At 44.3% G+C, this 550,959-nt stretch overlaps 1 protein-coding gene across 1 annotated transcript; it reads left to right on the forward strand.

Annotated features, from left to right (window-relative positions):
* The first annotated feature begins 77,617 nt into the window (after positions 1 to 77,617).
* LOC126272584 (putative phosphatidate phosphatase) lies at positions 77,618 to 415,193 on the forward strand. The gene is made up of 7 exons (XM_049975510.1): positions 77,618 to 77,771; positions 126,624 to 126,755; positions 239,460 to 239,611; positions 284,855 to 285,189; positions 305,474 to 305,531; positions 339,945 to 340,121; positions 409,863 to 415,193. The coding sequence occupies exons 2-7, from the start codon at positions 126,641 to 126,643 to the stop codon at positions 409,980 to 409,982; spliced, it is 957 nt and encodes a 318-aa protein (XP_049831467.1). The 5' UTR covers positions 77,618 to 77,771; positions 126,624 to 126,640; the 3' UTR covers positions 409,983 to 415,193.
* Positions 415,194 to 550,959: the final 135,766 nt, after the last annotated feature.

Here is a 550,959-nt window from a genome sequence, read left to right on the forward strand (position 1 = left end):
CGTGGAGTTGTACAACTAAGACACTCCTAAAGTCGAGTCAGCTTCAGGAAATCCCTGACACCTGCCAGCGCTTCTGACAAATTTCCACTGCGAAGCAAAATGGTTGTTAGCGAAAACAATCGCTATTTGTACCTCAACGAAAAGGCGTTGCCATACAGACGTTGTACACACGCAAAGCAGCTGCGCCCAGTGTACAGAAACTGTCCGGGATATTAGACCACAAACACAGTTCCTTCTTGGTTTTTTTTATATAATGGAAATTTTGCAGAATGAATAACCAGCAATGCCACGTTTGTCAGCTGGTAGATTAAATTTTAATCAAAGATACATAAACCAAATAATACCCTGGTTTCCACATCAATATTTATGGCATAATACTTTTATGCAAGTATAATATAACATTCAGAATGTAAGAAAGTGCCGTTGAGGTTAAGTGGTGCGCACAAAAGTTAAAGGACGGAGAGATAGCGGAGAAGTTTGAAGGTGGACTAGATAGAAAAATCTGTGTACTGGGACGAAATGTATATTACTGACGAAGCAATAATTATACTTGGCAAGAAGAAACTGAAGCCAACGGAATCAGAGATGACACAGGTTGATATCAAAGCTTATACAAAAGAACAAAACAGATTGAGAATCATTCACCTTTGATAGATACAGAAATAAGAATCGAAATAATTATGTCCCGTGTAGAGAAAGATAAATAGGTGAGATAAATAATTATTTAACTACCGCGGAGACAGTATATGACATAGAAAAAACAAACACAGACAAGATAAACAATTACAATTTAAATGTACAACTACAATTTAAATGTAGAAGTTGTAACAACTTTGTTGAAGATGAATGTAGCATAGTATTTGAACCTGCAAAAACAGCAGGCAGGTAGAAATAACACATTAAGGAAGTATATGATAGAGAAGACGCAAGAGATTACTTAGATTACATAAACACAATGAAAGACGTGGAAAATTAATTGATAGGCAGCAAACCACGTCAGAATTCAAGACAGCCTTAAAAAACTCGAACAACAGAGCGACTGGAACAGATAACAAACCTGCTGAGTTACTAAGGAACACTGTAGATAATGTGGAAGAACAAGCATACAATTGTGTGTATCCGCTATGAGGATGGTACACCACCAGCACAGTTAATAAAAACACCTAACCCTACTAAAAGAAGGAAATGCCAATGATTGTCCAAATTAGAAGACAGTAGCATTAGTACGCAATGTTTCAAATATTCTAGTCAATTCGTGGAAAGACTAAAAGCTAAAATTGACTAACGTTTAGAAGGCCAGTCTGAGTAAATTTAGGAATGAAAAGGAACTGAAAGCGCAGTTACAGAGGTCCAGTGTGTGTTGTAATTATCGTGTGGCACCGAAACTTGGCAGGTGTGCTTATGCAATAATATGCAACCGATTTACAGTTGGTTCCAATTGTGGCCACCAGGAGCAAATCCGACGCTGGGCACTGCTTGTATGACATCCACGCTGTCATTTGACAAGCCATAACGTGAGTGAACAGTGTGGTTATCGAGAAGAGAGGCCGTACGCAGTTAATGAAATTGTTTTACGTGAACAACAGCAGTGACAGTGCTGCACTGAGAGACTATCGCCAAATGACAGACTGAGTAAAATGTATTTATATAGTGTAACGAAGATCGTAATGAAATTCGAAAACATGGCTGAGCTTGGGGTGGCACCTGGAAGAGGAAGGCGTTCTACCCCAGTGGAAGTTCCTGACGAGGACGCTGCTGCTGGATTGCCCATGAATTGCCCACGCAGCGCGTGACGCGGATGTTGCTAGTGCTAGTGAATTTCGGCTCTGAGGATATCTAAAAGAACACGTTTACAGAAACACGTTTGATCTCGATCTGATATGAAGGCCAGTATACACGGACACGTTGCTCAGATTCAACCGGAACGGCTGCGACCAACTGTTGATCACGTCGTTTTACGGATGCAGCAACCTCGTCGACACCTCTAGTGCTCGTGTTAAACAAATTGTGTAAGCGGCAGTTAATAATAAAATCAACATTGTGGCGTTCTCACTTGTTTGAACTCTTCGGCCCACGTCCCGCTCCTAATTCATTACATACCGAAACATTTATATACATCTTTCTGGGGTTCGCAGCCACAGATTTGCAACGTATAACCCAAATAGGAAGTAATTATTTACCAGCATAAATCGGTTCTGCATTACTACACTAGCATTTCCACTAAGTTCCACTGCCATACGATAATTAGAGTCCGCCCTGGTCCTCTGTGAGCAGCTGCACTTCAATTACAACCACCCGATATAATTGCACTAGAAACAATCTTAGAAAGAAGAATTGAAATGAATAGGAGAAGTATGGCGGAATCATTCATACAGAGAAGACTAAAAGATACTACCTGAAAAACTGGAGTGGAGAGGTAAAAGATAGGTCCTGAATCTGTACAAAAAACTAGAGTATGGAAATGGATACAAATGACACTAAAAAAAGACGCTGGGATAAGTACAGAGATCCAACTAGGCTCTCCTCTCCCCCCTTATTTATTTAGTTTATTTGTTGTAGTGCAATACAAACAATAAAAAATAGCATCAAAGGTATAAAAATTAATAGGAAACAAATAAAGTGTATTTGATTTGCTGCTAATATAGTAGTCTTAACAGATTCTGAAAAGTACATGTTAAAAATTTTGTCTGACGCCTGCAACGATCACAGTCTGAGAAGACAAATCGAACAGATAAGTTACAGCGAATATTAATACCTGTTTCAATACTAATATTAAAATTGTAAAACCGTTGTGTATGTATAACTGAAAAAGCTCATCTCCAAACCTACTAGACGAATTTTCAGGCGGTTTTCACAGTTAATTTGATTGTAGCGTGGTGCAACTTATAGGCTTCATTTCATCAAAAAATTCGTAATTAAAAGTTTTATCCATACTAATATTATAAATGCAAAAGTAATTCTGTCTGTTGCATTTTCACGACTGAAAAGGTGAATCGATTTCAATTAAATATGGCACAGCGATAGCCTGACCCCTGAGGAAGAACACAGGCTCCTTAAAAAAAAAAATCTGCCGACCACCACTTCCACAACCACCACCCTAAGTAGGTGAAATGGGGAACGCAACATCTGTTTTTACATCAGTGAACATGAACGAAGTTTAAAAATATTAAGTTTGTTTCATAATGTATGTACTGCATTATTTATAGCTGCTTCAACAGCATGATGCATAGGTGTGGCCTGCTGCCCATGCTCCTTTGTATGCACTGCTCGGCAGTGATGCCTTGCACCCTAAAACATTGTGTGTTCGTACTCATTTGGCGGGGTGTGTGTGCATCACGAGCTGTTCTTACTGGAACAGGCAGACACGTGAGGGCGACGGATGTTATTACATATGCAATAGCTTACTTACTCACTATCACTCACCATAACTAAAGCACTGTTACGTGAGCACAGCTGCAGGTAACAACTAGTACGAAATAAAATGCTAATGCAAGTAAATAAATTTTGTTACTTTGGAATTACAGTAACACAAGATAACACAAGTAGAATAGATATGAAAAATAGAACAGCAATGGCTTAATAATCATTCGGAAATAAGTGTAACTTATTGACAACCACAATACAGAACTAAAAAATACCTTATCAAGACACTCATTTGGAGGACTTTAAAATAGGGCTGTGAAAGGTGGGCAGCGAGCAAAGAAGAAAAAGAAGTTAGCAGAAGTAGACAGATGGATGTGGAAGAAATCCACAAGAACAATCTTCATTAAAGAAACTTGATGAACATGTGCTAGAAGAAACTAAACAAAAAAGGACATTGAGTAGCTTGACCCAGAAAGGGAAAACTAGATTAACTGGACAGCTACTTTGACATAAGAACTTCATGAAAAAACGTCTTGGAAGGAAAAATCCCAGGGAAAAAATGAAGAGACAGGCCCAGAACATCTGTATTCTAAAGTAAGTATTGTCAGTAGAACGGACTGCACCAGCCAAATGGTAAAGATGGCAAGGGGCAAGTAAGGATGGCTGCGTTAGCAGGCCGTTGCCTTTATTGTCTGATGACGACGGCGACAGCGACGACGACGATGACGACATTTGAAAAGTGTACAATGACTCAAACGTCGATTAGCGCTTCTTCACTGGGTGGCGGTGTTTCTCTAATTACGTAACTTGTAAGCCTTTGAGTCGTGTATTTCCCATAACAATATACACTCCTGGAAATGGAAAAACGAACACATTGACACCGGTGTGTCAGACCCACCATACTTGCTCCGGACACTGCGAGAGGGCTGTACAAGCAATGATCACACGCACGGCACAGCGGACACACCAGGAACCGCGGTGTTGGCCGTCGAATGGCGCTAGCTGCGCAGCATTTGTTCACCGCCGCCGTCAGTGTCAGCCAGTTTGCCGTGGCATACGGAGCTCCATCGCAGTCTTTAACACTGGTAGCATGCCGCGACAGCGTGGACGTGAACCGTATGTGCAGCTGACGGACTTTGAGCGAGGGCGTATAGTGGGCATGCGGGAGGCCGGGTGGACGTACCGCCGAATTGCTCAACACGTGGGGCGTGAGGTCTCCACAGTACATCGATGTTGTCGCCAGTGGTCGGCGGAAGGTGCACGTGCCCGTCGACCTGAGACCGGACCGCAGCGACGCACGGATGCACGCCAAGACCGTAGGATCCTACGCAGTGCCGTAGGGGACCGCACCGCCACTTCCCAGCAAATTAGGGACACTGTTGCTCCTGGGGTATCGGCGAGGACCATTCGCAACCGTCTCCATGAAGCTGGGCTACGGTCCCGCACACCGTTAGGCCGTCTTCCGCTCACGCCCCAACATCGTGCAGCCCGCCTCCAGTGGTGTCGCGACAGGCGTGAATGGAGCGACGAATGGAGACGTGTCGTCTTCAGCGATGAGAGTCGCTTCTGCCTTGGTGCCAATGATGGTCGTATGCGTGTTTGGCGCCGTGCAGGTGAGCGCCACAATCAGGACTGCATACGACCAAGGCACACAGGGCCAACACCCGGCATCATGGTGTGGGGAGCGATCTCCTACACTGGCCGTACACCTCTGGTGATCGTCGAGGGGACACTGAATAGTGCACGGTACATCCAAACCGTCATCGAACCCATCGTTCTACCATTCCTAGACCGGCAAGGGAACTTGCTGTTCCAACAGGACAATGCACGTCCGCATGTATCCCGTGCCACCCAGCGTGCTCTAGAAGGTGTCAGTCAACTACCCTGGCCAGCAAGATCTCCGGATCTGTCCCCCATTGAGCATGTTTGGGACTGGATGAAGCGTCGTCTCACGTTGTCTGCACGTCCAGCACGAACGCTGGTCCAACTGAGGCGCCAGGTGGAAATGGCACGGCAAGCCGTTCCACAGGACTACATCCAGCATCTCTACGATCGTCTCCATGGGAGAATAGCAGCCTGCATTGCTGCGAAAGGTGGATATACACTGTACTAGTGCCGACATTGTGCATGCTCTGTTACCTGTGTCTATGTGCCTGTGGTTCTGTCAGTGTGATCATGTGATGTATCTGACCCCAGGAATGTGTCAATAAAGTTTCCCCTTCCTGCGACAATGAATTCACGGTGTTCTTATTTCAATTTCCAGGAGTGTATTTTCACGAGTAGAGGGATTAAATTGGCTACAATGTTCATTAATTTTAAATCTCCCTTTCGCTTCAGGGTTTCCATAATTTTGCCAATTTGCACATCAGCGATCTTATTTTTGTGTCGGTTTGGGAACATGCAGGCTAAACTCGAAATTTTAGGGGAAACTGAGTTAATACGTGTTTTTCTTTTTTTCATCTTATTCAGATATTTTTCAGGACTTGCTGCTAAAATAACTCTCCATGTTTTGTAAGCTGTAAGAAATCACTGACTACTCATCTTATTTTGCCACTAAAATCTTCATTCAATGATCCTTCATCACGATATGAGGCCTAGCACATGAAGCTTTGCGAAAGTAATTACGTATTCGTACATAAAAGGCAACTTAGTCAATCCTAATTGTAATGGATTCCTAATGAAGCTGTGACATATAGAAGAAGGTTGTCTCCTTCGAACAAATGTGCTGAATATCAAACATTAAGCCCGAGCCGGCCGGCCTGAGTGACCGCGCGGTTCTAGGCGCTACAGTCTGGGGCCGAGCGACCGCTACCATCGCAGGTTCGAATCTTGCATCGGGCATGGATGTGTGTGATGTCCTTAGGTTAGTTAGGTTTAATTAGTTCTAAGTTCTACGCGACTGATGACCTAAGAAGTTACGTCGCATAGTCCTCAGAGCCATTAGAACAATTTTTTTGAAGCCCGAGCCAACTACTCTGTTTACAGTGCCGAAAGCTTCTGTAGTTATTTGTAGAAAAACTGGTAACTGAAAGCACCCTGCAACGTGTTGCCACATAAGTTCGAAGCACCAAAGTAAGAAGTATGGCGGGTAAATTAAGTCTTCTTTAAATACATAGACATCAGGCATCAGTTCTGGGGAGCATCCGTCGGCTAGTGGAGTTCGCAATACTGAACATCATCGCCGATGTTTCTGTTTCCGAGGGTCGGGGACTGTGCTCCAGCCTCGAGACAATGAGTCAGTCTTCCCTTAACTTGGCTAAATGGCTGGCGGTCTGGACTGACCCGGTTGTTGTGAGTGACTTCTGATTTCGACAGGATGGCGGACGTGCGCTAATATCCATTGGAAAAGAAACTGCTGATATTCCTGGAAGGGAGCAGCACCTTATAGAAAGTATGCTATGAGTGTTAGCAAGAAATGGCCAATCGAACTGACTGAAGCATGCCCATACATTAATCGACAACAAAAATAGACCAGCTGTCATATGGGAAACCCTGCGTGGTCTTGGTACAGACAAAGTAAAAGCTACAGCTGATCCCACTGTTCCAGTAAAAAAACTGAACCGGTACATCACTATACCTACGACCAAAACTGAACCTCAGACGAAACAAAGAATTATTGATTACTTCAGAAGGGTAAACTATTATAGCAACAAAAAATTCTATCTGAAGTATTGTACTGACAATTCCATCAAAAAACACATCATGCATACATCAGATCAGCATCTACTGGACACAGTAGCGTCAGGGTGGAAGTGATGAACCTTGCTATTCACCTTCTACTGCCCACTATAACGGATATCTTCAGCCACTACGTAGCCACAAGTTTTTTTTTTCACTGATAAACAGGGACTAGTTAAGCTGCTACCTAAAAAAGACCTTCCCACAGCACCATCTGATTACCGACTTGCTTTTATTCTTCCTGCACTGTCCCTGGGTTTAGAATATGTAGTCCAGGACAAGCTAAGGAACTTCCTAACGACAAACAACCTATCAGACGAATACCAATCACTTTTCCGTAAACATTGCAGCACGACATCTACCTTAATAAGTGTAACAGACGATCTGAAGCTCGCCATGGATGCAGAAGAGGAAATTATCATGTACTTCTCAGACATCAGCAAAGCCTTTCACACTGACCTTGTCATAGAGAAACTTAGCAGCCTAAAATTCTCGCCAAGTTCAGTGCAATGCTTTCGCTAATACCTGACGTCTCGCCAGCGTTAAGTCATGTCTGGTACCATAAACTCACAATGGAGGTGGGTAGTATCAAGAGTCCCCCAGACTTTGTTATTAGGTCCTGTACTCCTTTTATTGTATGTAAATGTTGTGTCATCAGTTTTGTCCTGATGCAAATATCACATGAACGCTGATGAACTCTATCTGGGTGCAAAATCGATACACCTGAAGATAGCCGTCAAGAATCTCAATTCCGACCTGTGTTCATTATCAAAATTGATTCAAGATATGGGATTGAAGCTCAAACCATCCAAAACCCAAGCGGTACTGGTTGGTCTGTCTAGGCTAATTAGCCCTAAATATCTGAACCTCTACCTTACTTACCCCTAAATGAAACGAATATCGGAGCCAGGAGTAAGAACAGATGAAAATCTAAATTCTATATGCAAGAAGCAATCAGCATCTCTCCATGCCCTGAAAATGTATAAAAAGCTCATCCCTCTTGATCTGAAAAGAAAACAGTTATACTTCCCATTATTGATCAAAGCAATGTTATTCCACAAGGCCTTCCTCAGGAAGTCTCACGGTGCCTGGAACTGGTATCGAATGCCTCTATTCGTTATATCTGTGATGTTCAACTATTTTGTCACATTTCGTCACCATACGAACTGCTGTCGTGGTTGCGTGCACATAAGAGCAGAGATTTCACTGTTCTCCGTCTTCTCTACTGTCTTATCAACGAACCTGTCCCTCATATTTATCCTCGATCCTAACACTCCTGTCTGTACAGTACGCCATAAACACCCACTATCACAGCAGAATCGTTTCCGTCCCACTCCATCGTTCAGCCACTTTTTCGAAGTCCTTCACTGTAGCAGGAATTGGACCTTGGAATAACCTCCGGCATTATATTAAAGAACTGAATAACATCTCCACCTTCACAGGGGACTTAATAAAATCTCTAATAAAGCAGCAATGAAGATTACCGTTTCCCCCGTACGCATTCGTTACCATTGTGCATTCCTCTTTCCAAGAAGATCTTACTTCCCAGTTTTCTCTAGGTGATGTACTCTCCTTCAATTTCATATTTCCCCAGAACACACTACATTAGAAGAAAATTTATCTTGTGCACCTTTAAATTATTTTTGTATCTGCCGGTATCATTATTGTTATTATTATTATTACTATTATTGATATAATCATTAGAAGTGGCAGCAGCAGTAGTAGTACAAGTGCTGTTGGTGTTAACTTTATTAGTTCATAATCAGTAATACTTATAGAAATTAGCACCTCAGACTCTCGAATCACTTTGATATTATCTGTCAAATTAAAGTTGGTATCTTTTAGGTAACTAGTTTGGTGATGCTGAGCGAATTAGATTAGGAAATGAGACACTTAAAGTAGTAAATGAGTTTTGCTATTTGGGGAGCAAAATAACTGATGATGGTCAAAGTAGAGATGATACAAAATGTAGTCTGGCAATGGCAAGGAAAGCGTTTCTGAGGAAGAGAAATTTGTTAACATCGAGTATAGATTTAACTGTCAGTAAGTCGTTTCTGAAAGTATTTGTATGGAGTGTAGCCATGTATGGAAGTGAAACATGGACGATAAATAGTTTAGACAGGAAGAGAATAGAAGCTTTCGAAATGTGGTGCTACAGAAGAATGCTGAAGATTAGATGGGTAGATCACATAACTAATGAGGAGGTATTGAATAGGATTGGGGAGAAGAGAAGTTTGTGGCACAACTTGACTAGAAGAAGGGATCGATTGGTAGGACATGTTCTGAGGCATCAAGGGATCACCAATTTAGTATTGGAGGGCAGCGTGGAGGGTAAAAATCGTAGAGGGAGATCAAGAGATGAATACACAAAGCAGATTCAGAAGGATGTATGTTGTAGTAGGTACTGGGAGATGAAGAATCTTGCACAGGATAGAGTAGCATGGAAAGCTGCATCAAACCAGACTCAGGACTGAAGACCACAACAACAAAAACTCTTAGGTAACTATCATGTAAAAAGGTACTGTAAGTGTTAAACTCAGGTTTATTTTAAGAGAGGGCCTGATGGTCCTAATAAAACCAGGTAAAATAAATCAAAATAAATGCTTTCTGTTCTGGAGGCTGACTTAGGTGAATGATGTGCATGTTAAAACAATTTAGTGGTGCGCCTCTGGTATCTCGCGGTATCGGGAGTCAGCCGGCGGCTCCGGCGGTGTTAGGTCAGGAATCGTGGTTCCTGTAGGGCGAATCTGAGATGTTTCGTGTGTGATTACGGCAGTGAATGATCCGCAGTGATCGATATAGATGCTTGATAAGCGAGCACTTGGCACTTGGACAGAGGTCTCTTACTGTAATGTGTAGGCATGAGGTAGCTGGAGGTAATGTTTGATAGCAATGCTATTGACTTAGCGACATCTTGTAGAAACAATAAACTCCACTTGCGCCAGTGCAAAGTTTTGGTGTTTTTGTGTTCTTCTCCATTTTGATTTGAGACTGTTAACCAGTTTTGTTCATGGAGGAGTTACCATAAAGCAGTTGGACTGAATTGAGGGTTAGTTCTCGGTGCTCGTTTTGCGGTCCATTGTTCGGATCTGAGAGTCTTCTGAAAGCAGTTGGACCGCTGCGTGGTACTGATTAGTGGTATATTTATTTTAACCTGCTCTGACTCAGGCCATCAGGTCCTCTGTTACATAGTACCAGAGTTTCACACACAACAGTACTTCTTTTTACATCACAGTTACCTAAGAAATGACAATTTTAGTATGATAACTAGTATCAAAATTATAATGATGTAGGCTGAAGCAGTGAATTAAAACTTGTAGCAGTGCCAGCATTCGAACCCAGGTCTCCCACTTACTAGGCAGTTGTGGTAGCCTATCTGTTGCGCTACACTGACAGTCCAGCTACGAAAACTGGAGAGAGTACTGTTGCACATCTCCCTCCCCAGTAAAGGAGAGACTTAAACTGTCTCAGGAACATCATCTACAGATGAGTATTTTATCACTTACACCTGAGGTACAGGCGGGATTAACCTATTTTGCTCATTGCTAAGCTGCTACTCCATTATCGGAGAGCTTCAGCATTACTGATGTGAGTTTAGATTGGGTACAGCGACGGGCTGAGCCATGGACTGGAATTTGTATCAGGGAGGGAGACGTACGAGAGTAGTCTGTGCAGCTGCGGTATCTGTGGTGCCAGAATGACGCTGCGGGGAGCACATCTGCCCAGTAACCAAGAGACCCGTGTTCAAATCCATGCACTGGTACAAATTTCAATTCATAGTTTCAGCCTACACCAGGAACATCAACTGTATATACACTCCTGGAAATTGAAATAAGAACACCGTGAATTCATTGTCCCAGGAAGGGGAAACTTTATTGACACATTCCTGGGGTCAGATACATCACATGATCACACTGACAGAACCACAGGCACATAGACACAGGCAACAGAGCATGCACAATGTCGACACTAGTACAGTGTATATCCACCTTTCGCAGCAATACAGGCTCCTATTCTCACATGGAGACGATCGTAGAGATGCTGGATGTAGTCCTGTGGAACGGCTTGCCATGCCATTTCCACCTGGCGCCTCAGTTGGACCAGCGTTCGTGCTGGACGTGCAGACCGCATGAGACGACGCTTCATCCAGTCCCAAACATGCTCAATGGGGGACAGATCCGGAGATCTTGCTGGCCAGGATAGTTGACTTACACCTTCTAGAGCACGTTGGGTGGCACGGGATACATGCGGACATGCATTGTCCTGTTGGAACAGCAAGTTGCCTTGCTGGTCTAGGAATGGTAGAACGATGGGTTCGATGACGGTTTGGATGTACCGTGCACTATTCAGTGTCCCCTCGACGATCACCAGAGGTGTACGGCCAGTGTAGGAGATCGCTCCCCACACCATGATGCCGGGTGTTGGCCCTTTGTGCCTCGGTCGTATGCAGTCCTGATTGTGGCGCTCACCTGCACGGCGACAAACACGCATACGACCATCATTGGCACCAAGGCAGAAGCGACTCTCATCGCTGAAGACGACACGTCTCCATTCGTCCCTCCATTCACGCCTGTCGCGACACAACTGGAGACGGGCTGCACAATGTTGGGGCGTGAGCGGAAGACGGCCTAACGGTGTGCGGGACCGTAGCCCAGCTTCATGGAGACGGTTGCGAATGGTCCTCGCCGATACCCCAGGAGCAACAGTGTCGCGGCCTGCTACCAGTGTTAAAGACTGCGATGGAGCTCCGTATGCCACGGCAAACTGGCTGACACTGACGGCGGCGGTGCACAAATGCTGCGCAGCTAGCGCCATTCGACAGCCAACACCGCGGTTCCTGGTGTGTCCGCTGTGCCGTGCGTGTGATCATTGCATGTACAGCCCTCTCGCAGTGTCCAGAGCAATTATGGTGGGTCTGACACACCGGTGTCAATGTGTTCTTTTTTCCATTTCCAGGAGTGTAATTAATAGTAATTAAATGATTTGAGTGTGTGAAGTGGCAGTGTGAGTACATTGCACTGTATAAGAACTAATAAAGTTAATACTGCCAATACTTGTACTCTTTGCAGCAGCAGCTAGGAGTAGTAGTGGTGGCGATGATACTAACAATAACAATAAAAATTATAATAATAGTGGTAGATGTAAGGAGAATGTATATGCGTAAAATGTATGTTTTCTAATATACCGAATTATAGGGAAAGGAAATTTAAGGAGACTTCATCACCTTAGAATAATGGGAAATGAGGAAGATTGGGTTGGAAAGTGGGATGTACGAGGGTAACTAGTGCGTACAGGGACAGTGGTAATTCCCATTGTTGCTTGAGTAATTATGTCATTAACTGTCTTCTGAAGATGGATATCTCTAGTTATTTAGTTCTCTAATATAATGTGGGAGGTTACTTCAGAGTAAGGATCCTGTTACTAGGGAGGACTTAGAGAAAGTGGCTAAACGATGGCTTGGGACAGAAATGACGTTGCTCTGACGAGAACGTGTGTTTCTGCCATGTTGGTCAGACAAGGCCGTTAAGGTCGAGGAGAGAGATGAAGGGCAGTGTATAATAAGACAATAGAGAAGACAGAGGATATAGTAACCTGTCTGTATGCAGCCAGGATGGCTGTGCATATGCTGATGAAATACGTTCAAAGAGTCGAACATCACAGATATAACGAACACAGGCGCTCATAACCATTTCCAGGCTCCGTGACCTCTCCTGAGAAAGGGCTTGTAGGATAACATTGCTGTAATCAGTAATTGGAAATATAAATATTTGCATAAGCTCCTTTTTCAGGACATGAAGGTAGAGCACTTTTTACTTCTGTAGGGAATAGAGAGATGCTGATCCCTTCATGCACATTGCAGTTATGTCCTCAGTCCAATTTAGATTTTCTATCGTAGACTCTTTGCAGTATGAGAGATGTTGACATTTAACCAAATTATGGTCAAAACGGTGGTGATTCCAGATATTTCTAATTAATGAGATTAAAATGACCAATCAGACCCCTTGGATTTTGGATGAGTTGAGCTTTACCGCTATATCCTGTGCCCATTTTAGTAGTGCACACAGGTCGGCACTGAGACTCTCGATAGCTGTCTTCATGTTTATAGGCTTCACACTCAGATACAATTGGTAATCGTTAGCGTACATATGGTATTTGCAATAGAACAAGACTGATGACACATCATTTATGTACAATGAAAAGAGTGTAGGGCCCCTAAACGTAGGGGGATCGCCTGATATTAACTGCCTCCATTGTGACTTTACGGTGCCGGACATCAGACATTGCTGGCTCGCTAAGTATGAGCAAAATCAATGCACTACAGCTGGCGAGAAATTTAGGCTGCTAAGTTTGGCGTGTAAAATGTCATAGTTGATGCTGTCAAAGGCTTTCCTCAAGTCCAAGAAGCACTTGATAGTTGCTTCTTGGGCATCCATGGCAAGCTTCAGCCTATATTAAGACAAAGGTTGTACTGTGATGTCTGCAGAAGCCTGGTACTCACCCAGTAGGTTCTTTATGGTTAGGTAGCTTGTTATCTGGTCATGGACAGTGCAGAAAGAATGCTAATAGGTCGGTTATCAGAGGGACTCTGGCAGCGTACTTTTTAGATAATGGTTTAATTACTTCCAGTTTCCAGGCCTCAGGGAAACTGGTTAATGATTGGTTGAAAGTATGTTTTAGTTGGCAGTAGCGCGTCGATAATAAGCTCCACCATCAGCTGAGACACAAGTAAGAAGATATACATCTTGACAACGAGACGCATCACGACAGAGCATCGACCATCAGAGAGGGGATGAGCCTCGGGTAAGACCAGGAAGGATTTCTTGAGACTGTGACAGCCATCTCCCAATCTCTATAACCTGAATGGAGCAACAGCACACACACACCGAAAAGCATGAGCTCTGCTTCAGTTATTCAGGGGCTAACTATCCGGACAAATGAGGATATCTAACTTGGTTCAGACACAAAAACTGTTTTTTAGTGTAGTGTGGTTTAGTAATAGGCCAGAATTATAAATTTGTGGTTAGATCATGAGCATGTGTCCTGTGGATTCTGGATGAACATACATATTTGGTTTTTCTTTTAGTCTGTTACCTAAAAGCGAGAATCAACCAAATTTTGCCCATGAATTGACATCAACGTAGCATGTAATATTTTAACATAAGTTCACTTGTGATAGTGTAAGGAGACGTTATGATGTTTAAGAGGAGAAAGAAAATCTACGTACAATATCTGGATAAAAACTAAAAACAAATTTCAAAAAATCTACTTTCTGTCCTTTGCATATCGGGCACACAAATACTCTGAAGCGCCAGAGAAACTGATACAGGCGTACGTATTCAAATACAGAGACATGTAAACAGTCAGAATACGGCACTGCGGTCGGCAACACCTACATAAGACAAGTGGCAGGCGCAGTTGTCAGATCGGTTACTGCTGCTACAATGGCATCAAGATTTAAGTCAGTTGGAACATGGTGTTATAGTCGGCGTACGAGCGACGGGATACAGCATCTCCGAGAGAGAGATGAAGAGGGCATCTCCGAGGGACCGATGAAGTGGGGGTTTTCCCGTACGACCATTACACGAGGGTACCGCGAATACAGGAGTCCGGTAAAACATCAAATCTCCGACATCGCTGCGGCTGGAAAAAGATCCTGCAAGAACGGGACCAAAGAAGAGAATCGTTCAAAGTGACAGAAGTGCAATCCTTCCGCAAGTTGCTGCAGATTTCAATGCTGGGTCATCAACCATTCAACAAAACACCATCGATATGGGCTTTCGGAACCGAAGGCCCATTCGTTTTCCCTTGATGACTGCACGGCACAAAGCTTTACCCATCGCCTGGGCCCTTCAACTACGACATCGGACTGTTGATGACAGGAAACATGTTGCCTGGTTGGACGAGTCTCGTTTCAAATTGAGCGGATGGACATGTATGGTCATGTAAACAACCTCATGAATCCATGGACCCTGGTTGTCAGCAGTGGATTGTTCAAGCTGAGTGAGGCTATGGTGTCCGGAGTGTGAACTTGGAGTGATTTGGGACCCCTGATACATATCTGGGATGTCTTGTAATGTGCTGTTCAGAAGAGATCTCCACCCCGTCGTACTCTTACGGATTTATGGACAGCTCTGCAACATTCATGGTTTCATTTCCCTCCAGTACTACTTCAGAGATTAGTCAAGTCCATGCCACAAACCGAGCGAGGTGGCGCAGTGGTTAGCACAGTGGACTCGGGAGGACGACGGTTCAATCCCGTCTCCGGCCATCCTGATTTAGGTTTTCCGTGATTTCCCTAAATCGTTTCAGGCAAATGCCGGGATGGTTCCTTTGAAAGGGCACGGCCGATTTCCTTCTCAATCCTTCCCTAACCCGAGCTTGCGCTCCGTCTCTAAGGACCTCGTTGTCGACGGGACGTTAAACACTAACCACCATCACCACCACCACCACCATGCCACAAAGTGTTGCGACACTTCTGCGTGCTCGTGGAGCCCTACACGATATTAGGCAGGTGTATCAGTTTCTATTTCTCTTCAGTGTATAACTGAAATATGTAGGGATAATAAGGTACAGATTAAAGAGGGTGAAAATTATCGTAATCTATTACTGTACAAAAGAACTAAGACAAGGTTGCAGTATTCCACCTATATCTTATTCAATTTATATGTAGAAGTGGCTCTCTGAAGGTGGAAGAACAGCTGTGGAGGTATGGTAATTATTTTTAACGGTGTACAGCTTTTTTATCGTTAAGTTTTACTGATGATCAACTTGTTCGAGAGCTACTTGAATTCATAAATGGCTCTGAGCGCTATGGGACTTAACATCTTAGGTCATCACTCCCCTAGAACTTAGAACCACTTAAACCTAACTAATCTAAGGACATCACACACATCCATGCCCGAGGCAGGATTCGAACCTGCGACCGTAGCAGTCGCGCGGTTCCGGATTGATGCGCCTCTAACCTCTCGGCCACCACGGCCGGCTACTTGAATTCGATCTTGAGTTCATGATTGTGGCGTCTACATCAGAAATATGATAAACGGGGACTGCAAATGAGTCTGAAACAAACCGAATATGTGGTGGTGAGTAGGGACAGTAAATGGAGCATTACAGGGTACGCGAGGAGGAGGCAAAGAAGAGAGACATAGTAGGAGATAACAGAAGTACAGCTACATGCTGTTATTAATTGATCTCTGCATTAATTAATGCTATAATAATAGTAATAATAATAATAATCATAATAATAATAATAATAATAATAATAATAATAATAATGCTCGCCTCTTTAGCTGGGTGCTGCGTTGTCCTCATCATCATTTTCATCCTCATTACGAGCGTGCAAGTCGCCCAGTGTGGCGTCGGCTGAAATAAGACTCGCACTTGGCGGCCGAATTTCCCCGGATGGGGCCTCCCGGCCAACAATGCCATACGCTCATTCATTTCCAGTAGTAATAATAATAATAACACAGTTGTGAATCTCAGTGTTCTGGACACGCTGTTCAGGAGTGTCGCAGAAGCATTACTACAGTTTTCTGCGTATTGTGGTGGCATAGAAAATGGGTAATTCGACTCGCGGAATCGATATTGCTCAATTGAGGGAGGATGCCTGCCAACGTTGCAGAAAATGGAGCGGAAGAGAGGAAGGTCGCCCACAGCCGTTGGTGTTTGTCAGGAATGTTCGCAGGAAGCCAGCCAGCCAGCCACCCACAGACGGAAGCTCAGCTGTACGCAACCTGGGCCGGATGCCCGGCCAAGTTCACGTTCACTGCTGACCTACTGCCTGCGTCGCCGAAACGACGTCCGAGCTGTCGCGCCTTACAAATCGGAAGTACGCTCGTGTCAGGTGGTCGCACTAAGTCCCTTAAAATCCATTAAAAACATTGGATGAACGTGAAAACTCTAAATTGTCTCTCTGAAATACGGCCACAGTGTCTTCCACGTCTGCCAGTATACGTAACATACTATCGACGCCTTCATATTGATCACAACACATCATTACTTCATTTCTGAAACTGATTTAGTACTCCAGCACTTTACACCAGTGGAATAATATGAATAGAACCAAAATGTAGTTTCACACTAAAACAGTCTATTGAATAGTTTCAAGCCTAGCTGTCGGGTGGGGGGGAGGGGGATATATGCGTGAAGGAGTGTCGAGGAAGCCCGTGAGGGCGAAGGGAAATTTTCCTCCTTGACAGCAGTCACTTACAGTGATCAAACTAAACCTTGCATAGTCCTTCATTGTGAATACTGAATATATAGGAAACAAAACTTATTTTGTTCTGTCACCTACAATAATAAGTAAAAAAAGGAAATAAGATAAACACATTTCCACCTGATAACAAAAAAATCCTTACAAAAGATTCAACTGCGAACACTATAATTTCTTCTCATTATCAACACATTCTTTATGAACCAGCTACCCCCTCGTAATTAGGGACACTTTCAAATGGCTTTAGGCTTACTACTTACCAGGTGGTCCAGATAGACTGAGGGATTTTCTCTCATTCCTTCACAGCGGCCTCTATGCTGTCCTGTAAGATCTCTTGTGGAACAGGACGACTGCAAACCGCTCGTTTTAGCATGACACATGCACTCTCAATGAGGATGGGGTCTGGAGACTATGGAGGCCGTTCTGTCCGATTGATTCTACACTCCATTAGGAAGGTGTTTACAAGGCGATGGGGCCAAGTCCTGTCGTCTATCAGCGTCAATTCCGCTACAATACGTTCACCAAATGGAGCCAAAATGCGTGCAAGGATGTCGTCCCGACACTTCACACAAGTTGGGCTCCCATCTATTGGGACAAGGGGTGCCCTGCAGCCAAACATGATCCCATCCCAAAACACGACTGAATCGCCTTGATAACGGTGGCGATCTACGATATAGTTTGAGAGGAAACGTTGTCCTCGTTGCCTCCACCCCCCGAATACGAGTATTGTCAGCTGGGATATTGATACTGGTATTATCAAAAAAGAGCATGATCTCCCATTGGTCCCTAGACAACAAAAAGTGGCTTCCAGCCCATACGACACACGCCCACGAGGTGTCACCGCAAGACACACACTTGCTAGGTGGTAGCCTTTAAATCGGCCGCGGTCCGTTAGTATACGTCGGACCGGCGTGTCGCCACTATCAGTGATTGCAGACCGAGCGCCGCTACACCAGAGAGACTCCCTAGCACTCGCCCAGTTGTACAGCCGACTTTGCTAGCGATGGTTCACTGACTACATACGCTCTCATTTTCAGAGACGATAGTTTGGCGTAGCCTTCAGCAAGGCGCCATTTCAGTTACTATATCTTCTGAACAGATAACATTGCGAATCATGCACCGTCAAGAGCGACGTTCCTCATTAATGGATTAAAGGTAAGTATCAACCTTATTAGGTCCGCTTTCTGAATTCTAATTCCTTGTCATGTCCCAGACCTCACGTCAGTATAGTTCTTCCCTTATCACGCCAGCCTGCGTGAGCTAAAAAGCATGCATTTCGGCCTCCTCTAGTAACACGGTGTTGGCACTTTTGCCAACACAATAGCCCATCTCAGAACCCGATCGAGAGGTCTTCTGCCAAGTAATCCCTGAACATCGAGCCTATTTCGTATTGTTTGTGTTGACACTTGCACTCGTCTAGTTGTTTGGAACTGCCTCAGCAGACGTGTAGCAATGTTTTCAGGGTTTGTGGCTGGTGTTATAAACAGATATTGGTCCTGCAGCCTGGTGTTTTCCTTCCGCGGCCACTTCTGTGACGACCTGCAACCAATCGTCTCACCAGACACTTTTCCCATGTCCTAGACACATCACTTTGACTCAAAGCAACATTCGCTGCGACGTCCACTTGTCTCTGGCCATCCTCCATTAGAGTGACAATACGGAACCTCCGACCCTATGGTACTGTTGTCCTAACCATCCTGAAGCAACACAACTGTCGTAATGACACACATCACGGGTACTGCAATGTTTACCGGTGACGCGGTTGCCATGGACTGCACATACTGCCCCCTCACGGTAGATACATTGACTGTTTCCGCGAGATTACGTTTCAGGCAAATCAATGTATTGATATTATATTGTATTTCAAGATAGAACGTTCTGTATTGAGTTTCGGCAACATCCAATATTTATTCTGGCCACTGTAGACTGTATGACCACTTAGGATGACCGAGTGATATGGAGCAACGTGGTTTGCACACATTCGCAAGGATGCTAGTTCAAGTCCCCGTCTGGTCACCCTGATTTAGGTTTTCATTGATTTCCCCAAATGGGTTTATGCAAGTGTCACGTTGACTCCTTTGACAGCACACGGCCGATTTCCTTCAACATCTTTCTTTAATCCGAGCTTGTGCGCCGTCTCTGTAGATATCGATGTCGGTGGCCATCATACACTGATTTTTCCTTCCCCTTTTTGACGCGATCTTATCGTGTATCGTTGGCTAATAGCGCCACACACTTCAATCAACTGAATTGCTCATTAAATAATGAAGACCAACTATGCATAAACTTTTCTAAAATGAACTTCGCTTGCTCTTGTAGCTTTTAGATGGCCGAATCATAATATGACACGAAAAACAATATCGTTCACCAATTTTAGAGTTAACACTCAATATTTAAAACTTGAATTTTTAGAGTGTTTAACGACACACTTTTCATATACAGTTTCGATGAATAATAATACCAAATTAACATTTCAGCAGCACTGGTTGCACTGGTTAGCATTTATCATAACTACTATGACAAGCTCTTCGGCTTTTCTTTTACCGAAAAACCTAGTGGATCTGTAAAGATTTCTACTATCACCTGTACTCTGTTAGTTGGCGAAATGTAACAGTTTCGAAAACCATATCCAAAGAAGAAAAATGTTTACGAGAAGGTCCCTCATCTGAGAAACGAAATTTGATGGTGTCTGACTATACACAGAACAATCGAGGCCGACCGGCCGCCATGTCCACCTTCGCCAATGTCTTCGTTTGGATGCTGTTAGTTTAAAAGCCCTGGTGCCGCTAACAATCGATCAAGTAACTCCTCAACTGGCATCAAGAGACTGGGTATACCCCGTTTGTAACTACCAGTGACAAATCCCTGGCGGTACCGATAATCGAAATCGGGTTCCTCGCATGGCATTCAGCCAGGAGGACCGCTCTACTACGGAAGCGGACTGTTTGTTGAACATGGCATTCTAATAATGTCATTACCAACTTATGTTAGGTAGAGGAAGTCTGGAAATCTGTTAAGGAGGGTGGTGCCATGTTCTAGAAAGCCTCATATTTATGTTTTCAGACAGAAAGCTTGAAAACGATTTTGATGAGCATCATAATCCACTCTATAAAAAGCCACCTCCATTTTTCCCTGAAAATTTGAAGTATTTCAGTGAGGAACGTGTCAAGCACTTCATCAAAATCGCACAGTGATGGAAGGTACAAGGGCCACTGGAACACTAGTATGATCGGGGAATGTTGTCGGTCATATCATCCGAGGGACGCAGGTTCGATTTTTGGTACTGCCATGGGTTTATCTTTGGTGGTTATGAACGGGTTGTACTCAGCCTCGTGATGCCAATTAAAGAGACACTTGACTGAATAGTAGGGGGTCCAGGTCTGCTAACCCACGAACAATTCACAAGAGACGCTTTGACGACACGAGAAAGGGAAACTCAAGTTGGTTCACTTTTCGACCTAAAAAGTCAAGTGTCCAGAACGGAAGGAAGGAGAGAAATGAAACCACTGGTTGAGAGGGTGAGTGTTGTTATTCCAACGATAATAGAATCAGTCAAAATTACAAAGGAAAAGGTAGCACGAGCTCAGTGATGAGTATGGCGTTGCACACCGTCTAGCCTCGCTGTACGAACTGATTCTGTTGGGAAGTGGGAAGTGTGTCATAAGGCGCTATGTCCTCTCCTGAGGCAAGCCGGCCCACAACTGTTCCTTAATATCCTTAATACTAAAGCTGAGGTGGACTTGGCATATTAGATGGTCATACATGCGTTTTATTGGGGGCAAACCTTGGGGGTCTTACTGGACACAGGAGAGCCTTAAAGTCACACAGACAGTGTAGACACATTTGTCAGGTGTGAACGATCGTTTTCGTGCTGAAAAATGGCACCAAGTTACTGGCACATGAGAGGTGATACATGAGGATGATGGATATCCATGACGTACAGTTGTGCTGTGAGAGATCTGTCAATCACTGTCTGTCGTTGCTTGTAGTCATACACGATGGTTGCCCACGTGGTGTTTCTAGGAGTAACACCTCTGTGCACCTCCAAAATGCGACCCCTCGCACATCGCCGCCATGTTAAATCAGGGTAGTGCAGAAGAGCGATTCATCGTTGAACTCAGTGCGACATCACTCGTTAACAGTCCATGCTTTCCATTCAGGGCACCGCCCCAATGGGGCCGTTTGTGTTGTAGTGCTAATGGCAGCCTACACATCAGACAGTAATTCAATAGTCCAGCTCTACAGTTCCTTAAACAATGATGCAGAATGACACAGAATGTTGCAGCGAGTCCATTTCTTGTTCTCAGAAGACAGGCATAGATGTGAAAGATGTGAAGGAGCTACGAAGAGCTTGGTGCACAATACCACGATGCTCCTTTGTGGTGGTCGACTGGGACCTTAACGACGAATATGCCTCCTCTGTCCTTTCCATGCAGTCCAACATTGGGCCAATTTGACAGCCGGAAGGAAAAATAAGCTGGATATTGAATGACTCGACCAGCCGGTTAAATGGGCAAGCCGTTTGCAATCTCTATCGGGTGCCGATAATGCTGACTCAAACGATTATGCAGCATCTCCGGGTCCCACACAGTGATCACTGTGACTGTTCAAGCCCCTTATATACTTTACAGGGTCAGGTGACAACAATGAACACGAACAATAGTAATGCTCTCTCGAGGGCGTTCTGCTTTTCACAGAGCAGTGCAACTGCAATCGTTACCTACTCGCCAGTAGCTTGTACATGTGCATATACCAAGATACATTGTCATCAGAACGTCTCTTCTGGGTGCTTCATTTTCTGTCTCATCTGTGTTTGTAAACTGATCTATAAGTAATTCTCATAACTGTGAGTGTAAGAGAATTATTGTCTCATAATTATTATGTCAGGAAAACTATAGAGACCTTTGGAGAGAAAGAACCCACCTGTGTGAATATCAAGAGCTCAGATGGACAACCAGTTCTAAGCAAAGAAGGGGAAGCAGAAACGTGGAAGGAGTACATAGAGGATCTACACAAGGGCAATATACACTACTGGCCATTAAAATTGCTACACCGAGAAGAAATGCAGATGATAAACGGGTATTCACTGGACAAATATATTATACTAGAACTGACATATGATTAGATATTCACGCAATTTCTGTGCATATATCCTGAGAAATCAGGACCTAGAACAACCACCTCTCACCGTAATAACGGTCTTGATACGTCTGGGCATTGAGTCAAACAGAACTTGGATGGCGTGTACTGGTACAGCTGCCCATGCATCTTCAACACAATACCACAGTTCATCAAGAGTAGTGACTGGTTGGTAAGGGGAGCAGTCGAACATTTTCGGTATCCAGTAAGGCCCGTACAGGACCTACAACACGCGATCGTTTATTATCCTGCTGGGATCGAATGAAGAGCAGAGCCACGGGTCGTCACACACCCGAAATGTAACGTCCACCGTACAAAGTGCCGTCAATGCGAACAATAGGTGACCGAAACGTGTAACCAATGGCACCCCATACCATCACGCCAGGGGATACGCCAGTATGGCGATGACAAATACACGCTTCCCATGTGCGTTCACCGTGATATTGCCAAACACGGATGCGACCATCATGATGGTGTAAACAGAACCTGGATTCATCCGAAAAAATGACGTTTTGCCATTCGTGCACCCAGGTTCGTCGTTGAGTACACCATCGCAGGCACTCCTGTCTGTGATGCAGCGTCAAGGGTAACCGCAGCCACGGTCTCCGAGCTGATAGTCCATGCTGCTGCACATGTCGTCTAACTCTTCGAGCAGATGGTTGTTGTCTTGCAAACGTTCCCATCTGTTGACTCAGGAATCGCGACGTAGTTGCACGATCCGTTACAGCCGTCCGGATAAAATGTCTAACATCTCGACTGCTAGTGATACGAGGCCGTTGGGATCCAGCACGGCGTTCCGTATTACCCCTCTGAACCCACCGATTCCATATTGTGCTAACAGTCATTGAATGTCGACCAATGGCCAGTAGTGTACTTGAGAGCAACGTTATGGAAACGGAAGACGACGTAGGTGAATATGAAATGAGAGATATGATACTGCGTGAAGAATTTGACACAGCCCTCAAAGACCGGAGACGCAAGAAGGCCCCAGGAGTAGACAACATTCCATTAGAACTACTGATAGCCTTGAGAGAGCCAGCCATGACAAAACTCTTACCATCTGGTGAGCAAGATGCATGCGACAAGCGAAATACCCTCAGACTTCAAGAAGAATATAATAATTCCAATCAAAAAGAAAGCAGGTGTTCACAGGTGTGAAATTTACCGAACTATCAGTTTAATAAGCCACGGGTGCAAAATACTAACACGAATTCTTTACAGACGAATGGAAAAACTAGTAGAAGCCGACCTCGGGGAAGATCAGTTTGGATTCCGTAGAAATATTGGAACACGCGAGGCAATACTGACCCTACGACTTATCTCAGAAGATAAAATAAGGAAAGACAGACACACGTTTCTAACCTTTATAGACTTAGAGAAAGCTTTTGCCAATACTCTCTTCAAATTCTGAAGGTGGTTGGGGTCAAATTCGGGGAGTGAAAGGCCATTTAAAATTTGCACAGAAAAGAGAAGGCGGTTATAAGAGTCGAGGGGCATGAAAAGGAAGCAATGGTTGGGAAGGGAGTGATACAGGGTTGTAGCCTATCCCCGACGCTATTCAGTCTGTACATTAAGCAAGCAGTAAAGGAAAAAAAAGAAAAATTTGGAGTAGGAATTAAAACCCATGGAGAAGATATTAAAACTCTCAGGTTTGCCGATGACATTGTAATTCTGTCACAGAAGGCAAAACACTTGCAAGAGCAGTTGAAAGGTGTGGACAGTTTCTTGAGAGGAGTATGTAAGATGAACATCAACAAAAGCAAGACGAGGATAATGGAATGTAGTCGAATTAAATTGGGTGATGCTGAGGGAATTAGATTAGGAAATGAGACACTTAAAGTAGTAAATGAGTTTTGCTATTTGGGAAGCAAAATAACTGATGATGGTCGAAGTAGAGGAAGGCGATGTGAAAGGAAAGCGATTCTGAAGAAGAGAACTTTGTTAACATCCAGTATAAATCTAAGGGTCAGGAAGCCTTTTCTGAAAATATTTGTTTGGAGTGTGGCCATGTACGGAAGTGAAACACGGACGATAAATAGTTTAGGCAAGAAGAGAATAGAAGCTTTCGAAATGTGATGCTACAGAATAATGCTGAAGGTTAGATGGGCAGATCACGTAACTAATGAGGAGGTACTGAACAGAATTTGGGAGAAGAGCAATTTGTGGTACAACTTGACTGGATTAAGGGATCGGTTGTTAGGGCATGTTCTGAGGCATCAAGCAATCACCAATTTAGTACTTCAGCTATCTGTGGAGCCCAAAAATCGTAGAGGGAGACCAAGAGATGAACACACTAAGCAGATTCAGAAGGATGTAGGCTGCAGTAGTTACTCGGAGATGAAGAGGCTTGCACAGGATAGAGCAGCATGGAGAAATGCATCAAACCAGTCTCTGGACTGAAGAGCACAACAACAACATTTATTTGTTAGTATGTTTACAGAAAATAATTAATAATCCGGTTGAGTGGCATCTATTTCTGATGAATGGCTGGTTTGAGCAGATATCGGCCATCCTCAGATCACAACGTATGAGTCGTGCGTCGGCAACAACACTGCGTTGTTGTATGGCACCGAGGTTCAGTGTCAACACAGCGTTGTTGTTTAGCAACGTGCTTTCCGCATGGTGCGACTCAACCACGACCAGTATTTCATGATATGAGAATGGTCCACACCAGACGAAAAAGACATTCCATTTGAAATATATGTAATTCTGTCTGTTTAAAAATTATTTTCATGACAATCAGCATTTTTGTCTCAAGCTCAACAGAAATGTCCTCCTCTCCATACTTTACAGAAAAAGAATGCAGTAGCAGATCCGGCTCTTAACGTTTTCCCTGACTTGTTACACAGCATAATGGGACTCGTAGAAAACGACGTTTGTGTGTGAATGAATGAACACCAATTCAAAACTTTGTCCAAGTCTTTCTGCATCCAGCGATGACACTTTCCTGTGCTCAACAGTATCGGCAACGGTAACCTGGTGGTCCTGCTGATAATATCCGATGATCCGCTGATGTACGAGGATCACCACAAAGGCAATCCACAATATTTTTCGAAAATACTAGGAGCGTTCAATAAATAACGCAACACATTTTTTCTGCAGGCAGATTGTTTTTATTCAGGATTCCATTACACCATACTCTTTTGGCTACAAAACCCTATTTTTCAACATACTCTCCGTTCAATGCGACGGCCTTACGCCACCTTACTGAGAGGTCCTGTATGCCCGCATAGCACCACTTTACTCATGGACGACATACGCAGCGTGTGCTGCTTATCGCTGAGTGCATTCTTCATTAGGGCAAACAGATGGAAGATCTTTATAGATTTCTGTTAACAGCGGAGAACCAAGCGGGCAAACATCTTCCAGTACCTGAACTGGTGGACCAGAGTGTGAGCACTACCAACAGGGACGTCCAGTTGAGCAGCGAGGATTTCGTATATCAGACTTAAAGTCCTGACGGAGGTATGCAGTCATAATCACAATTATGTAAATATGACAAATACACTACTGGCCATTAAAATTGCTACACCAAGAAGAAATGCAGATGATAAAGGGTATTCATTGGACAAATATATTATACTAGAACTGAAAAGTGATTACCTTCCCACACAATTTGGTTGCATAGAGCCTGAGAAATCAGTACCCAGAACAACCACCTCTGGGCGTAATGACGTCCATGATACGCCTGGGCATTGAGTCAAACAGAGCTTGGATGGCGTGTACAGGTACAGCTGCCCATGCAGCTTCAACACGATACCATATTTCATCAAGAGTAGTGACTGGCGTATTGTGACGAGCCAGTTGCTCGGCCACCATTGAGCAGACATTTTCAATTGATGAGAGATCGGAAGAATGTGCTGGCCAGGGCAGCAGTCGAACATTTTCTGTATCAAGAAAGGCCCATACAGGACCTGCAACTTGCTGTCGTGCATTATCCTACTGAAATGTAGGGTTTCGCAGGGATCGAATGAAGGGTAGAGCCACGGGTCGTAACACATCTGGAATGTAAAGTCCACTGTTCAAGGTGCCGTCAATGCGAACTAGAGGTGACCGAGACGTGTAACCAATGGCACCCCATACCATCACGCCGGGGGATAATCCAGTATGGCGATGACGAATACACGCTTCCCATGTGCGTTCACCGCGATGTCGCCAAACACGGATGCGACTATCATGATGCTGTAAACAGAACCTGGATTCATCCGAAAAAATGACGTTTTGCCATTCATGCACCCAGGTTCATCGTTGAGTACACCATATCAGACGCACCTGTCTGTGATGCAGCGTCAAGGGTGACCGCGGCCATGGTGTCCGAGCTGATAGTCCATGCTGCTGCATAGGTCGTCGAACTGTTCGCGCAGATGGTTGTTGTCTTGCAAATATCCCCGTCTGTTCACTCAGGGATCGAGACGTGGCTGCACGATCCGTTACAGCCATGCGGATAAGATGCCTGTCATCTCGACTGCTAGTGACACGAGGCCGTTGGGATCCAGCACGGCGTTCCGTATTTCTCTCCTGAACCCACCGATTCCATATTCTGCTAACAGTCATTGGATCTCGACCAACGCGAGCAGCAATGTCGCGATACGATAAACCGCAATCGCGATAGGCTACAATTCGACCTTTATCAAAACCGGAAGCGTGATGGTACGCTTTTCTCCTCCTTACACGAGGCATCACAACAACGTTTTCCATGCAACGGCGGCCTACTGCTGTTTGTGTATGAGCAATCGGTTGGAAACTTTCCTCATGTCAGCACGTTGTAGGTGTTGCCACTGGCGCCAACCTCGGGTTGCTCTGAAAAGCTAATCTTTTGCATATCACAGCAATTTTAATGGCCAGTACTGTATATTGATTGTCTGCTGAAATGAGAGAGATCAAGACGGTAGTAAATCCTATAGTGTGCTGGCGCATTTCGAGCCTAGTAAAAAATAAGAAAAGCAATACATTACAGTGACACAGCATTTCAACTTGTTTAAAACGAGTAGAACAACTAAACAAGAAGTTGTCTCATCAAATACTGTTCATATTTTAGTTTGCTCATTTATTTAATGAAGACTGGTACACAGCCATTGCTTTGATTATAATGTTAATGTTAAAATGCAGTTCCACCACATTCTCAAACTGTAGGTTCCCTCAAACACCTTCATTTTCCTGCATTTATTAATTTCTGTTTATCTTATTGATATTGCTTAAATTCATTATGTATTCTGTATTTACATTGACAACTGTCTCTTCTTTTTAATTGGTTGTGTATCACTCTCCATGTTTCATACCTCTTGATGAAGCCTTGTCTAGTATTAATTTTATCTTATTTTATTAGTTTTGTTTATTAATAGAAACTGTTATGTAGGCATGCTATTCCTATTTTGTGCTAAAAGTTTTCCTGTCAACTCCATTGTTATCTATGTACTGTTCAGTTTTTACTATTCCATTGCAAACTGTATGTTTATACTCCAGTCTAGATGTGTTACTTCTCTTCCAATGTTGTCTGCTATCATTTAACTTCTTTGGTGATAATACTCAGTAAATGTCTGAAGATAGCCTTGTAAGCCAAAAACTGGTTAGCAATAAAAATAATATTGTAAAACAAAAGCAAACTGCTGCTTTTCATGTATTAAACAAGAAGAAATATAAGTACATACCGCTTCTTACAAATATAACAGAATTTGAATTGGACGCATAATGACGATCATGCGACACTGGCAAACGGCATTTGTTGTCGAATACAGTAAGTGACGTAGATCAGTCAAAACCAAAATTTAAAGTGAGACTGGTTCACTATGGGGCCATAATGAAAGCACGGAATACATAAGATGAGCGCCCTCTACATCGTATGATGTGTCGTAAGTTTAAGAAATGAACTCAATAAAAACAATTTTTATATTTCGTAATTTTTTGTTAAAATTATGAAAATGTCAACATGTAAAAAGAGGCACCTGAAACCTTCCAGTATCTCTTGAAACAAATACGCCAGAGATGTCAAACTTACGCTGGTCCCATTGGAGGACCTCACGATTGACTATAGCCTTATATGCAGAAAGTTCAATACAGAACAGTACATAATAAAGCAGCTGAAGGTTAACATATGGCAAAAAAAATTGTTTCATTTTTATCTACTATTACATCGTCGAAGAAATCGAGAAACTATTTACAACAACTCGCTACCTGCTCATTTATCAAAAGATTCATATCCTCCCGATAGCTCACGTAAATTTCAATCTCCTCAAAAATATCAGGGTAGACAAGTCATCGTTAATGCTTCTTAAGCAATCCTTCAGTCCTCTTAGATGGTCCCCTAATGCACGACCGCTACTAGCACATTCACGCTCACCATACATGATCTCAAAATCCCTCCCAGTCTGTCCAGTGTAATGTTTCGCACACGAGGCACAGTTGATCTTGTAGACCCCTGCCCTGCCAAACTTCTTAATCGCTGTCTCCAACCTGTATTTCGTCCAATTTATTATTTTCCGGAAATCCAGTGCAACGTTTTCTTTGCGGGACGCATTAGCTGTTTCATCTGACAGACGACCATGGTCCGCATCTCGTGGTCGTGCGGTAGCGTTCTCGCTTCTCACGGCCGGGTTCCCGGGTTCGATTTCCGGCGGGGTCAGGGATTTTCTCTGCCTCGTGATGACTGGGTGTTGTGTGATGTCCTTAGGTTAGTTAGGTGTAAGTAGTTTTAAGTTCTAGGGGACTGATGGCCACAGAAGTTAAGTCCCATAGTGCTCAGAGCCATTTTTAGACGACCATGGTAAGCGAGTAAGATATATTCTTTCATCATCGGCTCCCCACTAACCTCAGATTCCTTTCCAACTTTCTTAAAAGCTGTTTGAACTGCTTTGTCACTGTATATCCTACTATTATTATTGCCTTTTGTATTTCTACTACACACTCTAATGGTGGGCTTTGCCCGAAACACATCAGCACACTAAAGGATTTGCTACCATCTTGATATACTTCATTTCAACAGGCTATCAGCATTTTAGAGTCATATTTATATTAATTGTGATTATGGCTTCATATGTCCATCAGGACGTTACGTCTGATCTAAAAGTTACAGTGCCAAGCTGGCATACAAGGATGCTGTAGTACATTAGCGTGCAAAAAGCTTTGTTATGCACTTCCAGCTGATAATTATGTTTAATAAAGTGTGCTTGGAAAATGAAGTAACACCGACGTACCCCAAAGTAAGAATACAGTGTAGTTCATACAGTGCTGTACGTATTACAGCTAACTGTGAAGTGGCATTAGTAAGAAGTGAAATTAAAGTAGGGCTTAAGGCAAAGGATTTGGCTGTCATTACGGCCAATTCTTCACATACTCGCCTTCCCACTTTAATAACTCGCAAGCAGTTTCATTTGTTGGCTAGTGTAATTCATGAGTATTGGTGTTAGAAACAGAGTTATACAACAGTGACACTGCCGGAAATTGCAACTGGTGATTACGATTAGTACAGGGCACTGTGCTTCTACCGCTAACCAAGTAAGTAGACGTTGTTTAGCTGCAAGAGTACTGAATGTGTTCGGCCTTCCCTTCTCCAGTGAAGAGCTAACACTGCTGAGTAGGGACCCCAGCTATATGTTCCTCTGAAATTCGACTATAAAATTTTTAAATATATTACTGCAGAGGTTAAAAGTAGTTGTGATATGTTGAAATTACCCTATGTTAAACTGACAGAAAACAACGTGTTGGTTACTAAAGCCGGAAAAAGTGCCTCATTGATTCTTACTAATGACGCTGATTATATTTCCAGAACTGAAAAGTTCTTCGAAGAGAATGAAATTGTACAGGTTGATAAAAATCTGCTTTCGGCATTTGCGAAAGACGTTAGAGAGGCTATTAACGATACCGTACGGAGAAGCAGTCAGATATTATGAGGCCCCCATACATATTTTGCATGTCAACTATGCCTTCGTGACTCCACTCATCCTTCAGTTCCTCCTTGAGGATGTCGACAAAATCTTTACAGGTCACAACATCTTTGCTATAGTTTCTGGGGCATATGCCCCGAGGCACTTAGCTTTCCGGACTTGTTGTGAACTATCAATTTCAACCAACACTGCTCCGTTAAGCTACAGCGTGACGGATTTCAGAGCACCTGCGATTCTCTCTGAATCGTTCTGAATATGAAAAGACGAAACCTTCTCAAAGTTGCGGTATTTTTGCTTCGCAATGAAAAGCACATTCTGACCAGCAGAATGCGTCCTGTTACAGTGTACTGAAAAACTCTGTACAACACCTGAGTTAGGAGGACGATCCCTTTTGTTAGACTGGGTATTACTACCTACCAGCGGCCCACACTTTCCACTGGGAGGAGGAAAAGATAATTCCGGAGAATCCATTTAGGCCAAACGAGCAGCTAGGGAAATAAGGGTGCACTCAGACAAGTCTTATACTACTGAGCCACGCATCTCACCAGCGCGCAGCGTACCTTGAGACTGAGGGTTTTATATAGAGGTTTTTTTTCTTTTCATTCTTTTTTTTAAAAATCTTTATTTCAATAACAAATATAATAGTTATACAAATTAATCCACTAACTTAGGGATTAGTGGATCCTAATGTTAATACAACATTATATGTTATCAGCAGATATTACAGTTATTACAATGTTACATTTAATTTATGAGCTACAGACAGTGTGACACAGTACATGTTAATAGGCAGATTACGATTGTTAGTCTATACGCTACTACCTAGTTGTTAACTATCCTACCTACTTGTTAATTCCTAACTGCCTGTAGCGTTACAGGAGCGTCTGCCGCGATATAAACCTGCTACTTCAGGCCCTGCTCTTCGAGCTAGTCCCGATGAGCGTGTCCCTGACACTGGGCAGGCCAAAATTGCCTGTCGCTGCAAGTTCCTAACTTTATAACTATACCTAATGCTACAGCTACTGTACTGACCTACGTCAAATCCGGTGCTGTCTTAGTCGAGAACAGGTGTACTCAGTCCCCTAGCTTTTCACGTGGCGGTTTCCAACTAAAAGTCGACTTGTCCACGCACAGGCTGTGCAGGATTGTGCGTGGACAGGTCGACTTGTTAGTTGGAAACCTCCACGTGAAGAGCTAGGGGACTGAGTACACCTGTTCTCGACTAAGACAGCACCGGATTTGACGTAAGTTAGTACAGTAGTGAGTAGCATTACAAGTAGGCACTAAATCAGGAACCTGCAGCGACATGCAACAGAGGATCGCGATCCGGGCGATCAAGCCAAGATCCCCATTCCCGTGGCACACAACGATCCACTGCCGCATCGCACGGTGGTCCCTGAAGCATTCCCGGTGCTTATGGTGGCAGGGGACTCGTGGCGCTCCTTAGTCCCCAGCTCAGGAACCCCGAGGCCGCCAGACCCGTACTCAGCAAACGAATGCTGAGCCCCTGAGGCCACATCACTGTATCTCTCGCCTTTTGAACATGTATGGGACTTGACGAAGTGAGAGCTTTTACGTTCTCTGGAGGCGGAACGGAAAGGACCATTGCCGAATTGTAACAAAAGGCACAAGAGGCTTGGGACACCTCTATGGTCGTTTGCATGTGAGAAAACACGCCTGAGTTGCTACCTGGAAGGGGCAGCGAGGCTGTACACTTTTTAGTGATGTGACTGTTTGGGCACACTTTACTGTGACGTATGTGTTCCATTTTGTAGTCTCTTGAATTAATGGTAAATTGCAATACATTTAGTATAATGTCCAGCCACCTATTGGCTTAAACTGTGTTTTAGTTCACACTAAACATAAAGTTCTTAGCTGATGAAATGCTGCTTTTTGAATAATTAATAAAATATTCCCCAACGCTTAATTAATGCTAAAAGACATTAAGAATTATTTTCTCTATGTAAATAAATCTGTAAATTAAGGAAAAAGGCCATAATTTAATATAAAAAAATGTATTTTTTATTTTTCATATAAAGAATGCTGCAGTAATTTGTATTGGGTGTATAAAAGCAGGATCTGCGCTCTCTTCTCTCTCTCTGGCTTGTTATTCATTGCTGTTCATAAAATATAACTGTCGCTCTCGTACCTGTAACTTTTGGTTAAATAATTGCGCTAATTTAATGGTGACAACTGTGTTTGAATGAAGAAACCTACTTCGGTCTTCCATTAACGCCACTTCTCATGTTGCATTTTAGAGCTTTTTCAAGCTGCAGCGAAGGAGAATTTCCGACAAATTGTTTCGTGGCCACAACCGAACGCTGCAAGTATTAAATCGGCATTTACTTTATCAAACTTTTATTTTAGACTTCCTGAGATCACTTTTTCCGACCGTTTCTATCAGTATGCGGGCAGTGTAATTGCGCAAGCTGCGTATTTTTGAGATCGGTCACTGGCCTCAGTACAAAGCCTTCGGTCAACGTTCTCGTCGGTCTGATGGGAACCTAATGCTGGATGGTGGAATGCAAATCAATTTATAAAGAAGTAAAAATTTTCTTTGCACCGTTCTACCTTTTCGGAAGTTTTGTCACCATCACACGTGATTAAAAAATTTATAATACTGCTTACTAACAGACAGTAAACGTCTTTTGGGGAGTTAAATTAATTTCAATCAGTAATATTTAAAGCAGATATCAGAAGTTAACTTCCAGGGCTAATATTAAACTCAACATTTCAAGTTAACTTCCCCGCCTCCAGAAAATCGTAATATAATATTTTAATGTTAGTAATAATATAATGTGATACAGAGTACATACTTCTAGCACAGACGCGTTTCTACTTTCCATTTAAAAATATTTTCAGTCAGTACTCATTGCCTTTGACGCTTTAATTAAAGGGTCGAAGACATTTCATTTTTGATTGTCCCTTGAAGGAATGGTTCTCTTGACTCTTGTTTAAACACAGTTTCTCAATTAAATCTTCAAATAATCATTTTCTCACATGTGTAAAATGAATGGTTTTCTTCCACAATTTGTTCTCATCGCCTTTGTTACCCGAAAACTGCTAGTTGAAGATGATTGTATTTCGTCATATATTTGCATCATCTGATTTATTTATTTTTTTCGACATTGCCAGGGAGAGCGATGGGGAGGACTATATAGACAGAGAGGCGGTGGAGGGGAGATGGACGGAGAGACAGGGAAGGAGGAAATGGAGAGAGAAAAGGGGCAGGAAGAGACACGTGGTACGTATATAATAGACCATGGTTATATATACTGTAGCGGTGACACCTCCGAGTCGCTACTCATCGTGACAAAATTCCTCGTGGTTGGCAGACAGCTGCGATGCGCAGCCAACTACGAACGCAGGACAGACGTCAACACAGCACCAGCAACAGTGAGGCGTTTCCATGGAAACGTTCACAAATTCGCCTCAGCCGATGACACGTGCAGGCGCGCGAGGCAGGGTCGCCCTGCCCCCTGCAGCTGTCCGCAGTTGTCTTACGCCGACGCGACTACAGGATTACGTCTAAGGTAACAACAGACGGATAACTTCCGCTTGTGCCTTCCAACATAACATTTCCGTACCATTTCAGCATTTGTTGCTTCCTCGCAGTGAGACGCAAACCGCAGTTAACGGTTATCCTCTATACAGGGTGATCCTTTGATAGTGACAGAGACAAATATCTCACGAAACAAGTGTCAAACGAAAAATCTACAGAGAACTAAAGTCGTCAAGCTTGAAGGGGGAAACCAGATGGCATTATGGTTGGCCCGCTAGATGGCGCTGCTATAGGTCTAACGGCTATCAATTGCGTTTTTTTTTCTTTAGTAGGGACCCCCATTTTTATTACATATTCCTATAGTACGTAAAGAAATATCAATGTTTTAGTTGGACCACTTTTTTCGCTTTGTGATAGATGGCGCTGTAATAGTCACAAACGTATAAGCACGAGGTATCACGTAACATTCCGCCAGTGCGGAAGGTTTTTGCTTCGTGATACATTACCCGTGTTAAAATGGACCGTTTACCAATTCCGGAAAAGGTCGATATCGTGTTGCTGTATGGCTATTGTCATCAAAATGCCAGCGGGCGTGTGCTGTGTATGCTGCTCGGTATCCTGGACGACATCATCCAAGTGTCCGGACCGTTCGCCGGATAGTTACGTTAGTTAAGGGAACAGGAAGTGTTCAGCCACATGTGAAACGTCAACCACGACCTGCAACAAATTATGATGCCCAAATATGTGTTTAGGCTGCTGTCGCGGCTAATTTGCACATCAGTAGCAGACAATTGCGCGAGAATCGGGAATTTCAAAAACGTCGGTGTTGAGAATGCTACATCAACATCGATTGCATCGGTACCATATTTCTATGCACCAGGAATTGCATGGTGACAACTCTGAACGTCGTGTACAGTTTTGCCACTAGGCACAAGGGAAATTATGGGACGATAACAGTTTTTTTGCACGTGTTCTATTTAGCGACGAGGCGTCACTCACCAACAGCGGTAACGTAAACCGGCATAATATGCACTATTGGGCAACGGAAAATCCACGATGGCTGCGCCAAGTGGAACATCAGCGACCTTGACGGGTTAATGTATGGTGCGGCATTGTGGGAGGAAGGATAATTGGCCCCCATTTTATCGATGGCAATCTAAATGGTGCAATGCATACTGATTTCCTACGTAATATTCTACCGATGTCACTACAAGATGTTTCACTGCATGACAGAATGGCGATGTACTTCGAACATGATGGATGTCCGGCACATAAGTCGCGTGCGGTTGAAGCGGTGTTGAATAGCATATTTCATGACAGGTTGATGGGTCGTCGAAGCACCATACCACGGCCCGCAATTTCACCGGATCTGATGTCCCCGGATTTCTTTCTGTGGGGAAAGTTGAAGGATATTTGCTATCGTGATCCACCGACAACGCCTGACGACATGCGTCAGCGCATTGTCAATGCATATGCGAACATTACGGAATGCAAACTACTCGCTGTTGAGAGGAATGTCGTTACACGTACTGCTAAATGCATGGAGGCTGACGGCCATTATTTTCAGCATTTATTTCATTAATGTGGTATTTACAGGTAATCACACTGTAACAACATGTGTTCTCAGAAATGATAAGTTCACAGAGGTACATGTATAACATTGCTGCAACCGAAATAAAATGTTCAGACGTACCTACGTTCCGTATTTTAATTTAAAAACGTACCTGTTACCAACTGTTCGTTTAAAATTGTGAGCCATATGTCTGTGACTATTACAGCGCCATCCATCACAAAGCGAAAGAAGTAGTCCAACTAAAACATTCATATTTATTTACGTTCTACACGACTATGTAATAAAAAATGAGGGTTCCTACTTTAAAAAAACGCAGTTGATATCCGTTTGACCTATGGCAGCGCCATCTAACGGGCCAACCATAGCGCCATCTGGTTTCCCCCTTCAAGCTAGACGAGTTTAGTTCTTTGTAGTTTTTTTCGTTTGACGCTTATTTCGTGAGATATTTGGCCCGGTCACGATCAATGGACCACCCTGTATAGAGGGAGTTGCAGGGTTCAGTGCAAAACTACATACACGCGTATACATATACGCGACAAGTATGTCTTTCAGTCTTACGTAAATTAACATCTGTAACGATGTGGTTGCAGTTTGAGAATTTCATTCTCGCAGAAGTTTTTGTAGGGTAAATTTTGATGGTAAGTGACTTCCTGATTGCACTTAGTGCGGCCTGTATGGCTGTGTACGACTTTCGGGAACCATGTGACATTCTTTCACTGTTCACTGTAAAAGTGGAAGCGACAAATGCTTTATGATGCAAGTAGTACCAGCACTTAAAAATAAAAACAATGGACAATGGTTGTTAATCGAGGACGTGGGAGTCAGATTCTGAAAATCTACGAGTTACGCTTTTCTGCATGGCACAAATGTTTCTCTGATATTTCTTTAGCAATGTCGAACTAATAAAGTACGAAGTATGTACTGTAAAACAACTTGTTAATCTTGCAGTGTAGAATTTTTACGTCGTAAACACAAGAATGTAGATTTATACCTTGTCAAAAGAAAATATTGTAATTTTAGTGGACTCCAGACTCTTCAAATCGCCGGCCGGCGTGGCCATGCGATTCTAGGCGCTACAGTCTGGAACCGCGCGGCCGCTACGGTCGCAGGTTCGAATCCTGTCTCGGGCATGGATGTGTGTGATGTCCTTAGATTAGTTAGGTTTCAGTAGTTCTAAGTTCTAGGGGACTGATGACATAAGATGTTGAGTCCTATAGTGCTCAGAGCCATTTGAACCATTTGACTCTTCAAATCGTTTCTCATTTACTAGTTACCCCAGTGTGAAGTTAATAGGTAAGTAATGCTATGTTGCAGTATATTTTCAAACTGAAATTCATTCGTGTTTCCGCGGACATAAAGACATAAACTGTTAGAACTGTTAAATTTGATTCCTATTGATTTGTTCCTTTTTTTTCATTTTTGGCAAGATGCGCCCATATAAAATAAGTGCGTCATGATTTTAATGATTCGAAAAACACAGGAATAAGTTTTCTGGAGAGCAACAGCACAACAAAAGTTGTTAGAGCAACAGTGACACACAGAAAGAAACTTAAGATTTTAAAGCATAGTGGTTACAAGACTCAGTGCTGACTGAAATCGCTTGAGTCCCTCTGTAATGAAGCTAACGAACCTTTTAATTTTTTTTTGACATTGTCCTTGTTTCCAAAACATAAAAAATGGAATGACGTGACTAATCGTTTACTAATTCTGTCATTCGTCTTGCGTATATGTTGTTGCACGACGCAGTTTGCCGGTCGCTGTGACCTAGCGATTCTAGGCGCTTTAGTCCAAAGCCACGCTGCTGCTACGGTCGCAGGTTCGAATCCTGCCTCGGGTATGAATATGGTGATGTCCTTAGGTTTGTTAAGTTTAAGTAATTCTAAGCCTATGGGACTGATGACCTCAGATGTTACGTCCCATAGTGCTTAGAGCCATTTGAACCATTTGAACGACGCAGTTTCATTCAATCCTGTAGTTACACAGGGTACTTCACAATCCTATTACAGGAGGCTAAGGGCTGTAGAGGGGATTCAGTGTATAAAGTTTTGGTGAGGAACCCTTCTTTGAAAATGTACCGTTTGGATGTAAAAAAAGTTTCAAGATCGGGTCATTTTCAAATCTTTCCCTTTGCTGTACATGGGCAGACGACATTGTCCTCTTCTCAGTTTGTGAGGGTACTCTGACGCGGGATATTTGTAACAGATTCACTCTTCCGATTTACCTTAAACCTCCAAACGGTACTTTTCTGGACAAGAATTTGTTTTCAAAACATTATCTACCAAGTCCAAGCTGCAACTTGTAGAAGCCTGCAAAACGAATTGTGAAACACCTTGCATATTTAGCCATGTATTAATGGCGCTTGCTTTAAACTGTTACGAAATAACAGAAGCGTTTCTTTGGTGTGACTTATGAAATCCAGAGTACGTAACCAGATTTCCGCTTTTGGCACTACGGAATGGTAAATCACAGGTGCGGTGAAGCAAGAAACGCGATGGAGACCGGCTGATTTTTCCCTTTCTCTACTACAAGAAGCAAAGCGGAGTGTCTCAGATACGACATATTAGAGTCGCTGTTGCCAAATTCCCGAGCAGGTTGGGAATGGGATGGATGGAATCGCAGTTGGGAATATTTGGTATGGGACTTCCCGTTAAGGTATTCGCCCGATAACCAGGGGAAACTTTCCGAAAACGTTTGTTGGTAGCAGCGAAATAGGAATATTTCATTTCAGGGACGGTATAATCGATTTTCCCAGAAAAAAATAAAATTACTTGCGAGGCACGTTCACATTTATTTCTAAAATCAGTTTGGTTTTATTCAGCATTCCAGTACACCTTCTTAGTCGCCAGTCTTTTTGTTATAAAAAGCTATTTTTCAACATAGTCTACGTTGAATGCGACGGTCTTACGCCACCTTACTAAGAGGTCCTGTGTGCCCGCGTGGTCGACCTTTGTGCATCAGTAGCCTCTTCATAATCCACGTAGTGCTTCCCGAGGAGTCCATCCTTCATTGGGCCTTATAACACTGCAACAGCATCTACGTAGCTTGTGCAATCAAATACCAAGTTTGGTTTATTACGCACTAAGCCTGAACAGAACAAATAGTCCTGTCATGGAAAGGTCACGTATAACACTTCCGTCTCCTACTACTATACCATAACCTCAAATCCTAAGGCAGTTCGTATAAAGAAATTATTCTTATTCTAGTAATAATAGTATGAAGAAGCAGAGCCGTATTACCCTCTGAGAGAAATTTCGTTATGTTGACCGCGTTGTACGTAACGGTGGTGGCTTATCGGAAGTGAAAGTCAGAATTACGTAAAACTATATTCTTAGAACTAATAGAAGAGATGAAAACGATGCCGACTGCCAGTTATTTGTAGCTGCATAAAACTTAATTGCAGAGGACAACGTATGAATTATCATACATTTAAGTAAACGAAATTCTGATGAACTGAAATAACGTTTATCTTTCTCTTGACAGAATTCAAATCTGGGAAGGGTTAAAATTATTTTAGCAGTATTTCAGAAGGATATGGTGATAAATCGACAATATTAACATATCGCTCTTGAAACCACCCTCGACTGCTTGTAAAGTCCCATTTCACTGTCTTCTCCTGACGCATACCGGCTTTTGCGATAATGAGGACCAACTGACGCAGTCGTTCTGCGGAGCGTATCCGTTAACATACGGTCGAAGATCATGGGAAAAACAGCACACTTTTACAACCAGTTGTAATTTGATCGAATATATCATATAACTGAAACGAAATGTCACTGGAGAATATTTATCATTGACATGACTCACTACTCAGAAATTTGTATGTTTACGTCAAGCGTTAAATTAGGAACAACAGTGTTGGATGAAAATCTGTGGTCCTGAGATATGGCAAAAATCAAGCCAACTTGAGTCGAGCAGTGAAACAAAATTTATTATAAGCTATTTAAAATCAGTTTATTTGTGCATTAGAACTGTTAATAGCCTTGGGAGAGCCAGCCATGAGAAAACTCTACCATCTGGTGAGCAAGATGAATGAAACGGGCAAAATGCCCTCAGACTTCAAGAAGAATGTAATAATTCCAATCCCAAAGAAAGCAGTTGTCGACGTGTATGAAAATTACCGAAGTACCTGTTTAATAAGTCACAGCTGAAAAATGGTAACACGAATTCCTTACAGACGAATGGAAAAACTGGTCGAAGTCGACCTCGGGGAAGATCAGTTTGGATTCCGTAGAAATGGTGGAACACGCGAGGCAATACTGACCCTACGACTTATCTTAGGAGATAAATTAAGGAACGGGCAAAACCGCGTTTCTAGCATCTGTAGACTTAGACAAAGCTTTTGACAATGTTGATTGGAATACTCTCTTTCAGATTATGAAGGTGGAAGGGGTAAAATATAAGGAGCGAAAGGTTATTTACAATTTGTACAATAACCAAATGGCAGTTATAAGAGTCAAGGGACATGAAAGGGAAGCAGTGGTTGAGAAGGGAGTGAGACAGGGTTGTAGCCTATCCCCGATCTTATTCAATCTGTATCTTGATCAAGCACTAAAGGAAACAAAAGAAACACTTAGAGTGGAGTTAAACTCCATGGAAAAGCAATAAACACTTTGAAGTTTGCCAATAACATTGGCAGAGACAGCAAAGGACCTGGAAAAGCAGTTGAACGGAATGGACAGTGTCTTTAAAGGTGGATATAAAATGAACATCAACAAAAGCAAAACGACGAAAGCGGAATAAAGTCTATTTGAACCAGGTACTGCTGAGGGAATCAGAGTATGTTCAAAATAGTTCAAATGGCTCTGAGCACTATGGGACTTAACATCTGAGGTCATCAGTCCCCTATAACTTAGAACTACTTAAACCTAACTAACCTAAGGACATCACACACATCCATGCCCGAGACAGGATTCGAACCTGGGACCGTAGAGGTCGCGCGGTTCCAGACTGAAGGGCCTAGATCCACTCGGCCACAGCAGCCGGCATCAGATTAGGAAATCAGACTCTTAAAGTGGTAGATGAGTTTTGTTATTTGGGGACCAAATAACTGATGATGGTCGAAGTAGAGAGAATATAAAATGTAGACTGTGGCAAGGAAAGCGTTACTGAAGAAGAAAAATTTATTAACATCGAGTATAAGTATCAGGAAGTCTTTTCTGGAAGTTGTTGTATGAAGCGTAGCCATGTATGGAAGTCAAACATAGAAGATAGCTAGTGTAAACATGAAGGAAATAGAATCTTTCGAAATGTGGTGCTACAGAATGATGCTGAAGATTAGATGGGTAGATCACCTAACTAATGAGGTACTGAATAGAATCGGAGAGAACAGGGATTTGTGGCGCAACCTGACTAAAAGAAGGGATCGGTTGGTAGGACACATTCTGAGGCTTCAAGGGATCACCAACTTAGTATTGGAGGACAGCGTGGAGGCTAAAAGTCATAGAGGCAGACCAAGAGATGAATACACTAAGCAGATTCAGAAGAACATAGGTTGCAGTAGGTACTGGGAGATGAAGAAGCTTGTAGAGGAGAGAGTAGCATGGAGAGCTGCATCAAACCAGTCTCTGGACTGGGGAACACAACAACAACATTTGGAAAGATGTCTGTATCCAGTTCTAGTTATCAGAATTCCTCACATGCAAGGTAAATAATGCAATAGATTTGTTTCTGAAAGCATTTTGGTTTTATTCAGGATACCAGTAGACCATATTATTGCCCACTCTTTTAGCTACAAAACCCTATTTTTCAACATAATCTGCCTTCAATGCGACGGCCTTGCGCCAACTTACTGGGAAGCCCTATTTGCCACCCCTGGTAGCGATGTCGGAGCCAACGTCTTGCTGCATCAATAAGATCCACATTATCCTGTATGGCTTCCTGCGGAGTGGGTCATTCACCGGGCTAGTCACATGGAAATCGGAAAGTGCGACGTCTGGGCTGTAGGGTGAATGAGTAAGAGCAGGCCAGTGACGTTTCGTGAGCTCCTCTTGGGTGTGCAGACTTATGTGAGGCCTTGTGTTGTCGCGGAGGAGAAGTTCGTCTGCATATTTGTGGCGACACCGCGCTGAGATAGTTTTTTTAATTCTTTGAGGGTAGCACAATGCTCTTAAAGAGTTAAACGTTGCATCACGCAGAACGACATCAAACAGAATAGTCCCTTCAGTGCACCAGAAAAGTCGCGGTGACACTGCGGCTTTGAACCGTTTCTTCGGAGGAGAGGATGTGCGGCGCCACTGTATGGATTGCTGTTTTGTTTCCGGTTCGAAGAGATGAACCCACGTTTCATAGTCTGCGTCGATGTTCGACAAAAAATTGTTACCATCAGCCTCTTAGTGCTCAAGCAACACCGCACAGACGATCCCTCGTCGATCTCTACAGTCTGCTATTAGGTGGAGAGGAACTCTGCGGGCACACACACTTTGAGTGCGCTAGTGAGTGACTAGTGTGGCAGCACCGCCAACAGAGGCGTACAGTTGTGCAGAGAGACATTTCATTGTGATGCGTCGATCACCTCTAATGAGTGTGTCCACCATCTCGTACTTATTGAACGCCACTCGTATTTTTACATGATCTCTTTAATAAATCTCATTTAGTGTTCAGAAACTATAGCTACTTACGAGAAAACCTGCATTAGGAGCGCCTGTGTCACTAATTACGAAGGAGAGAACGGATTGTGCTGTATCATACTGAGCGAGCCATTGCTGAAGCCCCGACCGAGGAGAGACATGGCTGACATACTTCTGATAGGTAATTTGTTTTGTATGGTAGCTCGTTAAAGCCATGCCACAGACAGAAATTAGACGAAGCTACAATGTTGATAGAGACATATGAACACTGGAATCACAAACCTCCACACACTGCCTAACCAATCGCAAAGATGAGACGCTGGATATATCTCTGAAAGGAGAGCAGTTGGAGTCCCCAGCACGCCGGCCAGATTTAGGTGTTCTGTGATTTCTCCAAACCGCTTGAAGCAAGTACCGCAGAAGTTCCCTGGAGCACTGCCAGTTGCATTCTCCATTCTTCCGTAGTTCGAAATTACTATTAAACACCCCACCCTCATATTCTGCAGAATCAGTCTCCGAAGTATAAAACAGCTTCAAACGTCATACTGCTTTATATATGAGATAATATTGTAAATAATTCATGTTAATCATGTAAATGAGAAAAAGTTTAGAGGAGCTACGAAATTGTGAATAAAATTTGTTGAAAGTTGCTAACAATGAGTCCATACGGCAAATAGATTTCTGTATTCTTTTACATTTATGGTACGTGAAGTTCAGAGCTGGAATTTCAGTTACGCAGAGCAGTCTGATACAAATCGCAAAACTCGACTTCAAAGTTGTCCGTGCGACTTTGATACTGTACAGTAAAAAAGGCTCTGAGAACTATAGGACTTAACATCTGAGAACATCAGTCCCCTAGAATTTAGAACTACTTAAACTTAACTAACCTAAGGACATCACACACATCCATGCCCAAGGCAGGATTCGAACCTGGGACCTTAGCGGTCGTGCGGTTCCAGACTGTAGGGGCAAGAACGGCTCGGCCACCCTTGCCGGCACTTTACAGTAATATGGCCCTGCTACAGTCGCAGGTTCGAATCCTTCCTCGGGCATGGATGTGTGTGATGTCCTTAGGTTAGTTACGTTTAAGTAGTTCTAAGTTCTAGGGGACTGATGACCATAGATGTTAAGTCCCATAGTGCTCAGAGCCATTTTTTGCGTTTTGATAAAAATGACAATCATGTATTAGCTGTTTCGGGTACCCGCACGGTTTAGGGCGCTTTGCCACGGTTCGCGCGGATTTCCCCGTCCTCCCTCGGACATGGGTGTGTGTGTTGTCCTTAGCATCAGTTAGTTTAAGTTAGATTAAGTAGTGTGTAAGCCTAGGGACCGATGACCCCAGCAGTTTGGCCCATAGCAACTTACCACCACCATTAATTATGTACCTGTTAATTGCCATTATTTGATGAATTTTAAATTTAAGTGACGGGAAAAACGACATAATGAAAGACCAAATTTAGATTCGAACCAGCGACTACCTATTTCGAGCGCTACCGTCTTTTCCAATCTTTATGTATTTTACGCTTCGCGGAAATTCTGGTAGACCATGCACCTCAGTTTAAAAATTAGCAGTGGCTGGGGATCGAACACATGACCACCTTAGGGCAGGCGATCATGCGACCAGACTGCTGTACTGTCTGTCGAGAAAATCAATTTCACTTTAGGGTATTAAAGACGGTCGGAAAGCTTAAAACTCGATTTTCTTGATGATTGTTGAGAGTTGCATAGAACTGCCTCGGAAGACTGAGGTCTGAACTCCGCGTACCATAAATATAAGAAATTACAGAAATCCGATTGCCGTGTGGTCCCCTTGCAAGAGCTCTCATTCTCAAATACTGCGTAAAAGTAGTGTGGGTAATTTGGACGCCGTGGTTTACATTGGCTCAAGACATCCAGTCTCAAACAGCAACACTTGTCTTACTGTGCTGCGCCTTTAACATAGGGGTCTGGTGTCACTGTACTTTGGTCCCTTCCTCTCCATCCAACCAATTAACCTTTAAGATAACATTATGGCTCTTAATCAGTAGATTTCAACAGTATTTTCAATTTGTAAATTCAGTAAATAATTATCTGAAATGTTCAAAACAAAAATTTTGTTGCCTGGGAAGCCGTTAGATATGAGTAGGCAAACTGAAAATGCACCGTGGACCATGAACTGTGATCCGGGTCAGCTGATAAGTAACATGGATACCGCAAGGAATTTGCCACCGACCGACCTTAATTTTGTTCTTTCCTTCCCTTACATCCCTGACATGCATGCATGGATTCACATTCGTTGTAGGAATATACTGGCAAGTTGTATGTACGTGTATTGACCAGAACATATGGGTATAAGTGCCAGTTTTCGGAAAATCCAAACTCTTCGCTAAGATAATTTGTCAGAGCTAGTGTTCTAGGTGGAGTGCGGAGATCTGGTGGGTACTTCTACACATGGACATTGACAGATGAGGCTACTTTGTCGGAGAAATGTGGATGTATAAAGTACTTTAAGGCATATGGAAAAGCGCACTTGCTGACAGCCGGCCGAGTGGGCAAGCGGTTCTAGGCGCTATAGTCTGGAACCGCATGACCGCTACGGTCGCAGCTTCGAATCTTGCCTCGGGCATGGATGTGTGATGTCCTTAGGTCAGTTAGGTTTAAGTAGTTCTAAGTTCTAGGGGACTGGTGAACTCAGAAGTTAAGTCTCATAGTGCTCAGAGCCATTGGAACCATTTTTGAACTTGCTGACATCAGATATAGTAAATTAATATGTGTGTTCGGAGACACTTCAGCCTCGACGTGTATTTATGTCGTGTTACAGCACGACAAGATCCACGCAGTCGTATTCCTCTACGACCACAGCAGACACTAGCAGTACATGGAGCGCATGAACTGGGAAGTGGACACGGACATCGATGTGGGCCACGGCTTCAGCGAGGAAGTGCGCTTTTACTGGCAACACAGGTTCCGCTCTGACGGTCCCTCTGGCCAGTGGTGGCCATTCTTCGCCACCAGGCGCCACAAACGCTGCCCGCCGTGACCCAAGGACTTGAGTTGGCGGCGACACAGACAACACTGTGGGGTGACCTTCTGCACGGCGGGGCTATGGTTGTTTTGGTTGTACGAAGTACCTCTGGGCTGTGCCCGTCTGACTTCAAAATGCGCGAAGGGGTTTAGTGAAGATGAGGGACTGGGTTTGTGTGCGTGTTTTCTGTGTGTAAATTTATGTTTGGTGTTTTATGTATGTGTTATTGGCCCCTAAAGAGACGTGTGAGGGTTCATTTTGGGCATTTGTGAGAAGCTTCTGGTAGTCCGTTTCTAAAATTTTGAACGAGTGTGTAAATGGTGGGTTGGTCTAAGAACACTTTTATGTCTGTGTTGGGGACATATCTGCCAGCGCCTGAGATCACACGTAAAACTTTGTTCTGGAGACGTTGCAGTTGGGTTAATGCCATGTCCGACGCCATAGGCCATACCTCCGAGCCATACACGATGACTGGAAGTATGAGCTGGCCAAGAGGAGAAGTTTGCACTGAATGGTTATTCCACTGCCTTTCATGAGGGGATATAACGTACAGGAGAGAGCGCAGCCTTTGCTGCAGTGGTGAGGTGCCTGTTCCATGTTAGGCATAGATCTATTACCAGGCCCAGGTACATAACTGAATTTCTCCAAGTTAACTCTCTGCCGCCAATGGCAAGTTGACGATCAGGGGGTTGTATTGTAGGGCTGAAATAGATCGCCGGTCACTTGGTAGGATTGATCTTTATTTTCCAGCAATTACACCGCCGCGTTATCTTCTGTGCTTCTGTATATGGCGGTGTCATCCACATATAATCTCTCCGCCAATCTCATTAGTGTATATGGTATGGACGACGGGACCTAAAACCGAACCTTGCGGGACTCCTGCTGAACTCTGACCTGTCTGGCTGGACTCCGTTTCTTACAACGAACTCACGTCCTGTAAGGAAGGAGTTAATGATCGAGAGTACGTGAACTGGCCACCCTATCTGATCTAGTTTGTAGATTACGCCACTGTGCCAGACTCGGGCAAATGTATTTTCTGTGTTTAGGAACATTGCTCCTGTTGCTTCTCTCCTTCCCTTGGCCAGACAAATGTGTTGTACCAAGCGAACGGAGTTATGGATAGTGGAATTCTCAGGGTGGAATCCAAACTGTTGAGGCATAAGGATATTGTTTTCACTCAGGTACTGACGGAGCGGTGAAAGGATTATTGATTCTAGGGTTTTACTCAGACCACATAGGAGAGAAACGGGCCTGTAGCTTTAGGGAAGGAGCAGGTTTTTATTACATTTAGGCTAGGTAGGGTCATGACCTTCGCAATTTTCCATGCTAAGGGGAAGTATGTGAATTTCAAGCAGTCATTGTAAACCCTTGCTGGGTAGTATATGGCGACGGGGCAAGGTGTTTTAGGAATGGGGTGCGGACTCGGTCGGGGCCAGGAGCTTTTTGGTCACTCTGCTACTTGATGTGTGGACATACTGTCAGCTCGTAAATGGGCACGAATTCAGTCACTGGGCGCGTATTTTTTATCTGAGCCACTGGTCCGGTAACTAGTCTCTCCAGCCTGTCACTCTCGTCATCGTGGACGACGTGAGTTCGGAACTGTGATTCCAATGATTTTGCCATTATTGCCGTCTTTTCTTGCTCGTCGTATGCATGACCGTTCTCGACGTGGAGTGACTTGTTTTCTCTCGTGAGAGTTTTCCGCTGCCAGTTTATTTTCCAGATTTTGCGTCTGGATACGTCTGCTTCCGCGGATCTACATCTACATCTACATCCATACTCCGCAAACCACCTGACGGTGTGTGGCGTCCCTTCTATTCCAGTCTCGTATTGTACTTGGAAAGAACGATTGTCGGTATGCTTCTGTGTGGGCTCTAATCTCTCTGATTTTATCCTCATGGTCTCTTCGCGAGATATACGTAGGAGGGAGCAATATACTGCTTGACTCTTCGGTGAAGGTATGTTCTCGAAGCTTTAACGAAAGCCCGTACCGAGCTACTGAGCGTCTCTCCTGCAGAGTCTTCCACTGGAGTTTATCTATCATCTCCGTAACGCTTTCGCGATTACTAAATGATCCTGTAACGAAGCGCGCTGCTCTCCGTTGGATCTTCTCTATCTCTTCTATCAACCCTATCTGGTACGGATCCCACACTGCTGAGCAGTATTCAAGCAGTGGGCGAACAAGTATACTGTAACCTACTTCCTTTGTTGTCAGATTGCATTTTCTTAGGATTCTTCCAATGAATCTCAGTCTGGCATCTGCTTTACCGACGGTCAACTTTATGTGATCATTCCATTTTAAATCACTCCTAATGCGTGCTCCCAGATAATTTATGGAATTAACTGCTTCCAGTTGCTGACCTGCTATTTTGTAGCTAAATGATAAGGGACCTATCTTTCTATGTATTCGCATCACATTACACTTGTCTACATTGAAATTCAATTGTCATTCCGTGCACCATGCGTCAATTCGCTGCAGATCCTCCTGCATTTCAGTACAATTTTCCATTGTTGCAACCTCTCGATACACCACAGCATCATCTGCAAAAAGCCTCAGTGAACTTCCGATGTCATCCACCAGTTTCCCCTTCCAGCAGCGGCTCCAGTGCGCTTGTAACCTTTGTCTCACCTGGTCCTCTAGACTCGGCAACATGCGGCGGTCGGCTGGTTCACGATAGCGCTGCCACAGCCCACGGCCCCTGCGTTTGGCGACTAAGAGGTCCCAGATGTCAGGGTGGAGGTCCCTGGCGTCAGGGTCAGTGGTCATTCTGACGCTAGTTACACGAGCACAGGCGTGACGGGTGCCAGTGAAATTCTCCATGGCTTCGTCCACGTCTCCTTCCGTCTGAAGTGGGGGAATTTCCTCCCTGTGCTCTCCAATCAGGTCGGTATATCTTTCCCAGTTTGTAATGACTTGTGTGTTTGCCATCCTCCCGCATCGTCTTCGACAATGGCGATATCCAGTACGATAGGACGGTGGTCGGAGTCCAGCTAGCAGTGCACTGTGACCGAGATCCAAGATGAGAATGTGTCTGTAGAATCAACGGAGGAGGAAACTAGTAAAAAGGAAATCAACTCTGGTGATGAGGAAGCACTAATTTTATTCAGTGTTATGTGACGTATGTTTAGATACTTTGATCCAGATAAACAAAGAAATAATAATAGAAAGTTGAAATGTAAGTTGGATTGTGGTAAGAGGAGTTAGAAAATAAAGTGTACTAATTACATTGCCCACTGCTTTACAGTGAGTTAAAAGACGAATTACAGTTCCAAACTAGTGAAGTAAGAAAGATATTCGAAGCTGAAAGAAGTCAAATAAGAAAGTTTGTAAAAGCAGAAATTAATTTTTTTGTAATGAATATGCAGGTTGCTCAACAAGAGATGTAAAGAAGCGTCAAGTTAACTCTACAGAGAAGGTCATTGTGAGTTAGACATTATAAGTTACCTACATACGATCCAGTGGACAAGATAAAACCAACAGCATTTTTAAGATCATGTCTTAGAGTTTTTCCCCAAAGGCTGGTCTGAAATTAAGATGATTAGAATTCTTGTTGGACCGTTAAGAGAATGTGACAGCGAATATTTATTACTAATGGAGATATTAACAACTGTGCTTGTTTTAAATATTATGGACATAAGAGTTTGAACATTAAGAAATATTTGCAAATGGGCATTATGCTACGAATATGTTGTTCCACAATTATTATGTAGATTACTGTCTATACTAGGAGGCAAGATTGATATTGGTGGACTGTGTTATATTACACTACTGGCCATTAAAATTGCTACACCAAGAAGAATTGCAGATGATAAACGGGTATTCATTGGACAAATATATTATACTAGAACTGACATGTGATTACATTTTCACGCAATTTGGGTGCATAGATCCTGAGAAATCAGTACCCAGAAGAACCACCTCTGGCCGAAATAACGGCCTTGATACGCCTGGGCATTGAGTCAAACAGAGTTTGGATGGCGTGTACAGGTACTGCCACCCATGCAGCTACAACACGATACCACAGTTCATCATGAGTAGTGACTGGCGTTTGTGACGAGCCAATTACTCAGCCACCATTGACCAGACGTTTTCAGTTGGTCAGAGATCTGGAGAACGTGCTGGCCGGGGCAGCAGTCGAACATTTTCTGTATCCAGAAAGGCCCGTACAGGACCTGCAACATGCGGTCGTGCATTACCCTGTTGAAATGTAGCATGATGAATACAAGCATCCAAAGTGCGTTCACCGCGATGTCGTCAAACACGGAAGCGACCATCATGATGCTGTAAACATAACCTGGATTCATCCGAAAAAAATGACCTTTTGCCATTCCTGCACCCAGGTTAGTCGTTGAGTACTCCATCGTAGGCTCTCCTGTCTGTGATGCAGCGTCAAGGGTAACCGCAGCAATGGTCTCCGAGCTGATAGTCCATGCTGCTGCAAACGTCGTCAAACTGTTCGTACAGATGGTTGTCGTCCTGCAAACGTTCCCATCTGTTGACTCACGCATCGAGACGTGGCTGCACGACCCGTTACAGCCATGCGGATAAGATGCCTGTCATCTCGACTGCTAGTGATGCGAGACCGTTGGGATCCAGCACGGCGTTCCGTATTACCCTCCTGAACCCACCGATTCCATACTCTGCTAACAGTCATTCGATCTCGACCAACGCGAGCAGCAATGTCGTGATACGATAAACCGCAATCGCGATAGGCTACAATCCGTCTTTTATCAAAGTCGGAAACGTGATGGTATGCATTTCTCCTTCTTACACGAGACATCACAACAACGTTTCACCAGGCAACGCCGGTCAACTGCTGTTTGCGTATGAGAAATAGGTTGTTTTCAACTGATGTGACAGAAAAGCTAGTGTTAAACAGTATCACTGGTGCAAATACAGAGTATAGACTTAACGTTACTTAAACTCCTCATGGGTGCTGAGGCGTTGTTGAGTGCTATGTCTCTTATTTACTTTACTTTACTTGAATATCAAACGAGTATTGTAAGTGTTGAAAGGAGATTTTAGTAATGTGTAAGGCACTTAATATTATGTGAACTAACAGTATTCCTAGTAGTATGAGCAGAAAGATATTATGCTAAAGGCTGTTAATCATGAATATGCTAGTGATGCAGAATTTGTTTAGTTACATGAACACATTAGTCATATTTTCTCGTTTATTTATTTACAATGAACCGAAATGAATGCAGTTAAGGAGTTCAAGCGTTTATGTAAGGCAGAAGATATTATTTATGTTCAGCTGTATTTGTCAGCTGTGGCTGAAGTTGAGTTGTGAAAAAATAATTCTTGGTCTGGTGTAACTGCACTTAAGCGTCGATTTAAACAGTATTGCCACAGTTGTTTTAGGGGTACTTACGGGATATGTCTGATTGTTGCTGTAATTGTGGGCATTATTAGAAATATCTGACAAACATTGTAAATAATACTGTCCCAGGCAATTTAAAGGCACTTAAATGATATGTCTGATTTTGTTCCAATGGGAGAAATATTAGAAATATTAAACAAACATTACGTTTGAGGAATGCTACGTTGGCATGTGTTTAATAAAGTCCTGTTTCCTTATGAATAAAGGCATGTTGTGTACGAGAGAATGCTCAGTAAAGTCATCTTAGCACATTTGACTACGCAGGTTTCATCGTTATCCCCCTGTTCTTGTTTGAAGAAATTTTATTACGAAAGAAATGGACAATACTGTATTTGAATAAAGTAATCTATTTAGCGAAGTTATCCTAGGTATGGAATATTTATTAGCGTGACCAAAGTATAATGCTCTGATGTAGAGTAATTTGCCTGTTCTTGTTTGAAGAAATTTTATTACGAAAGAAATGGACAATACTGTATTTGAATAAAGTAATCTATTTAGCGAAGTTATCCTAGGTATGGAATATTTATCAGCGTGACCAATGTATAATGCTCTGATGTAGAGTAATTTTATTTATTGAGGAGACCAGCTACATGCGTACTGCATAATGAGAAATATATGAATCAGTTCATATTTTTAAAATAAGAAGTGGAAATTATTTACATAAAGTTAGTTGTATCCTGCAAGGAGATTTGAATGGGAGGATATGTAACTACAGAACGGGCTAGTAAGACCACTGGTACTGTGTGGTGTTTTGCTGTAAGACCTTCGGTGCACACACCATCAGGTTATTTGACTTGTCGCTCTAACGAAGTAGGCGAGCGTTAGCAATATGTCTCGTGGTCTTATTGTAGCGTGTTTATCTTGTGCCGTTAGTTCAGACGATAGAAATGCCACTTGCACGCTTAGAGTAGGAAATTGACGGTGACCAACTTTAAACAAAACTTGATTAATTTTCACACACATTTATTAAAATAATAACAAGCATAAAAATTACTTAACTTGGTTCTGGATGTTATTTACAATTGACAATCTGAAGTTCCTTTCGCATTAGTGCTTTAATCTTATTCTCACATATATCTCTGATACTTGAGAGAAGTGTCTATAATTTATCTTCATGGCTATGTACAGGAATATGGTAATCTTATTAGTCACAGACTGAAACTTGACTATAGACTGGTACAGGCAAATGTAGACTGATACAGACAAATACAGACTAGTGCAGACAAACGCAGACTAACTAATTGGAGGTCTGTACACTCGTTATAATACCTCATGCATTCATGTATCACTGCGCAAGTGTGATCCGCGAGGAGAAACGGTTCTACATTAGCAGCAATCTCATTGGCTGCGTTACATACACTCCTGGAAATTGAAATAAGAACACCGTGAATTCATTGTCCCAGCAAGGAAGAAACTTTATTGACACATTCCTGGGGTCAGATACATCACATGATCACACTGACAGAACCACAGGCACATAGACACAGGCAACAGAGCATGCACAATGTCGGCACTAGTACAGTGTATATACACCTTTCGCAGCAATGCAGGCTGCTATTCTCCCATGGAGACGATCGTAGAGATGCTGGATGTAGTCCTGTGGAACGGCTTGCCATGCCATTTCCACCTGGCGGCTCAGTTGGACCAGCGTTCGTGCTGAACGTGCAGACCACGTGATACGACGCTTCATCCAGTCCCAAACATGCTCAATGGGGGACAGATCCGGAGATCTTGCTGGCCAGGGTAGTTGACTTACACCTTCTAGAGCACGTTGGGTGGCACGGGATACATGCGGACGTGCATTGTCCTGTTGGAACAGCAAGTTCCCTTGCCGGTCTAGGAATGGTAGAACGATGGGTTCGATGACGGTTTGGATGTACCGTGCACTATTCAGTGTCCCCTCGACGATCACCAGAGGTGTACAGCCAGTGTAGGAGATCGCTCCCCACACCATGATGCCGGGTGTTGGCCCTGTGTGCCTTGGTCGTATGCAGTCCTTATTGTGGCGCTCACCTGCACGGCGCCAAACACGCATACGACCATCATTGGCACCAAGGCAGAAGCGACTCTCATCGCTGAAGACGACACGTCTCCATTCGTACCTCCATTCACGCCTGTCGCGACACCACTGGAGGCGGGCTGCACAATGTTGGGGCGTGAGCGGAAGACGGCCTAATGGTGTGCGAGACCGTAGGCCAGCTTCATGGAGACGGTTGCGAATGGTCCTCGCCGATACCCCAGGAGCAACAGTGTCCCTAATAGGCTGGGAAGTGGCGGTGCGGTCCCCTATGGCACTGCGTAGGATCCTACGGTCTTGGCGTGCATCCGTGCGTCGCTGCGGTCCGGTCCCAGGTCGACGGGCACGTGCACCTTCCGCCGACCACTGGCGACAACATCGATGTACTGTGGAGACCTCACGCCCCACGTGTTGAGCAATTCGGCGGTACGTCCACCTGGCCTCCCGCATGCCCACTATACGCCCTCGCTTAAAGTCCGTCAACTGCACATACGGTTCACGTCCACGCTGTCGCGGCATGCTACCAGTGTTAAAGACTGCGATGGAGCTCCGTATGCCACGGCAAACTGGCTACACTGACGGCGGCGGTGCACAAATGCTGCGCAGCTAGCGCCATTCGACGGCCAACACCGCGGTTCCTGGTGTGTCCGCTGTGCCGTGCGTGTGATCATTGCTTGTACAGCCCTCTCGCAGAGTCCAGAGCAAGTATGGTGGGTCTGACACATCGGTGTCAATGTGTTCTTTTTTCCATTTCCAGGAGTGTATTAATACGAGGATCGGCGGAAGCAGATTTGGTCCGTCTCTAAGACAGCGCCATCTCGTAGTGCGGAGACAGACGGCTGCTGCGCTTGCGCTGTTGTGCTTAGCGGGGCGCGCTCTAGTGGGAAAGTTGTGTACGCGCTGACTACACTCAACTATGTACACAACATACTGAAGCTATATAATGAAGATAAAGTATTTATGTCAATTATACTTGAGGCGAAGAGTAATTAATGCTTTCATATATTATGCATTTGGACATAAGACGTGTTTGAAGTAAGAGTGAAGGCATGAATGTAGATTAATGTAAAACTGTATTATTGTCACCTGGTGGAACTGTCGATCAAATACTGCTGTTACTGTGTGTCGTGTTTAACATTTAACTTAGTCACAGTGCTAGAGCTGCTAGGAATAGGGTAATTATCAGGTGGTGCTCTTAAACAAATAGACACACTTAAGTAGAGATGTTAGGTAAAACTTGAAGTCACTAATGTGGAATATGATGAGGAAAGGTGATTTTATTTATTGCACAGAAGGCAGCATGAGGAAAGTAGTGTGGCGAAAAAAAAATAATTTGTATATTGAAAGAAGAATGTGAAGTTTTTCACTATATATTGTTACTACGATTGTATACTTATTGTACGATAAGAAGAGTATTGGAAAAGAAACAGGTACTCACTGGTTGAAGCATAGTGATGGTCATCAATAGACTTGAGAATTTATTACCCGCCAGGTTAGTCGAGAGCGCTAATGCGCTGCTTCCTGGACTTGGGTAGGCGCGCCGGCCCCGGATCGAATCCGCCAGATTAACTACGAGGGCCTGTGTGCGGCCAGCCTGGATGTGGTTTTCAGGCGGTTTTCCACATCCCTCTAGGTGAATACCGGGCTGGTTCTCACGTCCCGCCTCAGTTACACGACTCACAGACATCTGAAACACATCCGCACTTTTCCATGATTTACACCAGATGCAGACAGATAGGGTACTATGATTCCGTCCTTGGGGGTACGGGGTGGCGGTAGGAAGGGCATCCAGCCACCCCTTCACATTAACATGCCAAATCCGATTTAACCACGCCAACCCCGCGCACAATGCGGGACAAAGGCGCAGACGATAGATAGGTAGATAGACTTGAGAATTTATTGGAGAATATAAGAGGAATAATATTAAGTAGGAATGGTATATATATATATATATATATATATATATATATATATATATATATATATATATTATACACGTATGCAGTGTACCACAGAACTGTGCTCTACATTGTAAATACTAAAATACTATGCCTATTGTTAACGAAGGACTCATGCTTTCATAGTAGTCAGTTTGCAATTGAGTCAGCTTGTAGTTTGTTTGGATCGACTCAGCGAATTAAGCAGTAGTGCTTCGTCTTATTGAGGTCGTATGTGATAGTTCATCTACGATGACTGTCAATACATAATTTTAATCCTTGTGTATACCACAAAAATAGGAAGTTTTATCGGTCAATATTGCTTGACAGCCAACCAAATCTACAAGTGACGTAAATGTCATGTGCTAATGTTTGTGAAAAAGTCATTGAATAAAGTTATTTATTGTAACGAGTCACACAATATCCGGAGATGCTGGGGAAGATGAAATTACGTGGGACTCAGCTGTGCGGGTAATGACAGCTGGACAACAATATCGGCACCTAGGCAACAGCGGGGCGCCAGTGATGCTGAATAACAAAGTTAAAAATCTAATTACTTGCCGTCAGCCCTTGCTATGCGTTCTTGAACGACTGACGTATTATTTTGCGACATGACGGCCTTTTATGGAATTAACATTGCATTTCAATTATTTTAAAATACCTGAGAACACTTTCATTATCTGGTGTTCTCAGAATATTTGAATCAGTTAATGCAGAACAGGGAATCAGCGATCATAAAGCGGTTACTGCATCGATGTTTTCAGCCGTAAATAGAAATATTAAAAAAGGTAGGAAGATTTTTCTGTTTAGCAAAAGTGACAAAAAGCAGATTACAGAGTACCTGACGGCTCAACACAAAAGTTTTGTCTCAAGTGCAGATAGAGTTAAGGATCAGTCGACAAAGTTCAAAACCATGATACAATATGCGTTAGATGAGTATGTGCCAAGCAAGATCGTAACAGATGGGAAAGAGCCACCGTGGTACAACAACCGAGTTATAAAACTGCTGCGGAAGCAAAGGGAACTTCACAGCAAACATAAACATAGCCAAAGCCTTGCAGACGAACAAAAATTACGCGAAGTGAAATGTAGTGTGAGGAGGGCTATGCGAGAGGCTTTCAATGAATTCGAAAGTAAAGTTCTATGTACTGACTTGGCAGAAAATCCTAAGAAATTTTGGTCCTATGTCAGAGCGGTAGGTGGATCAAAACAAAATGTCCAGACACTCTGTGACCAAAATGGTACTGAAACAGAGGATGACAGACTAAAGGCCGAAATACTAAATGTCTTCTTCCAAAGCTGTTTCACAGAGGAAGACTGCACTGTGCTTCCTTCTCTAGATTGTCGCACAGTTGACAAAATGGTAGATATCGAAGTAGACGACAGAGGGATAGAGAAACAATTAAAATCGCTCAAAAGAGGAAAGGCCGCTGGTCCTGATGGGATACCACTTCGATTTTACATAGAGTGCTCGAAGGAACTTGCCCCCCTTCTTGCAGTGGTGTACCGTAGGCCTCTAGAAGAGCGAAGCGTTCCAAAGGATTGGAAAAGGGCACAGGTCATCCCCGTTTTCAAGAAGGGACGTCGAACAGATGTGCAGAACTATAGACCTATATCTCTAACGTCGATCAGTTGTAGAATTTTGGAACACGTATTATGTTCGAGTATAATGGCTTTTCTGGAGACTAGAAATCTACTCTGTAGGAATCAGCATGGGTTTCGAAAAAGACGATCGTGTGAAACCCAGCATGCGCTATTCGTCCACGAGACTCAGAGGGCCTTAGACACGGGTTCACAGGATGCCGTGTTTCTTGACTTCCGCAAGGCGTTTGACACAGTTCCCCACAGTCATTTAATGAACAAAGTAAGAGCATACGGACTATCAGATCAATTGTGTGATTGGATTGAGGAGTTCCTAGATAACAGAACGCAGCACGTCATTCTCAATGGAGAGAAGTCTTCCTAACTAAGAGTGATTTCAGGTGTGCCGCATGGAAGTGTCATAGGACCGTTGCTATTCACAATATACATAAATGACCTGGTGGATGACATCGGAAGTTCACTGAGGCTTTTTGCAGATGATGCTGTGGTGTATCGAGAGGTTGCAACAATGGAAAATTGTACTGAAACGCAGGAGGATCTGCAGCGAATTGACGCATGGTGCACGGAATGGCAATTGAATCTCAATGTAGCGAAGTGTAATGTGATGCGAATACATAGAAAGATAGGTCCCTTATCATTTAGCTACAAAATAGCAGGTCAGCAACTGGAAGCAGTTAATTCCATAAATTATCTGGGAGTACGCATTAGGAGTGATTTAAAATGGAATGATCACATAAAGTTGACCGTCGGTAAAGGAGATGCCAGACTGAGATTCATTGGAAGAATCCTAAGAAAATGCAATCTGACAACAAAGGAAGTAGGTTACAGTATACTTGTTTGCCCACTGCTTGAATACTGCTCAGAAGTGTGGGATCCGCACCAGGTAGGGTTGATAGAAGAGATAGAGAAGATCCAACGGAGAGCAGCGCGCTTCGTTACAGGATCATTTAGTAATTGCGAAAGCGTTACGGAGATGATAGATAAACTCCAGTGGAAGACTCTGCAGGAGAGACGCTCAGTAGCTCGGTACGGGCTTTTGTTAAAGTTTCGAGAACATACCTTCACCGAAGAGATTAGAGCCCACACAGAAGCATACCGACAATCCTTCTTTCCACGTACAATACGAGACTGGAATAGAAGGGAGAACCGATAGAGGTACTCAGGGTACCCTCCGCCACACACCGTCAGGTGGCTTGCGGAGTATGGATGTAGATGTAGATGTAGATGTATGCAAAAGTCAGGTACAGTATACACTGATGTGACAAAAATCATGCCGAGAATACTAAGTTTCAGGCATCACTTCTCACCAAAGACAACGCAGTCGCTGATGGTCTTCACTTATCAACCGAGAGCAGGGGCGTTTGTGTTAAGCTGTCAGTGCTAACAGCCACGCAACACTTCGTGAAATAATCGCATTAACCATTGTAGGATGTAAGACGAAAGAGCCTTTAGGATACTGTGGCGAAATTTGGCGTTAATGTGCTATGGCAGTATACGATCGACGCGAATGCCTTTGCTAAAAGCACGACATCGCCTGCAGCGCTTCTCCCGGACATATCGATTGGACCCTTGACGATTGGAAACAATGGCCTGGTCATTTGAGTGCCGTTTTCGGTTGGTAAGAGCTGGTGCTAGGGTCGAGTGTGGTGCAAACACCACGAAGCCATGGACCTAGGTTGACAACAAGCCTCTGTGCAAACTGGTGGTGTCTCCATAATGGAGTGGTCTGTGTTTACATGGGATGGACTGGGACCTCTGGTCCAAGTGAACCGATCATTGAATGTAAATGGTTAGGTTCGACTACCAGGAGGCCATACTCAGCCGTTCATGGACTTCAACTTCCCAAACGACAATGGAATTTGTATGGGTGACAACATACCCTGTCATAGGGCCAGAATTGTTCACGATTGGTCCGAAGAACGTTCTGGACAATTCGAGCGAATGATTTGGCTACCCATCGAACATTTATGAGACGTAATCGAATGCTTAGTTCTTGCACAAAATCCTGCACCGCCAACACTTTCACCATTGACCTCAGTGTAATTGGTAATTTTCTGCTATTGAAGTTAGGTAGTTTGCACTGATTGTCGATTTGAAATTTGAAGTTGACCAGTTTTGTTTAATTTAGTGTGGAGAAATAATTCCAAACAGTGTTAAAAGTCTATTCTTTGGACTTTATAGAAACTGTTAGAGAATTGGAGCTGTTACATCTTTGCAGAGATGAACGCAGTCAGATGCAGAACATTTTATTCCAGGCCATCATTTTAATTAACCATTGTGTATCCCTTTTGGGAGGGAACGTCGCCTGGATCTGAGTTAATACGGCTTGCGCGTCCAGGAGTGGGAACGTGAAAGCAGAGAGGCTGTTTACGAACATTCAGTATTGTGCTCCCGATAGGCGGAACGCCACAACGCTGATTGTAGAAGGCGGCACTCAATGCTCATAGTTTGGGCTCATTTACAATTCTAAAACACTGCCGTTACAATTCTATAATTCAGTTTAATATCCTTTCAGTCAAATATGTCTCTATTTGTTAAAGGTTAAAACGGTAGTTCCATCTGGATTTCAAGCTTTTATCAAATATCAAACTCTGTTTGTACTACATCCTGTTGTGCAACATGTTGTGGATAGGGTGCCAGGATGTGCCGTACTAAAACTCGGCGAGAACTTTCCAAATGATTTATTTCCTACCACTACAGTGATCCGTTCACCTCGGTCTGTGTCAGAGGGCGCTGCAATGCTGAGGAAGCACCCCAGAGGACTGTGGAACGCAGTGCTGTGTCGTGCCGGCCTTGGATGGCCCGCTGAGTTCCGATGTTGTCAGGATGGCTCCACCAGCAGCCGACTCAGCGCTGCTCTGTGTGAGCTGTGCTGCTCTCCCAGCAGCCGTAGGCCGGCCCCGCTGCTGCTTCTTCCTTGCTGGCAAAGCTGAGAATGCAGCGGCAATGACTGCTCGCAATCCAGCGTCTGAATCTGCGGCCCTCGCCTCGGGAAGCCTTCAGCATGTGTCGGGAGCTGAGACGACTGCCCATGGTAGCGAGCTGAAGAGTGGCCCGCCGCTGGCTGGCTGCAGACCCCACATCGGCCTCAGAGGGTCGAACCAATGACCCGCTGTGGACACTGTCACCCTATCTGTAGCTGCGTGTAGCCCGGTGGTGTGACACGCCCTGCCGTCTAGGAGAGCTGCCACACTTGAATGAATCTCGTTAGATAACGGCGCCTATTTATACTCGGCTGTGCACTTCTGTTTTGCCAAGTGCACTGCTTCGCGTCACGTATGCATAACACTTAGGTGGGACAGTGACCTTCTTTTGCCTGTGACTGCTGTGTGCGCCGTCTCGGGCAGTTCTATGCCCTTGTGGGCTTCTATTTGCCTTCACAACTGCTGGTATGTGTAACTTATTGCAATCCGGCCTGCACCTGGCTACAGCCAGCCTCATGCTCCGAATATCACACAAAACTAACTTTTCCTATCCTAAACGCCGGTACCGCTACAACCAATAAATTTTCGTTTTTGCAGAAAGATTAAACTATGGCTGCCATGAAGCCAGAAGTAGTAAGATTAATTTCTGTTGGCTAATATTACAATCCTCAAGAAGTTTATTGTAGATAGAAGGTGGTCATAAAATCTTAATTATCACCTCGAAAAACTAAAGTCACCTAATTAAGTGTTTGTTTGCAGGTACGTATTTGCAGTGTTGGTACACATGTAAATTTATTTCACACCGCAAGAGGTGACAAGACAATGTAGCGCTGGTCATTGATGAAGTGGAATATCGTGCGGTAGTTGTTTCTTGAGTTTGAAGGCGAACAACATAGCAACAACACATGCTGAGTTGGTGGAAGTGTACGCAAACAATTGACCATCACATGCCACAGTGGTTAGGTATCATAGGGGCTTTCAGTGTGGTGAAACAACACTGAATGACAAAGAACAAAGTGGCAGACTATCTCTCGGTGAGGAACCAGGAAAGGAAAGATAAGTGGAGGCTATGGTCCTCTGGTGTATCACAGTCGAGGCGTGAGTGGTAAAAGGGAAAATCCGTCATCGATAAGTTTCGTACATCTTGCACAATAGTCTTAACTTGAGGAAGGTTGTCGCCCAGAAGCTCCCACTACCGCTGAACCGCGGGCGGGTGCTGGATGTGTCACTATGGCCCCAGGACAAAGGACCAATGCAAACAATGGAAACAGGATACAAGTCACATGTGCTGTTTCTTTAGGCTAGCGGATTTTGCATCACCTACGTGACACCTTTAGTCTGATTAAAATTATCTGACAGTTGGTGCTTTCTTTATGTGCTGTAGCTGGTTTCCTGCAGAGCGCTCAGTTCCACACACACACACACACACACACACACACACACACACACACACACACACACACACTACTGGATGCTTCCGCACAAGACGCGATTCTCCGCCATTTTCAGTCAGTATAATCACAGACATCGGATTACACATTGGAGCGCCAAAGAAACTAGTATAGACATTCGTATTCAAATACAGAGACATCCAAGCAGGCAGAACACGGCGCTGCCGACGGCAAGGCCTATATAAGACAACAAGTATCTGGAGAAGTTGTTAGATTGGTTACTGCTGCTACAATGGCAAGTTATCAGGATTTAAGTGAGTTTGAATGTGGTGTTATATGGTCGGCGCACGAACGATGGGACACAGCATCTCCGCGGTAGCGATGAAGTGGGAGTTATCCCGTACGACCATATCAAGAGTGTACTGTGAATGTCAGAAATCCAGAACAACATCAAATCTCCAACATCGCTGCCGCCGGAAAATATCCCGCAAGAACGGGACCAACGACGACTGAATAGAATCGTTCAACGTGTCGTAAGTGCAACCCTTCCTCAAATTGCTGCAGATTTCAGTGCTGTGCCAGCAAGAAGTGCCAGCGTGGTAACCATTCATTGAAACATGATCTATATGGGCTTTCGGACCATAAGGTCCACTCGTGTACTCTTGATGAGCGGACGACACAGAGCTTTACGCCTCCCTTGGGCCCGTCAACACCGACATTGGACTGTTGATGACTGAAAACGCGCTGCCTGGTCGTACGAGTCTCGTTTCAAATTGCATCGAGCGGATGGACGTGTACGGGCATGAAGACAACCTCATGAATCCATGGCCCCTGCATGTCAGCAGGGGCTGTTCAACGGGTGGAGGCTCTGCAATGGTGTGGGGCGTGTGCATTTGGAGTGACATGGGACCCCTGATACATCTAGATACGACTCTGACAGGTGACACGTACGTAAGCATCCTGTCTGATCATCTGCGTCCATTCACGTCCATTGTGCATTCCGACGGACTTGGGCAAATGGAGGACAATGGGACACCTCACACGTCCATAATTGTTACAGAGTGGCTCCGGGAACACTCTTCAGAGTTTAAACACTTTCACTGGCCACCAAACTCTGAAGATATGAACATTTTTGAGCATATCTGAGATGGCTTGCATTGTGCTGATCAAAAGAAATCTCCACCCCTTCGTACTCCACGGATTTATGGACAGCCCTGCAAGATACATGGTGTCAGTTTCCTCCAGCACTACTTCGAACATTAGTCGAGTCCATGGCACGTCGTGTTGTGGCACTTCGGCGTGCTCCCAGGGGCCCTACACGGTATTAGGTAGGTGTACCAGTTTATTTCGCTCTTCCGTGTATTAGATAAGCTACGCGCGACATTGCATGAAGCCGCATTTTTGAAGGTTTCTGTTAATCGTTGCGACTGTAACATCAAATTTACAACTGCAAGCGTCTGTAGCAGAATAATGGCATAGCTTTCTGGATAGCGTATAAACATGACCTATCGAAGGTAGAAGCTTCGAATCTCGTTAAACTCAGCGAAACTTTTTACATTTACAAATCTGACCAGAAAACTTTATTATCAATTTTATTCAAATAATTGGTTTAGATGTAATTTTTTAAATTATAATACTTTGCCGTGTCGTTTGTTCCTTTTTTTCTTTCGTTTGGAATCTGCTTGTGTCACCTATTAATACATCCCGTGTAGCAAGTGTGAGGAAGTGTAAGGTAACGAATGAAAGCGAGAAATTAGTTTGCTTTTACCGCTAAGACTGAAATTTTTCTCTGAAAATGACTGTGGAATCAAGCTTATTACGAAATTTGGTTTTGCTCGAAAATGTTAGCCCTAAACGCCCTTAAAAAAGGGAAAAAGGGATCGTATTTTATTTCTACCGCGGACTACTGATCACCGTTTTCTCAGATGCATTGCACATCACGAAGTTGTGGTTACGTTAGGACATGAGTTTCAATTTAGGGCTATAATAGCCGTAGTCTGCCGCAGTTCGGTCGTTGGTCAATTAAAATCAGCTATCGACAAAGCATCTCCCGTTTCCGTCACACCTCGCGGCGGTCGCTTGCAACATTGCTCCGTGTTACACATTAACAGCTTTTGTGAAGTGATCGATCATGTTTCTGTGTCCCCTGTAACCGAGCGGTAGCCGGCAGCGGATGTCGCAACGCTGTAGCGGCAGGTGACGGACGTCAATTATGAAGAAATTTTAATCGGACTACTGTGACTTCGTCCTCTTCCCTCGAATAAAGAAAAAGTTGCATGGCAGACATTTACAGAATTACAACGACGTGATCGTCATAGTCAAACGCTTCTATAGCAGTCAAAGCGTGAACTTCAACCCCCGCCCCCCAAATTTCAGTGCCACGTCGTTCTTCGTTGGGAAAATTGAGATGTATCTAAGAGTGAATTAAGAGACAAGGAATGTCCCTAACACTTCATGGATTTCTTTGAGGTGATTTTTAAAGCTTTATAATAGACTTTGTCTTACGGAAAGTAGAAAAAGAGAGAGAGGGAGAGAAAGAGAGAGAGAGAGAGAGAGAGAGAGAGAGAGAGAGAGAGGGGGGGGGGGGGAATATATACGTGCTTATGATAAACCCCTTGCCTCAAAAATATATTTCTCCTTCATACCTCCTCTGTGCTACCACAGATGACGTGTCACTGATCTCATTTGTACTAATATTGCAGTACACGTGAGGTGCCTATTTATTTGCACCGCCCTAAGTGGAATGCGTAAGTTCTAACCAATGTTTACAAACCTGCAGTCTTCTACAGCTATCCCCTGCTGAGAAAATAGCACATAGGTCGTGAATCTGTTATCTTGAGACTGCAAGAAACTCTTAGCAAGGAACTGTTATTTTAGAAATGATTAAATTTCCAATAAGTTCGTTTATACGGGATGAATGAACTGTCCATTTCCGTAGTTAATATCACACTTTTCTCAAACGTATGTCGAAATAACCAGAGTTTGCTAGTAAAGACTTAACACCGATTGCGGCAGACAACATGCCTGTCCTCCGATGCTGCCGGACCAGCACTACTCACAGATTAGATATTGCAAATCAAGTCTTGACTGACACCGCCGCAGACAACATGTCTGTCTTCCAACACTGGCGAACCAGCTCTCATATTTACAAACCAGATTACTATAAAGTCTTAACTGATACCGACCACGGCAGACAACGTGTCTGTCCTCCGACACTGCCGAACTAGTTACGATCTTATAGCCGAACCACTTCTCCCGCCATCCAAGTTAGGTGCGAACCAAAGATCGACGAAGTGCTTCGTCTGCCTTTTCATTGTTTATCATTCTGCTGGTTGATAATGTTTGTGAAATAATGGAATGATGGCACGCTATTGAGAGATGTTTTAAGTTGAAATGTAAGTAAATACGCTGTTTAGTATGTCTAATATTAATAACAGAAGATTATCATTTTGGCGCGCAACTTCCGAACGCAGCAACCAATCGCGGAGGAGGACCCCAATTTAGGCGGTCTTACTGACGATACCAAACCACCTGTCATCGGTACCTCACACCACATTACGTCATCTCACCACTGCTGCCTTCTAAACTGCTCTAAGAAGAGCTTCCTGTACAAGACTATGATGGCTGCAAAGCCAGAGATATTAGTCTGACTAAGGATATTATGCAGCCAGAAAACAGTGGATTCCAGCTGTAAAAACAATGTTGATGGTGAAACTTCCTGACAGATTAAAACTGTCTGCACTTGCACACTTGCCCGCGAAAGGAAAAGGTCCCGAATTCGAGTATCGGCCTGGCGCACAGTTTTAATCTGCCAGGAAGTTTCATATCAGCGCACACTCCGCTGCAGAGTGAAAATCTCATTTTCGAATTTTGATGGTGTTATCCTCTTCAGTCTCGAGAAATCATACATAATACGACCAGATTTTATTTTCTTCCCACTCGCGTACGCAGCTGAACGTTTTCTGGTCCATGATATCAAGCAAGTACAATAGACATCGCGCTGGCGTCAGGTCAGTTATTTGTCCTTCCGCTGAACATCGTGATGTGCCAGCACTGATTGGAAACTTTGGAGTCTGCGGCTGCACAGCATGTATCGGCGAAATAAAGGTAAAGAGGTATCTTTTTCTGTCTACATGAGTTTTCACATGCTTTAATGGCGTATAAAAACTGTACAGGCATCCCTCAGTTAGTAGCGAACCATGCATTAACGTTATAACGGATCTGTAAGCTTTACACTTACCACATATGATACCTCAGGACTCAATGCTGGCTTTATTTATGGCAGCTGAGGTTTGGTGATATTTTTTTCCATTTGATCCCCAGACTTGACCCGTAAAGAGATGATTCAGATGGTCAACAGAATTAATCCAGGTGAGTGTGACATAGAAATTGATGAAGCTGATGATGAACGTACGCTCTGCTGCGATGAATCAGAAGAGGAAAGAGTGTCTCTTGCTCAAAATCGAGAAAGAAACGAATTCTGGAAACATAAAAGTGAATAAGAATAAGTGTATTATTAAAATGAATATTGCGAATTTTGTTTTTCTCTAGACAGTTGATTTAGAAAATTTTTGTTTAACTGTTTTGATTTTTAAAAAAAGATGGCTCTAAGCACTATGGGTCTTAACACGTGCTGTCCTTAGGTTAGTTAGATTTAAGTAGTTCTAAGTTCTAGGGGACTGATGACCTCCGAAGTTAATTCCTATAGTGCTCAGAGCCATTTGAACCATTTTTTTACTGCAGGTAGCATGAAACACTGGTCGCCCTGGACACGCACCAGCTGTTGTCATACCCAATAGTATCCCACACCATAAGGCCTTGAGTGGCTCTGTATGTCTTGTGCGAATGCAGTCACTGTGCTGCCGCTACCCTTGCCTGAGGCGAATCAAAATGCGGCCATCATTTCTAGGCGAACAGAATCTGAATTCGTCCGAAAACAGTACCTGATGCCATCCCTGCCACCAGTGACAGCGTTCCGTACACCATTGCCGTCTAGCATGCTTCTGCACATTCGTCAAAGGTAGGCGGAGAACTAGACGAGCAGCAATTTCCCAGATGGATGCATCACCTTCTCTCATGCCCTCTTTCAAACTCACTGATATTGACAGTACGATGCGCGAGGCTTTCTGTACATCTGCTCAAAATTACCCATTACCTTCGGTTTGTAGCGACAGCGAGAGCCGCAGACACATTTTACCTGTAGGTGGTGTTGAGCCGCCATATCCACGTTGACCTCGAAACCGCGGGGTGACATGTTTCAAATGGTAATCGTTTCACCAATGCACATATCCTGTGAATATGAACTTCGTATCTCTAATCGTTCAAGGTGCTGTGTTTTTGTAAGAATGAGTGTAGTTACGAAGGCGGACTAAATTATCCAGTACACAGGGTGTTAAAAATGTGTTCCCTATCCTGAAAAGTGGTAGTATGAACCAAAACAAGACAGAAAAGTCCACTATACACAGTTCCAAATGCATGCCCCAAAAGCTATGAGCACCTGTTGATCTTCCAGTAAACATGGGCTTACATGAATCACATCTCTTCTACTGCAAACTCTTTGTTACTACGTGCCTCTGTTATTGTCCATGGTACAGCATGCACTAAACGTCTGTTACTGTTGTTACTGGAAATTATACTCACAGTTCTGGCTAAGTGCAGCGGATGCATTATTTCAAATGGTTGGTTGGTTTGTTTAAAAGATGGGGGAGGGACCAAACTACGAGGTCATCGCTCCCTTGTTACCATGGAAGCAATGAGATAAGGGTGAGAATATGACAATGAGGCTTACAACACAAAACAGAATGAAAGGAAAAACCACATCAACGACTGGAGAGCAACAAACACTTAAATGGACAAATGTGGACAAGAAAACCACAAAGAGGCAAGAAACAGGTAGAAGTGGTTAAAACAAGAAAGCAGATTACCATGGCTGGCTGACCATGAGGATAAAAATGACAAGCCAGTCACTATGCACAACATTAAAACCTCCACCTTGAAAGCACTATGGTGGAGGACACACAGGGACAAACGACATGTGCTAAAGCTTAGAGCAACCTCATGAATAAAACGTAAAACTAGAGCTGCTGTTGAGGCATTGTAGTCCAACAACGAAGATAGGTGTTGCGAAAGTTAAAAGCCCACTGTAGAGCAGCTCAAAGTGGGAAGTCCAGCAAGACATGGACGACCGTCATTCGTGAGCTACAGCACACCGACGTGGGTCCTCGCGACGCAGGAGGTAGCCATGCGTCGGCCACATACGAGCAATGCGAAGCCGTCAGAGAACCACAGAGTATCTGCGAGAGGCACGCATGGAGGTCTTCCACACATTCGTAGTTTCCTTAATGCTTCAAAATGGTTCAAATGGCTCTGAGCACTATGGGACTTAACATCTGTGGTCATCAGTCCACTAGAACTTAGAACTACTTAAACCTAACTAACCTAAGGACATCACACACATCCATGTCCGAGGCAGGATTCGAACTTGCGACCGTAGCAGTCGTCTTAACCGCGAGAACACCGCGGCCGGCTTCCTTAATAGCACGCAACTCGTGCGTAATGAGGTTATGCCATTCCTTCTCCCAAAGCCGCAAAACCTTGCGGCGTAATACAGAACGCATGTCAGTTTCAGAGAAGCCGATCTCCATAAGCGGTTTCTGCGTAGCCTGTTTGGCCAGCCTGTCGGCAAGTTCGTCGCCTGGGATTCCGACGTGTCCTGGGCTCCACACAAACACCACTGAACGACTGGACCGTTCCAAGGCGTAGATGGACTCCTGGATGGTCGCTACCAAAGGATGACGAGGGTAGCACTGGTCGATAGCTTGTAGGCTGCTCAATGAGTCAGTACACAGGAGAAATGACTCGCCTGGGCATGAGCGGATGTGCTCAAGAGCACGAGATATGTCCGCCAGTTCTGCAGTGACAATACAGCAGCCATCTGGCAAGGAGTGCTGTTCTGTATGTCCTCCACGGACAAACGCGAAGCCAACGTAACGATCAGCCATCGAGCCATCGCTGTAAACCACTTCATGGCTCCAGTACATGTCGAGAATCGAGAGGAAGTGACAGTGGAGAGTCGTAGAGTTAACTGAGTCCATAGGGCCATGTGAAAGGTCCAAGCGAAGTCGCGGCCTGGGTGTACACCATGGAGGTGTTTGTGAATGAAGCTCAAGTATAGGCGGTAAAGGCAAGGACTCCAGTACGGAGAGAAGGGGTCGCACACGAACTGCAATTGTAGGCCCTGACCTGGTCCGCCGATGAGGGTGATGAACCGCCGTGGGCGGGAAAAGGAGACGGTGATTCGGATGCGCAAGAGAATTACAAACGTGTGCAACGTAAGTGGAGAGCAATTGCGAACGCCTAACCTGCAATTCAGATAGTGAAGGGAGATGAAAACTTAATAGTCATGGGTGACTGGAATTCTAGTGTAGGAAAAGGGAGAGAAGGAAACGTAGTAGGTGAATATGGATTGGGGCTAAGAAATGAAAGAGGAAGCCGCCTGGTGGAATTTGCACAGAGCACAACTTAATCATAGCTAATACTTGGTTTAAGAATCATGGAAGAAGATTGTATACATGGAAGAACCCTGGAGATACTAAAAGCTATCAGACAGATCATATAATGGTAAGACAGAGATTTAGGAACCAGGTTTTAAATTGTAAGACATTTCCAGGGGCAGATGTGGACTCTGACCACAATCTATTGGTTATGACCTGTAGATTAACACTGAAGAAACTGCAAAAAGCTGGGAATTTAAGGAAATGGGACCTGGATAAACTGAAAGAACCAAAGGTTGTACAGAGTTTCAGGGAGAGCATAAGGGAACAATTGACAGGAATGGGGGAAAGAAATACAGTAGAAGAAGAATGATAGCTTTGAGGGATGAAGTAGTGAAGGCAGCAGAGGATCAAGTACGTAAAAAGACAAGGGCTAGTAGAAATCCTTGGGTAACAGAAGAAATATTGAATTTAATTGATGAAAGGAGAAAATATAAAAATGTAGTAAATGAAGCAGGCAAAATGGAATACAAACGTCTCAAAAATGAGATAGACAGGAAGTGCAAAACGGCTAAGCAGGGATGGCTAGAGGACACATGTAAGGATGTAGAGGCTTATCTCACTAGGGGTAAGATAGATACTGCCTACAGGAAAATTAAAGAGACCTTTGGAGATAAGAGAACCATTTGTATGAACATCAAGAGCTCAGATGGAAACCCACTTCTAAGCAAAGAGGGAAAAGCAGAAACTTGGAAGGAGTATATAGAGGGTCTATACAAGGGCGATGTACTTGAGGACACTATTATGGAAATGCAAGAGGATGTAGATGAAGATGAAATGGGAGATACGATACTGCGTAAAGAGTTTGACAGAGCGCTGAAAGACCTGAGTCGAAACAAGGCCCCCGGAGTAGACAAAATTCCATTGGATCTAGTAACGGCCTTGGGAGAGCCAGTCCTGACAAAACTCTACCATCTGGTGAGCAAGATGTATGAAACAGGCGAAATACCCCCAGACTTCAAGAAGAATATAATAATTCCAATCCCAAAGAAAGCATGTGTTGACAGATGTGAAAATTACCGTACAATCAGTTGAATAAGCCACAGCTGCAAAATACTAACAGGAGTACTTTACAGACGAATGGAAAAACTAGCAGAGGCGGACCTAGGGGAAGATCAGTTTGGATTCCGCAGAAATACTGGAACACGTGAGGCAATACTGACCATTCGACTTATTTTAGAAGAAACATTAAGGAAAGGCAAACCTACGTTTGTAGCATGTGTAGACTTAGAGAAAGCTTTTGACAATGTTGACTGGAATACTCTCTTTCAAATTCTAAAGATGACAGGGGTAAAATACAGGGAGCGAAAGGCTATTTACAATTTGTACAGAAAGCAGATGGCAGTTATAAGAGTCGAGGGGCATGAAAGGGAAGCTGTGGTTGGGAAGGGAGTGAGACAGGGTTGTAGGATAATGGAATGTAGTCGAATTAAGTCTGGTGATGCTGAGGGAATTAGATTAGGAAATCAGACACTTAAAGTAGTAAAGGAGTTTTGCTATTTGGGGAGCAAAATAACTGATGATGGTCGAAGCAGAGAGGATATAAAATGTAGACTTGCAATGATAAGGAAAGCGTTTCTGAAGAAGAGAAATTTGTTAACATCAAGTATAGATATAAGTGTCAGGAAGGCTTTTCTGAAAGTATTTGTATGGAGTGTAGCCATGTATGGAAGTGAAACATGGACGATAAATAGTTCGGACAAGAAGAGAATAGAAGCTTTCGAAATGTGGTGCTACAGAAGAATGCTTAAGATTAGATGGGTAGATCACATAACTAATGAGGAGGTATTAAATAGGGTTGGGGAGGAGAGAAGTTTGTGGCACAACTTGACCAGAAGAAGGGATCGGTTGGTAGGACATGTTCTGAGGCATCAAGGGATCACCAATTTAGTATTGGAGGGCAGTGTGGAGGGTAAAAATCGTAGAGGGAGACCAAGAGATGAATACACTCAGCAGATTCAGAAGGATGTAGGTTGCAGTAGGTACTGGGAGATGAAGAAGCTAGCACAGGATAGAGTAGCATGGAGAGCTGCATCAAACCAGTCTCAGGACTGAAGACCACAACAACAACAACCTGCAGTGGAGGGACTCCGGCCTCCACCAGGAAGCTGGTCACCGGACTTGTCCTAAAAGCTCCTGTCGGTAGGCGGACGCCATAGTGGTGCAATGAGTCGAGTAAACGCAACGTTGAGAGTGCCGCAGAACAATAAACCACACTCCATGCTTTTATATTGTAGTTTTATATTATCACTTAACAGCATAATGGAAGCCTACTGTTGCACACAGTAAATGAAAGACACCATCTTCTTTTCGGTATGCAAGCTCCACTAATGATGCACAAACGGTAAATGAAGGCAACATAAATGGCTACCAGCGCGTCCGTGGCCAAGATGGAGTTTATCGGAGAGTGCGTGATTTCAGACAGAAGCATACCTCACCATGATTGGACAAAATAGCAAACACCTCCTTTAGCGGTGACTGACAATTCCAGGTCGTATGTAATAGCAGGCAGGTTACACTGGAGCAGTGGTCGCCAAACTGCAGCATTCGCGCCACATACTAAATAATCGTGCGGCCCACGGTTATCGCCCATTTCCCACAACAGTATGCATCTAGCGACTGACAGCCGAATCCGAAAACGCCAGCTATCCGCAAGAGCCTTTTAATAGTGTAGCTTTGCTGCTCAAAAGCAGCAAGAAACAAAAATACTGTAGTATTGTAAGACATGCTTAATTTTAATTGGTGTTGATGAATTTGGCAAATAATGTTGGCCGCTTACCTCGGGGGCAGAAGAGTTAATAGCGCGTCCACTGCAGGGTACAGTAGTTGTCCCCAACCAAGGGACAGTTACACCCTGAGGGGTAAAATGATACTTTCTGGGGGGTAAGACCAAAACTGATTCATTGATTATTTAGTGAGCACTCAAAATTATTTTTTTTTTTAAAGTAATCACTATTACGGTACACTCTAACATGTAGCGGAGCATCATCAAAAGTTATTTGACATCCACTGCTGGATAAAAGCGTCCCCAGATATTTCCATATCCTGCGACTTTGAGCGATACGAACCCCTGCAGCTCCTGATTATTTTCTATCGCCATCTACCTACCTTACCTTAGTTTTACTCAGTCTTCGGTGATTTCTTGGAAGCCATAAGAAATTTTCCTATGACCATGTACCATCCAAACTGCCTTGTTGCTGTTCAGCCCACCTACACCTTTTTCTATCTCTATCACAATTACATCTTCAGCTCTAGTCTGTTCCCTAACCCGTTTCTTGCTTTTCTGTCTTTCCCTTCAACATGCAACGTGCATGCGTCGCTGAGTAGCCCTCGGAGTTTAAATGATTTTCATGTTCAAAGGTAAGGGCTCACTGCAAAGAGTTATTAGCACTGGAGACCATTTTAACACATCTGCATATTTCTTTTGTTGTCCATCCAGTGGTAGTAGTTATCACTTACTTATCTTCAGTAATAAATCCTAATAGCAACTATTTTTCTGATGTTGAAAAGTGAAAAGTAAATATCTGTGTTCTAAGAGCGAACTCTGGCTGACGTAATATTTGTAGACAATGAAATTCGTGCGAAAGCACTATTTGTTGCATCTGAAAAAAAGTAACACATTCCAGAAAAATTTCCTTGAAAGGGAACAGATATTAATTTTAAAAAAGTTCGGTGATTAGAAGCTATTATTATTGAACCGGTGATTAGTAGCTATCATTATTGGAAGATCTCTTAAGAACACCGATTCCATTCGGAGAATACAGGAGAAGCGTACTGCTTCGACTACGGCGGCAATGGAAACAAAAGCGAAGAACTGATTGAACATTATTTCTTCGTGCAGTGAGAAACATAGAAAACATGTGAGTTACAGTTGTTTGAACATTAGTTAATAACTGAAAATCATTTGCCATTTTGAAAGACGAGTGTTAATTATTTACGCTTTAATGTTTAAGTGCCTCCCAAACCTTATTCGGGAAATCGGATATCATCTGATTTCGCACAGAGGTAATGGTGTCATAGAGGTTGGTAACCACTGGGAGTAGAGAATGTGAGAGGGGGAATGTTTCATTGTTTATCTTACATTCCTGACAACTCATGGCTGTGTGTGGCTCATACCGATCAGCTACTATGATCTCGTACCCTGCTGTTTGCGAAATGTGCAACACCGAGAACGAATTACCCGAATAGCGCCACACTTGGTGGAAGTGGCGATTGGTGTGTAAGCAATACGTGATACGTTTTGCAGTGAGATGGGGTGCACTTAGGCCGAGCAAAGACCTCTCGTGTCGCTCCGACAGGGTCGGTGTTGCGCCTAGTGTAGTCGGTGCAGAGCTGTCACACAAGGTGGAAACAATACAGTAAGTGCCAGTATGCCTCGTCGACGTCCGCCATCTGAGCGAGTTCGAATGGGGCAGAATGATCGGTCTCCGGGAAAAGAGGTTGTCGTACCATGACATTTCGGCTGGCACAGGGCGTGCTGCTACGACATTGATTCGTGTGTGGAAGCGGTTGACAGAGTAAGGTCGTCCGCAGCAACGAGCGGGAACTGGACCACGGAGCATGGCCACAGCACGGGAGGACCGTCATCTTGTCCACAAAGTGGAGTGGCCGTGCGGTTCTAGGCGCTGCAGTCTGGAACCGAGCGACTGCTACGGTCGCAGGTTCGAATCCTGCCTCGGGCATGGATGTGTGTGATATCCTTAGGTTAGTTAGGTTTAATTATTTCTAAGTTCTAGGCGACTGGTGGCTTCAGAAGTTAAGTCACATAGTGCTAAGAGCCATTTGAACCACATGGCCATTGCGGACCGTACAGCGTCATCCACAGTGTTGGTTTGTTGCTGGAGCACTGTAATAGGTGTGAACGTGTCTGCATCGATGGTTCGTTGCGGTCTGCTGAGGGTTGGATTGCTGCACGTCGGCTTCCATTGTCCAGAAATCACAAGCTCCTCCGACTGCACTGGAGTGCTGCGTGGCAACATGTAATCCTTTCGGATGAGTCCCGCTTCAACGTGTCCTACAGTGATGGCCGCATACGTGTCCAGCGGTACCGTTGTGAGCGCAGCCTGGAGGGCTGTATTATGGAGCGGCAGAGCGGACAAACAACACGTGTGATGGTTTGGGGTGCCATTGGTTACAACTTAGGTTGTGGAGCCTGAGTAACTCCCCCTGCTTGAGGCACTCCACAGGCCACATTTCAACAGGACAATGCCCGGCCAAATATTGCGAGGAATTTACAGGCCTTATTCGAAGAGCTACTGGTATAATTGCTTCCCTGACCTGCACATTCGCCAGACATGTCGCCCATCGAACATGTCTGGGATATGGTAGTTCGGCACCTGGTGTGTCACGGTCCTCCAGTAACTGGTGTCACGGATTTGTGGGCTCGGATGCAAACTGCGTAGAGGGAAAACCCTCAGGAACGTATTCAGAATCTTATTGATTCAATGCCACAGCTTATAGCAGCGCATGGTGGCCACACGGCATACTGAATAATAGTTCTCAAAGGTAAGCATTTGTTGCGTGTCATGTACCTAACCGGTGGTATTAAATTAATTGAATTCATGCGTTTCCTTCTTGGTGTTGCAATTTCCACAAACGGTAGTGAATTTGAGACGGACGTAATATGGAATCGTGAGTGCGCATTATAGAGATGGTCATCTTCAAATGCGATACATATAAATAGTAAGGAATACGTAACTAAATTGAGGCTGTTGTAGTAGAACACAATATGCAGAATAAAAACTAAATTCGAAACATTTGCCGGGAGAGGTGGCGCAGTGATTAGCAATGGACTAGCATCCGAGAGGACGACGGTTCAAACCCGCGTCCGGCCATCCTGATTTGCGTTTTCAGTGATTTCCCTAAATCGCTTCAGAAGAATGCCGGGATGGTTCCTTTGAAAGGGTACGGCCACATCCTTCCCTAAGACGATGGAATAATGACCTCGCTGTTTCACCTGGTCGCCTCCACGGAACCAACCAACTAATCAATCAAAACATATAGCAAATATTAGCGATCGTGTTGTGTATTGCATAATGCTTTTGTATATAAGAAAAATTACTGTTATTAATTAATAGTTTACTCACACAACACTTTGCCAAGTAACGAAAGTGTCACAACTTTGGGTTCTTCGAGGGTGGCAGCATTCTGCAACAAAGAACAGTCGAAACCAAGTGTTACGAATGGTGCCGCCTTCGAACCGTACTTGTGGGCTGGTAGCTGACTTACGGCACCCTCACTACAGCTAGTCTATTGGGGGCTCATAACAAACTACAGAACTGGCCATTAAAATTGCCACACCACGAAGATGTGGTACAGACGCGAAGTTTAACAGACAGGAAGAAGATGCTGTGATATGCAAAAGATTAGCTTTTCAGAGCATTCACACAATGTTGGCGCCGGTGGCGACACCTACAACGTCCTAACATGAGGAAAGTTTCCAGCCTATTTCTCATACGCAAACAGCAGTTGACCGGCGTTGCCTGGTGAAACGTTGTTGTGATGCCTCGTGTAAGGAGGAGAAATGCGGACCATCACGTTTCCGACATTGATAAAGGTCGGATTGTAGCCTATCACGATTGCGGTTTATCTTATCGCGACGCTGCTGCTCGCGTTGGTTAAGAACCAATTACTGTTAGCAGAATATGGACTCAGTGCGTTCAGGAGGGTAATAAGGAACGCCGTGCTGAATCCCAACGGCCTCGCATCACTAACAGTCGAAGTGACAGGCAACTTATCCGCATGGCTGTAACAGCTCGTGCATCCACATGATGGGGACGTTTACAAGACAACAACCATCTGCACGGACAGTTCGACGACGTTTGCAGCAGCATGGACTATCAGCTCGGAGACCATGGCTGCGGCTACCCTTGACGCTGCATCACAGACAGGAGCGCCTGCGATGGTGTACTCAGCGACGAATCTGGGTGCACTAATGGCAAAACGTCATTTATTCGGATGAATCCAGGTTCTGTTTACAGCATCATGATGGTCGCATCCGTGTTTGACGACATCACGTGAACGCACAATGGAAGCGTGTATTCGTCATCGCCTTATTGGCGTATCACCTGACGTGATGGTATGGGGTGCCACTGGTTACACGTCTCGGTCACCTCTTCTTCCCATTGACGGCACTTTGAACAGTGGACGTTACATTTCAGATGTGTTACGAATCGTGGCTCTACCCTTCATTCGATCCCTGCGAAACCCTATGTTTCAGCAGGATAAAGCACGATCCCATGTTGCAGGTCCTGTACAGGTCTTTCTAGATACAGAAAATGTTCGACTGCTGCCCTGGTCAGCACATTCTCCAGATCTCTCACCAATTGAAAACGTCTGGTCAATGGTGGCCGAGCAAGTGGCTCGCCACAATGTGCCAGACACTACTGTTGATGAACTGTGGTATCGTGTCGAAGCTCCGTGTACCTGTACATGCCATCCAAGTTCTCTTTGATTCATTGCCCAGGCGTATTAAGACCGTTATTACGGCCAGAGGTGGTTGTTCTGCGTACTGATTTCTGAGGATCTATGCACCGAAATTGCGTGAAAATATAATCGCATGTCAGTTCTAGTATAATATATTTGTCCAATGAATATGCGTTTATCATCTGCATTTCTTCTTGGTGTAGCAATTTTAATGGCCATTAGTGTACAAGCAAAATTACTGTTATTTATTAATTATTCGTTTACTCACACAACACTTTGTCAGGCAACCAAAGTGTCACAGCTTTGGGATTTTTGGGGGTGGCAGGAGCATTCTGCAACAAAGAACAGTGGACACGAAGTGTTACGAATAGTGCCGCCTTCGAACGATTAGTGCTTGTCGTCTGGTGGCTGACTTACGGCACCTTCACCATAGCTATTCCATCGGGGGCTCATAACATACTGATTTGTGAAGGTTACCAATGAAAATAAGACAGGAATATCTACGACCCGAGGTGCTGCCCCACAACGTTAATGTTGGTTCTGGAAGAAAAAACTTGGTCACCTCTGCGTTAGAAGCTCTTGTTTTTCACATTAAGAAATTAATAAGTTCTCACTTCTGTATTCACTGGCTTGCTGCATTGTGTATGTCGTTCGTAATAGCAAAGAGATTGCAATAGGAGAGAGATGCGTTTCCACAGTAGTGTGGTGTGTGTACTGTAAGACCTTCGGTACATACACCATCAGGTTATTTGACTTGTCGCTCTAACGAAGTAGGCGTGTGTCAGCGATGTGTCTGGTGGTCTTATCGTGGCGTGTTTATCTTCTGCCGTTAGGTCAGACGATAGAAATGCCAGTTTCACGATTAGAGTAGCAAATTGACGGTGACCAACTTTAAACAGAACTCGATTAATTTTCACACACATTTATTAAGATAATAAAAATCATGAATCTTACTTAACTTGATTCTGGACGATATTTACAACTGACAATCTGAAGTTCCTTTGGTCTTGGTACGTTAATCTTATTCTGACATATCTCTGATACCTGAGAAAGTGTCTATTCATTTATCTTCATGGCTATCTACAGGAATATGATAATCGTATTAGGTGCAGAGTGAAACTTGACTACAGACTAATGCAGACTGATGCAGACTGACTAATCGGAGGTCTGTACACTCGTTATAAAACCTCGCGCGGTCAGGTATCACTGCGCGAGTGTGATCCGCGAGGAGAAAAGGTTCTACTTTAGCAGCAATGTCATTGGCTGCGTTAGATATTAATACGCGGATCGGCGGAAGCAGAATTTGGTCCGTCTCTATGGCAGCGCCATCTCGTAGTGCGGAGACGGACGACTGCTGCGCCTGCGCTGTTGTGCTTAACAGGGCGCGCTCTAGTGGGAAAGTTGTGTACGCGCTGACTACGCGGAACTGTGTACACAACAAGTAGTAAGGACGAACAAGTGCTGATTGCTCGTGTGTGACTTTTATAGCCCATGTTTACTGGACAGTGTTTTTGTTTTGGTCCGTACTACCTCCCATCAAAATATGGTTTACTTTTTTTTTAAAGAAAGCCTTGTATTTAACATACTTTTGGACAACAGGGTTGTGGAGATGAAGCAGCGATCAGTATGATTAATGAATTATTCAAAAATAGTCTTAATAGATTTATTATTGTTATACCGCCAACCGGTTCCAACCCGATGTAGGGGTCAAAAAATGGCTCTGAGCACTATGGGACGTAACAGGTGAGGTCATCAGTCCCCTAGAACTTAGAACTACTTAAACCTAACTAACCTAAGGACATCAGACACATCCATGCCCGAGGCAGGATTCGAACCTGCGACCGTAGCGGTCGCGCGGTTCCAGACTGTATTGCGTAGAACCGCTCGGCCATTCCGGCCGGCGTAGGGGTCATCTTCTGGGTGTTTGCACCATTGGTCGACTGCTGGTGATGTGACTCCTGTCTACATAACGGCAGGAAACTATGCCAACCCTACGTCGGGTTGAAACCGGTTGGCGGTTTAATAATAATAATAAATGCAATTAAGAATAATTGACTTGTATTTAACGTTTCAAGAGACACTCGAGGCTATAAGAGTTTAAAGGTTTCAATCCGTACATGAGAAATTGTCGGTCAAAAATGGGCGTCCCTTGACATGGACGGACTTGCGTCAGCGGCGGTCCCCGCGTCACGTCCGCCCCCGCGCCGCTTAATGCAGGTAGCGGCGGCCGCCGCCGGTGACGGAAACGGCGTCGGAGGCGGCCCACGCACACACCACATGAAAGCGGCGCCGCACAGCCTCGCGTTGGCGGCAGATCAGCTGGGTGCGTGCGACGTCACGGCTGCACTCCCCCCCTACTTCGCATCCCCTGCCCGACGCGCGACTTGTGATAAGACTGGTGCCGTCGCGCATGCGCAGCGGCACGTCTCCGGCGGCCCGCGCCCTCGGCGGTGCCGCCGTCAGTAGGCGTTCCTGGCCGCTGCGCGCCGCCACAGCAGCCAGCAGCCAGCAGCCAGCAGCCAGACACCACCGGCCGGAGCCGCACACACCCCTCCGTGGACGGAGGCTGGCGCGCCGACGCCGGCAGCGGCCCCGTTGGTGCCACCTCCCGGACACAGAGGTAAGGCGTGTGGCGGAGGGTTCTTTGTGTTCCACTGTCACTTCCACCCTTTCAACAGTGCCTTTGCTGAACTTGTGGGTAGTACGCCACGACGAATACAGGCATGCATCAATGCAAGAGGACGTGCTACTGGGTATTAGAGGTACCGGTGTGTATAGCAATCTGGACCACCACCTATGAAGCTCTCGCTGAATGGCGGTACAACATGCAATGTGTGGTTTTCATGAGCAACAAAAAGGGTACAAATGATGTTTATGTTGATCTATATTCCAATTTTCTGTACAGGTTCAGTAACTCTCAAAACCGAGGTGATGCAAAAAAACATTTTTTGATGTGTGTATATACTTGAAGTATATAGACGTAGAATTGTAATAAAGTTTGTTTAACTTAAAAAGCTTTAACGGTTGTCACATGAAAAATTCGGAGGTATTGCTTTTCAGGACGCCTTCGTTTATAAATTACCTAGTGGATAAAGCTAGAAACTCAATGAGCTTGTTCGCTTACAATGTTGTCGTGTATCGGAAGTTGAAACAGAAAACTACTGCGAAATGCAGGAAGCCCTGCAGGGGATCGGAGGTTGGTGCATCCACTGTGAGTTGACCAAATGGTTCAAACGGCTCTGAGTACTATCAGTTATCAGTCCATTAGAACTTAGAACTACTTAAACCTAACTATCCTAAGGACATCACACACATCCATGCCCGAGGCAGGATTCGAACCGTAGCGGTCGCGCTGTTCCAGACTGTAGCGCCTAGAACCGCCGGCGTGAGTTGACCCTAAAACTAAAAAATGATAACATGTTATTAATTAATACATTGTTCCATTGTCATATTGGTGATAAATCAATGGAAAGAGCAACAAAGGTGGAATACCTACTGGTATTCGGCAGGAACTACCTAAAATCAAATGACCACAAAAACTAATTGTACGAAAAACAGATGCCAGGTTGACATTAATTGAAAGAATCTTACGATATTGTAGCTGAACGACGAAAGAACGTGCATATATAACATTTGTTCGACCGATTTTGGACTACTGTCCGACAGTCTGGAGCTCTTACCCCGTTTGGCCAGTAGATGAGAGACATACAAAGAGAGAAGATACAACAAAGACTTGTGAAATCCGTCACATATTTGCTTAGTATACGCTAGAGTGGTAGAAAACACTCAGCAAACTCCAATTGTAGAAGATAAAAGAGCTGCGTTGTCCATAATGGACAGACTTGCTATTGAAATTCCAATAGTGTACGTTTCAAGAAGAAGCGACAGCTTATTATTTTTTGCCACCTACCTTTGGTAAAAAGACAACAATGCAAAAATCAGAGAAATTAGTGTCCCTACAGAGGCGTTCCGACAGGCGTTTTCCCCACGATCCATTTACTAATGGAACAGCGATCAGGGTAATTAATGACAGCCTACCAGAAGTCTCCTCCACTACACACCGTCAGGTAGCTGGCAGAGTGTAGCTGTGAACATAGACCTATCTTATCTATAAAGCGATATCAAAAGTCATTTTCGTGTAATTGGTTTTTAAGAAGGCTGCATGAGCACCATTCTTAAATTCCGATAACGTGTGATACTCTGAAGCGCCAAACACACTGTTACAGGCATGCATTTTAAAATAAAGACACACGTAAACAGACAGAGTACGGTAATGCTGTCGGCAACGCCTATATAAAACAACAAATGTCTGGTGCAGTTCATAGATGGGTTACTTTTGCTACAATGGCAGGCTATCAAGACTTAAGTGAGTTTGAACGTGGTATTATCGTCGGCGCACGAGCGATTGGGCACAGCATCTCCGACATAGTGATGAAGTGAGGACTTTCCCGTACGACCATTTCAAGAGTGTACCGTAAATATCAGGGATCTGGTAAAACATCAAATCTCCGATATCGCTGCGACCGGAAAAAGATCATGCAAGGACGGGACCAACGACCACTGAGGAGAATAATTCAATATGACAAAAGTGCAATCCTTCCGCAAATTGCTGCAGGTTTCAATGCTGGGACATCGAGAAGTGTCAGCGTGCGATCCATTCAACGAAACATCATCGATATGATGGAGCCGAAGGTCCATTCGTGTGCTCTTGATGACTGCACGACACAAAGCTTTAAACCTCGCCTGGACCAGTCAACACCGACAATGGACTGTTGATGATTGGAAACATGTTGTCTGGTCGAACGAGTCTCGTTTAAATTCTATCGAGCGGATGGATGTGTATGGGTATGGAGACAACCTCATGAATCTATGGATACTGTTTGTCATCAGGGGACTGTTCAGCTGGGAGAGGCTCTGTAATGGTGTGGGGCGTGTGCAGTTGGAGTGGTATGGGAACCCAGTTACGTCTATATACAGCTGACAGGTGACACGTACGTAAGCATCCCGTCTGATCACCTGCATACATTCATGTCCATTGTGCATTCCGACGGACTTGGGCAATTCCAGCAGGACAATGCGACACCCCACACGTCCGTAATTTGCTCCAGGAACACTCTTCTGAGTTAAAAACACTTCCGCTGGTTTCCATGCTCCCCAGACATGAACTTTATTGGGCTTATGTAGAATGCTTGCAAGATGCTGTTCAGAAGAGATCTCCAACTTGCAGGATTCATGGTGTCAGTTCCCTCCAGCTCTACTTCAGACATTATTCGAATCCTTGCCACGTCGTGCTGCGGTACTTCTGCGTGCTCGCGGGGGCCCCACACGATATTAGGCACGTGTACCGGTTTCTTTAGCTCTTCAGTGTATTATACTGAATATTGATTGACAAATATACTTAAATCAACATTTTGTGTAAATTATATCACAGCATTATTAGTGGTAATGTTACGGAAAATAAATACAAACGATGACAGTAGTCTTTTGGTGATTTTAAACACTATTTAGGTCTAGTTTAACGAATAGTAAATAATCGTAATAATAAAAGTATCTAGAACTAGAAGCTAGATTACAGAGGAAGCACGACAAAAGGAAGTTATCAGTAGCAAATAGGTTGAAATGGTTCGAATGCCTTTGAGCACTATGGGACTTAACTTCTGAGGTCATCAGTCCCCTAGAACTTAGAACTACTTAAACCTAACTAACCTAAGGACATCACACACATCCATGCCCGAGGCAGGACTCAAATCTGCGACAGTAGCGGTCGCGCGGTTCTAGACTGTAGCGCCTAGAACCACTCGGCCACATCGGACGGCGCAAATAGGTGAAGCTGGGAAAGATTTCTTAGGTGAAAGAGCTCTACTAACATCAGCTATTGATGTGGAAATGAGGAAGAAGTTTCTGAAAGCGTACATCTGTGGCATATCACCGTATAGACATAACAGGACCTCAAATGTGGTGCTATCGGAGAATGTAAGACCTGGTGGTTAGATGAGGTACAAAATGTCGATGCGCTAAAAGTAATATGTTGGGTAAGAAGTCTGTAGAAGATCCTTTCGAGGAAAAGGTAAAGGTTCTAAGACGTTGTGTGAACCTCATGATGGGAGGGGTAGAAGAAGTAGGGAAAAACAGTTAGGGCAGGCAAAGATTAGTACAAGACTGGAAAATGTGGAAAGCAGAATCAGAGCAGTCGAAAGATTGGTGGGAGTAGGCTGAACGGACAGGCAAGATATAAGGACGTAAGTGACGTAATTTTCAGGAAAGAAAGAAAATGTGCTACGACGAGAAGTGGAGAGAAAGAAACCGGAAGCTTAACTAAAGACGAAATAGGAGTATTCTTCGCCGCTAAATTGCTCGAAAATTAAACTTCTTCACCGACTATTGCCGTGTGTCGGGCCCGAGCTCGAACAGCGAACAGTCGTCTGCAGAATGTAAAATTCGTTCTGGAAAATTTATTCTGTCAGAAAATGTTTTTTATCCACTATTATGGCGATGTTGCCGTGATTATATCAGAAACTGCTTCAGCGGCGAGGGGAGGTGATGCTGCAAAGTTGCCGATCACCAACACTTGGCACTAATGTTCTGAGTTCAACCGCTAAACGCGATCCGCCCATGGGGATGGGACGTTAAGCGCGGCAGCTCCCTTGATTCTATTTGAAACAAGTAAGCTACGTTCCAGAACCGGTATCAACAATACTGCACGACGCTATACGCGACTCACTTATCGACCCACAGAAAGTTAAAATTAAGGAATCTGAAGTGTCAACCACCGAAGTGGCATCAGTTAGAAAGTCACACTTTTCCGTTAATCCATTTATTGATCCAATTACTGCTGCTGCCGTAATTATCAATACCCAACAGAAGACTGTTCATGCAAACTGAGGATCCAAAGTAACTGGTACATCTGTCTAAAATCGTGTAGGACCCCAGCGAGCACGCAAATGTGCAGCAACACATCTTAGCATGGACTCCACTAACGTCTGAAGTAGTGCTGGAGAGAACTGACACCATGAATCCTACAGGACTGTCCATAAATCCGTAAGAGTACACGGAGGTGGAGGGAGATCTCTTCGGAACAGTACTTGCAAGGCATCCCAGATAAGCTCAACAATGTTCATGACTGGGGAGTTTTGTGGCCAGCGGAAGTGTCTACACTCAGAAGAGTTTTCCTGGAGCCACACTGTAGCAATTCTGGACATGCTGGGTGTCGCATGTCATGCTGGATTTGCTCAAGTCAGACGGAAAGCACAATGGACATTTATGGATGCAGGTGATCAGACAGGATGCTTACGTACGTGTCACATGTCACGAGTCGTAACTAGACGTATCAGGGATCCCATATCACTCCAACTGCACATGCCCCCCACACCATTACAGAGGCTCCTCCAGCTTGAACAATCCCCTGCTGATATGCAGGGTCCATAGATTCATGTGGTTGTCTCCATACCCGTACACGTCCATCCGCTCGATACAATTTGAAACGACACTCTTCCGACCAGGCAACATGTTTCCAGTCCTATGCCGATGTTGATGGTCCCAGGAGAGGCTTAATTTTTTGTGTCGTTCAGTCATCAAGGGAATACGAGTGGGCCTTTGAATCCGAAAGCCCATATCGATGATGTTTCGTTCAGTTGCTCGCACGCTGACACTTGCTGATGGCCCACCATTGAAACCTGCAGCAATTTGCGGGAGGGTTGCACATCTAAATCACGTTGAACGATTCTCTTCGGTCATCGTTGGTCCCGTTCTTCCAGGATCTTTTTCTGGCTGCAGCGATGTCGGAGATTTGATGTTTTACCGGATTCCTGATATTTACGGTACACTCTTGAAAATGTCGTACGGAAAAATACCCACTTGCTCGTTACCTCGTAGATGCTGTGTCCCATCGCTCATGCGCCGACTATAACACCAAGCTGAAACTCACTTAACTCTTGATAACATGTCTTTGTACCAGCAGTAACCGATCTAATAAGTGTGCCAGACACTTTTAGCCATATATAGGCTTAGCCGACCGCAGCACAGTATTCTGTCTGTTTACATTTCTTTTTATTTGAATACGCATGCCTATACGCTGTTTCTTTCGCACTTTAGTGTATTACACAAATGAAGACTAATAATTTGTGCAGAAATGTTCAATATGTTACCTAACTATGATTGTGCTGTACGAAAATATCGCCAGTTAATTTTTGATTCAGTTCTAGTTCGTGAATTAAAATTATATTTCATGTTATTCAGTTTATATAATCGAATTTGTAAGTGATCTCAGCTGGACTGCTATTGATGTTAATCAATATAATAAAAGATCAGTGATAATTCGAACGAAATTCTCTAATGACTTCTACGCTGCTTTAAAACCGCAATATATTTTTTGTCTTTTGCCCCGTATTTTACGTCTGTTCTTCTCATAACAGGTTTATTTCCATTTTATGTGTTAGATATTTCGTTTCTGCTTTTTTTTCCACTTTCTATTTACTTCATTTCTAAGCGGCCCCTGTTGGTGGGCTGTCGCTTGTATAGTTGGTATTGATCTATTCCCTTCCCTCATTTGTAATGTGAAGTGTATTTCTTAAGCTATCCACTGCTGGCTTCATTTCGCGTCGTTTGCATTGACGTATTTCGTTCTCTCGTTAGTAATGTGAAGTATTTCTTCAGTTATCCATGGCTGTTGCTTCTCCGGTTTGGTTTATCCTCGGGTAGGCTCAAAGACCTTAATTACTTACTTGTTTGTCACATTTCATAAATATTCCAGTAAACGACCGTTAAGTGTTTTACCTTGTTCAGTGGTCACTTATGCAGACATTTTTGACTTTCATGATGTTATTTTCTCCCCTTCAATAATTCACTTTTTCGTGGGCCGCTGAGCGAGGGGACCCTTGGAGGGAGGGGGGGAGGGGGGGGAGGGGGGGAGGAGTGGAACACTGTACTGCATTTCTATTTAAATTTCGTTTGAGGAAGAATTACCTTAGGTTGTTTCTGCTGTTGTCATCAGTCCAGAGGCTTGTTTACTTCACTCTCCATACTATTCTACATAAGTATTGAACCCTACATTCATCTGCACCTGTATTCAGGCCGTAGTTCCGCTCTACATTTTTTTATCCTGCACACCGCCGTTAGTTAATAAATTACACTGTCCTGTCAAGCTATCCTTTCTTTTAGTCAAGTTATGCCCTTTTTGGATCAGCCCCCCCCCCCCTTCATTCGTTACTTGATCCACCTATTTAATCTTCATTTTTCTTCTGTAGCACCACATTTCAAAGGATATTCTCTTCTTGTCGGTGCTTCTACCGTCCATTTAATTTCCACATAAGACGACGCTGCAGTATTTCTTGCACTATCCATTCTTGGGGTCAGATGTTACAAAATTCAAAGTAGAACTCCCTATGCTGTCGAGGAAGAGATGACAATATCGTCAACAGGTCTTTCTGTTTTGCAACAAATACACATGGCTGGCCTCTCACATAAGGTGCAGCATGGAATCCGTCAGCCGTGGTCTTTCCTTTTCTGAAAAAATTGACATATTTCCACTTTTCCATTTTTCTGTAGCTGTTTGAGATTTATGAGCATGAGACACTTTCATCATACTGCATTTGGTGATCCTACATGCCAGCATTGACAGCACTGTTTCAGCAGCGTCTTTAAACTCAAAGATGTCAGTTGTATGCCTTGGAATTACATGGAATGGGGTCACAGCTTTAGTAGTTGACTTGTCTGTTTACTTCAACAACTTTTTTACTATTTTTAAAACCCAAGATCTCTCCTTCCATTACTATGATGTATTACTGATACAAACAAAAGTTTCCATGCAATCTGCTTACCACGTAAGTCACCACATGGGGGTGACCTTGACTCATGGCACTTGGAATTCTACTGTTTGATGCAAGGATCACGCACCGTCCAGCCCTCTGATTGCTGTGGACGTGTTAACTCGTCATGCTCTGCCACTCCCCATGTGCTGAGGGCTGGTTTAAGGGTGGCCTCTGGAATTCCCTGCAGCACCGTTGACATGTTTATGCTTCCCGTTTCGTAAGCCCTCTCACTGCTGCAGACGACTCACAATATACATAAACGACCTGGTGGATGACATCGGAAGTTCACTGAGGCTTTTTGCAGATGATGCTGTGGTGTATCGAGAGGTTGCAACAATGGAAAATTGTACTGAAATGCAGGTGGATCTGCAGCGAATTGACGCATGGTGCACGGAATGGCAATTGAATCTCAATGTAGACAAGTGTAATGTGATGCGAATACATAGAAAGATAGGTCCCTTATCATTTAGCTACAAAATAGCAGGACAGCAACTGGAAGCAGTTAATTCCATAAATTATCTGGGAGTGCGCATTGGGAGTGATTTAAAATGGAATGATCATATAAAGTTGATCGTCGGTAAAGCAGATGCCAGACTGAGATTCATTGGAAGAATCCTAAGGAAATGCAATCCGACAACAAAGGAAGTAGGTTGCAGTACGCTTGTTCGCCCACTGCTTGAATACTGCTCAGTGTGGGATCCGCATCAGATAGGGTTGATAGAAGAGATAGAGAAGATCCAACGGAGATCAGCGCGCTTCGTTACAGGATCATTTAGTAATCGCGAAAGCGTTACGGAGATACGAGATAAACTCCAGTGGAAGACTCTGCAGGAGAGACGCTCAGTAGCTCGGTACGGGCTTTTGTTAAAGTTTCGAGAACATACCTTCACCGAAGAGTCAAGCAGTATATTGCTTCCTCTTACGTATATCTCGCGAAGAGACCATGAGGATAAAATCAGAGAGATTAGAGCCCACACAGAAGCATACCGACAATCCTTCTTTCCACGTACAATACGAGACTGGAATAGAAGGGAGAACCGATAGAGGTGCTCAGGGTACCCTCCGCCACACACCGTCAGGTGGCTTGCGGAGTATGGATGTAGATGTAGATGTAGACGTAGACTATAGAAGTACTGAGGCACAGGAACCTGTGTGCTCTAAACGTGCTGACAAGCGAAGCTGAATTTCTGCACCGTTCTTTCAGGAGTTTTCACAGTTCCAGCTGAATAGTTAGAGTGTGCGTCTACTTTTGCTGCTGTCGTCCCTCACTGCAGATTTCAACTTTGCTTTGCATGTTTTTGTCAGGATCAACTTCTAGTTCTCCTTTGAGAGAACTGTCACGTCATGTAGCTGCGCAGATACAGAGATTCTACAGATACTCCCTATGAGCTACAGTGGGTGTGAATTCTCTGATGTCGGTAGCAGTGATGAGTCTTCAGTGCAATCTTGAATAAATAGTCCTCAGCACATCAGCTGATAAGCACAGTAGTTTGTACTTTCTACAAGAGGTGCTGTTGGCAGGTATTTAGAATCGGAAGAACCAGAACATGGCAGAAAAATACTTTGGAAAAGCGTACACCTTAGTGACTCTTTTGATCAGAAACAAACCGATTTCTAGCCATTAAAACACGCGTTTCGTGAGTTGATTTCAGGGCGCAAATGTCAATTCTTTCAATTCGTTAATGACTAAAGTATTTTGTCATTTTTTATGACATTCCTGTCAGAGAACCTGTTTCATTTTACAACAGACGAAACAGAAAGGTTTTACGTATACATCTAGGTAAGTCCTCGTGAATCTGTTCAGTCTCGACTGTCAAGGTGGAATGCTACTGAAATGGAGGAACTTTATTTTTTGTTGTTATTTGTCTTCTTATTGGCTCAAAAGTTGAAAATAAGTAATTATTGATCCTCATATACACTTTTAACACTCCAGTTTTCTGCGAAACTATGTCCAGAGGCCCTCTTACTTTACTCACTAATGAGCAGATGTTTGGTTTCCCGACACAGAAAGTGCGCCAGGAAACTGGACACCAACCCAAAACTTGCAACACACAGTTATGTGTTGTGCCCCGTTTCGAGACTGATCACACAAAAAAGCATTATTAATCATCGGGAACTGAAACTGATAGTTCAAATTGTTTTTCGGTTCTAAATAAATTATTTAAAAAAAAGGAAGATAAAAAAGAAACACAAAAATGCAACCAAAAAGACAATATATAAGCTATTTTTAATTTCGTCAGTGCCCAGTCCAAAGCCCGAACCAAAAAGAAGGATGGAAAATAGATGTGTACAGTGGATGTAAAAACTATTCAAACAGTTCCTTCACATGAAGTAGTTCGCTGGCGAAGGGACAGACATGGTGTTTCAGATGGCACAATATACATTTTGTACGTAATGTAATGTCACAACATACATTGAGCATGCATGTACATCTACTTACGACACGCTCAAATTATTATTACCACGTAACGTAGACAATTATATTAGGATATTACGCTTTTTGACAGTGAAATTTGCGTATGGATATCCCTGTCTGAAACCCTTTTCAGTTCGATCACTTCGCTTCTGGTCTTTCATTATTAATATTCCCTCTCGGTTCTTGTACACATCACCCGTCTTTCCTTATGGCTTTTATCCGTTTCCCTGAGAATTTCGAACATTTGCATCATATTACATTGTCTGACGCTGTCTGGTAGTCAATAAGTTCTGTTACCGTGCCCTGATTTATCTTATGTCTTGGTTTCATTATCAAGCACGAAGCCACAACTACTTCTCTGGTTCCTTTGCCTGATCGTCATCTAACACATCCTCTATTTTCTTTTCTATTCTTCTGCATAGTATTCTTCCTCGGATGCATAAGATATTAAGCCTATTGCTGTGGATTATATTTTTTCCGAGAATCAGGTCGTTTGTCTCTACACACACAGATGCTACAAATCAACTTGAATTAGTCGTTTGGTTGCCATTTCCCCCAATGATTTGAGAAATTACGATCTAATGTAATCTCTGCCTTCCGCATTATTTTATCGCTGTTAAACTATGACTAATACTGGATCCCCTATGTCTGCTATACACATCCTTATTCCCGATTCTATACGTCATCAGACGGGTTTTGCCCTTTATAGAGGCCTTCAACATACTTTTTCCACCTACCCGCTCACTCCTCTGCGTTCAACAGTGGAATTCATTTCGTAGGCTTAATGTTTATGCCTTTGGTTTTAGTTTCACCTAAGGATGTTTTGATTTTTCTGTAGGCTGAATAAGTCTGTCCGACACCTCTTTTTCAATTTCTTAGCATTTAATCTGCAGCCGTTTCGCTTTGGCCCCATGCAGTTTCTATTTCTTTCACTCCCAACTGACTTATATTACTTTACTCCTATCTCTTTACAAACATTTTTGTGCTTCCTTCCTTCGTCGATCAGTAGAAATGATTCTTCTGTTACTCAAGATTTCTTCGTAATTACCTTAATCGTTCCTATATATTTGTAAGTCCAAGTTCCGTGACTGCCTTTTTAAAATTGTATTACTTGTTATCACCATAGTATCTATAGCCTTGGATAATTTTAAACGCACCTCATCATTCCTCAGTATTTCAGCTTCTCACTTATTCATACACAGATTCTTCCGTACAACTCTCTTAATTTCAACCCACTCTTTATTGTTACTAAATTGTGATCTGTGACTATATCTGGTCCTGAGTACGTCTTACGTTCCAGTATCCGATTTACGAATCTTTGCCGGACTATGATGAAATCCATCTGGTACCTTCCTGTGCCTCCTGACATTTTCCATGTGTATCTCTTGCTTCTGATTTTTTAACAGTATATTCGCTATTACTAGCCGAGTATTGCAGAACTCTGTCACTACTAATACTGAATCCATTTTAACCCGAGACTCTCTCTTCTATTCTTTCCCCGACTACAGCTTCCAATCACTCATGGTTATTAGTTTTTCATTTCCCTTACCATACCGAACCGACACGTCCAACATCTTCATACAGTTTCTCTGTCTCTTCAGCTTCTACTTGTGTGACAGCATGAACACCTCATTTATTACTGTTGGTGTTGGTTTCCTGTTGATTATAATGGGAATGATCCTATGTCTGTTCATAGTAACTCACCCTCTGCTCTACATTTCTATTCATGACGCATCTTTCTCCCGTTACACCATTTGCTGCTGCTGTTGGTATTACACTGTATTCTTTCGACCAAAAATCCTTATGTTCTTTGCATTTTACTTCTCTGACCCCTATATCGAGGCAGAGCTGTTGCAGCTCCCATTTTAGCTATTCTAGCTTCGGTACCACATTCATAATTGTAACATTCCCCGCTCGGACGAGTAGTGTGTTACGCTTTCGTTGTCCTCTCTTCCATCCACTCTGACAAGTCCGTTGGTAGACCGCGGGTGGCTCCTTATACTAGAAGTCTTCGATCACCATTGCTTATGGTCTTTATTCAGATTTTAAGCATTGGTTGAGATTGAACCGGGGGCTCAGGACGTTTTGATTACTTGTTAAAGACGTTGCTCCTAACGAAGGTGAGTCCCTTGGTTCTATTAGTCAAATATTCATCCAGATACGTATCTACGAAGATATTCCTTAAGACAGTATCTTGGCATATAAATGTTTCGTTTGTGAACTCACCATATCAGTTTCAGAGGTTACAAGACAAGAGATCAATTTAAATGATTTCGATCAACCTATTTCTAATTCAAAGAAAAGAGCAAAAGATGATCCAGAGTCTTTAGTCCTGCACACCAAAACTGGAGGAATCTCAAAAGGCAGAAGCAACGTATATACTGAAACTGAATCGTGTGCTGGACGATATGTATGAATACTGCAGTCGGCCACTGTCGGCTTTGTTGTTCTCAGAGGACAAGGAAATCAGTTATGCAAATGTCCGCAAAATTTGCAGTGTGTTGCTACTGTGTACTAACTATTATGTTACGTACACATTGCTCTTGTCCCACCTGTGGGTGAACATCATGAATATGTATGAGTTAGCACTATGCACGTACATGCACTGACACGGGATATTGCTAAACAGGTCACCCGTTATATTGCTGCAAATGTCCCTCCAGCGGCAAAATCCTTCTTAGTTATTTCTGTCGCATGGAAGAGTTATTTTTATAATTTCATGAGTAACTCAAGGTGAGACTGTTTCATACTCGTTGCATCTACATCTATATTTACATACATACTCTGCAAGCCACCGTATCGTGTGTAGCTGAGGATACCTTGTACTACAACAACAACAACTACTACTACTACTCATATCCTTTCCTGTTCCACATGCCAGCAGTGCTAGGGAAAACCGACTGTCTACATGCCTCCGTACAAGCCCTAATTTCTCTTATATTTTCTTGGCGGTCCTTACACGAAATGCATGACGAAGGCAGTAGGACCTTTCTGCAGTCAGTCGCTAGTCCTGGTTCTCTAAATTTTGCCAACAGTGTTTCCTGAGAAGAATGTCATATTCCCTCCAAGGATTCCCTTTTGAGTTCACGAAGCATCTCTGTAATACTAGCATGTTGATCAAACTTTAACGGTAAGAAATCTAACAGCCTGACTCTGAATTGCTTCGATGTATCCCTTCAGTCGGACCTGGTGGTGATCCCAGAGACTGGAGCAGGACTCAAGAATGGGTCGCACAAGTGTTCTAGTGCGTAGTCTCCTTTGCAGAAGAGCTACACTTTCCAGTGATTCTTCTAATACACCGGAATCAACCATTCAGATTCCCTACGACGTCCTTACGCGGTCGTTCCGTTTCATATTGCTTTGCAGCGTTACGCCTGCATATTTAATCGACGTGACTCTGTGAAGCAGCACACTGCTAATGTTACATTCTAACAATACGGGATTGTTTTTCCTAGTCATCACCAAAAACTTACATTTTTCTACAGTTAGAGTAAGCTGCCATTCATCAGACTGAGTAGAAAATTTCGCGAGTCGTCTGGTGTGCTTGTACAGTCACTCAGCGACGACACCTTCCTATTCCCGTAGACTACATCGTCATCATTGGGCATTCGCGGACTGCTCCTCAGCCTTGCTCAGCATTGTTCATAATTCATGTATATACACTCCTGGAAATGGAAAAAGAACACATTGACACCGGTGTGTCAGACCCACCATACTTGCTCCGGACACTGCGAGAGGGCTGTACAAGCAATGATCACACGCACGCCACAGCGGACACACCAGGAACCGCGGTGTTGGCCGTCGAATGGTGCTAGCTGCGCAGCATTTGTGCACCGCCGCCGTCAGTGTCTGCCAGTTTGCCGTGGCATACGGAGCTCCATCGCAGTCTTTAACACTGGTAGCATGCCGCGACAGCGTGGACGTGAACCGTATGTGCAGTTGACGGACTTTGAGCGAGGGCGTATAGTGGGCATGCGGGAGGCCGGGTGGACGTACCGCCGAATTGCTCAACACGTGGGGCGTGAGGTCTCCACAGTACATCGATGTTGTCGCCAGTGGTCGGCGGAAGGTGCACGTGCCCGTCGACCTGGGACCGGACCGCAGCGACGCACGGATGCACGCCAAGACCGTAGGATCCTACGCAGTGCCGTAGGGGACCGCACCGCCACTTCCCAGCAAATTAGGGACACTGTTGCTCCTGGGGTATCGGCGAGGACCATTCGCAACCGTCTCCATGAAGCTGGCCTACGGTCCCGCACACCGTTAGGCCGTCTTCCGCTCACGCCCCAACATCGTGCAGCCCGCCTCCAGTGGTGTCGCGACAGGCGTGAATAGAGGGACGAATAGAGACGTGTCGTCTTCAGCGATGAGAGTCGCTTCTGCCTTGGTGCCAATGATGGTCGTATGCATGTTTGGCGCCGTGCAGGTGAGCGCCACAATCAGGACTGCATACGACCGAGGCACACAGGGCCAACACCTGGCATCATGGTGTGGGCAGCGATCTCCTACACTGGCCGTACACCTCTGGTGATCGTCGAGGGGACACTGAATAGTGCACGGTACATCCAAACCGTCATCGAACCCATCGTTCTACCATTCCTAGACCGGCAAGGGAACTTGCTGTTCCAACAGGACAATGCACGTCCGCATGTATCACATGCCACCCAACGTGCTCTAGAAGGTGTAAGTCAACTACCCTGGCCAGCAAGATCTCCGGATCTGTCCCCCATTGAGCATGTTTGGGACTGGATGAAGCGTCGTCTCACGCGGTCTGGACGTCCAGCACGAACGCTGGTCCAACTGAGGCGCCAGGTGGAAATGGCATGGCAAGCCGTTCCACAGGACTACATCCAGCATCTCTACGATCGTTTCCATGGGAGAATAGCAGCCTGCATTGCTGCGGAAGGTGGATATACACTGCACTAGTGCCGACATTGTGCATGCTCTGTTGCCTGTGTCTATGTGCCTGTGGTTCTGTCAGTGTGATCATGTGATGTATCTGACCCCAGGAATGTGTCAATAAAGTTTCCCCTTGCTGGGACAATGAATTCACGGTGTTCTTATTTCAATTTCCAGCAGTGTAGACAGTAACAGAGATTCCATGACACTTCTCTGGCGCACTCCTGACGATACCCTTTTATCTGACGAACACTACTCGTCGAGCAGAAGGTACTCGGTTCTATTACTGAAGAACTTACATATCTGGGAACCTATTTCCTATGCTTGTTATCTTCGTTCACCGTCCGCAATGGGGCAGAGACTCCAGTGCTCGTGCGTCATTTACGGAACGATCCTATTGATCTTCAACACAGACCAATTTCTTTTTTTCCCAACATTTCTCTTTTAATCGGAGGGAGGGACGATAGGGGGGAGATGCAGGCGGCTCGTCAGCCTTCTGTGTGGTCTGATGCAGCTCGCAGCAATTTGGTCTCCTGCGCCAAATTCATCATCTCAGACTAGTCCTCTATGACTCCCTCTAATAAGATATGGTCTTCCCCGTATTCCCTGTTCTATTACAGAAGCCCCCATCATTTTGTCCATTCCAGTCAGTAGACGACTCTGTGAACAGGATCCTCATTTCTTACCTCATCTGTCCACTTTATTTTCCACATTTTTCCACAGTTTCGAATCTCACATGCTTCGATTTTATTCTTTTCAGATTAAAATACCGAAACCTGACAATTCTTATTGTCTTAAATTTAGTTCATAAACTTTGAATTGGCTCGTATTTAATTATGTGTATCGTGTGTGATGAGTCTGCTCGGTGTTACAGAATGTGAAACGTCAATAGCGCATCGCCTAATCTGTCCATTGTACGCAAAGTACAACATCAGTACAGCAAAGCAAGTTATTCAGCTGAAACTATGTGGTTCCAGAGACCTTTTCAAGTCTCAAACATCTATGAGGTATTGTGAGTGTGCGGGTTTTATGTTGTCAAGTTGCACAATGGATTGATTCAACAAGTACACTTTGGCTCCTGCAAGAAACAATTTCCCCCTCACACTAATAGAGAAGTCAGACAGACGATCCTAATGTACCAACAAGAACTGCTTGAAAACCATTCAGCAAAAAATATCTTCTGGAGTCGTCCGCTGTAAAAAAAAAAGACACACAAATATTCTATACTCTTACGTAACTAGTGGAATACTTGGGTACTGGAGTATTGCTAGTTAGTGCAAGAAAAACATTAATCGATCGAAAAATGTTATTTATTGCAAAAAAATTCTGAGAAATCAAGTGAAACTTTTACTTATAAATTAATAAATTTCTGGGTTCTTTTCGGAACTGGAGATTGCCTCTTATGGATAGGAAAGCTATTATTTTTACGAAGTATGGAAATTTTCTTTTCTCCCTTTTCTTTAAGAATGTTATTTACTTAGCAGAATGGCTGTCGTGTGAGAAATGTAATGGAGTGTACTGTTATGGAGGACATATACTATTGCACACAACACCGTGAGCTGTGACGACTTCTGCCTGCATCGCTCGCTGCTGACAAATAACCCAACTATCTCTTTCTATCTGGATTGACCTTCACCAATCAAACTCTTCCTACGCCCCTAGGCTAACTATTGGCGTGGTACACCGGTCACATAACCAGTCCACCGTGATGCCACTCAATACTCGCTCGCAGGAGTTTAACTACACTCCTGGAAATTGAAATAAGAACACCGTGAATTCATTGTCCCAGCAAGGGGAAACTTTATTGACACATTCCTGGGGTCAGATACATCACATGATCACACTGACAGAACCACAGGCACATAGACACAGGCAACAGAGCATGCACAATGTCGGCACTAGTACAGTGTATATCCACCTTTCGCAGCAATGCAGGCTGCTCTTCTCCCATGGAGACGATCGTAGAGATGCTGGATGTAGTCCTGTGGAACGGCTTGCCATGCCATTTCCACCTGGCGCCTCAGTTGGGCCAGCGTTCGTGCTGGACGTGCAGACCGCGTGAGACGACGCTTCATCCAGTCCCAAACATGCTCAATGGGGGACAGATCCGGAGATCTTGCTGGCCAGGGTAGTTGACTTACACCTTCTAGAGCACGTTGGGTGGCATGGGATACATGCAGACGTGCATTGTCCTGTTGGAACAGCAAGTTCCCTTGCCGGTCTAGGAATGGTAGAACGAGTGTAGTACTCTGTCCGTGTTCACACCGCACAATAAGTGTGGCAGCCAACACAGTGAACAATGCTTAATCGCGAGCGACTCAATAGAGAGTATCACTCCGATTCGCTAATGACAGAGGTGCTCTGCCAGTGAAGTACTGAGGAGAGACTTTGTTCCTCGCTCTTTGTGTACACATACGAGCGCACTAGCTGTCGTTAAGTGTTCCCGCTCCAAGAGCGACAACAGAACGGTTACTTTTTCTGGAAAAGTTGCAAGGGTATATCATTCTCTGTCTTCTCTCACTCCTCTGGCTCTCTTTGCAACAGAAATATTCCGCCAATCAGCGTTGCTCTTTTAAATGGGAGAATGACGTTTCCTTTAAGTCGATCAATGCGGAAATATGTACCATCTCTGTTAGGCGTATAATGTCCTCCTGTGAGAACTCCATAACTACGCAGTCGGTCCATGAAAAAATGCGTCTTCAGGGCGCTCCCACACAATGTAGGGGTATTTGCTTTTAAGTCTCACGGGGTCGTTATCCCTTCACTCTGGCAAAAGCTATCCTCTCTCTGGGCGGTCGCTCAGGCCAAAGTAGGTATGTTGACTCACCCCTCTGAAGGAACTGGCCTCCCAGTGCGATGGTTGCCTCTTTAGAACGAAAATTCCTGTGGCCGTCATGTAGTGTACGCCAGCCTTGACTTTTTCAACTTCAGTGCTCACTTGCCATTTACTTATTAGATTTGCATATTGCTCACATGAATTCCTACAAAATTAACTCTACCTTATCGAGTTTGGGGTCGAATGAAGCGTCTTGATGTGCAGAATACGAGAATACGACTGTGAGGACGGAATATGTAAGAAATGAAGGTGAGGAGATCAGGCCACCTTACAGTATACTTTCACACTGAAGTGATGAATGAAAGTATTTACCAACGCGAGGATTCGAACCTGGGTCGTCTGCTCACTAGAAACATGGGCGAACTACCATGCCACTCTGCAGCTGTGGCTTTGCACAATTGCGTCGACTTCACTAACACGCCTCCCTCCTCACTCCAAATTCCCATTCACATATCAGCCTTCTAAATTCGAACAGCATAGGTGAGGCTGTCAAATTGTATTGCAAATAGCATCTCAGCATCGAATGAAATGGGTGGGTCCTGCCTGAAACCCAGGTTATGTGCGTTAATTTTTGAGATTTGGAAAGGTATCTGGAACCATATAGCTTCATTTGATTAAAGCACCTGTGCCTGGGTTTCGTTCGATGCTGAGGTGCTATATCAGTACAGCTCGGGAGCCTCTGTGATGCTCTTCTACTTTAGGGGAAATATAAGATGGGCTGCGGTGTGAATGGGAATTTGGATTGAGGGGTGAGGCATGCTAGGGTAGTCAATGCAGCTGCGTAAAGCCACTGTGCCAGGGTGGCGTAGTGGTTAGCGCATCTGCCTAGTGAACAGCAGACCTGGGTTCGAATTCTAGCCTCGGTACAAATTGTTGTTCGTCACTTCATTCTGTATATATACATCATACGATGTTCTATTTGTTCATTTTACTGGTCGACTAACCAGGAAAGTTGTAGGGCAGTTTTAGGATCTTGAAACTGAAGTCAAGTCTGGGTTTAAGAGAATTTTAGATACTCTTACGTTCCACAAAAATTAATCACGAAGCATCAAAGATAATAATATTAACTGAGCTACGAATTGGGCTGACAAAAATTGACGCTAACCCTGTGGGATCTAAGAAACGAAATGAAGACTCCATAGAGAAAGTAGCACCAAAATGTCCTAATCTGTACAGCGCAGTGAGACAAGATTAAAATTCCATACAAACTTTAAATAAGCCAGGAATTCAGGATTCATATACAGAACACGTGGGAAGGCAGCTGCTCAGATTACGGATCGCGCTACCTCAGACTGGCAAAAGTTCCAATCGCACCACAATCAACTCAGAGATGGGACGCAGATGTCTGTGAATGCTCTGACGTTGTGCCCTCATTTATCCCATTCCAAAACAACTGAAACATATTTTGATCAGCTTCTAAAAAGCTCGATTACTCAAACACTCATGAAAATATATAGGTGGATTTAACCCTTGCTATCAAGGAAATTGAAGAAGTGATTGAAACCTTATAAAGCTGGTGTACAAGACTATCCCAGCAGAACTTTTGAAGTGCTCTTATAAAAAAAGAGCTAAAATTAATCTTTAAGAATACCTGGAAAGCACAAGGTGGCCTCGATACATCCACTACACAACAAAGGCAATAAACAAAATACGGCACTGCAGTGCCTGTGTTGGTAAGAAGTATGATTGGCATTTCTTCGTCCTACTTAACAAGACAGGCAATCCAATATCGCATCTACCCACCGATACCAGACAGCGACTGTCAATTAAAATTTCCTCCATCTGTACGGAAATTAAATTATATGTTGGAGTGCAGGTTGTGACGCGTGAACGACGACATATGATGTTTGCTTATGCCTGTGAGTCGCGCACGGACAGCCAAAGAGGTTAAGGCGACCGATCGCATTAAGCGGAAAACAGAGGTTTGAGTTCTGGTCCGGCAAAAATTTTCATTATCATCATTCCACACACAGCTGGTGGTTGTCCATATTCGCAACTGCGAATACAATTCATGGTTTTCATGTAATAAATAAGATGTAAACAACTACAGAGGGATTTCTTTGCAACAAGTTACATACAAAATATTTTCCAAGATTACACTAAACAGAGCAGAAACAATACTGTAGAGTAATTTAGGTGAATATCAAAGTGACTATAAGAAGGGAAGATTATGTTCTGAACCATATTTAATCTGAAGTCAATCATCTGTCGCACATTACTCAAATCATAAGATGTTTGTTAATTTATAAAAGGGCCACTGATTCATTTTGATAGAAACTAAATATAAAATAAAATCCTATGAGCAGAAGCATGTCGATGCACCTTTCATGTTCCTAGAACATTTCGCCGAAGTGGGCAGCAGAAAAAGGTAAAACGGATACTAAAGATTTACGCGTAAAATATGAAGGTTTTATTAACTGTCCTGCACATAACGCGCGATAGGCCGGTAGTTAAGCGCAGACAGTGGCAATCTGTCGGTTCAGGTTCAATTCCTGCTGCTGCTATAATTCTTTTTTTCATTTTATGTTATTTATCCCACTGTTAAACGATTAATTGTAAAACTTTAATATTATTTAAGCTGTTCAATTTATATGCGTAAAATTAATATATTCAATTTACTTACGATTACTAACGTTGTAAGTCAAAAGGCTATAGGCCATCAAATTGTGGCACAATGATAAAATTTTCACTAGCCGCCACTGAAGGAGACAGTGCAAGGAACACTAGCTCGACCCCTTCTTGAGTACTGCTCGAGTGCTTGGGATCCGTACCAAGTTAGATTAAAGGAACACCTCTAAGCAGTTGAGAGCCATGTTGCTAGATCTGTTACCTCTAGGTTCTATCAACACGTGCGTAATACGGAGATACTTTGTGAAATCAAATGGGAAACCCTGGACGTAAGACGACGCTCTTTTCGCGAAACACTGTTGCGAGAATTTAGACAACCAGCATTTGTGACTGTTGCCGTCAACGTACATTTCGCCTAAGGATCGCGAAGACAACAGAAATCAGGGCTCTTATGAAGGCCATATGAACAGTCGTTTTACCCTCGGACCATTTGCGGAGTGGAACGGGAAAGGGAAAGGGAATGATGAATAGCACTAAGTACCAGCCGCCATGGACCATATAGTGGCTGGCCCCGAATGTACTCTATATACACTCCTGGAAATTGAAATAAGAACACCGTGAATTCATTGTCCCAGGAAGGGGAAACTTTATTGACACATTCCTGGGGTCAGATACATCACATGATCACACTGACAGAACCACAGCCACATAGACACAGGCAACTGAGCATGCACAATGTCGGCACTAGTACAGTGTATATCCACCTTTCGCAGCAATGCAGGCTGCTATTCTCCCATGGAGACGATCGTAGAGATGCTGGATGTAGTCCTGTGGAACGGCTTGCCATGCCATTTCCACCTGGCGCCTCAGTTGGACCAGCGTTCGTGCTGGACGTGCAGACCGCGTGAGACGACGCTTCACCCAGACCCAAACATGCTCAGTGGGGGACAGATCCGGAGATCTTGCTGGCCAGGGTAGTTAACTTACACCTTCTAGAGCACGTTGGGTGACACGGGATACATGCGGTCGTGCATTGTCCTGTTGGAACAGCAAGTTCCCTTGCCGGTCTAGGAATGGTAGAACGATGGGTTTGATGACGATTTGGATGCACCGTGCACTATTCAGTGTCCCCTCGACGATCACCAGAGGTGTACGGCCAGTGTAGGAGATCGCTCCCCACACCATGATGCCGGGTGTTGGCCTGTGTGCCTCGGTCGTATGCAGTCCTGATTGTGGCGCTCACCTGCACGGCGCCAAACACGCATACGACCATCATTGGCACCAAGGCAGAAGCGACTCTCGTCGCTGAAGACGACACGTCTCCATTCGTCCCTCCATTCACGCCTGTAGCGACACCACTGGAGGCGGGCTGCACGATGTTGGGGCGAGAGCGGAAGACGGCCTAACGGTGTGCGGGACCGTAGCCCAGCTTCATGGAGACGGTTGCGAATGGTCCTCGCCGATACCCCAGGAGCAACAGTGTCCCTAATTTTCTGGGAAGTGGCGGTGCGGTCCCCTACGGCACTGCGTAGGATCCTACGGTCTTGGCGAGCATCCGTGCGTCGCTGCGGTCCGGTCCCAGGTCGACGGGCACTCGCACCTTCCGCCGACCACTGGCGACAACATCGAAGTACTGTGGAGACCTCACGCCCCACGTGTTGACCAATTCGGCGGTACGTCCACCCGGCCTCCCGCATGCCCACTATACGCCCTCGCTCAAAGTCTGTCAACTGCCCATACGGGTCACGTCCACGCTGTCGCGGCATGCTACCAGTGTTAAAGACTGCGATGGAGCTCCGTACGCCACGGCAAACTGGCTGACACTGACGGCGGCGGTGCACAAATGCTGCGCGTCTAGTGCCATTCGACGGCCAACACCGCGGTTCCTGGTGTGTCCGCTGTGCCGTGCGTGTGATCATTGCCTGTACAGCCCTCTCGCAGTGTCCGGAGCAAGTATGGTGGGTCTGACACACCGGTGTCAATGTGTTCTTTTTTCCATTTCCAGGAGTGTAGATGTGGATATTATACAGTGCGTGAAACATACTGCACTGACCTGCCACCTAAATACGAGGGTAATTCCAAAAGTAAGACCTCCTACTTTTTTATAAGTACATAGACCTGTTTATTTCTACAATGGTTTACATCAGTTTACAGCTTGAATATTTAGCTATTTTTCGACATAATCACCATTTCTGTAGATGCGTTTTTGTAGACGTTGTAGCAGTTTTTGTACGCCCATGTCATACCAGCTCGCAGCCATGCTGTTCAGAAAGTTATGAACTCGTTCTTTCACCTCGTCGTCGGGGCTGAATCGCTTTCGGGCCAAATGTTCTTTTAACCTAGGGAACAGGTGAATAATCACTGGGCGCCAAGTCAGGACTATAGGGTGGGTGGGTGATAATATTTACTGAATTTGTTGCAGGAGAGCAACGATTTGCCGAGAGATGTGTGGGCGAGCGTTGTCACGGAGAATGTGTACGCCCTTGCTCAACATTCCTCTTCTCCGACTCTGAATTGTCCCTTTGTGTTTTTTCAGAGTGTCAAAGTACCTGTGACCTTTAATTGTGGTCCCAGTGGGTATAAAGTCTACCAACAATACCCCTTTCCTATCCCATAAACGGTTGTCATGACTTTACCTGCAGACTGTGTTTGAATTTCCGCGGCTTTGGCGAAAAAAGATGCCGCCACTGGCGTGATTGTTGCTTGGTCTCAGGTGTAAAGTGGTATACCCAGGTTTCATCACCCGTGACAGTTGAGTCCAGAAAGTTGTCCTGTTCAGCTGCAAGACGGCGAAGAAATGCGCGGGAAGCATCAACTCGTTGCCGCATGTTGTCCTGAGTCAGCATGTGTGGCACCCATCTTGAGCACACCTTCCGGTAGTTCAATGTTTCCGTTAAAATTCTGTGAGCGGTGCTTCAGGAAACCTCAGGAACCAACGTGCAGAGACCATCCAGGGTGATCCGCAGATCTTCACGCATGCTTTTCTCAACCTTCGACACTGTCTCCTCAGAAACTGACGGTCTCCCGCTCCTTTTTTCGTCGTGAATTTCGGTCCGACCAGCTCCAAACTCTCTACACCACTTACGAACATTTTTGACATCCATGCACACCTCACAATACACTTCCTTCAATTGGCGATGGATTTCAATGGGCGCAGTGCCCTTTGCGTTCAAAGACCAAATAACTGCGCGCAACTGGCACTTGGCGGCGACATCCAACGGGAGCTCCATTCTCAACGGCTGCCAATCCAAGACTGAGGGCCTCAGCGCGGCGTGCGCTTGTTTACACACAGCACGTGAAGTACTCTTCATAACTGTGTGACCAACAGCCACACAAACAGAGTTCTGTACTTACAAAAAAATAGGAGACCTTACTTTTGCTATTACCCTCGTAGCAATGGCTATAATCAGCACGGTCATAGACCCAAACAGCTTGGATGACAGAAATTGCCAAGTCTTTCCACGCTGTATTAACTCTGGGTCACAATTCAGTAATTGTAGTGACCAGCTAGTGGTGGTGTGCTAGTAACTTGTCAACCCAGAACCAGATGTTTTCAACGGATGAAACATATGGAGAACTAGCTGACCAGGCAACTGTCCAACACACTATCTATTGAGGTAGGTCAGGATAACACTGACTTTGCGCTTGCCTGTTGAAAGATAACGTTGCAGATAGAACTAAAACAGGACGCAACCACCAGCCTTAACACGTCGCAAATGCAGCGGCTGTTGTCCAAATTACCGGCTATGCGAACCATAGGTGACTGTGTTGTGCACATACTGGCACCCCATAACAAAGTTAACTATACTTTTTACTCCTTTCAAATTACATTTAATGGTGCTGTATGCAGAGTCTAGCTACAATGAACTGTCGCCTCTTTCTAGGTTCTCGCAGCCACTGTACGAGGCATGCTGAAAAGTCTTGTCTCCGAATATTTTTTAGAAACCTCCTAAAGCTTTTCAGAACACTGAGGTGACGAGTCATGGGACAGAGATATGCACATATACAGATGGCGATAATATCGCGTACACAAGGTATAAAAGGGTATTGCGTTGGCGGAGCCATCATTTGTTCTCAGGTGATTCATGTGAAAAAGTGTCCGGCGTGATTATGGCCGCACGACGGAAATTAACAAACTTTGGACTCGGAGTGGTAGTGGGAACCATACGCACAGCACATTTCACTTCTAAAATCGTTAAGAAATTCAATATGCTGAGACCCACAGTGTCAAGAATGTGGCGAGAATACCAAATTTCAGGCATCACCTCTCACCACGGCCAACGCATGGCCTACGGCCTTCACTTAAAGACCGAGAGCAGCCGCGTTTGCGTTGACTTATCAGTGCTAACAGACACGCGACACTGCGTGAAATAATCGCGAAACAATGTGGGACGTGCGATAAACGCATCCGTTAGGACAGTGCGGCGAATAATAGCGTTAATGGGCTGTAGTAGTAGACAACCTATACGAGTGCCTTTGCTAGCAGTACCACATCGCCTGCTGCATTTCTATCGGGCTCGTGGCTATATCGTTTGGACTCTAGACCACTGGATCCCCGTGACCTGGTCACATGAGTCCCGATTTCAGTTGGTAAGCACTGGTGAAAGGGTTCGAGTGAGCACCAGACCCCACCAAGCCATGGGCCCAAGTTGTCAACAAGGCATTGTGCAAGCTGGTTGTGGCTCCATTGTGCTGTGGGCTGTTGTTTACACGAAATGGACTAGGTCTTCTGATCCAGCTGCTACTTGGAGACCGTTTGCAGCAGTCCGTGACTTTATGTTGCAAAAAAACAATGGATTGTTTGTGAATGACAATGCGCCATATCACCAGGCCACAGTTGTTGATCATTGTTTTCAAGAACATTCTAGAAAATTCGAACAAATGATTTGCTCACCCAAATCGCCCGACATGAATCCCATCGAACATTTATGGAGCATAATCGAGAGGTTAGTTCGGCAATATTTTCGCATTTATGGACGGCTATAGAGGAAGCATGGTTCAATTTTCTCCAGTAAACTTCAAACGACTGGTTAAGTCCTTCCCACTTCGAGTTGCTGCACTACGCTAGGCAAATTGAGGTCTGACACTATATTAGGGGCTACCCCACGACCTTCGTCGCGCTAGTATAAAACAAACTTCATCAACACTCTACATCTTTATTCCATACGTCTACATATTTGTTTCTCAACATAGTCGCCCTGGCGACAAACACATTTATTTCAACGAAAGACTAGTGCCATATGTTGATGCCGTCACTGTAGTATGCTTGACGTTGTTTACGGAGCCACAACTTCACCCTCGCATGCACCGCTTCATCACACTCAACGTGAAATCCTCGAAAGTGTTCTTTTAAGTTTTGAAAGCAGATGGAAATCGGATTGGATCAGGTCGGGACTGTATGGAGGGTGACAGGTGACAGTGAACGCAAGGCGCTGGATTGCTCTAGATGTAGAGTTCGTGCGAGTTCCGGCGTTGTCATGCTGAAAGAGGGAGTGCTTCGTATGTGGACGAATTCTTCGAATTCGAAACTCGATTACAGCTAACTGCTTCTCACGCACTGACATACTTACGTTACGCACTGCCGTGCTACACGCACTGAGGTGGCAGATGAATTTCTGTATACATGAAGAATGAAAATGTGGAATCATAATGAGGTTTATTTTACTTAAAAAGCTTTAAGAGTTTTCAGATAAAGATTAGGAGGCAACACATTTTAGAACACCCCCGTAAATTATCTTTATTGGGTTTCTTGTTGGTTTCATTTCTAAGCAAGCTACAACGCCAGTTTCCTCTATCACTCTATGAATTCTTGTAATTTGAAGACCTCCTTTCTCACTGAAAGCTGTTTCACCTCTTGTTCTACATTTCGTTCCTGCAATAACAGTTCCGTTCTTTATTTCATTCACATCCTCTGTTATATATTACCGCGTTGGATTAGCCGTGCGGTGTAAGGCGCTGCAGTCATGGACTGTGCGGCTGGTCCCGGCAGAGGTACTTGAGTTTAAGTAGTGTGTAAGCTGAGGGACTGATGACCTTAGCAGTTAAGTCCCATACGATTTCACACACATTTGAACATTTTTTTTGTCAATATATTACGAGCGAGGTGGGGCAGTGGTTAGCACACGTGATTCGGATTCGGGATGACGACGTTTCAAACCCCCGTTCGGTTTAGGTTTTCCCTAAATCACTCCAGTCAAATGCCGGGATGATTCCTTTGAAAGGGCACGGCCGACTTCCTTCCCCATCCTTCACGCAGTCCGAGCTTGTGCTCAGTTTCTAATGACTGCGATGTCGACGGGATGTTAAACCCAATCTTCCTTCCTTCTTTTCCGCTAATATATTTCTTGCGAAGTATTCACTTAGTTTATCGTCCGCTGCCTCTGAGAATTCCTTCGTCGTCTCTTACTTTCGCAAGCTTTCAGAGACCTGTTTCGTGATATTTTTTGTTATTTTTTGAAGTTAACACTGCTAGGTTACGACCTGTATCTAAGACAACATTTGCAATGCTATTGCGTTTCACTTTTTCTCTTCTTAGTCGTTATTTTACCTGACGTAATTCAATTAAAACTTCCTGGGCTTCTGAAAGTTTACTTCATCTTACGATTCTGAAGATGTATTCGCAGCAAACGGTGAAACCTGTAGCAATAATCTAAAAGTCCCTCTCCCTCTACTTTCTTGCCCTCTGTCCGTATGCTTCAGTAGTTTGTTTCATATCATAGTGGTCTAATCACATAAGAATACATTTTTTGCCGTTGATATATTCTACCAATTTCTCAACTTCCTTTATCAGTAGTTCTATTTCAACATGACCACTTTGTATATGCGTAAATCATTGGTTCTGCGTCGTTGACTCAATCGTAATCTTGTTATACATTAGAATAACGTATTCACCTCGGTAGTTAATAAAAATTGATGAAAATAATAATTTTGAGGGAGTTTTCGAATGCACTCGACGCCTTTCAAACGTGTGCTGTTCAGAAGTTGTTACTTTCTGTAGCGTGACTAAAGTATCGCCTGCGAAGTTCGCCTCCGCCGGCATATGAATCGCTCTGCTGACTGGCTATTTGTGTGAACCACAAGAATCGATGCAACGTTTCAAGGGCTGCCGTTGTCCAGGACAGAAAGTGTAGTGGTCGTCACGAATGTAAATTAAGAGTAGGTCGTAACAACTGCGTGAGCACGCATCCCCATTGCAATTATGACGTCGATACACGTTAGTCGACGTCACGTCAGCATTGGGTGAGCAAAGAGCAGGTTAGCTTCGAAGATGAGCATATGTGACGGTTGTCTAACGCTGCTGTCAGAGTCTCGCTCAAAATCTACAATCACAAAAAGTGCTTAAATTCTTTAGTAAAAGTTTTATAATTCACAGAGCAACCAGTCACAAGGTTGGTTTTAAACTTTTATTTAAATTAAACCATTGCCGGTTTCGAGTTTACTACAAATTCACCTTCCGAGGTTTCTTTCAGATTTCCTGGCTTTCCTGGTGTGCCCTCATTAGTACTAGATTCACTTAATCCACAAACCAGTAAACAGTACAGAACGTGGAAAAGCACGGATATCTGTAAGAGGCGTCTGAGGATGAGTTTGTAAAAAACCCGAAACTAGTAGTGGTTCGATCTGATAAATGTTTTGAAACCGATATTGTGGCTGATTGTTGTAAACGTTATAACTGTACTACAGCCACGGTTCTCAACGTGTCTACCGACGACAATATTGCACTTCACATAAGCATTCGTTCAGCAGAATAGGCTTCTTACAAGGTAACTCATATTAATGAAGAACCGTTTACAGATTGACTGTTGTAAGGCCACGCACATAGAAAACTTTACGTATCGCTTAAGTACAGGAACAAATGTCTGACGTGCACATTTTATCAGTAAGGTTAACACATAGCTCACGACAGTCTAGTCGGGTGGACAGAAATACAGAATATCACACTGCTAAGGACTAACTAACACTTGCTAAGGAACAAGTGCCGTTTGCTACGGAACGCCCGACCAATCATAGTAAAAGGAAATGTAGAGGACGGGACATCCTAATTGCAGCGAAGCTAGTACACGAACAATCTGTGTGCATTCGACAGATCATGCAACACGGTGTTTGACGAGGGTTGTTGTGGAATTGATTAGTGCGACATTCCGTTTGGTACGGCAACATGACTCCAACTCATCTTTTGAATGCTTACTATCACGGACGAATAGCTGGACGGTTCAAAAATGGTTGAAATGGCTCTGAGCCCTATGGGACTTAACTTCTGAGGTCATCAGTCCCCTAGAACTTAGAACTACTTAAACCTAGCTAACCTAAGGACATGACACACATCCATGCCAGAGGCAGGATTCGAACCTGCGACCGTAGCGGTCGCGCTGCTCCAGACTGTAGAGCCTAGAACCGCTCGGCCATTCTGGTCGGCTGGACGGTTCGAAACTGGTCAAAGCGTCACTCCGGTGGCCAGTAGCGGGTGTGTCCAAAGTATCATATCACGATTAAAAAAGTCCACTGAAGGCGGAAATTCCATGCGAAAGCATACCAGTGTCTGTAGACACCGCAAGAGCATCGATTCGTGGAGCTAATGGCGAAAAGGAAACGACGTCTCACTTCTAGACAGATCTCTACAGACATTGCAATCGCTACCGATACACGTTTCTCTACCAGAACCATTTCGCGGCGATTAAATCAAGCTTGTTTCTACGTTCGGGAGAACGTTAAATGCATCCCACTCCAATCACGCCATCGTCGAGAAAATGTTCATCGGTGTAGGAGCATGTTGGTTGGGGTTAGCAACGGTGGTCCAGAGTGATCTTCTCCGATCAGTCCCGCTTCACTGTGGCAAGTGGTTGTGCCCAGCACGTGGTGTGGAGAGAGAGGGGGACACTTCACACACCACAGAATGTCCATGAAGTCATCGATATGGCCTAAGCTTTAAGGTGTGGGCAAGCATTATGCACAATGGCTGAAAACCGTTGCGTATCTTTGCGCGAGGAACCGTTGCAGTATAGCGGTACTGCAGGGAGATTATTCTGGATTGTGTCCATCTGTCTAGGGGTGTTGTAGCTCCCCACTTTCTGTTTATGGACGACACTGCCCGCCCACACATGAACGCTGAGGTGTCGGACACACTGGAAATCGATGATTTTAATCGTATGGAATGACCTGCTAAGTCCCCGAACCTAAAATCTATAGAGCATGGCTGAAAACTCTTGGAAGACGCGTTTTTAAAAGAAGACCCCCTTCCAGAACCGTGGGAGAACTGAGAACAATCTTGAGAGAGGAGTAGCACAATATCCCCCATGGACTTCTCAACAGTTTGGTACCGCGTATGATAAACAGTTGCAAAATGTGCTTTAGTTCCTGAGGAGGGCATTTTACTTTCTGAACGTACGATATCGATCTTTATGTTGGGAGTCACAACTGCGTGCAAAATGAAAGTTACTTACCAGGTGTGGAAGTATGAAACCGGAATTTCTAGATCGACAGACAGCGTCCGCAGCGCCACCTGCTTCCTGTAATGACTAACGACGAAAGTCTACACACAGTAAAACAAGTTCTATACATCAGCATCTGTTTCAGACCCGTAAAGAGGTCGAGTTTTGTGCCTACGCACTACGATTTGCGGACAGCATTGGTTTTCTGTTATCATTCGAAGAAAACTGCTGCAGAATCGCATCGAATGGTTGTCGAAGCTATCGGCGAACATGCTCTTGGGAAAACAAAGCGTTTCGACTGGTTCAAAAAAAATTCAAAAGTAGTGATTTTGACATGAGAAGCGACGAGCGCGGGAAACCACCGAAAAAGTTCGAAGACAACGAATTGTATGCCTTATTGGATGAAGATGATGAACTTCATAGGAACTCGCGGAACAACTGAATGTGACGCAGAAAGCCGTTTCTCTTAGGTTGAAAGCTATGGGAAAGCTGCAGAAAGTGGGAAAATGGGTTCCGCATGAACTGAATGAAAGAAAGCAAACAAATCGAAAGATCGCTTGTGTAATGATGCTTGCCAGACACACAAGAAAGTCGTTTCTCCCTCGAATAGTAACAGGTGATGAAAAAGGATATACGTATTTTGAGAATCCTAAGCGTCGTAAATAATGGCTATATCCAGGGAAACCATCGACATCCACTTCAAGACTAAACCGCTTTGGAAAGAAGACAATGCTCTGTGGGATCAGAAGGATGTCATCTATTATGATCTGTTTAAACCTCATGAAACCGTTAACACTGATAGCTGCCAACAGGAAATAATCGATTTCAGTCGAGCATCACGTGAAAAACGTCCGGAATACGGAGAAAGGCAACACAAAGTCAACTGCTCCATGACAACGCCCCATCACCCACAGCAAAACGGGTAAGAGAACGGTCGAGACGTTCAGTTGAGAAATACCAGGGCATGCGGCATATTCTCCAGACTTGCTCCGTCCGATTATTGTCTGTTTGCTTCATTGGGACACGCCCTCCGAACAACGCTTCAATTCGTATGAAAATGTACGAAAATGGCTTTGTTGTGTAGTGAAATCTGTACAATTCGTCATTGTAGATACACCACTTCGCCTCTGTTACGTATGTACTGTGTTTCATGTCGTCCATCATTGATTGTAATTATTTCTGTCCAGCAGCGTCCCTATACTTTAGCAATTGCCAAGCAGTATAATAAATTTCTACTATACCCTTGAATGCTTGAAGTAAAAACTCGGTGGGTAACATTTTTACTAAGGACTAATGTTCATAAACTTAGAGTCTGTAGCAAAAACAAGCATGTAACTTCGTATTGTCCGCTCTCCCAAGTATGTCTGTGTGGAATTCCGATATTACATTTGTGACTTACTAACACCTGTACTTGTTATTTTTCTGATCATCAACCGCGAAGCTGGTAGGAAGTTATGTTCATCATTTCAGTATAATTCCTGCATCTCACATGACCCACTGTCATCGAACATACAGTCCCAACATGGCACCATCCGATTTTCATCTGTTTCCAAAACTTAAAGAGTATCTTCGAGGCCTTTACTTTGGTATTGCTGAAGCGGTGGAAGCACACGTGTGGGTGTGGGTCCGTCAATAAAGCTTCAAACATTGTATTCTGACAGTACCAGCAAAATAGTCTCCCGTCGCTAGGTTAACTATGTTGAGAAACAAGTAAGTAATCTATGCATAAAGAATAAAGATCTGGAATGTTCATAACGTTTGTTTTCTTCAGAGAGCTGTTAGAATCTTCACATAAAAATTCGGAGGAATTACCTTTCACCACACACTCGTTATCAGAGATTGCAGAATGGAATACACTTCATTAGCTTTGACTTGTGAACTCCCTCTACTGAGAAAAATCGAGAACTCAATAATTCGATAAGTATGGCCAACTGAGAAATTCAGTTGTTGTGTTCTCCAGTCCAAGGACCCTGCCTGATGGAACTCTTCAAGATAGTCTATTCTGGATATGAAATTCTACTATAGAAACAGAAAATAGTTGCCGTAACGTAAGTCACTATCACACTCTTGTGCGATGTCGTTCCTCTCAGAGACAGGCGGTGCGAGTGCTGGTAATGAAATATTCTTCACCGATAGTATTTGTCTAGAGAGGGGAGGAGGGATGATCTGATCACCAGATGTCGTGCCAATGTTCTATGCAGTCCCCTAACTCTGACTTCAGAGCATTTCTGCTCAAGCTAGAGAGGGTTCTTGGTTCACTTTACAGAAAGTACCAAAAATTTGTTGTATGTGGTGACTTCAATATTAATTTTGTACGTGACTGTGCAAGAATAAAGATGTTGGAAGATCTTCTAAATTCATATGATCTAATGCAGATTGTATTTTGTTCCATTCAGGGTGTAGGGGAACAGTAGCACAACCATAGAAAATATTCTTATTCATTCTTCACTAGTAGATGACCATCCTGTTAATAATACGGTAATGCCCTTTCAAACCACGATGGACAAACATTAAAAGGTTTTCTTTACTCAATTACGTGTTGTATATAACTACAAAATAAGTAGGAAAGCTAATCGAACGGCAAAAGAGAGTTTTTTAAATCTCGTTAAGGAATGAGAGTAGCAGGGTGTTTGTAGTATTGATAAAATAGATGACAAATATAATGCTTTCCGTAACACATTTCTCATGTTCTTTGAAAACTGATTTCCGTTACAAAGTTCAAAACAGGGCACTAACAGAAAAACGCAGCTTGGATGGGGGACTAGTGGGATAAGTATTTCATGTAGAATAAATGGGAAGCATACCGAAATGTCGAAAGTAGTCACAATCGAGCTGCAGTAGCCCATTACAGACAGTACTGTAAGGTGCTTAAAAGTGTTTTTAGGAAGGCAAAGAGTATGTGGTGCGCAAATAGAACAGGTAATTCACAGGATAAAATTAAAACCATATGGTCAGTGGTGTCTGGTCAGCAGTACAGACCGAGAGTATAAAGTCGGTACATAACAGAAATTTTCTGTTCTTGTTAAGTCAGATATATGTACAATTTTTAACAGTCACTTTCTGATAGTTTCTGCAGGAAATCATATAACTCTCTTGGAAAATGGCTGATAGGTGAAATACTCCTCCTTGGTACTGATAAGGGGGAGATTGAGTGAATAATTAAATCACTGGAGACTAAGGACTATTATGGATGTGATGGAGTATTTCGAAGAATATTGAAGTGCTATACTGCACATTAGGCACTGTTCCTAAGTAATTTTCCCTTTAGGAATGGTCAGTTTCCTGAACGATTAAAGTACTCAGCAGTAAAGCCGCTTTATAAAAAGGCAGAAAGGGCTAATGTAGACAATTTTAAACTTATTTCTATGTCATCAGCGTTTGCGAAAGTTCTTGAAAAGGTTGTGTATGTAAGGATAACTGATCATTTCATTTCGTATAATTTGCCGCCAAATGTACAGTTTGGTTTTAGAAGTGGTTTAGCAGCTGGAAACGCTACATTCTCTTTTCCCTGTAAGGTTCTGGATGGATTAAACAAAAAGTTTCGAACGCTAGGCGTTTTTTTATTTAAGTAACGCATTTGGTTGTGTTGATCACAAAATATTGCTCCAGAAGTTGGACCATTATGGAATACAGGGACAGCTCTCAGTTGGTTTAGCTCTTAATTTAAGAACAGGCAGCAAAAGATTATTATCGACTGTATTGCGAATGGCTATGAAGAGGGGTCCAAGTGCTGCATAGTTAAATGGAGGGTGCCTCAGGGATCAGTGCTGGGGCCACTCCTGTTGCCTGTTTATGTTCGAATGTTCAAATGTGTGAATTCCTAAGAAACGAAACTGCTGAGGTCTTCGGTCCCTATTACACGCTAATTCAACTAACTTATGTTAAGAACAATCAATACACACACCCATGCGCGAGGGAGGAGTCGAACGTCCGGCGGGATGGGTCGCGCAATCCGTGACATGGCTCCTCAAACCGCGCGGCCACTCCACGCGGCTCATTTTTGTGTAAATGATTTGCCTTCTAGTACTAAAAGTTATTTTAAAACATTTCTGTTCACTGATGACTCTAGCTTGGTAGTAAAAGATACAGTGTGCAACATTGTCACTGTTTCAAATAGTGCAGCTCAAGACATAGGTTCATGGCTTGTAGAAAATAAACTATCGCTAAATCACAGTTTTCACGTTTTCTGAAACACAATTCAACAAAACCTGACGTTCTAATTACACAGAATGAGCATATGACTAGTGAGACTGAACAATTCAGATTTCTAGGTGATCAGATAGGTACTAAACTGTCGTGGAAAGCCCATGTTTAGAATCTTATTCAAAGGCTCAATACTGCCAATTTATTAGAACATAACTGATAGTTCCACACGAAAAGCAGTCTACTTTGTTTATTTTCACTCACTTATAATGTTTGGTATTATTGTTTGGGGTAAATCTTCCCGTTCTCATAGTGTATTTTTGTCTCCGAATCGGGCGGTTCGGGCAGTAAACGGTGTAAGTTTGCGAAGCTCTTGTCGACCGCTGTTCATTAGTCTGGGTATTCTGACATTTGCTTCTCAATATATATATTCTTCATTGTGCCACCACATCATATTCCCAAGACTCGGCAGTTTTCATTCAATTAATACTAGGCAGAAATCCAATCTGCATTTGGATTTCAGCTCCTTGACTCTTGTGCAGAAAGGCATGCAGTATTCTGCTGCATACTTTTTCAATAAACTGCCAAACGAATTTAAAAATCTTAGCAGTAATGCATGCGATTTCAAATCCAAACTGAAGAGTTTCCTCGTGGGTGATTCCTTCCGTTCTCTTGAGGAGTTCCTTGAAAAAGAAAGCTAATTCCTGTGTATCGTTATTGATTGCGTGACATAAACTTATAGCTTCTCGTATTTTTAGTCTTCATAAACATTTTATTTTATCTATTATTACTTTTCTGTTGTAATTTCATGTACTGACGCGTTCCTTGACCTTGGAGATTTACTCTTCAATTTGTCCTACGGAACTAAATAAAAAAATAACATTAATTTCAGCTGATTTGCTGGTTGGTACAAATGGAAAAAAAATACTGACCGGCTATTGATTTTCCTGGATATACAAGACGCCTTGGGAGGTGTGAACCCACTGTGAACTGCAATGAGTTCTTGTAACAACTTCTGGCTGATTTGAGACGCCACTTCTTGGTGAAAATCTGACTTCCGGTAGTACATAAGTACGTGAATATTTTAAGTCCCTCTCTTTCTGTGGTCTTCTGTAGTGAATGCTTAGAGTTCCTGGCAACACTCTTTGCATTAAGTGTTTTCAGTTTTCGTGTACGGTCGCTGTCGTCTCCGATGAGAACAGAGAAATGAAGTTTCTCTCATACTTGACACGAAACATCACGTGGTATTACATAGGATATGAACGCAGATGCGTTTGAGTGATAGCTTGTCACCTGACACAGAGATAAACACTGTGTCAGTAGTACAATCACACTGCCTTTGTTCTTACAGGAAATCAGATTATACAAGATGACATTGAGTCATATCTTCCACGATATTATGCCACCACATCATGTGGCGCAGAAGCGAAACAACTTTCTGATTACAGGTGTGGCGACAGTTGCAAGGTCAGATCCGACTCCGAGGGTTTAAATTATTACAGATATAAACGAAAGGATGAAAGAACGAATAATGAACGTTAATCGCTTGTTATTTAGGCTGAACAGTTTGTTCAAGTCATATTTAATATCATAGAAGATTAGGATTCAGCTGTACATGACACTTTCACCACCAGGACTTTTATGCGGTTGTGAAAGCTGGCCGACCTTAGTAACAACTGATGAAGCAATCTGTGCCTTCTAGAAAAAGGCACTTCGAAAGAGCTGTGGGCCCTTCTAGAACGCCATGGAAGGTAAATGCGAAAGAAGACCTATTTCAGCTGTTTGGAAAGCCACGAACTGGTAGATTATTAGGGCAGAAGACAACACAGTGATTTAGCCACATCTTTTCAGCTCATGGATCCCTCCCTAATAGAGTCTTCCTTTCTCTCCGTGCTGGAAAAATGCCAAGGGACGCCCAACTACACGATGAAAGGGTCGAGTACGAGCAATCCTGAAACAAGTGGGGCCAACAGCGTTGGAAGGTGAGGACAGGGAGCGGCATCGACGAACTACCATCTGCACTAGATATCCAATGTCGTCACTAGCCGGCTGACTTCCATTTCTTATTGCGCTTTTTTGTAATGTGTTAGCCGGCCACGGTGGTCTCGCGGTTAAGGCGCTCAGTCCGGAACCGCGCGACTGCAACGGTCGCAGGTTCGAATCCTGCCTCGGGCATGGATGTGTGTGATGTCCTTAGGTTAGTTAGGTTTAAGTAGTTCTACGTTCTAGGGGACTGATGACCATAGATGTTAAGTCCCATAGTGCTCAGAGCCATTTGAACCATTTTTTTTTTTTTTTTTTTTTGTAATGTGTTCCTCTATAATTTTGTATTATGTAAGACTTTTATTTTCCATGTGTAATGTGGTGTTTTCTTTCGTTTTTTTGCTGTCTGCCTTAAGGGGGTAGGACGTCAAACGGGCCGACTTTGATCAGGAGAGGCACCACAGGGCATTTTAATTTCCACTGTCTATACTTTTACAAAAAAAATCATAAAACTTTGTCAGCATGACGAGGAAGGATTCAGGATTCACACTCACAGCAGTGGAAGTTCTAAAACATGACAAAATGAATTTTTTTAACATGTGAACAACTTTCATCATTTTTTTCACTTGCTAGTGGCTGCATTTGTTGCTATAGATACACTTTTCTTCATAAGTAAAAGAGATTCTAAGATGAATTTTGCACAGAATACAAACCATATTTAAAGATGTTTCAAAATCTACAATTTATTTAATTTATGAAAAATGAATGAGCTGTGACATTTTAAACTTCACGTTTAGCAAAAACTCAAATTTTATGGTTAATTATCTCAATTTTTACCACAGTTTTTAATAGATTTGTAAAATTCTAGAATTTTTCGTTAAGTAGTTTGTGTTTAATAAGCATACCAAGTCTGAAAGTAACAGGATATTTATTTTGTATATTATATGACCTAAGTACAGAAATTTGTGTTTTGTGGAAAAAGGGTCGTTTAAGTTTCTACATGTATTTGGCATTCTTTCGGAACTGTGCAGCACCATAAGCAGGTTCTTTTTAATTGTCTAAATCAGTTTTCTTCCTTTTTACATTCCTATGATACACTATTCTTGATTTTATCACCTCCAAAAATGATTTATCTGCTTTCACTACACGCTCTCTGCCTATCGCATTAAAAGCTTTGATATAGTTCACTCCGGGCTTAATTCCCATTTTCTCTAAAGGATATTCCTGCTTTGCACACCATCATTAAAACGTGAAACTGCATCATAAACACCAATAGCAAGTGCATTTCTTCCCATAAATGATTTTTGGCAATCTTTCCCATGTTGGTTAAAACTTTCATTTGGGTTTCGGGTACCCCTTAATGTAGATTTGATGACTTCCATTACAGCAACTGACCAGCAACTGACCCTTGGTTCGTCTCCGACTCTGAGAGGTAGCAGTCTCGAGCCACTGGTGTAACATTTGTTGTAGCACCCTTTACTGTGTATCTGTTGCCCTGGTGACGTTTATGATTGAAGCAACGAATTCTAGGCATATTGTGCGATAATATACAACAAACGAACACAAAACAGCACAGCCAAATGAAAATCGTTTCGAAACTCGCAAAACCACGCTGCAAGCCTTTCAAAACAGAGACCAAACAAAATCAGCGATCAAAACAATGCACGTCGATAGCAGCAGGGAAATTATCAATAGTTCTTAGTTTCACGTATGACAATCACTGGTGCAAATATAAACATTCGAGTTCTACAGAGTGAAGTACACTTCTGTATGACAGAAGAATGCTGTGCAAAGGGGTGTGCCACTGCATATTGGTGCACTTAAGACCAAATAACGTGCCTTACAATCTCTCAAATATATACACTCCTGGAAATTGAAATAAGAACACCGTGAATTCATTGTCCCAGGAAGGGGAAACTTTATTGACACATTCCTGGGGTCAGATACATCACATGATCACACTGACAGAACCACAGCCACATAGGTACAGGCAACAGAGCATGCACAATGTCGGCACTAGTACAGTGTATATCCACCTTTCGCAGCAATGCAGGCTGCTATTCTCCCATGGAGACGATCGTAGAGATGCTGGATGTAGTCCTGTGGAACGGTTTGCCATGCCATTTCCACCTGGCGCCTCAGTTGGACCAGCGTTCGTGCTGGACGTGCAGACCGCGTGAGACGACGCTTCATCCAGTCCCAAACATGCTCAATGGGGAACAGATCCGGAGATCTTGCTGGCCAGACTAGTTGACTTACACCTTCTAGAGCACGTTGGGTGGCACGGGATACATGCGGACGTGCATTGTCCTGTTGGAACAGCAAGTTCCCTTGCCGGTCTAGGAATGGTAGAACGATGGGTTCGATGACGGTTTGGATGTACCGTGCACTATTCAGTGTCCCCTCGACGATCACCAGAGGTGTACGGCCAGTGTAGGAGATCGCTCCCCACACCATGATGCCGGGTGTTGGCCCTGTGTGCCTCGGTCGTATGCAGTCCTGATTGTGGCGCTCACCTGCACGGCGCCACGACCATCATTGGCACCAAGGCAGAAGCGACTCTCATCGCTGAAGACGACACGTCTCCATTCGTCCCTCCATTCACGCCTGTCGCGACACCACTGGAGGCGGGCTGCACGATGTTGGGGCGTGAGCGGAAGACGGCCTAACGGTGTGCGGGACCGTAGCCCAGCTTCATGGAGACGGTTGCGAATGGTCCTCGCCGATACCCCAGGAGCAACAGTGTCCCTAATTTGCTGGGAAGTGGCGGTGCGGTCCCCTACGGCACTGCGTAGGATCCTACGGTCTTGGCGTGCATCCGTGCGTCGCTGCGGTCCGGTCCCAGGTCGATGGGCACGTGCACCTTCCGCCGACCAATGGCGACAACATCGATGTACTGTGGAGACCTCACGCCCCATGTGTTGAGCAATTCGGCGGTACGTCCACCCGGCCTCCCGCATGCCCACTATACGCCCTCGCTCAAAGTCCGTCAACTGCACATACGGTTCACGTCCACGCTGTCGCGGCATGCTACCAGTGTTAAAGACTGCGATGGAGTTCCGTATGCCACGGCAAACTGGCTGACACTGACGGCGGTGGTGCACAAATGCTGCGCAGCTAGCGCCATTCGACGGTCAACACCGCGGTTCCTGGTGTGTCCGCTGTGCCGTGCGTGTGATCATTGCTTGTACAGCCCTCTCGCAGTGTCCGGAGCAAGTATGGTGGGTCTGACACACCGGTGTCAATGTGTTCTTTTTTCCATTTCCAGGAGAGTATGTTCCATACATCAAACTATTCAGAAAGTTGTGTGCTACAAAATAGGATATCTTTGAAAATTAAATTTTTTACTTCCTACTCCACTTAAAGGCTCGTTAACGCAATAATTGATGATGGTGATGATGATGATGGTGATGATGATGATGATGATGATGATGATGATGATTATGATGATGACGAAGACAATGTTGATGAAATAGATACGTCTTGACTATCGCTGTACGTTAATTCTTGCAACAGATCTGGTTGAAACTGTAGAAAATTTGGCACCACAATCGCACGCTCTTTTTTTAAGTACTAATTCATACAGCAATCAGCATAAAAATACTACAACCAGTATACATAGTGCAAATGCACACGTTTACACTACCGACAACCTTGCGTTACATTAAGAGGTGATTAACATTTAAATTAACAATGAGTATAATAGGCCGTATACTCGGAAAGACTTTTAGGCATAACAGCAAGCTTACAGAAGTCGGCTGTAGGAAGCCCAAGTTGGACGTATATTGGTGCAGTTGAGTTGTGGTACAGTATCCGTTCGGATAGCCAAAGAAGACACAGTTGTCATCTTCTTGTTTGTGCAATGTATAGTTGTAAGAGCATAAATATCACGCTTATTAAAATATTTCGGTCTACTACACCATGGTCGAATGCATATCTTGGAGAAGACCAATTTTTCGTCCCCACATCTGTAAACGTCATTTTCGGGTAATGGTGATGGTGGTAGGGGGGCGAGGGGGGGGGGGTTCGGTAGCTTCTATGATAGTTGAATGTCCGAGTCACTCCATGGCCCGCTATTGAGTGAAGTAAAATTTCGTTTCCGCGTGCCTCTGCGACAAGACGTGAGATCACTTTTACAAAACTCGAAGACAATGGTTGCCTGTTGCTAATACCTGTTGCTAACACCCCCTGTTGGTTTTCTCGAAAAAAACTCATTCATCCACAGCGCAATAGCCCTAAACATGTTAATATGTGTGATTCTCTTCTCTGACGCAATGACATTAACGTGACGACACCAGGTCAGTAAGATGTACTTGTTTCCTTCAGCAACCGTGGTAGAACGTGAGGTGTGTTGTAGTGTTCTGGAATCTTCTGGAGCATTAATGTTCCTCCTGCCAGAACTCAGTGTCCAGTAGGGCGGGTTAATTTTACCATAACCTCCGCCTTTAAACTGTATGACTGTTGTCGTTCTGCCATCCACGTCTCCCTCACAGTTAATTTGAAGACGTTTAAAAGATTCCCACCTGGATCTTGTGGGCTTTGACTAGTTGCTCCATTTCCAGTGATGTCGCAGCGAGCTGTTCCCCCAAGTTCCGGGAGTATTTTCATGGATCGAGTAAATCAGTAGCTCCCATCTGCTGCAAATTTATACCCCCTACACCTCCTGACAGAGGCTTGGGGTACCAACGTAACTTCTTTTAATATTAAAGGAGACTTAGAGAGGTTGCTTTGAGGTAGAGAACAGTCATATACCCTCGTGTAAAGCGCAGGTGGTGGTGGACACTGCTTTCTCTCTCCCTTCCCCACGACGTTTAGACACGTAAAGACACGAGCGGCTCTAGGACCCTGGGCTTGGTGAATAACGAACGCTCTTGGCAAGCTCCGCTATTGCAATTGAACAGGGCGTTTGTAATTCGGAATCAGGATCATTTTCTAAAGTAATTACACACAACTGTTCCTTGATGAAGTGCAGATGTGTTGAATCCAATTTCCGATCTATCGTGGTGTAAATTTCGCGAGGGAGGGCAGTTCTAAATTTGGCTTTGTTCATGCTGCTGCTGTTAGAATGTCGGGAATTGTGCTAGCTCAGGTGGCCCTACGAATAGTATTCCTGCTGTTAACGTCCTTAAATTGATCAAGTGATCGTAGAACCCAAATTATCCGCCCATTTAATCCAGATTTTGATGAGATTTCTTTCTGGGTACTATGTCTTGGAATCTGTGTTAAATAGTTTTATCTGAAGCATATACCGAGTCGCTTATTCACCAAGCTCACTGACGCGCCTTGAACAGTTTGAAATAGTAAATTCTGTGAAAGTAATGCGCCCTCGTAATCTGATCGGGGTGGAGGCATCATATCACCAATTGTTAGAGAATTTAATGCATATTCATTTTAACCAAGATAAGTTCTCGAATCCTTTCGCCCAGAATCCAACGACAGCCCGCGGGCTGTGTAGGTCAAATCCTTTACATTTTGTAAGCTATCGAGTGATAGAATTTTTGCCGCAGCATGAGGTTCATCGTGTGCACGCGCCAATACCGGCAGAATGACTGAAGCGTATGTATGCGTTGTTGGTAACTGGGGTGACGGCAAATAAGTAAATATATGATATTGTAGAACAAATTGATCAGTGCTTTAAAATATATTTCAATCGTATGTGCCGTCCCTGTATGTGACGGAAACTTGGTACAGCGAACAGGTATCCGAAAAGTACTCGTTAATTCTCTCTCAGCCCCATCAGAGTGCAGTTTGTATATACAGACCGGCAATAGAGGTTTCTTGCATCTTTGTAGCGTGTGCGAATGGAACTCATGGAAATACAGTAAATGTATTTTCACGCCAACTGACTTAGCTCCACATGTTGTCAGTGTACCTGAACTTCTATGTGTGAAAGATTATTAGAACGATGGTAGCATCGACAGTTCACTATATATTTAACAACATATTACGATGCAATAAATGTCATACTCATCGGGTCTTGTAGGACTCTCAGAGTCAAAAGACTGCATTTTGACGACGACATGTACTCATGTCAGATAGTTTTATATTCTGACAGAATGTGACTTTGCAGTGTTACTTGAAAATGACCATTAGGCCGAAATTGAATAGTAACAATAAATAGTTTAAACAGTCAACGGCGACTATGATGTCTTTTGAGAAATATTATATGACTGTGAATCCCAACCATGAGAAGTGAATCTATTTTTAAATGTTTGACTGTTTCTTCTTTATCAAAAACGTTTCTCTCTCTATCTTTAGTAATTACGTTCAATCTACTGTGAGAACAGTTTTCTTCAAAATCTGTATCAACCAGCGAATAAGAAGAAAATTGCTTTGCATTATTGAAAGCAAATAAACTAAAAAATGCAAACGGGAGTCGTATGTTAGTATTTGAGGTGGTTAAAGAGAGAACATGTAGTCGAAATAAATTGTTGTTTTTAATGTTTATAAAAATAGATTAAGACTGTAGTGAATTGAAGTAGCTAAGCTGTTTTAACTGCTGTCCTTTAAACTTGAAATATGTTTCACCGAATGCTCATGGCTAACGGGAGAGATGTGCCACTATGCGGCGCAAGGCATAACATCGTCCGTTATGCCACATCTTACTGACTCACCAGATAAATATGAAGAAGTCTTTTCTAGTCGCTCGTTATCTCGGCGACGTAACGCGTCACCAGAGACAGGATGTATAGAGAACTTAGTACACAGGAACTTTGTATTTACATGACGTTGTTGTACATGGAAAATTACATTTTGGCATGACGTAAGTTGTGTACATCCAAACACCCTCAGAAGCCCGAAAGCGCCGAATACACATCCTTGAATGCAGCCACTTGCGTCTATCGTGTTGTATGAGTGTGTATACGTCCACGGGCATTAACTAATATTTTTTAACTTGAACACATCGCATCACTCTGGCCAATTTAAATGATGCGATTGAAGCTACCACAGTTAAAACTTTCGATGCAGATGACATTATGTGCAAAAGCACTACATGGACTCACATTAAATGCCATGGGAAACGAGTGGTTCCAAACATTTGGTGAAGCGTTGTCGGTTTTCGACTGACTTCATATGATTTTACATGTCTTTAATCTCTTCATATGTTTTAAACAGTGATATGAGATACTTTACAACTTTTGTTGATCCGTACAACATTTTCTCTTTCCGATTTTCTCAGCTCCCCATTTACTTAACATAGGTTACTCATTATAATTGTTTCTGACGGACATCTTCCCTGCACATACTCCCTATTGCCTCTTTGTCTTGCACCTGATCACCCCCAGTTAATTGTTAACATTCAGAGCCTTCAGTTTCTTCATCCAAGTTCCACTTTCTGAAAAATATATAGTAGAAAGAAACGTATCTCAATTTATAGGCTAATATTAGCGCTATTGCATAGGATGAGAGATAAGTAATGATACAAAACTGAGGATGGTGTTCTTGGAAAAACACCAAATAACAAGCAGTTATTTACGTGAAGCTAATGAATGTACGACGAGAAAGAAAAGAAAAAAAGAAGAAAAACACGCACCACGAAGTAATTAGCCAAATGGACAGGATGTCGGTGGATGTGGCGCACATGTGCAGACAAACAAATGATTACAATTTTTTTAAATGGATGATTTATTCAGGAGAAAGAGCTTTACAAACTGTCCCGTTTAATAAAGCATTGGTCCACATCTGGCCCTTATGCAAGCTGTTATTCGGTTTGGCATTGATTAATAGAGTTGTTGGATATCCGCCTGAGGGATATGGTGCCAAATTCTGTCCAATTGGCGCGTTATATTGTCAATCTCCCGAGCTGGTTGGAGGGACCAAACATTCTCACCTGCGGAGAGATCCGGTGAACTTGCTGGCGAAGCTATGGTTCGGTAAGCACGAAGAGAAGCAATAGAAACTCTCTCCGGGCATTATCTTGATAATGTAAGTCCAGATGGCTTTCCATGAAGGGCAACAAAACTGGGCGTAAGGGTACCTCATATGACAGCCGAAGGGGTCCTGCTATGAAAAGAAAGATCACCACAAATCATCACTCTCGGCTATCGGGCCGTGTGGCTCACTACCGTCAGGTTGGTACCCCACCACTGTCTGGGAGTCACCGGACACGTCTTCGGCCTACAATGTCACGGACTCTAGTAGAATTATCTTTAGTGACGAATCCCACTTCGAACTGAACCGCCAAGATCAGCGAAGACATATTTGGAGACGCCCAAGACAGTGGTGGGATACCAAATCGAATGTCATCCGCCATACTGACCAACAACCAAGAGTGATGGTCTGGGGTACCATTTCATGGTAGGACCCGTCTGGTTGCCATACGCGGTACCCTTACAGAACAGTGGCACGTCGACGATTATCTACAACTCATTTTGTTGTCCTTCATGGCATGCCTTCCTGAGCTTCTAGTTCAGCAAGAGAATGTCCTTCCACATACTGCGAGAGTTTTTGTTACTTGTCTTCACGCTTGCCATACCTTACGTCGGCCAGCAAGGTCGCCGGATCCCCAATTGACAGCGTTTGTAGCATTATGGGCAGGACCCCCCAACCAGGTCGGGATTTTGACGATCCAGCGCGCCAGGTGGAGAGAATTTGGCACGGTATCCCTCAGGAGGGAATCCTACAATTCTATCTATCAATGTCAAGCCGAGTAACTGCTTGTATAAAAGCCAACGCGTTATTGGCTTGCTCTATTTGTGAAGCTGTTTCTCTTGATTCTTGAACAAATAGCGAACTTCTCTGAAACTGTTATCACTTGTTTGTCTTCACAAGTACATCACATTTATCAATGTCCGTCCCATTTGGACAATTCCTTCGTGCTTTTTTAGAGTGTATGTTGTAACGAAACAATGTATTGGTGAAAAAAGTGTATGATGAGAACACGTATTACGCGAGAAGGCACAGAACGCCAAATTTATGCAAGTTAGCAGGTTTTCGTTTCCGTTGTCACTGAAGGTGAAATCTCCTGAGTTATATTACTAATCATAATTCTTCAATACCCGACTTTTCGATCTCATTTCCCCGATCTCCTTCAGAGTCTCACTGGTGTCTCTGAATGGTTCAAATGGCTCTGAGCACTATGGGACTTAACTTCTGAGGTCATCAGTCACCTAGAACTTAGAACTACTTAAACCTAACTAACCTAAGGACATCACACACATCTATGGCCGAGGCAGGATTAGAACCTGCGACCGTAGCGGTCGCGCGGTTCCATACCGTAGCGCCTGCAACCGCTCGGTCACCCCGGCCGGCCCTCTGAATGGCTGAACACTGTTGAGAGACTGTCGAGTTGACCCAGGCCAGAATCAATTCGCTCTCAGTGCATTACTGACAATGAGACCTTGCTATGAGGGCCCTACTTCCTTATAGAAACGTAGATCTCCAACGTCTATGACGATTGTTTCCACACATTGCCGTTTGTTACTAGATTAACCGACCACACAGGCAGGCTCTTTCGGGAGAATTATATAGCAACTATCTTTTCAATCAGCGTGAAGTTAAAAGACTCCTCCTACAACGGACGTGCCTGACCGCTCCACACTGCGGGAGTATGTGAAATGACGCTCCTTTATCGCAAAGTACACTATCTGATCAGAAATACCTGAACACCTGTTAGTGAACATTAATATGGGGTGTATTCACTGTCCACACTTTGCCTGTGTGACCTTTGAAGCCGGGCGTTGTGGCCAAGCGGTTCTAGGCGCTTCAGTCCGGAACCGCGCTGCTGCTACGGTCGCAGGTTCGAATCCTGCCTCGGGCATGGATGTGTGTGATGTCCTTAGGTTAGTTAGGTTTAATTAGTTCAAAGTTCTAGGAGTCTGATGACCTTAGATGTTAAGTCCCCTAGAGCTCAGAGCCATTTGAACCATTTGACCTTTGAACCCTTTTGGGGATACTCCCAATGAGGCGTCTGAATGTCTGTGAAGGAATGGCAGCCCATTTTCCTTCAATAGCTGAAGCCAAAGATGGTAGTGAGGTTGGACTCTGGGGTCAAGGACAAGCTTAGCTCATTCCAGAGAAGTTACATTGGGTTTAGGTCAGGCCTGAGGGAAGCCGAATAAATGTCACAATTGTTATTGTCCACAAAGGCTTGCAACACAGATGATGCTCTGGGGGAGGGTGCATTGTCATGGTGATGCAAATAATCATCGTCTTCGAACTGTTCCACTACTGTAGGCACTACACAATACTGTAAAATGTCTTCATATCTTTCCGCATTTAGAGTTTTGTTAAACGCGATGGGAATATGAAATCACACCCTAACCGCAAAAACATCCTCATACCATAAGAGCTCCTCCCTACTATTTCATTCTTGGAACTACACACGATGGCATTCGCCAAATCCAAATACATCGGACTGCCAATGTGTGCAATGTGAGTCATCACTCCAAATAACTCGTTTCCAGTCATCCACTGTCCACTGACGCTGCTCTTCACTTCAAGCTTCACTTAGTACTGACTATCAGAAATGTGCGGCTTACACGCAACTGGTCGACCACTGTGCCTCATTCTTTTCAACTTCCTACGCAAGTCATTACGCTAACTTGGATGCAGACAGCGCCTCGGAACTTCACAGATGATTCCTTCCGCTGATTTCATCCAGTTTTTTACTACCACCGTCGGCAATGTTCGACAGTCCGCTCCCGGGGCTCTTGGTTTTGCTGTTGTTGTTCCTTCGCGTTGCCACTTCACAGTCTCATCACCAGCCGTCGACCTGGACAGTTTTAAGAGGGTTGAAATATCCCTGAAGGGTCTGTCACTCATCTGACATCCGATAATTAGCCCACGTTCGAAATGACAGCTGTCCCTGAACGACTCACTCTGCTGCTACAGCTTCTCTACTGACAACAAAATTCTGCCTGGCTGCTTTCATGCTGGCAGGTACACCTCTTGCGACCTCTAGTGGCCAATCTGCATCACATAGTAGTGTCCAGACAGTTTTGATCAGATTGAGTATGCATAAAAAAACTGGAAGCTCAATAAAAGAGCCGGCCGTTGTGGCCGAGCGGTTCTAGGCGCTTCAGTCTGGAACCGCTCGACCGCCACAGTCGCAGGTTCGAATCCTGCCTCGGGCATGGATGTGTGTGATGTCCTTTGGTTAGTTAGGTTTAAGTAGTTCTAAGTTCTAGGGGACTGATGACCTCTGATGTTAAGTCCCATAGTGCTCAGAGCCATTTTATTCAATAAAAGAATGCGTTGAGGATTGCGAACGCCGTAGGCTCTTAAGCTCTTTAGCTACAAAATAGCAGGTCAGCAACTGGAAGCAGTTAATTCCATAAATTATCTGCGAGTACGCATTAGGAGTGATTTAAAATGGAATGATCATATAAAGTTGATCGTCGGTAAAGCAGATGCCAGACTGAGATTCATTGGAAGAATCCTAAGGAAATGCAATCCGACAACAAAGGAAGTACGTTACATTACGCTTGTTCGCCCACTGCTTGAATACTGCTCAGCAGTGTGGGATCCGCACCAGATAGGGTTGATAGAAAAGATAGAGAAGATCCAACGGAGAGCAGCGCGCTTCGTTACAGGATCATTTAGTAATCGCGAAAGCGTTACGGAGATGATAGATAAACTCCAGTGGAAGACTCTGCAGGAGAGACGCTCAGTAGCTCGGTACGGGCTTTTGTTAAAGTTTCGAGAACATACCTTCACCGAAGAGTCAAGCAGTATATTGCTCCCTCTTACGTACATCTCGCGAAGAGACCATGAGGATAAAATCAGAGAAATTAGAGCCCACACAGAAGCATACCGACAATCCTTCTTTCCACGTACAATACGAGACTGGAATAGAAGGGAGAACCGATAGAGGTACTCAGGGTACCCTCCGCCACACACCGTCAGGTGGCTTGCGGAGTATGGATGTAGATGTAGATGTAGATGTAAAGAGGGTGTAAAATGGTGGTAGCTGACCACCAGGAAAAATGAGACCAAATAGTGTATTTTAAGAGCATACGAGTGTTACCCCGAGAAAGTAATATTTATAGAAGTAAAGCCCATGCAGTAACTGAAACACCGAAGGATCAGTACAATTTCAATAGAGATGATTGTTAAATGGCTCCACCTTCATGGCTGTCCACTTTCGCGGAAGTGAAGATCTAACCGCGGCAAGGGAGGAACATAAACAGGCGGTACAACGTCAATAATATTTTTCCAGAAACAAAGGATTTAAAGACATTAGCTGACAATGGACACTGATGTATTTCAATGGGGCAAGTTGAAATTTTTTGCCGAACCAGGATTTGAACCCAGGTCTCCTGCTTACTAGGCAGATGCGTTGACGACTTTTTTTTTTTTTTTTTTGCTCTGCTTTTGTTCGTTGCCTATGTTGGGGGCGAACATCCCATGGCACCTGTTAAAGTTCGCCAGCTTGCACAGTTTTTTTCCTTGTTTTTTTTTTCTTCCGAGGGCGAAGACTCTGAGCTACCGTGCCGGCAACCACTACACCATCCGCACACAGTGGTCGCCACCACCGTACGAACTACCCTAGCAGGTCCCCATGAAGCCCAAACTTAAACTACATACTTCTGATGTGCTGTCCCTGGTCATTAGCCGCATTACTCACGGCATCTCGCCGATTCCCGTAACAGTTCGAACTTGGTATGCATCTGCACCAACATCGCCTTAATTACATATATGTGGTGCCTGCTATTTCGGATATGCCTGAAAGAACATACATCATATATAAATAATATTTTTGATTCCCACTCTCTTTCAGTATACGCTTTCAGCACTCACTCAGTGACGACAGTGCATCAATGTCAGGAAGAAGATTTTCACCCAGTAACTCCACTTTTTCGGAAAGGCCCGTGAAAACAGCATTCTATAAGTGATAACGACACTGTATTTCGACAGGTTTCAGGCATCCGGGGATACCAGCGGAAGCCTGAAGAGGTCGAACCGATGTGTACTGAAGAAGTTTAAAGAGGAGTGCTGCCAAACAAATCAGAGGACGTGTCCAACAAAAAAAATCTGTAACGTCGAAATAGCGGCAGCATTCGACCTTAATAGGGTAAACCTATATACGTTAGCTGGAAATGGCAGCGGGGCCCCTGTGTCAATAGGCAGAACGAAGCAGCGTAAAAATAACGTACCCTCCATTCGCTGTTCGCCAGCTTTCAGTTCGCTAGGAGCATCATTCACACAGTTGACGGCCAGTGCGTCCTTATCTGAAGCACGCGACGGTCAATGGAGAGCACCCACCCCAGCGACCGAACGCGGACCGCGGCGCCCAACCGCGGCGCTGATCAATGGAGGGCGGGCGCTGTGGAGGGCCAGGCTGGTGAATGCGAAGCGCTCTGAGCAGCAGGGCCCGCGGAGCGTGCGGCCGCCTAAACAGCCATCTCGTTAATGGAGAGAGCCCTCGGTGACGTCACGGCGCGTGTTCCAGGCTGGGCCGGCGCGCGCATGCGCAGCGAGCCGCCGCAGAAGCAGCCCTGCCCGGCGCCACCCGCCGCCGCCATGGCCGTGGTCAGGCTCTCCCTGGTCAGGGTCACCCTCGAGGTCACCGTCATACTGCTAGGTGAGTACCAGCCGCTAGCATACTTTAACTTGCACGATTGCAGGAGATGCAGAGGACACAAAAATTAAAAGATACCTCTGGAGCACAGAGAAGCAACTGTATGAATATCAACAATTTAGATGGCAAACCAGTAGTAAGCAAACTAGCGGAGGCTGGAAGACGGAAGGAATAAATTGTTTAAAGATTAAAAAAGATATTTGCTCAGGGTAGTTGCAGCATCCAAATTGCGCTCCATATTTTTAACGATGTCCAAACTGAAGAATTACATCTCTATTATGCCAACTGAAGATGGGTGAAAGGTCGAAACGCATCTTCATATTAACAAAACACATTTAAAAAGTGTATGGTTGGTGTATTACATAAAGTTATATAGTTCATAGCCACGGTGTTGAACAACCAGTAACATATAGCTTGACTCTTACATAGAAGATTGCAGCAACCATCCAGTTTTTACAATGGTATTTATTTTTTTAAACAACGCCGTTACTGGTTTCGAACGCACAGGTTCATCTTCAGACGGCTAGCTCACGTTTTACACTGGATTTCGCCATTTGTTTCCCCACCTGACGAAATTTCCTTTGGGGTGGTGGTTGTTGTTTGTTTCTGTTCTGGTCTTCTGTCCTGAGACTGGTTTGATGCAGCTCTCCATGCTACTCTATTCTGTGCAAGCTTCTTCATCTCCCAGTACCTACTGCAACCTACATCCTTCTGAACCTGCTTAGTGTATTCATCTCTTGGTCTCTCCCTCTGCCATTTTTACCCTCCACGCTGCCCTCCAACGCTAAATTTGTGATCCCTTGATGCCTCAGAACATGTCCTACCAACCGATCCCTTCTTCTGGTCAAGTTCTGTCACAAGCTTCACTTCTCCCCAATCCTATTCAATACCTCCTCAATAGTCGAGTTCCTTGGGGTAGTGGTGCCGATGAAGAATCCGCGCCATTATGTATACATACTTCCATGTGATGAAACTTCTTAGCGTGTGAGTGGTGCTCTACACTTTGTTCATGTTTATACACAAAAAAGTGCATTATACAGTTTTCGCTGCTGCAAGCTGATAAGCAGCCTGCACTTGAACATAATGGCGCGGATTCTTCATCGGCACCACCACCCCAAGGAAATTTCGTCAGATGGGGAAACAAAAGGCGAAATCTAGCGCAAAACGTGAACAAGCCATCTGAAGATGAAACTGTCGGTTCGAAACCGGTTTTGTACCCAGCGACCGGCTCTAAATTTCAGTTTCTGATTCAACAGTAACCAGTAAAATGGATAAATTGACATTAAATAAATAGAGCTTCTATACACTGAGGTGACAAATCGTGGGATACCTCCTAGTATCGTGTGGGACCCCCTTTCGCCCGGAATAGAGCAGCAACTCGACCTAGCATCGACACAAGAAGTCGTTGAAAGTCCACTGCAGAAATACTGAGCCGTCCTGCCTCTATAGTCATCGGTAATTGCGGAAGAGTTGCCAGTGCAGGATTTTGTGCACTATCTAACCCCTCGATTATGTCCCATAAATGTTCGTTGCGATTCGAGTCGGATGATCTGGGTGGCCAAATCATCTGCTCGAACTGTTCAGAATGTTCACCAAACTAATTGCGGACAATTGTGGCCCGCTGAAGGGCGCATTGTCATCCTTAAAAATTCCATCGTTCTTTGGGAACATGAAGTCCGTAAATGGCTCCAAACCGTCTCCAAGTAGCCGAACATAGTCATTTACAGTCACGGATCCACGTAAACACAGTCCACACCACCATGAAGCCACCACCAGCTTCCACAGTGCCTTCTTGACAACTTGTGTCGATTGCTTCATGGGGTCCACGCCACACTCGTGTCCCACCGTCATCTCTCACCAACTAAAATCGGGTCTCATCTGGCAAGGCCATGGTCTTCCAGTCGTCTAAGGTCCAACTGATGTGATCACGAGCCCAGGACAGGCGCTGCAGACGATTTCGTGCTGTTAGTAAAGACACTCACTCTGGTACTCCGCTGCCATACCCCATTGATGTCAAATTTGGCCACACTGTTCTACGTTCGTCGTACGTCCCATATGTCACGCAGTGTTGCTTGTCTGTCAACACTGACAACTCTACGCAAACGCCACAGTTCTCGGTCGTTAAGTATGGCCGTCGGCAAGTGCATTGTCCGTGGTGAAAGGTATTGCCTGACGTTTGTTATTTTCGGCACCTTCTGGACACTGTGGAACACGGAATATTGAATCCACTAACCATTTTCGAAATGGAATTTCCAATACGTCTATCTTCAATTACCATTCCGCGTTCAAAGCCTGTTATTTACCGTCGAGCGGCCATAATCACGTCGGAAACCTTTTCACATGAATGACCTGAATGCAAAGTACAGCTCCACCAATGCACTGCCCTTTTATACCTAGTATACGAGACCGTGCCGCCATCTGTATATGTACATATTGCTATACCATGAGATTTTTCACCAGAGTGTATAAGGAAAACAATCCTAAAGACAGTATTATGGAAAAAGAATAGAAAGTGATATAAGTTGATATGATAGGTATGATAGTGCGAGTACAATTTCGAAGAGCATTGAGAGACATAAGTCGAAACAGTTCCCAGTAATAGACAACATTCTCTTAGAATTACTGAGATTCTTGAGAGAGACAGCCAAGACAAAACTATTCCAACTTGTAAGGAAGTCACATGAGACAGGCACAATACTCTCATACCTTAAGAAGAGTGCAGTAAATAAAAAGAGGACAGTTGCTGACAATTGTGAATATCACCAAACGATCTGTTTAATCCTCTTAGTACCACTGGGGTCAATATAACCCCCATAACCACAATGAAAACTGTATCTCCCTTGTTTTCAAAACTATTATTTTCAAAATACATGTCTTTCTTTCTTTGACTAAATTGTATCCAATGATGTTTTGTCAATTTTTATATTTGGAACACATTAAAATTTATTCATGGTCTCTTGCACTGAGTACCACTGAGATCAATATGATCCCAAAAAATTTTTTTTTCTAAAGTAGTGTCTATGAAAACAGTAGCATTACTGTTACACTCAACAACTTTAGTGCACGTTTTTATATTAGTTCTCATTAAAATACTGCCAATATATGCGATGTAAATTACTGGGGGACTACATAACTACTGCTAGTAGGGAGGTTAATAGGCCATGGTCGCAAAATACTGACACGAATGACACATGAATGGAAAAACAGGTAGAAGACGATCTTGGAGAAGATCATTGTAGGTTCTGCAGGAACATAGTAACACTCGAGGTAATAGTGACCCTACGGCTTTTGGTGGAAGAAAAGTTGAAAAAGGCAAACCTACATTTGTAGGACGAAGGATAAAATGCAGGGAGCGAGAGGTTACTTACAACTTGCACAAAAATTAGAATAGCGTCTAACAGTCGAAGTGCATGAAAGGGAAGCAGAGCTGAGAAGGAAGGAAGTGTGGGTTGTAGCGTATCCCCGATGTCATAAAATGAACATCAACAAAAGTAAAACAAGGGTACTGGAATGCAGTCCAGTTATATCAGACAATGCTGCGACAATTAAATAAGGAAATGAAGCACTAAAATGTAGTAGATGAATTCTATTATTTGAGCAGCAAAATAGCTGATGACGGCCGAGATAGAGAGGATGTAAAATAAAGACTGACAAGAAAATCTTTGTGAATAAGAGAACTGTGTTAACATGCATACATATTATAAAAGTGTATGTTTGTATGTACGTACGAGGGTCATTCAATAATTAAAGAGACAAATTGGTCTGGAGAAAAAAGTGTTTATTTTTACAAAACAATACTTTTTCTGCTTTTCAATATAATCCCCTTGAACATTTATGCACTTGTTCCCACGGGCTACAAGCGTTTTTATTCCCGCTACAAAGAACTCTTTATCTTGATGTTCGAACCAGTTTCCTACAAGCTGTTTCCAGCAGCTACCGAGGTGGACATCAAGCTACGAAGAGAAGGTTTGAAAAATTTTTCTATTGAAATTTTCTCTAGAGTAATTTACTCAAAATCGAATGAGACATGTTGTGGCTTGGAGAACACATGTGAAAGACAGGACGATGGTTTTTAATTTTGTATGTGAAAAGTAAAAGTTTACTGAGAAAAAAACACTACAGACGCACATGTAGCTCTGCTTCATATACACAAAACGTTAATTAAATGTACTAAAGACAGAATACCGTTAACATCCGAAGAGGACATGGTGCTACATCACTTCTATTGGTGTCGAGTCACTTGCTTGCCACGCCACTGCCAAGTACTTGCTACGCCATGCGTCAAATCACTTCCCACAGCACATCAGAGTGTGTTCTGCCTAGCACTTAAAATGAAATTAACTTACTCATTTAAACAGGCACAAGCGGACGTGTGTGTGGTACCATCACGTCCCTCCCCCCTCCCCCTCCCCCCTCCCCCCTCCTCCCCCCACACATAGTGAAACTTGGTTACTGAAGTTCTACTACGTTTAATCACATTGCTCCCCTCTATACTTATGTGTTATTTGCACATGCTGAATTTGCATCATGGAACTAATGGTGTGATGAATTGATCCGCCTGTGTTGCAAGACGTTACATAGAGATTATCTGAATATTGCTGAATAATGACTGATATGTCGACATTGGGCAATAGCTAATAAATACGATAACTGTACAGCTTCTAGGGGACAACGTTTTCATTCGAGAAATATTTTAAAGGCGGAGCACAACATCGTAGTGGCGAAGATGGAACGGGAAAGCGTTCGCAGCCTTTTCAAAGGGCAGTGGTTCCTGTGAAAGGACATTGTCGATTCCCTTCCACGTCCTTAAACACAGTCGAGCTTGTGATCCATTTCTAATGACTCCCAAATGAACGGGCAGTGAAAGCGTAATTTTTCATCCTTCCTTTTCAAAGGAAGTGTTCCAGTATTCGTTTTGGGGAAACCAGGGGAAACGTACAGGTATACATCTAATGGTTCTGATGGAGGTTTGAACCCTTCTGTTCTGTAACCAGGGTCCGCTGCCCTAACCACTGCACTACTCCTTTCGCTAGGAAACAAAAGCCGCGACGCCTTTTTTTGCCACGGAGCCCGAGGAGATATTCAGCTGTCTAAACGGAAAGGATTTGTTCTCGAGCATGGCGCTTTCGAGATTCGTGTTCCGACTTTCGTTCGTCACGTGTAATTGGTTATGTTTATACGACGTGTGCATCGAGTGCGTGTATCGTGTTTCTATCACAGATGGGGAGGAGGGAGGGGTGAGACCAGGTGCTAACACAGAGCCTGCTCCTCTTGAAAACACTGACCGCACTGGCAGGGTGCACTCGTACTCGGGAGGACGCCAGTTCAAGTCCTCGTCCATCCATATCTACATCTACAACTACTTACATACTCCGCAAGCTACCGAATGACATGTGGCGGAGAGGGCGCTGTACCACTCCTAGACACTTCCTTTCCTGTTCCACTCGCAAACAGAGCGAGGGCAAAACAGTTGTCTATAAGCCTTCCTACGGGCTTCCCTCCAGTGATTACCATCCGAGCACACGAAGCATCTCCGCAACACTTGAGTGTTGTTCGAAACTAGCTGCCCGCCTCTGCTCACTTCACCGTCTTCCTTTAATTGGGCCTGATGTGGAACTAGAACACCCGAACAGCACCCAACAATGTGTCGCTCTAGCTTCCTATACAGGGTCTCTTTTACAGACGAACCACACTTTCCTACATATTCTACCAATAAACCGAGGTCAACCATTCGCCTTCCTACTACGGTCCTTAAATGTTCATTCCATGTTCTTGAATGCTCATTCCACTTCATATCGATCTGCAGCATTACGTCCAGATATTTAATCGATGTTTCTGTGTGACGCAGCAACATTATTAATTCAGTACTATAATTCATCTGCATTATCTTACATTTTTCTGCATTTAGAGCTAGCTACCATTTATTAGACGAACTAGAAATTGTGTGTAAGTCATCTTGTATCCTCCTACACTTACTCAACATCGACATCTTCCCATGCACCACAACATCATCGGCGAACAGCCGCAGCCTGCTGTTTACTCTGCAGGCAGATCATTTACGTCATTTATGTGCGAGTATACAGAGAACACACTTCCGTCGGGCGCTCCTCACGATACTCTTGTCCTGATGAACACTTGCCGTCGAGGACAAAATATCTGGGAACCTATTCCATATGCTTGTACCTTGGTTAAAAGTCGGCAGTCTGGAACCATTCATACGCTTTACGGAAATCTAGGAAAACGCAATCTGCCTGTTGCTCTCCATCCAGAGTTCGCAGTATATCATGTGAGAAATGGACAAGCTGAGTTTCAAACGAGCGATGTTTTTTTAAAACCGTCCAAATTCGTGGATATAAGCGTCTATCTTTCAAGGAAATTTATTGCATTCGAAAAAAAATGGTTCAAATGGCTCTGAGCACTATGGGACTTAACATCTATGGCCATCAGTCCCCTAGAACTTAGAACTACTTAAACCTAACTAACCTAAGGACAGCACACAACACCCAGCCATCACGAGGCAGAGAAAATCCTTGACCCCGCCGGGAATTGAACCCGGGAACCCGGGCGGGGGAAGCGAGAACGCTACCGCACGACCACGAGATGCGGACTATTGTATTCGAACTGAGAGTATTTACAGCGGACTAATGTTAAGGAAATTTGTCTGTAATTTTGTGTCACCGTTCTTTTACCCTTCTTATATATACAGGAGCCACCTACACTTTTTTCCAGTAGCTTGGGCGAGAGATGCGCGGTAAATGCAAGCTAAGTAAGGGGCCATTGCTGTAGAGTACTCGTTGTTAAACCGAATTGGGATTCCATCAGGACCTGGCGACTTAATTACTTTCAACTCTTTCAGTTGCTTCTCTACACCAGGGATGCCTGTTACTACGTTCTCCTTATGGAAGTCACTGTGGTGGTATGTACGATTCTATTGCGAGATCTATTTCGAAATGCAAACTTTGAAACTTCGGATATGCTTTTGCTGTCAGAAGACTGGTGAATGAGTGTCATGATAGAAGCCTTAGACCCACGAGATCCATGGCCTCCTTCCTTTGCCTAAAACACTTACGGCAAATGCTAGGCCTGGTGCTATGAAAACGACATCGCCTGTTTCTTTCCTTATGGTTCCCCAATCCGAACTTGCAGTTCAGTAACCTCGACGTCGACGGGACAAAGTCTAATCTTCCTTCCTTTCTGAAAAGAGTAAAGTCTGGCAGCGGGCTTAAAGTCCTCATCTGATAGCCTAATCAGCGACAACAGTGAACATGTCCCCTTTCCATGACACACTGCGGTGCTGAGAATTCAACCCAGGATACTGGTATCGTTCTGCGTGGAAGCCTACCCCAGTGCCTCTCCAGCCATTACCGTGCGTCACCGCCTACGGTACGGAGATGGGATTTCTGAAACTCAGAGACGCCGTGTGGTAGCACCGTAGAGGCGCCTCCAGTTGAACGCTTGCCTTCCTGTTGCGGTTGCGGCAACAGCTAAAATCGAAGCATCCGCTTCCTCTATCGTCTGCTGCCGCTGCAGTTCCGCTTCCTCAGCACGTGTCTGTTCAGTAGATTCCAACAAAGTTAGATCGCTTTCTGTCACATTATTTTACACGGGCATGCATTAGGGAACAGCTACCATTTTATTATTTAGCTCCTGTAGTTTCTAATACGTTGAACAAAACAGACGAGAAGTTATTATTTGTGCTCGATAGGCATAAATAGATGGGCAAAGGGGCACAGGTGAAATAAGAAGATAAAGAGCTATTGCACCAAGGACGAGTATAAAGATAGAAGGCATACGAGAAAACCCAAATAACAGTAGATGATTCGAGTGAAGGATGGGTGTTCAGAAACTTGGAGTACACAAGATGCGCTAACTCGCCTTGGGGGGCAAGACGGAAACCGCAGAGTAGTAGAGGCCAATTTGTTTTACGGCGTAAAGTCAACGACCGGTACGCCATACGGGAACGAAAGGGAAGAAACAGCTGTGAGAAGAGACCAGCCAATCGCACGCTGACTTCCCTCCAAGACAACAACGCGACAGCAGCGGCCCCTATGTGAAGAGGAAATAAGCGCCGCAACCGACTGGTGACGTCCTATTTCAATAGCAGCTTCAACATTACCCTGTCCAACAGCAGCGATAACTCTAGTCACTTCGCCTGTACTCTCTGCGTAGCACAGACTTGGGATTGTCTACAATGAAGAATATTGATTATTTTGTATGTCGCCCTTTCCTTGCGACACATCTGACTGGTTGCCGAAGTTAAACATTTAACTTTCTTTTTTTAATAAAACTCATTAATACGACTTGTTTGACTGTTTGTGTAGCGGACCGAGGATTCTGGCTTCCTAGACACTACAACTTGCATGGTAGATACTCGATACAATGTACAGAAAAAGTCCCTCTGCAGTCCCTTGCGGCATTATAAGCACATGACTGGCATGAGTCCTGCGAAGTACGATATCGCGAAGAGGAATGCAATGAATCAGACGTCGCTTTAGAAAAAAAAAAAAGAAATACGTAATTGGAGCAATGTTGAGTTACACGCAGCATTTGAAAATTTCTAACGAACATCTCTGTTTAATACGTAAGAAGACATATTATTCTAGGTGTCTTTATAACATCCTTTAGCGGTACTGCAAAAACAAGAGAAACTGGAATCACTAGAAGCCTCCATAATCGGCTAAGAGTCCTCGGATCTTACTCTAGAGGCAACACTGAGCTGGCTTCACGATGTGAGGAGCATCGGGTTACATGGCTATACCAAAAGAATTGCTAACGATAGTAGTCGGGGGGCCAACGATGAAATTAGAAGGTATAGTAAGTACGTTCGTATAGAGAATATGCCAACAGCAGCTGTTTAAATTCCTTTGAAAGGAAAATTATTGAAATTGAGGAACCCTACAATCAAAATGAATGACCCACTAATCGAGGGAGAACTGTACAGATTCGAAGATATAACTTCAAAACGTCTATCATGCACAGACACAGCTGGTTTTACAGAGTCGTCAACAAAATAGTACCAACTGGACGTAAAATATAGAGAAGGTGGAAAATATAAATTTAGTATAGCAAGGCTGTAATATACAAGAGGCTTTTAATAAGTAAGGCAACACATTTTTTTCGCGGCCAATGTCGGCTGTAAAAATGTAGAATTTGTTGTGGGATATCGCCGAATATTATTACAAAAAAATGGTTCTAATGGCTCTGAGCACTATGGGACTTAACATCTATGGTCATCAGTCCCCTAGAACTTAGAACTAGTTAAACCTAACTAACCTAAGGACATCACACAACACCCAGTCATCACGAGGCACAGAAAATACCTGACCCCGTCGGGAATCGAACCCGGGAACCCGGGCGTGGGAAGCGAGAACGCTACCACACAACCACGACCTGCGGACGAATATTTTTACTTCAGCTCTTAAAGTTTCATGTGGCGGTGCTATACGTAGCCTTCAAAATGGCGTCTGTAACGGGGGAGCTTTCAAAGCAGAGAGCTGTCACTGAGTTTCTTTTGGCGGAAAACCAGAGCATCGTAAATATTCATAGATGCTTGCTGAATGTCAACCGAGACCTGGCAGTGAACAAAAACACGGTGAGTCGTTGGGCGAGGCGTATATCGTTATGACAACAACCTGTCCAGTCTCCCACGTGCCGAAGGGCTGCACGCAGCTGTGACTTCTGCAATGTTGGAACGTGCGGACACTCTCATTCGAGGTGAACGACGGATCATATCAAACGCATCGGATCTAAACTGGATGTATCCGTTGGTAGGGCTGACACACTCGTACACTAGGCAGGGTCCTCAAAGGTGTTTGCTGACCATAAGGAGCAACGAAGTTTCATGTCTGCGGAATTGCTTGCGCCCTACTAGGTTGATCGTGACAATTCTTTGTCGAACATCGTTACAGGCAATGAAACGTGGATTCATCACTTGTAACCAGATGCAAACCGGCAGTCCATGGAGCAGCGCCACACCACTTATTCTCCGAAAACAAAGTTCAAAGCCGCACCCTCAGCTGGTAGAGTCATGGCGCCGGTCTTCTGAGACTCTGAAGGGGCTATTCTGTTTGATGCCGACCTCACGGTACAGCGGTCAACTCCGCAGTGTTACACACTACCCTCAGGAAACTGAAGTAGAAACTTCAGTGTGTTTGTCGCCATAAAAATGCAAACGAACTTCTCCTTCAGTCACGTGTGCGCACCCGTTAGAAGCTCAAAAAACTCCATTGTAGCGTTCTACCTCATCCACCCTACAGCCCGGATCTCGCACCTTCCGACTTCCATCTGTTTGGCCCAATGAAAGATGCGCTCCGCGGGAAGCAGTACATCGATGTTAGTGAGGTTATTGGTTCGGCAAAGTGTTGGCTCTGACATCGACCAGTGGAGTGGTACCACGCCGGCTTACAGGCCCTCCTACTAAAGTGGTGTAAGGCCGTCGCACTGAACAGAGGTTGTGTTGGAAAACAGGGTTTTGTAGCCAGAAGAGTGGGCAATAATATGCTATATTGGAATCCTAACTAAAGGAAACTGCTTTCAGAAAAAATGCACTGTCTTACTTATTGAACGCCCCTCGTACGTACCCAACGCTCACTTAAAAAAGAGATCATGCTGTCACACCTTAAGCCCCGCATTTCGTCCGCTATTTATTTCTATTCTCGGCCTTGATTTAAATTATCTTTTTAAATGCAAAATCGAAGTATATATCTCCTTTTATTAATTCTGTTTGTTCTTACTGAAGGATTTGCTAGGCAACGTAACAAATAAGTTGATAAATTCAATTAATCTCTTTTTTCATTTCATTATGCTTGAGAATATAAACGACAGTTAAAATATAATGAACTCAATTAATTCTCTATTGGATATGAACTAGGGTAAACATTGATTTGAATAGTACTGAGATGACACTTTTCTCGTCTTCTTCCTCTTCAGACTTCTGAGCGCTTTACCTGGAAACCCTCACGTTTGTGCGCTGAGTAAAATAATACTTTAATATTTCTAAAAAAAAAGTCTTGACTGTTGTAGTGGAGCCGATTCATGACTTCGCAGTGGTGTACTGAGAGGTCCATCAAATAATCTTGGATGTCTAGGTTGGCAGCGGTGAGAAAAGAAAGCGTCCTGCCAACCACTCGCGGCTGTCATGTTTGGCCTTCGGAAAATGTTACCAACTCAGGACCCACCGAGCTCATCGTATTTTTGCCACCAGTTCCCAAACAACAGTACGCGAGCGAATTGCTCTTTCAAGAGCTTCTCATAGCTACGGCTTTAATGTCAATAGCAACAGATCAAACTGTCTCCTGGTTCTCTCTCCTGCTGTCTCTAATTGATGATATCAGGCGTCAACACGGATAACCTACTTTCGCATTGTTCGGTAGGCAGTTAAGAATGTGGCTCTATACTCAACAATTGCTTTTCTTTCTTTTTATCTTTAATCTCTGCAGCATAGGCTCCAGGAGAAATTTCTAACATTCTTAGTGCTTCTGTTTTTCGGCCTGTTTAATGATTTAAGTAAAGTATTAGTCATATCACACCCTATTTATTTATTTACTTATATACAGAACAAATAATTATATGAAAGGCTTATTTCAATAGTGGTAGAAGCCCATTACCTCCACTTTTCTGTCTGTACTGCTTCTGAAATTAATGAGCCAAACAAACAGAAAGAAAGGTTCATCTCTAGCTTCAATATTTCTGGTATCTCAATTGCAGAATTTTCAGGGCTCACTTAACTTTAGGACTCTGTATCTCAATATGAACAAAAATGGACTTGTACCACTATTGAAATAAGCCCTTCATATATTATGTATATTTAGTTATACGTCGCTTCTTTCACCTTTGGCTATAGTTTGTACGAGGCATGTTTAGAAAGTAACTGGTCTTAACCATAATGGACTACAATTTTTTTTGTGTTAGCAATACTGAGTGGTAGAGGGGAATCCCATGAGGAGAGCGAGCATCGCAGGAACACCTTTGTACGTCAGCTCACGCTGTAGTATCCAGTTGCGTGAAAGATTTCAGTAGGAAATTCCGCCAAGTGCGGGCCATGTGCTGCCATTCGCTTCCCTACAGTGAAGGTGCTACATACAGAAAGAGTTTGTTGAAATGTTGAAGAGAGTTTAACGGAGGCAGAACAAATGTTCATGACGAAGAGACGAATCAAATACCTTCCATTTCGACTGATGAGCTGGTGCAAAAAATCGAGTCAAATGTTCTTGAAGACCTCCGATTGACAATGGATTCTGCGATGGTTCCACAATTCTCCAGAACTCTCTTATACCAAACAGTCACAGAACCGCTGGCATACCCGAAACTGTGCGCGAAGTGTGTCGCGAAACACCTGACAAAAAAAATTGTTCAAATGTGTGTGAAATCCTATGGGACTTAACTGCTAAGGTCATCAGTCCCTAAGCTTACATACTGCTTAACCTAAATTATCCTAAGGACAAACACACACCCCCATGCCCGAGGGAGGACTGGAACCTCCGCCGGGACCAGCCGCACAATCCATGACTGCAGCGCCTTAGACAGCTCGTCTAATCCAAAACACCTGACAGAGCAGCATTATAAAAATTGGATCAATAGCGTCCGCGAGTTTCTTGAGCGACGTGAATTAAAAGGCGCGGATTTTCTGAGCTCTATTGTGGCTATACGGTACATGCAACGCGGGTGGCTCACTTCACGCCAGAGACAAAAAAAAAAAAAAAACTCGTGACAGTGGCATCATATTTATTTCCAAATTGACAAAAAATTCGAAACCACAACTTCGGGCAAAAAATCATGGCCCCAGTGTTTTGGGACCAAAAAGGCATCATTTTGGTCGCATTTCTGCCTCAGGGTGAGACCATCAATGTAGAACTACATTATGAGACACTAAAAAACTCAAAAGCGGCAATGAAAACAAAAGGAGGGGAATAATGACGAAAGAAGTGTGCTTGTTACATGACAAGACCCGATTTCACACTGCCTTTGTTATCAAAGCGCTCTTGTCGGCTCCAGATTATCATCTTCTCACCTGCCTGAAGGCAGACATTAGTAGAATTAAATTTTCAACCGAAGAGCAGGTGCAGGAAGAGGTTATGACGTGGGAGAAGGAGCTGGCGGTAGAGTTCTTCGAGGAAGGCATAAAGAAGAGCGTGCTAACTCGTGTAAATGGAAAATAAAAAGCTAAGCTTGGAGTCCAGTGAAACCTGTAGTTTTATAAATAGCTGGGTAAATCAGTTCGAAGGACAAAGGAACACAAGGGCATAACGTGTCCAATGGAACCATGCCTAGAAAAGCACTGCAGTTTACAAAACCAACGTTTGAGGACAATTTTATCTTACTTTTATCATCCTTAATCTGGGAGTTAATAGTGGAGTGCCTGAGGTGTATTTTTACACTTTCGGTATTACTCTTTTTATGCTTTACAGTCCCTTCTTTTTAAATATGTTAGGCGCCCTCTTGTAGCTGACGTGGCTGATAAGATTGTATTCTGAGACGAGTCAGATTTGACATCGCTTCAGCAGTTAGTGACAGTTGATAGTTTCACGTACTGGAGCTTCCTGATGTAATAATCAAATATATTTTCAGAGCTTTTTCAACAGACAAATATAGATCGTAATACGTGCACTACTTGGGAAGACGTTGACCCTTTCCTTCCATTCCCACAACATGAGACCGAGAGGAATAGCGTAGTGGTTAGCACACTGGACTCGCATTAGAGAGGACTACAGATCAGACCCGCGTCAGGCCATCCTGATTTAGGTTTTCCATGATTTCTTTACATCGCTTAGGGCAAATGCGGGGATGGTTCATTCGAAACGAAACCACCGCTCTCCGTCTCCATCCTTTCCTAATACGAAATTGTGTTCCTTCTCTAATGACCAATCTCCTTCCTCTTCTTTCCTCAATATAAGGTAGGGTAACAATGCTACCGAAGAAGTGCTTCTCTCATAAAATCGTTACCAAAAGCTATAACTGCTAAAACTCGTAAGAGATCTGTCCGAGCCTAAAACAAAAAACACACATAAGTGCATCCTAAAAGGGGACGGCTCTAAATGTTAACCAATCTCCACTTTATTTTTTTTTCATTTTCGAGATCCTTCGCTATATGTTTTTATCTAGCAACAGCCTATTCGATTTTTTTGTTCAACATGAAATACTGAGCTGAACAAAATGAAGTTTTAAATGTAGTTTGATGTTACTGCTCATTTCCATGTGAAATTTTCCTGTCTTTTACTATTCTTACCATTTCTAAATGGTTCAAATGGCTCTGAGCACTATGGGACTTAACAGCTATCGTCATGAGTCCCCTAGAACTTAGAACTACTTAAACCTAACTAACCTAAGGACATCACACAACACCCAGTCATGACGAGGCAGAGACTTCACTTCTAACATTCGCAACATGCGGTAGGGTATTACTTGTCTATTTGTAATGTTATAAGCTGTTTTTTCCTTGAGGGGATAATCCCATTCGAAATGTTTATTTTAGTCACAATCACCATCGTGTTCACTCTACAACTGACCTTGTTGCCGAGGCTGAACGGTCCTTTCAACCTGTCTGTGAATCATATCTACGCCATAAATGGCCTTCTGCGGTTCTGAAAGTATCGCGACTATTTTAATTCGCTCGAAATAAGAATAAATTTTCCACTGGGCTCCCTTCATCAGTTTTACAACAGTTTCATTTCTGTCGTGTCCTCGCTGTAAGATGTGATTTCTTTCTTTGTGTGCTGCCATGTCAGTCTGATATGCGGTTTATCCTTGGTCTGCTATTTATATTTGGAATGTTCAGTTGTCTTTCAAGCATTTTACGCTTTTTTGACCTCTAGTTGTATATTGCGTAAAGGTCAACTAGAATATCGGAGATTACACGAGAGAGAGCTGAAAAGTAATGCCTGCGAACACTCTTACAGCTCTTTAAATAAAACAAACGTTATTAGCATTCTACATTGTTATTCTTCACATTTCCATATTTTCAGCCTTCTGCCCGCTAGGAGGCTCTGAATTGTAGCGTGTAACATGGCGGTGGGTAATGTAACTATGTCGCTGTATCGAAAACAGCGTGCTGTAGTCGAGTTTCAAATCGAAGAGCTCGTCCACACGCAGACCATCCTCTTCCTCAGCATGACGTCGCCAGACCACGCACGAGCATTGCGACGTCTGAAACAATCCGACGGCTGGGTTTGCTGCCACCGATCATGCTCCATAAAGCCCCGTCTTTTCCCCATGCGATTTTCAGGTATCTCCAAAGCTTAAAGAGGACTTCAGGTTGTCAGTGATGAAACGGTGCAAGCAGAGGTGACAGAGAAATGTGTTAGTCGCCTCAGAGTCTGTGTTGAGACAAAAACATGTAAACATGAAGAATAAAGCTGTATAATGTTAATAAAGATTAATTGATTTAGAAAGCCTGAAGACATTTCACATAAAATGTTCGTAGACATTACTTTTCGGCAGTCCCTGGTGAGTTTCCTAATGCTTCAGATGTTGGTACAACTTCAGACGTTCGCTCTACAGATTTTCAGCGTTTCCATGATGTTGTCCTGTGTCAGACAAATCTGGGTCCATTTGTGCTGCCCTTCTTTGTATGCGTCCAACGACCCCTGTTAGTCCTATCTGGTATGCGTACCACACATTTAAGCAATATTATAGGATGTGTGGTACTTGTTTTGTAAGAAATCTTCTTTGTAGACTGAATGCATTAACCACATCTTCTGCAAATTAACCGGTCTACCACCTATGTAATCACTCCATTTCGTATCTTCACAAATTTCTACACCAGAGTTAGCCCAGTTGTGGCTCATGAATATTGTAGTAAGAGGATACTACGCTTTTGCGTCTGTTGAAATGCACAATTTTACATTTCTGGAAAGTTAAAGCAAGTTGCAAATATTTGCACTGGTTTATTATATCTTTGGAAGATATGAGTGGACATTTGTGCAGTTTTAATCAGGTAGTTCGTCGTTATACGTATATAACTGCATCATCAGCAGAAAAACTGATTTTTCTATTAATATTGTCCATTCTAATTGTCTGGAAGACAATATTAATAGCAAAATCAGTTTTTTCTGCTGATGATGCAATTATATACGCCATCTATGGCACACACCGTCGCAGGAGGTCATCCATATGACCGCTGCCGTGACGGCATGTCTTGGAAACACCTACAGTATTTTTACAAGAAATAGTACTGGTCAAAACTAGAAAATGTGCTGAGCAGTTGGACAGATAGGAGCTGTTTCGCTTTTGTCGACAATAGACAGTACTCAGCGTTGTAGCATGTCTTTGTGCTGTCGTTCACTACTCATTCCTTAATGAATCTGTTGCGTCTGTATGTAGTGCTCTGACAGGCGATTAGTGATCAGTGGGCTCCAGGACCCTGGCTTCGCTGTTCGCCTGATTGTAAGCTCTTCAGTTTTTGGGTAACCAAGTACGAAGGCAAGCAGATGGGTTCGTCCTTCTATAATAATGTGGGGTTAAGAATGTGTAACAATGAGCGATAACGATATCAAGCACTTCCCGTAGCGTGAAAAGATTGCTGTATTAGAATTAAATCCACACTAATATTACCAATGCGAAAGTAACTCTGTGTGTTAAGTTTTAATGACTAAAGCACTGAACCGATTTTGATAACGTTTGGTATGGAGATAGGTCGAACGCCGATGAAAAAAATATGCGACTTTAGAAAGTCTGTAGTAGAACATATTTACTGAATTGAAGAATATAACGCGAAATATGGAACAATAATTCGTCTTTGGAAAAGCTATATGCTCTTTGACTTTTGAGGTTTATCGTTTTTGTGAAAATGCTGTTGTTGTTTGATATGATCTACATAATACGGTTCACCATAATGAACACAAAGCTTATACAATCTTCTACGTTTTTAATCCACACTTCCATAGTAATTCCAGTGTTATTAATTAGTGAACTATCGTAATAAGTCACGTTTCTACGGCTCTACCGCTGAAGCGATTCTGATGGTCGCAGGTTCCAATCCTGCCTCGGGCATGGATGTGTGTGATGTCCTTCGGTTAGTTATGTTTAAGTAGTTCTAAGTCTAGAGGACTGATGACCTCAGATGTTAAGTCCCTTAGTGCTTAAAGCCATTTGAACCATTTTGAGAAAGTTTTAAATGTTCCTGTTGATTCGCTACTCGGGTGCCAACCAGTGACGAATCAACGTTCGAACTGACGGAGCTCTGCCGACCACTCCATTCTGCTTGCCTACGGACAACCCAGTACTCCCCCTTCCCTTTATAGTGGCTTATCTGCCTCTTATGACATCTGCTAATCAGCCCCGCTACTACTCAAGGTAGTGTACACTCACCTTCATAAGACAAGAGATCCACGAAGAGATACTGCTTCACGAAGTCCAAGTGAGGACTAATCTGTGACTGAAGAATATGGGAACATGAGACACACCGACTTATTTTAAGTCTCCAATATTCTTACAGCAAATATTAAGGGTGGAAAGTAGAACGTCCTTCTAAATAGGTGTCCAGAAACAAATTCTTGGTGAAATATGTGCAACTAGCTGTTACCGGCTGCTTCGATCGCGTATCACTTGCTTTGTTATGATGAGTATTGGTGAGTAAGCAAGCTAGTAATTTTACGATATGTCTGTGTATACAATATTGTAGAGACGTTCGTATAAAAATGCATGCAGTACCGGCATGTAGGCACATGATCGATGCGTTTCTGTTATTTTGCTGTATGTCGAATCAGAAAACATGCCTTATATTTTAAAGCAATGCACGACTCATTACATTTGTGCAGAACTAGAGTTTTTAGGGGCTTCTGTGGCTCATCTGGTACTGTATGTGATATTTTTCCACTACAGCAACGTATAACAACCGTTTTCCCCTTCTATTTTAACTCGTTATGGTGCCTACATTTTTGATCCATCTTCCTGTGACGGTTAATTTATGATCAACATAATCAGTTAATAGATCATAATCAAATGCAACCTCACCAAAAGCCTCCCACGTTCCACAAGTAAAGGTACGACCTCTCTTTGTCGTACACCCCTCAAATGACGCCGTCGTTGTGAGTTTTCAAACGCCTTGGAAACTTTACGAGACAGATGACGCACAGCGTGTAAAATGCGACGGGCTTGTGACTGTTATAATGTCTCTGTAGCTCTTAAGACCACCGGATGTTCTGAGTCCAAGTTACTTTCGCATTTATAATATTAGTGTGGATTTAGTTCTATTACAGCCATCTATTCACACCACAGTAAGTGCTTGCTATCGTTATCACTTATTCTTAGATATTCTTCACTCATCATGATCAATTAACCACAAACTTATACGAACCCTTTTGTTGAATTCGAGTAACTTTCGCAGCTTGATCTTTCTTAGAACTATGCGCTAAATTAGATTTAGGTTTGCGAGGCTTGTAGCAACAGTTTTAAATATGGTTCTCGGCATTATCGTCCGATTTTTTTGTTGTATCTCCACCAAAGCTCTCCAGCTGTGGCAGTCGGTGTAGGAACTCAATATCATAAACCACGCGCACAATGACGTTGGATTTGCACTGCCACGGAATAATCTACAGACACTAAGAGTCACCGACTATCGCGGCAGCGTCATCTGCATGCCACTCATCTATACCATGTTTAAAAATGTTCATAATACCCAAAAAGATACAACTTTCTAGGGTAGCATATGGTCTTCCTCAAGGTACAGCATGAGACATGGAGTAACGTAATAACACTGACCGAAACAACTAGCACACTTGTTAGTTACGCTACCATTGAAGGTGTCCGATCTCCTTCGTGACAATTCTACCATCTACGGAACGAAAGTGAACACCGTATAGTATCAGATCACGTTCGTTCTATCGTTCACCGAGGATCCCGGTCTTATTACACTGGGTTTCCTCATCCTATTTTTCTATTTCTCTCAACCTAGCCTCTTGTTAATACTGTCGTAAGAATGTAGGAAACAAGTTCGAAGCTTCGATTGCAAGAAATCACAACAGGAAAATTGTCTGAGGGAGCGGAAAAGTGAACGAACATCCAGAGCTAAGCTAAGGCCAGACGAACCTCATATACAGACGTATAGGGGCCATCGAGCACTGCGGATGCTGGTTGTCAAAAAAATCCCATTAAATCAGCGGCAGAAACGACTCTTAACTTCCAAAGTGCTGCCAGCACTCCTAACCAGCACAATGACTATGCATATGAAGCTGAAAAGATTGAGCTACAAAAATGGTCGAGCAACTCCTCAAAAGTACACAGCTCTGCAGTCGGCGCTAAGAGATGCTTGAGGAGATGTAAAGGGCGGCGCCACTGGATAGTGGGTAACTGAAAACGAGTGATCTGAGTCACGCTGCACTCTGTGGCAATCCGGTAGAAAGGTATGAGTTTGGCGAATGACTGTAGAACGTTATCTGCCATCATTTGTGACACAGGCGTTACGGTATTGGCATGGTTTTCGTGTTTAGGATGTAGTCAACTTACTGTGCTTAAGAAAACGTTAAAAGGGGAATCATATGAACACGTTTCACGGCATTGTGCACTACGTATGGTAGATCTACATGACTACTCTGCAATTCACATTTAAGTGCTTGGCAGAGGGTTCATCGAACCACAATCATACTATCTCTCTACTATTCCACTCCCGAACAGCGAGCGGGAAAAACGAACACCTAAACCTTTCTGTTCGAGCTCTGATTTCTCTTATTTTATTTTGATGATCATTCCTACCTATGTAGGTTGGGCTCAACAAAATATTTTCGCATTCGGAAGAGAAAGTTGGTGACTGAAATTTCGTAAAAAGGTCTCGCCGCGACGAAAAACGTCTATGCTGTAATGACTTCCATCCCAACTCGTGTATCATATCTGCCACACTCTCTCCCCTATAACGCGATAATACAAAACGAGCTGCAGCAATATTCTAACAGAGGACGAACGAGTGTAGTGTAAGCTGTCTCTTCAGTGGACTTGTTGCATCTTCTAAGTGTCCTGCCAATGAAACGCAACCTTTGGCTCGCCTTCCCGACAATATTATCTATGTGGTCCTTCCAACTGAAGTTGTTCGTAATTTTAACACCCAGGTACTTAGTTGAATTGACAGCCTTGAGAATTGTACTATTTATCGAGTAATCGAATTCCAACGGATTTCTTTTGGAACTCATGTGGATCATCTCACACTTTTCGTTATTTAGCGTCAACTGCCACCTGACACACCATACAGCAATCTTTTCTAAATCGCTTTGCAGCTGATACTGGTCTTCGGATGACCTTACTAGAAGGTAAATTACAGCATCATCTGCGAACAGTCTAAGAGAACTGCTCAGATTGTCACCCAGGTCATTTATATTGATCAGGAACAGTAGAGGTCCCAGGACGCTTCCCTGGGGAACACCTGATATCACTTCAGTTTTACTCGATGATTTGCCGTCTATTACTACGAACTGCGACCTTCCTGACAGGAAATCACGAATCCAGTCGCACAACTGAGACGATACCCCATAGCTCCGCAGCTTGATTAGAAGTCGCTTGTGAGGAACGGTGTCAAAAGCTTTCCGGAAATCTAGAAATATGGAATCAACTTGAGATCCCCTGTCGATAGCGGCCATTACTTCGTGCGAATAAAGAGCTAGCTGCGTTGGACAAGAGCGATGTTTTCTGAAGCCATGCTGATTACGTGTCAATAGATCGTTCCCTTCGAGGTGATTCATAATGTTTGAATACAGTATATGCTCCAAAACCCTACTGCAAACCGACGTCAATGATATAGGTCTGTAGTTAAATGGATTACTCCTACTATCCTTCTTGAACACTGGTGCGACCTGCGCAATTTTCCAATCTGTAGGTACAGATCTATCGGTGAGCGAGTGGTTGTATATGAGTGCTAAGTAGAGAGCTATAGTATCAGCGTAATCTGAAAGGAACCTAATCGGTATACAATCTGGACCTGAAGACTTGCCCGTATCAAGCGATTTGAGTTGCTTCGCAACCCCTAAGGTATCTACTTCTAAGAAACTCATGCTATCAGATGTTCGTGTTTCAAATTCTGGAATATTCCATTCGTCTTCCCTGGTGAAGGAATTTCGGAAAACTGCGTTCAATAACTCTGCTTTAGCGGCACAGTCGTCGATAACAGTACCATCGGCACTGCGCAGCGAAGGTATTGACTGCGTCTTGCCGCTTGTGTACTTTACATACGACCAGAATTTCTTCGGATTTTCTACCAAATTTCGAGACAATGTTTCGTTGTGGAACCTATTAAAGGCATCTCGCATCGAAGTACGTGCCAAATTTCGCGCGTCTGTAAATTTTAGCCCATCTTCGGGATTTCGCGTTCTTCTGAACTTCGCATGCTTTTTCCGTTGCCTCTGCAACAGCGTTCGGACCTTTTTTGTGTACCACGGGGGATCCGTTCCATCTCTTACCAATTTATGAGGTATGAATCTCTCAATTGCTGTTGCTACTATATCTTTGAATTTGAGCCACATCTCGTCGACATTCGCATAGTCAGTTCGGAAGGAATGGAAATTGTCTTTTAGGAAGGCTTCTAGTGGCACTTTCTCCGCTTTTTTAAATAAAATTATTTTGCGTTTGTTTCTGATGGATTTGGGAGAAATGGTATTGAGCCTAGCTACAATGACCTTGTGATCACTAATCCCTGTATCAGTCATGATGCTCTCTATCAGCTCTGGATTGTTTGTGGCCAAGAGGTCAAGTGTGTTTTCGCAACCATTTACAATTCGCGTGGGTTCGTGGACTAACTGCTCGAAATAATTTTCGGAGAATGCATTTAGGACAATCTCGGAAGACGTTTTCTGCCTACCACCGGTTTTGAACAAGTATTTTTGCCAACATACCGAGGGTAGGTTGAATTTCCCACCAACTATAACCGTATGAGTGGGGTATTTATTTGTTACGAGACTCAAACTTTCTCTGAACTGTTCCGCAACTGTATCATCGGAGTCTGGGGGTCGGTAGAAGGAGCCAATTATCAACTTAATTCGGCTGTTAAGTATAACCTCCACCCACACCAATTCGCACAGAGTATCTACTTCGACTTCACTACAAGATAAACCACTACTGACAGACACAAACACTCCACCACCAATTCTGCCTAATCTATCTTTCCTGAACACCGTCTGAGACTTCGTAAAAATTTCTGCAGAACTTATTTCAGGCTTTAGCCAGCTTTCTGTACCTATAACGATATCAGCTTCTGTGCTTTCTATTAGCGCTTGAAGCTCAGGGACTTTTCCAGCGCAACTACAACAATTTACAACTATAATTCCGACTGTTCCTTGATCCAAGCACGTCCTGTAATTGCCAAGCACCCTTTGACATTGCAGCCCATCCCGCACTTTCCCGAGGCCTTCTAACCTAAAAAACCGCCCAGTCCACGCCACACAGCCTCCGCTACCCGTGTAGCCGCCAGCTGAGTGTAGTGAACTCCTGACCTATTCAGCGGAACCCGAAACCCCACCACCCTATGGCGCAAGTCAAGGAATCTGCAGCCAATACGGTAGCAAAACCGTCTGAGCCTCTGATTCAGACCCTCCACCCGGCTCTGCACCAAAGGTCCGCAGTCGGTTCTGTCAACGATGCTGCAGATGGTGAGCTCTGCCTTCATCTCGTAAGCAAGACCGGCAGCCTTCACCAAATCAGATAGCCGCTGGAATCCAGAGAGAATTTCCTCAGATCCAAAGCGACACACGTCATTAGTGCCGACATGTGCCACCACCTGCAGCTGGATGCACCCTGTGCTCTTCATGGCATCCGGAAGGACCCTTTCCACATCAGGAATGACTCCTCCCGGAATGCACACGGAGTGCACACTGGATTTCTTCCCCTCCTTAGCCGCCGTATCCCTAAGGGGCCCCATTACGCGACTAACATAGGAGCTCCCAACTACCAGTAAGCCCACCCTCTGCGATTGCCCGGACCTTGAAGGCTGAGAATGATCCTCTGAAACAGGACAGGCAGCTGCATCTGGCTCAGCCAGAGACAGTGCCTGAAACCGGTTTGTCAGACGCACCGGGGAGGCTTTCTGATCAGCCTCCGGGGACGCCTTTCGCTGCCTGCCACGCCTTGGAACGACCTCCCAATCAACCACAGGCGAGGGCTCAGCCCCACTGCGGGCAGCAACCGGGGCAACCACAGCGGCAGACCGATCTGGGGACAGACGGGACGAGGTTGACATCCCCGTGATACCCGAGTCCGGCTCCCCACAGTGGTGCCCATTGGCAACAGCCTCAAGCTGCGCGACCGAAGTCAGCGCCGATTGCAGCTGTGAGCGAAGGGATGCCAAGTCAGCCCTCATCCGAACACAGCAATCGCAGTCCCTGTCCATTCTAATCGAATCAGTTGGACAGTACACCCTCTCATAAAGTATCATTTGTGATGCAGTGGTCTGTGGACAATAACATTCCTGAAACGGTTTGGCCTGCCCAGAGTCCCGACCTGGGCCCAATGGAACACTTCTGTCTGAGCCTGACCGTCGACGTCTCCCCACACTCTAGATTCCAACTTCACTACCTTCTGTGATTTCGGCTCTTCAGGAAGAAAAGGCTGCCATTCCTTCACAGACATTCCAACGCCTCATTGGGAGTGTTACCAACAGAGCTGAAGACGTGATACAGCGAAGGTTGGACACACCTCGTATTAATATCCACCAATAGGCGCGTGGGATACTTTTGATTGCATAGTGCATTTCCTTTTCAGATATTTTTTTCTAAAAAATAGCTCTCAGCACTATGGAACCTAACTTCTGAGGTCATCAGTCCCCTAGAACTTAGAACTACTTAAACCTAACTAACCTAAGAGACATCACACACATTCATGCCCGAGGCAGGATTCGAACCTGCGACCGTAGCGGTCGCGCGGTTCGAGACTGAAGCGCTTAGAACCGCTGGGCTACAACGGCCGGCATATTTTTTATTTTGTGATTTCTTGGCCTTCTAGCTTCTTACGATAGTATTAACAAGGGACCTGTGATGAGAGAAGGAGAAACGTAGGGTGAAAAAACACAGCTGTCTGTGTGAGAGGTCCTCAGTGGAACGAACGCGATCTGAGACTATACGGTGTTCATTTCCGCTGGGTAGGTGATGGGATTGCCTACCGGTTAGCATACTGATATTTCGCCACGAACGAGAACGGACGCGTTCAATGGTAGTGTAACTAATGAGCGTGCTGCTTCTTTCGGCCTGTGTTATTACGTTACTCCAAGTGGAAGACAGAGCCCCATTATGTACATACGTCAGCAAAAATGCTAACAATTTGGAGAAAAATGCGGTAACATCACGACATACCGTATGCATAAAGATAGCCTGTTACAATTCACCTTCCAAGCAACAGAGTGAAACGCTTTTCATGTACGTTCACATTAAATGTGGACAATGTACACATACAGAGCAACCACAGTGGATACCAAATAGTGCTGCTGCGGCGTTACAAATTGAGAAAAGTTTTAGCGATTCATTCAGCAACAAATATAATTTAGTAAAATTGGCATGATGCGGGGTAGGAGGAGGAAAGCCCTGTTTAATAACTCTCGAACACTATCAAGGAAGGTACTCAAATATTCGTGTTTGAAAATAGAACTTTCTGCCAAGAGGGAAAGAACTCAAGACTGTTAACAACTTCAACACGAGCTGTTAAAACAGCGTTCTGATTCAGCTGTTGCACTATTTGGCACATAATTTTGCAAGCAAGTTTTTTTTCCGTCAAAGAGATTCGTTTTCTGCAGACGACATCCTTTTATGATCAAAGGACAACCATGAACTGTAAATCAGATTTGCTGTTATGACAGTGAAAGAATGGCAGGAAAGGTTTTCAAATTAATTCTTGTCAACGTATAAGGATAGAATGAAGTGCATAAAAAGTTTTTTGTTGATAAGCTATTGTGCCTGCCTCTTGAACCAATCGTTCTGCTGATTGGTTCAAGAAGCAGGTGTAGTGTCACTGTTGTAGTTGATTTTAGTTGATTTCTCTTCAGAAAAAAATAAAGGCCTCTAGATCTTCATTAATAAGAAGGAAGAAAAACACTTCCGACGTTCGCAATGCAACGGTTGTAGTTAAATATTTCCACCATGATTAGCGCTATCTGTGTATTCTGTAAAAGTATGTACCGCATCATAACCAAACACGTTCCATTAACGCAGTGAGTACATTTCATTCCATACAGCATGTTACAGAACGTCGTAGCTAGCATGGCACAAAAAAAACCTCGTGAAAGTATATGCTCTGTTGTGAAAATTCCAAAGTATCAGACACTGGAACCGTGCAGGTGATAGGAAATTAACCGGTCGCTAATTGTTAATGAGATCTGGAATGGATCTCGATGACATCTTAGACTTGTTCGGCCAGACTAACACCCGAAGAATACGGACGCAATGGATCACCTGTAATTCATCATAACTCTTCTCCAACGACACCAAACAAATACGGCGCATTGGTATGTCCAATACCAATGACATAAACTATGAAGCAATATTAATCATCACTGATAAATCTGGTCAATCCTGCAATCGAAACCATCACAGCCCCTTCAGTAACCACCCAGACCCATGTGGGTTCTGCCACCACGGGGCAGTAATCATCCAGTGTTAGAAATGTTTAAGAAACTATTAAAACGAAGAAGTTTATGGTTTAGCAATGCACTGACGACGAGAGAGTAGTGAGTTTAAACACTGTCGACTTACGTAAACTTCAGGACATAGTAAATACGAACAAATTAAATGGAACCATCACATAGGAAATGTTGCGTGGCAGGGGAACCAAAGACTGTATTTTGTTGGCAGAACTTTTATACGACTCTTGTCAGTATTGCTGCCCGGTATGGGATCCTTACCAGATAGGATTGACGGAGACAGCTCAAAGCTCAAAGAAAGGCAGTCACGAAATAGGGGAGAGAGTGTCACAGATATGATAAGGGAGTTGGAAGGGTAAGCAAAGGTGAGTTTCGTTGTGGAGAGATCTTTCCATGACATTTCAGTCACCATCTCTGTCCTCAAAAGTGCGAAAAGACACACGCACACACACACACACACACACACACACACACACACACACACACACACACACACACGTCGTACCACTAAGGAATTATCCGAAAGGTACGGAAATTGGTAAGTGTCGTGTACAAGTACAGACAAACAGATGGTTGCAGTTTCAGAAAAAGTGGATGATTTATTCAAGAGAAAGAGCTTCACAAATTGGGCAAGTCAATAACTCATTGGTCCATCTCAGATCCCGACGCAAGCCTTCCGTAGTGGTCGAGCGGTTCTAGACGCTTCAGTCTCGAACCGCGCGACCGCTACGGTCGCAGGTTCGAATCCTGCCTCGGGCATGGATGTGTGTGATGTCCTTAGGTTAGTTATATTTAAGTAGTTTTAAGTTCTAGGGGACTGATGACCTCATGTGTTAAGTCCAACAGTCCTCAGAGCCCTTTGAAGCCCCCCCCCCCCCCCCCCCCCCACCTTCCGGATGCAAGCAGTTATTCAAGTTGGAATTGATTGATAGAGGCATCGGATGTCCTCCTGGGGGATGTCGTGCCAAATTCTGTCCAACTGCCTATGAATGGTCCCTGTGGTTACTGAAGCACCAGTTGCACGTCGGATCGATGATGATGATGATGATCCTGGAACTCTGAGTGCTTCTCTGGTGGTTGCTTAGTCCTCACGTTCTGTCCTCCCTCTAAGTCGGCCGCTTCCTTCCCAACACTGTGTTTGGCCATGGTTACATCACTCCGATTCGAAGGTGGAGAGATTAGCCAATTACCCCGACGGACTTCCTTGAGCCTAACTACACGTCCTCTCTCAAATTCTGACAGCTCCGTATATTGTTCACACGCCTGTCTGCGAGACACAGTTACTGCCCAGCTGCGTACACGGAATGAGACTAGAGAAAACTTTATGCCGTGGCATAGACTTGTCCCAGCTGCGCGGAGAAATTACATTGCAGCGTCAAATGTTCATCCATAGGCCGCCAAATTTTACAGTTTTGCATTGTCCCTTGATACCTGCATAAATATCAATTTTTGACCAATTTCCGTAACTCTTTCATGTTGCTTATTTTTTTATTTACATATATATTTTATAGAGTACTACGTACTCTCCCTTACATAAGAAGAAATGTCCACCATAATAAAATAAGAGAAATCGGGTATCGCACGGATAGATTTCGGTGTTCGTTTTTCCTATTTACCATTCGACACTGGAACGGTAAAGAAATAGTTGAAAGGAATTCGATGAACCCTCTGCCGAGCACTTAACTGTGTCTTGCAAAGTAGTCATTAACATGTAGAAGCTGATTTGAATGAAGGAAAGGAGTCTAGGTGGTACGGACACACACTTGAGCGGATCAAGAAACAACAGAAAAGTTTATGATAAACGAGCTATTGGGAGATCGAGGCAGCTCAGCTTGATACCCTCCATGCGGCCGGCAAGATAATGGGTCTCCAAACAAGCAACCACAAGAAGCGCCAGATGGTAACTTAAGACCCAAAAGTGCGGACCTCTAGGTTGCTCGACAAACGCTGATGTAGGAGAAGAAGAAGAAGAAGTAGGCTGTAGATTTGAGTCCACCAGAATGTGAGTGCTCTGTTTCGGTCGCTGCGCACCCGTGTTCGGTTGCAAAAGCTCGCAAGCTAGGTTTCACACTATCGTCATAGTCAGCGGTGTTGTGTCTTGGCCCAAATGATCAACACGTTGTTGCTCACGCTGGTTGACTCCGATGGCGGCGGTTCTCACAGATCCGACGTCGCACCCTTTTGACACGTTGGAACTTGCTGATCCCAGCGCCTGCGCGCAACGGCAATGTAACGTTTCTCGCGTCGTGCACCCACGGCCCGATCGCCATCAGACACGTTGACACCTCGCGTCGTTGCCCGATTGTCACTACGACGGCCAGCACAAGGACTGATGACATCCTCGACATTTGATTCGCCGAACTGCTACATTCACCGTAATGAGAGGGTATTTCTCTCTTCAGTATGGCCGCTGTATCTAATTTAACTGTTCATTAGCGTTTGCAAAGCCGCAACGATCAGGAGTGAAGCATAGTTTCGATGTATGAGGAGAGAGCAATAGCCGCACACAAACTTTGATATCACGCTATATGATGTGTGTTGCGTAATCGCAGAGAGTCATTCTGAAGTAACGCGTAGAGTCGGCGACGTATCCACGCTACTGATCAATAAGCGTCAGAACAAAGTTTCAACTGCACCTCCCTTAGCTTCCCGAACGGAGTACGTCGATAGTACACTATGAATTCATTATTGAGCGAGATGGTGCAGTGGTTAGCACAGTGGACTCGCTGTTCAAACCAGCGACCGGCCATCCTGTTTTAGGTTTTCCGTGATTTCTCTAAATTCCCTTCAGCCAAATGCGGGGATGGTTCCTTTGAAAGAGTACAGCCGACTTCCTTCCGCGTCCTTCCCTAATCCAATATGGGACCGATAACCTCACTGTTTGGTCCTATCCCCCAAATCAACCAACTAAGCAACTCGCCATGTTATAAAGAATTCTTCTTTTAATAGAAAACCAATACTCAAGTGCTTCGACCGTTTTCTCTACTACTTGTGTTCCACAAATACACGGTGTGTGACAATATTTTGACGATTTCAAATTTGAGCCAGACGCTCTGAAAGCAAGATACAGCGACAGTGACGCCGTTTCTGAGTTGTGCGGAGTGTGACGTTTCATCCCATATGCAGGTCAGTAGTCATGTTGTACTGCTCGAACCGTGCGGTCGCAGTGGAGCGCTACTTTCGTGATGGCAAATCTATCGTGCACGTGCAAGGTGCCATCGCAAGCATTTCAAGATCCATCCGCGATATCCAATTCCTGCTCTTGGAACAATACTGAACTGGGTACGAAACTTCTGTGCAACTGCCAGTCCATCGAATCATAAGTCCACCGAACCGTGGAAAACCTACCGAACTCCCGAGAACATCGAACGTGTGCGTAACAATTTACAAGCAAGCCCCCGTCGTTCATCACGAAAACGTACCCAAACGATCTGCCGAGAAGCTTGCACCAGTTATAAGACCGAATTCACGATGAAATTTCCAGAATTCCTCCAGCAGTTACGAAAAATGTGTTCAAAAACTGGGTGAAACCCCCTCGAGTAATGTGTAGCCGTGAATGGGCGTCATTTGTCCAATGCAGTATTTCATGAGTAAACTTGAATAAATGTTGTACGTTGTGTAAAATGTTCAAGTTTGTTTCGCTGTTAGTATATGTGTTATTCAGATTTGAAACCATCAAAATATTGTAAAACACCTTTGGTTTCATATGTACCATGGACAGCTCTTTTGACACTGTATGCTATACATTGCTGGTATGCTTTCTGAAACTGGTACTCATTTTGAAACGTCCAGTGCCCCAGACCGGGCCTCTTCGGACCTTTGTCTTTTGTTAGCAGTTACTCCATAGATTGAGCTATCCAGACATGACTCACAACCCGTCCTCACAGAACTCGTTCCGCCAGCACCTCACCTCTTACCTCCTAGATTGCTAGCAAAAGTGGTTACCAGTAACTTCACATTCTCCTGCATACTTTACGGGACTAGCACCCCTGGAATAAGGGATATTACGGAGACATGGCTTAGGCACAGCATAGGGAAAGTTTCCAGAATGAGCGCTGATTTGAAACTTCATGGCGGATTAAAGCTGTGTGAACGACCGGGACACGAATCTGGGACCTTTACCTTTCGCTGATGGGGTGCTGGCTGAAGTAAATCAGTGAGGATGGTTCGTTAGTCGTCCTTGGATGGCTCAGTTGGTAGAGCAATTGGCCGACAAAGACAGTGGTCCGGCACACAGCTTTAATCTGTCAGGCAGTTTCACAGCTGCAGAGTGAAAATTCTCATTACGTACTAACTTTCTCAGCATTGAAATCTTCAAAACTATTTTCGTAAAATGCTGCATCGGCTAACATTTTGCGTTTTTCTCCACTAGGGTAAAGCGTGATCAGACACCACTTCGAGAAAGCTGTTTTATTTGTTGTGAACAAGATTCTCAATAAAGTACTTATCGAACTGTACACTCTGTCTGTGCTTCACGTTGCAGTAGTTTACCAAACCCAATTTCTCGAATATTATCCGCGACAATGATATTGGCCAACGAGATCATAGAATCGTTCATAAAAACTGCAAAAAATTCAAATGTCCAGAATGATGTCACATAGCCTCTTGTTTTCAGATTGATCTTGTAACATAACAGATGAAACTATGCACCTAAAATGGAGTCGTTCACAAATAAATAAATGTATTAGGCTCTGCGTGGGTAATTGGTACCGATATTTCATTTCCTATGTTCATTTAATAATAATTTTATGTATTAATAATTGTAGAAGGACTGGAATATCACAATGCAAAACGGGAAAGAAAGACTGTAACTGTTTTGAGGAGTGATTGCTGTTCCAGTTTGTGCAATATAGTGAAATAAAAATAACTGTAAAGAGAAAGGTTACAGTATATGATGGAATAAGTGTGTACAGAACTGTGTAATGTATTTGGTTCAAGTATTTGTATATTCTGCAATGTGTTTGTAAATGAATGTGGTCAGGGATATGGATGTGATTCAGTCCGAAACCGCGCTGCTGCTACGGTCACAGGTTCGAATCCTGCCTCCTGCCTCGGGCATGGATATGTCTAGGGGACTGATGACCTCAGCTGTTAAGCTCCATAGTGGTTAGAGCCATTTGAACCCTTTTCGGATATGGATGTAAATTTGACTAAAGCGGTGTGTCATGTGACAAAACGCAGGAGAGAGACGCAAGGCTGAAATCGAGGTCTTTTGTGTGTTTGGAGCCGTGTGGGTAAAGTGGACTAGAACGGCCTTGAGCAGTACATGTTTTAATTCCGAAGTAGGATCATGCCCACAGGATTGTTCAGAAGCTAGTCTTCGATTTATAAGGTTGTGAAGTGAACATAGCGGAATTTACAGTGACTGTAATTTAGTAAACTGTTTATTGCGTGCAACTACTGTGCTAAAACTATTTTAAATTCGATTGGACCACTGTGTGTAGGACCATCATTCATAGCAAAGCAATTTTTATGAATAAAGCAACGATATAATTCCAACGTGTGCTAAACGTGCGTTAATATCCTCAATTCCCGATATCATTGCTGTGTTTACTCTTATATATCAGTGTTTCACTGTCTGACTTCATAGTTCACATTAAATACCATTAATCGCTTACGTAAGGGTATAAAGCAATGGTTTGCAACGAAACACCTGTGCAGAAGAGTCAGTTAGGTTGTGCACTCGCCCTCTGCTGGATTGCTAGCAGCAGTCATTACCGATAACCGTTGGCAACGATGCAGTCTGTTACACAACGTCAGCAGCTTGCATACTGGACAGCGGCTGCTATGTCGCACCACGAAATGTGCGCTATCAGAGGCATGGCAAGAATAAAGTGCCATGTGCGCATGTGCAACGCGAGTACCCAAGTCCAGGCGGCAAACAATGGCGGTCACTGTTAGCGTGGTAAGCGGAGCAATGGTGGGGTGGCAGTTCAACTACGTAGTAGAGTCGGTGGCCCGTGACATGCCTACGATCTCCTGCTACTGCTCAAGGCACTGTTAACAGCTGCTGTTGTTCGTAGCGGAGCACTCCCACTGGAAAACAAACTGAACCCAGTTTAAATTACACTTTGATGGTGAAATGTTATTCATGTATGTTTCGTTGTTTACTAAAGGTGATTTTACAGACGGTTAAAGCTCTCGTTAAAATACGTATCTAGTTAATAACAAATCTGTCCAGAGGTTTAGCTGTGTGACTGTAGCACTTATTGCTAACTAATCCCCTATACTACCTTCTCTACCACTTGTATGCAAATAATTTGGCTACTAGTCTAGATCAATGCAACACAACAGTGTATAATACAATACACAATACTGTGTACAACAATACAAATACTGTATGCAACATGAATCTTGCATTAGAGTATGCCAGTGGAGTTTTATGTAGCATACAACGATGTCTCCGTTGTGATGTATTTTCACTCTAGTGTTAATGGTTTGAAGTGGACTTGTAATGGTCCAGACATGTTATTTTAGAGTTTTATTGCTCGCCTCCGTAGCCGACGTTGCTAATGCAGGCACGTGCAGTAGCGCTCGAGTTGGAAGTACGCGGGTTCGAATCTTCGCGGTATTGAAAATTTCACTGTCAGTTTGGGTCAGTGTGGGGTGGTGTTATGTATGGGGTGCTCAACAACAAGGTCATCAGCGCCCTTACCTAACTAACTGGATGTGAGAGTGGTTTTGTTTTGTGAGAATTATGTACTAAAAGGTAAAATAAGGACTGTATACTTTAGCCACACTTGTAGACACTCTCTCACTCGCACTCACACTTTCACACAGAAGACCAAAAGATGTATGGCTCAAGACAGTTTGTGATTTAAATGCATGACCCTAACTACACGACATCTAAAATGGTGTAACAGAGAACTGTCATCGTTGATCAGTGTTAAGATAATAGATGAAGCTGTCAACCTGGAAACACATTAAAATCTTCTACCTGACAAACTCCTGAGAAAATCAGACATCAGGCAGATTCTTTAAACATGGACCACATTCGATTCACTGTCTCCTAAACTGGAATGCAGGTCAGCTGTGAAGTTGGTTGAGGCCATCAAAGCTTGGTATCAAACGAATTCTTTTAAAATATGGTGCACAGGTACCTGTACACCGGAAGCACTGACAGTGGAGGAATCCACGTGTCAGTGGACAGTGCCGTATCCAGAGGCGTATTAAGAATAAAGTGTGCGCAGAATGCCGTGGCCGTTATATGCCAAGTCGGCTGGAGAAGCATGGGGAGAGTATAAGTGGTGGTGGGTCGCTCAGAGTGCTGTAGAAGAAATCCGTGGGCTGGAGGGGAAAGTGCCGCTCTAAACTGAAACCTACACTCTCTTTTTTTGTGGAGCCCCTCCACATACACAGTTGCATGTTTACTGTTCAGAAAGATCTACTGTCACTTCCGCTTTCGTAAGTATCTAAAAAGAATTCCGCTGAAAATGCAGCGATTTAGTAGCTTATGAAAAACTACATCCTTGGTACAAAAAAAAAGTGTAATGCCCACACATATGTTATCCAAACCCATACCATTTCTCGTATCACCAGCTATCAATGGGTCTTAAAAATTACATTCTTTCAACGAAAAAGTTTATAGTAGTTGGAATAACATGGTAGATAATGAAGTTTTACATAATAACGATATGGTAAAAGAGTCTCCTCTCTGCGTGCCGTAATTTGCCAAAATCTCATTAGACATCTGAAACCGTCTATGAAGTATGAGGAATGTTGCGGATATTTCACTCAGGCGTTATCGCTGGCACAGAGCATTCGAAAATGAGAGTGCTACATCTGATCAATTTTCTCGGGATTGGTGACAGATAGATACTTCTACCCAAGTCTAAAGAAAAATTCAATACGTTAGCTAAATTTCATAAGCAATGATATATTGTGTACTATGTACCATAAGCAAAGCCACAGCAACCTCTATTTCTCATTACATACTTTTCTGAATTTCGCGCAGTGTCTTACTTTGATGTAAATATCACAATAACTATCACCATTAACGGAATGATGGGCACATCATCACGAACCTGACAAATAAAGCTATGGGTAAGGAAAAAGTTATTTTTTTACCAAAAAAATATAGGTAAAACAAAAATGATTTTTTCACCAAATGGGTTCTGTAAAATCAGTTGAGAAAGGTTGCATTGCGTGCACCTTGATTCTGTCTTCGCCGCCTGGCTGAAAGGTGGCAAAAAACTATCGGCCTCCCAAAAATGGTTCAAATGGCTCTCAGCACTATGAGACTTAACATCTGAGGTCATCAGTCCCCTACACTTAGAACTACTTAAACCTAGCTAACTTAAGGACATCACACATATCCATGCCCGAGGCAGGATTCGAACCTGCGACCGTAGCAGCAGCACGGTTCCGGACTGAAGCGCCTAGAACCGCTCGCTCACAGCGGCCGGCACTATCAACCTCCCCTACCAAACAAACAAATCAACTCGCCCAGCACTTTGGGCGAAAACTGGTCACTGTGCATCGGCCATCGTATCCTGTGCGGGCTATTCTTCCTCCTGCCTCAGTGGCCAGAAAGAGGAACGCCACGACCCTGTTATTCGTTTCACTCGCTTTTCAACCCTAACCACTCCTACCATACACGTACATGCTGCTGTGTCTCAACACAGAAGTAACTCAGGTGGTGGTGTGAAGTTCCTGATCACCATATTTTGCCACAGTGTCCTCGATTAAGTTCTGATCCTCTCCACAGTGTCTCATAAAGTGAGATATGAGACACTGTTGGTGATGTTAGGGTGGAGGTGTTAAGCTCATCTGCCCCTTTGATGTTGTGTACCAACGTTAGGCTTCATCTTGTACCTTCTCTCACCGTCATCGTACAACACAAACATAACACTGCACTGTACACACATCAGTTACACTCATCTATGCTCACATATCTGCAAGATTCAAAAAAATGGTTCAAATGGCTCTGAGCACTATGGGACTTAACATCTGAGGTCATCAGTCCCCTAGAAATTAGAACTACTTAAACCTAACTAACTTAAGGACATCACACACATCCATGCCCGAGGCAGGATGAGAAAGATATGACTTCAGGCCTTGTACATTTCTAGGGTCACTAAAACTATCAAACAATGTAAATGTCGTCCGGAATTGTTGGGTGAATTCAGCTGCCTGTTGGAAAGGATGTTCTTCGTCCATGCACACTGGCCCTTTTCCTTGCAGATAGCCGCAGCGGTCGCGCGGGTCCACACTGAAGCACCTAGAACCACTCGGCCACACTGGCCGGCTATCTGCAAGGAAAGAGGGCAGTGTGCATGGAGTAAGAACATCCTTTCCAACAAGCATTTGAATCACCCAACAATTCCGGACGACATTTACATTGTTTGATAGTTTTACTGACCCTAGAAATGCACGAGGCCTGGAGTCATATCTTTCTCATCCTTATTCGCTATATATTGACCTGAATTTTTATTGCGAGATGCAAAATATTATTTTACTACATGGAAACTTGAAATGTGTTATGTGAAACAAGCTGCACATAGTATTTTGTAACAATGGTCGCAAATTATTAATGAAAGGCATTTCCATAATATGGATGAAAGGTTGCTGCCTGTTTAACCTGGCGACACTTTGAGTGCCATAGGAGTAGTAATATTTTGTTTCTCTTCTCAGCTCCAACACAGAGTGTCGGGTTGGGTTGGGTTGTTTTGGGGAAGGAGACCATACAGCGAGGTCATCGGTCTCATCGGATTGTGGAAGGACGGGGAAGGAAATCGGCCTTGCCCTTTCAAAGCAATTAGCCTGGCATTTGCCTGGAGCGATTTAGGGAAATCACGGAAAACCTAAATCAGGATGGCCGGACGCGGGATTGAACCGTCGTCCTCCCGAATGCGAGTCCAGTGTGTAAACACTGCGCCACCTCGCTCGGTACAGAGTGTCGGGAATTAAAACTTACGTATTAGCTGGATCATTAAGCTGGCTCTCAGCACCAAACCTTCCCATTTATATATCTTTCCAATTTACTGTAACTTTTGTTTGTCACTTTTTGACTAATAGTTGTTTTATTTTTCTGTTTTACTCTTTCCTATTTAATCCCACAGTACAGACGCTAATTACGAGGTCGTCTACCCTTAATACAAATAACTGCAACTGTACGAACAACAACAACGACAACTTTTTTATCCTTTCCTTTGCACAGATTGGCCACTTGATATGCGATTTGCCAAGGACGGGAATGTATGCAAATAGTTCCACCTCTGCTGTAGGTTGTGAATTTACTGTAGGAAATGTACCGTCTTTAATGTTATGGTGTAGGCGTTCAATTATTTGTGGCTTATAGCGATTCTTTATAGCTACAGTTTTGATAATATGACTTCTCTCTCCTCGGAAGATGAATCCATAAAATTTCCCTCAATTCATCTTCCAAAGAGAAAGAAATCGATACATCTATTCCGAAGGACAGGAGCTGAAATACGTTTCCGCACCAATAGCAATGTACAACATATTTATCTCGCACAGATCGTCAGAGGCTCCAGAATATCGTGAACATACGGTTGTCTTTAGACTAAAACATTTAAATGAATTTGCAATAGCCACTCATGTGAATCAGGACAGACGCTCCGTTTCTAACATTAATGGCAACTTAGATACTACATATGACTAACAAAAGACAAGAAATGGACCTCTTAAACGAACTAGAAATATATATATTCACACCCTCAGTTTTATGAAACTTGTAAATGAGCAGCTGGAGATAGCCAATAAACAGTTTCTAAATAATTTCCTAGGGCTGTTCACCGAAATCAAACACAAATTAGACTCTAACACTCACAATACTGCACAAACGAAAGAAAATCTGTTAAAGATATCAGCATCAAAATGAACTAATATGTTGGTCTCATCCCACACTCTAGCTTTTTAATTTTGCATTCTTTGCATCTAGCTTATAAACTTCAATAGTAATCAAATGTTGTACATATAAATATATGTACTTATATGTCTGATACATAGTATGCAATCAATCGGCTTTAAAGTAATTCGTCAAAATTTTCGCTGAAAATTATTTTTTTTTAAAAAAGAAAAGATGTGTGAAAGCAATTAGTCGCACTGCCTTTTAATAATAAGTTTACTCTTAGAGTGCAAAGATTTTTCTGTTATTAATATGTTGCATTTTGCATATCCCATACATCATCTTTCCTCTCTTTACGTCTTTTGTCCACAGGGAAATCCAAGATATCTCTGCATCTTTGCTTAATTATAATCATTGCATTGTGAACAAAAATAACTTCTGGTGTGCTTGGTAGCCTGAAACAAGTTATGGCACTAAAATAAAGCATTTAAAAAGTGTTTGCGGCTGGCTGTGCCATTCACCAATTCACGGCAGCTCTGTTCTCTAGAACCAAAAGAATCGCATTTAAATTCGAGTGCATGGAATTTGTGAGAGTATAAACGGATGGGTGGCCTCAGCGTAATGTGTAATTAGCCTATAGTTACCTGCGTAATCCAAAGGAATATTAAAATTTTGGAAGTAGTCTTTCAGAAAGTGAAGGACTATAAACAAAGTCGGGAGAAACAAAACACTTTCAGGGCACTAGTAAGATGCAAAAGCCATAATGCGTACACTTCAACGAGTCAAACATTCTCCTTCACCGACATGATTCTTGATCTTTTTTTAACTAGAAAAAGCAACACGGATACTATTTTATAACGTCGTGGTTCTAGGCAAAGTACAATTTTCATCCTTTTTCATCCGAGGCTGCGAAATGTGAAGGAAGTCGTCATGTATAAAATAACTAGGCTAGCACACCAAGAGTTATGGAATATTTTATAACTAAAGTAGAACAAGATATACACTGCAGGCAAACTTTTGCCTACAAACTAATGAAAAGCTCTAATAGAACGAAGAACAATACTGCAGATCCAAATATAGCTAGCGAAGATCGGTGGAAAGGATTTTGTTAAAAAGTGACAAACAGAAGATAACCGAATTCATGGTCGAGGAAGGAATCATATCACATAATAGTACGGTGGATTCAGTCACAATAGAATAACTGCAGGTAGCTTTAAAAAGTATGAGAAGCAGGAAATCACATGGGCCAGAACGTAGTAACATGGAACTTTTCAAATATACTGCTCTCTTTATGATTTTAGATCATTACATTTATTTAATGAATGTTGGCACTGGTCTAAAATTTCACACTCTTGAAAATTATCAGAAGCGATATCAATTCTCAAAAAAGGTCAAACAGGCAATTGTGAAAATTACGCTGGAATCAACTTCCTAAACTCAGCCTATAAAATACACTCCTGGAAATGGAAAAAAGAACACATTGACACCGGTGTGTCAGACCCACCATACTTGCTCCGGACACTGCGAGAGGGCTGTACAAGCAATGATCACACGCACGGCACAGCGGACACACCAGGAACCGCGGTGTTGGCCGTCGAATGGCGCTAGCTGCGGAGCATTTGTGCACCGCCGCCGTCAGTGTCAGCCAGTTTGCCGTGGCATACGGAGCTCCATCGCAGTCTTTAACACTGGTAGCATGCCGCGACAGCGTGGACGTGAACCGTATGTGCAGTTGACGGACTTTGAGCGAGGGCGTATAGTGGGCATGCGGGAGGCCGGGTGGACGTACCGCCGAATTGCTCAACAGGTGGGGCGTGAGGTCTCCACAGTACATCGACGTTGTCGCCAGTGGTCGGCGGAAGGTGCACGTGCCCGTCGACCTGGGACCGGACCGCAGCGACGCACGGATGCACGCCAAGACCGTAGGATCCTACGCAGTGCCGTAGGGGACCGCACCGCCACTTCCCAGCAAATTAGGGACACTGTTGCTCCTGGGGTATCGGCGAGGACCATTCGCAACCGTCTCCATGAAGCTGGGCTACGGTCCCGCACACCGTTAGGCCGTCTTCCGCTCACGCCCCAACATCGTGCAGCCCGCCTCCAGTGGTGTCGCGACAGGCGTGAATGGAGGGACGAATGGAGACGTGTCGTCTTCAGCGATGAGAGTCGCTTCTGCCTTGGTGTCAATGATGGTCGTATGCGTGTTTGGCGCCGTGCAGGTGAGCGCCACAATCAGGACTGCATACGACCGAGGCACACAGGGCCAACACCCAGCATTATGGTGTGGGGAGCGATCTCCTACACTGGCCGTACACCTCTGGTGATCGTCGAGGGGACACTGAATAGTGCACGGTACATCCAAACCATCATCGAACCCATTGTTCTACCATTCCTAGACCGCCAAGGGAACTTGCTGTTCCAACAGGACAATGCACGTCCGCATGTATCCCGTGCCACCCAACGTGCTCTAGAAGGTGTAAGTCAACTACCCTGGCCAGCAAGGTCTCCGGATCTGTCCCCCATTGAGCATGTTTGGAACTGGATGAAGCGTCGTCTCACGCGGTCTGCACGTCCAGCACGAACGCTGGTCCAACTGAGGCGCCAGGTGGAAATGGCATGGCAAGCCGTTCCACAGGACTACATCCAGCATCTCTACGATCGTCTCCATGGGAGAATAGCAGCCTGCATTGCTGCGAAAGGTGGATATACACTGTACTAGTGCCGACATTGTGCATGCTCTCTTGCCTGTGTCTATGTGCCTGTGGTTCTGTTAGTGTGATCATGTGATGTATCTGACCCCAGGAATGTGTCAATAAAGTTTCCCCTTCCTGGGACAATGAATTCGCGGTGTTCTTATTTCAATTTCCAGGAGTGTACTTGCAAAAGTAATCAACAATCGAACCATAACAGCGACTCTTCTATTAGAACAATTCGGATTCCGGAAAGGCCTCTCTTGCAGTAATAATATATTTACTGTAAAAAGAATTCTAGAGAAACGTCGAGAATTTAATTTAGAAACACATATAGCTTCTATTGGATTTGAAAAACCTTTTGACAGTGTGAACAGAGATAAATCACAATACATAATGATTTAAGCTGGATATCCTAGACATCTCTTTAAAGCTGTAAAAAGCTTATACTTGGGCACAAAATTATAATAAAATTTGTAATTATGAAACTAATGAAATCCCTACCAATAAGGGACTCAAACAAGGATGCGGCCTGTCACCAACGTTACTTAGTGTATATATAAAAATTTGACAAAAAACTGGATACAGGAAGTAAATCCTGGTATAAAGAATACTAGAAATGAATATGTTAATATCCTTATGCACGCATATGGTGTTGTTATTTTGGAGGGAAGTGAAGATGAGCTACAAAAAGCAGGCTATACAGAGAAAAGAGAATATAACCTTCGAGTACTGACAAAGAAAAATCAGTTAGACGGAAGGGAATAAAACTTTCGAATATCGACAAAGAAAATTAAAATCATAATTCTTCGTGGGAAATAATAATAGATGATACACCACTTAAGCAGGTCTTCAGTTTAAAAGTTTTTAGGGTGCCACGTAAGATATGACATGGACAGGGACATAGAAAATAAGATTAACAAACATAAATCAATATGTGGAGTGATAAACAAAACATTCCAGAACAAAATACGAAAGGAAACAAATTAATTTTTATAAAACCGTGCCTACACCAGTATTACTTTGCGGGAGTGAGTCATGAATCCCTAAAAAACATAATAAAAGCAAATGAGATTTCTTCGGAAAGTGAGAGGTGTTACCAGGGAAACCCGTATAAGACATGAAGATATTAGGTTCAAATGGTTCAAATGGCTCTGAGCACTATGGGACTCAACATCTGAGGTCATCAATCCCCTAGACTTAGAACTACTTAAACCTAACTAACCTAAGGACATCACACACATCCATGCTCGAGGCAGGATTCGAACCTGCGACCGTAGCGGTCACGCGGTTCCAAACTGAAACGCTCAGAACGGCACGGCCACATCGGCCGGCGAAGCTACTAGGAATGAACTTGTTATTTACAATATTAATAAAAAGACTGAACAAAATATGGAAACATCACCTATAAAGAATAAATGCAGAGAGAATGGCGCGCCTGGCCATTCTGTACCAGCGAAGAGGAAGAAGGGACGTAGGGAAACCCAGAACGAGGTGGCAATGAAAAGTGAAGACAGAACAGGCACAAGTTCCTAAATCTTTAGTGTAGAAGAAGAAGAAGAAGAAAATCTTCATATGAAGACTTCGTGACTTTAATAGGATCCTTGGCACCCGTCGTTACCTCTTAATCAAACTGCCAGTTTTGCAATTTCACCGCCGCCTTAAACCACTCCTAAAATGTGATGTAATTTATCAATGGCTACATTACAGCCATTCCCTCCACTCTCCTTAGCTGCTGTTCTTAGGAAGTATATGATGACCCTGCATGTAAATCAGGAAAAGAACCGGAGTATAATACGTGCGTTCATTGAAACAAGACAACTTTTATTGAACAAGTCCTCTTTATACGACAGGAAGCGCGTAGAAATCATAGGAATGTGGCTTTGGAGAAGGCTAATGAGGAACAGCTGGTCAGAAAGAGAATCTAGTGAAAATGTTTGGAGAAGAATCAATGAGTGTAGAAATCTCATAGAAACTATTCAAAACAGGGAAACAAAAAAAATTGTACATAGTTTTTACTAATACTGCAAATAAAAACCATTAGCAAGAGCTAAAAAAATACACTACTGTGAAAAACGTATGGACGAAAGTAACATAGCTCGATGAAACTGGGCCCACACACAGAAAGAACTGCTACGGTATAGTACAGATCATAAGTGAAATAAATGCCCTATGAGATGAACGGAAAAGACACTTTTATTCAAAGACAATAATTACACTAAAGACGGCGACGTTTATCATGGTCCGTTGAACATTACAGCACACGTATGTGCACCAACGACCCTCCAGTAGATGGCAACATCTCTTTTGGATGATTGGAACGCCCTAACTAACTTAGTGTCCAGCATGGGAGCACGCTGCAGAACATCAAAGCGGTGGTGACTTCAGCTAATTATTGCCTTTGAACAGAAGTGCCATTTCTGTTCGTGTCACTGCGTATTTCATTCAATTGCCTTCTGTTGTATACTGTAGGAGGAGCTCTTTCTGTGCACGATGCAAGTTTAGTCGAGCTGAGTTACTTGGCAGTGACACATCATTGGAAAGTTACTTTAGTCCTTAAATTTTGTACACCAGTGTGGTAGTAGTTTTACTGGAGGGAACAATCTGTCAAAACAATAAAGAAATAAACAGGACAGAGCAAAATAGAAAAGAATGCTCTTAGTAGTTGATGGCACCACAGTTGATGTTTGTTTGGAATTTTACAGTTTCGTTGATGTTTGTTTTTGAATACATTTGTTTATCTGTTGAAATAAAAGGTAAGAAATTTTCGAAAATTTATTGCTACTACTGTACTGAAACACTAAAATCTACAACGTTTTCGCCGTAAATTATTGACACAATGTTTAATCCTCTTTTATTTTTTACAATAATTTTAAATTAACCATATTATTGGGAGCGGTTTTATAACATTTTTCCACACAAGCGACTTTTAATTTGCCCCCTTTCCTTCAGCGCTTTCGTCCTTGTCTGTTTTTGTTCCGAATTATAACGCCCGTTGTAAACAAATGTCGCACGTGGGTAGCCTTCTCAGCTTGGCAGCCCAAGCTGCCGCTGCTAATTGCAATACGTCTAGTATAGAAATGTTTCAGATTTGGCGACTCTGGCGCTCGAAGCGGCAGCTTGTGATACCTGGGCCTTATACCAGTCCTGAATACAATAGGAGGTCTGTTCAAAAAATTCCAGAATGTTGTCCACAAAATTTTTCTACTATTACCTTTTTACTTATTGTGCATGATCTCTTTCGAAATACTCTTATCCAGAACTGATACGAGGGCCACTCGGACAGTAAGGTCCGATCGCTAGCCAAATGGAAAATCAGCTGAAACTTTGCACAGATGTGTTGGCCAGTGTCTCTAGTATGCCAGTCGATCGCTTCAAGTCAGTCATTTCAGTTTTCAGCGCATAGTGAGCACGTAAAGATGGCCAGAAAAAAGTGTCTCCCGCCAAGTGCGAGGGTCTGGTGAAAGATATAGCCTGGAGCTATTCAACCCACATAACATGACTGTCACGCGTTTCCTTCTTCAAGACAATTCTCGCCCGCAGTCTGCAGCGGCAATGAAGATGCTTCTGCAACATTTTCGATTGGAAGTGTTTTATTACCAACAACACAGCCCATAACTGGCTCCCATTGAGTTTCGTTTCTGCTCACATGAAATGCCGGCTATGAAGACAACATTTTGGCACAGACAGTGAGCCGACATAGGCGACATGACGAGGACGCTGGAAATTTAGTACAACGCTACGACAAATGTGTAAGTCTGAGCGGCGATTATGCAGGAAAGTAGATGGAAGGTCCAGCTAACCGTTTGAACTTCACAATGATTTTCATTTCGCGACCGGTCGGACCTTACTTTTCGAATAGCCCTCATACACTGCTCCCAACGCCGCTTCCACATACGGTAGCAATCTTGCCTACTGCTGGAGCAAAGGAAGCGCCGTCTGCGAATTTTATTTTATTTCGTCTGCCGTTGCAAATCTTCGTCCTTTCAACGGGGCTTTCAACTTTGGAAATTAAAAGAAAAGTTCACAGGGGCCAAGTCTGAAGAGTATGAAGGATGAGGCAGCACAGTGTTTTCGTATTTTATACAATAGGCACGCACCAACAGGGATGAATGTGCGGGTGCGTTATCGTGGTGGAAGAACATTTCGGGCCGTTTTCTTCTCACATTTCCTACAGGCAACGCAACATGTCTCCATCGCATTATTGGTTAACAGTTTGTCCCTGTGGCTCGAATTCATGATGAACTAATCCTTCAGAGACAAAGAAACCTATCAGTATGGGTTTAACATTTGACCTGACCTGCCGGGTTGTTTTTCGTCTTCAAGAACCTTTCCTTACCCACTGTGAATATTGAAGCTTGGTCTCAACATCATATCCATAGGCCCTTCTCTCACACCAGTTATGATTCTCTCCAGGAACATCTGGTTGTCATCTGCACAAACCAAAAGCTCTACACCGATTGCAAGGCGAAGGTCTTTCTGGTCTTAACTCGTGAGCCGTGCGGCGAACTTGGCGGCAACACGATGCATTTCCAGATGCTGTGTCGGGATTTCAGGACATTATGCAACCGAAATGATACATTCTTCTGCAATCTCTCGGACAGTAAGTCTTCGCCGGCCGCGGTGGTCTCGCGGTTCTAGGCGCGCAGTCCGGAACCGTGCGACTGCTACGGTCGCAGGTTCGAATCCTGCCTCGGGCATGGATGTGTGTGATGTCCTTAGGTTAGTTAGGTTTAAGTAGTTCTAAGTTCTAGGGGACAAATGACCACAGCAGTTGAGTCCCATAGTGCTCAGAGCCATTTGAACCATTTTTGAAGTAAGTCTTCCATTGGCTCGCACAATTTCGTTGACGTCCCTCACATGAGACCCGTGGGTATTTGTCGTATGGCATCCTGAACGAGGATTATCTCCCATCCGTCCATTTTTACACAGTGTGAACCCTTCGAAACACCGAGTACAGCTTAAGCCCTCATTACTGGAGGATTCCTCCGTCACTTGGTGTGTCTCTGCAAAGGTTTTCTTGAGTTTCACGCAAAATTTAATGCGGACGCGTTGTTCATCTAACTCTGTCATCTCGAAATTCGCAAACTGCGCGATACAACGTTCTACTAAATATAGCATTGAACAATAGCTAACGGGCATACAACAGTGCAAAATACAGCAGTTACACATTAAACACAGGGGTATGCAGGGGTGCCAAACACATTTCGCTCCAGCACATCATTGGTGAGAAATTACTAATAATATTCCGGAAATTTTTGAACAGACCTCGTACAATGTGAAGTTCTAATGGGTTGTGTTCGATCAAAAATATAGTGTGCATTACTTAACATAACTTTTTGAACACATGTTTATATCCAGTATTCTAAAAAGAAAGAAGCGACATTCGGGTTAATGTCTTCCCATTAGGAAGGCTCAGATTGTGGAGGGAAATCGACTGCTGCATTTCAAAGGAACCATTCCAGCATTCGCCTGTAACCGATTTCGGGAAATCACAGGAAAGATAAATCTCACTGGCCCTCAGTCCCCGAATTTAAGACCAATATATCGTCACTGCGGCTCTTCAGTAGATCCCAACGGTCCAGTCCGTATAACAAGTGAAATTCGTTGCCAAAATTTCAATCTTAAGGCCCAGCAGGAGACAAGCCGAGGCGAAAACACATCCCAGAACCGAAAAGGATACCGGAACACCCGTCAAAAGTTGTCGATCTGGCGTCACGAAAGGATTGGGTACGGTTAAACGGAAGGTCGTATTCTCCGACTTTGGAGAACACAGAGAGCTCTTTGGAATAGAGAACTTCTGGGTTCCCGGGTTGCTCATCTTTAGGCTACGTAGGGACGAGCAACGGTCACCATTTGATGGTGGTTTGTGGGCATCCACACCAAAGATCGTGGGATTTGAATACCTTGACGGAGCAGCGAGCTCGGGAGAATATTACATCGTATCCGGGGGAAACTGCGCCTTCGTAGATCGATATACTGCAGCATGTAATCTTATGGTATGCCCCGATGAAATTAGAATGGCAGGTATATTTAAGAATGCCCACTACACGTCTTTAGAGTTTTCCGCTCTCAGAGTGAGTGGGTTGGAGTGCACACTGGAAACCATGGGAGATCCGCTGAACACAGTTCTCTGCTGAAGGCCTCGCATTATGGTCCAAGTCCGGCGGAGATAGACCTCCTCGGTCTAGTGGCGAAAGACGCGCCGAAGCGTAAGGCGTGACGCGCCTACTACGGAAACTCTCATTGGAGGCCGCTTTTGTGGCCTCTGATTCCAAGCTGAGACTGCGCGTGTGCTCTGTCAAGTAAAAGTGTCTGAGAAATCTAGCTGCAACTCTGACATGCAGTGGGTGTGGATATTAGTGGAGAGAAGTGATTCTCGCGGCGCTACAAATAAGGGCAATTCGAAGCAAGGGTACTAGTCGTAGGCGGGTTAGTTTTGAAGTAATATTGTGATTAATGATAACCAACGCAGCTGACTATTACACGTTTATTGTATCATGGCCGGTTTCGTTAGTCAGAAGGTCAACATGTTACTTACAGTTAAACAAAACAAGAGATTAGGCTAAAAGCTACAGTATCTTAACGAATAAAACAGGCAACTCGCACTGCCAACTTCCAAGATGCTACTCCAGGCGGGTGTAAAATGAATGTGCGAAACGGAAATATTGAACGCGGAAATGAAGATTTGGCCCTGTTTGAGTACCCCCTGAAGCAGATCTTAGGATCTCTTAATGGTGATTACCTCCTCCTTCTTGCACTTGGACATATAAATTACAACATAAACATAAATGAATGATTAAGGGAACTGGTAACTACCAAATAAATGCTGTTTCCGCTTATACATTTATTGTAGATAAAAAACCCTTTACATTACAAATGTTTATATATCAATGTCCAGTGGACATAGAGGGATACAAATGAATTTCCTAACTAATACGATTGATCAATGCCCAAATCTGCCCCTTTTATGGCCATGCGATCTAATGTAGATAACGCGAGATGACTGGTATCATCTGAGTACTAAACATTAGAGGACGCTACTCTCAAAGATGATCTACAGTGGCGCGCAGTCTCAGTGAGAATAAAATTTACGTCATCACAGCTGTTTAGCTTTATAGGCAATTTAGCAATTAGCAATATCACCGTGTATACTGCGTCCGGTGCGTTGGAGTGATGGTTCTAATACACGTCTGTGACGACGGAAGAACTCCAGCCACAAAATATATTAAAAAACTCATTCTAACACTAGGACGGCACTATACTGTCCTCTGGCTGGTATAATGTAATACTGTCTTGTCTTCTCTGTGTTCTACAGAAGAGAAACGCCAACTCCCAGCCATGAGGACGGATTTCAGATAATGTCTCAGCATGAGTATAGCCAGAAGAAGTGCTCTCAATCACTGAACGCTGCATACTCAACGACGACTCCCAATCCAGAGGCGTATAAGTACAGTAACAGTACAGTGTCTAACTATTCTAACTACAACAATCTCCTGATAGCAAAGACAGCAAGTCCGTCTGTAACAACAAAAGCTGATACTGAGCGACTGTCCAACATGGGCGCTCAAAACGGAAGACCTTTTCTCTCCACAACTGGCTTCCCAGCAAAGCTCGGCTCCCCTCCTTCGTAACTCAGAAGGCGCATCATATTCTCGAAACCACGAAATATTCTCCCTCTCTACAGATTCTTTCGAACGCCGAACAACCATATGTTAGTCTTTTGTCGTCCAGCGCGGAAAGTTTGCGAGGAAATACCTATAGTCATACAATGGTACGCTTCTCAGAGTAAAAATAATCGGAAATAACGCAGCCTGAGATTTCCGAGGCAACACTTCCACGTTCCTCTCTACTGCGTCCAAGATTTTCAGAGTTTCCGAAGTATTATCCGGTTATCCTTTCCGGCCCCACTATAATACTAGCTGCCCTCGCTGTATTGTGCTTCTTCGCTCAGGTGCCCAGACCGTCTGGCTTCGCACTTCCTGTGTGAAGCAGGACCAGCACACCTATGCGGACTTTTCCACCCCGGGCTTGAGTTACGCCTGCCGTTTCATTTCCACTGGCGTTCCAACCTCTACTGGTATAGGCAATAATTCATTGCGCTGTTTTGATAATTAAAACACTCCGTCACCTTTCATGCAATAAGCGTTAACAACTACACTCCTGGAAATGGAAAAAAGAATACATTGACACCGGTGTGTCAGACCCACCATACTTGCTCCGGACACTGCAAGAGTTCTGTAAAAGCAATGACCACACGCACGGCACAGCGGACACACCAGGAACCGCGGTGTTGGCCGTCGAATGGCGCTAGCTGCGCAGCATTTGTGCACCTCCGCCGTCAGTGTCAGCCAGTTTGCCGTGGCATACGGAGCTCCATCGCAGTCTTTAACACTGGTAGCATGCCGCGACAGCGTGGACGTGAATCGTATGTGCAGTTGACGGACTTTGAGCGAGGGCATATAGTGGGCATGCGGGAGGCCGGGTGGACGTACCGCCGAATTGCTCAACACGTGGGGCGTGGGGTCTCCACAGTACATCGATGTTGTCGCCAGTGGTCGGCGAAAGGTGCACGTGCCCGTCGACCTGGGACCGGACCACGGCGACACACGGATGCACGCCAAGACAGTAGGATCCCACGCAGTGCCGTAGGGGACCGCACCGCCACTTCCCAGCGAATTAGGGACACTGTTGCTCCTGGGGTATCGGCGAGGACCATTCGCAACCGTCTCCATGAAGCTGGGCTACGGTCCCGCACACCGTTAGGCCGTCTTCCGCTCACGCCCCAACATCGTGCAGCCCGCCTCCAGTGGTGTCGCGACAGGCGTGAATGGAGGGACGAATGGAGACGTGTCGTCTTCAGCGATGAGAGTCGCTTCTGCCTTGGTGCCAATGATGGTCGTATGCGTGTTTGGCGCCGTGCAGGTGAGCGCCACAATCAGGACTGCATACGACCGAGGCACACAGGGCCAACACCCGGCATCATGGTGTGGGGAGCGATCTCCTACACTGGCCGTACACCTCTGGTGATCGTCGAGGGGACACTGAATAGTGCACGGTACATCCAAACCGTCATCGAACCCATCGTTCTACCATTCCTAGACCGGCAAGGGAACTTGCTGTTCCAACAGGACAATGCACGCCGGCATGTATCCCGTGCCACCCAACGTGCTCTAGAAGGTGTAAGTCAACTACCCTGGCCAGCAAGATCTCCGGATCTGTCCCCCATTGAGCATGTTTGGGACTGGATGAAGCGTCGTCTCACGCGGTCTGCACGTCCAGCACGAACGCTGGTCCAATTGAGGCGCCAGGTGGAAATGGCATGGCAAGCCGTTCCACAGGACTACATCCAGCATCTCTACGATCGTCTCCATGGGAGAATAGCAGCCTGCATTGCTGCGAAAGGTGGATATACACTGTACTAGTGCCGACATTGTGCATGCTCTGTTGACTGTGTCTATGTGCCTGTGGTTCTGTCAGTGTGATCATGTGATGTATCTGACCCCAGGAATGTGTCAATAAAGTTTCCCCTTCCTGGGACAATGAATTCACGGTGTTCTTATTTCAATTTCCAGGAGTGTATTTACAAGGTGTACGTGACAATGTTAGTCGTCTTTAAATATTCTTATACACGATATACAACCTATAAAATGGGACCTAATTACGGTTGTAAATCACGGCAAAGTATGTACATGAGTGCATGTAAGGTGCGAAGTTATAGCCACCTTACAAACTGTCTTAAAATAATATCATGTTTCAAGAGGCCTAGTCATCTTGTGTCATGTTACAGGCAAAATCTGTAAATTACGATCATATAAACATTCCATTGACTGCCTGGAAAAAGCATGGCATTTGTTTTTGCCCATAACTGAAGCGAGTTAACACAGTTCGAGTTTAATCGTGGTAACAACATATGACGGAAACCACCAGGTTTAATTATTTTAACTCTTTCAAATTTTCCATGTAAGCACTTTATTCATGAGTTGTGATCGTTCTATGAGACTGTAATCACTGTTTCTGTTATATTCTACATAATTACGTTACAACAGTTTTCTATAGTCAGTCACTTACTGTCACATATATCGAACGAGGATGCAACTTTGTATAAGCACTGCCTCTGTTCCCTAGTTATTGGTCATAATTGTTTTGTTAATCTTTGTTTGTATCCATTTTGCAATTATTTTGAGTAATTATGTATTTCTGTATTTAAGCTTCTGCCTTTACTTGTAACAGTTATGATCCACAATCGATATATTGCAATCGACAGAGGTCAAGCAGTATGTTTAAGTGTTCACCACTCTCGTGGGGCGACCCTGTCTGGTTATACAGGAAATGTATTCTCAGTTGCTTATATGAACCGCATTCGGCTGTATATTAGAATGACGACAATGAAAATTTGAACCTGGATTTCCTGATTTACGGGAGCGGTCGCCTTAACAGCTTCGGCTATCCGTACACGAATCACGGCCAGAAACGAGTTTCCGTATGTCATCGTCCATGTGGCACAACCTGCACTCGTACTTTACGTATATTCCCGTCCAGAAAGGACGTACTTATTGAGACTCGAGGGTTTGTTATCAGTGAATAAATACGAAATAGCAGTGCCTGTGTTATTAAGAAGTGCGATGGAATATTGCTTCTGACCTGCATTTACTGCCATTTCGCACCTGTCTGGATAGTCAAGTGGCGCACACTGCGTGCCGTGTATCATGCGCGTACTGCTCGCCATGCCATCGCCAGTTGATCGGCCGAAATATTGAATTCGATCTTCTGAAGTCGTTTCAGTGCATAAAATCATAACACTGTCCCTTCTTTCAGTCATCGTACGAACGTTGAAACGGCAGATATTGAGATAACCGATCGCGGAATACAGAAGTAACTATAATCGCTTGGTACTGAAAAGACATCAGGACTAGATAAGATACCTGTGACATTATGCTAAAGAATTTTCTCGCCTTCTATAGCAATTTATCGTAGTCCGCTCGAACAACAAAGAGTACCCAGCGACTGGATAAAGGCGCAGTTGATTCCCGTTTTCAAGATGCACTTAATTATAGGCCTATATCACTGACGTGAAGCTGTTGTAGAATTATGGAACATGCTTTGTTGATTCTACAAACAGAGATCCTGCGAAACTCAGCTCGCTCTGTTCCTCGATGAGATCCATAGTGTCGTAGACAACGGCGCACAGGTCGATGCCGTGTTCCTTGACTTCAGGAAGGCATTTCATACCGTCCCGCACTGCCATATAGCGAAAAAAAGTACGAGTTTATCGAGTATCAGATCTGATCTGGGATTGGATTCAGGACATCCTTGTAGACAGAACTCAACAAGTCGCTCTTAACGGAACAAAATTGACAGGTGTAAAGACAATTTCCGGAGTAGCCCAAGGGAGCGTGATGGGACCGTTAATGTTTACAAATTATATAAACTATGTAGTAGAAAGCGTCGGAAGCTCTTTAAGGCTGTTCCCAGATGGTGCGATTGTCTATAAGAAAGTAGCAAGACCAGAAGACAGTATCGATTTGAAAAATGAGCGACAGAGGATTGACGAATGGTGCAGGCTCTGGCAGTTGCACCTGAACGTCAATAAATGTAACATATTGCGCATGCAAAGGAAAAAGAAATCGACTACTGTATAACTACACTATTGATGATAAACTGCTGGAAACAGTTCTACCGTAAAATACGTAGGAGCAACTGATGAGAGTGACCTTAAATGGAATGATCACATAAAACAAAAAGTAGGAAAAGAAGATGCCAGACTGAAATTCACAGGAAGAATCTTAAGGAATTGTAACTCATACACGAAAGAAGTGGTTTGGAAGCGTCTTTTTCGACCTATTCGTGAGTACCTTTCATCAGTCACGAACCCTTACCAGATAGGACTGACAGAGAAGAGAGAGAGAGATTCAACAGTGACCGACCCGTTAGGTCACGGGAATGTTTGGTCGGAGTGAGGGCGTTACAGTGATGCTCAACAAACTCAAATGGTAGAGGTTACAAGGAATGTGTCATGCATTATGGACAAATTTGCTGCTGAAATTTCGAGAGAATACTCCCCGGGAAGGGTCGGACAACATATCACATCCTACCACATACATCTCGTAAAATGACAACGACGGAACAACTCGGGAAATCAAAGCTAATGCAGGGGCGTACCGACAATCATTCTTCCCACGAGACATTTGCTAGGGGAACAGGAAAGTGGAATCAGTTAGTGGTACCAGAAGTAACCTCTGCCACATACCGTCAGGTGGCTTCCTGATTACTGATGTAGATGTCGATGTAGAATATTTAAAACAGCGTCATTTCCAGAATTTTGGCTCGAATGCCGATGGTAAATGATGTGAGTGTGAGTTAGCAGCCTGGTGAGACACCAGGTTTCTTTTCTTCTCGCTGACCCGCCTCCGTAGTCTGCGTCGCTTACTCACGCCTTTGTGGTGGCGCTCGATTCGGAGGTACGCCGGTTCGAATCCTAGGGATGGAAAATTTTCTCTTCCTGTATTCGGCCTGTAAGGGAAGGAGAGGTGGTGGTGCAAAGTTCCTGATCATCAGGCTCTGCACCATGATAGTGGATTAGACTCCCAACTTCAGCAAAGTGTCTCATGAAGTGTAGATATGTCGCACTGTTGATGGTGATAGCGTCCGTTGAGCGGTGGCCTTGAAGCTTGGAGTTCCCTTTGGTGCTATTCGAGAGGAGCAGCCGGTGAGCTGGCAGCGTGTTTCACCCTCTGCCTTCCGCTCATCCATAACAACACAAACCAAACACTACACTGTAGAAGCACTCATCACACTCAACCACACAATTTAGATATGTACTTGACACTTCGTAAGAGGTCGGAGGGGAGGATGGTAAACCGCATCCGCTACGATCTTCGCTGGAACGGCAATGTTCCCCTGCCGTCATTCCCTGAGTGCGGCACTACTTTCATTTGACTACAGCTTTTAGTTTAATTTCATAATTTGTTTAACTGCAGGCCAACTGAAGATGTTCTAACGAACGAAACCTGTCGTGACATAACAAATGTGTATCAGTACAACTGTGGTGGTGTTCATTAATCTTTAATGTTAGTGTCATCCAGCTGTGGAGTTCAAATCGATTATTTTTTAATCTCGGATTACGCAGAACATTTGTTACCAAAAAGAGAAAAATAATGAATTGTGTCTGTCAGTATTGTTGTATTGTTGATTACAACGATGTTATGTTGTAAGGTCTTTCTCCGGAAAACTCATGGCCTTTTGATGTGGTGATAGACGTCTGCGTACGATATATCTGCGACGGTAGACCTTTTGACCATATTTCACGATCCTGTGTACGGTTATCCTGGGTACGTACAGACTAGAATAGAGACTTATACACCTTGTGTCTCTCTCGCCATCTACGGCCTCTTTCCTGAACAAACACTATAATCAGTCCTTCCCATCGGAACAAGATCCTTTCTGTCACTGACTCTTTAACGACATCGTCCACAATATCATAACTAAATAACAGCCGGCCGAGTGGCCGTGCGGTTCTAGGCGCTACGGTCGCAGGTTCGAATCCTGCCTCGGGCATGGATGTGTGTGATGTCCATAGGTTAGTTAGGTTTAAGTAGTTCTAAGTTCTAGGGGACTGATGACCTCAGATGTTAAGTCCCATAGTGCTCAGAGCCATTTGAACCCTTTCCTTTTTTTTAAGCCACAAAATAAACAACGGAAAACTTTGAACATGCGGAGAAAAATCAGATAGTATTGGAAGGACATCAATGCCTTCGTGTTTAACAGTACCAAGTATTGCTGCTACAAACTGTGGGTTGTGCGTCCACTTCGCTGGGAAAGGAGCAATCGTTCGGCCATACACCGCGACAGCCCATCTGCGAGCAGTGCTAACTAGGCAGCATGTGCAGGAGAGCTTCTATCGTCCGTGCAATAGAAGACAGACGAAAACTACTGATGAACATCATTTGCTGAGTGAAGTGGCGCAGTAATAAAATACTGGACTTGCACGTGGGAGGATCGATGTTCAGTTCTCAGTTCGACCATACGTATTTCAACTCTTTTGTCTTCCTTAATTCACTCAATAAAATGCTCGGATAGTCCCTCTGGAAATGACAGGCCGGTTACCTCCCACACCCTTCCCCAATCCGACCTCCTGCCTCGTCCCTAATGACCCAGTCGTCGATGGAACATTAAACCGTAATCGTCCTTCTTTTATTATTTGTCTCTAACTACTCTGACATTTTGATTCATCCATGTTTCTCTGCGAATCTTCACGTACCGTAGGCTGAAGTGCTACATGCTGACAGTGGCTCTTGTGGTGGAAATAAAAAAAATGACTGGGAAGGATAGAGATATTGTCTGCAAAATCAGTTAGTTTTACACGAAAGATGCAGTTTGGCGCGAAACAATGCTATCCACTGATGATTTTGAAGACCACCTTCTCGATCTTAAATGAATTAAAACTTCCCACGTGTAGTATTAAACATAACCCTTTTCCCTAAATTATTTTGGAATCGTGTACTTTTTTTCTATAGTATAACAGAGAAAGTATTACAGCTTTTATAAGGAGGAGCTGCCATTATTTCAAAAGTAATCTACGTAACTGTTAATACGAGACGTGTTTTTTAAGTAAGGTCCGTTTTGTTGTAGACACTAGTAGTTCGCGCGCATACCGCAACGAGCGCGTGCGTCGTGTACCGGCATGCCTCGGGGACAACTGCGCTCAGTTTCAGCTCTGTAGATAACCTGTTCGGTTCTGTTCTGTGCTTTCACATTGTTTAAGACTACCAACTCGCCCATCGCGTGTGAGGTTCGCTCAGTGATACGGTTTTTGTCAGCAAGGAACATGTCTGCCGCAGAAATTCATCGACAGATTTACAAAGTGAGTGAAAGTAAAGTGCGCAAGTGGGTACGAGAATTCAAAGACGGCCGTGAAAACGTCTATGATAGGACCGCCCCGGCTGCCCTTCTTTGATTACAGGCGATTTGGTGGCCTCAGTTGAATCGGGGATTCGCGAGAACAGGCTCTTCACAATAACAGGTCTCTCAAACGAATTCCCTGACATGTCCATATAAGTGCTTTACAACATTGTTTCTGAACACCTAACGTTTAGGAAACTGTGCTCCCGTTGGGTCCCTAAACTCATAATAGAGAACTACAAACACCAAAGACTTTTGTGTGCGATGTAGCTCCTGGCTCGTTATCACGAAGAAGGTGACGGCTTCATTAGTCAGATCGTAACTGGTGAAGAAACATGGGTTTCACTTATCACGCCAAAATCGAAGCAACAGAGCATGGAATGGAGACACACACACACTCGCCTGTAAAGGTGAAGGCCAAACAAATTCTGTCCCAGCGCAAAATCATGGCGTCGGTGTTTTGGAATAGGCATGGTGTTTTGTTGGCCGACTTCCAGACATGTCCTGATAAGTGCTTTACAACATTGTTTCTGAACACCTAACATTTAGGAAACTGTGCTCCCGTTGGGTCCCTAAACTCCTAATAGAGAACTACAAACACCAAAGACTTTTGTGTGCGATGTAGCTCCTGACTCGTTATCACGAAGAAGGTGACGGCTTCATTAGTCAGATCGTAACTGGTGACAAAACATGGGTTTCACTTATCACGCCAAAATCGAAGCAACAGAACATGGAATGGAGACACACACACACTCACCTGTAAAGGTGAAGGCCAAACAAATTCTGTCCCAGCGCAAAATCATGGCGTCGGTGTTTTGGGATAGGCATGGTGTTTTGTTGGTCGACTTCATGCAACGAGGAACGACCATAAATGCAGAAGCATGCTTCCAAACCCTGAGAAAGCTACGGAGAGCGATTCAAAACAAAAGACACGGCATGCTGACAAAGGGAATTGTTCTTCCCATACCAATGCAAGACCTCACACTGGAGGTCAGACCTGCGATTTATTGAACATTTTTGGCTGGGACGTTTTAGACCACCCACCTTACAGCCCTGATCTTGCGCCGAGCGATTACCATCTGTTCCTCCACCTCAAACAACACCTCAGTGGCAACCGCTACAATGATGACGATGACGTGAAAACGGCAGTGAACTCTTGATTATTGGAGTAGGCGGCAAGTTTCTGTGAAGAGGGTATTTTAAAATTGCTACAGAAGTATGATACGTGTTTGAACAAACTTGTCAACTACGTCGAAAAATAGAGTGAAGCACGTACTTTTTGAAAATAAATTTACTTTTTTGAAATAACCTTTCGTTTCGTACTTATGTTCAAACGGCCCTTACTTAAAAAAACACGCCTTGTACATTTATCTCAGTGTGAGAGAAGGTGGACAGTGCCTCCATGGAAAAATGTTTACGGTTGCCTACGGAACCATTGTTAAATCCAAGAGTGCTCATCTTCGTCCGAAACAAAAAGATGGCTTCGAATGTCTTTATTTAGTGCTCCGAAAATATGGAGGTCGGATGGGGAGAGATCGGGAGTGATTGGACGATGTGTAAGGGCTTTCCAACGAAACGTCTGCAGCGTACTAGAATCAACCTTGACAACACGCGGGTGGGCACTTTCACGGCAGGCAGAAGTTTCGCTGGGAGCACTCACACGTCCTCTATAGCGTTCTGATCTCTCTCCATGCTATTTACCGCATTTTTGGAGCACTTAAGAAAGACGTTCGTGGCCATCGATTTTCTTCGGTTGAAGATGTGCACGCGTGCATACAGTCATGGTTCTTTTCTCACATTGGGATAAATGTGTTAACAATAGGGCGACTAATTACGAAATAATAAACAGTTTGCTTACTTTTCCCATCTCTCTTGTTTTCAGTTGATTACCCCTTATATTATCAGTATTGTACAGAAAACATAAAATAGATGAGACCAAAGAAATTCATTAAAAATAAAATACAAAAAGAAAGTGATAAGCCAAAATGTTATGATCACCTTCTTAATAACGTGTTGGTCTACCTTTCGAACGCAGTGCAATAGCGACTCTCCATGGCATGGGTTCAGTGAGTCTTTGGTAGTTTTTGAAGGTTAGTGGCGCCAGATGTCTGCTTAAAGATCATGGAATTCCTGTACGTTACCGGTCGGTGGTTCATGGGAGGCGCAGCTGGCGTACAATAGCTTCCCAAGCATCGTCGCTCGGATTCAGAGCAGGCGAATTTGGTGGCTAAGAAGTCAACTTGACTTTACCGTCCTCGTCAATCTACCGTAGCACGATTCTGGCCTTGTGACATGGTCAGTTAACGTGGTGGGAAATGCCACCACATCGGGGGAAGACGTCAAACATTAAGGGATGCAGGTGCTCCGCAATAATTATCAATTAGTGCACAGTTGCCATGGTACCTTCGATCAGTACTACAGTTCCCAAGGAAGCCCAGGTGAGTGTCCCCAGTGGTACAGTACCCATCCTACCTGTGGTCTCATAGAAAGCCCATGAACGAACTCAGATGATCTAACGTAGTTGTGGATCGTGAATCATAGGCTGTGTGAAAACCGCAAAAGAAGCGAAAGAAGGAGAATTGAGGCGTCTGAGATACGACGTTACAGGAGGGTGCTCAAAATGGGGTAGACTGATATATTAGAGTTTCTACGTGAAGTCGTAGTGAAAAGAAAGAGAAAAAGATAGAGAGAGAGAGAGAGAGAGAGAGAGAGAGAAAGATAGATCGACGGGAGAGAGATAGAGAGAGAGAGACAAAAAGAAGACAGACGACGAAAGTAGATAAGACATCAGCGAAAAACTTCAGTCGTACTTGAAGGAGCAATAGAAGGAAAATAATAGTAGAAGTGGACTGATTTGTAATATATACAACAAATATCTGACCACGTTTGGTGGAAGTGGTTATCTGAAATGCAAATACTGACACAATAAATGAAATCATTCAGGCCCCATTAAGGAAGTGAGCAGAAAAGCCAAAAAGAAATGCATCCAATAAGAACTCATTTCGAAATTCCTCTGAAGTGAGTCGGTCGCGCCACACAAAGTATAAATTGGGATGAACGCGATGAATACCTTAGTTCAAATGGTTAAAATGGCTCTGAGTATTATGGGACTTAACATCTTAGGTCATCAGTCCCCTAGAACTTAGAACTACTTACACCTAACTAACCTAAAGACATCACACACATCCATGCCCGAGGCAGGATTCGAACCTGCGACCGTAGCAGTCCCGCGATTCCGGACTGCATCGCCTAGAACCGCACGGCCACCGCGGCCGGCAATATCTTAGTTAAACGCGTACCAAAACTGTGTTCATCATACACTGGTGTACAAAAATTAAAGACGAAAGTAACTTTCGCATGAATGACATGTAACTGCCAAGCCGGGTAACATAGCTCGATGAATCTTGGACCGTACACAGGAAGAAATGTTAAAATACACTAGAGAAGGTAACTGGAAGAAATACGCAACAAGACGAACAGAAATTGCACTTCTAATCAAAGTCAATAACTACGGTAAAGTCACCACTATTTATGAAGGTACCCTGGACGTGGCAAAAGGCGGGGCATGGTCCTGGTAAAGTGCGTGAGCGCCACGGACGCCAATGCATCCTCGCCAGCGTGCTCCCATACTGTCGACAAGGTTGGCAAGGAGTTCTTGTATCTCGGCAGTTCGTTCCTCTACCAGTGCGGTTGACAACTGCTGGACGTATGCAGACGTGCTGTAACACGTCTTCCCAACGCATCCCCCATGTGCTCGATGGGTTTTAGGTCGGAGGAACGGGGAGGTCAGTCCAGTCGCAAATGACCTCCTCCTGCTTCGCCATTCGATGCGGACGTGCAGTGTCATGCATAAAAGGAAAGTCCGAGCCGAAAGCACCCGCGAAAAGACGCAAATGGTGAGGGAGTATAGTGCCACAATAATGTTGACAGCTGAGTACAATATGATGAAAGATTCGGAGGTCAGTACGCCCAAGAAAAATATTGCCTCCACACACCATAACACAGGCATCACAATAAAAATCATGTTCGACAATGTTGACAAGAGATGGGAGCAGATAATGCTCCGAGGAACATTGTCGAAAATGACCGCTTTGGTGACTCAGGTGTCACGGTGTGGGGAAGCATAATGTTGCTTGAGCGTACTGACCTCCAGATATTTGAATACGGCACACCGACGGATCAGCGGTATTCTGATACTGTACTCCATCCGCATGTGTGTCTATTCAAGGTGCGTTCGGACATGGTTTCATTTTTACGGCTGAAAATGCTCGACCGCATCGATCAGCGCAGGTGGAGGGACTTTTGAAAAAAACGCATATTCGGCGAATAGACTGGCCTGCCCGTTCCTGCGACTTGAGTTCCATCGGTCACGTGTCGGATGGATTGTCGAGACGGATTGCAGCACGTGCGCATGCACCAACGATCATGCAGCAGTCGTAAACCTCGCTGGTGGAGGAATGAGACGTCCACCACAAGAGCTTGTTACCGGACTTGTGGCCAGCCATGGAGCACGCTGAAAACATGCATTGTCGTCCATGGTGATCACAGTATTAGCAACCACGTCCCGTCTTTTGTAATGTGCAGAGGACCGATGTAAATCACGGCGAAATCAGTGTAATTTTTATCTTTGAATAAAAGTTGAAACGTCCCCTTTGGAAAATTATGTATTACTGCACTGGTAAACCTCTTACGTTATTTGATTTTCAAACAGCTGAGAGAAACTGAACGTACTCAGACATTTCTCTCTTTACTTATTCTCATCATCACTAAACTGACACACAATATTTTTAACGCAACGTAATCTGACTTTCAATAATCCCTACAAAAGAATGGCCCTGACTAACAATAACCTTCACCTTCCATGAATCACTTACCTCACAAAAATCTTCGTTACTCAAACTACTGCAATACAGCGTGCGCCAATACTGCCAGCTAAATAAAAGATTCTAACTACTGAAGACACTAACTACTGATAGGCATAGTTAGCAAATGAAAAATTTTCATGGAGAACAAACACTGTATTTACCTTAATAGTATATCAGTTCATGACATGCGGTCTCACAAATTTCGTTTTTCTGAGGGACACACGTCCAGATCGTCCGCTCTCAAAATTCTGCCATCTCTCTCCCCACATCCACCACTGCTGGCGGCTCACCTCCAACTGCACAACGCTACGCGCTATTCACATCCAACTGCCCAACACTACAATAGCAAATATTCCAATAATGCAAACCAGCCGCAGACTGCACGCCGCACAGTCAGTGGTTTTCATACAGAGCGCTACGTGGCGTTGCCAACATAAAACCTAAACAGCCTACTTACAAAGTGTCATTTGCGTTCGTATGATTGCGTATTTCTCTCAGTTACCTTCTGTACTGTACGATAGCCGTTTTTTTCTATGAAGTTTCATCGAGCTTTGTTACTTGGCAGTCACACATCATACGAAGATTGCTTTCGTCCTTAAGTTTTGCTTATCAAATTGTCGACGATTGCACCTTTCCGCAAGAGAAGGAAAAATATCAGTCAAAGAATGGGGAAGCAAATAAGCCGCGTGTCTTTTAAAGGAACCACCCTGGCACCTGACATTGCCTTCAGCGATTCAGGGACCAACCGCAGAGTTAAATCGGGACGGCCTGATGGGAGTTTGAAACTCCATTCTCCTGGAGACCTGTCATCTTGCCACTGCGGTCCTTTGCTAAATGGAATCCTCTTGTGATTAAAGTGTGTCGTTATGATCTGGTGTTTAGGCACTATTCTAGTAATATAACAAATGGATCTGCCCTGATAGTCACAACCAAACATCCCCAGTTCCGCAGTTGAAAAGTTAGGTCGGTATAGCTGGTGTGTATCTGACGTGAAATGCATATGGTCGAAACAGCCTATCGAAGCACAAAGACGGTCTCTCTCTGTGCGCAGCGAAGCGGCTTTCGCAGATCAATAATTCGTGACCGCGTCGCGCTGGTCGGTCGTTTGCCCCTGCCTTTTTACTGTACTTCGCACTCGCTTTATCGCAGCGGCCTTGCCATTCCATTACGCCTGCTGCAAGAGCGGCACCTCGCTCCTTATCTCCACGTCCGCGCCAGAAGAGATACCGACCGTGCCAGCGCTGTTGATGTATGCTGTGACAGCCGCGTACAGCCCGTCAACTTGTACTGGCACACTGCGAAACACACGCAACGGTAACCTTGTGTCTTTCTGAGGAGATAGCTATCGGAAACAAGTGTTGTACGTTGAAACCCTTTTCTGTTTTTACCTGGAATATCGCTGCCGACGAAGAGTGACAAAGTTACCCTTGCTACAGCAGAAGATAGAATACATTGCCATCAGGTGTACAGATCGTGCAGTTTTCTAATATTTCCCAAATTCCTGCGTTGTTAACTTCAAAAGACTATGAATGTAACTATCATATTACTTCGTAGTATGCAAGGATTTCTCAACAGATCAGAGTTGGATGAAAAAAAGCCCACCCACACTAGGAGTACATACGGGTTGGATAAAGATATGGAAGCACCATAACTGCATATATTACCAAGCCTAATAAGCACTCCGTCTTCAGGCCACAAGTGGCCCATCGGGACCATCCGACCGCCGTGTCATCTTCATAAGAGGATGCGGATAGCAGGGGCGTGTGGTCAGCACACCGCTCTCCCAGTCGGTATGATGCTTTTATTTGACCGGAGCCGCTGTATTTGGTCGAGTAGCTCCTCAGTTGGCATCACGAGGCTGAGCACACCCCGAAAAATGGCAACAGCGCATGACGGCCCGGATGGTCACCCATCCAAGCGCCGGCCACGCCCGGTTGCGTTTAACTTCGGTGATCTGACGGGAACTGGTGTATCCACTGTGGCAAGGCCGTTGCCCACACCATGCCTAATATACTGTACGAAAACCTTTGACATTAGATAAACGGCTTCCATTCGTCTCGGAATGTATTAATGCAGATCCTGTATAGTTTTCAAGGGAATCTCACACCATTCTTTGGACAAAATAAGGCAAATTCAGTTAACGATGATGGAGCAGGACAGAGATCACGTACCCTCCTCTCCAACGTAGATCACAAAGACTCAGTAATACTGATGTCTGGTGAAAGTGGTGGTCAGGGGAGATGTAACAATTCATCCTCGTGCTCAGAAAATCAGTCTGGGACGGTTCGCGTTGAGTGAACCGGGTCCTGTTGCCTTGGAACACAGATTCACCATTGGGGAAGAAACATTGTAACATTGTATGGGCCTGATCAGCCAAAATGGACACATAATCCTTGGCAGGAATGCGAGTGTGCAAAATAATCATGGGGCCCATGGAACAGCTGTTCAAATCATCATCAAATCCCAGCCATGTTCACTATTAGGAAGTAAAATGGTTCAAATGGCTCTGAGCACTATGTGACTTAACATCTGAGGTCATCAGTCCCCTAGACTTAGAACTAATTAAATCTAACTAACCGAAGGACATCACACACAATCATGCCCGAGGCAGGTTTCGAACCTGCGACCGTAGTAGCAGCGCGATTCCGGACTGAAGCCCCTAGAACCGCTCGGCCACAGCGGCCGGCTAGTTCTGCAGTGACTTTTGCAGCTATCGTCCTTATTTTTTCTGGCAATCCTCTCAATGACCGTGTGCCACGATCACTTAACGCACACTTTTATCCGCGTAGTGCCTCAGCGGATGATGTTCATCCGTTTTCCCTGCTTGCGGTATAAATCTTCGATACAGTTGTCGTTGAGGCACCAAACACATCGGGTCCGTTAGTTATGGATGCAGCCACCAAACCAGCACCAATCATTCGCCCATGTTCGAATTCACTTAGCTCCGACAAAATACATTCACATCTACACCGGACACTGTTTTCACCACGACTGACAATTGCAACGTTGCACGGTTGGGGTTCGTGCGCAAGTACAACGGCGCAACCTTCAGAATTCGCAAACATCTGCATTAATGGAAATTTTGGAAATTTGTGGTAAGGACTATGGGGCCAAACTGCTTAGGTCATCGGTCCATAGGCTTACGAACTACTAAATCTAACTTAAACTAACTTATCCTAAGGACAACACACACACACCCATGCCGAGGGAGGATTCGAACCTCCTACGGAGGGAGCCACGCGAGTCGTGACAAGACGCCCAAGACCGAACGGCTACCCCGCGCGGCGCTGCATTAATGCTCAGACATGCATTTCTCAAGCTGTTTCCGTTTTTTGTCCAACCCCTCTATTGCTTAAAAATCTTCATAGTGATGTTTCCAGCATGAGTCATAAAAGTGATCGACTAAATCGTCTAGCACTGTGGATCTGACTGTTGTTGTCGACCAAAGTAAAATGTAATCGTCATCAGCATCAGTATCGCTGAACGTTTTCTTATAAACAACAGATTCGAAGTAAGTGTTATGGACAGTATTAGCCTTATATTTTCATTGCAATGTAACCCATAGCCGAGAAAAAATTTCCGGATAACAACAATCCGATGCACATTCCCGCCAGACATTATATTTTAACGTTCTGTGAATAGATGTACGTGTTGGCTCTAAGTCAAATAGGTCCATTTTTCGGGTTATGTTATTATTATTATTATTATTATTATTATTATTATTTATTATGACAATAACATATTTTTCAAAGATTACTTTACGATATATAGCTTATAATAGGCTAAATCAAGTTTTAGACTTGCATTCTGTTATTACGTAATTAAATTTTCAATAAAACATAGTTTTCTGTACGAAGTTTGCTAAAAGTGTCTGTTGTCCAGACCCCTTACCTTCTGGTTCTCAGGAAGCAGTCCTCAGTGGTCCGGAGAGTTTTGGTACGGCATCAGTGTGTGGTGTACATCTAACAAGAATATTATTAAAAATACAGATTATTGTCATACAGAAAATAAGTCCCATAGTGGTGCATGAAATTTTTATGCCTCCTTGATGTCTCTTGTAGACTCCAAGCAAGATTGGTTTCCTCGACTGCGATTGAGCATTCGTGCCTTAGATGTATGTATGTTAAAACGTTTCAGTCATTTCTTACTTAATCGAATGATGATTGTTTATGGTTTTGATAACGGATAAAACATTTTCGTGTCTTTTAATCTCAGTATTTTTCCTATTTCTGATCCCTTGCGCTTGAGGAATTTGCCTCCGACCTTCGAATCCAATCTCAAGGTTTTGTATAATTTTAGTTATCTGCTATCATGCACAAAGTATCGATTACCTGTAGAAGGTCAATAACAGACCAACGTCTTAAGACTGGAATGTCTTTGGCTCATAACATAAATTTATACAGCATTTCAGTTAAATTTAGATTTTTCCTAACATACAATGTTGATAAAAACATAGGTTTTGCTTGTAGTTTGCTGAGTTGTTGAATAACACATAAGCTAAATACATTTGTATCTGTGGGTATATGTGAGTGGATTAAATACACAGATTTCAAGTATTCTGTCTTGTGTAGATGTCAAATCATACGAACTTTTATTAAAAGACGCTTTATTCCTGGCCGGATAAAAGGTTTTGTGGGGTACGACTTCACTAAGCTGCTCCATCACACCTGGTATGTGGCGATTTGTATGCATCATATCATATAATTTTGAGTACATCGTATGCCAAGTGATTGTATTTTAGTACAGGGAGTCGGATGGAAGGGAAAAGCTGTATTTTAATCAGTGCTGAAATAACAATTAAATCTTCATGTACATTCATCGCGGGAAAATTTAACATCAAAACAGTTGTTACACACGTAATGAAAGGGAGTTATGTACTTTAAAATAGTATTTCGTTATCCATTAATTTGCGTGAAAGGTAGTGATTTTTTGGTGTGCTTCAAAACTAATCCAGTTACTTAATTCTGTACCAAAAGTACTGGAATTCATTCGATGCCAAAAATATTGATATTTTACGAAGGACACTATTTGAAATTGTAAGTTATTTATTAATGACTGAATCTGATTTCCAGCGAACAATTTCACTTACAACGTCTTTTGGTTTGTAGAGGTATGAAGCAGGTAATGTAAATAACAAATAGTTGAGTTCCGGATGATGATTCACGCTGGTTGTGAAGAAAATTGTTTGGTAATTTCAAATTCACAATACACATTCAGCCATGTTGATTCAGCTGTAGCGTCGTGGTTGTTTGTATACTAAAGACGCAATAGCAGAAACCTATATTTTTTTAATTATGAGTCGCAAATTGTCAACTGAAAACACCAATTTCGAAATAGTTGACACGTGGATCTGCTTCTGTGGACAAGCAACAAGAAAAAAGTGTATCTAATCTGTTGTGAAGATCAACGTTCCAGAACTTGTGGTGTTTATCATATTTCTATCGTCATTTAATTAAAGCTTGTGAGGAATGCCACTGAGTAGATAAGACGCTCTTATCAATTGTTTCGTTCCGAAGTTGGCTGAACACAATGAACACACCGCCATAAGCAGAAAGACGTCGACGAAGAAGAAGAAGAAGAAAAGAGGAAAAGGAAGAAGATGAAGGTAGTAACAGGAGGCGGCAGCAATGGTCGTTTAACACTGAAATGTTCCAAAATGTAGAGCTTTAATTCGCAGAGAGGAAGAAACTTAAAACGTTATAAATGGTTCAAATGGCTCCGAGCACTATGGAACTTAACATCTGAGGTCATCGGTGCCATAGAACTTAGAACTACTTAAACCTAACTAACCTAGGGACATCAAACTCATCCATTCTCGAGGCAGGATTCGAACCTGCGACCGTTTCAGCAGGGCCTAGAACCGCTCGGCCACTGCGGCCGTCTGGACATTATAAGGGACTATCTTAAAGGAAACACTTGATCATTCGTCTCAAGTGATTTAAGTAAACAGCGCAAAACTCATAATGGCTTCACGGGGATTTGAACTAAATGCACTCAGCGTTTTTGTGTATCGTTGTATTGAATAACTGTGGCATTTTTCTAAATATAGCGCTACTGTTTTCAAGTGCAGTCTAGTATCTTTTAAAATGTGTGCGGCACGTGTTTTGACAGCTCCACACGGCCACAATAGGAAACCTAATAGCTGACAACTGTTGCATTTACCAAAATGAAGAAGTAAAGTTTCAATACTATCTAGTAAATGATCATGATGAAAGAGTTAAGTTGTAATGTTTTGTTTTACTTAACAATCAGCTTCAAAGAAACAGACACTCACGCCATTAAAAACCTATCTCCCCAGTTGTGACCGACCGCAAGACTCAATCAGTATCTGAAGAGTGGTACTGACGTATTCAAAGTTACGGCGACGTCCGTCTCTTGACACTAACGTACCCTATTGTGACTTGTTTTTAAAATTATTATTGCAATGTTGTGCTCGGTGGCTTCGTAAATAAGTGCCAGTCCCCAAATATATAGATCCGTGATTTGATCCTAGACTTCTTTTTCCTGTCACTTATCGCTTCTTTCACAGATAAAACAGTTTGTCATTGTCAAAAATGCCGTGGTTTGCAGTCCGCGTTGCTAAGTCAGTTCAAAGGGAGCAGGAAGGCAATTGGATCGTGCCTAATAAAGCACTGTTGTGTTCACCCCTGCATTTGGAGTGAGGATATCTTCACATTTCTTTAGCTGCTGAACAATGCTGATATCAAAAGTCACTGTCCGTATGCACCAGAGGGAGATTGCAATAATCATTTCAAGGAAGCCAATGCTCCCAAGACCTTTCGCGAGCTAATTTGCGCGTCCCTCCGTTGCTTGACACAGGATTATTTGTTGGTTAACTGGAAAGGTGAAGAGGGAAAGATTACAGCATTTGACGTCACGGACGTATGATCTGCACGAGGACCTCAATCATCCGTGTTGCTGCGCTCGGGGCCGTGACGTGGGGGAACATTATTCGTCGCTAATAGTACAGGGCGTACTAGTTGTTCATGTTTTCAGTTGAAATTTTTGCTAAACACAGTAAAACGTGGAAAACCTAGGACGAAGTAAGTTTACGAATACCGATAAGTGTTACCCGATGTTCACGTGAAATAACACTGAGACATCTAGTCTCGAACATTTAAAACAGTTCCAAACCATTTTCTGAGAAAAAGGGCTCTACAGATGTTAACAAGCGCTCAATTTCACTCTTTGTGGTCTCGAATGTGCTGAAAAGATGCGTCGTTTGCAAAAGTTACAAGTTTTTCAGACCTCTGAATATAAATCTCCGAACATGAATCATTAAGTACTAAAATTTGCCTAAATCTGAACTAAAGACCTACTAACATGTGGAAAAAGAAGTATATTAGAAATGAACAACGGGAAATGTCAACATTGTTCGAGTGCTTATCACAGCACTATGTTTAAATCGGAACAGAGAGGAGATCTGTACCGAGTCCTGCTACGATGTCTTGGGGCTGATTGCTTCCCAATTGACCCGTATTGTGGAACAATAAACCAGGTCACCATTGACGAGTTCAACATCCCAGGCAGAGTGCGCGATCGAATGCGTTGTTTTAAATATTCGATTGTGGCCGAGTTCTAGACACCGGCCCAGGAAATGTTGGGTTCAATCCCGGTTAGAGGTGGGGAAATTCGCTCGTTGCAGTCCTCCAGATACACTCAGCCTGCTGTCAGACTGAGTGCTGGGGATCTTTTTCGGGGTTAAAAAGCGGACAGGTCGATGTGGTCGCCACCCTTCCCCTACGAGTGCTACGGCGAATGTAAGGCTGCACTCTACCTGCCGTCAGGCCAGAGTTCCGTTCATAATTTGAGCCCTACAGACTTAAGCTATAATTTTACCTTTAATCTGCGTACTTCTTTTCATTTTGTTCGTGTTGCTCAATATAACTAGTTACGATGATCACGATCTTTATACTGACGAGACGTTCGAATAGTCATTCTGAAGAGGCAAAAATGGCCCTTTATGTTTACTGATGAGAGCGACTCGGAAACAAATATTACAGCAAAAACATTTTTGATATAATTGAAATATTTTGTCGGTAACAGGAGCAAAAACTCAAATGTAATTATTATTTATTCAAGATTCTGTCGCAGTTGTGTGACTAGTTTCGAACTATGACGTCCATTCTCAAACCACTGCCTACAGAAGTTACAGTATTATTAAAAGACAAAGATTACGAAGTATTACAACTATGAACACAGCAGTGTGCAAAGCTCGCTGTAGTGGAAAAATGGCTCTGAGCACTATGGCACTTAACATCTGAGGCTACCAGTCCCGTAGAACTCAGAACTAGTTAAACCTAACTAACCTTAGGACATCACACACATCCATGCCCGAGGCAGGGTTCGAACCTGCGACCATAGCGGGTGCGCAGTTGCAGACTGAATTGTCTAGAACCGCTCAGCCACACCGGCCGGCTCGCTGTAGCTCTGAGTTCCCTTATTTTACTGTGATGATCGTTTCTTCTATGTATGTCGGCGTCAACAAAAGTATTTTCGCGTTCAGAGGAGAAGCTGGCGACTGAAATTTCTTGAGAAGATTCCTCCGCAACGAAGATCCCCTTTGTTTTAATGGACACGTTCTCCCTGTTTCGCGATCATACAAAACGCGCTTTTACGATGTACTCCGTCAATACTGTCTGGTAAGGATCCCAGACTGTGCAGCAGTACTCCAAAACAGGACGAACAAGCGTGATATAGGCAGTACCTTCAGTAGATCTGTTACATTTTCCGAATGTTGTTGTTGTTGTTGTTGTTGTTGTCTTCCGTCCTGAGACTGGTTTGATGCACCTCTCCATGCTACTCTATCCTGTGCAAGCTGCTTCATCTCCCAGTACCTACTGCAACCTACATCCTTCTGAATCTGCTTAGTGTATTCATCTCTTGGTCTCCCTCTACGATTTTTACCCTCCACTCCGCCCTCCAATACTAAATTGGTGATCCCTTGAAGTTTCAGAACATATCCTACCAACCGATCCCTTCTTCTGGTCAAGTTGTGCCACAAACATCTCTTATCCCCAATCCTATTGAATACTTCCTCATTAGTTATGTGATCTACCCATCTAATCTTCAGCATTCTTCTGTAGCACCCCATTTCGAAAGCTTCTATTCTCTTCTTGTCCAAACTATTTATTGTCAATGTTTCACTTCCATACCTAGCTACACTCCATACAAATACAATCAGAAAAGCCTTCCTGACACTTAAATCTATACTTGATGTTAACAAATTTCTCTTCTTCAGAAACGCTTTGCTTGCCATTGCAAGTCTACATTTTATGTCCTCTCTACTTCGACCATCATCAGTTATTTTGATCCCCAAATAACAAAACTCCTTTACTACTTTAAATGACTCATTTTCTCAGCATCACCCGACTTAATTCTACTACATTCCATTATCCTCGTTTTGCTTTTGTTGATGTTCATCTTATACCCTCCTTTCAAGACACTGTCCATTCCGTTCAACTGCTCTTCCAAGTCCTTTGATATGTCTGACAGAATTACAATGTCATCGGCGAACCTCAATGTTTTTATTTCTTCTCCGTGGATTTTAATACCTACTCCTAATTTTTCTTTTGTTTCCTTTACTACTTGCTCAATATACAGATTGAATAACATCGGGGAGAGGCTACAACCCTGTCTTACTCCCTTCCCAACCACTGTTCCCTTTCATGGCTCTCGACCCTTATAACTGACATCTGGTTTCTGTACAAGTTGTAAATAGCCTTTCGCTCCCTGTATTTTACCCCTGCCACCTTCAGAATTTGAAAGAGAGTATCCCAGTCAACAGTGTCAAAAGCTTTCTCTAAGTCAACAAATGCTAGAAACGTAGGTTTGCCTTTCCTTAATCTTTCTTCTAAGATAAGTCGCAAGGCCTCCCCCCATGAACCATGGACCTTGCCGTTGGTGGGGAGGCTTGCGTGCGTCAGCGATACAGATGGCCGTACCGTAGGTGCAACCATAACGGAGGGGTATCTGTTGAGAGGCCAGACAAACGTGTGGCTCCTGAAGAGGGGCAGCAGCCTTTTCAGTAGTTGCAGGGGCAACAGTCTGGATGATTGACTGATCTGGCCTTGCAACATTAACCAAAACGGCCTTGCTGTGCTGGTATTGCGAACGGCTGAAAGCAAGGGGAAACTACAGCCGTAATTTTTCCCGAGGACATGCAGCTTTACTGTATGATTAAATGATGATGGCATCCTCTTGGGTAAAATATTCCGGAGGTAAAATAGTCCCCCATTCGGATCTCCGGGCGGGGACTACTCAGGAGGATGTCGTTATCAGGAGAAAGAAAACTGGCGTTCTACGGATCGGAGCGTGGAATGTCAGATCCCTTAATCGGGCAGGTAGGTTAGAAAATTTAAAAAGGGAAATGGATAGGTTAAAGTTAGATATAGTGGGAATTAGTGAAGTTCGGTGGCAGGAGGAACAAGACTTCTGGTCAGGTGACTACAGGGTTATAAACACAAAATCAAATAGGGGTAATGCAGGAGTAGGTTTAATAATGAATAGGAAAATAGGAATGCGGGTACGCTACTACAAACAGCATAGTGAACGCATTATTGTGGCCAAGATAGATACGAAGCCCACACCTACTACAGTAGTACAAGTTTATATGCCAACTAGCTCTGCAGATGATGAAGAAATTGAAGTAATGTACGATGAAATAAAAGAAATTATTCAGATAGTGAAGGGAGACGAAAATTTAATAGTAATGGGTGACTGGAATTCGAGTGTAGGAAAAGGGAGAGAAGGAAACATAGTAGGTGAATATGGATTGGGGCTAAGAAATGGAAGAGGAAGCCGCCTAGTAGAATTTTGCACAGAGCACAACTTAATCATAGCTAACACTTGGTTTAAGAATCATGAAAGAAGGTTGTATACGTGGAAGAACCCTGGAGATACTAAAAGGTATCAGATAGATTATATAATGGTAAGACAGAGATTTAGGAACCAGGTTTTAAGTTGTAAGACATTTCCAGGGGCAGATGTGGACTCTGACCACAATCTATTGGTTATGACCTGTAGATTAAAACTGAAGAAACTGCAAAAATGTGGGAAATTAAGGAGATGGGACCTGGATAAAGTGAAAGAACCAGAGGTTGTACAGAGTTTCAGAGAGAGCATAAGGGAACAATTGACAGGAATAGGGGAAAGAAATACAGTAGAAGAAGAATGGGTAGCTCTGAGGGATGTAGTAGTGAAGGCAGCAGAGGATAAAGTAGGTACAAAGACGAGGGCTGCTAGAAATCCTTGGGTAACAGAAGAAATAATGAATTTAATTGATGAAAGGAGAAAATATAAAAATGCAGTAAATGAAGCAGGCACAAAAGGAATACAAACGTCTCAAAAATGAGATCGACAGGAAGTGCAAAATGGCTAAACAGGGATGGCTAGAAGACAAATGTAAGGATGTAGAAGCTTATCTCACTAGGGGTAAGATAGATACTGCCTACAGGAAAATTAAAGAGACCTTTGGAGAGAAGAGAACCACGTGTATGAATATCAAGAGCTCAGATGGCAGCCCAGTTCTAAGCAAAGAAGGGAAGGCAGAAAGGTGGAAGGAGTATATAGAAGGTTTATACAAGGGCGATGTACTTGAGGACAATATTATGGAAATAGAAGAGGATGTAGATGAAGACGAAATGGGAGATACGATACTGCGTGAAGAGTTTGACAGAGCACTGAAAGACCTGAGTCGAAACAAGGCCTCCGGAGTAGACAACATTCCATTAGAACTACTGACGGCCTTGGGAGAGCCAGTCATGACAAAACTCTACCAGCTGGTGAGCAAGATGTATGAGACAGGCGAAATACCCTCAGACTTCAAGAAGAATATAATAATTCCAATCCCAAAGAAAGCAGGTGCTGACAGATGTGAAAATTACCGAACTATCAGTTTAATAAGCCACGGCTGCAAAATACTAACGCGAATTCTTTACAGACGAATGGAAAAACTGGTAGATGCAGACCTCGGGGAGGATCAGTTTGGATTTCGTCGAAATGTTGGAACACGTGAGGCAATACTGACCTTACGACTTATCTTAGAAGAAAGATTAAGAAAAGGCAAACCTACGTTTCTAGCATTTGTAGACTTAGAGAAAGCTTTTGACAATGTTGACTGGAATACTCTTTTTCAAATTCTAAAGGTGGCAGGGGTAAAATACAGGGAGCGTAAGGCTATTTATAATTTGTACAGAAACCAGATGGCAGTAATAAGAGTCGAGGGGCATGAAAGGGAAGCAATAGTTGGGAAAGGAGTGAGACAGGGTTGTAGCTTCTCCCCGATGTTATTCAATCTGTATATTGAGCAAGCAGTAAAGGAAACAAAAGAAAAATTTGGAGTACGTATTAAAATTCATGGAGACGAAGTAAAAACTTTGAGGTTCGCCGATGACATTGTAATTCTGTCAGAGAGGGCAAAGGACTTGGAAGAGCAGTTGAACGGAATGGACAGTGTCTTGAAAGGAGGATATAAGATGAACATTAACAAAAGCAAAACGAGGATAATGGAATGTAGTCAAATTAAATCGGGTGATGCTGAGGGAATTAGATTAGGAAATGAGACACTTAAAGTAGTACAGGAGTTTTGCTATTTAGGAAGTAAAATAACTGATGATGGTCGAAGTAGAGAGGATATAAAATGTAGACTGGCTATGGCAAGGAAAGCGTTTCTGAAGAAGAGAAATTTGTTTACATCGAATATAGATTTATGTATCAGGAAGTCGTTTCTGAAAGTATCTGTTTGGAGTGTAGCCATGTATGGAAGTGAAACATGGACGATAACTAGTTTGGACAAGAAGAGAATAGAAGCTTTCGAAATGTGGTGCTACAGAAGAATACTGAAGATAAGGTGGATAGATCACGTAACTAATGAGGAGGTATTGAATAGGATTGGGGAGAAGAGAAGTTTGTGGCACAACTTGACTAGAAGAAGGGATCGGTTGGTAGGACATGTTTTGAGGCATCAAGGGATCACAAATTTAGCATTGGAGGGCAGCGTGGAGGGTAAAAATCGTAGAGGGAGACCGAGAGATGAGTACACTAAGCAGATTCAGAAGGATGTAGGTTGCAGTAGGTACTGGGAGATGAAGCAGCTTGCACAGGATAGAGTAGCATGGAGAGCTGCATCAAACCAGTCTCAGGACTGAAGACAACAACAACAAAAACAAGTCGCAAGGTCAGTATTGCCTCACGTGTTCCAGTATTTCTACGGAATCCAAACTGATCTTCCCCGAGGTCGGCTTCTACTAGTTTTTCCATTCGTCTGTAAAGAATTCGTGTTAGTATTTTGCAGCTATGGCTTATTAAACTGATTGTTCGGTAATTTTCACATCTGTCAATACCTGCTTTCTTTGGGATTGGAATTATTATATTCTTCTTGAAGTCTGAGTGTATTTCGCCTGTTTCATACATCTTGTTCACCAGAGGGTAGAGTTTTGTCAGGACTGGCTCTCCCAAGGCCGTCAGTAGTTCCAATGGAATGTTGTCTACTCCGGGGGCCTCGTTTCGACTCAGGTCTTTCAGTTCCCTGTCAAACTCTTCATGCAGTATCGTATCTCCCATTTCATCTTCATCTACATTCTCTTCCATTTCCATAATATTGTCCTCAAGTACATCGCCCTTGTTAAGACCCTCTATATACTCCTACCACCTTTCTGCTTTCCATTCTTTGCTTAGAACTGGGTTTCCATCTGAGCTCTTGATGTTCATACAAGTAGTTCTCTTATCTCCAAAGATCTCTTTAATTTTCCCGTAGGCAGTATCTATCTTACCCCTAGTGAGATAAGCCTCTACATCCTTACATTTGTTCTCTAGCCATTCCTGCTTAGCCATTTTGCACTTCCTGTCGATCTCATTTTTGAGACGTTTGTATTCCTTTTTGCCTGCTTCATTTACTGCATTTTTATAGTTTCTCCTTTCATCAATTTAATTCAATATTTCTTCTGTTACCCAAGGATTTCTACTAGTCCTCGTCTTTTTACCTACTTGATCCTCTGGTGCCTTCACTACTTCATCCCTCAAAGCTACCCATTCTTCTTCTACTATATTTCTTTTCCCCATTCCTGTCAATTGTTCCCTTATGCTCTCCCTGAAACTCTGTACAACCTATCGTTCTTTCAGTTTATCCAGGTCCCATCTCTTTAAATTCCCACCCTTTTGCAGTTTCTTCACTTTTAATCTACAGGTCATAACCAATAGATTGTGGTCAGAGTCCACATCTGCCCCTGGAAATGTCTTACAATTTAAAACCTGGTTCCTAAATCTCTGTCTTACCATTATATAATCTATCTGATACCTTTTAGTATCTCCAGGGTTCTTCCATGTATACAACCTTCTTTCATGATTCTTAAACCAAGTGTTAGCTATGATTAAGTTATGCTCTGTGCAAAATTCCACCAGGTGGCTTCCTCTTCCATTTCTTAGCCCCAATACATATCCACCTACTACGTTTCCTTCCCTCCCTTTTCCTACACTCGAATTCCAGTCACCCATGACTATTAAATTTTTATCTCCCTTCACTATCTGAATAATTCCATTTATCTCATCATACATTTCATCAGTCTCTTCGTCATCTGCAGAGCTAGTTGGCATATAAACTTGTACTACGGTAGTAGGTGTGGGCTTCGTATCTATCTTGGCCACAATAATGCGTTCACTATGCTGTTTGTAGTAGCTTACCTGCATTCCTATTTTCCTATTCATTATTAAACCTATTCCTGCATTACCCCTATTTGATTTTGTATTTATAACCCTGTAGTCACCTGACCAGAAGTCTTGTTCCTCCTGCCACCAAACTTCACTAATTCCCACTATACCTAACTTTAACCTGTCCATTTCCCTTTTTAAATTTTCTAACCTACCTGCTCGATTATGGGATCTGACATTCCACGCTCCGATGCGTAGAACGCCAGTTTTCTTTCTCCTGATAACGACATCTTCTTGAGTAGTCCCCGCCCGGAGATCCGAATGGGGGACTATTTTACCTCCGGAATATTTTACCCAACAGAACGCCATCATCATTTAATCATACAGTAAAGCTGCATGCCCATGGGAAAAATTACGGCCGTAGTTTCTCCTTGCTTTCAGCCATTCGCAGTACCAGCACAGCAAGGCCGTTTTGGTTATTGTTACAAGACCAGATCAGTCAATCATCCAGACTGTTGCCCTTGCAACTACTGAAAAGGCTGCTGCCCCTGTTCAGGAACCACACGTTTGTCTGGGCTCTCAACAGATACCCCTCTGTTGTGGTTGTACCTACGGTTGTGCTATCTGTGTCACTGAGGCACGCAAGCCTCCCCACCAAGGGCAAGGTCCATGGTTCATGGTGATCAGCAAGCTCTTGGAATCCATTCTTTCCTGGCGCATCCATCACCAACTCAGCCAAAACCACCTCCTCCCCACCACCCAATGTGGCTTTCGACCTTCCTTCTGTGCTGATGACCAACTCCTCCGCCTCACTCATCTCCTCTCCCTCCAGCTTAACTCCCGTCGCTCCGCCATTTTAGTCTCCCTTGACCTCGAAAAGGCCTACAACCATGTCTGGCATCCCGGTCTCCTGTTTAAACTCCAAACCTACGCCCTTCCAATTAATTACATCCGTCTGATAGCCTCCTTCCTCTCCCACCGCTCCTCCTATGTTACCATCCATAATGCCAATTCTCACAGCTTCCACCCCTCTGCAGGTGTGCCCCAGGGCTCTGTCCTCTCCCCTCTCCGCTAGCTCCTGTACACGACAGATATGCCCCAACCCCCCCCCCCTCCAGTACACCTCTTGCAATATGCTGATGACACCGCATTCCTCGCCTTCGCTCCTACCCTCCAACGGTCCCAACGCCTTCTCCAGAATCACCTTGACGTTTTTGCTGCATGGTGTAACCAGTGGCTCCTGCAAATCAATCCTTCCAAGACCCAGGCAATCATCGTAGGTCGTACCACTCGCTCCTTCCGGCTCCTGGATTTCTCCCTTACTGTCTGCGCCCGTCCTATCCGCCTCACCCCCACCCTCACCTACCTTGGCCTCGCCATTGACCGTCACCTCACCTGTATCCCTCATCTCCGAGCCATCCAATCCGAAGCCCACCACCGCCTCCGACTCCTCAAACTCCTCTCTGGCCGGACATGGGGGCTGCACCCCTCTACCATCCTCCACACATACAAATCCTTAATCCATCCCATCCTCTGCTATGCCAGTCCTGCATGGATATCTGCCCCCCCCCTCCCAAATTCTATAAGTCCCTCCAGATCCTTGAGCGTCATGCACTCCACCTCACCTTCCGTATACGCCTCCCGTCCCCCACGCGGATCCTCTATGATCTCATTCCTTTCCCCCATCTGCTCCTATTCCTCGAACATATCCGCATCCTCTACACCTCCCACCACCTTGAACCCACTCACTTCCTGGTTGCTCCTCTCCTCTCCCATCCCCGCCCCCTACCGCGTCTTCACTGTTGTATCCCCCCTACCCTCCATCTCTACACTCTACATCTCCTTTCTCAAGGTGGCTCTCATCAACTCCCCCTCCTGGATGATGCCCTCTCTTCCTCCATTTTTGCCTCCTATCAACTCTGATCCTCACTCCCCCTCCTTTCCTCTGTCCTTTTCCTGGGCTCTCTCTCCCCCCTTCCGTCCTCTTTTTTCCCCACCTCCCCTCTCGCTGCCCCTTCTCTCCCCCGAGTCCTTTTGCATTTCCCTCCTCTGCCTCTTCTCATTCCCTCTCGTGTCTGCCCTGCCCCTCTCCCCCCCCCTTATGGGTCCTCTCCCTCCTTGGTTCCCCCCCCCCCTTTCGTTTTCTCCTCTCCTCCCTCCTTGTCTTTTTCCCCTCCTCCAGGTCCCCCCCCCCCCCAATCTGTCTTTGGCTCGGGAATGTCATATCTGTGCCATCATTTTCGTGCAGTGTTTCTAGTGTGTGTTTTCCAGTGAGTGTACCGCGGTGTGTCTTTAGGGACGTGTAGCAAACAGCCATCATACTGTCGCTGGGTGTGATTTTTTATCTCTTGCAAACAGAAACCAGACTGTCGCCATGTTTTTTAATTGTGTGTCTACTATGTTACTTGTCCGATTCCTGTGTATTTTATCGATATTGCCAACCCCTTTTGCTTTCTGTTTTAACTTTCCGCACTTTTACGCCGTTTTACACTATAAGTCATCATTTTATCGCCTGTTTTTCCTTGTTTCTTTCTTCTTCCTTTTCTTACAAAAAAGTCTGTCGGCTGTAGAGCAGCGTACTAAGCCCGCCCCCCTTCGGGGGGAATTGAAAATCAATAAAGAAAAAAAAAAAGTACTACACGTGTTTACGAGCGAAGTGGCGCAGTGCTAAGCTCACTGAACACGCATTCGGTTCAAACTCCCTTCCTAACATCCAGATTTCAGTTTTCCTTGAAGTCTTTAAGTAGCTCTAGATGTCCTTTGAAAGGGCACGGCCGGTTTCCTTCCTCGTCCTTCCCTAAACAGAGCTTGTATGCTTGTGTTGTGCCTAATGACCTCGCTATCTACGGGACGTTAACCTCTAATCTTTCTAATCTTCTATCCTTCTTTCTTCTAGACTTGCTTTTTTTCTAAGGGACCGAGAGGAGAAGAAACGTTTTATAGAAACATAGGCACAAAAACATTATGTCTAGAAAATACCGCTTCAAACATCGACGACAAGGCTTCGGGGTTCAACATCGATAACAAGACATTGTCGTTCATGACAAAGCATGTGAGCAGTTGGAAGAAATGTTGATATGCGAGGGCCGTCGACTTCCAAAGTATGAGACAGAATGAATGAGGTAGTCTAATGAGTGGCATGGTAATGTGCGACGGCAGATGAAAATCGCCGTGTCCTGGTGGTGGGTCGTGACCACTATCATAGTACACACTGCAAACGGCCGAGTCTCGTGAGATCGAAATATAATAGAGGGAAAGTTACGAGACAGAGGGATTTTCGTCGCCTAGGCATAACAGCCAGCCCTTGGAGGAAGGTTACATAAAATGTCATACTCTCCGTCGTATTTCGCAATAATACACAACGAGCTGCCCTTCTTTGAACTTTTTCGATGTTCTCCTATCTGGCTAGGATCCCATACCACGCAGCAGTACTCCAAAAGAGGACGGACAAGTGTAGTGAAAGCAGTCTCTTGACTAGATCTGTGCGCCTGTAAGTGTTCTGGTATTTCATAATCTTCAGGAATTTCATAATCTTCTAATAGAATTCAGTTCAAAAATTACAGCAACTGTGGAATTTTTTTATCTTCGTGTAGGCCAATATGCGTTCCAGGTTTTACCCATTTTAAGCTGAATTAATGCAGTTCGTCGACTGCATTTTTATTTCTACAGCGTTCTGTGCAATATAAAAATACCTTTAGGCAGCAAGTCTAGCTGAGGAGAACTTTCATTCATTTAGCTGTTAGTAGATCCAAGTTCCTGTATTATGTACATTTAACACTCTTTTTTTTACAGATATTGGTATAGATACTGTTAACGTTGTGTGGCTGAACCGTAATTTTCACCGCGTAGTCAACCATCGCGTTTGGCTCGATCGTAATAGAAACGAAAGCGCACCTACAATTTTTGCACATGTTCTGAAATTACTTCTGAAGCTATTTGCGTCAGTACACGTATGAAACACTGAGTCCTATGTTTTTGCATGGCATTATTTTCGTTTTTGTTATTCTTTTCCACGACGTGAGTTTCTACCAATCAAACTATTAACAACAGAATAGTGGAACTAAAACTGATCCTTCTCTAAGTGATGCACCGAGGGAGGTGGTTCAGTGGTTAGCGCACTAGACTCGCATTCGACAGGGCGACGATTCAAACCCGCGTCCGCCCATTCTGGTTTAGGTTTTCCGTGATTTCCCTACCTCGCTTCAGGCAAATGCCACGATAGTTCCTTCGAAAGGGCACGGCCGATTTCCATCCCCATCCTTCCCCAACCCGATGGGACCGATGACCTCGTTGTTTCGTCCCCTCCGTCGAATCAACCAACCAACAATGTGATGCAATTCATATACTGCATGGAATATTAGTTATTCGGGTGATATGCGCACGCTCTACTCCACAGTCACAAAAAATTAAATTAACAACAGTGTCATACAGAGAACAGGACGCATTATGTAGCTTCGATTCTCTCCCTCTCTCTCTCTCTCTCTCTCTCTCTCTCTCTCTCTCTCTCTCTCTCTCTCTCTCTCTGGTTTTCTTCTTTTTTTCATTCATACACATGCTTGTGTTGTCTCCAATATCAAGTTGCAAGACGTAACACATATGCTAATGTATGCAAAAAATTGTTAAAATGGCTCTAAGCACTATGGGACTTAATATCTGAGGTCATCAGTCCCCTGGACTTAGGTAAACCTAACTAACCTAAGGACATCACACACATCCATGCCCGAGGCAGGATTCGAACCTGCGACCGTAGCGGCCGCGTGGTTCCGGACTGAAGCGCCTAGAACCGCTCTGTCACAGCGGCCGGCACTAATGTATGCAGATGTTGTCACAAAATAATAAGTTCTCTAGACCAAATAGAAGTTTCCACCTTAAAATAGCACCCTGGACGCTTTGAAGAGTTGTAGAAGGTCTGGTACCGATACCAGATGGTCATGGGATCCTCCGCCGCTGACGTACGTCACGGCAGTGAAGTGGTCTGGACACGCCAGACGGTTGTATGGAATAAAAGCAATAAGATAGTTGACGAGGAGACGTGGCAGGATGGCACAGAGGTGCTAACGTGCTTGAACTTAGCTGTGACCAGACCATGAATGAAATTCCCCGATTTTTTTATGCATCAACGTGGACTGCCCAGTGTGGCTATACAGGGTAATGGGTATACACGCAGTTATTTTTATATGTGGCACCTTAATATGTGTACACATCGGTGTCCTGGTAGTATTTTCCCTACGTCGAACAGTCTTCTCACAAACACTTCACGAATTGTATGACCTGATGTTTGCTGCACGGTCGTAGCTGCACCATTAAAGTCGATTGCACCAACGTCGATTAAGAAGCAAGATCACCGACGATACCGCGATCACGGCTGAACCGTAGTCACGATTACGTTGTATCTGCGCTGTACCAACTTTAGCATAATGTGTTCCGCAAACCGGAAATTTGACCGCTGTTAAATCCGTGTGTTACAAAGGAAAGCCTTCATTACACATGCAAAGATAACGATAATCGCTAAGTGTGGTATTTACGCACGCTTTTCAGTTTGTTATCGCAACGTTAGTTTTGTTACAGCGCCGTGCAGATCAAGAAAAGGAGGCCAAATTTCTCAACTGATGTCCTTATATGGCTGGTCGGCCTGTAAATCGACAGTTATAGAGTACAAAAGAAAAAAGAACTTATGCATTGTTAATAAGATATAGGTGTCGCCGAGACCTTGGCAGCGAATAATGCTGAACAGCTGACATACATACTAGTTGAAGTTGTTCGTTCACTCAGTTGAGTCTTTATCCCATTTTCCGCTTTAAATGGAATATAATTAAACTATAGGGTCTAATGTCAATTTGCACATACATATTATCAATTTTCCCATTGTTACATTGACAACCATCACTCAGAAGTAACATACTTCATCAAATACATTTCAAGATCGAGATTCGTTTCGTAAATTCATTTGAACGGAAGACGAGAGTTTTTTCAAAGCTGCTATCATCACTGAAAAAGAGGTTTACCGAAAATATACAGACATGAGGCACTCCATTAAACCAAGAGATAGGTATACATATTTTACACGAAGTTTCATAATTACAGAAACGTCCGGTGTGTGACTTGTGTTTCACACAGACTGGCCACTGGGGTAACATTGAAGACGTTGTTGTTGGCCTTTGCAACAAGAATTGCAGCAAATACTTTTATCATAAATAACATCGACTGCTGCACGTAACACTTCTATTATATTAGGAAGAAAGATCCAGAATCTTTTAGAAATCAAAGATGAGGAAAAATGTTTGAGAGAAGGTGGACGCGAAGCTACTACCTTTCACTTCAACGTTCATGACACTATCAATCTGACTACAGCTTGAACATACTAGCCATATCTCGTAATCGATATACACTGCATAAAGAGTGTATCTACAAACATTTTACGATATTTAACTATGATAAATTGAATTAAAACGACGCGCTGTTGATAGATCATCATCGTGCTGTAGCATTGAAATGCTCTGTATCAGTGACTCTAGGAAATCCATCCAGTAAGCTGAAAAAATCCATCACGGAATGTTAGTATGCTCGAGACGGAACTTCATATATTGTGGAGAGGTTGCTACTGTGATCCCTGATACATCACTGATAGTTTCTTGCACTGTTTCATTTACGTACATCAGCTCTGTCACCAAGAACTACGTTGCATGCACCAGACGGATATGCCCTTAATGTCATTAGAAGTCTCTTCATGTGCTAGGCAGGGTTATCCAGATAACTAGGAAATTCCAACCTCTCGTTGATTTGACCCAGTAACAATCACTCTTTTCTTCTAAAATGTCAAAGGACGCCGCCATCTTCATACGGTACGTATTTACATTATTTTTACCGAAATCAGTTCAAGATAAACAAGTCTCCGACCACGGTCAACTTTAACGGTGATCATCTCCATAGTTTAACTTTAACTGGGGTTGGCACAGTCGGAGTTTGCGTTGACCAGCGTCAAATGCCAATAGAACGGCAGTTAAGTTTTAATCAGCATTGGTGGATTACGCCTGTCCGTATAGATTAACCATTTTGCGTATACCATCCACACTTCAACACTTTACCTGCTGCCGAGGGGAAAATAAGCATAAAGTCTTCTCTCGCCTCACGCACTTGGAGGTACTAACCACTTTGGTACCAGTCGCAGCCATGTAGCACGGCGTAAGAACTGTCATCCTAATCGACAGGGATCGGAGAATAGTGTCACAATTTCTCAGTGACATTCGCTTTCATAAAGCGACAGGGATTGTTGCTGTCAAAGAATGCAGGTCGACCTCAGCCAGTAGTCTACCGAATATTCCTAGGGAAACTGCACACAATGAACTTTACTTTGAATTGTGGTACCTCGCAAAATGCCATTGCTCGCAGCGGCACATAAAGCTACCCCGTTAGACTGGGCCAAAAAGCACGGAATCTTGACAGTAGCTGACTGTCGGGAGAGCCTCTGTTTTGCGTCTTTTAAAGTGGTCCAATGTGTCCAGAGAGGCGACAGTACACTGAAACGTTATTGCGCAATATGTGGAGAGTGTAGTTTATACCGCAGATGGTTCTGTCATCTTTTGAGATTTTTTTTCTGTTTTGATACCGTGACCTAGGCTCCCTCGTTCAGGTTCCGATGAACATGATCCAGATTGTTTATTTCAACAGTCATGGTGACCAAGTACAGCCCATTCTTCTACACAGTGGCGCACATAAAACCGGCCCCTGCGCTGAAAGGAATATGAATGAAGAAACTCAACGTATATAATCGCTTTCTTAAACTTTTATTGTACAGTTTCATTATTAACTATGTAATTAACAGTTTAAGTAACAGATTTACATTTATTAGTTTAGTAAGCATATTTTAGACAGGAATTTAAGGTCTGTGTCACAAAATGTTCTCCGCCAACATCCAAGCAAAGTTGTGCACGTCGAAGCACGTTAAGGAAAACACTTTTCAGTACTCTTTTAGGAATGTTCGAAATTTCTTCACATGTGTTGTTTTTTAATGTGTCACGTGTTCTACGATTGTTGCGATTGACTCTAGCCTTAGAAATCCCCAGAGGTAAAAGTCACATGGCGACAAGCCGCGAGAGCGGGGTGGCCACAAGCCCTTACTAATGGTACTCTCTTCTGTAAAATTAGTATGTATCTTAGCTAATGACAAATCCGACGTATCAGAAGTTGCCCCGTATTGCTGGAAATATGCACAACATTTTTCGTTTGGAGTTAACAGAGCCGAAAATTCATTGTAGAGTTGCAAGTACACATGTGTGCTGACAGTTTCGTTGAAGAACAATGGGTCGATAATTCTGTTACCAGATATAGCAAACCATACACCAATTTTTAAATCGTGTAACGGCTTTTGAAGTATGCCATGGGGATTCTCTGTAGCCCAATGTCTTGTGTTTTGTGAATTAACGGAAACCGACGGATGAAACCAAGAAGTCCCCTGGCGACATTTTCCAGCAACCAATTACAGTAATGTGTACGCTTAGCCTTGTCCGCTTCTTTTATTTGCTGAACAACACTCACGCAGTAAGGTTTCATTTTTAAGCCATGAAGGATTCGTTATCATGAACTGGGAAGTATTCCAAATTGCTGTGATAATCGTCGTGTTGACTTGTAGGGACTTCTTTCAATGTGTGCCGTCACGTTTGCACAACTTCAGGTATACGTACAGTCGGTGCCTTATTTCTCTTTAAATTAACAAAACACTGCCTATCGAACGCCACTTTCTCACTAGATCCTGAATCGTTGATTTTGCAGGAATATTACTTTCAGGAAACTATTCATGAAAAGTGTCACGAACAACTTTAATGGGTTCAGACCGCACATATTCTTCAACAATGAACAGACGTTCTTCAATAGAGTAAGGCATGACAATGAAGTGCACGGTTTATAACGACTACTTTCCGTATGAACTGCTCACACGCTACTGCTGTTGGAAGGTGGCAAAGAAACTGACAAGTTAGTAATGCTACTCACGCGCGTTCGCATTCCGGTTCGGGCCGGTTTTGTGTGCGCCACTCTGTATATCTTCACGACGAGTATTCCACGGCAGTTACCAAAAGATACACTGCCCCACTTCAGCTGGTCTCCCAAACCACCATATCTTAAACCCACGGAAAATGCCAGGAGATATTTGGAACTGAGGGTGAAATGAAGAGTGAGCACCACCGAACTTTCGTAGCACTGCAGGACCTAAACATCAATGACTGGAATCAGTTGGATATGGTGCAGCTGAAGATACTTGTCAACTCTCTTGTTCGCCGAATTGAATCCGTTATCAAACCAGAAGCCGTGTTAGACGGTATCACCGTTACATCTCAACGGCACTACTAGTTTGTCACCTAGTGTACTCAGTTTTTCATAAAATTGATGCTCTGTACTTTTCAAAAATTAGGTGAACAATGCAGCTTTAGCGTATCCATCTTCATGCGTTTTTCCCCAGTTTCAGTGTTAGCGATTTCTCATTATCCTTTCTACAGTGAAGTGGAAAACGTAAGAACGAAAGTAACTTCCGCTTGATGTGTCACTGTAAACAATAGACGTCGTGAAACTTGGACCATACATAGAAAGAACTGCTACAGTGTAAGACAGAAGATAGCTGAAAGACATGCTGTCTTTGAACAAAAGTGTCTTATATCCAGAATGAGATTTTCACTCTGCAACGGAGTGTGCGCTGATATGAAACTTCCTGGCAGATTAAAACTGTGTGGCGGACCGAGACTCGAACTCGGGACCTTTGCTCTACCACTTGCCCGCGAAAGGCAAAGATCCTGAGTTCGTATCTCGGTCCGGCACACAGTTTTAATCTGCCAGGAAGTTTCAGTGTCTTTTATGTTCGTTTGACACTTTTGTTTAAAGACAGTACTTATACTGAAGTCATCCCGATTTATCATGGTCCGCTGGTCGTTGCAAAAGACAGGACATGGTTCTTAGTAGGGTGTGTGATCACCACGGACGGAAATATCTTCTCTCCCACGTGCTCCCATGATGTCAACAAGGTTGGTAAAGAGTTCTTGCTGTGGGGCTCTCCACTCCTCCACTGGCGCAGCTGACAAACCACTGGTGTATGTGGATGTGCTTCAGAACGTCTACAAAATGCATCTCACCCGTGACCGATAAGATTTAATTCAAAGAACTTCTCCACCTGAGCTGTTCGATGTAGTCGTACATTGCCACCCATAAAAATATAGTTAGTGCCGAATGCAGTCTTGAAAAGAAGCACAGCGAGAAGGAGTACAGCGCCACAATAAAATTGACCAGTGAGTTTAATGTGATCACAGATTTAGAGATCGGTGAACCAATGCGCCATTATACCTCCTCACGCCATAACACGTACACCACCAAAACAGCCATGTCGACACTGATGGATGTACCCTCCTCATATGGCGACAGGACGGAACGCGGAATGCACACAAAAAATTCTCGATCATAGTCCTTTTGGTGGCCAATGTGTTATGGTGTGGGGAAGCACAAAGTTGAGAAGGAGCACGAAATCTCTGAAGACTGTATACTCAGTGGCCAATGTCATTATCACATTATCCACCAACCACTTGTGCGTCTTTTCTGTGATACATTGGACCTGGCCTTCATTTTCATGGATGACACTGAGCAATGGATCGAACAGGTCAGCGGAGAAGCTCTTGGAACGAGAGAATATTCGGCAAATGGACTGGCCTGCCCATTCCACCAACTTCAAACCCTTCGGCCAGGTGTGGGAGGCTTTGGGGAGACATTCTGCAGCACATCCACATGCACCAACGACCGCCCACTGCTTACAACCCAGATGGTGGAAGGATGCAACAGCCTGCCACAACAACTCCTTACTAACCTTGTCCCCGTCATGGAAGCACGTTGCAGAGCATGCGTTTCGATCTGTGATTATCGCAGACGCTATTAAGAACTATATTCCGCCTTTTTCAATGCCTAGGAAACCATCATATGTCGCATCATAAGACTTCAGTTTAACAAGTGTGTTTGAATAACAATGTCACTGCCATTAGTTTCATAGCCTATTTCTTTCAGTCATCTTCTGTACTTAACAGTGACATCTATCCATGGTCCAAGTTTCATAGAGCTATGACACTAGGTAGCGACCAATCATGTGAAAGCTACTTTGGTGTTAAGATACTATTCCTGAACAGCAACGTCTCTTCCGAGCCAAATTTCTGTGCTAAGTACCCTGCGTCTTTCGCTCAGCAGTTGTCTTCCATCCGTGCGGCCAGACGGACTATGTCGCTTGCAGAGCCACCGTTATTTTAAAGAGCCAACAAGACGCATATAGCGCCCTTTGTCGACCGGGAGGGTCCCGCCGTCCATTGAGAGACAGACGTTAGCGGCGAGTGAGAGAACCTTTGGGCCCGCCAGCTGGTATCGCTCAGCTGGTGTTTACCTCTCCAGCCGCGGCTCGCGCTGTAATCGACTGGTGACGTAGGCGGTCACTCCGGAGCGACACGGCCGCGACTGACAAGCTGGCGCTACGTCACAGATAACGGCCGACTCAGCTCACGCCGAACTGGCGTGCACCGCAGGTCGATGCAAGCGAGACTCTGCCTGTTCAAACCTGGATATATCCACAATAGTAGTAGTAGTAGTAGTAGCTATATTCATCCGTAGATCTCTTTTTACAAGGATATAGGACATGTCAAAGTATTTACAAATCTAGATCAGTTTCAAATAAGTTAATTCGTATTCACATGTATTTACAGACTTCTACTTAGAGACAATCATCACATTTACTCCTGGTATACAATACTTTTTTTACAAATAACTTATTAAATAATTTAATGCCACACTGCTCACTCACATCTCACTATCAGTCACTGCACGCACTATACACACATTGATTCATAGTATTTCACTCACTACACACACACACACACACACACACACACACACACACACTCACACACACACACTGGTGATCTCTGGGCTATTTTCTGTACCGCAACTTCCCATTTGCTATCCTGGAAAGCTGAGTAAGCATCCCTTCATAATGAGTGAGATGTTGAGCTCGGAAAGAGGAGGTGTTAGTATTGTCCTATGAATAGCTTGGGGGTAAGTATTTCTAGAAAGGAAAAAAAAAAGGAAAAAAACAAAGTGGAAGTGTTTCGTGGAATTTTGGATATTGTATAATCATTATCATTATCATTATTATTATTATTATTATTATTATTTATTTGTATAACATTTTCTATCAAACTCGTACTCTGTTTTAGCTAAGTAATCCTTCAATATATAAAATATATTGCATAACAGGTACTTGTTACACTTTTGGTAATTTATTGTACAGTTTTATTCCTTAATAGAAAATGCTGTTTCGACTTTTATGTTTATTTTTTCTTTGTAAATGTAAGTTGAATCTATCTCTTGTTGCATGGTCATGGACAGAGCTGTCTGTGCAGTAATTACCAATGCTATTTTTGATACAACAACTGACTGGTAAATGTATTCACATGGAGCAGTTAAATTCCCCAGTGTTCTGAACAGATCTTTACAATGAGCTCGACTAGTATTTTTGGTTATTATTCTTATGGCTCTTCTCTGGAGTTTGAAAACTGTGTTCATATTTTGTGCATTTGTTCCCCAAAAAAGAATTCCATAGCTAAGAATTGAGTGTACATACGAATAACATGTAACTAAAAGACACTGCATGTTACTCAGAGATGACATGATTCTAAGGGCATAACATTCTCGGAGATAAATAGCCAGATCCGCATCCCAGCGGTTCCCAACTAGGGACGTTCGATAATAATCGATATGTACAAAATGTCGAAGTTAGGGTTTAACATCAATATTTAAATACCGATAATGCAGTCAGTGACAGAGTGGAATATCGATGTTAAAGACGAGGTATCGACCGTTAATGTCGCAAAAAGCGGAAAATAACTTTTGTAATAGACAGGAAGAAGCGAAAGGACGATAGGACATGTGTAAGAGACCAAGGGAAAACTTCCATTGTACTTGAAGAAGCAATAGAGCATAAAAACTATAGGAGAAGACAGAGATTCTAATATGTCGAACAAATAATTAAGGACGTTTGCGTGCAGTACTACTCTGAGATGGAGCTGTTGGCACAGGAGAAGAATTCGTGGCTGGCCGCATCAAACCGGCCTGGTCAGATGACTGATGACAAAAAATAATGATGAGATAGAATAATATACAACAGCACGTGCCGGAATTCGACACTTGCAAGATCGTGAGTCGTGACCTATCGACGATGCAGTTTACCGTTCCGTGATATTGCATCGACATTACATCTACATCTGGCGGACATTACATTTGGAACGGCTAACTGATTACCCCCCCCCCCCCCCCACCCAGTTCCCTATTCCACTCGCGAATGGCCTGTGTGGGAAGGAGCGTGTGGAAAGAATGATTGCCAGTAATCCTCTGTATAAATTTTAACTTCTCGAACTTTTTCGTGGGATGTATGGGAGAGGAAGTAATATGTTGTCCGACTCCTCCCGGAAAGTTCTCACTCGAAATATGAATAGCAAATCTCTCCGTAGTGTAAAACGCCTGTCTTGTAACGTCTCCCACTGTAGTTTGTTGTGCTTCTCTGTAATGCCCTCACGCGTACTAAACGAGCCCGTGATGAATCGCGCCATTCTTCCCTGGATCTTCTCTCTCTCTATTCTATTACTCTTTCCTGGTAAGGATCCCAAATTTATGAACATCACACAATAATCGTTCGAACAAGCGTCTTGTGAACAAATTCCTTCATCAACGGGTTACGTTTTCTTAAGGCTCTACCCACGAATCTCGGTCTGGCACCTACTTTTCCTACTACTTGTTCTACGTGGTCATTCAATTTAAGGACGCGCTGGGTTGTTACTCCTAGATATATTATGTTATATACTACACTACTGTTAATTAAAATTGCTACACCAAGAAGAAATGCAGATGACAAACGAATATTCATTGGACAAACATATTCTACAAGAACTGACATGTGATTACATTTTCACGCAACTTGGGTGCATAGATCCTGAGAAATCAGTACCCAGAACAACCACCTCTGGCCGTAATAACGGCTTTGATACGCCTGAGCGTTGGGTCAAACAGAGCTCGGATGCTGTGTACAGGTACAGCTGCCCATGCACCTTCAACACGATACCACAGTTCATCAAGAGTAGCGACTGGCGTAATGTGACGAGCCAGTTGCTCGGCCACCATTGACCAGACGTTTTCGATTGGTGAGAATAGCCATGCAGCTTCAGCACGATACCACAGTTCATCAAGAGTAGCGACTGGTGTAATGTGACGAGCCACTTGCTCGGCCACCGTTGACCAGACGTTTTCGATTAGTGAGAGATCTGGAGAATGTGCTGGCCAGGGCAACATTTTCTGTATCCAGAAAGGCCTGTACAGGACCTGCAACATGCGGTCGTGCATTATCCTGCTGAAATGTAGGATTTCGCAGGGATCGAATGAAGGGTAGAGCCACGGGTCGTAACACATCTCAAATGTAACGTCCACTGTTCAAAGTGGCGTCAAAGTGAACAAGAGGTGACCGAGACGTGCACCCAACGGCACTCCATACCATCACGTAGGGTGATACGCCAGTATGGCGATGATGAATACACGCTTCCAATGTGCGTTCATCGCGGTGTCTCCAAACACGGATGCGATCATCATGATGCTGTAAGGAGAACCTGGATTCATCCGAAAAAATGACGTTTTGCCACTCGTGCACCCAGGGGTGTCGTCGAGTACACCATCGCAGGCGCTCCTGTCTGTGATGCAGCTTCAAGGGTAATCGCAGGCATGGTCTCCGAGCTGATAGTCCATGCTGCTGCAAAAGTCGTCGAACTGTTCGTGCAATGGTTGTTGTCTTGCAAACGTCCCATCTGTTGACTCAGGGATCGAGACGTGGCTGCACGATCCGTTACAGCCATGCGTGTAAGATGCCTGTCATCTCGACTGCTAGTGATACGAGGCCTTTGGGATCCAGCACGACGTTCCGTATTACCCTCCTGAACTTACCGATTCCATATTCTGCAACCAGTCGTTGGATCTCGACCAACGCGAGCAGCAATGTCGCGACAGGAAAAACCGTAATCGCAATAGGCTACAATCCGACCTTTATCAAAGTCGGAAACGTGATGATAACCAATTCTCCTCCTTACACGTGGCATCTCAACAACGTTTCACCATTCGACGCCGGTCAACTGCTGTTTGTGAGTGAGAAATCGGTTGGGAACTTTCCTCATGTCAGCAAATCGTAGGTGTCGCCACCGGCGCCAACCTTGTGTGAATGCTCTGAAAAGCTAACCATTTGCATATCACAGCATCTTCTTCGTGTCGGTTAAATTTCGTTTCTGTAGCACTTTATGTTCGTGGTGTAGCAATTTTAATGGCCAGTAGTGTATTTTACCCAACTTGTCATCAACAATGTAGTTCTACAGTAGTGGATTTTATGCCCTATGGATAGGCAATATTCGTGAGAATAAAGTGAAATACAGCCTCACAAAATTACTTTCCACAACTCCTATATTGAACTCTGTTCAAGATTTTAGAATGTTATTTTCGTCAGCTGCTAGAACCTGCGCAATTCATCATTCCTATGCAGTGTCAGCACGGCGAGTGTTGGCGCGGCTTCCCTTGACCCGCCGCCGGAGAGAGGGGTGCCGGCAGTGGATGTGTCAGCGACATTAGGGTATTCAGGACTACTGTAACACGGGTCCGTCTTCTACTGTTCTGCGTACTGCATCACGATGCATGGTCCTGTGTGTGAATGCTCTGAGGAGAAGCGAACGGTGCCACATTGCATTCTTTATCGTCATTCCAGCACCCAACATGATGCTGTAGGCTGCCTTTGAGTGCTCAAGATGATCACTTCTGGTTCACATAGGCATTTATTTAGATATATGGTGGTACATTTCTGACGTTTTAAGATCGGTGGCTGTGCCCTGTCATCGAGGTTTACAATGAGGAACCAAAACATTATGATCACCTGCTTAATAGCTTGTTGGGCCATCTTTGGGACGCAATACATCACCTATTCTGCGTACCATCTCTTCTACAGTTCGTTGGTAGGCTCGTGGAGGTACGTGACAGCGGGTGTCTAAATACAAATCACGTAATTACCGTAAATAATGGCCGATTATCTGTGTACGCGGTGATATCGCCTCATAGAGACGCAGGTGTGTTCCATCGGATTCACATCATGCAAATTTGGTAGCCGAGACGTCAATGTGATTTACTATAATACTTCTCAAACCACTGTAGCACGATTATGGGTTTTAGACACGGACAATTACGCTGTTGAAAGACTATATCGCCGTCGGGGAAGACATCAAGCGTGAAGGGATGCAGACGGTTCGCAGGTGTCAGCGTGTCTTCGTTTACTGCCACAGGCGCCATGCAGAGCTGCAGTTCTAGCAGAGCCTGTCTCCTTGTTACTCTGAACAGATTGTACAAGCAGTACTGGTCAGTATTCAGGAACATCACAAGACCGATCATTGGAAATAAAAGTATCCAGCAAACAAGGGCTATAAAATGCGTACCTTAAGAGGTAAGAACACTTGTTCGCCTCCGCTACCGTGTAACATATCTTGTCTACTGCGCAAGTGCTCAGAGCTCTTAAGGTATATATTTTAGAACCCATGTTTACTAGAGTTTTCTCTTCGAATGAATTGTTTGTCACATCTCTGAATACTGACCATTCCTCCTGGGACATCTTGTATATATAAAATTTTAGTGTGAAATCTGACTATTTCACTGGTGAAATTGCTAATACGTTGCATATTGGGAGTGACAGAATACGAAAATCATTTGCATGGACACCTCTTAACATTTCTGCAGATTCTGATGCCAAGCATGACGTATTTATTCGTTCTTTTAGCATGTCTGGATTTTCCGGTTCGGTTTCGTCAACCCTGGCTTTGATATAACACCACAAGAAAAAATCCACGGGCGTTAAAGCAGGCCATCTCGCTGGCCATCGAATGCAAACACCACGACCTGTCACCCGTCCGATGGACACTTTGTTGAAATATTTCTTAACGCCTCTACAAAAATTGGGTGGTGCACCATTGTGCCGTAACCAGTGTCTCTCAGCTAACTGAGTTGGGACGTCTTCTAGGAGATGCCCAAGATTCAGTTCATTGTGTAGGAATTGCGAATACAGCCGACCACTTTGATGATGATGATGAAGTCCCATGCTCCTTGACAGACTGCAGGGGAACGATGCGGGAGACCCGCACCGCCGTACTAGGAAAGGTCCTAGCGCAGGTGGTTTGCCATTGCTTTCTTCCCACCGTAATGGGGATGAATGATGATGATGAACACGACACAACAACACCCACTCATCTCGAAGCAGGTGAAAAGTCTCTGACCCCGCCCGGAATCAATTCCGGGACCCCGTGCTCGGGAAGCGAGAACGCTACCACGAGACCACGAGGTGCGGACCGACCAGTTAGGCTGGGAGCCAAATAAACTGGTCCAGCGATGTGATCTCCTTGAGAGCCGCACCATACGTTAACACCCCAGTGTCCTTACGTGTGATGCGGTCGTAACCAGTAAAGATTTGCAGGAGCCTAATAATGTAGACTGTATTTTTTTACAGTGGCATCATTGTCGAAATAGCATTCATCTCCGCATAGAATCTGCACAATGGAATCCAGATTTACGGCTGTTTTATTTACAACAGGTCTGTAGAACGATACCCTATTTTGGAAATCGTTTCCATACAGCTGTTCGTGTAGGTGCAGCTTAAAGGGATGTCAATTTCGGTCCTCCACCGAAGACCTCGATATGTAAAGGTCCGCTGCAGCTCTTCTTGGTCCTAATTACAATGAGAAATAGGTGTTAGTGGGCGAGGTTTAATGACTTTCATAATATTAATAATAATGGACATAACATTCTTATTATTATTATAGGTTCAAATGGTTCAAATGGCTCTGAGCACTATGGGACTCAACTGCTGTGGTCATTAGTCCCCTAGAACTTAGAACTACTTAAACCTAACTAACCTAAGGACATCACACACATCCATGCCCGAGGCAGGATTCGAACCTGCGACCGTAGCAGTCGCTCGGTTCCGGACTGCGCGCCTGGAACCGCGAGACCACCGCGGCCGGCTATTATAGGTACAAGTAATACTGAAACCTAAATGCAATAGCACGATGACACTTCCGTTTATTTTCATGTAAGCTGTGCTTACTGTACGTGGGATGTGCTCCAAAATACTCAATAACGTTACAGGCAACATCAAATGCGTCGCGAATTGGTCTTTCCACGACATGTTACACCTGGAAAGCTCCCTCGGTTCTTGAACGCATCTCTGTACGTCTAAAAACACGCGCAGAAGGTAGACGTCGCGTTGGAAAACATTGTGAATGCAACCATCGGGTCTCAGCTACTTTGCAGTGCGTCTCCCCATAGATCAGTATCATATCGGTGTGGTATTCGTTGGAGGACTTTGCAGCTCTTTCCTGTTCGACTGTAAGACGTCAGTCGAATTATAGACAAACACGCGGCCTTATCAGAACGGAAACAGGAGGAAAATGCATGCAGATAGCGTCACAGCTCGGAGGAGTTTCGCTTGTACGTGCACTTCCGCTTTGGATAGCGGTGACGAGGCAACCCTTCCTGCACTAATGTATGCGGTAAACATGCAGCTATAGAGGATGGCTTGCGTGGCCCACCTGGTATATACAAGAGAAGGTCAAAAATTATCTACACTTTTAATTCTCCAAAGTATCTATTTATCAAAAACAAAGTGGCGTTTAGATTTGTACATTATTTTTCAAAACGTACACCTCTTTCAGTGCACTTGGTCCAACGCTCTATCAGCTTCCGTAACAGTACCAAGGAGAAGGTTTGCCGGTTGATCGCGAAACCACTTTAACACCGTATGGCACCTCCATATCTGAGGAAAATCGACGACCTTGCAAAGAATCCTTGAGTGGCTCAAACAAATTAATGTCGGTGGTACCAAGATCTGGGCTGGCAGGGTGTTCTAGTAGCTTAAAACCCAATTTGTTCACGATTTCATTGGTGTGTGGGCACGCGTTTTCGTGAGACAGCAACACACACTTCGACAACAGTCCTCTCCATTTGCTGCGAAGTGCACGCTTTCTTCCGCTTTCCAATAATCCACTGCAAGACTAGCTGTTGATGGCTGTTCCTTTCGTAACCGAGCGAGTTGCAATCGTTAGTACGCTGGGCTCTCATTCGCGAGGAGATGGTTCAAATTTCCATCCGATCATCCACATTTAGAGTGTCCGTGATTTCCTAAACCTATCCAGGAGAAAGCCGGTATGGCTCCTTCGAAATGGGGCGGCCGATTTTCTTCACTATTCTTTTGTAATTCGTTGTGCTCCATCTCTAGTGACCTCGCTGTCGACTCTAAAATCAAAAATGGTTCAAATGGCTCTGACGACTATGGGACGTAACTTCTGAGGTCATCAGTCCCCTACAACTTAGAACTACTTAAACCTAACTAACCTAAGGACATCACATACATTGGTGCCCGATGCAGGATTCGAGCCTGCGACCGTAGCGGTGGCGCTGTTCCAGACTGAAGCGCCTAGAACCGCTCGCCCGCACCGGTCGGCTGTCGACTCCAAACATCCCTCCTTTCATGTTCCTTTTGTCATGTACTGTTCCGGTAAAGCTCCACCTGGTCACAAAAGATGGTTAGCATAACCTTTTCTGCCGATAGGTAGATCATGAACTTTTTTGCCCTTGGTGATTTCGGGGTGTTTTCTCTCCATACCTTGACGTTTTATTTCTGGCTGGTAGTGGTCAACACAAGTTTCATCATTGGTTACTATCCTGGTCCAGAATGAGTCGCTGTATGTTTTGCTACTATCAAGTAAGAGCTGCCAGATGTCACCAAGTCTAACATTGAGTTTTTCAGTAAGCTGTCTTTGCCCATCGCACAGAAACTTTATGGTAACCAAATTCATCGTGTATGATTTGATTAGAACCATTCTGACGCCCGAAGAAGATGATACCATATCAGTACTCCGCTAAAACCACCTCTTGAGACTGCTGAATCTTTCGGACAGTTGTGCGCATTGAAGGACAGCCTACTCCCTCTTTAGATGTCATAATCGTCCAACCATTTTTAATATCTTGATCGGCCGGCAGTTGTGGCATAGCGGTTCTAAGCGCTTCAGTCTGGAACCGCGCTGTTGCTACGATCGCAGGTTCGAATCCTGCCTCGGGCATGGATGCGTGTGATGACCTTAGGTTAGTTAGGTTTAAGTATTTCTAAGTCTAGGGGGACTGATGACCTCAGTTGTTAAGTCCCATAGTGCTCAGAGTCATTTGAACCATTTTGAATATCTTGATCCACAAATAAACACTTTTGCGTGACATAGCATTGTCGCTGTATTGTCCTGAAACTCTACAATGAATTTCAGTCCTTTTCACCCCTTTCGACCAAAGAAGTCGAATCACTGTTCGTTGTTCTTCCTCAGCGACAATTACTAGTGTGTCCGACAAATATACGCTGTCACTGACAGAACGTAACTGAATTGGTTGAGGTCTAATAACTGATGCGTGCAGTGGTACTGTAAGCGTTCATGTGCAGTGTGGATAATTTTTGACCCTCCTTCATCGACAACGTGCCTCTGCGTGCTACAAATGGGAAGTCATTCAGGTATGCTAAGAAAACAAGTGGTCGAAATATGGAACCCTGAAGCCGGCCACTGTGACCGAGCGGTTCTAGGTGCTTTAGTCCGGAACCGCGTGACTGCTACGGTCGCATGTTAGAATCCTGCCTCGGGTATGGGTGTGCGTGATGTCCTTCGGTTAGTTAGGTTTAATTAGTTCTAAGTTCTAGGGGACTGATGACCTCAGAAGGTAAGTCCCATAGTGCTCAGAGCCATTTGTTAAGTCCCAAAGTGCTCCCGGCCATTTGAACCATTTGGAACCCTGAGGAACAACTCCATTGCAGTACCGTAATCAAATGAACGTTTATTTTCTGTTGGTGCCAATAGAATTTTTGCTTCTACGACATTAATATGAGTGAAGCCATCTGCATGTGTTTCCACTGCTGAATAACGCTGTAAATTATTTAAAAGTATAAAAATTTGCACACAGTCAAAATTCTTTACTCGGTGATGACAACAAAATTTAATCAGCACTCGCATCTTTCATTTCGTTTTAATATACGTTGCAAAGACTTAGAAATATCTACACTCAAAATATTTTCATACTGAAGCTTTTATAAATTCATGGTCATAGTTGTGCTTCATTACAATTCCAGACATATATTTTTATACTAAATATATAGCTGTAATATCCTGAGTACGTTTCATTAGGCTTCAACATCAAATTTCATTACGCATTCATTGGATAACATATTGTGTGGGAAAAAATTATCTTTTGGGAATGACAGTGTAAATATAGTTTCCTGTGAGCATTAATTTCATCAGCTTTGATACTCCTCTGTAGGAAATGCCCGGCAGTGATGAGGAAGCCAGGCGAGCTCCTTAGGAACAATCTAATATTGATGTAACAGACATTAACAAACATTATTGAATAACCATGTAATCCGGCCGTTGTGGCCGAGTGGTTCTAGGCGCTTCATACCGGGCATGGATGTGTGTGATGTCCTTAGGTTAGTTAGGTTTAAGTAGTTCTAAGTCTAAGGGACTGATGACCTCAGATGTTAAGTCCATAGCGCTCAGAGCCATTTGAACCAATAACCACGTAACCTGATTTTCAAAAGTCAGTTCACTCAGTCTCAACAGTATCTCACTCCACACAGGATGTTATGTGACCTTGCCTGACCATTAAGAGATAAACTTACGAAACGTCGGCAGTCTGGTATTCGTTAAAAAGAAAAAAAAAGAAGGGACGCACTTGTCATTCGTCCGATGACCTTCTGCCGCGTTTCTGTTTCTCAGCATTGTCTTCTTTGTTACAGTTGAGTTTATGGACGCCTACAACTAATTCAAATTACTTAGTAATGGAGAAAAACTTATAAATGTGAAGTTCGATAATGTGTTCGAGCCTGAAAAATTTTTTGTTGTTATCTTTGCTCTAGACAGTAATCCAATCTGGAGTAGAGACATTAAGTACATCATGTGTACTCCAGAGAACCAAAGACATATTTAGTGAGATACAGACATTGGAAAAAAAAAACAGTAAAATACACCTGACGTACGGTACGCAAGCGTACCTTCCAGTCATGTTACTCCGAGGTTCTATTCATACGCAGAACAACACCTATTTGGTGCACAAACAGAGACTGGAAAAGCTGGAAGTGACAGAATCCGGTACGTCTTCTCATATATCTGTGGCCATATTGTTAACAATACTTCCAACAGCTGTTGAAGGGTCCATTGTGAAAGACCCACGTAGCAAACACTTTTTCGGTTATCATGAAAATACAGCGAGTCACAGGTGGGGAATGTACCTCGGTGATTTTCTTTGATTTTTTTAGTAATTTACGGACATTTCTCGGCTTGTGACAGGGCATCCTGCGTAAGAAAGACATTTGTCGTGTGTACTTGGTCGTGGTCTTCGAGGAAGCACTCTTAACGAACTACATCCGGAGTGTCTTCCACACAGAGTTGTAGTACTTGAGAATGACGTGAAAACATTACGTACAGTGACGTAAATGCTGCCTTTTCAGCGCCGTGTTCTTTCGGAAATCGTTTCATGAGCGTGTTTGCTCCCAGGTTTTCTCCAAACACGCTTTATTCTGTGCGTCCTATAAAACAGGAGGAATATTATCGGAAGGCGCTACTGAATGCACATCAGCCAAAGTCAAATTTAGATAATGTCAATCCGACTCTTTTCTGTCGATGCGCGACTAAAGACATCGAAGTGTTTGCTTCGCGACATCATACACAGCTCTGTTCTTATGGTCTGGTTGGCTCTTGCTTTAGCTGGACGATTTATTGTAGTGTTTCAGTTGAACACAAATAGGTGTAGTCCACCTTCAGCTGCAATGTCGATGGTACTTGGATTTACGACGGTAATTCACTATGGCACCACTATTTGACTCTCTAGCCATGGTACGCATAATTCCTCAGAGGGACACGAATAGTTCCTGAAACTCGTCGATAGGATCGAAAGGCGATGAAAATACCTTTTTTGAAATTTGGATGAATCGGTTCCTGTACGCTTGGTACCCGGTCTGTCAGTTGCGTTTTTTTGTATCTGCTTCGCCAGTCGCCACATCTAGAAGCTGATCAGGGGTATGTTGGTTAATACTGGCGGTGACTGCGTTTTCATGAAGTCTTTTTCCAGATTCTCTTTCATTAATTCTTCGTACTCAAATTTCTCTTCTGTGATAACATTAGTGTGCAATACAGTAATCAACAATATCATCACATCATCTTCGCCGGCTTAGGTGGCCGAGCGGTTCTAGGCGCTTCAGTCTGGAACCGCGCGACCGCTAGGATCACAGGTTCGAATCCTGTCTCTGGCATGCCTGTGTGTGATGTCCTTAGATTAGTTAGGTTTTAGTAGTTGTAAGTTCTAGGGGACTGATGGCCTCAGAAGTTAAGTCCCATAGTGTCATTTGAACCGTTTTTGAGCATCATCTTCACCATCAGCATCATCACCATGGTATGTATCCCCACCACAGTGGTCAACGCACCATTAGCGTGATCAATACCACAGTCACCATGTGCAATATCACTTGTCATCATCATCATTGCCAATACCAGCATCATTATCACACCCAATACCAGCATCAGGATAAAAATCATCATTATCCTCATAATCGTACACTCTGTTCGGTTTTATGGCACTAAATCGCTTTTCCCGCTGGGGGACATTTGTTGTTTTTCACCCTTTGTACACGTTGTAGCAAACGTGATTTTGTTTTAGTTCTAGTTTGATAATTAGTTCTCCTGTTCTGTCGTTATCTGGGGTGAGACTACATATATTGACACTCGATAAACATTGCATTTCTGATCGCTAAATTTTATTCTCGCCAAATGTTTGTAATGATCCATGTTTCAGAAGCGTGCAGAAATGCTGGAAGTGCCGTAGTTCATAAAATTTAAGTCTTTTTTTAATAATTTTTAGTCTTTTAGTGCTGTTAAGGTGAGGAAATGGAAATTGTTTTCTTTTATAGTAATCTTCAGTCCTTGTAAAGGTTTGATGTGTGAGACTCAATTAACTAGCTTATTTCTGTGGCAGTTTTTGAGCCTACTGAATGCCCCCATCCTGCCGTAAGTCATTACTTTTTCGTTTCCGGCTCAGAGGTTTGGCTCGTAATTGCATTATGGCTTCTGTAATTCATCTACTAGGTTCTGTGTTTTCTATTTCCAAAGTGGACTACATACCAGCAGCATATAACACATTTTTACGAAATAAAATTTCTTTTCCTTAGTCCTTTGTTATTGACATTTCTCCGTACCCCTATAATGGAAATAAGAGATCCGATTTCACACTTTTTGCTGTCCTTTTGGTATTACTAGTTTTTGTTGTTTCATGATGTACACCCATTTCAATTCACCTGATTAAAGATTTAGTTTCAGTCAGGTGGTTGGTGATTCCTCTTTCAGACATCATTGTTACCTGCAAATTAAGGCTAGTGTTTTAGAGAGCTTTGTCGTATTTCGTACAAGCGATGAGCCTGTCTAATGCAAATTAGTGCCATTAGAACTAAAACATTAGTTAAAGATATGGCCAGTATTTCATATGTATATCTTGACAACATACTCGTATACCGTATCTATGAAAATCTAAGAATCAACCGGAGCTGTTTGTTTCCCGTCTCTCGCCTCGTCCCACGGTCTGCTAGAGCAGAATATACTCTCTGTGCTGTGACCACAGGTTTTTTATTAAAACAGCAGCTGAAAGGCCGCTGTGCGAGCAGAAATACCCGGAAACTACCTCTGGGCGACAGTGCGCTATCATTACTTCCTGTCATGTGGCTTTTCGAGATGACTTGTTAACGTGTTGTGACTGCCGTTGTGGGCGGCTTTCGCCGAAACGCGTCTCTTTAACCGTTAATGACGCGCGCTGCCCGACCAGGTTGGGTGTGGCTCTAAGGCATCTAGCACGCGAGGGTGTTCACATCGTCCTCGCTGCATGTACCCACGGATATTCACTAACGTGACCAGGACCTTCAACACTTATGAAAACATTATTTTGCTTAGATGGGGGTTGACAGACCGGAAGATTGTCATTAAAATTTTGCAAGACTTAATACGTAATTCAATAGTTCTGAAATAACTCCATTAACCGTAAAAATTACCTATTTAAAAAGATCAGATAATGTTCCGTTTTTGGTACCAGAGACAGATCACAATCTTAATTTGAAAACCCACACACCAAAATTAATAAAGCTACTGTTCTGTGCGCATGATTATTTGCTATAAAAGATTTAAACATAAAGAAACAAGGTTGTTCTGCATTTTTCCATCAAATAATCACTTACAGTATCATATTTTGTGGAGATTTAATTTATGAGCATAGTATTTTTGGAATACAATGGCGAATTATAAGAATCATATCGAGCGATAGTTCTGGACCATCCTATACAGACATTTTCAACAATTTGCTGCTTCACCATTTAAGAACACACTAAGGTCATTTGTCATTATAAATATATCATATTTCTCAAAAAATAGTGCAAACCACGAAGGTAATATTAGGACTGAAATCGAACTCTATAGACTTTGGTTGTACTCAAGACTCCAATCCATCGTATTATTTCCCACTCTTTTGGCTACACAGACTGTTTCTCAGCATAATCTACGCTCCATGCGACGGCCTTACGCCACCTTACTGGGAGGACCTGTATGATACCACTCTATTGGTCTGTTCATTCAATTGTTTGTTGTTGTGTTCTTCAGTCCAGAGACTAGTCTGATGCAGCTCTCCATGCTACTTTATCCTGTCCAACCTTTTTGATCTCCGAGTAACTACTGCAACATACATCCTTCTGAATATGTATAGTGTACTCATGCCTTGGTCTACCTCTACGATTTTTACCCTTCGCGCTTCTCTCCAATACTAAACTGATGATCTCTTGATGCCTAAGAACATGTCCTACCAACCGAACCCCTTCTTCTAGCGAAGTTGTGCCACAACCTCCTCTTCTCCCCAATTCTATTCAGTACCTCCTCATTAGTTACGTGATCTACCCGTCAAATCTTCAGCATTCTTCTGCACCACCACATTTCGAAAGCTTCCATTCTCTTCTTTTCTAAACCGTTCATCGTCCATGTTTCACTTCCACACATGGCTATACTCAATACAATTTTTTTTAGAAAGGACTTCCTGATACTTAAATCTATACCACACGTCAATAAATTTCTCTTCTTCAGAAATCCTTTCCTTGCCATTGCCAGTCTACATTTTACATCATCTCTACTTCGACATTTATTTTGCTCCCCAAATAGCAAACCTCATCTACTACTTTAAGTGTCTCATTTTCTAATCTAATTCCCTCAGCATCACCTGATTTAATTCGACTACATTCCATTCTCATCGCTTTGCTTTTGTCGATGTTCATCTTATATCTCCTTTCAAGACATTTCCATTCTTTTCAACTGCTCTTCCAAGTCTTTCGCTGTCTCTGACAAAATTACAATGTTCTTGGCAAATTTTAAAGTTCTTATTTCTTCTCCATGGATTTTAATTCGTAATCCAAATTTTTCTTTTCTTTCCTTCACTACTTGCTCAATATATAGAATGAATAACATCGGAGATAGGCTACAACCCTGTCTCACTTCCTTCTCAGTACTACTTTCCTTTCATATCCCTCGATTCTTATAACTGCCATCTGGTTTCTGTAACAATTGTAAATAGCCTTTCTCTCCTTGTATTTTACCCCTGCCACCTTCAGAATTTGAAAGAGAGTATTCCAGTCAACAATTTCAAAAGCTTTCTCTAGATCTACAAAGATAAGTTGTAGGGTCAGTATTACCTCACGTGTTCCAACATTTCTAGGGAATCCAAGCTGATCTTCCCCGTGGTGAGCATCTTCCAGTTTTTGCATTCGCCTTTAAAGAACTAGTGTTAGTACTTTGCAGCCGTGACTTATTAAACTGATAGTTCAGTAATTTTCGCATCTTTCAACACTTGCTTTCTTTGGGATTGGAATTACTATTACTATACTCTTCTTGAAGTCTGAGCGTATTTCGCCTGTGTCATACATCTTGCTCACCAGATGGTAGTTTTGTCAGGACTGGCTCTCCAAAGGCTGTCAGTAGTTCTAATGGAATGTTGTCTATTTCCGGGGCTTTGTTTAGACTTAGGTCTATCAATGCTTTCTTTGGGATTGGAATTAGTAGTACTATACTCTTCTTGAAGTCTGAGCGTATTTCGCCTGTGTCATACATCTTGCTCACCAGATGGTAGTTTTGTCAGGACTGGCTCTCCCAAGGCTGTCAGTAGTTCTAATGGAATGTTGTCTATTCCCGGGCCATTGTTTAGACTTAGGTCTATCAACGCTCTGTCAGACTCTTCTCGCAGTATCATATCTCCCACTTCATCTTCACCTACGTCCTCTTCCACTTCCATAATACTGCCCTCAAGTACATCGCCCTTGTACAGACCCTTTATATACTCCTTCCAACTTTCTGCCTTCCCTCCTCTGCTTAGAACTGGTTCATCTAAACTCTTGATTTTCATGCAAGTGGTTCTCTTTTCTACAAAGGTCTCTTTAATTTTCCTTCTGAGTAGTGATATATGCCTCTACATTCTTACATTTGTCCTGTAGCCATCCCTGCTGACCCTTTTGCACTTCCTGTCAATGTCATTTTTGAGACGTTTGTATTCCTTTTTTCTTGCGTCATTTACTGGCTTTTTATATTTTCTCCTTTCATCAACTAAATTCATTATCTCTTTTGTTACCTAAGGATTTCTACCAGCCCTCGTCTTTTTACCTACTTGATCCTCTGCCGCTTTCACTATTTCATCTATCTTCTCCGTCTACTGTATTTCTTTCCCCCGTTTTTGTCAATCGTTCCGTAATGCTCTCTCTGAAACTCTCTACTATCTCTGGTTCTTTCATTTTAGCCAGGTCCCGTCTCCTTAAATTCCTATCTTTTTGCAGTTTCTTCCGTTTTAATCTACAGTTCATTGCCAAAAGTACCGGCGGAGGTTCGAGTCCTCCCTCTGGCATGGGTGTGTGTTTGTTCTTAAGATTATTTAGGTTACGTAATGTGTAATCTTAGGGATTAATGACCTTCGCAGTTAACTCCCATACGATTTCACACACATTTCAACATTTGGACATTGCCAAAAGACTGTGATGGAGAGTCTACATCTGCCACTGGAAATGTTTTACAATTTAGAACCTGGTTCCTACATCTCTGTCTTACCATTATATAATTTATCTGATACCCTCCAGTGTCTCCAGGCCCCTTCCATGTACACAACCTCCTTTCATGATTCTTAAATCAAATGTTAGCTACGATTAACTTATTCCCTTTGCAAAATTCTAACATGTGGCTTCCTCTTTCATTCCTTACCCCCACCTACTACTTAGCCTTCTCTTCCTTTTCCTACTATCGAATTTCAGTCCCCCATGACTATCAAATTTTCATCTCCTTTCGCTATCTGAAAAATTTCTTTTATCTCAACATACATTTCTTCAATCTCTTCGTTATCTGCGGAGCTAGTTGGTATATGACCTTTACTACTGGGGGCTACCTTTGCTACATAATGCGTTCATTATGCTTTTCGTAGTAGTTTACTCGTGCACCAGTCTTTTTATTCGTTATTAAACCTGCTCCTGCTTTACCCCTGTTTGATTTTATATTTTCACTCCTGGAAATGGAAAAAAGAACACATTGACACCGGTGTGTCAGATCCACCATACTTGCTCCGGACACTGCGAGAGGGCTGTACAAGCAATGATCACACGCACGGCACAGCGGACACACCAGGAACCGCGGTGTTGGCCGTCGAATGGCGCTAGCTGCGCAGCATTTATTCACCGCCGCCGTCAGTGTCAGCCAGTTTGCCGTGGCATACGGAGCTCCATCGCAGTCTTTAACACTGGTAGCATGCCGCGACAGCGTGGACGTGAACCGTATGTGCAGTTGACGGACTTTGAGCGAGGGCGTATAGTGGGCATGCGGGAGGCAGGATGGACGTACCGCCGAATTGCTCAACACGTGGGGCGTGAGGTCTCCACAGTACATCGATGTTGCCGCCAGTGGTCGGCGGAAGGTGCACGTGCCCGTCGACCTGGGACCGGACCGTAGCGACGCACGGATGCACGCCAAGACCGTAGGATCCTACGCAGTGCCGTAGGGGACCGCACCTCCACTTCCCTGCAAATTAGGGACACTGTTGCTCCTGGGGTATCGGCGAGGACCATTCGCAACCGTCTCCATGAAGCTGGGCTACGGTCCCGCACACCGTTAGGCCGTCTTCCGCTCACGCCCCAACATCGTGCAGCCCGCCTCCAGTGGTGTCGCGACAGACGTGAATGGAGGGACGAATGGAGACGTGTCGTCTTCAGCGATGAGAGTCGCTTCTGCCTTGGTGCCAATGATGGTTGTATGCGTGTTTGGCGCCGTGCATGTGAGCGCCACAATCAGGACTGCATACGACCGAGGCACACAGGGCCAACACCCGGCATCATGGTGTGGGGAGCGATCTCCTACACTGGCCGTACACCTCTGGTGATCGTCGAGGGGACACTGAATAGTGCACGGTACATCCAAACCGTCATCGAACCCATCGTTCTACCATTCCTAGACCTGCAAGGGAACTTGCTGTTCCAACAGGACAATGCACGTCCGCATGTATCCCGTGCCACCCAACGTGCTCTAGAAGGTGTAAGTCAATTACCCTGGCCAGCAAGATCTCCGGATCTGTCCCCCATTGAGCATGTTTGGGACTGGATGAAGCGTCGTCTCACGCGGTCTGCACGTCCAGCACGAACGCTGGTCCAACTGAGGCGCCAGGTGGAAGTGGCATGGCAAGCCGTTCCACAGGACTACATCCAGCATCTCTACGATCGTCTCCATGGGAGAATAGCAGCCTGCATTGGTGCGAAAGGTGGATATACACTGTACTAGTGCCGACATTGTGCATGCTCAGTTGCCTGTGTCTATGTGCCTGTGGTTCTGTCAGTGTGATCATGTGATGTATCTGACCCCAGGAATGTGTCAATAATGTTTCCCCTTCCTGGGACAATGAATTCACGGTGTTCTTATTTCAATTTCCAGGAGTGTATAACCCTGTAGTCACCTGACCAGAAATCTTGATCCTCCTGCCACCGAACTTCACTAATTCCGACTATATCTAGCTTTAACCTATCCATTTCCCTTTTTAAATTTTCTAACCTACCTGTCTGATTAAGGGATCTGACTGTTCGTGCTCCGATCCGTAGAAAGCCAGGATTCTTTCTCCTGATAACGACGTTCTCCTGAGTAGTCCGCCCCTAGAGATCCGAATGGGGTACTATTTTACCTTCGAAGTAATTGACGTAAGAGGACGCCATCATCATTTAACCATGCAGCAAAGCTGCCTGCCCTCGGGAAAAACAGATCAGTCAATCATCCAGACTCTTCCCTCTTCGACAACTGAAATGGCTGCTGCCTCTTTTCAGGTACCACACGTTGCTCTGGTCTCTCAACAAATACCCATCCGTTGTGGTTGTACCTACGGTACGGCTATCTGTATCACTGAGGCACGCAAGCCTCCCCATCAACGGCAAGGTCCACGGTTCGTAGGAGGAGGTGCGCATCAATAATCTCCCTAAAATCCACTTTCTGCCTCCCGCGGAGTGCATCATGCAGTGGGCCAAACAAATGCAAGTCGGAACATGTGAGATCCACGCTGTAAGGTGGATGAGGAAGAAGAGTTTGTAACTGTCTCTCTTGTGCTCAGACTTCTGTGAGGCCTTGTCATGGAAAAGGAGTCGTTCGTTTGCATTTTTTGGGCAAAGAACACGTTGAAGTCTTTTATTCAATTTCCTGAAGGTAGCACAATACACGTTGGAGTTGATCGTCGCTTCATGAGGGAGGACAAAAAACAGAATAAGCCATCCAGAGTACAGAAGACCCTCTCCATGACTTTACTGGCTGAGGGTGCGCCTTTGAACTTTTCCTTCGGCGTGGTGTAGCACTAGTCCACAGATTGCCGCTTTCTTTCCGGCTCAGAGTGATGAACCCTCGTTTCATTCTCAGTGATGATGTTCGACAGTAAATTGTCACGATCAGCCTCGTAACGTACAACAAGCAGTTCCGCACATATTGTCCTTTGTTGGTCTTTATGGTCTTCTGTTAGGTGGCGAGGAATCCAGCGGGCACACTGCTTTAAGTACCCCAACTGGGGGACGAGAGTGTCGGCATTACCAACGGAAACACACAGTTTTGCATCGCGGAGTTTGGTTGTGATCGAATGAGATTGTCTGCACATTCCAGCATCGCAGGAATCACAGCTGTGTGCGCCCGGTTGGCACGTGGGAGGTCGGACACGTTTGTTGCGATAACGGCAGGCGCCTTGCACAACGACTCACCGTGCTTTTGTTCACTTCCAAGTCTCCGTACACATCCTGCAAGCGTCTGTGAATATCTGCGATGCTCTGGTTTTCTGCCAAAAGAAACTCAATGACAGCTCCCTGGCTGGAATGCAGAAACACGACTATCTCTTTACCCCCATGACGCGTTGAGTGCTATTGACAAGGGATTTCAGATCGATTCCGTATTTCTTGATTTCCGGAGGGCTTTTGACACTGTATCACACAAGCGGACTGTAGTGAAATTGCGTGCTTATGGAATATCGTCTCAATTATGTGACCAGATTTGTGATTTCCTTTCAGAGAGGCCACAGTTCGCTGTAATTGACGGAAAGTCATCGAGTGAAGCAGAAGTGATTTTTGGCGTTCCCCAAGGTAGTATTATAGACCCTTTGCTGTTCCTTATCTATATAAACGATTTGGGAGACAATCTGAGAAGCCGTCTTAGGTTGTTTGCAGACGACGCTATCGTTTATCGACTAATAAAGTCATCAGAAGATCAAAAAAACTGCAAAACGGTTTAGAAAAGATATCTGAATGGTGCGAAAATTGGCATTTGATCCTAAATAACGAAAAGTGTGTGGTAATCCACATGAGTGCTAAGACGAATCCGTTAAACTTCGCTTACACGATAAATCAGTCAAATCTGAAGGCCTTAAATTCAACTGGATACCTAGGAATTACAGTTACGAACAACTTAAACTGGAAGGAACACACAGAAAACGTTGTGGGGACAGCTAACGAGAAACTGCGTTTTATTGGCAGAACACTTAGAAAAAGTAACAGATCTAGTAAGGAGACTGCCTACACTGCGCTTGTCCGTCCTCTATCAGAATACTGCTGCGGGGTGTGGGGTCCTTACCAGAAGGTGAGAGGTTTGTATTATCGCGAAATATGGTGGAGAGTGTTACTGAATTGATACAGGATTTGGGCAGGACATCATTAAAAGAAAGGCGGTTTTCGTTGCGATGGAATCTTCTCATGAAGTTCCAACCACCAACTTTCTCCTCCAAATGCAAAAATATTCTGTTGACACCGACCTACATAGGGAGAAACGATCACTACGATAAAATAATGAAAATTAGAGCTCGTAAAGAAAGATATAGGTGTTCGTTCTTTCCACGCACTGTACGAGATGGGAATGATAGAGAATTGTAAAGATGGTTCGATGAACACTTTGTCAGGCACTTAAATGTGATTTGCAAAGTATCCATGTAGATATAGATGTAGACGTAGATGTAGATGCGCATGCGTTACAGGCGCCATTTGAGGTGTACGTAGAGTGCCGCCACCAATCGGAACTTCATGAAATAGTAGGGCCTGAAGCGGGAATGTTCCACGATGTCATACAACAAATTCTCTATTTTTCCACCGAAACTGTCAGAAAAAAAGTGTTGCATTACTTATTGAGCGCCTCTCGTATATTCAACAACAAGCCAGTGTAAATAAAGTGTCTTATGTATAATGTTGTGGTGTCACCGCCAGACACCACACTTGCTAGGTGGTAGCCTTTAAATCGGCCGCGGTCCGTTAGTATACGTCGGACCAGCGTGTCTCCATTATCAGTGATTGCAGACCGAGCGCCGCCACGCGGCAGGTCTAGAGAGACTTCCTAGCACTCGCCCCAGTTGTACAGTCGACTTTGCTAGCAATGGTTCACTGACTTCTACGCTCTCATTTGCCGATACGATAGTTAGCATAGCCTTCAGCTACGTTATTTGCTACGACCTAGCAAGGCGCCAGTATCCGTACTATTGATATTGTGAATCATGTACCATAAAGAGCGACGTTCTCCATTAATGGATTAAAGTTTAGTAATCCACCATCTACGTCCGTTTTTCTCAATTCTAATTCCCTCGTCATGTTCCAGACCTCACGCCAGCCTGCGTGAGCTGGGACGCGTGCATTTCGGCCTCCTTTAGGAACACGGTTGGCTCTCCTGCCAACCACAACAAATGTACTATGCGAAAACGGAGGATAAATTATTTTGCTCATCTTCTCAGAATGAATTCCAGCAGATTAACCAAACAAGTCTTTGAGTTTTTCCATAACCGCATAACGAAACGTAACTGGTTTAAAGAAACTGGGAAACACCTAGTAGAATTAAAGATTTGAGAAAATACACTTACCGATTGAACAGCTAAATTAATTACTGAAGCTTAAAACATAAGTTTCCAAGACAAATCTACACAAAAGTCCAAACCCTTTATCTCGGAGGAAGAGAGGAAAAGAAGATCAGAAAGAATGAAGAAATACTGGGCCTTAAGAAAGCAACAACGCACTAAAAAATGATTCATCCAGGGTACCCCAAAGAGGGTGAAATGAAAGTAGGAGAAGTGGGATTTAACATCAAGTTCTATATATTCCTTTTCAGGAACTTCTTCTACGCCAACAAAGAGTATTTTCACAGAAATTCTTAAATTAATGCTTGTGGTTGTATTCAAAACAACAGTAGCTGTTTAATGGAATAATATTTCATAGTTTTGAATCATACCAGTCTATTGCACGGCTTTTGGGCGCACTTCCGAACCGAATAAATGCATTAATACAGGTCAGAAGGGGTGCAGCGCCATATTGATAAGTGGGCACGTACTGCCAAGTTGTATGTAAAGTGAAATCGACTTTATAATCACTGAAGTAACATCACATACCCTCTGAGTCGATACAGTTTCATTTCGTTTACTCCTCCCATTCTGAGTGCTTAACATTTTTCTGTCAGGCAGTGAATTTTGTGATTGTGCCAGTAAATATTCTTTTTAATTCGGTGAACTCTCTTTTTTATTCCAATAAAACAACATGTAATGCTGTATCTGTAAAAGTGCTACTTCGTACTCATTGATCTGTTCTGTTCTACAGTTTCTTTGGCGACGTTCTGTTAATGATTGAAGTCCGTTTTATGTACCCTTTTCTCCGGCGTTAGACGTTTCTATTGAATGACGAGCAGCTCTAAGCATCTTTCTTTTCCCACAAATCCAAGTGGCTTTAATCACCTCATCTGACATTAGTTCCGTATATCACTATTTTCATTACTAACAGTGTTTTTCATTCATCTCTTGAACTACGAGTACACAAATATTTAAATAAACGAATAACCGTGGCCAGCTGGAGTGACCGAGCGGTTCTAGGCGCTACAGTCTGGAACCTTGAGACCGCTACGGTCGCTGGTTCAAATCCTGTCTCGGGCATGGATGTGTGTGACGTCCTTGAGTCAGTTGGGTTTAAGTAGTTCTAAGTTCTAGGGGATTGATGACCTCAGATTGATGTCCCATAGTGCTAAGAACCATTTGAATAACCGTGTAGTTTTCCCTCCGTTTTCAGTGTGCCGTCTGCCCATTTTGTTTTAATAAACGTAAACATGGTCCGTAGTAGGCTGCAAGGCGATTTTTATTTAATCGTGCGATTAGCCAATTCCGACTACGAGTCATTATCAAGCACCTGTAAAACCATGGAAAAGCACTACATTGTCTGCATACGCAATTATGTATAAATAACACTTTCACATCTCACATTAACATAAAACATTACTGCACAAATTTCTTACTTACATTTGTAACATCTGTACTTCATGTCGTTTTCAAGTCACTCGTAATTACAAGTGAAAGGTGTCCATATTCCGTCGTTTTACGAAAGGATCCACACTACACTGACACCTTTTAAGATCGTATTCTGAACTTTGCTCTGTGTAAAACCACATGGTAACTTACAGCAGCTGGTAATTTGTTGTCACAGATTCATATTCATCCAATGACTTGAAGACTCTTGATAGCACGTATCATCGGCTTGTCACATATACTGCTGGCGTGCCAGACTTAGTTGCTTTCATGTGTAAAAATAGTCAGCGACCAAAGAATACATTAGAGGCATACAAATGAACATAAAATAAAACTACATTATTTTACACGTCATATTAACAAAAATATATATGGGGTACGGACAAAACCAACTACTGGCGTGCCAGGTATAACGACTGCCTTATATCATAAGACGCGAGAGTGTGAAAGCTTTGTCGTTTGTTCTACTTTTCTGGATTTGACATCAGAACTTCTTCGTTTGCACCGGAGGTGCGCCTCAGAGTAAACATCACATTTACGATGGACATCACCAGGTGGTCTCATCATTGGGGAAAGTGCCTGACGCAAACAAGATTCTGAAATAGAACAGATCCGAGCTATTCGCACCCGTTTATAGCGCGATAACTGCGCTTGGTTTGTAGCATTCGCTACTGCCGGATCACATCTGTTTACAGCAGATTTATTAAGCGGCCTTAGCGTTGGGATTGTTGTCCGCTGGAAACCATGTCTATAAGCCGCTGCCAGGGTGCGGGGCAACACGTCACTTGTATTTTGTGCAGAGCCGCGACGAGTCGAGTAATGGACTGCTCGCTTGGAAAGCGATTCATCTTTAAATGCGAACATTTTAGGTTAGGCATTACCGTGGCTATTATTGACATTCAATGAAACAACAAGTTACTGTTACCAGTCACTGTTTATTTATCTCCACGACGCGTTTCAAAGGTTTAAACACCCATCATCAGGTGGATTTACATTTGTTAATATGACATATGTGTGTGTGTTGTGTTATGATTTTTTGGAGGAACTTGTGGCACTGTCTACTGAAGAAACAAAACACTATTCCAGAACATGGTTTTGGGTTTCGTTTGACAAAAAATTAAAGTTGTATCTAACCGTAAACATAAAATAAGTAAAACAAAGTACGTCCAGTGGTCACAGGTTCCTTTCACTTACATTATGATCAACACAAATTCTCAGGGACTACTACAGGTATTTTAATCAGGTTCTCAGTAATAGCTAGAGTTATTGAAGAGAAGATTTGTGTAGTTACACTTTGTGATCAAAAGTGTCTGGACACCTCCAAAAACATAATTTTTCATATTAGGTTTATTGTACTGCCACCTACTGCCAGGAAATCCATGTCAGCGACCTCAGTAGTAGAGAGAGCAGAATGGGGCGCTCCGTGGAACTCACGGACTTCGAATGTGGTCACTTGTGTCATATGTCTGTACGCGAGATTTCCACGCTCGTGAACATCCCTAGGTCTACTGTTTCCGGTGTGATAGTGAAGTGGAAACGTTAAGGGACACGTACAGCACAAAAGCGTACAAGCCGACCTCGTCTGTTGACTGACAGAGACCGCCGAAAGTTGAAGAGGGGCCGGCCTTTGTGGCCGAGCGATTCTAGGCGCTTCACTCTGGAACCGTGCTGTTGCTACGCTCGCAGGTTGAATCTTTCCTCGAGTATGGATGTGTGTGACGTCCTTGGATTAGTTACGTTTGAGTAATTCTAAGTCCACGGGACTGATGACCTCACATGTTAAGTCCCATAGTGCTTAGAGCTATTTTTTAGTTGAAAATGGTCGTAATATGCAATAGGCAGACATCTATCCAGACCATCACGCAGGAATTCCAAACTTCATCAGGATCGACTGCAAGTACTATGACAGTTAGGTGGAAGGTGAGAAAATTTGGATTCCATAGCCGAGCGTCTGCTCATAAGCCACACATCACGGCGGTAAATGCCAAACGACGACTCGCTTGGTGTAAGGATCGTAAACGTTGGACGACTGAACAGTGGAAAAACGTTGTGTGGAGTAACGAACCACAGTACACAATGTGGCGATCCGATGGCAGGGTGGGTATCGCTAATGCCCGGTGAACGTCATCTGCCAGCTTTTGTAGTGCCAACAGTACAATTCGGAGGCGGTGGTGCTATGGTGTGATCGTATTTTTCATGGAGGGGGCTTGCACCCCTTGTTGTTTTGTGTGGCACTATCACAGCACAGGCCTACACTGATGTTTTAAGCACCTTCTTCCTTCCCACTGTTGAAGAACAATTCGAGGATGGCAATTGCATCCTTAAACACGATCGAGCACCTGTTGATAATGCACGGCCTGTGGCGAAGTGGTTACACGACAATAACATTCCTGTAATGGACTGGCCTGCACAGAGTCCTGACCTGAATCCTACTGAACACCTTTGTGTTGTTTCGGAACGCCAACTTCGTGCCAGCCCTCACCGACCGACCTCGATACCTCTCTTCAGTGCAGCACTCCGAGAAGAATGGGCTGCCAGTGCCTTTGGAACCTTCCAGCGCCTGACTGAGTGGAAACTGTCATCAAGGCTAAGGTCGGGCTAACTCCATATTGAATTCCAACATTACCGATGGAGGGCGGCACGAACTTGTAAGTCATTTCCAGCCAGGTGTCCGGATACTTTTGATCACATAGTGTACAAACATCCCCTGACAATCTATACCTACAACATACACAGCATCTGTAATGATAATTATGGTAAGTGAAACAGGGTTGCACTTCCATATTTTGGGATAAGATCCTGACATCCTATAAAATATCCGGCGAAGCATTCCACGGGACAGTTCGCTATTTGCGCAGCAACAATAGCTCTGTGTGTTTTTCGTATCGTTTTGTTGTCTGTAAACTTTCGACAGGTCTAATCAGTAATTGCAACGCAGACGAGAGCAGACGAAGTCAACGTACGTATGCCAGCTAGCATAGCATTTTAATATAATTCCATAATTAATATAGTAAACAAAAAAATTAAAATATCGAATGTGAAATTACGAAAACATTTAAACTCAAAATCAAAGCATACTCGGATTTCTTGGAATTCCCAGGACAGATATCTTGCCAGTATCGATATCTAAAACACAAAAATCGCCCAGATTCTCGATGCCTAGAACTATCTATATACATAATTAAGAATGTACGTAATTCTCTCAGCGTCCTGCTTGAACTTGTCTGGTTTTTGTTTGCTTACACTTACAGGTATTGCAAATTTCTCTACTCCAGTCTGCCATTTTCTTTTCCTTTTTTTATGCACCCCACCACGAATTCATGTCCTGTGACAACCTCTTTATCTCAGAGTAGTACTTGCAACCTACTTCCTTAGTTATTTGGTGGATGTATTCCAATCTCTGTCTTCCTCCGCAGTTTTTGCCTACTACAGCTGCCTCTAGTACCATGAAATTCATTCCTTGATGTCTTAACAGATCTCTTATCATCCTGTCCATTCCTCTTGTCAGTGTTTTCCACATACCTAATCAGTCCACCTAATTTACAACATTCGTCTGTAGCACAATATCTCAAACGTTTCGATTCTCCTCTGTTCCGATTTTCGCCACAGTCCATGTTAGCCTGTCAAACAATGCTGTGATCCAAACGTACATTCTCAGAAATTTCTTCTTCAAATTAAGGCCGATATTTGATATTAGTAGACGTCTCTTGACCAGAAACGTCCTTTTTGCCAGTGCTAGTCTGCTTTCGATGTCGTCCTTGCTCCGTCCGTCATTGATTACCTTGCGGCCTAGGCAGCAGTATTCCTTAACTTTATCAATCCTAATGTTAAGTTTCTCTCTGTTCTCATATAGTTTCGGCAAAATACTGAAATTTGCTAACATGCTCTTTTTTACCATTTTTGCTTTTATCTGTTCGTTTTAATAATGCCTGTCATGTTTTGTGACTATGTAGTGTGATGCTGTGGCCTGCCTCCTGTGATTATGCTATTTCATGTGTGAGTGCACGCATTCAGGGGCTCTTGCACAAGTGCGGCAGTTTTGACGTATTCTACGTACTTATGTATGTATTAGAGAAAGCCAATACAGTTGAAGGTGTTACAATAATAGAATCAAAGTAGAGGGAAATTGCCTGCATTGACAGGCATTGACAGGCAGTGCGGTAAAATGTTATCATTCATACCATCTATGAACCTATTGCAACCAAAGTAATGTAGTTTCAGAATATCTGCTGTAGCTGTTATGAGGAGAGACGGTTTCTGGAGCAGGCTCCCGCTCTGTTGCAGAGGGCCTGGCCGTGTTGTTCATCTTCCTGTTCGGGAAGCCGTTCCGGCGCGGCTTCTTCTGCGACGACGAGTCCATCCGGCACCCCGTCAAGGCGGACACCGTGCCCTCGCTCGCCCTCGCACTCGTCGCTCTGGGCCTGCCGCTGCTCGTGGTGAGTCCAGCCAGCTCTTCTCCAGCCTCCAGCGAAACCATTGCATTGTTTACCAACACACCTCGCTCTTTTATGCACGCAGCGGACAAAAATGTGGAAACGTCCGAAACAAAACATGTTGGCACGCTTAATACGGTGCAGGAAAGCCGTTTCGGAATGTATAAATACAAGTCCTGTGTGGTTCTAAGGCTAATCTTACACCACTCTTCCTTCAAAATAGTGGCAAGCGTAGGTAACGATGATGGAGGTGGATGTAGACCACAAAGGTCTGTTGCATAGTTTCTCCAAAATATGTAAGTTTACTAACATGGTGATTGTGATGGCCAGGTGGGTGGGGAAGGGGAAGTGGGGTGGGGGGCGAGGCTGCTGCAATTCATCCTCCTGTTCACAAAACCAGTCCTGGACGATTCGAGCTGCGTGAACAGGGCCCTGTCGTCTTGGAACACAACTTCATCATTGCGGAACAAACATTGTAACATGAGATGGACCTGATCATCCAATATCGTCAACTAATCCTTGGCAGTAAGGCCATCTTGCAGAGTAACCGTGGAGCCCAAGTAATACCACGATATGGTTGCGAAATCATCACCAGACCCCCACCATGTTTCACTCTTGTGACGTAAACTTGGCTAGAAGTTGGTAACAGTGTGCAGCAAGACTCGTCCGCCCAAATGACTTTCTGTCGTTCCTCCGTGCTCCAGATTTATAGTCTCGGAACCTCCTTTTCCCGTCAGGGGTACTTCTATCACTGATGAATGGTTTTGGAATCCAAGGGCACGCTACCGATCCCTGCTTACTGACCTCCCTTCTTGTTGTTTTGGTGCTCACAGCGTACGCGAGTGAGACTTTCAGTTTAGCAGTGACTTTTGCAGCTGCCTTCCTCTTATTTTTCGCCACAGTCCTCTTCAACGACCGTCCGTCACGATCACTCGACACATACTTTCGTCCGCGTTGTGGATTAGCCGGAGATGTTTTCCCGTTTTCAATGTATGCGTGATAAATCTTCCCTACGGTCCGTCTTCAACTTCCGTTATCTTGTTTATGGAAGCATCCACCTTGTTGTTGTTGTTGTTGTGGTCTTCATTCCAAAGACTGGTTTAATATACCTCTCCATGCTACTCTATCTTGTACAAGCCTCTTCATATCCGAGTAACTACTGCAAGCTACATCGTTCTGAATCTGCTTACTGTATTCATCTCTTGTTCTCCCTCCACGGTTTTTACCCCCCATGCTTCTCTCCTGTACTAAATTGGTGATCCCTTGATGCCTCAGAATGTGACCTACCAACTGACCCCTTCTTCTAGTCAGGTTGTACCACAAATTTCTCTCTTCCCCAAGCTCTATTCAGTACCGCCTCATTAGTTACGTGATCTACCCATGTAATCTTCAGCATTCTTCTGGAGCACCACATCTCAAGAGCTTTATTCTCTTCTTGTTTAAACTACTTATCGTCCATGTGTCACTTCCATACATGGCTAAACTCCACAGAAATACTTTCAGAAAGGACTTCCTGACACTGAAATCTATACTCGATGTCAACAAATTCCTCTCCTTCAGAAACGTTTTTCTTGTCATTGTCAGTCTACATTTTATATCCCTCGTACTTCGACCATCCTCAGTTACTTTGCTTCCAAAATAGCAAAACTCATCTACTAACTTAAGGGTCTCATTCCTAATCTGATTCCCTCAGCATCACCGGATTTAATTCGACTACATTCCATTATCCTCGTTTTGCATTTCTTGATGTTCATCTTTCAAGACACTGTCCATTACGTTGAACTGCTCTTCAAATTCCTTTGCTGTCTCTGACAGAATTAAAATGTCATCGACAATCCTCAAAGTTTTTATTTCTTCTCCCTGGACTTTACTTCCTTCTCCAAATTTTTCTTTTGTTTCCTTTACTGCTTACTCAATATACAGATTGAATAACATCGCCGGCCGCTTTGACCAAGCGGTTCTAGGCGCTTCAGTCCGGAACCGCGCGCCTGCTACGTTATCAGGTTCGAATCCTGGCTCGGACATTGATGTGTCTGATGTTCTGAGGTTAGTTAGGCTACAGTAGTTCTAAGTCTAGGGGACTGATGACCTCAGATGTTAAGCCCCATAGTGCTTAGAGCCATTTGAACCATTTGTATAACACCGGGAATAGGCTATAACGGACTCTCACTTCCTTCTCAACCAGTGCTTCCCTTTCGTACCCCTCAACTCTCATAACTGCTATATGGTTTCTGTACAGATTGTAAATAGCATTTCGCTCCCTGTATTTTACCCCTGGCACTTTCAGGAATTGGAAGAGAGTGTTAAAGTCAACATTGTCAAAAGTCTGCAAATGCTATAAAAGTAGGTTTATCTTTCATTGGCCTATCTTCTATGAGAAGTCGTGGGGTCACTGTTGCTCGCGCGTTCCTAAGTTTCTCCGGAACCCAAACTGATCTTCCCCGAGCTCGGCTTCTACCAGCTTTTCCATTCGTCTGTAAAGAATTATTTGTGTTATTATTTTGCAACCGTGACTTATTAATCTGATAGTTCGGTAATTTTCACACCTGTCAGCCCCTGCTTTCTTTGGAACGAACACCTTATGAGCACCAATAATTTGCTTACGTTCGAATTCACATAAGTTCAACGTAATACCCTCACAACTACACAGAACACTGTTCGGACCACGAGTGATAGTTTCAACGAGTTGAGGAGACTCCACGGGTGCCTTCGTGATTAAATACAGCAGTGCAACCTACACTTTTGACCGAGCGAGGTGGCGCAGTGATTAGCACACTGGACTCGCATTCGGGAGGACGACGGTTCAATCCCGTCTCCAACCATCCTGATTTAGGTTTTCCGTGATTTCCCTAAATCGCTTCAGGAAAGGGCATGGCCGATTTCCTTCCCAATCCTTCCCTAGCCCGAGCTTGCGCTCCGTCTCTAATGACCTCGTTGTCGACGGGACGTTAAACACTAACCACCACCACCACCACAAACGGTAAATGAAGGCAACATAAATGGCTGCCAGCGCGTCCGTGGCCAAGAAGGAGTTTATCGGAGTGTGCGTGATTTCCTAACACGTCATACAGAAGCATACCTCACCATGATTGGACAAAATAGCAAACACCTCCTTTAGCTGTAACTGGCAATTCCAGGTCGTATGCAATAGCAGGCAGGTTACACTGGAGCAGTGGTCGTCAAACTGCGGCATTCGTGCCACATACGGCCCGAACTAAATAATCGTGCGGCCCACGGTTCTTTTGACTATCGTCTGTATTTATGTGCAAGCATCCATTTCTCCGACTGTTTCTATATTTTTGTCCAGCCCCTCTACATTACCAATGTTTGCGATAAGTTTAAATTTGCATCCAGGGCGTTCACGATCGCCCTCTACAGGTCGATTCAATTTCAATAGGACGCCGTCAAAAAACTTATCTCTTCGAAAGGATCAGACTCTCTGCGGAAGCCAACTACTAGCGGCCATCCAGTAGCAGAAGCGGATAGCACAGCCCGCCTAGGCTGTGGGAGAGCCCATGCCCCAACTGGGCACACCTACCCACTCTCGACGCTGCTCCTCCTTTGGCCAGATATAAAACGGGAACTCTTACCGCTCAAACTGGAAATGTCATTTGTTTCTAAATTTTCAACATGTGATGGGCCAAGCATAGCAGCCGAGTCCTTCGAATTTCCCGGTGTCCACAAGAAGGCTGAAGTTCAATCACTCCGTTTCCCGTCCTGGCAGTTGTCTTTCCAACACATGGTGGACACCACTCCTCCTGTGAGTAGCTGGTTTTGAATCAGTAAAGAGAGCAAAGCCACCATCATGCGTTAGACCTTCCGGCCTAACGTGACTAAAGTTTTCTATTGGCACCGAGGCCGCTGGAACGATGTATGTCCGCTAAGCTGTTTGGTTCTTAGTTGTCAAAGTGAGCGATCATACACACATTCGCACTGTGTCCCTTTCAAGTACAAAATTTCTGCTTATAACACCTGCGATTTGTCGCAGTGTTTCCATATTTTTATCCAGTCGTGTACATGCACATCATTTGTGATACGGTTAAACTTGCATCTATAGCGTTCAAAATCAACCTTCACAGGAAATGGATACTCAGTAACTCTAGACGTCACACTGGAATTGGCTTCATGTTCGGCTTAATTAACGGAATTCGTCAGTAAATATCGGCAGTCTATCTCTCATAGTGGGCACATGAGTATCTAGTACAGTATAATACTGCGCGAGAGTGAGTCTAACTTTCATATTTAAGATGCAGTCCTTCGAGAGAATTATACAGTTTTCAACACTGTAAACTAGCTGAAAATATTGTGATGTACACATGTTGTGCTGTGTGGCGTTCTACATGGCAGGAAATGAAGAATACACTCCGTACGCCGCAATCACGATGTGGAAACGTTTGTTGTTCCGAGACGACCTGTTCCAGCAGTCTTATGCTGACTTTATTTGATGTTTTGCAGCTTGTTATAAAAGTGCTATGATGAGATAACGAGAGCATAATCTGTTGAAACCTATCATCTTGGAACAAGAGAAGTTACCATACTGCCATCACGGAGTATGAAATGTGATCTTCCTCTCCTAAGCTGAAAATTGAGTCTTATTCTGCGTCACAAGTGGTTTAGGTGGATTTTTGGTTCTTTGAACTAAATGAAGAGCAGTCCATTCCTTTTTGAAATTACATCGGGAGTTTTCATGAAACGATATTAAATTTAATTATAGAAATTCCGTATCAAGCAATAAAAATTAACGTATGTATCGTAATGCTTTACTCTCTGGTTTTCATCTGCAGCTACAAACAGCTGTCATTAGCCATTTGATGGGTTACTTCAACTTTGTAAAGCTTTTTGAATCATTTCAGGCTAATCTTCGGACGAGGCTTGAAGAAATGTTCTTAAAGAATCGCTCTCAGCCCTTTTTTCCTGCTCGCCATATCTTCTCGCCTCTAATGCAATCGACGCGGACGCCACTTTAAACCCTAATCTTCCTTCCTTTAAATTTATTAATTATTGTTCATTATCAACAATAAATAGCTGCTACCTTTAGAATATTTATGATCCAAGAACAAAAGCACAATTTAGGATTGTGGCAGAAACTGGCCACAGATTGACGTATCGAACGTTATTGTTGAAATAAGTATCTATTTTTTATTTCTTGATGAAGAATAGTTAGGGATACCTGTGTCAATTTTCAAGCCATCCGTGCTACAAGTGTATCAAAATCAGGTGATCGTCCATGTGTAGAAGCTGCCCCTGCAGTAATCAAAGAGAACTCTAATGTCCGTCCTATGAGGTTATTTTGCTGTTGTTAATTCGGCCATATAACCTTTTGATTACTGCAGGGACAGTTTCTGTACATGGGATATCGTCTGTATTTGTCTCACTTACAGCACGGATGGTTTGAAAATGGACGCAAGTGTCCGAAACTAGTTACTATCAAGAACAAAAAAGAGCTGATACTTCTCAATGCAACTTATGGCCTAGCTACAACAATTTATTTCAATTACAAGACACGTTGCGGGCCTATTTGAGAAACGTTGCAGGATGGTAGATTGTTATTGTATCTATATTTTTTTGGGTATACCAAACTACAGCGACCACTTTAAAGTTTAATGTCACTTTATTACATAATTCTCTGTGGTTTTCTGATTTCATATAAATATTTTTTTAACTGTCTCATCAAAACTCCCGTCTATTTACTGTTTTGCTACTGCGTTTTGATCTCAAGCACCATGGCTCACCAACTCCAGTTCCAGACGCGCCTATTCCGTATCTCCCCCTCGTTAGTCGTCAGCTGCTGTACCGAGAAAAGGAGTGAGTTATCCGTTACATTACAATTTGTTGCTATTTTTAAGAGTTCTTAGAAGCTAACGAATAACGTACTGAAAAACTTGCCTGAGGTTTTTGCTCACTGATAGAGTAAGTTATGAACTGAGTGTTGTCTGGCAAGTCTGACGGGCTGGTGCGGTAAGGGGAGGGCAGCCAAATACGCTGAAGCGCCAAAGAAACTGGTGTAGGCATGATGCGTATTCAAATACACAGATATGTACACAGGCAGCATACGGCGCTGCGATCGGCAACGCCTATGTAAGATAACAAGTGTCTGTTAGATTGGTTACTGCTGCTACAATGGCGGGTTATTAAGATTTAAGTGAGTTTCTACATGACGTTATAGTCGGCGCTCCAGCGATGGGACACAGCATCTCCGAGATAGCGATGAAGTGTGGGATTTCCCGTGCGACCATTTCACGATTGCACCGTAAATATCAGGATTCCGGTAAAACATCAAATCTCCGACATCGCTGCTGCCGGAAAAAGATCCAGCACGAACAGGGCCAACGACGACTGAAGAGAATCGTTCAACGTGAAAGAAGTGCAAGCCTTCCGCAAATTGGTGCAGAGTTGAATGCTGGGCCATCAAAAAGTTTCAGCATGCGAACTATTGAACGAAACATCATCGATATGGGCTTTCGGAGCCGAAAGCCCACTCGTGTACTCTTGATGGCTTCACGACACAAAGCTTTACTCATGGTCTTGACCCGTCAACAACGACGTCGGACTGTTGATGAATGGAAACATGCTGAATGCACGGAAGAGTTTCGTTTCAAATTGTATCGAACGGATGAACGTGTACGGCTATGGAGACAACCTCATGAACCCATGGACCCTGCATGTCATCAGAGGACTGTTCAAGCTGGTCGAGGCTTTGTAATGGTGTGGGGCGTATTTAGTTGGAGCGGTATGGGACCCCCGATACGTCTAGATACGACTCTGACAGGTGACACGTACGTAAGCATACTGTCTCATCACCTGCATCCAGGCCGCTCGGGATAGCCGCGCGGTCTCAGGCGTCTTGCACGGTCCGTGCGGCTCCCCCTGTCAGAGATTCGAGTCCGCTCTCAGGCTTGGGTGTTGTCCTTAGCGTAAGTTAGTTCAAGTCAAATTAAGTAGTGTGTAAGCTTAGGCACCGATGACCTCAGCAGTTTGGTTCCATAAGACCTTACCACAAATCTCCAAAATCTCCACCTGCATCCGTTTAAGTCCATTGTGCATTGCGACAAAATTGGGCCACCTCACGTGTCCAGAATTTCTACAGACTGGCTTCAGTCTAAACGTTTCCGCTGGCCACCAAACTCCCCAGACATGAACATTATTGAGCATATCCGGGATGCCTTGCAACGTACTGTTCAGAAGAGATCTCCGCTCTCTCATATTCTTACGGATTTATGGACAGCCCTGCAGGATCTATGGTGTAAGCACTTCAGACATTAGTTGAGTCCACGGCGCATCGTGTTGCGTTACTGCTGCGTGTTCGTTGGAGACCTACATGATATTAGGCATGTGTACCAGTTTCTTTGGCCCTTAAGCGTAGATTAGTCACCTGGAACGCCAGTATTGCACAGACTATGCATTATTATGCGTTTAATATTATTCTGAAGAATTTCTCCTTTGGAATTCCCACAAGTTTGGTGCGTAGTCTATTTGCTATACGAGGGAACTTCAGAAAGTAACTCACATTTTATCATGGCAGGCGAAGTAACTTTTATTGCCTGCTGCGCTACGCTTCAAAGTAACCAAGGCTCTATTTTTCATAAAGTAACCAGGTCTCTGCAAACAGAAGTCGGAACGTTCTACTCTCAGTTCCTCGATGACAGAGATCCGCCCTTTGGTCACGGAGCCATTCGGGAAACGACCTGTGAACGTTCTCATCGCTGGAAAACCTCTTTCCCCAGGATGTTTTTTTTTTTCAGCTTGCAGTAAAGATGGAATTCTCAAGGTGTAGGATCTGGACTGCAGTGGCTGGTACTGACCCGTCACGTCTGTGCGGCTTTGGTCAAATTGTTGGCACTATTTAATTTTTGCTGGATGTGACAATACATTTGGTCTATGTATCACCAGAATTTCACGGTGAATATGTGAATTTAGACCTTTTGACAACGGGAATTGTGCGCTCCCGCCGACTTTACCTTTGTAGTACGTTAGCATTTTGTGTACCACTTCACTCGCACAATATTATCCACTTTTATGCATACCACAGTAGAACTGTATCTGCAGGACACCCTGAACGTGTAATCTCTTCTGACAATGCGCCACCGTTGTTGGGTAACGGTTTTAGTGCGGAACGGTACATGTAACTTACTTTGTCAAGTCGTCACGTGCAAAACGCATCTTACGGACTATAAGACGTACTTTTTTCTCCGAAAAATTGTCTCCAAAATTCAGATGGGTCTTGTACTCGAAATAAATATGAAAATGTTAGTGTTTGATTTAAAATTCCTGGCGGTCTCAAAAATAACCATATACTCGATGCCGCTGGAAACCTATCTCTATCTGGCAACGTTGGATTCAACTGGCAGCAGAAGAGCACCAATGGAAGGGCGCGAGTTACGTTGATTCGCAAGCTTGCTGCTACTGGCTTCCTCCCGCCTCGGTAACAAAAACCGAGAACACTGTCTAGCCTATGATGCGTCATAACAATGCCTGTGAACTCGAATCGAAAATGATTTGTTTTCTTTGTTTTCCGTAACGAAAAAAGACAAATGTATTCATAGGATGAGGGCTATAAACTGAAAGTAATACCGTACACAGAAGTACAAGGAAACAGAGCAGCTGAGCGGTATTTCGGCCCTCCACCAACTTTTCGCGATGGGCAGGCTGGTAAGGAAGAACTGAGAAAAATGATGAAGACTAAATGTGCAAATAGAGGACTGAATACCAAATGGCCAAAACTAGAAGATGACGTACTGAAATGGATTCAAGGACACCGTCAAAATGGCATTGGAATTAATATAAAAATGATTCAGATACACGATCGTAAGCTAGCGCTACAGTGGAACTTAACAGATTTTAAGGTTGGAGTTGGTTGGTGCTACAAGTTTGTGCTTGCAAACCAAACCCAAAATATATCTTGCGTTCCAAAAGAGTATGAAGAGAAAGTATGATCTTTCTATCGTTTTATTATTCAACATCGAAACAAAACCATTGTGGAACTAGGCCAAATAGAGAATATGGACGAAATTCTTCTGACAATTGATGTGCCGCGTACCAGAGTTGTTGCCGTGAAAGGTGCTAGAACTGTAACTACAAAAACAAATGAAAATTAAAAAATGCACTACACTGTTGTCCTTTCATGTTGTGTTGGGGATACTAAACTTATCCAATACTCACTTCCAAGCGCAAAAAAACGTCAAAGCGTTCTGCAATACCGTCAGGTGTTGTTGATCGCGTACATGACAAGGATTGGATAGGCGAGGATGGTATGAAATTATGGATTAACAGAGTGTGGGAGAGAAGGAAATGTGCTTTATTGAAGAAGAGTTCTGTACTTGTGCTAAATCAGTTTAGCAGTCACCTGAAAAATTCTGTGAATGAGAAACTAAGACAGGGGAATACAAAGGTAGCTGTTATTCCTGGAGGACCCACTTCACAACTGCAACTTCCTGATGTATCGATAAAGAAACCATTTAAAGTGCGTATGGGAGAGAAATGGAACAAATGGATGGTGGATGAAACACAACATGAATTCACGCCGAAGGGAGCTTTAGAAGGACCTACAGTCAAAAAAGTGTGACAGTAGGTATAACGGACGTGGTCTAGAGTGACACAAGACATTATTGTTAAATCTTTCAATAAATGCGGCTTAAGTAACGTTCTCGATGGCAGTGAAGACCCTCTTATATATGAAGAGGACAACGATGGCGACAAAGAGAATGATGATGAAGAAAAAGAACAAGAAGAAGAAGAAGAAGAAACTTTAGACGACGATTTTTAAGTATTTTAAAGGTCAATTCGGTTTTACAAACAAAGAATTTTTCAGTCTGTTTTTGCAATCTAACAATAAAAATAGCAAAAATCTCATTTAAAAACTGCTTAAAAATTAAGGTGCGTATTATAATTCGTAAAATACGGTATACGGCACCCGATATTTTTGGAACACTGGTCTTGCGTACAACAATCTGCTCTCTTGCGGATTTAATGCGGCTTCACATTTGACGACAGCTGGGAAGTTCGCAGCCTCGGTTCATTACGAAATGAACGTTTTGCATTACACACATATGCATGGTACCTGAAATTCAGTGTGAAATCAAAACCCAAAACAGTACATCGGATCCAAACGTCGTGTGGAAGAAAAAAAGTCTCTTGTCGCCTGACGTTTAATGAAGACGCAGCTGTGCAGTTGTACACAGACAGAGAGACAAATTACTTTAAACAATGTTAACACGAATGTAGCGCTGCCCCGCAAGTCGTAGGATGTCCGCCGCCATGCGGTGAGGGCGCCGCGTCGCGTTTCGCTGACGCCGACCGGATGGAGGCCTCTGGTTGCACAGCAGGCGTTTCAGCAGCGTGGCAGCTGCAGCTGCAGGAACAACTGTGAGCCAGTCTACCGAGCCACTGTGAGGAGCTCAGCAATTCCTGGCGCCTTTCACTTATTCCCGCACGTCACTCGTATCGTTTACCATACGTAACTCCACTGGAATGTTACTGTTCCGTGCCATAATAAACGAGTGACAAGCTTACAGTGTCCTGTCTACCATTGCTACGGTAATATTTGTAGAATAATGAGCTATTTTGTAAAAAAGAGGAAACTGCGTAACAGTTGCTTAATCAACAATCTTTCATTGTATACACGACCGGTCGCGGAACACTTAAAGTTACATGAAAAAAATGGTTCAAATGGCTCTGAGCACTATGCGACTTAACTCCTGATGTCACCAGTCGCCTAGAACTTAGAACAAATTAAGCGTAACTAACCTCAGGACGTCACACATATCCATGCCCGAGGCAGGATTCGAACCTGCGATCGTAGCGGTCGCTCGGTTCCGGACTGTAGCGCCTAGAACCGCAGGGCCACTCCGGCCGGCAAAGTTTCATCACCTGGTGTAAACTGTAATAATGAAAATGTTGTGTTACACGACAATCGGAGGAATCCTCTAGTCTGAAAAGTCAGATAAGGAACTACGCAACAACACTTATCATCTGAGGTCACCCTCACCCCAATATTGTCTTGCAATCAAATGTTCCGTGCCAAAAGGATGAAAAGAACCTATAAAATCCGAAAAAACTGACATCACAAGCGGACACGCAATTCAGCAGAATCTTGAAACATGTAAAATTCAATAAAAAAGAGGAAGAAAAGCCATATATTGCTTGGAATTACTTACATATATTGCATAAGAGTCGTTCTCCGTGTTGCGCAACCGGGAACGCAGACAGGAAAACTGTGTAATAGTATATATTAGCTGTGAGTACTGTGACCACCAGGCCCATAGCGCAGGCGTGGTATGAAGCAGATATGTGACTGGTCAACTCTCAAAACTGGGAAGTAACAGCAGAAAGGAGACGGAACCATCTCAGCATTAAGAGGCAAGAGAACTTGTGCATTAAAAAAAAAAAAAAGAAGGAAAAATGTTACGTTGTATACACACCTTAACGAGCCTCAGTAATGTCACAGTTAACTAAACTATTTTTGTGATACAGGTCAGTGCGCTCATTAGATGTATCGAGAATATGGGAATGAATTTGTTTTTTTAGTTTCAATTTGTTCCAAGACGGTGAGTAACCAACTTTGCTCTGCAGTGCGCAGTCATTTAGTTCATTGTCAGAGCTAACATGGAATTTCCCAGGTCTTTGTATTCTTTAAATTTCGTATAAAAATTCCTGGCTGGCCAATGTATCTCCTTTTACACAACTGGGTTGTATCGCACTCAATACGGTACACTCCGAGATAGGAGGAAGGATCATTTTTGAAGACATCACGGTTCCTTAACCTGCTGCACAAATATTTTGGTATGAAAAATGCCGGAGCTATGTCGATTGACATCAGTTTCTTTCCAGGTCTCTCTGATTCGAATCAGTGATATGGATTATTACAAAACTTGTTATTTTCCTTTTTCTCTACTGGGTTTAAAGTAATTCCCTTCCACACTCCCTCACGCTTTACTACAATTTTTCTACTCAATTTCTCTGTCATAGACCTCGGGTACCAATTACGTGCGCCACTACACTTGGCTATACCGAACACCCTTTCCTATACCTCAAATGTGAGGGGATCATTATTTGATCAGTTTATTTTCATTCATTTGAGACGCATGATTTCTTATCTGACATATCAGACTTGAGGATTCCTCCCATTGTCGTGGAACATAGTATTTTCATCATTGCGGTCTACACCAGATAATGAAACTTCAAATATTCCTAAACCGGTTGTATATACAATAAAAGATTCTTGATCAAGCAGCTGTTGCGCTGTTTCTTCATTTTACAAAATAGACTTAAACAGTACTCTTAATGACGTTTTATATAGTCTGTTTAGTTTCTTATTGGCTTTTTATATAGTCCGTTTAGTTTCAACACTTTCTCTTGAGGACACAAGGCAAGCAACACACATCAAAAAAAATTTTCCATCTCCTCGGTTCCGAGAGTTCCGGAACCTCTACAAAAAATTGCAATAGAGATCAACATAAACATCATTTCCGCCCTTTTCACTGCTTATGAAAACCACACATTGCATGTTATACCACCATACAGCGAGTCCTTCGTAGGTAGTGGTGCAGATTGCTGTACACAACGGTAACTCTAATACCGAGTAGCACGTCCTCTTGCATTGATGCATACCTGTATTCGTCGTGGCACACTATCCACAAGTTCAACAAGGCACTGTTGGTCTAGTTTGTCCCATTTCTCAACGGTGATTCGGAGCGTCGATCTCTCAGAGTGGTTGGTGAGTCACATCGTCCATGAACAGCCCTTTTGAATCTATCCCAGGCATGTTCGATTGGGTTCATATCTGGAGAGCACGCCAGCCACTCTAGTCGAGCGATGCCGGTATCCTGAAGGAAGTCATTCACAAGATGTGCACGATGGGGGCGCTAATTGTCGTCCATGAAGACGAATGCCTCGCCAATAAGCTGCCGATATGGCTGCACTATCGGTCGGAGGATGGCATTCACGATTCGTACAGCCGTTACGGCGCCTTCCATGACCACCAGCGGCGGACGTCGGCCCCACGTAATGCAACCACAAAACAGCAGGGAACCTCCACCTTGCTGCACTCGCTGGACAGTATGTCTTAGGCATTCAGCCTGACCGGGTTGCCTCCAAACACGTCCCCGACGATTTTCTGGTTGAAGGCATATGTGACACTCATCGGAGAAGAGAACGTGATGGCAATCCTGAGCGGGTCATTCGTCATGTTGTTGGACCCATCTGTACCGCTCCGCATCGTGTCGTGGTCGCAAAGATGGACCTCGCCATGGACGTCGGGAGTGAATCTGCTCATGATGGTCTATTCTGCACAGTTTGAGTCGTAAAACGACGTCCTGTGGCTGCACGAAAAGCATTATTCAACATGGTGGCGTTGCTGTCAGGGTTCCTCCGAGCCGTAGTTAGCGGTCATCCAGTGCAGTAGTAGCCCGTCGGCGGCCTGTGCGAAGCATGTCACCGACAGTTCCTGTCTCTCTGTATCTCCTCCATGTCTGAACAACGTCGTTTTGGTTCACTCCGAGACGTCTAGACAATTCCCTTGTTGAGAGCCATACCAGGCACGAAGTAACAATGCGGAGGCGATCGAACCGCGGTATCGACCGTCTAGGCATGGTTGAACTACAGACAACACGAGCCGTGTACCTCCTTCCTGGTGGAATGACTGGAACTGATCGGCTGTCGGACCCACTCCGTGTAATAGGCGCTGCTCGTGCATGGTTGTTTACATCTTTGGGCGGGTTTAGTGACATCTCTGAACAGTCAAAGGGACTGTGGCTGTGATAAAATATCCACAGTCAACATCTATCTTGAGGAGTTCTGCGTTCCGGGGTGATGCAAAACTTTGAGAGAGTGGAACTATTTTTGTGTGTCTATGAAAATGCGTAAATAGTGAAGAGAAAGTGGTCAGGAGGTATCTTTCTAAAGATGACATTACACATTTGCGCACTTGTTTGGGCACAGCCGTAAAGAGTAGCAACACTGCATAATACACATTTCATTCTTCGCCTTGGTTACTGCCAAACTAGCAAGGACGCTTACTAACCATTGATCTATGACTGGCTGTCCTTCAGTCCTTTCTGTGAGGCCAGTAATCTATACGAAGTCAAATTAAAACGGACATGTAGTGAAAATGAAAATCTTAACAACATATTACCACATTAACCGATATTCTTATTGCTTTAAAATGTTTTCCTATCCATCACGGATACTGACATTCCTGAAAAAGATTAGGTGAATGTGAACAGATATATACACAAAGCTCTATAAATGGCACATTATTGCATGGTTTGCATGCATATCTAATATTTCATTGCTTTTGGCGGTCAGTAGAAAATAGTCGTAAAGGAAAACCATTCGAGACGAGTGGTAGCACAGCCTCTGGTGAAGTTTGTCCCCAATAAAAGATGAACATTGGCCTTCCTCCAATGTCACAAGTACTTCCTGTCAGATAAGATGATGGGAGCGAGAAGAGGAGGGGGCCGGAGTCGGTGATGAGGAGGGGGGGGGGGGGGGGGGGAAGGCGTGAAGCTGGAGTCGCTTGTATCTCGTAACCGCTTAGCGCTTGGCGCTCTCTGCAGGCAGAAGAACAGAGCTGTTTAACGTCACGTTAATTTTCAGTGACAGTACACACATCAGCTCGGACTGACACACTGGTCAAAGGAAGACATTGATTAAGACATTGGACGGGAATTTTGGAGTAGCGGTGTTGAAACCTCCGTCAGGCCATCCGGGCAAAAGTTTTTGAAGTCGTAAAAGACAAATGGCGAGATCGCTCCTTTGAAAATAAATTGTCCGATTTCCTTCCCCCGTGCTCCAATGACCCAATCGTCGACGCGACGTTAAGTCCTAACCTTCTTCCTTTCGGATTAGAGCAAACGACTAGCTGTTCCATTCCTGATGTCTTGAAAGTGTGACCTACAAATTACTTTATTCGGAGTGCGTTGAGTTCATTTTGTTATCAACCACTGGAAACAACGTTTCACCATCTACTGATAACTCTATATCAAAATTAAACTATAAAATAGCAATCGAAACAATTTCTCTGTCAGTCAGTTATATTATATTCCAGGGCGCGTTTCGAGGATAAACACGCACACCTTCAGGTGGATTACTATTTTCCAACATTGTTTATTTCCCTGAATGTAGCTAGCTGCTCGCCTTATGCTTCATATCGCTACAAATTGGTTATTATTGGTCACTTCTTATCTTAATACGGCACTGAAGTCATACATTATACACGATAACGTAGCTGTTCACAAGGATTCCAACAGAAATGACACTACAGGGTGTTAAAAGAAGTATCACATGTTCCAACAGGAGGTGCGTTTATCGAAAGTAGAGAAGAAGTCCGATAATACAGGGAGTCCGATCTAGAGGTAGTATACGATAAGATGTGTTTGTATTTCAGAACCTGTTAAGGTTCATAACTTTCATCTCTCCAACATTGTACACAGGAGCGCAAACATTCTTGAGTGTGGGCACCCTTTGAAACTCGACAGATATCGAAACGGCTCTCCATCTCTCGCCTCGTCTTCGTAAGCATGACAGGTTGTTACAGCCTCTACTGCGGCGTGCATCCGTTGTCACAAATCCAACAGATCTCGATCCTTTGTTCTGTAAACAATATCCGTATGTATAAAACGCACTGTCCTGATTGACTGACTGACTGGCTCAACATCGCCCAGCCCAAGCCGCTAAAGACAGAAACTTGAAAGTTGGAGAAAGTATGTATCTTATACAGTACGCGTCGTTTAAGAAAGGATTTTTCAAAATTCCAGCCCTGAGGGACGCAATAGGCATTGAAGAGCTTCTTTGAAAAAGTCTCTAGTTTGGCAATTTTGAAGCTAGACCTACGAAAATTGCTATTTGGTTTCTCGGTCATAAATAAAGAAATACGTCCAGAATGAGATTTTCACTCTGCAGCGGAGTGTGCGCTGATATGAAACTTCCCGGCAGATTAAAACTCTGTGCCGGACCGAGACTCCTCGAACTCGGGACTTTTGGTTTTCGTGGGCAAGTGCTCTACCAACTTTTTTTTTTTCGAGATCTCCTTCTTGCATGGCAGCCGCTCTATCCATCTTTTTTTTTTCATGAATGCAGCGCCTTAGAGCGCTTTATTTTTCGCGGGCAAGTGCTCTACCAACTTTTTTTTTCTGGAGTGAGGGGTTTTATTTATTTATTTTATATGAAGAAAGGTACGAGAGACAGAAACCTTTATTATTCACAAAATAAACATAGTACGTCCTGACAGATGATAACTGTCCTGGAAGGAACCTCGCTGCCGTCCTACCATGCAACATGAAGTAACAACAAAGTGGGGCCACCTCCGGCACCCTAAAGAAAACAAAATTTGAAGTACATCCATTTGCTAACTGTTCAAGCGTGAGTTTTTCGTAGGTCGCATACTCGGATAGTGTTCTTAGTCAATCACATTACTTGGTCGGTTTCACAACGAAAGCACCGCCGCTCATCTTTGCGCACCCGGCACGCCCCAAGTATATGGCGGGTCCGCAAAAACCGTTACTAGGAAATTGGCATAACAATCCTTGTACTTTTGTAGCCGTAATAGTTTTGTGTGTCCATCTTGCAAGTATTGCCAGTAATCCAGGACGTTCAGTAAGTTCGTACGCGTGTCTCTATAGATGTGATGGACCGTCATACCTGTGATCCACGCCACTGCGTTCGTCTTATGACGCGGAAAATACGTTTCCTCTGGGAAAAATACTATGCCAGAACAGACTGCCGTATAGATAGTGCGCCGCATGAACGCTATTATCTTTCTTGCGAGAGTCTAGACAGCCAGTGCCTGGCCGCAGACCAGCCGATGGTCGCCCGTATCCAGCACGCCGCATTGCTGACACAAGGGCGAATCCGCCAAATGTATTGCGTACTTTTTACCATTTGTTGGGTATTTTCGGCTCACGACAATGTACCATGTTGATCTGACTGATGTAGGTAGGTGGGGGTGGCGGACCGTGCGCCACACCACGTGCCAATTAACAGCTGGATGTTTGCGTTCCACCCTATTCCGGGCGATCTGTTCAAGAAGCAGATGGTACACGTCCATCGATGTCGACTGTCGGGTCGTCGGTAAACGCTCTTGAACGTAACTGTGTTCCACGATGAGCGTGTGCACATACGTTAAAGGGGGCGATATTTGGCCGACACTGACTGGAGGAAGGTGCGATGTTGGTACGAGTTCTTCGATTATCGTCCCCGTAAGCGAGTGATTCCTGTTGCGCCACCGTTTGAGCATAGTATTAATATACATGGCACGCGCTTTCTCGTGCACGTTCACTAAACCAACGCCACCCTCTCGCGCTGGGAAGGTAAGCCTGTTGTACTGCACCTTAAAGAGTTGTCCGAGGCACACATAGTACCCAAAAGCCACCTGAATCCTCATGCCATTGTGCGCGTCAAGGGGAGAAGGTGTGTGAGGTGGCACATCATGGGCGCGAGATAAAGGTAGACGAGTAACACTCGCTGCAGCATATCCAACGACCGTAGGGCGTTTAGTCGTATTGCCGTGCGGACTCTGAGTAACAGTCTTCGGTAGCTGTCCGCAGCCGTTCTCGCTGTCTCTTTATGAAAGGTGATACCAAAACAGCGGTGGGTTTCCACCGCAGGTAAGGGTCCTTCCGTTCCTGGTTTTAGTCTACGACCCACATGCATGAATCGTGATTTTCGGTAGTTGACCACACTTCCAGCTGCCATCCCATACGTCTGTAGCCAATCCAGTGCTGTTTGAGTCTCCCTCTCATTCCGTACGAGAAACACAATATCATCCGCGTATGCTCTGCATTTGAATGATAAATGCCGTAGGGAGATCCCGGTAAGACGTCGACGAGGGCCTGCGAGACACGGTTCTAAGGCGATCGCATAAAGGAGGATCGACGATGGGCAACCCTGTCTCACAGATCTTAAGATCTTAAAATACTCAGTTCTCCCTCCGTTGACCACCATCGCTGATCTGGCGCCGTGCAACAGCCGCATCACAGCATTGGTCAATAGCGGCGAGACACCCATCCTGTTCATCACCGCCGCGAGGTACACACGATCCACACGGTCCAAAGCATGATCGAAATCTACTGCAACCATCGCCCCCCGGACTTGGCATGCAGCCGCGAGGGCGACGACGTCACGATAGTCTGAGCTACCCAAGCACGACTCACGCTTTACTTCTGCCAGTACTTCGTCTCCTACATTCCAAACTCTACAGAAGCTCTCATAGCCCTGTCCTCACAGCTTTACTTCTGCCAGCACCTCGTGTCCTACATTCCAAACTTTACAGAAGCTTTCCCGCGAACCAGGAGACTTCTGTAAAGTTTGGAATGTAGGAGACGAGGTACTGGCAGAAGTAAAGCTGTGAGGACGGGGCGTGAGTCGTGCTTGGGTAGCTCAGTTGGTAGAGCACTTGCCCGCGAAAGCCAAAGGTCCCGAGTTCGAGTCTCGGTCCGGCACAGAGTTTTAATCTGCCAGGAAGTTTCAAAGAAATACGTGTTTCAGCATTGGTAGAAATTTAACGCTATAGGATATGAAGTAGGAGGTGAAACCTTGTTTTGAAGGTATACCATAATTACAGAACTACTAAAGTACTTTTAATTCTACTTCTATGAACATTGGTATTTGACATCTCGGTTAGAAATTTAAAAAAGGCGTGTTTCAGTATTTTTAGAAACTGAACTCTTAACGGAGTCATATAGAGGATGAGATTTTTTATGAAAATATGTTATTATGAAAGCATTTTTAAAGCTAAATCTATGAAAATTTAGACTTGGCTTCTCTGTTAGAAATAAAAAAAATATGTGGTACACTGTTTTTGGAAATTCAACCACTATGCAGGTGGAGCGGGGGATGAAAGTTTTTAGGGAAATAATTCATTGTGCAAGCATTTTAAAACAAAATCTATGAAAATTTGTACTTGGCTTTTGTTAGCAACGATACATACACATCTCATTATTTTTGAAAATTCAACCCCTAAGTGCGTGAAAGTTTTATGAATGTATTTCTAAGGCTAAATCTTTGAATATTAGTGTTCGACTTTTCGGTAAGAAATGAAAAAATACGTGTTTCACTGGTTTTAGAAATCCAGTCACTAAGGGGGTGAAGTAGGGTCAGACTGACTCGCTTGAGAATATTTAGATTGACGAGTAAAGTATGTATAGCACTCGAGAGAGATAGATCGTGTTCACAATTATATGTTCCAACTGAAACTCCTGAAGGAGCAACATACAAAAAGGTGACAAAAATCGACTCATCACCGCCCAGCCCACGCCGCTAAGGATGGGAACTCAAAGTTTGTAGAGGGTATGGAGCTTAGACTGTAGGCATCGCTTAAGAATGGAGTGTCCGAAATTCCACTCCTAAGGGGGTGAAATACGGGATGAAAGGCTTTCTGAAAGTATGTTGCCATTAACGGAATTTTGAAACTAGAACTGTGAAAACAGGAATTTGGTTTCTCAGTCAGAAAATAAAAAATACGTGATTCAGCATTTCTGGAAATTCAACCGCTAAGGTAAGTGGGTGAAAGGCTTTTTTCGAAATAAATAACTACTAAAGGATTTTAATGCTACGCCTTTGACAGATGGTATTTGACTTCTCGATTGGAAATAAAAAAATACGTGTTTCAGTGTTTCTGCAAATTCAACCCCTAAGGAGTGCAATAAGTGATGAAAATGTTTAACAAAACATTTAGTTATATAAAAAAAAGTAAAGCTAAATTTATGAATATTGCTATTTCACTTCTTGGTTAGATATACAGAAATATTTGTTTGGGCGTGAAAGTTGCTATGGAAACATCTCCACATAAAGTAAAAGCTATAACTCTATTTACCAAAATTGCTTTTTGATCATAAGTATATTCGGGAAAGACCATGCTTATATGGCCTTAATTAGTGTGGAAAGCTTAGAAGATGTTGTAATTTGTGAACAATATTAAAATCCAATTAAATAAAAACAAAACATAACTTTCTGCAGGCTTTACGGTCTCCGCGATCGAAGCACCGAGCGCTTAAGCTATTTCTTGATAAGCCCCCAGGCACAGGAATCCAGCGGAGAGAGATGGGGAGCCCGACCGGGCCAGACACTTGCGCCTCCCCTTGTGATCCAGCGCTCAGCAGACGTCTCATGGAGAAGTGTGCTGACAGCCTCATCATACCTTAAGGGGAGGGGGGGGGGGGGGGGGTAGCACCATCCTGCTGGAAAACGACGTCGGGAAGAATCTGAATAAATGCACAGTTCGCCAACATGTCGAGACAGGTGTGTCGTGCCACTGGCGAGCATGCGCCATGCGACTCATAAATTTCTTCGGGAGGTTCTCTATTGTGTGTTTATCCAGCAACATAAAATGTCTAGTTCTTTCGTTATACCGAGTTCTGTGTGTATACCTGTAGCTCGGATGTCGTGTATTATGTCCGAATATAAATACCTGTTGAGATATGGAACATTGAAGATTCTCAGTTCAGCATGCAGTTTGTTTATGGTACGGCTGAGGCGGGATCCACAAGACATGGCGTAAAATCAGTACTATACGAGGTCTGTCAAAAAAATCCATTGACATTCGTAATTTCACGCCAATGGTGAGTTGGTGCGAAATGCGATCATCCCGGCACATACTTCTGTTTAATGTGTAGCTGCCGGACGTTTCATTGTTGTATGTCCGTTATCTATTGCCCAGTGCTGTATTGAGTAGAACTTCGTGACCCACAGTCTACACATTTCGAGACGGCGGAGTTAGAGGAGCAAGGCGTCTGCTTTAAAGTTTGCTTAAAAAATATATATATATATAAATAAAAAAACTTTACAGAGACACGCCAAATGACACAGGGAGCCTACGGTGATGACTGCTTAAGCCGTACTTGGTTTTTATGAGTGGTTCACAGGATTTAAATAGTGCCGGATGAAAGTTAAAGATTCATGTTTAGAGAGTACGGAGGATGAGGCAATAGTCGCGCACCAGCAACGACGAAGGTGCGCGTGCGTTATCAAATGGTTCAAATGGTTCTGAACACAATGGGATTTAATATCTGAGGTCATCAGTCCCCTAGAACTTGGAACTACTGAAACCTAACTAACCTAAGGACATCAGGCACATCCATGCCCGAGGCAGGATTCGAACCTGCGACAATAGCGGTCGCGCGGTTCCAAACTGTAGCGCCTAGAACTGCTCGGCTACCCCATCCCGCTGCGGGTGCGTTTTCGTGATGCAAGAGCCACATTGCAGGCAGTTTCCTTCTCACACTTTCTCGCAGGCGTCGCAGCAAGATAGCAGTCGACGTCTACCGACGCCGGTCACGTCAGGAAGGTCAACGAAATTGTGCGTGTGAATCGAAGACTGATGGTCCAAGAAATTGCAGAAGAATGTAAAGTTTCAGTTGGATCATGTTATGAAATCCTGACAGCGTTTTAAAATGCACATCGTATTGCCGCCAAGTTTGTTCCACGGCTCATGAGCCATGACCAGAAGGACCTCCGCCTCGCATTCTTGAAGAGCTTTCGGATAGCGCAAATGAAAATTCGGAATTTTGTGGTAAAGTCTTATGGGACCAAACTTCTGAGGTCATGGGCCCCTGAGTCTACACATTACTTAATCTAACCTCAACTAAGTTCCGCTATGGACAACACACACAGCCATGTCCGAGGGAGGACTCGAACCTCCGACGGGAGGAAGCCGCACTGACCGACACGGCACCCTAGGCCGCGGGACTAGATCTTCCTCAAGAGTTGGTGAGGCGCAGGTATACGGTTGTGATGTTCAGACCCACGTGTCGCGAAAGGATCTCGAAGATCAAAACAATTTCGTCAGTTGAGGTCAATTGTCAGAGCCTTCCTGATAGTTTCCTTTGACTTTGAAGGATTAGTTCATCTTGGATTCGTGTCACAGGGACAAACTGTTAATCGATGGTACTACCGAGACGTGTTGCGGCGCCTTCAAGAAAATGTGAGAAGGAAACGGCCTGAAAGGTGGCGAGACAATTCATGGCCCTTGCATCACGATAACGCACCCGCACTTTCATCCCTGCTGGTGAGCGACTGTTGCACAAAAAACTAAACCACTGTTCTGCCTCATCCGCTGCGGACTGTTTTTGCTTCCAAAGTTGAAAACCCCGTTGATAGACGAGATAAAAGAAAATTCACACACGACGCTTAGCGGAATACACCAAGAGGCGTACCAAGACTGCTTTCTGAAGTGGAAACGACTTTGGGAACGGTGTACCAATTATGGAGGAGAGTATTTCGATTCACAATTGCACGATAGGTAAGAGGTGAGCGTAGACCAATTTTGTGGAGAAAGTGCTTGAATTTTTCGAACAGATCTCTTACGCACGTGAGAGCAGATCAAGATCCTCGTGCAGTCATGGAGAAGAGACATTCGCATTATTTAAGTATCAGTATATGGGAAGGAACTGACGGTTACTGAGTCATAGGCCCATACACTTTACCAAACACATTAACAGTTGCTGTGTGCCACATATTTTTGCGCTATGAGAGAATGATATTGTTGAAGAAAGGAAACGGCTGTGTTTTATGTACTACGGGGTACCGACCCGTTCTCTAGGGATCGTTCGAAAGCGCCTCACCGCAGTTTCATGGGCGGTGGATTGGTCGAGGCAATCCGGTACAATGGCATTACCATTCACCGGAACTGAACCAGTTGAAATTTGGTTATGGGGACATTTAAAGGCTCTGGAGTGTGTACAGTTCATCGACAATGTGCAGATGATATGGGGGAGTGGGGGGTGACAAATGCAATCCGATGGAGCCGGGCGAATTTGAAAGAGTATGTGATTCACTGCGAAAAAAAGCTGAAGGATGTGTTGAGATAGTAGATAACTCATGCATAACAGCCTGTATTGTCTACATCTGCAGACGTATGGGAATGAGTGGACAGATTAACCCTAATATCAACAAGTATTGGCTTGAGAATTTATCATTACCGCAACTTTCCTTCTAGTGTTGACCAATACTGCCTCCTGTAGGAATATGTGACAGTTGTTTTAAGCACACTGTATACACATATTTGTCACATAGAGTGTAAGTATCTATGGGGTGAGCAAGCAGATGCACACAACGAGAATTCTGTTCCCAACATCTGCTGCAGCTCAAGTCACGTGATTTTCTGACTGCGCATTTTAGCCCGTATAGAGTGCTTAGCGTATTTTGAGTGTTATTACATCGCTGCTACAGAGTACAGAGTGCTTAGCGTATTTTAAGTGTTATTACATCGCTGTTACAGATATATTACCTTCAGAGGTAACCGTGAAACTTTGTATACGCGTTTTAGAGACATCTTAACAATTTGATACCGCCTACAGAAGTGACTTACAGATGTGAAAAGTGCTTTTTCGCCACAGTATCATAGCTCAGGTTCCGCGTTATTTATGTTTTTTCGAAGACGGGATAAGAAGTGACAGCCAACAATATTTTTTTTTACCTTTTCTATTGTACTTACTCATGTTGTCGAATCTCTTTTTTCATGAATTACGTTACAGTGACATTGTAGACGGCACCTAGTGTCACGAAAAAACAAAGCATTTAGAATTATGACACTGTTACAGTAAATACGGTAAACGCTTGTATCACCTGCTTTCTTCTTCTTTTCTTATTCTTTTCAATTTTTCTTTATTTGCCCTTCTGCTTTTTATATACAAATAAAATAAAATATCTGTAACATTTTTTCGTCATCTCACCAGAAAAGTAAAGTGGTACATTACGCACAAGAAAATTTTAAAAAAAATTACAAGATCAGTGCTCGGATTTTGAAGTAATAAAGTAAGTGATAGTAAAAGAAGTGACAGCCAAGAATATTTTTTTAAGGTTTTCTATTGCACTGATTCATACTGTCACATATGTTCTAATTAATTACGTTACAGTGACACTGTATAGGTAACTGTGTCATGCAGAAAGACTTAGATACACACAAGGGTTTGAAAATTTGCATAAATTGGAGAAAATTCATCAGATTGTCATGTATAAATTTTATCTGCGTGTGAACGTTGCACCAGTATATGTACACTGCCTGGAAGTTTACTCAAACACACCTCCAAATTTATCTAGCACTTGTCTCGTAAACAAACAGCCGTAAAACCGCAGAAGTTATCTCTATAATACAAGACCTTATAGTACCGTGTCCCGATATTTTACAACATACAAAGTGCTGCATATAAACCTGGCATTTACAATCACACATTTGTTGTACGTATCTCTGAAAACTAACTGGTCCTCCTTTCACATACTTATCTTTTACATCCATAGCAACGACAATACTGCACCATAGCTGTTACTAAAACTCAACCATGCAGAAGCGTATATAAAGAAGGCGAATATGTGTAATGCGTAATATTCTACTTTCGCTATTACCGTCAATTGTAGACGAGCATCGTGATCCTAAAGTCACGTGACTAGCTTAGTTTGATGTTCAGAACATGCGCAAAAGACTATGCGCACTCCATAGACATACATATGCTATGATTTGTATCGCTAAATATCACAAACACAATACGAAAACTGTCCATAGATAGTACAGGTACAGACCTACAATTTCAGCCGAATTGAATCATCCTTCAGACTTAGCACTACTTTATAACTCGCGAAGCACACTATTGTAGTTTAGTGATAAGTCTCAAGATGGCTGAAAGCTTCCGAAACTGTCATAGGTAATCTTGACTACTTTGTTCATTAAATTAAACGAATAGCAGTACATATTTTTTCCAGCTCGCAATCATAGAAAAGTGGTCCAAGAACGTAATAAAAAAGTTAGATAAAAGCAAAAAGAAGAGCAACAAACGGACACCAAACAGAGTGGAATCCAGATTTAGATAGCATTTCACAGAAAATAATTCATAATATATTGAGAACATACAATGTGGCATTTGTTTTTTTTTAGCAGCAATAAATTACGTATAGGCTGTTGCACAATATAAAAAAGAACAAAAACAGACTTCCGAAACAAAATAAGATGCAATGAGTACTTAGTACAGTGAGTGATCAGACTGGCCGAAGCTTCCCACATTAACGACATAGGACATGCTTTCAGTAACATCACAAACTAAACAAAGGCAACAAAGTACGTCTCTTTGAGTATTGAAAATATTCATTTGCAATGAAAACGATGGGCAGAATGTACTAAATGAGAAAACGTAGACAGTGGTAATGAATTGTTTTAGAAGTTTTTCATAGTTACTAGATTATAAACAATAACTTTTACTGCTATCTCTTTAGCGTCTTCAACTGAAAAATCGAGAACGCAGTGCCCAAACTGTCAAACCAATTAATTACCAAATACATATGCTCAAATTTTTGTATGTAAGTTTTTTAATGTTTATGTGAGAAAGCACTACTGATGTACAAGTCTGTTTTCATGTGGTATGTAACTTTGATTCTCAAGGTAAGTTCATAATGCTCTTTGACTTACACAGTATTGTATCTACCTGTCCAATCTCTGGACTGTTTTTGCTTTGTTTACATGTGTAATATTCAATGACACAACGTGTAAACATAAGACCTGCAATGTGCTTTTTGTTAGAACATGTCAAAAGTAATTATGTCATCGGTGATAATGTATAACTTCAGTGCTATATTAAGATAAGAAGTATAATAACTAATTTGAAGCAAAATGAAGTCTACGACAGAAAAGTCCCTACATATAGGAAAACAAATGCGAATGAAAATCATTGATCTACCTGAAGATGAGGATTTAAGGCCTCGAAACGTATTGCATAAGAAAATAACTCAGTGATACTCGATAATTGTTTTAAGTTGTCATTCATATCATAATTAGTCGCAGTTTCCAAAGCACAGTTCAATGTGGACGAAATAAGTTTAAAATAAAATATGTTGTCAATAGACGGGAGTGTTCTATTACAACTGTCATTTTGTTATAAACTTAGAAAAAAGAAAATACCAAGTTTCGTTTATCGTTTGAAGGAAATACCGCATTTTACAACACAACGTATCTAACAGGTTCGGAGTTATTCAAGGTTACGACGTACACACCGTATTTGCCAATGCTATCGTGTAGCGTTATCGTGGAGTTACGTAAGTATCACCGGTGCGTCATTACGGCAAAAGGACTGTTCTAAAAAATGAACGTCTGAACAGTTCTAGGAATCCTACGCAGGAAGAAACTATTTTCGTTGGTATTACAGCATCCGGTAGATGGTCTAATGGGTATCGCTTCCGCGAAATCCTTTCCGATATCTTCACCTGGACACTTCTTCGTATTCCATTATGCCCATAACGGAGCTCACTTTCATCTCATTTGTAAAATAAATGTTTCATTTTACAGCCACGGTTATTGCATAGTAAAACGTCCAGCTACTTTCTGTGGTTGCAGATTTCCTTTTAGGAAATCGATGTTGATGAACGTACATCTACATTGAGTAGTAGTAGTAGTAGTAGTAGTAGTAGTAGAAGAAGTAGTAGCATTATTCATCCGTAGATCTCTTTTTACGAGGATATAGGACATGTCAAAGTATTTACAAATTTAGATCAATTTAAAATGAGCTAATTCGTATACACATATATTTACAGACTTCATTAGATTTACTAAATTGAAGAAGCAAATAATCTGTACACCTATCTAATATCGTGTATGGCCCTTGCGAGCACGCAGAAGTGCCGCAACACGACGTGGCATGCACTCGACTAATGTCTGAAGGAGTGCTGGAGGGAACTGACACAATGAATCTCACAGGGATGTCCATAAATCCGTAAGTGTACGAGGCAGTAGGGGTCACTTCTGAACAGCAGGTTGCAAGGCATCCCACAAATACTCAATAGTGTTCATGTCTGCTGAGTTTTGTGGCCGGCGGAAGTGTTTAAACTCAAAAGAGTGTTCCTGGAGCCACTTTGTAGCAATTTTGGACGTGTGTGGTGTCGCATTGTCCTGCTGGAATGAATGGGAGCAGGTGAGCAGACAGTACGTGTCAGAGTGGTCTAGTCGTATCATGGGTGAAATATCACTCCAGCTGCACACGCCCCACACCATTACAGAGCATCCACCAGCTTGAACAGTCCCCTGCTGACATGCAGCGTCCATGGACTCATGAGGTTGTCTCCATACCTGTACACGCCCATCCGCTCGATACAATTTGAAACGAGACTCGTCCGATCAGGCAACATGTTTCCAGTGATCAACAGTCCAATATCGTTGTTGACGGGCCCAAGCGAGGCGTAAACCTTTGTGTCGTGCAGTCATCAAGGGTGCATGACGTTTCGGCTCCGAAAGCCCATATCGATGACGTTTCGTTGAGTGGTTCGCACGCGGAAACTTGTTGATGGCCGAGTATGGAAATCTGCAGCAATTTGAAGAAGGGTTGCATTGTTACGTTGAACGATTCTCTTCAGTCGTCGTTGGTCCTGTTCTTGGAGGACTTTTTCCCGACCGCAGCGATGTCGGAGATTTGATGTTTTACCGGATTCAGATCTTTTGGCCATCATTAGCAACGTGGACTCCTAGGAACATAACGGCTGCCGACTCGCATCATAACAAAAACGTATGGGAAAAGCTCTTATCGTGGTTGCATTTCCTTAGGTGTTAGTTGGTGGACAGGTAGTGATGCAGTCCATCCGACTTCTGGTATGATATGTCGTCAAACGCGCTAATTTCCATGAGAATGTACTCCAGTGGACTCTAACCTCTGTTGTTGGAATTGTTTGGTATGCAGAAAGCTCGAGTGGCTCTTAGGTTATTAGGTTAGCTAACTTACAGTGCAGACTCTCCGTTGCGGAGGCCGGTACATTAACAATGAAGTTTCCCCCTGTAAAAATAAGTGGATTTTGCCAAGAAATGACGTATGTAAAAAAAATAGAATCATCACCGAATTTTGCGAAATGTAACATGGCACAAGTATACAGCGTCTCCTAGGAGGAATGGGCAATATTTACACATGGGGAATGATCATTCGAAGAAACAGAAGTCTAGTAAACATGGGTTTTGATGGGCATACCTTAAGAAGTATAATCACTCCTTCATCTTTGCTGCTGAGTATCAAATCTATTTTATTGCAAGGTCTTTGCTTACCATGTTTTGAGAGCCGGTAGTATGGTTCGAAACAAGAAGAAGAAATCCAATAAGAACTTTAGAACTCCTTACCTCAAGAAAAAGATTGAATAACCAACGAAATGACAACATTGTATGAGTCGGCGCATGGAATGTCACAATCTTGAACGTTGTTGGGAAGTTGGAAAATGTTGAATGGGAAATACAAAGACTCAGCTAGATATAACAGGGGTCAGTGAAGTGAAATGGAAAGAAGACCAGCATTTCTGGTCAGATGAGTATAGAGTAATATCAATAGCAGCAGAAAATGATATAGCAGGCTAGGATTCGTTATGAATAGGAACGTAGGGCAGAGAGTGTGTTACTGTGAACAGTTCAGTGATAAGGTTGTTCTTATCAGAGTAGACAGCAAACCAACACCGACAGCGAAAGTTCAGGTATACATGCCGACGTCGCAAGCTGAAGAGGAAGAAGTAGAGAAAGTATATGAGGATAATGAAGCCGTAATTCAGCACGTAAAGGGAGCTGAAAATCCAACAGTCATGGGGGACTGGAATGCAGTTTTAGAGTAAGGAGCAAAAGAAAGATTACAGAAGAAGATGTTCTTGGGAGAAGGTATGAGTGACGAGAAAGACTATTTAAGTTCTGTAATGAATTTCAGCTAGTAATAGCGAATACTCAGTTCAGAAATCTTGGAACAGGCTGGGTGATACGGGGAGATTTCGTTGAAATTACATCACGGTCAGACAGAGATCTCGAAATCAGATTCTGCATAGTAAGGTGTACCCAGGAGCAGATATACACTCAGATCACAATGTAGTAGTGATAAAGAATAGGTTGAAGTTTAAGAGATTAGTCAGGAAGAATCAATACGCAAAGAAGTGGAATACAGAAGTACTGAGAAATGGGGAAATACGCTTGAAGTTGTCTAAGGCCATAGATACAGCAATACGGAATAGCTCAGTAGGCTGTGCAGTTGAAGAGGAATGGACATCTCTAAAATAGGCAATCACAGAAGCTGGAAAGAAAAACGTAGGTACAAAGAAGATAACTGCGAAGAAACCATGGATAACATAAGAAAAACTCCAGTTGATCGATGGAAGAAGGAAGTACAAAAATGTTCAGTGAAATTCAGCAATACAGAGATACAAGTATCTGAAGAATGAGATAAACGGGAAGTGCAGGGAAGCTAAGACGGTATGACTGCATGAAAAATGTGAAGAAATCGAAAAAGCAATGACTGTCCGAAGGATTGACTCTTCTTATTTTAGTGTTCAACCCTGAGGTTGGCTTGCAGCAGAGTGCTATTCCTCTCTTCTGTCTGCCTTCCTCTTCATTTCCACGTCTGTGTTACATCCCACGTCATTCATGATCTGTTGCATGTATGATATCCTTGGTCGCCCCCGCCGATTCCTTCCCTCAATAGCTCCTTCTGCTATTGTTCCAACGATGTTGTTGTGTCGTAGGATGTGCCCTACAAGTTTGTCTCTTCTCATTTGGATGTGCCTCCACAGAGATCTTCTAAGACCCTCTTCATTTGTTACTTAGTCTCTCCAGCTGATCTTCATCATGCTTCTATAGCACCACATCTCCAGGGCCTCTAGCCGTCTTCTCTCTTCTCTTCCAATTGTCCAAGTTTCACAGCCATATAGGGCCACACTCCAAACGAAACCTTTCATGACACGTTTCCTTATTTTTGTTGTTGCCGGTGAGTAAGTTCCTTCTCCGATTAAATGCAATTTTGGCCTTCTGTATTCTGCTCGCAATTTCTTTCCGGCTTATGACGAGGGACGTTGGTACCAGCCCTTTATTCTCCTACTCGTATGTGCAAAACCGTCTAAATACCACATCCAGACCGCCTGGCACCCTTCGTCATTAATCAACCTGGCAGATTCGATCCAGCAACAGCACGTCTCCCCGAGCCCGGAAGAGGCGTGCTAACGCGGGCGGTTCAGGTATGTAAGCTTTAGTGTTGATTCTTTATTGAGTCATCCCGCGTGTATGTTTCCTCGCACTTTTCAACTGAATCGCCGGTTATAGGAATATGAAGTAGTTAGTGTTGGTTAGACGCCATCGACTCTTTTCTTAGTCACACTAACTTAAAATTTCGGAGAGACATATCAAGTCGTGAAAGAGAGACAGATGACTTTACAACCGTTGATTGGGGGGTGCGCGCTGCGCGTTGTTACAAGAGAGGAATGCGATGGTACTGTCACGTTTGTTTTGCGACGTAGCAGATAAGCCGAGTCCACAGAGACTCTCACACGTTACTTGGCTTTAGGCAGATAATACCGGATTAACACTGGGTGTGGAGCAGTCCGCGTGTACAGCTGGTATAAGTTAACTGCATACAAAATATGTTTACGTTGCAGCGGAAGGTATTACTCACGGTCGGTGTCACATGCCATTCACTCGTGCGCCACACAGAAACACTGGCGCTACCTGAACCTTGATGTCAAGGAGCGGTGGGTGATAAGACACACGCGTTAAGGTGTAAACAGTGTGAGGCAAGGCTCTGTTACCAGCGAGAGGACTACCAAGGGTTCATCGTATCCTATTCAGTCTGTTTCTCGTGGAGTTGACGAGAAAACGGAAAGTAATATACAAAAACTGCAATATACAGAAACAATATCTCGTGTGCGAGATTTAGACAGCAAATACGAGGATTGAACAAAATAAAGCTGACACCCTCTTACGAGCTCTCCATTTGTAGAAATGCTCGGACTTAACTAGAACGCACTGATGTTTGTGGCACCAGTACGTCTGTGATAGTAGTGTTGTGGTGTTGCATTGTTCTACCACCATGCCGGAGTCTAACATAATCGTATAGGGGCTATATAGGAATAAGACTAATAATGAACAAGAAAATAGGAATTTTAGCGAACTGCGATGAACAACGTCCATATCTCTGAGTCGCCAGTGTGGATGGCTGCCATACAGAGGGCCCTGGTTTAGTTCCCGGTACTACCAGGGATTTTTTCTTGTTGGGAGGACGGCCACTTGATGCCAAATGAAGAGCTGCTTCAATGAGAAGCAGCGGCTCCACGGTTTCGAAAGCCGGATAAATGACAGGGAGGGTGGTGTGCTGATCACATGCCTCTCCATGTCTCGTCCGCATTACGCCGCAAGGCAGAGGATGACACGGCGGCCAGTCAACATCCCTTGAGCTTTCAAGGCCTAGAAGAGGAGCTCCCTACATTAGGAACATTACAACGAAATGGTTATAATGTTATTGTTGTTGTTGCTCTCCGACCTACTGTATCCAATGCAACACCTCTTCGTCTCCAAATAAGTACTGCAACCTACATCCTTCGGAATCTGCTTTCTGTCTTCATCTCTTGGTCTTCCTTTACGATTTTACCCCCAGACGTCCCTCCAGTACTAAATTGGTGATCCCTAATGTGTTCTGTCGACCGATCTCGTCTTCTAGTCAGGTTGTGCCACAAATTTCTTTTCTCCCGAATTCTACTTAACATCTCCTCATTAGTTACGTGATCTATTCACCTAATATTCAGTATTCTTCTGTAGTACCACATTTGAAAAGCTTCTGCCATGTATCTACATCTACATCTACATACGTACTCCGCAAGCCACCTGACGGTGCGTGGCGGAGGGTACCCTGAGTATCTCTATCGGTTCTCCCTTCTACTCCAGTCTCGTATTGTTCGTGGAAAGAAAGATTGTCGGTATGCCTCTGTGTGGACTCTGATTTTATCCTCATGGTTTCTTCGCGAGATATAAGTAGAAGGGAGCAATATACTGCTTGACTCCTCGGTGAAGGTATGTTTTCGAAACTTCAACAAAAGCCCGTACCGAGCTACTGAGCGTCTCTTCTGCAGAGTCTTCCACTGGAGTTTGTCTATCATCTCCGTAACGCTTTCACGATTACTAAATGATCCTGTAACGAAGCGCGCTGCGCTCCGTTGGATCTTCTCTATCTATTCTATCAACCCTATCTGGTACGGAGCCCACACTTGTGAGCAATATTTAAGCAGGGGGCAAACAAGTGTACTGTAACCTACTTCCTTTGTTTTCGGATTGCATTTCCTTAGGATTCTTCCAATGAATCTCAGTCTGGCATCTGGTTTGCCAACGATCAACTTTATATGATCATTCCATTTTAAATCACTCCTAATGCCTATCCCCAGATAATGTATGGAATTAAGTGCTTCCAGTTGCTGACCTGCTATATTGTAGCTAAATGATAAAGGACCTTTCTTTCTATGTACTCGCAGCACATTACACTTGTCTGCATTGAGATTCAATTGCCATTCCCTGCACCATGCGTCAATTCATTGCAGACCCTCCTGCATTTCAATACAATTTTCCATTGTTACAACCTCTCGATATACTACAGCATCATCCGCAAAGAGCCTCAGTGAACTTTCGATGACATCCACCAGGTCATTTACGTATATTGTGAATAGCAACGGTCCTACGACGTTCCCGTGCAGCACACCTGAAATCACTCTTACTTCGGAAGACTTCTCTCCATTGAGAATGACATGCTGCGTTCTGTTATCTAGGAACTCTTCAATCAAATCACACAATTGGTCTGATAGTCCATATGCTCTTATTTTGTTCATTAAACAACTGTGGGGAACTGTATCGAACGCCTTGCGGAAGTCAAGAAACACGGCATCTACCTGGGAACAGTGTCTATGGCCCTTTAAGTCTCGTGGACGAATAGCGCTAGCTGGGTTTCACACGATCGTCTTTTTCAAAACCCATGCTGATTCCTACAGAGTAGATTTCCAGTCTCCAGAAAAGTCATTATACTCGAACGTAATGGGTGTTCCAAAATTCTACAACTGATCGACGTTAGAGATACAGGTCTGTAGTTGTGCACATCTGTTCGACGTCCCTCCTTGAAAACGGGGATGACCTGTGCCCCTTTCCAATCCTTTAGAACGCTACGCTCTTCTAGAGACCTACGGTACACCGCTGCAAGAAGGGGGGCAAATTTCTTCGCGTACTCTGTGTAAAATCGAACTGGTGTCCCATCAGGTCCAGCGGCCTTTCTTCTTTTGAGCGATTTTAACTGTTTTTCTATCCGTGTGCCATCGATTTCGATATCTACCTTGTTGTCATCTGTGCGACAATCTAGAGAAGGAACTACAGTGCGGTCTTCCTCTGTGAAACCGCTTTGGAAAAAGACATTTAGTATTTCGGCCTTTAGTCTGTCATCCTCTGTTTCAGTACCATTTTGGTCACAGAGTGTCGGACATTTTGTTTTGATCCACCTACTAAACTGTACTTGTCTAAACTGTACTTGTCTAAACTGTTTTTCTTCCATGTATCACTTACGTACATGGCTACACTCCACACAAATATATTCAGAATAGCCTTCCTGGCACCTAAATCTGTATTAGATATTAACAAATTTGCCTTGTTCAGAAACGCTTCTCTTATAGTTGCCAGTCTACGTTTTATATCCTATTTCGGAAGTCATCAGTTATTTTGCTCCCCAAATAGCAAAACTCGTTTACTGCTTTAAGTATATTGTTTGCTAATCTAATTAGCCCAGTATAACATGATTTAATAGCCAAGATAATCACAAAGCTACGAGTCACCACAGTAACGTAACTGTAAATGTCTCTCTAGTTTTGCAGAACAAGAAGTGATTAAAAAACATATCACGAGATAAAATAAATTATTCAGTACATTAATGGTGACAAAAGTTTAACTGCGGTTAGGGAATGATATTGAACTGTAGCAAAAGTAAAATAAGTAAATATAACACAAGGGTATGCACTGAGGGAATGAGTGAAGGAAAAAGCCACCTGGAAGAATTTTACACAGAGTACAAATTAATCATTGCAAACACTTGGCTTAAGATGTCATGAAAGAAGGTTGCAGACGTGGAAAATATCTGGGGACACTGAAAAGTTTCAGACAGGATATAAAACTGCGAGGTAAAGATTCAGAAGGCAGATTTTAAACCACAGAACATTTCCAGATGCAAAAGTAGACTCTGATCATAATTCATTACATATAAAAATACAGACTAAAGCTGAAGAAATTGCAATAAGTTACGAACTTTTTCAGCAGAGGACGCGAAAGAGTAGGAACAGTTGAGAAGGAACTGAGACAGATATTATTCAGTCTGTACACTGAGCAAGTAGAGAAGGAGTTCGTGGTGAAATCTGAAAAAGGTGCTTTGATACGTTCATTATTAATATCATCTCTGCTATTTCTCATTGTCTCCGTGTTTGTTTCTTTTACTCTAAGTTCGCATTTTTTGCTCTGGAGACTGTTCGCTCTTTTGAACAGGTCCCGTAATTATTTCTCACTTCAGTTTCAGTAAAGGTAGCACTGTCATCGCCTAATCTTATTCTTGATATTCTTTCACCCTGAATCTCTATCTCGCTCCCTAACCTTTCTTTGATTCCCAACAATGCTTCTTCGACTTACAGGCTGAACAACAAGGAAGAAACACTGCATCCCTGCCTCATGGCCTTTTTAATCTGAGCACTTTTCCTCCTCTTCTTGTATTATTAATGTACCCTCCTACCACACGTTGGTTCACAAATTGATAATTCAAGGACTAGTCATGCTTTCATGATATCGTAAGTTTTGAACATTTTGCTGTATGTACTTCAGTGGCGTAACAAAATGTGCTACTAGTGCTTCTGTCGGAAGCATTTGAAAATTTCGAATCAAATAACTACTGTTAACCCGCACCAGAACTTCCCAGAGAACCATAAACTCTAATCAATCCAGCCTATCCAATGAAATCTGCCTAGTTACGTTAGGCGTGAATTTTCTAGAATATTTAGCGAATTAAGCTAGAGTGTTAAACCATCTAGTTTCATTTCATTCAGTTTGCCATGTTTTTTTAGGCAGATCCTGGGCTGGCCTTCGGATTTCTCCTCGGAGAGTGTAACACATCACAAACCGTTAAAATATGATAAAGAACAAAGTTTTCACAGACAGATGGTGTACAGGACTTCACTTCCTTAAGCTACCTCCACGACTGTGATGTCAGGAAGGCCGATTGGCCGCAATGTTAAATAGTGAAATAAAAGTTTGTCAAATCCAGCGATAGCGGACCGCCTGCTAGAGAGGATAGAGGTTAGGTAAAAGATTATATCATACTAAAAATACCGCAAAACCATTAGTTTGTTAGGACAATAACCTGCAAAGTACTGTCCGGTTCCGTACTTTTGCACAGAGACATACTGATTCGTAACAGTTCATCTTTCCGACAAATTACACGCAATTCTGCCAAACGATAATGATACACATGTTCGAGAGAGGCAGGGGCACTGAGAACGTTCCGTTGACAGAGTCAGTCGCCCTCGCGGACCACAACTCCGGCGCGATATTTTATCAGAGTTATGCCAATCCCCGTATCTCCTGAATTGCCCAACCCGTTTTCCGTAAACAGTGAATCTCGTTCCTTCCCCCTCCTCCTCCTCAATACGATAAGCCGCCGCATGAATACCGGTGTCACTTGCTAGCTGACACACTGTACCACAAGGGGCCACGAACAGTCTCTACCAGTGGACTGTTGACTACAATTGACTCTTATCAGTCTCAGCTCAAGAATTATATCCGCAATCTTTGCTGTCAGTGCAGAGTGCTGTATGAGTTTCTGGTGGTGTACTGATGGCAATATGCAAAAATGTTTCACACACTACTATTGTTTTCACCATATAATCCTTGTGGAGTACTAGTGATGGTTTTAATGCCCTGGCTCCCGTTACTGTAGATATTGTAGACTTCACACACGTTCCAGAACTTTAATTTGATCTACAGCTGAATTTGGACTATTTTGGAACCCTCTGGCAGATTAAAACAGTACCACACCGGGACACAAACCCGGAAACTTTCCTCGCGGGAAAGGCCCTCACCGAATGACCTATCCAGGCTCGAATCTTCTCCCTACCCCCCCCCCCCCCCCCCCCCCCCGCCTCATCGTCTCCCGCAGGTAACTCTACGTCCGTCAATACCATGCTCCTAGTTTCCAAACTTCAGACCAGCACCACCGCGTACATCATACGATCAAAAGTATGTGGCTTCGGTCGCAGGTTCGAATCGTGCCTCGGGCATGGATGTGTGTGATGTCCTTACGTTAGTTAGGTTTCAGCAGTTCTAAGTCTAGGAGACTGATGACCACAGATGATAAGTCCCATAGTGCCTAGAGCCATTTGAACCATTTGAAAAGTATGTGGACACCTGTTAGTGCACATTAATATGGGGTGCGTCCGGCATTCCCACCATTCACCTTTATGACGGCTTGAAATCTGTTGCGAAAACTTTGAATGAGCCATCGCAGAGATAACGGATGTGTAACGTATACACTTCTTGTAAAATCAACTTTGAAAAGTCATCGGAAGAATAAAATACTTTTCTACGAAGCATTACCACAAAACCTGAGAAGTATCAATAACAATGGGATCACGACGTAGTAAAACATAATACATATTCTCTGATCACTTCATGTTACGGTAATATTTCTCAAGACATTGTTGCACAACTTGATTTTTCGATTCTTCTCCTTCTGTATCATTTTTGTTGCTTGTGTGCAATGACATCTTTTAATGGTTACCAAGAGTAGTGTCTCAGTGGTTAAGGCGTTTGATTCGTATTCGAAAGGAGTAGGGTTCAGCCATCGTTCGAACATCCAGTTTCCATAGTTTTCCGAATCAGCTGAGACAAATGCGTGGTGATTTCTTCAAGAGGCCAGTAGTCTTAACCATTCCCTTCCTTCTTCAGCTGAGCCAGCGCTCCGTATCCAGAGACGTTTGAAATCCACAGGACGTTCGAAACGAATTCAGCATGCATGCTACTAATGAGGAAGTAACTGAATACAGATGGAAGTGGAAACAACATGTGAATAGTATGAGTGGTTAGAGACTACAAAAGAAAATCCTGAACTACAACCCGAAAAGGAGAGGCGCAGTTCGGCCACGGAACGACGAACAGTAACTGTAAACATGTGTGAGTCATATGCCTAGTCTCTGTGCGTAACACGACGACGACGATTAATATCATCAGGTTCTTCATTAACATCTCTTTCCTCAAATAAAAAAAAGAATGAATATTAAATAACAATCACAGTCCTCGCCACTTAATCTCCGTCTAATTGTTGTACTTTATAAGCCATCTCGCGCTGTGTTGCAGAGTTATGATGGACATCACTATCATTTACCCCGTTTCTTCTTCAGATCACTAATGGATCTCGAATTTCTCTGACTTCACTGTGATGATCTCCCGCCTCCGCAGCCACGATTCCCAACACCGCGAGGGATCTTTCCTTGGTCGAAGGACTGGTATGGGGTTCACTCAGTCTCACGAGGCCCGCTGAGGAGCCACTCGACCAGGGTCAAGAAACCCGATGACGACATGCGGAGCGGTGTGCTGACCACGTGTTCCTCCATTCCGCATCCAACGCCGCCATTGGCAGGGGATGACACGGTGGTCTGTCTACGCCCAGAACCCAGAACTTTAATTTACTACCCTGATGATCATTTCGTAAAGTATGCCACTGAGGCAACACTATGTCGCTTGACTCTTTTCGGTTCGCATGTCATCTCAACTCGACAGTGAATCTCCCCAACCTTCTTGTAGGTCTGCCAGTGAACTTGGATGAGGATCTTCGTCACGAACTCGCACCTGAAACAAAGCACGCTGCTCATCTTTGGATCTTCTGCATCTCTTCCATTTATCTTGCTTGGTAAGGGTGCCGCTCTGATGAACAAGAACTCACAATCTAGAAAAGGCGTTCAAAAAGTTTTGCACAGTCGTCTCTAATTTTTTTTATTTTTTGCAGGAGGTGAATGAAATTTTGTGTGATCATACTTGGAACATTTAGCTATACATTGAGCCTACTCAATGTAGCCTCCGTCAGTTCTGACGCATCTGGCCCAACGTTCTTTCCATGATGTAAATGCACTTTGGTAAAATTCTGGGGATTGTCTTCTACACCATCGCTTGACACAGGAAATAAGGTCTTTCTCACTATCAAATGTTTTACCGCGCACGTGAGCCTTCAGACGGTCAAAGAGGTAAAAGTCAGACGGAACCAAGTCAGGACTGTAGAGAGGATGAGGAACAATTTTCCAACCCATTTTCCTGATTTTCTCCTGCATCATAAGGGCTGTATGGGATTTGGCATTGCCCTGGCGTAGTCTGATGAGCTGACCCTGAAGCTCTGGTCTGTGGGTCTTGATGACACGTCGCAGTTTGTCCAGTGACAAACAGTAACGGTCCCAGTTAATTGTGGAGCCGGGTTCCAAAAAATCAATCAAAATGACACCACACTGATCCCAGAAGAAAGAGGCCATCACCTTTCGGCCTGCTGTTCGCGAAAGTCTTGGTTTCTTCTTCCGAGGGAACCCAGATGATGCCACTCCATGGATTGGGTTTTGCTTTCAGGATCGGACAAAAACTACCATGTTTCATCCTGGGTAATGAAGCCATCAAAACAATGTTTCCACTCTTTAGTAAAGACTCTCCCACATATTCTTCCTTATCGTTTTTATTTCTCTCGTCAATAATCTGGGCACACAACGTGCACAGATTTTTATGTACACTAGTGACTGTACCAGTAATACCATACCACCCAATGACAAACGAGTCATTTCAGCAAGCTGTCGTGTCGTCACACGTCCGTCATTTTGGATGATTTGATCAATGGTCTCATTCACATCATTCATTGCCGTCGATGGTCTACCGGATCGTGGATTGTCCAGTAGAGAGAAATCACCTTCATTAAACCTCTGAAACCACCGCTGGATACTGCTGAGATCCACTGAGTCCTCCCCATAAACAGGGAGCAACTACTTGTGAACCGATGTGGCAGAGTCATCGCCGGTCTAGAAGAGGAACTCCATCACCGACCGTTGTCCCAACCTGACATCTACTTCACGGTCCATTACGGCTCACCTGCAACTAAAATACAACGCTTTTATATACCAACTTCTAGCTAAACGTTCCAAGTACAGTGTGTCAACAAAAAATTTCACTCTCCTCCTGCAAAAAAATAAAAAAATTAGAGACGGCTGTGCAAAAGTTGCTGAACGCCCTTTGTACATCTACTTAACATTGTCCACAAGTCACCACACTGTTCACGGCGAAACGTACAACTACTGGTCTGTCCCTTTCCTGTTCCATTTGCAAACTGAGTGAGCGAAAAACAACTGTTTATGCAGGGTGGTCAGAAACAGTCTGAAAAGCATGAAAGGGTGCTGTGGGGGAGATTGTGCTGACAAATAACTGTTAATAAAAATTTCGATACGTTGCAGCACTGAAGATAGCCAATGAGGTCGTTGTGCGAGCAAATTGAAGCACTTGCATATACATAAATGCGGAAAAACACAGGCGTCTGATCGACAGTGAATCATCCCTTGTTCAGATGCGCAAAATGACCTGAGTGGCTAACTTCAATGCAAAATAATTCAGAAACGGCACAACGTATCCATATTTTTTATAAACAATTATTTGTAACTACTAAGTCCGCAGCAGCACCCATACAAGCTTTTCAGATTGTTTCTGACCACTCTTTTTGTCTCCATAAGAGCCCTAATTTCTCTTCTCTTGTCTTCTCGGCTCTTACGCAAAATGTACGTTGGCGGCTGTAGAATCGATCTGCAGTCAGTCGAACGACGGACTTTTAGCTACCTCCTTCGTGGGTTAGTTACATTTTCTTAGCATTCTAATTGACAGGTCGTACTGTGGCTGAAATGACATCTGACCAGTAACAGAGAGTAAGAACTAAAAATGTAATTAAATAAATGGCAAATGTACATATTTATCCCGGGTCCTGGGCGTTGCTGTAGCGCTGCAGTTGGACAGTTATCGATATAGGCAGCCGTTGTCAGACACCACAAAACATCGTCACTTACTGCTTAATAACGTGTTGGTCCGTCTTTGCAACTCAGGATAACAGCGATTCTGAGTGCCATTGTGTCGACAACTCGTTGGCAGGTTTCCTGTGGTGTGCGGCACCACATGTCTATGCACAGGCCACGGTATTCCCGCACATTACTGACAGGTGGTTTGTGGCAGCGTATCTGGCGATTTGCAGCATCTCAGATGTATTCTATCCAGATCAGATCAGCCAGATTTTGTAGACAAGACACTAAAATAAGTTCACTATCATGCTCCTCAAACCATTGTAGCTCTTGTCTAGCGTTGAAACACAGACAGCTATCCTGCTGGAAGTTCGCGTAGACATCGGACATAGCCATCAAAAACAAAAACAAAAAACAAAAACAAAAGCACCGTCCGAAGAGGCCCTGAAGGCTCAGCGATACCGACCGGCCGCTGTGTCATTCTCAGCCCTTAGGCGTCACAGGGTGCGCTAACAGAGGAGCACATGGTCGCCACACTGCTCTCCCAGCCGTTGTTAGTTTTCGTGTCCAGTGCCGTTGCTTCTCAGTCAAGTAGCTCTCAATTAGCCTGCACCCCGCTTGTCAACAGACCTCCATGCACCATTACGAAATACGGGGAGTAGCTCACAATTGGTTCACCTCTTACTTTAGCAACAGACAGCCAAAGGTCATTACTCACAGTGTTGAGAATGGTTGTCATGTGGGGTCTGAGTGGGATACAGTGTAATGGGGAGAGGGGGGGGGTGCCCCAGGGATCAGTGTTGGGGCCGCTCCTGTTCCTTATTAATATAAATAATATGCCCTCTAGAATTATGGGCAACTCAAAACTATTTCTTTTCGCTGATGACACTAGCTTAGTAGTAAAGGCTGTTGTGAGGAGCATTGGCTCGGTTTCAAATAGTGCAGTTCATGATGTAAGTTCATGGCTTGTAGAAAATAAACTATCGCTAAATCACAGTAAGACTCAGTTTTTACAGTTTCTACCTCACAATTCAACAAAACCTGACGTTTTAATTTCACAGAATGTGCATATGATTAGTGAAACTGAACAGTTCAGATTTCTAGCTGTTCAGATAGATAGTAAACTGTCGTGGAAAGCCCACGTTCAGGATCTTGGACAAAGACTTAATGCTGCCATTTTTTACTACTCGAACGGTATCTGGAGTAAGTGATCGTTCGACACGAAAATTAGTCTACTTTGTATATTTTCATTCACTTAAATCGTATGGTATTATATTTTGGAGTAGCTATTCCCATTCTAAAAGGATTTTTTTGGCTCGGAATCGGACGGTTCGGGGAATAAGTGATGTAAGTTCACGATCCTCTTGTCGACCCCTGTTCACGAGTCTGGGTAATATTCCTTACTGTCATTTCTTGTTAACAATATTAGCTTATTCCCAAGAATAAGCAGCTTTCACTCAGTTAATACTCGGCAGAAATCAAAATTGCATTTGGATCGGACTTCCTTAAGCGGAGGTTTACTATCTTTGGTCCCAAAAAAGCATGTTCTTTGAGAATTTTCTTTTCAGGATGTGTTATAGACATCAACGTCGAATTTGGTCAAAATGTTTATTGATATTTCCTCTAGAAACTGGAATTTTGTAGACAGGAAATGTCGAAGAGCAAATCCGGAAGTGCCGTCGGAACGAAACAAACTTTCCATGTAGACCACCATGCGCGGTATGTCACAGGTCAGCCGGCTCATCTGAAATCAAAATTGGGTTGACATTAGCGAAGTGTATAAGATTATTTAGGAGTTGTACCTCGCTTAAGTTATTAACAGTTGATGGATCGGAATAAAAGTGGTTTTACTTTTATTTATTTTTTTTTTTTTTTTTAATGTGTGGCGAGGGCCCCCGTTCGGGGAGACCGTTCGCCTGGAGCAAGTCTTTCGATTTGACGCCACTTCGGCGACTTGCGCGTCGATGGGGATGAAATGATGATGATTAGGACAACACAACACCCAGTCCCTGAGCGGAGAAAACCTCCGACCCAGCCGGGAATCGAACCCAGGCCCTTTGGATTGACAGTCTGTCGCGCTGACCACTCAGCTACCGGGGGCGGACATAAAAGTGGTACAAGTCCTAGACAATTAAGTTAGCTTTGTCGGAAACAAAGAATCATGCTAATCGGTTCAGTATATTTGAACTTACCATATCGCACGATAAAAAAAAAAAGTCATTTCGAGAAAAACGCGTTTGCAGTTTTGACTACATATAAATTCAATATTATGCAACTTACGTTCAATCTGCTATTCCTGGTTCACAAATTAGTCCTTCCTCTTCCTCATAGAGGGCGTTCTGCTCGATGTGAGCGATCCTGCGGTGCTCCAGAACCTCTCGTACGGCCGGTGACAAGGGGTTTTCGACCTCTTGAATCCGGTGTTCGTCCGAATGTTTGGCGAACTGCGTCGAATAGAGTCCCAGGGTGACGTCCATCGTTGTCATGATCTTCAGAATTGCTGAATATCCTTCGCTGAAGCTGCTCACTACCAGCAAAGTCGCAATCTCCACAGTCTTCGCACCAGAATACAATTGCTTGGGGACTAACTTCCAAGAACACGCGTTCAAACATTCACTTGAATTCTGTGTGTTTCTTCCCAAGCACCGGTACAATAACTCGTCCTCTGAAAGAAAAAAAACTGGTGTGGAAGAAGGCCGATTTCAGGCAGGTGCATTTTTTTGTTCAACCGCGAATAACAAACATTTCCGTTCCGTATTCGGGAAAATCGTTGCAGGGGTGGATTCTAAACACTTCTATGGATCCAAAAATGCAATTTTTAAAAAATCGTTTCTCTGAATCAAAATATAGTAAACCTCCCCTTAACTCTTGTGCAGAAAGGTGTGCAGTAAACTGCTGCATCCATTTTCAGTAAGCTGTAAGTAGGCTGTTTAGGTTTTAATGTTGGTAATGCAACGTAGCGCTCTGTATGAGCCGGCCGCGTTGGTCTCGCGGTTCTAGGCGCGCAGTCCGGAACCGTGCGACTGCTACGGTCGCAGGTTCCAATCCTGCCTTGGGCATGGATGTGTGTCATGTCCTTGGGTTAGTTAGGTTTAAGTAGTTCTAAGTTCTAGGAGACTGATGACCACAGCAGTTGAGTCCCATAGTGCTCAGAGCCATTTGAAGCATTCTCGTTCTGTATGAAAATCATTGACTGTGCTGTGTGCAGTCTGTGACTGGTTGGCATTGTTGGAATATTCGCTATTGTAGTGTTGGGCAGTTGGATGTGAACAACGTATAGCTTTGGGCAGTTGGAGGTGAGCCGCCAGCAGTGATGGATGTGGAGAGAGAGATGCCAGAGTATTGAGAGGTTACTATGAACGCACGACCTAGACGTGTGTCCGCCGAAAAAAGGAAATTTGTAAAGTTGGAGGTCATGAATTGATAGAAGCACACACGATGACTTTGAACATTATTAAGGTAAATACATTGTTTGTTCTCTATGAAAATGTTTCATTTGCTAACTGTGCCTATCAGTAGTTAGTGCATTCAGTAGTTAGAATCTTTTATTTAGCTGGCAGTATTGGCGCTCGCTATATTGCAGTAGTTCGAGTAACGAAGATTTTTGTGAAGTAAGTGATTCATGAAAGGCGTAGGTTATTGTTAGTCAGGGCCTTTCTTTTGTAGGGATTATTGAAAGTCAGACTGTGTTGCGCTAAAAATATTGTGTGTCAGTTTAGTGATGATCAGAATAAGTAAAGAGAGAAGTGTCTGAGTACCTTCAGTTTTACTCAGCTGTCTCCGTATCAAATAACGTAGAAGTTTACCAGCACAGTCGTTTTTAATTTTTCAAAAGGGGACGTTTCAAAGCTACCACTAGAATTCAAAAATCTTATCAGTAATCCACGGACTTCCAAATCGAAACTGAAGAGCTTGCTCATGGGTCACTCCTTCTATTCTGTCGCGGAGTTCCTTGAAAAATTAAGCTGATTCTTGTTGTACTGTTGATTGCGTTTATTTAAAGTTACGGCTTGACTTTCTTCAGCTTCATAAACATTTTATTTTTATCTGTTATTACTTTTACGCAGAAATTTCATGTACTGACACTTTCCTGACCTCGGAGATTTGCTCCTCAATTTGTTCCAACGGAACTTGATGCGCAAATAAAATAAAAAAATAAAAGCAAAAGGGAGCCCGCCACGACATTAGGCGGTACCCCACGACCTTGTCACATTGTAGAGTGACGACCCGGTGAGGTAGTGCCACGTGACTGACGAGTGACGATGACGTGCATCTACATCTACATATATACTCCGCAATCCACCATACGGAGCGTGGCGGAGGGTGCCTCGTACCACAACTAGCATCTTCTCTCCCTGTTCCACTCCCAAACGGAACGAGGGAAAAATGACTGCCTATATGCCTCTATACGAGCCCTAATCTCTCTTAACTTTGTGGTCTTTCGGCGAAATGTAAGTTGGCGGCAGTAAAATTGTACTACAGTCAGCCTCAAATGCTGGTTCTCGTAATTTCCTCAGTTGCGATTCACGAAAAGAACGCCTCCTTTCCTCCAGAGACTCCCACCCGAGTTCCTGAAGCATTTCCGGAACACTCCCGTGATGATCAACCATACCAGTAACAAATTTAGGAGTCCGCCTCTGAATTGCTTCTATGTCCTCCATCAATCCGACCTGATAGGGATCCCAAACGCTCGAGTAGTACTCAAGAATAGGTCGTATTAGTGTTTTATAAGCGGTCTCCTTTACAGATTAACCACATCTTCCCAAAATTCTACCAATGAAACGAAGACGACTATCCGCCTTCCCCATAACTGCCATTACATGCTTGTCCCACTTCATATCGCTCTGCAATGTTACGCCCAAATATTTAATCTACCTGCCGGCCGCGGTGGTCTAGCGGTTCTAGGTGCTCAGTCCGGAACCGCGCGACTGCTACGGTCGCAGGTTCGAATCCTGCCTCGGGCATGGATGTGTGTGATATCTTTAGATTAGTTAGGTTTAAGTAGTTCTAAGTTCCAGGGGACTGATGACCACAGATGTTAAGTCCCATAGTGCTCAGAGCCATTTGAACCATTTAATCTACCTGACTGTGTCAAGCACTACACTACTAATGGAGTATTCAAACATAACAAGATTCTTTTTCCTATTCATCTGCATTAATTCACATTTATCTGTATTTAGAGTTAACTGCCATTCTTTACACCAATCACAAATCCTGTCCAAGTCATCCTGAATCCTCCAACAGTCACTCAACCACGACACCTTCCCGTACACCACAGCATCATCAGCAAATATCCGCACATTGCTACCCACCGAATCCAAAAGATCATTTATGTAGATAGAAAACAACAGCGGACCTACCACACTTCCCTGGGACACTCTAGATGATAGCCTCACCTCCGATGAACACTCACCATCGAGGACAACGTGCTGGGTTCTGTTACTTAAGAAGTGCCCCGTGCTTCCGCAGGTGGTGGTCACGGAGCGCGTGGTGTGGGGCGCGCGGCCCCGCAGCGGCGGCGGCGGCGGGGGCGGCGGGGGCGTGACTGTGTCGCTGTGCTCAGGGCGCGCGGCGGTCCCCCGCTGGGTGTCGCGAGCCTCTGCGGCCGCGCTGGCCTTCCTGTGGGGCGCCGGCGCGCAGCAGCTGCTGGTCGACTCGGCCAAGCTGGTGGTCGGCCGCCTGCGGCCCCACTTCTTCACCGCCTGCCAGCCCGACGTCAACTGCTCTGTGCTGCAGCCGCCCTACACCTACATCACCGACTACACCTGTCTCGGGACCGACCCGGACGTCATCGATGAGGCCAGGTACGTAAGGCCACCCATTCGCAGGCAGATCAGGCGATCGGCCACCCCTGCCGATCTGGCCTTTCCCGACACCCTTTGTGGTACACGACTCTACAGTAGTCGGGCTCACGGTCCGGGTACGTCGGCTCCACCAGCGCACAGCTCGTATAAGCTAGTCCCGACCTCTAACTGCCATCCCACACTCCGCTCCATTGTGAAAATTGTCATGCGACTGTGTGCCGGTAGGGTCCACCATGGAGTCAGTCATATGTGTCGGTGACCCGCACAATGGGGGAGCGGGGAGGGAGGGGGAAAGGGGAGAGTCAGCAGACGGAGGGGGAGAGGGGGGGGGGGGCGACTAGAGGCGAGGTTGGCCGGCTCATCGGCCAGTGAATTGGCACCTTTGCTCTCAGACAGTTTTGACGCTGCCCCATGGGAGAGGGGCACTCGGTGATGCCCCTCAGCTCTCTTGCAGACAGGCGTATTTATATTCCGACCGGTAAGAGAACTGCCATGACACTTCAAACATGTCACACTCAAGCGGCAAATATAAGTGGCGTTAAAAAAAAATTTTTTTTGACTCCACAACATATCTTAGAAGATACACTCCTGGAAATGGAAAAAAGAACACATTGACGCCGGTGTGTCAGACCCACCATACTTGCTCCAGACACTGCGAGAGGGCTGTACAAGCAATGATCACACGCACGGCACAGCGGACACACCAGGAACCGCGGTGTTGGCCGTCGAATGGCGCTAGCTGCGCAGCATTTGTGCACCGCCGCCGTCAGTGTCAGCCAGTTTGCCGTGGCATACGGAGCTCCATCGCAGTCTTTAACACTGATAGCATGCCGCGACAACGTGGACGTGAACCGTATGTGCAGTTGACGGACTTTGAGCGAGGGCGTATAGTGGGCATGCGGGAGGCCGGGTGGATGTACCGCCGAATTGCTCAACACGTGGGGCGTGAGGTCTCCACAGTACATCGATGTTGTCGCCAGTGGTCGGCGGAAGGTGCACGTGCCCGTCGACCTGGGACCGGACCGCAGCGACGCACGGATGCACGCCAAGACCGTAGGATCCTACGCAGTGCCGTAGGGGACCGCACCGCCACTTCCCAGCAAATTAGGGACACTGTTGCTCCTGGGGTATCGGCGAGGACCATTCGCAACCGTTTCCATGAAGCTGGACTACGGTCGCGCACACCGTTAGGCCGTCTTCCGCTCACGCCCCAACATCGTGCAGCCCGCCTCCAGTGGTGTCGCGACAGGCGTGAATGGAGGGACGAATGGAGACGTGTCGTCTTCAGCGATGAGAGTCGCTTCTGCCTTGGTGCCAATGATAGTCGTATGCGTGTTTGGCGCCGTGCCGGTGAGCGCCACAATCAGGACTGCATACGACCGAGGCACACAGGGCCAACACCCGGCATCATGGTGTGGGGAGCGATCTCCTACACTGGCCGTACACCTCTGGTGATCGTCGAGGGGACACTGAATAGTGCACGGTACATCCAAACCGTCATCGAAGCCATCGTTCTACCATTCCTAGACCGGCAAGGGAACTTGCTGTTTCAACAGGACAATGCACGTCCGCATGTATCCCGTGCCACCCAACGTGCTCTAGAAGGTGTAAGTCAACTACCCTGGCCAGCAAGATCTTCGGATCTGTCCCCCATTGAGCATGTTTGGGACTGGATGAAGCGTCGTCTCACGCGGTCTGCACGTCCAGCACGAACGCTGGTCCAACTGAGGCGCCAGGTGGAAATGGCATGGCAAGCCGTTCCACAGGACTACATCCAGCATCTCTACGATCGTCTCCATGGGAGAATAGCAGCCTGCATTGCTGCGAAAGGTGGATATACATTGTACTAGTGCCGACATTGTGCATGCTCTGTTGCCTGTGTCTATGTGCCTGTGGTTCTGTCAGTGTGATCATGTGATGTATCTGACCCCAGGAATGTGTCAATAAAGTTTCCCCTTCCTGGGACAATGAATTCACGGTGTTCTTATTTCAATTTCCAGGAGTGTAGATTAAGGACAGGTAAACTTACGTATCTAGCATTTGTAGACTTAAGAAAGCTTATGACAATGTTGATTGGAATACTCTCTTTCAAATCCTGAAGGTAGCAGGGGTAAAATACATGGAGCGAAAGGCTATTTACAATTTGTACAGAAACCAGATGGCAGTTGTAAGAGTGGAGGGACATGAAAGGGAAGCAGTGGTTGGGAAGGGAGTGAGACAGGGTTCTAGCCTCTCCCCGATGTTATTCAATCTGTATATTGAGCAAGCAGTAAAGAAAATAAAAGAAAAATTCGGAGTAGGTATTAAAATTCGTGGAGAAGAAGTAAAAACTTTGAGGTTCGCCGATGACATTGTAATTCTGTCAGAGACAGGAAAGGACTTGGAAGAGCAGTTGAACGGAATGGACAGTGTCTTGAAAGGAGGGTATAAGATGAACATCAACGAAAGCAAAACGAGGATAATGGAATGTAGTCGAATTAAGTCGGGTGATGCTCAGGGAATTAGATTAGGAAATGAGACACTTAAAGTTGTAAAGGAGTTTTGCTATTTGAGAGCAAAATAACTGATGATGGTCGAAGTGGAGAGGATATAAAATGTACACTGGCGATGGCAAGGAAAGCGTTTCTGAAGAAGAGAAATTTGTTAACATCGAGTATAGTGTCAGGAAGTCATTTCTGAAAGTATTTGTATGGAGTGTAGCCATGTACGGAAGTGACACATGTACGATAAATAGTTTGGACAAGAAAAGAATAGAAGCTTTCGAAATGTGGTGCTACAGAAGAATGCTGAAGATTAGATGGGTAGATCACATAACTAATGAGGAGGTATTGAATAGGACTGGGCAGAAGAGGAATTTGTGGCACAACTTGACTAGAAGAAGGGATGGGTTGGTAGGACATGTTCTGAGGCATCAAGGGATCACCAGTTTAGTATTGGAGAGCAGCGTGGAGGGTAAAAATCGTAGAGGGAGACCAAGAGATGAATACACTAAGCAGATTCAGAAGGATGTAGGGAGCAGTAGGTACTGGGAGATGAAGAAGTTTTCACAGGATAGAGTATCATGGAGAGGTGCATCAAACCAGTCTCAGGACTGAAGACCACAACAACAACAACAACAACAAATACCGAGCTTGAGGCAATATTGCAGAAACCAGTACCTGTATTTTAGAATTATGAATCCTGACTGTTGAGACACTTGTCCCAATGTGACACAAGGCGGTTAATGGCTGTCTCATAAAATTTCCAGGCCTGCGAATTTAACTGGTTCCGCATGTACAGCTGGACATTATCATCCGAAGTGAATCGTTTGCCCCTACGCTGACGTTCTTCGTTGACCAAGATGGCCCACTTCTGATTCGCTTCCTGCAGCACGGGACCACCTTTCGGCAAGCGATTAAATAAAAATCATCATGTGATCGGTGGGATCCTTCTGCTTCATGACAATTCAAAGCCTCATACGGCCAACACGGTTGGGGCACTCCAGCAGAAATTCAAATGGGAGGTTCTCGGCCATCCCCCATACATTCCGGACCTCTCTCCCTGTGATTATGCCATTTTTGGTCCCCTTAAAAAGGCTCTGAGGGGCGAACGATTCACTTCGGACGCCGACGTCCAGATGTACGTGTGGTACTGGTTAACATCGCAGCCTCTGGCATTTTATGAGACAGACATTCACCGCCTTGTTACAATGAGACAAGTGTCTCAACAGCCAGGGTCAATACTTCTAACGTACAGGTACTGGTTTCTATAAATATGCCTCCGGCTTGTTTCTTTTTGAGCGCCCCTTACAGATCTCTGGAATTCATAAACATTGCTTTGGTGATGGTGTTGTGTTGCCATCTGTACCACTCAAGGTCGCAAAAGGTTCCATGCCTTCTTAGTGGCTCCAATGCATCTCTCGTGTGTTCATCGTTTGTCACAGATCGTGAGTTACTGTTTCAGTTCATGTTGAGTTTCATTAATTTCAGACAGATCCAACATGGCCTCTTCCTCTAGCCTTAGAAAAGTAGCCCGGGGCTCTACATTAAAGAGGAAATCTCGTGAGCCCATCTACAGGACGATCGGCAACAGTCTGTAAAGCTATGTTGCAGAGTAGGTTGTGCTGAGAAATAATTGTTAAATTCGATACTTTGTGCTTGTTCGGAGTATATTAACATAGTAGTCAGCCAATCAGGTCGTTGTGCATGCAAATTCAAGCGATCCGCCAGAGACGGTGCCGCCAAACGTGTGCTTCGTTTGGTTTCTTAAAAGCGAACAAGACAGCGGTACAAAAGGGCGATACAAAAACAGGCTCGAACCCGAGCCAATACCTGACCAGTCTCATGCACTATCAACTCTATGCTATGAGAACAACTGACAATAATTGTATCCATTGGCCGGCCGGAGTGGCCGAGCGGTTTTAGGCGCTACAGTCTGGAACCGCGCGACCGCTACGGTTCAGGTTCGAATCCTGTCTCGGGCATGGATGTGTGTGATGTCCTTAGATTAGAAAGGTTTAATTAGTTCTAAGGTCTAGTGGACTGATGATCTTAGCAGTTAAGTCCCATAGTGCTCAGAGCCATTTTTTGTATCCATTGGGCCACTTGAATTGGCTCGCGCAACGGTCTGACTGGTTAATTTCAGTGCTAATTAACTCTGAAGCGGTGCAACGTACCGAACTTTTTTCTTGACAATTATTCCTCAGCACAACCTACCCTGAAACATCCTTACAAACTTTTCAGACTGTTTCTCACCGTCCTGTATATTTCCTAATCTTTTCTTTTGTTTTCAAAGTATCGGTTTCGATCCCAGAGGTTATTAAAGAGGGGAGGATATGAGGCAAAATATACGCCAAACAAGCAGCATTTGTGATTGCGTCCTGTGCAGAATGATGTTGGACATTGCTGTATAACAAGAACAGCCCCTGGGGCAGATTTGCTCACGATGCTTCGTCTTGACAGCATTACTGAAGCTTTTAAGATGGAGATTGCAACGCAGCATGACTCTGAGAAAGCTCTCTAATCATTGAAATGAGAGACATGGCTGTATCATACCGACAGGTCACACAGACAGTCGTCTGTACGTAATGTCTAAAGAGCGAGTGGTGACGGTATCGACCCAGAACAACAGGTTAGCAGGATGAGTAGGCATGGGTCCATCCACAAAGACTACATCATGCAATGTAACGTTACCGCCAGAGTGCTACAACGAACCCACAGCAACAGATTACTCCTCAGGTCGTTTAGCGCTGACAACACACCACAGGCAGCAGAGACTTGCATCGTGTAGTTCCAGAGTCTACTGCGACAATGCGTGTCATTCTATGGTGTTGAGCTATGAATCTCGCTTCTGTCTGTGACAGTCAGATACATGCCAACGCGTTTCTGGGGACCTGGTGGAGAGGTCACTCGAGGCAGCGATTTTCAAGACCTATACCTCCCGATCTCCTGGAATCACTTTGACGGGAGATATATCGCAACAAAAATCTGTTATTAATTGCAGAAGGCAGGCTTAATTCTGGCCACTATGCGACAAGAATGGTAAACCCTGTCGGTACAGCCTTCATGACTAGGCTATCAAATTGAATATGCCACCAGGATAATGCAATACCCCAAACAAGTTCACACCGTTAACGCCTTGAGGAGTGTACAGACCGTCGACTGCCTGATCCCCTGCTTTGCCACCCACAGAGTGTGTCTGGGATGAGATGGAAAGATATTTATCAGCCTCCAGTCAGCAGACTCCATGAATGGCACATTATGCGTTTCAGGCAAGGCCAGAAATTCCTCAAGATGTTATTGAGAGTCTGCTTGCTTCCATGCCAAAACGCATACAAGGCTGTATTCATGCCCACGGGTATCAACCTCATCTTGTTGATGACTGACATCAGTTCCAAATGGAATGAAATTTTAATCAATGAATGTCAATGTTTTTATATTAGAACAAATAAGCCTTGGGTCACAAATACTAAGTCAAAATTGACCAGGTTTCGACGCTACTATGAGCGTCGTCTTCAGAATTAAACTAACTGTTCTAAAACATAATAGGTATATGAGACATTAATAAATTAAAGTGTGTACTGACTGGAAAAAGATGCAGTACTTACAAGTCACATTTTAAAAAATCTAAGCCGGGTATGCGACGTCATGAATAGTTGTAAATAAGTTAAGATGGCGAGCCGCTAAGGGCTGCTCGAACCTGCATGAACAAGGGTTGCAACAAAACTGAGGTGCCCACGTTAGAAAGTGTGGACAAGTAAACATGGTATTGCTACGAGCGCCATCTAGTAGCCGCAGAAACAACTAGGCTAATGTAGATTCAAAATTAGATGCATGAAATTGTAATGAAGCTGATTCAGGCATAACGTAAGCACTAGTAATAATAAGATGAAGTTACATATTTATCTGCTTTAAACAGAGGTACATTTTGTAACGTAAAAAAAGTTCACTCAGGTACGATTAGCCCCATATATATCTATTACGTTTTAGAATAGTTAGTTTAATTCTGAAGACGACGCTAATAATAGCATCAAAACCTGGTCAATTTTGACTTAATATTTGTGACCGAGGGCTTTTTTGTTCTAATATAATTCTGACACGGTCACTGAACCTTAGCAGCTATGTTCAAAGTTTTCAATCTTTTTATAAAATTTTTGTTGTCCAAGATCATATATAGGGACCTGATAACTAGTTCAGACCATTACCCATCATCTTCAGATCAAAATATCCACAGCTGTGTCTAAGAAAAGAGGACACTTCGTCAGTTGTCTGTTAACAGTGCAACGGAATGTCATCTTTGAACTCATACTTGTAACATGAGTAAACCGTACATATGGACGTTTTATGTATTACAAGTATGAGTTCGAAGCTGACATTCTCTTGCGTTGTTAACAGCCAGACGACAAAGTGTTCTCTTACCTTGGACCTGCTGTGTATATTTTGTTCTGAAGACGACCGGTAATAGTCGAAATTAGTTATCAAATTACCTATATGCGATCTTGTCTAAAAAGTGTTTTATAAAGAAATCAACATTCAGTGAAATAGTAAACAGTATCTCTGCACTGACAGTTGGTAACTTTGAAAGTTTAGTCGTTTAGTACCAGGTCTGTGATGATCACCTCCATGATTCTATAAATATCGGACTATCACTCGATGGTACACCACTTTCCATTCCTATCTGTGTTGATGTATTATCATGCAACTATATTTCGAACGTGAACTGTATCCTTAGGCTGTGATATAATACATTCCATAAAAATTGATGAACTAAGTGTAGAGACAGCACTCATCACTTACAAACCTACTGGCCGCACAAAACGAAATACTGAGAATAGGAAATTTCTTCATCCGGAATCATAGCCAACTTTTCAAGGAGCCAGGCACTGTAATCTCATCCTCACAGTATGTGTACTCGCAAGTAAAATTCATCATAAATGAGTCGTTACAATGTCGAAACAACAGTAACGTCCACCACTATGACACCATAAAGGAATAAAGTTCACTTCTCATATCTAAAGCTGTCAGTGCCTCCTAATGTTTTCGACAGTCAGTTACAAAAACTCTTTGGTAATTAGCAGAGGAACGTCGTAGCCAAGCAAATTTTAAACTTAAACAAAAATTCTTTTTTCCGGATATTGCCGAATTTTTACTTGAAAATTGTTACGTTGTAAAAGGTGGTGTTACACGACCGTTTTTCCCAAACTGTCCCGTAACTGTCATTGATACAAAACCAGAATTAAAGAGACTAACCAGATCTGAATAACTAACCTCCACTGGTAAAAGAAATGTGTATCGCTATCGGTGGTTGCCAGTACTCAACTGATGTAGATTACATTTTGAGACTGAATTTGATGGTTCACCTACACTACTGGCCATTAAAATTGCTACACCAGGAAGATGACGTGCTACAGACGCGAAATTTAACCGACAGGAAAAAGATGCTGTTATATGCAAATGGTTAGCTTTCCAGAGCATTCACACAAGGTTGGCGCTAGTGGCGACACCTACAACGAGCTGACATGAGGAAAGTTTGCAACCGATTTCTCATACAGAAACAGCAGTTGACCGGCGTTGCCTGGTGAAACGTTGTTGTGATGCCTCGTGTAAGGAGGAGAGATGCGTAGCATCACGTTTCCGACTTTGATAAAGGTCGGATTGTAGCTCGGAAACCATGGCTGCGGTTACCCTTGACGCTGCATCACAGGCAGGAGCGCCTGCGATGGTGTATTCAACGACGAACCTGGGTGCACGAATGGCAAAACGTCATTTTTTCGGATGAATCCATGTTCTGTTTACAGCATCATGATGGTCGCATCTGTGTTTGGTGACATCGCGGTGAATGCACATTGGAACCGTGTATTCGTCATCGCCATACTGGCGTATCACCCGGCGTGATGGTATGGGGTGCCAATGGTTACACATCTCGGTCACCTCTTGTTCGCATTGACGGCACTTTGTACAGTGGACGTTACATTTCAGATGTGTTACGACCCGTGACTCTACCCTTCATTCTATCCCTGCGAAAACCTACATTTCAGCAGGATATTGCACGACCGCATGTTGGAGGTCCTGTACCGGCCTCTCTGGATACAAAAAATGTTCGTCTGCTGCCCTAGCCAGCACATTCTCCAGATGTCTCACCAATTGAAAACGTCTGGTCAGTGATGGCCTAGCAACTGGCTCGTCACAATACGCCAGTCACTACTCTTGATGAACCGTAGTATCGTGTTGAAGCTGCATGGGCAGTTGTACGTGTACACGACATCCAAGCTCTGTTTGACTCAATGCCCAGGCGTATCAATGCCGTTATTACGGCCAGAGGTGGTTGTTCGGGGTACTGACTTCTCAGGATCTATGCGCCCAAATTGCCTGAAAATGTCAGTTCTAGTAGAATAATTTGACCAAGGAATACCCCTTTATCATCTGCATTTCTTCTTGGTGTAGCAACTTGAATGGCCAGTAGTGTAAATAAGAGGTCTCTAAGTGAAAGCATATTGCAGTGCTCAGTGAGTGAGCGTGCGTGGGTATGCCTTATAGCCAGCAAGGGAAGTAGCCCTCAGTCGTAATTCGCACAACACTGAAGGAGCCGTTGTGTGTGCTGGACACCAAGAGTCCTGTAGCGCCGGATCACCATCGTCTGTGGAAGGAGGGATGTGCCACTTTTGGCCAGGAACCGGAAGAACATCTTCGCAAACAGTACAGTAGAAAGTAGACCTTTTTTGAAATGCATAGACAGCCATAGATGACCTATGAGCAATGAGCGTGTGGCGGGGAAGTTAGGACACTGTTAAAGATGTGGGACGCTTTAGAGCTCAGGATCTGCAAAACGAAAATGTTTAACACAATGTGAAAGCTGCTGGGACTGGGTAATATAAAAAAAATTAGAAATTAGAGAGAGAAACACAGCAGTGCTACAGAGTTCCAACCTCATTGGCCGTCGACAAAGACAGAGGAGGAGACAGTTTTTCAGCGCCGAGGGTCAGGTAGCTTGTTACTGATCAACCGCATGAAATCAAATTGGTTGGTTGGTTGGCTTGCGGGGAGGTGACCAAACGGCGATGTCATCGGCCCCAAAGGTTTAGGGAAAGTGGGCCAGGAATTCAGCCGTACCCTTCCAAAGGAACCATCCTGGCATTTGCCTGAAGCGATTTAGGGAGATCACGGGAAGCCCAAAGCAGGATGGTTTGAACCGTCGTCCTCCCGAATGCGAATCTAGTGTGTAGCCACTACGCCACCTCTCTCGGTCTGAAATCAGAGTCCGAGTAGAAGGCCAGCATCTTTTAATATGTCTTTTTACTGGTCGGCACTCGGAATACCTATATTTCAGCCAATCAAAACAATATGATGAATGACCGCAGAGACACAAGTCTTCGTTTCAAGAAGCAGAAGGCACAAAATCACTTTTCTGCGGGCTCCTTCTCCGCCAGAGTTTTTCTCCGGCAGACATATTCAGCCGTCCATCATCAGCCGAGCGTTTCTGAAGCCGGGTACCTCTTCAGGCAGACTTGGTGAGCTGCGTACTTTGAAATTTTTCCGGCTAATATGAACTAAGTTGGTGGTAGGAAACCAATGACTCGTTTTGCAGCCAGTTGACCCTCCACCTGCACATTAACATGGTGAGACCCAGCCACGACAGCGAGATGAACTATAGGTCAATCAATTAATTTTTTACTGAGTTTCAGTAATTTCAAGCTTCATTCTGAAGACTTCCTTGCAGTTAAACTATCAACAGACTTTCAAGTCAGGCGACAGATGCAAACCTATACACTTGTATAGCGCTATCTGCGTTTCAGAAACTACAATACGGGTTTATGAATTTAATTGTTTTATCCAGATACTTATTCATTACTATCAGACCACAGATCCCTTGAGCAGGCTTGCCAAGATGTTATTTGGCTTTGTCAACGTTTGTCAAAACATTTACCATGCACTTTAATATAATCGATTGAGTTAGTTGCGAATTTTGTTTAATGTCATAGATAACGAGTTCCTTCTTCATTATTTTGGAGGGAAAAGACTTAATTTCGTCAGATAAATAGGACCACTTTGCATATCTCTAATTAACATAAGCACATGCCCACTTACAAGAGGAAGACAATATTTACGTACATGTATTTCACTACTATAATGAGTGCAATCAATACAGGTAAGTTACTTTTATTAAATTGGGTCCACAAAGCTGCTCAGTAACTTGCAAATTGTAAGTATTAAGCCATGTAACAGGGCATTGGCACCCCGTTTGGAATATAAAGAAAGAACTTTTTTCTGTATGAATACTCATTTATCTCTGTTTTCTTTTTCCTTCGAGAAATAAACAAATTAGTCTCTTTTAACAGATTATTGAAAATTAACCAGAACATAATGAAGCAACTCTGAATATCTCTGGATAAATCTAGATGAATATCGTAAAGTACAGCAAATAAGGATGTCGAGTGCTATCCTAGATTAAGAAACACGAGTGAAACATGCTGTCACTCATTAGCTGTAGAGATAATGTAATAAGATGGGAAACCACAGAAAATACAATTTATCAGTGAGACGTCTTAGCGATAAGCTGCTAGGGGAATTTTCTTGTCAGTTAAACAACTGTTAAAAAAAAGCAGCCATGAATAAAAAAATGGTCCAGCTCAAAGAACGGAAGTGTGAATACCTCACCAGATTGTAAACAAGAGTTTCTATAACACAATTCAGCCAATCCAATACTACTGTACAGGGTGGGAAAAATAAAATTGGTCCGGAAGTTATCCACACTAAAACTCGAGCAATGTTTTCTGGTGTTCGACATTTATTCGTTGGTTATGGTTTTTGTTTCGTACAGAGCCCGTTTCGCTCCAGTTTGCCACTGAGTTTTGCATTGTAGATTTCGCCAAAACACTCCCAGTCTTAAACTCTTGCGCATACAGTTCCGCATCTGTTTTCCACGAACTGTGTTTCGCCTAACACTCGAAAATGAACAGGAGCTATTTTACGGTAGGGATGACGGTTATCGCCTGAAACAACCAGTTTACGTGTACGCCAGTTGTTTTCATCTCCAGTTCAAACTGACTGTTAAATCCGCTCATAACAACCGGTTCCTGAATTAACCGATTTCTGTTCTTTATTGCTGTAATTTCCTATATTAAACGTAGGTCTAGACATCACTCAAATATTGAGAAATACTACATGTCGCTCAGGCTTTGGCATTATAGTTTTCAACATAAACGGAATCAAAATATCGAATAAAATAGGTAAATAAAAAAGGATATTCCGTACCCCGTTCGCTGGTTTAGTTAAAGGTTGAATACTACAAATAAATTCACCAGTATTTTACTACTGATTCTATGTTTTTAAATCATTGTTAAAGTGTTACCTTGTAATCGCGGATCATAGCTCTATTTTGGCATTACAAACAGCCAGTGACAAGGGTGGAAACTGAGGTAGGACAACTCTACTTTTCGTGTTACGTTGCCCGATCAGATCAGCTAAATTATATTATGGACAAACTGTTGACCTTCTAATTTATTACTGTTGCCATAACTTCCTTTCTCTAATATTACTTCATCGAAATAATACACAAATTATAAGCTTTTCTGTAAAATTCAACGTTTTTTTCTTCAACAACTTCGAATGGAAAAGCAGCTTTTTGGTCAAACATATACTTTTACTTTTTGACAGGACTTGGAATACAACTGATTTTGTGCTGGCAAAACCGAAAATGCTCTTTCAAAAAATTCAAATGAACGGTTTAGATAGTGGGCAAAATACAATATTTACTAGGAACAATTACATGACACCAGTTAAAATTTCAGTAGTGAAATAATCCAATGGTGAATATTTAGCGTCCAATCTCTTCATAAATACTCTATTTATAATGTGGTCTATAAGCTGACACCTTTCGTTGGAAACAATATCATTCAAAGACAATATCAATCTTTCGAAAGTAACAGAACGCCTTCCCAAACTGGTTTCTGTAAACTGCTATGGCAAATTGATACATCGGTTAGCAGCAAAAAAAAAGAAAAATACCTTTTATAAACGAGACCAAACAAATACCGAAAAATATCGCTTATTCTTAGCTAAAATGCACGTATCGGTTTAATCAGTCGATTTTTCCCATCCACATTTCACAGTGAGTAACGTTTTGAGTTACATTAAACTGGTCAAAAAAAAAAAAAAAACACATCTGTTGTTCTCGCTCACTCAGCTGTAATGACATATCGAAGTGCTAAGGACGCAAAACATGCGAGATATGCATGTGCATAAATGTGACAGCAACCGACCAGTGCACTGATATAACAGTTTCAGCGTTTTCTGTTGTGGGCAGTTCTGTTCATTAACAAGGTTCAGATACGCGCTGGTCTTACATTGTCGAGGCCAGTTTTACTTTGTCCACCCTGTACTGGCTGCTGTTACGCGTTTATAGTACACATACAAATGTAAAGATACCAATTTTAAGACTTAATAAATAAAAAGTAAGTCTGAAAGAATTTATTGTTGCCAAGTTACGAAAAATGGTAACGACCGATAGAGGTAAAAATAAAGTAAGGTACCAAAACAATTCCAGAACAACAGATATAGTCAGTTTCTTGTAGCCAAACAATCTTTGCGGGACATATCGTGCAAGCAGACAGTTTACGGACTTCAAACGGAATAGACAACGCGCAGTCGATAGCGTCGAAACCACAAATCAGGAAGACAATGCCGTAAGGATACTCTTCAGCGCTGCAAGACCTATAATTCTTGTGATATCACAATACATGTGTCAGATGACTTCCTTAGCTCACTTTCGATTTTCTATTTATTGTATTCAAGGTTTACATATTTATCTTCAATCCCTGCAGAATAGTTTATGTTATTTCTTGATAAATCTTTTCCCATATTACTAAAGGGAATTAAGAGATTTTGCCCTTGCACGCTCTCAATTCAGACAACTCATAACGTTACAAAGAAGACATATTTTTTATTATTTTCATTGTATTTTACGGTTTTATGGGCAAGTTTAGCACGTATTCTTTGTTTTCAAGTGGTATATTGAAATGTACATTGAAACTAAAGTCGCCTTGTGAGTGTTTTGTCGTGTGGTAATATGTTGGTAAAAAGTCGTGGCATTTTGTTATTCCCTGCTCTTGACTACATTGAAAATCGTCGTGTTTATTTTCAAGTTCGTTCGCCAGTCTCCCCAGGGTCTCTTCAACTCCGCGTCCATAGTTCAGATGAAACTTTCTTTAGTAATTAGAATCACTAGAAAGAGTAATATTTATGTTCGAGTCTCACTTAATTACCTATCAGAGATGAGCACTCGTTTATTTATTCACTGAATACAACTTTCACTATTCTGTGTTATAAGTTCACTTTCGTCTTTATCAGAGAAAGAACAAAACCAGAGTCATTAATATTACATTGAGTAACAGAGATAATAAAAATCAGAGATAATGTAATGACAGTGTTCGCTTTTCTTATGCAAGGAGTAACATCTTTGATTCCTACACACAGCAGAGTGCCTGATACTGTTATTTCCTAAATGTTGTTGTTGTTGTTGCGGTATTCAGTCCTAAGACTGGTTTGATACAGCTCTCCATGCTACTCTATCCTGTGAAAGCTTCTTCATCTCCCAGTACGTACTGCAGCCTGCATCCATCTGAATCTGCTTAGTGTATTCATCTCTTGGTCTCCCCCTACGATTTTTACCCTCCACGCTGCCCTCCAATACTAAATTGATGATCCCTTGATGCCTCGCAACATGTCCTACCAACCGATCGAGTCTTCTAGTCAAGTTGTGCCACAAACTCCTCTTCTCCCCAGTTCTATTCAATATATCCTCATTAGTTATGTGATCTATCCATCTAATCTTCAGCATTCTTCTGTAGCACCACATTTTCTTCTTGCCCAAAGTATTTATCGTCCATGTTTCACTTCCATACATGGCTACGCTCCATACAAATACTTTCACAAATGACTTCCTGACACTTAAATCTATATTCGATGTTAACAAATTCCTCTTCTTCAGAAACGCTTTCCTTGCCATTGCCAGTCTACATTTTATATTCTCTCCACTTCGACCATCATCAGTTATTTTGCTCTCAAATAGCAAAACACCTTTACAACTTTAAGTGTCTCATTTCCTAATCTAATTCCCTCAGCATCAGCCGAGTTAACTCTACTACATTCCATTATCCTCGTTTTGCTTTTGTTGATGTTCATCTTATATCCACCTTTCAAGACACTGTACATTCCGTTCAACTGCTCTTGCAAGTCCTTTGCTGTCTCTAACAGAACTACAATTACATCAGCGAACCTTAAAATTTTTATTTCTTCTCCATGGATTTTAATACCTACTCCGAATTTTTCTTTTGTTTCCTTCACTGCTTGCTCAATATACAGATTGAATAACATCGGAAAGAGGCTACAACCCTATCTGACTCCTTTCCCAACCACTGCTTCTCTTTCGTGTCCCTCGATTCTTATTACTGCCATCTGGTTTCTGTACACACTGTAAATAGCCTTTCGCTCTCTGTATTGTACCCCTGCCACCTTCGGAATTTCAAAGAGAGTATTCCAGTCAAATTTCCTAAATAAAATGTGATGTTACACGGCTATAACTAATATTCCAGTCCCAAAACGCTGTAGAAAGGGAACCGCTGCTCAGAATGACGTCAAATTTGAGCAGTGCACTATTGATGCAAGGAAAAGTCATGAGAAAACAGACTTGGGCAATAGTGCGCATCAACGGACACGCGCCACACGGCTGTTCCTAAGTTTGCGTCCGAGACGTCCAGCGTGAATGTCTCCACGAAGAATCGCATACTGCTGGTAAAGTTCTTTTCCAAGACGGTGACTGTGCGCCAGTAGGCCAGCAGAAGTTCGGGCTACTCCTGGGACGAAATGTCTGCTAAGGGTCTGGGGAAGGTATTTACAAAATTCGAAAAGACAGGTTCTCCTGAAGTGGCCGAGGGATGAAAGCAGTAGATGCGATGTCTGTCGAAGGTGTGGCCACAACATTGCAGGAGCGGTCGAGCAGTGGTGTGCAAACATGCAGTGATAGGGAAACTGCTCGGACGTTGGTCATGCATGCGAGCGCGGTGCATAAAATTCTACGAAACATCCTGCGTTGCTATCCATACAAAATCACCCATGTTCAGGAGTTGGGCCGGCCGCGATGGACGAGCGGTTCTAGGCGCTTCGGTCCGGAACCACGCGAGTGCTACGGTCGCACGTTCGAATCCTGCCTCGGGCATGGATGTGTGTGATGTCCTTAGGTTAGTTAGGTTTAAATAGTTCTACGTTCTAGGGAACTGATGACCTCAGATGTTAAGTCCCATACTGCTCAGAGCCATTTGAACCATTTTTTTTCAGGAGTTGCTTCCTGCTGACCCACCAGCAAGACAAAGGTTCCGTCTGGAATTTCTTGCTCGGATGGAATTGGACAACGAATGACCATGGAACATTCTGGGGTCTGACGAAGCCCATTTGCATCTCCAATGGTATGTCAATACGCAGAAATGCAAATTATGGACAACGGAAAACACGCACGCTCGTCTACCAGAACCGCTTCATCCTGTAAACTGTGTGGCACGGGTTAACGGCATCGTTCACCGTAGGGCCGTATATTTTCGAGGAGGTGACTCCTGCGGATGCTGTTACCTATGTCGTCAACGGTAAACGCTGTGAGAGTCTTTTGCGCAACAACGTCATTCCAGCCATTCAACAGTGTGGATGTGTGATGGGGCCTTTTCTGTGCAAGATGCCGATTCTCCGCACATTCCAAAGCCGGTGAAGCGGCTGATACAGAGGCGCCACGAAAATAGCTGAATTGTAGATACGCGCTGCACAACGCATTCTGGACGTGAACCCCGAGATATTCCGATCTGTTGTGGAACATGCTGTTTCTCGATTTCGGCTTGTGGGAAAAGACGGTGGACAGCATATTAAACATGTCTTGCGCCATCTCACGACGGTAAGAAACCTATGTAATTTGGAATTTATGCGGTTTTTCGCCTCAGGAAAACTAAAAACCGGTTTTCCCCATCCGATGTGGTACGACCTTGCGTGGTAGATAGACTTAACTGACAGTGCCACAGATGTTGACGCCGAACTTGTGCAGTCATGCACACTGAACAGTCGTATTAAAACCTTCCCGACTCCTCTGAATCTCTTTCGTTACACAACCTTCCTTCTACAGTAACCTATGAAACCTTCCCTTAGGATTTCTATCTCTTGCTTAATAATAACAAATGAAATCTTCCCTTTCAAATTAATTCTCTTTGCCAATCTTCGCATACAAATTTAAATGCTGCTTATTAAAAGTGATTTTCTGATTATTTCGACGAAACATAGAATGTGTCGTCGTCGTGGCGCTCAGTCATTACCTGCACTAACCCAAAACTGTTCCTTACCTTTTTTTTTTACTGTTACTGGATCGCCATCTGACTGCTACATCGAACTGCGACATGAATATACTTACTCTGTTTCACTATACTCTATTAGCTGCTGGTGGGCTGTCATAATAAGTGGTTGTATTTATTACCAAAGCTGACGTTATTCTGTAATTAATTTGACTGAAGTTACGTAATTCATAGTTAAACATTTTCTTGACAACAATAAAATTTTGCAAAGTTTTACGTTGATGGTTTTGGGATGGATTATAATTAGTAATCCAATATTGCTGGGAAAAATTAATTATATTCAGAATGAAATGATTTTACAAACGTTCAAATGGGACTTACCTTTCACAATAATCTTACAACTAGCATTGGGCAAACATACCTTCAGTAGTCGTGAGTTTCTCAAAAAATTAATTCAATAATATTAGTTCCACTTATGATAATAGTTAGCTGATGTCTCTGTACATCCATTTATAATCTCTTATAAATAATAACTGGTGGCTGGCAGGCACACCGCTCCTCTCAACCTCTCGCTTCAGACCTGCTACCAACCCGCTTCACTTCTCGCTTGCTACTGACTTCCTACGAACATCTTTCATAAATTGTGGTTTGACAATAGACAATAGAAATATACACGTCTTACAGTATTACGATTCACCTGTCATTGTAGCTGACTTCATTTACGTTAAGACGCTTACAGCACCATCTATTAGTAAAATTTTCGTTAAAGTTTTTTTTATTCCATGACACTTTCCCCAGTGTCAATAATATGCTGTTCAGATTTGATGTCTTTTTAGCAGCGATTCTCTTTCTACAGCGTTTTGACACTGGTACTTAGTTATGGACACTCTGCATACTTAAGTGTTTATTCATATCTTTTTTGTTCTCTCCAATTAATATCACACTGAAGTACCTCTGACTGATTCAAAGATTTTAAACTGACTTGGAACCGCACTTACAAATCACGCAACAGAAATCTCACAACAGAATGAAACTACTAAGCGATCGAACATACGGAATGCGTTCCCCCAACATTCTCCAAACCTCTCACTCTTCTAATTCTTTGCTATGCCTGTATATACACCCCACCAAAGCGCTCTCTTTCTCTCTCGCTCCGCTCTCGCCACGCACCCTGCTTTGCTTCCCGTATCCGTTCACCCTTTCCCACTGAAACTCTGTATGAACTTACGAGTAATTCCCGTCTCTGTTCTCCCTGCACTTCCTTCCCACTTGATATCGTTCACCCCATCGTCTTGTTCCTGAAGATCAACCATCCAATGCTCTCGCCTGAAGAGCAGTATTTACGCATAAGAAATCAGCATCTCGTTTCGGCGTCCAGTTAAAACTGCTCGTGTTTATGACTCCCAGCCATGTTCCCGTCTATAACTGTGGAGCAAGGTGTCGAAAACACGAACTATCTACTCCTTGGAAGGCGCAAATAATGTAAAGGCTAATCTGATCGTGGTTACGGTATACAATTTTCGTGGTTCAACCGAACTAGTTTTCGTCATAAAAAAAAGAAACTGTACGAACGTTTCTTACTCCGTAGGTACAAACTCGCTTCAGCAACAGATGAAAGTTGAAAGACACAAGTGCCGTCTTCGCTTTATTGATGCTGAGAAAAGATACCCGAGTCAGTAAATAGTTAATCGTATGGTGTCAAGCACTGGGTTGTTTACAGTGTGCAACCGTCTTGTTATGTACTTTTCTAACCATTAGTCTGAAGGTTGGCGAGACGTCATTACTCGACAATTTCTGTCCTTAGTCAGGCTCTTGATCTACCATACCTTCTATACCCAACAACAGCAACAACAACAACAATATAATCTACAACATTTCGCGTCTTCGGTTCCAATTATTCCCAGTCGTCGAATTTGCTGATCAGGGATATCTTAGCTCTTAAAGGTCGTAAATGAATACATCAGAGGGTAAGATCGAACAAGCAATGTAAGTTAGAAGTTTATGAACTGCTATTTTTCTTCTGAAAAGGATTTAGCTCAGTGCTATACCTATGCTCATTATCCAAACTACGATTGTGAGCGGTGTCAACTGAAAGTTATGACGGTATCAAGGAATTCTTGGTTGAGATGACATGGGATGTAGTATCGGATGTAGATACGGATGTAGATATAACGCAAGCCCAAGAGACTTATTGCTGTCCATAGAGCAACCTGTAACAAAGTACTGTCTGAATAAAGTTGCAAAAACATTCAGTCAGATCTTGATAAGGTTTCAGATTGGTGCGAAGAGTGAAAATTTACTTGAGGTGTTCAGAAATGTAAAAGTAACCACTTAAAATGCGATGCGTAGTGTCCTAGACTACAATATCAGTGAGTCCCAACAAATACCTCGGTGCAGCAGCTTGTCGGGATATGAAATGAAATGATCACATAGGCTCAGTCTTAGATTAAGCAGTTGATAGACTTCTGGCACGTAGCAGAGCAAATCTGAAACTTAAACTAAAATCGTTTCGCGTGAGCATTGCCGTCTATTGTAAAAACGAGTTAAAGACGAGTTTTTAACTGAAACTCGTAGAATAATAGCGAAGTGCAGTTAGTTGAGAAAGGAGATTGCTTACAAAACACTTGTGCAACTTATTCTATAACATTCCTTAAGTCCGTAGGACACATACCACGTAGGACTAATAGGAGGTACTGAATGTATACAGAGAAGAACAACAGTCACATATTTGTTCGAACCATGAGAGAGTATCACCGAGATGCTGAAGAAATTGTATAGGCAGACGCTTAAAGATAGGCGCAAACTATGCCGAGGAAGGGTACTTACACTGTTTCAAGAACCAGTGTAGAGTGACGAATTTAGAAACGTACCAACCCCCTACATACCTCTCACATAGTAATCGCGAAGCGCAATGAGGCGTTTAAGTAATATCTCCTCCCTCTCTTCACAGGCGAATGGAACGGGAAAAAGCCCTAGCACCTTGTACAATGAAAACAATACACAGTCGCGTGTGATCTGTCCGTGCAAATTATTATTATCATTATTATTATTATTATTATTTCTTTTACTAAGCTACGTGAAGTCGATCGTGTTTGAAACCCACTGGAAACTGAAGAGTTGGTCGGTAGTGTCCTAACTGCCTCCTCTTTGCACGGCATACTAGAGCAATATTTAAGAGAGTTCAGCAAAATTTTATACTCGCTGCAATGCAAGCATTGATAATGGCAATCGTGAGTTTGAACAGTTGCTAATTTCGTTGCTGTTGCTATGAGATGCCAGTCGTTTGTATCAATTAAAGAAAACAAACATTAATTGCCAACCTTTTTTTCCTCGTCACAAAACATTCCGTTAAGAATTCTATACCATCTGTACGCTTATGACGCTAAAGACTTTGAGCACCCTGCATGTTACTTCAGATATCTTATTGTAGAAAGGTATTTCATTCTGACTTAACACTATGTAATAAGTGTACTTCTTTATTTGCAGGCTTTCCTTCCCGTCTGGCCATTCTTCCCTGTCGTTCTACGCCGCAGTTTTTACGATTGTAAGTAACCAGTATTCACCAGCCTTCTCTTGGCTGTTGTGCTTTCTAATTCTCAATCGGAGGAAGGCAGAAAAATTGTATCTGCCGACTTCCAATTTTGGCGTCAACCAATACTGTCTGCAGTACGATATGTGCATGAAAAACACGTGTTTCAAAGACACCACGGTGACGCACTCCACCATGGTCGACCGATGGCTAAACGGGCAAATACAGACATCACCTGGCATAGAATCTTCGTAAGAGAACGTATAATCTGTAGTATTCTGCTTTTCTTGTAATTACATGCTCTATAAAATTTATGCTCCCAAACACACACTGCTTCAGAAAAAACTCGATAAACAGTGTGAACGACTGCTTCGCAAAATCAAATTACCCTGAATAGAACTTTTAGTACCGAATATCGATGTATTCATTAAATATACGTGGCTGTGACAATTTATATTACACATCCTCAGAAAGGTGCGATCAATTTAACGCCTGTGCTTTAGGTACCACGGATTGGTGAAACTCAGATGCATGTTGATGACTTACCTACTTACTGCTGTCCTTGCTCCGTACTCTGACTACATTTCACAGTTTTCATGAGATCTTGCTGACTGGGGATGGATACATTCATGATGCTCGTTAATTTTCTGGCGTCAGACTGATGCTAAGCAACGGCGTTTGCCGCTCCAGAGATCGCTGTATTGTTGAGATTTGCTTCACGTCGCGATATCCTTTTTACTCTAAGAAGACGATATCCGGAAAACCATCACCGCATAATAGGGAAACTATCCAGCGATGGTAGTACAGGCGTAATTTGGTTCGGACCACAGGGCGGTTTCCCCCGAGGGGAAGGAACCTCTGGAAAGTAAGTACAAATAGAAACGAAAGAGAGAAAATATAAATGAGAAGAAAAAGTGGAAATATTAATCAAATCAGGCGGTCAACTGAAGTCTTTCGGCATGTTAAAACAATGAAAGTTTATTTTGTAAATCATTCTGTCGTAAAGATACGCGAATCAATTACCTCTGTTTATGCAGGTCCAAAATCAGTCTGCTTTATGTATTTATATACTTATTGATTGGCGACTGCATGGAGTGCTGTGTGCAGAATGATCGCTTCTCAGTTTTGGTTATTGATAACTTGATACCAGTGTCTGAGCTTATTTGCACAGCGCTGAAGATGATCACCATGTGATCGAAAATCTCATTTTGCTATCAATAAAACATCAATATTACGGCCAACACTGACCTTCCATTTAATTTATATACTTAGCCTGATCAGATTACGGCCATTATGCCCTCTCTTACACATGACCAGAGTTTCAAGCATACAATACCTATTATATCATAGTTACCTAAGAAATAACAATTTCAATATGACAACTACGTAGTTTTAAATTTATTTGAATGTTTGAAGTGCAGCGTGAGTAAATTATACTGACCATGAACTCACAATGTTTATATTGGCATTACTTGTACTGCTGCAGCTGAAGCCACTAACAGTAATAATAATAATAATAATAATAGTGACATTAGTAAAAATAATGATAGTGGCAGATATAGGGAGTACTTTTAGGTCTACAAAATATATGTTTTCTGAGATTACGAGTTCTGGTGAAAGGGCCGGCCGAAGCGGCCGTGCAGCTCTAGGCGCTACAGTCTGGAGCCGAGCGACCGCTGCGGTCGCAGGTTCGAATCCTGCCTCGGGCATGGATGCGTGTGATGTCCTTAGGTTAGTTAGGTTTAATTAGTTCTAAATTCTAGGCGACTGATGACCTCAGAAGTTAAGTCGCATAGTGCTCAGAGCCATCTTGAGTTCTGGTGAAAGGATATTTAAGGAGACTGCATCGGCTATGAATACTTGGGAATGAGGGAGATCTGGATGGAAAGAGGGATGTACAAGGGTACTGAGTGCGTACAGGGATAACGGTAATCTTATTGGTGATTTAGAAGATATGTCATTATCAGTCATCGGAAGCTGAAGATTTTATTCAGTTCTCTAATGTAATGCGGGAGGGTTTCCTGCTACTGAAAAAGTACCGGTACATTTAGAAGGCGGCTGATCGGTTGAGTGGGACACAAGGGATTTTGCTGTGATGAGAAAGGGTGTTTCTGCCATGTTGCTCACGCAAAAGCGTTAAGCTCGACGAGAGATATGAGGATATGCAAATCTGTCTACACGCAGCCAGTATAGTTGTGCATATGATGGTGAAATGTGATCAAAGAGTCGAACATCACAGCTATACAAACACAGGCATTCATAACCTGTTACAGGCGCCGTGAGCATTAGGATATGAACATCAGTTAACTGAACATAGGGTGCCAGTAATTAAACTTTCGCTGCTTGAGCCAGTGTAGACGGAAAACTATTCGTTGCATATGTACACAACTTTATTTGGATTTATGTTGTTAGTGACATTAGTGTCATGACTTGCCGCTAGGTGCCAGTACTCACACGGCGACGTAGTGATGAAACACAAACACCAGCGTGCATTACAGCTATAGACAGTCAACATGGGTATGGAAAAGGTGAGCAGAGATTTACTCGTAAAGCCGTTTTCTCAAAATAACGGCAATAGTGCTGCTACTCTTCACCAGCATAGGCGCATTAAAGGAATACTTACCTTTCCGCACCGGGCTGAAGGACGTGATTCGAAAGTTCGAATCACCGATCGTTCCAAACTGCGTGCCCACCAAGATCAGTAGATTTCAACCCGTCTGATTTCTGGCTGTGGGGTTACCTGAAGAAAAGAGTCTATCAACAGGACACTAAGACACTTCGGAAGTTGAGGATGAGCATTGCGAGGTAGGTAGCCTATATTCCGACTGGGATATTTCAAGCAGCAGAAGAGCAATTTATAGTGCTGCTCCAGGCTATTGTAGATGTACATGGTCGCCACACTGAGCAACCTTTGTAACCTGGAACGTAAACATGGCACGCAGTTAACAGACATTAACCTGTCACGAGGAAATTAAAATGTATTTCTTTCAGTAGTTTATTAGATATTTGTCTTCCACACGTTCTTACAAATATTTCTACAAAGTTACAATATCTGTGTGTCTTAACTGGACTGCTGTTAGAAGTTACTTGAGAGCATATAATCGCTCTTTCCGTATAGTATGCTGTTAATATACACAACAAAAAATGTTTTGCATGACCCAGTTCCCAGAACTCCTATAGACGTTGATTGTGGATATTGTATCTAAAAATTAGAAGACAGAGCAGGGCTATTATAATGATGAGATAAATAATGAAAGTTGTCGAAGCCTGTATTGTAGGCCTGTCTTCAACACGATAATATGTGACCGTGAAAAGATGATTAATCAGTTTTTGCGTGTCAGAACTAACTTCACAATAAAATGAAGTTTATAAATCAGCACTTACGGCTGCGACAGTGCCGGGCGATCCATTGCTTCATAGTTTTAAGACGACCAACAAAATATTTGCTGAAAATCATGAAAAATTATTAAATGAGGACAAGGAGTAAATTAAATAATACTAATCAGTAAAGTAAATATACACTGAATATACCAAAGAAACTGGTATAGGCATGCGTATTTAAATACAGAGATATGTAAACAGACAGAATACGGCGCTGCGGTCGGCAACGCATATATAAGACAACAAGTGTTTGGTGCAGTTGTTAGATCGGTTACTACTGCTACATTGGCAGGTTATCCAGATTTAAGTGAGCGACGGGACACAGCATCTCCGAGGTAGCGATGAAGTGGGGATTTTCCCGTACGACCTTTTTACGAGTGTACTGTGAATATCAGGAACCCGGTAAAACATCAAATCTGCGATATCGCTGCAGACGAAGAAAAGATCCTACAAGAACAGGAGCAACGACGACTGAAGAGAATCGTTCAACGCGACAGAAGTGCAACCCTTCCACAAATTGCTGCAGATTTCAGTGCTGGGCCATCAACAAGTGTCAGCGTGCGAACCATTCAACGAAGCTTCATCGATATGGGCTTTTGGAGCCCTTGATTACTGCATGACACAAAGCTTTACTACTCGCCTGGGCCCGTCAACACCGACATTCGACTGTTGATGACTGGAAACATGCTGCCTGGTCGGACGAGTCTCGTTTCAAGTTGTATCGAGCTGGTGAACGTGTACAGGTATGGAGACAACCTCATGTGTCCATGTACCCTGCATGTCAGTAGGGGACTGTTCAACCTGGTGGAGACTTAGTAATGTGTAGGGCGTGTGCAGTTGGAGTAATATGGGACCTCTCATACGCCTAGATACGACTTTGACAGGTGACACGTAAGTTAGAATCCTGTCTGATCATCTTCATCCATTCATGTCCATTGTCCATTGCAACGGAATTGAGCAATTCCAGCAGGACAATGCGACACCCTACACGTTCAGAATTGCTAGAGAGCGGCTCCAGGAACACTCTTCTGAGTTTAAACACATCCGCTGGCCACCGAACTCCTGAGACATGAACATTATTCAGCATATCTGGGATGCCTTGCAACCTGCTGTTCAGAAGAGATCTCCACCCTCTCATACTATTACGGATTTGTAGACAGTCCTCTAGGATTCATGGCACCAGTTCCCTCCAACACTATTTCAGGCATATATCGAGTCTATGCCACGTCGTGCTGCAACACTTCTGCGTGCTCGTAGGGGGCTTCCGCGATATTATGTAGGTGTACCAGTTACTTTGGCTCTCCAGTACACATATTATTGCATTTCAGCGTATCTAAATTAGCATCGTAAGACACAACCTTTTGTTACATCCGTTCATTGAGACGGCTACAACAGAAGAGACAGAGACCACGACAGTATTGAGCCACTAGCATTCTTCATAAAGCAAAGTCATTTCGTAAATAAGTCACAGAACACCTCTGAGATAGGGAGCTGTAATACTAACTGTGGGATTACAAAGACACATGCTGAGGCATCAAGAAATCGACAGTTTCGTAATGGACCGAATTGTGGAGAGTAAAAGTGGTATACACAGGCCAGTACCTGAGTGCAGTAACCGGTTTCAGAGGAAGACTGTTTTAGTAGATACGCAGAGACGAAGAGTATTTCAGTGGATTGACTGGCGAGGACAGCTGCATGATACCGATTTCACACTCAAGATAGCAACAGAAACAACAAATAATACACTTCAGAGACTATAACATGGCAATCGGTCGCGAGCGTAAACAATCTAGAGCCCAGATCGACCGGCGCGGTGGGGCGGTGCGGGAGGAAATAAAGCCAGCCTTACCCTCTCAGGCCTGGCACCCTAAAACTCAAGGCGTCCACATAGATTAATTCAAGAGGGGACAAGATTCTAAAATTACCACTTTTGTACAACTCATTCCGTAAATTTGGTAACACAGGTTCGCCAAAGAGCTAAAATTTATAGGAAATGCTCAAAACTTATTTTATCTTAAGGTCACATTCTCATTCATATGAGCAAAAAATAGGCAAAGTTTGGAAATTTTTTGAGTCACCTAAAAGACGAAAAGACATACAAAGGATCTGGTTGGGGACTATGATTGATCATGCTCTGAACTTAATTTTAGATTTTCAGTGCAAAAACAAATGGCCCCCATAATCATTATTTGATCAAGGGCCTCAGAGTTTGAAGTTCGCAGATGCGAGCTATGTAGTCCTCAGAAGTTACCTGAAATCAAAAATGGATAACTTCAGTTGATACTATATTAAATTTAGTAGAGGTTATTCCTAACCTAAATGAAATAACCTTGAACTTAACGACTGGTGATAACTCGAACTTTAAGTTCTATTGTTTGGTGGTTGCGTCACTCTTTATAGCTTTACGAAAAATAGGAATATTAACAAATTGCACATATTATAGATATAAGCTCCCAAGAAAAGTGATTACTTTTCGGAAGTCAGAAGTTAATAGGATGAACTGTTTTTAGTTTGTGCTGCACGCAGTTTTGAGAAATCATTTCGTCTTTAAGCGATAGGGAAAGCTATAGTATTATTAGTTTAATTTGCATAAAAATACACGTTATTATATATTTTTGATGTCGTTGAACACAAATCTGAAGTTCGATTTTCAAAATTCAAAATGGCTAATCTAATATGACGGATCTAAAATTATATTTTGATTAGTTTTGACTAAAATTTGACAAAAAAAGGACTTTAGTTACTTAGTTTAGTCTGCAATTCCAGGACCGTATATCAGCCGTTTCTCTAACTCGAATTGTTTCTGGAGAGCAGTTCCCTCGTTCTTCTTGGCGAGAAAATCCGATCTGGCTGAGCTGGACATGCTGCGTTCTTCAGCCTGCACACAATGTTCGTCGGGTTTTGGGCGAATATGTTTGCGTGTGTATTGCAATAGAAGTCATTTCCAACATTCTAAACACATATACCTTTCAAAAATGCAATAAAAAATCTGATTTTCGGCCATTTTGAATGAGAGCCTGGCCTTAAAGTATTGATTTTCACCCAATATTTGTGAGGTAGATTACTTTGGTATCCAACCCCTGACGTATTAGTACGAGCAAAATATATGTTTTGATATTATTAATATGACACATTTTTAGTCCAGTGATCCGAAATTACGTCCTCATATGACGAAGCCCAAGATATTCAAAGAGGCGTGAAATAAAATGTGAAAATATACAGGAAAATGTTTTTTTTCCTGTATCAATAATGTTGACACATCTTGAGCTTGGACCGTTACGGTAAGAAAAAAAGAAAAAATGTGAGATAGTGTTAATACTTTCATCCTTCTTTACCTCCTCTGCATTACTGCAGATGACGTGTCACTGAGCACATTTGTACTGTGCATGCAGTACACGTGAGGTGCCTAGTTGTTTCCACTGCCCTGTGTGGAATACGTAAGTTCTTGTACACTTCACTAACCTGCTGTCTTCATGATGACGATGTCCCCAGCACAGAAAACAGCACGCAGGTCGTGGATTCATTTTCTTAAGGCTGAAATTAACTTCGCAAGGAACTGCTGCTACGAATAAACTATAACTCATTTGGGATGTCACTTGCATTTTTATTGATATAAACACGAGAAACTATTCTTAATCACAACGTATTGACCATATCTTTCCACAGTCATTATATCTGGCTAAAATAACATGAAATACATCCTGCCACAGATAATATGTCTGTCTACTGGAACCGTCAGAACTGGAGAATAAAGTTACATGAATCAAATACTACTAATACAGACAACATGTCTGTACCTAGCGACGGTCGGAACTGTAGTAAATAAAATTGCATGATCAAATACTGCTATAACAGGCAACATGTCTGTCTACTGGAACGGACAGAACTGGAGAGCCGGTCTGCCCGAGACACTTCGCGCGCCAAGCCAGCAAGGCGTGACCCGAACGCCACCGAAGAGCATCGGCGGTAATATCGTCAGTCTTTTGTTTTAGTAATACTTTGATTTTAATAATTTTGAAATGACTGAGTGATAGCTGGCTGTTGAGAGATGTTTATTTAAAAAAAAAAGAAGTAATTTGGATGACAGGTTTAATTAATAATAGCAACTAAAATTTAACGTTTTGGCGCCCTTGCTCCGAACACAGCAGCCAGTCACAGAGCAGCAGCATCATGCAGGCAGTCTCTCTCACTGGAATGGTACCGAATCTAATATCTGTCATCGGTACCTCATCCCACATTGCGTCATCTCTATGCTTCTTGCATCTCCACTGCCCTCGGAATAGCTTCCTGGAGCCTAATATGATGGCTGAATAAGCCTGAAATATTACACCGTTTACTGTTTATTTGGCTTTTCTTCCACAGTTCAGTACACCTTCTTCGTGTTTTCATGCTTGATCCCTGTTCAGCTTTTGACGGGCTATCCACTGGTCCATTTTACCACGAAATCTGACGAGGGTGCGATGGGGTGTTTCCCTTGTAAGGAACGCTGTGCATTTTTTTTCCTCCTCATATGATCTCGTAAGTTTGTTGCGCCTCCTCACGTGTTTAATCTTTTAACGCAAATGGAGCAGTGTATCTCACTGGTACCGCATTTTGTAAAATACTTCCAAATTAGGCATTGTGCCATTCAGCAACACAACCAATGTGCACATGCACGCGGCAACACGCACGTACATTATTGTCGCTGCAATGCCCTACCGATTCCATTTGTCATGTGTTTGGTGATAGTTTCTAACTGTAGCATTGTTATTAAAATAGTGCTGCTTGCTTTTTCCAGTTTCTATAAAAACTCATTGTTTCAAAGCAATGGAAATATTACCCGTTTTTAAAAATCAATTGTAGCACTGCTGCTATGGCAAATTTATATGCCAATATTTTTAGCCAGTTACAAGGCGTACGACTTTGCTTCCGCCGTTTTTTACCCAACATTTGAGGCTTTAGTGAAACAAATTGTTACACGTGTATCATTCAAAGTATTATCCATCGCTGGCCACTAATTTCTCCCATCTTTCGAGCAGCGTACGAATCCCGCGTCGAAAAAATAGTTCATCTTTTGAAACACTCCACGAATCGATCCAATTTGTGACTTCTTCATGAGATCGGAAGTGTTGGTCTGCCAGGCCATGCGCCATTGATCTAAACAGGTGATAGCCAGAGGGAGCAGTGTCTGGAAAATACGGCGGGTGGAGTAGGACTTCACATTTTAACGTTTCCAAGTACGTTTTGACCTGTTTTGCAATATGGGGTCGAGCGTTGTCGTGCTGCAAAATCACTTTATCGTGCCTCTCGCGGTATTGTGGCCGTTTGTCTTTTAATGCTCTGCTCAAACGCGTTAACTGCGTTCGATAACGATCACCTGTGATTGTTTCACTTGGTTTTTAACACCTCATAGTACACGACGCCGAGCTGGTCCCCCAAATGCAGAGCATAATCTTGGAGCCGTGAATATTCGGTTTGGCCGTCGACGTCGAAGCATGGCCGGCCTATCCCCATGATTTTATGCGTTTAGGGTTATCGTGATGGACCCAGTCTTCGTCCCCGGTTACAATGCGATGCAGAAATCCCTTCCGTTTTAACCTCTGAAAGAACTGTTCACAAACAGACAAACGCCGTTCAACATCTCTCGGTTTCAGTTCACACGGGACGCAAGTTCCTTCTTTCTGAATCATGCCCATAGCCTTGCACGTTTTGAAGTGGCTTGCTGTGTCACTCCCACTAATCGTGCCAATTCTTCTTGAGTTTGACGCAAGTCTTCACTCAGTAATGTCTCTAGTGCTGCGTCTTCGAAAACATTCTCTCTTCCACCACGATCCCGGTCTACGACGTTAAAATCACCATTGGCTCAAATGGCTCTGAGCACTATGGGACTTAACATCTGAGGTCATCAGTCCCCTAGAACTTAGAACTACTTAAACCTAACTAACCTAAGGACATCACACACACACACCCGATAATCTGACATTTTCAGTCAAGAACAACTTTATGATGCAGACACAAATCGCCTAATGTTTGAATGAGGTTATGTTGACAAAGGTCCAAGCTAACTGCCTAATGTCTTCGTTCTGTTTCTTTCGACCGCTACTTACCGTTGTTGCCACCTATCGGCAAACGGAGGAAAAAGTCGTACACATTGTATTAGTAAAAAAATGATAGAAACCTGTTATAACCGACCAAACAAATACCGAGAAATACCGGTCATTTAGAACTAAAATACCGGTATCGGTTTTAACTGGTCGGTTTTTCTATTTCCTAACATGTACGAGGCCTACTCAAAAAATTCCGGAACTTTGTCCACAAATTTTTTCTACGCTTACCTTTTGCTTTTTGTGCATGGCCTCCTTCGAAATACTCTCTTCGACAACTGATACCCCACTCTCAACACCGTTTCCACATTCGGAAGCAGTCTTGGTACGCCTCTTGCTATATAGCGCGAATCGCCGTCTGCGACTATTCTTTTATCTTGTTTATCGTTGCAAATCTTCGTCCTTTCAACGGGGTTTTCAACTTTGGAAATAAAAATAGTACTCAGAGGTCAGGCCTAGAGAGTACAGATGATGAGGCAGCACACTGATATCGTTTTTTGTGCAGTAGTCACGCACCAACAGCGATGAATGTCCGCGTGCGTTATCGTGACGGAAAAGCCATCAATTGTCTCGCCACATTTCACGCCGTTTCCTTCTCACATTTTCTCGCAGGCATCGCAACACGTTGCGATAGTACCATCGATTAACAGTTTGTCCCTGTGGCACGAATTCATGAAGAACTAGTCATTCAAAGTTAAAAAAACTACCGGCATGGCTTTGACATTTGACCTGACCTGATTAGCATTTTTTGGTGTTGGAGAACCTTTCCCGACCCGTTGTCAACACTGAACCTTGGTCTTAACATCATAACCGTAGGCCCACGCCTGTTGTTGTTGTGGTCTTCGGTCATGAGACTGGTTTGATGCAGCTCTCCATGCTACTCCATCCTGTGCAAGCTTCTTCATCTCCCAGTACCTACTGCAACCTACATCCTTCTGAATCTGTTTAGTGTATTCATCTCTTAGTCTCCCTCTACGATTTTTAGCCTCCACGCTGCCCTCAAATACTAAATTGGTGATCCCTCGATGTCTCAGAACATGTCCTACCAACCGATCCCTTCTTCTAGTCAAGTTGTGCCACAAGCTCCTCTTCTCTCCAATTCTACTCAATCCCTCATCATTAGTTATGTGATCAACCCATCTAATCTTCAGCATTCTTCTGTAGCACCACATTTTGAAAGCTTCTATTCTCTTCTTGTCTAAGCTATTTATCGTCCACGTTACACTTCCATACATGGCTACACTCCATACAAATACTTTCAGAAACGACTTCCTGACACTTAAATCAATACTCGATGTTAACAAATTTCTCTTCATCAGAAACGATTTCCTTGCCATTCCCAGTCTACATTTTATATCCTTTCTTCTTCGACCGTCATCAGTTATTTTGCTCCCCAAATAGCAAAACTGCTTTACTACTTTAAGTGTCTCATTTCCTAATCTAATTCCCTCAGCATCACCCAACTTAATTCGACTGAATTGCGTTATCCTCGTTTTGCTTTTGTTGATGTTCATCTTATATCCTCCTTTCAAGTCACTGTCCATTCCGTTCAACTGCTCTTACAAGTCCTTTGCTGTCTCTGACAGAATTACAATGTCATCGGCGAACCTCAAAGTTTTTATTTCTTCTCCATGGATTTTAAACCTACTCCGAACTTTTCTTTTGTTTCCTTTATTACTTGCTCAATATACAGATTGAATAACATCGGGGAGAGGCTACAACCCTGTCTCACTCACTTCCCAACCACTGATACCCTTTCATACCCCTCGACTCTTATAACTGCCATCTGGTTTCTGTACAAATTGTAAATAGACTTACGCTCTCTCTATTCTACCCCTGCCACCTTCAGAACTTGAAAGAGAGTATTCCAATCAACATTGTCAAAAGCTTTCTCTAAGTCTACAAATGCTAGAAACGTAGGTTTGGCTTTCCTTAATCTTTCTTCTAAGGTAAGTCGTAGGGTCAGTATTGCCTCACGTGTTCCAACATTTCTACGGAATCCAAACTGATCTTCTCCGAGGTCGGCTTCTATCAGTTTTTCCATTCGTCTGTAAAGAATTAGTGTTAGTATTTTGCAGCTGTGACTTATTAAACTGATAGTTCGGTAATTTTCACATCTGCCAGCACCTGTTTTCTTTGGGATTGGAATTATTATATTCTTCTTGAAGTCTGAGGGTATTTCGCCTGTCTCATACATCTTGCTCACCAGCTGGTAGAGTTTTGTCATGACTGGCTTTCCCAAGGCCGTCAGAATGTTGTCTACTCCGGGGGACTTGTTTCGACTCAGGTCTTTCAGTGCTCTGTCAAACTCTTCACGCAGTATCTTATCGCCCATTTTGTCTTCATCTACATCCTCTTCCATTTCCATAATATTGTCCTCAAGTACATCGCCCTTGTATAAACCTACTATATACTCTTTCCACCTTTCTGCCTTCCCTTCTTTGCTTAGAACGGGGTTGCCATCAGAGCTCTTGATATTCATACAAGTGGTTCTCTTCTCTCCAAAGGTCTCTTTAATTTTCCTGCAGGCAGTATCTATCTTACTCCTATTGAGATAAGCCTCTACAGCGTTACATTTGTCCTCTAGCCATCCCTGCTTAGCCATTTTGCACTTCCTGTCGATATCATTTTTGAGACGTTTGTATTCCTTTTTGCCTGCGTCATTTACTGCATTTTTATATTTTCTCCTTTAATCAATTAAATTCAATATTTCGTCTGTTACCCAAGGGTTTCTACCGGCTCTCGTCTTTTTACCTATTTGATCCTCTGCTGCCTTCACTATTTCATCCCTCAAAGCTACCCATTCTTCTTCTACTGTATTTGTTTCCCGCATTCCTGTCCATTGTTCCCTTATGCTGTCCATGAAACTCTATACAACCTCTGGTTTAGTCAGTTTATCCAGGTCCCATCTCCTTAAATTCCCACCTTTTTGCAGTTTCTTCAGTTTTAATCTACAGTTCATAACTAATAGATTGTGGTCAGAGTCCACATCTGCCCCTGGAAATGTCTTACAATTTAAAACCTGGTTCCTAAATATCTGCCTTACCATTATATAATCTATCTGATACCTTTTAGTATCTCCAGGGTTCTTCCATGTATACAACCTTCTTTTATGATTCTGAAACCAAGTATTAGCTATAATTAAGTTATGCTCTGCGCAAAATTCTACCAGGTGGCTTGCTCTTTCTTTTCTTAGCCCCAATCCACATTCACCTACTATGTTTTCTTCTCTCCCCACGCCTAATCACCAGTAACGATTCTTTTAAGGAACATCTCCTTCTCACTTGCGCGACCCAAAAGCTCTTCACAGATCGCATGGGCGAAGGGCTTTCTGGCTCATGAGCCGTCGTACGAACTTGGTCGCAAAACGATGCTGGATTTCATGACATGATCCCGCTGAAATGTTTCTTTCTTCTGCAATCTCTCCGACATTCAGTCTTCGATTTGCGTGCACACTTGAGTTGACGTTCCTGACGTGACCGTCGTCGGTAAGCATCGAATGGCTTCCTGAACGAGAGTCATCTTTAACATCTGTCTGGCCATTTTTAACTTCTGTCCGCCATTTTTAAATAGTGCAAAACATTCCTAAGGCCGGTAGTACACTATCAAACTTCTTTGTCAAAGATATGATCAAAGATGTGATCAAATATTCGTCTGATTTATTTGACAAAGATCTTTGACGTGGCGCTAAAAAGGAGTATTACACTGTCATCATATTTTTCGTCAATGTTCAAGATGGCTAACAACAACAACTTTTTATTAACTGCAGCAGGTGCATGTACCACAATTGCACTATATGCACATGTGGAAGAGAGAACACTGGAGCGAAGCTAGCGCTTTACGTGGTAACATGTCACGTTGCAGTGAACAGAAGACAAGCGACTTCTTTGATCAAATCTACAGCGAGGCACTAGATGTGATCAAATATTTGACTACATTTGACAACCCTATTACACCATCAAATTTCTTTGACAAAGATATTTAACAAAGATATTGGACAGAGAAAATTTTTAGTGTAATACCGGCCTAACACCGATTACGGCTTAGGTACTCCTTACTGTTGACTTCCTACGTCATTTAGTGTGTCTCTGTTTAGGTTTTCCTGAAAACAAATTTTAATACAGACGCGTTGCTCCTCTAAACCGCCATCTCGAAATTCGCAAACAGTGCGACACAACGTCCTACTCAATACATCACTGAAAAATAACTAACAGACATGCAACATAAAAACTTCCGGCAGTTACACATTTAACACAGGCGATAAGATTCCAACCGCATTTCGCTCCGGCACATCACTGCGCGAAATTACGAATGTTCCAACAGCTGTAGAATGGACGACAACAATGAAAATTTGTGCCGGACCGGCATTCGAACCTGGGTTTCCCGCTCATCGTGAGCGGTCGCCTTAGCTTTTGGCTCTCCGTGCATGACTCACGGCCGGATCCAAACTTGCATATCACGTCTATATTTCGTCTACGATGCGTCTACAGCCTATACTCGTACATCAGTGTGTATTTTCCCGTACAGGTGAGACATTTTACTTGAAAATCGATTGCCCGGTATCCGCTGATAAATACGATATTACAGTGCCTGTGTTATTCTGAATTAAGATGCAAAGTTCCTTTCGGCAAGGTACTTTGGATCGCAATTAAGAATAACACAGGCACTGCAATATCTTATAGATTTGTCAGGTCCATCAAGAGAAGAAAAACAGTTTGTGGGTTTAACGTCGCGCTGACACTACTGAGTATTTCTTGGAATGCTGCTCATAGGATTCAGAACTTTAGAGTATTTAACGTTCCACGCAACGAGTAATTCGGGATTTCGTAGAACAGAATAATCCTTGTAACACAACGTTTCCCCGGAAAGATTAGGACCGTTACGTCTGCACTTCCTCGCGCTTTTATAAGAACTTCATCAACATGTTGGTCTCTATCGTAAAACAGTTGCGCTTACTTCTACAGCTGCGCCATCTGCAAGACGCCGGCGAAGCTTTCTCGTAGTAGTTCGCAAGCTTCCGCGGAGCGGCGCCGGTAGGCAGGCGACGGTTAAGAATACAGGCTCACTGCTAGAGAACCTGTAGACAGAGAGAGCGCCAGATTGCCGCCAGGACTTGGGACAGCAGTATACGCCGGCGAGGAAGCTTCGCCTTTGGGTCGTTCCTCAGCTTTGCATGTCAGCATCAAGAGCCCCATTACTATTAGCGCCTACGAATGTTAACTGCTGAGAAGACAAAAATGAGCATGTATGTTATCTGCCGAGTTGAGAAAATGTACTGTAGTACAGTTATGAGAATAATACATACCTTTAAAATAGTAACCAGTCACAAGATGTCGCATTTATATTTGTTCAAAATTTTCCACAACCGGTTCAGACCTTTTGCTGCTGGCTGCTGTGGTCAGTTTACTGCTATGATACCCTAACATGAACAAAGTACTGTGAATTCCTGATTTATCTGGCCATTGTATCCTACCTGAATAATTAATTTAGCTGTTTTAATGGCAGAGGGAGATCAGGTGACGCATATAGTAAGCAAGTTCAAGTGGATGTAGCTGCAGTAGCTATCCGGGGATGAAGAGGCTCTGCATAGAATAGAACAGCGTCCAGAGCTGCATCGTCGGACTGAAGACCACAACATCTTAAATTCATAATTCTTTCATACCTCTCATTTCATTGGGTTAAAACACCATGAGTGGTCTAGAATAATATACATTACAGTTCTGGACTGGTTGTATCTCTAAAACAGTTCGTTTATGGGGGTAGCCGTCCTTCAGCACATGAAAAATAGGTGATTTTCCAAATATCGATAAACCAAATGTCCTATTACGTGCAACTACAAAATTCAAAACACTCCCACTTGCGAACTAGCAGGACACATGTTGAAATTAGTATCTGAAACCTATAAAACAAAAGACAGAACTACAAGGAACACCTCGTAGTTACTACAACTCATAAAATATATAAAAGTCCCAAACATAGCTATCCTCCACTCTTTTGCAATAGAATATATTTACTCTAATACATTAGTAGCAGAAACAATAAATATTGTAAAACATGACAACCAAATAAACATCTTAGCTATAACCATTAACAGAAAAAACAATCAGCGTAGCTTTGAAATTTACCGTAAAACTACAGCAACAGACACTATCATACATCAGACTACAAATCAGCCACACTCAAAGAACCAACCAGCACTCAGTTAGGTGCCTCGTAGTCTTATTGCAGTACCACTCAGCTCAGAAAACTACCAGGAGGAAATAGACATCATCACACAAATGCCAACCAAAATGAGAGTAATAGCAATTTAGTCAAAACTTTAAACAAAAAATAAACAACAGATACAGTCAATAAACAAGACACATACCCATCCAAAAACAACAGCACAACGTAACACCACACAAACAAGCACAGACAGCAACAAAACAACGATAAAGACGCAGCGATCTACCAGAAAACAGGAGTATACCAACTACAATGCGACACGTCTGATGGCAGATATGCAGGACAAACCATCAGGATATTTGACTCCCAGTACAAAGAACATATCAGAACATGGAAATATGGGACAAGACACTCAACTTTTGCGGGATATTTAAGAGAAAATAATCACAAACCTACTAAAAGAGAGAAAGATATGAAAATAGAATAAAAAATTAAAGAAACCTCCAAATCCTACAAAAAAAAAAACAACATATATACAGAACAGGGGCTGAAAGGAAAATATTGCTAAATGATCAAATGAATACCACTAACTACCCACTGTTTAGCCTGATTGATCAAGGCAGTAATCCCAATAGATATCAAAAATTCAATTTCTCTCCCAAGTAAATATGTGTGTGAGTGGAAAAAAAGTACACACACAACTTACAACGGGACACATATAGTCACAGAAAAAATAACTGAATGCAAATCCTGAGAGAGTTGGCAACACTTACAGAAACGAATAACATATTGACATTCTAGACATAGAGAAATGCCAACTAAAGTGCTATATGATGGAAACAGCGACCAATAGGAAAGCTGCAAGCTTTCAACTAGTTTGCCACATGAGAGAAATCTGTTTGTTTTAAAAATAATGGATTAGAGGCTGATCTGTAAGTACTTTTCCATTTTATTATAAAAACCTATATGTGCAAACGAAAAAATCGTGTAATATTTCAGGACAACCACTCAACATGCCTTGTAACTATGCCGAAACGCGTCTGGGTGCACAGGATAAATAAATAAAAAAATTAAAAAGACTTAAAGTGCAACTTGGAAAAAACCTTTTTCCTTTGAGCTATTGTAATTCATTGCTTGCAAAATAATTTTGTATTAGTCATTTCTAAATCGAGACAAAAGGATACACCGAAAATGCTCTTTTGAATATATCAGACAACGGCTACGTACACTGAGGGAGAATGCAATTTAGAAAGCCGGCATCAAATTACGATCAAAAACGTATGTAGCGTTCTCAAGTTATGTTTCCCGCCAATTGAAAAATACGTCTTGGAGAAAACGGGTTTAAAGTTTTGGGTTATATTTCTTGTAGTTAAGTTAAACAGACCTCTAGTCATCGGTGCCTGAATCACACTGCACCTGTTCCAGATCCAAAACGAGGCCCTCCTCCGAAGTTTTCGTAGCCATGTTGCTCCTGCCGGCCTCCTTGGCAGTTTGCATCATCCGCTATTCTGCTCACTCGATAGCACTTCCATCTGGTGCCTGGCAAATTACGCCAGTAATCTCCGTCAATTAAACGACACTTTTTATGCAAAAGTTGTAACAGTCTGGTCCGTTCTCAAGTTCGAGCAGTTCATAATTCCCATAAAGCGTCTTAGGCCGTCGTTCAAATGACGTATCAACTAATCAACTGTTTTTTCTCGCTGTGAATGGTTTTCGGAGACACTTTTCACAAATCGTCTTGTAACTCGACACTAGAATTTTTTTTTAAAATATGCCTTTTTGGCTCACTGCATTTTCGTTTGCTTCTGTCTTACGTCCGAATGTGTCTGCCTGCACATTTTTCAGGTACTCCTCTCTCCGACACTGGTCTACGTTCGCTTCCGCTTTCAGCAGATCAAAATTATGGTAAAATACGCTGCCTGACACTAAAATAAAGCACCCAGAACGCAAGATCGGATATTAAAATATTGTAACTACCTTAGCGCCTGATGCTTCGCTCGCATGGACTATACGGCCTGAAGAGTTCTTTTTTATTATTTAATCGAATTTTTATGCTGCTCGCAAATTGCAACGCCTTCCAAGCTTTTTACGCCAATTAAGGCCATCTAAGCATGCTTTTTTCCGAATTTACTTCTGACCAAAAAGCTATTCTGGTAGCTAGAGTCAATTTTTTTTTTTTTTTTTTTTAGCGTTCTTGTGGAGATATTTCTATAACAACTTTCATCCTCTGACATACTTCTTTGAAACATTTTCTTTAAAATATTCATCCTTTTTTGTACTTCCTTGGGAGATTCAGACACACTGAAACACGTATTTTTCTAATTCTAACCGAGAAGTAAAATATCAGTTGTCATGGATATAACATTTAAAATCCATTAGTAGTTCTTTAGTAATTATTTATTTTCAGAAAACTTTCAGTCACTATTTTATCCCCTTAGTTGAATTTCCAAATTTGCTGAAAACGTATTTTTCAGTTTCTGACTGAAAAGCACAGTACCAGTTTTCGTAGTTCCAGTTTCAAAATTCCCTTAATAGTGACTTATTTTCAAAAAGCCTTTTATCTCCTATCCCCTTAGGACTGGAATTTCGAACAGTCCCTTTTTATATGATGCCTAGAGTATAAGATCCACACCCTTTCCAAACATCAAGTTTCTATCCTTAGCGGTTTGGGCTGGGCGATGAGGAGTCAACCAACTAGTCAATCAGGACAATGCCTTTTATATACGATAGATTTCGTGCACGGAAACGCCAAGGCGAGTATGAAAATGATTACAGTTAACATTATTTGTGGCAGCACTGTAATTGTGCTGTTGCCAGACTTTGTGGGGTAAATAAAAGTAATGAACAGCCTCGGATGTTGACAGATCGCTGTGAAGGACACGGAGATGCCGCATACTCAGACAGTCTTATTAACTCCTAAGATAGTTTGAAAGTAACGTCACTGTGGGCCTCCATTTGGCCAGCTAGTCGAATCGTGCATTATCCAGATCTGTGGGGTGTTCGGATGTGGCAGTGGACTGATTCTGAACTACACCAGACCATAAGGATAGCCATACTCGTCCTCAGAGTTTCGATGGACCTTGTCTGACAATGGAAGGGAGGTCCGACGCATTGTGCACCAAGCACATCATAAACCGTTCACACATGCGCTCGCCATCCGAACCACAGGAACGTAGAAATCAAGTGCAAGTTGGTAGGACAGCCTTAGGTTGAATGAATTGGGCCTTCGGAAGGCCCAAAAGAGCTTACTCACCAGAACCCACGTCCCCAAACTTCTGATACATGAAGCTGACTAGGCGCTGTGTTTAAGAGTGGCTACTACCAGTTCCAAAAACATCATTCGATATTAACAGTTCCAAATACGTTCACTGTCGTTATTTAAATTTGTGTGGAAAATGTTCCAAATGCGTCGTGATACTTCAGCTTCAGTAATCGAATATACATACATTTTAAGAGAGAACTTTAACTACAAGCCGCACCTTTTTTTGAACCAAAAAACTTTTTTTTTTCAGTATGGAAAACCTAGAAGAATTTACAAGTGTATCCCGATTGACTCACATATGATTCTAATTGGTCATCTTCCAGTTTCCTAGGTGAGTGTTTTGGATTAGTGGGTGTCTATATGCTTGGTAGGAAAAAACGTCATATAATTGTTTGGAACCATCAGCTACTTGCAGGTGTCGTCTTATTGGTAAAGATAACTGGCGTAAGTTGCTAATCACTAGATGGATGTGGTACTCTGACTGCTAGCGGCGTACATTGTTCAATCCATTGGTCGAATCTCGTAAGTTTTCTGAATTCAGGTACAGGGTGTCTGACTGCTAGCGGCGTACATTGTTCAATCCATTGGTCGAATCTCGTAAGTTTTCTGAATTCAGGTACAGGGTGTCCTCCTACGAGTCGTCAGGCACATTTTCTCTGATGCTTCAATTTTGTCTTTGGAATGTGAAGCTGGAGTCAACCCATACAAATACTGCTCATTACGTCTTTGATGTGATACCCAGTGTCACGAGAAGTGTCACCTTGTTTCCTGCTGCGAACAAAACGATTTAAAGGAGTGCCTATGCGGCAGTCTACTGTGATGCTCGTTTTGTCTATATGTATTGATAGGGCAAATAAAAGACGAATAATAACCTTTACTCCAGGAGTTGCAGCATCGCCATGCCCTGCGCTAGCTGCTACCGCCTCGCATCAGCGCTGCTCGGTCGCTGCTAAAGTACTGGTTATTATTCGTGTTGTACTGTCCCTGCTAATATATATCGCTAGTGAAAACATAGCACTAGGCTAATTTGGTACCACTTTATCGAATGGACACGTAAAATTCCGCTATTAGAATCATTTTGTCTGTAACGGGAAACAAGCGGACAGGTTCCGTTGTCACTATAGTTGGAGTCAGCAACGACGGCGCTCGAGTTCAGCTTCATTATGCACATCTACTTCACACATTCTCCGGCAGCCAATGAGCGTTCAGAAGCGTTCGGAGCACTCTGCAGCTGATGCCGTACCTAATGCAAGCATTAAACATGATCGTAGTGAATTGTTAAGTGAATATCTATTTCATTTGTTGCGAGTTGTCATCGCTGATGACGGTAGTAAGTGATAAATTCTGCATAAGCAAGCGAGAGATATAATTTGGAGGACATACGCTTTCTTCAAGCGGGAAGCACGCGCATAGACGTATCGCAACTGTCGCTCGGAATCGCCAACAATGCAATCCCCGCCCGTGCCTCGGCTTGCGCGAACCGCCGTCGTTCGTGGATCGGACTATAGTTGACGTATGAAACACTTGATAAGCAGTATTTGCTTGAGTTGATTCTACTTCAAATTGCAAAAACAAAATTGCAAATATGTTCTGAAACACCATACAAAATGCGCCTGACGTCTCTTAGGAGGCCACCCTGTAAGTAGCTACAGGGCATTAATCATTTGTTTTCGAGAACTATCAATTTTAAATATGTCCCACGGGTCAAAGCGAAGGTGACAACCCTCGCTGAGGCTGTATTGTAAATGTAGCAGCGCACCAATAAACGTTTCCTCATTAACATTCGGTACTATACTTTGTGTAATTTGTCTTCCTCTCCAGGAACGTGTGGTCTCCGGCTGCTGACGTAACCGCAACTTCACGCGACGCCTCGACCTCTGTAACACAAAGGAACGTTTTAGATTTCACAGCATTGCCGCGCTCAAATGGATTTCCTTCTCGGACGATTCAGAGTGGTCTAGCGGATTGTGTTCCTGCAAGATGGAAAATTTTGTGGCGGCTCCCAAACCCCAGGTCCTCGGCGGTACTTTTGAGGCAGCCACCACAAATTGTATAAAGCGTGGGTAGTGACCAGGATGTAGCTATGTCTGTTGGCCGAAAAATAATTAATGACAAGAATTGGGCCAGCTAGAATGAAGAGATAACTTATCTTTATTTCTGACGAAACGTGCACCAACAATACAATTCCAAGTAACATCCAAGAGTAATCCGTGTACCGAGCCTAGTCGAATACAATAGCAAATATCACACTGCAATGGCTCCGCTGTAATCTCCACGAAAGACTAGCAGTAGACAATCGACAACAAACTGTCCGTCTCGGTTCCAACGCTGCTCCTTATATGCAAAAGGCAGAGGGCGCTGCGGACCCGAGCTCAGCCATGGCGCGAGCTCTTCCGTCGGCGGTAACGCCCTGAGACGCCGACGGCCGCAACAGGAACTGTGCCCACCGATGTCACGGTCCGTGGATACAACAGAAAAGAGCAGGTTCGCGACTTTCTAGGGACTGACTGTAATCGACTCTCTCTTTAGCAGAAGGAACATTAATTCAGGGCATCGGGTGCTGTCCATTCAACAATTTCAAAGTAGCTGGCTTGGACAGTAAAAGCTGTCATCAGCATGGATGGAACTCCCGCTTCCTTTTGGTTGAGGTTGGTCGCAGGTGTGAATATTGAAAAGTGGAAGTGCATACTTTTCTTTGAGACAGAAGCACTTCATGGTATGGAGAGCTGACGAAATACTGTATTCTGAGAACGTATCTTGCCTGCCAAAAAAAGTGAATCACAAAACAGACATGGTCAGATGTCGTTTTAACTTCATTCCGGGACTGGGCAAACGATATTGCCTTTCGAACGGGCTCGAGATTTCTCGACACACCGGAGCATTCGATGCTGTATCGAGCTTGTTCTTACAATCGCGTGACGTTCGACTAGCGCAGGGGATACAAAATTACGAACTATCGAGAATAATGAGCTACGGCTCTCTCAAAATTTGAAAATTCGTGAAACACTGGAGGAAATAGCATTAAACCCTGCCACTCCACAAATTCCTACTATGTTTGAAAAAATTTTCACAACGAGTTCTCATATAATACCAGTATGTATGGATATAAACTGACTCGAAAAAAAAAATTGCCACACCAATAGGGAGTTATGTGACGTAAAGGAAAGTTGGTAGGCGTTTCTACACCTGAAAGATGATGTCAGTTCAAATTTCGCGCCAGTTGCGTAAGAGTGGCGCTATGGCAGCAGTATGAGGATGCAAAAGAGGTTTACTTTAAATACATGCAGTAACGATCGTGAGCGTTAGTTACCTTTGACATTATTCGTGATATATTGATGGCACTCAAGAATGCCTTTAAAGCGACAAAGACGCCATTATGAACACCTCACTGAGACTGAACGAGGTTATGTAACAGAGCTACGACAAGCTGGATGTTTCTTCTGCGATAGCACAGAAAGACTTGGGAGAAAGCTAGCCACTGAGGTTTGGGTTGTTTGGGGGAAAAGACCAAACAGCGAGGTCATCGGTCTCATCGGGTTAGAGAAGGATGGGGAATGAAGTCAAACGTGCCCCATCAAAGGAACCATTCCGGCATTTGCCTAGAGTGATTTATGGGAATCACAGGTGGCCACTGAACATGACTGCTGAAAGCGGTGGTCACGAGGACATACAGTCGCATGAAGACCGGGCTCCGAACAGCCACGTGGCACTACCGAGAGGCAAGACCATCGTGTTCGGCGTGTGACTCTGCACATCATACTGCAGCTGCAGCGGTTGGCACCACACTGACACAACGAATTGCTACAAATTGATTACTTCAAGGACAGCCCCGAGCCAGGCGCCTTGTAGGGCGCTAACCACCGCTATTTGCGACATCAGTGGGGTCAAGCGAGAGCTCACTCGGGGGCAGGATGGAGGTCTGTAGTGTTTTCTGATGAAAGCTGGTTCTGCCTCGGAGCCAGTGATGCTAGCTTGACGATTAGAAGCAGAGCAGGTGAGGCCCGCAACCAACCTGTCTGGTTGCTATATATGTTCGACCTGCACCTGGAGTTGTGGTCTGGCGAGCGCTTTCGTATGACAATAGGAGGACCTCCTCGTTATCCCACGCACCCTACTGCAAATTAGCACGTCAATCTGGTGAATCGAGCTGTTGTGCTGCCATTCATGAACAGTATTCCAGGGGGTGTTTTCCAACAGGATAAAGTTCGCTAACAAATCGCTGTTGCAACCCAAAAATCTCTACACAGTATCGACGTGTTGACTTGGGCTGCTCGATCACCACATCTGTCTGTAATAGCAGACACTGGAACATCATCGGACGAAAACTTCAGCGCCATCTACCAACTTCATTGACCAATCCTGTATTGACCGACCAAGTGCAACAGGCACGAACTTCATCTCACAAACGAACATACGGCACCCGTACAATACAATGCATGCACGTTTGCAAGCTTGCATTCAACAATCTGGCGGTTACAAATGTTCTTAGTGTACCAGCATTTCACATTTTCAGTGGCTTATCTTACGCTTACATTAACCTCCGATCTTGCAATGTTGTTGTGGTCTTCAGTCCTGAGACTGGTTTGATGCAGCTCTCCATGCTACTCTATCCTGTGCAAGCTTCTTCACCTCCCAGTACTTACTGCAACCTACATCCTTCTGAATCTGCTTAGTGTATTCATCTCTTGGCCTCCATCTACGATTTTTACCCTCCACGCTGCCGTCAAATGCTAAATTTGTGATCCCTTGATGCCTCAGAACATGTCCTAGCAACCGATCTCTTCTTCTAGCCAAGTTGTGCCACAAACTCCTCTTCTCCCCAATTCTATTCAATACCTCCTCATTAGTTATGTGATGAACCCATCTAATCTTCAGAATTCTTCTGTAGCACCACATTTCGAAAGCTTCTATTCTCTTCTTGTCCAAACTATTTTTCGTCCATGTTTCACTTCCATACATGGCTACAATCCATACAAATACTTTCAGAAACGACTTCCTGACACTTAAATCTATACTCTATGTTAACAAATTTCTCTTCTTCAGAAACGCTTTCCTTGCCATTGCCAGACTACATTTTGTATCCTCTCTACTTTGACCATCATCAGTTATTTTGCTCCCCAAATAACAAAACTCTTTTACTACTTTAAGTGTCTCATTTTCTAATCTAATTCCCTCAGCATCACCCAATTTAATTCGACTACATTCCATTATCCTCGATTTGCTTTTGTTGATGTTCATCTTATAAGCTCCTTTCAAGACACTGTCCATTCCGTTCAACTGCTCTTCCAAGTCCTTTGCTGTCTCTGACAGATTTACAATGTCATCGGTGAACCTCAAAGTTTTTGTTTCTTCTCCATGGATTTTAATACCTACTCCGAACTTCTCTATTGTTTCCTTTACTGGTTGCTCAACATACACATTGAATAGCATCAGGAGAGGCTACAACCCTGTCTCACTCCATTCCCAACCACTGCTTCCCTTTCATGTCCCTCGACTCTTATAATTGCCATCTGGTTTCTGTACAAATTGTAAATAGCCTTTCGCTCCCTGTATTTTACCCCTGCCACCTTCAGAATTTGAAAGAGAGTATTCCAGTCAATATTGTCAAAAGGTTTCTCTACAAATGCTAGAAACGTAGGTTTGCCTTTCCTTAATCTTTCTTCTAAGATAAGTCCTCCTCTATTATCAGTGATAATTTGTAACATCATCACGGAATCGCCCTGTACGAAAGGCGTGGACAGCGTCAGATGTCGAACGATCACTGTGAAAGTTACAGTGCCGCTGCTTAGTCGTGTGATAACAGCGCTTTCAGCACCTGACAGTTTTAAAGTGACCTCATTATGGATGACCATTTGGTCAGGTGGTCGTATTGTGCAATATCCAGAATTGTGGAGTATTCGGGCGTTACAGCAGCTCGATGTTGCACTGCATGGGTGCGTGAGGGCAGGCATGCTCGTGGTCAGGTTCCGGTCGGCCAATTCTGATCATCACAATGTAGGATCGCCCAATTGGGCACCAATAACATCGCATCCCTTCACATCTGTGCAAACCGTCTAAGAATAAGTAATGGACAGTGGGCAAGATTCTGTGTGATCCTGTACGATTGATCGGAGACTAGCAGCAACTGGACTAAGTGTTGTAGGTTGCATTTAACATCACAACATAAACGGCTGCATTTGGAGTGGCCCTTCGCTGGGAAGTATGGGCTCCTGAGGAATGGCGTGGCAGCAATGAATATTGGTTCTTCAATACGCTGGATTACCATCATCAGCGAGTATGGCAGCGACCAGTGGAGAGTTCCCCGTCTTCTGATAATTTTGGGGAGGCATGGAAACACTACTGCTCACGTGACGGTGGGGTGAGCCATAGGGTACAGCTTCAGGTAGGAGCTGGTAATGATTGAAAGAACTCAGACAGCTGTACAGTACGTCATGGGCATTCTGTGTCCTTACATGTTACCTCTCTGGTGATAGTATCGTGGTGCCATTTTTCAGCCAGATAATGCTTTATACATGGAACAAGTCCCTAAGAAACGTCTCCGTGATGTTGAGGTCTCGGGTGGGTAGCAAGATTCCCATATCTGTCCCCAATAGAACATGTGCTGGATCAGCTTGGTTGTCAACTCTGCCCCATTGCCAGTATCCAGAATATGAAAGATCATTTACAATAGTCGTTGGCCAGTTTGCATCAGGAGAGGATACATCGGCTTTCTGACATCCTTTCCTACCGACTGAGAGAGAGCATCTAGTCCAGGAGGGATGCAACATCACACTGACAAATAGGCTGACTCTGTCAAGTTCCTTGTAGTGTAAGCTTGCTACTCTGTGTTAGAATCTGGACTTTAATAAAAATGGCGGGGTAATGTTAATCAGAACATAGGAAGAAGTTGTGTTCTAAATGACAATATATTTTTTTCATCTTTAACAACAAAAATGACTAAAGAAACGTAACATAAACATTTTTGCAAACGCTTTCACTATCATGGGGTCTATGGTGGACAAAGTGATCAGCTGGGTATCGACACACGATACTAACCGGAACACTAATCGCTTTATCTGACTTCATACACGTGAATCCGGGTTATGGCACTAAAACTATCCCACAATCAAGCACCTATACTCTGCCATTCCAAAAAAGAAAAATATGGTTCGAAAGAACAGGGTGCTGAGAAACATATATTGGAGCCGTATGCCGTTGCAGCGAATACTTTACCCTTCTGCTGGTCAGGGCGGCACACGGCGATGCGTTCGACGACTGAAGTCATGGAAGGCAGCAATCTGTTGTCAATGGCGCGAGCCCGAAAATGCAAGTACGCGGTCTCGCGTTCGGTTAATTCGGAACGCAGACACTTCCCTATGAGCCTCTGAAACCCCGGTGCATTCCAGTGTGCAGGTGGTCCCGTTTGCTGGTCTACCAAACCAATTTGACTCCGTGCACTCGCCGTATGTGAGTATCCGGAGTGGATTCACAGGCAGCCTTATTGTCGGTCCGTTCTTCTATTAGATAATACACCAAGAGGCCCTATCAGCTGTACCAGACGTCTACACGTTATGCTGTGATACTTGCTTTGTAACACCACAACTGTGTGGAAACCACTGTTTTCATGCAAGTTGGGGCTACGCCTCATGTCGCTAGCCCAGTGAAAGATCTGTTTAATGCAACCTTCCACGAACGTGGCACATCCAGGGGTTCTCCAGACGCATGGACTGCAAAATCACCTGATCTGAATCCATGTGACTTTTGGCTCTGAGGCTGTTTAAAAGAACGCGTTTACCAGGAACACATTTGGTCTCTTCTCGATCTGAAGGCCAGTATACAGTAGCATATTGCTCAGAATCAAGCGGAAGTACTGTGAGCAAATGGTTCAAATGGCTCTGAGCACTATGGGACTTAACTTCTGAGGTCATCAGTCCCTTAGAACTACATAAACCTAACTAACCTAAGGACATCACACACATCCATGCCCGAGGCAGGATTCGAACTTGCGACCGTAGCGGTCGCGCGGTTCCATACTGTAGCGCCTAGAATCGCTCGGCCATCCCGGCCGGCTACTGTGAGCAACTGCTGATCAAGTCGTTCTACGAATACAGTATCTCGTCAACATCTATGGTGCTCATGAACAAATTGTGTAAGTAGTGGTTAATAAAAAAAATCAACATTATGCAGTTTCTCACTTGGGTGACCTTTTCCGCCCACGTCCCGTTGTTAATCCATTACCTTTGGAAACATATCGGTACTTCTTTCTTGCATTCACAGCGTCAGATTTGCACCTGGTGGCCAAAACTGTAACTCATTTTTTTTCAGCATAAATCGGTTGCGCCTTAATGCATCAGAATATCTAACAAGTTTCGCAGCGATACGATAATTACAGCCTACACTGGAGGTCTGTGGACAGCTGTACTTCAATTACAGCCAGTGTAATCTTGGCGTCCGTGAGTGGGCCACGACGCACGCACTCAAATAGGTTAGCGGACTGCCGCACAGGTGTATCTGACCGTCGAAGCAAACGACCATAAGATTTCTCGACAAAAGAAAGATGTGGCGGAGAAAGTTGGTAGCGGTCCCGCAGCCGAACTGGGCGCAGCACGGAATTGTTATGAGGTGCCAGCCAGCTGTGGGGCCGACGGCCGCCACACGGAAACACATTGGACGGCGGCGGCGCTGCGGCATGCTAATGGCCACCTACTTACCGAGCCACGGCCAGCCGATCTGTATTCCGGCGCGACGCACGGACGCTCCGATTGGGCCAGGCACGTCTCCAGCTTGTAGCGTGTAGCGTGCAGCGTGCTGTTGGTGGCGGGAATCTGAAGCACGGCCGATGCGGGGCGTGGGGGTGACACGGGCGCCAGCCTTCAGGAACACCGTGGGCGCCCTGCTCCAATAGCTGTCACACCAGTCCAGCAGCGCGAGTGGGACGAGCTTAATAACATCTACATCTACGTTTATACTCCGCAAGCCACCCAACGGCTTGTGGCGGAGGGCACTTTATGTGCTACTGCCATTACCTCCCTTTCCTGTTCCAGTCGCGTATGGTTCGCGGGCAGAACGACTGCCGGAAAGCCTCCGTGCGCGCTCGAATCTCTCTAATTTTACATTCGTGATCTCCACGGGAGGTATAAGTAGGGGGAAGCAATATATTCGATACCTCATCCAGAAACGCACCCTCTCGAAACCTGGACAACAAGCTACACCGCGATGCAGAGCGCCTGTCTTGCAGAGTCTGCCACTTGAGTTTGCTCAACATCTCCGTAACGCTATCATGCTTACCAAATAACCCTGTGACGAAACTCGTCGCTCTTCTTTGGATCTTCTCTATCTCCTCTGTCAACCCAGCCTGGTACGGATCCCACACTGACAAGCAATACTCAAGTATAGGTCGAACGAATGTTTTGTAAGCCACCTCCTTTTTGATGGACTACATTTTCTAAGGACTCTCCCAATGAATCTCAACCTGGTTCCCGCCTTACCAACAATTAATTTTATATGATCACTCCACTTCAAATAATTCCGCACGCATACTCCCAGATATTTTACAGAAGTAACTGCTACCAGTGTTCGTTCCGCTATCATATAATCACACAATATAGGATCCTTCTTTCTATGTATTCGCAATACATTACATTTGTCTATGTTAACGGTCAGTTGCCACTCCCTGCACCAAGTGCCTATCCCCTGCAGATATTCCTGCATTTCGTTGCAATTTTCTAATTCAATATATATATATATATATATATATATATATATATATATATATATATATATATATATATATATATATATATATATCGACTAGGTCGTTTATATATATTCTGAAAAGCAATGGTCCCATAACAATCCTCTGTGGCACGCCAGAGGTTACTTTAACGGCTGTAGACGTCTCTCCATTGATAACAACATGAGTTGGGTCTCACACGATCGCTGTTTCCGGAATCCATATTGATTCCTACAGAGTATATTCTGGGTTTCCAGAAATGACATGATACGCGAGCAAAAAATATGTTCTAAAATTCTACAACAGATCGACGTCAGAGATGTAGGCCTATAGTTTTGGGCATCTGCTCGACGACCCTTTTTGAAGACTGGGACTGCCTGTGCTCTTTTCCAATCATTTGGAACCTTCCGTTCCTCTAGAGACTTGCGGTACACGGCTCTTAGAAGGGGGCAAGTTCTTTCGCGTACTGTGTGTAGAATCGAATTGGTGTCCCGTCAGGTCCAGTGGACTTTCCTCTGTTGAGTGATTTCACTTGCTTTTCTATTCCTTAGACACTTATTTTGATGTCAGCCATTTTTTCGTTCGTGCGAGGATTTAGAGAAGAGATTGCAGTGCAGTCTTCCTCTGTGAAACAGATTTGGAAAAAGGTGTTTAGTATTTCAGCTGTACGCGCGTCATCCTCTGTTTCAGTCCAATTATCATCGCAGAGTGTCTGGATATGCTGTTTCGATCCACTGACTGATTCAACATACGACCAGAACTTCCTAGGATTTTCTGTCAAGTCGGTACATAGAATTTTACTTTCGAATTCAATGAACGCTTCACGCAAAGCCCTCCTTACGCTAACTTTGACATCGTCTAACTAGGAGGAAATCTCGTCACAGATTATGTCGTATGCAGTTTAGCTTCCCACTCATCACTGTCAGCAATGTACTCCAATTCATCTCATTATCTCCTCATTCCTGACTTTATCAGCCTTGCTGATGTTTACCCTGCGCCGTATCCACATCCCAGAAGCTTCAATTATCCTCTCGTCCCGTTTTCTCAGTGTCGGCGTCCCTGCTCCTTGCCAGACCACGTCCCACATTAGACATTTCACTAGTCGCTTTCTTAATTCTGTGTTCAGACTATTAGCTGAGAGTCTTTTCTGTTTTTGAAATACCACATTTGCCTGAGCCATTCTGACTTTTTAAGTGCTCTTCACGAAGCACTTCTTCCCCAATCCACCATTCCCAATACTTGAAAGCACTCACCTGTTATACGGTTTCTATCCCTAAATTATACTTCGCTCTTCTTTCCTTTAAGTCTATAACGATGCCTATCGTTTTCTTTTTCTTTTTTTTTCATTTTCGTACCACGTGCTACACATGCTTCATTCAGGTCATTTAGCATCTGAATCAGTGTCTCTCCATTTTCTGCAGGAATCACCAAGTCTTCTAAGAGTCTTGTGGAATCTGTTTTCCGTTCACCTAATCTGACGCCTCTTTTCCCATCCGAAAAACTTTCACAATTTTCTCCAAACAAATGTTAAAAAACAGGCGAGAGACAACATCCCTGTCTGACCCCTCTTCTGATCTTGCTGTCTTTCGAGGTCTCATTTCCTATGTGTAACCCTTCTGGGTCAAGTGCAGATTCACATTTCGTCTTGTCTCCGTACACGTCACTCCCTTTCCCTTCTAATCCCACTGCTTTCTATTAAATGTCTTTTAGTGGCTTATGAAGTAGAGAGATATTTCTTAGCCCTTTTACATATACATTTGACTAATAGTCTTTAGAAGTTCAATGGCATCTGGTATCGATTGTGGTGGGGTGGGGGTGGGGGGTGGGGGGGGGGGGGAGGGGAGGTCTTAGAGTTACAGCAAGTTTTTCCAGATTGCATGTGATGCGTGTGCCCAGCCTGGCAGAAATTACTTTTGGCGTTACGTTACAAATATCACCTTTTATGTCACTGTATTTGCAGTCCACTCTCTCTCTCTCTCTCTTTCCCCTCTCACTCCCTCACTCACTCACTCACTCAAACAAACACATACACACACACACACACACACACACACACACACACACACATACACACACACACACACACACACACAGACACACAGACACGTAGAGCTGAAACTTCATCAGGGCTGTCACCAAAGCACCTATCCAAACTATTATAGCTCGTTACCAGACGTTTTTACACGTCATGGCGTGTCACCCACACCTACGCTAAGGGGTAGTACGTGGAAGCATATCACCCACACAGTATTTCTGTAATAAAAGTAGTGGCTCACGTGTGTACAAAATTGTGTTAAAATTGTTCCAGATATTCCCTAGTTATATTTCAATATCATACCATTCACACCCCCACCACATTGGAGGTACGTAGTTCTCTTTCACACAGTACTTCTTTAGGCATAGTAAATGATACGGAAGAGAAGTTTCGTTAAAATCTATCTAGTGGTTTAGGAGGACATGTGGAACCTACATACATACATTTCTGTAATACGTATCGTTTATAAGTTTGTTTGGACTACAAGTGTTTCACTCATTTCCACTGGCCTTCCTACTGAGATCCGAAGCTCCTGTTCACGCAGTTTTGCACGTACCTGAGAATTAAATTTGAGTTTTAAAACTCCGTTTCCGCGAAAAATAAAGTATTCATTTTTTCCATTCACCCAAACACGCTTGCACAGCTATTTGTTATGTTTTATGGAAAACCGCCAACCAAATAATATTGAAACTGACAACATCCTCACAGAAAGCATTAGTCTCTACGAAGAACACAACACAGGAGAAGATACGAAAAGTTGTAATACAAGGAAAGGAAGTTTTGATTGAATACTCAACCCCGCAACAAAACACTGTTTGCAAAGAATCTAACTCCCGTGAATAAAACGGCTTCAAACATCGTCTGATTGCCTTGCGAAAGAGTCAATATGTTAAATAGTTGATGTTAATCATCCAAAAACTTTATGGCTGAAGACGCAAAATCCTAGTTTTTCACGCATCTCAATTTTTATGACGTCATATTACCTGAACTACACTAAGAGCCAAAGAAACTGGCACACCTGTGTAGGACCCCCCAGCAAGCACGCAAAAGTACCGCAAGATCACATGCCAGGGACTCGACTAATGTCTGAAGTAGTGCTGGATGGAACTGACACCTTTAATTCTGCAGGGCCGTACATAAATCCGTAAGAGTACGAAGGAGTGGAGATCTCTTCTGAGGAGATAGTTGCAAGGCACCCCAGATATGCTCAATAATGTTCATGTCTGGGGAGTTTGGCGGCGAGCGGAAGTGTTTAAACTCAGAGGTATGTGCCTGGAGCCACTCGTAGCAATTCTGGACGTGTAGGGCGTCGCGCTATCCTGCTGGAATTGCCCATGTCCATCGGAATGCACAATGGACATGAACAGATGCAGGTCATCAGACAGGAACACGCGTATCTAAGTGTAACAGGGGACCCATATCAATGCAACTGCACACGCCCCACAGTGTAACATAGCCTCCATCAGCTTGAACAGTGCCCTGCTGACATGCAGGGGCTACGGATTCATGAGGTTGTGTCTATACATGTACACGTCCATCCGTTCGATACAATTTGAAACGAGACTCGTCCTACCAGGCAACATGTCTGCAGTCATCAACACTCCAATGTCGGCGCTGACGGTCCCAGGCGAAGCATGAAGCTTTGTGTCGTGCAGTCATCAAGGGTACAGGAGTGGCCCTTCAACCGTCGTTGGTTCCATTTCCACAGATTCTTTTTCCGGCCGCAGCGATGTAGGAGATTTGGTGTTTTACCGGATACCTGATATTCGCCGTACATTCGTGAAATGGTCGTACGGGAAAATTCCCACTTCACCGCTGCCTGGGAGATGCTGTGACCCATCGCTCGTGCGTCGACTATAACACAATGTTCAAACTCTCTTAAATGTTGATAACCTGCCATTGTAGCAGCAGTAATCGATCTAACAACTGCGCCAGACCCTTGTTGTCTTATATGGACGTCACCGACCGCAGCGCCGTAATCTGTCTGTTCAAATATCTCAAAAAATGAAAAATCGAGGATGGAATGTAACAATGTTAGAGAAGGAAAGTTGCTACTCACCATGTAGTGGAGCTGCTGAGTCGCAGATAGGCACAACAAAATGACTAGCCACTTTCCATCTCTAACATTCTTTAAATATATCTATATTTGAATACACATGCCTATACTAGTTCCTTTGGAGCTTCAGGTTATGCGTCATACAATGACATAATTTTACGGGGGTATTAAGTGGTGTATTAGGATACTGTGTGCGAAATGTAATGCGAACAGAGTCAGTAGTAAAGAAGTAATCAATTAAAACGTTATGCCTGCCGTTCAGGTTTTAATGCAAAAAAAAATGTTTCAAATGGCTCTGAGCACTATGGGACTTAATATCTATGGTCATCTACATCTACATACATACTCCGCATTCCACCATACGGAGCGTGGCGGAGGGTGCCTCGTACCACAACTACCATCTTCTCTCCCTGTTCCACTACCAAACGGAAGGAGGGAAAAATGACTGCCTATATGCCTCTATACGAGCCCTAATCTCTCTTATCTTTGTGGTCTTTCCGCGAAATGTAAGCTGGCGGCAGTAAAATTGTACTGCAGTCAGCCTCAAATGCTGGTTATCTAAATTTCCTCAGTTGCGATTCACGAAAAGAACGCCTCCTTTCCTCCAGAGACTCCCACCCGAGTTCCAGAAGCATTTCCGTAATGCTCGCGTGATGATCAAACCTACCAGTAACAAATTTAGCAGCCCGCCTCTGAATTGCTTCTATGTCCTCCCTCAATCCGACCTGATAGGGATCCCAAACGCTCGAGCAGTACTCAAGAATAGGTCGTATTAGTGTTTTATAAGCAGTCTCCTTTACAGATGAACCACATCTTCCCAAAATTCTACCAATGAACGGAAGACGACTATCCGCCTTCCCCACAACTGCCATTATATGCTTGTCCCACTTCATGTCGTTCTGCAGTGTTACGCCCAAATATTTAATCGACGTCACTGTGTCAAACGCTACGCTACTAATGGAGTATTCAGACATCACAGGATTATTTTTCCTACTCATCTTCATTAATTTACATTTATCTATATTTAGAGTTAGCTGCCATTCTTTACACCAATCACAAATCCTGTCCAAGTCATCTTCTATCCTCCTACAGTCACGCAACGACAGCACCTTCCCGTACACCACATCATCAGCAAACAGCCGCACATTGCTATCCACCCTATCCAAAAGATCATTTATGTAGATAGGAAACAACAGCGGACCTACCACACTTCCCTGGGGCACTCCTCCGATGAACACTCACTATCGAGGACAACGTACTGGGTTCTATTACTTAAGAAGTCTTCGGGCCACTCACATATTTGGGAACCAATCCCAAATGCTCGTACCTTAGTTAGGAGTCTGCAGTGGGGCACCGAGTCAAACGCTTTCCGGAAGTCAAGGAATATGGCATCTGTCTGATACATTTCATCCATGGTTCCCAAGATATAATGTGAAAAAAGGGAGAGTTGCGTTTCGCAGCAGCGATGCTTTCTAAACCTTTCTAAAACTACTTCAAGACATACGCATAATACGTAACTTAAATATTTGTATTATTGTGTTAAGCGTCTAACGTGAGGTAATAGGTCTTAATGAACAGAGTACGATAGCATTTCAAGTTTTTCAACTCTTCCAGTGATTATATGAAGTAGTGAAGAACTTTTGTCGCCCCTGGAAGCCGTGGGATAGACAACCAGCAGGTGGGACAGGGTGAGAGTTTAGGCACTGAGTGACGCAGACGCCGGCGTGCCCGCAGATCTACATCGGACGCACGGGCGGCCCGTGGGCGGCGACGCTGCCGCGCCACCTCCTGCAGTTCGTGCTCTTCCTGGCGGCCTGGTGCTGCGCCCTCTCCAGGGTCTCCGACTACATGCACCACTGGAGCGACGTCCTCGCCGGATCCTCCATAGGCACCGCCACCGCCATCCTCACGGTAAGCGCTTCATGTTCAGTGCTGCTGCCGGCTCGCTACTGTACTAGACGAGCGCGCTGTGCCTCGGTTAAAGTTCGGAGCGTAGTAGTTTCTACGTCAGATTTGAGCTTGAAAGGACTGCAGAAGTATATATAAGCGGATACCCTACCTTCCGTTTTAGCTGGCTACTAGCAACCTGCGGGTAGCACTAACAAGGGAAACTCCTCATCCCTACCCTCTCAGATGTGTTGGTAATATGGTCCAGTGGACAGCTCGCCAAAAACTAAACACACATCAAGCATTAAAACAGAAAGGAGGTGTACTGAACTGAAAAAAGAAGCAAAATCGAATCAGTGAACGGTCCAAGAAAAAGATAAACAACATAGAGTAAATACCTTCAACATTTCGCGACCCTGTCAGCAACTGTATAAATATTAATTTTAATTTTAATAATCAGCAGCCTCAGTTGCACCGTTTACCTAGAATTTACCTAGGTTTCAGTCGCGATAAGCCAGCCTTCTTCAGAATAACAGTAACTACCGTTTGTCCATAGTGGACACGGTCAAGCTAAAACTACAAATCCATAAATTATCGTCAGACTATACAACTTACCTGGAACTGCATCGGACCCACTTCGCGGCCGCGATGCGGCAGTCACGAGCGCTGAAGGTTGGGTTATCCCGACTGAAACACAGGCAGATTCTAGGTAAACGGTGCAACTAAGGCTGTTGATTATTAAAATTAACACTAACACAGAGTATATTACATACATAATAGGGTGTTTAGTTGTGTGGTCATACATAGACTGTGTCGTGGGAGATCCGTGTTCAAATCTCCATCGTGTCCCTTCTTTTTTTTTTTTTTTTCATCCGGTCATTTGAAGTGTGTCTTCTCCTTCTGTAGTCTTCGCTATTGTCAGGCTATACATTAGTTTTAGAATATGAGTCATGTGGTAATAATATGTTACCCTGAAGTAAATATGATGAACAGTGAGAGCATGCGAGATGTCGCATAGACCTCCCACAGAAACGAAAATAACTAATAAACGGGTGTGAACTACATTACACCAAAGGAATTCAAGAGTCAAAACTTTCAAAACGGAACGGAAGACTCGTAACATGTTGTACTTGTGCAGAACGAATAGGAGGTGCGCGCCTCTTGAGGTCCCTTCCTTGCAGCTCGCTGTTACAAACGGACGTCACAACACGCACAGCCACAGATTTGAAAACAGCGAACAGGCACATCAGTGACCGGACGGACATTTCATAAAACACACGCACACACACACACACACACACACACATATATATATATATATATATATATATATATATATATATATATATATATATATATGGCACGAGGGAGATTTGAACACGAATCTCCACCTTCATAGCGCTACACCGTGACAAAATAACCACGACGCCATAGCTTACACACATGTTCAGTGTTACATACCTTGGGATTGGGCCGTTCACCGTTTATATTTTGCTTCTTTTTTCATACTTCATCGTATCTTTTTCCTGTTTTCATGCTTGATCTATGTTTAGCTTTTGATGGGCTATCCGCTGGGCAATCTTACCACTAACACAGAGGGTGGTGGGATGGGGAGTATCCACGGCTGGGCGATTCGTCTGGTATAGCAGTAGTTAAGTATATTCCTCGTGAATCAGCCTATCTGTTAGTAAAAACCACATGGGAATACCAACGGTAGCTCACATAGGTAAAAATATGCTGCGGGTGACTTTCATTTATAATAGGTGTGGGAGATACACTCTCCAGTCACAAAGATGTATCCACCTGTCAAAAGCCTGAGTGACCACCTTGTGCTCAGTGGACCGCTGCGAGAAATACACGAACAGAGTCAGCGAGCTTCTGCAAAATAGCAACAGGGATGTTGATTCATTCCGACTCCAGAGCCGTGTCCAGCTGCACTATGTTTTTCAGTTGAGGATCCATGGGGACGACTGGATACAATCATGGTTCTGTAGACAGCCGCAAACATTTTTCCATGAAGGCAGTGACTGTCTTGTCTAACGGTGCGGTAAATTTATTTACAGTTATAGCAGTTACTTGTCAAATAATAAATAGTTTGCTTACTTTCCTCCATCTTCGTCGGTTTAATTTGGCTGTCCCTTACGTAGGGTGATTGAGTTACCCCTAAAAATCAGTTTTACGCGACCCGAACACCTTCATACACCACACGCAAGGTTTCTATATTCTGTTCCTCGCTACCTGTAGACTGTTAGTCGTACAGAAAAAGTGAACAGGAATATTTTGTAGGAAATTTAATGTACTTAAATATTATACTGGGATACGTTTTCCCTGGAGGCCACCATCCTAGTGTTATTAAAGAAAAACGCATTTGGTGAACACTATCGTACCTTTTTCTTAAATAACTAGAGAACCGTGACCTCCAGAGAAAACATAGGCCAGTACAAAATTTAAGAACATTAAGTTTCTTACAAACATCGCCACTTCATTTTTTCTCTAGTACTAATTGTTTGCATGTAGCAAGAAAGAGAATATGAAAATCGTACACGTGATATTTGAAGGCATTGTAGGTTGCATAAAACCGATCGGTAGGGGCAGCTGAGTCCCCTTGTACATGTGTACAGACGAGACGAGTGGTTCAAAGCGTTTAACTTGTAGTGAATTGTCTGGATGACACCACTGCAGGCTCACTGGTTGAAGTTCTTAGTATGCCGCACAGTGGTTGGCTTATCCAAGCATTCCATATTCAAATGAAACTACGTGGTTCCAAAGAACTTCTCAAGCCTCTAACATGCGTGATGTATACATGCAGACTGAAGATACGAAATAAAATGTGTACCAAGGCTGGAATTCGAACCGAGGTCTGCTGCTGACTAGGCTCTAACCACTTCCGCCACCCTGGCATAGTGGCTTTCCACAACTGCACGCCGCCGTCCTCAATCCAAATTCCCGTTCGTGCCTCAGGCCACTCGGTATTCCCCCTAAATCCGAACAGCATTGCAGAGGCCCTTCAACTCCTCCATTTCGTTCGATGCTAAGGTGCTATTCAATACACTTGGGAAGCCTCTGCAATCTTGTTCGAGTTTAGGTGGAATACAAGGGGTCTGACTGCTGTTGTCTTCGGTCCTGAGACTGGTTTGATGCAGCTCTCCATGCTACTCTATCCTGTGCAAGCTTCTTCATCTAAAAAAATGGTTCAAATGGCTCCGAGCACTGCGACCGCACCGGTCGAGCTGTTCCAGACTGAAGAGCCCAGAACCGCTCGGCCACACCGGCCCGCTTCATGGTTCCATATTTCGACCACTTGTTTTCTTATTATACATGAATGACTTTCCATTTGTAGCACACAGAGGCACATTGTCGATGAAGGAGGGTCAAAAATTTTCTACACTGCACATGAACGCTTACAATACCACTGCATGCATCAATTATTCGACCTGAACCAATTCATCTCCCAGTACCTACTACAACCTACATCCTTCTGAATCTGCTAAGCCTATTCATCTCTTGGCCTCCCTCTACGATTTTTACCCTCCACGCCGCCCTCCAATACTAAATTGGTGATCCCTCGATGTCTTAGAATATGTCCTACCAACCGATCCCTTATTTTAGTCAAGCTGTGCCACAAGCTCCTCTTCTGCCCAATCCTATTCAATAACTCCTCATTAGTTATGTGATCTACCCATATAATCTTCAGCATTCTTCTGTAGCACCACATTTCGAAAGCTTCTATTCTCTTCTTGTCCAAACTATTTATCGTCCACGTTTCACTTCCATACATGGCTACACTCCATACAAATACTTTCAGAAACGACATCCTGACACTTAAATCTATACTCGCTGTTAACAAATTTCTCTTCTTTCCTTGCCATTGCCAGTCTACATTTTATATCCTCTCTACTTCGACCATCATCAGTTATTTTTCTCTCCAAATAACAAAACTCCTTTACTACTTTAAGTGTCTCATTTCCTAATCTAATTCCCTCAGCATCACCCGATTTAATTCGACTACATTCCATTTTCCTAGTTTTGCTTTTGTTGACACTTTTAAATTTCTTCTCCATGAATTTTAATTCCTAATCTTAATTTTTTCTTTTGTTTCCTTTACTGCTTGCTCAATATAGAGATTCAGTAACATCGGGGAGAGGCTACAACCGTGTCTCACTCCCTTCCCAACAACTGTTTCGCTTTCGTTCCCCTCGACTCTTGTAACTGCCATCTGGTTTCTGTACAAATTTTAAATAGCCGTTCACTCCCCTATTTTACCCCTGCCACCTTCAGAATTTGAAAGAGAGTATTCCATTCAACATTGTCAAAAGCTTTCTCTAAGTCTACAAATGCTAGAAACATAGGTTTTCCTTTCCTTAATCTATTTTCTAAGATAAGTCGTAGGGTCAGTGTGGTCTGATTAGTGAAAATTGAGACGGAGGAGGGACGCGAGCAAGGGTAGTCCATGCGGCTGTGCAAAACCAGCGTGCCAGTGTGGCGTAGTGGTGAGCGTATCTGCCTACTGAGCAGGAGACCTGATTTCGAATCCCGACCTCGATACCAATTTTCCTTTATCTCTTTAGTCTACATACACAGGTGATTCAAAACTAACTGTACACACTTCGCAGGTGTAATGTACGTATCAAAATAAGAGCAAAACGTTAAGTAAAGTTTCTTTCTGAAATTAACTTATTTCAGAGTGAAGGGACCAGAAATTGAACTCAACTATGTACTGTACTGTACGTTATCCCAGGACGTGTTCAAAATTATGTCCATGTAGACGACGTCACGCGCGCAAAGTCTTACTGCTCTCGGAATACTGCAGGCTCCTTTCACCTCATTCTGCACAGCTATTTTCAGTTCACTGCTATAGTTGTGCTACGTTCCTAGTCGAAACACCATACACGAGCTCCTTCAGACAGCCGCAAAGTTAGAAATCGAGAGGTTACAATCTGGAGATCTGGCGGGCCAAACAACTGGTCCTGCACGACCACCCATGTATCGGGATAAGCAACTTTGAGATACTTTCTTGCCTCCCGACTGAAATTTGAAGGAGCGCCGTCGACAAAGCAGCGTCAGTCAACATCGCGTCACGTGCCTGCAACTCCAGTAAGGCGGCGTTCATTTTCACGCTGGGCAGCAGTCATGGTGTTTGGGAATGTCATTTTGGTAGGCTCTTCCACCTAGCCAGAATGCTAGAAGATTTGCACGTAGGCTGGTCCCGGCGGAGGTTCGAGTCCTCCGTCGTGCAAGGGTGTGTTTGTTTATCCTTAGGATAATTTAGCTTAAGTAGTCTGTAAGCTTAGGGACTGATGACCTTAGCAGTTAAGTCCCAAAAGATTTCACACACATGTGAACATTTTTTGTTCGGTGGAGGACGCATTGAACATTCTTGTATAGTAAATGAAAACTTTGATCCTAAACGCCACAGTGTGTATGCATATGGGGGTAAAAGATATACCCTTTAAAATCACATCGCTCTTTACTAATATCACATGCATAAGTTAAGATCCATCCCATGTCTCTGAGTAGTTGAATGAGGAGAGATGGTGGCGCACGGTTCCTGATAACCGGACTTCGTGACGAAGGCCTGGACACATTCCGTGCCTCTGTGCTGTCTTACGCAGCTAAGGCTTGTCAGACTGCTGTCCGCCTCTCGGGAGAGAACGTTAAGCTCAGTGGCCCGTTTGGTGCGACTCGAGAGAATTAGGCTATGTGCCGACAATGGGTTTCATCGTATTTCTGCTCTCTCAACATCATCATCATCATCATCGTCGTCGTCGTCGTCGTCGTCGTCGTCGTCATCACAGACGTGAGAATATACACACCATAATCTCATTCACTTGCACTGGACAGGCACGCTCACAACAACTCACTCACACTTCGTGTGCCGATAAGGGAGGTGGTCCTGTTCGGCGGCTAAATGACCCGCTATACGACATGCTATTAAACATGACCGTTTTTATTGCCCAGTAATGTGTTACATTACAACATTTGCGTCATAGTGGCGTCCTGCGATTTGCGATCTATAAGGACAGATATTTGCTGAACTATTGGTGGTCTGTCCGAGACAACAAGGAATAGCGACAAGCCGAATTTGGAGAATCTGATACTGTAATGTCTTTCAGTAACATGAATCTGTCAACGAAGGGTATGTTGAATAACTTGCCGTATGACATATTGCATATGGCAACGGGCATATGGCAACGGTCGAAGGAGCAACGTATCTGACTGCCATATTCGGAGACAGAGAAAACGTACTCATATAAGTGAGGAAAGCCAGCTGCCAGATAATTGTTGAAACTCATGGCGAAAACATTCCACTCTCTTTTATTTTGCACAGCACCACTAGTTTCAGTGACAGAATGTTTCCAAGCTTAGCCTAAACGAGGAAGCACAAAACGTTAGCGACTGCGCAGTTTGACAACTTAGTGTAAAATTATAAACCTCGTACTTACCAACGTAATTGGTAGGAATGTTATACCACGACGTAAACGATTACAAGTTGCTGTTGCAGGCCGTCCATATTCAATACAAGAGTCAGCAATATAATAACCGCCGGCCGCGGTGGTCTCGCGGTTCTAGGCGCGCAGTCCGGGACCGTGCGACTTCTACGGTCGCAGGTTCGAATCCTGCCTCGGGCATGGATGTGTGTGATGTCCTTAGGTTAGTTAGGTTTAAGTAGTTCTAAGTTCTAGGGGACTGATAACCACAGCAGTTGAGTCCCATTGTGCTCAGAGCCATTTGAACCATTTATAATAACTGTAGAGAGCAGTTGGCACCAGAAGTCTTATTCAGACCAAAGTCAATAACAAACTACCAGACGAAAATAGGTCAAGCAGCTCAAGGGAAATAGGCAAGATAGTGCCATGTTAAAGGCAGAAACAAGTCAACATATACTAACAAGTAAAGCCTTAATCTAATAAAGAAAGTAGTACAGTGTAATCTTTGGTTGAAAGTAAAAAACTTACACCTGTAAAATAGATCGTAACTGTAAGTGTACAACAGAAACGGAAACAAAGAAAGTCGAACAGACGAAAATTTTTAGTAATACATTTATAGTGCCTGTGCATTCATTTGAAATGAGCGCTTAGAAACATATTCTAATTTTAACCGGCGTAATCGAAGAAGAGAGAGGGGGGGGGGGTTGCTAACCATTTCTATAAAGTGTAATTTGTAATCAGCTACAAATATGGGACAATGTAAACAAAAAGAAAAGGTAGTAGTGCGAGCGATAAGAAGAACTGAGGGCTCAGTCTGACTTTTTTTATTTCTACTTATGCTGCACACTTAAAATTACAGTTTTGTCTTCCGTATTGACTTTATAAGAGATCAGTGTTCGAATTAATTACATTCCATACTTCTTTTGTCGGAATTTATAGAAACTTCTGTTTACAGTTCTTTATTTAATATGAGCTTCTCAGCCCTAAAAGAAATGCGATACATAGCGGAGCAATGGTTATTCGTAGCGTCTAAGTTACCAAATACCGGTTTAATTGCCTGACACTCCTTTGGAAAAATTTAAAAATTCTTTTCAATTAGTGTCATTTATCAGAGTAGCTAATTATTCACACAAAGCACATTTCGAGAGTGGAACTTGACCCACATAGCCTGGCTATATATTCAAATCCTCTTTTACCATTTCATTGATATTTTCCAAGGCATCGAAAGGTTCTTTTATGGGAGACGATACGGGAAAGATTTCCCACTGTGATGTAGAGAAGGATTGACTGTCTGATAAATTAAACTGCTTTTAAGTAGGCGCCGCATTTTCTTCTCCTTTTTTTTATCTCTTTGGCATTTTTCTCCATTACTATCGTTAATGGAAGAGAGTTTTTCGTCGTATGCTCCGTCTTTCTTTGGCACTAAATATTACATTAATTGACACAGTAACTTTAGCAATATGACTAAAACTTCTCACTGACATCTATCCAGTACACTTTTGAACTGAGAATTTATTGATTGACATTTGTTCTAAGAATCCAGACTTCCACGACCGGTTCATTTTACTACGCCCAATACGTTCCTTCAGATCGTCAAGTAAATATTCGATGTCTTGCGGTATCAGTAGTGGTCTCATTAAAAGAAAAATGGCATATGTGAGTCTTTAACACAAGTAGACGTTAACTTGTGTGCGGATTTCCTTCAGGGTTGCCAGAGGTTAGAATTGCAATTCTCTGCGAGGGGCGATGTTTGCAGTCATTGCTGTAGCCAATCTGATAGCAATGTGCCAAATAGTTGGCGCGAGGAAAGAGCTAGCAGCTTTCGCTAGCCTATTGTCACTGCATTAGAGCTATTGTCGTCTGTAAGTGGCGACTACCATTAAACTGAAAGGAAGGCTTCGCTTCATGACTAAGTAAGCGATATTCTACGAGAGTCAGACCACCGATTCAGTACCCCCTGCGATGTTTTGCTGCTCGCATATCTTCTCTCTTGCAAGCAAATCCTGCCCGATTCGGTCCTAATCGGCAGATTTCTTATCGTGATTCGTTACGCTGACATACAGGGTGAATCACGTAAACCTTGCACCGCAAACATTACGCAAATGAAAAGTGCTATTGATGTGCGGTTTCGCAGAATGGATTCGTGGGCAGGTAATCGTATTCTTAGCCAATAAACAGATTATAATAATACACTACTGGCCATTAAAATTGCTACACCACGAAGATTACGTGCTACAGACGTGAAATTGGAAGAAGATCCTGTGATATGGAAATGAGTAGCTTTTCAGACCATTCACACAAGGCTGGCGCCGGTGGCAACACCTACAACTTGCTGACATGAGGGAAGTTTCCAACCGCTTTCTCATACACAAACAGCAGTTGACCGGCGTTGCCTGGTGAAACGTTGTTGTGAAGTCTCGTGTAAGGAGGAGAAACGCGTACCATCACGTTTCCGACTTTGATAAAGGTCGGATTGTAGCCTATCGTGATTGCGGTTTATCGTATCGCGACATTGGTGCTCGCCTTGGTCGAGATCCAATGACTGTTATGGAACCTGTGGGTTCAGGAGGGTAATAAAGAATGCCGTGCTGGATCCCAACGGCCTCGTATCACTTGCATTTGAGATGACAGGCATCTTATCCGCATGGCTGTAACGGATCGTGCAGCCACGTCCCGATCCCTGAGTCAACAGATGGGGACGTTTGCAAGACAACAACCATCTGCACGAACAGTTCGATGACGTTTGTAGCAAAAAATGGTTCAAATGACTCTGAGCACTATGGGACTTAACACCTGTGGCTATTAGTCCCCTAGAACTTAGAACTACTTAAACCTAACTAACCTAAGGACATCACACACATTCATGCCCGAGGCAGGATTCGAACCTGCGACCGTAGCAGCAGCGCGGTTCCGGACTGAAGTGCCTAGAACCGCTCCGTTACAGCGGTTGGCACACTTGTACAGGAAGTGCAACTGTACTCATTTAAATTCTTGAATCCTTACTGAAATGTTCCTATTAATAGTCAAGAAAACCATCCAGCAGTCGAAAATTCAGGCCTACCTTCAATGTTACGACGTGGCGATCGCGTTCAGAATGGTTTTCAGAATTTTGATTGCTCCGTAAGTGGATAATGACTCGCGTATGCGAATAACGGACTTGCGGATGCAGTGCGCATGCGTGTAATGTTTCTTATATCCGCGCAGACCTGTAAGGTCAGGACCGACGGTGTACAATTTGCCGAAAATCCTCTGGAGCGTATAGCGTTAGCTAGGAGGCCGCAGACTGGCAAAGGCCAGACGAAGGAATTCGCCGGCCGAGCGACCCGGAGCGGGCCAATTACGGACATCCGGCCCGCGGCTCCCGGACACTGCACGACACGGCGCGGCGCGGCGCGGCGACGCAAAGTGTTGCGAGCTGCGCTGCGCTGCGCCGCTTGGACACTCGCCGACCGGGCCACACGCGACCTGCCCGCCCAACAGCGCAAAGGAGCGAACGTGTTGTCGTTACACACTCTGGAGGCGTCTCGCTTCTCACTCACTGCGGCTGTCACCTCACGGATCTCCTAAAGCAGTTCTCCCTTAACGTTTTGAGACCAGTACGCATCAACGACATACACTGCCGGATAAACATGCAGACTCCTCAAGATCTGTGTTCTGTGCACCATGCTGTAATATACTGACGGAACGCGGTGTTTGTGATTCATATGTCACGGTCATCGGAGATCTGATGACGCTCATGAGGGTTGTCTGTGGGTCCTTTGACTCTGCATGCAGTAACTGTGCTGACTTTAGAGGTGAACATTGTTTGCAACATTCAGACATTCAAAGATGCAAGCGCGTCCTACCGACAAAAACGTTCTCTTGTGGAACAGCTTGAGCTATCTGAATGGAATCGCATTGTGGGCCTGCGGGGTGCTTGATGGACGTATCGATGGATTGCTACATAAAGGGGGCACTTGCTCGGTACGGGCTTTTGTTAAAGTTTCGAGAACATACCTTCACCGAGGAGTCAAGCAGTATATTGCTCCCTTCTATGTATATCTCGCGAAGAGACCATGAGGATAAAATCAGAGAGATTAGAGCCCACACAGAGGCATACCGACAATCTATCTTTCCACGAACAATACGAGACTGGAATAGAAGGGAGAACCGATAGAGGTACTCAGGGTACCCTCCGCCACACAGCGTCAGGTGGCTTGCGGAGTATGGATGTAGATGTAGATGTAGAAACAAGTGGACGGTGTTTTAAATGAGACTGCCAGGATTGTCACCCGATGGCTGAGGACTACACCCGGACACGTAAAGTAAGTAACCTTCCACAGCTTCCACACTTCCGTCCATTAACAAATCAGCGATTCCTTGATAGCTCAGAATGTGGTCCACCGAGCAACCCCCTATATCAGTCTAGTTAAATTTCTTCTGTCTTAAATTCGATTAAGTTAGTTACTCTATGAACGCATCTGATTTTCTACTTTCTTCTGCAGCATCACATTTCAAAAGGTTCCCTTCCTTTCTTGACTGAAATAATTACCGTCCACTACCCTCTGCCATACAAGGACAAACTCCAGACGAATCATTTCAGAAAAGACTTCCTGCCACTTTAATTTATATTCGATGTTAACAAATCTCTCTTTTCAGAAACGTTTTTCTTGCTGTTGGCTGTCTGCATTTTATATTCCCTCTACTTCGTCCATCATTAGTTATTTTGCTGCCCAAATAGCGGAAATCATCGACTGCTGTTACTGTTTCATTTCCTAATCCAATTCCGTTCGGCTGCTCTTCGAAGTCCTTGCGGTCTCTGACAGAATTGCTATGTCACTGGCAAAGCTCAAAGTATTTATTTCTCCTCTGCAAACTTTAATTTCGTTTCTATATTTCTCCTAGCTTTCCTTCACTGCTGGTTCAATGTACAGAGAGAATAACATTGGGGACAAGCTACAACCTCGCCTCACTCTGTTATCAAGTACTGCTCTTAGAACTGTAGTCCGTACAAGTTGTGGATACATTTTTTGTTCCCTGCATTTTAGCCCCCGTACTCCGAGAACTTGAAAAAGTAAATTAGAGTCAATATTGTCAAAAACGCTTGTTGTATCCCTAACAAATGTTACTACGTAACTAAATTTAAGGTTAAAAGAACGGTCCTTCTTTTAAAAAGAGGAAAGTTTGGTAATACACAGGGTCCATCATCATTAATAAAAAAATGGACACAGGTGAAATTAGTAATAAAAGCAAAAACGTCCTGGTAAACATGAGTCCACAAAAGAGCTGTTTGGAACACAGTTGCGAATGTGTGATTAAGGGCAGTCACTGACATCAATAGTTATTGTTGCCCTAGCTGGTACAAACGTACTGAGTGGTTATAGTCTAAGTGCAGCTACTCACAAAAGTCCAGTTAGGCTGTAATTATCGTATAGCAACGAAACTTGGTAAATACTTTAAAGCGTTAATAGAGAACCAATTTACATTAGAAAAAAATTAGTTCCAATTTTGGCCACCAGCTGCAAATCTGGCTCTGTACAGCAGCTCCTCAACGTCTCCGGCTCTCATATTGAACACACTGTGTTAGCGGCGGTTAATAATAAAATGAACAACATGCCTTTCTCACTTGTTTCAGCTTTTCTGTCCACGTCCCGTTCCTATTGCGTTACGTGTGGAAACATTTCTATACGTCTTTCTTGCATTCACGGCGTCACCACCTGTAGAAAATTGGAATTAATTTCTTCTACAGCGTACATCGGTTCCGCATTAACGCATTATTTCGCTGCTTTACGATATTGTAGCCAATATGAAGATGGCGTCTGTCATGTAAGCAGGAGATCCTGGTTTCGAGTCCTGGTCGGGGCACATATTTTCAACTGTCCCTGTTGGTATTTATCGCCTGTAAGCAGCTAATGGTCTGGATTTCATTGTAATGTCATATTATAGCCTGGACCTGTGTCAGAAGCTGCCCGTAAATTATAACAATCCTGTATTTCAAATGTAAACTTCTCTGTTAAGTGCCCATCGAAACTGGCTCCAATTTCTGCAATTCCTCTAAGTTGGAGAACGTGCTACATGCATGATGAAGCACAAACCCCTTGCTGCTGAAGTAAGACGGCATCTAAAGTGCCAATATGGTCCAAGATGGACAGACCGAGCAGGGTTTGCACTTCGACCTCTAAAAGTCACACAGTCTCAATCTTCCTGATCCTTGTGGCTGAGATTTTTGTATAATAAACATAATGAGTGTAAAGTACCGGTTCTGGTGCAGCCTGCGTCATTTGTGTATTTAGATTTATACCCTTACAGTTTTACAGAGGTAAAGATATGATGTGTAAACAGCCGACTAATTCACACCTCCCTGGTTGGATAAACTAGCCTGTACATGAGCTCGCCAATAGGCACGGTTGTGAAAATACGCCACCGATTTCTAAGGTTCAAATGGTTCAAATGGCTCTAAGCACTATGGGACTTAATATCTGAGGTAATCAGTTCCCTAGACTTAAAACTACCTAAACTTAACTAACCTAAGGACATCACACACATCCATGCCCGTGGCAGTATTCGAACCTGCGACCGTAGCAGCAGCGTGGTTCCAGACTGAAGCGTCTCGAACCGTTGGGCCACAGCGGCCGGCGATTTCTAAGGCACTCATATATCAAAACGGGTTAGCCACAGGGATCAAAAGTGCTATCTAGGCCGTAAAAATGAGCAAAAAACTAACCAATCAAGATTTACAATAACAAATATCACAGCACTGCTGTTAGGTCGTGTCGAAGTGGAAAGCTGCAATTGCTACAGCTTATACAACAATTGTTCCTGATATTAGTCGAAGGTGAAATACACACGTTACGCTTAGGTGGACGAGAAGAATTACAAGATAGGAGAAAAATATGATTAGAATGATTACCATTCGTCACTCATTTCTGAGAAAATTTTGGAGACAACCCATACGTTCAATATTGCGCAGAAGAAAACTGTCTTAAGATTATACAAATGGCTCCGCTAACTTTGTGTCAAGACACAGCGTAAATTGGGATAGAAAGAAAAAAACTAGAAACAGTCGTGTAGCACTGTTAACTGGAACGGCTTTTCGTTTTCGGAATGACATCTTTTCCCCGAGTTGTGTGAGGGGTTTATCGCTCTTAACGTCCCAGATGCGGTTTATTGTTACTCCGTTGTTAATGCATAGGATTGGGTTAGGATGTTACAGCGTTGTCTATTGTTCTTTCCCGAAGCTGCCGTAGTTTCCTTTGTCAGTATTCACTTGAATGTGACGTGACCTGATACAACCTATTGTTGCTTCTTTCGTGCAAGCGGCCTCTGGGACCGCACCTGCGACTTTGCGTTATGGATTCAGTGAACATGATTCAGAACAGGAACAGTGCGAAAGTGAAGACGAATATCAAGTTTTTTTGCGTGGCCATCCTCCGCAGCAAGCGCAGAAACATTAGTTATATAAATAAAACCGCCTTTTGTTGCTGCACTGTAATTTATCTCTCCCAGATGCGTTTCGCCTTTTTTTTACTCTACGGCATCTTCGGTAGAATAGTTTGATGGTATCTGCGTTTCCTTTCATCTGGTCTGGACGTCGCATTACCACTTCATTTCTTAAACATAAGCACATTTTTATATTAAAAAAATGTGTTAAATCTTATGGGACTTAACTGCTAAGGTCCCTAAGCTTACACACTACTTAACCGAAATTATCCTAAGGACAGACACACACACACACACCCATGCCCGAGGGAGGAGTCGAACCTCCGCCGGGACCAGCCGCACAGTCCATGAGTGCAGCGCCTTAGACCGCTCGGCTAATCCCACATTTTTATATTCTGAACTTTTTCTTCACACTGTTCACCATGTTTACCTTTATTTTTGTGGTGCACTATTACTCTTTTGCTACTAGTTATAGATATTTGTTCGAAATCTGTGCTATTAAAGACTTAAATATTGTGAGTTCACTATGAAATACAGAAAAAATTCGGTCAGAGGACTAGCTGCCCTATCTAATAATCAACTGAGTGAATGGATCGATGATGAGGGTTGGGTTGTTTTGGGGAAGGAGACCAGACAGCGAGGTCATCGGTCTCATCGGATTAGGGAAGGACGGGGAAGGAATTCGGCCGTGCCCTTTGAAAGGAACCATCCCGGCATTTTCCTGGAGCGATTTAGGGAAATCACGGTAAACCTAAATCAGGATGGCCGGACGCGGGATTGAACCGTCGTCCTCCCGAATGCGAGTCCATGATGAACTGGAATGCGTGTCATGAGACGTCCGCTCCGACCCAATACAACGAACAAAGTGAGGTCAACACAAAAAGGGGGAGGGGGGTAGTGTCTTTTATTAGTAACTAAAACGTCCTCAGTCCAGGGTTCGAACACCGCTACCACTTAAATTTTGAATGGCGCCCAAAGACTTCCGGCAGAGGAAGCCACCCTTATTCTGTCAACAGCCTTGTCAAAGAGGGGGGAGGAGCGGGCAGAGGTTCAGGGCACTCTCTTGTCCTAGGGGTGGGAAATTGCCCCTAAAGGCGGAAGAATCAGCAATGATCAACGACATGAGGATGCAGAAGGTAATAGAAACCACTGCATTAAAGACACATATTGTGTATCTAAAGGACATGTTTTCTGTAATTGAAAAACTGTCACGATAGTCTCTTCATTGACTAAGCATTCGGATCTCCGAGAGGGGACTGAATAACCGACAAAAGGATGTTCTGTGAGTCGAGAGGCGGGGGATGGAATGTTTGACGTTTTAACGTGATCGGGAAGCTAGAAAATGTGAAAAGAGAAAATAAACGCCTCAATAAAGATATAGTGGATGTCAGTGAAGTGAAATGGACAGAACACAACGAATTCTGGTCAGATGACTACAGGGTAATATCACCATAAAATGGTATAGCGGAAGTAGGATTCGTTATGAGTAGGAAGGTGGGACAACAGTGTGTTACTGTGAACAGTTCATTAACAGGGTTGTCAGAATCAACAGGAAACGAACACCGACAAAAGTAATTCAGGTATGCATGCCAATATTGCAAGCTGAAGATGAAGAGGCAGAGAAAGTGTATGACGATATTTAACAGGTATTTCACTACGCAGAGGGAAAGGAAAGTCTAAGTCACGGGGGACTGGAATGCAGTTGTAGGACAAGGAAGAAAGGGTTATGGGAGAATATGGGCTTGGTGCTAGGAATGAGAGAGGAGAAAGACTAATTGAGTTCTGCAATAAATTTCAGGAAGTAACATCGAATACTCTGTTAAGAATCACAAGAGTAGCAAGTATACTTGTAAAAAGTCGCGTGATACGGGAAGATTTCAGTTAGATTACATCATGGTCAGGCAGAAGATCGGAAATCGGATACTGAATTGTAAGGCGTACCAAGGAGCAGATATAGACTCAGATCAAAGTCTAGCAGTGCTGAAGAGTAGTCTGAAGTTTCCGAGACTAGCCAGGAAGAATAAGTGCGCAAAAAAAGTGGCATACGAAAGTACTAAGGAATGAAGAGTTACTCGTGAAGGTTTCTAAGGCTACAGATACTGTGTTAAAGAATAGCTCAGATAGCAATTCGGTTGAAGACGAATGGACATCTCTAAAAAAACAGTCACAGAAGTTGGAAAAGGTACAAAGAAAGTAACTGCAAGGGAACTGTGGGTAACAAAAGAAATGAGAACAGCGTGAAACTTGACATCTGGATTGATGTTCACAAAGTAGATGAATCTAAGGAATTCTGCTGTCTAGGCAGCAATATAACCTATGACAGACGGAGCCGGGAGGAGACAAAAAAAACCAGTGGCATAAAGGGCATTCCTGATCAAGAGAAGTCTGATAGTAGTAAACGTAGTCCTTAATTAGAGAAATAAATTTCTGAGAATGTACGTTGGTAGTGAAACATGGACTATGGGAAAATCGTAACAGAAGAGAATCGTACCATTTGAGATGTAGTGCTACAGATGAACGCTGAAAATTAGGTAGACTGATAAGGTAAGAAATGAAGAGGTTCTTCACAGAATAGGAGAGGAAAGGAATATGCGGAAAACACTGACAAGAAGAAGGGACAGGATGATAGGACATCTGTTAAGACATCAGGGAATAACTTACATGGTACTAGAGGGGGCTGAAGAGGGTAAAAACTGTAGAGGAACACAGAGACTGTAATAAATACAGCAAGTAATTGAGGACGTACTTTGCAAGTGTTATCCTCTGAGATGAAGAGGTTGTCACAGGAGAGCAATTCGTGGCAGGTTGCATCAAACTAGTCAGAAGATTGATTTGATGGCTCAAAAAGGGGAAAATGTGGTAAGTTGGAACCTAACTCACAACCTTCTTAACTCTACCGCGACCCTCTCAATTTCCCACTCTTACAACTCTGACTGTAGATTCCACGTCAGAGCGTTGCGCTGGGAAGGCGCCACGGCCGTGGGAATGCACATGGCTGCAGTGCCGTGGCGCCAGTGCGAGCCGGCCTCGTCGTGTATCACGGAACTGTAGCCGTGCAGCCGTGTTACGGGCCCATTAGCGTGACTAACAGCCCATTAAGCTCGTTGTGTCCGGACAGCTTTTGCGCAAAAAGCCGCCTGTCTCCGCTGCCACCGCCACCGCCGGCGACTATTTTCCGAAATGGCGCCGCGCCCAGAATTCACCAAAGTTATTGACCGCGTGCGCAAACAGCACTAAATTATCGCAACGGCTGTGACTTTTTCTAACCTAGTTCCGGAACGGGTTTGCAGCGAGAGTATGGGGATAAATTTCTCAGAGGACCGGGGAAGGCATTTCCGTGATCTTCTGGTCAGATAGCTTCGCCTGACACCTACCGACGCGGCGCAATGGTTAAGCCGCTGGAAGCGGGAGGAGCGGAATCTTGGCCCGGATACCCAGATTTTGATTAATATTGGTTTCGCTACATCGATTAAGGGGAATGTCCTGTATGACTCCTTCTCCATCGCTGTGACATGCGATGTTGTGCTCCGTCTTTAACAACTTTCTCGTAGACGGAAAATTAAGCCCTCAGTTTAGTTTCAAATCAATTCCACCGTCAGAATAAATATTAATTAGTGAATCACCCTATCTAAATGTTAATCTAACATCCACTACGGAACATCTTGCATACTCTTGTCCAAATTACTTCAATGTTGTTGTTGTTGTCTTCAGTCCTGAGACTGGTTTGATGCAGCTCTCCATGCTACTCTATCCTGTGCAAGCTTCTTCATCTCCCCGTACGTACTGCAACCTACATCCTTCTGAATCTGCTTAGTGTATTCATCTCTTGGTCTCCCTATACAATTTTTACCCCCGACGCTGCCCTCCAATACTAAATTGGTGATCTTTTGATCCCTTGCTACCTCAGGACATGTCCTACCAACCGGTCCCTTCTTCTTGTCAAGTTGTGCCACAAACTGCTCTTCTCCCCAATTCTGTTCAATATCTCCTCATTAGTTATGTGATCTATCCATCTAATCTTCCCCATTCTTCCGTAGCACCACATTTCGAAAGCTTCTATTCTCTTCTTGTCCAAACTAGTTATCGTCCATGTTTCACTTCCATACAGACTTCCTGTCACTTAAATCTATACTCGATGTTAGCAAATTTCTCTTCTTCAGAAACGCTTTCCTTGCTATTGCCAGTCAGACTTCAAGAAGAATATAATAATTCCAATACCAAGCAGGTGTTGACAGATGTGAAAATTACCGAACTATCAGTTTAATAAGTCACAGCTGCAAAATACTAACGTGAATTCTTTACAGACGAGTGGAAGAACTGGTAGAAGCCGACCTCGGGGAAGATCAGTTTGGATTCCGCAGAAATGTTGGAACACGGGAAGCAATACTGACCCTACGACTTATCTTAGAAGAAAAGTTAAGGAAAGGCAAACCTACGGTTTTAGCATTTGTAGACTTAGAGAAAGCTTTCGACAATGTTGATTGGAATATTCTCTTTCAAATTGTGAAGGTGATAGTTTTAAAATACAGGGAGCTAAAGGCTATTTAAAATTTGTACAGAAACCAGATGGCAGTTACAAGAGTCGAGGGACATGAAAGGGAAACAGCTGTTGAAAAGGGAGTGAGGCAGGGTTGTGGCCTCTCCCAGATGTTATTCAATCTGTATACTGAGCAAGCAGTAAAGGAAACAAAAGAAAAATTCAGAGTAGGTATTAAAATCCATGGAGAAGAAATAAAAACTTTGAGGTTCGCCGATGACATTGTAATTCTGTCAGAGACAGCAAAGGACGGAATGTACAGTGTCTTGAAAGGAGGATATAAGATGACCATCATCAAAAGCAAAACGAGGATAATAGAATGTTGTCGAATTAAGTCGGGTGACGCCGAGGGAATTAGATTAGGAAATGAGACAAAGTAGTAAAGGATTGTGCCATGATCGAATGAATTCCTTGGTGAAACTCTACGTCTCGTCCCTGCGTGCGGTGGATCCCTTCAAGGGTGATAGTAGCTTATCTGAATGTCCGATTCGCGTTCTGGGTCACTACTGAGTAGCCTGTGAATCCCTCAGAGAAGTGTTGAACGCCTCTTGAAGATGTCATCCGCCGATGGCGACGAAACATTAGGTTACTCTAAGGAACTCATTCCATCACGGCGAAATAGCCTGGAATATTTCAAGAAGTATGACATTTCCGGTTGTGAAAGCTTACATTTTAATTAGAGAAAATTCGCAAGTGGGGTTAAATCTCATTGTGGAAGGATATAAATTATCGGGTTCGTCGATGACAGTGCTATCCTCTGCGACTGCGAAGCAGAATTACAGAATACGTTGAATGTAATGAACAGTCAAATGAGCATGTGATACGGCTTAAGAGCAAGCCAAAGAACAGCGAAAGTATTGCGGAGCAGCTGAAATAACATTAGCGATAAGGTTGCAGGGCCATTTAGCCGACTCAGTGAAGCGTTCAATATCTTGGAAGCAAAACAAGGAAACGTGGAGGTTGTAAGTAGTAGACTAACACAGGGGAAGAGACTAATCCAAGCGAAAGCACGAGAAAGAAGTATCTGAGTGCGTACTTGTATAAAACAGCATTGTATGGAAATGAGTCGCGTATTGTGGGAAAATGAAAGAGTATCGTACCGTTTGATGTGTGATGTTACAGAAGGATGCTGTATATTAATTATACTGATAAAAAGTGAGGAAATCCCCCGCAGCATGGGCGAGGAAAGGGATATGTGGGAAACACTGACTAGGAGAAGGGACAGTATCACAGGATATGTGTTAAGACATCATGGACTAACATCTGTGGAACTAGAAGGAATCTTTCTACTTTTACATGTGGAAAGGGATACACATTAATATTCAAAGTGATTGCATGTTCTGAGAGCCTGTTCCATTTATTTCTGTCGACTGCACTGTGTGTCCATTTAGAGAAGATGTTTATCCCAGCTGCGTCCTCCCGGATATTCTCTCTTCCTCGTCCTCTCGTTCCCTTATTCTCCTGCTGAATGCTGTTCTTGAAAGTCTGTTTGTAAGTTCTCCCCAAATTTACCTCCCACTTTATAAAAAGTCTAATTATTATCAAAACTGTGTATCCAAGAACTGTTATCCAACTTAAACTCGTATGCTAGCCTTTGACTAAACAGAATCTAATTTGAACTGAACGCTGTAACTGGTCTTAATACAACTTGCCTTTACATTAAATGCGCAGCTAAAGTAAAACAATTATCTGGCCCTAATAAAAATTTTCACTTATCTCCCGTCTTGATAACATTTTTGCAGATTTCTCGAAAGCGCAACAGCAACAACAGCAAGCAGGTAGCCGCTAAGTTAGATTTACATTTTTCGAAAAAACTTCCAGACAGTGTTCAAACTTTTGTATATCATACGGTGAACGTGGTGATGCGTAATGATAAATCTTCTTTAAACAATGGGATGGGGAGAGTATTACTGTGAAAAGAAATTGCAAAACAACGATTTTAGAATGAAGTATATATTCAAAAACACAAAGTAAAACTTCGCGTGACCACGTAACAATGGTCTGAACGATACTATGCTTAAAAAAGTGAACAATGATTTAAAAATGGTATCATGTTAACAGAGAATTTCTATAAAAACCAAAGTTGATATGTTAACCCATGACTCAAGGAAGAGGTGTGGTCTTTCTCTCAGATCTGTGTAGGTGAACAAAGTTAAATAGCTCACAATAATCATTCCGACATACTAACTGTGCAGTGCTGCAGCCTTACCTCAAACTTCTTCTCTGAAAAAATAACATTATTCAAAATTTAGATTATTTTCGCATATATACTATCAGACTGCGCAGAGACACGGTCTGTACCACGACAAGACCAAAGATTGTTTAACAGTAACTTGCTCTTTCTCTCTGACATGCACATCGATAGCTTACAAAAATCTGAATGACATGCCCACGTTACATATTCGCCATCGTTCTTACTATATGGCCTATCCGAAACTTTCTCTTCTCTTCTTTAGCAACTTTCTTTATTCCTCATTTTTTCTTATCCTCGAATCCGCGTTAATTTCATCACATGCATGTCCAAAAACTTTACTTAGTATTTGTTCTTCGAATGTCAGTAGTTTTTCTTCATCTTTCTTCTCAAATAATGATGTTTCACGTCGGTATAACACTCGATACTGAAGTTAGTACTAAGTGATCTTCCCTTTAAGATTTTTATCGGACAAAAAGTGTTTTTTCGCTGTTGTTAGACGGACGTCTGTTTTTATACCTGTTCTGCTGTTGTTACTAAAAAGTACCTGAAGCGGCCAACTGCCCTGAAAGCCAAAGCTCCGTCACTTTGGTTCAAATGGCTCTGAGCACTATGGGACTTAACATCTGAGGTCATCAGTCCCCTAGAACTCAGAACTACTTAAACTTAACTAATATAAGGACATCACACACATTCATGCCATGCCCGAGGCAGAATTCGAACCTGCGACCGTAGTGGCAGCGCAATGCCAGGCTCGGCCACCAAGCCGGCGTGTCACTTTGGATTTCCTCACTTAGGACTAGATATTCTGCGTTTTCTTCATTAGCGTTTTTGTAATAATTTTGCATCATAGTCATTAATTCGGTTTTGGTACTACTTATTACGGCTACATCATCTGCGTTGTAGGTCTAGTAATGCTCACCTCCTGTATTTGGCTCTCTTGTGGATTATTTTTAGCAATTTCTGCATCGATCTTGTCTAAGACGACTTTAAATAAAATAAGTGAAATGGCGTCTCCTTTTCTCAGTCCAGCGCACATCTTAAAATTTTCAGTGTCTCCTGCAGTTGTCTTTATACGACATAAATTTTCGTCTACGCACATTTTAATTAATTTGATTAGCTCTGAGGGTATTTCAGACTCCCTTATTATGTTTCAGAGTGTCTGTCCGAATATGCTGTCATAGGCTTCTTTGAAATCTCAGTTATTTGTTTCAAGACTGAATAAATAATCTAATTTGGGTCCACTTCTACGGGAACCGTATTGCTAGTCCCCAACTAGTTCTTCAGTTATTGGAATCAGCCTGTTTAATAGATACATCAAGGAGAAGACAGAATTTAGAATATGCACTGCACAAAATTGAGGTGAAGGAATTGGCCACATCAAACCCACAAAACTGACGGAGGAAGTACATATTCGAGAAATAAATTTAGCCCAAAAAACAACGATATAGCGAAGCCCATGCACCGGTTCCACTGTGAAGACTAATTAATTTCGAGGGAATCCGAACTACGTTAAGCACTCCTGTTATCCTTCAGAAACGGAGCTATAAAAATTGTTGAATCTGTGTGAGATTATTTAGTGTTCGTGAGATCTGTTAAATCCGTCTCAGTCATCCAATACGCAGAATAAATTCGTACTGAGTAGATGCTATCTCTTTTTCCATGTTTGCAATATTCTTCATGGGCTAATGAGATGGCCGACGAATTCCGGAATTGTCCCTTAAACTAGACACTGATATTTCCTGCCTTATTCTTGTCGAAGTGTGCTTACGAGACGTGTTTAATAACGGTTAACTCTCCCCATTGCTTAATATGTGAAAGATGTCTGAAATATGGTGGCTCTAAAATTGAAGTGAACTAAAGAAACTGCTAGCTGCAACAATTTTATAATTTAGACCTAATTAGTTGACTAGTAATTTGAGAACTATTCGGAAAATTCTGTACCAGGCAGACAGAGGGAGACTAAAAACATAGTCCCCCTCTGTCTGCCTGGTACAGAAAAATCATAACAAACTACATGAAAACTAGAATTTCACGATATCGCAACTGGCGGACGCAATTTAGCGGCTTTCTTGCAGTATTATGCACATGGTTACGGGCAAACAGTTATGGTATCACAAATTCAGTGCTCGTTGGGTTCCAAAACTCTCAGCCGGCAGCATTTTATGCAGAGGGAATTTACCTGCTTATTAAGGGATACGAATATATTCGAATTTGAATGTTGGTTATGTAGAGAAGTGATAGAAGATTTTGTTTTTTAAGCTGTTCCTAATAAATTTTCTTGAACTATTTCACTATGTCATTTGTAGCCAAACAGATGCTACTTTTCGGATAGCCCTTGTACCACATCCGTTTCAAAATTATCATCAGTGACGATGATATATGTAATACAGAAATATATTGATGTTTGTATTGCTTTTTCACTTTACTGTATTTCTGTGCAGAGCGGGTTGAACTATACTTTTTTTTTGAGAGAGTCGCTACTGAACATCTAAAAGAATTCGAAACCATGTACGAAAGATAGTGCCTTGTTATGTTTATTTCGCTGGTGTCATTTTTCTTCTTTGTAATACTCACTATGAAAGTTTGGGAAGAGCCACATCGTTAGGAATTAGATCCCACTGAGTGTGGGCTGAATAACTGTGATTGGTCTTTTGTTATTGAAGACAAACGTAAGTCACTTAGTATTCATTATAAACGATATTATCGTCTAAGACATACTTACTGAGGGTACAGTCAGAAGAAAGAACTGAAATATTTGGAACTTTTAGATTGACGCACTTCACCCACAGCAACGATCGAATCATTCGTTCCACTAAGATGATCTGTTCGAAGCGCCACAACTTGGTGTAGCTGCATCAAACCAGTGCTAGGGAAGGAAAAGTTAGCTGGTTAGTTTAATGTTTCACGGATCACTTTGCACGACGATAGATCGTAATGAACTGAAACGAGTTATTTTATATTTACATATTTACATCACATATTAATTTTTAAATATGCCTAAGTGCTGAACTTTTTTTTAAAGAAACATATAGATTTCAGTTAGTAATTCCTACCCATCACCTCTTACACATTGCAACAATAGATATTCTTCTACAGAATAGAGACAATTTTACTTTGCTGCCAGTCAGATATTTTACACTACTGGCCATTACGATTGCTACACCAAGAAGTGATGATAAACGGGTATTCATTGGACAAATATATTATACTAGAACTGACATGTGATTACATTTTCACGCAATTTGGGTGCATAGATCCTCAGAAATCAGTACCCAGAACGACCTGCAACGTGCGGTCGTGCATTATCCTGCTGAAATATAGGGTTTCGCAGGGATCGAATGAAGGGTAGAGCCACTGGTCGTAACACATCTGAAATGTAACGTCCACGGTTCAAAGTGCCGTCAATGCGAACAAGAGGTGACTTGTAAACAATGGCACCCCATAGCATCACGCCGGGGGATACGCCAGTATGGCGATGACGAATACACGCTTCCAATGGGCGATCACCGCGATGTCGCCAAACACGGATGCGACCATCATGATGCTGTAAACAGTACCTGGATTCATCCGAAAAACTGACGTTTTGCCATTCGTGCACCCAGGTTCGTCGTTGAATACGCCATCGCGGGCGCTCCTGTCTGTGATGCAACGTCAAGGGTAACCGCAGCCATGGTCTCCGAGCTGATAGCCCATGCTGCTGCAAACGTCGTGGAACTGTTCGTGCAGATGGTTGTTGTCTTGCAAACGTCCCCATCTGTTGACTCAGGGCTCGAGACGTGGCTGCACGATCCGTTACAGCCATGCGGATAAGATGCCTGTCATCTCGACTGCTAGTGATACGAGGTCGTTGGGATACAGCACGGCGTTCGGTATTACCCTCCTGAACCCACAGGTTCCATAACAGTCATTGGATCTCGACCAAGGCGAGCAGCAATGTCGTGATACCGCAATCGCGATAGGCTACAATCCGACCTTTATCAAAGTCGGAAACGTGATGGTACGCATTTCTCCTCCTTTCACGAGGCATCACAACAACGTTTCACCAGGCAACGCCGGTAAACTGCTGTTTGTGTACGAGAAATCGGTTGGTAACTTTCCTCATGTCAGCACGTTGTAGATGTCGACACCGGCGCCAACCTTGTGTGAAAGCTTTTAAAAGCTAATCATTTGCGTATCACAGCATCTTCTACCTTTCGTTTAAATTTAGCGTCTGTAGCACATCATCTTCGTTGTGTGGCAATTTTAATGGCCAGTAATGTATATCCCTGGTAAGTTATCAAAAAATTCAGTTGCTCATTGTGCACTTCTCCTTCTGCATCTATATCCACCTACACCCATACTCGGCAGAACACCACACAGTGCAGGACAGGGGTACGTTCCATTTTACAATTTATTAGGGTTTCTTCCCTTTCCATTCATGTATGGAGCGTGGGAACAATGAATGTCTGAATGTCTCTGTGCACGCTGTAATTATTCTAACCTTGTCCTCACCATCCCCGTGTGAGAGATATGTAGGGAGTTGTAGTATATTTCCGGAGCTATCAGTTAAAGCAGGTTCTTGAAACTCAGTTAGTATAATCTTCAAAAGTCTGCCAGTTCAGTTTCTTTACCATCACTGTAACGCTTTCCACAGGTCAAACAAACCTGTCATCACTCCTGCTGCCCTTCTCTGTACACGTTCAATATCCCCTGTTAGTCCTATTTGGTACCCATCCCACACTCTTCATCAGTATTCTAGAACGGACAGCACTAGTGCTTTGTAAGCAGTTTCCTTAGTAGACAGATTCCACTGAAATCTGCCATCTGCTTTACCCACACCTAAGCCTATGTGATCATTCCATTCCATATCTCGACAAGGTTTTACTCCCATGTATTTGTATGAGTTGGATGATTCAAACTATAACTCATTGATATTATTGTCATAGGATACTACGTTTCTTTCGTTTTGTGAAGTGCACAATTTTACATTTCTGAACATTTAAAGCAAGTTGCCAGTCTTTGCACCACTTTGAAATCTTATCAATAATTGGATATTTATGCAGTTTCTTTCAGACAGTACTAATTCATCACACATAACTGCATCATGTGCAAAATGTCTGAGGTTACTGTTAATACTGTCCGCAAAGCCTATTGATATACAACACGGACAGCAAGGGTCCCAAGACACTTTCCTGGGGAACACCCACGTTACTTCTACATCTGACGATGACTACGTGCAAGATAACATGCTCTGTCCTCTCTATCAAAAAGTCCTGAACCCTGCTACAAATTTCACTTGATACCCCATATAATGTATCTTTTGACAGTAAGCGCAGGTGAGCTTTCAGTGTGTCTTGTGACAAAAGTACGAATCGAGTTTCACACGATCAATGTTTTCGGAATCAATGTTAGTTGGCTTGGCGGACGTCACTATGTCTGAACTCAGAGTGTGTTCTATTATTGTACAACAAATTTATGTGAAAGATATTGGACGCTAGTGTTGTGGATCATTTCTACTATCCTTCTTATAGTCAGGTGTTACCCACTCTTCCTTCCAACTACTTGACACGGTTTTTTGCTCGAGGGGTCTATGACAGATTATAGTTAGAAGAGGGGTTAACTCAGCTGCAAATTCAATATGGAATTTGATATGGATTCCATCGCGCCCTGGAGCTTTGTTCATCTTCAACGATTTCAGGTGTTTCTCAACACCACTGACACTAATACTGATTTCACTCATCTTTTCAGTGGTACGAGGCTCAGATCGGTCCAGTTCTCCTGGGTTTTCCTTTGTAAAGGAACTTTGAGAACTGAGTTAAGCATTTCACCTTTTGCTTTCCTACCGTTAATTTCAGTCCCTGTCTCATTAGCTATAGACTGGATACCAACTTTCGTGCCACTAACAGCCTTGTCATATGATAAGAATTTCGTTGGGTTTCCTGGAAGATCATTTGACAGTATTTTGCTACAGCAGTCACTGGAGGCTTCACTCATTGCCCCCTTTGACAACCAAACGTGTTTCATTTAGCGTCTCTCTAGCTATAGTCCCACGCTTTGTTTTACACCTATTATGCTGTGTTTCTTTATAAGTTTCTTTACAGTGACTGTATACCATGGAGGGTGCCAAAGACAACATTAATGTGGAATAGTGAATGTCATTTTTGCTTCTGGTATTGTTAGTTTTGAACTGTAGTGGATTATTTACAACAAACTTCATGAGAGAAAAAAATGTAATATGATGTAATAGTCAAAATCCCCAACTCTTAAACAAATATAATTAAATTTTCCTTGAGACATTTGGGTCTCATCTTTATTTACGACAATGACAGAAGCTGAAGAAAGGAATTAAAGTTTGTGCCACAGCCGGGACTTGACCCCAGATCTGTGTACTTGCAAGGCAGGTGTGCTAGCCATTACACCACCACAGTAGTACAGCTAACGTAGCTGTCGAAACGACAGTAGAGGACCATTGACGAAGATGCAGTATGCGCATCAAAAAGTCTGTATGGTAAAATAACAGCAGTAGTATTTTTCCGGATAAGGATATAGCCATCGATAGAATCGAAATCTCTGCGCTATTTCTTTAATGATCTCTTCCTCTGTTCTTGCATTTCCTATCTATTATTAGGCCCAGTAGCCTGTTACGGGCTCAGGGCATCTCCTTGCTGGTCTACTTAACATCTCTCATACCTCTGGATTGGTATTTGAAGATTTTTCAAGGGGTCCGGCTGGTCTTTGTTCGTAGTACGTGGTCCTTGCAAGGTGTTCTGTAGTTTGTACTGTGCTGGGAATTGGTTTCACTTGGAAAGTCTTAAGGATGTTATAAGATCTTCTGCTGTCCAATACTGCGTTGCCGGCTACTGTTCTCGTGGACAGCATCTGGCCTTATATTAGCCTCCATCCGTCATTTCCACTGTGTGTCCAATTTTCGCTGCGACAGAAGAGTGTAGGTCTGGCCGGTATATTGCACTGTTTGAATCTGGTGTGTCGCTGAAGAAGAGATGATCTGAAGATGCTATTTATAAGAGGCGATGGATATTTTTCCTGTTCGAAGGCCGTACAGTCCATAATCGGTATGCCAATCAAACAAAATAGCCGTGAGCACTGGGGCAATCATCCGTCCCACGCCAAGTTGAAGAAACCCATTTGGTAAAAGACCAGCCCCGCTGCGTGAAGTAGTCCGTAACTGCCTGCTTCACAGACTCGTCCGAAACGAATCGTCAGTCCTTCAGGAACTTTTTAACGTACCGAAGACGAGACAACCGCATGGGAGAGGGGGGGCGGAGATCAGGAGGGAGAGATCAGGACTATAGGGCGAATGCTCGAGTGTCTCTCGTTTCAGTTGGTCTATAATGATTGAGGCCGGCCCCCTAGATCTACCAATGTCTTTCTGTTGAATCGAGACAAGCACCGAACTTGGCACACCATCCCACAACCGTGATTTTCAACAGACATGCTGTCCAATACACATTCTTCTTTCTCCGATGGATTTCTGCCGGTGTTTGTCCTTGGCAGCCAAGAAAAGAATAACAGTATGTTGGTCTTGTTTGGACGCATTTTGTAACAACGTCAACTGTAGTTAACGTTTCCGTGTTTACCGCAAGCACATTGGAAAGGCATGAACGCCACACTAGTCCCTTGGATACATGCTGGTGCTTATATACCTGCACCAGAGTCGTGCTACGTTGCGTATACGCCGCAGCAACGCCCTGAAATGGAAACTTTACGAACACCCCATATATTAGTTCTCTGACTTTTCTGAGATTTGTGGTTTTGTGTTGCATAATGTTTTCTTTAAGTGCAACTGAGTATCTGCCCTAGGTATATGAATATCGACGCTTGCTTGAGGTTCGTGTTCTCTACTTAAATTTTAGTGCTCTTGTGGTACTTCCCAATGAAGATCTGATGCATAAGTTAAAGTCTAATTTTGTTCGTTTGTTACCAACATTGGCTCCCCAAGAGCTACAATGTTTTGTCTTTGATAGTTTCCTTAACCACAGGAGTACATTTTTTCACGTGGCCACACTTAAAAATTAACAATAAAGTTTTTAATCTGTGGCTCTGTCGACGATAACGCATAGCAGTAACGAAGGAAAACGGAAACAACGATCACAAATGTTATAGAACGACTGAATACGTATTAAGAGCCGCCAATAATCCAATAATCGTAACCCTTTAATAGAATACTCCTTAAAACAATAGAGCGCTTCTGAAAAGTCCTTTCCTGATTTTTCATCATATGTAAATGCATCAAAAGACAGCTTTCACCTAAACTTTATTTCTCGCGGTATCCTGTTCGATACCGTTAGTTTTTGGTAAGATTTTTCTTCACAAGATCGTTCAGCATGCCATGTCTTCTTATACCTCTGCTTCATTTTCTTCTATTTTTCCTTTAATACCAGTTTCCCGCAAATAATTTTTCCTTCCTAAGAAGGGAACATCAACAATAAGACTTCATATTTTATGGGGATGAAAGCACACCAGCTTGACATCAGCCCCTCCAGTATCACACGCGAAAATGTGGACCGTTATTGGGATAGTACGGAGCTATGGCCTTCTGAATGTACAGGTTTTAGCGCCGTGCACATCGGTTGTCTGTCTTTCACTCGGTCCCACTGCAGTCGCCTAATACCAGAGCGTACTGTAGTGCAAGGAGCAAACAGAGCCCTCCTCTTCACGGATCCTTTTGTCCAAGTTTTTGGCTTTAGGGCCGTGCCCATTCTGCCATCTCTACACTGGAATGTCCGTTACGACAATACGGGCGTAAGAACAACACAACACCCAGTCGTCGATCGGAGAAAATCTCATACACGACCATTCGGCTATCCGTCCACGACTCTCGGGCGGATCCAAATTTCCACACATGTCGTCAACGACATGTCTATCACGTGTACTCGTACATCCATTATGTATAGACCCGTACAGGCGAAACATTGTAGCCGGCCGGAGTGGACGAGCGGTTCTAGGCGCTTCAGTCTGGAACCGCGCTGCTGCTACGGTCGCAGGTTCGAATCCTGCCTCGGGCATGGATGTGTGTGATGTCCTTAGGTAAGTTAGGTTTAAGTAGTTCTAAGTTCTATAATGATCTCAGAAGTTAAGCCCCTTAGTGCTCAGAGCCATTTGAACCATTTTGAAACATTGTACTTCAAAGCTGCTTGCCCGCGATTGCGAATACATTTAATGTGTCCATTGAGGTTGTTTTGAAATCTTGTTAGAAAACATGTTATTTCACACAGAAAGAGTACGAAATACGTCAACCTCGTGCAAATAAAATACCTGAAGAATTCTTGTGAAATGGAGTCAATGGTTTTCGATTTACAGTTTTAATCACGCCAATCACGTCAAGGAACAGCGCAACTCCTGCAACTGTATTTCACTTTCCCGAATGAGATTTTCACTCTGCAGCTGAGTGTGCGCTGTTATGAAATTTCATGGCAGATGAAAACTGTGTGCCGGACCGAGAACCGAACTCGGGACCTTTGCCTTTCGCGGGCAAATGCTCTACCAACTGTTCTACCCAAGCAAGACTCACGCCCCCTCCTAACAGCTTTACTTCTGCTAGTACCTCGTCTCCTATCTTCCAGACTGGGGGAGGTTTTGATCTACCAGGAAGTTCCATATCAGCGCACACTCAACTGCAGAGTGAAACTCTCATTCTGGAAACATCTCCCAGGCTGTGGCTAAGCCATATCTCTGCAATATCCTTTCTTTCAGGAGCGTTAGCTGTGCAAGGTTCGCAGGAGAGCTTCTGTAAAGTTTGGAAGGTAGGAGACGAGGTACTGGCAGAAGTAAAGCTGTGAGGACGATGCCTGAGTCGTGCTTGGGTTGCTCAGTTGGTAGAGCACTTGCCCGCGAAAGGCAAAGGTCACGAGTTCGAATCTCGGTCTGCACGCAGTTCTGATCTGCCAGGAAGTTTTGTGTTTCACTTTAACGGCTTCACTTTTCCAGTGAAAAGCGAATAACGCACAACAGCAATGTTAATAAGTAAACAGTGCAATGCTATTTCTTTGACGATACCTCATTCACTTCATTAGTTTACACTCCATTTGTGAATCGCAGCATGAAAATGTTAAAAGCAAATAGATATCTGGCACCAGTTTCAGGTAAGAAATAGCGCACTCTGTCAAACACTGAACAAAACACAATCGCTTTTTGTTTCACCTGATAATATGAACGTGAACTTATTGATTCCACTGTTCAGTACTTCGAATTCGCGGATTAGGCGGCTGCAGCGGGACACAGTGTATGTTTAAAAGCTCTACATTCAAAACGTCGTTAACTGCATAGAGATAGAGTCTGCAGAGGACATCGTGGCCAACAGATATTCAGACAGTGTGACACAGGGGGGGGGGGGGGGGGGGGCTGCGGGCAGGAGCTGCAGGGGAAATTCCAAGTGCAGGAGGGCAGGTGCCATTCTAAACGGAAGCCTAGATTCACATTTTCTGTAAATATTAAGCGGGTCCCTCCACGCCTACACTTGCATGGTGACCATTCAAAAAGATCTGTGACCTCTGTTTTGGTTAGTATCTAAAAAGAATTCCGCCGAAAATGCTGTGGTTTATTATCGACTGGCTTGTTAAACATTTGTAACTTTCAGAGAGGCGTCATGAGTGGCGAATTTTGAGTAAAACCTGCACATTTCTATTGTTATTATGTTAAAATTTGCCTTTTTTGCCAAAACGCGGCGCAGTTTGCACAGACTCACCTCACTAACATGTTGTGCAGATACAGATGGGAGAGAGTTCAGAAATTATAGTTTATTAAATGTATTAAGTAAGGAACTGAGGAAAAGTAAGGTCAATATCTTATGAGAAAGCTCATCCTCGGTACAAAATAAACGGGTAGTGTCTTACCTTACGTTGTTCCAAAATCCATAGAATTTTTCGTTTCACCATCTATCGATGGCGCTTAAAAGTACGTTTTTTCTTCAGAAATGTCTGTAGTCAGTGGAATAACACAGTAAGTGATGAAGTTTTGCATAGTAACCATACGGCAAAATACTCTCCTCTTTGAATGCTACCATTTGACAAAACCTTATTGTGATATCTGAAACTGTTAATAAAATATGAAGAATGTTATGGTTATTTCACTCTGTCTTTATCTCTGGCGCGGTGCGATCGCAAATGAGTGTCCTACAACAGAGAGACCTCTACCCAAGTCCACAGAAAAATTCAATACGTTTGCTAAATTTCATACTCAGCAATATAGTATATAAAATGCTCCGAACAAAAATCATAGTGACCTCTAGTTTTCATTGCAATCGTTTTCAAGTTTGACTCAGTGTCTTACATATTCCACACAAATATGACAATAATTATTACCATTAACGAAATGATGGGCATATCATAATGAACCCGACATATAAAGATACAAGTAAAGCAAAAAAGAAATTTTTGCCGGATAGTTTCTTTAAAATCGTTTGAGAAAGACTGCAGGGTGTGCACATCGATACTGACAACGCAGTGTGTCGCCGACCGGCCGAAAGGCGGCAGAAAGTGTCGGCCTCCCCTTCTGAACATACGAATGAACTCGGCCAGCGTTTTGGACGAAAATTAGTCGTTGCACAGCGGCCACCGCATCCTACACGCGATCGAGTTGTGGAACAGATGCCTTGCATGTGCGCTTTTTTCTACTTAAAAATATGAGGTGATGCTGATGTTTTCTTGTAAGAGGAGAGAGGACGTGAGGCGCGACTACGGAAGAAGTGGGCATCTTTATGGAGAGGAGATGATGTCTAAACTGGTAGTGATGCCAAGGACGAGGGTCACGATCAGGGAACACAAGAACAAACTTCATATGGTGCGATTGTTCCAACATGCCTGGTTTCAACAATCTTATGCTGGCAACATCTGACCTTATGAAACCTGTTAAAAGATTGTCTTGCTACATTACATGAAGTCAGTACACCAAAGGCACTGCACACATGTAAACATCTTGATAAAAGACATAGAGTTTGTAAAATGCATCTAGTTCATAACATACTCATATTTGATTAAAATATCGACATAGATTCCGAAAGGTCTTGATATATAGACCGGCGATATATACTTCACTGGTACATAGGTATATCGATATCGGAAAGGAAATATTGAGCACCAACATTTTTGTTTTATACTATACTTTTTTTGCAGTTTCAGTTAATTTTACAAATTTTCTTTTGAAATTGTAGTAGAGCATAATTTGACTTTCACTGTGTGAAGGAGTTTTACTAGTTTTTTTACCTTTCGTCAGGTCTAGTCTTGAAGCAATATTGTAGGTGGCAGAAAGGAGTAGTCCAATGGCATGGGAGGTGGGGTGGGGGAGGGGGGACAAATCGGGGTAGTGGTGGCAGTGCAAATGGAATGACAAAATGATTTCCGAAAGTGAAGGAATAGCACGCCATTTGCATTAAAAAACCATTTTTATTGGTGCCAGTGTGCTATTGCTTGAAATCGGCATCCTTCAAAAACAGTTACTGAAAATGATGAACAAAAATCTAAATGACGAGCTTGGTCTTTCCGGTGAGCGAAGACGTGTTGAGGGGAAATGCTGACGTAATCGGCGCTCGGCGCTGCCAACATAAACTGCAACGTTTAACTGCACCACGCAATTTTGCCACTACAGTTGCTAGGTCGCTGGCGTTGGCAGAAATGGATAAATAGGGAAGTCGACATGAAGTGTTCCGGACACATGCTATATGTGACGAAACCTAACGACGGATCCATCGGACACCTTTTATTGTGCCACCTACATACAGTTATCATTGCTAACAAAATGAAAAGCATCAGTTTCCTTTTGTTCTACAGTAGAACAAAAGCAATCTGGTACTTTTTATTTATTATAATGTTGCTCTACCGCCAGCCGGAGTGGCCGTGCGTTTCTGGGCGCTACAGCCTGGAGCCGAGCGACCGCTACGGTCGCAGGTTCGAATCCTGCCTCGGGCATGGATGTGTGTGATGTCCTTAGGTTAGTTAGGTTTAATTAGTTCTAAGTTCTAGGCGACTGATGACCTCAGAAGTTAAGTTGCATTGTGCTCAGAGCCGTTTGAACCATTTCGTTGTTCTACCGAGAACCGACGGAAGATTCTGTTAACATGTTAACAAAGTGGTTATCGCCAACCGCCAACGTACCTTGTTTTCCTTACAGTTTTGGCTCGAAGGAGGATAAACAGGCTGCTAGCTTGTTGATGTACGGAATATTTAACGAAATATATGGTTCAGATGCCTCTGAGCTCTTTAACATCTGCGATCATCAGTCCCCTAGAACCTTGAACAACTTAAACCTAACTAAGCTAAGGACATCACAGAAATCCATGCCCGAGGCAGGATTCGAACCTGCGACCGCAGCAGTCGCGCGGTTCCGGACTGAAGCGCCTACAACCGCTCGGCCACAGCGAACGGCAGTATTTACCAATGAATCAATACTTAAATATACTGTACTAAAACAGGCAGTATGTTTACAATATGCTGCCAATATTTTTATACGCACAATTTCGGTATATTTTGCGGCTACATATCTATTCATTTTTCGATATATCGAGAGCCTGTAATTACTAAAAGTATCGATGTATCGGATCCCCAATTCTTTTCAAAATATCAACGGTGCTACTTCGTACCGTCCATGCATATCGACGGTGGACATGGCGTCCCAAGCTTGCCGCACGACCCTTTAGGCAAACTTGGGAGGTGCATTTTATCAACTCTAGGTTCTTTAACAAGATATGTATATGTGTGTGGAGTGCCTTTGGTGTACTGACTTCATGCAATGTAACGTGGCACTTTTAAAGCAAGTTCCATAAGATCAGATGTTTGCAGCATAAGACTTGAAACTGGCTGTCCTGGAGCAATAAAAATTTCAGAACTGAAATTGCATCGTACGAAGTGTGTTCTTCGTTTCCAGCCATACAGATCACCCCACGGCAGAAGATGTATACTTTACAAAAGATAAGGGAACAGTTTGAGGCTCCCTGTGGATCCCAGAACAGACATGAAGTCCAGTTGTAGTTGCGGCGTTGGAGACCGTTGGTGACTTCGCGGTATTCAGAAACAGTCCAGTGAATGCGAAAGTCATCTGCGGCGTGGCGTACCCTCTCGGTTTCACCTGTGCGGAATGAGACGGAACCAGTTCTCTGGTTGTGAAACGCCGCTGGACCATTAAGCTGGAGCCGTGGAGAGCCGCGAGCGATCGAGTGTCACACGTCTTCGCCCGCTGTCGCCTGCCGCCTGCTGCGGTCTTTGGCTAACGGCACCGCCGAACGCCCCAGTGGCCGCCCACCTGCCGAGCGTAGACACCGACCGCTCGCCAGCGCGAGTGGGATGTTTGCCGTCGGCTCAAGGGCGCCATTCCCCGGCGCCCACCTCACCCGGTGAACTGCCGGGCAAACACACCGATTGATTGCCGCAAGCCGCTTCCTTATTCCGCGCTTGCGGTTCAAGGCTCACTCGTAGCGGGTCTGCTAAACGCAGGACAATCCCGTCAGTTAGGACTGTGAGGCAAGGACTAGCTACTGACTCTGAATACGCCCAAATGTCAAGTAATGGACTGACGTCACCATGTGTTCTTGCACTTGGGTCTGGCTATTCAGCGTCCACGACCGGTAATCAAAAAGTATTTTATAGTTACGTAAATTACATAAAAATTACGTTGTATGTAATAGGTACGTCTTTTCAGGTAACAAAAGGGCATATCAGCTCACTTCATTATATCGATGAACAGCTTATAACAAGGCAAGTTTTTTTGTTATTCATATGTTTTTTGGTTTCATCGACTTGATTTAGCAACTAACTCTCAATAATTTGCTTAATTTTTAGTATAAGAAAATTCACATAAAACGATTTTCGTGTATCTTTCATATACAAAACATTACATTTAGGAAGGCTCTACTTATTTTTAAGTTTGGTTGTTTCCAATTTGCATTACCTGCTAGTTTGGTTTCTTTGGAAAAAAAAAAAGTGGGTTGTGGGTCATTTTCGCCCAGTAGGAAAAGCGGTGCCTCTCCATTTGAAAAGAACCAAAAACTTTATTACTGCGAACTTAATTATTATTATTATTGCTGCATTAAATTTAATAATGCAACATAAAAACCTAATTTTTACTAAGCATGTGACGCAAGTATGATGAGAAATCCACATTTTATTTTATGCTTCCATAAAGTCTACGTCGCCTACGAACTCAGAGACAACGTGAAGTATATATAGTGTGTAAACGATTATTGTTTACAATGTAGCATAGCTATGTAGTGGAAGTCGAAACGAAGAATCTTATACAAGACACTTGTTATCTATTAAGTTGGGAAACACCTACCAACAGGTTTACAACACTGCATGTGCTATAGCCCATGCGCGTCGAGTGAGATTTTCATGTTCTCTTCTCCAGCTCTCTACACATCGTCATCGATTGTTTTGCCATTGTTGCTTGCATTAGCTTGTTATTTCTTCACTACCTAATTGTTACATGTTTGTCTGTTTGTTGTATCCGCTCGTTACGAGCAACACATCGTCCGTAATTGGCGAGCAGTCTGTACTCGGGTCCGGTTTTCCGTCCGCCAGACAATATTATTTCCCTGCGATCAGCTACACAACGCTACTGTTGGCTAAACGAGAGGTTCTGCAGAATCACAGAAATTACTTCTAAAAGTGTGTAAGAATTCTGTAATGAATAAAAACTCTATATTCCAGGGGGCAAATGCCTCCTTTTGGTGCCCTCCATCCTTCAGTCACCTACACTACTAGTTTTCAGATTTTCATAAGAACCATATACCAAGCACAGATGAACGGTGAACGAGTAAAAATGAACGGCTCCCAAAAAAGAACGATCAGCGGTGGACTAGTTCCCAAGGATGAACGAGTTTGGCCATCTCTACAGTGGAGTTCACTAGTTACATCAATGTTTCGGTAGCATTGGAATTCTTTGGGTATGCTGCTTGGAGAAAAACTTAGTTTTATTATTTGCCTGTTTGGAAATGTGTCGGTGCTATACCATAACAATTTGTGTTATAGGAGGGTTATTCGCAAAGTTAGGAACGATCGGTCGCGAGATGGAAAATAGAGTGAAAATCTGATGAAAATTTGCACAGATGCGTTGGGCGCTGTGCCTGGTACGCCCATCGATCGCATCGTGTCGCTCTTTTCAGTTCTGAGCTCACAGTGATAACGTAAAGATGGCTAGGAATTAGCATCTCCCCCAATTATGAGGGCATGGCGAAAGATTTCGCCTGAAGCTATGCAATCCACGTAACATAACTGTAATGTGGTTCGTTCTACACGACAATTCTCGGCCGCACTCTGCAGGGCTAATAAAGATGCTCCTGCATCATTTTCGATGGGAAGTGTTTGATCACCCACAATAGAGCCCGTAATAGGCTACCCCTGAGCTTCATCTCTGCTCAAATGAACCGCTGGCTATGAAGATAATATATTGACACGAGCTGCAGTCCAGAGTAAAAAATTGTCGAAAAGCACTTGCGGCTGTCTTCTATAACGAGAGAACTGAAAAGTTAGTACAACGCTACGACAGAAGTCTGAGCGGCGACGGTATAGAGAAGTAGCTGGAAGGTGTAGCTAACCGTTGCAAATAAAACAGTTTTGATTTTCATTGTGGTTTCCATTTCGCGACCTATCGTTGGTTACTTTCCGAACAGCCCTCGTATATATGTAGTGTAAGGTCTTTTCAACATGTTCGAAAGAACAGACACAAATCAGTATGGATGAAAACACATAGAAATTACAAACATTGACTGAGACTGGACATTGATTATATGAATGGGGAAAGTTGAAAATTTGCGCCAGACCTGGACTCGAACCTTGGTCTCCTGCTTACAAGGCAGTTGCACTGACCAGTGCGACACCCACGCACAGTGGTCAGCGCAGATTCACGGACTGGCTCAGCACGCGTCCCGTCAGAGCCAAATTCTGAACTTATCTACACACTACTACTGTAGTGGCTCTTGTCCGTTATCCTCGTGACTTGCGCTGTTCGCAGATTCCTGTAAGAGTTCGAGCCTGGTATGCATCCGCATTGAAGAGGTCATTGGTCAAACATCTACCTAGTGAGCAGGAAACCCACGTTCGAATACCAGGCCGGCCCAAATTTGCAGCTTTCCTCATTGATTTAAGCTATGCCGACTCGCAGCTAATGTCTGTAATTCCTAAGTGTCTCAACCTATACTGCCTGCTAGATGAAAATAGTGTCTATTCTTTCGGTGATGACCGAAACAACAGACGCAACACACACACACACACACACACACACACACACACACACACACACACACACACACACACACACAGGGGGAGGACGGCCATGATGTCTTCAGTGTGGATCCACACCAGGCTCGAACTCTTAGGGGAATCGGCGAACTGCGAAATGCAGCGAGTAATGACGATAATGGGCAAGGGGCTCTATCTTAGTAGCGTGTGTAGAAGAAGTTGAGGATTTGGGTCTGACGGGAGGCTGCTATGTCAGTCCGTGGAGTTGTGCTGATCATTGCGGCCGCATGATGGAAAAAACAACACACTGACACCGGTGTGTCAGGCCCACCATACTTGCTCCGGACACTGCGAGAGGGCTGTACAAGCAATGATCACACGCACGGCACAGCGGACACACCAGGAACCGCGGTGTTGGCCGTCGAATGGCGCTAGCTGCGCAGCATTTGTGCGCCGCCGCCGTCAGTGTCAGCCAGTTTGCCGTGGCATACGGAGCTCCATCGCAGTCTTTAACACTGGTAGCATGCCGCGACAGCGTGGACGTGAACCATATGTGCAGTTGACGGACTTTGAGCGAGGGCGTATAGTGGGCATGCGGGAGGCCGGGTGGACGTACCGCCGAATTGCTCAACACGTGGGGCGTGAGGTCTCCACAGTACATCGATGTTGTCGCCAGTGGTCGGCGGAAGGTGCACGTGCCCGTCGACCTGCGACCGGACCGCAGCGACGCACGGATGCACGCCAAGACCGTAGGATCCTACGCAGTGCCGTAGGGGACCGCACCGCCACTTCCCAGCAAATTAGGGACACTGTTGCTCCTGGGGTATCGGCGAGGACCATTCGCAACCGTCTCCATGAAGCTGGGCTACGGTCCCGCACACCGTTAGGCCGTCTTCCGCTCACGCCCCAACATCGTGCAGCCCGCCTCCAGTGGTGTCGCGACAGGCGTGAATGGAGGGACGAATGGAGACGTGTCGTCTTCAGCGATGAGAGTCACTTCTGCCTTGGTGCCAATGATGGTCGTATGCGTGTTTGGCGCCGTGCAGGTGAGCGCCACAATCAGGACTGCATACGACCGAGGCACACAGGGCCAACACCCGGCATCATGGTGTGGGGAGCGATCTCCTACACTGGCCGTACACCTCTGGTGATCGTCGAGGGGACACTGAATAGTGCACGGTACATCCAAACCGTCATCGAACCCTCGTTCTACCATTCCTAGACCGGCAAGCGAACTTGCTGTTCCAACAGGACAATCCACGTCCGCATGTATCCCGTGCCACCCAACGTGCTCTAGAATGTGTAAGTCAACTACCCTGGCGAGCAAGATCTCCGGATCTGTCCCCCATTGAGCATGTTTAGGACTGGATGAAGCGTCGTCTCACGCGGTCTGCACGTCCAGCACGAACGCTGGTCCAACTGAGGCGCCAGGTGTAAATGGCATGGCAAGCCGTTCCACAGGACTACATCCTACAACTTACAGCTACTTATCTCCGTAGTCGCCGATCCGACTTAGACGTTCGCCGTAACGTTGTACCAACATTCCAATACCCTTGTTATACAAGGCATCCGCCAGTGCTTTCCGCCTACAGTTCGTTGTCTGTGCCAGAATGTTGTCTTCATAGCCAGCGGTTCATGTATGCAGTGATAAAACTCAGAGGGAGACAATTACGGTCTGTATTGTGGGTAATCAAACATCTCCAACTGAAAACGATTCAGGAGCATCTTCATTGTCCCTGCAGAATGCGGCTGAGAATTGTCTCGAAGAAGAAAACTCACGATTGTTATGTAATGTTGGCTCCATAGCTTCAGGCGAAATTTCTCACCATGTCCTAGTAATTGGCGGGAGACGCTATTGTTTCTAGGTATCTTTATGTGCTCCTTCTGTTTTCAGAACTGAACAGAACGACGTAACGCGATCGGCGGACATACTAGAGACAGTGCCTAACACACCTGTGCATAAAACGTCATCAGATTTTCACTGTGGTTTCCATTTCACGAACGATCGTTCCTTACTTTCCGAATAACCCTCGTATATATATATATATATATATATATATATATGTGTGTGTGTGTGTGTGTGTGTGTGTGTGTGTGTGTGTGTGTGTGTGGGTGTGGGTGTCACGCAGACAAGGTGTAAGTGCAGATATTTTCATATCTGGCACCTTTATATGTGCGCGCATAACTGCGTTGATTGCTTTTTCTCTGTGTCTAACTGTGTTTCCAAAAACACGTTACAAACTTTACGACTTCATGCTTTCTGCATGGCGGTGAATTGAGTGACGCCTGGCAGTATACACGAACCATTTACATCCACACTTCAACACTTAACGTGCTGCCCAGGGGAAAATAAGCCACTGCTTATAGAAGGTACTACCAAAGTAAAAACATACGACTTCAAATAACTGTAATTATTAATCTCGGCAGCCAGAGACTGTGACCATGTATGTGTGAGTTGCACTTTCATGTGTGCGTGTGCGTGTGTGTGTGTGTGTGTGTGTGTGTGTGTGTGTGTGTGTGTGTGTGTGTATGTGTTGTCTAATTCCGATGAAGGCCTTTTTGTCCGTAATCTTATTTGCTTCACACTCTTTCTGTTGTGCCTCTCTATGAGTCAGCTTCGCCGACAAATGGTGTGTCCTTTCCATAATATTGTCATTATTCCAACCTGGATTTTCCATTGATTTTCAACTTGCCAAAATTGTACGAAAGGCGGCGAAGCTTTACGATGTAAAACAGAAATTTCGGCTGCCTGACAATCTTGCCAGTCGGCATTAGGATGTGCCTGGAGCCAGTTCATGTGTGATAGTCGACGGTGATAGTTGGCTTTACCATGCTATCGGATTTTATTAACTTTTCTAGAGGAATCGTTTCATAATACTAAACTGTTGCTATTTTACGGTGTTTAAAAATAAGTGCACCGTAATAGCTCCGTGGGAGTAATGTTATATAAATTAGCTACCAGCAACACGAATTAAAACCGCAGGTCACATCTTGTGAATAATCCAGTGCGCTACAAGAGCCGCTTTAAAGTACAATGTATACGAGAGCTTCACATAGAACAGGCGGGAGAAAATCCTACGCACCGATTCACTAAGATAACTGCGCAGTCTCCGGGTATGAAGACTTGACCAGTATGCTGTACGTCACCTATATCACTTTTTACGGAATCTCGGATGAGCTGAGAAACCTGAACGCAGTTTGGGATCGAGATGTGAGGACGATACCTGTTAACACCCCCTTTAACAGTGCGGATGTACAGTAATTTGCAACATGCTGTTTGGTGGATTACAGTTATACATTACTGGCCATTAAAATTGCTACACCAAGAGGAAATGCAGACGATAAATGGGTATTCATAGGACAAATATATTATACTACAACTGACATGTGAGTACATTTACACGCAATTTGGGTGCATAGATCCTGAGAAATCAGTACCGAGAACAACCACCTCTGGCCGTAATAACGGCCTTGAAACGCCTGGGCATTGAGTCAAACAGAGCTTGGATGGCATGTACAGGTACAGCTGCCCATGTGGCTTCAACACGATACCACAGTTCATCAAGAGTAGTGACTGGCGTATTGTGACGAGCCAGTTGGAGAGAGATCTGGAGAATGTGCTGATCAGGGCAGCAGTCAAGCATTTTCTGTATCCGGAAAAGCCCTTACTGAACCTACAACATGCGGTCGTGCATTATCCTCCTGAAATGTAGGGTTTCGCAGGGATCGAATGAAGGGTAGAGCCACGGGTCGTAACAAATCTGAAATGTAACGTCCACTGTTCAAAGTGCCGTCAATGCGAACAAGAGGAGACCGAGACGTGTAACCAATGGCACCCGACACCATCACGGCAGGTGATACGCCAGTTTGGCGATGACGAATAGACGCTTCCAATGTGCGTTCACCACGATGTCGCCAAACACGGATGCGACCATCATGATGCTGTAAACAGCACCTGCATTCATCCGAAAAAATGATGTTTTGTCATTCGTGCACCCAGGTTTGTCGTGAGTACACCATCACAGGCGCTCCTGTCTGTGATGCAGCATCAAGGGTAACAGCACCCATTGTCTCCGAGCTGATAGTCCATGCTGCTGCAAACTTCATCGAACTGTTCGTGCAGATGGTTGTTGTCTTGCAAAAAATGGTTCAAATGGCTCTGTGCACTATGGGACTCAACGTCTGTGGTCATCAGTCACCTAGAACTTAGAACTACTTAAACCTAATAACCTAAGGGCATCACACACATCCATGCCCGAGGCAGGATTCGAACCTGCGACCGTAGCTGTCGCACGGTTCCGGACTGCGCGCCTAGAACCGCGAGACCACCGCGGCCGCACAAAGCTTGAATCTGTATTACTTCCCCTCTACGTGAACATTTAAATGAAAACATCCACCTTAAGCTTACTATAATTACATAGTTAATGCACAACGGTGTGACTAAGATCACCAGCTCATACCTTAGGCGATGATGTTTCTCTCTTCCAGAGCTCGAACTGTCGATAATTAGGTAGCTCCCTCAAGAACTTTGCAATCGTTCCTTTCTCATAGTGTAAACTAAGTTCTCACAAAATATAGCGCACTATTCAATTTTCCCGCTATTACAGAGCACACGATTACGGATGAAAAAAAGACGTTATCGACAGCTTCCACCGAAAGAATGCTACGCAACGGCTCCAGCCGCTTCGGGATATTACGCATTGTTGAGGCCCTTCCCAGCGATCAACATTGAACAGCAGACCGGACACTTACGGACTACTCCACACTCCTATACTGATTATGTGACACATGCGTCGTACAAACGAGATATTTTAGAATGATAAAGTAAATAGGGAACTAAATGCCAGTCAGAGGAAAAACAATTCTTTTGAGATCTGCGTTTATACACTCCTTCCACAGAAACTACGTTCTCCAGCGCAGTCCTTGATTGTTCACGCAATGACAGCAGTTGCAAAGCAGTGTGTACTGTGCAGGGATTACGCTTCTACTGACTGTCCTGGCACCTACAATTAGGCCAATGTACTACATACGTACTTGCGACTGTAATGACGGGTCAAACGGCGCACCATGAATGATGGGAAAAAAATAAAGTGTAAATCTATATGAAACATCCCTCGTATAAAGGGAGAAGGGTACTTCTTTAGCAGAAGCTGTGACTGAGGTTTGCTAGCCCCAACAGCTATTTCATAAGATTTTCTTCTTTCCAAAAATTACTATGCACAGATGAGTGTGAAAAAAGGGACATGTACCAGTACGGTTTTCTACTGGTTTAAGTAGTTCTAAGTTCTAGGGGTCTCAAAAATGGTTCAAATGGCTCTGAGCACTATGGGACTTAACATCTATGGTCATCAGTCCCCTAGAAGTTAGAACTACTGAAACCTAACTAAGCTAAGGACAGCATACAACACCCAGTCATCACGAGGCAGAGAAAATCCCTGACACCGCTGGGAATCGAACCCGGGAACCCGGGCGTGGGACGCGAGAACGCTACCGCACGACCACGAGCTGCGGGCACTAAGGGTCTAATGACCTCAGTGCTCAGAGCCATTTGAACCATTTGAACAGTTTGGGTGTACATTAATTTGCAAGATGCTATTTGATGGATTACAGCTATATTAAAGTAGGCCTTGGGTAATAGTTGAGCGCTCTTAGACGGGCATTTAATCGAAAAGTTTACTTTTCAAATAAATAAAGCAAAATTTTTACTGTGACAATATTTCGTATTGAAATTAGTGGCAGCTAGTAACAACATATTAGAAATGTCCTCGCAAACAGTTCGTTTGCCGACGCATCTCTACCGTGACGCTTTTCCTTCTACAAACACTATGGTATCGTCACTTCTAATTATTTCGCATTCTGTGAACAAATTCTGCACTTAGAAGGCGGCTCTCCTGCCCGTCTCAGCTCAGCGCCACAAGCTGGCGCTTGTATCGTCGCTTGGGCCTTTTAAACCGGCCCTGGGTGCCACTCAGTGTAAACAGAGATAACCTTTCCTGTTAGCCGGCTGAACTGTTCTTCAGGGTCTCCCAGTCACCAGTGCCTTGCGGCTTTTTCTTTTGCCGAAGCAGCACAGTTTGGGACAGTGAGCTGTCGCCCGGCAGAGCGCCGCCTGCTGTTGGCTGCTGTCTCGCCCGCCGCGGCAGCCTCGGCTGGAATGCGGCAGGCTCGTGGGACGCCACGGACTCTTCCCTCCACTCCAGCCTCCGCCTGCGGCCTTGGCCAACACCGCCCGCCGCCTCTCCGTAGCGATGCGCCGCTGCGCGTCGGCCCTGCTGTCTCGCGTGCACTCAACCCAACAACACCGCACTGACCAGAACACGCTCCACTGTCACAATAGTGATCACTTAATACAGATAACCTAAATAAGACTAAACACAATTCAGGACACTCTCGTAGGATCTTCGATTTGGAAAAAGCATTGAACAATATACAATGGCAAAATTATCGAAGTTCCAAGAAAAATACGAGGAAACCAAGTGAAAGAAAATTTGGAAATTTCTGGTAATTTGCTTTGGGACCAAACTGCTGAGGTCATCGGTCCCTCGGCTTACACACTACTTAATGTAACTTAAAGTACCATACGCTAAGGGCAACACACACACTCCCGCCCGAGGGAGGACTCGAATCTCCGACGGGGGCAGCCACGTAATGGGAAACGATGGTAATATATACTCCCCCCATGAACCATGGACCTTGCCGTTGGTGGGGAGGCTTGCGTGCCTCAGCGATACAGCTAGCCGTACCGTTGGTGCAACCACAACGGAGAGGTATCTGTTGAGAGGCCAGACAAACGCGTGGTTCCTGAAGAGGGGCAGCAGCCTTTACAGTAGTTATATGGGCAACAGGCTGGATGATTGACTGATTTGGCCTTGTAACAATAACCAAATCGGCCTTGCTGTGCTGGTACTGCGAACGGCTGAAAGCAAGGGGAAACTACAGCCGTAATTTTTCCCGAGGGCATGCAGCTTTACTGTATGATTAAATGATGATGGCGTCCTCTTGGGTAAAATATTCCGGAGGTAAAATAGTCCCCCATTCGGATCTCCGGGCGGGGACTACTCAAGAGGATGCCGTTATCAGGAGAAAGAAAACTGGCATTCTACAGATCGGAGCGTGGAATGTCAGATCCCTTAATCGGGCAGGTAGGTTAGAAAATTTAAAAAGGGAAATGGATAGGTTAAAGTTAGATATAGGGGGAATTAGTTAAGTTCGGTGGCAGAAAGAACAAGACTTTTGGTCAGGTGAAAACAGGGTTGTAAATAAAAAATCAAATAGGGGTAATGCAGGAGTATGTTTAATAATGAATAAAAAAAATAAGAGTGCAGGTAAGCTACTACAAACAGCATAGTGAACGTATTATAGTGGCCAAGATAGACACGAAGCAGATGCCTACTACATTAGTACAAGTTTATATGCCAACTAGCTCTGCAGATGGCGAAGAAATTGAAGAAATGTATGATGAGGTAAAAGAAATTATTCAGGTAGTGAAGGGAGACGAAAATTTAATACTCATGGGTGACTGGAATTCGACAGTAGGAAAAGGGAGAGAAGGAAACATAGTAGGTGAATATGGATTGGGGCTAAGAAATGAAAGAGGAAGCCGTCTGGTAGAATTTTGCACAGATTACAACTTAATCATAGCTAACACTTGGATCAAGAATCATAAAACAAGGCTGTATACATGGAACAAGCCTGGAGATACTGGCATGTTTCAGATAGATTATATAATGGTAAGACTGAGATTTAGGAACCAGGTTTTAAATTGTAAGACATTTCTAGGGCCAGATGTGGACCCTGGCCACAATCAGTTGGTTATGAACTGTAGATTAAAACTGAAGAAGTTGCAAAAAGGTGGGAATTTTAGGAGATGGGACCTGGATAAACTGACTAAACCAGAGGTTGTACAGAGTTTCAGGGACAGCATAAGGGAACAATTGACAGGAATGGGAGAAAGAAGTAGAAGACGAATGGGTAGCTCTGAGGGATGAAGTAGTAAAGGCAGCAGACGATCAAGTAGGTAAGAAGATGAGGGCTAGTAGAAATCCTTGGGTAACAGAAGAAATATTGAATTTAATTGATGATAGGAGAAAATATAAAAATGCAGTAAATGAAGCAGGCAAAAAGGATCTCAAAAATGAGATCGACAGGAAGTGCAAAATGGCTAAGCAGGCATGGCTAGAGGACAAATGTAAGGATGTAGAGGCTAATCTCACTAGGGATAAGATAGATACTGCCTGCAGAAAAATTAAATAGACCTTTGGAGAAAAGAGAGCCTCTTGTATGAATATCAAGAGCTCAGATGGAAACACAGTTCTAAGCAAAGAGGGGAAAGCAGAAAGTCGGAAGGAGTATAATGAGGGTCTATACAACGGCGATGTACTTGAGGACAATATTATGGAAATGGAAGAGGATGTAGATGAAGATAAAATGGAAGATACGATTCTGCGTGAAGAGTCTGGCAGAGCACTGAAAGACCTGAGTCGAAACAAGGCCCCGGGAGTAGACAACATGCCATTAGAACTACTAACGGCCTTGGGAGAGCCAGTCCTGACAAAACTCTACCATCTGGTGAGCAAGATGTACGAGACAGGCGAAATACCCTCAGACTTCAAGAAGAATATAATAATTCCAATCCCAAAGAAAGCAGGTGTTGACAGATGTGAAAATTACCGAACTATCATTGTAATAAGTCACAGCTGCAAAATACTAACACGAATTATTTACAGACGAATGGAAAAACTGATAAAAGCCGACCTCATTGGAGATCAGTTTGGATTCCGTAGAAATGGTGGAACACGTGAGGCAAAACTGACCTTGCGACTTATCTTAGAAGAAAGATTAAGGAAAGGCAAACCTACGTTTCTAGCATTTGTAGACCTAGAGAAAGCTTTTGACAATGTTGACTGGAATACTCTCTTTCAAATTCTGAAGGTGGTAGGGGTAAAATACAGGGAGCGAAAGGCTATTTACAATTTGTACAGAAACCAGATGGCAGTTATAAGAGTCGAGGGGCATGAAAGGGAAGCAGTGGTTGGGAAGGGAGTGAGACAGTGTTGTAGCCTCTCCCCGATATTGTTCAATCTGTATATTGAGCAAGCAGTGAAGGAAACAAAAGAAAAATTCGGAGTAGGTACTAAAACCCATGGAGAAGAAATAAAAACCTTGAGGTTCGCCGATGACATTGTAATTCTGTCAGACACTGCAAAGGACTTGGAAGAGCAGTTGAAAGGAATGGACAGTATCTTGAAAGGAGGATATAAGATGAACATCAACAAAAGTAAAACGAGGATAACGCAATGCATTCGAATTAAGTTGGGTGATGCTGAGGGAATTAGATTAGGAAATGAGACACTTAAAGTAGTAAAGCAGTTTTGCTATTTGGGGAGCAAAATAACTGATGATGGTCGAAGTAGAGAGGATATAAAATGTAGACTGGCAATGGCAAGGAAACCGTTTCTGAAGAAGAGAAATTTGTTAACATTGAGTATATATTTAAGTGTCAGGAATTCGTTTCTGAAAGTATTTGTATGGAGTGTAGCCATGTATGGAAGTGAAACATGGACAATAAATAGTTTGGACAAGAAGAGAATAGAAGCTTTCGAAATGTGGTGCTACAGAAGAATGTTGAAGATTAGGTGGGTAGATCACGTAACTAATGAGGAGATACTGAATAGGATTGGGGAGCAGAGAAGTTTGTGGCACAACTTGACTAGAAGAAGGGATCAGTTGGTAGAACATGCCCTGAGGCAGCAAGCGATCACAAATTTAGCATTGGAGGGCAGCGTGGAGGGTAAAAATCGTAGAGGGAGACCAAGAGATGAATACACTAAGCAGATTCAGAAGGATGTAGGTTGCAGTAGGAACTGGTAGATAAAGGAGGTTGCACAGGATAGATTATCATGGAGAGCTGCATCAAACCAGTCTCAGGACTGAAGACCACAACAACAACAACAACATATACTGCTATGTAAAGATAAGTTGTTGTTTAATGTTGTTACCAAAAACCTCGAAAAGTTCTTTATCTCTTTACATCAAAATTTTACACGATACACTCATAAAGTATCAAGCGGACATGGGCTACATTCACTGAAGCGCTAAAGAAACTGGTATAGGTATACGTATTCAAATACAGAGATATGTAAACAGGCAGAATACGGCACTGCGGTTGGCAATGCCTATTAAAGCAAGTGTCTGGCGCAGTTGTTAGATCGGATACTACTGCTACAATGTCAGGTTATCAAGATTTAAGTGAGTTTGAATGTGGTGTTACAGTCGGCGCAAGAGCGACGTGACACAGCATCTAGCCGGCCGGATTGGACGTGCGGTTCTATGCGCTACAGTCTGGAACCGCGAGGCCTCTACGGTCGCAGGTTCGAATCCTGCTTCGGGCATGGGCGTTTGTGATGTCCTTAGGTTAGTTAGGTTTAAGTTGTTCTTAGTTCTAGGGGACTGATGACCTTAGAATTTGAGTCCCATAGTGCTCAGAGCCATTTGAACAACCATGGACCCTGCATGTCAGCAGGGGACTGCTCAAGCTGGTGCAGACTCTGTAATGGAGTGGGGCGTGTGCAGTTGCAGTCTTATGGCACTCCTGAAATGTCTAGATACGACTCTGACAGGTAACACGTATGTAAGCAGCCTGTCTGGTCACCTGCATACATTCATGTCCATTGCGCATTCTGACGGACTTGAGCAATTCCAGCAGGACAATGCGACACCCCACACGTCCAGAATTGCTACAGAGTGGCTCCAGGAACACTCTTCTCAGTTTATACACTTCCGCTGCCCACCAAACTCTCCAGACCAGAACATTTTTTAGCATACCTGGGATGCCATGCAACGTGTTCTTCAGAAGAGATCTCCACCCCTCAGACTCTTACTGATTTATGGACAGCCCTGCAGAATTCATGGTGTCAATCCCCTCCAGCGCTGCTTCTTACAATAGTCGAGTCCATACCATGTCGTGTTTGGTACTTGTGCGTATTCGCGCGGACCCTACACAATATTAGGCAGGTGTACCAGTTTCTTTGACTCTTCTGTGTATTTCTTAAACCACGATGTGCGGCTTTTGCGCTAAAACCAACTCCGGCAAAGAATATGCTCTGCTGCGCTATCAAAATGTACCGTTCCGCTACTTTTTTCTCGCTGTCAGTTCCAGCAAATTATAGCAGGGCATGTAGACCATTACGCAAATTGTTTATGACATACATACTTACTCTCTTTACACTGACGTGACGAAAGGCATAGATACCGCTATTCATATATACATATGGCGGTAGTATCGTGTTCACAAGTTATAATACGGCAGTTCATTACCGGAGTTGTCATTTGACTCAGATGATTCATATGAAAAAGTTTACGACGTGACTGTGACCACACGGTGCGAATTAACAAAATTTGAACAAGGAATAGCATTTGGAGCTAGGCGCATGGGACATTCCACTTCGGAAATCGCTAGGGAATTTAATATTCGGAGATCCACAGTGTCAATAGCTACGGCAAGAAAGGAAGAATGAATTGACTGTTGGTGCATTACTGCAGATGACGTGTCACTGAGCACATTTGTTCTGTGCATGCAGTACACGTGAGGCACCTAGTTGTTTCCACTGCACTGTGTGGAATACGAAGGTTCTGTTATAGTTCACTAACCTGCCGTCTTCAAGTTGATGTCCCCAGCGCAGAAAACAGCACGCAAGTCGTAGGTTCTGTATCTTGGGGCTGAAACTTACTTTTAGCGAGGTTCTGTTCTGAAATAATGTATCAATTCTTTGAGATGCCACTGGTGTATTTTAATATAGCCACACGAGAAGACTACATGATCTTAATACAACACCTTCTGATACAACACAGTACATGATCAAACACAACGTTTACGAAAATGTATCTTTACACTATTTGTGGCACGTGTCTGTGTCTCATGACTACCGGAGTGAATCTTTACTGAATACTGGCAAACACATCTGCCACAGACAACATTACTGTACATCTCAACTGCCTAATATAGAGTGACGAACAGGAACTTAGAGAAAAATTGAAAACACATCCTACGAGAGACAACATTGTAAGTAGGCTGTTTAGTTTTTTATTTTGGTAACGCCACGTAGCGCTCGGTATGAAAATAACTGGCTGTGCTATGTGCAGGCTGTGGCTGGTTTGCATTGTTGTTCGCCATTGTAGTGTTGGGCAGTTGGATGTTAACAGCGCGTAGCGTTGCGCAGTTGGAGGTGAGCCGCCAGCAGTGGTGCATGTGGGGAAAGAGATGGCGGAGTTTTGAGAGCGGATGATCTGGACGTGTGTCCATCAGAGACAGTAAATTTGTAAGACTGGGTGACATGAACTGATATATATATATATATATATATATATATATATATATATATACTCCTGGAAATGGAAAAAAGAACACATTGACACCGGTGAGTCAGACCCACCATACTTGCTCCGGACACTGCGAGAGGGCTGTACAAGCAATGATCACACGCACGGCACAGCGGACACACCGGGAACCGCGGTGTTGGCCGTCGAATGGCGCTAGCTGCGCAGCATTTGTGCACCGCCGCCGTCAGTGTCAGCCAGTTTGCCGTGGCATACGGAGCTCCATCGCAGTCTTTAACACTGGTAACATGCCGCGGCAGCGTGGACGTGAACCGTATGTGCAGTTGACGGACTTTGAGCGAGGGCGTATAGTGGGCATGCGGGAGGCCGGGTGGACGTACCGCCGAATTGCTCAACACGTGGGGCGTGTGGTCTCCACAGTACATCGCTGTTGTCGCCAGTGGTCGGCGGAAGGTGCACGTGCCCGTCGACCTGGGACCGGACGGATGCACGCCAAGACCGTAGGATCCTACGCAGTGCCGTAGGGGACCGCACCGCCACTTCCCAGCAAATTAGGGACACTGTTGCTCCTGGGGTATCGGCGAGGATCATTCGCAACCGTCTCCATGAAGCTGGGCTACGGTCCCGCACACCGTTAGCCCGTCTTCCGCTCACGCCCCAACATCGTGCAGCCCGCCTCCAGTGGTGTCGCGACAGGCGTGAATGGAGGGAAGAATGGAGACGTGTCGTCTTCAGCGATGAGAGTCGCTTCTGCCTTGGTGCCAATGATGGTCGTATGCGTGTTTGGCGCCGTGCAGGTGAGCGCCACAATCAGGACTGCATACGACCGAGGCACACAGGGCCAACACCCGGCATCATGGTGTGGGGAGCGATCTCCTACACTGGCCATACACCTCTGGTGATCGTCGAGGGGACACTGAATAGTGCACGGTACATCCAAACCGTCATCGAACCCATCGTTCTACCATTCCTAGACCGGAAAGGGAACTTGCTGTTCCAACAGGACAATGCACGAACGCATGTATCCCGTGCCACCCAACGTGCTCTAGAAGGTGTAAGTCAACTACCCTGGCCAGCAAGATCTCCGGATCTGTCCCCCATTGAGCATGTTTGGGACTGGATGAAGCGTCGTCTCACGCGGTCTGCACGTCCAGCACGAACGCTGGTCCAACTGAGGCGCCAGGTGGAAATGGCGTGGCAAGCCGTTCCACAGGACTACATCCAGCATCTCTACGATCGTCTCCATGGGAGAATAGTAGCCTGCATTGCTGCGAAAGGTGGATATACACTGTACTGGTGCCGACATTGTGCATGCTCTGTTGCCTGTGTCTATGTGCCTGCGGTTCTGTCAGTGTGATCATGTGATGTATCTGACCCCAGGAATGTGCCAATAAAGTTTCCCCTTCCTGGGACAATGAATTCACGGTGTTCTTGTTTCAATTTCCAGGAGTGTATTATGACTTTTGAACACTATTAAGGTAAATTCATTGTTTGTTTTCTATCAAAATCTTTCATTTGCTAACTATGCCTATCAGTAGTTAGTGCCTTCAGTAGTTTGAATCTTTTATTTAGCTGGTAGTAGTGGCGCTCGCTGTATTCCAGTAGTTCGAGTAACGAAGATTTTTGTGAGGTAAGTGATTTGTGAAAGGTATAGGTTAATGTTAGTCAGGGCCATTCTATTGTAGGGATTATTGAAAGTCAGACTGCGTTGCGCTAAAAATATTGTGTATCAGTTTAGTGTTGATCAGAATAAGTAAAGAGCGAAATGTCTGAGTACGTTCAAATAACGTAAGGGGTTTATCAGCACAGTAATTCAATACTTTTCCTATGGGGACGTTTCAGCATGTATGTTCTTCTCGACTGCCTAATCCAGAGTGGCGAACAGCCCGGAACACTTTCCGCGCCATACCAGAAAAGACGTGACCCGAACGCTTCGGAAGTGCGTCGTATGCATTTTCGTCAATCTTTTGTTTTTGATTTAAATTGTTTTTAATAATTCTAAAATTACTGATTGATAGTCAGCTGTTGAGAGATATTTATATTAAAAAGTGAAGTCATTCCAATGAGTAGTTTAACTAATAATAATAACTATACTTTTGGCGTCCTTGCTCCGAACACAGCAACCAGTCACAGAGCAGTAGCATTATGCAGGCGGTCTTTCTCGCGGAAATGGTGCCGAATCTAACGTCTGTCACAGGTACCTCACACCACATTTCGTCAACTATATACTTCTTGCATGTCCACTGCTCTGTGAACAACTTCTTGGAGCCTAATATGATGGATCACTAAGGCAGAAATATTACAGAACGCGCCGAGAACACCGATTTCAGGCATTGCCTCTCACCGCAGACAACGCAGTGGCCGTCGATCTCCACTGAACGACCGAGAACAGCGGCGTTTGCGTAGTGTTGTCGGTGTCAACGGACACGCAACCCTGCGTGAAATAACCACAGATATCAATGTAGGACGTACGACGGACGTATCAATCAGGACAGTGCGTCGAAACTTGGCGTTAACGGCTTATGGCAGCAGACGACCGACGTGCTAACAGCACGACATCGCCTCCAGCACCTTTCCTGGGCGGCTGACCGTATCGATTCGACCCTAGACAAATAGAAAACCGTGTCCTCGTGAGATGAGTCCCGATTTCAGTTGGTAACAGCTCGAGTGTGGTGCAGATCCCACGAAGCCATGGACTCAAGTTTTGAAAAAGACACTGTGCCAGACGGACATAGATCCACAGTGATACGGGTTCTCTTTACATGGCATTGACTGAAACCTACTGTACCAACTGAGACCTTTTGTAGTCATTCATGGGCTTCGTGTTCCCAACCAACGATGGATTTTTTTTGGATGAATATGCATCATGTTACTGAGCCACAATTGTTCGCGAGTGATTTAAAGAACATTCCGGACAAAGATGGAATGATCTGGCCACCCAGATGGCCCGACATGAAACTCATCGAATATTTATAGGACGTAATTGAGAGGTCTAATCGTGCACAAAATCCTACACCGACAACACGTTCGCATTTATGGACGGCTGTACAGCCAGGATGGCTCACTATTTCTGCAGGAGACTTCCAGCATGTCAAGGTGCTCCACTACTCCGGGCAAGTGGGTCCCACGCGGTATTTAGAGGTATCTTACACCTGAGTGTACGATACGTACAGGAACCAAGGGCGAAAGATAAGAATGCACGACTGAAGCCGTCCTCTCACGGGACGCGAAAACGCAGGTGAAGGAGGAGTTAATGACCTCACAGTATGCAATTTCACGTGCCACCATACTGCAGAGCGTCAAGTGAAGAATATTACATGCTAGAGGAACGAGGTCAGTGAGTTGGGACATCGTTTTTACCTCACAAACAGAACTGAGAAGCCGCCATATTGTTTGAACTACATCTTCACGGGTTTCTTTATCATAGATTACGTGGTATAAACATAACCTGTTTAAAATCATCAGCAAATTGAAGATTTCTCGGAAACGTGTCATTTTAGCTAAGATTTGTAACAATAAAATGACACGAAACCACACATCGGTCATTAAAGGCTTCCCGTATTTGATTTTTTGTTTATTTTTTTCGCATTGTACAGTGTGTTCTATGAAAGTATACCGTTTAAGTGTTACGGTTCAATGTTGGTCCATCAAAAGGGAGTCGCATTGATACAGTGGGTCATAGTTCAATTTCAAATAATGACAGCTGCAGATACAGTCTTTAGACAGTGTACTGTATACGTTATACGGATACTGGCTACCTTGTAAAAGCGGCAGCTCAGTTGATACTGTCGTGAGCTATGTAAGCGAAAAGTAGCTGGTTTGCGTCTATTTTCTTCTAATCTTTGCCTCATTTTGTATTCTAAAAAGTTCTGAGTATCGCTTATTAATTTAATAGAAGTATTACCTGCAGTGGTCGATGTTATTTATTGCAAAAAATGTGAACATTTTAGGTTAGGCTTTACCGTGACTGTTATTGACAATAAATGAAACAATAAGCTTACGTTACCAGTCACTGTTTATTTATCTCCACAACGGGTTTCAAAGGTTTAAACCTCCATCATCAGGTGGATTTACATTTGTTAGCATGATATTTGTGTGTGTTTTGTGTTACATTTTTTTTTGGAGAAGCTTGCGGCACTGTCTAGTGGAGAAGCTAAACACTATTTCAGAGCATTGTTTTGGGTTTCTTAGTACAAAAAATTAAACGTGTATCTAACGGTAAAAATAAAATAAGTAAAATAATGTACCTTCAGTGGCCACAGGTTTCTTTCACTGTCGTAACACATCACACGTATACTGTCATATTTTGTAAACAAATATGGCGTCGGAAACTATTTGGTGCATGGATCGTATAGCAGAAGCATTATCACAATGTAAAAAGAATATACGTCCTAACAACATTATTAAAGAATAAATTTTAAAACATTTGGAGGTGTTGTTTTGAAGTGTCGAATACATTTGTTGGAATAAATACTTCAGGAGGTATATAAATCCGATTCTGACAAGTTAAAAGTAACTTAAACTTCATACTCGTTTATACAATCAGGTGAAGTGTTACAAACTTTTAAGTACAATAAACGTATTGGCTACAGTGCTAAAATTATGCACAAATAAAAATTTTGGTTGGAATTCATATATAGAAATGAAAGGCTGCAGGCAAAGGGGGAGGAAGTGAAAGAGAAAGTGAGAAGGAAAGAGAGAGGTTGGATAGAGTGATTGTATGAGAGCAAACTTTACAAGGCAAGGGGGTCTTAAGATTATACCTGTTACACGTAATAACTGTCTAAAGGTTGGGGTATTACATTGGTTAATGCTTAAAAATATGCAGATGTATGTGCTATTTGTGCCAGTAGTTGATGTACGTATAAATTCAAACTGACAAGCCGTACAAGCTGTTAGTGTGATGATATATCTGTAAATGAGGTCAATCTCTTGTGCACTTGGCAGCTGTCATGGTAACATAACTAAATAGTTGTGATAAATATTAGGGTTTCTGTGTGTGTATGTGTGTGTGTGTGTGTGTGTGTGTGTGTGTGTGCGTGTGTCTGTGTGTGTGTGTGTGTGTGGGCGCGCGCGCTCGCGCGCTTTGCAGTTTTAATGATGTAGGCAGTTGCTGAAAACAGAGATGATACTATTGTAAATATTGTCATTTTTGTCATTTAAGATGGATTCAGGTTGCTTTGTTCAGCGTTTGTATATTTGGAGTGTTTCAAGAATGTCTAGTGTTTCTACCTTTTGGTTGGATATGTAGGATTCTGATACTTGTGTTGTTAACATGGTGTTTTGTTTCATGCAGGTGGGTGGCTATCTCTGATGTGTGATATTTTTTTGTTTCTTAGTGTTGCCAAGTCGTCTTTGAATCTAATCTCAAATGACCTGCCTGTCTGGCCTATGTAGAAGCAGTCACAGTCCATACATTCAATTTTGTACACACCTATGTGATAAAGTTGGTTTCGTGTGATGATATTGTGGGCTAACTTCTGACCAAACTTTTTGTCTGTGGCAAAGGATATACTTACGTTTTTTCGTTTGAGGACATTACGAATCTGATATGAAATGTTACCTAGAAAGGGGATTGTATGTAAGATGTTATTTTCTTCTTGTTTTTTGTGTTGTAATTGCTTTGTCATAATTGTTTTAGGGTGTCTACTATGGAGCTGTTACAACCTTTTGCAATAGCTCTTGGTTTTATTATTTCAATTTCTAGATCACATTTGTCTTTAGAGAGTGATAGTTGGATAGCTCTATTGATCATGTACCGGAATGCTGCCATTTTGCATATGAGCATATCGCTATCTTATGACTTTTGTCACCTCAATGTGTGTCCTCGTTACGTCGTCCGTCACGTGTTATTTTGCTTCTAACGTAACAGAATTACTTCACGTCATCTGGTTCGTAATCACTAATTCTGATATTTAGTTTCTTGCTGTTCTCATTTCTGCGACACCTCATCACTCTCGTCCTTCTTTGGTCTACCCTCAATCCATATTCTGAACTCATCAGATTATTCATTCCATTCAACACGTTGTCTATTTGTTCTTCAATTTCACTGTGGATAGCAATGTCTTCAGCAAATCTTACAATTGATACCTTCAAACTGAATTTTAATCCTGCTCTTGAACCTTTCTTTTATTTCCATTATTGATTCTTCGATGTATAAATCGAACGGTAGGGACGAAAGGCTGCATCTTTGTCTTACACTCTTTTTAAACCGAGCACTTCGTTCTTGGTTTTCCAGTCTTATGGTTTTCGTACGTGTTATATATCATCCGTCCCTCCCTACAGCTTTCTCATATCTTTCTCAAAATTTCTAACAGCTTGCATGATTTTAAATTGTCGAACGCTATTTCTAGGTCATCAAATACTATGAACGTGTCTCGATTTGTGTTAAGTCTTTCTTCCTTTATCAAGTTTTTTTTTTTTTTTTCGTCAGTCTACTGACTGGTTTGATGCGGCCCGCCACCAATTCCTTTCCTGTGCTAACCTCTTCATCTCAGAGTAGCACTTGCAACCTACGTCCCCAATTATTTGCTTGACGTATTCCAATCTCTTGTCTTCCTCTACAGTTTTTGCCCTCTACAGCTGCCTCTAGTACCATGGAAGTCATTCCCTCATGTCTTAACAGATGTTCTATCATCCTGTCCCTTCTCCTTATCAGTGTTTTCCACATATTCCTTTCCTCTCCGATTCTGCGTAGAACCTCCTCATTCCTTACCTTATCAGTTCACCAAATTTTCAACATTCGTCTATAGCACCACATCTCAAATGCTTCGATTCTCTTCTGTTCCGGTTTTCCCACAGTCCATGTTTCACTACCTGTACTCCAGACGTACATCCTCAGAAATTTCTTCCTCAAATTAAGGCCGGTATCTGATATTAGTAGACTTCTCTTGACCAGAAATACCTTTTTTGCCATAGCGAGTCTACTTTTGATATCCTCCTTCCTCCGTCCGTCATTGGTTATTTTACTGCCTAGGTAGCAGAATTCCTTAACTTCACTGACTTCGTGACCATCAATCCTGATGTTAAGTTTCTTGCTGTTCTCATTTCTACTACTTCTCGTTACCTTCGTCTTTCTCTGATTTACTCTTAAACCATACTGTGTACTCATTAGACTGTCCATTCCGTTCAGCAGTTCATTTAATTCTTCTTCACTTTCACTCAGGACAGCAATGTCATCAGCGAATCGTATCATTGATATCCTTTCACCTTGTATTTTAATTCCACTCCTGAATCTTTCTTTTATTTCCATCATTGCTTCCTCGATATACAGATTGAAGAGTAGGGGCGAAAGGCTACAACCTTGTCTTACTCTCTTCTTAATACGAGCACTTCGTTCTTGATCGTCCACTCTTATTATTCCCTCTTGGTTGTTGTACATATTGTATATGACCCGTCTCTCCCTATAGCTTACCCCCACGTTTTTCAGAATCTCGAACAGCTTGCACCATTTTATATTGTAGAACGCTTTTTCCAGGTCGACAAATCCTATGAATGTGTCTTGATTTTCTTTTCCTTGCTTCCATTATTAGCCGTAATGTCAGAATTGCCTCTCTCGTGCCTTTACTTTTCCTAAAGCCAAACTGATCCTCACCTAGCGCATTCACAATTTTCTTTTCCATTCTTCTGTATGTTATTCTTGTAAGCAGCTTCGATGCATGAGCTGTCAAGCTGATTGTGCGATAATTCTCGCACTTGTCAGCTCTTGCCGTCTTCGAAATTGTGTGGATGATGCTTTTCCGACAGTCAGATGGTATGTCGCCAGTCTCATATATTCTACACACCAACGTGAATAGTCGTTTTGTTGCCACTTCCCCTAATGATTTTAGAAATTCTGATGGAATGTTATCTATCCCTTCTGTTTTATTTGACCGTAAGTCCTCCAAATCTCTTTTAAATTCCGATTCTAATACTGGATACCCTATCTCTTCTAAATCGACTCCTGTTTCTTCTTCTATCACATCAGACAAATCTTCACCCTCATAGAGGCTTTCAATGTATTCTTTCCACCTATCTGCTCTCTCCACTGCATTTAACAGTGGAATTCCCGTTGCACTCTTAATGTTACCACCGTTGCTTTTAATGTCACCAAAGGTTGTTTTGACTTTCCTGTATGCTGAGTCTGTCCTTCCGACTATCATATCTTTTTCGATGCCTTCACATTTTTCCTGCAGCCATTTCGTCTTAGCTTCCCTGCACTTCCTATTTATTTCATTCCTCAGCGACTTGTATTTCTGTATTCATGATTTTCCCGGAACATGTTTGTACTTCCTCCTTTCATCTATCAACTGAAGTATTTCTTCTGTTACCCTTGGTTTCTTCGCAGCTGCCTTCTTTGTACCTATGTTTTCCTTCCCAACTTCTGTGATGGTCCTTTTTAGAGACGTCCACTGCTCTTCAACTGTGTTGTCTACTGCGCTATTCCTTATTGCCGTATCTATAGCGTTAGAGAACTTCAAACGTATCTCGTCATTCCTTAGAACTTCCGTATCCCACTTCTTAGCGTATTGATTCTTCCTGACCAATGTCTTGAATTTCAGCCTACTCTTCATCACTACTATATTGTGATCTGAGTCTATGTCTGCTCCTGGGTACGCCTTACAATCCAGTATCTGATTTCGGAATCTCTGTCTGACCATGATGTAATCTAATTGAAATCTTCCAGTATCTCCCGGCCTTTTCCAAGTATACCTCCTCCTCTTGTGATTCTTGAACAGGGTATTCGCTATTACTAGCTGAAACTTGTTACAGAACTCAATTATTCTTTCTCCTCTTTCATTCCTTGTCCCAAGCCCATATTCTCCTGTAACGTTTTCTTGTACTCCTTTCCCTACAACTGCATTCCAGTCACCCATGACTATTAGATTTTCGTCCCCCTTTACATACTGCATTACCCTTTCAATATCCTCATACACTTTCTCTATCTGTTCATCTTCAGCAAGGCCGATTTGGTTATTGTTACAAGGCCAGATCAGTCAATCATCCAGACTGTTGCCCATATAACTACTGAAAAGGCTGCTGCTCCTCTTCAGGAACCACACGTTTGTCTGGTCTCTCAACAGATACCCGTCCGTTGTGGTTGCACCTACGGTACGGCTAGCTGTATCGCTGAGGCACGCAAGCCTCCCCACCAACGTCAAGGTCCATGGTTCATGGGGGGAGAGAGAGAGACAGAGAGATGGGTGGGAGACGGGGAGACTGGTTACAACCGAACACAGTATAAATCACAATAAAAGAATACCTTAAGCAATCATGTAAATGGTCGACAGGTTGCACATTTTCACGAAGGAAGTTAGTTTGTGATAGTAAAACTGACCTCATCATAGCTAGACGTCTCAGTTATAGTCCATGGAACATGAAATAAATAGCTAAAGACATCAATGTAGGTTCAAATGGCTTGGGTACTATGGTACTTAACATCTGAGGTCATTCGTCCTCTAGAACTTAGAACTACTTAAACCCAACTAACCTAAGGACATCACACACATCCATTCCCGAGGCAGGATTCGAACCTGCGACCGTAGCGGTCGCACGGTTTCGGGCTGAAGCGCCTAGAACCGCTCGGCACATGAGTGTAGGTTTTCTCGGCGTGTACTGCTAATGAAATCTTCTGGGGCTTCCATCCAGGTGCGTGCGTTGAAATTCCGCAATGTTTCGTCGAGTGTCGCTCCCATTATCTTCCGGCGGAGTGCCGAATTTGGACAGTGGTCCCACATACACACTGGTCACACAGAACATACACACTGGTCACACAGAACATACACACTGGTCACACAGAACGTCATCACCACCGACCTGCTATCTGTATAAACCCGTCCAGGTGATAGCAGCGTCAAATGACGAGGACTGCCTGCCAATTAGACACACGCGCGGTGCATGTAGTATGAGTGAGCGTGCTATCCGTGTGTAGAAAGGGGAAGGCGCTCGGTCTATCTGAGTCTGACCGAATGCAGATTGTATGGCCTGGAGGCTCAGCACGTGCATTTCGGAAACTGCACGACTTGTCGGGTATTGGATGAGTATTGTGGAGAGTGTGTATAACACGTGGCAAAACCAAGGTGCAATCATGTCCAGGCGTTGTGGGATTGGGCAGCTACCCCTTATTACAGATGTCGGACGCCGTAGGCAGTGCAGAGCAGTAAAACAGGACAAGCGGCGAACAGTGGCGGAACTAACATCAGACTTTAATGCTGGTCAGGTACAAATGTGTCTCAGTAGACAGTGCAACGAATGCTCCTAACCATGGGCTCAAAAATTGTTCAAATGTGTGTGAACTCTTGTGGGACTTAACAGCTAAGGTCATCAGTCCCTAAGTTTACACACTACTTAACCTAAATTATCCTAAGGACAAACACACACACACACCCATGCCCGAGGGAGGACTTGAACCTCCGCCGGGACCAGCCGCATGGTAACCATGGGCCTCTGCAGCCGAACACACGTGCATGTGCTAAAGTTAACATCACGATATCTACAACTTCCACTGAAATGGGCACATGACCATCCACAATGGATTTTGGCAAGATGGCAGAGCGTTGCATGGTCTGATGAAATCTGATACCTTTTTCATCATATCGATGGAGGACACGAATCCGTCGTCTTCCAGGGAAACAACGCTACGGCATCTGTACTGCGGGACGGAGACAAGCTGGTGCGGCGGTTCCATTATCCTCTTTGGAACATTCAGTGAGCATCCAAGCGTGTAGTGGAGCTCGCGCAAGGCCCCATGAGGACCAAGGAGTACCGTCCACTGATTGCAGACTATTTAGGCCCCTTCATGAAGATCATGTTTCCTGACGGCAGTGGCATTTTGGAACAAGATAATGCGCCATGTCACAAGGTCATTAGTATGATGGAGTGGTTCGAGGAACACAGTGGGGAGTTCCAGTTTGTGTGCTGGCCACAGAACGCACCACATCTGAACACGGCTGAAAACATCTGGGATGTGACTGAAAGTGGCGTTAGAGGTCTTCGGCGCCCTCCCCGGAATTTACGGGAACTACATGCCTCATGAGTGCAGATGTGGAGCCAACTCCTTCCCAGCGACCTACCACGGCCTCATTGTTTACATGCCACGACGCGTCGCCGCTGTTATCCGTGCCAAAGGTGGGCATACCGGCTGTTAAGTAGGTTCTGGCGATCAGTGTATACCTGAGCAGCTCCTGTGTTTGCTCACCCCTTCCCTAATCGGAGGGTTCGGCGACTTGTTATGGGGGTGCACACCACATGAGCTTAAAGCCTCCGCGGCTCCAGATACCCGGAAGTGACGTCAAAGCGATGTGTACGTGCTAACACCACCTTGCATCGTGGGTGGATGGCCCCTCGGAAATACGAGTATTTCATTCGCAGCTTCGGGTTGAAATTGGGGATGTAAGAACGCCTATAAATATCGTTTCATAAGCAGAACCGATTTAATTGAGAACAAGCCTTTATTAAAAAGGCAAAGCACAGCAAATTTTTGTGAAAGTAAGTAAATGCAAATATGTACCTGTCATGCTGATTACAATTAAAAATATTCGAAAGACGTGATCAGTCTTGTTGCGTACGTTCATGCTGCCTGCGATTACAAGGCTGATGTGTCACTGTCATATTACAGATTTTTGATGACAAATAAAAATGGTTTACCCATAATCATGCCATCTGGCCTCAAACTATACAGCAGATTTTCATCAAGTAACCCATGTGACAGGCCGTATGTCAATTTCACGTTTCGTTAATTATATTTTATTGCTATTATCTTCCTAATACATAAGTTACTTGAATAAAATCCTTTAATTGCGCTTCGTATGTCACTGCAAACATCAGAAGCTACCTCATATATAGTATCTACTGAATTGCGAAACAACCACTAACTTAAATGTCCGGTTGCCAATAACCAGAGTCTTTCTTCACTTTACGTGGTCGTCAATAATTAGCTCACTGCTTTCATTTTTTTTTAATTTCCTCCGTAGTTGTAAGGAAACAAGCAAAAACTGTCAACCTACATATGTCCAATGCTGAGCTCTAACTTCAATACACTACCTCCACGCATTTCCCGACACTTTAGCAGAACAAACCGAACTAAATAAAATCACGCATTATGGAGAGATCCTTAATACTGTGCATTACTAAAACTGCGTATTTTCGTAATATGCAAGTGTAAATAAGGAAATCACCAAATATGGCATGTTTGCTCCGCACAAGATTGAATACAATGTGACCTTGGTCTCAGAATCTGTTACAAGAGGCAGAAACGACAAAAAAAAGAAATGTGTTGGATGCGAACCTGCATTCTTTGGCACCATAACTCAACATCTTTATCCATTCTACCACGGCGAACACAGGAAGTAACGCTTTTAATGTCAATGTGACAATAACTGACATTTGATTACAAGAATTCGTGGCGTGTTTGTGAGAAATCTTCAGTGCGCTACTCCTTTGAAATGGCATACTGCTAGTTATAATAAAAAGAAAGCAAAACGATACGAAATGTCACATCGAGTGTCACAACGGTCTTACTTTACTTCCCACAGCGGCTGCTAGCAGTGGAGGAATCTGCACAGGTTTTAACGTCTGTTCGCCGACCACCTTTCGAATCTCGGTGCATTCAGTCCTGCCCAGATTCTCGAAGCGTCAACCTTGCCTTACCGTTACTAGTGCAGGATTTCATGCCCAACTTGTCTGGTAGCTCTCGTCCTTGTTGACGAGACTATCATGGAGCCTTATCTCATCTGATTCTTTAATGGCCAGCCGGAGTGGCCGAGCGGTTCTAGGCGCTACAGTCTGGACCCGCGCAACCACTACGGTAGCAGGTTCAAATCCTGCCTCGGGCATGGATGTGTGTGATGTCCTTAGGTAAGTTAGGTTTAAGTAGTTCTATGTTCCAGGGGACTGATGACCTCAGAGGTGAAGTCCCATAGTTCTCAGAGCCATTTGAACCATTCTTTAATGACGCTCTCCCAAAAGCTTCTCCTCAGCCACAGCATTTTTATTTTATCAGATTCGAATGTGAGTCCACCGTTGAGGCTACCTATAATCTCCAACTGCTGATTTATCTTTAAATCTCAGACGTACACAACTAACGTATTGCTGTACATGCAGCGTTGCGAGTTGTAGCGCTGTGTTTGCCCTGTATACTGGCGCCCACACTCGCAAGGGATTCTTCATTGTTCAGCCATAACGTTATAACCACCTGCCTAATAGCCGGTATGTCCATCTTTGGTACGGACAATAGCGGCGACTCGTCGCGGCATGCTAAGGCCTTGGTACGTCCCAAGTCACTCAATTCTCATAAATTCCGGATGATCTCTGACACCACGTTCAGTCACATCGCAGAGGTGTTCGACTGCATTCAGATCTATCGAGTTGGTGGGCCAGCATTGGAACTCGCCACTGTGTTCCTCGAACCACTCCTTCACACCCCTGCCGTTGTGACGTGTTGCCTTGTTGAAAAATGTCACTGCTACCGGGAAACGTGATCGTCATAAAGGCATGTACGAGGTATTCAACCAGTGTACGGTACACCTCGGTCGTGATCGTGCCTTGCACGCGCTCCGCTGGACCTGTGGATGACCACGTGAATGTTCCCCGGAGCACAACGGGCCGACGCCAGCTTTTCTCCGACCCGCAGTACAGGTATCAAGGAGCTGTTACTCTGGAAGGCCATGGATTCACGCCCTCCGATCGGGGTGATAAGGAAGGGATCCATCAGACCATACAAAGCAGCGTCGATGGTCACACGTCCGTTTCAGTCTTAGTTTCCAATGTCGTGGAGTTAACATTGACATGTGACTGATTCGTCCGCTGTGATACCCATCGTTAGGAGAGTTCGGTGCACTGTTTGTTCAGTCACACTTGTACTCTGCCCAGCATTAAAGTCTGATGTAAAATTTGAAATTTTCCCAGCGAATCAACTGTTCAAAAAGATTTCGGGCTTGTAGCAGATCGTCGTAAACTTTATTGCACGATATTTCGGCTGGACAACTGCCAGCCATCTTCAGGTGAGCCGAACGAGGACTGACGAAGACGTTCTCCGCTCCGTCTTATATAGTGCGCTGATGGTACTGCCGCGCATGCATTGCAGTCGCGAAGACAGAAGGACCACACTGCCCAATGACAGCGATCTCGCTGGTGGAACCGCAAGACTCAGCTGAAGTCGGTATTGTCGCTGGCCGCAGCTATCGATGTCTTCTGGCGTCTTCGGCTCGGGCACGTTTCGGAGATGACGGGATTCCACGCGTTATTCAATTGGTGACCACTGTCACGGTTCATCAGATTTCCCGCGGTGCGTATTTCAACGGATTCTTTGATAATGGAGTCCCAAAAAGTTGTTACTGTGACAAAAATCGAAAGTTTTGTCATCCTCCATTGAATGTCCGTTGGAAATACAATGTTCCACAACTGCAGCCCTACTGGGTTGCAGTAGGCGAGTGCAACGTTAATGTTCTGTATAACGCTCTTCCACTGTACACGTTGTCTGTCCTATATAGGCCATACCACACTGACACGGTATTTTGTAAATACTCGCCTTCCGCAGTAACAAATCATCCTTCACCGATCCCAGAAAATCCGAAATCTTAGAAGGCGGACGAAAAATCACTTTCACAAGAAAACTATTAAGAATACTCGCTATTTTGAAGGAGATATTTCCAGCGAAAGGAAGAAAAGCTAGGGACTTGGCTGATGCGTTCTGCTCTTTATCCATTGTCTCAGAACACCGTCCTTAAATGCGCAAGTTCCTTAGGCAAATTCTCTGCATCCGACACCGTATGTGCTCTGTGCACGAGGGTTTTAAGTACACTCATGGTTTTGGATGGGTGATGGCAACTTGAAGAATGCAAATACAATCAGTGTGAGTGGACTTAACGATAAACAGAATGTCCCACGAGCCGTCACTATTCCGTTTAACCAAAACAGTCTGACGGTGTCGCCATGGGCAGCTCTCTGTCTCCTCTGATGGCTAACCTTTTTGCGGAGGATTTTGAGGAGAGAGCCAACTGGTTTTTGGAGATACGCCGATGGTGCTTTCATAATGTGGCCCCCTGGAGAAGAAAAGTTAATGGAGTTTTTTCATCATCTTAACTCCATCCATGAGAATATTCGATTCACTATGAAACTAGGGAAAGATGGTTGCCTTCCATTCCTGGATGTTTTGGTTAAACGGAAGAGTGAGGGCTCCGTGGGACATTCTGTTTATTATAAGCCCACTCACACTGACTTGTATTTGCATTTGCCAGCGACAATACCGACGGCAGCTGAGTCCTGCAATTCCACCAGCGAGGGCGCTGTCGCTGGGCGGTGTGGTCCTTTGTGACTGCAATGCATGTGCGGCAGAACCATCAGCGCACAATATAAGACGGAGCGGAGAACGTCTTCGCCAGGCCTCGTTCGGCTCACCTGGAGGTGGCTGGCAGTTGTCCAGCCGAAATATTGTGCAATGAGGTTTACGACGACCGACTGCAAGCCCTAAATCTTTTTCAAAGTCTGATGTTACTTCCGCCACATTCCGCCTCCTGCCCTGCTTTACTACTATGACCTCCATACGACATCCTACATCTGTAATGAGGGGTGGCCACCCAAGCCCATGATTTCTGGACGTGGTTTCACCTTCGTTTCGCCAGGTGTTGAAGACAAACACTACAGTACTCATCGAACACCCGACAAGTCGTGCAGTTTCCGAAATGCTCGTGCCGAGCCTCCTGGCCATCACAATCTGCCCTCGGTCAAAGACTGATCTCGCGCCTTATCATTCTGCACAGGGACAACACGGACAGTGATGTTACATGTACCTTTAGTAACTCTGACTACCAATTATTCCTCGCCAGAGACGCTGCTATCACCTGGGTGGATGGGTTTATAACGGTAGTAGGTCAGAATGTTCTAGCTGACCAGTATGTATCCTCTCCACATTGTCGATTATCAGTTATTTTTCTGCCCAAGTAGCCAACCTCATTTACAACTTTTAGTGTCTGTTTTTTTATCTAATTCCCTCAGCATCGCCTGATTTAATTCGACTACATTCCATTGCCCTTGTTTTCCTTTTGTTGACATTCAACTTATAACCTCTTTTCCAGACAGCATCCACTCCATTCAGCTGCGCTTCCCAGTCGTTTGCTGTGTCTGTCAGAATTACAGTGTCGTCGACAAACCTCAGACTTTTAATTTCTTTTTTATGATCTTTAATTCCTTCCCAAGTTCATCATTGGCTTCCTTCAGCGCTTCGTCAGAACGGGGTGAATAACATCAGGGGTGGAATATGTATCACTCCCACCTCAAATACTGGCTCCGTTTCATTCAGTGATAGACGTGCGTATGGTCTAAGAAGCTCTAATAGTAAAGAAGTAATAAATTAATGCATCATGGCTGGTGCTGAATACCTGTGCTCGAACAAGGAACTTTTTTCCTTTCATGCTTTTGTGATAGTGTCAATGAGAAAAAGTTTTCCAAAAGTTTAAAATTACGTGTAAAGCTGTGCAAGTCGCCAAGTCCTCTCATTCTCAATCACAGGGTGAGTATAGTCTATTTGCGCACCATGAGTTACAGTGGCCGAATATATACAGGATGGTCCATTGATCGCGACCGGGCCAAATATCTCACGAAATAAGCGTGAAACGAAAAAACTACAAAGAACGAAACTTGTCTAGCTTGTAAACGAGATAGCGCTATGATTGGCCCACTAGATGGAGCTGCCATAGGTCAAACGGATATTAACTGCGTTGTTTTCTTAAACAGGAACCCCCATTTTATATTACATATTCGTGTAGTACGTAAAGAAATATGAATGTTTTAGTTGGACCACTTTTTTCGCTTTGTGATAGATGGCGCTGTAATTTCTCTACGTACTGCACAAATATGTAATTAAAAATGGTGGTTCCTATTTAGAAGAACGCAGTTGATATCCGTTTGACCTATGGCAGCGCCATCTAGCGGGCCAACCATAGCGCCATCTGGTTTCCCCCTTCAAGCTAGACGAGTTTCGTTCTTTGTAGTTTTTTCGTTGATGCTTATTTCATGAGATATTTGGCCCGGTCACTATCAATGGACCAGCCTGTATACAGAGTTTCTAATTGTAATACTTGTCTTACTAAGTGATACCTTTAATATAGGATTATACCTTTAAATGAGTAGATTATGAGAGTATTTTTGTTATGATGCGAGTCGGCAACCGTTATGTTCTGAGAAGCCAAATGTCATGTGCTCGCTGTTAATGACAATTGGTTAGAAGGTGACAAAGTGACCACCTGTCACCGTAGAAATCTGGACAGACAAGCAAAAGATTAGTTGACGCAAGTTCACTTTAAATAAACACATTTTACTCAATTTGTAGCTGAAGAATTGCTACGCTGTTGACAACTTGTGGCAGTCGTGGCTAGCTATAAACAGAGGCCCGACAAAGGCGTGCGTCTATATTTGCCGGTAGACCTGGCAATCACAGGTCGGTGTAACGCTTGGCGCCAACTAGCATCTCGGAACTAATCGCGAACTACAGGACTGTTGCTTAGGTGCCCACCGCTTGTAACAAAGTCCTGGCAATGTTCAGTCGCTGGCGGCCTACACGTTCTTTGTTGGTGGCGATGTTCAAAGCGCCGATTGCGGCGCCCACGGGAATGTTCGTCGAGGCGCCGACTCCGGCAGTGTCGATAAGATACGATATTACATTTTTGAATTTTTAAGTTCGGTCAGTAATTAAACAAAATACTAAAAATTTCTGTTGCCCCATGAAAGGCAACAGACAGGCAACCCGCAAATGGCACCGGGTCACAGGTTTGCATGTGCAGTAATGTACAATGATAAGCCAAAACATTATGACCACTGCCCACCGTAACGCTGGATGCCGCCTGGTGACACTGGGAGCACGTGATGCGGTAACAAAAGAATGTAACCGGAGAAGACACGGACGGGGCATCATCCTAGCGAAGATACAGGCTGCAAATGGGGAAATACTTTGAGATAAGCGACTTTGACAAAAGGTAAATTATTATTACCCAGAGCCTATGAACGAGTATATCGAAAACGGCGAAGCTCGTCAAATGTTCACGTGCTACTGTCGTGAGCATCTACGGAAAGAGGTAGGACTGTGAAAGTACCACTAGGCCCTAAATGGTTGGCCGTGGGGTTCGGAGGCTGGTCTGGTCTGTAAAGTAGGATAGATGGTGATCTGTGGCCGAAAGAACACAATGCTGGTGCATGCACAAGTGTTTCGGAGCACACCGTTTATCGTACATAGTTGAATATGGAGCTCCGCAGCAGACCACTTACATGTGTTCACACGTTGACCCAAAGACATCGGTAATTACAATTGCAGTGGGCACTGGAGCATAGGCATTGAACCGTCAATCAATGGAAGTATGTCCGCTCTCTGGTTGAATCACATTTTTGCTACTCTAAGTCGATGGCAGACTCCACAAACGCAGTCATGGAGTTGCACGGCGGCTCGAAATGTGCAGTGCGCCATGGACGCAGACTGGTTGATTTGGGGCCAGGGGAAAAAACAGGAAGGTCATTGGTCCCATCGGGTTAGGGAAGAATGGGGAAGAAATTCGGCCGTACCTTTTCAAAGGAACCATCAGGACACTTGCCTGAAGTGATTTAGGACAATCACGGAGAACCTAAATCAGGATGGCCGGACGCGGGTTTGAACCGTCGTCCTCCCGAATGCGAATCCAGTGTGCGCACGTAGATGGGAGCAGTATTATGCCACAGGAGATATTCTCCTGCGCTTGCATTGGACCTGTGATAGTAATCGAAGACACGCTGAAAGCTGCGAACCACCTAAACCCCTTCATGTTTCATGTCTTCCACGACTGTTGTGGGATTGAAGGGACCAAACGGCTAGGGCCATCGGTCTACGCTTCCACAACGACGATGTATCTTTCAGCAATGTAATTTTCCGTGTCTCTTGAGCCAGAATCGTTCTGCAGTGGTTTGAAGAGCATTATGGTGAACTGACATTGATGTCTCGACGAACAAATTCACCTGATGTAAATTCTATGGAAACCAACTCGGTTGCCGGCCCTGGTGGCCGAGCCGTTCTAGGCGCTACAGGTTGGAACAGCGCGACCGCTACGGTCGCAGGTTCGAATCCTGCCTCGGGCATAGATGTGTGTGTGATGTCCTTAGGTTAGTTAGGTTTAAGTAGATCTAAGTTCTAGGGGACTGATGACCTAAGAACGTAAGTCCCATAGTGCTCCGAGCCATTTGAACCATTTGAACCAACTCGGTTGCTATGGAGTGCGTCAACGCGTACGCAAATCAGCGGCCCGTTATTTACACGAATCAGAAGGTGTGAGCTTAGGCATCTAATGCTACGTTCCTCCACAAACTTTCCAACAAACTGTCGGATCTCTAATACCGAGAGTCAGTGGTGTGTTTCGTTCCAAAGACGGACAAACATGTTATTAAGCAGGTCGTCATAACGTTTTGGTCCATCAGCGTACATGTGGAGCTTCACAAGACGTTTCTGCACCAGCATATAAGTCTTTTCACGACACGTAGCCATTTCGAAGTGTGTTCAGTCAGAAAAGTTCTTAGACTAATCTATTTTTCACGTAATTTTCTTGGCAGAATTTCTTCCTGTGTTTGAGATGTCGTGGACACATTGTACTGTGTCTCGAAATGGTTACTTATAGACTTTCTTGCTGTCAGGCAGTTCTGCAGCGCGCACACCCGGGACGTCGATGGTAACCGGAACACGTGTGTTCTGTGCAGATGGTGTTCGTGCAGCCGCAGCGGCGGCGCGCTTCCGGAGGCCCGGCTGCGGGGGCGGCGGAGGCGTTGTCGGAGGGCAACGTGTACGGCAGCGTCGACGGCAGCGTGCCGCCCGCGTGACGTCACAGCCCGCAGCCTGCCGTTGGGGGCGGCGGGGGCGGCGCCCGCGGCCCCCGGCCTGCTGCCTCACAGGCGTCTCCAGACACCTGACCGACTGCTGCAGGGAGCCGTGGAGTAGCCGATGCATTGCCGTCAGATGGTACCCCTCTTCCCAGCCGTCGGACTTTCCATGTTCTGAAGAAACTCCCAACCTCACGTGTGGCTGCGTCGCAATGTAATGCCTAAACGTTCGGGCTGAACAATAGTACAGTGCGTCTGTCGAATCCTTTCTCTGAGCAGTGACGATGCTGGTTTATGTTGGCACAAAAGTAGTGCGGCGGTGGAGACAGGGCACTCTGCAGGTACAGAGCAGTCAAGGAAAGTGTGTGCTGGACGAGCTGCGTTATAATACTGCTAACAGCGAGTGAGCTTCGTCGCCCAGGTGAAGCTCATTTGCTGGGTCCACAGATGAACGGGCTCGAATAAGCAGAATATTCTCTCCTACAACTCCTTTCTTTAGGCGGTTCTTAGGCTACGACTGATTTCGAAACATACCATTTGACTTTGCGATCATTTGTTTACCATAACCAAAGGCAAATGTCGAACGCTCAAAATAACTCAGCAGGAGCCACATTCTGTTGGGTACCTCCAGAAACCATCTACTTCCATTAGATATACGACAACGTGAATCTGCCCTGTGTTCATAATATTCAGTTTTCCGAGGCACAGATTGCAATACACATTTACACACAAATTGGCATGTGTTTGTAGCACTTGATAAATGTAAAATTTCGTAGTCAATATGCTTATCCTTTACAGAGAAGGAACGCAGACAGCCTATGAATATGGACTTTCCAAACTGGTTACCTCGTGCCCATTTTGGTTGAGTATGAACAGTTGCACTGTTCAACGTAACTGACTACTTACCGCGTTCAAAACGTGTGTTAAGAAATGAACCTCCTTTGTTCCTGGCACACATTTCACTGGTTCGAATTCTACTATGCACTTGCTGAAATATCAATGTATTCAGGGTGCGGCGGAAACTACTTGTACATTTTTCGACGGCTGATATAGATTATGACAACCATCTTTCTTAGATAAGACAGTGAGAGAGGGAAATGATAGCTTGCTCTCTGCCCCTTCCTCCCCCCCCCCCCCTCCACCCACCCATCGACCGTCACCATTCTAGCTGATTGTGACTCTTTTGAGGCCAAAGATTTAGCGTTAACATAACATTCCCTGATTATACCTGACTATTTCTAAATCTACTGAAATGAAAGCTACGAGATTTTGCACTGTCGTGACAGGTCAGGAATAGAAGAATTTTTTTGCATGGCTCCACATAAAGTAGTCCACCGATTTACAGATCTTGGCAGCCAACCGATAGCTACCACTCCTTCGATCCATCTCGCATCATATTATGCCCCAAGTTGCATTACGGTGCTCTGATGTGTGCTGGAGCCCCATCATTGGAGGTGACTGTTGTGTTGGCAGAAGTGCCAACACCGTGTTACTAGAGGAGGCCGAAATGCACGCGTTTTAGCTGACGCAGGCTGGCGTGAGGAGGGAAGGACTATATTGACTTGAGGTCTGGAACATGACAAGCAATTAGAATTCAGAAAGCGGACGTAGCTAGTTTGACACTTAACTTTAACCCAATTATGATGAACGGCGCTCTTGCGGTACATGATTCACAATATTATCTGTTCAGAAGACATCTAGTAACTGAATATGGCGCCTTGCTAGGTCGTAGCAAACGACATAGCTGAAGGCTTTTCCAAATTGTCGTCTCTGCAAATGAGAGCGAATGTAGCCAGTGAACCGTCGCTAGCAAAGTCGGCTGTCCAACTGGGGCGAGTGCTAGGGAGTCTCTCTAGACTAGACCTGCCGTGTGGCGGCGCTCGGTCTGCAATCACCGATAGCGGTGACACGCGGGTCCGACGTATACTATCGGACCGCGGCCGATTTAAAGGCTGCCACCTAGCAAGTGTGGTGTCTGGCGGTGACACCACAGTGACCACCTCCAAGTCCTCCCCACTTCAATATCTATAAGGTGAAAGTAACACTCAAGAGAGAAGTAACGATGTATTTTCTACCCATACTTTCTTATCTAAAGTAGACTGTTCTAAAGTATGAACACTTCGGCTATCATTGTCATTGCGCTACATCAATATGTATTATTTACTTTATAATCGTAGATCTATCGCAAACTGTATACTGAAATATTTTCAGTCACCAGCACCAATGTCTTACTGAGCAACAGTTTTTCCAATTTACCGTCGCTAATGAAGACTCTTCGGATGCCACGTACAGAAAAACTTTCTCGAAATTACATAAATGTCGACGTTCCTAGTGGGCAGGTTAGGGTAGCGGGAACTCTAGTTCCTTATTCGTGTGTTTATGTATTGGTAGTGGTGGGGCGTTTATTGCGGAAGTTGACAAATATTAGTAAAAAGACTGACGTAAATGTAAAACCAGAAAAGGTATCATATAAAGACTTTTAAGTGTACTTAAGGTACCATCTGTATTCTGCACGCCAAAGAAGAAGAATATCAGCGTTTTCTTTCTTTAAAAAGTTTTTACGCAAACGAAGTCTATCTATCTTCAATTCTTTCTTAAATTACTACTGAAAAATACAGACTCGATATAATAAAATGAATAACTATCGAAATATTAAACTAACGTAGATAATTTCAGAAACTGGTCTATTAATTTACAGTTCTCGTACTATAAAACTCTTCAGCATTTTGATTTATTGGTGTATTTATTTTTGCACTCGCCTTGGCATACAGAAGCAGGTTCCACAATATTTGTAGAGTAAGAGGAATTGAGAGTTTTTTTCTGTTACCCATTCCACCTCCATAACTATTAGGCGTATGGAGGAATCGTTAACATAGTTTCAGTATTTCGATGTAACGGTAAAACGATGCTGTAATTAACTTATGCAAACAGTTTTTCCCTGTTCGTTCTGAAGCTTTAAATAAAGCACTGGTCCCTTCCGTCCTCTTCCCTTCCTCTTTCACACCCGTCTGCTAATTTTAAGCGATCTTACATGTATAGGATTATTGCTACGTGGCAATATAAAGAATTTTAAAATCTTTCACGAAAGCAGTGGATGAAAAGGTTGCGCTCTATAGTTATCCCGAGGTAAGTCAGGATGCAATTTATGATGACGTGAATGAACTGTGTAGATTCATCTAATTCTGACCCCCAACTTTCACTCCCGTGCGCAAAACAGTAAGTCGTATTAGAGACGCTCCCAGAAAAGTATCAACGTACAAGCATAGAATAAAAATCTTTTCACACTTGAGTCTTTCATTTTCACTTTGTCCTTCCAGAAACTGCTAGTTCCCAAAGTTTCAGTCTTAAGGCCTTTCAATAGACCACTGAGCCACACAAAACTATTTTTAGCTTCTGTCTGTACCATTTCTTATTCACGCTAGAAGAAATCGTTTATACCTCAAGAAAAAACTGCTTAACAGCTGCTGCAAAATCTGCGTAGTTTTCATGCCTTCCCGGAAGCTAACAGCCTCGTCACAGAAAACCTAAATATTCTTTGTCAAGAAGCATCACTACCTACATTTACGTATGACATATTAGGAATTTAGAAACATCTTCAACCATATCTGTTTCTTTAGTCGTGATATATTTTGCCTCGAAAGTAAAAATGCGTCAGCTTACGGTCTGTAAATGGCAACGTGATATGTCTTCCATTAACCGGTAACAGCAGTTATTTCCAGTCTTACTTTCCAAATACATCTCGCCTGTGCTTATCATAGAATAATACATTAAAATATGTATACTACGTCAGACATTTCTCAGATTTTTTTTTTTAAGAAACACTGCTTCTCAAAGATCCTTAAGCACAGAACAATAGAAAAGGTTTTGCAAACTTGTTATTTATCATTACGATTAAAAGTAAGAAAAAATTAAACATGTAACTCAGTCTCTCACGAATGTAACCAGCCAACTCTAAAATTTGAAATTTTAGTAGTGCTATAGTATCCAGAAAATTCGTTAGTTTCAGCATCCAGAATGACTAACTTTTATATAATTATTAAATAGGTAACGAGAAACAATGTAATTGTATCAATTCTCTATCTTACACTTCAACAGACGAAGTACTCAATCTATTTTAACGTAATTTGTAACTGTTCTTAGTATCTAGTTCGAAGAAGTCACTGTTCTGATTGTGTTTTTACCGTAGTTTGGAGTAAAAAGTAATTTTACAATTGATGTACGTCATAAATTAAATATTAACAAATACACAAGAGCCTTCAACGATAATCTTACTGATTAGTGTCACAAATTCGTGATAACCAGCAGCAATGTACAACACGCAATCCATTCACAGTGTAGAATTAAAAGCTCAAGACATTTCTGCGGAACTGTTGACTTTACTGACTTAGATCTCAGTGTCACCAAAGACAGGAAACCGGAAACAGGTAAGATTTTCTTGCTTAAGTGTAGGTGTTATTCCGTGTTCGGTATCAGATCAAGAATTTTTTGTTGTAATCGATGTAAATATAACATTATTAGTAAAAGTCCTTGTACGTGTTGTTATTATCTGGAAGCCGGCAGACACAGAACCATAAAATGAACAGAGGAACGTCATTCTGTCATGAAACATGCGTTGTCCTTGAACAAGTCCAAAAAGCGTGTGTCAACATAGCAATGTCTAGCAAGAGTCTCTCAGAAGCGAAGTTTTCCAGTGAAAAATCTGATTATAAAAAAGTCGTCTGGAAGAGACACCTTTGTAATGTTGCCTAAGTGACTCTAGTTACAGCAGTTGGATAAGTGGTGCGTCCCATAGTACGTAACAATGTATATCTCTTGCGCAGTTAATAAATATTACCTTTTCTGTAAGCTGTTATCATTTCAGTTTCAATCGGCTGACTTGTGAAAGTTCCAATTACTAGCTGTTTGTGCGTTTGTGATGTGATAGGAGACTTCATTTCATCTCTTTTTTTGTAAATTATATTGCAAGGAGCACTGTCAATTACAATTATTGTTATGTAATAATGATATAAGAGGGTTGAGTTTCTTTCTTAACTTCTAAAACAATTAGATAATTTACAAGTACATGAATATAATTCTCTGGCACAGGACTTTAGTTACGGGCTGAAAGCATTATGATGTATATACAGATTGTTTGATAGTGTCAGTGAGAAAAATTAAGATGAGTTTTAAATAAAAAAAACGTGGTTCCCCTTTTTTTCCTGAACTTATAAATCTGTTCTTATGCCATTGTACACCCTATGTACCTGAAAGTTTGAATGTCATCAAAATGATGTGCAGGCCAAGGTAAGAAAACATAAATTTCTAAGAAACAATTCATTTGGATTTGTTTCATATTTATAATTATTTTTAAGATCATACTGAGTGGATGCAGACTCTCCCAAAAGTTCCTCAGAGACTGTTTTGGGATATCTGCTGATTGGTTCGCTATTACGAGTGCCTAATATCTAACAGTACTTACTGAATAATTCTATGTTCATGTTGTGTGTGCAAAGCCGTCGTAATAAAGACATGCTGTTTCTGATAGTAAATGATTCAACGACCCATTAAGTTTCGACGAGCCTACAGGATCAAATAACCAAAATTTAAACAACAAACTACCTGATTAACGCAAAATCCCCTAGAGAAAAAAAAAAACATATACATATTTAACATCCAGTTTCTCATTGCATAAAAGTGTTCCTCTTTTCATGGAAATGCTAAAACATTCGTCCACGTTGGGGATGACGTTCCATATAAACATATACACAGATAATTCGAGAAAGAACAAAAGCGAAGAAATTATTCGGTTGATAGTCAGAGGAGATTTTTAGTAGGCTGTATCAAACCAAGCAGCAAATTTCCTTGAATAAATGTGTCATGTCACTTCCGTGCATGTTCAACAAATACACTGGCAGTTTTTGAATTTTTTCTTTAGCAATAAGCAACCATAGCAACGCAGTACGTTAACTAGCTTCAGCAGATGGAGTAACAATTCGATAATGACATTGTGATCAACTTTTTTTTTAATCACAAGGAAACCTTGTGTCATTCTCTTTGGTCCGTTGTCCTTATGCCTGTATTCTTAGCACTACACCAGGCCTTGTTTGTAAGATTTTAGTGTAGTTGGGTATATGAATTTCGGCAAGGCATTTATGTGCTGATAGCTTTATTGTCCTACCCAGCTCGGGGCTGTTAATTACATTAGTTATTTACAATCGCTTCACTGCCTCGTTGTCGATTTGGTGGCTACACAGCTCAATATGAAGAAATGTAAATTCTGCAATCCAGAGCTGTAGTTGTAGAACAAAAGCTGAAACAAGATGAAGGGTGTTAGAGTCTACTTTACAGGTCAGTTTCAGTGTTTTAGGTTTGCTTCATATATTTAAACCAACAGTACTCAAATTTATTTTCTGAAGAAATCATTTTTATTTTAAAGGACAATGAAATTAATAAAAAAATTTAAAAAAACGAGAAAAATTTGTTTCATTCACTGGTTAATTTTAAATCGTGATTCATAACACACAAATAAGAAAAAGTCGTAAAAGAACGCCATGTTATTAGTTGCGTTTCCCACAGAGTACCACTCTTCTGCAGAACACAGTTTGTGAAAATCTGATCCAGAAGTATATTCGACCTCGTTTACAATCTACACAACGTCCAGAAATACGTAATTTTCAAAACACATTTCTCAAACTATAATCATAACAGTATTTTTTGAAGCCTGTGTAGCAACAATATACCTGAAAACTTCGAAGGGTTGTGTATGGCGTCTTGACGCATAAATTGTGGATATGAAAACATGTCTGAGAAACGTGATCCACCGACGCTACAGACCGTCGTAGCTCCACGGATAACTCCTGCGGCTAGGCCACCCCATCGGCAGAAAACGTGACGGACAGCAAGCCGTACTCTTCGCAAAGTCCGCAGTTCTTGGGGTGGCCTCTGGCGCCTTACTCGTCCACGCCAATCACAACAAACCCAGCGACGACTGAGACGTCAGGTTTGCTACCGAAGATCTTGCCCAGCAGCAGGTGTTTTCCCCTGCAACTACGACGCTCTTAGCGTCATTTGACGACATTTTTCTGACGTAGGTTTTTGTATCCAAATTGCATGTTACGAAACCCTCTGCAATCGCATTGACGTTTGTAGGTAGACTCTAAGGAAAGAAAGCAACCATGCACCATGAAATAGTTATGCGAACGAGACGGAAATCGATAGGTGTGATATACATGTAGAAACAAACAAATGATTACAGTTGGATGAAATTTGATTTTTTATTCAAGAAAATTTGGAAATTTGTGGCCAGGACTACATGACCAAACTACTGAGGTCATCGGTCCCTACTTAATCTAACTAAAACTAACTTAAGCCGGCCGGAGTGTCCGAGCGGTTCTAGGCGCTACAGTCTGGAACCACGCGACCGCTACGGTCGCAGGTTCGAATCCTGCCACGGGCAGGGATGTGTGTGATGTCCTTAGGTTAGTTAAGTTCAAATATCTTCAACATTTCGCGGCCCTGTCAGCAACTGCATAAATATTAATTTTAATTTTAACAATTAACAGCTCAGTTGCACCGTTTACCTGGAAATTTACCTAGGTTTCAGTCGGGATAACCCAACCTTCTTCAGAATAAAAGTAACTACTGTTTGTCCATAGAGGCGAACGCGATGTGGCAGCCACGAGTGCTGCACTAGCGCTCGTGGTTGACATCGCGGTTGCGAAGTGGGGCTGAGGCAGTTCCAGATGAGTTTTACAGTCCGACGATAATTTGTGAATTTGTAGTTTTAGCTTGACGATGTCCACTATGGACAAATGGTAGTTACTGTTATTCTGAAGAAGGTTGGATTATCCCGACTGAAACCTAGGTAAATTTCTAGGTAAACGGTGCTACTGAAGCTGTTAATTATTAAAATTAAAATTAATTGTCAGGTTTAAGTAGTTCTAAGTTCTAGGGGACTGATGACCTCAGAAGTTAAGTCCCATAGTGCTCAGAGGCATTTTTTAAAACTAACTTACACTCAGGACAATACACACACCCATGCCCAATGGAGGACTCGAACCTCTGACGGGGGAGCCGCGCGAACCGCGACAAGACGCCTGAGACCACACGGCTACCCTGCACGGCTTTATTCAAGAGAAAGAGGTTCACAAATTGAGCAAGTCAATACCGCTTTGGTTCACATCTGGCCCTTATGCAAGCAGTTAATCGGCTTGGCGTTGATTAGTAGAACTGTTGTATGTCCTCCTGAGGGATGTGATGCGAAAGTCTGTCCAGTTGGCGTGTTACATCGTAAAAATCCCGAGATGATTGAAGGGCCTTTCCCATAATACTCGAAACGTCAACAACTGGTCAGAGTTCCAGCGAGTTTGCTAGCCAAGGTACGATTTGGTAAGCACGAAGACAAGCAGTAGAAACCTATATAGTTTTCACATGCTGTTCTGTCACCTTTCTTGTAAATGGGGATTGTTATTCCAATTTTCCAATTATCTGGCATAGTTTCTGCTTTCCATATGTATGATATTAATGTGTACTGTTCCTACAGTCAGCTTGGGGAGGTTTAAAAAGGTTGAAACGTCCCTGATGGATTTGTCACTAAGGTGACACCCAGTGGGCCAGGTTCGAAGCCAGTGAGCTCCCCTGATGGCCCCTTCCGCTCTACTGACAGCACGACACTCCCAGCCTCCTTTTATACAGGCGGTTCCGCCTCTCGTTACATTTACTGGTCAACGCAGCATTACATAGGTGAGTCCGGATACTTCTGTTGTGAGAGCGTACACTAATAAGTCTGGGCATTGTGACTGCCTGCTTAATAGCGAATACGTCCACCTTTGGGACGCAATAAAGCAACGATTCTTCTTGGCATGGATTCGGCAAGTCCCTGATAGGTTTCCGGAGGTATATGGTACCAGATGTCTACGCACAGGTAACGCAATTATTGTAAATTCCGGCCTGTGCGCTTTGGCTGCAGAAGTGACACCTGGTAGCGTCTCAGATGTGACTGGGCTTACATCAGTCGAATTTGGTGGCCAAGACATCAACGAGAGTTCACTAACATGATCGTCAAGCCACTGTAGTACTATTGTGGCCTTGTTACAAGGACAGTTATCCTGCTGGAAGAAACCATGCCGTTGGGGAAGACATCAAGCATGAAGGGATACAGGTGGGCCACAGTCACGTCTGTGTACTACACTTGTCATGGTCCACTGGAAGCTCAGAACAACGTTCCAGACAACAGAACACTGCCAGCATCGGTCTCTTCCGTGGCGCGGTGCATGTTCTGAGCAGCCATTCGCCTGGGTGACGATGTATCTGGACACAATCATTGATCAGACGTAACAAGAAGCGTGATTGAGCCGACAAAGCGATATGTTTTCATTGATCCAAGGTCCCATATCGATGGTCCCATGGCCTTTGCAATCGTAACCGACGATGTCTTTGTGTCAACATGGAGACACGCAGGGGGTTATCTGCCTTGGAGCCCCATGTTCAACAATGTGTGCTGAACGATGCTCTGAAACACTGTTGTCGCCACCAGCACTGTACTCTGTCGTCAGATCTGTCACAGGATAGGCCCCTATTCTAATTCACAGAGCAGGCAAGCCTCTGACGTTAACATTCTGTGGTGAGAAGTGGACGCCCGACACCTTATCGCGTACTCGTAATTTCACCGTCCTTCAACTACTTTCCGTAGGTTCTCACCACATAAGCATGTTATAAATCAACTTGCTTCGGCATTTCGTATAGGCTCGTTCCTAGCTGTTAGACCAGACCTATCTGTCCCTTGTCAAAGTCGTTTATATCAGTAAAGTAGCTGACAAACCCGGCATTTGATTTTGTACTAAAAACACACACAGTTTCTGTACGCCAGGTGCGGCTGCTTCGTGTATCTACAACGCGATCTTGTAAACGTTCCTATGGCAACGCCTCTTCATACTCTATAGGCGGCTATCTATTGTTTTCTCCTACAGCAGTTTGCGCTTCGCAGTCGAACCCGTGACAGGTGTCACTGATTTCCTTAAGTTGACTCTTAGTAGCAAAGAATAAATCTGTTAAAATTTCATGCGTGATGCGGAATTTTTTCATGTATGTCAGTGTTTCTGTAGAAAAGAATAAACGTATTAAAACTATATGCATGATGCTGCATTTTTTTACTCTAACCCTCGCAGATATTGTTGCCTGTCAGTAAGGGATATGTGTAGCAAGTTCGGTTTAATTTGGTCCAGTGATTTAGGAGGAGATGTGGAACACACACACACACACACACACACACACACACACACACACACACACACGTTATTTATATACATCGTGTCTGTATGTGTTTGTGTGTGTGTATGTATGGATTTTCACATTTACCGTTCCTCACGTTGCTATAATGGTTCCCGATTCGTCAGTATTGCGCTTGTTTTAATATTTTACCAACGTTCACAACTGCAGTGAGACAACAGTTAATTTCGTAAATGTGATAAATATAAGACCAAACTTATAAGACGTCAAAAATAGTGTAAACAAACGCTGTAATAACAAAAATGAGAGTTGGCAAGTTTCTATCCATGGAACACCCGTGATGAAGTTCCAAAGCAGTTTAGACCTCTTAGGAACCTATGTGGAATAAAAGCATGGCTCATTACTTCAGACCCTCGCTTACAACAACAGCATCGCGAGTGTCATTTTTCAGATTTCGGTGTACATTATTGTCTGGGATGCATAACTCTACTCGTAGATGTACGTATGACATTTATGGCATTCGTAGGTGTCTCGTTTTGCTACTTCTACATTCTTTTAGACAACAAACAGTGTTTCGAACATTCGCGCGCCAGCTTTCTACTTGAAGCGAAACAATGTTGTTTCACGTGAACGGCGACTGCAGTGTTGTCGGCGAGAGAGAGAGAGAGCAACCAACGTTGATTATGGGACTGTGAGGGAAGCGTACACAGATAAGGACAGAGACGGATGTGGCTAGGCCATACGAAATGTTCTCCGTCGTTGATGGACAGCACCTCAACAGAAGGCCGGGAATTACCTGCAACTGACTTTCCATCAGTAATATTCTCCGGCCATACAATACTGTCATGTATAGCTGCCACATTGCAGCAATATTGATGGCTACGCTATTGTGGATACATGCTCCTGTGAATACACTTTTAAAGTACTCGTGTCAAAGTGTATTTCGTGCAAAACTGGACTTCGGAATGAACTACATTTTGCAGCGTCCTCTTTGATCTAACGATGACTCTCTGAGAACAAAAACCGGTAATCAGTAAAAATGATTATGTGATCAAGACGACCTATTGTCCTGTAGTAAAAGTAATAACCATATTTACCTGTGTAAAAACCCAAACTAATTCAGTTAATCTGCTTACCTCTTCGGGCGCTGTTAATTTTGTATCTGAGGAGAAAATAATGGCATACGCCCTTAGGGAATATGTTATGTAAAGGAAAACTTATGATTAGTTGACGTTGCATCTCAAGCTCTAGAAAATGACTGACTTGCAGGTGTTGGGGTTCCTTACGCAACGTAATCACATGTTCTGTACGTATTTTGCGTGGGGACTCTGCTAATAATGACAAGAAGTGACCTTCGAGGCAGACAGTCGCTTAGATGAATGGAAAGTGTTCTCGAGCAACAAGGCAATCAATTACTGACAGACGCCAGCGTGACAGCAGAAAACACACACACACACACACACACACACACACACACATTGAGCATAGTGTCGCCCACAACTCTTCGCCCACACCAGTCAAATGTCAAGATCAACAGGAGTTCTTTGAATGATTAAGAACAGTTATTGATTTCAATAATAGAGAGTTCGGTAAACCTGTCAATTTGGACGTATGTTTCAGGCAATCCTTCACTTTGATCTATGTGAATTCCAGTCTGCTTTCCTAATTTCCTTGTTGTGATTATGCGCATACTTATTTATTTAAGTACAACCAGTATTCAATACGACTGTCGACGTGAACGTATTTCAGGCCGTGCTCCACATTCATATAAGGCGATTTCCAGTCTGATTTTAGAATTCTCATATTATTTAACTTACTGGAAAATGTGTACGTTTGTGTTGAATCAATACAGCCAATGGTTGATACGCCTGTCGACCTGAACGTATGCTCATTTACTGCTATGTGAGTTTTAATTTGGTATGCACATTTCCTTGTTATCTGAGGTATTGTTCCATAAATAAGTATAAATTCCCATCATGTCTTCTACGGGCTTCTGTACTGGGGGTCCATCCGAATCAGAAGTTCAACTTTCTCGCTATTTAGGTCAAATTACCTGTGCAGAACACTTCTAGGCATGTGACTCACTGCAGCGTGAATCTTTGTAAGGATTCAGTCATTATTTCAGAGGCCCTTCATGAGGAGCTGCAGTAATGCATTAGTGATGGAAACACATTATAGTACACACTTTATAATTTTCGTAGCCTGAGGTTTAATTTGATCATTTTATCTTCCTTATTAAAGCTTTTCTTATTAAAATAACGCTAACGCTAGTGTTTGTCATATCCAAATCTACTATATAATAAAGTTTTTATCTTTCACAACACGATGAATAACGTTAAGCTCTAAAAGATTTAATTCATATTTATGTAATTAAATCTCGCATACCTGAAAACACAGTATTACCGAAGGACATCGTTTTGCTATCTCCGGAGTTTTCTCTGTATTATCTGTGTTATGTGAAAATATCGTTCATGTATCTCATGTATAAACAGTGAGTTATATGTAGCATGTCTAAAGTTAAGTAGAAGTGTTAACCTATAAAATTTAATTATGTTAACAAGTTATTAAACCAGTATATCTGGTGTACTAGGCAAGAAATATGTACTACACATAAAAAGGAAACTGATATGTTAATTTAAGTACAACTACCCTATGTCAAACATGAAACACAGCAAGGAATCAAGCCACCATTCAAATTTTAGAACGCGTAAAAAATGTAATTAATATTCAGTTTACAAATACTGAGACAGAATTACTCAGCAAAGGTCCTGAAGATAATAACAGATCCACATCTAGTTAATACAACCCTATGACACGTAGTAGCTGCAACTGAGATTGCAATATACCTGGCAAAAGTATCAATAAGAGAACAGAATGGAATTCGATGAATCAGATATAAAGGAAAGAAGCGAAACTCTGGGAGGTTGGAATTCAAAACAGAAAATGCTTCAGTGGAACTGCACACAATGAGTATTAAAAATATAAAGAATAATCTGAGGACACGTAACCCAATAACAGTTAAAGCAGGTAAGCAAAATATTGTGGTTATTCTGAAACATGAAAATAACACTACGACAAATACACAGCACAACACATGTAATGGAATCATTGCAACGGTCAAACAAACATTTTAAAAAATGTAAAATAATCTTCTCAGATTAAGATAAGAAATCGTACACTGTTATAAACCTCTGAACCACATCCTTTCGAGCACAGCCAAAAATTGATCTAAATATAATTAATTGCAATGGCATCCCAAGTAAGAAGCTAAGTACATTTATAACCAAGTTACCGACATACAATAAGAAAAATACGAAAAAAATCGTAAAGTACCTTAACACTGCGTGGAACACAGATAGCTTGCCGGGGTGGCCGAGTGGTTGTAGGCGTTACAGTCTGGAATCGCGCGACCGCTACGGCCGCAGGTTCGAATCCTGCCTCGGGCATGGATGCGTATGATGTCCTTAGGTTAGTTAGGTTTAAGTAGTTCCAAGTTCTAGGCGACTAATGACCTCAGAAGTTAAGTCCCATAGTGCTCAGAGCCATTTTAGACAGATATGAATTACTTATAACGCTAACGCAAGAAATGCGTATGGACTGATTCTCTGTAGATCTCTACACTGTTGGAGAGGAAGTTAATTAGTTATTCTTGAAACGTCCCATTAGAACAATTTATACAAGACTGTGCTTAAACGGACACACAATATTTTTAGCGCAACGGAATCTGACTTTCAAAAATCCCTACGAAAGAATGGCCCTGACTAACAATAACCTATACGTTTCACAAATCACTTACCAAACAAAAATCTTCGTTACTCAAGCTACTGCAATACAGGGAGCACCACTACTGCCAGCTAAATAAAAGATTCAAACTACTGAAGGCGCTAACTACTGAAAGGCATAGTTAGCAAATGAAAGATTTTAATACAGAACAAACAATGTATTTACCTTAATAGTCAAAATATATATAGCAGTTCATGACATCCAGTCTTACAAATTTCTAAACTCCTCCATCTCTCTCCCCACGTCCACCACCGCTGGCGGCTCACCTCCAACTGCGCAACGCTACGCGCTGTTAGCATCCAGCTGCCGCTGCCCAACACTACAATGGCGAGTATTACAACAATGCCAACCAGCCACAGACTGCACACGGCACAGCCAGTGATTTTCATACAGAGCGCTACGTGCCGGCGGCGTTACCAATAAAAAAACCTAAACAGCCTACTTACATAGCCCCTATGCTCCCCACAAAAAAATTTACAAGTTGTTTTGGGCAGTGGCCAATACAGATTTGAAAATTTTTTTCATAATTACAATAACAAAGAAATGAAATGCACACACTTATCGATACAATGTTGGTCAAAAGCTAAAATTTTCTCACAGTCCATAAAGACAGTCATGATCATTCATCAAAGTAAAATTGCAGTGTTTTTCTCAAAGTCTGAGTAGTAAAAGAAAATGCACACAGAAGTAGTGGATTTCCATGCAGTCTTGAAGAAGTAGCGTTGTCCTTCCAACGGAAAGACAGTGCTGACTCTTGACATGCAGACAGGTAATGGGCCACAACAGAGCAAACCCACAGCAGAGTCAGTCGAAGTTTTAAAGAATATTGTTAGGTAGGTCGTCACAGAGTAGACCCATTGTAGTCCTGGTAGAGATTCCGGTATTGGTGGGCCACCAGAAGTGCAGACCCACTGCAGTCCTTGTAGAAATAATGGTATTGGTGGGTCATCAAAGGTGTAGACCCACTGTAGTCCTTGTAGAGATGGCCAGCAGCCATCTGTTTGACTGTGCAGGCGCACAATCACCATTGAAGAGTCTTGCGGATAACATAGCAAGTCCATAACCCACCACTTGTCCACTCACAAAGTTTTTGGAATTGTCCTTAGAACCAGTAATGCTGTTAACCAGTTCCTTGCTGAATTATCAATACACTTGCAAACACTATCAATCCCTACTTCTCACATATTGTGCATATACTATGACCAACAGAAACGTGTGCAGTGAAATGTAATTTACAAGTTACTTAATTTGATGAACAGGTGACAATTACAATTTTATAACATGAGAATACAATAACAAAGGTACAAAAAATATCATTAAAGAACATAATAGTACAGATAACATTTGCAGTAATACAGGCTTTACAAAAGAATCGAAATAACATATACATCAGTGTTACAGGAATTATGACAGGAGCACATACATAAAAAATCAGAATAAATTTCGAAACATCAACTTCACAAATGAGCATTAGAACAAAACAGAATAAATAATGTGTAAACATCTTTACAAAGTAAATAACATGTTATTAATGCAAATTATATTTGAGGATAACAGTATTCCTCATCATAGTGAATGTAGCTTAGTATTAGAAAAATTCAGCAACATAAGTCTTATCAGATAAACATATAAAGACAGGAAGAACATAAATACACAAGGGTACACAAACACATAGTGGGATAACACAAGGAAAGGACAGGGTTTGTTTTACTGCAGTATTTTGCAAACAAAACTTTCTTTACTTCTCGGAGATCTCCCTTCGTTCTTCATTATTTCCTAAAAGTCCTATCTATACCTGATTTCTGTACTTTTTTCGTATAACTTCTCAATGCATTTCTTCCAATCCATCGCAAATCATTCTCTTATATAGGCTACCCCCTCTTAAGCTAACTTAAATCTACTGAGCTCAGATGCTTAACTAAGGGATGAGGCAATGCAGCAGCACAAAACAATTTACACAAACAGCAATGTTAAAAAATGGAAATTGGCAAAAAAGGCAGCAATATTACAACTAATATAAGGCAATGCGCAGCAAACAAGAAAAATAAATCAGTAATAAAATTGGCTTAACCTAGTAATACAAAGTGACATTCAGTAGCACTATGAATGGCAAACAGCCGCAGCAAATGCTATAACTTATACCTAAACATGACAAAGCTCAATCAGAAAAAATGTTACACTAAAGACAACAATGCAGATAAGGACAATGTCTATTCACATCTTAATGTCTATGCAATTAAACTGGTGCACCACAAAAATTTATTGTAAAAAAATATTACCATGTACTTGAAAAGACAATTCTGTATGCAATTTCTGTGAAGGGAAATGTCTTTTTGTGCTACATCGTTTTTTTTTTAAGTACATCATAAAGTTATTATTTACTGGATCTGTAGGCATAAAATATTTATATTAGTACATCCATAAAATTTATTTTAACCAATGCTTCAGTGCAGTTAGAAACTAGATATTAAACAAAATGAGTAAATAAATGCATAAAGCAAGCCACATGGCATTTCTCTCAACTAGCAGGACAATAGCCATGAAATGTTTCTCGTCGTTTCATTAGGCGTTTTAGTAAATATCATAAATTAAGAGCTCCACAGTGTAATCATATGTTTTCAAGTTTGGGCGTTTAGTATTTGCGATGCTTTCTACAAAGGAATCTCAATAGCGAGGATAATGGCCTCTTTTTTTTTTCTCCACCTGTGCCTCTGACAGGCACACACTAATGGCTTTCTTTTGTCAGGTGGCTGTCGCGCAGCTGGGTGCCCACGACGCATTACATGCAGGTGGTCACTTAACTGTCTTATCGAAATATTTACGACACCAGTTTCCGCTACAGTGGCAGTCTCATATAAAAAAATTCACAGGTCAAGAATTTGGGTTACAAATATGTAGAAACAAAATCCTTTAAATAGAATAGTGTCCAAAAAATTTTCGCCAGCATAGTGATACATTCACGCATATACACTCATTTCATAACTCTTAAAGTACGATTCTCGGTTTCCAACATCCTTTTTCACAAATCAGAGTCCCTAACCACTACTCATTATTTCTTACCTCATTACACATATATATATTCGTCTACACTTCTTCAATATTTCATCATAACAGATACGTACCATAATCAAATTCCTCATATAGCATCAGCTTATTGATCATAAACATGCCACAACAGCATAATACACATTGTCATCGTAATAATAACATCATAACACCTCAGTCAAATTCTCAAAATCGTCGTGGCTTCCTCCAATAATTTCAAAACCTAAAAAAATTCTCTGCTCATGTCAAAAGTGTCATCTACCTCAAACGTACTTTAAAAATCATGATCCCATACGAAATATGTCATTCAAAGCTCTCATAGTATCACAATGGTTCCGAAAAAATGTGAACAGTTCACAAAGTACAGACAAAATACAATTTCGTAAGTGTGAAGTTATCCAACAGTGTAATTACGTAAACATGTGTCACTGATGTAGTAAAATGAATGTTTGTCTCTCCCAGTTAAATGATCAGATAGCTGTGTAATTAATGTGTTAGAGAAATACGGTACCGATGTGTAAAGTTGTATAAGCAAATACCATATTAGCTAGGGCTCCTTGTGCTTGCCACACACATGGTACACAAAGTAGGCGTGTACCCCCCTGAGGATTAATGTAATTATATCCTCAGGTGTTTCAGATTACAGCAATGGAATGAAATGTATCACGGAAAACTTCCTTTGTAATTCACATATGTTGAAAAATAAATAGTTTAATGCGTGTCCTGTAGCGCTAAATGTGCGTCTTGCTGTAAGACAATCTCTGTGGAAGTGTCGTAGTTATTGTCCTCCGAAAGCTAAGTTCTGCAGAAGTCAATGTACTTACCTTATGATAAACGAAATTGAAATGCTTTGCGTATAGATATCTTAGTTATTACGCTTATTGCCGTGATGAAGTAAGTACTGTTCTGTACGTATTGTTGTGCTACAGAAAAGGCTGTCTCATTGTAGCTATACCACAAACGTTACTACTAAAACATGTTTTACTTTCCAGAAAATTCATAAAAACTGTGCAGATATAAAACAGATAAACTGCAAAAGCAACATTGTAAATTGTCACTCATTAGTAGCGTCGTGGTATAATCGTGTAGCTATCAAAGAAACCAAATGCTAAGTCATCTTTAATCTCACAGAAAGTACTTCAAATAAAGAATGTCTTTTCAACCAAACCAAAATGCTGCATTAAAATCTCATTAACAGTATATGTTCTAAGTATGTAAGCCTTATAGTCGTTACGTAATCCTGCAACTAACAAGCAAGAATGTACAAATAACAACACTGTGTCGTCTGTTCACTATAACAATGCATTCGTAATTTCTATTTAAAAATCTTCCCTAGGTACTAGACTGGATAGTTAACTTCAAAACATTGTTGCATGTTAAAAGTTTCTCAGTGTGACAAAGCATACTAGAAATGTGAAGTATTTTATGGCAAAGACAAAGTTAAAAAGCAGATTATATTTCAATAAACGGTTTTACATGTGAAATGTGGTGTAAACCTTTACTCTTCCTAGTACGCAGAGTTTCAGCTGAAAAGCAATTATCATGTTTTATATGTCGGTAAGGAATGCTAAATCTTTTCTCAAGGTTAGCGTCTGCGTTATTTTTCTCTGAGCCAGCCGGCGCACGTGGCTGCCTGCGGTGCGAGTCATTGTCTGTCTCTTTGTTGGCGCGCCTCGTTATTGGGATTAGGAGACCTAACTTCTACAAATTCACCTTGACGAGAAGGCCCTGCCCTGTTTGAAGCTCGCCTGTTCTCATGCAATTCAGGTCTGTCGTTACGATCATTTCGTCTGTCGTCATGTCGGTAGATTCCATAGTTTCTTTCTTGTCGATCACGTGGTGGAGAATTTCTCCCTGAATCGTAACTGCGCGCTGGACCGTTGCGTCTAAAGTTATTCTGTCTCCCCTGATAATAATTGTTTTTGTTCCCATATTGTCTGTTTCTATGGTTGTCTCTGTGATAGTCACTACCGCGGAGAGGTGATCTTTCCCTGTAATTATTACTACTCTGCCAACGGTTGTCATATGGGTGGTGTCTGTTTTGGTCACGATTTACGTTGTATGAATAGCCTTGTCGTGTATTATTTCTGTCATCGCGGAATTGTGACAGGTGTGACCTGTAATTGTTGTGCTCCTGCTTTCGCGTTCCGCGATTGTCAGTGTCAATTTCCAGTTCTTGTAACAGTCCCTGAAAAGCTTCAATGTCGTCTTTGCATCGCCCTGCTAAAATAATCTGTCGTAAATGTTCAGGTAATTTGATTAAGCAAATGCGGATGAGTTCTGAGGTGCTGTATGGGTTTGAAAGATACTGATTCTTATGTAACATGTCTTCAAAATATTTGACAAGACTGGAAAATTCAGATTGTTCGAAATGTTTCATCATTATGATGCTATGTTTTACTCGGTCTTGTGTAGCTTGAGACCAATATGCTGAGAGGAAGGCATGATAAAATTCTCCTTCACTATGACAATCGTGAATGACCGATCGCATTCTTACAGCTGGTTCATTCTCCAAGTAGCCACACATAAATTCTAATCTGTGCTCTAATGACCAGTTGGGAGGAAAACAATGAGAGAATTGATGGAGCCACGCTTGTGGATGAATGTCGTTGCCAGAATTCTTAAATGTTTTGAATTTACGTGCAGTAATGAACAGCTTATAGTCAAAATCATCGTGTCGGCGGGTAGCATATCGTTCATTGTTACGTCGTGTCGGCAGTTCCATCTCAAAATTCGGTGCACCTTGCCAATTTCTTTCACAATTTCCGAAATGCCCTGTGTTATTATTTTGTGGCTTTTCCGTATTTATAAGTCCCTCTTCCCGTGTTGGAGCGCGACTGTCCTCTGAAATACGTAATTCTTGTATTACCTGTGTCAGCTGATCTTGCACTTCCCGGATTTCTCTTTGGTGTTGTGTATTAATTTGATTCTGATTTTGTTTGAATTTCATAATTTGCTCGCACCCTTCTGTATCATTCAGATCATCATCTACCTTTGTAGATAAGTTAGTGAACTGATCTGAAAGTTCGGCTACTTTCTCCGATAGTGAACACATTTCCTCAGTGTGTTTTTCTGAACCAAGTTTCAGAGTGTCCATTTGTGATGAAATCGAATCTACTGTGACCTTTAAGTTCTCCTGAGTTCTTGCAAGTTGCGTAACCGAATCGGTGGATGCAACTGAGTCCATTTTAGCTTGCAAGGTGTCGTGATTTTCACGAACAATAGTTTGCAGTTCTATTATGGCTGCTTCATGATTCTGTAATGCATTTTCATGCCGCGAAAAAATAGGTTGAAAATGCTCACAAATTTGTGTTTTTACATCATTACAGATTTTTTGGCATTTCGATTCAATGTTATGTAACTCAGTAGTTAAATCTTCACGTGTTTGTTCAAGTGTGGTGTCTAACTTTCGAAGATTTTGTTCCATTGTGTCTAACTTTTGAAGCTTTTGCTGTGTTTGTCTCTGATTTTGTTCCATTGTGTCTAACTTTTGAAGCTTTTGTTCCATTGTGTCTAACTTTTGAAGATTTTGTTCCATTGTGTCTAACTTTTGAAGATTTTGTCCCATTTGTTTCTGATTTTGTTCAAGCGTTGTGTCTAACTTTTGTAGCCTTTGTCCCATTTGTTGCATTAACTGTAATAACAGTGCACTGGTGTCTGAAACATGTTCCTCAGTGCTATTCGGCAATGCATTTGAACCGGCAATATTCGCAGTTTGAAAAACAGAAAATGTGTTTTGACTTATTTGAGAAAACGGTGAGGACGCAAAATCTGAATCTACAGTATTTGCAAGATTGTGTCCTGTCATTTCGGAATCCTGAGGCGACCTGTTGCCGACCGATCGATCGATAATGCTTCCCTGTTCACTAATTGTTTCACTTCCTACACCATTATTTGCAACCCGCTCCATTTCCTTATGCGCTATTACCAAATTACTACTTTGAACGTTAGTGAATTCATTAGATGGTGACGCTAACACACTGCTTTCGTCTTCACTGTCATTTCTCAGTTTACTTTGGAGCCTAGTGTTACGTTTTTCACACGCCATTATTGTCACAATTTTTCACACGACAACACAGAAAAACACAATTTGAAGAACAAAAATAAGAGAACACATTAACATAGCACTGAAAATAATATCTAGTTAATTGCAAGCGCAGCTGCGAAATACTTCGTGCAAAACTACATGCATGCCACGACTGTTTTACTGTACAACAATGAAAGACTGCAACTACAAAGGAAATTCTCTCTATGATAAGGCGCTAGCAATAAACAAAGGCTACACTAACTACACAAACTACAAGGAAAAAAATCAGAAGATTCCAGTGAGGTATCCTCGGCTAAGGGTCGACATATGAAACGTCCCCTTAGAAAAATTTATACAAGACTGTGCTTAAACGGACACACAATATTTTTAGCGCAACGGAATCTGACTTTCAAAAATCCCTACGAAAGAATGGCCCTGACTAACAATAACCTATACGTTTCACAAATCACTTACCAAACAAAAATCTTCGTTACTCAAGCTACTGCAATACAGCGAGCGCCACTACTGCCAGCTAAATAAAAGATTCAAACTACTGAAGGCGCTAACTACTGAAAGGCATAGTTAGCAAATGAAAGATTTTAATACAGAACAAACAATGTATTTACCTTAATAGTCAAAACATATATAGCAGTTCATGACATCCAGTCTTACAAATTTCTAAACTCCTCCATCTCTCTCCCCACGTCCACCACCGCTGGCGGCTCACCTCCAACTGCGCAACGCTACGCGCTGTTAGCATCCAGCTGCCGCTGCCCAACACTACAATGGCGAGTATTACAACAATGCCAACCAGCCACAGACTGCACACGGCACAGCCAGTGATTTTCATACAGAGCGCTACGTGCCGGCGGCGTTACCAATAAAAAAACCTAAACAGCCTACTTACATTCTGTGCGTCAGTTGTAGCGTTCTTCAGGGAAAGGCGAGCACTGCTCGATTTTCAGTTTGCAGGCGGACTATAGCTTCTCAGCATATCTTCTCCAGTTCTCTTGCGTGAGTGGACAAAGTATCTCCACTGAGCTAAGTTAGTACGTATCTGTAGCTGTTAACTGTGATATTGTGTAAAATAGCTCAAAAGTTGGAGCTGTCATTTGTCTACCACGATGAAGATCCTGTACCAAGTGTTACGTGCTGGAGAGTTAACGTCTGGTGTGGGATGCTTGGTACTACGATTATTGGCCCTTATTTCACCAATGGTAGTCCAAACCGCACAGCGTATACCAACTTCCTCAGACGGCTTCTTCCTCCTCTACTAGATGAAATGCCACTAAGAACCAGAATTCTTATGTGGTATCAATACGATGGATGTCCAGCACATAATGCCTTGCGTGCACGTCGTGTTCTGAACCGAAGGTATCCTGCCACATGGATTGGTCGAGGAGGAACAGTTACTTGGCTTGCTGGGTCTCCTGATTTCAATCCTCGGAACTTTTTTCTTTGTGGATGCATTAAAGACGCTGTCTATCGAGATATTCCAACGACTCCAGAGAACATGAGGCACTATCGTGCTGCTTGTAACTCTCTTCAGCAGGCAACACTGGAAGCAGTAAATAATTCTTTCATTCAACGAGCGCACCAGTGTATCGGGGTCCATGGTCACCACTTTGAGCACCTTTGAATGTTCTAGTCCAGGGCAATTGTAAAGGAGAGTCAAAGTCAATTTTGTGATATATTTTTACTTGCTTTTCATTTGTTGTCTGAAAACTCCAGCAAGTGGACGAGTTTGTGATCCTAGGCTCAAAGTCAATGTTGTGGTATGTAATTAATAACGATGTGTTTCAGTGAATGGTACTCTATGATGCATTTTTAATAGGTCTTTAGAAGAGGAAATGAAGTACCGAATAAAAAATACAGGGTACCATTTAAAAAGTCATACTGCTGTTCATATCATTGTAAAAAACAAAGCTACAACGAAGGCAATCATGCTGATTGATGTCCCCCTGACGGCTAAAGAACATTTGCTTGAAACATTTTGTAATTTGCTTCTGGACAAACAATTATTTAGGGTGATCAAGATAAATGGGACACCCTCTATCCTTCCGAACTGGCCACGAAGGCCCAACGGCACCAACCGGCCGCCGTGTCACCCTCAGCCCATAGGCGTCACTGGATGCGAATATGAAGGGTAATGTGGTCAGCACACCGCTCTCCCGTTCGTATATCACTTTCCGAGACCGGGGCTGCTACTTGTCAATCAAGTAGCTCCTCAGTTTTCCTCTCAAGGGCTGAGTGCACCCTGCTTGCCAACAGCGCTCGGCAGACCGGATCATCACCCATCCAAATGCATGCCAAGCCCGATAGCGTTTAACGTCGGTGATCTTACGGGAACCGGTGTTACCCCTGCGGCAAGGCCGTTGGCTATATATACGAGCTCAGTAAAGTCATTTTGACCTACTCACATAAGAGAACTGGACAGAAAATGCTACGGAGGTATAGTGTATGTAAATTGAAAAGTTAGGATGACTTATGGTGATGGTGGGACGGGAGGAAGGGAGGGGGGAAAGAACGCTATAGCTGCCATAGAGGATAACTAAGAATCCATTTTCTCTCTAGCTGTGTTGGGCATTATACACATATTTGCATGTGAATTGTCCATATGCTTTTCTTGCCTTAATATTACTAGTAACCCATATTCCACGTAGGGTTAATGGATACTGCAAGAAGTAAACAACTCGGCCATATTTGCGCACTGTGTCGTCAGTGATTCATTAGGCGAACTATGTAAGGGTCGATACAAGTTTGTGAAACACCCCGCAATTGCTTCTTGTGGTGTGGCGTCGTAGTTAACGCGGGGTCTCGCCTGCTTCTTTGCTTCTTCTTCAGTCTGGAGGAGGCTGTCTTCCCTCGTACTTCTACCCCGCCTCGCACCCCCCCCCCCCCCCCCCCGGGTACACTCCTCAATTAATCCCTTAGTGCAGTTCTACTGTTCTTACATGTACACACTTTTAATATTTGTTCTTAACCCGCATCATTTAACAACATTCATTAATTTTATATTATTATAAAAATAGTTTCAACAATACTCGATTTTCCAATCCGCTGCAGCGAGCAAAGTACTAGTCCCAGAAAAAAACTGAATAGACCCTTCTATATACGAAATTTAATGTAGTTGAATTTTGTAATGGTACCGTACACGTTTTCGCTAGAACGAGTGTTCTCTGCGCTATACAAGTAAAACAGAAAAATGAGCTTTAAACGCCCCTTACTTCACCTCTTACCCTCACTCCTACACACCTACCGACCCACCCACCCACACACACACACACACGTACACACACACACACACACACACACACACACACACACACACGAGCGCGCTGAGATCCCAGCAGTCAGGATTTCTGGGATATTTGTGTGTTGTTCATGACACTCCGTCCTACAAATGTTCAAGGATTTGTGGCTACTCAACCTTTTTCCTCTAACTTGCCTTCGTTGACTTTCCTAAAGATATGTTTAGATGGTGAACCGAAAACCGTATGTGAACATTTCTTATATTTTGATGTGTCTACTAAAACAGAGTACGGTGTTTATGGCACGAGATGTGTAGGAAATGGCATGGACGCGTCTAATGTTCTGTGCGGTATAATGAATAAGCCGCCACCTCTTAGAGGATTCAAAACGGAGAAACAATTCATTTTGCAGTCTGTTAGTGATGTGAAAAAGGAGAGCATAACCGTGGCTGTTAACGAAATGTATGCTGTATCATAGATGCCAGAATAAAAGCATTAAGTGCCCATGATCTTGGTGCTTCAGTAGATGGCTCATGGATGAAGCGAGGAAACACAGCACTTTATCGTGTCTCATCTATCGTCTGTACGGACACAGGCAATGTTATGGATGTCGAGACAATGTCCAAGTGTTGTCATGAGTTTGCTGTAGGGAAAAACAAGAAGAAGAAGAAGCAGAAGAAGCCAATCAAGGAAAACATGTAACAAAAATTACAGTGGTCCGAGTGTGTGTGTGTATAGGAGGAGGGGGGGGGGTTTGGACGCAGCTACTCTTGTGAAAATGTTCCAGCACTGACACAGCATATATGAAGGGCTTATTTCAATAGTGGTACAAGCCCATTACCCCCACTTTTCAGTCTATAATGCTTCTGAAATTAATGTGCCAAACAAACAGAAAGAAAGGTTCATCACTAGCAAGAAGCCATATGCTTGAATATTTCTGGTATCTCAACTGCAGATTTTTCAGCGCTCATTTAACTTTAGGACTCTGTATCTCAATATGAACAAAAATGGACTTGTACCAGCACTGAAATAAGCCCTTCATATGATGTCACACACACTCAATATCTAGGTTAGCTCTCAGTCTTTTAAATCTGTATCCGAGTGTACAGTTTGTGACAAAATTAGGAAGTGTGGAACGTGTATAGAAATGCGTTGGAACTGGAATGCGTTATTTGCTGCAGACAAAGACAAGAAACTAGGAGATAGTAAACTATTAGCTTAAGAAGGTTGTCTATCTCATTAAGAAATTGGCCCCTTTCAGTTTCATTGTGAAATAGAAATGAGGGAAAACAGCGCTAGCCCCGATGTTATGAGAATTTCTGTCTGGGCTGTGTTCTTCCACATGCGTGCTACCAACAAACATACCATCCACTATTTGTGCCCGAAAGATAGGTGGTGCAAGGAAAAAAGGAGAATAGAGACAGTGTTACAGCCAGGAGCATTCCCTGCCAGAATCCACGCAATCAATTAAGCCTATATTCAGATCCTCAGCTTAGTTCAGCGTCCTGAAGCGTTGCGTGGTCTGGCTAAGATGCCCAAAAACATCATTCTATGATATAAGTGTTATTACAGCTTAGCCTTTTGCTGTTCTGTATTTTAATGAAGCCAGTAGGACTAGGACTGAAGTATTTAAGAACACTGACCCAATCCTGGGGTTTTTGCAATTCATACCCGCCCATATATCGACTTCTGCAGGTTTCAAAATGCAGAAGCTTCAATAGCTCAGCTGAAGAAAATTGCCAGAAAGGAGAAGAGGACGAAAAGAAGACAAGAAGACTGGTTATTTGAAGGCAGCGCAACATAATTGTGAGTGAACTACAAAGAAAGCTTCCAAGTGTTTATTTTTTCACCTGCGAGTTTTCCAGTGCTTAGGTACATTTTTCTCAGGAACTGAAAAGTTATAAGGTGTTCGAATTTTCTGGGCTGATTTGTGCAGTCATGGTACGACTTTGTATGAACATGTTTAGCCTTTACTTATAAATATTACTGGTATTTAGAAAGACAATTTCACTATACTTTTCGCCATTCAGAATTGAAAATATCACGAAATGTTTGCTTTCCATTACATTTTAAGAGTTGTTATATCTTTTGGGATATTTGTGAGCTATTTCAGTATCCTCAAGAAACAAATCAATATCGCCCGTGTTTGACCTGTAATGTGTGCTAATTCAAGGAAGGAATATTTATTTGAAGTGATTGTACCGGCACCATTTTCTCCATATAAGTCTCTCCATACATACATATAGAAATGCAAGTAATTAGAAAAAAACTGTGGAATATTTTATCTTTGAAACCATATCACAACAAAAATTTGAAGAAATTTGTGCAGTCTCAGTTATACACAAAAACTTAAATTACTTATATAAATCAATTCTTCTAAAGATTAATTCTTACAATTACTCGATATGAAGCTCTGAACTGTATCAACATCTGTGTAAATTACGCCATCGCTGGCAAGCGGGCGTATCCTACACTATTCAAGTCGGTTGTTAACCTTCATCAGTTGTTAAGTTCTGTCCTTCGGTAACATTTTATGGTTAAAAGCAAATAAATCAATGTACCTGGTTCTAATGAAGAAACGAATTAATAAGAAAATCACAAATCGCCAGTTACACTTCGAGTGTATAAAAAACGAGTTGACTGAGGCTCTTAAAGTGGACTGTCGTGGAGACAAGCAACACGAAAGATAGGTAACAGCGTGTTGTGCATATGTCATCAAATCTTTCTCAAATATTGCAGTTTACCCGTCATTTGGGGTAATATTCTAATGGTGAAAACAGTGGTAAGCTTTCAACTGAAATAACAGCTACAGTTTAAAATGGTCTGTTATCGCTGCTTGTACCCCAAGTGAGTTCTCATGAATTTACTTAATATTAAATCCTGCATTTAAAAATCGATTCCTGCATGAGTTCCATGTTACCGTTTCAGTGTTTTGACAGATGCACGCACTCACAAGTGAATAATAATAATAATAGAAAAACACATGTAGTGCAGTGCAGAATTTTTTACTAATAAAGGGGAGTATGTTAAACAGGACGATGGATGTTCAACAAAAAATCTCCGATGCTCTTAAAATACCGTAACGATTTATCAGATAAGGTCAAAGCACTCTCAGATTGTTTAGTGATGACGCTGCTCTTCAGCAGAAAATAGAGATGGGAAAAACCGACCGGTGAAAACCGATGTCGGTATTTTTGTACTGAATTGCCGGTATTTTTCGGTATTGGCTTGGGTCGGTTAAAACATGTGGTTCTTTCTTATTTTTTACCGAGTAAAAAACGAAATATCAATTAGCCACAGTAGCAGTGCTAAAATGATTTGTTTCCAAATAAACGTTTTTTTTTTAAATAGACCAATTTTTATTCGTAAAATGTGTATGATTTGAAATGTTAAGTTATGATACAAAGTGGGAAAAGCTATCAGTGCTATTTTTAATCACACTGCCAGCAACTGGTACAGGATTGCTGAGACAATAATGTTCCTGCCGCCACGTGTAGTGGCTTCAGGTATGAGTGTACCTGCGGTACACAAGACATGCCTCCATCTGCTCTATACGGTAGTCTATCGCTGTCATCGCGGAGCATCATTAGAATTGTAGAATGGCACCAACCCTAGTCTGGTAATATTTTTACTAAAAAAACACAGCGACCAGCCACTTTTTTAAATGCGTTTTATTTATGCCAATATGCATTTCGGGTTTTCATCCATCTTCAGCTGGCAAATTACATGTATCTTCAGTTTCTACAGTGGTAAAATATCGACAGCAGTTTGGATGCTGCAGCTGGCCTGTGCAAAAGCAACGATTCCAATCATTTACTTCAATTTCGCGAGTTTAAAGTTACGCACTATCAGTTGTTCATTTTACTTACATTCTTCTCTCCTTGTTTTTCTTGGCCTTTCTTCTTTATTGTAACAGCACAAACACTTTTTTGTCACGTATTTTACACAGGTGCACTGCGTTATCCGCCATGTTGTCGACTGACAGTTTTGTTTATATACAAGCAGTTTATCTATGGACAGAGTTATATTTTTTACGAACGTTTTGAGGTTCTAGCTAAGCTACTGTTTACTAAACATTGACATGGGTGATACAAGTATTCTAAGTGCGATGTATACTAAGTTTTTTTATGGTTACTTAGGCAGTATTGAAGATAATAAACTAACATAACACATTTATACAAAGCAGTAATTCATACATTTACAAATAACAAAGATATTTTATGTTGTACATTATTACATGCATTTGTTGGGTTTGTATTAGATTGTGTTATTTCTTGATTGTGCTTAGTAAGTGGTTTGATAAGTAGAGTGTGAAAGTTTTTCAGAAATATTCGGTTTGGTAACTCTGTTTGGACGTTAAGTATGTCAGAAGCGGATGCATGTTTATGTGAATAGATTTCGATTTCTTCTAGGAGGTTCATTCTTTTACCTTTGTTGGCTAGGTGGAGAACTTGTAGGTTATGGGATATGTCTGTTACTTGATGTTCTTCTTCTGCTACATGTTGGGCAAATGTGGATTTATTTAAGTTTTTTAAACGAAGAGCATCCATGTGTTCTCGACAACGTAAGTTTGTACCTGTTTGGCCTATGTATGTTTTTGGACATGAGTTGCAATTAAGTTTGAATATTCCTGATTGATTGTACGGTTTGGTAATATTTTTAATGTTATGGATAGCTTTGTCCTTTATTTTGTTATTTGTATAGTATCTGATTCTGACATCCGTTCCTTGGAACAGGTTTGCTATTTTATATGAGAGTTTTCCTACAAATGGCAAGCTTACATATTTTTCTTTTGGCTTTGTTGTGGTATTCTTTAAGGCTGTTTTGTTATTGTATTTGGTTATGTGGGGATTTATCTTAGAGTTTAGTTCACCTATCAATTTTGGATTGTAATCATTATTGCAAGCAATTGCTTTGATGGTGTTTAGTTTTTCTATTAAGTCAGCTGGTTCTAGTGGTATTTTGTGCATTCTGTTTAGCATTGCTCTGTATGAAGCCATCTTATGTTTATCCGGGTGGCAGGATGATTTATTAATTGTGTTATCTGTGTATGTTGGTTTCCTGTATACTTTGTTGTGTTTATTGTTGGAGCTACTTATACAGAGATCCAGAAAATTTAAACCTACTTCTGTTTGGTGTTCTACAGTGAAGATGATGTTCTGATGCATTTTATTCATTTCTTTTGCAAGGTTATCAATTTCTTCTGCTGTGTCATCAAATAAGATTACTATATCATCAAATTACCTTTTGTAATAAATTATCTTGTTTACTATCTGGTGGTTTTCTTTAAAAAATTTGCATTCTAAGTTAGTGATAAAAATATCAGCAAGCAAACTGGAAAGGCAGCTACCCATAGCCAGGCCCTCTTTCTGCTGGTACATTTTGTTATTAAAAGAAAAGTAGTTGTGTGATAGTACTAGTGTTAATAGATCAATGAATTCATATGTTTCTGGTGAAACGTCCCCTTAGAACAATTATACACAAGACTGTGCTTAAACTGAAACACAATATTTTTGGCGCAACGCAATCTGACTTCCAAAAATCCCTACGAAAGAATGGCCCTGATTAACATAAACCTATACGTTTCACAAATCACTTACCTCACAAAAATCTTCGTTACTCAAGCTACTGCAATACAGGGAGCACCACTACTGCCAGCTAAATAAAAGATTCAAACTACTGAAGGCACTAACTACTGATAGGCATAGTTAGCGAATGAAAGATTTTAATAGAGTACGAACAATGTATTTACCTTAATAGTCATAATATATATATCAGCTCATGACACCAATTCTTACAAATTTCAAAACTCGGCAATCTCTCTCCCCACATCCACCACTGCTGGCGGCTCACCTCCAACTGAACAACGTTACGCGCTGTTAGCGTCCAGCTGCTGCTGCCCAACACTACAATGGCGAGTATTACAACAATGCCAACCAGCCACAGACTGCACTGCCAGTGATTTTCATACAGAGCGCTACGTGGCGGCGGCATTACCAATAAAAGAACTTAAACAGCCTACTTACATAGCCTCCATGCTCCCCACAAAAAAATTTACAAATTGTTTTGGGCAGTGGCCAATACAGATTTGAAAATTTTTTTCATAATTACAATAACAAAGAAATGAAATGCACACACTTATCGATACAATGTTGGTCAAAAGCTAAAATTTTCTCACAGTCCATAAAGACAGTCCTGATCATTCATCAAAGTAAAATTGCAGTGTTTTTCTCAAAGTCTGAGTAGTAAAAGAAAATGCACATGGAAGTAGTGGATTTCCATGCAGTCTTGAAGAAGTAGTGTTGTCCCTCCAACGGAAAGACAATGCTGACTCTTGACCTGCAGACAGGTAATGGGCCACAACAGAGCAAACCCACAGCAGCGTCAGTCGAAGTTTTGAAGAATATTGGTAGGTAGGTCATCACAGAGCAGACCCACTGTAGTCCTGGTAGAGATTACTATTGGTGGGCCACCAGAGGTGCACACCCATTGCAGTCCTTGTAGAAATAATGGTATTGGTGGGTCATCAAAGGTGTAGACCCACTGTAGTCCTTGTAGAGATAATGGTATTGGTGGGTCATCAAAGGTGTAGACCCACTGTAGTCCTTGTAGAGATGGCCAGCAGCCATCTGTTTGACTGTGCAGGCGCACAATCACCATTGAAGAGTCTTGTGGATAATATAACAAGTCCATAACCACCACTTGTGCACTCAGAAAAATTGTTTTTGAAATGTCCTTAGAACCAGCAATGCTGTTATCCAGTCCATTACTGAGTTATTAACACATGTGCAAACACTATCAGTCCCTACTTCTCACATATTGTCCATAGAAACCAACAGAAACGTGTGCAGTGAAATGTAATTTACAAGTTACTTAATTTGATGAACTGGTGTCAATTACAATTTTATAACATAAGAATGCAATAACAAAGGTACAAAATACATATTTAAAGAACATAACACTACAGATAACATTTGTAGTAGTACAGGCTTTACAAAAGAATCGAAATAGCAAATACATCAGTGTTACAAAAATTACGACATAAGTACATACATAAAAGATCAGAATAACTTTTGAAACATCAACTTCACACATGAGCATTAGAACAAAATAGAATAAATAATGTCTAAACATCTTTACAAAGTAAATAACATATTATTGATGCAAATTATATTTGAGGATAACAGTATTCCTCATCATAGTGAATGTATCTGAATATTAGAAAATTCTACAACATAAGTCTTATCAGATGAACATATAAAGACAGGAAGAACATAAATACACAAGGGTACACAAACACATAGTGGGATAACACAAAAGGAAAGGACAGGGTTTGTTTTCAGTGTAACGTTTGGTACTGCAGTATAACCCAAAGCTTCATTCTGTAGATCTTTCGTCATATCTCAACATTTGTTTCCACCAAAAATATCCTATCTAAGCATGCTTTCTGTATTTTGCTCACATCCTCTTTCAAAAATAGTTTTTCTCCACTATACACAACTTTTTTGGCCAAATCATTTTCTTATAGCTTCTCAATGTATTTCTTCCAATTCATAACTTGTTCTCTTATATAGCCTACCTCATCTTAAGCTAACTTAAATCTACTGAGCTCAGATGCTAAACTAAGGGACGAGGCAAAGCAGCGGCACAAGACAATTAATACAAACAGCAATGACAAAAAAATGCAAGTAAGCATAGCGAGCAGCAATAAATGTAATAATTTATATCAATTAATACAAACAGCAATGACAAAAAAAATGCAAGTAAGCATAGCGAGCAGCAATAAATGTAATAATTTATATCTAAACATGACAAAGCTGAAACAGAAAAAATATTACAGTAAAAATGTGTAATACCTATGTCACATCTTAACACTACAGTGATGCATCACTAGAATATACGCTAGCAGATAAGTTACCAAATCGTAAAAAAAAAATTATTTTTGTAAGTCCTGTGAAGGGAAATGTCTATTTGTGCTCTCTTTTCTAAGGAAGTACATCATAAAATGATTCTTTACTGGGTCTGTAGACAGAAAGTAGTTATATTAGTACATGTATTAAATTTTAATTTAAACAATGTTGCGTTGCAACAAGAAACTAGATATTAAACAAAATAGGCAAAGCAAGGCGTGAAACGTCATTCGCTAGCCATAAGGCATTTCATAAGGCAGTAAACAATCATCCCGCTAGCAAGACAATAGACATGAAACATTTCTCATCATTTCATTTCAGTAAATATCATAAATTAAGAACTCTACAGTGTAATCATGTTTTCAAGTTTGAGGGTGTCGTATTTACGATGCTTTCTACAAAGGAATGTCAATAGCGAGGACAATGGGCTCTTTTTTTTTCTCCACTTGTGCCTCTGACAGGCACACACTAATGGCTTTTTTTCCAGGCACCTGTCGCGCAGCTGGGTGCCCACGACGCATTACGTGCAGATGGTCACTTACCTTTCTTACTGAAAAATTTACGACATCAGTTTCCGCTACAGTGACAGTCACATATAAAAATATTTTCACAGGTTGAGAATTTGCGTTACAAATCTGTAGAAACAAAATCCTTTAAATATAATAGTGTCCAAAAAATTTTCAATGGCATTGTAATACATTCATACATTTCATAACTCTTAAAGTACGATTCTTGGTTTCCAACAACCTTTTGCACAAACCAGAGTCCTTAACCACTACTCATTATTCCTTGCTTTATTACACATATACATATTTGTCGACACTTCTTCAATATTTAATCATAAGAAATACATAGCATAATCAAATTCCTCACATAGCATCAGCCTATTGATCATAAACATACCTCAGCAGCATAATACACATAGTCATCGTAATAATAACATCATAACATCTCAGTCAATTCTCAAAAACGTTGTAGCTTCCTTCAATAATTTAAAAACCTAAAAAAAATTCTCTGCTCATGTCAAGTGTCATCTGCCTCAAATGTACTTTAAAAATCACGATCCCATACCAAATACATCATTCAAACCTCTCATAGTATCACAATGGTTCTGAAAAAATATGAACATTTCACAAAGTACAGACAAAATAGAATTTCATAAGTGTGAAGTTATCCAACTGCGTAATTGCTTAAACATGTGTCACTGACGTAGTAAAAAGATGTTTGTTTCTCTGTCAAATAATCAGATAGCTGTGTAATTCTGTATTAGAGAAATATGGTACCGATGTGTAAAGTTGTATAAACAAATACCATATTAGCTAGGGCTCCTTGTGCTTGCCAAACACATGGTACACAAAGTAAGCGTGTACCCCCCTGAGGAATAATGTAATTATATCCTCAGGTGTTACAGATTACAGCAATGGAATGAAATGTATCACGGAAAACTTTCTTTGTAATTCAAATATGTTGAAAAATAAATAGTTTAATGCGTGTCCTGTAGCGCTAAATGTGCGTCTTGCTGTAAGACAATCTCTGTGGAAGTGTCGTAGTTATTGTCCTCCGAAAGCTAAGTTCTGCAGAAGTCAATGTACTTACCTCATGATAAACGAAATTGAAATGCTTTGCGTATAGATATCTTAGTTATTACGCTTATTGCCGTGATGAAGTAAGTACTGTACTGTACAGAAAAGGCTGTCTCATTGTAGCTATACCACAAACGTTACTACTAAAACATGTTTTACTTTCCAGAAAAATTCAGAAAAACTGTGCAGATATAAAACAGATAAACTGCAAAAGCAACATTGTAAATTGTCACTCATTAGTAGCGTCGTGATAAAATCGTGTAGCTGTCACATAAACTAACCACTGTATCATCTGGTATCTCACAGAAAGTACTTTAAATCCAGAATGTATTTTCAAGTAAACCAAAATGTTGCATTAAAATCTCATTAGCAATACTGGTAAATGTTCTAAGTATGTGAGCCTTATAGTCGTTACGTAATCGTGCAACTAACAAGCAAGAATGTACACACGAAATAACACAGTGATGTCTGTTCACTATAACAATGCACTCGTAAATACTGTCTAAATATGTTCCGTTGGTTCTAGACTGGGTAGTGAACTTCAAAACATTGTTGCATGTTAACAGTTTCTAAGTGTGACAAAGCATACTAGAAATGTGAAGTGAAATGTTTTATGGCAAAGACAAAGTTAAAAAGCAGATTATCTTTCAATAAACGGTTTTACATGTGAAATGTGGTGTAAACCTTTACTCTTCCTAGTACGCAGAGTTTCAACTTCAATGCAATTATCATGTGGTATACGTCGGATTCTGTAAGGTCCATTGTAAACTAGAAAGAATTTGTGACTCAAGTGTTTCTTCTTATGTGTCAATGGATGAGCTTTAATGAGAACTTTCTGACCAATATATAATTTCTTTGCATTTGCTTTACCGTGTAATTTTTTCCTTTTGTCTGCAGCAGAATTTATATTTTTAATAGCCAAATCAATTATGTCTTTGTGTCGAAGTTTACGTGTATTCGGAAAAGGTACAAGCTCTCTGATTCTGTTTGGTGGTTCTTTATTCTTCAGTACAAGAACAGGTGGTAAAGCAGTGGAGTCATGAGGCATTTCATTCAGCACGTTTTGAAATAAGTGTAAATATCTGTCCCAATGCTGATGCTTTCTGTGACAATAAAGTCTGCAAAGCTTATTGATTTCTTTCATAATCCGTTCAGACGGGTTACAATGTGGTGAGTACAATGAAATAAAAACAGATTTGATTTTATGGTTACGAAGCATGCGTGACCAAACAGCAGATCTGAATTGCGGTCCGTTATCTGAAATTACTTTACTAACGTGTCCAACTTCACGTAAGAAATTTCTAACAAAGGCGTTGGATACAGACCGTCCAGTGGCTTTACGTAACGGAGTGAAAGAAACAAATTTTGAAGTAAGTTCAACAGCGACTAGAACGTACGAAAATCCATTAGATGTTCTGACAAGCGGTCCCAAGAGATCAACAGCAGCAAATTATTTTAATTTAGAAGGAATGATAGGAAACAATGGAGCACGATGAGAGACAGTAGATGGTTTCGCCTTTTGACAAAGTTTACAAATAGACAAGACTCTTCGAATTCTCTTTTCCATATTGTTAAAATAACAAGTCGTTCGAAGAATATGATAACATTTTCGTGGACCAAAATGTGCATAGCTGAAATGAATGTACCAAATGAGCTTATTAACAAAACCGTCTGGAATGCAAAGTACCCATAGCTTGTCATCAACAGTGCATCGTTTCAACAGTATGTTGTTTCTAACCAGATAATAATGCCGAATCTGTGTGTGTGTCTTTTCATGCCATTTAATTTTGATGTCTTTCCAAATCGGATCTTTATCTTGTTCATGAGCAATGTCCTTTAAAGATATGGTGATGAAGTTTTCAAAGGCGACTTTCTGGATGTAAAGAATACTGAAATTTCTCTCGAGGTTGCTTTCTGTGTTAATTTTCTCAAGCCCAGCCGGCGCACGCGGCTGCCTGCGGTGCGAGTCATTGTCTATCTCTTTGTTGGCGCGCGTCGTTATTGGGATTAGGAGACCTAACTTCTACAAATTCGCCTTGACGAGAAGGCCCTGCCTGTTTGAAGCTCGTCAGTTCTGATGGAATTCAGGTCTGTCGTTTTGTCGGTAGTTCACATAGTTTCTTGTTTGTCGGTCATGTGGTGGAGAATTTCTCCCTGAATCGTAACTGCGCGCTGGACCGTTGCGTCTGAAGCTATTCTGTCTCCCTTGATAATAATTGTTTTTGTTCCCGTATTGTCTGTTTCTATGGTTACCTCTGTCATATTCATTACTACGGAAATGCGATCTTTCTCTATAGCTATTATTACTCTTCCAGTGGTTGTCATACAGGTGGTGTATGCTTTGGTCACGATTTACGTTGTACGAATAGCCTTGTCGTGTATTATTTCTGTCATCGCGGAATTGTGACGGGCGTGACCTGTAATTGTTGTGCTCCTGTTTTCGCGTTCCGCGATTGTCAGTGTCAATTTCCAGTTCTTGTAACAGTCCCTGAAAAGCTTCAATGTCGTCTTTGCATCGTCCTGCTAAAATAATCTGTCATAAATGTTCAGGTAATTTGATTTAGCAAATGCGGATGAGTTCTGAGGGGCTGTATGGGTTTGAAAGATACTAATTCTTATGTAACATGTCTTCAAAATATTTCACAAGACTGGAAAATTCAGATTATTCGAAATGTTTCATCATCATGATGCCATGTTTTACTCGGTCTTGTGTGGCTTGGGACCAATATGCTGAGAGGAAGGCATGGTAAAATTCTCCTTCACTGTGGCAATCGTGAATGACCGATCGCATTCTTACAGCTGGTTCATTCTCTAAGTAGCCACACATAAATTCTAATCTGTGCTCTAGTGACCAGTTGGGAGGAAAACAATGAGAGAATTGATGGAGCCACGCTTGTGGATGAATGTCGTTCCCAGAATTCTTAAATGTTTTGAATTTACGTGTAGTAATGAATAGCTTATAGTCAAAATCATCGTGTCGGCGGGTCGCATATCGGTCATTGTTACGTCGTTTCGGCGGTTCCATCTCAAAATTCGGTGTACTTTGCCAATTTCTTTCATAATCTCCAAAGTGCCCTGTGTTGTTATTTTGTGGCAGTTCCGTATTTTTATGTCCCTCTTCCCGTATTGGAGTGCGAGTGTCCTCTGAAATACGTAATTCTTGTATTACCTGTGTCAACTGATCTTGTACTTCCCGGATTTCTCTTTGGTGTTGCGTATTAATTTGATTCTGATTTTGTTTGAATTTCCTAATTTGTTCGAACTCTTCTGTGTCATTAAAGACTACCGGTTTTGTGTCAGTCAGATTTTTATCATCTACCTTCGTAGATAAATTAGTGAACTGATCCGAAAGTTCGGCTACTTTCTCCGATAGTGAACACATTTCCTCAGTGTGTTTTTCTGAACCAAGTTTCAGAGTGTCCATTTGTGTTGAAATCGAATCTACTGTGTCCTTTAAGTTTTCCTGAGTTCTTGCAAGTTGCGTAACCGAATCGGTGGATGCAACTGAGTCCATTTTAGCTTGCAAGGTGTCATGATTTTCACGAACAACAGTTTGCAATTCTTTTATGGCTGCTTCGTGATTCTGTAATGAGTTTTCATGCCGCGAAAAAATAGGTTGAAAATGCTCACAAATTTGTGTTTTTACGTCATTACAGATTTTTTGACATTTCGATTCAATGTTATGTAACTCAGTAGTTAAATCTTCACGTGTTTGTTCAAGTGTGGTGTCTAACTTCCGAAGATTATGTTCCATTGTATCCAACTGTTGCTGTGTTTGTCTCTGATTTTGTTCCATTGTGTCTAACTTTTGAAGATTATGTTCCATTGTGTCCAACTGTTGCTGTGTTTGTCTCTGATTTTGTTCAAGCGTTGTGTCTAACTTTTGTAGCCTTTGTCCCCTTTGTTGCATTAACTGTAATAACAGTGCACTGGTGTCTGAAACATGTTCCTCAGTGTTTTTCGGCAGTGCATTTGAACCGGCAATATTCGCATTTTGAAAAGCAGAGAATGTGTCTTGATTTATTTTAGGAAACGGTGAGGACGCAAAATCTGAATCTACAGTATTTGCAAGATTGTGTCCTGTCATTTTGGAATCCTGAGGCGAGCTGTTGCCGACCGATCGATCGATAACGCTTCCCTGTTCACTAATTGTTTCACTGCCTACACCATTATTTGCAACCCGCTCCATTTCCCTATGCGCTATTACCAAATTACTACTTTGAACGTTAGTGAATTCATTACATGGTGACGCTAACACACTGCTTTCGTCTTCACTGTCATTTCTCAGTTTACTTTGGAGCCTAGTGTTACATTTTTCACACGCCATTATTGTCACAATTTTTCACACGACAACACAGAAAAATACAATTTGAAGAACAAAAATAAGAGAACACATTAACATAGCACTGAAAATAATATCTAGTTAATTGCAAGCGCAACTGCGAAATACTTGGTGCAAATCTACATGTATGCCACAACTGTTTTACTGTACAACAATGAAAGACTACAACTACAAAGGAAATTCTCTCTATGATTACGCGCTAGCAATAAAAAAATCTACATTAATTACACAAACTACAAGAAAAAAATCAGAAGATTCCAGTGAGGTATTCTCGGCTAAGGGTCGACATATGAAACGTCCCCTCAGAACAATTATACACAAGACTGTGCTTAAACTGAAACACAATATTTTTGGCGCAACGCAATCTGACTTCCAAAAATCCCTACGAAAGAATGGCCCTGATTAACATAAACCTATACGTTTCACAAATCACTTACCTCACAAAAATCTTCGTTACTCAAGCTACTGCAATACAGGGAGCACCACTACTGCCAGCTAAATAAAAGATTCAAACTACTGAAGGCACTAACTACTGATAGGCATAGTTAGCGAATGAAAGATTTTAATAGAGTACGAACAATGTATTTACCTTAATAGTCATAATATATATATCAGCTCATGACACCAATTCTTACAAATTTCAAAACTCCGTAATATCTCTCCCCACGTCCACCACTGCTGGCGGCTCACCTCCAACTGAACAACGTTACGCGCTGTTAGCATCCAGCTGCCGCTGCCCAACACTACAATGGCGAGTATTACAACAATGCCAACCAGCCACAGACTGCACTGCCAGTGATTTTCATACAGAGCTCTACGTGGCGGCGGCATTACCAATAAAAGAACTTAAACAGCGTACTTACACTGGTAATGCCAAATTTTTATGTTTAAGTAAATTGGCATACATAAAAGGCATTAAAAAAGTGGCTGGTCGCTGTACTTTTATAGTAAAATATCATTATCCACGGCCACGGAGCTCAACAGTCCAAATAAAATGGACAAATTGTTAAATATTTTTACGATGTGACGTAGCAATGAAGTACAATGCGTCATTTGCTTTAAAAGGCTGAAAATTTGTGAGATGAAACTGACACTGTGGGTCTCAGAATATTGAATTCCTAACGATTTCTGTAATGGAATGTCCCATGCGTCTAGCTCTATCTACCATTCCGCGTTCTAAGTCTGAATTCCCGCCGTGAGGGCGTAATCATGTCGGAAACTTTTCACATGAAATACCTGAGTATAAATCACAGCTCCGCCAATGCACTGCCCTTTTATGCCTTGGGTACGCAATACTACAGCTGTCTGCACAAGTGCATATCGTTCTGACATGTCTTTTGTCACCTCAGTGTATATCTCTGCCTCCACGGTCTTTTTGAACGATATCCGTAGGAGGAAGCAACATATTGGCTGACTCTTCTAGACACTGTACAGCCTCAGAATTTTAACTTTGTACACCACCGTGAAATGACATTTATGTAACTCTTATCAGTGTTTGTAACACATAACGGAAGGCAGTTAATGGAATGAATCAAGTAGTGAGACACGGACATTTGACGGGGCGTGGGTCGCCGCAACATAAAGCCATTTGCTGTGGACTCTCCGTGGGAGGGCAACAGTGGGCGTCGTAACACCGACTACTCGTGGCGCCTTCCAGCAGGTGTGGAGTCTGGCCAAGCAGGAAACACTTACTGCCGAGAAGTGAACGCCTTCAGTAATTACAAGGTGTCCTCAATAAACGTGGCAGGCACTCACACAGTTGCATAAAACAAGGGGTGCAGTTTAACGAATTGTCGCCGACCAGTTAACTCTGGACATCGCTGGACCACCCACTCGGGAAATCCACACCCTGTCAACGAATGACTATCCTGGAGCAGTAACATCCAAGCTGGTTCGGTATGGGTGTGACCGGTGCGCGCGAACATTATAAACAGGTACTGAAGGGGCGTGCCTACTGCAATCACTATCGAAACTCTCGTATTCGACCGGAAATTCACGCGCCAACAACAAACACCCATACATTTTCTGAATGGGAGAAGGTGGATACGCATAATAAATTAGTTCTAAAAATCAGCACACTGTTTTTAAATGACTGAGGTCCCCAAGTTAAATCTCCCGAGGCACGTTAAATGTAACGAGTGTCGTGCATCAGTAGTTATAGCAATTGCCTGGACGGTTTACAAGTACTTGTGATTCCAACCTACTTGTTACTGTCTGTTTACACGGCATTTCCACAGCTTCACCAATCGACTTCGTTAGATGTTAATGACAGATTTGTTACTCTATTGTGAACTCTACATCCAGATTCACCCAACTACTCTGCAGTTCACACTTACGTGATTGATAAACTGTTCATACAACATTTTTCAAGCATTCCACTCTCTAGTAGCAGGTTGGAAAAATATAAACCTGAATCTTTCCTTGTGTGTTGTTTCCTCTTATTTTATTACGATTGTCTTTTCCCTCTATGTAGGTGAGATTCAACAAAATATTTTGACATTCGCAGGAGACAGCTGGCGACTGAAATTTCGTCAAGTGATCTCGCCACAACGAGAAACATCTTTGTTTTAATGTTTGCCGTCCCAACTCACTTATTGTATTCCTCATATTTTCTCTCCTGTTTCGCAACAGTGCAAACGATCAGCCCTTGTCAATCATACCTCGTAAAGATCCCATACTGCGCAGCAATACTCCAAAAGGGTTGTTGTAACTTCTAGGTGTTCTATCAACAAAATGCAGTCATTGGTTCGCCTTCCTCACGTTTTCTATGCGATGGTTCCAATTCAATTGTAATTTAACTAATAGTAATACTTAGGTATTTAGTCAGGGCCGGTTTAGGGCCGAAGCAGCACAAGTGGCCGCTCGCTGCGGCAAGTTGAGAGTGCAAAACTTGAGTACAGGGTTTCTCATAAATATTAGTCCAAACTCGACGGATTATACAGGGTGTTAAAAAAAAAGGTACAGCCAAACTTCCAGGAAACATGCCTCACAGACAAATAAAGAAAAGATGTTATGTGGACATGTGTCCGGAAACGCTTAATTTCCATGTTAGAGCTGATTTTAGTTTCGTCCACCTACGCTCAATGGAGCACGTTATCATGATTTCATACCTGCGCTACTAGAAAATGCCTTTACAAGTACCACACAACATGTGGTTCGTGCACGATGGAGCTCCTGTACATTTCAGTCGAAATGTTCGTACGCTTCTCAACAAGAGATTCGGTGACCGATGGATTGGTAGAGGCGGACCAATTCCATGGCCGCCACGCTCTCCTGACCCCAACCCTCTTGACATTCATTTAGCGGACATTTGAAAGCTCTCGTCTACGCAACCCCGGTACCAAATGTAGAGACTCTTCGTGCTCGTATTGTGGATACAATACGCCATTCTCCAGGGCTGCACCAGCACGTCAGGGATTCCATGCGACGGAGGGTGGATTCATGTATCATCACTAACGGCGGACATTTTGAACATTTGCTGTAACAAAGTGTTCGAAGTCACGCTGGTACGTTCTGTTGCTGTGTGTTTCCTTTCCATGATTAATGTGATTTGAAGAGAAGTAATAAAATGAGCTCTAACATGGAAAGTAAGCGTTTCCAGACACTTGTCCACATAACTTATTTTCTTTCTTTGTGTGCGAGGAATGTTTCCTGAAAGTTTGGCCGTACCTTTTTGTAACACCGTGTAGTATACGAGGGGAGGGGCAGGCGCCAATTGGTAAATCGCTTGTGTCTAAACACGTTCTCGAGCCGACGCTTTTTGCACCTACGATCTTTAAATTTGTGTGTTGGTCAGCAACACGTGGTCTTGTGATTAATGTTGCTTATTCCTCAGCACAGGGCTCTCACATGGTTTACTGGCCGTGTCGGGGATTTTCTCGGCTCGGGACTGGGCGTGTGTATGCGCTGTACTCACCATCATTTCATCCTCATCGACGCATAAGGCGGCAAAGTGTCGTCAAGTAAAAAGGCTTCTACCAAGCGGCCGAATTCCCCAGATAGGGACTACTGGCCAAATACACAGACGCACTTTTTCGCGTGGTTTATCGTGTGACCGAAATTTAAAGGAATTTTTTTAGCACTAATGAGGAGGACCTTCACACTTTTTATTGTTTGCATCTGCTGCCACTTTTTTCATCATTCAGATATCTTGTCTAAATTATTTTGGGATCTTCCAACGACCTACACCAGTTGCAACAAATCTGAGATATATGCTTAAATTTCTTTTAAATCGTTTATATAGAAGAGAACAACAGAGAGTCTATAATGCTTAATTGGAACACCAGATGTCACTTCGGTTTCACTCGGTGACTATACATCGTTGCCACGAACCATTATATTTCTTGCAAGAAATCACTGCTGATCAGAAACTCTCCCCCCTCCCCCCTCCCTCACCGTTCTCAGCCAAACAGTGAAAATTTTCCACAACCAGTATTCGAACCAGCTTACTTCCGAGTCGAGTGTCACCTCATAGGCGTGCGCTGGAGACTTCGGCTACAGATGCTGGTCAATAGTAGTGATCATCATCATACACTGAAGGATATGCCTTGTCGATTTAGCCACGTCCCCTTTCCACTGTCATCGTCTTCAATTCTTCATACGATTTTATCCCCATATGTTCTTGATGTTATTAAAATACGTCGGTCTTCGCCTGCCTCTTGGTTTTTTTCCTTCTTTTTTCCTTCTTTAGGAACTGGTTGTGTCTCATTATGTGCCCTATCATTTTTGATTTCCTTCTTCCTATACAATTTAGCAGAGTTCTGTTCTCATTCACTTCTTAAGGCCTCTTCATTACTTTCTCTATCTACCCAGCTTGTTTTCGTCACTCTTCTCCATATCCACATTACCATTGCTTCCAGTCTCTTTTTCTCTGCCTTTCCCAGAATCCACGCTTCACATTCGTACATTGAGACACTCCAGACAAAAGTTTTGGCAAACTTTTTCCTACTTTCTAGGCTTATATGATTGTCTGTTAGTAAATTCCTTTTATTTTGGAAAGCTTTCTTTGACAAGGCTATTCTTCTCTTTACACCTGTGATACATTTATTGTCGTCAGTGACTGTGCTCCCCAAATAACAAAAGTTCTCAACCTGTTCTAGAACATCATCTTCTAGTTTAATATTAACTTTACTATTTTTTGTCTTCCCTACTACCATTGTTTTTGTTTTCTTCTTATTTATTTTTAGATTAAGTCTCTTAGGATTTTGGCAAATTTTAGCAGCACAAACTCTATTTCCTTTGCTGAGTCACCAAGTACTACTACTACATCATCTGCAGAACGGATACAGTGTATTCGTTCCCCGTTAATTTTAATTCCTTTGGTTATTCTTTTCAATTTTTCAATGGTTTTTCCAGTAAATAAGTTGAAGAAATATGGTGAAAATGGGTGATCCTCGCCTTACTCCATTCCTTATTTTTGCTTCCTTCTTCACATTATTCACTTCTATCTCTGCTTCCTGCCTTTTATACAGGTTCCAGATTAATCTTCTGTCCCTCCAGTCTAGATTTATTTCCTTCGTTGTTCGCAATTTCAATTCCCAATTAACGATGTCAAATGCTTTTTGTAAATCTATAAAGGTCAAATAGGTTTTCCTATTAACTCCAATTCGTCTTTCTAATACCATCCTCACAGCTGGTGTTGCCTCTCGAGTTCCTCTTCCGGATCTGAAACCAAATTGGTCTTCTCCTAGGTTTGTCTCAATTTTCCTTTTTTGCGATTTTTTATTATGTTTAACATTATTTGGGAAGCGTGATATAGTAAGGAGATAGTTCTACAGTTCTCACAGTCCAGAGCATTTCCTTTTTTTGGGATTATTACTGTTTTGCTGTTAAGCAAATCTGTAAAAGGTTCTTTCCCATCTTCATGGTACGCTTTAATAAGTTAAGCAAATCCATAGGTAGTTCTTTTCATCTTCATTTTCTTTCCTTTTTTTGTCATCAGTCTACTGACTCGTTTGATGCGGCCCGCCACGAATTCCTTTCCTGTGCTAACCTCTTCATCTCAGAGTAGCACTTGCAACCTACGTCCTCAATTATTTGCTTGACGTATTCCAGTCTCTGTTTTCCTCTACAGCTTTTGCCCTCTACAGTTCCCTCTAGTACCATGGAAGTCATTCCCTCATGTCTTAGCAGATGTCCTATCATCCTGTCCCTCCTCCTTTGTAGTGTTTTCCACATATTCCTTTCCTCTCCGATTCTGCGTAGAACCTCCTCATTTCTTACCTTATCAGTCCACCTAATTTTCAACATTCGTCCATAGCACCACATCTCAAATGCTTCGATTCTCTTCTGTTCCGGTTTTCCCACAGTCAATGTTTCACTACCATACAGTGCTGTACTCCAGACGTACATCCTCAGAAATTTCTTCCTCAAATTAAGGCCGGTAGACTTCTCTTGGCCAGAAATGCCTTTTTTTGCCATAGCGTGTCTGCTTTTGATGTCTTCCTTGCTCCGTCCGTCATTGGTTATTTTACTGCCAAGGTAGCAGAATTCCTTAACTTCATTGACTTCGTGACCATCAATCTTGATGTTAACTTTCTCGCTGTTCTCATTTCTACTACTTCTCATTACCTTCGTCTTTCTCCGATTTACTCTCAAACCGTACTGTGTACTCATTAGACTGTTCATTCAGTTCAGCAGATCATTTAATTCTTCTTCACTTTCACTCAGGATAGCAATGTCATCAGCGAATCGTATCATTGATATCCTTTCTCCTTGTATTTTAATTCCACTACTGAACCTTTCTTTTTATTTCCATCATTGCTTCCTCGATGTGCAGATCGAAGAGTAGGGGAGAAAGGCTACAGCCTTGTCTTACACCCTTCTTAATAGTAGCACTTCGTTCTTGATCGTCCACTCTTATTATTCCCTCTTGGTTGTCGTACATATTGTATATGACCCGTCTCTCCCTATAGCTTACCCCTACTTTTTTTCAGTATCTCGAACAGCTTGCACCATTTTATATTGTCGAACTCTTTTTCCAGGTCGACAAATCCTATGAACGTGTCTTGATTTTTCTTTAGCCTTGCTTCCATTGTTAGCCGTAACGTCAGAATTGCCTCTCTCGTGCCTTTACTTTTCCTAAATCCAAACTGATCCTCACCTAGCGCATTCTCAATTTTCTTTTCCATTCTTCTGTATATTATTCTTGTAAGCAGCTTCGATGCATGAGCTGTTAAGTTGATTGTGCGATAATTCTCTCACTTGTAAGCTCTTGCCGTCTTCGGAATTGTGTGGATGATGCTTTTCCGAAAGTCAGATGGTATGTCGCCAGACTCATATATTCTACACACCAACGTGAATAGTCGTTTTGTTGCCACTTCCCCTAATGATTTTAGAAATTCTGATGGAATGTTATCTAGCCCTTCTGCGTTATTTGACCGTAAGTCCTCCAAAGCTCTTTTAAATTACGATTCTAATACTGGATCCCCTATATCTTCTAAATCGACTCCTGTGTCTTCTTCTATCGCATCATACAAATCTTCACCCACATAGAGGCTTTCAATGTATTCTTTCCACCTATCTGCTCTCTCCTCTGCATTTAACAGTGGAATTCCCGTTGCACTCTTAATGTTACCTCCGTTGCGTTTAATGTCACCAAAGGTTGTTTTGACTTTCCTCTATGCTGAGTCTGTCCTTCCGACAATCATATCTTTTTCGATGTCTTCACATTTTTCCTGCAGCCATTTCGTCTTAGCTTCCCTGCACTTCCTATTTATTTCATTCCTCAGCGACTTGTATTTCTGTATTCCTGATTTTCCCGGAACATGTTTGTACTTCCTCCTTTCATCAATCAACTGAAGTATTTCTTCTGTTACCCATGGTTTCTTCGCAGCTACCTTCTTTGTACCGAGGAAGCCCTGGATGACAAAGGAAATACTAGACCTTATTGAAGAACGAAACAGGCTCAGCAAAAAAGATTTCGATATGTACACAAGAGTAAAAAATGCAATTACACAGAAATGTAGTATGGAAAAGGAAAAGTGGATGCACGACAAACATAAGGAAATTCAACAAGATCTAAGTGGAGGTCCAACTGATAGACCCTACTCTAAAATTAAATCAATGGAGATAAAACCAAGAGCAATAACAAATATGGTCAAGAATAAAAACGGTGACCTAGTTTTCGAATTAGAGGATATATGCGAAAGATGGAAAGAGTATATTGAGGAACTATATGAAGGAGAAGATATTGCTGAAGAGGGGGAAATTCCGGAAGAAGAGAGGGCCACCTGTATCTAAAGAGGAATTCAACAATGCCTTGAATGATCTATGCAGTGCCAAAGCGACAGGCACATATAACATCCCAGCAGAAATACTGAAGGAAATTGGAGAATCAACAAAAGAGTACTTATATAAACTTATTAAAGAGTACTATGAAGATGACAGCAGACCAACACCGACAACGATAGTTCAAGTATACATGCCGACGTCGCAAGCTGAAGATGAACAGATAGAGAAAGTGTATGAGGATATTGAAAGGGTAATGCAGTATGTAAAGGGGGACGAAAATCTAATAGTTATGGGCGACTGGAATGCAGTTGTAGGGGAAGGAGTAGAAGAAAAGGTTACGGGAGAATATGGGCTTGGGACAAGGAATGAAAGAGGAGAAAGACTAATTGAGTTCTGTGACAAGTTTCAGCTAGTAATAGCGAATACCCTGTTCGAGAATCACAAGAGGAGGAGGTATACTTGGAAAAGGCCGGGAGACACGGAAAGATTTCAATTAGATTACTAGTTCCTTAGCAGCTACTTTACGGTATGTTAGTGATACAGGTCTATAATTCACTGAAATACATCAACACTAGGCTGATCCATTGAAAAAGTTTGCTGAGTAATGGAAAAGAGGCGGCAAGTGGGGAAAAAATGCTTTTATTACCTTTTGTGAAAAATACGTTTCATGTCATCGATAAAGGTTGTAGGAGATGCCACGCAGCAGCGCGTATTGAGGAACACACTAACCGGCTGACCAACGTGGAGGCGGTGGAGGAGAGAAAGAATCAAGGAGCAAGCGATGCTCCACACCTTGTCTTGATGGAGAAACAATATATGAATGTGTTAGAGTCATGCTTAGCATTGTGTACGTTCCTGACAGGCGTAATACTTTTAGTTGCCAGAATAACTGATAATTTACTGGACGTTATTTGTGTTACAGGAAAAACAGATACATAGCACGAGATGCAGTGAATGTAAATGTGTTTCTTCAGAATACATGCTGAAGTTGTTTTATTGAAGAATTTTATCGTTTTTCTTGGCATCTTGAGAACGTAATGGCTGGATAGTGGGATTATTACTTACTGACTTGCCGTGCAATGCATGGTGCGGGGAGGGGGGGGGGGGGTGGTAATGTCGCAGTGGTAGGGGTAGCGGGCGCGCCGTTCGCATCTCTGTCAGAGCATTCCGGCCCTATTTCACGAGAAGGACGACGATGGACACGTTCTCGACGAATTCCTGCTATCCTTAGATTACATGCAGCACTTAGTTTGGTACTTCATCTCTGTTTACAAGATCCTCCTGAATCGGAATTTCGATGGACTCTAACCCAATAGTCCGAGGCTCGGAAGAGCACCCTGGTCTTTTCGAAGTCGATTGTGTGCTCTTCCTTATGCTGTGTTCTGCTACGCCGATTTCTCCGTCTGCCGCAGCCGCACATGACATGTTCATGGCAGCATTTAGAAATACTTCGCTGCGTTTGTCGAACGTAATGCAAGTGATGTAAATTCCTGTACGTTGTCTCCGGCGACTATCGGATGACAGTTTTATATTCGAGTTTTCCAGAGACGAAGTACCAACTGAGTGCGGCATGCAACCCAGCGATAGCGGCAATTCGTCGAGAGCGATCCGGCTACCGTCCTTCTCGCGAGACAAGTTCTGAATGCTGTGCAAGAGATGCGAACGGCGCACCCGCTACCCCCACCACCGAGACATCACCTCCCACCCCGCCCCCCATCCTCCGTGTACCCAGCCTCTCAGAGCCAGGTGGAGGGGGCACACCGCAGATATATGTAGGACCGCGTGTCTAAACTCTCGACGCTTCGCCAGAAGATGATGAGTAGGTCACTAGTGGAAACGTCGCGGTTTCGTAGGACTGCCACCCAGCTGGAAATCCGAGAGCTGTTCATCAACTTTATACGCCGGGGATAGAAATTCATTCAGAACACATACCGAAAATCATAATTTTGCAAATAATCTGAGAACTTGGAGAGAATAAAAGATTTTGGAGAGTAGATGAGATTTTTGGATAACAATAAAGTACACTCATCACGATAATATACTACTGACCATTACATTACAACACATGATGATGATATTCAACAAATACCAAATTACACAGCCTTCCAAGAAAGTGAAGAACCCTTAAGAGAAGGAACAAACGAAACTAAACTTCACAGTGTCAGAGGGAAATGAAGTTATTTCAGTGGTTACAGTATCGAGTCAAATTTACAAAGGAGGAGGCAAAATGAACCTATTTATGACGTTGTTGCACCACCTCTAGTCTAGATGAGTGCACTAATTCGAATGGGAAGGGATTCATAATGCCGTTGAATCCTCTCCTGAAGCAAGCTGGCTGGCAGCTGTTGTAACTGGACCCTGAAACTCTGACACTGGCGCTGGGACAGAGCTGACGTCTGAACTGGTCCCACACGCGGCCTATCAGGGACAGATATGAGGATCTTTTGGACACAGCAGTGCCTCAAAATCACTCAGCTGTTCTTAGAGACACGTGCCATGTGCCGAAGAACGTCGTCGTGTTGAAAAATGGAGCTCCATCGCAGTCTTTAACACTGGTAGCATGCTGCGACAGCGTGGACGTGAACCGTATGTGCAGTTGACGGACTTTGAGCGAGGGCGTATAGTGGGCATGCGGGAGGCCGGGTGGACGTACCGCCGAATTGCTCAACACGTGGGGCGTGAGGTCTCCACAGTACATCGATGTTGTCGCCAGTGGTCGGCGGAAGGTGCACGTGCCCGTCGACCTGGGACCGGACCGCAGCGACGCACGGATGCACGCCAAGACCGTAGTATCCTACACAGTGCCGTAGGGGACCGCACCGCCACTTCCCAGCAAATTAGGGACACTGTTGCTCCTGGGGTATCGGCGAGGACCATTCGCAACCGTCTCCATGAAGCTGGGCTACGGTCCCGCACACCGTTAGGCCGTCTTCCGCTCATGCCCCAACATCGTGCAGCCCGCCTCCAGTGGTGTCGCGACAGGCGTGAATGGAGGGACGAATGGAGACGTGTCGTCTTCAGCGATGAGAGTCGCTTCTGCCTTGGTGCCAATGATGGTCGTATGCGTGTTTGGCGCCGTGCAGGTGAGCGCCACAATCAGGACTGCATACGACCGAGGCACACAGGGCCAACACCCGGCATCATGGTGTGGGGAGCGATCTCCTACACTGGCCGTACACCTCTGGTGATCGTCGAGGGGACACTGAATAGTGCACGGTACATCCAAACCGTCATCGAACCCATCGTTCTGCCATTCCTAGACCGGCAAGGGAACTTGCTGTTCCAACAGGACAATGCACGTCCGCATGTATCCCGTGCCACAGAACGTGCTCTAGAAGGTGTAAGTCAACTACCCTGGCCAGCAAGGTCTCCGGATCTGTCCCCCATTGAGCATGTTTGGGACTGGATGAAGCGTCGTCTCACGCGGTCTGCACGTCCAGCACGAACGCTGGTCCAACTGAGGCGCCAGGTGGAAATGGCATGGCAAGCGGTTCCACAGGACTACATCCAGCATCTCTACGATCGTCTCCATAGGAGAATAGCAGCCTGCATTGCTGCGAAAGGTGGATATACACTGCACTAGTGCCGAAATTGTGCATGCTCTGTTGCCTGTGTCTATGTGCCTGTGGTTCTGTCAGTGTGATCATGTGATGTATCTGACCCCAGGAATGTGTCAATAAAGTTTCCCCTTCCTGGGACAATGAATTCACGGTGTTCTTATTTCAATTTCCAGGAGTGGACTTCGAAATATTAGAATCAAGATAGGTTTCAACATGGTACGAACGATGCTTGCTTTAGACATAGAACGTCTTCGGGCTGCTGACAGGGCTGTAAATAGCCTACAAATACAAGCCAGAGTAAACAGGTGGAGTAAATGAGGAAGATAGAGGAGGAGTTGGCAGAAGATGAAGATAATCAATCCTGTGGACCTGGAATGTACTGAAAAGGTAATACAAACTTTGTTCCTCGACTCTCAAAAGTTTTGTATTTTTCATAAAAATTACATGTTTTCTCAAGATTTAGCACACCAATTTGCTCCGAATTTTCAGGAAATGTTACGCAGTCCCTTTTGCGTAATTTAATACATCCTTTTTCCAAAAAGAAACTGTATATTGTTGACTTTATAAACAAAAAAGGCACAAAAAAGTAGTGAATTTTCATTACAATAGAAAAAATTAATTTCTAAGTAATGAATTAAAATTTTTAAAAATCCCTATGTTTACTTGCAATCAGTACCCCAGTAAATAACCTTTAAAAATTTCAACTTCCTAGCTCAAAGACTTTAAGAGAAAATATGTAATTTATAAACGCTATTTTAACACTGGAAAGATAGGGCTTACAGGAATCCCTTCGAAGTCTTAATTCTCGTCAAGCCGGCGTAATCGCTTCGGAAATCCCCTGAGTACAAATGACAGCTCCACCTATGTACTGCTCTCTTATACTCTGTGTACGCGACACTACCACCATCTGTACATGTGCATATCTCTATCACATGACTTCTCTCACTCCAGTGTATGTTTGTACCTCCACACCTTCTGAGATAAGTCGTAGCGTCAGTAATGCATCGCGGGCTCCTACTTTTCTCCAGAGCCCAAACTGATCTTCCCTTACACTGTCTTGTTGAAAGATGTGCCACAGAAGCCTCGAAGTCTCTGAAAATAGCTTTTTATCACCTCCGTCACCGCAAAAGGCAGACTATGTTTGTGAGTGTACACTTCACTAGTTAGCAATCCCCTGTTGTACTTACACCAAACGTTTTCTCGTTTGCGACACAAGTAATGATGGGGACTTATATCAGCTGAAAAAGTATGGAAACAAGAGCCTAAACAGCTTTCTTCATTTCACCAACACTGTGTGTGTTTCACCTAATAGCCATTCCACAATAGTTCTGGATTTTGTCAATTACACTGTCAGTTAACTTTTCCTTCCCATCCAACCCTTTACCAACACTGAGTTCTTGTTTTTGTAGGGAGCAGTCTCCGAATTCTTGATCTCATTCGTTTCTGAGCAATACATTCAACTTTCTGCACTATATCATCACCATAAAGCTTCAGTTCTCGAATATGTCTGAAACTTTTAGAATCACCGTCACCAAGGTAATTCACATATCGCACTTTATCACACGCAGCAGAACATTGAAATATAGTAGCAACACCAGCTACTTCCATTCCTCCACTATTGCCACTATACTTAGTCACGCAATTATTTTCATGTGAACCTTTATTTTTTTGTGGACACCTACAATATTTAATGTTACTTCCACATCTAAAACTTTCCTTGTATACATGCGGGTGGCACACTATACCGTGAAGAGATGTGTGTCCCCGTTTATTCTAGGAAACACTGAACGCTGCAATAAAATCTCTGTTACCACTGCTTTCTGTTACTGCCGCTTTCGCAGCTTTCTTCATAGATTCTATACAGACATCTTCTACTTTAGACCCTATAAAACTACTATAGTTGGTAGACTAGGTTGGGGGATTTGAAAGATTCCTCATGCCACAGACAACTGCACCTGCAATACTATCCTTACCAACTAATGTTCTGTTCATAAATTTCATTTGGAGTTACTGTAACACTGTTGTAAAACGTGGTCATGTATAAACACTTACCACACTTCAGTTCCATTTCACTGGCAAGTTCTACGTAATTTTTATAGAGAGTTCCAGAACCATTTCACTACACTGAATACATCTTACACAGTTTGCAAAAATTCTGTTGAGAGCAGCCATATCAAGTCTTTCATTCACATCCGTTTCGCCCATAAAACATTCATACCTTTCACTAATTGAACCAATCAGCCTCTGCGAAGTACTTTCTTCCTCACTTTCATTGCAATGGGCAGGTGTACCAGCAAGGTTAGGTTCACACACTTGCTTATCGTTTTTATTGTTTACTGTAATAACACCTACCTTTGGCTTTCCAACATTTCTCCTTTTGTCAAATGCCTTCTGATAATTTATAGTCACTTTACTTTTACCCACGGTTATTCTTCAATAAAACAGAGATTTCAATGAACGGAATTCACTAAGAATATTTTCAGGATTACAAAAGAGTAAAAAAACATGAAACACTCGACAATCAAGAAACCATTATAATATAGAACATCAGAAGTTAGCCACAACTCTTATTTTCTTACACATCACCAAAATGTACATGATGAGCTTGTAGAGTCATGAGTACAACATTTTACAACAGTTTAACATCGCCACAGTGGGTCACGTCTACGCAGAACATAATTCAAAATATTGTAAAAATTGTTGTAGTTTTCCGAACTGAATAAATTATGCATCAATTGAAGGGGTAAGGCCTGTAGATTTTTAAAATGCAAAAGTAAAAAATTGAACATTTCGTAATTTTTGAACATTTCCGGAGCCCCTCAAACGCGGGATGCTGGTTGGAGCTAGACGCATGGGACATTCCGTTTCGGAAATCTTTAAGGAATTTAATATTTAGACATCCACAGTGTTAGCAGAGTGTCGAGAATAACAGATTTAAGGTATTACCCCTCACCACGTGTCCGCAGCACATGGTCACGCGGTAGCGTTCTCGCTTCCCAAGCATGGGGTCCCGGGTTCGATTCCCGGCGGGATCAGGGATTTTCACCTGCCTCGAGATGACTGGGTGTTCGTTGTGTCGTCTTCATCATCATCATTCATCCCCATTACGGTCGGAGGAAGGCAATGGCATACCAACTCCGCTAGGACCTTGCCTAGTACAGAGGTGTGTCAGGGATTTTCACCTGCCTCGAGATGACTGGGTGTTGGTTGTGTCGTCTTCATCATAATCATTCATCCCCATTACGGTCGGAGGAAGGCAATGGCAAACCACCTCCGCTAGGACCTTGCCTAGTACAGAGGTGTGTCAGGGATTTTCACCTGCCTCGAGATGACTGGGTGTTGGTTGTGTCGTCTGCATCATCATCATTCATCCCCATTACGTTCGGAGGAAGGCAATGGCAAACCACCTCCGCTAGGACCTTGCCTAGTACAGAGGCGGGTCAGGGATTTTCACCTGCCTCGAGATGACTGGGTGTTGGTTGTGTCATCTTCATCATCATCATTCATCCCCATTACGGTCGGAGGAAGGCAGTGGCAAATCACTTCCGCTAGGACCTTGCCTAGTGCAGAGGCGGGTCAGGGATTTTCACCTGCCTCGAGATGACTGGGTGTTGGTTGTGTCATCTTCATCATCATCATTCATCCCCATTACGGTCGGAGGAAGGCAATGGCAAACCACCTTCGCTAGGACCTTGCCTAGTACAGAGGCGGGTCAGGGATCTTCACCTGCCTCGAGATGACTGGGTGTTCGTTGTGTCGTCTTCATCATCATCATTCATTCCCATTACGGTCGGAGGAAGGCAATGGCAAACCACCTCCGCTAGGACCTTGCCTAGTACAGAGGCGGGTCAGGGATCTTCACATGCCTCGAGATGACTGGGTGTTGGTTGTGTCGTCTTCATCATCATCATTCATCCCCATTACGGTCGGAGGAAGGCAATGGCAAACCACCTCCGCTAGGACCTTGCCTAGTACAGAGGCGGGTCAGGGATTTTCACCTGCCTCGAGATGACTGGGTGTTGGTTGTGTCATCTTCATCATCATCATTCATCCCCATTACGGTCGGAGGAAGGCAATGGCAAACCACCTCCGCTAGAACCTTGCCTAGTGCAGAGGCGGGTCAGGGATTTTCACCTGCCTCGAGATGACTGGGTGTTGGTTGTGTCATCTTCATCATCATCATTCATCCCCATTACGGTCGGAGGAAGGCAATGGCAAACCACCTCCGCTATGACCTTGCCTAGTACAGAGGCGGGTCAGGGATTTTCACCTGCCTCGAGATGACTGGGTGTTGGTTGTGTCGTCTTCATCATCATCATTCATCCCCATTACGTTCAGAGGAAGGCAATGGCAAACCACCTCCGCTAGGACCTTGCCTAGTACAGAGGCGGGTCAGGGATTTTCACCTGCCTCGAGATGACTAGGTGTTGGTTGTGTCATCTTCATCATCAGCATTCATTCCCTTTACGGTCGGAGGAAGGCAATGGCAAATCACCTCCGCTAGGACCTTGCCTAGTACAGAGGCGGGTCAGGGATTTTCACCTGCCTCGAGATGACTGGGTGTTGGTTGTGTCATCTTCATCATCATCATTCATCCCCATTACGGTCGGAGGAAGGCAATGGCAAATCACGTCCGCTAGGACCTTGCCTAGTGCACAGGCGGGTCAGGGATTTTTACCTGCCTCGAGATGACTGGGTAATGGTTGTGTCATCTTCATCATCATCATTCATCCCCATTACGGTCGGAGGAAGGCAATGGCAAACCACCTCCGCTAGGACCTTGCCTAGTACAGAGGCGGGTCAGGGATTTTCACCTGCCTCGAGATGACTGGGTGTTGGTTGTGTCATCTTCATCATCATCATTCATCCCCATTACGGTCGGAGGAAGGCAATGGCAAACCACCTCCGCTAGGACCTTGCCTAGTACAGAGGCGGGTCAGGGATTTTCACCTGCCTCGAGATGACTGGGTGTTGGTTGTGTCGTCTTCATCATCATCATTCATCCCCATTACGCTCGGAGGAAGGCAATGGCAAACCACCTCCGCTAGGACCTTGCCTAGTACAGAGGCGGGTCAGGGATTTTCACCTGCCTCGAGATGACTGGGTGTTGGTTGTGTCATCTTCATCATCATCATTCATCCCCATTACGGTCGGAGGAAGGCAATGGCAAACCACCTCCGCTAGGACCTTGCCTAGTACAGAGGCGGGTCAGGGATTTTCACCTGCCTCGAGATGACTGGGTGTTGGTTGTGTCGTCTTCATCATCATCATTTATCCCCATTACGGTCGGAGGAAGGCAATGGCAAACCACCTCCGCTAGGACTTTGCCTAGTACAGAGGTGGGTCAGGGATTTTCACCTGCCTCGAGATGACTGGGTGTTGGTTGTGTCGTCTTCATCATCATCATTCATCCCCATTACGGTCGGAGGAAGGCAATGGCAAACCACCTCCGCTAGGACCTTGCCTAGTACAGAGGCGGGTCAGGGATTTTCACCTGCCTCGAGATGACTGGGTGTTGGTTGTGTCGTCTTCATCATCATCATTCATCCCCATTACGGTCGGAGGAAGGCAATGGCAAACCACCTCCGCTAGGACCTTGCCTAGTACAGAGGCGGGTCAGTGATTTTCACCTGCCTCGAGATGACTGGGTGTTGGTTGTGTCATCTTCATCATCATCATTCATCCCCATTACGGTCGGAGGAAGGCAATGGCAAACCACCTCCGCTAGGACCTTGCCTAGTACAGAGGCGGGTCAGGGATTTTCACCTGCCTCGAGATGACTGGGTGTTGGTTGTGTCGTCTTCATCATCATCATTCATCCCCATTACGCTCGGAGGAAGGCAATGGCAAACCACCTCCGCTAGGACCTTGCCTAGTACAGAGGCGGGTCAGGGATTTTCACCTGCCTCGAGAAGACTGGGTGTTGGTTGTGTCGTCTTCATCATCATCATTCATCCCCATTACGTTCGAAGGAAGGCAATGGCAAACCACCACCGCTAGGACCTTGCCTAGTACAGAGGCGGGTCAGGGATTTTCACCTGCCTCGAGATGACCAGGTGTTGGTTGTGTCATCTTCATCATCATCATTCATCCCCATTACGGTCGGAGGAAGGCAATGGCAAATCACCTCCGCTAGGACCTTGCCTAGTACAGAGGCGGGTCAGGGATTTTCACCTGCCTCGAGATGACTATGTGTTGGTTGTGTCATCTTCATTATCATCATCATTCATTCCCATTACGGTCGGAGGAAGGCAATGGCAAACCACCTCCGCTAGGACCTTGCCTAGTACAGAGGCGGGTCAGGGATTTTCACCTGCCTCGAGATGACTGGGTGTTGGTTGTGTCATCTTCATCATCATCATTCATCCCCATTACGTTCGGAGGAAGGCAATGGCAAACCACCTCCGCTAGGACCTTGCCTAGTACAGAGGCGGGTCAGGGGTTTTCACCTGCCTCGAGATGACTGGGTGTTGGTTGTGTCATCTTCATCATCATCATTCATCCCCATTACGTTCAGAGGAAGGCAATGGCAAACCACCTCCGCTAGGACCTTGCCTAGTACAGAGGCGGGTCAGGGATTTTCACCTGCGTCGGGATGACTGGGTGTTGGTTGTGTCGTCTTCATCATCATCATTCATCCCCATTACGTTCAGAGGAAGGCAATGGCAAACCACCTCCGCTAGGACCTTGCCTAGTACAGAGGCGGGTCAGGGATTTTCACCTGCCTCGAGATGACTGGGTGTTGGTTGTGTCATCTTCATCATCATCATTCATCCCCATTACGGTTGGGGGAAGGTAATGGCAAACCACCTCCGCTAGGACCTTGCCTAGTACAGAGGCGGGTCAGGGATTTTCACCTGCCTCGAGATGACTGGGTGTTGGTTGTGTCATCTTCATCATCATCATTCATCCCCATTACGGTCGGAGGAAGGCAATGGCAAACCACCTCCGCTAGGACCTTGCCTAGTACAGAGGCGGGTCAGGGATTTTCACCTGCCTCGAGATGACTGGGTGTTGGTTGTGTCGTCTTCATCATCATCATTCATCCCCATTACGGTCGGAGGAAGGCAATGGCAAACCACCTCCGCTAGGACCTTGCCTAGTACAGAGGCGGGTCAGGGATTTTCACCTGCCTCGAGATGACTGGGTGTTGGTTGTGTATTCTTCATCATCATCATTCATCCCCATTACGGTCGGAGGAAGGCAATGGCAAACCACCTCCGCTAGGACCTTGCCTAGTACAGAGGCGGGTCAGGGATTTTCACCTGCCTCGAGATGACTGGGTGTTGGTTGTGTCGTCTTCATCATCATCATTCATCCCCATTACACTCGGAGGAAGGCAATGGCAAACCACCTCCGCTAGGACCTTGCCTAGTACAGAGGCGGGCCAGGATTTTCACCTGCCTCGAGATGACTGGGTGTTGGTTGTGTCGTCTTCATCATCATCATTCATCCCCATTACGGTCGGAGGAAGGCAATGGCAAACCACCTCCGCTAGGACTTTGCCTAGTACAGAGGCGGGTCAGGGATTTTCACCTGCCTCGAGATGACTGGGTGTTGGTTGTGTCATCTTCATCATCATCATTCATCCCCATTACGTTCGGAGGAAGGCAATGGCAAACCACCTCCGCTAGGACCTTGCCTAGTACAGAGGCGGGTCAGGGGTTTTCACCTGCCTCGAGATGACTGGGTGTTGGTTGTGTCGTCTTCATCATCATTATTCATCCCCATTACGTTCGGAGGAAGGCAATGGCAAACCACCTCCGCTAGGACCTTGCCTAGTACAGAGGCGGGTCAGGGATTTTCACCTGCCTCGAGATGACTAGGTGTTGGTTGTGTCATCTTCATCATCATCATTCATCCCCATTACGGTCGGAGGAAGGCAAAGGCAAACCAACTCCGCTAGGACCTTGCCTAGTACAGAGGCGGGTCAGGGATTTTCACCTGCCTCGAGATGACTGGGTGTTGGTTGTGTCGTCTTCATCATCATCATTCATCCCCATTACGTTCAGAGGAAGGATATGGCAAACCACCTCCGCTAGGACCTTGCCTAGTACAGAGGCGGGCAGGGATTTTCACCTGCGTCGGGATGACTGGGTGTTGGTTGTGTCGTCTTCATCATCATCATTCATCCCCATTACGGTCGGAGGAAGGCAATGGCAAACCATCTCCGCTAGGACCTTGCCTAGTACAGAGGCGGGTCAGGGATTTTCACCTGCCTCGAGATGACTGGGTGTTGGTTGTGTCATCTTCATCATCATCATTCATTCCCATTACGGTCGGAGGAAGGCAATGGCAAACCACCTCCGCTAGGACCTTGCCTAGTACAGAGGCGGGTCAGGGATTTTCACCTGCCTCGAGAAGACTGGGTGTTGGTTGTGTCGTCTTCATCATCATCATTCATCCCCATTACGTTCGAAGGAAGGCAATGGCAAACCACCTCCGCTAGGACCTTGCCTAGTACAGAGGCGGGTCAGGGATTTTCACCTGCCTCGAGATGACTAGGTGTTGGTTGTGTCATCTTCATCATCATCATTCATCCCCATTACGGTCGGAGGAAGGCAATGGCAAATCACCTCCGCTAGGACCTTGCCTAGTACAGAGGCGGGTCAGGGATTTTCACCTGCCTCGAGATGACTATGTGTTGGTTGTGTCATCTTCATCATCATCATCATTCATTCCCATTACGGTCGGAGGAAGGCAATGGCAAACCACCTCCGCTAGGACCTTGCCTAGTACAGAGGCGGGTCAGGGATTTTCACCTGCCTCGAGAAGACTGGGTGTTGGTTGTGTCATCTTCATCATCATCATTCATCCCCATTACGCTCGGAGGAAGGCAATGGCAAACCACCTCCGCTAGGACCTTGCCTAGTACAGAGGCGGGTCAGGGATTTTCACCTGCCTCGAGATGACTAGGTGTTGGTTGTGTCATCTTCATCATCATCATTCATCCCCATTACGGTCGGAGGAAGGCAAAGGCAAACCAACTCCGCTAGGACCTTGCCTAGTACAGAGGCGGGTCAGGGATTTTCACCTGCCTCGAGATGACTGGGTGTTGGTTGTGTCGTCTTCATCATCATCATTCATCCCCATTACGTTCAGAGGAAGGATATGGCAAACCACCTCCGCTAGGACCTTGCCTAGTACAGAGGCGGGCAGGGATTTTCACCTGCGTCGGGATGACTGGGTGTTGGTTGTGTCGTCTTCATCATCATCATTCATCCCCATTACGGTCGGAGGAAGGCAATGGCAAACCACCTCCGCTAGGACCTTGCCTAGTACAGAGGCGGGTCAGGGATTTTCACCTGCCTCGAGATGACTGGGTGTTGGTTGTGTCATCTTCATCATCATCATTCATTCCCATTACGGTCGGAGGAAGGCAATGGCAAACCACCTCCGCTAGGACCTTGCTTAGTACAGAGGCGGGTCAGGGATTTTCACCTGCCTCGAGAAGACTGGGTGTTGGTTGTGTCGTCTTCATCATCGTCATTCATCCCCATTACGTTCGAAGGAAGGCAATGGCAAACCACCACCGCTAGGACCTTGCCTAGTACAGAGGCGGGTCAGGGATTTTCACCTGCCTCGAGATGACTAGGTGTTGGTTGTGTCATCTTCATCATCATCATTCATCCCCATTACGGTCGGAGGAAGGCAATGGCAAATCACCTCCGCTAGGACCTTGCCTAGTACAGAGGCGGGTCAGGGATTTTCACCTGCCTCGAGATGACTATGTGTTGGTTGTGTCATCTTCATCATCATCATCATTCATTCCCATTACGGTCGGAGGAAGGCAATGGCAAACCACCTCCGCTAGGACCTTGCCTAGTACAGAGGCGGGTCAGGGATTTTCACCTGTCTCGAGATGACTGGGTGTTGGTTGTGTCATCTTCATCATCATCATTCATCCCCATTACGTTCGGAGGAAGGCAATGGCAAACCACCTCCGCTAGGACCTTGCCTAGTACAGAGGCGGGTCAGGGGTTTTCACCTGCCTCGAGATGACTGGGTGTTGGTTGTGTCATCTTCATCATCATCATTCATCCCCATTACGTTCAGAGGAAGGCAATGGCAAACCACCTCCGCTAGGACCTTGCCTAGTACAGAGGCGGGTCAGGGATTTTCACCTGCGTCGGGATGACTGGGTGTTGGTTGTGTCGTCTTCATCATCATCATTCATCCCCATTACGTTCAGAGGAAGGCAATGGCAAACCACCTCCGCTAGGACCTTGCCTAGTACAGAGGCGGGTCAGGGATTTTCACCTGCCTCGAGATGACTGGGTGTTGGTTGTGTCATCTTCATCATCATCATTCATCCCCATTACGGTTGGGGGAAGGTAATGGCAAACCACCTCCGCTAGGACCTTGCCTAGTACAGAGGCGGGTCAGGGATTTTCACCTGCCTCGAGATGACTGGGTGTTGGTTGTGTCGTCTTCATCATCATCATTCATCCCCATTACGGTCGGAGGAAGGCAATGGCAAACCACCTCCGCTAGGACCTTGCCTAGTACAGAGGCGGGTCAGGGATTTTCACCTGCCTCGAGATGACTGGGTGTTGGTTGTGTCGTCTTCATCATCATCATTCATCCCCATAACGGTCGGAGGAAGGCAATGGCAAACCACCTCCGCTAGGACCTTGCCTAGTACAGAGGCGGGTCAGTGATTTTCACCTGCCTCGAGATGACTGGGTGTTGGTTGTGTATTCTTCATCATCATCATTCATCCCCATTACGGTCGGAGGAAGGCAATGGCAAACCACCTCCGCTAGGACCTTGCCTAGTACAGAGGCGGGTCAGGGATTTTCACCTGCCTCGAGATGACTGGGTGTTGGTTGTGTCGTCTTCATCATCATCATTCATCCCCATTACGCTCGGAGGAAGGCAATGGCAAACCACCTCCGCTAGGACCTTGCCTAGTACAGAGGCGGGTCAGGGATTTTCACCTGCCTCGAGATGACTGGGTGTTGGTTGTGTCGTCTTCATCATCATCATTCATCCCCATTACGGTCGGAGGAAGGCAATGGCAAACCACCTCCGCTAGGACCTTGCCTAGTACAGAGGCGGGTCAGGGATTTTCACCTGCCTCGAGATGACTGGGTGTTGGTTGTGTCATCTTCATCATCATCATTCATCCCCATTACGTTCGGAGGAAGGCAATGGCAAACCACCTCCGCTAGGACCTTGCCTAGTACAGAGGCGGGTCAGGGGTTTTCACCTGCCTCGAGATGACTGGGTGTTGGTTGTGTCGTCTTCATCATCATCATTCATCCCCATTACGTTCAGAGGAAGGATATGGCAAACCTCCTCCGCTAGGACCTTGCCTAGTACAGAGGCGGGCAGGGATTTTCACCTGCGTCGGGATGACTGGGTGTTGGTTGTGTCGTCTTCATCATCATCATTCATCCCCATTACGGTCGGAGGAAGGCAATGGCAAACCATCTCCGCTAGGACCTTGCCTAGTACAGAGGCGGGTCAGGGATTTTCACCTGCCTCGAGATGACTGGGTGTTGGTTGTGTCATCTTCATCATCATCATTCATTCCCATTACGGTCGGAGGAAGGCAATGGCAAACCACCTCCGCTAGGACCTTGCCTAGTACAGAGGCGGGTCAGGGATTTTCACCTGCCTCGAGAAGACTGGGTGTTGGTTGTGTCGTCTTCATCATCATCATTCATCCCCATTACGTTCGAAGGAAGGCAATGGCAAACCACCTCCGCTAGGACCTTGCCTAGTACAGAGGCGGGTCAGGGATTTTCACCTGCCTCGAGATGACTAGGTGTTGGTTGTGTCATCTTCATCATCATCATTCATCCCCATTACGGTCGGAGGAAGGCAATGGCAAATCACCTCCGCTAGGACCTTGCCTAGTACAGAGGCGGGTCAGAGATTTTCACCTGCCTCGAGATGACTATGTGTTGGTTGTGTCATCTTCATCATCATCATCATTCATTCCCATTACGGTCGGAGGAAGGCAATGGCAAACCACCTCCGCTAGGACCTTGCCTAGTACAGAGGCGGGTCAGGGATTTTCACCTGCCTCGAGAAGACTGGGTGTTGGTTGTGTCATCTTCATCATCATCATTCATCCCCATTACGTTCGGAGGAAGGCAATGGCAAACCACCTCCGCTAGGACCTTGCCTAGTACAGAGGCGGGTCAGGGATTTTCACCTGCCTCGAGATGACTGGGTGTTGGTTGTGTCATCTTCATCATCATCATTCATCCCCATTACGTTCAGAGGAAGGCAATGGCAAACCACCTCCGCTAGGACCTTGCCTAGTACAGAGGCGGGCAGGGATTTTCACCTGCGTCGGGATGACTGGGTGTTGGTTGTGTCGTCTTCATCATCATTCATCCCCATTACGTTCAGAGGAAGGCAATGGCAAACCACCTCCGCTAGGACCTTGCCTAGTACAGAGGCGGGTCAGGGATTTTCACCTGCCTCGAGATGACTGGGTGTTGGTTGTGTCATCTTCATCATCATCATTCATCCCCATTACGGTTGGGGGAAGGTAATGGCAAACCACCTCCGCTAGGACCTTGCCTAGTACAGAGGCGGGTCAGGGATTTTCACCTGCCTCGAGATGACTGGGTGTTGGTTGTGTCGTCTTCATCATCATCATTCATCCCCATTACGGTCGGAGGAAGGCAATGGCAAACCACCTCCGCTAGGACCTTGCCTAGTACAGAGGCGGGTCAGGGATTTTCACCTGCCTCGAGATGACTGGGTGTTGGTTGTGTCGTCTTCATCATCATCATTCATCCCCATTACGGTCGGAGGAAGGCAATGGCAAACCACCTCCGCTAGGACCTTGCCTAGTACAGAGGCGGGTCAGTGATTTTCACCTGCCTCGAGATGACTGGGTGTTGGTTGTGTCATCTTCATCATCATCATTCATCCCCATTACGGTCGGAGGAAGGCAATGGCAAACCACCTCCGCTAGGACCTTGCCTAGTACAGAGGCGGGTCAGGGATTTTCACCTGCCTCGAGATGACTGGGTGTTGGTTGTGTCGTCTTCATCATCATCATTCATCCCCATTACGCTCGGAGGAAGGCAATGGCAAACCACCTCCGCTAGGACCTTGCCTAGTACAGAGGCGGGTCAGGGATTTTCACCTGCCTCGAGATGACTGGGTGTTGGTTGTGTCGTCTTCATCATCATCATTCATCCCCATTACGGTCGGAGGAAGGCAATGGCAAACCACCTCCGCTAGGACCTTGCCTAGTACAGAGGCGGGTCAGGGATTTTCACCTGCCTCGAGATGACTGGGTGTTGGTTGTGTCATCTTCATCATCATCATTCATCCCCATTACGTTCGGAGGAAGGCAATGGCAAACCACCTCCGCTAGGACCTTGCCTAGTACAGAGGCGGGTCAGGGGTTTTCACCTGCCTCGAGATGACTGGGTGTTGGTTGTGTCGTCTTCATCATCATTATTCATCCCCATTACGTTCGGAGGAAGGCAATGGCAAACCACCTCCGCTAGGACCTTGCCTAGTACAGAGGCGGGTCAGGGATTTTCACCTGCCTCGAGATGACTAGGTGTTGGTTGTGTCATCTTCATCATCATCATTCATCCCCATTACGGTCGGAGGAAGGCAAAGGCAAACCAACTCCGCTAGGACCTTGCCTAGTACAGAGGCGGGTCAGGGATTTTCACCTGCCTCGAGATGACTGGGTGTTGGTTGTGTCGTCTTCATCATCATCATTCATCCCCATTACGTTCAGAGGAAGGATATGGCAAACCACCTCTGCTAGGACCTTGCCTAGTACAGAGGCGGGCAGGGATTTTCACCTGCGTCGGGATGACTGGGTGTTGGTTGTGTCGTCTTCATCATCATCATTCATCCCCATTACGGTCGGAGGAAGGCAATGGCAAACCACCTCCGCTAGGACCTTGCCTAGTACAGAGGCGGGTCAGGGATTTTCACCTGCCTCGAGATGACTAGGTGTTGGTTGTGTCATCTTCATCATCATCATTCATCCCCATTACGGTCGGAGGAAGGCAATGGCAAATCACCTCCGCTAGGACCTTGCCTAGTACAGAGGCGGGTCAGGGATTTTCACCTGCCTCGAGATGACTATGTGTTGGTTGTGTCATCTTCATCATCATCATCATTCATTCCCATTACGCTCGGAGGAAGGCAATTGCAAACCACCTCCGCTAGGACCTTGCCTAGTACAGAGGCGGGTCAGGGATTTTCACCTGCCTCGAGATGACTGGGTGTTGGTTGTGTCATCTTCATCATCATCATTCATCCCCATTACGTTCGGAGGAAGGCTATGGCAAACCACCTCCGCTAGGACCTTGCCTAGTACAGAGGCGGGTCAGGGATTTTCACCTGCCTCGAGATGACTGGGTGTTGGTTGTGTCATCTTCATCATCATCATTCATCCCCATTACGTTCAGAGGAAGGCAATGGCAAACCACCTCCGCTAGGACCTTGCCTAGTACAGAGGCTAGTCAGGGATTTTCACCTGCGTCGGGATGACTGGGTGTTGGTTGTGTCGTCTTCATCATCATCATTCATCCCCATTACGTTCAGAGGAAGGCAATGGCAAACCACCTCCGCTAGGACCTTGCCTAGTACAGAGGCGGGTCAGGGATTTTCACCTGCCTCGAGATGACTGGGTGTTGGTTGTGTCATCTTCATCATCATCATTCATCCCCATTACGGTTGGGGGAAGGTAATGGCAAACCACCTCCGCTAGGACCTTGCCTAGTACAGAGGCGGGTCAGGGATTTTCACCTGCCTCGAGATGACTGGGTGTTGGTTGTGTCGTCTTCATCATCATCATTCATCCCCATTACGGTCGGAGGAAGGCAATGGCAAACCACCTCCGATAGGACCTTGCCTAGTACAGAGGCGGGTCAGGGATTTTCACCTGCCTCGAGATGACTGGGTGTTGGTTGTGTCATCTTCATCATCATCATTCATCCCCATTACGGTCGGAGGAAGGCAATGGCAAACCACCTCCGCTAGGACCTTGCCTAGTACAGAGGCGGGTCAGGGATTTTCAGTTGCCTCGAGATGACTGGGTGTTGGTTGTGTCATCTTCATCATCATCATTCATCCCCATTACGTTCAGAGGAAGGCAATGGCAAACCACCTCCGCTAGGACCTTGCCTAGTACAGAGGCGGGTCAGGGATTTTCACCTGCCTCGAGATGACTGGGTGTTGGTTGTGTCATCTTCATCATCATCATTCATCCCCATTACGGTCGGAGGAAGGCAGTGGCAAACCAACTCCGCTAGGACTTTGCCTAGTACAGAGGCGGGTCAGGGATTTTCACCTGCCTCGAGATGACTGGGTGTTGGTTGTGTCATCTTCATCATCATCATTCATCCCCATTACGGTCGGAGGAAGGCAATGGCAAATCACTTCCGCTAGGACCTTGCCTAGTACAGAGGCGGGTCAGGGATTTTCACCTGCCTCGAGATGACTGGGTGTTGGTTGTGTCATCTTCATCATCATCATTCATCCCCATTACGGTCGGAGGAAGGCAATGGCAAACCACCTCCGCTAGGACCTTGCCTAGTACAGAGGTGGGTCAGGGATTTTCACCTGCCTCGAGATGACTGGGTGTTGGTTGTGTCGTCTTCATCATCATCATTCATCCCCATTACGGTCGGAGGAAGGCAATGGCAAACCACCTCCGCTAGGACCTTGCCTAGTACAGAGGCGGGTCAGGGATTTTCACCTGCCTCGAGATGACTGGGTGTTGGTTGTGTCATCTTCATCATCATCATTCATCCCCATTATGGTCGGAGGAAGGCAATGGCAAACCACCTCCGCTAGGACCTTGCCTAGTACAGAGGCGGGTCAGGGATTTTCACCTGCCTCGAGATGACTAGGTGTTGGTTGTGTCATCTTCATCATCATCATTCATTCCCATTACGGTCGGAGGAAGGCAATGGCAAACCACCTCCGCTAGGACCTTGCCTAGAACAGATGCGGGTCAGGGATTTTCACCTGCCTCGAGATGACTGGGTGTTGGTTGTGTCGTCTTCATCATCATCATTCATCCCCATTACGTTCGGAGGAAGGCAATGGCAAACCACCTCCGCTAGGGCCTTGCCTAGTACAGAGGCAGGTCAGGGATTTTCACCTGCCTCGAGATGACTAGGTGTTGGTTGTGTCATCTTCATCATCATCATTCATCCCCATTACGTTCAGAGGAAGGATATGGCAAACCACCTCCGCTAGGACCTTGCCTAGTACAGAGGCGGGCAGGGATTTTCACCTGCGTCGGGATGACTGGGTGTTGGTTGTGTCGTCTTCATCATCATCATTCATCCCCATTACGGTCGGAGGAAGGCAATGGCAAACCACCTCCGCTAGGACCTTGCCTAGTACAGAGGCGGGTCAGGGATTTTCACCTGCCTCGAGATGACTGGGTGTTGGTTGTGTCATCTTCATCATCATCATTCATTCCCATTACGGTCGGAGGAAGGCAATGGCAAACCACCTCCGCTAGGACCTTGCCTAGTACAGAGGCGGGTCAGGGATTTTCACCTGCCTCGAGAAGACTGGGTGTTGGTTGTGTCATCTTCATCATCATCATTCATCCCCATTACGTTCGAAGGAAGGCAATGGCAAACCACCTCCGCTAGGACCTTGCCTAGTACAGAGGCGGGTCAGGGATTTTCACCTGCCTCGAGATGACTAGGTGTTGGTTGTGTCATCTTCATCATCATCATTCATCCCCATTACGGTCGGAGGAAGGCAATGGCAAATCACCTCCGCTAGGACCTTGACTAGTACAGAGGCGGGTCAGGGATTTTCACCTGCCTTGAGATGACTAGGTGTTGGTTGTGTCATCTTCATCATCATCATTCATCCCCATTACGGTCGGAGGAAGGCAATGGCAAACCACCTCCGCTAGGACCTTGCCTAGTACAGAGGCGGGTCAGGGATTTTCACCTGCCTCGAGATGACTGGGTGTTGGTTGTGTCATCTTCATCATCATCATTCATCCCCATTACGTTCGGAGGAAGGCAATGGCAAACCACCTCCGCTAGGACCTTGCCTAGTACAGAGGCGGGTCAGGGATTTTCACCTGCCTCGAGATGACTGGGTGTTGGTTGTGTCATCTTCATCATCATCATTCATCCCCATTACGTTCAGAGGAAGGCAATGGCAAACCACCTCCGCTAGGACCTTGCCTAGTACAGAGGCGGGTCAGGGATTTTCACCTGCGTCGGGATGACTGGGTGTTGGTTGTGTCGTCTTCATCATCATCATTCATCCCCATTATGTTCAGAGGAAGGCAATGGCAAACCACCTCCGCTAGGACCTTGCCTAGTACAGAGGCGGGTCAGGGATTTTCACCTGCCTCGAGATGACTATGTGTTGGTTGTGTCATCTTCATCATCATCAACATTCATTCCCATTACGCTCGGAGGAAGGCAATTGCAAACCACCTCCGCTAGGACCTTGCCTAGTACAGAGGCGGGTCAGGGATTTTCACCTGCCTCGAGATGACTGGGTGTTGGTTGTGTCATCTTCATCATCATCATTCATCCCCATCACGTTCGGAGGAAGGCAATGGCAAACCACCTCCGCTAGGACCTTGCCTAGTACAGAGGCGGGTCAGGGATTTTCACCTGCCTCGAGATGACTGGGTGTTGGTTGTGTCATCTTCATCATCATCATTCATCCCCATTACGTTCAGAGGAAGGCAATGGCAAACCACCTCCGCTAGGACCTTGCCTAGTACAGAGGCGGGTCAGGGATTTTCACCTGCGTCGGGATGACTGGGTGTTGGTTGTGTCGTCTTCATCATCATCATTCATCCCCATTACGTTCAGAGGAAGGCAATGGCAAACCACCTCCGCTAGGACCTTGTCTAGTACAGAGGCGGGTCAGGGATTTTCACCTGCCTCGAGATGACTGGGTGTTGGTTGTGTCGTCTTCATCATCATCATTCATCCCCATTACGGTCGGAGGAAGGCAATGGCAAACCACCTCCGCTAGGACCTTGCCTAGTACAGAGGCGGGTCAGGGATTTTCACCTGCCTCGAGATGACTGGGTGTTGGTTGTGTCATCTTCATCATCATCATTCATCCCCATTACGGTCGGAGGAAGGCAATGGCAAACCACCTCCGCTAGGACCTTGCCTAGTACAGAGGCGGGTCAGGGATTTTCAGTTGCCTCGAGATGACTGGGTGTTGGTTGTGTCATCTTCATCATCATCATTCATCCCCATTACGTTCAGAGGAAGGCAATGGCAAACCACCTCCGCTAGGACCTTGCCTAGTACAGAGGCGGGTCAGGGATTTTCACCTGCCTCGAGATGACTGGGTGTTGGTTGTGTCATCTTCATCATCATCATTCATCCCCATTACGGTCGGAGGAAGGCAGTGGCAAACCAACTCCGCTAGGACTTTGCCTAGTACAGAGGCGGGTCAGGGATTTTCACCTGCCTCGAGATGACTGGGTGTTGGTTGTGTCGTCTTCATCATCATCATTCATCCCCATTACGGTCGGAGGAAGGCAATGGCAAACCACCTCCGCTAAGACCTTGCCTAGTACAGAGGCGGGTCAGGGATTTTCACCTGCCTCGAGATGACTGGGTGTTGGTTGTGTCATCTTCATCATCATCATTCATCCCCATTACGGTCGGAGGAAGGCAATGGCAAATCACCTCCGCTAGGACCTTGCCTAGTACAGAGGCGGGTCAGGGATTTTCACCTGCCTCGAGATGACTGGGTGTTGGTTGTGTCATCTTCATCATCATCATTCATCCCCATTACGGTCGGAGGAAGGCAATGGCAAACCACCTCCGCTAGGACCTTGCCTAGTACAGAGGTGGGTCAGGGATTTTCACCTGCCTCGAGATGACTGGGTGTTGGTTGTGTCGTCTTCATCATCATCATTCATCCCCATTACGGTCGGAGGAAGGCAATGGCAAACCACCTCCGCTAGGACCTTGCCTAGTACAGAGGCGGGTCAGGGATTTTCACCTGCCTCGAGATGACTGGGTGTTGGTTGTGTCATCTTCATCATCATCATTCATCCCCATTATGGTCGGAGGAAGGCAATGGCAAACCACCTCCGCTAGGACCTTGCCTAGTACAGAGGCGGGTCAGGGATTTTCACCTGCCTCGAGATGACTAGGTGTTGGTTGTGTCATCTTCATCATCATCATTCATTCCCATTACGGTCGGAGGAAGGCAATGGCAAACCACCTCCGCTAGGACCTTGCCTAGAACAGAGGCGGGTCAGGGATTTTCACCTGCCTCGAGATGACTGGGTGTTGGTTGTGTCGTCTTCATCATCATCATTCATCCCCATTACGTTCGGAGGAAGGCAATGGCAAACCACCTCCGCTAGGGCCTTGCCTAGTACAGAGGCAGGTCAGGGATTTTCACCTGCCTCGAGATGACTAGGTGTTGGTTGTGTCATCTTCATCATCATCATTCATCCCCATTACGTTCAGAGGAAGGATATGGCAAACCACCTCCGCTAGGACCTTGCCTAGTACAGAGGCGGGCAGGGATTTTCACCTGCGTCGGGATGACTGGGTGTTGGTTGTGTCGTCTTCATCATCATCATTCATCCCCATTACGGTCGGAGGAAGGCAATGGCAAACCACCTCCGCTAGGACCTTGCCTAGTACAGAGGCGGGTCAGGGATTTTCACCTGCCTCGAGATGACTGGGTGTTGGTTGTGTCATCTTCATCATCATCATTCATTCCCATTACGGTCGGAGGAAGGCAATGGCAAACCACCTCCGCTAGGACCTTGCCTAGTACAGAGGCGGGTCAGGGATTTTCACCTGCCTCGAGAAGACTGGGTGTTGGTTGTGTCATCTTCATCATCATCATTCATCCCCATTACGTTCGAAGGAAGGCAATGGCAAACCACCTCCGCTAGGACCTTGCCTAGTACAGAGGCGGGTCAGGGATTTTCACCTGCCTCGAGATGACTAGGTGTTGGTTGTGTCATCTTCATCATCATCATTCATCCCCATTACGGTCGGAGGAAGGCAATGGCAAATCACCTCCGCTAGGACCTTGCCTAGTACAGAGGCGGGTCAGGGATTTTCACCTGCCTCGAGATGACTAGGTGTTGGTTGTGTCATCTTCATCATCATCATTCATCCCCATTACGGTCGGAGGAAGGCAATGGCAAACCACCTCCGCTAGGACCTTGCCTAGTACAGAGGCGGGTCAGGGATTTTCACCTGCCTCGAGATGACTGGGTGTTGGTTGTGTCATCTTCATCATCATCATTCATCCCCATTACGTTCGGAGGAAGGCAATGGCAAACCACCTCCGCTAGGACCTTGCCTAGTACAGAGGCGGGTCAGGGATTTTCACCTGCCTCGAGATGACTGGGTGTTGGTTGTGTCATCTTCATCATCATCATTCATCCCCATTATGGTCGGAGGAAGGCAATGGCAAACCACCTCCGCTAGGACCTTGCCTAGTACAGAGGCGGGTCAGGGATTTTCACCTGCGTCGGGATGACTGGGTGTTGGTTGTGTCGTCTTCATCATCATCATTCATCCCCATTATGTTCAGAGGAAGGCAATGGCAAACCACCTCCGCTAGGACCTTGCCTAGTACAGAGGCGGGTCAGGGATTTTCACCTGCCTCGAGATGACTGGGTGTTGGTTGTGTCATCTTCATCATCATCATTCATCCCCATTACGGTTGGGGGAAGGTAATGGCAAACCACCTCCGCTAGGACCTTGCCTAGTACAGAGGCGGGTCAGGGATTTTCACCTGCCTCGAGATAACTGGGTGTTGGTTGTGTCGTCTTCATCATCATCATTCATCCCCATTACGGTCGGAGGAAGGCAATGGCAAACCACCTCCGCTAGGACCTTGCCTAGTACAGAGGCGGGTCAGGGATTTTCACCTGCCTCGAGATGACTGGGTGTTGGTTGTGTCATCTTCATCATCATCATTCATCCCCATTACGGTCGGAGGAAGGCAATGGCAAACCACCTCCGCTAGGACCTTGCCTAGTACAGAGGCGGGTCAGGGATTTTCAGTTGCCTCGAGATGACTGGGTGTTGGTTGTGTCATCTTCATCATCATCATTCATCCCCATTACGTTCAGAGGAAGGCAATGGCAAACCACCTCCGCTAGGACCTTGCCTAGTACAGAGGCGGGTCAGGGATTTTCACCTGCCTCGAGATGACTGGGTGTTGGTTGTGTCATCTTCATCATCATCATTCATCCCCATTACGGTCGGAGGAAGGCAGTGGCAAACCAACTCCGCTAGGACTTTGCCTAGTACAGAGGCGGGTCAGGGATTTTCACCTGCCTCGAGATGACTGGGTGTTGGTTGTGTCTTCTTCATCATCATCATTCATCCCCATTACGGTCGGAGGAAGGCAATGGCAAATCACCTCCGCTAGGACCTTGCCTAGTACAGAGGCGGGTCAGGGATTTTCACCTGCCTCGAGATGACTGGGTGTTGGTTGTGTCATCTTCATCATCATCATTCATCCCCATTACGGTCGGAGGAAGGCAATGGCAAACCACCTCCGCTAGGACCTTGCCTAGTACAGAGGCGGGTCAGGGATTTTCACCTGCCTCGAGATGACTGGGTGTTGGTTGTGTCATCTTCATCATCATCATTCATCCCCATTACGGTCGGAGGAAGGCAATGGCAAACCACCTCCGCTAGGACCTTGCCTAGTACAGAGGTGGGTCAGGGATTTTCACCTGCCTCGAGATGACTGGGTGTTGGTTGTGTCGTCTTCATCATCATCATTCATCCCCATTACGGTCGGAGGAAGGCAATGGCAAACCACCTCCGCTAGGACCTTGCCTAGTACAGAGGCGGGTCAGGGATTTTCACCTGCCTCGAGATGACTGGGTGTTGGTTGTGTCATCTTCATCATCATCATTCATCCCCATTATGGTCGGAGGAAGGCAATGGCAAACCACCTCCGCTAGGACCTTGCCTAGTACAGAGGCGGGTCAGGGATTTTCACCTGCCTCGAGATGACTAGGTGTTGGTTGTGTCATCTTCATCATCATCATTCATTCCCATTACGGTCGGAGGAAGGCAATGGCAAACCACCTCCGCTAGGACCTTGCCTAGAACAGAGGCGGGTCAGGGATTTTCACCTGCCTCGAGATGACTGGGTGTTGGTTGTGTCGTCTTCATCATCATCATTCATCCCCATTACGTTCGGAGGAAGGCAATGGCAAACCACCTCCGCTAGGGCCTTGCCTAGTACAGAGGCAGGTCAGGGATTTTCACCTGCCTCGAGATGACTAGGTGTTGGTTGTGTCATCTTCATCATCATCATTCATCCCCATTACGTTCAGAGGAAGGATATGGCAAACCACCTCCGCTAGGACCTTGCCTAGTACAGAGGCGGGCAGGGATTTTCACCTGCGTCGGGATGACTGGGTGTTGGTTGTGTCGTCTTCATCATCATCATTCATCCCCATTACGGTCGGAGGAAGGCAATGGCAAACCACCTCCGCTAGGACCTTGCCTAGTACAGAGGCGGGTCAGGGATTTTCACCTGCCTCGAGATGACTGGGTGTTGGTTGTGTCATCTCCATCATCATCATTCATTCCCATTACGGTCGGAGGAAGGCAATGGCAAACCACCTCCGCTAGGACCTTGCCTAGTACAGAGGCGGGTCAGGGATTTTCACCTGCCTCGAGAAGACTGGGTGTTGGTTGTGTCATCTTCATCATCATCATTCATCCCCATTACGTTCGAAGGAAGGCAATGGCAAACCACCTCCGCCAGGACCTTGCCTAATACAGAGGCGGGTCAGGGATTTTCACCTGCCTCGAGATGACTAGGTGTTGGTTGTGTCATCTTCATCATCATCATTCATCCCCATTACGGTAGGAGGAAGGCAATGGCAAATCACCTCCGCTAGGACCTTGCCTAGTACAGAGGCGGGTCAGGGATTTTCACCTGCCTCGAGATGACTATGTGTTGGTTGTGTCATCTTCATCATCATCATCATTCATTCCCATTACGGTCGGAGGAAGGCAATGGCAAACCACCTCCGCTAGGACCTTGCCTAGTACAGAGGCGGGTCAGGGATTTTCACCTGCCTCGAGATGACTGGGTGTTGGTTGTGTCATCTTCATCATCATCATTCATCCCCATTACGTTCGGAGGAAGGCAATGGCAAACCACCTCCTCTAGGACCTTGCCTAGTACAGAGGCGGGTCAGGGATTTTCACCTGCCTCGAGATGACTGGGTGTTGGTTGTGTCATCTTCATCATCATCATTCATCCCCATTACGTTCAGAGGAAGGCAATGGCAAACCACCTCCGCTAGGACCTTGCCTAGTACAGAGGCGGGTCAGGGATTTTCACCTGCGTCGGGATGACTGGGTGTTGGTTGTGTCGTCTTCATCATCATCATTCATCCCCATTACGTTCAGAGGAAGGCAATGGCAAACCACCTCCGCTAGGACCTTGCCTAGTACAGAGGCGGGTCAGGGATTTTCACCTGCCTCGAGATGACTGGGTGTTGGTTGTGTCATCTTCATCATCATCATTCATCCCCATTACGGTTGGGGGAAGGTAATGGCAAACCACCTCCGCTAGGACCTTGCCTAGTACAGAGGCGGGTCAGGGATTTTCACCTGCCTCGAGATGACTGGGTGTTGGTTGTGTCGTCTTCATCATCATCATTCATCCCCATTACGGTCGGAGGAAGGCAATGGCAAACCACCTCCGCTAGGACCTTGCCTAGTACAGAGGCGGGTCAGGGATTTTCACCTGCCTCGAGATGACTGGGTGTTGGTTGTGTCGTCTTCATCATCATCATTCATCCCCATTACGGTCGGAGGTAGGCAATGGCAAACCACCTCCGCTAGGACCTTGCCTAGTACAGAGGCGGGTCAGTGATTTTCACCTGCCTCGAGATGACTGGGTGTTGGTTGTGTCATCTTCATCGTCATCATTCATCCCCATTACGGTCGGAGGAAGGCAATGGCAAACCACCTCCGCTAGGACCTTGCCTAGTACAGAGGCGGGTCAGGGATTTTCACCTGCCTCGAGATGACTGGGTGTTGGTTGTGTCGTCTTCATCATCATCATTCATCCCCATTACGCTCGGAGGAAGGCAATGGCAAACCACCTCCGCTAGGACCTTGCCTAGTACAGAGGCGGGTCAGGGATTTTCACCTGCCTCGAGATGACTGGGTGTTGGTTGTGCCGTCTTCATCATCATCATTCATCCCCATTACGGTCGGAGGAAGGCAATGGCAAACCACCTCCGCTAGGACCTTGCCTAGTACAGAGGCGGGTCAGGGATTTTCACCTGCCTCGAGATGACTGGGTGTTGGTTGTGTCATCTTCATCATCATCATTCATCCCCATTACGTTCGGAGGAAGGCAATGGCAAACCACCTCCGCTAGGACCTTGCCTAGTACAGAGGCGGGTCAGGGGTTTTCACCTGCCTCGAGATGACTGGGTGTTGGTTGTGTCGTCTTCATCATCATTATTCATCCCCATTACGTTCGGAGGAAGGCAATGGCAAACCACCTCCGCTAGGACCTTGCCTAGTACAGAGGCGGGTCAGGGATTTTCACCTGCCTCGAGATGACTAGGTGTTTGTTGTGTCATCTTCATCATCATCATTCATCCCCATTACGGTCGGAGGAAGGCAAAGGCAAACCAACTCCGCTAGGACCTTGCCTAGTACAGAGGCGGGTCAGGGATTTTCACCTGCCTCGAGATGACTGGGTATTGGTTGTGTCATCTTCATCATCATCATTCATTCCCATTACGGTCGGAGGAAGGCAATGGCAAACCACCTCCGCTAGGACCTTGCCTAGTACAGAGGCGGGTCAGGGATTTTCACCTGCCTCGAGAAGACTGGGTGTTGGTTGTGTCGTCTTCATCATCATCATTCATCCCCATTATGTTCGAAGGAAGGCAATGGCAAACCACCTCCGCTAGGACCTTGCCTAGTACAGAGGCGGGTCAGGGATTTTCACCTGCCTCGAGATGACTAGGTGTTGGTTGTGTCATCTTCATCATCATCATTCATCCCCATTACGGTCGGAGGAAGGCAATGGCAAATCACCTCCGCTAGGACCTTGCCTAGTACAGAGGCGGGTCAGGGATTTTCACCTGCCTCGAGATGACTATGTGTTGGTTGTGTCATCTTCATCATCATCATCATTCATTCCCATTACGCTCGGAGGAAGGCAATTGCAAACCACCTCCGCTAGGACCTTGCCTAGTACAGAGGCGGGTCAGGGATTTTCACCTGCCTCGAGATGACTGGGTGTTGGTTGTGTCATCTTCATCATCATCATTCATCCCCATTACGTTCGGAGGAAGGCAATGGCAAACCACCTCCGCTAGGACCTTGCCTAGTACAGAGGCGGGTCAGGGATTTTCACCTGCCTCGAGATGACTGGGTGTTGGTTGTGTCATCTTCATCATCATCATTCATCCCCATTACGTTCAGAGGAAGGCAATGGCAAACCACCTCCGCTAGGACCTTGCCTAGTACAGAGGCGGGTCAGGGATTTTCACCTGCGTCGGGATGACTGGGTGTTGGTTGTGTCGTCTTCATCATCATCATTCATCCCCATTACGTTCAGAGGAAGGCAATGGCAAACCACCTCCGCTAGGACCTTGCCTAGTACAGAGGCGGGTCAGGGATTTTCACCTGCCTCGAGATGACTGGGTGTTGGTTGTGTCATCTTCATCATCATCATTCATCCCCATTACGGTTGGGGGAAGGTAATGGCAACCACCTCCGCTAGGACCTTGCCTAGTACAGAGGCGGGTCAGGGATTTTCACCTGCCTCGAGATGACTGGGTGTTGGTTGTGTCGTCTTCATCATCATCATTCATCCCCATTACGGTCGGAGGAAGGCAATGGCAAACCACCTCCGCTAGGACCTTGCCTGGTACAGAGGCGGGTCAGGGATTTTCACCTGCCTCGAGATGACTGGGTGTTGGTTGTGTCATCTTCATCATCATCATTCATCCCCATTACGGTCGGAGGAAGGCAATGGCAAACCACCTCCGCTAGGACCTTGCCTAGTACAGAGGCGGGTCAGGGATTTTCAGTTGCCTCGAGATGACTGGGTGTTGGTTGTGTCATCTTCATCATCATCATTCATCCCCATTACGTTCAGAGGAAGGCAATGGCAAACCACCTCCGCTAGGACCTTGCCTAGTACAGAGGCGGGTCAGGGATTTTCACCTGCCACGAGATGACTGGGTGTTGGTTGTGTCATCTTCATCATCATCATTCATCCCCATTACGGTCGGAGGAAGGCAGTGGCAAACCAACTCCGCTAGGACTTTGCCTAGTACAGAGGCGGGTCAGGGATTTTCACCTGCCTCGAGATGACTGGGTGTTGGTTGTGTCGTCTTCATCATCATCATTCATCCCCATTACGCTCGGAGGAAGTCAATGGCAAACCACCTCCGCTAGGAGCTTGCTTAGAGCAGAGGCGGGTCAGGGATTTTCACCTGCCTCGAGATGACTGGGTGTTGGTTGTGTCATCTTCATCGTCATCATTCATCCCCATTACGGTCGGAGGAAGGCAATGGCAAACCACCTCCGCTAGGACCTTGCCTAGTACAGAGGCGGGTCAGGGATTTTCACCTGCCTCGAGATGACTGGGTGTTGGTTGTGTCGTCTTCATCATCATCATTCATCCCCATTACGCTCGGAGGAAGGCAATGGCAAACCACCTCCGCTAGGACCTTGCCTAGTACAGAGGCGGGTCAGGGATTTTCACCTGCCTCGAGATGACTGGGTGTTGGTTGTGTCGTCTTCATCATCATCATTCATCCCCATTACGGTCGGAGGAAGGCAATGGCAAACCACCTCCGCTAGGACCTTGCCTAGTACAGAGGCGGGTCAGGGATTTTCACCTGCCTCGAGATGACTGGGTGTTGGTTGTGTCATCTTCATCATCATCATTCATCCCCATTACGTTCGGAGGAAGGCAATGGCAAACCACCTCCGCTAGGACCTTGCCTAGTACAGAGGCGGGTCAGGGGTTTTCACCTGCCTCGAGATGACTGGGTGTTGGTTGTGTCGTCTTCATCATCATTATTCATCCCCATTACGTTCGGAGGAAGGCAATGGCAAACCACCTCCGCTAGGACCTTGCCTAGTACAGAGGCGGGTCAGGGATTTTCACCTGCCTCGAGATGACTAGGTGTTTGTTGTGTCATCTTCATCATCATCATTCATCCCCATTACGGTCGGAGGAAGGCAAAGGCAAACCAACTCCGCTAGGACCTTGCCTAGTACAGAGGCGGGTCAGGGATTTTCACCTGCCTCGAGATGACTGGGTATTGGTTGTGTCATCTTCATCATCATCATTCATTCCCATTACGGTCGGAGGAAGGCAATGGCAAACCACCTCCGCTAGGACCTTGCCTAGTACAGAGGCGGGTCAGGGATTTTCACCTGCCTCGAGAAGACTGGGTGTTGGTTGTGTCGTCTTCATCATCATCATTCATCCCCATTACGTTCGAAGGAAGGCAATGGCAAACCACCTCCGCTAGGACCTTGCCTAGTACAGAGGCGGGTCAGGGATTTTCACCTGCCTCGAGATGACTAGGTGTTGGTTGTGTCATCTTCATCATCATCATTCATCCCCATTACGGTCGGAGGAAGGCAATGGCAAATCACCTCCGCTAGGACCTTGCCTAGTACAGAGGCGGGTCAGGGATTTTCACCTGCCTCGAGATGACTATGTGTTGGTTGTGTCATCTTCATCATCATCATCATTCATTCCCATTACGCTCGGAGGAAGGCAATTGCAAACCACCTCCGCTAGGACCTTGCCTAGTACAGAGGCGGGTCAGGGATTTTCACCTGCCTCGAGATGACTGGGTGTTGGTTGTGTCATCTTCATCATCATCATTCATCCCCATTACGTTCGGAGGAAGGCAATGGCAAACCACCTCCGCTAGGACCTTGCCTAGTACAGAGGCGGGTCAGGGATTTTCACCTGCCTCGAGATGACTGGGTGTTGGTTGTGTCATCTTCATCATCATCATTCATCCCCATTACGTTCAGAGGAAGGCAATGGCAAACCACCTCCGCTAGGACCTTGCCTAGTACAGAGGCGGGTCAGGGATTTTCACCTGCGTCGGGATGACTGGGTGTTGGTTGTGTCGTCTTCATCATCATCATTCATCCCCATTACGTTCAGAGGAAGGCAATGGCAAACCACCTCCGCTAGGACCTTGCCTAGTACAGAGGCGGGTCAGGGATTTTCACCTGCCTCGAGATGACTGGGTGTTGGTTGTGTCATCTTCATCATCATCATTCATCCCCATTACGGTTGGGGGAAGGTAATGGCAACCACCTCCGCTAGGACCTTGCCTAGTACAGAGGCGGGTCAGGGATTTTCACCTGCCTCGAGATGACTGGGTGTTGGTTGTGTCGTCTTCATCATCATCATTCATCCCCATTACGGTCGGAGGAAGGCAATGGCAAACCACCTCCGCTAGGACCTTGCCTGGTACAGAGGCGGGTCAGGGATTTTCACCTGCCTCGAGATGACTGGGTGTTGGTTGTGTCATCTTCATCATCATCATTCATCCCCATTACGGTCGGAGGAAGGCAATGGCAAACCACCTCCGCTAGGACCTTGCCTAGTACAGAGGCGGGTCAGGGATTTTCAGTTGCCTCGAGATGACTGGGTGTTGGTTGTGTCATCTTCATCATCATCATTCATCCCCATTACGTTCAGAGGAAGGCAATGGCAAACCACCTCCGCTAGGACCTTGCCTAGTACAGAGGCGGGTCAGGGATTTTCACCTGCCACGAGATGACTGGGTGTTGGTTGTGTCATCTTCATCATCATCATTCATCCCCATTACGGTCGGAGGAAGGCAGTGGCAAACCAACTCCGCTAGGACTTTGCCTAGTACAGAGGCGGGTCAGGGATTTTCACCTGCCTCGAGATGACTGGGTGTTGGTTGTGTCGTCTTCATCATCATCATTCATCCCCATTACAGTCGGAGGAAGGCAATGGCAAACCACCTCCGCTAGGACCTTGCCTAGTACAGAGGCGGGTCAGGGATTTTCACCTGCCTCGAGATGACTGGGTGTTGGTTGTGTCATCTTCATCATCATCATTCATCCCCATTACGGTCGGAGGAAGGCAATGGCAAATCACCTCCGCTAGGACCTTGCCTAGTACAGAGGCGGGTCAGGGATTTTCACCTGCCTCGAGATGACTGCGTGTTGGTTGTGTCATCTTCATCATCATCATTCATCCCCATTACGGTCGGAGGAAGGCAATGGCAAACCACCTCCGCTAGGACCTTGCCTAGTACAGAGGTGGGTCAGGGATTTTCACCTGCCTCGAGATGACTGGGTGTTGGTTGTGTCGTCTTCATCATCATCATTCATCCCCATTACGGTCGGAGGAAGGCAATGGCAAACCACCTCCTCTAGGACCTTGCCTAGTACAGAGGCGGGTCAGGGATTTTCACCTGCCTCGAGATGACTGGGTGTTGGTTGTGTCATCTTCATCATCTTCATCACCTCCGCTAGGACCTTGCCTAGTACAGAGGCGTGTCAGGGATTTTCACCTGCCTCGAGATGACTGGGTGTTGGTTGTGTCATCTTCATCATCATCATTCATCCCCATTACGGTCGGAGGAAGGCAATGGCAAACCACCTCCGCTAGGACCTTGCCTAGTACAGAGGTGGGTCAGGGATTTTCACCTGCCTCGAGATGACTGGGTGTTGGTTGTGTCGTCTTCATCATCATCATTCATCCCCATTACGGTCGGAGGAAGCCAATGGCAAACCACCTCCGCTAGGACCTTGCCTAGTACAGAGGCGGGTCAGGGATTTTCACTTGCCTCGAGATGACTGGGTGTTGGTTGTGTCATCTTCATCATCATCATTCATCCCCATTATGGTCGGAGGAAGGCAATGGCAAACCACCTCCGCTAGGACCTTGCCTAGTACAGAGGCGGGTCAGGGATTTTCACCTGCCTCGAGATGACTAGGTGTTGGTTGTGTCATCTTCATCATCATCATTCATTCCCATTACGGTCGGAGGAAGGCAATGGCAAACCACCTCCGCTAGGACCTTGCCTAGAACAGAGGCGGGTCAGGGATTTTCACCTGCCTCGAGATGACTGGGTGTTGGTTGTGTCGTCTTCATCATCATCATTCATCCCCATTACGTTCGGAGGAAGGCAATGGCAAACCACCTCCGCTAGGGCCTTGCCTAGTACAGAGGCAGGTCAGGGATTTTCACCTGCCTCGAGATGACTAGGTGTTGGTTGTGTCATCTTCATCATCATCATTCATCCCCATTACGTTCAGAGGAAGGATATGGCATACCACCTCCGCTAGGACCTTGCCTAGTACAGAGGCGGGCAGGGATTTTCACCTGCGTCGGGATGACTGGGTGTTGGTTGTGTCGTCTTCATCATCATCATTCATCCCCATTACGGTCGGAGGAAGGCAATGGCAAACCACCTCCGCTAGGACCTTGCCTAGTACAGAGGCGGGTCAGGGATTTTCACCTGCCTCGAGATGACTGGGTGTTGGTTGTGTCATCTTCATCATCATCATTCATTCCCATTACGGTCGGAGGAAGGCAATGGCAAACCACCTCCGCTAGGACCTTGCCTAGTACAGAGGCGGGTCAGGGATTTTCACCTGCCTCGAGATGACTAGGTGTTGGTTGTGTCGTCTTCATCATCATCATTCATCCCCATTACGTTCGAAGGAAGGCAATGGCAAACCACCTCCGCTAGGACCTTGCCTAGTACAGAGGCGGGTCAGGGATTTTCACCTGCCTCGAGATGACTGGGTGTTGGTTATGTCGTCTTCATCATCATCATTCATCCCCATTACGTTCAGAGGAAGGCAATGGCAAGCCACCTCCGCTAGGACCTTGCCTAGTACAGAGGCGGGTCAGGTATTTTCACCTGCCACGAGATGACTAGGTGTTGGTTGTGTCATCTTCATCATCATCATTCATTCCCATTACGGTCGGAGAAAGGCAATGGTAAACCACCTCCGCTAGGGCCTTGCCTAGTACAGAGGCGGGTCAGGGATTTTCACCTGCCTCGAGATGACTGGGTGTTGGTTGTGTCGTCTTCATCATCATCATTCATCCCCATTACGCTCGGAGGAAGTCAATGGCAAACCACCTCCGCTAGGAGCTTGCTTAGAGCAGAGGCGGGTCAGGGATTTTCACCTGTCTCGAGATGACTGGGTGTTGGTTGTGTCATCTTCATCATCATCATTCATCCCCATTACGGTCGGAGGAAGGCAATGGCAAACCACCTTCGCTAGGACCTTGCCTAGTACAGAGGCGGGTCAGGGATTTTCACCTACCTCGAGATGACTGGGTGTTGGTTGTGTCATCTTCATCATCATCATTCATCCCCATTACGGTTGGAGGAAGGCAATGGCAAACCACCTCCGCTAGGACCTTGCCTAGTACAGAGGCGGGTCAGGGATTTTCACCTGCCTCGAGATGACTGGGTGTTGGTTGTGTCATCTTCATCATCATCATTCATCCCCATTACGTTCGGAGGAAGGCAATGGCAAACCACCTCCGCTAGGACCTTGCCTAGTACAGAGGCGGGTCAGGGATTTTCACCTGCCTCGAGATGACTGGGTGTTGGTTGTATCATCTTCATCATCATCATTCATCCCCATTACGGTCGGAGGTAGGCAATGGCAAACCACCTCCGCTAGGACCCCCCTAGTACAGAGGCGGGTCAGGGATTTTCACCTGCCTCGAGATGACTGGGTGTTGGTTGTGTCGTCTTCATCATCATCATTCATCCCCATTACGGTCGGAGGAAGGCAATGGCAAACCACCTCCGCTAGGACCTTGCCTAATACAGAGGTGGGTCAGGGATTTTCACCTGCCTCGAGATGACTGGGTGTTCGTTGTGTCGTCTTCATCATCATCATTCATCCCCATTACGTTCGGAGGAAGGCAATGGCAAACCACCTCCGCTAGGACCTTGCCTAGTGCAGAGGCGGGTCAGGGATTTTCACCTGCCTCGAGATGACTGGGTGTTGGTTGTGTCTTCTTCATCATCATCATTCATCCCCATTACGGTCGGAGGAAGGCAATGGCAAACCACCTCCGCTAGGACCTTGCCTAGTACAGAGGTGGGTCAGGGATTTTCACCTGCCTCGAGATGACTGGGTGTTGGTTGTGTCGTCTTCATCATCATCATTCATCCCCATTACGGTCGGAGGAAGGCAATGGCAAACCACCTCCTCTAGGACCTTGCCTAGTACAGAGGCGGGTCAGGGATTTTCACCTGCCTCGAGATGACTGGGTGTTGGTTGTGTCATCTTCATCATCTTCATCACCTCCGCTAGGACCTTGCCTAGTACAGAGGCGGGTCAGGGATTTTCACCTGCCTCGAGATGACTATGTGTTGGTTGTGTCATCTTCATCATCATCATCATTCATTCCCATTACGCTCGGAGGAAGGCAATTGCAAACCACCTCCGCTAGGACCTTGCCTAGTACAGAGGCGGGTCAGGGATTTTCACCTGCCTCGAGATGACTGGGTGTTGGTTGTGTCATCTTCATCATCATCATTCATCCCCATTATGTTCGGAGGAAGGCAATGGCAAACCACCTCCGCTAGGACCTTGCCTAGTACAGAGGTGGGTCAGGGATTTTCACCTGCCTCGAGATGACTGGGTGTTGGTTGTGTCGTCTTCATCATCATCATTCATCCCCATTACGGTCGGAGGAAGGCAATGGCAAACCACCTCCTCTAGGACCTTGCCTAGTACAGAGGCGGGTCAGGGATTTTCACCTGCCTCGAGATGACTGGGTGTTGGTTGTGTCATCTTCATCATCATCATTCATCCCCATTACGGTTGGGGGAAGGTAATGGCAACCACCTCCGCTAGGACCTTGCCTAGTACAGAGGCGGGTCAGGGATTTTCACCTGCCTCGAGATGACTGGGTGTTGGTTGTGTCGTCTTCATCATCATCATTCATCCCCATTACGGTCGGAGGAAGGCAATGGCAAACCACCTCCGCTAGGACCTTGCCTGGTACAGAGGCGGGTCAGGGATTTTCACCTGCCTCGAGATGACTGGGTGTTGGTTGTGTCATCTTCATCATCATCATTCATCCCCATTACGGTCGGAGGAAGGCAATGGCAAACCACCTCCGCTAGGACCTTGCCTAGTACAGAGGCGGGTCAGGGATTTTCAGTTGCCTCGAGATGACTGGGTGTTGGTTGTGTCATCTTCATCATCATCATTTATCCCCATTACGTTCAGAGGAAGGCAATGGCAAACCACCTCCGCTAGGACCTTGCCTAGTACAGAGGCGGGTCAGGGATTTTCACCTGCCACGAGATGACTGGGTGTTGGTTGTGTCATCTTCATCATCATCATTCATCCCCATTACGGTCGGAGGAAGGCAGTGGCAAACCAACTCCGCTAGGACTTTGCCTAGTACAGAGGCGGGTCAGGGATTTTCACCTGCCTCGAGATGACTGGGTGTTGGTTGTGTCGTCTTCATCATCATCATTCATCCCCATTACAGTCGGAGGAAGGCAATGGCAAACCACCTCCGCTAGGACCTTGCCTAGTACAGAGGCGGGTCAGGGATTTTCACCTGCCTCGAGATGACTGGGTGTTGGTTGTGTCATCTTCATCATCATCATTCATCCCCATTACGGTCGGAGGAAGGCAATGGCAAATCACCTCCGCTAGGACCTTGCCTAGTACAGAGGCGGGTCAGGGATTTTCACCTGCCTCGAGATGACTGCGTGTTGGTTGTGTCATCTTCATCATCATCATTCATCCCCATTACGGTCGGAGGAAGGCAATGGCAAACCACCTCCGCTAGGACCTTGCCTAGTACAGAGGTGGGTCAGGGATTTTCACCTGCCTCGAGATGACTGGGTGTTGGTTGTGTCGTCTTCATCATCATCATTCATCCCCATTACGGTCGGAGGAAGGCAATGGCAAACCACCTCCTCTAGGACCTTGCCTAGTACAGAGGCGGGTCAGGGATTTTCACCTGCCTCGAGATGACTGGGTGTTGGTTGTGTCATCTTCATCATCTTCATCACCTCCGCTAGGACCTTGCCTAGTACAGAGGCGTGTCAGGGATTTTCACCTGCCTCGAGATGACTGGGTGTTGGTTGTGTCATCTTCATCATCATCATTCATCCCCATTACGGTCGGAGGAAGGCAATGGCAAACCACCTCCGCTAGGACCTTGCCTAGTACAGAGGTGGGTCAGGGATTTTCACCTGCCTCGAGATGACTGGGTGTTGGTTCTGTCGTCTTCATCATCATCATTCATCCCCATTACGGTCGGAGGAAGCCAATGGCAAACCACCTCCGCTAGGACCTTGCCTAGTACAGAGGCGGGTCAGGGATTTTCACTTGCCTCGAGATGACTGGGTGTTGGTTGTGTCATCTTCATCATCATCATTCATCCCCATTATGGTCGGAGGAAGGCAATGGCAAACCACCTCCGCTAGGACCTTGCCTAGTACAGAGGCGGGTCAGGGATTTTCACCTGCCTCGAGATGACTAGGTGTTGGTTGTGTCATCTTCATCATCATCATTCATTCCCATTACGGTCGGAGGAAGGCAATGGCAAACCACCTCCGCTAGGACCTTGCCTAGAACAGAGGCGGGTCAGGGATTTTCACCTGCCTCGAGATGACTGGGTGTTGGTTGTGTCGTCTTCATCATCATCATTCATCCCCATTACGTTCGGAGGAAGGCAATGGCAAACCACCTCCGCTAGGGCCTTGCCTAGTACAGAGGCAGGTCAGGGATTTTCACCTGCCTCGAGATGACTAGGTGTTGGTTGTGTCATCTTCATCATCATCATTCATCCCCATTACGTTCAGAGGAAGGATATGGCATACCACCTCCGCTAGGACCTTGCCTAGTACAGAGGCGGGCAGGGATTTTCACCTGCGTCGGGATGACTGGGTGTTGGTTGTGTCGTCTTCATCATCATCATTCATCCCCATTACGGTCGGAGGAAGGCAATGGCAAACCACCTCCGCTAGGACCTTGCCTAGTACAGAGGCGGGTCAGGGATTTTCACCTGCCTCGAGATGACTGGGTGTTGGTTGTGTCATCTTCATCATCATCATTCATTCCCATTACGGTCGGAGGAAGGCAATGGCAAACCACCTCCGCTAGGACCTTGCCTAGTACAGAGGCGGGTCAGGGATTTTCACCTGCCTCGAGATGACTAGGTGTTGGTTGTGTCGTCTTCATCATCATCATTCATCCCCATTACGTTCGAAGGAAGGCAATGGCAAACCACCTCCGCTAGGACCTTGCCTAGTACAGAGGCGGGTCAGGGATTTTCACCTGCCTCGAGATGACTGGGTGTTGGTTATGTCGTCTTCATCATCATCATTCATCCCCATTACGTTCAGAGGAAGGCAATGGCAAGCCACCTCCGCTAGGACCTTGCCTAGTACAGAGGCGGGTCAGGTATTTTCACCTGCCACGAGATGACTAGGTGTTGGTTGTGTCATCTTCATCATCATCATTCATTCCCATTACGGTCGGAGAAAGGCAATGGTAAACCACCTCCGCTAGGGCCTTGCCTAGTACAGAGGCGGGTCAGGGATTTTCACCTGCCTCGAGATGACTGGGTGTTGGTTGTGTCGTCTTCATCATCATCATTCATCCCCATTACGCTCGGAGGAAGTCAATGGCAAACCACCTCCGCTAGGAGCTTGCTTAGAGCAGAGGCGGGTCAGGGATTTTCACCTGTCTCGAGATGACTGGGTGTTGGTTGTGTCATCTTCATCATCATCATTCATCCCCATTACGGTCGGAGGAAGGCAATGGCAAACCACCTTCGCTAGGACCTTGCCTAGTACAGAGGCGGGTCAGGGATTTTCACCTACCTCGAGATGACTGGGTGTTGGTTGTGTCATCTTCATCATCATCATTCATCCCCATTACGGTTGGAGGAAGGCAATGGCAAACCACCTCCGCTAGGACCTTGCCTAGTACAGAGGCGGGTCAGGGATTTTCACCTGCCTCGAGATGACTGGGTGTTGGTTGTGTCATCTTCATCATCATCATTCATCCCCATTACGTTCGGAGGAAGGCAATGGCAAACCACCTCCGCTAGGACCTTGCCTAGTACAGAGGCGGGTCAGGGATTTTCACCTGCCTCGAGATGACTGGGTGTTGGTTGTATCATCTTCATCATCATCATTCATCCCCATTACGGTCGGAGGTAGGCAATGGCAAACCACCTCCGCTAGGACCCCCCTAGTACAGAGGCGGGTCAGGGATTTTCACCTGCCTCGAGATGACTGGGTGTTGGTTGTGTCGTCTTCATCATCATCATTCATCCCCATTACGGTCGGAGGAAGGCAATGGCAAACCACCTCCGCTAGGACCTTGCCTAATACAGAGGTGGGTCAGGGATTTTCACCTGCCTCGAGATGACTGGGTGTTCGTTGTGTCGTCTTCATCATCATCATTCATCCCCATTACGTTCGGAGGAAGGCAATGGCAAACCACCTCCGCTAGGACCTTGCCTAGTACAGAGGCGGGTCAGGGATTTTCACCTGCCTCGAGATGACTGGGTGTTGGTTGTGTCTTCTTCATCATCATCATTCATCCCCATTACGGTCGGAGGAAGGCAATGGCAAACCACCTCCGCTAGGACCTTGCCTAGTACAGAGGTGGGTCAGGGATTTTCACCTGCCTCGAGATGACTGGGTGTTGGTTGTGTCGTCTTCATCATCATCATTCATCCCCATTACGGTCGGAGGAAGGCAATGGCAAACCACCTCGTCTAGGACCTTGCCTAGTACAGAGGCGGGTCAGGGATTTTCACCTGCCTCGAGATGACTGGGTGTTGGTTGTGTCATCTTCATCATCTTCATCACCTCCGCTAGGACCTTGCCTAGTACAGAGGCGGGTCAGGGATTTTCACCTGCCTCGAGATGACTGGGTGTTGGTTGTGTCATCTTCATCATCATCATTCATCCCCATTACGGTCGGAGGAAGGCAATGGCAAACCACCTCCGCTAGGACCTTGCCTAGTACAGAGGTGGGTCAGGGATTTTCACCTGCCTCGAGATGACTGGGTGTTGGTTGTGTCGTCTTCATCATCATCATTCATCCCCATTACGGTCGGAGGAAGCCAATGGCAAACCACCTCCGCTAGGACCTTGCCTAGTACAGAGGCGGGTCAGGGATTTTCACTTGCCTCGAGATGACTGGGTGTTGGTTGTGTCATCTTCATCATCATCATTCATCCCCATTATGGTCGGAGGAAGGCAATGGCAAACCACCTCCGCTAGGACCTTGCCTAGTACAGAGGCGGGTCAGGGATTTTCACCTGCCTCGAGATGACTAGGTGTTGGTTGTGTCATCTTCATCATCATCATTCATTCCCATTACGGTCGGAGGAAGGCAATGGCAAACCACCTCCGCTAGGACCTTGCCTAGAACAGAGGCGGGTCAGGGATTTTCACCTGCCTCGAGATGACTGGGTGTTGGTTGTGTCGTCTTCATCATCATCATTCATCCCCATTACGTTCGGAGGAAGGCAATGGCAAACCACCTCCGCTAGGGCCTTGCCTAGTACAGAGGCAGGTCAGGGATTTTCACCTGCCTCGAGATGACTAGGTGTTGGTTGTGTCATCTTCATCATCATCATTCATCCCCATTACGTTCACAGGAAGGATATGGCAAACCACCTCCGCTAGGACCTTGCCTAGTACAGAGGCGGGCAGGGATTTTCACCTGCGTCGGGATGACTGGGTGTTGGTTGTGTCGTCTTCATCATCATCATTCATCCCCATTATGGTCGGAGGAAGGCAATGGCAAACCACCTCCGCTAGGACCTTGCCTAGTACAGAGGCGGGTCAGGGATTTTCACCTGCCTCGAGATGACTGGGTGTTGGTTGTGTCATCTTCATCATCATCATTCATTCCCATTACGTTCGGAGGAAGGCAATGGCAAACCACCTCCGCTAGGACCTTGCCTAGTACAGAGGCGGGTCAGGGATTTTCACCTGCCTCGAGATGACTAGGTGTTGGTTGTGTCGTCTTCATCATCATCATTCATCCCCATTACGTTCGAAGGAAGGCAATGGCAAACCACCTCCGCTAGGACCTTGCCTAGTACAGAGGCGGGTCAGGGATTTTCACCTGCCTCGAGATGACTGGGTGTTGGTTATGTCGTCTTCATCATCATCATTCATCCCCATTACGTTCAGAGGAAGGCAATGGCAAGCCACCTCCGCTAGGACCTTGCCTAGTACAGAGGCGGGTCAGGTATTTTCACCTGCCACGAGATGACTAGGTGTTGGTTGTGTCATCTTCATCATCATCATTCATTCCCATTACGGTCGGAGAAAGGCAATGGTAAACCACCTCCGCTAGGGCCTTGCCTAGTACAGAGGCGGGTCAGGGATTTTCACCTGCCTCGAGATGACTGGGTGTTGGTTGTGTCGTCTTCATCATCATCATTCATCCCCATTACGCTCGGAGGAAGTCAATGGCAAACCACCTCCGCTAGGAGCTTGCTTAGAGCAGAGGCGGGTCAGGGATTTTCACCTGTCTCGAGATGACTGGGTGTTGGTTGTGTCATCTTCATCATCATCATTCATCCCCATTACGGTCGGAGGAAGGCAATGGCAAACCACCTTCGCTAGGACCTTGCCTAGTACAGAGGCGGGTCAGGGATTTTCACCTGCCTCGAGATGACTGGGTGTTGGTTGTGTCATCTTCATCATCATCATTCATCCCCATTACGGTTGGAGGAAGGCAATGGCAAACCACCTCCGCTAGGACCTTGCCTAGTACAGAGGCGGGTCAGGGATTTTCACCTGCCTCGAGATGACTGGGTGTTGGTTGTGTCATCTTCATCATCATCATTCATCCCCATTACGTTCAGAGGAAGGCAATGGCAAACCACCTCCGCTAGGACCTTGCCTAGTACAGAGGCGGGTCAGGGATTTTCACCTGCCTCGAGATGACTGGGTGTTGGTTGTATCATCTTCATCATCATCATTCATCCCCATTACGGTCGGAGGTAGGCAATGGCAAACCACCTCCGCTAGGACCCCCCTAGTACAGAGGCGGGTCAGGGATTTTCACCTGCCTCGAGATGACTGGGTGTTGGTTGTGTCGTCTTCATCATCATCATTCATCCCCATTACGGTCGGAGGAAGGCAATGGCAAACCACCTCCGCTAGGACCTTGCCTAATACAGAGGTGGGTCAGGGATTTTCACCTGCCTCGAGATGACTGGGTGTTCGTTGTGTCGTCTTCATCATCATCATTCATCCCCATTACGTTCGGAGGAAGGCAATGGCAAACCACCTCCGCTAGGACCTTGCCTAGTACAGAGGCGGGTCAGGGATTTTCACCTGCCTCGAGATGACTGGGTGTTGGTTGTGTCTTCTTCATCATCATCATTCATCCCCATTACGGTCGGAGGAAGGCAATGGCAAACCACCTCCGCTAGGACCTTGCCTAGTACAGAGGCGGGTCAGGAATTTTCGCCTGCCTCGAGATGTCTTGGTGTTGGTTGTGTCGTCTTCATTATCATCATTCATCCCCATTACGGTCGGAGGAAGGCAATGGCAAACCACCTCCGCTAAGACCTTGCCTAGTACAGAGGTGTGTCAGGGATTTTCACCTGCCTCGAGATGACTGGGTGTTGGTTGTGTCGTCTTCATCATCATCATTCATCCCCATTACGGTCGGAGGAAGGCAATGGCAAACCACCTCCGCTAGGACACTGCCTAGTGCAGAGGCGGGTCTCCCGCATTGTCCCCTACACTCTCTCAAGGAGTGTGGGACCATCATCATCATCTCACGCAGTTTCTGACGGCTTGCCTTAATGACCGAGAGCAGCTGCATTTCCATAGTGTCGGTGCTAACAGACAAGTAAGGCTGTGTGAAATAACAACGGAAATCAATTCGGGCCGTACGGCGAACGTATGCATTAAAAAAGTGCGACGAAATTTCGCGTCGATGGGATATGGCAGCAGACGTCTGACGCGAGTGCCTTCGCTGACAGTACGACATCGCCTGCAGCGCCTGTCCTGGGCTCCTGACCATATTGGTTGGATCCTAGACGACTGGAAATCCGAGGTCTGGTCAGATGAGTCCCGATTTCAGTTGGTAAGAGCTGATGGTAGGGTTCGAGTGTGGCACAGACTCTACAGAGCCATGGACCAGAGTTGTCAACAAGGTACTGTGCAAAGCTGGTGGTGACTCCATAATGGTGTGAGCTGTGTTTACATGGAATGTACTGCGTCTTCTGGACCAAGTGAACTCGTCGTTGTCTGTAAATGATTATGTTCGGCTACTTGGAGACCATTTGCAGCTATTCAGACTTTATGTTTTCAAACAACGAAGAAACTTTTATGGATGGCAATTCTATTGTTTCAGAGAACATTCTGGGCAGTTCTAGTGAATGGTTTGTCCACTAACATCGCCAATCATAAATTCTATGGGATATTTATGTGGCATAATCGAGAGGTGCTCAAAATCCTGTACCGGCAACACTTTTACAGCTGTAAACATCAACAAAGTCTGCAAGGTTCATTGTTTTTCTGCAGGGAACTTCCACCGACTTGTTGAGTCCATGCCATATCGATCTGCTGCACTACCACACGACTTTTGTCACCTCAGTACAAGATCTGTAGTTCCGTTGGCTGAACTCCACTCTTTGAAATTTTGTAGGTATCAGGGATAAAATGCAGGCACCGAAAGGTTATTAACAACCTGCATAAAAACAAGTTTGCAGGTATAAAAGTCGAAGGACATGAAAGGAAAGCACTAATTGGGAAAGGAATGAGACAGTTTTGTAGCTTACCCGCAATGTTTTCAGTTTGTATACTGATCAAGCAGAAAGGAAAGCGAAGACGAAATTTAGAAAGAAAATTGAAGATTAACGGCTTTGAGGTGAACCGATGACATTGTAATTCTGCTAGAGACGGAAATGGTTTGAAAGAGCTGTTGAACGGATTGGACAGTATCTTGGGAAGATGTCATGAGATGAACATAAACAAAAGAAAAGAAAAGTAGAATTAAATCAGGCGATACTAACGGAATTAGATTAGGAAATGAGATGCCTAAAGTAGTAGATGAGCTCCGCTATTTGGGCGGTAAAATAATTGATGATGGACGCAATAGAGAGGAAGTAAAATGGAGACATGGAATAGCATAAAGTCGCTCTGAGAAAAACGAAGTTGCTACCATCAAATATAAATTTAATTGTTAGGAACTCTTTACTGAAAGTACTTTCCTGGAGTAGAGCTTAATACGGAAATAAAATATGGACGTTGAGCTGTTCAGACAAGAAGACAATAGAAGCTTTTAAAATGTCGTCTCACAGAAGAATACTGACGATGAGAGGGTTAATCGAGTAAGTAATGGGGAGGGAATGAATCGAACTGGAGAAAAAAGAAATTTATTTGACACCTTGTGTAAAAGAATGGACTAGTAGACAGGACATATCCTGAGGGATCAAGAAATAGTCAGTTCGCTAATGGTGGGGAGTGGGGGTGTGAAGACACATGTACCATCGAATGGGTATAGGTTGCAGTAGTTATTCAGAGATGAAGAGTCTGTCAGAGGATAGACTAGCGTAGGTAGGCCGGTGTGGCCGAGCGGTTATAGGCGCTTCAGTTTGGAACCGCGCGTCCGCTACGATCGCAGGTTCGAATCCTGCCTCGGGCATGGATGTGTGTGATGTCCTTAGGTTAGTTATGTTTAAGTAGTTCTAGGTTCTAGGGGACTGATGACCTCACATGTTAAGTCCCATAGTGCTCAGAGCCGTAAGTTGGCGTAGAGAGCTGTTCCAAGCCAGTTCTCGCACTAAAGGCCCCAACAAGAGCCACAACAATGTAAGGCCGCTTGTTGCCTGTGCTGTCGTAACCTATCCCGATACGCTATGTGCTCGAAGGCTGCTCTAGCGAGCACTTTCTCCAGATCTTTCAAGCATTGAAAACATCTGGTCTAGGGTTGCCGGGAGACTGGAACGGCATCATTCACCAGCTTCCATGGTGGTTGAATTCTGGCATAAAAGCTCAGTTCCGCAAGATGTCTCCCTGGGTTAGATCCACTGCTGCTGCGAGACGTGCGTTGTGTTACCGAAATTATCGGTGATGCTCGCTATCTGTAATCGCCGGCCCAGTGTATGTACGAGCCGTTTTATAAGATGCAAAAAAAAAAGGCTCTAAGCATTATGGGGTTCTGCCGGCCGCCGTGGCAGAGTGGTTCTAGGCGCTTCAGTCTGGAACCGCGCTGCTGCAACGGTCGCAGGTTCGAATCCTGCCTCGCGCATGGATGTGTGTAATGTCCTTGCCGTCCGGGGTGGCAGAGCGGTTCTAGGGGCTACAGCCTGGTTCCGCGCGATCGCTACGGTCGCAGGTTCGAATCTTGCCTCGGGCATGGATGTGTGTGATGTCCTTAGGTTACTTAGGTTTAAGTAGTTCCGTTCTAGGGGACTGATGACCTCAGAAGTTAAGTCCCATAGTTCGCAAAGCCATTTGAACCATTTTTGTTATGTCCTTAGGTTAGTGAGGTTTAAGTAGTTCTAAGTTTAGGGGACTGATGACCTCAGATGTCCCATAGTGCTCAGAGCAGTTTGAATCATTTTGAACTTAACGTTTGAGGTCATCAGTCCCCTAAACGTAGAACTACTTAAACCCAACTAACCTAAGGATGACACACACATCCATGCCCGAGGCAGGATTCTAACTTGCGACCATAATAGCAGGGCTGTTCTGGACTGAAGCGCCTAGAACCGCTAGGCTACAGCGGCTGCCTATAGGTTGCATTATATGATAAAATACGTGTTTGTTATGACTATAGAAATTGTCTTTGTCTCTTTGCAAGTAACAGCTGATGTGTGACGCATCTGAAGAAGAGATGACGGTTATTGCTGAAACAAACGGTTTTGGGTTGTTTCGTTATGTTTCCACGCCAGTTTAACCTGACTGTTAAAGCCTCTCAAAATAACCGTTTTCTGGCATAACCGATTTGCGGTTTTTTATTCCTATTATTTCCTGCAAAAAAACTTAGAAATCGAACAAAACCAGAAACATTTTGACTCTCTAAGTTTCAAGATACTCAGAATCAAAATATTAAATTAAATAGACAAATAAAAGAAAACTTAGAGCATCCACCGTTCGCTGCTTAAAGAGATAAGTGACTGAATACTACAAAAAAATCGTCAGTATTCTCCTTTTTATTCTAATTATTTGAAACTCTGATCAAAAAATTGTTGCAATCAAGGATCATATCACATTTTTGGGCATTATCAGCTGTTAGTGCTAAAGGGTGAAAGCTCAGTTCGAAGAAGTCTCCTTTTCGTGCTAATTTGTCCGTTTTCATGGGCTAAAGCAGATAAAGGCATATTATGTAGATACACGTAGCAAATCAGCTACTTTCTATTTTTAGCGTATGCTATAAGTGAACTCTTGAAATCATTTATTACTGTTACCATAATTTCCTTGCTTTTTATTATTTCATAGATATGGCAGAGAAATCATTAATCTTTTAAAGCAAATGAAATGAACGTATGGCATCGTTGGCTGGGAGGCCCCATCCGGAGAAATTCCGCCGCCAAGTGCGAGTCTTATTTCAGTCGACGCCACATTGGGCGACGTTCGCGCCGGTGATGGGGATGAAATGATAATGAGGACAACACAATACTCAGGCCCTGAGCGGAGAACATCTCAAACCCGGCTGGGAATCGAAGCCGGGCCCGCTTGCATGACAGACGAGCACGTTATCACCCATCTAAGCAGACAGACTAAAGCAAATGAAATATTGTACTTCGTTATAATATTTCCAGGCAGCGTTGGTGTCCTGCAATACAACGGATGCCCGGCGGCGACGGCGAGGAACAACGTTTGACTATAGACCAGGTGGGGGCAAGTCTTGCCCAATGTACGTGCACACGCACCTGAAGCCACGACACACAGAAAGAGGGACATTATTGTCTCAGCAGTGGTGTCTCAATTATTACGCCATGTGTCTGTTGTTCGTTTCTGTCAGCATTGTTGTTACAATAACAATGATTGCTTTTGCCATTTTCTACAATAACGTAATATTTCAGACGAAAGTACATTTTACAAATAAAAACTGGTCCATTTTAAAATAGGTTTATTTCAAAACGAATAATTTTGGCACTGCTGCTATGGATAATTGATAATTCGGTTTTTTCTGCGTTATTAGTAAAAAACAATAAACACCTGCCATAATCGAGACCAAAAAATACCGAGTAATACAGATTATTCAGAAGTAAAGTAACGGTATATGCTTTAACCGATCCGTTTTTCCCATTCCTGCTCTGACGACGGGCCGCATTGTCAAATATTTGATCACATGCTGTAACGTACCGTTGGTCATCACATGTTATCCCTGTTTTTTCGTGAGATTTTTATTCTTATTCACCACTCTATGTTAAAGAAACTGGTTTGAAATGACCTCAGTTTATCAGACACGTTGTTCATATTAACGCACAAGGCTTATGTATTACAGCAATACATCTATTAAAGTTTGAAAGCTAAAGAGATAGTTGCTTATGTTGTGTCGACACAGCCAGGGAAAAGCACCACAGGTGCAAAGATGCGACGTGGTGCAAGTGCCATAGAACTCGCCACTTGCGCGAGTTCCACCAGCGCCACAGGCGGCGCTGTGGATAAAGATACCGACTTCGCCTCGGCCAGTTGCCAGCCGAGTACAATCTGCCAATGACCGAACGACAACGGTCAGAAGCCTATCCGGAAGATAGGAGAGCAGCTTCGCCCACTTGATTATAGGTCATCGTCCAGGGCTGACTTAGGCAGGGAACGTCGTTTACTGAAGTCATTAAAAGTGGACAGACAGTTGTAAATTGTATTTGCTATGTACTGACAAATTAACCTACGATTATTTGCACTTGGCCATTGAGAGCCTTTATTGTGTTATATTACATGCAGTGCTGCAGACTTAATCATTCAAAAGTCCGCTACGGTCGCAGGTTCGAATCCTGCCTCGGGCATGGATGTGTGTAATACCCTTAGGTTAGTTAGGTTTAAGTAGTTCTAAGATCTAGGGGACTGATGACCTCAGATGTTAAGTCCCGTAGTGCTCAGAGCCATTCAAAAGTCACAGAGATAAGTAAACCTTTTAACTCATTTGTGTGACTTTGTTACTAATCTTTTGGATTGTTTTTGAACCTTCGTTCTCCTATCCTGTTATCTGACTCTGGGACACAGGTGCGTAGTAGTGCCAGGCAGGAATTTTCTTAGCGGTGTACTGCACCAGAAGCCGTTTCACGTACTCACAATCTCGGCCTACCGTAACAGTGGCAACTCGGCCACCACAATAGTAGTGACGAAGCCTTTATCAAACTGTCGACGAGGTTTAAAAACTCTAAATTTAAGTGTATTGAATTTTATGGAGGAGACGGAATTAATTTTTGCAGAAGAATGTAATTTAATTTTTGTTATACGGTGGGTCCTGGAGAGGAGTTTATGGGAGCTATGGCAAAAATTTTGCTTAATAATTTGCGAATATGAAGACAGCTTTAGGAGAGAAGAATGTTATTGATTATTCTGCCAATCGTTTATAGCATTTCCGCACTCTCAGTGACGATTTAATGCGTGCTGTTGACAACACATGTATCAGAATATTATAAAGTCGCATCTGCTCCATGAACTGTGTTATATTTTCCTTCCCGCTCTATGTGTGATCTAAAACAATGTAAACTAATGTTATCAGCCTATGAAGAATTCTGGTACACAGCAGAGAACTTAGAATCCTGACTGAGATTCTTTGCTCTCTGAACTGTTATCTTGATTGCAAAACCCAGTCGCGAATTCATATTTGGTGATCACGTAAACTTAAAATCACATGTGGCAGGTACAGGGTGTTTCAAAAATGACTGGTATATTTGAAACGGCAATACAAACTAAACGAGCAGCGATAGAAATACACCGTTTGTTGCAATATGCTTGGGACAACAGTACATTTTCAGGCAGACAAACTTTCGAAATTACAGTAGTTACAATTGTCAACAACAGATGGCGCTGCGGTCTGGGAAACTCTATAGTTCGATATTTTCCACATAACCACCATGCGTAGCAATAATATGGCGTAGTCTCTGAATGAAATTACCCGAAACCTTTGACAACGTGTCTGGCGGAATGGCTTCACATGCAGATGAGATGTGCTGCTTCAGCTGTTCAATTGTTTCTGGATTCTGGCGGTACACCTGGTCTTTCAAGTGTCCCCACAGAAAGAAGTCACAGGGGTTCATGTCTGGCGAATAGGGAGGCCAATCCGCGCCGCCTCCTGTATGTTTCGGATAGCCCAAAGCAGTCACACGATCATCGAAATATTCATTCAGGAAATTAAAGACGTCGGCCGTGCGATGTGGCCGGGCACCATCTTGCATAAACCACGAGGTGTTCGCAGTGTCGTCTAAGGCAGTTTGTACCGCCACAAATTCACGAAGAATGTCCAGATAGCGTGATGCAGTAATCGTTTCGGATCTGAAAAATGGGCCAATGATTCCTTTGGAAGAAATGGTGCCCCAGACCTATACTTTTTGAGGATGCAGGGACGATGGGACTGCAACATGGGGCTTTTCTGATCCCCATATGCGCCAGTTCTGTTTATTGACGAAGCCGTCCAGGTAAAAATAAGCTTCGTCAGTAAACCAAATGCTGCCCACATGCATACCGCCGTCATCAATCCTGTGCACTATATCCTTAGCGAATGTCTCTCGTGTAGCAATGGTAGCGGCGCTGAGGGGTTGCCGCATTTGAATTTTGTATGGGTAGAGGTGTAAACTCTGGCGCATGAGACGTTAGGTGGACGTTGGCGTCATTTGGACCGCAGCTGCAACACGGCGAACGGAAACCCGAGGCCGCTGTTGGATCACCTGCTGCACTAGCTGTGCATTGCCCTCTGTGGTTGCTGTACGCGGTCGCCCTACCTTTCCAGCACGATCATCCATCACGTTCCCAGTCCATTGAAATTTTTCAAACAGATCCTTTATTGTATCGCTTTTCGGTCCTTTGGTTACATTAAACCTCCGTTGAAAACTTCGTCTTGTTGCAACAACACTGTGTTCTAGGCGGTGGAATTCCAACACCAGAAAAATCCTCTGTTCTAAGGAGTAACCAATGTTGTCCACAGCACACTTGCACGTTGTGAACAGCACACGCTTACAGCAGAAAGACGACGTAGAGAATGGCGCACCCACAGACTGCGTTGTCTTCTATATCTTTCACATCACTTGCAGCGCCATCTGTTGTTGAAAATTGTAACTACTGTAATTTCGAAAGTTTGTCCGCCTGAAAATGTACTGTTGTCCCAAGCATATTGCAACAAACGGTGTATTTCTACCGCTGCTCGTTTAGTTTTTATTGCCGTTTCAAATATACCGGTCATTTTTGAAACACCCTGTAGTTGCACTAAATGTCGCACCCTGGACAACACCATAACCCCTACAGAGGTAATATTCTCCATACCATACTACTATTGTTGAACCACCGCGGTCCATTTTTCCATTTTTATATATTTCCATGTGCCTTCGGAGCTGCCTGCTCCAACCCACTGGCTCCTACTGTCACCAAGATGTAAAAAGATGATCTGATGACGGTCTGATAAAAGGCCGAAACGGTCACCCGAAGAAGTGCATACAAATTTCATGCGATGTTGACTGTTTCGTTGACATAATTTTAATATAATTCTATGAGTAGGGGTTTACCTAAGGACAAGGTCCCAAAAATTCTTAAAGAGCTGTAGATGTTGATCCGACGTAGATGGGGAGGAAAAGAGACGTGGTTGAACGATGATGGACATCGATGATCGGTCAGAATGTGTCCCCGAAAACCACGGTGTTGTAGGAATTTAACTACAACAATTTACCGGCTAGCAGTGTTAAATTCAGTCATAGTACTAATCTGGGCTTTATATGGTGAACAAAATAAACTGTCAGCACAAATATAGACTTCGGCGCGGAAAACAAGAGCATAGAGTACAGCTGCTGAATGGAGGACCAGCACTGCGGCGGTAAGAAAAGCAGACGACGGCCGGCGGGCGTCACTGTCGGTCTATAATCATTAAAACTTGCATAAAGACAACAAATTTGACCACCACAGATATACAGGGTGTTACAAAAAGGTACGCGAGGACGACGGTTCAATCCCGTCTCCAGCCATCCTCATTTAGGTTTTCCGTGATATCCCTGAAAGTTTGCCCGTACCTTTTTGTAACACCGTGTATATGAGAGCAAGATAAAACACCTTCTAGAAGACGAATTTGAGGAGGAAGACGATACTTATGAACACAGAGCAGAACAAGTGACCACACACTGAAAAACCGTTGAAGAAGACAAATAGCCAAGACAGAAACAACAGAAGACCCAACAGATCCTTGCTGAGGGTTTAGAGAGGGTTCCCTCAGCACTGGGGCAGATGCTAGGATCTTCACCACACGAAAGAAAGCCATTAGATTTGAGTACGAACTGGCATAACAGAATACACTCAAGCGCTAAAGAAACTGGTATAGGCATGCGTATTCAAATACGGAGATATGTAAACAGGCAGGATACGACACTGTGGTCGGCAACGCCTATATAAGACAACAAGTGCCTGGCGCAGTTTTTTAGATTGCTTAACGCTGCTACAATGGCAGCTTATCAAGATTTAAGTGAGTTTCAACGTGGTGTTATAGTCGGCGCTCGAGCGATGGGAGACAGAGTATGTGAGGCAGCGATGAAGTGCGAATTTTCCCGTACGACCATTTCACGAGTGTACCGTGAATATCAGGAATCAGGTAAAACATCAAACCTCCGACATCGCTGCAGCCGGAGAAAGGTCCTGCAAGAAGGGGTCCAACGACGACTGAAGAGAATCGTCCAACGTTACAAAAGTGCAAATTGCTGCAGATATCAATGCTGGGCCATCAACAAGTGTGAGTGTGTGAACCATTCAACGAAACATCATCGATATGAGGTGTCGGAGACAAAGACCCACTCGTGTACCCTTGATGACCGCACGACACAAAACTCTACGCCCCACCTGGGCCCCTGGGCCCGTCAACAACGACATTGGACTGTTGATGACTGGAAACATGTTGCCTGGTCGGGCGAGTCTCGTTTCAAATTGTATCGAGCGGATGGACGTATACGGGGATGGAGACAACATCATGAATCTGTGGACCCTGCGTTTCAGCACAGGACTGTCAAAGCTGGTGGAGGCTCTATAATGGTATGGGGTGTGTGCAGTTTTAAACTGAAAATTTGTGGTAAGTTCCTATGGGACGAAACTGCTAAAGTCATCGGTCCCTAGGCTTACACAGTACTTTGTCTTCATTAACGACAGTGCACACACCCATGCCGTGCAGTTGGAGTGATACGGGAGCTCTGATACGACTCTGACAGTTGACTGGTATGGAAGCATCCTGTCTGATCAGCCGCATCTTCATGACCACTGTGCATTCCGACTGACTTGTGCAAGTCCAGCAAAACAATGCGACACCCCACACGTACAGACTTGCTACAGAATGGCTCCAGGAACACTCTTCCGAGTAAACACTTCCGCTAGCCACGACACTCCCCACACATGAACATTATTGAGCATAACTGGGTTGCCTTGAGACGCGCTGTTCAGAAAAGATCTCAACCCCCCTATTACTCTTACTTTTTTATGGACAGCCCTGGAGGATTAATGGCGTCAGTTCCCTCCAGCACTACGTCAGACATTAGTCGACTCCATACCACGTCGCGTGGCATCACTTCTGCGTGCTCGCGGAGGCCCTACACGATATTAGGCAGTTGTACCAGTTTCTTTGGGTCTTCAGTGTATAAGGTACCGAAGGGCTCTCCATGTGGCTCTGGCTCTGAGCTCTATGGAACTTAACTTCTGAGGTCATCAGTCCCCTAGAACTTAGAACTACTTAAACCTAACTAACCTAAGGACATCACACACATCCATGCCCGATGCAGGATTCCAACCTGCGACCGAAGCGGTTGCGCGGTTCCAGGCTGTAGCGCCTAGAACCGCTCGACCACCCCGACCGGCGCTCTCCGTGTGCCCTCCTCCCCTGATCTGGGAGAGGAATGAAAGATGACAAAAAGAAACAAAAACAAAAGGCGAGGGCAGTGCTGCTGGCGCTCCGAGTGTCCGCACGCAAGGCCGCCCCACGCACGCACACTCTCACACGCAGGCACGCATCTCGCGCTCACGCAGAGACTGCCACGGCCTCGCGGCTTGCGCCTGCTCCCCACCAGCTCTGCATATTCATGCCACACAGGCCCACGCCGACTCTCAGAGCCACGGCAAGCCACAGCATTCGCTCCCACGCACGGCGTACCCTCCAGCAGGTGACCACAGGAGCCGAGACAATCGCCGCATCACCCAGTCACCGCTGCCAGCCCGGTGTCCGTGACATACGGCTTCCGGTGCCGTAGGTAACAAACGTCCCGCCTGCCGATCGTCATGGAAGAACGGTAGCGCAGTATAACGTGACTCCCGCTCAGATCCGCTGGGCGGATCCATCCCCATCCAGGTGTCGCCTCACTTCAGCATCGCAAGCCGACCTGCCTACTCCGAGAACTGGAGGGTTTTTTCGCAAACGCCACCCCTAATAGTCGCGGTCAGTTGAGAGTGCTCTAGGAAACGGTCAGAAGCACGGGATTAGCCGAGCGGTCTAGGGCGCTGCAGTCATGGACTGTGCGGCTGGTCTCGGCGGAGGTTCGAGTCCTCCCTCGAGCATGGGTGTGTGTGTGTGTGTGTGTCCGTAGGATAATTTAGGTTAAGTAGTGTGTAAGCACGCACGTCCGGGTAGGACCCACCAACCCACCCCCTATAACCGCCCACCGTGGCCTTGCACAACACATCATGCTGTTGCTAAATAGGCACCATGGCAATCAGTATAGTAAAATTTTATCAATTTGTTGCACCCTTGAGCCCCCGCTTCACGATGTACGCTCAGCGCTTGATGACGTCAGCGGTCAGAGATTAAGGCAGCAAAGTTAAAGTTATTATACATGGATAGCCGTATGGGAGTCTCTGAAAAATTAAATTGTTAATAAGTTCGTTATATGTGAGTAAAGATGGGTGATACTCAGAGATCTGTTTATTAGTAACCAGATGTCTAATTTAAGTGTAAGAGAGCTGAAATATAATGGCATCGCGAAGCGGGGACTCAAGGATGCAATAAATTGATAAAATGCTCTTCGCAGTTAAGTCCCATAACATTTCACTCAGATTTGAAAATTGTTTTTGGAAACGGTCACCGGAGTAAATTTGACGACGCCACTGTCTTGGCTTATAACAAAAGCATCTCGCGCAGTGTCATTAAAGAAGCCGTTGAAATAAAAATCACTTGATATGGTCTTAACTGAGACAGCGGCGTACAGTTCAGCGCGGAGTGGGATCCTGCAATCACGACGTTGAAGAAGCTGCACTGAACGCAGAGTCAACGTGTGTCCACATACGAGCAGCATAGTTTCAAATAGTTTTACGTGCACATATCATAATGTCATAGGTAGAGAAAAAAAGGGCTTCAACGGCAGGACCTAGGCATTTAGATTAGTCAAGACTGAAATCATTTCTCACAGCAGGAAAGTTCCATTAAATTTTTTAAACTGAGCTTAATACGTTTTGCACCATTTCACTGGACAAAATACGTTTTGATCCAATCAAGTTTTCACGCATTATGTTTTGAAAACGTTCATTTTTTGTTTTTATTTTTATACGGTGTGTATCATAATTAATGGCGTAAACGCATACAGTTGAAAGTACACGATAGTAGAAGCAAAAAAGTCTCAGTAAACATAGGGTCGATAATGCAGACCTTAAGAGCTATGAGCAGTTTTTCATCTTCGGTACTGTGAAGGAAATCTCTTCTACTGCAAGTTCTTTGCTTTGCATATTTTGGGAACTAGTCGTATGGTCTAAAATGAGAAATAAATGTTCAGTAAACACGTGCTCTAAAATGCCGTCCTTGTTCATCTTTGCTACTTTGAAACACTACTCTGCTAATGACCAAGTGCTCGTAACTTTTAAGTTATGTGTTTTAGAACACGTGTTTGCTGGACATTTTTTTCTTATGTTGGTCCATTCTACCACTTCCCAAAATATGGAAAGCAAAGAAATTTCAGTAGAAGAGCTTTGTTTTGCAGTATCGAAGATGAAAAATTGCTCGTAGCTCTGAAGGTATGCATTTTGGACCCTATGTTTACTGAGACTTTTTTGCTTCTATATCGTGTACTTTAAACTGTATGCGTCTACGTCATTAATTGTGATACACCCCGTATAACTGAGCCAGTGATCTTGTTTCAATTTATTCGGCTTGCTGTGAACTTTATTTCTTGATTTCGCCACGTAGAATACTGCGATGCTTCCACTCTTAAATCTGTATCCTTTGTGTTTACAAGGTGGCTCATAATTACATAAAGGTGAACTTCGGGTGAAGTATCTAAAACGAAATACATCTCCTCACGTCACACCTACAAATAACAAAGCGCAATCAAAGTACAAAAACATAAAAGTCCACCATCTTACCCAAACGAATAACACGTCAGTGCACCGACATTACAAATTTCACTGAAATGGTCATTCGTAAAATACATCATGTGTTATTACTTACTGAGCAACCCTTTTTACGCCATCTTTTAGTTTTCGCAGCTCTAATTCTCAGCCTACTTCCTTTCAGTCGCTCTTCCACAGGTAAATATCCCTCCATGGTAATCAAAAAAGTACAGCAAGCAAAACAATACACTGTGAACTGCAAGATGAAAATACACTCCTGGAAATGGAAAAAAGAACACATTGACACCGGTGTGTCAGACCCACCATACTTGCTCCGGACACTGCGAGAGGGCTGTACAAGCAATGATCACACACACGGCACAGCGGACACACCAGGAACCGCGGTGTTGGCCGTCGAATGGCGCTGGCTGCGCAGCATTTGTGCACCGCCGCCGTCAGTGTCAGCCAGTTTGCCGTGGCATACGGAGCTCCATCGGAGTCTTTAACACTGGTAGCATGCCGCGACAGCGTGGACGTGAACCGTATGTGCAGTTGACGGACTTTGAGCGAGGGCGTATAGTGGGCTTGCGGGAGGCCGGGTGGACCTACCGCCGAATTCCTCAACACGTGGGGCGTGAGGTCTCCACAGTACATCGATGTCGCCAGTGGTCGGCGGAAGGTGCACGTGCCCGTCGACCTGGGACCGGACCGCAGCGACGCACGGATGCACGCCAAGACCGTAGGATCCTACGCAGTGACGTAGGGGACCGCACCGCCACTTCCCAGCAAATTAGGGACACTGTTGCTCCTGGGGTATCGGCGAGGACCATTCGCAACCGTCTCCATGAAGCTGGGCTACGGTCCCGCACACCGTTAGGCCGTCTTCCGCTCACGCCTTAACATCGTGCAGCCCGCCTCCAGTGGTGTCGCGACAGGCGTGAATGGAGGGACGAATGGAGACGTGTCGTCTTCAGCGATGAGAGTCGCTTCTGCCTTGGTGCCAATGACGGTCGTATGCGTGTTTGGCGCCGTGCAGGTGAGCGCCACAATCAGGACTCCATACGACCGAGGCACACAGGGCCAACACCCGGCATCATGGTGTGGGGAGCGATCTCCTACACTGGCCGTACACCTCTGGTGATCGTCGAGGGGACACTGAATAGTGCCCGGTACATCCAAACCGTCATCAAACCCATCGTTTTGCCATTCCTAGACCGGCAAGGGAACTTGCTGTTCCAACAGGACAATGCACGTCCGCATGTATCCCGTGCCACCCAACGTGCTCTAGAAGGTGTAAGTCAACTACCCTGGCCAGCAAGGTCTCCGGATCTGTCCCCCCATTGAGCATGTTTGGGACTGGATGAAGCGTCGTCTCACGCGGTCTGCACGTCCAGCACGAACACTGGTCCAACTGAGGCGCCAGGTGGAAATGGCATGGCAAGCCGTTCCACAGGACTACATCCAGCATCTCTACGATCGTCTCCATGGGAGAATAGCAGCCTGCATTGCTGCGAAAGGTGGATATACACTGCACTAGTGCCGACATTGTGCATGCTCTGTTGCCTGTGTCTGTGTGCCTGTGGTTCTGTCAGTGTGATCATGTGATGTATCTGACCCCAGGAATGTGTCAATAAAGTTTCCCCTTCCTGGGACAATGAATTCACGGTGTTCTTATTTCAATTTCCAGGAGTGGACTTCGAAATATTAGAATCAAGATAGGTTTCAACATGGTACGAACGATGCTTGCTTTAGACATAGAACGTCTTCGGGCTGCTGACAGGGCTGTAAATAGCCTACAAATACAAGCCAGAGTAAACAGGTGGAGTAAATGAGGAAGATAGAGGAGGAGTTGGCAGAAGATGAAGATAATCAATCCTGTGGACCTGGAATGTACTGAAAAGGTAATACAAACTTTGTTCCTCGACTCTCAAAAGTTTTGTATTTTTCATAAAAATTACATGTTTTCTCAAGATTTAGCACACCATTTTGCTCCGAATTTTCAGGAAATGTTACGCAGTCCCTTTTGCGTGATTTAATACATTCTTTTTCCAAAAAGAAACTGTATATTGTTGACTTTATAAACAAAAAAGGCACAAAAAAGTAGTGAATTTTCATTACAATAGAAAAAATTAATTTCTAAGTAATGAATTAAAATTTTTAAAAATCCCTATGTTTACTTGCAATCAGTACTCCAGTAAATAACCTTTAAAAATTTCAACTTCCTAGCTCAAAGACTTTAAGAGAAAATATGTAATTTATAAACGCTATTTTAACACTGGAAAGATAGGGCTTACAGGAATCCTTTCGAAGTCTTAATTCTCGTCAAGCCGGCGTAATCGCTTCGGAAATCCCCTGAGTACAAATGACAGCTCTACCTATGTACTGCTCTCTTATACTTAGTGTACGCGACACTACCACCATCTGTACATGTGCATATCTCTATCACATGACTTCTGTCACTCCAGTGTATGTTTGTACCTCCACACCTTCTGAGATAAGTCGTAGCGAGCATCGCGAGCTCCTACTTTTCTCCAGAGCCCAAACTGATCTTCCCTTACACTGTCTTGTTGAAAGATGTGCCACAGAAGCCTCGAAGTCTCTGAAAATAGCTTTTTATCACCTCCGTCACCGCAACAGGCAGACTATGTTTGTGAGTGTACACTTCACCAGTTAGCAATCCCCTGTTGTACTTACACCAAACGTTTTCTCGTTTGCGACACAAGTAATGATGGGGACTTATATCAGCTGAAAAAGTATGGAAACAAGAGCCTAAACAGCTTTCTTCATTTCACCAACACTGTGTGTGTTTCACCTAATAGCCATTCCACAATAGTTCTGGATTTTGTCAATTACACTGTCAGTTAACTTTTCCTTCCCATCCAACCCTTTACCAACACTGAGTTCTTGTTTTTGTAGGGAGCAGTCTCCGAATTCTTGATCTCATTCGTTTCTGAGCAATACATTCAAATTTCTGCACTACATCATCACCATAGAGCTTCAGCTCTCGAATATGTCTGAAACTTTTAGAATCACCGTCACCAAGGTAATTCACATATCGCACTTTATCACACGCAGCAGAACATTGAAATATAGTAGCAACACCAGCTACTTCCATTCCTCCACTATTGCCACTATACTTTGTCACGCAATTATTTTCATGTGAACCTTAATTTTTTTGTGGACACCTACAATATTTAATGTTACTTCCACATCTAAAACTTTCCTTGTATACATGCGGGTGGCACACTATACCGTGAAGAGATGTGTGTCCCCGTTTATTCTAGGAAACACTGAACGCTGCAATCAAATCTCTGTTACCACTGCTTTCTGTTACTGCCGCTTTCGCAGCTTTCTTCACAGATTCTATACAGACATCTTCTACTTTAGACCCTATAAAACTACTATAGTTGGTAGACTAGGTTGGGGGATTTGAAAGATTCCTCATGCCACAGACAACTGCACCTGCAGTACTATCCTTACCAACTAATGTTCTGTTCATAAATTTCATTTGGAGTTACTGTAACACTGTTGTAAAACGTGGTCATGTATGAACACTTACCACACTTCAGTTCCATTTCACTGGCAAGTTCTACGTAATTTTTATAGAGAGTTCCAGAACCATTTCACTACACTGAATACATCTTACACATTTTGCAGAAATTCTGTTGAGAGCAGCCATATCAAGTCTTTCATTCACATCCGTTTCGCCCATAAAACATTCATACCTTTCACTAATTGAACCAATCAGCCTCTGCGAAGTACTTTCTTCCTCACTTTAATTGCAATGGGCAGGTGTACCAGCAAGGTTAGGTTCACACACTTGCTTATCGTTTTTATTGTTTACTGTAATAACACCTACCTTTGGCTTTCCAACATTTCTCCTTTTGTCAAATGCCTTCTGATAATTTATAGTCACGTTACTTTTACCCACGGTAATTCTTCAATAAAACAGAGATTTCAATGAACGGAATACACTAAGAATATTTTCAGGATTACAAAAGAGTAAAAAAACATGAAACACGCGACAATCGAGCAACCATTATAATATAGAACTATCAGAAATTAGCCACAACTCTTATTTTCTTACACATCACCAAACTGTACATGATGAGCTTGTAGATTCATGAGTACAACATTTTACAACAGTTTAACATCGCCACAGTGGGTCACGTCTACGCAGAACGTATTTCAAAATATTTTAAAAATTGTTGTAGTTTTCCGAACTGAATAAATTATGCATCAATTGATGGGGTAAGACCTGTAGATTTTTAAAATGCAAAAAGTAAAAAATTGAACATTTCGTAATTTTTGAACATTTCCGGAGCCCCTCAAACGCGGGATGCTGGTTGGAGCTAGACGCATGGGACATTCCGTTTCGGAAATCTTTAAGGAATTTAATATTTAGACATCCACAGTGTTAGCAGAGTGTCAAGAATAACAGATTTAAGGTATTACCCCTCACCACGTGTCCGCAGCACATGGTCTCGCGGTAGCGTTCTCACTTCCCAAGCATGAGGTCCAGGGTTCGATTCCCGGCGGGATCAGGGATTTTCACCTGCCTCGAGATGACTAGGTGTTGGTTGTGTCGTCTTCATCGTCATCATTCATCCCCATTACGTTCGGAGGAAGGCAATGGCAAACCACCTCCGCTAGGACATTGCATAGTACAGAGGCGGGTCAGGGATTTTCACCTGCCTCGAGATGAGTGGGTGTTGGTTGTGTCGTCTTCATCATCATCATTCATCCCCATTACGGTCGGAGGAAGGCAATGGCAAACCACCTCCGCTAGGACCATGCCTAGTACAGAGGCGGGTCAGGGATTTTCACCTGCCTCCAGATGACTGGCTGTTGGTTGTGTCGTCTTCATCATCATCATTCATCCCCGATACGTTCGGAGGAAGGCAATGGCAAACCACCTCCGCTAGGACCTTGACTAGTACAGAGGCGGTTCAGGGATTTTCACCTGCCTCGAGATGACTGGGTGTTGGTTGTTTCATCTTCATCATCATCATTCATCCCCATTACGGTCGGAGGAAGGCAATGGCAAACCACTTCCGCTAGGACCTTGCCTAGTACAGAGGCGGGTCAGGGATTTTCACCTGCCTCGAGATGACTGGGTGTTGGTTGTGTCGTCTTTATCATCATCATTCATCCCTATTACGGTCGGAGGAAGGCAATGGCAAACCACCTCCGCTAGGACCTTGCCTAGTACAGAGGCGGGTCAGGGATTTTCACCTGCCTCGAGATGACTGGGTGTTGGTTGTGTCATCTTCATCATCATCATTCATCCCCATTACGGTCGGAGGAAGGCAATGGCAAACCACCTCCGCTAGGACATTGCCTAGTACGGAGGCGGGTCAGGGATTTTCACCTGCCTCGAGATGTCTGGGTGTTGGTTGTGTCGTCTTCATCATCATCATTCATCCCCATTACGGTTGGAGGAAGGCAATGGCAAACCACCTCCGCTAGGACCATGCCTAGTACAGAGGCGGGTCAGGGATTTTCACCTGCCTCGAGATGACTAGGTGTTGGTTGTGTCGTCTTCATCGTCATCATTCATCCCCATTATGTTCGGAGAAAGGCAATGGCAAACCACCTCCGCTAGGACATTGCCTAGTACAGAGGCGGGTCAGGGATTTTCACCTGCCTCGAGATGACTGGGTGTTGGTTGTGTCATCTTCATCATCATCATTTATCCCCATTACGGTCGGAGGAAGGAAATGGCAAACCACCTCCGCTAGGACTTTACATAGTACAGAGGCGGGTCAGGGATTTTCACATCCCTCGAGATGACTGGGTGTTGGATGTGTCGTCTTCATCATCATCATTCATCCCCATTACGGTCGGAGGAAGGCAATGGCAAACCACCTCTGCTAGGACCTTGCCTAGTACAGAGGCGGGTCAGGGATTTTCACATCCCTCGAGATGACTGGGTGTTGGTTGTGTCGTCTTCATCATCATCATTCATCCCCATTATGGTCGGAGGAAGGCAATGGCAAACCACCTCCGCTAATACCTTGCCTAGTACAGAGGTGGGTCAGGGCTTTCACATCCCTCAAGATGACTGGGTGTTGGTTGTGTCGTCTTCATCATCATCATTCATCCCCATTACGGTCGGAGGAAGGCTACTGCAAACCACCTCCGCTAGGACCTTGCCTAGTACAGAGGCGGGTCAGGGATTTTCACAACCCTCGAGATGACTGGGTGTCGGTTGTGTCGTCTTCATCATCATCATTTATCCCCATTACGTTCGGAGGAACGCAATGGCAAACCACCTCCGCTATGACCTTGCCTAGTACAGAGGCGGGTCATAGATTTTCACCTGCCTCGAGACGACTGGGTGTTGGTTGTGTCGTCTTCATCATCATCATTCATCCCCATTACGGTCGGAGGAAGGCAATGGCAAACCACCTCCGCTAGGACCTTGCCTAGTACAGAGGCCGGTCAGGGATTTTCACCTGCCTCCAGATGACTTGGTGTTGGTTGTGTCGTCTTCATCATCATCATTCATCCCCATTACGTTCGGAGGAAGGCAATGGCAAACCACCTCCGCTAGGACCTTGCCTAGTACAGAGGCGGGTCAGGGATTTTCACCTGCCTCGAGATGACTGGGTGTTGGTTGTGTCATCTTCATCATCATCATTCATCCCCATTACGGTCGGAGGAAGGCAATGGCTAACCACCTCCGGTAGGACCTTGCCTAGTACAGAGGCGGGTCAGGGATTTTCACCTGCCTCGAGATGACTGGGTGTTGGTTGTGTCGTCTTTATCATCAACATTCATCCCTATTACGGTCGGAGGAAGGCAATGGCAAACCACCTCCGCTAAGACCTTGCCTAGTACAGAGGCGGGTCAGGGATTTTCACATCCCTCGAGATGACTGGGTGTTGGTTGTGTCATCTTCATCATCATCATTCATCCCCATTACGGTCGGAGGAAGGCAATGGCAAACCACCTTCGCTAGGACCTTGCCTAGTACAGAGGCGGGTCAGGGATTTTCACCTGCCTCTAGATGACTGGGTGTTGGTTGTGTCGTCTTTATCATCATCATTCATCCCCATTACGGTCGGAGGAAGGCAATGGCAAACCACTTCCGCTAGGACCTTGCCTAGTACAGAGGCGGGTCAGGGATTTTCACCTGCCTCGAGATGACTGGGTGTTGGTTGTGTCGTCTTCATCATCATCATTCATCCCCATTACGGTCGGAGGAAGGCAATGGCAAACCACCTCCGCAAGGACATTGCCTAGTACGGAGGCGGGTCAGGGATTTTCACCTGCCTCGAGATGTCTGGGTGTTGGTTGTGTCGTCTTCATCATCATCATTCATCCCTATTACGGTCGGAGGAAGGCAATATGAAACCACCTCCGATAGGACCTTGCTTAGTACATAAGCGGGTCAGGGATTTTCACCTCCCTCGAGATGACTGGGTGTTGGTTGTGTCATCTTCATCATCATCATTCATCCTCATTACGTTCGGAGGAAGGCAATGGCAAACCACCTCCGCTAGGACCTTGGCTAGTACAGAGGCGGATCAGGGATTTTCACCTCCCTCGAGATGACTGGGTGTTGGTTGTGTCATCTTCATAATCATCATTCATTCCCATTACGGTCGGAGGAAGGCAATGGCAAACCACCTCCGCTAGGACCTTGCCTAGTACAGAGGCGGGTCAGTGATTTTCGCCTGCCTCGAGGTGTCTGGTTGTTGATTGTGTCGTCTTCATTACCATCATTCATCCCCATTACGGTCGGAGGAAGGCAATGGCAAACCACCTCCGCTAGGACCTTGCCTAGTACAGAGGTGTGTCAGGAATTTTCACCTGCCTCGAGATGACTGGGTGTTGGTTGTGTCATCTTCATCATCATCATTCATCCCCATTACGTTCGGAGGAAAACAATGGCAAACCACCTCCGCTAGGACCTTGCCTAGTGCAGAGGCGGGTCAGGGATTTTCACCTGCCTCGAGATGACTGGGTGTTGGTTGTGTCGTCTTCATCATCATCATTCATCCCCATTACGCTCGGAGGAAGGCAATGGCAAACCACCTCCGCTAGGACCTTGCCCAGTGCAGAGGCGGGTCAGGTATTTTCACCTGTCTCGAGGTGACTGGGTGTTGGTTGTGTCATCTTCATCATCATCATTCATCCCCATTACGGTCGGAGGAAGGCAATGGCAAACCACCTCCGCTAGGACCTTGCCTAGTACAGAGGCGGGTCAGCGATTTTCACCTGCATCGAGATGACTGGGAGTTGGTTGTGTCGTCTTCATCATCATCATTTATCCCCATTACGTTCGGAGGAAGGCAATGGCAAACCACCTCCGCTAGGACCTAGCCTAGTAAAGAGGCGGGTCAGGGATTTTCACCTGCCTCGAGATGACTGGGTGTTGCTTGTGTCGTCTTCATCATCATCATTCATCCCCATTACGGTCGGAGGAAGGCAATGGCAAAGCAGGTCCGCTACGACCTTGCCTAGTACAGAGGTGTGTCAGGGATTTTCACCTGCCTCGAGATGACTGGGTGTTGGTTGTGTCGTCTTCATCATCATCATTCATCCCCATTACGTTCGGAGGAAGGCAATGGCAAACTACCTCCGCTAGGACCTTGCCTAGTACAGAGGCGGGTCAGGGATTTTCACCTGCCTCGAGATGACTGGGTGTTGGTTGTGTCATCTTCATCATCATCATTCTTCCCCATTATGGTCGGAGGAAGGCAATGGCAAACCACCTCCGCTAGCACCTTGCCTAGTACAGAGGCGGGTCAGGGATTTTCACCTGCCTCGAGATGGTTGGGTGTTGGTTGTGTCATCTTCATCATCATCATTCATCCCCATTATGGTCGGAGGAAGGCAATGGCAAACTACCTCCGCTAGGACCTTGCCTAGTACAGAGACGGGTCAGGGATTTTCACCTGCCTCGAGATGACTGGATATTGGTTGTGTCGTCTTTATCATCATCATTCATCCCTATTACGGTCGGAGGAAGGCAATGGCAAACCACCTCCGCTAGGACTTTGCCTAGTACAGAGGCGGGTCAGGGATTTTCACCTGCCTCGAGATGACTGGGTGTTGGTTGTGTCATCTTCATCATCATCATTCATCCCCATTACGGTCAGAGGAAGGCAATGGCAAACCACCTCCGCTAGGACCTTGCCTAGTACAGAGGCGGGTCAGTGATTTTCGCCTGCCTCGAGATGTCTGGATGTTGGTTGTGTCGTCTTCATTACCATCATTCATCCCCATTACGGTCGGAGGAAGGCAATGGCAAACCACCTCCGCTAGGATCTAGCCTAGTACAGAGGTGTGTCAGGGATTTTCACCTGCCTCGAGATGACTGGGTGTTGGTTGTGTCGTCTTCATCATCATCATTCATCCCCATTACGGTCGGAGGAAGGCAATGGCAAACCACCTCCGCTAGGACCTTGCCTAGTACAGAGGCGGGTCAGGGATTTTCACATGCCTCGAGATGACTGGGTGTTGGTTGTGTCGTCTTCATCATCATCATTCATCCCCATTACGGTCGGAGGAAGGCAACTGCAAACCACCTCCGCTAGGACCTTGCCTAGTACAGAGGCGGGTCAGGGATTTTCACCTCCCTCGAGATGACTGGGTGTTGGTTGTGTCGTCTTCATCATCATCATTTATCCCCATTACGTTCGGAGGAACGCAATGGCAAACCACCTCCGCTATGACCTTGCCTAGTACAGAGGCGGGTCATAGATTTTCACCTGCCTCGAGATGACTGGGTGTTGGTTGTGTCATCTTCATCATCATCATTCATCCCCATTACGGTCGGAGGAAGGCAATGGCAAACCACCTCCGCTAGGACCTTGCCTAGTACAGAGGCGGGTCAGGGATTTTCACCTGCATCGAGATGACTGGGTGTTGGTTGTGTCGTCTTCATCATCATCATTCATCCCCATTATGGTCGGAGGAAGGCAATGGCAAACCACCTCCGCTAATACCTTGCCTAGTACAGAGGCGGGTCAGGGCTTTCACATCCCTCAAGATGACTGGGTGTTGGTTGTGTCGTCTTCATCATCATCATTCATCCCCATTACGGTCGGAGGAAGGCAACTGCAAACCACCTCCGCTAGGACCTTGCCTAGTACAGAGGCGGGTCAGGGATTTTCACAACCCTCGAGATGACTGGGTGTCGGTTGTGTCGTCTTCATCATCATCATTTATCCCCATTACGTTCGGAGGAACGCAATGGCAAACCACCTCCGCTATGACCTTGCCTAGTACAGAGGCGGGTCATAGATTTACACCTGCCTCGAGACGACTGGGTGTTGGTTGTGTCGTCTTCATCATCATCATTCATCCCCATTACGGTCGGAGGAAGGCAATGGCAAACCACCTCCGCTAGGACCTTGCCTAGTACAGAGGCCGGTCAGGGATTTTCACCTGCCTCCAGATGACTTGGTGTTGGTTGTGTCGTCTTCATCATCATCATTCATCCCCATTACGTTCGGAGGAAGGCAATGGCAAACCACCTCCGCTAGGACCTTGCCTAGTACAGAGGCGGGTCAGGGATTTTCACCTGCCTCGAGATGACTGGGTGTTGGTTGTGTCATCTTCATCATCATCATTCATCCCCATTACGGTCGGAGGAAGGCAATGGCTAACCACCTCCGGTAGGACCTTGCCTAGTACAGAGGCGGGTCAGGGATTTTCACCTGCCTCGAGATGACTGGGTGTTGGTTGTGTCGTCTTTATCATCAACATTCATCCCTATTACGGTCGGAGGAAGGCAATGGCAAACCACCTCCGCTAGGACCTTGCCTAGTACAGAGGCGGGTCAGGGATTTTCACATCCCTCGAGATGACTGGGTGTTGGTTGTGTCATCTTCATCATCATCATTCATCCCCATTACGGTCGGAGGAAGGCAATGGCAAACCACCTTCGCTAGGACCTTGCCTAGTACAGAGGCGGGTCAGGGATTTTCACCTGCCTCTAGATGACTGGGTGTTGGTTGTGTCGTCTTTATCATCATCATTCATCCCCATTACGGTCGGAGGAAGGCAATGGCAAACTACTTCCGCTAGGACCTTGCCTAGTACAGAGGCGGGTCAGGGATTTTCACCTGCCTCGAGATGACTGGGTGTTGGTTGTGTCGTCTTCATCATCATCATTCATCCCCATTACGGTCGGAGGAAGGCAATGGCAAACCACCTCCGCAAGGACATTGCCTAGTACGGAGGCGGGTCAGGGATTTTCACCTGCCTCGAGATGTCTGGGTGTTGGTTGTGTCGTCTTCATCATCATCATTCATCCCTATTACGGTCGGAGGAAGGCAATATGAAACCACCTCCGATAGGACCTTGCTTAGTACAGAGGCGGGTCAGGGATTTTCACCTCCCTCGAGATGACTGGGTGTTGGTTGCGTCATCTTCATCATCATCATTCATCCTCATTACGTTCGGAGGAAGGCAATGGCAAACCACCTCCGCTAGGACCTTGGCTAGTACAGAGGCGGATCAGGGATTTTCACCTCCCTCGAGATGACTGGGTGTTGGTTGTGTCATCTTCATAATCATCATTCATTCCCATTACGGTCGGAGGAAGGCAATGGCAAACCACCTCCGCTAGGACCTTGCCTAGTACAGAGGCGGGTCAGTGATTTTCGCCTGCCTCGAGGTGTCTGGTTGTTGATTGTGTCGTCTTCATTACCATCATTCATCCCCATTACGGTCGGAGGAAGGCAATGGCAAACCACCTCCGCTAGGACCTTGCCTAGTACAGAGGTGTGTCAGGAATTTTCACCTGCCTCGAGATGACTGGGTGTTGGTTGTGTCGTCTTCATCATCATCATTCATCCCCATTACGTTCGGAGGAAAACAATGGCAAACCACCTCCGCAAGGACCTTGCCTAGTGCAGAGGCGGGTCAGGGATTTTCACCTGCCTCGAGATGACTGGGTGTTGGTTGTGTCGTCTTCATCATCATCATTCATCCCCATTACGCTCGGAGGAAGGCAATGGCAAACCACCTCCGCTAGGACCTTGCCCAGTGCAGAGGCGGGTCAGGTATTTTCACCTGTCTCGAGGTGACTGGGTGTTGGTTGTGTCATCTTCATCATCATCATTCATCCCCATTATGGTCGGAGGAAGGCAATGGCAAACCACCTCCGCTAGGACCTTGCCTAGTACAGAGGCGGGTCAGGGATTTTCACCTGCCTCGAGATGACTGGGTGTTGCTTGTGTCGTCTTCATCATCATCATTCATCCCCATTACGGTCGGAGGAAGGCAATGGCAAAGCAGGTCCGCTACGACCTTGCCTAGTACAGAGGTGTGTCAGGGATTTTCACCTGCCTCGAGATGACTGGGTGTTGGTTGTGTCGTCTTCATCATCATCATTCATCCCCATTACGTTCGGAGGAAGGCAATGGCAAACTACCTCCGCTAGGACCTTGCCTAGTACAGAGGCGGGTCAGGGATTTTCACCTGCCTCGAGATGACTGGGTGTTGGTTGTGTCATCTTCATCATCATCATTCTTCCCCATTATGGTCGGACGAAGGCAATGGCAAACCACCTCCGCTAGGATCTTGCCTAGTGCAGAGGTGGGTCAGGGATTTTCACCTGCCTCGAGATGACTGGGTGTTGGTTGTGTCGTCTTCATCATCATCATTCATCCCCATTACGGTCGGAGGAAGGCAATGGCAAACTACCTCCGCTAGGACCTTGCCTAGTGCAGACGTGTATCAGGGATTTACACCTGCCTCGAGATGACTGGGTGTTGGTTGTGTCGTCTTCATCATCATCATTCATCCCCATTACGTTCGGAGGAAGGCAATGGCAAACCACCTCCGCTAGGACATTGCCTAGTACAGAGGCGGGTCAGGGATTTTCACCTGCCTCGAGATGAGTGGGTGTTGGTTGTGTCATCTTCATCATCATCATTTATCCCCATTACGGTCGGAGGAAGGCAATGGCAAACCACCTCCGCTAATACCTTGCCTAGTACAGAGGCGGGTCAGGGGTTTCACATCCCTCAAGATGACTGGGTGTTGGTTGTGTCGTCTTCATCATCATCATTCATCCCCATTACGGTCGGAGGAAGGCAATGGCAAACCACCTCCGCTAGGACCTTGCCTAGTACAGAGGCGGGTCAGGGATTTTCACCTGCCTCGAGATGACTGGGTGTTGGTTGTGTCGTCTTTATCATCAACATTCATCCCTATTACGGTCGGAGGAAGGCAATGGCAAACCACCTCCGCTAGGACCTTGCCTAGTACAGAGGCGGGTCAGGGATTTTCACATCCCTCGAGATGACTGGGTGTTGGTTGTGTCATCTTCATCATCATCATTCATCCCCATTACGGTCGGAGGAAGGCAATGGCAAACCACCTTCGCTAGGACCTTGTCTAGTACAGAGGCGGGTCAGGGATTTTCACCTGCCTCTAGATGACTGGGTGTTGGTTGTGTCGTCTTTATCATCATCATTCATCCCCATTACGGTCGGAGGAAGGCAATGGCAAACCACTTCCGCTAGGACCTTGCCTAGTACAGAGGCGGGTCAGGGATTTTCACCTGCCTCGAGATGACTGGGTGTTGGTTGTGTCGTCTTCATCATCATCATTCATCCCCATTACGGTCGGAGGAAGGCAATGGCAAACCACCTCCGCAAGGACATTGCCTAGTACGGAGGCGGGTCAGGGATTTTCACCTGCCTCGAGATGTCTGGGTGTTGGTTGTGTCGTCTTCATCATCATCATTCATCCCTATTACGGTCGGAGGAAGGCAATATGAAACCACCTCCGATAGGACCTTGCTTAGTACAGAGGCGGGTCAGGGATTTTCACCTCCCTCGAGATGACTGGGTGTTGGTTGCGTCATCTTCATCATCATCATTCATCCTCATTACGTTCGGAGGAAGGCAATGGCAAACCACCTCCGCTAGGACCTTGGCTAGTACAGAGGCGGATCAGGGATTTTCACCTCCCTCGAGATGACTGGGTGTTGGTTGTGTCATCTTCATAATCATCATTCATTCCCATTACGGTCGGAGGAAGGCAATGGCAAACCACCTCCGCTAGGACCTTGCCTAGTACAGAGGCGGGTCAGTGATTTTCGCCTGCCTCGAGGTGTCTGGTTGTTGATTGTGTCGTCTTCATTACCATCATTCATCCCCATTACGGTCGGAGGAAGGCAATGGCAAACCACCTCCGCTAGGACCTTGCCTAGTACAGAGGTGTGTCAGGAATTTTCACCTGCCTCGAGATGACTGGGTGTTGGTTGTGTCGTCTTCATCATCATCATTCATCCCCATTACGTTCGGAGGAAAACAATGGCAAACCACCTCCGCTAGGACCTTGCCTAGTGCAGAGGCGGGTCAGGGATTTTCACCTGCCTCGAGATGACTGGGTGTTGGTTGTGTCGTCTTCATCATCATCATTCATCCCCATTACGCTCGGAGGAAGGCAATGGCAAACCACCTCCGCTAGGACCTTGCCCAGTGCAGAGGCGGGTCAGGTATTTTCACCTGTCTCGAGGTGACTGGGTGTTGGTTGTGTCATCTTCATCATCATCATTCATCCCCATTACGGTCGGAGGAAGGCAATGGCAAACCACCTCCGCTAGGACCTTGCCTAGTACAGAGGCGGGTCAGCGATTTTCACCTGCCTCGAGATGACTGGGCGTTGGTTGTGTCGTCTTCATCATCATCATTTATCCCCATTACGTTCGGAGGAAGGCAATGGCAAACCACCTCCGCTAGGACCTTGCCTAGTACAGAGGCGGGTCAGGGATTTTCACCTGCCTCGAGATGACTGGGTGTTGCTTGTGTCGTCTTCATCATCATCATTCATCCCCATTACGGTCGGAGGAAGGCAATGGCAAAGCAGGTCCGCTACGACCTTGCCTAGTACAGAGGTGTGTCAGGGATTTTCACCTGCCTCGAGATGACTGGGTGTTGGTTGTGTCGTCTTCATCATCATCATTCATCCCCATTACGTTCGGAGGAAGGCAATGGCAAACTACCTCCGCTAGGACCTTGCCTAGTACAGAGGCGGGTCAGGGATTTTCACCTGCCTCGAGATGACTGGGTGTTGGTTGTGTCATCTTCATCATCATCATTCTTCCCCATTATGGTCGGAGGAAGGCAATGGCAAACCACCTCCGCTAGGATCTTGCCTAGTGCAGAGGTGGGTCAGGGATTTTCACCTGCCTCGAGATGACTGGGTGTTGGTTGTGTCGTCTTCATCATCATCATTCATCCCCATTACGGTCGGAGGAAGGCAATGGCAAACCACCTCCGCTAGGACCTTGCCTAGTGCAGACGTGTATCAGGGATTTACACCTGCCTCGAGATGACTGGGTGTTGGTTGTGTCGTCTTCATCATCATCATTCATCCCCATTACGTTCGGAGGAAGGCAATGGCAAACCACCTCCGCTAGGACATTGCCTAGTACAGAGGCGGGTCAGGGATTTTCACCTGCCTCGAGATGAGTGGGTGTTGGTTGTGTCATCTTCATCATCATCATTTATCCCCATTACGGTCGGAGGAAGGCAATGGCAAACCACCTCCGCTAATACCTTGCCTAGTACAGAGGCGGGTCAGGGGTTTCACATCCCTCAAGATGACTGGGTGTTGGTTGTGTCGTCTTCATCATCATCATTCATCCCCATTACGGTCGGAGGAAGGCAATGGCAAACCACCTCCGCTAGGACCTTGCCTAGTACAGAGGCGTGTCAGGGATTTTCACATCCCTCGAGATGACTGGGTGTTGGTTGTGTCGTCTTCATCATCATCATTTATCCCCATTACGTTCGGAGGAAGGCAATGGCAAACCACCTCCACTAGGACATTGCCTAGTACAGAGGCGGGTCAGGGATTTTCACATCCCTCGAGATGACTGGGTGTTGGTTGTGTCGTCTTCATCATCATCATTCATCCCCATTACGGTCGGAGGAAGGAAATGGCAAACCACCTCCGCTAGGACCTTGCCTAGTACAGAGGCCGGTCAGGGATTTTCACCTGCCTCCAGATGACTGGGTGTTGGTTGTGTCGTCTTCATCATCATCATTCATCCCCGATACGTTCGGAGGAAGGCAATGGCAAACCACCTCCGCTAGGACCTTGACTAGTACAGAGGCGGTTCAGGGATTTTCACCTGCCTCGAGATGACTGGGTGTTGGTTGTTTCATCTTCATCATCATCATTCATCCCCATTACGGTCGGAGGAAGGCAATGGCAAACCACTTCCGCTAGGACCTTGCCTAGTACAGAGGCGGGTCAGGGATTTTCACCTGCCTCGAGATGACTGGGTGTTGGTTGTGTCGTCTTTATCATCATCATTCATCCCTATTACGGTCGGAGGAAGGCAATGGCAAACCACCTCCGCTAGGACCTTGCCTAGTACAGAGGCGGGTCAGGGATTTTCACCTGCCTCGAGATGACTGGGTGTTGGTTGTGTCATCTTCATCATCATCATTCATCCCCATTACGGTCGGAGGAAGGCAATGGCAAACCACCTCCGCTAGGACATTGCCTAGTACGGAGGCGGGTCAGGGATTTTCACCTGCCTCGAGATGTCTGGGTGTTGGTTGTGTCGTCTTCATCATCATCATTCATCCCCATTACGGTTGGAGGAAGGCAATGGCAAACCACCTCCGCTAGGACCATGCCTAGTACAGAGGCGGGTCAGGGATTTTCACCTGCCTCGAGATGACTAGGTGTTGGTTGTGTCGTCTTCATCGTCATCATTCATCCCCATTATGTTCGGAGAAAGGCAATGGCAAACCACCTCCGCTAGGACATTGCCTAGTACAGAGGCGGGTCAGGGATTTTCACCTGCCTCGAGATGACTGGGTGTTGGTTGTGTCATCTTCATCATCATCATTTATCCCCATTACGGTCGGAGGAAGGAAATGGCAAACCACCTCCGCTAGGACTTTACATTGTACAGAGGCGGGTCAGGGATTTTCACATCCCTCGAGATGACTGGGTGTTGGATGTGTCGTCTTCATCATCATCATTCATCCCCATTACGGTCGGAGGAAGGCAATGGCAAACCACCTCTGCTAGGACCTTGCCTAGTACAGAGGCGGGTCAGGGATTTTCACATCCCTCGAGATGACTGGGTGTTGGTTGTGTCGTCTTCATCACCATCATTCATCCCCATTATGGTCGGAGGAAGGCAATGGCAAACCACCTCCGCTAATATCTTGCCTAGTACAGAGGCGGGTCAGGGCTTTCACATCCCTCAAGATGACTGGGTGTTGGTTGTGTCGTCTTCATCATCATCATTCATCCCCATTACGGTCGGAGGAAGGCTACTGCAAACCACCTCCGCTAGGACCTTGCCTAGTACAGAGGCGGGTCAGGGATTTTCACAACCCTCGAGATGACTGGGTGTCGGTTGTGTCGTCTTCATCATCATCATTTATCCCCATTACGTTCGGAGGAACGCAATGGCAAACCACCTCCGCTATGACCTTGCCTAGTACAGAGGCGGGTCATAGATTTTCACCTGCCTCGAGACGACTGGGTGTTGGTTGTGTCGTCTTCATCATCATCATTCATCCCCATTACGGTCGGAGGAAGGCAATGGCAAACCACCTCCGCTAGGACCTTGCCTAGTACAGAGGCCGGTCAGGGATTTTCACCTGCCTCCAGATGACTTGGTGTTGGTTGTGTCGTCTTCATCATCATCATTCATCCCCATTACGTTCGGAGGAAGGCAATGGCAAACCACCTCCGCTAGGACCTTGCCTAGTACAGAGGCGGGTCAGGGATTTTCACCTGCCTCGAGATGACTGGGTGTTGGTTGTGTCATCTTCATCATCATCATTCATCCCCATTACGGTCGGAGGAAGGCAATGGCTAACCACCTCCGGTAGGACCTTGCCTAGTACAGAGGCGGGTCAGGGATTTTCACCTGCCTCGAGATGACTGGGTGTTGGTTGTGTCGTCTTTATCATCAACATTCATCCCTATTACGGTCGGAGGAAGGCAATGGCAAACCACCTCCGCTAGGACCTTGCCTAGTACAGAGGCGGGTCAGGGATTTTCACATCCCTCGAGATGACTGGGTGTTGGTTGTGTCATCTTCATCATCATCATTCATCCCCATTACGGTCGGAGGAAGGCAATGGCAAACCACCTTCGCTAGGACCTTGCCTAGTACAGAGGTGGGTCAGGGATTTTCACCTGCCTCTAGATGACTGGGTGTTGGTTGTGTCGTCTTTATCATCATCATTCATCCCCATTACGGTCGGAGGAAGGCAATGGCAAACCACTTCCGCTAGGACCTTGCCTAGTACAGAGGCGGGTCAGGGATTTTCACCTGCCTCGAGATGACTGGGTGTTGGTTGTGTCGTCTTCATCATCATCATTCATCCCCATTACGGTCGGAGGAAGGCAATGGCAAACCACCTCCGCAAGGACATTGCCTAGTACGGAGGCGGGTCAGGGATTTTCACCTGCCTCGAGATGTCTGGGTGTTGGTTGTGTCGTCTTCATCATCATCATTCATCCCTATTACGGTCGGAGGAAGGCAATATGAAACCACCTCCGATAGGACCTTGCTTAGTACATAGGCGGGTCAGGGATTTTCACCTCCCTCGAGATGACTGGGTGTTGGTTGTGTCATCTTCATCATCATCATTCATCCTCATTACGTTCGGAGGAAGGCAATGGCAAACCACCTCCGCTAGGACCTTGGCTAGTACAGAGGCGGATCAGGGATTTTCACCTCCCTCGAGATGACTGGGTGTTGGTTGTGTCATCTTCATAATCATCATTCATTCCCATTACGGTCGGAGGAAGGCAATGGCAAACCACCTCCGCTAGGACCTTGCCTAGTACAGAGGCGGGTCAGTGATTTTCGCCTGCCTCGAGGTGTCTGGTTGTTGATTGTGTCGTCTTCATTACCATCATTCATCCCCATTACGGTCGGAGGAAGGCAATGGCAAACCACCTCCGCTAGGACCTTGCCTAGTACAGAGGTGTGTCAGGAATTTTCACCTGCCTCGAGATGACTGGGTGTTGGTTGTGTCGTCTTCATCATCATCATTCATCCCCATTACGTTCGGAGGAAAACAATGGCAAACCACCTCCGCTAGGACCTTGCCTAGTGCAGAGGCGGGTCAGGGATTTTCACCTGCCTCGAGATGACTGGGTGTTGGTTGTGTCGTCTTCATCATCATCATTCATCCCCATTACGCTCGGAGGAAGGCAATGGCAAACCACCTCCGCTAGGACCTTGCCCAGTGCAGAGGCGGGTCAGGTATTTTCACCTGTCTCGAGGTGACTGGGTGTTGGTTGTGTCATCTTCATCATCATCATTCATCCCCATTACGGTCGGAGGAAGGCAATGGCAAACCACCTCCGCTAGGACCTTGCCTAGTACAGAGGCGGGTCAGCGATTTTCACCTGCCTCGAGATGACTGGGCGTTGGTTGTGTCGTCTTCATCATCATCATTTATCCCCATTACGTTCGGAGGAAGGCAATGGCAAACCACCTCCGCTAGGACCTAGCCTAGTACAGAGGCGGGTCAGGGATTTTCACCTGCCTCGAGATGACTGGGTGTTGCTTGTGTCGTCTTCATCATCATCATTCATCCCCATTACGGTCGGAGGAAGGCAATGGCTAACCACCTCCGGTAGGACCTTGCCTAGTACAGAGGCGGGTCAGGGATTTTCACCTGCCTCGAGATGACTGGGTGTTGGTTGTGTCGTCTTTATCATCAACATTCATCCCTATTACGGTCGGAGGAAGGCAATGGCAAACCACCTCCGCTAGGACCTTGCCTAGTACAGAGGCGGGTCAGGGATTTTCACATCCCTCGAGATGACTGGGTGTTGGTTGTGTCATCTTCATCATCATTCATCCCCATTACGGTCGGAGGAAGGCAATGGCAAACCACCTTCGCTAGGACCTTGCCTAGTACAGAGGCGGGTCAGGGATTTTCACCTGCCTCTAGATGACTGGGTGTTGGTTGTGTCGTCTTTATCATCATCATTCATCCCCATTACGGTCGGAGGAAGGCAATGGCAAACCACTTCCGCTAGGACCTTGCCTAGTACAGAGGCGGGTCAGGGATTTTCACCTGCCTCGAGATGACTGGGTGTTGGTTGTGTCGTCTTCATCATCATCATTCATCCCCATTACGGTCGGAGGAAGGCAATGGCAAACCACCTCCGCAAGGACATTGCCTAGTACGGAGGCGGGTCAGGGATTTTCACCTGCCTCGAGATGTCTGGGTGTTGGTTGTGTCGTCTTCATCATCATCATTCATCCCTATTACGGTCGGAGGAAGGCAATATGAAACCACCTCCGATAGGACCTTGCCTAGTACAGAGGCGGGTCAGTGATTTTCGCCTGCCTCGAGATGTCTGGATGTTGGTTGTGTCGTCTTCATTACCATCATTCATCCCCATTACGGTCGGAGGAAGGCAATGGCAAACCACCTCCGCTAGGACCTAGCCTAGTACAGAGGTGTGTCAGGGATTTTCACCTGCCTCGAGATGACTGGGTGTTGGTTGTGTCGTCTTCATCATCATCATTCATCCCCATTACGGTCGGAGGAAGGCAATGGCAAACCACCTCCGCTAGGACCTTGCCTAGTACAGAGGCGGGTCAGGGATTTTCACATCCCTCGAGATGACTGGGTGTTGGTTGTGTCGTCTTCATCATCATCATTCATCCCCATTACGGTCGGAGGAAGGCAACTGCAAACCACCTCCGCTAGGACCTTGCCTAGTACAGAGGCGGGTCAGGGATTTTCACAACCCTCGAGATGACTGGGTGTTGGTTGTGTCGTCTTCATCATCATCATTTATCCCCATTACGTTCGGAGGAACGCAATGGCAAACCACCTCCGCTATGACCTTGCCTAGTACAGAGGCGGGTCATAGATTTTCACCTGCCTCGAGATGACTGGGTGTTGGTTGTGTCATCTTCATCATCATCATTCATCCCCATTACGGTCGGAGGAAGGCAATGGCAAACCACCTCCGCTAGGACCTTGCCTAGTACAGAGGCGGGTCAGGGATTTTCACCTGCATCGAGATGAGTGGGTGTTGGTTGTGTCGTCTTCATCATCATCATTCATCCCCATTATGGTCGGAGGAAGGCAATGGCAAACCACCTCCGCTAATACCTTGCCTAGTACAGAGGCGGGTCAGGGCTTTCACATCCCTCAAGATGACTGGGTGTTGGTTGTGTCGTCTTCATCATCATCATTCATCCCCATTACGGTCGGAGGAAGGCAACTGCAAACCACCTCCGCTAGGACCTTGCCTAGTACAGAGGCGGGTCAGGGATTTTCACAACCCTCGAGATGACTGGGTGTCGGTTGTGTCGTCTTCATCATCATCATTTATCCCCATTACGTTCGGAGGAACGCAATGGCAAACCACCTCCGCTATGACCTTGCCTAGTACAGAGGCGGGTCATAGATTTACACCTGCCTCGAGACGACTGGGTGTTGGTTGTGTCGTCTTCATCATCATCATTCATCCCCATTACGGTCGGAGGAAGGCAATGGCAAACCACCTCCGCTAGGACCTTGCCTAGTACAGAGGCCGGTCAGGGATTTTCACCTGCCTCCAGATGACTTGGTGTTGGTTGTGTCGTCTTCATCATCATCATTCATCCCCATTACGTTCGGAGGAAGGCAATGGCAAACCACCTCCGCTAGGACCTTGCCTAGTACAGAGGCGGGTCAGGGATTTTCACCTGCCTCGAGATGACTGGGTGTTGGTTGTGTCATCTTCATCATCATCATTCATCCCCATTACGGTCGGAGGAAGGCAATGGCTAACCACCTCCGGTAGGACCTTGCCTAGTACAGAGGCGGGTCAGGGATTTTCACCTGCCTCGAGATGACTGGGTGTTGGTTGTGTCGTCTTTATCATCAACATTCATCCCTATTACGGTCGGAGGAAGGCAATGGCAAACCACCTCCGCTAGGACCTTGCCTAGTACAGAGGCGGGTCAGGGATTTTCACATCCCTCGAGATGACTGGGTGTTGGTTGTGTCATCTTCATCATCATCATTCATCCCCATTACGGTCGGAGGAAGGCAATGGCAAACCACCTTCGCTAGGACCTTGCCTAGTACAGAGGCGGGTCAGGGATTTTCACCTGCCTCTAGATGACTGGGTGTTGGTTGTGTCGTCTTTATCATCATCATTCATCCCCATTACGGTCGGAGGAAGGCAATGGCAAACCACTTCCGCTAGGACCTTGCCTAGTACAGAGGCGGGTCAGGGATTTTCACCTGCCTCGAGATGACTGGGTGTTGGTTGTGTCGTCTTCATCATCATCATTCATCCCCATTACGGTCGGAGGAAGGCAATGGCAAACCACCTCCGCAAGGACATTGCCTGGTACGGAGGCGGGTCAGGGATTTTCACCTGCCTCGAGATGTCTGGGTGTTGGTTGTGTCGTCTTCATCATCATCATTCATCCCTATTACGGTCGGAGGAAGGCAATATGAAACCACCTCCTATAGGACCTTGCTTAGTACAGAGGCGGGTCAGGGATTTTCACCTCCCTCGAGATGACTGGGTGTTGGTTGCGTCATCTTCATCATCATCATTCATCCTCATTACGTTCGGAGGAAGGCAATGGCAATCCACCTCCGCTAGGACCTTGGCTAGTACAGAGGCGGATCAGGGATTTTCACCTCCCTCGAGGTGACTGGGTGTTGGTTGTGTCATCTTCATAATCATCATTCATTCCCATTACGGTCGGAGGAAGGCAATGGCAAACCACCTCCGCTAGGACCTTGCCTAGTACAGAGGCGGGTCAGTGATTTTCGCCTGCCTCGAGGTGTCTGGTTGTTGATTGTGTCGTCTTCATTACCATCATTCATCCCCATTACGGTCGGAGGAAGGCAATGGCAAACCACCTCCGCTAGGACCTTGCCTAGTACAGAGGTGTGTCAGGAATTTTCACCTGCCTCGAGATGACTGGGTGTTGGTTGTGTCGTCTTCATCATCATCATTCATCCCCATTACGTTCGGAGGAAAACAATGGCAAACCACCTCCGCTAGGACCTTGCCTAGTGCAGAGGCGGGTCAGGGATTTTCACCTGCCTCGAGATGACTGGGTGTTGGTTGTGTCGTCTTCATCATCATCATTCATCCCCATTACGCTCGGAGGAAGGCAATGGCAAACCACCTCCGCTAGGACCTTGCCCAGTGCAGAGGCGGGTCAGGTATTTTCACCTGTCTCGAGGTGACTGGGTGTTGGTTGTGTCATCTTCATCATCATCATTCATCCCCATTACGGTCGGAGGAAGGCAATGGCAAACCACCTCCGCTAGGACCTTGCCTAGTACAGAGGCGGGTCAGCGATTTTCACCTGCCTCGAGATGACTGGGCGTTGGTTGTGTCGTCTTCATCATCATCATTTATCCCCATTACGTTCGGAGGAAGGCAATGGCAAACCACCTCCGCTAGGACCTTGCCTAGTACAGAGGCGGGTCAGGGATTTTCACCTGCCTCGAGATGACTGGGTGTTGCTTGTGTCGTCTTCATCATCATCATTCATCCCCATTACGGTCGGAGGAAGGCAATGGCAAAGCAGGTCCGCTACGACCTTGCCTAGTACAGAGGTGTGTCAGGGATTTTCACCTGCCTCGAGATGACTGGGTGTTGGTTGTGTCGTCTTCATCATCATCATTCATCCCCATTACGTTCGGAGGAAGGCAATGGCAAACTACCTCCGCTAGGACCTTGCCTAGTACAGAGGCGGGTCAGGGATTTTCACCTGCCTCGAGATGACTGGGTGTTGGTTGTGTCATCTTCATCATCATCATTCTTCCCCATTATGGTCGGAGGAAGGCAATGGCAAACCACCTCCGCTAGCACCTTGCCTAGTACAGAGGCGGGTCAGGGATTTTCACCTGCCTCGAGATGGTTGGGTGTTGGTTGTGTCATCTTCATCATCATCATTCATCCCCATTATGGTCGGAGGAAGGCAATGGCAAACTACCTCCGCTAGGACCTTGCCTAGTACAGAGGCGGGTCAGGGATTTTCACCTGCCTCGAGATGACTGGATATTGGTTGTGTCGTCTTTATCATCAACATTCATCCCTATTACGGTCGGAGGAAGGCAATGGCAAACCACCTCCGCTAGGACTTTGCCTAGTACAGAGGCGGGTCAGGGATTTTCACCTGCCTCGAGATGACTGGGTGTTGGTTGTGTCATCTTCATCATCATCATTCATCCCCATTACGGTCAGAGGAAGGCAATGGCAAACCACCTCCGCTAGGACCTTGCCTAGTACAGAGGCGGGTCAGTGATTTTCGCCTGCCTCGAGATGTCTGGATGTTGGTTGTGTCGTCTTCATTACCATCATTCATCCCCATTACGGTCGGAGGAAGGCAATGGCAAACCACCTCCGCTAGGACCTAGCCTAGTACAGAGGTGTGTCAGGGATTTTCACCTGCCTCGAGATGACTGGGTGTTGGTTGTGTCGTCTTCATCATCATCATTCATCCCCATTACGGTCGGAGGAAGGCAATGGCAAACCACCTCCGCTAGGACCTTGCCTAGTACAGAGGTGTATCAGGGATTTACACCTGCCTCGGGATGACTGGGTGTTGGTTGTGTCGTCTTCATCATCATCATTCATCCCCATTACGGTCGGAGGAAGGCAATGGCAAACCACCTCCGCTAGGACATTGCCTAGTGCAGAGGCGGGTCAGGGATTTTCACCTGCCTCGAGATGACTGGGTGTTGGTTGTGTCATCTTCATCATCATCATTCATCCCCATTATGGTCGGAGGAAGGCAATGGCAAACCACCTCCGCTAGGACCTTGCCTAGTACAGAGGCGGGTGAGGGATTTTCACCTGCCTCGAGATGACTGGATGTTGGTTGTGTCGTCTTTATCATCATCATTCATCCCTATTACGGTCGGAGGAAGGCAATGGCAAACCACCTCCGCTAGGACCTTGCCTAGTACAGAGGCGGGTCAGGGATTTTCACCTGCCTCGAGATGACTGGGTGTTGGTTGAGTCATCTTCATCATCATCATTCATCCCCATTACGGTCAGATTAAGGCAATGGCAAACCACCTCCGCTAGGACCTTGCCTAGTGCAGAGGCGGGTCAGTGATTTTCGCCTGCCTCGAGATGTCTGGGTGTTGGTTGTGTCGTCTACATTACCATCATTCATCCCCATTATGGTCGGAGGAAGGCAATGGCAAACCACCTCCGCTAGGACCCTGCCTAGTACAGAGGCGGGTGAGGGATTTTCACCTGCCTCGAGATGACTGGGTGTTGGTTGTGTCGTCTTTATCATCATCATTCATCCCCATTACGGTCGGAGGAAGGCAATGGCAAACCACCTCCGCTAGGACCTTGCCTAGTACAGAGGTGTGTCAGGGATTTTCACCTGCCTCGAGATGACTGGGTGTTGGTTGTGTCGTCTTCATCATCATCATTCATCCCCATTACGGTCGGAGGAAGGCAATGGCAAACCACCTCCGCTAGGACCTTGCCTAGTACAGAGGTGTATCAGGGATTTACACCTGCCTCGAGATGACTGGGTGTTGGTTGTGTCATCATCATCATTCATCCCCATTACGGTCGGAGGAAGGCAATGGCAAACCACCTCCGCTATAACCTTGCCTAGTACAGAGGTGTGTCAGGGATTTTCACCTGCCTCGAGATGACTGGGTGTTGGCTGTGTCGTCTTCATCATCATCATTCATCCCCATTACGGTCGGAGGAAGGCAATGGCAAACCACCTCCGCTAGGACCTTGCCTAGTACAGAGGCGGGTCAGGGATTTTCACCTGCCTCGAGATGACTGGGTGTTGGTTGTGTCGTCTTCATCATCATCATTCATCCCCATTACGGTCGGAGGAAGGCAATGGCAAACCACCTCCGCTAGGATCTTGCCTAGTGCAGAGGCGTGTCAGGGATTTTCACCTGCCTCGAGATGACTGGGTGTTGGTTGTGTCGTCTTCATCATCATCATTCATCCCCATTACGGTCGGAGGAAGGCAATGGCAAACCACCTCCGCTAGGATCTTGCCTAGTGCAGAGGTGGGTCAGGGATTTTCACCTGCCTCGAGATGACTGGGTGTTGGTTGTGTCGTCTTCATCATCATCATTCATCCCCATTACGGTCGGAGGAAGGCAATGGCAAACCACCTCCGCTAGGACCTTGCCTAGTGCAGACGTGTATCAGGGATTTACACCTGCCTCGAGATGACTGGGTGTTGGTTGTGTCGTCTTCATCATCATCATTCATCCCCATTACGGTCGGAGGAAGGCAATGGCAAACCACCTCCGCTAGGACCTTGCCTAGTACAGAGGTGTATCAGGGATTTACACCTGCCTCGAGATGACTGGGTGTTGGTTGTGTCATCATCATCATTCATCCCCATTACGGTCGGAGGAAGGCAATGGCAAACCACCTCCGCTATAACCTTACCTAATACAGAGGTGTGTCAGGGATTTTCACCTGCCTCGAGATGACTGGGTGTTGGTTGTGTCTTCTTCATCATCATCATTCATCCCCATTACGGTCGGAGGAAGGCAATGGCAAACGACCTCCGCTAGGACCTTGCCTAGTACAGAGGCGGGTCAGGGATTTTCACCTGCCTCGAGATGACTGGGTGTTGGTTGTGTCTTCTTCATCATCATCATTCATCCCCATTACGGTCGGAGGAAGGCAATGGCATACCACCTCCGCTAGGATCTTGCCTAGTGCAGTGGCGGGTCAGGGATTTTCACCTGCCTCGAGATGACTGGGTGTTGGTTGTGTCGTCTTCATCATCATCATTCATCCCCATTACGGTCGGAGGAAGGCAATGGCAAACCACCTCCGCTAGGACCTTGCCTAGTGCAGAGGCGGTTCAGGGATTTTCACCTGTCTCGAGATGACTGGGTGTTGGTTGTGTTGTCTTCATCATCATCATTCATCCCCATTACGGTCGGAGGAAGGGAATGGCAAACCACCTCCACTAGGACACTGCCTAGTGCAGAGGCGGGTCTCCCGCATTGTCCCCTACACTCTGTCAAGGAGTGTGGGACCATCATCATCATCTCACGCAGTTTCTGACGGCTTGCCTTTATGACCGAGAGCAGCTGCACTGCCATAGTGTCGGTGCTAACAGACAAGTAAGACTGTGTGGAATAACAACGGAAATCAATGCGGGCCGTACGGCGAACGTATCCATTAAAAAAGTGCGACGAAATTTCGCGTATATGGGATATGGCAGCAGACGTCTGACGCGAGTGCCTTCGCTGACAGTACGACATCGCCTGCAGCGCCTGTCCTGGGCTCCTGACCATATTGGTTGGATCCTAGACGACTGGAAATCCGAGGTCTGGTCAGATGAGTCCCGATTTCAGTAGGTAAGAGCTGATGGTAGGGTTCGAGTGTGCCACAGACTCTACATAGCCATGGACCAGAGTTTTCAACAAGGTACTGTGCAAGCTGGTGGTGATTCCATAATGGTGTGAGCTGTGTTTACATGGTATGTACTGCGTCTTCTGGACCAAGTGAACTCGTCGTTGTCTGTAAATGATTATGTTCGGCTACTTGGAGACCATTTGCTGCTATTCAGACTTCATGTTTTCAAACAACGAAGAAACTTTTATGGATGACAATTCTATTGTTTCAAAGAACATTCTGGGCAGTTGTAGTGAATGGTTTGTCCACTAACATCGCCAATCATAAATTCTATGGAATATTTATGTGGCATAATCGAGAGGTGCTCAAAATCCTGTACCGGCAACACTTTTACAGCTGTAAACAGCAACAAAGTCAGCAAGGTTCATTGTTTTTCTGCAGGGAACTTCCAACGACTTGTTGAGTCCATTCCTTATCGATCTGCTGCACTACCACACGACTTTTGTCACCTCAGTACAAGATCTGTAGTTCCATTGGCTGAACTCCACTCTTTGAAATTTTGTAGGTATCAGGGATAAAATGCAGGCACCGGAAGGTTATTAACAACCTGCATAAAAACAAGTTTGCAGGTATAAAAGTCGAAGGACATGAAAGGAAAGCACTAATTGGGAAAGGAATGAGACAGTTTTGTAGCTTACCCGCAATGTTTTCAGTTTGTATACTGATCAAGCAGAAAGGAAAGCGAAGACGAAATTTAGAAAGAAAATTGAAGATTAACGGCTTTGAGGTGAACCGATGACATTGTAATTCTGCTAGAGACGGAAATGGTTTGAAAGAGCTGTTGAACGGATTGGACAGTATCTTGGGAAGATGTCATGAGATGAACATAAACAAAAGAAAAGAAAAGTAGAATTAAATCAGGCGATACTAATGAAATTAGATTAGGAAGTGAGATGCCTAAAGTAGTAGATGAGCTCCGCTATTTGGGCGGTAAAATAATTGATGATGGACGCAATAGAGAGGAAGTAAAATGGAGACATGGAATAGCATAAAGTCGCTCTGAGAAAACGAAGTTGCTACCATCAAATATAAATTTAATTGGTAGGAACTCTTTACTGAAAGTACTTTCCTGGAGTAGAGCTTAATACGGAAATAAAATATGGACGTTGAGCTGTTCAGACAAGAAGACAATAGAAGCTTTTAAAATGTCGTCTCACAGAAGAATACTGACGATGAGAGGGTTAATCGAGTAAGTAATGGGGAGGGAATGAATCGAACTGGAGAAAAAAGAAATTTATTTGACACCTTGTGTAAAAGAATGGATTAGTAGATAGGACACATCCTGAGGGATCAAGAAATAGTCAGTTTGCTAATGGTGGGGAATGGGGGTGTGAAGACACATGTACCATCGAATGGGTATAGGTTGCAGTAGTTATTCAGAGATGAAGAGTCTGACAGAGGATAGACTAGCGTAGGTCGGCCGTTGTGGCCGAGCGGTTATAGGCGCTTCAGTCTGGAACCGCGCGTCCGCTACGATCACTGGTTCGAATCCTGCCTCGAGCATGGATGTGTGTGATGTCCTTAGGTTAGTTATGTTTAAGTAGTTCTAGGTTCTAGGGGACTGATGACCTCACATGTTAAGTCCCATAGTGCTCGGAGCCGTAAGTTAGCGTAGAGAGCTGCTCCAAGCCAGTTCTCGCACTAAAGACCCCAACAAGAGCCACAACAATGTAAGGCCGCTTGTTGCCTGTGCTGTCGTAACCTATCCCGATACGCTATGTGCTCGAAGGCTGCTCTAGCGAGCACTTTCTCCAGATCTTTCAAGCATTGAAAACATCTGGTCTAGGGTTGCCGGGAGACTGGAATGGCATCATTCACCAGCTTCCATGGTGGTTGAATTCTGGCATGAAAGCTCAGTTCAGCAAGATGTCTCCCTGGGTTAGATTCACTGCTGCTGCGAGACGTGCGTTGTGTTACCGAAATTATCGGTGATGCTCGCTATCTGTAATCGCCGGCCCAGTGTATGTACGAGCCGTTTTACAAGTTGCACAAAAAAAAAAAAATGCTCTAAGCACTATGGGACTCTGCCGGCTGCCGTGGCAGAGTGGTTCTAGGCGCTTCAGTTTGTAACCGCGCTGCTGCAACGGTCGCAGGTTCGAATTCTGCCTCGCGCATAGATGTGTGTAATGTCCTTGCCGGCCGGGGTGGCCGAGCGGTTCTAGGCGCTACAGTCTGGTTCCGCGCGATCGCTACGGTCGCAGGTTCGAATCTGGCCTCGGGCATGGATGTTTGTGATGTCCTTAGGTTAGTTAGGTTTAAGTAGTTCCGTTCTAGGGGACTGATGACCTCAGAAGTTAAGTCCCTAAGTGCGCAGAGCCATTTGAACCATTTTTGTTATGTCCTTAGGTTAGTGAGGTTTAAGTAGTTCTAAGTCTAGGGGACTGATGACCTCAGATGTTATGTCCCATAGTGCTCAGAGCCGTTTGTATCATTTTGAACTTAACGTTTGAGGTCATCAATCCCGTAAACGTAGAACTACTGAAACCTAACTAACCTAAGGATGACACACACATCCATGGCCGAGGCAGGATTCTAACTTGCGACCATAATAGCAGCGCGGTTCCGGACTGAAGCGCCTAGAACCGCTCGGCCACAGCGGCCGCCTATAGGTGGCATTATATCATAAAATAGGTGTTTGTTATGACTATAGAAATTGTCTTTGTCTCTTTGCAAGTAACAGCTGATGTGTGACTCATCTGAAGAAGAGATGACGGTTATTGCTGAAACAAACGGTTTTGGGTTGTTTCGTTATGTTTCCACGCCAGTTTAACCTGACTGTTAAAGCCTCTCAAAATAACCGTTTTCTGGCATAACCGATTTGCGGTTTTTTATTCCTATTATTTCCTGCAAAAAACTTAGAAATCGAACAAAACCAGAAACATTTTGACTCTCTAAGTTTCAAGATACTTAGAATCACAATATTAAATTAAATAGACAAATAAAAGAAAACTTAGAGCGTCCACCGTTCGCTGCTTAAAGAGATAAGTGACTGAATACTACAAAAAAAATCGTCAGTATTCCCTTTTTATTCTAATTATTTGAAACTCTGATCAAAAAATTGTTGCAATCAAGGATCATATCACATTTTTGGGTACTATCAGCCGTTAGTGCTAAAGGGTGAAAACTCAGGTTGAAGAAGTCTCCTTTTCGTGCTAATTTGTCCGTTTTCAAGAGCTACAAGTAGATAAAGGCATATTATGTAGATACAGGTAGCAAATCAGCTACTTTCTATTTTTAGTGTATGCTATAAGTGAACTCTTGAAATCATTTATTACTGTTACCATAATTTCCTTGCTTTTTATTATTTCATGGATATGGCAGAGAAATCTTTAATCTTTTAAAGCAAATGAAATGAACGTATGGCCTCGTTAGCTGGGAGGCCCCATCCGGAGAAATTCCGCCGCCAAGTGCGAGTCTTATTTCAGTCGACGCCACATTGGGCGTCGTTCGCGCCGGTGATGGGGATGAAATGATAATGAGGACAACACAATACTCAGGCCCTGAGCGGAGAAAATCTCAAACCCGGCTGGGAATCGAAGCCGGGCCCGCTTGCATGACAGACGAGCACGTTATCACCCATCTAAGCAGACAGACTAAAGCAAATGAAATATTGTACTTCGTTATAATATTTCCAGGCAGCGTTGGTGTCCTGCAATACAACGGATGCCCGGCGGCGACGGCGAGGAACAACGTTTGACTATAGACCAGGTGGGGGCAAGTCTTGCCCAATGTACGTGCACACGCACCTGAAGCCACGACACACAGAAAGAGGGACATTATTGTCTCAGCAGTGGTGTCTCAATTATTACGCCATGTGTCTGTTGTTCGTTTCTGTCAGCATTGTTGTTACAATAACAATGATTGCTTTTGCCATTTTCTACAATAACGTAATATTTCAGACGAAAGCACATTTTACAAATAAAAACTGGTCCATTTTAAAATAGGTTTATTTCAAAACGAATAATTTTGGCACTGCTGCTATGGATAATTGATAATTCGGTTTTTTCTGCGTTATTAGTAAAAAACAATAAACACCTGCCATAATCGAGACCAAAAAATACCGAGTAATACAGATTATTCAGAAGTAAAGTAACGGTATATGCTTTAACCGATCCGTTTTTCCCATTCCTGCTCTGACGACGGGCCGCATTGTCAAATATTTGATCACATGCTGTAACGTACCGTTGGTCATCACATGTTATCCCTGTTTTTTCGTGAGATTTTTATTCTTATTCACCACTCTATGTTAAAGAAACTGGTTTGAAATGACCTCAGTTTATCAGACACGTTGTTCATATTAACGCACAAGGCTTATGTATTACAGCAATACATCTATTAAAGTTTGAAAGCTAAAGAGATAGTTGCTTATGTTGTGTCGACACAGCCAGGGAAAAGCACCACAGGTGCAAAGATGCGACGTGGTGCAAGTGCCATAGAACTCGCCACTTGCGCGAGTTCCACCAGCGCCACAGGCGGCGCTGTGGATAAAGATACCGACTTCGCCTCGGCCAGTTGCCAGCCGAGTACAATCTGCCAATGACCGAACGACAACGGTCAGAAGCCTATCCGGAAGATAGGAGAGCAGCTTCGCCCACTTGATTATAGGTCATCGTCCAGGGCTGACTTAGGCAGGGAACGTCGTTTACTGAAGTCATTAAAAGTGGACAGACAGTTGTAAATTGTATTTGCTATGTACTGACAAATTAACCTACGATTATTTGCACTTGGCCATTGAGAGCCTTTATTGTGTTATATTACATGCAGTGCTGCAGACTTAATCATTCAAAAGTCCGCTACGGTCGCAGGTTCGAATCCTGCCTCGGGCATGGATGTGTGTAATACCCTTAGGTTAGTTAGGTTTAAGTAGTTCTAAGATCTAGGGGACTGATGACCTCAGATGTTAAGTCCCGTAGTGCTCAGAGCCATTCAAAAGTCACAGAGATAAGTAAACCTTTTAACTCATTTGTGTGACTTTGTTACTAATCTTTTGGATTGTTTTTGAACCTTCGTTCTCCTATCCTGTTATCTGACTCTGGGACACAGGTGCGTAGTAGTGCCAGGCAGGAATTTTCTTAGCGGTGTACTGCACCAGAAGCCGTTTCACGTACTCACAATCTCGGCCTACCGTAACAGTGGCAACTCGGCCACCACAATAGTAGTGACGAAGCGTTTATCAAACTGTCGACGAGGTTTAAAAACTCTAAATTTAAGTGTATTGAATTTTATGGAGGAGACGGAATTAATTTTTGCAGAAGAATGTAATTTAATTTTTATTATATGGTGGGCCCTGGAGAGGAGTTTATGGGAGTTATGGCAAAAATTTTGCTTAATAATTTGCGTATATGAAGACAGATTTAGGAGAGAAGAATGTTATTGATTATTCTACCAATCGTTTATAGCATTTCCGCACTCTCAGTGACGATTTAATGCGTGCTGTTGACAACACATGTATCAGAATATTATAAAGTCGCCTCTGCTCTTTGAACTGTGTTATATTTTCCTTCCCGCTCTATGTGTGATCTAAAACAATGTAAACTAATGTTATCAGCCTATGAAGAATTCTGGTACACAGCAGAGAACTTAGAATCCTGACTGAGATTCTTTGCTCTCTGAACTGTTATCTTGATTGCAAAACCCAGTCGCGAATTCATATTTGGTGATCACGTAAACTTAAAATCACATGTGGCAGGTACAGGGTGTTTCAAAAATGACCGGTATATTTGAAACGGTAATACAAACTAAACGAGCAGCGATAGAAATACACCGTTTGTTGCAATATGCTTGGGACAACAGTACATTTTCAGGCAGACAAACTTTCGAAATTACAGTAGTTACAATTGTCAACAACAGATGGCGCTGCGGTCTGGGAAACTCTATAGTTCGATATTTTCCACATAACCACCATGCGTAGCAATAATATGGCGTAGTCTCTGAATGAAATTACCCGAAACCTTTGACAACGTGTCTGGCGGAATGGCTTCACATGCAGATGAGATGTGCTGCTTCAGCTGTTCAATTGTTTCTGGATTCTGGCGGTACACCTGGTCTTTCAAGTGTCCCCACAGAAAGAAGTCACAGGGGTTCATGTCTGGCGAATAGGGAGGCCAATCCGCGCCGCCTCCTGTATGTTTCGGATAGCCCAAAGCAGTCACACGATCATCGAAATATTCATTCAGGAAATTAAAGACGTCGGCCGTGCGATGTGGCCGGGCACCATCTTGCATAAACCACGAGGTGTTCGCAGTGTCGTCTAAGGCAGTTTGTACCGCCACAAATTCACGAAGAATGTCCAGATAGCGTGATGCAGTAATCGTTTCGGATCTGAAAAATGGGCCAATGATTCCTTTGGAAGAAATGGAGGCCCAGACCAGTACTTTTTGAGGATGCAGGGACGATGGGACTGCAACATGGGGCTTTTCGGTTCCCCATATGCGCCAGTTCTGTTTATTGACGAAGCCGTCCAGGCAAAAATAAGCTTCGTCTGTGAACCAAATGTTGCCCACATGCATACCGCCGTCATCAATCCTGTGCACTATATCCTTAGCGAATGTCTCTCGTGCAGCAATGGTAGCGGCGCTGAGGGGTTGCCACGTTTGAATTTTGTATGGATAGAGGTGTAAACTCTGGCGCATGAGACGATACGGGGACGTTGGTGTCATTGCGACAGCAGCTTCAACATGGCGAACGGAAACCCGATGCCGCTGTTGGATCACCTGCTGCACTAGCTGCGCGTTGCCCTCTTTGGTTGCCGTACGCGGTCGCCCTACCTTTCCAGCACGTTCATCCGTCACGTTCCCAGTCCGTTGAAATTTTTCAAACAGATCCTTTATTGTATCGCTTTTCGGTCCTTTGGTTACATTAAACCTCCGTTGAAAACTTCGTCTTGTTGCAACAACACTGTGTTCTAGACGGTGGAATTCCAACACCAGAAAAATCCTCTGTTCTAAGGAGTAAACCATGTTGTCCACAGCACACTTGCACGTTGTGAACAGCACACGCTTACAGCAGAAAGACGACGTAGAGAATGGCGCACCCACAGACTACGTTGTCTTCTATATCTTTCACATCACTTGCAGCGCCATCTGTTGTTGAAAATTGTAACTACTGTAATTTCGAAAGTTTGTCCGCCTGAAAATGTACTGTTGTCCCAAGCATATTGCAACAAACGGTGTATTTCTACCGCTGCTCGTTTAGTTTTTATTGCCGTTTCAAATATACTGGTCATTTTTGAAACACCCTGTAGTTGCACTAAATGTCGCACCCTGGACAACACCATAACCCCTACAGAGGTAATATTCTCCTTACCATACTACTATTGTTGAACCACCGCGGTCCATTTTTCCATTTTTATATATTTCCATGTGCCTTCGGAGCTGCCTGCTCCAAGCCACTGGCTCCTACTGTCACCAAGATGTAAAAAGATGATCTGATGACGGTCTGATAAAAGGCCGAAACGGTCACCAGAAGAAGTGCATACAAATTTCATGCGATGTTGACTGTTTCGTTGACATAATTTTAATATAATTCTATGAGTAGGGGTTTTCCTAAGGACAAGGTCCCAAAAATTCTTAAAGAGCTGTAGATGTTGATCCGACGTAGATGGGGAGGAAAAGAGACGTGGTTGAACGATGATGGACATCGATGATCGGTCAGAATGTGTCCCCAAAAACCACGGTGTTGTAGGAATTTGACTACAACAATTTACCGGCTAGCAGTATTAAATTCAGTCATAGTACTAATCTGGGCTTTATATGGTGAACGCCGGCCGCGGTGGTCTCGCGGTTCTAGGCGCGCAGTCCGGAACCGTGCGACTGCTACGGTCGCAGGTTCGAATCCTGCCTCGGGCATGGATGTGTGTGATGTCCTTAGGTTAGTTAGGTTTAAGTAGTTCTAAGTTCTAGGGGACTAATGACTACAGCAGTTGAGTTCCATAGTGCTCAGAGCCATTTGAACCATTTTTTATATGGTGAACAAAATAAACTGTCAGCACAAGTATAGACTTCGGCGCGGAAAACAAGAGCATAGAGTACAGCTGCTGAATGGAGGACCAGCACTGCGGCGGAAAGAAAAGCAGACGACGGCCGGCGGGCGTCACTGTCGGTCTATAATCATTAAAACTTGCATAAAGACAACAAATTTGACCACCACAGATATACAGGGTGTTACAAAAAGGTACGCGAGGACGACGGTTCAATCCCGTCTCCAGCCATCCTGATTTAGGTTTTCCGTGATTTCCCTGAAAGTTTGCCCATACCTTTTTGTAACACCGTGTATATGAGAGCAAGATAAAACATCTTCTAGAAGACGAATTTGAGGAGGAAGACGATACTTATGAACACAGAGGAGAACAAGTGACCACACACTAAAGAACCGTTGAAGAAGACAAATAGCAAAAACAGAAACAACAAAAGACCCAACAGATCCTTGCTGAGGATTTAGAGACGGTTCCCTCAGCACTGGGGCAGATGCTAGGATCTTCACCACACGAAAGAAAGCCATTAGATTTGAGTACGAACTGGCATAACAGAATACACTCAAGCGGTAAAGAAACTGGTATAGGCATGCGTATTCAAATACGGATATATGTAAACAGGCAGGATACAACACTGCGGTCGGCAACGCCTATATAAGACAACAAGTGCCTGGCGCAGTTTTTTAGATTGCTTAACGCTGCTACAATGGCAGCTTATCAAGATTTAACTGAGTTTCAACGTGGTGTTATAGTCGGCGCTCGAGCGATGGGAGACAGCGTATGTGAGGTAGCCATGAAGTGCGAATTTTCCCGTACGACCATTTCACGAGTGTACCGTGAATATCAGGAATCAGGTAAAACATCAAACCTCCGACATCGCTGCAGCCGGAGAAAGGTCCTGCAAGAAGGGGTCCAACGACGACTGAAGAGAATCGTCCAACGTTACAAAAGTGCAAATTGCTGCAGATATCAATGCTCGGCCATCAACAAGTGTGAGTGTGTGAACCATTCAACGAAACATCATTGATATGAGGTTTCGGAGCCAAAGACCCACTCGTGTACCCTTGATGACCGCACGACACAAAACTCTGCGCCTCACCTGGGCCCCTGGGCCCGTCAACAACGACATTGGACTGTTGATGACTGGAAACATGTTGCCTGGTCGGGCGAGTCTCGTTTCAAATTGTATCGAGCGGATGGACGTATACGGGGATGGAGACAACATCATGAATCTGTGGACCCTGCGTTTCAGCACAGGACTGTCAAAGCTGGTGGAGGCTCTATAATGGTATGGGGCGTGTGCAGTTTTAAACTGAAAATTTGTGGTAAGTTCCCATGGGACGAAACTGCTAAAGTCATCGGTCCCTAGGCTTACACAGTACTTTGTCTTCATTAACGACAGTGCACACACCCATGCCGTGCAGCTGGAGTGATACGGGAGCTCTGATACGACTCTGACAGTTGACTGGTATGGAAGCATCCTGTCTGATCAGCCGCATCTTCATGACCACTGTGCATTCCGACTGACTTGTGCAAGTCCAGCAAAACAATGCGACACCCCACACGTACAGACTTGCTACAGAATGGCTCCAGGAACACTCTTCCGGGTAAACACTTCCGCTAGCCACGACACTCCCCACACATGAACATTATTGAGCATAACTGGGTTGCCTTGAGACGCGCTGTTCAGAAAAGATCTCAACCCCCCTATTACTCTTACTTTTTTATGGACAGCCCTGGAGGATTAATGGCGTCAGTTCCCTCCAGCACTACGTCAGACATTAGTCGACTCCATACCACGTCGCGTGGCATCACTTCTGCGTGCTCGCGGAGGCCCTACACGATATTAGGCAGTTGTACCAGTTTCTTTGGGTCTTCAGTGTATAAGGTACCGAAGGGCTCTCCATGTGGCTCTGGCTCTGAGCTCTATGGAACTTAACTTCTGAGGTCATCAGTCCCCTAGAACTTAGAACTACTTAAACCTAACTAACCTAAGGACATCACACACATCCATGCCCGATGCAGGATTCCAACCTGCGACCGAAGCGGTTGCGCGGTTCCAGGCTGTAGCGCCTAGAACCGCTCGACCACCCCGACCGGCGCTCTCCGTGTGCCCTCCTCCCCTGATCTGGGAGAGGAATGAAAGATGACAAAAAGAAACAAAAACAAAAGGCGAGGGCAGTGCTGCTGGCGCTCCGAGTGTCCGCACGCAAGGCCGCCCCACGCACGCACACTCTCACACGCAGGCACGCATCTCGCGCTCACGCAGAGACTGCCACGGCCTCGCGGCTTGCGCCTGCTCCCCACCAGCTCTGCATATTCATGCCACACAGGCCCACGCCGACTCCCAGAGCCACGGCAAGCCACAGTATTCGCTCCCACGCATTGCGTACCCTCCAGCAGGTGACCACAGGAGCCGAGACAATCGCCGCATCACCCAGTCACCGCTGCCAGCCCGGTGTCCGTGACATACGGCTTCCGGTGCCGTAGGTAACAAACGTCCCGCCTGCCGATCGTCATGGAAGAACGGTAGCGCAGTATAACGTGACTCCCGCTCAGATCCGCTGGGCGGATCTATCCCCATCCAGGTGTCGCCTCACTTCAGCATCGCAAGCCGGCCTGCCTACTCCGAGAACTGGAGGGTTTTTTCGCAAACGCCACCCCTAATAGTCGCGGTCAGCTGAGCGTGCTCTAGGAAACGGTCAGAAGCACGGGATTAGCCGAGCGGTCTAGGGCGCTGCAGTCATGGACTGTGCGGCTGGTCTCGGCGGAGGTTCGAGTCCTCCCTCGAGCATGGGTGTGTGTGTGTGTGTGTGTGTGTGTCCGTAGGATAATTTAGGTTAAGTAGTGTGTAAGCACGCACGTCCGGGTAGGACCCACCAACCCACCCCCTATAACCGCCCACCGTGGCCATGCACAACACATCATGCTGTTGCTAAATAGGCACCAGGCCAATCAGTGTAGTAAAATTTTATCAATTTGTTGCATTCTTTAGCCCCCGCTTCGCGATGTACGCTCAGCGCTTGATGACGTCAGCGGTCAGAGATTAAGGCAGCAAAGTTAAAGTTATTATACATGGATAGCCGTATGGGAGTCTCTGAAAAATTAAATTGTTAATAAGTTCGTTATATGTGAGTAAAGATGGGTGATACTCAGAGATCTGTTTATTAGTAACCAGATGTCTAATTTAAGTGTAAGAGAG

The sequence above is a fragment of the Schistocerca gregaria genome, chromosome 5, assembly GCF_023897955.1.
Source record: "Schistocerca gregaria isolate iqSchGreg1 chromosome 5, iqSchGreg1.2, whole genome shotgun sequence".
Lineage (NCBI taxonomy): Eukaryota > Metazoa > Arthropoda > Insecta > Orthoptera > Acrididae > Schistocerca > Schistocerca gregaria.

Excerpts from the sequence above, each read along its gene's own strand:
- LOC126272584 (XM_049975510.1), top strand. The coding sequence starts at position 126,641 with ATGCGCAGCGAGCCGCCGCAGAAGCAGCCCTGCCCGGCGCCACCCGCC. Across the intron at positions 285,190-305,473 it reads GACGTCATCGATGAGGCCAG|GCTTTCCTTCCCGTCTGGCC; the intron begins GTACGTAAGGCC and ends CTTTATTTGCAG. Across the intron at positions 340,122-409,862 it reads CCGCCACCGCCATCCTCACG|ATGGTGTTCGTGCAGCCGCA; the intron begins GTAAGCGCTTCA and ends TGTTCTGTGCAG.